At 36.5% G+C, this 478,650-nt stretch overlaps 16 protein-coding genes and 1 long non-coding RNA gene across 24 annotated transcripts; 10 read left to right on the forward strand and 7 right to left on the reverse strand.

The window, feature by feature from the left end:
- The first annotated feature begins 640 nt into the window (after positions 1 to 640).
- On the forward strand, positions 641 to 140,704 carry LOC6054819 (rhophilin-2). 3 transcript variants are annotated; one of them, XM_038259526.1, is made up of 10 exons: positions 75,302 to 75,541; positions 86,317 to 86,660; positions 111,434 to 111,678; positions 127,658 to 127,811; positions 131,342 to 131,483; positions 131,552 to 131,763; positions 131,828 to 131,932; positions 132,052 to 133,164; positions 139,578 to 139,730; positions 139,789 to 140,704. In XM_038259526.1, the coding sequence occupies exons 2-10, from the start codon at positions 86,631 to 86,633 to the stop codon at positions 139,999 to 140,001; spliced, it is 2,367 nt and encodes a 788-aa protein (XP_038115454.1). In that variant the 5' UTR covers positions 75,302 to 75,541; positions 86,317 to 86,630; the 3' UTR covers positions 140,002 to 140,704. The 3 variants fall into 3 exon arrangements, with proteins under 3 accessions (XP_038115444.1, XP_038115454.1, XP_038115465.1); XM_038259516.1 differs by lacking the exons at positions 75,302 to 75,541; positions 86,317 to 86,660 and adding an exon at positions 641 to 1,749; XM_038259537.1 differs by lacking the exons at positions 75,302 to 75,541; positions 86,317 to 86,660 and adding an exon at positions 111,218 to 111,332.
- A 5,316-nt stretch (positions 140,705 to 146,020) lies between these two features.
- Positions 146,021 to 173,902, reverse strand: LOC6054818 (membrane-associated progesterone receptor component 1). Of its 2 annotated transcripts, XM_038258944.1 has the most exons (4): positions 173,102 to 173,902; positions 151,673 to 151,825; positions 151,302 to 151,592; positions 146,021 to 146,036 (listed from the first exon to the last, which is right to left on the reverse strand). In XM_038258944.1, the coding sequence occupies exons 1-3, from the start codon at positions 173,433 to 173,435 to the stop codon at positions 151,339 to 151,341; spliced, it is 741 nt and encodes a 246-aa protein (XP_038114872.1). In that variant the 5' UTR covers positions 173,436 to 173,902; the 3' UTR covers positions 146,021 to 146,036; positions 151,302 to 151,338. The 2 variants fall into 2 exon arrangements, with proteins under 2 accessions (XP_038114872.1, XP_038114869.1); XM_038258941.1 differs by lacking the exon at positions 146,021 to 146,036 and having other exon boundaries at positions 150,801 to 151,592.
- Positions 173,903 to 190,008: 16,106 nt separating this feature from the next.
- LOC6054816 (GDP-fucose protein O-fucosyltransferase 2) lies at positions 190,009 to 191,875 on the forward strand. The gene is made up of 2 exons (XM_001870965.2): positions 190,009 to 190,207; positions 190,267 to 191,875. The coding sequence occupies exons 1-2, from the start codon at positions 190,198 to 190,200 to the stop codon at positions 191,640 to 191,642; spliced, it is 1,386 nt and encodes a 461-aa protein (XP_001871000.2). The 5' UTR covers positions 190,009 to 190,197; the 3' UTR covers positions 191,643 to 191,875.
- A 737-nt stretch (positions 191,876 to 192,612) lies between these two features.
- Positions 192,613 to 201,334, forward strand: LOC6054815. The gene is made up of 3 exons (XM_001870964.2): positions 192,613 to 192,906; positions 199,372 to 199,486; positions 199,613 to 201,334. Exons 1-3 carry the CDS (start codon positions 192,836 to 192,838, stop codon positions 199,859 to 199,861), a joined length of 435 nt encoding a protein of 144 aa, XP_001870999.1. The 5' UTR covers positions 192,613 to 192,835; the 3' UTR covers positions 199,862 to 201,334.
- LOC119765486 lies at positions 200,305 to 214,830 on the reverse strand. Its single transcript, XR_005276768.1, has 4 exons — positions 214,816 to 214,830; positions 214,035 to 214,700; positions 212,498 to 212,599; positions 200,305 to 212,131 (listed from the first exon to the last, which is right to left on the reverse strand). It is a non-coding gene; the product is annotated as an uncharacterized LOC119765486 (long non-coding RNA).
- LOC6054813 lies at positions 212,935 to 214,028 on the reverse strand. The gene has a single exon (XM_001870960.2). The coding sequence runs from the start codon at positions 213,887 to 213,889 to the stop codon at positions 213,500 to 213,502; it is 390 nt and encodes a 129-aa protein (XP_001870995.1). The 5' UTR covers positions 213,890 to 214,028; the 3' UTR covers positions 212,935 to 213,499.
- A 6,549-nt stretch (positions 214,831 to 221,379) lies between the features above and the next one.
- Positions 221,380 to 229,324, forward strand: LOC6054811 (mannosyl-oligosaccharide glucosidase GCS1). Its single transcript, XM_001870959.2, has 2 exons — positions 221,380 to 221,747; positions 227,177 to 229,324. Exons 1-2 carry the CDS (start codon positions 221,483 to 221,485, stop codon positions 229,309 to 229,311), a joined length of 2,400 nt encoding a protein of 799 aa, XP_001870994.1. The 5' UTR covers positions 221,380 to 221,482; the 3' UTR covers positions 229,312 to 229,324.
- A 223-nt stretch (positions 229,325 to 229,547) lies between these two features.
- LOC6054812 (ubiquinone biosynthesis monooxygenase COQ6, mitochondrial) lies at positions 229,548 to 269,826 on the reverse strand. 2 transcript variants are annotated; one of them, XR_005279128.1, is made up of 7 exons: positions 269,534 to 269,826; positions 268,997 to 269,427; positions 235,644 to 235,925; positions 235,392 to 235,585; positions 235,053 to 235,335; positions 231,690 to 231,779; positions 229,548 to 229,851 (listed from the first exon to the last, which is right to left on the reverse strand). XR_005279128.1 is itself a non-coding variant. In XM_038267104.1 (6 exons), the coding sequence occupies exons 1-6, from the start codon at positions 269,715 to 269,717 to the stop codon at positions 231,750 to 231,752; spliced, it is 1,404 nt and encodes a 467-aa protein (XP_038123032.1). In that variant the 5' UTR covers positions 269,718 to 269,826; the 3' UTR covers positions 231,654 to 231,749. The 2 variants fall into 2 exon arrangements, 1 of the variants encoding a protein (XP_038123032.1); XM_038267104.1 differs by lacking the exon at positions 229,548 to 229,851 and having other exon boundaries at positions 231,654 to 231,779.
- LOC6054808 (transient receptor potential channel pyrexia) lies at positions 241,508 to 267,184 on the forward strand. Of its 2 annotated transcripts, XM_038267103.1 has the most exons (6): positions 241,508 to 241,674; positions 258,364 to 258,579; positions 264,169 to 264,728; positions 264,783 to 265,989; positions 266,053 to 266,691; positions 266,754 to 267,184. In XM_038267103.1, the coding sequence occupies exons 2-6, from the start codon at positions 258,553 to 258,555 to the stop codon at positions 267,114 to 267,116; spliced, it is 2,796 nt and encodes a 931-aa protein (XP_038123031.1). In that variant the 5' UTR covers positions 241,508 to 241,674; positions 258,364 to 258,552; the 3' UTR covers positions 267,117 to 267,184. The 2 variants fall into 2 exon arrangements, with proteins under 2 accessions (XP_038123031.1, XP_038123030.1); XM_038267102.1 differs by having other exon boundaries at positions 264,783 to 266,691.
- A 5,378-nt stretch (positions 269,827 to 275,204) lies between the features above and the next one.
- Positions 275,205 to 279,417, forward strand: LOC119765046 (gastrula zinc finger protein XlCGF57.1-like). Its single transcript, XM_038248114.1, has 3 exons — positions 275,205 to 275,412; positions 275,486 to 276,589; positions 278,846 to 279,417. The coding sequence occupies exons 1-3, from the start codon at positions 275,296 to 275,298 to the stop codon at positions 279,389 to 279,391; spliced, it is 1,767 nt and encodes a 588-aa protein (XP_038104042.1). The 5' UTR covers positions 275,205 to 275,295; the 3' UTR covers positions 279,392 to 279,417.
- Positions 279,418 to 279,428: 11 nt separating this feature from the next.
- On the reverse strand, positions 279,429 to 281,256 carry LOC119765047 (zinc finger protein 761-like). The gene is made up of 3 exons (XM_038248115.1): positions 280,844 to 281,256; positions 280,559 to 280,784; positions 279,429 to 280,318 (listed from the first exon to the last, which is right to left on the reverse strand). The coding sequence occupies exons 1-3, from the start codon at positions 281,194 to 281,196 to the stop codon at positions 279,488 to 279,490; spliced, it is 1,410 nt and encodes a 469-aa protein (XP_038104043.1). The 5' UTR covers positions 281,197 to 281,256; the 3' UTR covers positions 279,429 to 279,487.
- Positions 281,257 to 281,334: 78 nt separating this feature from the next.
- LOC6051662 (zinc finger protein 271) lies at positions 281,335 to 283,921 on the forward strand. The gene is made up of 2 exons (XM_038248843.1): positions 281,335 to 281,389; positions 281,475 to 283,921. The coding sequence occupies exon 2, from the start codon at positions 281,482 to 281,484 to the stop codon at positions 283,855 to 283,857; it is 2,376 nt and encodes a 791-aa protein (XP_038104771.1). The 5' UTR covers positions 281,335 to 281,389; positions 281,475 to 281,481; the 3' UTR covers positions 283,858 to 283,921.
- A 5,837-nt stretch (positions 283,922 to 289,758) lies between these two features.
- On the reverse strand, positions 289,759 to 292,815 carry LOC6051664 (kinesin-like protein KIF23). The gene is made up of 4 exons (XM_001868029.2): positions 292,642 to 292,815; positions 291,856 to 292,581; positions 290,408 to 291,788; positions 289,759 to 290,350 (listed from the first exon to the last, which is right to left on the reverse strand). Exons 1-4 carry the CDS (start codon positions 292,650 to 292,652, stop codon positions 289,880 to 289,882), a joined length of 2,589 nt encoding a protein of 862 aa, XP_001868064.2. The 5' UTR covers positions 292,653 to 292,815; the 3' UTR covers positions 289,759 to 289,879.
- A 4,544-nt stretch (positions 292,816 to 297,359) lies between these two features.
- LOC6051660 (GPI transamidase component PIG-T) lies at positions 297,360 to 299,314 on the forward strand. The gene is made up of 2 exons (XM_001868026.2): positions 297,360 to 297,620; positions 297,681 to 299,314. Exons 1-2 carry the CDS (start codon positions 297,458 to 297,460, stop codon positions 299,255 to 299,257), a joined length of 1,740 nt encoding a protein of 579 aa, XP_001868061.2. The 5' UTR covers positions 297,360 to 297,457; the 3' UTR covers positions 299,258 to 299,314.
- A 2,505-nt stretch (positions 299,315 to 301,819) lies between these two features.
- Positions 301,820 to 318,146, forward strand: LOC6051663 (mediator of RNA polymerase II transcription subunit 25). The gene is made up of 6 exons (XM_038266771.1): positions 301,820 to 302,946; positions 309,628 to 310,768; positions 316,722 to 316,884; positions 316,943 to 317,380; positions 317,446 to 317,613; positions 317,679 to 318,146. Exons 1-6 carry the CDS (start codon positions 302,082 to 302,084, stop codon positions 317,970 to 317,972), a joined length of 3,069 nt encoding a protein of 1,022 aa, XP_038122699.1. The 5' UTR covers positions 301,820 to 302,081; the 3' UTR covers positions 317,973 to 318,146.
- Positions 318,147 to 324,812: 6,666 nt separating this feature from the next.
- On the reverse strand, positions 324,813 to 444,220 carry LOC6051665 (calcium/calmodulin-dependent protein kinase type II alpha chain). 3 transcript variants are annotated; one of them, XM_038266811.1, is made up of 4 exons: positions 444,071 to 444,220; positions 436,531 to 436,950; positions 339,897 to 346,977; positions 324,813 to 333,522 (listed from the first exon to the last, which is right to left on the reverse strand). In XM_038266811.1, the coding sequence occupies exon 3, from the start codon at positions 346,558 to 346,560 to the stop codon at positions 345,088 to 345,090; it is 1,473 nt and encodes a 490-aa protein (XP_038122739.1). In that variant the 5' UTR covers positions 346,561 to 346,977; positions 436,531 to 436,950; positions 444,071 to 444,220; the 3' UTR covers positions 324,813 to 333,522; positions 339,897 to 345,087. The 3 variants fall into 3 exon arrangements, with proteins under 3 accessions (XP_038122739.1, XP_038122741.1, XP_038122740.1); XM_038266813.1 differs by having other exon boundaries at positions 444,103 to 444,202; XM_038266812.1 differs by lacking the exons at positions 436,531 to 436,950; positions 444,071 to 444,220 and adding an exon at positions 373,035 to 373,517.
- Positions 444,221 to 462,045: 17,825 nt separating this feature from the next.
- Positions 462,046 to 470,888, forward strand: LOC6050630 (28S rRNA (cytosine-C(5))-methyltransferase). Its single transcript, XM_001867166.2, has 4 exons — positions 462,046 to 462,233; positions 462,298 to 462,752; positions 463,434 to 463,690; positions 469,704 to 470,888. The coding sequence occupies exons 2-4, from the start codon at positions 462,302 to 462,304 to the stop codon at positions 470,886 to 470,888; spliced, it is 1,893 nt and encodes a 630-aa protein (XP_001867201.2). The 5' UTR covers positions 462,046 to 462,233; positions 462,298 to 462,301.
- Positions 470,889 to 478,650: the final 7,762 nt, after the last annotated feature.

The raw sequence follows: 478,650 nt of genomic DNA on the forward strand, positions 1-478,650 counted from the left end.
TGGACACTATTTGCCGTGGTTAAAACGCCACAACTCGCTCTCTGTAACAGTATTCCTAATTCCAGTCCACGCTCACCAAGTCGTCATGGCCTAGTGGTTAGCATTTTTGCTTACCAATCCAAATGACGGAGGATCGAACCCCGCCTCGAGCGACTTTGATTTTTCGTTCTTATTCACCATTTCAAATTTATGTGTTCTTAACTTTCTCGTTGGGAGCAGATGGGAATCGAACCCAGAACCATTCGCTTACAAAGCGAACACCGTAACCAGTCAGCCACGGCCGCTCCCTCAAGGCCTTCGGATAATCGAGTCTGGACTGAAATTATACGTACAACTCGTGCTGAAAAATCCACATTTCGCAACTAGTCACACATCAAAGTGTGCCATCGAATTTAAATCGACAACTGAAATGTTCAGAACTCCAAAACCATTACGCCTAAATGCAAACCTCCCCGTTATGTTTTCCATTCATCAAACCTCCTCCATTCACAGTTTGTGAAATCTTTCCCGCCTACCCGTTTCAACGCACCTGTATTGGTGTTCTGTTACCGACGACGCTTCAAAGCATAGCCCGAACCTGCACAGCGATGTTTTATCTGCAGCACGAACAACAACGTGGGTAAAGCCCGAACCTTGGCCGCCCGTCAGTTAGTCGTTACCGATTTGTAGCCCGCAACGGTCGTTGATACACGTCGTACGTCGTAGTCGGGATGTAGTGAGCGCGCGCGTACAGATCAACCGTCGAAACGTGACTTGGAAGACACGCGTTGAAGTTCTTGAAGGACTGCTAGTTGAAGGTGGATAGCTGGAGACAGATTGTGACACGCGTTGAAGAACTTGACTGAATCAACGCACAGGAGTTGGAGACCCGTTCTTGAAGATCCCTGAATGACTCATCAAACCCAGTAATTCCCAAACGGCGAATCATTCGTGTGAGTTCCAAAGTCGCATGTTTTAGAATCAATTACGCCCCCGCGCCAAGCGCGTACCTGAAGACGAATTTGAAGAACCGGCCAACCAAGGGTGTTCGTGTGTTGTGTTGTTGTTGTTGGTAAAGGTATTGTCTGTGCTTCGTCGCGTAGACCAGACCGACGTGACGGAAAAGGGAGGAGCGCACACAGTTCGGGCGAGGTCCAAAACATAACCTAGAAAGCGAACCGGGAAGTTCTACCTCCGCAAGAACCAGGAAGAAGAAGAAGAAGTTTGTGAGTGATTTTTGGCACCCGGTGTCGGGTGTCTTATTAGGGGTTGGGCACACAGGTAGAGTCCGAGAATCATAAAATTCCGATGGTCACCCGAGCAATTTGTGAATGAAGGCAGCAAAAGGTGAAGAAGTGACCGGGGCCAAGCCAGGTGGTGCAAAGGAAGTACGAGGAAGCAAGTGTCGTATACCTTAAGCAAGGAGTTCGAAAATAGAAGCAAATGTAATCGATTCTGTGGGTGTGAGTGCGAGTGAGTGTAATTTTACCTGGTTCACGAAGAAAGGAAATTATAAAAGGTAAACAAGTGTCTTGAAGAAACGTGACGACCTCGGGAAATTGGTTGGAGAATAGTTGCAGTAATTGCGGAAGGATTTAGCAGAAAAAGGATTAGAAGAGGCTAAGGAGTGCACGGAAGCCGATTGGGATCAATTGGAAATAAAAGGAGTTACGGCGGCGACAACCGGAAAGCAGTTGTGTAAAGGAGCTCATACCTGCGATGGAGGACGAGACGGATCAGGCGACGGAGATGTCGTTCAGCTTTATTAGGGTGAGTAGTTAAATGAATTTGTAAACAACTATAAACAAAAAAAAATAGTATTTATGAATGGTATATAGCTGTAAAAATTTTAAATTCTCTATGTGATTAGAATTTTCAATGTTTTTTTTTTGTGAAATGTCTGGAATAGGTTCTCCTGATAGCATACTGAAAAAAATGAAGTTTGGAGAATAGGCCTGATACTATCAGTAAAATTAAAATTTAACAAAACAATATACTAAAATTTAAAGAGAAATGCCTATTAAAAGAGAAATAAAATTTGCAAGTTAGAACATTGCAAGCATTTTGCAAATTTATCAAAAAAATCTGAAAGTCGAAAAATATTTTTTCTTAAAACTTTTAATTTTAAAGTGCAATCAATTAAAAGCCAATTCAAAAACATTTCCTGTGTTGATAATTGTTATTGGCGTGTTTGGAATTGCCTCAACAAACTTTGAATATTAATGTTGCAGTAGATTCTACGTACACGGTGCAGTATCGAAATAGTAGTTTATGCAACAAGTTGCAAAATAGTAGTTTATGCAACAAGTTGTAAAAAGATAATTTAATAAAAAAATCAAGTTTTGCAACGAGTTCCATACAACATTTATGCAATTTCGAAAAACACCCATGGAGTGAAATTTAAAGTCGAATTTTCAAGTATTTTGTCAATAAATCATTTGAATCAAAAAAAAGTTGAAAAGTGTTACTTTTCGAAACAAGTGCTGAAAAGTTCAACTTTTCAGCACCCATTTCAGTGCTGAAAAGTAGAACTTTTCAGCATTTATTTTGAAAAGTGTTGCTATTCGATTCAGTTATTTTTGGTACAGAAAAGTAGGCTATTTCGTCGTTCAAGAATGACAGGAAAAGTAAGTAGTTTCACGACGGAATTGCAAAAAGTACTTTTCGATTGCAAATTCAATTTTACATTAAAAAATTACGCATGAAATTACAATGTTTACCAAAAACCACTATATTTTCTCTATGGCTCAAAAGTTGCGGGTTTTTGTCCCCTAAACATATCTAAAAATCCCTAAAATCGAAATATACGTATTTTGGGAAATTGAGTTTTTGTGAAAAAAAAGTGAATTAAAAATTTTGCAAATTGTTTTTTCCGCGTACCTATTTTTTCTCAATATTCTTCAACAATACCTACAACTTTGCCGAAGATACCAAGTTGATCAGAAAATTCACTCAAAAGTTACAGCTGTCTAAATATTTATGAATGATTTTTATGTACCTATACAAAATATGCCATCTCTGCCAAATTTATTCAAAACATATGTGTGTTATCTTGCAAATCTTGAAAATTTTGCAAATTAGTTTGAAAGATACTTATTTTATGCAATAACGCCTTGAAACTACTTACTTTTCCTGTCATTCTAGAAAGACGAATTGTCCAACTTGTCTCTACAAAAAATAATAAAATCGAAATGTAATACATATCAATATTGTTATTGTTTAATACTTGAAATAAAATCCAGTTTAAAAGGAATTTAAAAAATATTGTATGAAACTCGTTGCAATACTTGACTTTTTTTCGCTACTTGTTGGATTCAATATAACTGAAAAGTTGAACTTTTCAGCACTAAAATGATTGCTGTAATTTAGTAATTTCTAGCACTGTTATTGTGGATTTAGCTCGTAGCTGGATTTTCTGGCATCTTCTCACGGTCATTGGAAACGGTTGTGGATAGACCTAGGGGTTCCCAGTGGGAAACATTTAATTTGTAGAAAAAATATGGATTAAAATTTTGCTTTTTTATCACTTCTCCGACATCAGGAATAATTGTTTGAACATGCTGGCATGTTTTTTTTATTCGGTCGGAAAAATATTATTTCTCTTAAAAAAAAAACTTTCATTTTTAATCACATGATCACCCCTAATTCTGGCTCGATGCCGCCATCTTGCGACCGCGTGCTTCGTTTGTTTGTCAACAAAGCGGCAGCTGGACGGTGAGACGAAGTGAGGGGGGAAGAGATTTTGACATTTTTATGCCCACATCTGGCCCGCCGCCTATTTCGTCGGTCGTTGAGTCGCCGGTAGTTTCCAGCGACCGAGTCCAGCTAGGAACTGATCGTACAATATTTTGAGGAGTGATAAGGGTGCGTTCTTTTATTACCTAACGCAAAATTTAGAATTTTATGAGTGCTCATATGAAAATTCCATCCTACCCCAACTTTCGTGACATTCCGTAACGACACCCCCTCCGAAGATCGAAGTAGCCGTGCGCGAGATCGGATGTGAAAATTTTACGGTGCTCAAAATTGTGACAGCTCTTGCGTTTCCCGATTAATTCCCTTAAAACGATTTACTTCCTTTCGTGTTAAACTACGAAGATTCGGTCCACATTTTTCGTGATGGCAAGTACCAGTGATTGCCAAATATGCTCGACCAAGTTGAAAGGAAAGAACGGCAGGATCATCAGTCCATCAGTTGGTTGTAATCATGAAGATGCCATCGTTCCTGTCCCAGATGCTCTTCCAGCAGCTAGAATTTACCGTCCGTCATTAGCTGATCAAGTCCAGAAGTCTCAAAAGTATTGCGAATCAAGTGGCATTTTTTGATAGCTTGAGCTGAAGAATCCTTATTTGGTGAGATCATTCCTTTTCATTAATCATTATTTAACAGATGATTTTCCCTTATAAATACGATATTATATTCTATTAATTAAATGATATATTCCTATAACCCTTCCATTTCTCCAAACCCAATTTCTTCCCCCGCCCCTCTCGCCCTCACTCCATAAAAATATTATTATTTGCCAAAATTACACTAACACACCCAACCCCAACTGATCCGGAGCGTTTGGTACGGTATGTCCACGCATCCTTCCTCCCCTGTTGATTCTGTGAAATGTGCTCCGTTCACAGAATCTGTCTCTGCGGTTAATGCAACGCAGTAGGCCTGGCCGCTTTAATTTTTGCAATACGTCTTCCGGGTTACTCAAGTGTACTGCATTAATTAATATTGACAAGAAAGAACTTGGGGCGTAATCTAACCACAAGTTCTTCCAGGATGCTTTCTTCGGACTGGCTGCGCTTGTGTTCGATTAGATTAGATTAGATTAGATTCCGTAACGACACCCCCTCCCCCACCTTATCTGAGCAGTTCTCTAGGATTTCGATCATTCGATTTTTTTTTTGTATTTTTTAATCCGACTGAAACTTTTTTGGTGCCTTCGGTATGCCCAAAGAAGCCATTTTGCATCATTAGTTTGTCCATATAATTTTCCATACAAATTTGGCAGCTGTCCATACAAAAATGATGTATGAAAATTCAAAAATCTGTATCTTTTGAAGGAATTTTTTGATCGATTTGGTGTCTTGGGCAAAGTTGTAGGTATGGATACGGACTACACTGAAAAAAACTGATACACAGTAAAAAAAATTTGGTGATTTTTTTTATTTAACTTTTTATCACTAAAACTTGATTTGCAAAAAAACACTATTTTTAATTTTTTTTATTTTTTGATATGTTTTAGAGGACATACAATGCCAACTTTTCAGAATTTTCAGGTTGTGCAAAAAATCATTGAACGAGTTATGAATTTGTTAATCAATATTGATTTTTTCAAAAAATCGAAATTTTGGTCGCAAAATTTTTCAACTTAATTTTTTGATGTAAAAAAAAATTGCAATCAATAAGTACTGTAGTGAAATTTTGATAAAGTGTACCGTTTTCAAGTTAAATCCATATTCAAGTGACTTTTTTGAAAATAGTCGCAAAATAAAGAGAATTTTCTCAGCTTTTCAAAAATATTTTTTTCAAAAGTGTGCAAACATGTGCACTATTTTCAAAAATTAAAAACTGCGACTATTTTGAAAAAAGTTACATAAAAATGGCTACAACTTGAAAACGGTGCACTTTATCAAAATTTCACTAAAGTACTTTTTGATTGCAAATTCGATTTTACATCGAAAAATGAAGTTAAAAATTTTTGCGATCGAAATTTCGATTTTTTAAAAAAATCAGTATTGAATTCATAACTCGGTCAATGATTTTTTGCACAACCTGGAAATTTCTGAAAAGTTGGAATTTTATGTCCTCTAAAACATATCAAAAAATAAAAAAAAATTAAAAATAGTGTTTTTTTGCAAATCAAGATTTAGTGATAAAAAGTTAAATAAAAAAATCACCAATTTTTTTTTACCGTGTATCATTTTTTTCCAGTGTAGTTCGTATCCATACTTACAACTTTGCCTAAGACACCAAATTGATCAAAAAATTCCTTCAAAAGATACAGATTTTTAAATTTTCATACATCATTTTTGTATGGACAGCTGCCAAATTTGTATGGAAAATTATATGGACAAACTAATGATGCAAAATGGCTTCTTTGGGCATACCGAAGGCACCAAAAAAGTATCAGTTGGATAAAAAAAATATAAAAATTAAAATTGAAGAAAAAAGATCGATTTCGTAGAGAATTGCTCATCTGCGTCACGTAATAAAAGAACGCTCCCTAAGTAAGCCATTTCGTCATCATAAAAGAACAGTAAGCGTATTTTCAAAACGAATTTGCAAAAAAGTCCATTACAGCACTCATTTTTTTGTCAAAAAATCAATATTTTTTTCTAAAGTTTTGCGTCTATTTTTTGTGAATTTGTAAAAAAATACCTTAAAAAACAAACGTAATTGCATGGGGGTAGAATTGGGTTAAGTGATTTTTTTATGGATTTTGAAATTTCTCAGGTTCTTTACAATACAACTTAATTCTGTTTAAAGAGTTGTGTAGGCTGTAGGGGACATCTTAAGAAACCTTTGCTGAAAAAATTGCGTTCCTAGAATAAATCCTGTCATTTTGGCAGCTGTCTAAAGTTGAGGTATGGTTTTGGCCAAAAATGACCCCTCAAAAAATCATTATTTTAATGTACTTTTAGAAATTGCTCAAAAAGCACCACAATATTTTAAAAATTTGAACAATCCATTGATTAAGTTGTTACCTCGTTAATAAAGACAACTAACTAACTATTTATTTGTATTTGAACATCTTTTTAGTTTCATTTGACCCAATGCATATTTTGGGAAAATGTTTGTAAACTATCTAAGAACAATCCTGCGATAAATGTTTTTCGAAATCATTAAAATTGTTTTTGACCCATAGTCATCCCCACAGACGATATCCTAAATATTTTATAATCGATAGTACAGGTTCTTTTTTCGTGATTTTGCTGGCCCCCTGATTTTTTTTAAACTTGAACTAAAATTTGCAATACTCTCATTTAAAAAAAAAATCAACTTTAAACAACTGTACCAAACATTGTTGTAAACTCCTTCAATACTTAGCTGCTGTTTTCTCAGAAACAAAATTTATTAACAGCCTAAAAGCCCCACCAAAATTGGACGCGTTACATCCTGAAGATTAACACCCCATCACTTCGTCCCCAAAATAGACTCTCCGTCACTGTTTCTTCGTCAACGCCACGCTTTTATTTATCTTCATTCACTTTATAAAAGCGTTGCTGTTATGGTTCCATGATTTGTGGCCGGTCAAGTTTGTTTGATTCGCGAAGGTGCGCTGTCTTTTCTGTACTTTTTTTCTGACTGACAACAACAAATTGCCCGGTCGTGCCTTCCTAGTCCAGCGTCGTAAACCTTAGCACAGTCCAGTGGAGGAGTTAAGAGTCGAGGTCATCGTCTCCAAAGTCTCCACTGTTGTTGGTCCGTCTGTCCCAGGTCGTGACGGGTAAGTGCTTTCAATTATTACCATTTTTGCTCGTTTGGTCGCGGTTTGGGCCGTTTATGTGATTAGAGGTGGGTTTTGTTGTTCTGAGTCGAGGAGGACATTAACCCTGCGGGTTGACTCGCTTTGATGGGTTAAGTTCTACTTTTAAGGTCTAGTTATTTGCCTGGCATCACTGGTTTGTTTGAAAGTGAAGTTCAGCAGCCCTCGAATATCTCAGCCTCGTTGCAAAACGCTTAACTTCTCCGTAACTAGATCTTCGCGTGCCGTCTTCAAGAACTGGGACGGATGTGTCCATCATTAACAAGCGCATGCCAACACTCTGGGGTTCGTCAAGAGTCTCGCAATCTCGTGGCGACCAAAGTTCTTAGCTTCGAGCTACCACTTTGCAACCGAGTCTGTGTCGCTACCTCTCTAGTAGGCACAAGTGATTAATTGCCCTCGGCGGTTGCGCAAAGTTGGCTTTCTTCAACCTCCTTCAGGGGATCCCCCCGAAGGGGGGAGGGCTCCCATTTCCAAAGGAATGAAAAAACAGAACACTTTCAAAGGCGCCTCAAGACGAAGGACCACGAGGCATGCGATTATGCCATTCCTATTAAGATAAATACTCTTTCTCTTTCCATTAATAACCGCGTGTACGGAGCGAGCCAGCCAGTAGAATGACCGGTCCGGTAAGTTGCCACGACAGCCGCGTAAGACCCGGCGCAACTAGTCCGCGTGTAGTGCTACTAGGTAGTAGTACCTACCTAGCTGTAGTTGGTCAATGACTTAACAGTGAACTCATCCGTCAGGTACCACGCGAAGAAAGTGAGATTATGCAGCTTAGGAGGGATACTGGAATGGAGAGTGACCCTATGCAGGCCTATCCCTGGGTGACGAATTTGACTAATTAATCTTATTTAGTATCTATGAAGATAATGGCAAATTTTCTAGAATGATTAAAAAATCATCAGGTTTTTTCTTCAGGCAATTAAAAAACATATATGTAGTTACAACAAAAGACAACACAATAGACCAAAATCTAAAGGAATTGAAAGATATATTGAGGGTTATTAGTTTTTGATGATTGATGATTAAAGCTCTGAAAGTGCCCCAAAAATCACTTTTCTCTAAAACCTTGAATTTATACGTTCTGAAAGCTAATCTTTGAAGGCTTGCTTAGATGCTTACTCTAAATTTGGTCGTAGAAGGCGTAGATTGCGAGATAAAATTTTGATCTTTTCGATAAAGTTGCTTGGATTAGCAAGCCCAACAATTTTCTAGACGGCAAAAAAAAAGTTAGATTTCAAAATCACCCTAATTTTCAACTAAACCAAAAGGAGCCCCTTTCTATCAACAATAACTCTTCACCTTTTTTGGAAATTCCATTTTTCACTTATTTTTGCGATCAGGACCTGGATTGTTCTGCCGTTCTAATCGAGTCCGCCCCATATGTAAAAACAGCAAGCCAAGAAAAACCCATGTCAAATTTGTCCCGCCCATAAGGCTACGTGTTACAATTTTACGAAACAGTGGATTAACTCCGGTTTTCTAGAACAAGGTACATAATTTTATTATTTTTTCTGATAAGTAACATGATTTTGAACCGAATTGCATCATTACCTAAATAGTAAATAGTTTACACCAAGATTGTTAACGATAAAATTTTCGAAATTCGATAACGATGATTCTATCGTTACCGTTGGGATAATCTATCGTTATCGTTATTCCGATTATTCGATCGGCGATAATTTCATCGACGATAACGGACGATAACTTGTTTTTAATATACTTCTTAATTGACTTAATCCAACCAAATTATGTTGAATTTTAAAGTTTTCTCTGAGAAAATATTTTTTTAATTATTGTAAGTTTCAAAGTATAAATACTTTATTAAAACCTCAAAATACCGTTTTTCCGAAAATACAATTTTTTTTAAAAAATTTGCAATATGGGTATCAAAAGATTTGAAATTTTTCATGCATTTTCACTGTATTAGAGTATTATATTTTGTTTGATAATATAAATAAGTTTCAAAGTACAAATTCTAAAAAATATATAGCGAAATACCGTATGTTTATGTTATTAAAGTACTCAAATTCACATAATTTGCTATATCAGTATCAAACAAAATGAAATTTGGTTTGTTGCACAAAATACCTTTATTTTCAAAAATACTAAAATTTGCACAAAATATCGTATTTAATTTTCAATGTACTAAAATTTCATATTTTGCATTATGGATATCAAACGATTTATTTTTTTACCTGCACGTTTACTGTGATACAGTTTTTTTTACTGAAATACCGAAATTTTCACAAAATAACGTTTTTTTTTTGTTGAAAGAACTCAAATTTTCATAAATCGCAACATGGGTATCAAATGAAGCGCAATTTTGTATGCTTTTTCACTTTCATTCGAGTTTTTTCGGTTAAATACTATTTTTTTTTACATAAAAATCGTATTTTTTCGAAAACACTCAAATTTTAATTATTTGCAACATGGGTATCAAAAATGCGGTATTTTGTGAAAATTTGAGTATTTAAATCAAATAACTAGGGTTAGTGAAATTACACGATTTCGCGGACAGCGTGAAATCCGTGAAATTTTGCTTTTTCCGTGAAATCCGGTGAAATTTTATATTTATGTGAAACTGTAACGATTTTTCTCAAAATGATTTATCAAACTCAAATAAGAGTAAAATTAATGTTATGAATTGCTGTTTATCTAAGCGAGTGAATACCCTAATTACTAACATAGGGTTAGTGATTTTTGACGATTTCGTGGACGGCGTGAAATTCTTAAACTTTATCAATTTTCGCAAATCATTTTTTTTTTTTTCAAAATAATGTCATAATAAATATTTTAGCCATACAGACTATTAAAGTAAATTTTATTTGTTTACAATTGAAAACCTTGATATGAATTATTTGAAGAATTGCTAAAATTTTTAACTTTTTTTAGAAACTCACTAAGTATAGTAATATTTTCATTTGCGGTAATAAAAATGTAACTGCTGTTTTATTTTAAAGGTATAGTTTCATAAGTAATTAAAAGAATCAAGCCTTGTTTTATACAAATTAAAACGAAGGGTATTTTTTTTATCTTTTAAATCAACTTACAAAAAAAAAACAGATTTTTCTGTATTTGATTATTTAGGTGGACGATTCATGTGAAAGTTAACCAATAGTACTTTTTTTTGTTTTTGTTTTCATTTTGAATAAAAATTTCGATTTCGTTACAAATATATTAATTTTCTGAAAATAAAAAAAATTGGAATCGGGTGATGAAAACCTTAAAAAAATACTGTGCTGAATGTTGCAAAAAATACAAATTATTCAACCCATTTTGGCTGGACAAGATTGTAAAATTTTGCTTTGATATGAAATTCAATAAAATGAAGCAAATAAGCGAAAACTTATTAGCTTTATTAGTCGAATATTAAAACAACAGTTCAATAAATGAGAATACGCATGCCCTACACTTTGTTTCAAAATATATATTATATATAGAGCCCACCCATAAACCAGGTAGACTCTTTTTGGAAAATTAGGAGATTTTTTTTTGTGTCAAGTTCAAAATTATTGAAATTGTTTTTAGTTTATTTAAATAATATATAATGAAGCATAAAAAGCAGTTTCTTTGATTAAAACATAAGATTTTCAGAGTTATTTTAACATTTCTCACGTTCCGCGAAATTTGCGTGAAATTTGGTATTTTGAAATTGAGGACCCGTGAAATTTGCAATTTTCGAGCGTGAAAAATCACTAAGCCTACAAATAACCTTAAAACAGTGAAAATGCGTACCAAATTTCGCTTTGTTTGGAAACCATGTTATAATTTATGAAAATTTAAGTATTTATTTTTAAAAAAATACGTTGAGATCGTTTTATACCTTATTATAAAAATTTAAGTGTTTTCGAAAAAAATCGGTATTTTGATATTTTTTTAAAGTATTTATGCTTTGAAACTTACTACATAATAAAATAATGTATGGAATTAATCAATTTAAAAAAAGAATATGAGTTATCGTCCGAATTATAGAAATAACGATAACGATAGCGATAGATTATCGTTACCGTTAGACGATAACATTATCGACGATAACAACCTTGGTTTACACAAAGTTAAGAACATTTATCAATGAAAATTTAAATTTTAAGAAATAGCTTTTTTGTCCTTTGACAAATAAATACAACTTGCCATAAATTCAAAGTTTTCATGAAAAATGTCATTAGTTTTCAAAATATTCTCAAAACATACTTTTGAACTTTTGGATTATGCGATCTTATATTGTTTAACGATTAAGGTCTCGTTTTAAACTTGTACATTTGATTGGAAACAATGAAGAATACGTTTTGCAACGTTATAGCCTCTTTGAGAAAAGAACTGAAGCAAGAAAAAAATTTTAAAAATATATTGGATTTTTGAAATTTATAAATTTTTGGTAATGAATCTTTTCATGATTCTCTTTGCTTAGAATCATGCATTTTTTCTTTGATTAAACAACTCGTTTAGGTTTAATGGCATTTTTTGTTACATTTTGCAAGTCATTTTTGAGATCCACATTTGGGGGAAAATATAAAAGCAACGAAATTATTTAAAAATGGAATGTGATTGAACAATGTAAACTTTAAATCAGTGGTTTAATGCAACAAATTTCAAAATCATTTATTTGGTAATTATCACACAGAAAAAAATAATGTAAATTTGGAAGCTGTAATTTTGGAAGGTTGAATATTGCCTCTTTTATGATGTAATTTCACCTCAATTCAGACTGAAAAAGTGACATTACACCAGAAAAGTGGTAAAATTACACATTTCCAGAGGTAAAATTACACCTTTTTTTCTGACATAAAAGATGTACCCTTCCCAGATGTAATATTACCATGATTTTTTTTTTCTGTGCAGTGTTGGAATTCGAACGAGGAGAAGGAAAGCATTTCTCGCTCACGAGCGAGGGAGAGAACTTGAAGTACTTTTCACTTCTCGCTCGCACTCGCATTGTGAACGCCTCGTACTAGCCGTTCGTCCCACGCTAGCGAATTTGTTTATTAGGTTTTTGAATGAGAACCAGACAACAGAGGTGTAACTTCAATTGCTGTGTTGTTTTTTTTCGTTTCTAACACGTTTTACTTCTCGCTCGTGGGCAATTCTGGCTCGCGAGCTAGCTCGCTCGTGAATGGAGGAGAGCACGGGCAATCGGTGAGTTTCTCTAGGCAGCTCGGGACTCGCGGCGAGAGCTCGAGAGAAAGGATTTTTTCTCGCGCGAGCGCGAGAATACCAACACTGGGTAATGTAACTAAATATTAACTAAAATAAAATAATTTCAAAAATTCAGATTTACATTCTAAAACATTTTAATTAAAAAAAAATCTTCCTTCAATTAAGCTAGTAGTATTCTAAAAGAAACATTTCTTAAATACATATATTGAATCTTTGGCTATATGTTCAGGGTTAACTCTTAGTACATGCAATCATGCAAGATGCAAAAATTGCACTGCTTCTGTCTGTCTGTTGCATCGCCAATACGTTCATCATCATGTTCATCCCTCTTCAAACCAACTCCATTGAGTTGCGGTGGGTCCGCAAAGGAAAAGGCTGCGCCCAATAAATTATCACTCTGTTTGGTTTGCAAGAGCACGGCCCAGGGAGGTGCATTTTTTCTGCGTTGATAAAAATAACGAACAGCACATGCTCTGGCAAAAGAAATTTGGTTTGCAAAGTCTGCCTGGTGAGTGAAACACATAAAAAAAAAGATGAAACGGTTGAAACGGAAGAAATCGAAAGTGAATGTCGCTGATTTGGTTTTATGAAGTGTAGTAACCGTAATGAGTTAATTAGTTCGTTGAGGTTTCAGGGTTTTAGTGGTTGTTTTTTGCTCTGTTTTATGGGGAAATCATCCCAAAGATCATTTATCGAAGATAACTTTTGCATTTGCAATTTGTCAATGATTTTGAAAATTTCAAATAATGTCGTAATCGCAACCAAACAAACTATTGCTTGACTTCCTCTTGAACGTGGTAGTCTCCTTGACAAATAAACTTGCAGCTCATTTTTGTTAAATATAAAAGAGGCATCCACTTTAATTGCACACGACTAAGGTTGCGCAGCTATTCTCGGTGGCTTTTGGACATCATAAAACTTTACCTCACAAAAGTGAGCCAGAGAGATAGGCATGAGAAACATTTCAAACCATTTTGTGATGTCTATGAATTTCGTTGCGGTTTCTGTTTTTGATGTGCAGAGGACAAAGCATCAAATTAGCATCACTGAAAATTATGTGTTTTGTCTGACGACGAGAGTCACGACATTTTGCCCCCGCACAAATTACAGAGTGTTTTTTGAAGTCATGCTGTTATCCTCAATCGAAATTATATCATGCCAAATTATGGTATCACTTTTGCAGACACTTTCATCGTCGCAACGGACCACCTTGGGCGACCTTCTGGAAATTACCCTTTTGCAGGGAAAAGGCCATGAAATTTTTGTTGTAAGCTGCTTATCTAGGCTAGGTGCTTTAAGTTGTATCGATTTTCTTATCGCACCGCGAATTATCGACCTGCCACGTGCGGTATCAAGGCGTGATTTGAGCATTTTTGTTATCACTCACTCACTCACTAACCTAGAAATGCCATATGGAGTCCATTAACCTTCATAAGTCAATTAAATGACGCCTCTTTTGAAAAAAAAGTCCAGAAATAAGACAAAGACGCGAAGCTACACTTTCCCGTAATTTCATAGCCGGCCTGCCTTATCCAGCACCCAAATTCCGCAAAGTTCCACAAATCCACATCCACCAATCCATCACAATCCGTTTGACGACCCCGTCACCGCCAAGAATTAAGCAAAAAACCAAAAAATGTGGTGTGTGGGTGAGTTGCAACTTCTGGTCATCAATCACGAACCCCACCTGAAAAGGTGGACCTGGTGTCGCGACTTTGCGTGGCCCAGACCGGGCTAATTTCAGCACGTCAATGCTGCTTCGGGCGAACCGAATGACTTACTGAACTTTATGCAACTCTCGGGTTTGGACTAGCCCGGTATGGGTAATAAAGCGTGCGCCACTCTTTGGTTGAAATGGTTCAGAATTTTTGGTGCCGAAAATGGCTTGGCTAGACTGGGTTAAATTGTCTACGAGCACGGACTTTGGGGTGATAAAGTGGTGGACTGAATGGTCAAACGTCCGAGTTGCAGACGGTTTAATGGTCTGACAACTTTAAGAGCTTTGTTTGAAATGCAATCATAATCAAACACGATATGAGACGTTCTCTAGCTGGGTTTTGGTCTCTAGCTAGTTTTTCGGTATAAGAATGTACACAAATTGTGCTGAAAGACCATTATTTTTGCTGAAAGCTTTCTTGTAATTCAGTTTTGGGCTGCCAGTTTTTGTGAGAAAATCAGCAATCGGGGTCTGCTATTTCATCAAAATTTTTAGAATTCACTGAGCTAATTCAACCAAAAACATAGCCGTTTCACTAATTTAAAGCCAGCTTATTTTAATTGGTGAATTTGAGAGTGAACACCTTTCCGTGTGCAATTTTTTTAAAGATGATTTCTGATTTAAAAATATCGAAATCACAACGAAATTGGAAATATCTCTGCTTACATTGAACAAAAACTGATTTTGTTTTATAAAACTTGTTCTGAAAACTGTAGATTGCATTAATCTGATAATCTGATCGGGCGAAAATGTTTTTAAATATCATGGTGCAATATGGCGAAAAACGAAGTTGACATTATACCTGTCGGCCACCATTGTGCTAGTACCAACCACTAGGGTCTTCCTTTTAACTACAAGGACTTCGCAATATGGCAGAGGATTGATAAAGTATGTTGGGGAACCTTTAGTAAAATAAATAACATTATAATGAAATACTCAAACTTTTGCCATATTTAATGCTCAAATTTGTATCCAACCTGTATTTCCAAAATAAAATGCATGAAACAAAAGTTTTTTCGGTCATCTTGGTTCTTCCAGCATTGAATTTGAGGTTATTTTAAAGAATGCTAGAAATTTGCTAAATTTGGCTTCGGGAACTTTTTATATGAGGTCAGACATTGGTGAAATATGTAGTTTAGAGTCTCATATACAAAAGAAATGTCATAAAAATGAACACCTTCGATTGATTTCCAGCGACTTATCCAAATAAATATCTTTGTTAGATTTTTCTTTAGTTATGCCACTTTTCGAAGAAAATACACCGAACAAGATTTTTTTTCTTCAAATCACTTATTCTGGCAATTGTAGAGCTATGAGTTATTCCAAGAGTAGCACCCAAACATAAAATGAGTAAACCAAGTTCAGCGTGTATGCGGAGAGATCTGTCAGGCGAACGAACAGACAGAAGCAGAATGACTAGGTCGTAACAGAAAAAATCTGGAAAAACCTGGCAAGCCACTTTTCTCAGAGTAATGAGCAAGATTGTGTTCAAAAATTGTGTATTTTAACTTTTTATTAAATATATCTTCACAAAATAAACATCACACATCAATTTAACGAAGTCTGGAAGAAATAGAGTTTTGTTTTTCAAATTGTCACTCAATAATTCTGGCAATGCATAGCATAGCATTGGTGTCTACCCGTAGCTGCTACTTCGTTATTTACCAGGACCCCCAAACATTGCTCCGTGGACCACAGATGAAAAGTAGGAACCAATCATCACCCCTTCGCAATTTTCAGAGGTCCCTATCGTGCTGATCAATACCGACGCCGGCCACGACCAGAGGTAAGACACGGGGAAGTGGATGGGAATGTTAGTCCGATACTTGAGTGATGGGACCGCTAAATCAGCTGCGTCTCCAAAAAGTATCACATGAGTTTTGAGGGGTTATTAAGATGGGTATGAGGTCAGGATTCACTGTGATAGGTGATGCGACCATAAGCAATTTGTTTATCGGTTGAAATTTTAAAAATCTTAGGCAGCCGGCTGCGGAAAGATAGCTATCTAGGAATTTAAATATAGTATTAATTCGACCGCGATTCTCCAGAAATTCTCCGTCGGCGTGCCTTCCGATCAATGGTGATGTAGGAAGGGCTTCATTTAATAAAATGATTTTATATCATAAGCCTTAAAACATATTCGACGGCGTGCCTTCCGATCATTGATGATATGGAAAGGACTTAATCCAGCAAAACGGCTTGCTAGTCTCAAAAAATAGGTACCGTAAACTGGGGTGACTTTGATAGCCCGGGGTGACTTTGATAGGTTTTTCAAATGCCCGTCAAATTAATATTTAAACATTTTTGAGAATTTTGAGTATGCAAACATTAAGGGATAGCTTATTATCGAACATATATGCAAAAATATGACTGTTACATTGGATGTATCAAAATTAGTGGCCAAATCAAATTTCTATCAATGTCACCCCGGGCTGTCAAAGTCACCCCAGTTTACGGTACGTTTTTATAGAAACTATAAAAAGAGAACAACACAAAAAAAACTCATCGACCAACGAACGCGAGTAAAAAAACAATTAAATAAGAAGAAGGTGAAACAAAACAGAACTGCGCGTCCCCACAGGCACCGCACTACTGATGCCATTATTTAATTATAATGACCAATCACCCCATGCACTCGAACAGCGACACAAGAGACGGAAAATAACACGAAAAAACAGGACTCCGCGACCCCACAGGCACCGCACTACTCTATCACTCAATAATTCTGGCAATGCCAGATTTAGTTGGCAACTTGGCATCCCTGGGCAGAAGTAAGAGGGTAAATGTCAAACGGCAGTTGCGAGCGGACGTGTTGACCAGAGTGAAGATTCTACAGTAATGAGCAAAAATAAACTATGTTAGGGGAAGGTGGGGCAAGACGACCATATGGGGCAAGAGGAACAATCGCTCGTACGGCCGTAATTTTTACAATTATGATTATTTCCAGTATGAGGAATTGTTGCTAGCATTGCTATCAACTGATTCTACTAACACATAACTACCAAAACGAAGTAAACGCCACGGGATATAAGATTTAATGAAGTTTTTTCAAAACCTTTGTTTTCTTATAATATTTAGAAAGTACAAAATAAGGCTTAGGGTTCGTTTTAAGGCTCATCTTATCAAACTGCTATTTTTCCTAGTTCAGTAGTGTCCCTACTAATGACTTGCACCTATTATAAAGTATGATTTAACTTCTGGTTATTTTTGTTGAGAACTTTTAAAAAATCTTGTTCAGGTGGGGCAAGTGTACCATATGGATTTTTAGTATGGAAAAAAATAAGAATCGCTGCAACAACATATTTGATTGAGAAATTTATACATAAAGGTACTTAAAAACTGATAAACAATTGTAAAAAATAATTTCCATGCAAAATAAAGTGATATTATGAAAATTTCCTTTTTTTTACCAAAGAAATATTTTTTTTCCTGAAAACGATCTAATTTTTAGCAAAATATTATTTTTTAATCTAAAAATGAAAGAAACGTTTCATATACATTCTAATCTGATGTATTTAAGTGATAACAGTTCAATTGTTAGCAAATTAACATGTTGTTTCATGCATTGTTCCTCTTGCCCCAACGGGTTGTTCATCTTGCCCCACTAGTTGAGTAGAACGTACGGAAAATCAATATTTTTAAAATCAATTTTTTACCTTAAAAAACAGGATTTTTTAAAAACTCATTCTATCAAAGTTTTAGTCAAGACTTGAAATAAGATGATTATTAGAAAATCCGACAGATTTTTAAAGTTTTTGATAGGTTATAACGAGCATTTCCTTAGCTTGTTACACTTGCCCCACTTTCCCCTACATCAATAGAGGAGAAAAGCAACTCGCGATAAAATTTTGAGGCTAGGAATTTTGACAGGTATGATTTTCATAAAGTATTCGCCTCCTTTTCTCTCCCACAGAAAACCTGGGAACGAGGTAGCTGTCAAACTAGGCCAAAATGTTAAAGTCACTCACTAATCACGATTAGTCACGATTAAAGTCACGATTTTCTCTTCTATAATGTTCCCACTAAATATCAATTCACGTCAGAAATGAGCTCAAGTCACTCAAAGTTCATTTTGTGAGTGACTTTAACAGTTAAGCCTAGTTTGACAGCTACATTGTCCCCAGTTTTTATGTGGGAGAGAAAAGGGGGCGAATACTGTATGAAAATAATACCTGTCAAAATTCCAAGCCTCAAAATTATGTCGCGAGTTGCTTTTCTCCTCTATATCACTCAAAATGAATTCCCAAAATATATAAAAAGATCATTTTTGTGATTAAAGATGACATACATTTTTATTGCTTGATTTGAACTTTATTCATAGATTTTTATAAATTCTTCTATAAATATAGTCCAGAATCAATTTTCCGAAGTCTCGGTTGTCAGAAGACTTCACTATCCAAAGTTTGACACACCAAAATAATCTATTTTTTTTTTTCGCTTCAAACATAAAATTCTAGTTCTGCAACCCCATTTTAGTGAAATTCAAGTGATTTCAAGTGCATTTTCTCAATTTTTCTGTAATCTGAAAAACAAACCCCATTATTTTTCTTTTTTGGGCTTTATTGATCGGTTGCTAAGATACGGCTCCTAAAGGAATAAATGTTTGAGGGAAATAATTGACCATTGAAACTGATGATTGGTCCAGTTTGCGTTTAAGAAAAATATATTTATTGTGATTTTCTTATATTTTTCAATATAAATATTTTCAGCTATCTTGAAAAGTCTCAAAGACTCATTGTGGACCTAATCAGTATCGGTCAGGTATATGTTAAGGCTGCCATTTTAATGAAACCAAAACATTACCAACACTACTAAACACCAGAAAATTTCGACAGGGGCTACTCACAAATACTAACGCATGGACTAGTTTCAGACAGGGGCTACTCACGAATACAACTGCGTGGGCTAGTAAGGTTTTGGTGACGGGTGAGTCTACTGTCACTTTGTTCTGGCACCACCCCCTTGGTATCGGTTTTAAAATTTATTTATTAATTTATTTTTTAAATCTTTTGTAAAATTGTCCGAGAAATCCGATCAAAATATTTTCAGACATACGCTCTTTGGTTCCAAAACCTTCAAAACAGTATTTAATGTTTTCTTACGAGCTTTTTAAATGTCAGGCTAGATTTTTTAAACTTTTAACTAATTTTCCTCAAAAGCTTATCCAGTTTCCTTTAATTTGCGTCCAAACGTCGGTTGAAATGGCGCTTAGTTATGATTTTTTGAAATTTATTTTTTTTTGCAAAAATCTACAAAAATGGCAATTTGTTGGACCATCAGAACACAATGGCCAGATAAAAAAAATAAGGGTATAATTTTTTGTCCGAGGATCCCCAGAAAAAATGAGCCCGATCGGAGCACTTTTGTTTTTTTGCTGTTTTTGTGGGAAACTGCTGTATTTTTTATACGAGTTCATGTGAAATTATATCATTTATAATTCATATAAAAGGAGCATACGAACAGTTTTCTTTACATTCGACTTTGTTTAATGAATTTGGTCAGGAAACAGCTGATATTTGCTGATTTACATAGGTTACTTATTTTTCTTGTTATTTTGGAAATCACGAATTCAAAAAGGTGCTCTTTTTCGTGGCTAAAAGCAAATCGTATACCAGGTCAGTTTGTAATACATCTAGCATAGTTCGACACTCATGAAACCGAATCTGCCGAGTAATTTTCCCATATTTCCACTTTCTTGGGGCATTCTTCTAAAAAGGTAAACAAAGGAATACCACTTTATGATTAATTTCTTCACCAAAAACAAACTAAATTGAAGAATTTCAGAAAATTATGAGTATTTGTATTACAGTCACATATAAATAGCATCTAAAGTTTTATTCAGTGTTCAGGTCAGAATCTATTGTGTTCTCTTCCAAAAACCAGCTAGAAAGACGTCAAGAAAAGTGTCAGGAGAACTGCCCTCCTGCAAAGTTTTCAATTTGTGAAGGAATTTGTCGAACTCGTCTTTTTTTAGCTGCGTAGGCACTTTAAAGTTTAATTGTGAGATTTTTTTTGTGTAAATTTAGTCTGCGTTCAAACACAGATCTGGGTTAAAATCTAGAACGTATAACGCTCATCTTGAGTCGGAACAAACAACAGCAAGCCGCACTCGATTTTCTTTACGTTGTTGCCCACCTACGCCACGTTTCTCAACTGTGTTGATTGTAGAAGGTGTTCTACAAGCATATCGTGTACAACCCCAGATAAAAAAAAAACAAACCGTCCATATTTGCTATCACTGCCAGATACGTAAACCACCTGCGCACATGTGGCCATCATGGCTCGCGAGGTTGCTACCGAACACAGCTTCAGCTTAACAACCAATTCGCGAGATTCTGAAGATCAGCTGTTGGCTATACTCTGCTGCTGGAAACCTTACAACACTCACGTTCCGCAGTTTACGACTTCATTAGTATGGCTTGTTGCAAAAGATTGTGCGCGCCTCCTAGAACAGCATCTGCAGCAGCAATCAGGCAGGTTTCATCATTCAGCTGACATTTTTGCCTTAAACTGCTGCTAGCTGCTGCCTTACGGAATGTGGATCCCATCGAGTACAGTGCGAACCCGGATGGTTTGACGACTCCGAATTTTTGAGGTTTAGTGACTCCACAGCCCAAATTAGCAAGAGAAGTGTCAAAAGTGACAGTTCGTAACCTCAATTTTGTTTTCATTCAACTGAAAGGTGTCAAACCATCGGGTTGTTACTGTTCAAACTAGCAGGTCTATCATCAGTTAGCCAGAAAAGCAGCTTGCAATCGATGCGATGATTAATGCCTTAAATGCGTTTCAAAATGCTACTGGCGGTGATTTCCAGGCAAGTGGCTCGACTGGCGTCACCTTGCGCAGTGCCCTATCACGTGGCCATTTAATTTCAAGAGTTGTCTGATAAGTGACACGTTTTTACGATACCCTGTGCGAAACAAACGGCGCCCGTGAGTCACATTTAACGACGTTCCGACCCTCGAATTTGTCGTTAAAATTGGCGGCGTGAGTTGCCCGACCAAAGCCGGAAGTGCTGCCAGAGCCGACGATTTCTTCACGCGAGATCCCCAACAATGGGTTATTTCTTTTCCCCCTGCAGGTCATAAACAAGTGCGCGCGGCTTTGAATGCTAATTAAAGCGCAGTGAGACGCCCACAACCTCGGGACGGCAACAGTAAACACCTTTTAAATTAAGTAAATAAATTCCAGTTGGGCTTCCCCCTAGACTGTCATCGGGAAATGGTTTCTCCACTCGAAGCCGTCGCCAAGATGCCAAACAACGGAGCTTTGACCCTTTCGGCTAGACTTTTGCGCTGAACTTTGTCATCGCTTGCTGCGCTTGCGTCGTCTTGGTTGATGACAGGGAGGGGAGGTGGTAAATTGTTTACACCACCTTCATGGTGGAATGTCTTTGTAGATGTCGCGACGACACGTGACGATGACCTGACACCGGTGTAGCCGTCACTTTATCGGACAGTCTGAAGGATTCTGTCGCGCCGTGGCGTTTGCAGTGGGATTAATGCTCTTACCCACTAAGAAGAGTAGGGCCGATTCGGGTTTGATCGTTATAGCATCACATTGGAGTTTTGAAATTCTTAGAATTTAGTCTGCCAATTGACCAGGTTCGGGTTCAATCCAGCTCACCAACCGTCTTGCTGAGAATCAGGTCAGACCAACTCAGCATAACAGCTTTAGTTCGCTTCCGCAAAGGCAGAACCGATAAACATTTTTTTGAAAAATATTTACATTTCCCCTCGCGGCGACACTTAAGTCGGTCCCGTCCATCGCAGATCTCGCCGAAGGCCTTCGCAAATCGTGACGGAGTCGTTTTTCACTCCATACACGCTGAACGAAGAAGATGTGCATCTCCAGCTCATACAAGGCGGTTGGCCAAATCACCCGGAGGGTGCCGATTGTCAATATTTAAGGTGTGTCCCTCCCTGCCGCCACGCCGCCGAGTGCTTTGCGGCGGCCCTGGATCAAGGAGGGTAATTCGAGCCTTCGAAAAGTTCGTAACCGGCCGCCACCGCCGCGATGGCTTGGGCTGGGTTATGCAATCGAAAGTCGCGAGACTTTTGTACTGAGGACGGTGGGACTAAATGCAGTCAGGTCAGGTAAAACTGAGGAAAAGTTGAAATTCAAAATTAAGGAAATACTTTAATCAAATAAAATTGTGTCGATAGCTTCCACAACATCGTATTTTTTGAACACCCTAACAGTGGATATAATTTCACACGACTGTCAAAAGCGAGTAAATGAGCTGTGGTGAATTTAAATATGCGGTGGTGAGTTTAAGATCATTTAAATCGACTGAGATTTACGTCTGTGTGTCTATGGTCAAACAGGGATATTTCATATTTTTAAATTTAGCAAAAAAAAAAACCCAATAGGCCACACCGTGCCACGGTCATTATGCTCCTTTCTCAGCCCGGCTTGGCCCAATTGGCGGCTATTGATATATGTTTTCATACGCGGCATCGTACTACACTTATGCATAATATCATGTGGGAAATTACCGCACGGGCCAGGCCCGGTCGTGGCCGTCGTCATCGAAGTCGAAAAAAGACATGGAATTAACTTGTCAAGTCCGGGCGGCCAACACCATTTCTCCGCTGCCAGGGTTGTGAGCTGGTCCTCCTGGTCCATGTCCGTACAACAACACTCGCGCGAAATTATGCCACCGCCGCAACCGAGCTGGTATTTTTTAAGGCTCACGAGGTGGGGCTTAACCATAGAGCGGTTGATTTCTGGGGAATCTTGGAACTTGAGATCGGAATGAATCACCCGTTGATTGTGGTTATTGTTAGTATTAAAAGTGAGTCGGCATGCGGATATTTTGACTTGATTCGTAAAACGTTGAGGAATTTTGCCTTTGTCACTAATAAAATTTGATTTAGGCAAATTGCCAAATAATCACATTATGTAAAGGTGTAGCAAAAATTTCCAAGATTATCTCAGCAACTTCCTTAAAATCATATTGATTCAACGTTTTCGAATATCAACCTTTCTTAGATTTACATAGTTACTCGGTTGAAACTTTACCTTTTTTGACAAAGGACTTTGTCTTAAAGCTCTCTCTGCGGTGTCTATGCAAAATTTTTCGAAAATGTAGCGTTACCGTCGCATGCCCTCGGCGTGACATTCTGTTTCTGTTGCGTGGATGCCGTGCCAACTATTTAAGCTAAAAGTTAGCCTCTGGAGGATTTAGTTTCCATCAGACTTTCATCAAAGACAGACCTTACGTTGGGATATTTATTGCTCACACACACACGCACACGTTGAAAGAAACAGGTGGTGCACGAACTTGAGAGGAGGTCCAAGAAGTTATTGACGGTTGCCAGAACGGTCACCGGATTACCGAAATGATTGGGAACGAATTGGTAGAGTATCGGCCACACCCGGAGTGGCCAGTGCCCTGAGGGAAGGTTCTCCCGGGAGGACTTTTACGGAACCATACAGATTTGGGCAATATGGGTATCAAATTTCATGGTTTTTGATACTGGTAATGAAAATGGCCATTTTGACAGGATTGGCCACACCCGGAGTGGCCATTGCCCTGATGGAAGGTTCTCCCGAGAGGACATTTACGGAACCATACAGATTTGGGCAATATGGGTATCAAAATTCATGGTTTTTGATACTGGTAATGAAAATGGCTATTTTGACAGGATTGGCCACACCCGGAGTGGCCAGTGCCCTGAGGGAAGGTTCTCCCGGGAGGACTTTTAAGGAACCATACAGATTTGGGCAATATGGGTATCAAAATTCATGGTTTTTGATACTGGTAATGAAAATGGCCATTTTAACAGGATTGGCCACACCCGGAGTGGCCATTGCCCTGAGGGAAGGTTCTCCCGGGAGGACATTTACGGAACCATACAGATTTGGGCAATATGGGTATCAAATTTCATGGTTTTTGATACTGGTAATGAAAATGGCTATTTTGACAGGATTGGCCACACCCGGAGTGGCCAGTGCCCTGAGGGAAGGTTCTCCCGGGAGAAAATTTACGTAACCATACAGATTTGGGCAATATGGGTATCAAAATGTATGGTTTTTGAGACTGGTAATGAAAATGGCCATTTTAACAGGATTGGCCACACCCGGAGTGGCCATTGCCCTGAGGGAAGGTTCTACCGGGAGGACTTTTACGGAACCATACAAATTGGGGCAATATGGGTATCAAAATTCATGGTTTTTGATACTGGTAATGAAAATGGCCATTTTGACAGGATTGGCCACACCCGGAGTGGCCAGTGCCCTGAGGGAAGGTTCTCCCGGGAGGACTTTTACGGAACCATACAGATTTGGGCAATATGGGTATCAAAATTCATGGTTTTTGATACTGGTAATGAAAATGGCCATTTTAACAGGATTGGCCACACCCGGAGTGGCCATTGCCCTGAGGGAAGGTTCTCCCGGGAGGACTTTTACGGAACCATACAGATTTGGGCAATATGGGTATCAAATTTCATGGTTTTTGATACTGGTAATGAAAATGGCTATTTTGACAGGATTGGCCACACCCGGAGTGGCCAGTGCCCTGAGGGAAGGTTCTCCCGGGAGAAAATTTACGTAACCATACAGATTTGGGCAATATGGGTATCAAAATGTATGGTTTTTGAGACTGGTAATGAAAATGGCCATTTTAACAGGATTGGCCACACCCGGAGTGGCCATTGCCCTGAGGGAAGGTTCTACCGGGAGGACTTTTACGGAACCATACAAATTGGGGCAATATGGGTATCAAAATTCATGGTTTTTGATACTGGTAATGAAAATGGCCATTTTGACAGGATTGGCCACACCCGGAGTGGCCATTGCCCTGAGGGAAGGTTTTCCCGGGAGGACATTTACGGAACCATACAGATTTGGGCAATATGGGTATCAAAATTCATGGTTTTTGATACTGGTAATGAAAATGGCCATTTTGACAGGATTGGCCACACCCGGAGTGGCCATTGCCCTGAGGGAAGGTTCTCCCGGAAGGACATTTACGGAACCATACAGATTTGGGCAATATGGGTATCAAAATTTATGGTTTTTGATACTGGTAATGAAAATGGCCATTTTGACAGGATTGGCCACACCCGGAGTGGCCATTGCCCTGAGGGAAGGTTCTCCCGGAAGGACATTTACGGAACCATACACATTGGGGCAATATGGGTATCAAAATGCATGGTTTTTTAAACTGGTAATGAAAATGACCATTTTGACAGGATTGGCCACACTCGGAGTGGCCATTGCCCTGAGGGAAGGTTCTCCCGGGAGGACATTTATGGAACCATACAAATTGGGGCAATATGGGTATCAAAATTCATGGTTTTTGATACTGGTAATGAAAATGGCCATTTTGACAGGATTGGCCACACCCGGAGTGGCCATTGCCCTGAGGGAAGGTTCTCCCGGAAGGACATTTACGGAACCATACAGATTTGGGCAATATGGGTATCAAAATTCATGGTTTTTGATACTGGTAATGAAAATGGCTATTTTGACAGGATTGGCCGCACCCGGAGTGGCCATACTGGACATGACATTTTGCAAATGGCATCAAATTCATAACATTTTAATTATAACATCAAACTTGGAAGACGATATTCGAAGAAAAACGACAACTGGTAGTATCAAGTGGTTAAGAAGCGAAAAAAAAAATCACCAGATCACAGACGGGATTCGAACCCGTACCACCCACGTATAACATCAAACTAAATTAAGTTGCTATTTCATTTTATTTTATCACAAGAAATTGAACGCTGGCTAAATTAAAGCCGACTTAATGGCCCAGCTCACACAGGTCATCCTTCAATGACCAAAATATTAGCCGCTCACTTCGTAGCTGGGGAACCACGGGAATCCATACCGCGCAATCGTCAATCTTGATCGGCGTATTGGTGTACTCCTGGGACGTGCAGACCAACGAATTCTCCACCAGTATCTGCATCAGTTCCAGGCAGTACATTAGGCCACGAATCTCCAGTGGCAGAGAGATGGATGTATCGTTGCTGAATTCCACATCCGGTAACGGAGACTAGGGGGATTGTCGGTGTTAACCGTTTACGCGACTGGCGACATTGGTGAATCTCCCAGTGGTGGCTCAGGTTTCAGCTCAAGGGCAGCGTAATCGAATTGCAGTGCTGGCTCGTTTTCTCCGGCTACCCCCTACGATGTTCAACACCCAGTCGTCGGTCTCTTCGTCTTCAGTGGCCCTGGCCAAGTCGTTGACATCCTTGCCAAGCCAAACGTACATATAGTGCTTCTTGTTTTCGTCGCTGTCGGGTAGATCAGCGAGGTTGAATTCTATTTGTTGGGACCGCTCAGGTTGGATTCTTCACCTGCGGAAAATGTGGAACATCAACTGCGGCTCGTGGAACTTCAACTGCTTCTACCGCAGGCGGTGAATCTGGCCATTTCAATGGAAGAAGTGTTAATCCGGTGACCTCACCAAAGACACATGCTTATTCCTCGGTTCGTAGGAAGGTGTGGCCAATCCTGTCAAAATGGCCATTTTCATTACCAGTATCAAAAACCATGAATTTTGATACCCATATTGCCCCAATTTGTATGGTTCCGTAAATGTCCTCCCGGGAGAACCTTCCCTCAGAGCCATGGCCACTCCGGGTGTGGCCAATCCTGCCAGAATGGCCATTTTCATTACCAGTATCAAAAAACATGAATTTTGATATCCATATTGCCCCAATTTGTATGGTTCCGTAAATGTCCTCCCGGGAGAACCTTCCCTCAGGGCCATGGCCACTACGGGTTTGGCCAATATCCTAAAAGTTTAGTCCCAACACCATTGCCCCAAATCATTCTGGTTTTCGGGTGACCGTTCTATCTTCATTAGAACAGAATTCCTCCCAAGTTGGTGCACAACCTGTGTCTATCAATGTGTGGATGTGTGTGTTTGAGCAATAAAATTATCCGTCTTTGACGAAACCTCGTAAGGTACTGAAATTTTCTGAGGCTATCTGTTAGCTTAAATAGTTCGCATGAAATGTGGCAACCATGGTGCAACATTCTCGCGTGACAGTTCCACGAAAGCTAGAGACAAGGCAAAATTTGCACCAAGTTGCCACATTTCATGCGAACTATTTAAGCTAACAGATAGCCTCAGAAAATTTTAGTACCTTACGAGGTTTCGTCAAAGACGGATAATTTTATTGCTCAAACACACACATCCACACATTGATAGACACAGGTTGTGCACCAACTTGGGAAGAATTCTGTTCTAATGAAGATAGAACGGTCAACCGAAAACCAGAATGATTTGGGGCAATGGTGTTGGGACTAAACTTTTAGGATATTGGACACCCGGAGTGGCCATGGCCCTGAGGGAAGGTTCTCCCGGGAGGACATTTACGGAACCATACAAATTGGGGCAATATGGGTATCAAAATTCATGGTTTGAGATACTGGTAATGAAAATGGCCATTTTGGCAGGATTGGCCACACCCGGAGTGGCCATTGCCTTGAGGGAAGGTTCTCCCAGGAGGACATTTATGGAACCATACACATTGGGGCAATATGGGTATCAAAATGCATGGTTTTTTAAACTGGTAATGAAAATGACCATTTTGACAGGATTGGCCACACTCGGAGTTTTCCGAAACATGCTTGTTTTGGCAATATTTTCGTTTTTTGGCAATTTGTTTCCACAGAGGTGCAAATTATTGAAAACGTTAAATTAGAATTAATTATTAAAGATTAAATAAATTGGCGAAGAATTTAAAAATATAAATAAAAATGGATTTACTTTTTAGAGTTTTGTACAAAGTTCTTTATCATATTGGTCATGTAGAACATAACCACCTGCACCTTTTTTTATTTTGCTCAAACTTTGTGGGGGCCTTCCCAGAGACCAAAGATGCATTTTGGGTAATTGGTTCACCCGCACAAGTCTCCAAACAATGTCGTTCTAAATGAAAAATGACCCTTCTGGGTTATTTCAGATTCAAAAAGTACATCAAATTTCCCTTAAAATTCCATGTTCCAAAAATGTTTACAGTTGAGTAACGCAAAATGGCAGAGCTTTTAAAAAAAATTTTATGAAAAATACTTTTCGGAGTCCTGAGTACGCCATCAAATCGGGCGTCATTAACACCAAATTTCCATCTCATCTCATCGGATTCGTGATCAGAGACAAACGTTACCCTTTAGAAAAAAGTTTCACGCAAATCGGAGAGAGGTCGGGACAACCTGATTGAGAATCACCCCTTCAAATTCTTTTAAGTAAAAATTTGCAGCCATGCGTTTTTTTTCAAATAGTGCCCTGCTTGATTACAATATTAATTTAAAAAAATCTATCATTTATTCTAAGGAACATCGAAGATTTCACCTCTGTTTGCTGCGATATGGTTAGATGAATCTGCATCAAACGAAAATCTTTTGACGCTCTCCGCTCTCGCGCCCGATTGATCGTTAAAATTAAACTCAAAAAACATCAACTGGATTTTTCGGTAGAACACCCATTTCACTACTACACTTGCAGGCGTAACGTCACACGCAAAAAAAATGATTTGTCATTAATAATGAGATTCGCAAAACATCTTCAACTGATTGATTTCCTCTGGAAAGTTCGGTACACACTCCGCTTTTCGTCGTACACAGAAAAAAAAGTTGAATTTTGGAATGTTGAAAATTTGGTAGGTTAAATATTACCTCTTTTTTTGAGTAATATTACATAAAAATTGTGTAAAAATGTGAACCTGATGAATATTCATCAAAAACTGATGAAAATTCATCATTTTCTGGGGTAAAATTAATCATTTTTTTAGCCACAAAATCTGTCACCATTTCCTGATGAATATTACCATCATTTTTTTTTCTGTGTACTCCTCTTCGTTGGACCACCTACACCGACGTAACACTCAAGTAAAAAAGATGACCCTTCTTAGCATCACCCCTCCGGTAAGTCCGGTGAGCTGTCAAACGGTTTTTCGAAAAATGTATTAGCAAGGCAACACTGATTCTATTTTGTTTGTAAACACAAATCAGCTAATTCATTCATAAACTACGTTTTGTTTGCAAACAATGGGTCGAGCAGTGTTGCGAAATATATTTTTATCGGCAAGGGGTGATTCCAAGGATGTAATTGGGGTGAGTCGTGCTGCACAGCTAAAAAAGTAGTAATTCAGCTGCGTGTAAAAGGCCTGGGTGTAAAATAAATATTGCATTATTTTATGAAATTTTATGTGATTTTACACTCTGAAATATGTAGCCCATCAGTATGGGAAACCTACTTGACCGAAATGTGAAGCTCATATATGCGTTTATCCATCCAGCTTTTCATCGGTCTGATGGCCGAGCGGGCTAAGGCGCCAGTCCATACTAATGGTGCTGGGTTTGAATCCCGTCGGTTGCAACTTTTTTTTGTGTTTACAAAAATTGTACATGCAGTGTGTAATATTAAGTGTTTATTTTGACGAAGGTGATGTGCATGCTTTTGCATGCGATTTTACCATCGGATTTTTTGCTGTGTGGGACACATTTCAGCAGATTTTTTACATGGAGTGTTACGTCGGTGTCGGTGGTTGGACCCTTCTACTCACCGTGGAAATTAACTTTCTTGCACTTGTCCAAAAACCGGAAGTTAATCTTCTTCAACGCAATCTCGTTTATCACGCAACGCTTCGGTTGTGCCATCTCCTCGATGATCTCGCCCTGGTCCTCGCGCGAATTGACCTTCAACCACCAATCCCGGGCCAGCACCACTGAATACAACCGGTGCGAATCCACATTCCTACCTCTCATCCTACAAAAACAAACAAAATCAATCACAAACCTCAAGCTTCCTTCTTACGCATTCCGACCGTGGAACAGCTGCAGTTTCTGCAGGAAGCTGGCCTTGTCCTTTTAGAGCACTTGACCTCGTCCCACTCCCGCACCACCCTCCTTCGAAGGCGTTCCGCTGCTGCTGTTTGGCTCACAAAGGTTTCCGCGTCCGAGTCCTGGCTTTGCTTTGCGTCCTAGACCCACCAGCACCACCGGACCCACCAAAGTGTTCGTTTACATTTGCGACTTAGGCGTACACGGATACACGAGAACGTCAAAATGAAAGAAATTATACAGTCGTATTACAAGTTAATACTTTTGAATCAGTTAGTAAGGAGATTTTCAAAAACTGTAGCAGTAAAAGTTTTCATTTTCAAAACAAGAAAAAAACTTTCCCTTCAGCAAATTTTGGCAACTTTTTAATTCAAAAGTAAGCTACTTTTGTCATTACAGTAATATTTTTTTGTGTGTAGCGATTTTCTTTTTCCCTTTTTGTCTCTTCGATTATTCCGTCTCAGCAAACAGGAAAATTGAAGTTGTCAAAGTCTAACCCAAATAGCCCGTAAGTTTGAAATATATTTGAAACGTTATTATTTGGCTGTATCTCTTGAAGAATGTGCAAAAAATATTTTGTTAAGTGTCAGAATAGGTATAGGTAGAATTGCCACTCATTCACCTAATCAAGAGACAAAACAGTGCTGCCTAACACATATTGGTGGCGAAACGGGGAACTGACCAACCTTGTGCATTCAAAGTACAAGATGATCGTAGTTAGGTGGACATTGAATATTATTTTTAAAAATTTCAAGAATAATCCTGAAAAAAAATTAAAAGCTTCCATCCGACGAGCAATCCCGGTAAGCTCTTCCAACTTTGAACCTCCGAAGCACTCAAGCTTTCGCAATTAAAACAATTTTCATTTATTTTTGAGTAAAGAGCATTTAAAGAGATGCAGATGAAAATTCAAAGCATTTTTGAGTCATCGCGTTGTGAATGCATTTACCTTAAAGTGTAATACATAGTAGGGGAACAGCATCTAATTCCAGCGTGCCTCTAATGTTGGCAGGTCAGAACTTTGACATTCGATTAAAGCTAATTAAAAGCGTTTTCAACTGAACTCGAGTGATAAATAGCTCAATAAGAATTGAACAAGCAAGTTTCTATCAAAAGTTTTGCAAAATTAGTCGTTCAAAATAGTGAAAATCAGCAAATTGGATGGAGTTAGGAGCGAGTGCTTAACCTGCCAAACATACGAGAATTTCCCCTACTCAGGATTGAAATCGAATTTTGGGGATCTGTGAAGGTCAAAATGTGATGCATTTAGAGCTGCACAAAATTGCGTTCCTTACTCAATTTGGCCCAAAATACAAGTATGATAAGTGAGCACAACAGCGACGAGTTGTAGAATTTGAGATTTATTTAGAAATTTTGCTGTTTCACATATTTTCATTACTTAATTTATTCAATCATAGACTTATCAAGAAACTATTTCATTTACACTTTTCGGCATGGTAAACAAGGTTTATTTTTCGCGCAAAACTTTGCAACTTTGCGGCTTTTGACTCATGTTTATGAATTTGTGAGTATGCAAGTGAGTGGTAGATGCGCGGGTGGTGTCGGGTTTTACCACCGTGCCTGTGTGAACTTTGTCCGATTCCGCCGCTGTGGCTGCAAGACATAAATATTCATAACTTTACTTTGCTGAACCGGGACGGTGAGCCAAGTCCGGTAATGTTTTACTCCACCACGTTATCTTCGTAACAAACCCCTCGTTTCTTACCTCTTTCCCCTCTGTTTAACGAGTTTGGAAACAGTGAAAATTAGTTTCTTTTTCATTTCTTGTATTATAATTTTTATATTCTTTTTTTTCACTGTGCCACTTGTCGGACTTGTGAGCTGCGGCCAGTATTATGCTACGATTAGTCAGTCATGGAGGACGATGACGCGACTGTTAAGCCGGTGGCGACTTCAGACTTGCAGGAGAAAGTTACCCAACGACCCTTGCGTGCCGCACAGCTTCTGTGCGCGGGGTTCAAGTAGGTTGCAAATGACCGATAAGAGTTCAAACGAAGTTATGCGATGACAGGGGGGTCGTTCATAAATCATGCGAGCGGTTTCAGAGGTTATGGTGGAATACAGTGCGTTTTGTTCAGTTTTGTTTTGTTAATTTTTTGTTATAACCGCTAAGAGGGTTCTGTGAACGGATCGCATTACACAAAATCTGAAGGGAAGTAAGGGTGCGTGGACATACCTTACCAAACGTTTCTGGGTTTAAGGTTAACTTAGACCCCTGATAATCAAAACCTATTTTATTTATGCTCTATTTTGATGTTGCAAAACTAATAAAATCTCTTTTTTTCATTTCAGGTGAGTGATCACAGTCTAACAAAATTTTTTGGTAAATTTGGTAAGCGTCATTACATTTATTCTTTTTAATTAATCAACAAAAAAATAGTAGTCACCCTACTTTTAACTGGGCGTCCGACAGCATGCAACTCCACCCGCAGGCAAACTGTTTTGTTATTATGATTTTGCGCTCATTTTTTTTTTCTTGTATTTTCCGCGCGCGCGACTTTTCGCGAACTGCCGGTTTGTGAGACAAAATAATAAATACATAAAATTTTGACATCGCGGCGTTTTTTTTTTTTTGTTCAGCTTCTTAGTTTGTTGTTGCTTAGTTGAAGGAGGCTGTTGGTTGCGGGGCCAAAATTTCACTGCAAACCGGTATTGGCCACCGTTCGTCAGGGGGGAGATGGCGCACTTAAAAAGTCATAAAATATGATCTACTTATAGTTGGGGAGAATAAAAACAGAAGAAAAATATGGGAAGGCGAACCCCCGGCCGGATTCGGTTCACCGTTTGTCACCGCTGTGTGAGATGGGTTTTATCTGGCCCGAAATCGGACCATAGTTGATGGCCCCAATTGGGCAAAGACTGGTCAGATTTGGGTTCAGTTTTTGCTGCTTGAAATTTGGGACAACTGGCAACTATAAAAACATAGATTTATTTAGTCTTTGGACAAAAAAGTGATCAATTATGAAATAAACCTCGTAAAATGTCTATGTTTATTTCAGTAGGTTGGACGGTTGGTAACTCTTTTTACTATCAAAAAAATAGTTAACCCAATGGAAATACTAGCCCAATTGGGAACAAAGTTTATGAACATCGAGATAGACCACAATGCTAACAAAGCATTGAAATTATTTTTATGTTTAACACGATTTCAGTTTTTTTTTGTGACAAAATGTCATTTTTACAAGGTTGCAAGATTTTGATAACAATCTCACGATTAAAAAAAACGAAAATTGTTTTAGCCATGATCAACAATACCTTATTAAAGTTTTCCTAATCCCTACACAATCATTTCTGTGGAGTATTTAGCTAGCAATTCACAACAATACAGTTCTGGATGTTATTTCACGTAACAGGGTGGCCAGATCTTCGGATTTATGTTACCTTAAAAGATGTTCAAATTTATTTATTTATTTTTTTGTAAAAATTAAAAAGCTAAATCATTTCTTTTTTAAGAAAGCTTAGCTGTTTGGCTAAACACAAGATATTCACACAAAAAACATACTGAAGGTTGCGATTTTTTTTCGGTCTAGATCTAGGTTCTTTTAAATACCCAATCGAAGCGTTGCCAAACTTCTACAGAATAATGACCGCGAAATCTATATCTAGCAATTTACAAAACTACAGTTCTGGAAGTCATTTTCACCCAAATGTACTGATTCTGTCTTGAAAAAATTATAACATGTTACCTGAGTATCAATATCGTTCAACAGGGTTGCCAGATCTTCAAATTTGTTTAACGTTCAAAAAAATGTTTGTGAATTGTTTTTTTTTAATACAAAATAAATCATTTTATCTTTTAAGAAGGTCTAGCTAATTTTTCTAAATTAGAACAAATATTGGCTTTTTTTAAATAAGGTCCTATGAAAAAATGCAATCATTGAGTGTATCCCGCTTACTCCGATGGGCATTCACATAAGTTGTAAAAGGGGGATACACTCAATGTTTACATTTTATTATAGGACCTGGTCAAAAAATTCCAAAAAAGCTTACTGAAGAGTGCTTTTTTATCAACCTACAAAGGATATTAAAATTAACTTATTACAGTGTTGCTTAATTTTTCTCAATAATGTGTTTAAAATATCTATCTGGAAATTTACAAAAATACTGTTCCGAAGGTGATTTTTATCTAAATGCACTAATTCTGTCCTGAAAAGATCAATGTACGTCATAAGGCTTTCTAGGCCCAGTGAAAAAATATAATTTAACACAAAAATTACGAATTTCTCGTCACAGTGTCCTGATGCAAACAATGATCGAGCTCGAGCTGTCACAGCCCTGCGAAGTATGTTGGCTGACATATCGGGCGGTCAGTCAAAAAAACAGCTAGAAGTCGCCTGACAAAAAACTTTTGCTAGAAAGAGATACAAAACCTGATGCAAACAAACGTCCAGCTTTAATGTAAACATACTTTGAATGTGACTAGAAAGCCTTATTCAAGAATAAATTTTACAAAAAAAGGTTGCCAGATCTTTTTTTTATTTATCGAAAAATAATCATTTTTGTTCCTTTTTTTGTTAACTAGACAGAGCTAAATCAATTCTTCTTATTTTAAGTATATTTTAGAAGTAAGATGAGTTTATCAAAAGTTTTATTTTCATATTTAAACATGACAATTATATTTTTATCTTCTCGGTTCGAAGAAAAGAACACGATCTAACCTTGAAGTTGAACGAGTGCATTCCTAAAATAAACAAACTCCGATAACGAACCATCGCCCTCCAACAAAAAAAACCTCAAACGCACTTTCCAATCAATCTTCCGACTCAAAGAGCTTAATGTCACAAACCAGATATCAGTTTCAAGTCGCGGTGCCGTTGTAGTTTTCCTTGAGAGGTTCGGTAAACAGTTCGCCACCTATCTGTCAGCCGTAACCTTGACCGCCCTAAATATTTCCATAAAGGAACTGGTAGCGGGCTTCAAAGCAAACCTCCAAGAGCTTGACTTCCAGAAGAGGGTGCGCGCGATAAGTGATATCGAAACTAGTTTTTTGCTTCGTTTGTGAAGGTTTTTGGCACAGATTAATAGACGCAAATCTATAATTTAGCAGTCACCTTGAAGGGTTCGGAAACTCACCACAGTAGTTTTTAAATTCACCACAGTCAAATTATGTGCGTTTGACAGTTGCTTGAAACTTTATGCAAGCGTTGAAGAGCTTTTGATGAATTATTTCAAACACTTTACGTCTGCTTGCCTGTGGTTTTGTCCACAAATACACAAGCCGGTTCCCGGCCAACAATCGCAATAGATAAAAACGCAGAAATTCTTGTCTTTTTAAGGTAACGAGCAAACCTTTAAGTAGTGAATGTCAATCTTTGCTCTTTTGTGTGTAGGGGAATGTTTGCTAGTTGATATCTGTTTTTTTTTTTTGAATATGAAATATGAAGAATTTTTAATACTTTCAGGGATGAATTGTATTTACATTTTTCTTAGTTCAATATGTTGCTCAAGTATAATCAAAAATGACAGTTTCTTTGCAATACACTCAACCCCCGGTGGTTGGTCACATTTTCGTTTGACACTTTTTTAGTATGTACCCCGTTGGTTGGTCAAAGCCAAACTAAAAAGTGACGAACTGTCACTTTTTACACGGCGCTCACGTACACTATCAAAACAAACGTTTGGTAGTGTGTGTAAACTCCGTGTAAAAAACTAAAAAGTGACCCCGTTCGTTTGACAACAGTTGGTGTCAAACCATCGGGGTTTGAGTGTATTGAAAATGTGGCAACATTCATTCCCATGTTTTCAAATTCAAAAACACAGAGTTACCGGATTTGCTTACAGGATTTCCATCCGTGTAATTGGGTCTTACAATGAAGCTTAAATTTGAGATATTATTATTCACAACGATAAAGCTTATTTTTCTGAGTACAGTGACTCTTTGTACGACCGCAAGAGATTAAAAATTGATTTTAAAATCAATGTAAAAATACAAATTCCGCGGCCCTTGACAGAAAAGGTCCTACTTGACAGCTTGTTCCAAGGGGACCATAGTTGATCCATCTTTAAAATGTTGTCTTGTCATCATCGTTATACATAAACATTTACATAGGACTATTAGGACCCTATTGAGAGTCTCAGAATCATAAATATCGAATATCTGGCAACACTGGCATGAAAAATCTTCTCTTTATGACATTATCGAAATTTGTAAGGCAAAATTAAATGAATATAAAAAACAATTCCAAGGGTACAGTCATCCCACATATTCGGAACACCCACAAATTCGGAACACTTTTGTGATAATTTGTCAATAGCATGAAAAATGTAACTTTTCTGTCGATCCTACTATTTTTGGGACCTTCATTTGGATATTCTCTTGCTATTTCACTAGTAAAAGTAGCACTTTTTGAACAAAAATCTCATTGGTTCATTGGTTTCAGTGTGTGAAGTCATTATTTTGTTAAAAACATCTACTCCTGGAGAGAACCAAAGTTTGTTTACATCCGTAAGAAAAAAGTGTTCCGAATTTGTGGATTTCGATGTTTTTCTTTGAAAACATGATATAAAACGTTAAAAATACAGTCGTTCAATACATCAATCGAAAGATCCCAAGAAAAGCTTTCACATGAAGGTAAAAGCAAATGATTTTTTGAACATTGGCCGATCTGTTAACTGTTCCAAATATGAGGGATGACTGTAATTGTTATGACACCCAGATTTTTCATTTTTTTTTTAAAGAAGGAAAATGAAATTTTCGTAGAATTCTGCTAATAGATATCGATTCATGATTGAAAGCAAATTAATGTTGAAGTTATCAACAAGTTAATATCTTTTGAGAACGAAATGATCGCAGAAAGGAGAACAAAAAAGACAATGCCAGAGTGCTATTCTGGGAACGCTGCTACAGTCGACTCTTAAAGCTGAATACTCCAAATCTCTTCCTTCCTCGAAATTTTCTCTAGCTTGAAGAATTTCATCCTCGACGGTTCCTTGGATTTATTTGATTTTAAAAATCACTTCAGTTCTCAATATATTCACATTTTTCTTTGCGAAACGATGCTTTGAAGAGTGTTTGACAATTGTTTGTTTTTATTTGGTGGAAAAAAATATGTTTCTATCGAGTCTTCATATTCCATCATTCTATAAACTGATGCTTCTCTTCCTCGATGGTCCCTTGGATATTGACAACCAGAGGGTCCCACAAAATAAATTCTATATCATTTGGAAGCTAAAAACTTTTGAAACAGAAAAAAAACACAAGAAATAAGCATACAAATTTGTTTTCCCCAACAAACCACCCAACTTGACGCAACAAACTTGGCTACAAAAGCCCAGAAACAGCCCAGCAAACAACTACATCTCTCGACCAGATGAGGCGGGAAATGAACAGAAAAAAACGTGGCAATTAAGTCCAACTACCTGCATCAATCCAGCAGCCGCACCAGCAAAACAATAGTCTAAACTGTTCCACAAGATCCCTCCAACTTGAACGCAACGGTGACCTATGATGGAGGAACTCGCGGGAGGTTTTCAATCTGCGATAACAACACCAACAATTACCACGTGGGAACTTTTCCGCAAAAGGTGCGACGGCGATAGGTCCAAGGTGATAAAACAGTGGAGGGAAACGCAACTACAGATTTGGTGTGGTGCATTCGTTTGATCAAAAGTTCCGAGCAATTTGGTTTAGTTATTGTCGAATTGACATTAAGTTGCATGATGTCACCCAAGTTTTAAAGAATCCGTGTCAAGAATGACAATTTGAGTGATTTAGAACCAGATTTAAACATAGACAGCGCTCAGTGCGAAACCGACCTTCAAACGAACGCGCGTGGCACAGAAGCATCTGGAGATCACAACAAACAGGGTAAGCCCATCAACGCACAAGTGTGATGACGAAAGTGATTTGCTGGTGTAGATCTCCCACAAACCCATTGTCTTCTTGCATTGCTGTAGAAATGTCTCCGCGATTGTGATCAAAAACTCTCGCAAAGAGTGTCATTTGGACTGGACGCGCCACTCCAGATGCCCAGTTTGATTAGACGACGAATCTGCATAGCTTGCGGTAGCGTTCGGTAACCTACTCAAAGTGGCACAAAAATTTAATCAAACTGTCCTATGAACAGATGCCAAGAGTGCGATACCGGCGAGTAGACACCTAGAACCAAGACAAACGTGAACCCTATGCAGTCGATCAACCTTCCGTTAGGCTGCGTGACAAACGCGATCTATTGGCCATTGTTCGACGGCACAAGCCACATCGATGCAGTGTTGGCAGCCGGGTCACGTCCCACTTGAACCGGTAGTCTGTCCGTCCAATCCACCTTTGTGTTCATGACGAACTTCACCCAAACCACCGTCGGTGGTGCATTCGTTTGATCAAAACTGATCACTTTGACAGTTTTTCAATCCGAATCGGACCTTCAAACGAACGCGCCATTGGCACACCTGATTCGTCAGGTTCAACCTGATGGTGACGAGATAGCACCACACCTGAGTAGGCTGTTGTTGATGGGTGAGGTCTGGCGGGCGTTGTTCATCCGGAACACGTGCGGTGACGTACCGGGTGCGGGTTTCCGGTGACGCTTGGGATCGATAGCTATAAAGTGCATGAGGGTGATGCATCGGAATAAGAACCGTCAGCGCTGGTGATAGATGAATTGAAATCAAAAACTATGGCTTGGGTTCGGCTAGTTGGGTTTATTCTCAAAGCGATTGTAGTGTGACATTGATTGGGGGAATTATGTTTAGATCGGTTTGGTTCGTAGACTGGTGTAATTGGGCATTGACAGAGGAAAAACAAGTGCGTATTGCAATTAACTGAGAAGTGATTAGAATTGTGATTCATGAGAATCAATGAACTTCATTTTCGTAAAAAGTTTCAAAATGTTAAATGTTCTTGTATTGTGGTTGATAACTTTTCCGTTTGACACTTTTTTAGTTTGTACCCCGTTGGTTGGTCAAAGTCAAACTAAAAAGTGACGAACTGTCACTTTTTACACGGTGCTCACGCACACTATCGAAACAAACGTTTGGTAGTGTGTGTGAACTCCGTGTAGAAGAGGTGTCAAACTAAAAAATGGCCCCGTTCGTTTGACAACAGTTGGTATCAGACCATCGTGGTTTGAGTGTACAGCAAAAACATGTTTTGAAAGAGGCCAAACCTCATTGCCGATTTGAATTACAGCTTCGACATTTCCGCCCCCAATTCGTAACTCCATGATAAGATGCAAATTTACGCTGCATTGGTGCAACTCGATGCCAAACTAAACCCTTCAACCTAGGTGAGGTGCCTCCAACGCCCAATTGGCTGCTGCTGCTGCCAATAGAGGGACCGGCAGATGAGGCAGCTAACTACCCAATTATGGTTCCATTTAGCGGCTCCGATGGTGTTGGGTGGCGTGTAATCGCTAGGCGCACACACACACAAGAAAAAAAAACAAAGCAAAAAAACCTTCGTGTGGAGCTGCCTTAATGGCTCAGCCACGGGGTGGGTCTCATCCGCAATCTTAACGCCTTAGTTAAGACCAGAATCGAGGAGGAGAAGATATCAAAAACGAAACTGTCAAAATTGTCAAAACTGTCAAAATTGTTAAAATTGTCAAAATTGTCAAAATTGTCAAAATTGTCAAAATTGTCAAAATTGTCAATTGTCAAAATTGTCAAAATTGTCAAAATTGTCAAAATTGTCAAAATTGTCAAAATTGTCAAAATTGTCAAAATTGTCAAAATTGTCAAAATTGTCAAAATTGTCAAAATTGTCAAAATTGTCAAAATTGTCAAAATTGTCAAAATTGTCAAAATTGTCAAAATTGTCAAAATTGTCAAAATTGTCAAAATTGTCAAAATTATCAAAATTGTCAAAATTGTCAAAATTGTCAAAATTGTCAAAATTGTCAAAATTGTCAAAATTGTCAAAATTGTCAAAATTGTCAAAATTGTCAAAATTGTCAAAATTGTCAAAATTGTCAAAATTGTCAAAAGTGTCAAAATTGTCGAAATTGTCAAAATTGTCAAAATTGTCAAATTTGTCAAAATTGTCAAAATTGTCAAATTTCCAACTCTTTTTACAATTTCCAACAACTCGACCACGAGCGAGGGTGGATGAAACCATTTGTTGTTCGCAATCGCTTCTTCCCTCACAAAGTTGTTAACGCACACCACGTGGGCCCTCAAGTTGGTGCAAATCATCTCAAGTCAGATGTCTGACTAACAGAAAAAAAAGTGAGGCTTAAGCCCATTGTTACCATCGGAGATTGCGTGAACTCGGCGCGGAATGAAAATGAAAGTCTTACTAAATCGAGTCCGGGCTAAGTGAAATACAGAATGAAAAACGAGGTAAACATTCCCACACCGGATTTGTGTGTGTAATCTCATTGTGAGCCTCGTGGTGAGGGGAGGGGAAACCCTTTAGCGGCCGGTTGGTTGAGGACTGACTGTTACTCGAGGAAAGGTAGTCTAAGTGGTCACTAATTTTCTTAAAAAATCAAATCGAATCAAATTCAATTAAACCGAATCTAAATGAATCTAATCTAACCTCATCTAATTTCATCTAATTTAACCTAATCTAATCTGATTATATTTGATTAAATTATGTTAGATTGGATCAGATTAGAGTAAATTTGATTTGAATATAATAGGTTGATCCTGTTGATCTATTCAAAACAAATCTAACCTAATCTAATCTAATCTAATTTAATCCAATCTAATCGAATCGAATCTTATCCTAATTCAATATAATCTAAACTTATCAAAGATCACAGCATTCAGAAGAAAGTCATTATTCCCATCATCTTTCTTATTAGTGGCCAAGCCCACTGCGTAGAATTAGCCGCAACGTTTATTCATTGAAACGGACTGAATTTGAGCTCACGAAATATTTTCACCAAAACTGGGAACTTCAGGGCCATTTTCCAGCGTTTCCTTCTCCCGTCCAATTCCGGAGACCGTAGCAAGAGTGTGGAACTTGTCCGGTTAATTTTTCAACAAGTTGGAATTTTTCGCGGAACGAAGCTAGTTTTTGTTGCCCTGTCACTAAAACCGCCCGGGGGTCGTAATCGGATTAGGTGAGGTCAATTGAGAGGTTTTTTTTCGCTGTTGTCTGTTTGTATTTTTCTGACTCTATGGCTCTATCGGGTTTCCAGCTTGTGTTATGGTATCGAGGGAAGCCACTCGGTTTGATTTGACATACGCACGAGGGGACGTTTCAATAAAATTGAACCAATCAAGCTGGACCGAATGGACGGTTTGCGATTAGAGTTGTAAATCAAGCTGTGAAGACCTTTCGGTGTCGTTTTACGGTGATGGTAGGAATGGGTGGCACAGTTAGTGCTTTTCAATCAATGTAAATTGTTTAAATATCATTTTTAAAAGTGATACTCAGGTTTTTCAATTGTAAATTTCCACTTTTTTAAAGAAATCAACAAATTAAAAATAAACTAACAAATTAACAAATTAAATAATTGAAAAATTGAAAAATTGACAAATTGACAAATTAACAAATTTCTTTGGAACAAAGATGTTCAAACTGAAGTTAACATTATCAACAAAAAACATTTGTAAATTTTCTGATGCTTGAAGTGAGGTAGGAACCACTGAACACGTCTACCAACGACTTGATGAAATTGACAGTTGTGGATTAGGGTGGACTTATCCCGGTACCCCTGTTTGCTGCATAACGAAACAGAAGCACGTGTAAGCCCTTTGTTTTGCGGCTGAAAATCTATCCTCCCGGAATCCAATTAAACCGAATTGAAACGATCAACAATCGAGGGCGCTCGTTTGAACCTCACCAGGCTTCTCCAAATCTGACCAAAATCCAATTTCGGCAAACTTTTGGGTCGACCCAAATGAGGCAATTTAATCATAGTTTACTCCCTTTACATAAATCATCATAACCCCACAAATTCACCATTCCTCATATATGCGTTTTTGTTATTTTGAGAGAGCATCTGGCCATTTGGATACTTTCTCATCAAGCGCGGGCAGAAATTGCAGAATCCGTTAAATGAATCTACAATTACCATCATATCTCACCAATTATTGCCTGCCTGCTCATATGGCCAACGCGCATTGCGCGAATTCATTCACACTTCAAAGAGAACCTGGCCGTACAATGTTGCCGACCTACTTCCGCTCCCAGCATATTTTCTTCCATTTTTTTTTCTTCCTCTTTTGTTTCACACATGAGAAAAGTCTCGTGGTCAGTCGATAATTGACCCATTCATTGGCTTTTTGGGAAATTTTGCAGCTTTATATCGCTATCAAAGCCACTTGGGGGAATCCTCCTTCGTGTAGCCTTTTTGTTGTTCGTGACATACTGACATTTTTTTTTGCTGCACGAAAAAAGTGTTTTTAATTGAGACATCTTTTCAGGCCGGAGAGACTTTTTTCGATTGCACAGTGGAATCGTTGTGGTCAAAATATCTTTTTTATATACAATAATTTTGTGTGAAAATTTAGACATCGTAAAATTTGTAAATATTTGGTTCAGTTATTGTTTTCATTATATTTTGAATAAAACGATATTTTTAATTATTTCAACCTTTAATTAATAAATACATAAAAAAAATTGAAATTCAAAAATTTTAAAAATATTTATTGTTTTTTTTGCATTCTTTGGCAAATTTTTGTCTTTGGTCAAAAATTTGTGGCAAAAATTAAAAAAAAAAAACTGTATTGTGACATAAATAAAACTTTCTTTTCATGATGATTTTTTGAAAAAGTACCTTAAATTTTTCTGAAACCAGAAATTTAATGTATTTTTTTCAAAATTTTGAAAAAAATTATCAGGAAATATCGTTTTGAAGGGCTAAAAACCCATTTTTGGCATTTTCAAATGTTGGGCTTGATTTTAAAATTTTAAAAAATATTAATAGGGGAGGAAATTTCATAAAATTTTCTTTTTTTACATTAGTTCCGGAGGTATCGGTGATCAAAATGGGAGGCAATTGGGCAACACTAAGATATTATAATTTTTCTTGTTTTTTTTTTCTTTAAATATTTGCATATCTCAGCAACCAAAGCTGTATCAACTTAGTTCTGAAAGCAAAATGCAGGGAATTTTCTCAGCCTTTCGATTTTTTATTTCAAAAATGAGCAATCATGGGCAATTTTCCAAAAAAGTAACTTAGTAATAGCTATTACCTACGTTAAAATGGTGTATTTTTCAATATGTACTATTTGATTGCAATTTTATAAATCATTTATTTACCATTTCTTGAATTTTTTGAAAAGATAGTAAATTAACAGAAAAAAATGTTTTTTCTATGTTAGTCAAAAATAGTGATTCAATCAGCAAAAATCAGCAAAACATTTTTCCTTAAATCCGTATACTCCCATGCCTACAACTTTGCCAAAGACACCGAATCAATCAAAAAATTCCTTCAAAAGAAACAGATTTTTGAATGTTACCTTATCATTTTTAGAAGGACAGCTGCCAAAAATTAAAATTTGAGGATGGTTCATTTCGTTAAAAAAACAAGACAAAAAGCGAGTAATATTGAATGTTCAGCCCTTTTGAAAAGTTCATCTTGATTCTTAAATTGTATAATTTTTTTTTTCGTAGGGATTAGAAAATTTCACGAACGATTAATTTTTCAAAAATTAAGTTAAACAGTTATTTTGCCTGAAATAAGATTTGTCACAAAATCTTATTCAATAATTCTAAACCTGGTGGCAAATTTAGTGTCCATTTGTCTATTGGCTTTCATGAGCTAAACAACATGCGACATCTAGTGATGAGTAGCAGAACAGAGCGAAGGATGTCGATTGGAACTTTTGCCCTTTGAGGTTATGAATGCGAATTCTGTTTTGTTAAATTCCAGCGTTCAGAACAACTTTTTAGCAAAAATTCGAGCTGATGCTTTGTTAACTTTTGATTCTCTATCATTTTGAACAATATTTATTTTTTCAGAATTATTATTTTTCAAAATCTTTTTTATTACGTTAATTTATAGAGGGCAAAAAGTTTACACTCGTACTACTTGAATTTTTTCTAAAAAGTTGTTCAAAGAGCTGTAAATTCAATTTTAAGTTTGAATTCCTATATAACCCAACAGCGAAAATTTGAATCGTCATTCTTCGATGCTTTGCACCATCTGTCGGAATTATGGAGCTTTTAATCGCGAATAACCGAACAGCGAAACTTTGAATCGTCATTCTTAGATGCTTTGCGCCATCTGTCGGAATTATGGAGCTTTTAATCGCGAATTTTCACTATTTTTTTCTCAATAGACCTAACCCATACAGAAAACTTTGCGTAAGGCATAGAGTCGATCAGAATATTCCTTTCCAAGTTACAGATTTTTTGATATTACACATAAAAAAATCAATTCCCGTAATCGTGAATTTGAGAACCACGAAGGAATTATTTCATGAATATGGTGCATTTGCACTATAAAATTGAATATATTGCTTCGGGGTTCTCAATCATAATAATTCACGATTTCGATAATTGACTTTTTTCCTGTAATTTGCTCTTTGTGCACAGGCTCAAAATGAAAAATACAAAAAAACTAAATTTCTATATTAATAAAAAGTTTATGGATCAAATGTTATACAATGTATTCTTAATAGTTGACAATCGATTGTACAAGTTTTTTTCCAATGAAAATTTCAATTTCGAGGGAATTATTTTTTTTTTGCTTCCCCTTTGATTGCTTGGAGAAATTTTGGGGAAACAAATCTGAAATTGAAGTTGCATTGGCTTAATTGCGAAAATTATAACCATTTTTCATTGAACAAATATCCATATGACCTACATTAATGTTAGTCCGTTGGTAGAAGTTGATTGCATAATATGTTCCTTATTTAAAATAAATTGGTACATGTTTGATATTTCAGTCTTTATTTCTAGAGTTTTTTTTTAAAATAGTTCCTATAAACATATGAAACACAATAGCTTATAGGACCATTAAAAAACTATGATATCGATCCATGCAAAATAGTTTGAAAACAAGTTATGTTATCATAACAAAGTTTGTTTATGATTGCAATTGTTGAATGATTTATGTTATTTCCATCGAATGTTATCCGTTTGTTTTCATTTTTTGTTTTTAATTTGTTTTTGCAAAAAAAAATAATAACAATGTGAGCAATACAATTACCACCGTGGATCCGAATTTGACGAAACCTCGGTAGGCACTGAAATTTTCTGAGGCTAAGTGCTAGCTTATATAGTTCGCATGAAATGTGGCAACAGTGGTGCAACATTCTCGCGTGACAGTCCCACGAAAGCAGAAGACAAGGCAAAACTTGCTAAATGCTCTCAGCCAATCAGCAGCCGAGATTTTCCCGGCTTTCGATTTTTATTTTCATACTAACTTTTGAATACTTTAACAAGTCTACTTGCAATTTAAGACTTCCCCTTTCGTTTGGTAGATAAAGCATGCAGATTGCTTGAATGGGGTGGAAGATATAAGCGTTTAAACAATTACACAAATCGTTACACTTTCGCTTCGCGAAATTTTGAATTGACACCCGTAGACAGTGCCCTTAGGACAAAGTTCTTTGTCAAAAGTATCATTTTTAACCACATGACCGCCCCTAATTCTGGCTCGATGCCACCATCGTGTGGCCGCGTGCTCCGTTTGTTTGTCAACAAAGCTGCAGCTGGATGGTAAGACGAAGTGCGGGGGGAGAGGATTTTGACATTTTTTATGCCCGCATCTGGCCCGCCGCCTATTTCGTCGGTCGTTGAGCCGACGGTCGTTTCCAACGACCGAGTCTAGTTAGGAACTGATCTTACAATAACAGCTAATTTTGATATTTCAATAACATGTCGAGATCTTGGTTTAACAGGTTTTGAGCTTCTCGTGTTATTGTGAGTTATTCAATCGTTTCAAAACTTGTTATTCTTGAATTATTTCCACCTGCTCGGGTATCTGGATGTAAAGATTTAGTGGGACAAGAAAAACAGGCAAGAACAAACGTGGAAACTCATTGATAACGTGCAAAAAAGTTTTTCAAGATTATCCTCATTAGTCTCAAATTCTGTCTGTGTGGACATAATTGTCCACCGGAATTCCCCCATGCATCGTGAATCCGCTCGTCCGGAACCTTTCCCCCGTCTCGGGAAACCGCTACCAAAACACAATTCGCGCGCGGAACAGGTGCAGTTGTACTCTCCATATGGATAACCGCGATACAATACGATACGAGGAGGCGTCCTAAATTAATCCCCCTCCCCTCCTCTAGTTACCTCCGGACCCATTGAACGGCTCGTGGCCAAAAACGGCGGCGCTAACGGCACTCCTTATTCCGCGCGCCAGGCTATCAATATTCCTCTCCAACTCCAACAACTGACCATATGTGCACCCAACGCGATTTGTTTCTCGAGAGAGAGATGCAATTATGGCGAATGCGAATACATCTGGAGCAACAACCTTGATGTGTCTGTTATTTCTTCGATTTCTGTATGAAGAAGTGGATGACTATGCCGGTTTAAAGAGAAGTGTCTAATCGGATCTCTTAAGGAGAAGGGGGAGGCTCCTACCTCATCGGTCAGTAGTGCCACTGCTGCTGGTGGAGTACGTGTTTACAACCCGGCTGACAATCATAGCCGGCATTGAGAAAGATTGAATGCAAAAGTGTGCTAATATCTCAATAGCGGCTGTAAGTGGAATCATTCAGATCTGATAGCGTTGGGTTGCAAAACTGTACTTTTTTTAAATAAAATTTGCATTCACTGTTTTTCCCAAATAATTACATTTTTTTAGAGGAGCAAGAACATTTGAACTTACCTGGCAGTACACTCAGTCGCCAGCCAGCGACAAGTTGAGACGTGTTTTGCTCGTGTTGTCATGCTTGGAAGTTTTTGACAGATGGAGGTGGAGGAATCCTCCGAGGAGGAAGATTTTCGTCCCGTCCGCGGGAATCGGAAGCGGAAGAAGTCCAGCGAGGTCACTGGAATCGGCATCGAAGGAGAAAAAGTTGAGAAGACCCTGCTCAACAACAACAAGTTCAGCCCGATAGCGGATAACAAAAACAACAACAATGCCAGCCCAGCAGGAGGAGGGGACGCCCCGGCGGTTCCACCACCCGGCCAGTCGGCAGGTAAACAAAAGCAACCACCTTTGGTGGTGAAGAACGCCACGGATTTTTACAAGCTCGTGGCGATAGTGCAAAGTTGTAAATTTGGTTTCAAACCGATTTACAAACTAACCCGATTTGGAACCAAGGTGACCTGCTTCTCTGTCAAAGATTTTGACAAGTTGCAAGAGCTACTCAAGAAGAAGAAAGTGGAATTCTACACCCACGATCGGCGGAGCGAACGAAATCATCGAGTGGTTCCTCGTGGTTTTCCTGATGAACTGAAACCGGACGAGGTCAAGTACCTTCTGAAGAGGGATCTCAAGCTGGACGCGCTGGAGGTGCATATCATCAAGCGGAAGGAAAAGTCCACCGTGGACGAAACTCCGTACATTGTGGTCTTCCACAAGGGATACACCAATCTGAAGAAGCTCTCTGCAATGAAAGTTGTGGCAAAAACTATCATCCGGTGGGAGGCCTTCCGGAACAAACGGCCGAACGTGACCCAGTGCAGGAACTGCTTGCAGCTGGGTCATGGAACCAGGAACTGTCACCTGAAAGGGAGGTGCAACAACTGTGGGGATCCCCACAAGACGGACGAGTGCAAAGTCCAAGAAGACGAGCCGAAGCGGTGTGCCAACTGCTCTGGAGCCCACGAAGCCACGGACCGCAGCTGCCCTAAGCGTGCGGACTTCATCCGGAGGCGCCAGCAGGCGTCGAAACCGAAACCGCAGGCAAGGAAGGCGGAGAAGCAGAGTCCAGCAGTTCCGGCGTTTACGTCGGCGGAGTTCCCTCCGCTGCCGGGCGCAGTTCCGGACGGAAAATCCAAGGATCGCCCTCGTCCCGCAGGAAGCAGCCAAGGTGGCCCCCGAGACGGTGGAGCCACGGAGAAGGAAGCCGGGGAGGTACTCTACAGTTCGGCTGAGCTGTGGGGGATTTTCTTCGAGTACATCGGCAGGTTCAAGACCTGCAAGACTCGCTTGGACCAAGTAACCCTCGTCAGTTACATGATCTCCAAGTATGGAATTTAAGGAGTTTTTTTTTTGTTATTATATATTGTTTTACTGATCCTCGTTCCCAACCTGGTCACAGCACCTAAAAGGACCTAATAAAAATAAGTTAAGAAAAAAAAAACTCACCTGGCAGTAAAAGTTGTAGAACTTATCGCAAAATTTTTATGCCCGTGACATTAGTCAAATCAAGATTCGCTGACTAGTGTCAAATTCCCAAAATGCTAATTAGGGTCTTAAATCGCTCCCAGTATAATCCATGTTCTACACACCGTTCTACAAATCGCCATATCTGCCTTTTACTGCGTTGACTAAAATCTATTCCGAGAATCGCTGCCCAAAAATAGAACCTGCTCCCGCTAAAACAAGCTCAATCCAAGTCAGTTTTTTCGGATTTCGCACACACCTGCTGCTCAGGCCACTAGGTGTGTATCGCGTACAAATATGTGCAAAATCGATTTTCATTTTCGTCTTTAATTGGATTCAAGCCCCGTGGCCATCACCATTAAGGGGACGTCCGAACCTTGCCGGCCTTGGCACGGGACAACACACCTGTTTATGAGCCCACATTGCGGTCAGTCTGGCTCAATGATTGATGAATTGAAATTCGCAACGCCACACCAAGCTCCCGAACGAGCTTGATCTGTCAGAGATAACGCCACTTCCCTGTTCTCAACAGTTGGGGAGGACGACAACTTCCAGCGTAAACCCCAGTCGACCTCCTCAAAAAACTCCTCATCGTCGGAGGCGTCGCGACGCCTTGATTCGATTACGTTTCCGCGTTTTCCTTCCCTCCCGAGCCAAGACACAAACCCGATGAGCAGAGCTTCGTCGAGTTGCTCACAGATGGCGCGCGTGCGCTCTTTCGCCGGTAGTTAACGATTTGCTCGCCGAACCGTAACAGAAACCGCCGGAGAAAGAGAAAAAGGCCAATAATTGATACCGTTTTATGCTGCGGTTTTTGCTTTGGCTTTCTTCTTTTACTTCTGGGAGAGGGAAGCTTGGCCATGGTGGCGATGCAAAGCATCAAGCCCCTCAAGGTCTGTGGCCACGGTTTGATGTCTGTTTTGTGGCCGGTTGGTGTGGGGACCTTCGGAGAGGTTCAATTTCAGCCGGTTGGCGGTTTGCTTCTCGTAATCTAAGAAGAAAACAGTGATTACGATGAAGAAATTGTGGTTTGCGCTAGTGGCACAGAGATGGCGCTGTTCCGATGTAAAATTGTCACCTATTTTAACATTCTTGAAGTTGCGTTTCTACTAAACGATTTCATTGGAAATTTGAAAGTTCATTGCTCGTTTTGACGTAAATTTTTCACCATGTTCAATTAAAATCAACCATCAACAAGCATGGTGAAAATCGCACAGAATTTCTCCTTGTTCAAACGCATGTACACTTACGAAAAAATCTTCCACCTCATCACAAAAAAACAACAACAATCTTGTTGATAAACTTTCTTGTCTAACTTTTTGCCCGCCTATCGCGTCTCTAACCACATGGAAATCGTGTTCCACCTTGTTAAATTCGAGCACCAATAACCGCGCCGACGGCGCACTAATTTAAGTTAACACCAGTTTTTATTTCCCTTCCAATATTGAACAAAACTTGACGGAGTGATTTGGGCCTAGCGCGCCACCATGCGGCGAGTTTGAGGCGAGGTATCATAATTCAATTAAATCGAAACCACACCAAAGGCGAGTTACTACTTTCACTGAATCGATTACGGCGATTGGTGGTAACAAGGAGGTGTGATTTTTTTTGTTTCGATGAGCTGCATTTTAGTATTTTTTTTTCAGCTGTTTGCGTTACATATTCACAGACATAAAGATGACAATCTGAATAGATCTTACCGCAATATATCTTAACACGAAACAGAACCAACAAAAATAATAAAAAATAAAACCACTAAATTTAAATGAAAATATAGAGCGTCCAATATCCCGTCCCGGGAAAAAGAATCCTGAGAATTCCCCTGATTTCCCGGAAAAAAAAGTTCCCGTTTCCCGGAAAAATGTGTAAATTCCCGGGAATTCACAAAATTCAAGCGAAATTATACATCTTCTTAACTTTTTGGAACTAGTTTTTTGAAAATTCTCTGAAATAATTAAAATAATTAATAATTGTTTATTCATGAAACTCAACATTAGAATATAAGAATTAAAAAAAATATACATTTTCTTCAAGTTGTATGATTTTTTACATTCAGTCAAGCTGGTAATTGAGCTTCTCACATATTTTAACCTTCCCTTGGTATTAACAAAAATTCACACCTAAGGTATTGGGGTCCTTTTCGACCCCAAACTTAAAAAAATCGTCAAAAATTCAGTTTTTGACCGATTCCGGTTCTTCTGGTCACACATGAAAGCATAGAACATCCCCTTTCCGAAACCGACCTAGAAACCCGGATTTGGTCACTGTGGCCACCGGGAATCGGCTACAACTGAAAAAAGGCCTTTTTAAGACCCCTACTTTGACGACCTGTATCTCCGGCAAATTACAACCCATCAGGATGCTCCGGGTTGCATTCGACAGGTGTATACCTGTACTTTGACTACAAATACTAATATCAGGGCCAGGTGACCTACCGGTTCCGGAAATCCGGAACATCCGAAAAGTTCATATTTTACTGTTTTTTACGTATATGTGATACCAATACTCTCATGATAGTTGAAATTGATCCATAAAACTTAATAAAAATACAATACACGAATGCCAGAACCACTCTGGAGTGTTAGTGGCCACTTCCAGGTAACCTGGAACCGGTTCCCAGGTACTCGATGAACGGCCAATTTGATTTTTTAGTTGAAAACCCATCATGTTGCATATCAAACTTCATGAAATTGAAAGATATGTCCATCCGGTTACCGATGGCGCCTTGGGGACACTGTCGGAATATGAGAGAAACCCTATCATCCGACATATCAAAATTCATGAAATTGAAAGATAAGTCAATCTACGGTCATGCCGTTGTTCGTTGACCCATCCTGGCTAATCTGGAACCGGTTACCGGTGGTCCCTTGGGGACACTTCCGGAATATGAGATAAACCCTATCATCCGCCATATCAAACTTCATGAAATTGAAAAATATGTCAATCTACGGTCATGCCGTTGTTCGCTGATCCATTCTGGGAATTCTGTAACTGGTTCCCGGTGGTTCCAGATTGGCCAGGATGGGTCAACGAACAACGGCATGACTGTAGATTGACATATATTTCAATTTCATGAAGTTTGATACGTCGGATGATAGGGTTTCTCTCATATTCCGAAAGTGTCCTCAAGGGGCCACGGTAACCGGTTCCAGATTGGCCAGAATGGGTCAGCGAACAATGGCATGACCATAAATTGGCATATCTTTCAATTTCAATTACACCACGACATTTTTTAATTCACCACATCTCATTTGCACGAGTTTGACATTTGCTTGAAACTGTTTGCAAGCATGAAACCACAAATTTCATGTTGTGCGTTGCGTTCACAACTAAATGGCTCTAATAATTGGTCAAAATATTCATGGATTTACGTCTGTTAATCAGTGCTACTGCCTTCAATAGAACGTTTACAACTATATAAACGACGTTCGACATTGGACTTTCATAGATCCCCAACATTCGATTTCAATCCTGAAATATTCAATAAAAACCGAAAAAAACTCCGCGGATTTTTGTCACTTTTCATATGAAAGAAGTTTCAATCTAGTCGTGCTACCTTGTCACTCCCTAAAAATTTTGGTGCGACAATTGGCCAAAGGGATTGCAGGTCAGGATGCCTTTGACGCACGTACAAGTAAGACTACCGTAAACATTTGTAATTATGACTCGGGACTCCAGCAACCAATTTCAACCAAACTTCGGGGCAACGCACTGAATGGTCAACCAAACTGAACGTGTTATTCATTGTTTACATTGCGTGCTTTCGTTTTTGTTTATTCAAGGTCAAAAATTAAAACGCGTTTTTCTCGGAACGTCGAAATGGCGGATGCGACATGATAGCACGACAGCGTCAATTTGCTTGAAACTGTTTGCAAGCATTAAACCACAAATTTCGTGTTGTGCTTTGCGTCCACAACTAAATAGCTCTACACAGCAAAAAAAAAGTTAAATTTTGCAATGTTGAAAATTTTGTAGGTTCAATAATAGCTCTTTTTGAGTAATATTTCCTAAAATATGTGTAAAAATGTGAATCTGATGATTATTTAGCAGAAACTGATGAAAATTCATCATATTCTGATTTTTTCGGAATTTTTTTCGACGCAAAATCTGTCACCATTTGCTGATGAATATTACCATCATTTTTCCTGTGTGATAAAGATTGATTGATGGATTTTTGGTCAAAATATTCATTGATTTACGTCTGTGCGACAAGAAAGCCCGACAACTTCGAGCTGTCAAACGTATGCAAATAGGTGAGTTCAAAATTGCCTTGGTGAGTTCTAGATTATTCAAACTGACCGTTATTTGTTTTTGTTTAATGAAACGAGATTTATGACAGTTTGTCTTCCTCAATGCTTTTTTATAGTTTCATTTTTAACATGTCACTAAACTCGTCAGCAATCAATCTTATTCAACTCGACTCACGTTCGTTTTTCAAGAAGTGACGAAATTTAACTCGCTATTTCTCACCATTGTTTCTGAGTCATCTTATCTTGAAATCAAGCTTTGCTCAAAAGGTGCATTTATACTAACTTCTTTTCTATACACGTTTGGACCACACCGTTCAGCCATGCAGGAGATAAACGGCGAGAACAAATGAACAATTAACTAAGACTCGACTTCGGTTGTGGGGGTGGAAAACCAAACAAAAGCTCGAACGCGTTTAAAAGTAGCGCTCTCCAACTCTAATTTGAAGCTAAATGGTATTGGGCAAAAACAAACTTCACTTCACGGTGGGTGGTGATTGTTTATTTGCTTTGTTTTGTTTTCTGTTTGTCTTTGAACTGGACTGCTGACGAGAACGTTTATTATCTTTTGTTCTGCGGTGTAAATAAGGCGCAAGTGGTAGCTCTAAAACTAAGTCACTTGAAGCACTTGAGAAGCATTTGATATATTTGCTATTATGAGAAATTAGATTATCTAATATTTGTTATAAAAACAATAATTAAATCAAATTTCATGCTTCAAATAAAAAAAACTTAAAATATAATTATTCATTAAAAAATAAATTCAAAAACAAAATTCAAAGTTTATGTCAACACTCCCCCTTCCCCCCCCCCCCCCTTCAAAATTGGTCCGAAAAATCAGGGGGCAAAAAAAATTTTTCCAAAGATCTTCAAAATTTTAATGAAAATAGAATTCAAATCAACTTAAAACAATCTAACACGCATTTTTCTGCATTAATAATCATATTTAGCATGTTTGGGCTGGATTAAAAGTATTTTGAATTTTTATGAAATTCCAATGTACAGCACCGCAAAAACTTTTTTTTGCCAAAAAATAAATTTTCGTCAATACTTAGGTATTTTGGAAACTAATGATTGCAAAACAACTGGGCAGGTGTAAAATGCATTTTCAACACTCAAACGCTCGGGTAGTCATTTAACCCCTACTTTTTTTTCTTAAAAATCCAATAACTTTTGGTAGAATTGACTAATTTAGATGCTTCCGGTTGCAATAGATCCAGATTTGTCTATATTTTTAACTGCCAGATGGGGGACAATTATGGTCTATTGTTACCGGAGATATTCAGGATTCCGTTGGGGTACATCGGCCCTCCTATATGGGTATTTGGTCAATATAACAAAAACTTTCCGACAGGACAGTGTCGGAAATGATACAAAACCTCAAGGGATCATCCTAATGTATCATACTGTGATGCACTTTGGTCGACTTTGGTCAGAGTCGAGGGACATAAACTTCAAAAAATATTTGCAACGGCCTAAACAGATTAAACTTATTTTGAGATCAAAGAAGAAACAAACAAATCATATTTTTTTTATCAGAAACTCACCAAAAAAAAACAAAAAATAGTAAACGAGACGTGTGGAAAATCACCTGAAACATACATGTGTAAAATTTATTTAATTAAATAGAGGAAGGCTATTCATGCTTAGTACACCCAAAGGAAAAATATACCTCAAAATCTGCAACATTGGATTTGCTGCAGAAAATGTCATATTTTATAACATTTTCTGCAGCAAGCCCGTAGATCATTTTTGCCCGCGTGTAAAAATTTCAGCGATCTGCAGTTCTCACCAACACATATAACGCTAGCCCGTCTCCGAGCAACACTCCAAAGAGAAGCATATGTTGGTGCTCTTTCACTTACTTTTCATTAAGTGTCCATGGCGCGGTGGTAGCGTGTCGGATCAATAACCAAGAAGTTAGTGGCTCAATCCTCGTTCTGTTAAGGGTTTTTTTTGTGAAATACAACCAAAAAGCCGTCGGTAATGTCGATAATTGTCGGTAACGGGCAAAAATGTCATACCCCTATATCGCAAAAAATGCATGAGGACAGTTTTCATGCAGATTCTGATATACTTTCATGCCGCCATGCATCACAATCATGCGACTGCCAGTTGGGTGTATCTCTTAAATTTGCGGTAATCCAAAAACAAAAAGAACAGCTTTAAACAAAATTATATTGAAAAGGGTATACAAATAATTGTTCTCAAATACTGTAAACTTTGTAACATGAAAGGAGTTCATAATTTTCAATATTCGAAGTAAATAAAAGTTCATTTTGTTAATTCTCTCGACATTCTATCAATTTAAAACAATCGAAAGACAATTAGATTTTAACAAATTTATATCCGATCCCAATGATATGATTTTAGGAGTTTTTATTTATACTTCATTAGACCGTTGCAAATATTTTTCAAAGTTTATGTCGCCCTCCTTCAAAATTGGTCCGAAAAATCAGGCGGCAAAAAAATATTTTTTTCAGAAAAATATCAAAATTTCAATGGAAACAGAACTCTAATCAACTGAGAAAATCTTAAATGCCTTTTTCTGCATTGATAATCATATTTAACATGTTTGAACTCGTTTAAAAATATTTTGAACTTTTATAAAAATTCCAATGTACAGCATCGCAAAAACTTTTTTTTCTCGCAAAAATAAAATTTTGGTCAGTATTTAGAAATTTTGCAAAACAACTGGACAGGTGTATGATGCATTTTAAAACACTTTTTTCATTCAAATGTTGACACCGTGGCCTGTAATTTCAATTTTTAGCTTTTTTTTTATTTTTTTGGACCCCCCCTTCTTCGGGACATAAACTTCAAAAAATATTTGCAACGGCCTTACTAATAAAATGATTTTTACTAATAATTTAATATGTGTAGATTCAAAATACAATTAATAAAAAAGTCCTTCTGGAATATCTCGTGCAAAACATTAATTAATATTCAAAATATTGGAATTTAAAATAACGAAAATCAACTTAGTTTTTGTTTGTGTGGCATTCAAATTTAAATCATGTTTTGTTCTAGTTTTGTTTGGAATACTCAAATTTTTTTTTGTTGAGTATCAATATTTTTTCAATTTAATATAATTATTATTTTTTAATTTGGTTGTAGTTGTTGTAATTGTTTATGTGAAATTTGTGAAAAGATAATTAGGGATTATCTATTGGATAAAAATAAAGTGAATTTTTGTTCAATAAAAATAAGTAAGACAGAATCAGTTTTATTAAAGAACATTAAAAAAATAAAACGTCTGATTGCAGAACAAGATTTATTTCAACAGTTTGATCTGATTCCAAAATAAAGAAGTAAAAATATTGAGTCTTAATTCACAAAGTGAAGCCTGAATTTATTTTTTCTGAAATTTCTCATAAAATCGAAGGCTAATATTTTGAAATTTTGTCTGTTGAACAATTCCAGCTAAAATCAGGAATTTTTCTGGTACTTTTGTACCCAACCCTCTTCGATTTCAATGAAACTTTGTAGACATGTTATTCTAGGCCTATATAAGCCATTTCTGTGTATATGGAGCCAATTGCACTCGAAAATGACATTTGAGAAGGGCGTAATTTTTTTTAGATATATTTTTGTATTCTGTAATTTAAAAATGACTGTATCTCGAAGCCGTTGCATCGTACCAAAAAGTGGTCGAAGACAAACTTGTAGGAAATTGGACGGGCTTTCTGAAAAAATACACTGAAAGAAAAATACACGCCACTTCTATGGGATTTTTAAATTTTTATTTTTAAAAGTTAAATTTTAAGGTGAAGTCATGATTATTTTTCGTTCAAAATTTTTGAGGAAATAGCCTAAAATGTAACAAAAAGATTCACGAAAAATGCAGGATGGTATGTCTCTCCTCAGGGTTGTTAAAATATCAAAATATCAGCTCTCAGCAACTACAATTATCTCGCCTGAATATTCATGCATCAAATACAACTGCTCTTCTCTCTTCATTGAAACTCTCAGCGCTGAACATAGCCGAACATGTTTTCGTGTTTACCCACTCGCGATTGACATTTTCCTTTTCTCTCTCATTCTCGCTTCCACGAACATCCTACCGCAACAGCGTTTAACCACAAAAGCCGCCACAAAACCAATTTTGCAAACGCAGTTTGAAGGGGCGTCATGCGTGGTCGGCTCCTAATCGCCATCTCGCGTTCTCTCATTGTAGTTTTCGGAGAGATTGAGAGACTCAGCCGTGAGAGCGCATAGTCGAGGAAAAGGGAAGGAGTGATAGAGAGAGAATGGCATCGTTGGGAATCACGAGACACAAGAAGAGATCTCACAAGCTATAGTGACGGCCGCTATACTCTCGGATATTTTTGGTGCAGAGATAATCTATTGATAGCTTTTATATCACTCTTTTGCAACACTGTCTCTCCTAAAAAAATACAAAAATCATTTACTAAACCTGTATTCTTGAAAAGTGGTCTAAACTTCAGAATTTTCAAAAACCGATAGTGGGAATCGATTCTGCAGATAATTTTACATAAAAGTCTCCTTTTTGACCATTGTTCTAAGTCCAATCCTTGCAAAGTTGCAGCGGGTTTAAAAATAAAAATATCGAAAAAAAACAACTTTTTTTGTGGTTTTTGGCATTTTTTATATGACAGATTTGATTTTTCAGTCTCGAAATTATTTTTACCGGAAAGATTGTCCAATTTCCCATAAGTTTGCAATGACAGATTTTTAATTTGACTTGTTTCGATATTTACGTAAGATGAATTACTATCCAGATTTCTACCACACTGAAAAAAAATTCTGTTTTCAGTTATAAGCAATGTAATTAAGCTTATATCTGTAAGCCCTTACATCCAATTGAAATGCTGTCAAAGGCAAACTTATGGGAAATTGGACGAGCTTTCCGTTAAAAACATTTACGAGACTGAAAAACCAAGTCTGTCATATAGAAATTGTCAAAAACCACCAAAAATCCCGTTTTTTCAACATTTTTATTTTTTAAACCGCTGTATCTTCCCAAGGATTGGACATAGGACAATGGTCAATATGGAGACTTTTATGTAAAATTGTCTGGGGAATCGATTCCCACTACCGGTTTTTAAAAATTTTGACGTTTGGACCACTTTTCAAAAAAACAGTTTTAGTAAATGATTTTTGTATTTTTTTAGGAGAGACATACCATCCTGCATTTTTCGTCAGTCTTTTGGTAACATCTTAGGGTATTTCCTCAAAAATTTTAAACGAAAAAAAATCGTGACATTACCTTCAAATTTAACTTTTAAACTTAAAAATTGAAAAATGTTATTCTCGAGTACTATTTGCTCCATTTGCACAAAAATGGCTTATATAGGCCTAGGATAACATGTCTACAAAGTTTCATTGAAATCGGAGAGGGTCGGATACAAAAGTATCAGAAAAATTCCTGATTTGAGCTGGAATTGCTCAACTATTTAACATAAAAATATAATTTGATGTCTAGCACCACAGACAATACGATAATTTTTACCGAACTCGGTAGTTAAAAAATCGGTTATGATTAGATCGGTCAACCATCTGTCAAAATGAACGAAATTTTACCAAATTTCGGTTGTATGATGAACAATAATGAACTTCATTACCGAATATTGGTGTGTTTTTACCGATTTCAGTAATTTTAAGTTTATTGTCAAAAAATCGGTAAACTTCAATCGACTTACATTCAAAGTAAATGTTTTGCTATAAATAGACATTTTCAAGGAAAAATCTTGTACAACAGATTTTTATTGATTTAGAATACTTCGTTCAAATTTTGAAGCTCATTTGGCATAAATAATCCTATAGGGCACTTTTAGGGATTTTAGTTTTCTGAACCAAAGGTCGCAAAAGTCGTGAAATGCTGAGAAAGAAAAATACTTTTATGAATTCTTGGAATATTGCTAAATTTTTGACAGCAATATGAATGTCATAATGATATATTTAGCTTCCAAATTAAGAAATAATGCCTAAATTTGATTTTTTTTAGTTAAATAAAAAAAATATCTCCAACTTTGCTGTATTAACATTTCCTGTCATCGTGTCGACTTCAAGCTTCTTCATTCCTTGATAGTCACAACAATCAGGTGGTAGTCACCTCCGGTGAGAGAAAAAATATTCTCCAAACAATGCAATGTTAGCACGATACTGCCGTGAAGTTGATGAGATGCTGCATCACTCTCTTCCAGTAAGGTAGCCTGACCTATCTCACCAAGTTCACTTCCAAAGGAAGCAACAGCTAGTGGAGGCGTCGAATAACTGGATTGCTTGCTGGCTTGTACTTCGCCTTGTTTCAGTTAACTACCTTGGCTTGCTACTATGCTAGACAGCGCGGAGAGATGAATGAGGTGAGGAAGCTGCTGCTGTCAGTGTTGTGGAGAGGTTGAAATTTTTTTTATTAATTATTCAATAGACTCAGTCTTCAACGGTTGGAGACTTGGTATTGAGACTTCAGAACGATAAAATTGAGGTCAGAAAATAAATCATATACAAATCTTGAGAATAGCAAATATTTTACTCAAATATTGCGAAAATGTGAAGATTAGAATGCCAACCTTATAAATCAACAGCCTTGCCCGAGACCAAGTGAAGGTAATGAACTTTTAAAAAAACTGGCCAGCTGAGAACAGATGGCGCTCTTCTGCTTTTTTTTTTTGTTCTCCAAAGCCCCAGGAGCTCAATAGCTTCTTCTGCGCGAAAAGAGCCAACTCTATTGAACAATAATAGACCTTTGCAAAATGGGCTATACAGCTATAATTATGTAGTCGAGGCGCCGCTTCCAATTGGGCAACTCCAACTCGTCAATTTTCTCAAACTGAAACAATAACAAAAAAAAACTTATAATAACACTAAATCGGAAGAATGTTTAGCGAGCGCTAAAACCGTTTAACAGTGTTTACCAACACCAATTCCACAACCTTCCAAGAAGTTTAATAACTCAAACGACCCCTTTTCCCATTGTTTATTTCCAGGTAAGCGTCAAACATCCCCCCGTCCATCCCACTAGCGACATCACGCGGACGGTAGCCGCAACAAAGTGACACTTTACCCGTAAGTGACTTTCTCAAAGTGCAGTTTTTCCTCCCCCCGTCCACAAGTGATGCAATCGAGATCGCGTAATCGATACGCGAGCTAATTTCCATAAATGCCGCACCACATTTGTGGGTCGTCGTTGACAGGTGTTGCCCGCCAGGCGGGAGGACCGGTTATCAACGAGCAGTAAATGCCCCCAAGGAGCGCATCTTCGGTGGCGAACGGTGATCGTGCGGGCACTCCTTTTTCTGTGTGAGACGTTTATGGCACGTTTTGAATGGTGGGGCGGGAGGCGGGTGGAGGAAATATTAAGTGGATTGGTGACGGGTTGGTACTTACTGGAATTGGAGAGGTTTGAAGACCATAGATGCAAAGTTGTGGTAAAAGTTTACCCGTTTTGTACCAAATAAAATAAAATTTTATTTTATTTTGTAATACTTTTCATTCAAAGTTATTTTTTAATGTTTCATTAGTATTTCAGATTTGAAAATTAAAAAAAAAACATCAAGAAATTTAAGAAAAAAAAAATGCCATGAATTTAAAAAATGTTTGAACTTTTGAATTTTTTTATTTTCGCGATTTTCTGAATTAATTTTTTATCTAAAATTTCTTGATTTTCTTAATTTCAACCAACCAATCAAAATTAAACGATTTGTAGAATTTCTTGAAATGGTTGAACTACCTTAATTTCTTAGAGGAAAACAGATATAGAGAAGGGTTATAGACTATTGATAATTTGTAAAACTTCTACAGTATGTTTTTGCAACCAAAACATTTAAAATAGTTTTTGGATGTATTTTGGACCTAAAGAGAAAAAAAATTACTCATTGCAGAGCATTTTTTTAACGATAACGATAGATTTATCGTTATCGCCGGGACGATAACGACAACCTATCGTTATCGTTATCGTTACTTGGATAATCTTATCGCCGATAATGGACGATAACTCATTTTTAAATCTTTCTGAAATCGACTTAATTCAACCATATCATGTTAAATTTTCAATGCTTTCTCTTAGAATATATTTTTTGAAAATCTTGTAAGTTTCAAAGTAAAATATGTACTTAAAATTGTTCACAAAATACCGTATTTTTCGAAAATACTAAAATTTTCAAAATTTGCGATTTGGGTACCAAACAAAGCGAAATTAGGTTTGCTTTTTCACATTAAAAGAGTATTTTTTAGAAAATACTAAAATGTTCACAAAACACCGTATTTTTTGAAAGTACTGATTTTTTTAAATTTGCAATATGAGTATCAAACGGAGCAAAATTTTCTTTGCTTTTTCAATTTGAGTTTTTTTTTAATTTTTCATTTATACTAAAATGTTTACAAAATACCTGTATTTTTTCAAAAATATTCAAATTTTCAAATCGTGCAATATGGTATCAAACGAATTGAAAGTGTTTTTGCTTTTTCACTTTATTTCAGTTTTTTTTGCACAATTTTAAAATTTTCGCAGATGATTGTATTTTTTCGAGAATACTCAAATTTTCAAATTTCCAAATTATGCAATTTGGGAAATTTTGTTTGTTTTTTCACATTAATAGATTTTTTTGTAGAGTACTAAAATTTTCACATAATACCGTATTTTTCCTAATGTACTCAAATTTTCATAATGTGCAATATGGCTATCAAACGAAGCGTAATTTGGTTTGCTTTTTCACATAAAAAGAGAAACTACTAAAATTTTCGTAAGTACTATTTTTTTTATTTGCGATATAAATATCAAACGAAGCGAAATTTTGTGTGCTATTTCAATTTATTAAAGCTTTTTTTGATTTTTTTTGTTTGCACTAAAATGTTCACAAAATACCGTTTTTTTAAACACTCAAATTTTCAAATCGTGCAATATGAGTATAGGATGAATTGAGAGTTTGTATGTTTTTTTTCACTTTTTTAGAGTTTTTTTTGTTAAATTTAAAAAATTTCACAGATTACCGTATTTTTTCGAAAATACTCAAATTTAACAATTTTCAAAATATGCAATTCCAGACATTTTGTTTGCTTTTTCACATTAATAGATTTTTTTTTTTTTGAAGAATACTAAAATTTTCACAAAATACCTTATTTTTTCTAAAGTACTAAAATTTTCATAATGTGCAATATGGCTATCGAACGAAGCGAAATTTTGCTTGTTTTTTTCACTTTATTTGAGTTTATTTTGGGAGTTTCTCAAATTTTTACCAATTACCGTATTTTTTCAAAAATACTAAAATTTTCAAAATATGCAATATGGGTATCAAACGCAGCGAAATTTTGTATGTTTTTTCACATTATTTAAGCTTTTTTTTTTTTGAAAATATTCAATTTTCACAAAATACCGTATGTTTTCGAAAATAATCCAATTTTCAAATCGTGCAATATGGGCACAAACGAATTGAAAGTTTTCTTTTTGTTTTTTCACTTTATTAGAATTTTTTTGCATAATTTTAAAATTTTCACAGATGATTGCATTTTTTCGAGATTACTCAAATTTTCAAATTTTCAAATTATGCAATTTGGGAAATTTTGTTTGTTTTTTTCACATTTATAGATTTTTTTGTAGAGTACTAAAATTTTCACAAAAAACGTATTTTTTCTAATGTACTCAAATTATCATAATGTGCAATATGGCTATCAAACGAAGCGTAATTTGGTTTGCTTTTTCACATAAAAAGGGCTTTTTTTAGAAACTACAAAAATTTTCATAAAATAGCGTATTTTTCGTAAGCACTATTTTTTTTTGCATTATAAATATCAAACGAAGCGAAATTTTGTGTGCTATTTCAATTTATTAAAGCTTTTTTTAATTTTTTTATTTGTATTAAAATGTTCACAAAATACCGTTTTTTTCGAAAATACTCAAATTTTCAAATCGTGCAATATGAGTATCAAATGAATTGAGAGTTTGTATGTTTTTTTTTCACTTCTTTAGAGTTTTTTTTTGTTTAATTTAAAAAAATTTTATTGCAATTTCGGACATTTTTTGTTTGCATTTTCACATTAATACATTTTTTTTTGTAGAATACTAAAATTTTCACAAAATACCGTATTTTTTCTAAAGTATTAAATTTTCATAATGTGCAATATGGCTTTCGAACGAAGCGAAATTGTGCTTGTTTTTTTTACTTTATTTGAGTTTATTTTGGGAAAATCTCAAATTTTTACAAATTACCGTATTTTTTCAAAAATACTCAAATTTTCAAAATATGCAATATGGGTATCAAACGAAGCAAAATGTAGTATATTTTTTCACATCATTTAAGCTTTTCTTTTTGAAAATATTCAATTTTCATAAAAAATCTTACTTTTTCGAAAATACTCAATTTTTTTAAATTTGCAATGGGTATCAAATGGCGCAAAATTTTATATGAATTATTCACATTTTGAATGTATGTATAAAGCATACAAAATTTCGCTTCGCAAATTTTGAAAATATTAGTATATTCGAAAATTTTGGTTATTTCTGAAAATTTCAGTATTTAAAAAAACTCTAATAAATTGAAAAGCGTACGAAATTTCAATTCGTTTAATAGCCATAATGCATATTTTGAAAAAAAAATCCGGAATTACGGTATTTTGTGAAAATTTTATTATTTTCCAAAGAAAAACTCAAATGAAGTGAAAAAGCATACCCATTAGGGTGTTTCATCCAAACAAAAAAGTTCTCAAAATCAGGAAAACCGAGGTTCCCCTAGTAGAGGATACCCATAGGGACTCTCATGCCAAATATCAGCCCATTTGGTTGAGAATTGGCCTGTCCCCAGCGGTTTTAAGTTTACATTGAAATTACTATGGGATTTTTGTGCTTTTCGTTCAATCGTTCCTACAGGTCTGGGACAACATGGATTCACTCGGAATAAAGACAGGTGTGTAGGGGATGGTCCAATGAACACATTCCAGAAGGAATTAGGCTTGTCCATTCTGTCCCCAAGGTGCGCATTGGATCGACGTCCGGTGTCTCCAGAATCAACGATTCACCCTTCAAATGTACGCATTGTCCTTAGTATGCTATGACAGCTAGCTGAAAATTACGACGCCCCATATCAGACGGTGAACACGTGGCAGAGCATTCACTCAAGTTTTGGCTCAGAAACATACTTTAAAGTAATAAAATTATAATTTTTAATGTTCCTGTAACAATTTGAACTATTCCAAATAACGTAACATGATGATTTTGTAATAATAATGCAATCGATGCTTCCCCAATGCATGCCAATATGGCGGTGACGAAATTTAAAAAAAAAAATGCATTTACTATTTAATAGGCAATCAACTATTCAAATTTGACTAAAATGGGCAAGAATTCGTTTCTTGATGTTTGATCAACAATAAAACGAAAAAAACGAAAACAAATGTTTTTTGTTCGTGATTCGATTATCCGAAGTCTCATACAAACCTTCGGATAATCGTACATAATATCATTTTAGTATGGTCCTAACAGTACAGTTCTCTACGGAATCGGTCATTTTTCTTTAATTTTAATTTTTGTATTTTTTAATCCAGCTGAAGCTTTTTTGGTGCCTTCGATATGCCCAAAGAAGCCATTTTGCATCATTAGTTTGTTCATATAATTTTCCATACAAATTTGGCAGCTGTCCATACAAAAAAGATATGTGAAAATTCAAAAATCTGTATCTTTTGATCTTTTTGATCGACATGGTGTCTTCGGCAATGTTGTAGGTATGGATATGGACTACACTGAAAAAAAGTGATACACGGTAAAAAAAATTTGGTGATTTTTAATTTAACTTTTTGTCACTCAAACTTGATTTGCAAAAAAACACTATTTTTAATTTTTTTATTTTTTTATATGTTTTAGATGACATAAAATGCCAACTTTTCAGAAATTTCAAGAATGGGCAAAAAATCTTTGACCGAGTTATGATTTTTTGAATCAATACATTTTTTTGAAAAAATCGAAATATTGATCGCAAAAAATTTTCAACTTCATTTTTCGATGTAAAATCGAATTTGCAATCAAAAAGTACTTTAGTGGATTTTTGATAAAGTGCAACGTTTTCAAGTTATAACCATTTTTATGTGACTTTTTTGAAAATAGTCGCAATTTTTAAAATTAGTGCCCATGTTTGCCCACCTTTGAAAAAAATAATTTTGAAGAGCTGAGAAAATTCTTTATATTTTGCTTTTGCTGACTTTTTTGATACAACCCTTAGTTGCTGAGATATTGCCATGCAAAGGTTTAAAAACCGGAAAATTTATGTTTTCTAAGTCTCACCCTAACAGCCCACTTTTTTCTAATGTCGATATCTCAGCAACTAATGGTCCGATTTACAATGTTAAATATAAAATCAAGACTAACATTTCAAAAGGGCGTAATATTTAATGTTTGGCCCGTTTTAAATGTTAGTCTTGATTTTAAATGTTTGAAAATATTTTTTTCGAAAAGATCGGAAAATTTCACGAATGTTTCATATTTTAACATTGTAAATCGGACCATTAGTTGCTGAAATATCGACATTAGAAACTGGTGGGTTGTTTGGGTGAGACTTAGAAAACATCAATTTTCTTGTTTTTAAACCTTTGCATGGCAATATCTCTGCAACTAAGGGTCGTATCAACAAAGTCCGAAAAAGCAAAATAAAGAGAATTTTCTTAGCTTTTCAAAATTATTTTTTTAAAAGGTGGGCAAACATGGGCACTAATTGAAAAAAATGAAAAACTGCGACTATTTTCAAAAAAGTTACCTAAAAATGGTTATAACTTGAAATCTGTGCACTTTATCAAAATTTCACTAGAGTACTTTTTGATTGCAAATTCGGTTTTACATCGAAAAATGAAGTTGAAAATTTTTTGCGACCAATATTTCGATTTTTTGAAAAAAAATGTATTGATTCAAAAAATCATAACTCGTTCAATGATTTTTTGCTTAACCTGGAAAGTTCTGAAAAGTTGGCATTTTATGTCCTCTAAAACATATAAAAAATAAAAAAAATAAAAATAGTGTTTTTTTGCAAATCAAGTTTTAGTGATTAAAAGTTAAATAAAAAACTAACCTAATCCACCTATGTGGTTGATGCCTTCCTCACTTGTTACCAACAATGGGTAATATGAGTGGTTTGGACACATATTTCAGCTATTTTTTTTAGGTCCAGAAAAATAAGTACACAGATATAACTTAAGTTGTCATAACTCGAGACAGGGTTGCCAGATCTTCAATTATGTGGACTCGTTGGAAAGTTCTTTCGATTACCTAACCAACGATGGATCGGATGATGGATCCGGACATAGTTTACATACATTTAAGTGAGATCCGGCTTCAAAAAAGTACATAAATATCACTTAAGTGGTTATAACTCGAGACAGGGTTGCCAGATCTTCGATGTTGTGGACTCGTTGGAAAGGTCTTTTGATAACCTAACCAACGATGAGTCGGATGATGGTTCCGGACATCGTTTACATACATTTAAGTGAGATCCGGCTTCAAAAAAGTACTTAAATATCACTTAAGTGGTCATAACTCGAGACAGGGTTGCCAGATCTTCGATATTGTGTTCTCGTTGGAAAGGTCTCTTGATAACCTATTTAACGATGAGTCGGATGATGGTTCCGGACATCGTTTACATACATTTAAGTGAGATCCGGCTTCAAAAAAGTACATACATATCACTTAAGTGGTCATAACTCGAGACAGGGTTGCCAGATCTTCGATGTTGCGGACTCGTTGGAAAGGTCTCTTGATTACCTAACCATCGATGGGTCGGATGATAGATCCGGACATCGTTTACATGCATTTAAGTGAGATCCGGCTTCAAAAAAGTACATAAATATCACTTAAGTGGTCATAACTCGAGACAGGGTTGCCAGATCTTCGATGTTGTGGACTCGTTGGAAAGGTCTCTTGATTAACTAACCAATGATGGGTCGGATGATGGATCCGGACATCGTTTACATGCATTTAAGTGAGATCCGGCTTCAAAAAAGTACTTAAATATCACTTAAGTGGTCATAACTCGAGACAGGGTTGCCAGATCTTCAATTATGTGGACTCGTTCGAAAGGTCTCTCGATTATCTAACCAACAATGGGTCGGATGATGGATCCGGACATCGTTTACATGCATTTAAGTGAGATCCGGCTTCAAAAAAGTACATAAATATCACTTAAGTGGTCATAACTCAAGACAGGGTTGCCAGATCTTCGATGTTGTGGACTTGTTGGAAAGGTCTTTTGATTACCTAACCAACGATGGGTTGGATGATGGATCTGAACATCGTTTACATGCATATAATTGAGATCCGGATATATGTGAAACACATTTTTATACATAACTTTTGAACTACTTATCGAAACTTCAAACAATTCAATAGCGATGTATGGGACCCTAAACCAAGTCGAATGCAACTGGTTCGATCAAAATCGGTTCAGCCAGTGCTGAGAAAACTTGGCAAGATTTTGAACACATACATACATACACACACACACACACACACACACACACACATACACACACACACACAGACATTTGTTCAGTTTTCGATTCTGAGTCGATATGTATATATGAAGGTGGGTCTTCGAGCTTTTAATAAAAAGTTCATTTTTAGAGCAGGATTATAGCCTTACCTCAGTGAGGAAGGCAAAATCACCAATTTTTTTTACCGTGTATTATTTTTTCAAGTGTAGTCCGTATCCATACCTAACAACTTTGCCGAAGACACCAAATCGATCAAAAAATTCCTTCAAAAGATACAGATTTTTTAATTTTCATACATCATTTTTGTATGGACAGCCGCCAAATTTGTATGGAAAATTATATGGACAAACTAATGATGCAAAATGGCTTCATTGGGCATATCGAAGGCACCAAAAAAGTTTCAGTCGGATTAAAAAATACAAAAACAAAAATTGAAGAAAAAATACCGATTTCGTAGAGAATTGCTCTTAAGGGTGCACAGCAACCAAGGAAGTTGTTTTCTTCTTATTCCACAATTGTCAAACTTACGGACCCAATCCTGCAAGAATTTGATAGTAAAAATAGTCAAACTTTGTTTTAAATAACTATGAAGACAGTAATTTAGGGGATGAATAAAAAATATATCGAAAGTTCTCGTACTTTTGAAGATACTAAAATGTCTGTAACAGAAATCTGGGTGCAAAAGCTATGGTTGATGTGTACCGTTAAGGTAATTTAACTTGTTTGAAGAAATATTGTTTGACAGTTATTTGGTATTTTATGTCTATTTTAATTGTTCATCTCAATTTTTAAGGCTCAGAAATATTCATTTATGTCATCGCAAAGCCTCGCACGTTTCCTAAAAAGTTTGATTTGTTTGAAGTTAGATATCAGCCTTCTTGACACAGAGGTATCAATTGTTCATAGTGATAAATATTTAAAACGAACTCGAAACAGTACTCAAAAGTGCAGTATCACAGTGCAGTGTTGTGGTGCTATGTATATCGTTCTCTACAGAAAATTGAAAAAAATACAACTTGAGACTCTGAATATAATTTAGAGCAAAAAGTGGCCTACATTGATACCTGAAAAAATTAAAATACTATAATTAAATAAATTTCAAGTCTTTTTTTTTTTTTTTGAAAAGGTCCAATTAACAAAATTTCCAGTTTTTGCATTTTGGGTGTTTTTGAAACCGCCTTTAGTCAGGGGTATTAAAAAACACCCAAAAAGCAAAAATTGAAAATTGGGTTTATTGGACCTTTTCAAAACAAAAAAACTCCAGAATAATGTAATAAGTTTTAAAAGAATCAGATCAATTTATTATATGGTTTTTAGTTTTCATTAAAATTAATGCAAGTTCAGATCTTAACTAAGTAACTCAAATTTGATAGTCAAAATCACATTTTAACCATTCCGTGGCTCCCATCGGAAAACTTAAGTAGATTCTGTGACCAACCATCCACAGAAGGCAACCTCCGATGATTCCTCTCATTGTGTCTCGACTCTAGCTGAAGAAATGAGAACTGCCAGTTATGTAAGCCAGATAGTCCATTCTTTAGAGACAGGAAAAAAACAACAGAACAAACAACGCTACAAACTATACAGTGTTGCGACGATAGTCAGTGTTTTAAGCTGCCATGGGAAAGGGCATCAATTCCATATTTCTTTTGTGCGGGGGGTGATGCCCATTGAGGAAGATTTCCGAGGTTGTGCTCTTTTGGTGCAATCGTCTTTTTTTGGAGAAAAGTCAATAAACCTGTTTGATAACTTGCATTTACAGTCGACTCTCTGGTTGTCGATCTTCTAGATATCAATATTGCTCCTATTGTCAATAAATTTTTCAGTCCCTTCAAGAAGCATGCTTTGATTATAATCAATAATTATCAACTTAAGATTTCATATATTCTGTATATCAAATTTAAGATTTCTAACATCCAAAAGTTTTGGTATTTCACATGTGACAATGATGCACAACGGTACCGATGGTAACGGATTCTGCCGGTGGCGCTTGCTCCGGTCGGATGACGGACAACCTGGGCTCGAGATCGTCATCATCGTCGTTCTTTTTGGGGGTGTGCGGGGGATTTGGAGAGATAATTATAAGGCGCTACCCGCAGTCAACTATAGTCGTTGACCCCGCCGTGGAGTTCAGATTCAGTATTGTTAGCGGGGTCCCCCTGGAGATTCTCAGATTGTGAGCTTGATTGTTTGATTGCTGGCTAGATTTTGCAGAAGACGTAGAAAAGTGATGGATTAAAATTAGACCAGAGATATAATTGTGAGGTTAGTTTAACGGATCGATAGATCACTGAACTAAGTTGCAATTGGACTGGTCTAAGACTTCTTACGGAGGTCAATAAAACACAGTCAGGAAGCTCCACCTAACCCAAACTCGCGGCTCCTAACGAGATCTGGAAAACAACAGTTTTACGCTCACACAAATCTCCGTTGGAAAGGCTAATTTCAATCTGAAGGCGCAAGGCCTCGTGCTACCTCGCAGAGCAAAATCAATTAAACAGCTCCACCGTTGTTTCAGCACCGGCATTCGTACGTTCCAGGCTAATTCCAGCAGCCAGCTTCAGCCTTCCAAACATCATACATCAGAAACCACCGCAAGCTCCCCTTTAATTTTAGCCGATTCATTCTCAATCGACTGGTGGCTGGCGCAAGATCAAAACAGAATACTTTTTAACTCGTAAACCAAGCAGAGGTGTGGGGTGACTTTCCCTTGATTATCTTTACCATAATTATTTATTATATATAATGTATTTTAAGAATATTTTTATATTTATCTGCTGAAAAAACTATTTTTCATGTGATGAGAATACTACGCAAAGTTTAATAACATTTCCCTTCAAGGGATACCAGCTCGATATCGGCTGATTTAAATCTCATCTGAATCAATTTTGCCCTCCCACTTCCTCTTGAAAAAACTCTGTAATCTCGGGCACGATCTTCTCTGCCAGTCGTGCAAAGTTCTTTCCCCAACTCAGATTCTACACCACTCTGATGCTAGACACCAAGAACCGTTGGATTCCTCCCGGCACGAACCCTTCCGCCGAACGTGGCCGGTAGAACATGATTAATTGGGCACTGATGGTCAATTTGTGCCACGCACGTGGTAATTTTCCAGGTTTCCACTTTCCGCCACGTGCACAGCAAAAAAAAGCTAAATGATTTTTTTTCACAAATTTCTTATTTCAAATTCAAATAAATTTGTAATTTTATTTGTAAATAAACAATTCCTAATTATGTTGCAATTTTCACAGCATTCTTTTTACCGTGAGCTGTGAAAATTAGAAAAAAAAACTGCTGCAAGTCAGAGGACGCGGGATCGATTCCCGTTGCAGTAGCGCGCGGCTGAAGATAACTAAATTTCACCAACACTTTCTACTGCGTTGCCTTCCCAGGGTGAAGGTCACTGGGCGATCGTAAAATCAATAATCGACCATTGTTAAGGAAGTGGGGCCCGGTTTGGCATTTGCTGCAAAATTGAAAAGGAAAAAAAACACGCACACACACAAAACTATTCAAAGTCTGTGCCCATTTCGACGAGATAAGCCCTTTTGTTCAAGGTTGGGTGAAAATGGATCACTCTGAGCGGAGAGAAGATTTGAACAAAAAAAAAATGAAAGGCTCCTAAACCAAACAAGAGCAGACCACTGAAATTCCTTCTCATGGTTAAGGTGAGTTGATTGTTGAAAAAGCAAATAATACACGACGAAGTCGCTCCCTTAAGATAACCAAAAATCGTTTTATAGGTTAACTTTAAGAGCAGTTTTGGATTGCCAACTTGAGTACAAATTTTATTGCGAATTTTTTTATGGAGGCGTTTTCTCAGACTTACCATTAGTTCCAACATTAATATTATTTGTATTATATTTTCATCAAATCTGTTTCACGACACAGTAAAAAATTGTTTGAATTTGGAAAGTGATAAATTACCAGGCAGCAGGTTTAGCCAGTGTCTTAAAGGAAATTTTCTCAGCTTTCCAATGCTTCTTAAAGCGAAATATCTTTTTTTTTGTTTTTGAAACTTTTTAGTAACAGTTTAAGAAACCTGTCAAATGATGTGTTTTATGTGACATTTACCCATCAAATTGTGCAAAATAAGACAAGAAACAGCATTCTAGAAGGTTGCAAACGCTAAACATTTTTAAAATTTAGTTTAACCGAGTTTTTCAATACATTTTCAACAGAAAATCATTTTATATTTTTTTCTTTATTTTATACTTATGAAAATATGACTTTTGAAGCAACAGAAATTTGAAGTACATTTTCGATTTTAAATCATGTTTTGTATCCATGTTCCGGGTTCAAATTTGATTAAAGAAATATCATATTTATTCAAAAAAAATCCAAAAATAACCTTAATAATCGTTTGTATCAGCTAAATCAAAGCAGACACGAGATACTTGTACACAACAATTATGTATCTTTTAACTCATGTTAGAAACATATTTTATTACGGTTTTATGATTTTCATTTGTGAATAAATCCCACATATTCAAAAACTATTTTCAAAATGTTTAGCGAATTGCAACCATCTACAAAGTTGTTTCTTGTCTTATTTTGCACATTTTGATGAGTAAATGTCATATAAAACACATAATTTGACAAGTTTCCAGGAATGTTATTTAAAAGTTTAAATAATGAATAAATAATGAATGAATTTAGAACAAAAAACAAAAAAAAAGATTTCTCGATGAATCATTTCGCTATTAAAAGCATTGGAAAGCTGAAAAAATTTCCTATAAGTAGTGATGACTATATTTTCCTGAAAAGTTTGTTCTAGAAAACACGCCGTGCAATAAATAGCTCTGTAAGCAGTTTCCTAGGATAAGATTTATCTATAACATTTGTTTTTGTTTTTTGTAATTGGCTTTAACTGGTTTTCCAATTACAAAAAAAAACAATTTGCGTCATTGGTTCGTCCATACAAATCTTATATAAAAATGACAACTGATCATACAAAAATTTAATCTAAATATTCCTCTTTTTGAACAGAAATTATCAAACTAAAGCAAACTTGATATAAGTTACGCAAATACCTTATGTTGTTGTACCTTATGCAAAATTAGTTACTTTGAGTAACTTTTTGCAAAACCAATTCTTTTGATTTGGTTTAAAATTAGGGTGGTTCACGCTTTGGGGGATTTTTTGAATCTAACTTTTCAGGAATATTTTTGAGATTTTCTTTTGTTTTCTAGAAAGTTTTTGGACTTGCCCAAGCAACTTTGTCGAAGACACCAAAAATTTATCTCGCAGGCCAAATTTAAGGACTAGGTGTTCTTTAAACTCTAGATATTTTCATTTGATAATGTCAAATTTGTTGGTGTCTTCGACAAAAATGCTTGGATTGAACAACTTTCCAGAAGACAAAAAAAACTCTGAAAATAATCTTGAAATGTTAGGTTTTCAATACCACCCAAATCGTGAACCACCCTTATTTCAAACAAACCATTTGCCCCTTTCTCTTGGCAACTACTCTTATAAAGACACCGAGCAATTCCAGCTCAAATCAGGAATGTTTCTGGTACTTTTGTACCCGACCCTCTCCGATTTCAATCAAACTTTGTAGACATGTTATCCTAGACCTATATAAGCCATTTTTGTGTACATGGAGCCAATAGTACACCAAAACAACATTTGAGAAGGGTGTGAGGTATTTAAATATTTTTGTATTGTGCAATTTAAAAATAACTGTATCGCGAAGCCGTTGCGTCGTATCAAAAGGTGGTCAAAGATAAACTTGTAGGAAATTGGACGAGCTTTCTGAAAAAAATACACTGAAACAAAAATACAGGCCACTTATATGAGATTTTTTGATTTTTAAGTCTGAAACTTAAATTTAAAGGTGATGTTACGATTTTTTTTCGTTCAAAATTTTTGAGGAAATAGCCTAAGATGTTACCAACAGACTGACGAAAATGCAGGATGGTATGTCTCTCCTAAAAAAAATACAAAAATCATTGACTAAAACTGTTTTTTGAAAAGTGGTCTAAACGTCAAAATTTTCAAAAACCGGTAGTGTGAATCGATTCCCCAAACAATTTTACATAAAAGTCTCCATATTGACCATTGTCCTATGTCCAATTCTTGGGAAGATACAGCGGTTTTAAAAATAAAAATGTTGAAAAAATGGGTTTTTTGGTGGTTTTTGACAATTTCTATATGACAGACTTGGTTTTTCAGTCTGGTAAATATTTTTACCGGAAAGCTCGTCCAATTTCCCATAAGTTTGTCTTTGACAGCAATTCAATTGGGTGTAAGAGCTTACAGATATAAGCTAATTTACTATCCAGGTATCTACCACACTGAAAAAAATATTCTATTTTCAGTTATTAGCAATGTAATTAAGCTTATATCTGTAAGCCCTTACATCAAATTGAAATGCTGTCAAAGACAAACTTATGGAAAATTGGAATATTTTCCACCTAATTTTGCAATCTTAACTACTGTGCAGTGTTGCGTGAAATGTATCATTTTGAAATCAATAAAAAGTAAAGAAAAGTTCATGTTAAAGATACCAATTGTTTTATAAAAATGAAGTCCTACAAGGATATGTACTAGGTTAGATTTGAAAATAACGAATTATTTTGATTTTAAATTGTTTCCATGTTGCCATCTAACCCCCTCTGACTCTAATCTAATACCTCTGACTCAAGGCGGTTTCAAAAACACCCAAAAGACAAAACTGGAAATTTAATTTCTTGGACATTTGAAAAAAACTCCAGATATGAAATTATAAAAACATTTCCAAAAATAGTGTTTTTGCGTAAATCGATTAAACCGGGCCGAATGGTTTTTCTCCAAAGTTTGTATGGAGAATTAGTGCTGTTCGGTTCTCCTACATATTGCATGCAATTTTTAAGTTGTATGCAACAGCGACGAACCGCCCTAATTCATTCTACAAACTTTGGAGAAAAACCATTCGGCCCTGACTAAATATTTTTGAAAAATTCAAAATGCACGTGTTTTTGGGGACTCCAAACTTCAAGCTTCCCCTCGCGTTGTGCCTGCGCAGTCATTTTTGTCAATTTTTGTTGGTCAGTGTTATTAATTTCGGAAACTCAGTTTAGAAAATTACTTTGCTTTTTACATTTAATATTTTTTCCTAATTTTTTCTGGTCAGATTTTGAAATATTTACATACCATTTTTGTATAGGCGATTGTCAAATTTGTTAGTAGATTTGTAGAAGTTCCGGTGAATTGCTCTGATGAATACTAAAATTTCGGCGGTTCTGGTCAAGGTCGTTTGAACCGAAACTTCTGCAAATCGAGTCTGGACATTTTTTTAGTTCTCAAGCTTGTTGAACATGTTTTTATTAAGAATCTCTTGGTGAAATTTGCTCTTGCATCTATTCAGCATTAACATTCCCATAAAAATAAATCTTTTGGTGATATTTGGACCTACAAAATGACCTTATCGTTAAAATGAGCAGTAAAGTATGTTTCTTTTTTTGTCAATATTCGATAAATTTTCTTCCGTTTTGATTTTTGATGGAATCTACATAAAAATATACTCCATTGTTTTGTAAACTTTAGCAGTTAAAATACACTTAGGAGAAGTCTTAGCAATGTAAATATCACCTCATTGTCACCCATCAGAGGTGTGAAAATCACCTTCAAACTCTCCTATTGTAACCACCACAAAAGAGTCTCCCCTTTCGACGTCCATTCACAACAAATTCCCAAGTTAGCTCTTCTTCACTCTCCTCTCCTTCTTTTCCACTCTCTTTTTATTTGTCTACCACAAAGCATGATTTAGTTGTTGACTTATGTGCATTTCCTATTCGCATTTCTCTTTCTCTTTCACAATTTCTATGTGTGTGCAGTGGATTTTAACTCTTTCATAGGGGATCGCGTCCATCTTTCTCTCACTTCTCCTCCAAAGGGGGGGAACCCTCTTCTGCCGTGGAAAAAGAGAGGAGGCCTTTCTTCGTGCGCCCATAGCCTACTTTTTTACTATGATGAGAGGGTGCACGCTAAAGGGATGTTGGACAGTTTTTGAGTTTGAGTTTGATTTTGTTTTATATAGCAATTTTGTAGCTTCATTTTTGAATCGATATAAATTTAAATAATTTTTTAGGTTATGTTCAAAAAAAGCCTAATTATATGTAAAAGGTCAAGATTAATTGACCAAATTACCAAATTATCAGTGTAATTTTCTCCGACACCACCTCGTGCCGAGTCCGATCGCACCGGACACTTCCAGCGCCCGCTCTCTTTCTCTCTGTCCGTTTCTCTCCCAACTCTTCGCCACCGTCAAAAGTCGGTTTTTCCGCGCGCGCTTCTCAAAGCCAACTTCGGTCCACAGTTCGTCGCTTGCTGCGATCCGTTTCGGACCAAGTCCTTTGCACACTTTCTTCGTCGTGCGCGCGCGTGCGTTTTTCGATTCGTCGCCTACTCGTCCGTTGGTGTCACACACAGGAAAGGGCGATCGGTCAGTCGTCGTCGGTGCGACGAGGTCAGTTTGTTATCGAATGGGGGGTGTGAGTGTGTAATCGAGAGAGAGAAAAAATTACGTCACATGTACGTAAAGTTTTGAGTTGAGCTCGGGCAAAGGTTACAGTGTGAGTAAGTGAAGGTTAAACGCGAGGGTTAGCAGTTTCAAAGGTTTTGGCATTTAATGGGCGCCTCAAAAATGAGGTTTACGTCCCTATGTTAAGTGGCCCATGAATTGTTTTTGGAACAAACCTCAAGAAGATCAAACTTAAGGTGAAGTCAGTGTGCGTCTGTGAGAAAGAGAGATAATCGAGCGTAAATGAAAATTGCATCATGGAAGTGTGAATTAGTGATGTTTCGTGCAAGAAGATGAAAAAGTTGGTGGTCTAAAAAACCGAAACCAGCTGAGAATACAGTTCTGGAGCAGCACTTTAATGAAACAACTAGACAAGGCAAGGTGTTTAATGGGCACCACCCCTCGTATTGGACGCGTTTGGCGAGATCGTAAAATTGGTTACAACTTGATTGCGCACAATTTTATCTCACCTGGATCTCATCCACTTTTCCTCCCTCCCCCTTCCATTGTGGGTATGCAAATGTGGGGCTGCGGATTAGCGAAACATCTTTACTGTTTCTTAGCGTTTATTAGCTGCAAATAGTGAGAACTTGAATGAAGTGGCTATTGGGTAACACCTTCTTGTTCTGATGGTTCTGGATAATTGGATGTATATTTTCCTCTCTGGTTTTTTGTTAATGTTGAGGGCATTCTTTTTAATTGTTTATCAATATTTATAATTATTTTTATTAATAATTTTTCATTGAAGCAAAACCCCATTTTCAACCAAATTAAAACTTCAAAAAAGAAGATTTTCTCTAATAATTTTACATTTTGAAAAGACAATATTCATGACCCCATTTATGTCAACATAGTTATTGAAAATTCAACTAATTTTTAGATGTTATACATATTTCGTCTGCCTGTGTGGATCCCGCGGTTTAAGAAGGCCACATAATAAGGTGTTACGTCGATTCCATACATATTTCTCAAATTATAATGTTCGTATTTAGATCAAAAGATAGGTTGCACAATTTGATACAAGTTATAAAATAAACCAAAAAAGAAAATTAAATTATTTTTTCTCGTATCAAAAAAATCATCTTATAAAAGATGAAATTATTTTGCGTGTTTTTAATATATTACAGAACAATTCTATTCCCCCCTATCCTAATGAAAATTCAACCTATTATTTTTATAGAGGTAAGAAAAAAAATACGTTACGTACTTACTAAAATGATAACTTAAAAAAGAAAACCAATCTATTTTCACCATACTCATTTTCGAATTCCATATTATTACCTTATCAAAAAAAACGTAAACCGGGGTGATGCCTATCAAATGAGATTTTCCCGCAAAATGAAAAGTGCCAATTAAAAACGTACGGAATGGTACACCCAAAGTTAAAGAACGAGGGGATAGTCCTCACGAAAAGAAACGTGAGGAAAGTGCTATATTGCGAGAGAATAGTCCTCTCGCGTGTTCATTCGTTCATTGGAACAGTTCATCCTATGAGTGGCTTATATGGACAAACGACCGCCACTTAGTCACCGAACCATGGTGGCCCATACGGCAAAGGCACGGTTCAATATGCCGAAGGTCTTGGGTTCGAGTCTCGGTACCGGTACTTTTTTTTTTGATAGATGAACTTTTTTGGAAAATGAACCATGAGTAAAGTACTCTCGGTAATTTCGGGATTTATCCTCTCAGTCCGCACACAGTACCATTTTACTACCGAATCGTGCTCTTTATCCTCTCGTATGCCGATGCCCAGTTCTGGGTGTATGGTATCATATTGACCGTGTTAGAGAAGTGTTCAAATGTTCAATTGAATTGATAATTTTATGACGAAAACATATTTAACGAATTTTAGACAAAATTCTGACTTTTTAGCTATTTTTTCTTGAAATTTATATGTATTTTGTTAAAAAGCTTATGAACTAAGTTAACTAAATATAAAAATTGATTTTTTTTCATTAAAACTCTATCATCAACCTTAGTTATGGTACATTTGAATTAAAAATAAAAATGTAACACCTTAAATTTGATTTCAATAAGAAAAATTATGCCTTTGAAAGGCATAATTTTTCTTGTTGAAATCAAGTTAAAGGTGTTCAAATTTTATTTTTAATTCAAATGTACCATAACTAAGGTTGATGATAGAGTTTTAAAGAAAAAAATTCAATGTTGATATTCAGTAGTCAACCCGGAATTCTAAATAAGAATTTTCAACGCAACTTTTTTTTTAAACACTTTTGAAAAAACATTTTTGCAGAACAGTGTATGGACCTTGTGTGGCCAACCACAGTACATGTATTAAAAATAATAATCTTGATTCAAACTGTACCAGTTGGAAAATGTTCCAATAATAAAATAAAATCCTATCGATGTCACCCCGGTTATGAAGCTTTTTCTGAAGATAAAACTTCAAATAGTTTGTATTTTTGTTACATTTCGCAATGTACAATTTTGTTTACATTTCACAATTTTAGTCCAAATCTCATTCTAATTTTTAAAGAATCAACAATTTTATATAAAAGTTCTTGGGTTATCATTTCTGTAAGTTTTTTGAAAACTTTTTCTTACGCTTGTCTATTCCATAGTTATAAGTAATAATTTTTCGATTGAATTACGATGTAAAACACAGCTGATAGGAACACCAAAACTCTGGTATGTACCTGAATGAACTCATTGTAACTTGATTATTCACAAATAAAATCAAATTGAATTGAAAAATTCTTGGGTTATCAATAATTTTATCCTGATTTTTATTTTATTTGATCGAATACAACAACACAGATTTTTAATGATTCACGGTATTGAAACATGGTTTGTGGTAAATAAATTATGTTGATTTATTTTAAACAGAATTTCTAGGCAGTTTTTAATTCTGGTCTGGTTCATTAGAAAACCCTTAGAACCACTTTTTTCTCTATTTCAATTTTTAGCAAGATTATAACTGAGCAACGAATTGTCTTATTTTAAAAACAGACTTTTAAAAAAACTACTTTTAAAAAACATATCTTAGTTAGACCGACAGAAATTATAATTTTGGGTGTAAACATTTCGAAGACAAACTTTAACGTTTTGGAATTCACAATTTTTTTAAAATAGTTAATTTTTCAATAAATAACTGCAAAAATAACACTAAACCGCACGAATCGTTATTTTGACTCTTTTTATTTGATCGACAAGACCATGCAAGTTTAAGGTTGGGATCTGTTTTAAATATTTTAGATCGTAAATTGACATTTTAAACATTATACATTTTGTAAATATTTTGTTAATTATAACCATAACTATTAAAATCTTTTTCACATAATGTGTGATGCTAAAAACTTGTTTTTGATAAACAATATTTTTGAGTTATTTCAGAATGAGTCCAGCAAGAGCTTGCCGCTCGATTGGAACCCTGTTTTGACAGATCGATTGGAACCCAGAAAGTAACAGTTCGCATCTCCATATAGTCTCTCTATTTCAAACCTGTTTTGTATGGTTTCGGCCAATTTGGCCACATCCGGTAAATCTGGAATCCTTTTCTAAAATGTGAGGTTATGTCATGCGTCGTTTCTAATATCAGTATTATCAAAATTTATTTTAGTGTAAGAAGACAGAAAAAAAGGCCAGCGTTTAAGTGTTAATGTAACGTTCGCTGTTTGATAATGCTTTCTGCTTAACTTTACGAAGCAAAAACAATACATATCCCCTCCCCCCTTCTCTTACAAAAAAAAAACACTCATAATCATATCACCGATTCCTGTGCTGCGGTGTAACATTCCTTCACCCAACCGTCACAGAGACAAGCCACAAGTGGCCTCCTAGCAGCAGCAGCAGCAGCAGCAGCAAATTCAATTTTGTTTTTCCAAAGCAAACATTTCTGCTGTCCCCTCGAGCGAATCGTCGTTCAACGCACTTTGGGGTCCGTTTTTTTTTTTTGGTGTGAGTGTGTGTGGCTGATAAATTAAAGGGAGCGTTCTTTTATTACGTAACGCGAAAAATCGGACTTTTAGACCCCCTCCCCCCCCCCTCGTAACAAAATTTCCATACAAATTTTAAAAAAATTGTATGGAGCGTAACACGGCCTCCGACCCCCCCTCCCCCCCTACTGCGTTACGTAATAAAAGAACGCTCCCAAAAGTGTATAAAATTCACTTCTTTCCCCATTCCTCTCGCGCCTTTTTAAGTCTCGCAAACACCTCCGCCCCCTCTCTGTCAGAGCACGCTTGAACAAAAGAGAGCGGTTTTTTTTGTTGGTGTGTGCGTGTTTATTGTTGTTGCAGTTTTATTTTAGTTTGGGGGAAGCTAGACAATCGGCGAACCGTGGAGGACTGTTGCATTTAATAATTATGGAGTTTTTTTCATCTTAAAAAATTCTAACTTGCTTTAATAATAATAATAATAATAATAATAATCTTTATTTCATTTCAATTCATAATGCATTCCATAATTCCCCTAGTGAACATTAGTTCTTTTAAAGGGTTTTTATGTTATGTTATGGGTGTTGTGTTTTCTTGTGTCGTGTTGTGTTGTGTGTTGTGGTGTGTAGCTGGTAACACTTTATTATTTTAATTCAATTCATCGCTTAGATCTAACGTACAATAAAGTTGTTTAAATTTTCACGTGTATAAATTGTTAATTTTCTTTTGAATTCATTGACTGTGAGTGCTTCTTTCATGTCTTCCGGGAGTTCGTTGTATAGGGTTGGTCCTCGGATTTTGAATCTTCTTCTTCCTAGTTCAGTACGAAATCCTGTCCTCCTTAAATCAGTTGATCCTCGGGTGTAGTGGTCGTGGATAGCAGCTTCAAACTCCCAATTGTGATGAATGTTGACGTTGTTTAAGATCCGGTACATAATTACTGCGACTGACTGTGTGTAGAGGCCATACATTGGCAGGATTTTGTGCTGTGGCATTGAATAGAGTTCACGTGTTGGATGTAGAAAGGGTAGCTTGTAGACAGCCTTAATACAGCGGTTTTGTTGCACTTGAAGTTCTTTTAAGTAGACTTTGGGACACGAGCCCCAAACTGCAATGGCGTATCGGTAACGGCTGTGAATGTATGCTAAGTAGATTTTCAGGAGCACATGGTGTGGGACGCTTCTAGACAGTCTCCTGAGGATTCCGCACAGTGATGAGCACTTTGCAATAACTTGCCGCACATGATTGTCCCAGTTGAATCGGTTGTCGAGGTAGACGCCCAAGTACTTAAAACATGCTACTTCTTCGATGACTGTGTTGCGTACACTAAGTGAGGGATATTCTGGCAATTGTGAATGCAGAAATCTAAAAATCATCATTTTAGTTTTGCTGAGGTTCAAAGCCAGAAGATTGTTTTCCAGGTAGTTGAACACTAACTCCATGTCTTCCTTCATTTGTTGTACTACTACAACCGGTGATGGGCATGCGTACGAAATGGCGGTGTCGTCGGCAAAGAGTCGGGTCTTACCGTGGAGCTGCAGTTTAGACATATCGTTGACGTAGATCAGAAACAGTAGCGGTCCGAGAACGCTTCCTTGGGAACTCCACAACGAACAAACTGGATCTCACTGCGGATTCCAGACACGACGACTTGCTGTATGCGGTCGGATAGGTAGCTTTGTAGAAGGGCGTTCGGTAATCCGCGTAATCCACACGACTCTAACTTTTCAGCAACATTTGGTGGTTTATCGTGTCGAATGCTTTGGAGAGGTCCAAGAAGATCGAGCCAGCAGACAGTTTATCATCGAGTGTTTTGGAAACTTCGTCAACAAGCTCAAGTATGGCTACTTCCGTCGATGAACCCTTACGGAAGCCAAATTGATGGCAATATAGCTGTTCAGTGGCGATTAGGAAGTTGTAGATTCTGGCAAAAAGCAGCTTCTCGAAGACCTTGTTCAAGACAGGAAGCACTGAGATAGGCCTGTAGTTTGACGGGTTAGTCGGGTCGCCTCCTTTGAAGACGGGGTGGACCAAAGCTCTCTTTAAGCACGCCGGAAACTCCCCCTGACTGACACACTCGTTGAAGCAGTCCTTGATGACACTTGCTAGAAGAGTACTATGTCTTTTTAGGGCAGCAACCGGGAAACCATCATAACCCTGCGCCTTTTTGGGGTCTAGTGCGAAAATTATGTTCTGGACCTCAAGTGATGTAACTGGTCGAAGAAACAGGGATCGCGTAGCATACTTCATTGTGCCAAACTTGTGTATGTTGCCGTCAGAAGTCAGCTGGCTGCCGAGATTAACACCCACTGAGGCAAAGTAGTCGTTGAAGATGTTAGAGACACTGCTTGGGTCTTCCACGATTTCATGGTTTACTTCTAACTGCACTTTGGAGTTTGCCTTCGACTTACCTCCTAGAACCTCGTTGATTCGACTCCAGAGTAGCTTTGGGTTGCTTGTACAGAACAGCCTCGAGTGGTAGTTCGCCTTTGCTTTACGCTTTGCTTCATTCAGCTTTAGATTTGCACGAGCCAAGAGTTCGGTTTGAACCTCATCCAGTCGATTGGCCTTCCATTTCTGCAACACTTTGTCCTTTATGTTGCTCAGCTTCCAAATGTCGTAGTTGAACCAGGGACAACAGTTATGCTTCACCTTGACCTCCACCGTCGTCGTTCGCGTGTGTTTCTTTGTTAGAAGAGCATAGCGTTCTGTTATGGCTTGCAGACGTTCGTTTGGTACCAGTAAGTCTAGTTGGTACTCTTGCAGAAATGATCGGTATTCATCATTCACAGCTGTATAGTTAGTCCAAGTCTTAGTTAGTGTGCGCCGTTCCTGCTCCATCTTGAGTTTAAGCACTGTAAGGACATAGCTGTGTCCAGGCCATACGTAACGAAGATCCAGGGCGGCTTGTAATCCTTTCAACTCTTGCAAAAGTCTCCGGGATAGTGGTGTCAGCTCATCTCGGATGACTACTCTACCTTGCGTCCCCATTGGCAGCTTTTGATTTTGAATTGCACTGATATCCATGGTACCGTATTGTTTTTTGTGCTCCATCAATTTTTCCTTGCAGTGCGCGCTTTTGAATGTGATGCGAATCGGTGAATTTTCTGATTTCGCACAGGGTATTCTGCAGCAGGAAACCATGTCGTGCTTTGCCGTAGAGTATCCAAGAGCTTCGCAGGTCTTCAGCACAATGTCGTCTGTGTTTTCCTGGGCAGTTCTGGGTATGCCCAGAATAATCGCGTTGGTAGACAGTTCAGACCTTTGTTGGCAATCGATGTCTAATTCCGCTTGATGGACGACTTGCGTGATCGATTTGGCATTTTCCGAGAGATTTTTGATTGACTGCTTCAAACAGTGATTTTCCGACCGCAATAGCTGAATTTGGTTTTGTAGCAGCTTCATATGACCCACTATTTCTTCAAATTTGTTCGAAAGAAATTGTTGGCTCGCTACAACATCCTTCAGGCAGTTTGATGAATCCTTCCTCATAGATGCAATGAGTTCTGGCAACTCTGCCAAATTTAAACTCATGTTGGCAGTGCTCGCTAACAGATGGCGCTGTTGTTTGAAATTTTGTGCAGGGTGGTGTGGCAGTGTGCAGTGCAAGTACCAATACTATTGCAGCACAACTTACCACACTGATACGCCTATTCCGTTCGAGTAGAATCTCTTGTAGTAGACAGCAGCGAAGAAGTAAACAAACGGCGAAGTATTTGGCGTCCAGGTTTTGAAGACGATGGCGAGACGGTGGATGCGACGTGTGGGGCGGGCTTTCGGCACGAATGAAAACAACCAGCAGAACGATGATCTTTATTCTGGACTCATCAGATGTTACATGTACAATTGGCGATTTTGTTTGGCAGTGCTTATAATTTGTGTGCTGGTTCAGAGACTCGGTGGTGGCATTACAGCAGCATTTATGCTGATTGCAGCAGATCTTGTTGGGTGGCGAGGCCAACAATTGCGAGTAAGAGTGGAATTCGGCAACTAAATCAACAGTATGACGACCAATAATGCAATGAAGTGGTTTGACAGAAGCGGATGTCACACTTTTCGACGGGTGGGCGGCCCGGTTTTGTTATGGTGGTGCAGTGTACTGAGATTAGTTCGAAATTTCCAACGCTCTTAACTCGGTTTACTGCATGCACTATCACTGATTTTCAGCATCAATACGTACAGCGAGGCGTGATTAACGGGTACAGCGATGTCTCTGGCGATTTATTGGTGGTTTTCGGGTTAATTTTTGCTGAATTATCTGGAGGGTTCAATCACAACAAGTTCACTAGTCGAGCAGTGTTACCAGCAGTGTCTGCTTTAAATATTAAAAAAATGATTTTGAAAATTTAATTATCAAAATGGGTCAACTGGTCTGACAATTTTGCAACACCGCTTAGGTCTGCACAGATTTAACCCGTTTTGAATGTATTAGTGATCAAAGAAACAGAACTTGGTCGAGAATCGGGACGGTACTCTCTGATTGGTACTTTTTTCTCTTAAGGGGTAACATACATGTAGAAAATCACAAAATTTCATGTTTCAGAAAATTTATTCAATCCACTTAAAATATGATTTTCAATCACTCCTGGAAGTTTCATGAAGATATTCCATGATTAAACTGAGTAAGAGATGATTTACGCTCAAAATTTTGCCATGCGCAAAGCGAACTGTCAAACTTTGTGAGCGTTTTTCTCTAAACGCCGAGTTGATTTACGGGTGCCATGATATCTCGAGATGGGATGGACCAAACTGGCTGAAATTTGAGGTGAAGATTTGCAAACATATTTCGTGTGCATGACAAAGCCTGATTTTGAAATTTTGCATTTTTAAAAAATACAAAAATCAAAAACTGACGATTTTTTATATGAAAAACACAGAATTATTTTTATCTTTTTTTCAAATATTTTTTTGAAAATCGGGCTTCATCATGCACACAGGACCGGTTTAACGAGGCTTGACCAAAATTTTGAGCCGATTTGGTCAAAGCATTGTTGAGATATCGTGGCACCCGTTTTTTGAAACTGCTAACTTCAAATATCTATATCTCGGCAATTATACAACCAAATGTCTTCAAATTTATTTTGATAATAGTTGAAAATATTTATTTTAATGCCCTTAAAAAAGATTTAAAAAAAGTTTAAGTGTGTGCTCAAACCAACCTCTGAAATTCAATTACAACAGAAGTGTCAAACGCAAACAAATCTGTGGATCTGGCATCCTTGAACGCAACCATTCGAATGCATTCTACATATTAGGAGGTTGCACTATCTGTCATCTAGTTTGGCAATCTTCTTTTCTAGAATTGTAATTTTCGTTCTGGTGACAATATATATCAGCGATTTTCAATCCTACATGCTTGAAAGGGTTAAAAGCGTGACTCAAGATTACGATTGGGCAAATATTTGACCAGTCACCACGCCAACAATTGCCGAGATCTACTATCTGCCTCTGATTTTTTCAACCCCTCTCTCTCTCTCCCACAGTCAACTCAGGTGAGCTGCTCAAAGTTGGGCAAAGTCGAGTAAACGGTAGTACGACTCAAGAAGTGGCGTGGGCTGGAGTTGGTAGCCCGAAAAAAAGATGCCACTTGAGCTTTTGACCGTTGAAGTAATCTACGCGGAGCTATCAGATGAGCTTTGTTTTTTTTATTTTTTTCGTCTGTTTGACTTTGGGTAATTGCGGAACCGAGTTTTGCTGCAGTGAAGAAGATGATGATTTCTCAAGTTCGCGATGTCTACTGCGATAACAGGCTTATTCATAGCAGCAGCAAGTAGAGCTGAGGGCAGGTTTATTTGGAAGAAATTGTTTGCTCTGAAATAAATTGCTCCGAGTGAACGTAATGCAAATTATGTAATGCAAAACACTTGAACTTGATGTACTGGTGGAACGAAATATATCAAAAAGATTCAAAATAAAGATCTTTTTTATTTAAAACATTTGCTTCTTCTTTAAATTACAGATGGAATTACTGTTTATTTTCAAAAACAAAATAATATAAAAAATACTAAATGGTTGTTCCTTTCCTGTGAGTTTTTACTTTTAATAAAAATTAAAAAAAGTCTCAATTTTATGTCGCTGGAAAACAAAAACAAAAATTAAAATATCAAATATTTTATTTTATTTAATATTTATTAATATTTTGAATCAAAAAGTATCACAAAATTCTTTATACAATGTTACAGCCGGTATTTTTTTTAATCTATACATTTACGATTTTTTTTATTTGTCTATTTTTGATGTATGGTCCCAAGGCTATAGCTTTATCCAGATTTTTAAGCAAAGATGGCGTTCCGAATGGTGAACGCCCGAAATGTCAAAATCGTGCAATGGCACCAACATTACAAAAAAAGTGTGCCATGGTAGACAGCCAAGGTTTTTTTTTCAAATGTTGGTACCACTGCGCGATTTTGACATTTCGGGCGTTCACCATTCGGAACGCCATCTTTGCTTAAAAATCTGGATAGCTTAAAAATGCTCTATTTAAATTTTTAGTTATTTAATTCATGAAAATTTACCATACATGGCCTTTTACATTTTGACAAATTCTGGCCAGCAATTTTAATTACAGAAAAAAAGGTTAACGATAAAATTCACTATTATGAATCGCCTTACTCTTGTTCCTGTTCCTTATCTTAGATAATATCTTATTACCAAGCTTGAATCGCAAAAACAACTTCTGCTTTCCTAGAAATTGATACAAAAACACTAACAAGCCAATACTTAACTTTTTTTGCTAAACTTTTGTTTACCCCTCACTAACGCATACAAACTCCTTCTGATTTGCCACTCAGAAGCGTCCAAGTGAAAGAGTTTGTGTTGTTCCGTTCACACCTGCCTGCCAAATGCTACAGTTTTTGTCGGTTTAATTTCTAAAGCAAAAAAATCAACAGCAAAAAAAAACGAGTGTTTATGAATATCTAATCCATTATAATTAGCTACACAGCACTACTCGACTACTAGCCAGTGAGAGGGACAGCGCCGCTCTTTTCTCTCTTTCTCACACGAGACGCAACGCAGAAGAAGAGAAAACGGGAGGGAAATCGTTTCGAGAGGAAGAAGACGAAAATAAAAATAGTTTGAAAAGTGGTTTGGGAACGAAAAAAAAAGTTCGACGACGACGAGAAACAGTGTTAGTGGTTCCATGTGATTGATTTTGGGGGAAACGTGTCGGAGTGGTTTTTTCGAGATTGTTGTTTTGAGCTGAGTGGAAAAAGTACAGCAAACCGGCATCGTGGAGCACTTTCTCAGCATGGGCTACCTGCAGGATTTGCAGCTCAAGGTAAGGATTGGGTTTGTGGGATCAGTTTTGGACTAGTTGAACGTTGAAAAACGTGAAACTTTGTTTAGAAATCTCCCAAATGTCAGTGGCGCCATCTGTTAGGTGAGCACATGGAACTCCAAATGTCAAATTGTAGAGGGATTGTTTTTAAAACAATTGTCATATTATTGATTCGTCCGAAATTCGTCTATTTGATGTGATATTTTCTTCAGGCTATTCTTTTCTTCAATCTCAAAACAACTTTGAACGCAGCAAACCTTGAAAACCATGATCAAACCGTTTCACAAGATCTTTGTCTCCCTTGATCAATCAAAGCAAACCGTTGACAGCTGATTCCGGTAGAAGCAAAAACAACCCATTGAGAATCCCGCTCACAATCCGAAGCGGATCAAAAAAGATTTTGTTCAGCTCAAATTTCACCTGATCTAAGAAAGAAAGACATGAATGAGAGCAAAAACTAGAACAATGAATTAAAGCTCACTCAACATTCCCGCAAAGCCACTGCAGAGACTCAGGAGAATCCCCTAAAAAACAAAACAAAAAAAAATCATAACACTACTTTTCAGGGGTCTAAAAAATTTTCCTCAGAAGAAAAGAGGAATTCCAGGTGAAGGAGAGTAGCGGTAGGAAATGAAAACCGTTAATCATTGAACAGAAATTGATATGGGTATTGTTTGTGTGTGTATGCGATCTGCCCCTCTACATCAAAGAGAATAAAAACACTAGAAGAAAGGCGTCTTGGGAAGAATAGGGTGGTGCATGTGATTTAAGTAAACAGCTTTTAAATTGTTTATTTTTTAAAGTCACCTCAATCGTGTACAACAAATTACGAAATTGAAATCAAAATTTTCAAGTTGGGGAAGGGCTTTGAATTTTCTTTCAAAACCACCAGAATAGGAAAAAAAAAGTTGACGAAAAGTGAAAAGTAGAGAATGTTATGGTTGTATATCACTTTTTTATAATTTTATCTAAATTTCTTAATTCAATAGAAAATTTTTAATATTTCATCATCCGAGCAGGGCTAAAAACCGAAAATGTCGAAATTGAGATACCAAATTGGAATTTTTGAGGTATTTCAGTATTTCATAAAATTCATCAGAAACTATAGAAAAACGTTCAGCATTTTTAGCATGGCTATTAATTTTGCATCGATATGACATTTAAAACGAATGCTTTCATTGCAAGTGTAAAATTTTTAGGTTGATTGTTTAATTATTGAAAATACGTCCTAAGGAAATTTGTACAATCGTTGGAATTTTTCGTGGTTGGGATACCAAACTATGGGTTTATGTGGTATTTCTCTTTATTACCAAATTCCTCTAAAAATATGGAAAATATTGACCAAATCTAACAAAATCATTAATTTTGCATTAAAATCACATTTCAAAACGAATGCTTTTACTGAAAATAAAAAAAAATATGTTTTAACAATTGATATACCCTTTAAGGTCTCGTGGCGCAGGGGTAGCGGCTTCGGCTGCCGATCCCGATGATGCTATGAGACGCGGGTTCGATTCCCGCCTTATCCACTGAGCTTCTATCGGATGGTGAAGTAAAACGTCGGTCCCGGTTTCTCCTGTCTCGTCAGAGGCGCTGGAGCAGAAATCCCACGTTAGAGGAAGGCCATGCCCCGGGGGGCGTAGTGCCAATAGTTTCGTTTCGTTTATACCCTTTAAGAAAATTTCCCAAAAATCATTTTCAAACCAACTAGCCACCACCTAGTCTTATTGAGGTTTTATAGTAGCATCTTGATTGCTTTAATGTTATATTTGGGCATTCACCACAACCAATAAGCACCACAACCAATGATTCACATTTGACTAAAACACTCATTTATGCTAAATTTCTGAAATAATTAATATTGCGATAGATATTTAAAAATAATTTTAACTTTTTTTCAAAGAATTGCAGTAAAATATTTTTTAACATTTAAAAACTATGATTAAAAAACAATGATTTTTTTATGAAGCGAGTTGATTTGATTGGCTTTATCTCCCCTACATTGATCAATAAAATTTCAACCGCAGCTGAATTTTAGCCACCAATTGCGAGAAACAAGCTTTCAAATTATTTTGATTGCCTCCAATACCTATTATTTATCATCTCCAAGTAACATTTTTTTCCAGGAGTTCTACAAGAGCTCTTCAAGATAGCTACAGCATAGCAGTTTGGACCGCGGTAGGATAAAACTCTCTTCAAGTACTCTTCCAAACTCCTGAAGAAGTTTTGAAGAGAATTTTATCCTACCACGGTCCAAACTGCTATGCTGTAGCTATCTTGAAGAGCTCTTGTAGAACTCCTGGAAAAAATGTTACTTGGGTCGCCATTTTTGCAAACCTTCTCCATTTTATCATTTGGCAAGAGAAAGACTTATTTTTTGCCAAAATAAAACCTATTTGACATAAGACGTTTGAAGACGTATGAAATGTCATTTTTCCTTAACTCCTGACAGGGTTTTAACAAAGGTTTTATCAAGACTGTGAGGATGTTGTTAGGACTCAGTTGTAAAGCCTTGAACTTCTATGTAGGTTTTATTAATAGGCCGTGACAACCTTCTGCGGAGGTCCATTTGGGTTTTAAGGGAGGTTTATCAGGGTTCTGGGAGGCTGTTACGACTTAGGGGTTTTAATGTTGGTTTTGGCTGATAGGTTTTATAGCGGTTGTGACAGCTTTGATAAAGCCTTAAATGTTACTTGGGTTGTAAAATTGTTAAAATTAGTTGCAATACCAAACCTTTTTTGTGGTATTTCAGTTTTAAACAAATATTTTTGAAACTTTTGGAATTTTTCACACTGCTCGGGTAAAGGATTCATCGTCAAAAAAATGCTTGATTTTGATTTTGCATTTTTGACACAACAATTTTAGTAAAAATACCTAAAATCATGGTTGAAGATAACTACAACCATGAAACATTAAATTTTCTGAAATTATTATGTTTAATGTTGAAGGCAAAAAGAACAATATAAAGATTGAACTTAGTTTTTAAAGGCTTGTTGACTTATTAGATATTAGGTTTTTTTACTAAATTTGAATCCATGGCAGAATAAGATTGATTCGATGATTTGCTAACTTTAAGATTGAAAAAATCTATTTGTTTCGAATTTAAGCTGAATTTTAATAGGGTGTGTGGTCCTATATTGGGCCTAGTACTTATTTTGGGTAAATCAAACTAAATTTAACGAAGTTGTGCATTTAACCAAATCTGGTAAGAATCTGTCAGACAGTGAGTGTGCGCCTTTCACATGTTGACATAAATTGGTATCAAATCATCGGGGTTTGATTGTACCGTGATATAATGCATTTTTATAAAAAAAGTGAGCTTTATAGCATTTACAAACAAAAAATCAAATAAAATTGTAAAACCGTCATCAGGGGTGACATTTTTGTATGGCCCAATCTCACCCCCCAGACCCAATGCCGCCCCTAACGATGGTAGGGCATACGTTCCAATTTTGGCGTTCCAATTTTGGCCCTAAACTGAAAAACGAACCATGGCATTTGAACACTGTTCGTGGTTCCCAAATTCATGAACGCTTGTTCACGATTTTGGGAACTCTTTTTTCTTCGTGTATCTAGACTCAAAATAACACAAACACCAATACTGAATCACCCTATTGCACCGAATTCCCCACCTTCCAGAGCGATCGTCCCACCTTCCCCCTCCCACCCACGAAGATGATGAAAATGACGGGATTAATAGGGTTCATCAGATACGCGCAATCTCTCATCGTTCTTCCAAGCCTAGTTCCAAGCCCGTTCGCAACGAATCTCGCGATGGGTCCTCCCGCGGAGTTTGTTTGTTTTGGCCTGCGCGCTTTCAGAAGAATAGAGGGTTCGATCGGGCCGGGCCCAACCATCACTCATTCAACAATACACGGCGTGAAAGTAGTGTGGCCGCGCCGCCGCCGCCGCTGGATTAGAAGCAGATTGGATCTGCGGGTTCGTCGCTTGCTCCCGTTTTCTTTTCTTTTGTGGGGTTCGTCGCCGGATGACTCAGGTCTTTTCGAGTGCTTGGACCTGCCGTGCGGCGGCCGCTTTCCCAGCGGGGTTGACCTGTTTCGGGGCCGGGATGATTTACGACAGCTAGAATGCATGAATCAATCAAAAATCAATTGATAGCTCCGGATTCTGGGGACGGGGGGAATGTGAACTAGTTTAATTGCTAGGCATAAATCTGTGGGATCGAATCTCGCGGCGGAGAGGAGGCCAAGCAATTTTCTCGCTCAATTTCCCTCGATATCCATTTCATGTAACATAATTTCACCTTAGGAGAGGAAGATCAATCGAGCGAGTAATAGAAATGCTGCGGTTGGGACCGCAGCAACACAAGTATTGTTCCAGCTGTGAAGTCTTGTTTTTATGGCATCTCACCCATCGCTTTTGAGGTTATGTCTGGCCGTCAGCGCTGCAGCTGAAGCACATTCCGCAAAATCTCTCGTGGTAGACAACCCAACGGGAGGGGAAGAAAACACACCCAAACGAGGTGCGTTCCTCCCCTGAGCTAACCAATCTAAACATGCCAATTCAAGCGTGTAATGGCCGCCCCTCTTGGTGTCTACAGTGATTAGTTTACTGCCCAGATGAAAAAAAGAGTAGCCAACGGGCAGTAGTTGGACCATCACGGCAAGACCCTCGAGAGTGAGGTTGGAAAACTCAACAACTGACCTTCTTTTCAATTTTCTGAAACTGTGCCCACCTTTAAATTTAACATCTTGGCGAAGAATCTGACGTTTAAACCAAACCCAACGCTGTACCACCCAAACAGAACCCAACCCACCGACCGCTCTGTGTGAGGTTAGGTGAGAGATGCTGCAGCAGCTGCTGGAACGAGGTACCCTACTCTATTATTATGGCTCATTATTTTATTACAATTGCTTTGCCGTACCGGCGCAGCCGCGTAAGCGCCTTGTTGGTCAATTTATTGCATTGGAGGGTGGAGTTCTGAACTAGCTTCTGCCGCCGGTGAGTGAGATCTTCTCGAGAAGAGATACGCGTTTTCGTTGGGGATAGGGTCGATGAAGATTTTGTAGACTTCAAGTTTTTAAAGTCTCCAAACTTTTAGATGGATTAAGACTTTGACAACTTTGATTTTCGAAGTCACAAGCAAGAAATTAAAACAGATTACATCAAATTACACTTGCGCACAGTTATCCAATCGACCCAGTTCTCTTTCCAGCAAATGGCCAAATACCGCGGCTCGCCTTCTTGGATGGCCCTTTCCCACCCCAAACACGCATGCACGACTTTTCGCCCGCCCAGCCTACTCAATTTCTCATAATCACCTTTCTATTTTCCTCCTCCTCCCCCAACTCTGGACTTTTTTTTTTTTCAAACATTCACCCATATTTTTCACCATGTTCGACATAATTTCTCCGCCTATTGGACGGCGGACCCGCAGCGTCCGCATGGTTTCGTATCATCGCACGGTTTGCCGTACGATCTAGGAAATGAGTTCACCGTGGAAAAGCGCGCGACGATCTCCGTCCGTACGTGAGGTGAACCGACGGGTGACGGATGGTGGCCAATAGAATTGTCAGCAAAACGTAGCTGATTTGAGGGCAAACGTCATAACTTGGAGACTTGAAGACTTGCATACTTTAGGAGACTTGGAGACTTGAAGACTTAAAGACATAAAGCCTTGAAGACTTCTAAGACTTGACGACTTTTAAAACTTGACGAATTTTAAGACTTGACGACTTTTAAGACTTGACAACTTCTAAGACTAGACGACTTTTAAGACTTGACGACATTTAAGACTTGACGACTTTTAAGACTTGACGACTTTTAAGACTTGACGACTGTTAAGACTTGACGACTTTTAAGACTTGACGACTTTTAAGACTTGACGACTTTTAAGACTTGACGACTGTTAAGACTTGACGACTTTTAAGACTTGACGACTTCGAAGACTTGACGACTTCGAAGACTTGACGACTTCGAAGACTTGACGACTTCGAAGACTTGACGACTTCGAAGACTTGACGACTTCGAAGACTTGACGACTTCGAAGACTTGACGACTTCGAAGACTTGACGACTTCGAAGACTTGACGACTTCGAAGACTTGACGACTTCGAAGACTTGACGACTTCCAAAACTTGACGACTTCCAAGAAATGACGACTTCCAAGACTTGACGACTTCCAAGACTTGACGACTTCGAAGACTTGACGACTTTAAGATTTGATGACTTCCAAGACTTGACGACTTCCAAGTCTTGAAGACTTCTAAGATTTAAGGACTTCAAGACAAGAATCTGAAAAAGAAATAAAGAGATATGACTTGAGAAAATAACGCCAAGCAATTCTGAGAACATTAACTGAATTAGAAATTACGGCAACAACCTTTCCTCGGGGCAAAACAAAAAGGTCACAGAACCATCGGCAGTAGGCCACTCGCAACCTTTGGCTACCCTCTCTATGGTAATTGGTCATCCGACTGCTGCCCGCTAGACCAAATTAGGCAATCATCAGCGCCTACTTAGAGCAATGGCCGATATATTGGCCCATCGCACGAATTAAGCTAATTGTTTGCTACCGGCGCGCGCAGCGCAAGGTTCTTCCAAGCCAACCCCGCACATGAAACGTCAACGAGTTCATCTGTCAAACCGCGCACGCGCTCCGCGCAGCTGTCAACACGCAACTGTTCAATGTCAAAGTCGCGCGCGCGCGCGTGGTTTTGCATTTCGCTCGATTCAAACTCGCTCAAACAGTAACAATAACAATAGTTTCATCTTGGCAGGCCGAGCGCTGCCATATACGGTGAGAGCAGAATTAACTTAAAATTACCAGCGCAGCACTTCGGCGCGTTGCAGAAATCAACCGCGAACCGCAAGTTTTGAAGGTTAGGTGCGGAAATTTGACGTTTCTATGCGCTGCGCGGATTCTGTTTCGTGATGCTTTCTTCAAGAGTGAGCCTAACCGAGCGTGGAGATGAAATTACCATGATTGAAAATCAAGCAAATTGTGCACGGAGAGTTTGAGAGAGGGATGAGGTGTATGCGGCAGAGAAAAGTGGAAATCAATTTAAAAGGCGTATTAGTTTTTTACCCCTTAAATGAAATCTAAGAGAGTATTTTGATGCGATTGTTTTGATTTAACCCAAATGTTACGACGCTGCGCGTCCCTCGTACGGCGCCGAAGCAAGCCCCTCGTTTTATGGGTGTTGTTTTTTATTGTTTTGACAGGTGCCCGTGCTATCACTTGGAAATCAGTCAGCAGAAACAAAAACAATCTAGGCAAGCGGGAGTACGATCGCAGCTGTAAAGGTCAGATGTGAAAAGACACCGAATATGTCAGTTAATGTGAAATTGTGAACTATCAGTGTACTCAATTTGGAAAATATAAATTTTCAGTTTTGTAACGAGTAGAAAAGAATTGTTTACTTTGACCACTCCGCTCACAGAACCGGTACCCGTTTCGACATCCACTAGCGTCTCAATATCTGCGTGTAAAAAACATGACATGGAAGACGTCACCTTAGTCCTTAATCGAAGTCGCCAAGTCTTTGTTTTTCTAGACGATTCTTCATTACAGCGAAGAGTTTATTTCACTGTTCTAACGCATTACTTTCCTTTTTTCTTTCAATTCCAGGTAAGATTATGCCGTATTTCACCCACAAGTCCGGTTCTCCTCAACGACGAACATCTCAAATCAAGGTCAAGGTATTCCACCCTGCTCTCAATACCCAAACCGGCAGTGGAACTCCCCGTGTGTAATGCCTCCAAGAAGTAACCCATTTCCCAACCATCATTAGACACTTCTCGACCTCTCCTCAAACCGACAGGTACTTTCCTCTCCACGATCGGCCCAAAGTCGGAAGCCACATCTCCCCCGAGAAAAGTCAACAAGCCCGGCTTGGCCCACATTTCCCAAGCCCCGTGGTCAAAACAAAAGGTTGGCCGCGGAAAGAAAAAGTCATCCACCGCCACCGCCACGACGCTGGAAAAACCAGTTAGCTGCTCCAGAAAAGCTGAGCCCCTCTCCGCTCTGCGAAGACCCGCGAAGAAGAATTGGGTCACACATCCGCGCCACACGGACCGCGCGTTTTACGCGAAACTTCTTTCATCTTCGCGCAGAGGCTTTATGTTTCTAAATTACACAAAACGCTGCGCAGACAAACTTCGGCAGGGGGACAACACTCGGATGGCCATGGGGGGAAAAGGTTTAACCTGTTTCTTTCTTCTCTATGGACAGCTTAAAAGATCGGAGCGCGCGCCACTTAGCCATCGGCAGCGACGTGACGACACTTGGGGATGATCGTGGAGGCTCAGCTTCCAGGCCTCGGTAGGTCATGTGGCCTATATTCGGCTTAGCTCCGACGATTCCGACGCTGCTAATGACTCTCACTTGTGTGGTGGAGCTTTGGGGAGCGTGGGGTAAGATGGGGAATTTGGAAGCATTTGGGAAAAGTAAGGTATGCCATCCGAGTGAGGATGCTATGAAATGACCTTTTGGCCAACATTTGGTCAAAATTCCATCCGTGGTAACTCCACATAAACATTTTTAAAGGCAGTATGAGGTGAATTTCTGATTTAAACAAATCTTTAAAACCCTAAAACTCACGTGTCCCGTTTCACCCCAACCCTAGCAACCTCTAAAAGCGACAACACTAACGAGTTGAGGCTCTGCCAACCTCCAACTATTCATCCCGTGTCCATTTAGACATCTTCCAGAGATGTTGCTTTTCCTCCGCAAACGTACTCACTGGCTGATCAGTGATTTCGACGTAGAAAGCGTCGTCGGCCTTAAAAATTTCCCAGCTGGGAGCCCACTGCATGGAGGCGCCGGAACCCGCCGCGGTTTAAAAGGCATGAAAAAGTTGTCCCGGGACAACCCACTGATCCCGATCCAGCGTGCATTTTATGTTTTTATTCGTTCGGCCAAACGGAGGTTGAGAATTCTAATGGCGATGACCATCGCCGATGAGGTTGGATCTTCAATGAAAGTGGGAAGGAGCCCACCAGGACGGCAATCCGGCGACGAGAGCGAAAGTCTGCGAGCAGGGATGAGTTTGACGCGCGCGGGGGAGGACAGAACGGAAAGCGAATAGCTCGGTCCCGAACAGGGGCCTGGTGATCCAAATTCAGCACCGGTGTAACCGGTTTCAGCTGAGACATTACGAGGAGGCTGCTGCTGCTGCAGCAGCAGAGTTAGTAAAAGTGGTTTATTGGGTCTTCTGCTTCGATGGAAGAAACTGGGCTGTTTTCGTGTTGTTTTGGGGTGGAAATCAAGAGTTTGGTCCAGTTTGCTAATAAGGTTACAAAGCTAAGCATAATGCTTGAGGATTTTTTTTAATGTTTGATTACAATCACAAAAAACGATGAGACATTTTTCATCAAAATGGAATTTCTATTTTTTTGAGGTTGTGGATCACAAATGCTGAGCAGTCTAGCTATTGTCCGTTTCTTTCAAAAATACACGCCGCGCGGCATTTCACCATAGACATTGTTGCCAGCGATTTTCTGCACTTTTAGTGCAATAAAAAACATACCCGGCAACAATGGCAAGCGATTCGAAGAAAAAGATCAACAAAAACAAAACGCGCAGTATGAGATTTGACAGCGCGCATTTGGTGAAAGTGCGGCGCGTCGTTTCGAGGCTGGTTTGCCGCGTGTCTTTTCCGGGAATACGCGCAATACAAGTCAGGAATAGTTCATCTGATTTCAATAGGGGGATGGCGCCGCTATTTTTAGACCACACTTTCCCCTTTTTTGCATCGAAACCGACTTCTTTATCGACATCAATTTTTACTGAATTTTTCATCAACTGAAATTTCAGCAAACGATTAATTTATAGTTTACTGAAACTTCAGTTAAATGGTTGTCAAAACAACTAAAATTTCAGCAGAAAAAAACGTCAAATTATTTTGCTGAAAATTCAGTAATTTTCTTGAGTCAGTTTGACAGATCGTTTGCTGAGGATTCAGCAATCAGGTATTTCAGTAATCAAAATTTGATTTTGCTTGTCATTAAAAATGTTTCCAGTAGGGGAAATATACCCATTTTAATCACACTAAGCCGTTCGACCCATTCTCATCACTTTTGCCATTTTCCGCTATTAAATCAACATTTTCAGATGTATCAACAATGGAGAGTTGCTTGCTCACTTTTATTTGAGCTATTTATTACTTCAGAATTGTCAAAAACACTTTACAAAAGCTGCAATTCATGATCAAAGTGCTGATAGGCCGATAATAGAAATAGGCTGAGAAAGGGCATAGTTCCCCTACCTACTGTTCAATACTTTATTAATTTTATTTCATCAATCCTCCAAACCAAAAATAAGTGGTTTGCTTCGAGCTATTAATATTTTTCTTGCCTTTGTTTATAAAGACACAATATTTTAAAAAAACACAACACATTCGAAAGAGATTTTTTTCTCGGCAGCATCCAAACAATATGTCAAAATTGACAGTTCAGTTTGACAGGTATGCAGTTACTGATTTTTCAGCAATGTTTTTGTTCATTGCCGAATTTCGGCAAAAGTGATAATTACAGAACCGCATTCAGGTATTTATTTACTGAAATGGCAATCCAAAATTTGATGTGCTCTTTCGGTGAAAATTGTGTTTTTTTTTTTTAGGAAAAACGTATTTTTGTTGACAGATTCCTAGTGAAAACTATCACCTTTAACACCCATTTTGAATTTTGAAAATCCGACTTGATTATCAAAAGATATTTCAATTTTAACACATCCACATTTAGGCTGATTGTTCCGAGGTTCAAGCTTATACGAAGTTTGAATAAAACATGAATGTATTTTGAGTGGAATGTCTTTTGACAATCTAAACTGATTTACAAAGTTCAAAAAGGGTTTTCAAAGTAAGAAATTCCTCTACAAGTATGTTTCAAACATTTTTTGTAAAGATCGAACCTCCTTTAAGACCATGTCACGTAAAATCCTTACCAAAACTCAAATAGCTTTAAAATTTAAAAACGCAATTATCACCGATAAAATATTTTGACACAACTTACTACGAATAAATCTCCGATGAGGTATCTCGGTTTATTATATATACTGATTAGGACAATTTAAGAAAAATAGCGACGCTTTACAAACATAGGTTTGTCACAAAACACAAAATTCTGAAAAACCGAACTCGAACAAACATATTTTCAAATATTTTTTTTTTGTGTTTAAAATCTTTCGTAATGCAAGGCTAATTTAAAAAGTAAAAAAAAGATAGTTGCAAAAAGTAATTCAAAAAATGCCGAGAAATATTCTTATGTCTTTTTTTTTGCATGTTTACAAGATATGGATTTTTTTTTTTGGCCGACCGAGAATAATAGCTTTCAATGTGATGTAGTTGCATATAATTTGCAAAGATTATACCGATTTTGAAATATCCCAGAAAAATAAGCGGGTTTTTTTTTATTTAAATGATTATTTATAAATGTTAAAATATTTTATTCAATATAAAAATGAATGCTGTTCGCTAACTGGGCTTAGCCAAAAATGCCCAGAGGACTACCAATGTACCGTGAACTGGGGTCAATCGGGACACATGGGGCGAATTGGGACAGCAGTGTTAACCATGTTGGAGCACAATATTTTGATTTTTCTGGTTGGCTTCGGTTAGAACAGACTCAGACCAACAAAATGTGTACATCCATTTCCAAATTTGAAAGCTTTAAGTGCTCTAAAAACTGCTGTCCCTATTTAGACTGAAGTCCTGATCCGCCCCAGATTACGGTATTATAAAATAATAAAATAAAAGTTACTTAAATTTGTGCCCAGAGCTAATTTTGATCTTTCCTTTAATTGTGACCTGAAATTACACAAAAACTTTAAAAAATATTTTATTCATAACACTCGATTTTTGCATCCATTGATCCATCGGCCATTTTGGATTGTTTTTGTTTATTGGCGTTTGACTGCTTTTTTAGTTTAGTTTATCTAGAGCGTTTTCAACTGAAGTCAAGTGATAAGTAGCTCAATAGGAAGTGAAAAAGCAAGTTTTTATCAACAGTTTCACAAAATAAATTGCTCAAATAGTGAATATCAGCAAATTGAATAGAGTTAGGAGCGAGTGCTTAACCTGTCAAACATACTTGAATTTCCCCTACACAGAAAAAAAAGTTGAATTTTGGAATGTTGAAAATTTGGTAGGTTGAATATTACCTCTTTATTTGTGTAATATTACATAAAAAATTTGTAAAAATGTGAACCTGATGAATATTCATCAAAAACTGATGAAAATTCATCATTTTTTGGTGTAAAATTTATCATTTATTTTGCCTCAAAATCTGTCACCATTTCCTGATGAATATTACCATCATTTTTTTTTTCTGTGTACTGTATATTGATTTCAATACCTGAAATTAACCCTAAAATGGCTTTAACTTGAAAACAAGGGTCCTGATTGCTCGGAAAGACACTTTGGCGAGCGAGCACAAATCAAACGTGAAGCAAAACTGCCCTGATGAATTCCTACCGTTTGTCACTTCCACGCAAATCGCTACTGAATACTCTCTCTTTTATTCTCGCTCTCACTCGAATCGGCTGGTACAGTAAGTTTTGAACAACATTTTAGATAAAATGATTTTAATCAAAAATCGGTAAAAATATTCATAATTGGAAGCAAGATTTTTTCAATAATTTTATTTAAAAAAAATGCGTTATAATGTCAACCTAATTTCATTGGCTATGAGTAAGGCTACCAACTCTTGCTGATCAAAAATCCGTACACTTTGCCGATATGACACAATGGTGTAACAAAAATTGTCGATGACTTATTTAGATAAATTAAATTAAATAAATTTGAGAATTAACAATATCAGAGTGCTTTTGACTTGCACGTTTAAAAGTATTCATAAAATAAACCGTGATTTGAATCAAATCATTATTGATCCTTGCACTGTAACTTGGATTTGGCCCGCACTTTTGACAATAAAATTTCAAAAAACTAGGCAACCAGCAGTTGTTTATTTACATTTCCAATCGCAGTTTCCACCAAACTGGACATTCGCACTTTAAAATTGCGATTGACAGGTGAGCAGGACGGCTCACTTTGATCATTTTTTAGAAAATTAAAATTTCCCAAGCCAGCTTGACAAGTCGCAATAGTGCGTGTTCTTAATTTTTTTTTATCAAATGTTAAAAAGTTTACGAAATGTCAAGTTTGCTATCAAATTTGTTTATTTGTTTATTTGTTTAACACCAACAGGCACCACATGCCCAAATGGTGTGCTTAAAACTAAGTACATGTACACAAATTATCGCCTGATCATCAAATTATCGCTATCGTTCTTAAGGTAAGAACAAGATTGTCCGTCAGGCCTGAACGCAAACGCAAAATTTTGCGCCTGTCATCATAGCCTGCCAGTCATCGACCATTGAACAAAGCAACCCCTGCAGATTGTTCGACTGACAGTTGTTGGAAAAATCGAACTGGCACAGCGTTCTGCGTTCACCACTGCGTCGAACGGACAATCTTGTTCTTAGCTTTAGTGTTTTCACGAACACTTTTCCAGAGTTTTTTTTTATTGAAAACTATAACATGTGAAACACAACAGGTTATAGGACCTTTAAAAATACTCTAGATTTGTTAATTCAAATGTTCAAATGTTTTCACAAGTTTCAGAAAGCCTTTGGAAATGGATAAATATATTTAGTAAGGAATTTCTAAAAGAACAATTCTAGAGTTTTTTTTTAAAGGTCCTATCAACATAAGAAAGACAATAGTTCAAAAACTCTAGAATTATTGATAATCAAGTTTGAATTGAGGAAACCCCTTAAAACTCTCCCTTTTTAAATCAAACTCACAGAAAATAAAAATTTCTTGTTAACAAAAGCTTTTAGCAATTATATGATTAAAAAGTTGTTAAAACTCCGTACAAATCCGTACTATGCGTAAAATTCCCTACAAAAATTCCGGCCTGTTAAAAATCCGCGAAGAGGTTCAAAAATCCGTATGGTAAGGAAAAAATCCGTACAGTTGGTAGCCTTAGCTATGAGTAAACAGTGATTACTGATTTTTTAACCGTTTTATACCGTATTTTCACGCATTTCTTCTTCTCAGTAGTGAATACAACGCAGTCGGGCTTGCATCTTCAACTTTTGTACAGTGGACTCTCTCGTTGTCGATATTGAAGGGACCGTCGGTTCATCTTCAAAAAAAGTTCATCTAGCAAAAAAAAGTACCGGTACCGAGACTCGAACCCAAGACCTTCGGCATATTGAACCCTGCCTTTGCCGTATGGGCCACCATGGTTCGATGACATAGTGGCGGTCATGTGTCCATATAAACCACTCAATAGGATGAACTGTTCCAATGAACGAATGAACACGCGAGAGGACTATACTCTCGCAAAATAGCACTTTCCTCACGTTTCTTTTCGTGAGGACTATCCTCTCGTTCTTTAACTTTGGGTGTATGACTTTCGTTTTAAATATCAGTATCAGTTTCAAAGAAAATACAGCAAACAACAAAAAAAATATGTATTGCCGAGAGCAATCAATCTGCCACGAAAAAAAAAACGAAACTATTGGCACTACGCCCCCCGGGGCATGGCCTTCCTCTAACGTGGGATTTCTGCTCCAGCGCCTCTGACGAGACAGGAGAAACCGGGACCGACGTTTTACTTCACCATCCGATAGAAGCTCAGTGGATAAGGCGGGAATCGAACCCGCGTCTCATAGCATCATCGGGATCGGCAGCCAATCAATCTGCCACACCCAAAGTTAAAGAACGAGGGGGTAGTCCTCACGAAAAGAAACGTGAAAGTGCTATTTAGCGAGAGTATAGTCCTCTCGCGTGTTCATTCGTTCATTGGAACAGTTCATCTGATTGAGTGGCTTACATGGACAAATGACCGCCATTTAGTCACCGAACCGTGGTGGCCCATACGGAAAAGGCACGGTTCAATATGCCGAAGGTCTTGGGTTCGAGTCTCGGTACTATTTTTGAAGATGAACCCATAAGTAAAGTACTCTCGGTAGTTTCGGGATTTATCCTCTCAGTCAGCACACAGTACCATTTTACTACTGACTCCTCTCGTATGCCGATGTCCAGTTCTGGGTGCATGTTCAGAAATTGATTTTAGTTGACAGGGAGTTATGTGTAAACTTAATTCCTCAACCAAGAGATTTTCGAGATCTTAACTCCTACCAAACTCTCAGTCACCTAAAATCCATTTCTGAACTTGACAGATTGCTCGCTTTTGTTTTGATTTTCGTGCAACACCAAATACCTTTGGTTATTTAAGGTATTTTATTTGAAACTGTTTTCAAAACTCTCTCGTTATAGATTAAGTTTTGTTTGTTTTCAAAGAGGAATTATCAAGAGGAAAATTCAGATCAATTTCGAATAGAGCAGTAAAATCTACCTCATTATGGTTACGGTGAAGGTAACTCACACCTTCAGCACATGACTATCACCGACTTATTGACCACGATTACTAATTAATGCCAACAAGTACGAGACGCAAACTCAAACGGATAAATCACGAAGACAGCGCCCGATAAAGTAGATGCCCTAAACTCCGATTGATCACGAAAGCTTTAGCCGTAATATTAAGTAGTTAATGCCAATAAAATCAGGAGGAGGACCCCGGCGGTTAAGGCGAAGTTACAATCCACCCCCGTCAATCTTTACACTTTCTGCAAAACTGGTTTTGCGTGACTATTGGCTCATTTTTACGTTTTTAGTATTGACGCCGAGCATGATAATGAGAAGAAAGTGCAATTTCTCGCTAAACATGCTAAACCATGCTGCAGGTGAGTAAGTGTTGTGCAAGTTTTAAAAATATGCTGTAACAACTTGGAAGCCCACTCGTAAGGGGTGTAGTCGTTCATCAATCTGCTCACAACACACTGCAAGTCGGGCACGTACAGTCTGTGAAATACCAAAAAGTGGTCAGCGAGGGTGAAGAGCCCGAAATGCCTCCCGCGGACGTGATTTGATTTTATGTTTTATTTTATTTTTGTGTTCTTTTTTTAACGTTTCTGCTCCCATCGAAAACACTCGTTAAATGCTTGGGCGAAATGTTACGTTATTGGATTTGGACCGTAAAGTTATGTGTGGCCAAGACCGTGGGGGAACGTTTGGACCCCGATGGCGGTTCAAAACACCGGGGACCGGGTTATGTGACACACTTGATTGGTTATGCTCGCGATGAGAAAAATTTAAAAATTAACAAATTTTCATCATTAGTTCGTCCAAACAAGTCTCCATACAATTTTGAACAACATATGAAATAGTAAAAAAACTGTTTTAGGGCTTTTTCAAATGTTGGGGTTGTTTTTTTTTTTGTTTTTAAAGAAACCATAAAATCGTTGAATTTCTCATAAAGGAGGCATTAGACTACGACAAACAAAATCGCATTTTTTGGCAGTTTGGAAGTTTGCCTGCATTTGTTTGCAGAAACGTCAGCCTGCATACAGTTTGTTTTTTTTCCAAGTTTGACAAACTATCAAACAAGAAAAAGTGCGAGTTTGTTTGCTTGTCATAGTCTTATACCTCCTCAACTCTATTCTGACTTGAATTCAAACAACAAGTTAGCCACGTTATTTGTTTACAAAAGATTTGTTTGACACTCATGTAAACCAAGATAAGAAATAACACGACTTAAATTTCAGTTTCTCACAGATGCCCGCAACCATCTGTTGACTTTGAGAAGCGTATGTGACAGAATTTCCAAACAAAGCTAAATTACTCGTACGCCAAGCCACACCACTTTTTTATGGCGACACTCTCGAGCAAACACAGCCTCCCACTCTTGGGTTCTTGCTCACATAATGGGTGCATTTTTCTCCACGAATGACTAAACCTTTTCAGTTGAGAATGAGCCGTATTGTTGTTTTTATCCCGCGCGCAGGCAGGAATATATATGGCACGCAATTATTGCCGCCTTTTTTATGGCTCAGCCTGAAGGTTTGTTTAGGTTATTTCCCATGTCGCGCTGCTCCATGACAAACGTCGTCGTTTTGCTGATAAGAACAACCGTTACAGTGGCCTAAAAGTTGCGGGAAAACATGCATTTCGAAATATTGTTTAGATTTCTTAAGCGTGTAAAGCGTCATTCTTGGAAGTTTTATGGCAAACGCCAAACTGTCAAAAAGGTTACACGCTGCAGAAATGTCAAACAGTTTTGAAACTGAATAACTTGAAACTAGATGATTAGTGTCAAAATTGGTGTTTTAGTGTCAGTTTGTTATTAAATTTGACAGTTTGGCGTTTGCCAAAAAATATCCGGTGTTCAAAAGAAATGAAAATTTGACCTAGTTGGCACGTCTTGCTGCGTGATCAAAATTCGACGCCGTCAAAAATGTCTCAATTAACCGTCAAAATGTCTTATCTACCATCTTTCCAAAAACGAGAAACACTTAACATGATAATCGTGTTAAGTACGTAGCACCACCGCCAGTGGTCCAAACTGCTTCGGGCCAAGACTTGACCTCCAAATTAAGCGCTGCACGCTGATAAAATCTCGCGTGCATTTATCGTAAATTGGCCGACGACCGCAGGCGCTTCGATGGGACCGAAAAAGAAGAGCCAAAAATGATAAAATAAATAAAAACAATAAATATTTGACTTCCCAGATGAAGATGCACGGAAAAATTTGACAGCTTCGAAATGCCATAATGGTGTTTGCGCTATTAAAGCGCAAATTAAACCGATCTGTCAAATTTTTATAGCATCCGCTATTATGGTACCGATCTTTTTTCGTGTTTCTTACCCACAGGAAGTGATTTTTTCTAACTGTTCTTCGTCGAACCGCTGCGTTCCGCAGCTTCGACCATCTGCCAAAAAGCGTATCAATCTCTTTAATGGCACCAGAAAAGAGCGAACCAAAACAGAAAACGCCGAAAAAAAAGAGTTACAAAAAAGCTACATTTTATTCGAGAGGATGTTGGCCATTTGTTTTGGGGCGATCTTTTGACCCAGATATGGGCACGGGAATGGGTCGCGGCGAGTTATGTCACTTCGTGTTTTCGAATCAAATTATGGAAATTTCGCCTCTTTCACCGGAACATCACGCGGCGTTCGCGTTCGCGGGCCTCTTCTCCGCTGCTACCCTGTAATTATACTTTCATCGGCATGGTTAGATGCATTAGTGGCCAATTTCTTCAAGCTCTCGGCAATTATGTCTGGCAAGTGTCAATTTTTCTGGATCATGGTCAAGAGCGAATTATGGCACGGTTTGTTTATGGTTTCAAGTTTGTTTTGCTGCACCCTAGATTCACTAGATTGTCATTTTTTGTTTGGAAATAAAACACAACTGCCAATTAGCGTGTTAAAGTTAGACCGCGTCCATTGCGAATTGATTGTTGTGTTACAAATTTAATTATACAGCCAGTACGGTGAGCGATTGTCACACTGAAAGCATTGGAGTCGCGCCAACCTTGACTTTGGTGACGTTTCGACACCTACAATTGACAAACTTGCCCCTCTGTGACAGTTGTCAAGGCGCTTGCTATAAAAATTGCTGGGTTGCCAGCATAGCTGAAATGCATCATCGCGCTGCTATAAAACCAACTTTTTGACAGATGTGCTCATTCTACATCGCGCTTGCATAAAAATCATCCAAAAACTACTTAATTTGGCAATCGCTGGACCCGACTTGACCGGTTAGCCCTAAAATTACACCAAATTTAATCATCGCATTAAAATCCGCAACTTGTAGCCCACTTTCGAAAGCACTTTTTGCTGATTTTGCTACCCAAGTAGTTGTTTTCAAAAAACAAGCTGGCGCAAAAAATCCCTCTCAAAAAAAGCAAGCTTACAATTGAAGCATAAAGCTACTTTACCGGTACTCAACAAGCCCAAGTTGTCCGATTTGCATTTATAATGTGGTTGTTACGATGTTTTGGCTATCTCTCGCTCTCGCCGTCAACACTAACTTTCCCGTCAGCTCTTAATGTTGAGCTTTCGTCAACCAAAAGGTGCGAAAAGCATCTTCAATCTAAACAATCACGTAACCAACCCAAACGGGCGACCATTATGGCAAGCGGCGTTGACAGATGCGCGCGCCATAATCAAGATGGCGCCGCTAAACAAAGCCGGTCAGTGAGAGTTGGCAGTAGAAAAAAGTGTGCTAATGGGGTGGTAGCTTGTTTCGAGAAACGCAAGATTGTGTTGTTGTTGTTCAAGAGATTTCCTTCCTTCTCGGCGGCGTGAAATGAGATGAGGAAGAAGAAAGCTTGTGGTGTTGTTCCAGGTGTGGTGCTTTCTGTCGAAGTGGGCTGTCGACGGAACGTGTGTGTGTGCCCGTAAAGTTGATTCATGAGCCCATATCTCTACCGGCGTGATGACCACCATCAGCATGAGCTTGCAAAAGTGGCCGAATGAGGTTAGGGAAGAAGCAGGAGGTGCCACAAGTAGCAGCTCCATTTTTTGTTGTTTGTAATGTCTGCAATAATGTGGTTAGACGCGAAAAAGTGAAATTGTCCAATTATACACTTGATATGATTGATGAGGGATAAACGCGGAGAAACTTTGCTGGAGTGTTTTGTTGGCAGCACTGCTAGCTGTCAAAAATTTATAGCGGAACACACGTTAATGTTTCGTTGATATATCCAGCTGTCAAAAGTCAAGTCACAAGCCAAAATAAAGCAATTTTGACAGCTGCAGTTTTTATAGCGACTCAACCTGTGCAAACATAATCGAGTGTAGGACGATCGGGGTGGGCACTCTTCAAACAAGCTAAATTATATAAAAATTCCTCTGTTCGTAACGAATGCGGAACTGATACCAGCGGTGGTGAACCAACCCGTCAAACGACCGTTGCGCGCACTATAATACCGAACCGGGTGTGTTTGTGTACCTTGAAACAACAACAATCGAGTTTTCTGGCGGCGACAGCCGCTTGGCGGAATGTGTGAATTAATTATGCCACCTAGAGACCCCCTCGTCCGTGCGCGATTAGTGACCCCTGCAAACTTTGCCAAGGTGGGGCAAGTCGCCAGCTCCCGTAAGACGCCATTATGGCAAACAGAAACGTCAAACCGGGTGCCGATTCACCCGGAATGGCTGAGCAAACAACTTGGGCGCGCATTTTTTAAACATTTATCAATTAATTAGTATTCATGCCGAACGGGAAGGCCCCACATTCTGATGCCAATCATTCATTCTTCCCGAAAAGCAGCGTTTCGCTACGGGATTTTTTTTTTCGTGGCCGGGAAACCGTTACCAAGGGGCACGATGCAACCCAATTCCTGCACCTCTGGCACGAAAGGAGGCAACATTTATAACTTTATTCAAATCGCTCGACCGCTGCGATTAGAGTTTATTAATAACCGCGAGATTCGCTGAATGATTTATGGCAAAAGCTGGTTGGATGCCGAGAATTTTGTTGGCAAAGCAAAAAGTAAGACATAACTCAACCCAAAATTGGGTAATTTTATAGAAACGTGTTGATATAATATGCGAACTGTCAAACTAAACAACAATTGGACAGCAGTTTCTATCGATTATAGCGAAACAAACATAAAAAAACAAAACAACTTTTTCAACCTTAATCATCACGCACTCGGTATTATCACAAAATTTATGGCGAATTTGTCCCTTTTTGACATTCAGGGCTGCTTTCCAATTTATCTCCTATCTGTCAAAGGTTCAAACGAGCCATAAATCAGATGTTTTTAATGCACTTCTCGCTCCCGAAGTTCAATGTCAGTGTCAGCTCGAGGGACTGATGATCACGATCAAGGGTCAGGGAAAACGCGTAACCCCCTCCAATACCGACCAGAAACCCTTGACAGTCAGTCAGCGAGTGGTTGAACTCGAAATGTTTTTGTTTTTGAATGCTTTGGCGGTCCATCCGCCTTTTTTTGCGCGCGCTGAGCTGCCTGTTGGAAAGGGTGTTTGTGTTGTTTTGGAACAAGAGCTCTACACGCTGCACCGCACTGATTTACATATGTTTTGCTTTCATTGTTTTTAATGGGTGTACCCCATTTGGCATAATGGACATTTGGCATAACGGGTTTTCATGAAGGACGTTTGGCATAATGGACGTTTGGCATAATTGGTCCAAGACATCAGGGACGTTTGGCATAATGGACATTTGGCATAATGGACGTTTGGCATAACTCGTTCAAAAATCATCAAGGACGTTTGGCATAATTATTGCTAGCTTTTTTTTGTATTTTTTTTATATTTTTTCCTATTTTCTAACTAAACATATAATTTTACTCAAAAAGATGATTTTTTTTCAAGAAATCAATTATCTTTGTCATTTTCTCCCAATAGATGTAATTTTTCCCCTTTTTGAATATTTCTTTAAAAAAAAAGCTTTAAAATGCAATTTTTCATAAATTTACTTTAAAATGTATTAAAAAATAGTTTATATAATATCAAGATATTTCTCCTTTGAAATACTTTGCTGCTAATTTTTTGTATAAAATTTTTCCTTCTCTTATTTTAAATTCAACCTAACAAAGTGATGTAAGTTTTGCCTGTCTTCAAATATTTTGCAATAAAGATTTTTTACTATTTTCCCTTCTTTTTTAAAATCAACCTAAATAATGTATCTGCATTTTGCTCTTCTTCAAAGAAATGCAAAAAGTTTTTTAAAGCAATTTTTCCTTCTTTTATTTTAAAACTTAAAGAAGACAAAATCGTTCAAAAGCTGTGCAGTTTGTTTTTTTCAATATGGCGTCATCCATAAAGTATGTCACACTCTAGAGGAGGGGGTCTGAGCAAGCGTGACATTACGTGTTATAAGTATAGGAAAAACGTGACAAAGGGGGGGAGGGGGGGTAAATTTTGGTTGATTTTAGCGTTACGTACTTTATGGATGAAGCCTATTTTGCACTTATTGTTTTTTTTATGCAATTTTCTCTTCTTTTATATTCAACCAAATGTTTAAATAGTTGGCAAATGAGTTGTTATGAAATTTTCCCTTCTTTTATTTGAATTTGTCTCTTTTTTTGTCTCTTTAAGGATTGATTTTGTCTCTTTAAAGATTAACATTTTGCTACTCTTTAAATGTTTGACAATTGCATTATTTTTTATGTTTTTCACCTACATCTTTTCAAAAAATCAATTTAATTATTTTTTTTTAAATTGTCCCGTCTTTAAGATTGTTTTTGAATAAATAAAAGAAGGGAACTTGCGTAAACAATTGTATTGCGAAAAAAAAACCAACAGAGAAAAAAATGCAGAAGTGATAGACATGTTCAAAGAGAACATCTATAAGAGAATTTTTCTTCTTCAAGTTGAATATAAAAAAGATGGGAAAATTGCACAAAAAAAAACTTAATTGCAAAATATAAAGAAAAGCCATGTCTCCATTGTCGAAGATTTGAAGGGGTTTTTCTCATCTTTAAGTTGAAATTCATATTAAAGAAGGGAAAATTTCATAAAAAAATATAAATGCTAACTATATTGAAAGAGGAAAAATGTAAAGCTAACAAGAGATATTTCCTTCTTTAAACTAAATTTTAAATAAAGGTATGAAGACTTCATTGAAATGCTTTATTGTGAATTATTCAAAAAGGAAACAATTTACTATTGTGGAAAAAATATAGAGATACCTTATTTTTTTCGAAACAAATGATAATCTCTTATAGTAATATAAAAAAAGTAAAAAACAATACATTAACATTTGTAAAAATGAAAAATACTTATGAAATAAAAAAACAAAAAACAGTAATAATTATGCCAAACGTCCTTAATGGTTTTTGAACGAGTTATGCCAAACGTCCATTATGCCAAATGTCCATTATGCCAAACGTCCCTGATGTCTTGAATCAATTATGCCAAACGTCCATTATGCCAAACGTCCTTCTTGAAAACCCGTTATGCCAAATGTCCATTATGCCAAATGGGGTACACCCGTTTTTAATGCAAAGAGCTTGCTTCTAGCTGGTTTTGCGTCGATATTTTGCGTGTTTTTGACCGTAACAAGTGCATTTTTTATGTTAACATGGCATTTCTCTAACTTAAGTTAACTCTTGCCATAATGGCGTTTGCAACGGGGTGACTAAACTTGCGGCTGTCAAACTCCTGTCAAAATTCGCCATAATGGCGTCCCCAAACAAGAACGCTCTCAAAAGCAAAACTCGCCTGCACGTGTGTCGTTTGTTCCAGAGCAAAACGATTGATTCCGGCATGGCTATTAGTGTTTGTGTGCGCCATTGGGGTCGTTCAGCTTAGTCACGATCTCTCCTACTGAAAACTGCTGCGGCTGCCACCAGAAGTCAGTCCTACTTAAAAGTGTAACATGCTCTAAAATTCCAAACATTAATCGATCGATCAGCGACGTTAAGACAACTTTATGGCCACCAGAAGAAGGGAATGTTGGTTGGCGCGCTCGCAAAAAAGTCAGTCAGCATAAACAGGTCTTCACCGTGAGTACGTTTAGCAATTGACGTCTGCAAGAGCTTAGCCGAGCACAACAAAAAAAAATGGTAAACGCGGCCGCTCTCCTTGACAGATGGTGACCGTTCTTGTTTTTATGGCGTCGCGCAAGCGACGTTTGTTACTTTTGATGAATATGTGGCAATTACTGGTTCTGGCATTCCTTCTGACTGTGTTTTGATCTGCAGAGATATGTTTGACACTGAGTAGCATAAAAAAATGAGCAATTGAGACCGCGTTCAAGGCGCTCAAGAGACGGTTTGACAGCGGCGAAGTTTGCCATAATGGCTGACGCGCTTGATGTTATCTCTTTTTGCTGGGCAACTATCACTTTGCCTGCACGCCAACTAGGACTCTCGATCGAGAGAAAAGGTAATGCAACTTGCAGTCACTTATCGATTGCTGTTCGGCGAAGCAAACAAATTTTCATTTCTGTCAAAAACGGGTTTCGTCGGGCCATAATGGGCCTAATAAAGATGTAAAAGCGAAATTGGCTTTTTTTACTTTCGATTTTATCATTCGTGACCTGATTTTGGAGCAAATTTGGTGGTTTTTATGTACGAAATTTACGCTCTTGTCAAACCAGAGTAGACGAGGTATTTAGAAAAGTATGCCATAATGGCGTATGCTATAAAACAACGCAAACAATTCCGTATTAACTTTTCAATGTGACGAATCTGTAGATTTAAACAAACCGTCTATCCCACTTGATCTAGTGACAGTTCACGTTGAGTAAGGATGGAAAAGGCTGCTTGTTTACGTCTACGGATTCGCCTATTTAAAAATTAAATCGGAATTAAGGCAGCCTTGAAAAAAACTGACAGTAGTGTTACTTTTGGAACCATAACAAAGACAACTGTTGTCAAATTTGGGACAATAACAAACACACTAAAGGCACACCATGATAAAAAATAAATTGAAATGAAATGAAAGGAGATATTGGACTATGGCAAACCTACATTTTTTTTGTGTTTGACAGATTGCCAAACTCGTAAACTTGTTAGCAACCAACTCGCAAACAAAGCAGATTTTAAGCAAGCTGACGTTTCTGCAAAGAAATATACGTAAACAAACAAAGCAGACAAACTGTCAAAAAATGCGAGTTTTTTTGTTACAGTAACTTTATTTTGTTTTTGCCAATCCACAGGGGTTTCAGCGATTTGTTTTCAGTTTTTGTTGCTACCTGAATTTCGGGAATTCGATGATTAGCTTATCAAAAGTTATTTGGTATTGTTAAGTTTTTATTCATCCAAGATCAATCAAAGAAATGCTTATTCTCGAAACGAAACGTCAAAAAGTGACGTGCAACAAGTGAGCATGATCACGACTCCTTGTCAAATCAAAGCAAACGTCAAAAATTTGCCATAATGGTGTGTGGTATAAAATGTGACGTTTTCGCACCACGTGCTTCAGCATTAACAAAAACATACCAAATTTAACCTCACTTTTTCCCCTTCTCTTCCCTTTCCAGGGTTCCGACCCTCGGGCGGCCACCTGCCGGGGGAAGCTCCAGAACCGGCGCTGCAAGCTCAACCAGGAAATCAACAAAGAGCTCCGGCTGCGGGCCGGCGCCGAGAACCTGTACAAGGCCACCACCAACAAGAAGCTCAAGGACACGGTTGCGCTGGAGCTCAGCTTTGTCAACTCGAACCTGCAGCTGCTCAAGGAGCAACTCTCGGAGCTGAACTCGTCGATGGAAATCTACCAGAACGAGGGGTGGGTATTTTTTACAAATTTAATACCGCGCATTTTAGCGAGCCCGTATGACCTCATCGAATTCCACTTGTTAGCCAATTGAATTGCGCGAAAAAAAACAACAATCCTTTCAATAAATTGAGGAAGGTGGTGATATCATCCTCTCAGGAACCTGTTCTTCTTCTTCAATCAAAAGTAACACTTTGCATGATTACAGGTTCCTCCCGACGACGATTAGTCGTGATGAACATCTCCAAGATGGCATGTTGTTGGGCGCTTTTTTTTCTGCAGACTCACCTTAACAAACAAAAACACTTTGTACTTCCCTGTATCAAGGTAAACCACGAACCTGGGCCCAAAGATCGAACTCTCTTTATTCAATTCACACGCGGTGTTCGAGGGGCACCTTTACCTTGTCTTTGGCTTGTCATTACTTCGACGCGAGGGATCGAGGAACGACCTATCCAACTGGCAGTGATCGTCGTTGCGTTTTGACGCACGTCGTCAAAGTTGGCCTGTGGCCAAATTTGTAGGGTCGCTGTTTTCGCGATGGTAACTAGACGGGCGTGGGTTCGAATCCCGCTTAAAAAAGTTTTTTTCTGTTATTTTGTCGCTTTTCCCTTAAAAACCGTAAATTTTGGCAGATCTATTCAACGTCATGCTGTCTATTCGGTCCCAATCGTACCTCCTTTCCCCGTCAACTCCTTGCCACATTTTTTGCACTGACAAGACAAGGCAAGGCTCTTGTCGTCCCCCAAGGCGTAATCAATCAATCAAACACCAAAAAAACGACCAGACTCCTGCCGCGAAGTAACAACAACAACAGCAAAAAGAAGAATGGGCACAAAAAAACCAACAACCGACAGTACAAATCGACGCGCTGTCCACTATTCCACGCCCCATTAACCCTCAAGTGTTTGGAATTGAAAAATATACAATTGATTTAGATAGCTCAAAAGACGCCGTTTTTTTTCAGCCAAGCATCCAAACATTATTTTTTCAAAAAATGATATTTGCGCAATAATTTTTTTGCTAGAAATGTCTAATTGGAAAATGGGTAAATTTTTTTTAGAGTGTAACTTTATTTTTTTAGATGTTTTAAACTGCATTTATAACTTTTCCAAAGACACTGTTCGGTCGGGACCGAACTACGGAGCGTGTGGACTGTAATTTTGGCGACGGCGGTCTCTCGGGTGCGGTCACCCGCAATTTTAGATTATTTCGAATTTTAAAAATAAAGTTTATAATATCTTTTTTTTTATTTAGAAAATTTAGATTTTTATCGTTAATTTATATACATTTCAGGAATTATGAAGTTTCTATGATTTTGGAACATAAATTTAAAAAAAATAAATTGAAAATAAATCAAAAATTTTAACATTTTTTTTATTTGATTGATGGTTTTATGCTTTTGCCCTTTTACCATCAATTTTTTTTATTCAAAAAACTTTTTCAATTTTATGCATTAAAATTTAAATATTTTAAAACCTTTAACGGTGCACATCAACCAGAGCTTTTGCACTAAGATTTTTGTTACAGATATTTTAGTATTTTGGGAACTACGAGACCTATGGATATAATTGTTTATTCATCCCCTAAAATACTGTCTACTAAGTAATTTACAACAAAATTAGCCTATTTTTAAAATCAGATTGTTGCAGGAATGGGTTCGTAAGTTTGTCAATTTTGGAATAAGAAGACAACAACTTCCTTGGTTGCTGTGCACCTTTCAACTTTTTTTAAGGTTTAAGGGTGCACAGCAACCAAGGAAGTTGTTGTCTTCTTATTCCAAAATTGACAAACTTACGGACCCTATCCTGCAACAATCTGATTGAATAAATAAGCAAATTTTGTTGTAAATCGCTAAGTAGACAGTATTTTAGGGGATGAATAAACAATTATATCCATAGCACCGTTAAAGGTTTTAAAATATTTAAATTTTAATGCATAAAATTGAAAAAGTTTTTTGAATAAAAAAAAATTGATGGTAAAAGGGCAAAAGCATAAAACCATCAATCAAATAATAAAAATGTTAAAATTTTTGATTTTTTTTCAATTTATTTTTTTTATTTTATGTTCCAAAATGATAGAAACTTCATAATTCCTGAAATGTATATAAATTAACCATAAAAATCTAAATTTTCCAAATTAAAAAAAAGATATTATAAACTTTATTTTTAAAATTCGAATTAATCTAAAATTGCAAAAAATCCTAGAAAGTTCAAGAAAGATCTGGAAAGTTCAAGGATTTTTGTAGATGTAGTTTAAGTTTTAAAAATTCAAAAATAAAATCATAAATTTCAGCTAAAAAAATAAAGAAATTAAAAAAATCATGATAAATCAGAAAAAAATGAAAATGAAAAACTTCCAAAATATTTTAAAAATAATTTTTAAAATAAGTCTGATGCAATTTTTTTAAGGTTTATGTCTATGGCTTGTTATTTCAATAATTATATTTTTTTTATTTTTTTGCCCCCCTCTCAACCCCGGCTAGAACGGAGGGACAAAAACTTTGAAAAATATTTGCATCGGCTGAGAAAAAAAACAAAAAAAATATGGAAACAAGGGTTTAAAAAAATTCAAAAAGTTCAAGAGATTCATATATTTTTTTAATATTTTCATAGATTAATAGTTTAAAAATTAGATTTAAATTTAGTTTTTTTCGTTCTTTCTAAAGTCTTGTTTAACTCTTTTTAATTTCTAAAATGTTTTGAATATTTTATACACCCAATAATTAAAAAAAAATGAAACCTAAAAAAAATCATTATTCATAATTCAAAAAAATCAGTTCTTTAGGATTTCTAAAAATTTAAAAATATTATGAACCCAACTTATTAAAATTTCAAGTATATTAAAAAATTTAAAATTTTCAGGAAGGTTCAGAAATTTCTAAAAAAGTATAGAAAATTCTGGAAATTTTCTAAAATTAAAAAAAATAAATCATAAATTTCAGTTTAAAAAATTTAAAAAAATGTAAAATAAAATAAAAAACAAAAATAATCTGACATTTTTTGAAAAGATTTTTCAAAACTTTCAATTTTTTTTAACACAATTCAAAATTTGAAAATTAAAAACAAACATTTAATGATTTTTTTTAGAATACATTTTTTTAAACTAAAAATAATTGAAATTTTCAAGAATTGCAATGATTTAAATGAAAAGTACAAGCGTTAATAATATACATTTTTGTTTAAATTTCCCAAAAATAAAACGCAAAAATTCCAAAAATTTTAAGGGTTTTAAATAGCATGATTTTTTTTCAAATTAAGAAATTAAAAATAGGAACAAGAAGTTTTTTTTAAATTTTAATCTTTTTGAAGAATTTTTGCAGATTAAAATCAACAAAGAAAATTGTTAAAGTTTAATTAGCAAAGTATAATTGAGAAATTAAATTTGATGCGATTTATTGACAAAATGAAATTGTTCCAAAGCAAAACTGAAAAATAAAATCAACAAAGTAACATTAACAAATAGAAATTGTTTTCTATTAGCTTAAATTGACAAACTTAAATTGACAGCTTAAAATTGACAAGTTAATATTGTAAATGTAAATGTAAAATGTAAAATTGACAATGTAAAATCGACAAAGTGAAATAGACAAAGAGAAATTGACAAAATAATACCAACAAAATAAAATTGAAAAAGTTTAATTAGGAAAGTATGATTGACAAATAAAATTGGAATAGTAAAGTGTGGAAGGCGAAATAGGCAAAGGAAATTTATAAAAAAATGAAATTGTCGAAATTGAAATCGAAAACAAAAATTCAAGCTCCCTACCGGCACTCAAGGGTTAATTCTGCCAGCTTGAATCGGAATTCTTCTCATCGGCCGGCCGTCAAGTCAATATCCGCCCTCGAAATCGTACCCTTCCCTCAACCTTCCCCCCTCAAATTTTCTCAGTTGGGGTCTCAATCAATGGATGGGTACGATTTTGCTTTTGTCTCTCTGATTTTCTTACACAACCGGTTAATTCATAGTCCCCTCCCCTCCCAAAAGACAGACTACTGCTCGAGGGCTTACGAGGGTTATTTGCATATTAAGGTATGTGTACGCGAAGAATCAACCAAGTTGTTCGTCTTCTTCTTATTCTTTGAACGCCCGAGGCCAACGTCATTAGCTTAGGAAAATACTCTAGACGAGCAGAGACATTCGGTTTGAAGTTATGCACGTGGAGAAATGAGTTCTGCGCTTAAGGGGAACCGGGCTTGATTGCGTAGATTAATGTGTCGCGTGAGTCATTTAAGAATTGTTTTCTGTTAAGTTTATGCTTTGAAATATTGTTAAACGAAAAATATGTTGATTACGCTGGATTAAAATCATGCTTGGATATTTTAGCCAAAAGCTACTAATAAAATATGAGAAACTATCATCAAATAGAACGATTTGATATTTTCAATGATTTTTTAATTCTATGATTTTTCACTGAACAATTAACTGTAAAAACAAAACTTACTCAATGTTTTTTGACCAAGAAGCTCAACATTCTACTATACAGACCCCATAGAAAACTCCAGACACCGACTTCCGTCCCCCCAAGGTTGTTAGAATTATCAAGTGTCGTCATTAGAGCGTCCAATTTCCCGTCCCGGGAAAAAAAATTCCCGGGAATTCCCGGGATTTCCCGATAAAAAATATTTCCCGTTTCCCGGGAAATTTGTAAATTTCCCGGGAATTCCCGATATTCAAGCGGAAGTATACATTTTCTTAAATTTTTGGAACTATTTTTTGAAAATGCTCTGAAAAATAATAAATGAACAAACTCAACATGATTTTGTTCCATTAAATGTATTGTTTGGTTTATATATACCCTAGTAACATTTTAGGTTTTAAGTAGGCCATATAAGCCTATATAGGCCGTATGCGGGTTTTCAGAACCATGATAAAACCTGTAAGTTTAAAAATGTTACTAGGGTAATTAATCAGACTATCAGAAATTATCGAGAGACGCGCTGACATTTAGGATAGAACATTAGCGCGCGTTTTTGAATTTTTTGATTCGATTGTGAGTAGCGGTTCTTCACGGTTACTCTGCAACGTGTTTGTCGGAGCCTTTTATTTGATATTTTATTTTTCATAAGTCCTTCTTTTATCATCGTTGATTGGAAGGCACGCCGCCGGTTTAGTTCATTTAAGTTATTGTTTTAATTTCATTGCAAACGTTTATGTGGCGTCCTGTTTTCTTTTCATTTATATTCATTGATCGCAATAATTTATTCCAACTGGGTTGCGTTCGTGAAAATGAACGGTGTGCGTCGCGATCATCACGCAGAATTTTCGTTGCTGTTTCCGTCTTTGTTGTCCCCCCGATAGTGTGTGTTTTTCGATCCGGGCGGTTTCGCGTTTTCGAATATTATTTGGTTTTATCTTTCCACAGCCGGCTGTCTAAGGTTGAATCATTTATTCTAAATCAACACCAAATAACCGGGAATAGTCTCATCCGCATCATCCGACTGTTTGCCTTGAGAATTCATAATCCATCACACCATTAAACAAAATTTATTGATTATTGGGTCGCATCATCATCCTCTATGATGAATCCTGGCCATTACCTTTACCCACTAACAAAATCCCAAGTAGAAGTATTTTTTCCGGCACACGTGGGGGTGTGGATATCGTATAGAACCCACCCTTTGTAGCAACCTGTGCTAACTAACATTCCCGTCCCAATCCCCCGAGATCTACAAACTGACATGGCGGGCGCCGTTGGTGGCCAACGACTGTTACCTATTTGCTCCAGATCTAGTTTTGATGATCGTGATGTTTTATCTCTTCAGCGCATTCATACATGCTGTTGATAAGGGAAACACCATTAGATCGTTGAAGCGTATGACCGGTTGTATTGATAAGATATTACGGTCCTGTTCAGCAACGGAGAAGGACAACCATGGGTGGTCTCTCATGCTCATGCTCATGCTCAATTAATCAGACTATCAGAAATTATGATATCAGAATTATTTCTGATAATATTAATTTTTGAAGCAACTGGGAATAGATCTTGCTTAAGGGGTTACATACATGTATATCGGCAAAAAAAAGTCAGTGGTTAGTATGAGCGCTCACTTCAACTTTTTTTAAATTCTTTTTTTCAGGGCATTAAAATACACATTTTTACCTACTAACAAAACAAATTTGAAGATATTTGGCTGCATCATTACAGAGATATAGCAATTTCAAGTTAGCAGTTTCAAAAACGGGTGCCACGATATCTCAACACTGCCTTGACCAAATCGGCTCAAAATTTTGGTGAAGACTCGATGCACCGATTCCGTGTGCATGTCGAAGCCCGATTTTCAAAAAAATTATTTAAAAAAAAGATAGAAATATTTTTGTGTTTTTCATATAAAAAATCGTTAGTTTTGATTTTTGTAATTTTTAAAAAAGTAAATTTTAAAGATTGGGCTTCGTCATGCACACGGAATACATCTTGTGAGTCTTCACAGTTAAATAAATTCGGGGTTTAGAGAAAAACACCAACAAAGTTTGACAGCCCGCTTTGCGCATGGCCAAATTTTGAGCTTAAATCGTCTCTAACTCAGTTTAATCATGAAATATCTTCATGAAACTTTCAGGAGTGATTAATAATCATCTTTTGAGTGGATTTAACAAATATTCTGCAATATAAAATTTTGTGATTTTCTACATTATGTAACCCCTTAATGAGTATTGAATTATTACAATTAGGTAAGCTTTTAACAGATTGATGTTATTTCATCAAAACAATATCAACTCCTTACCTCCAAATTGAAATTTAGATTTTTGGAGGTTTTTGTTTACCATGTTAACAATCAAATGAGATGAAAATCGAATTTGTGCAAAAATAATTAATTCAATTGGTTGAATACCTAGTACTAAAGAAATTACAATTTGAAGTAAAAGAATTATGGAGAACTGGTGCAACTACAGGTGTTAGAGGGTTAAATGTGAAAAAAATAGAAGACATTTTGTAGAATGATGTTAATTTATCGTATAATTTAAATCATGTTGCATAATAATACAAAAAAAAATCATTGAAAAATTACTTTTTATTGTTTGTTCTCAAAAAAATATATTTAAAGCTTGCTACAAATATTTGTAAACATTGTGTTGTTTGGAGTAAAACCAACACTAAAAAGCTTTACCATTTGTTCAAGAGCTCAAACCAGTAGGGGAGAGTGGGGAGACTTGATCCCCGGGGACACTTGATCCCAAGCCTGTATCTGGTCAGCATGTGGGTGAAACAATTAGCTTTGTTCTAGAAAGTTGTGCGAAATTAACTAAAACTCATTGTAGAAAACAAAGAAAAAAATTAAAAAATGTTTAGATTCAGTTACACACATTTTTCTAAAACGAGCTGCAAAAAACTTCCAAGAGATTTTTTTTTCTTTGTATTGATATGTATAGAAAACACTCAAAAATTATTCAAAAAAATATTTTTTACACATGAATTGTTTGATAAACTTATCAACTCCAAAACCCTTACGCATTTGATGTTAAATTTATCGTCATACTATTTTTACAATCAATTGTTTAAAAAGTGCGTTTAGGAGACTTGATCCCTGCATTTTTACAGTCACTGGAATCAGCCTCAAGATTAATTAATTGAGCTGGGTTTTCATACATAGTTTCCTTTAGTATAGTTGTACATAACTTACTGCAGTTTGAACCATTTTTCGAAAGTTTCGTAAACAAAAATTTGCAGCTTTTGTAAACATGCTTAATTTTGGTCTAAAAAATAATATTTTAAGTTTTTAAATATTTAACATAATAAACTTGTTATATTTTGAACACAAACGTACAGGTTTTATGTGAAATTGCTGTAACTTATAGAAAATTAAAAGTTTGGATGAATAAGAAACATTTTGCTTAAGATTTCTTCAAAATGTTGAAAGGGGGATCAAGTTACCCCTAACATTTTTAAAATGCCGGTTTAAAATATTTTTTTAAAACGCTTGGCATGATTCGAAGAGTTCATCTGATGAAATATCCTTATTAGCCAAACACAGATGAATGTTTAAGCTTCCAATTCATGCAAAAAGTTTATAGTTTTGTGAGAAATTGACAGAGTTATGTGCGATACAAAAAAAGGGGATCAAGTCTCCCCACTCTCCCCTATTTGTCATGAAAAACATAATTTCTGCATGTTTTTTTTTTTTTTTTTTCATTTCAATAAACTGGTCACAGAGGCAAGTTTAAAATTTCTCATAAAAAAATTCCAAAAGTCATTTTCTTGTAGTTGAATGTTTTTTTACATGCGGTCAAGCTATTAATTGATCTTCACACTTATTTGAACCATTAATGTTGATGTCCTATACAATTTTGTTGCATAACATTAATTAAAACCAAGATCATAACAATTTTCAATAAATTTAAAATTTCCCGGGAATTCCCGGGATTTCCCGGGAAATTGGCTGAAAATTTCCCGTTTCCCGGGAAATTTGTAACCCCGGGAAATTGTACGCTCTAGTCGTCATCTTTCTACCATCATCGTCGTCGCATGCAGCGGAAAAAGGAAATTAGTCTTTCTTCATCCGTTCTTAGAGCACCCTCCTTTATCCATTCTAATAGGTGCAATTTGTGTCGAAGAGGGGGCGTGTTAGAAAATGTGAATATTTTACTATGCTCCCCCTTGCTTTGAGTCATCAAAGGTGGGGTTGGGCATCAGAGGAAGATCTTCAAGAACAGTTTACCGCGCTCGCGCGGTAATTTCCTCGTGTGTGTGTCTATACCTATTACTTGTACCACATGACGGCTAATAGCTCGGCGACGCACCGGGTAATTACGCTAATTGTTGCACACACAAGCAACACGACTGTGTGGGGTTTCTGGAATCTTCCTTCCCACCTGCCAGGTGTAATCTACCTTGTTCTTATCATTTCTTGCGCGCGCTCCTAAGTAAAGTAGAGCAAAAATGTCCCCTTGTCAGCCAATTCCGCCGGCGGGAGGTTTAACCTGGACTTGGGAGGTTAATGGGCAGCGTTTTATCTACGCGCGGCGCAATTTTTTTTATCGTAAACCCATTTATGACGTTTTATGGTCCGATGGTAATTAGAAGCGAACGATGAGTGACTAATTTGTGCGAGCCGGTGGAAAATCTGAACCAATGAACATATTATTGTCATTTCTTTAATTTATGAATTTTTAAAAGTATTTTTCATTTCAAATTTAGTATTTTTTTAAACTTTGTTAAAATTCTTAAAACTGTTTGAATTTCTTCACATTGCTGCCTACGATTTTTTGTTTTTTGACTTTTTAGCTTTTTTAAGCTCTAGACAGGTTAGTTAAATAAACCGGTCGCTTTGAAGCCTTCAACAACGTTGTAGATTTTAACATATACACTAGGGTGGGTACGGATTTTGAAAAGTTCTCAGATCAAGTTCTTGTGTGGTTCCCCTTATAGGGCATACCCAAAGGGACTCTCATGCCAAATTTCAGCTCATTTGGTTGAAAACTGGCTTGTCTCAAGCGGGTTCAAGTTTACATGGAAATTACTATGGGAAATTTTGAATTTTCATTCATTCGCTCCTACAGGCCCGGGGAAAACATGTAGAAACTTCTAGGATGGCCAGAAATGAGCGGAATCGTCTGGAGAACAACTTTTCCTAAGAGACCAGGTCGATTCGTTCAACCCCCATCGAGCTCAACGGCAATACATCCGGGGTTTTCGGAACCAACGGTTTTCCCCAGAAAAGCATCAAATTTTCCTTAGCATGCTATGAATGCTTGATGAAAACCGCGACGCCACGTGTCAAACAGCTACCACGTGATTGTAAAATTTTCACCATAACAGTTTTTTTTCTTATTTGGAGGTTCAGAATACAGCTGAATAGTATCCTGATCACCATGAATGATAATTCTATGGTTCAAAAAGTAATAAAAAGTATTTTTTTATAGGCGATGCTAGTCCACGTGGTAGCTGTTTGACACGTGGCGTCGCGGTTTTCATCAAGCATTCATAGCATGCTAAGGAAAATTTGATGCTCTGCTGGGGAAAACGGGTGGTTCCGAAAACCCCGGATGTATTGCCGTTGAGCTCGATGGGAGTTGAACGAATCGACCTGGTCTCTTAAGGAAAGTTGTTCTCCAGACGATTCCGCTCATTTCTGGCTATCCTAGAAGTTTCTACATGTTTTCCCCGGACCTGTAGGAGCGAATGAATGAAAATTCAAAATTTCCCATAGTAATTTCCATGTAAACTTGAACCCGCTTGAGACAAGCCAGTTTTCAACCAAATAAGCTGAAATTTGGCGTGAGAGTCCCTTTGGGTATGCCCTATAAGGGGAACCACACCAGAACTTGATCTGAGAACTTTTCAAAATCCGTACCCACCCTAATATACACTGAAAAAAACATCAATTCCCGAAATCGTGAAATGTGCTCATGAATGTGAGATCCACGAATGAACTTATTCAAGAAAATTGTGCATTTGCACTATAAACGTGAATATTTTTCTTTATGGTTCTCAAATTCATGAACACAATTCATATTTTTTGGGAATTTACTTGTACTGTGTATGGTTAGAACTAGTTGGAATTTTTTTTCATGTTTTCGATTTTTAGTGATATTTTGGGTTTATATGATAATTTTACATAGAAACTCTGAAAATGACCAAAAATCAATATGTTGACTTTGTATGTCAATTCAGAGGGCAGATTCGGATTCAACGGGCAAAAACATATAGTTGGACAATTTTTGTATTTCGTTTGGGTGGCCCCATACACTTTTCCCTTGAATTAGACATTTTCAAATGATGAAACGCCCTACGAGATGGCGTGCAATTTCCCCGGGTTTTGAATTTCCCGGGAAACGGGGAAAATATTTTTCAAATCCCGATAATTCCCGGGATTCCGGGAATTTATTTTAAACCGTCATAAAATCTATGTTTTCACTAAATTTGTTCATAGAATTAGCTCAATACTGTTAATTGGTGATAATCTTTACTTCAATCTGAACAAGAACAGCAGCTTTTGGTTAGTTTAAAAAAGATTAAAAAAAATGGTTTTTTGTTCTTTGTTATGCTTTGGGTTTTAAGAGCGAGTCCACGAGCAAAGCATACCCATCTCGCATCGACCTCACCAATCTGCCTGAAATTATGAGAAGCATCTGGCCAAAATATGAGAACTCTAGGTCAACGGGAAGTGGGGCAAATCGGGACACAAAGTTTGGTGGTTCAAAAACGTCAAAAATTTTAAAAAGCTATAACTTAGGCAAAATTCAATTCAATTTCCAAATTCAAAATGCATCTGAAAGGGCTTAAAAAATGCAACAAAATGCAAGAAAAAGCATCCCAATTGGTTGAATCTGAAGGGAGTTATTGGCATTTTAGTGGAAAAATAGCATAATTTTCAAACTCAAATAAAAAAATGTTCCATCCAGATATCAACTCGCTTCGACCTGCAGCTTGTAGGGGACATCTGAGACTACCATCTAAGAATGATAACGCTTTGGGTAAGGCAGTTTAACATATTAAATAAACACTTTTACCATTAGTGAAATTTTTGGTTGTAAATTTTTGCTCGGGGGACCCCTTAGATCAAATTTTCCGGTGATAATTTCATGGTATTCGTGTTCCTGAGACAATTTCACGATAAAAACATGCACAAAAATGTTTATTTTCATCCATTTAAAAAATGAAAGTAAAAAAAATCATCGATTCACATTAATTGAAAATCAAGTTCGTTTCCAAGGATACTAGATGACACCAGAAAAAAGGCAGATTCTTAATTTTTTTAACTTTTATTCTTTAAATGGATGAAAATAAACATTTTTGTGCTTGTTTCTATCGTGAAATTGTCTCAGGAACACGAATACCATGAAATTATCACCGGAAAATTTGATCTAAGGGGTCCCCCGAGCAAAAATTTACAACCAAAAAAATCACTTAAAGAAAAAGTGTTTATTTAATACGTTAAACTGTCTTACCCAAAGCGTTCTCAGTCTCAGATGGTAGTCTCAGATGTCCCCTACAAGCTGCAGGTCAAAGCGAGTTGATATATATGGATGGAACATTTTTTTTTTTTGAGTTTGAAAATTATGCTATTTTTTCACTAAAATGCCAATAACTCCCTTTAGATTTAACCAATTGGGATGCTTTTTCCTGTATTTTTTGCATTTTTCAAGCCCTTTCAGATGCATTTTAAATTTTGAAATTAAATTGAATTTTGCCTAAGTTATAGCCTTTTAAAGATTTTTGACGTTTTTGAACCACCAAACTTTGCGTCCCGATTTGCCCCACTTTCCGTTGACCTAGAGTGCTCATATTTTGGCCAGATGCTAGTTTTATATGTACAAACAACCCCTGAAAATTTCAGGCAGATTGGTGAGGTCCAAACGAAGTCCCATACAAAGGGGTATGCCTTGTTCGTGGACTCGCTATTAAATGAATAATAATTTTTAATCCAATGTTATTCAAATAATTTCATATTAATAATCAAAAAAATCTTATTAATACATTTCTTTAATTTTAGAAAAAAAATCATTGAAACTGTTAAAAAAACAAGAAACGAAAACAAATAAAATGAAACCATCCAATGTAAAATTATAGAATTTCATGTTTGATATAAAACATATTTCACAAAGTATCTTTAAGTCACTGCGGCCAACTGCGGGAAATCGGGACTGCAGTCCGAATAGGTACAGGATATTTTAGAACAAGAAATTTGAAAATTGGTGTACTAATTGTTATGTTGATTAAAAAATATCAGAACATTATGCTGCCGAAAATATCAGAACATTATTCTGCCGATGTTTGATGAAAAATAATTAAATATGATTTTTTTAATTTCAAATCCATATTAAACGTAAATATTTAAAAAATAAATAAATTTAATGAAAAATATAAAAAAATATGTATTTTTTAATAATTTTCCCTTATAAGCCAAATAAATTTTGATATACGCCGAATACAAATTTGCTAATGCTTTAAACTTGTCCCTTCTCATATGCAACAACTCTTCTGAGGACAACAAAATCTCAATTTTTCGGGAAATCCAGTTTTCACTTAATTTTGAGATCTGGACCACTGCGGATTGTATTAAACTTCATACCAGAATGATGAATTTTTAAGTAGCTTTTTGTGAATAAAAAAATAATTTTCAGATGGAAAACCACGATATTTCGGAAACTTTTGGTTTGATTTTGAATGTAAAATAATCGAACTTTTGTTAAATTTTCTGATTTTTTCAAAGCATGTACCAAGGTCAAGAGAAAATCAACTAATTATTTGAGAATCTCCCAAGGGCACCCATCTCTGTGTTTAAAACAAATACGAATTAGAGTAAATATGTGCATCACTTTTGTTTAGTATAGTATTGAAGAGGGCTTTTACGTTTCAACACACATGTTCCCAAAACACCCAAAGTGACGTTGCATGTATCACCAGATCGTGCATCTCCCAAAACCCCATTTAACTCACAAAACGTGATCCACGCGAGCGTTTGCTTTTGGACCCAATTACCACAACGAGACATGCTTTCTCACTTTCTTCAACCGTGCCGCAATTTCCTTCTTAATAACCGCGCGTCACTTTTATTGCGCTGCACTAACTTTTGGTCCCCATCAAACTCTACCTCTTGAAAAATTTCTCTACAAAATATCAGTTTGGATGCTCAAAACGGACGGATCCATCACTTACTTACCCCCCCACCCCCCCCTCAACGGGCGCTTTTGGGTTTGAAAATGATGGATATTGAATGGACTTGGCGTTCAATTACAGATTTACCCCAGTGTGCCCATTTCGGAGGTGCCATCCACGCTGTCAAGGTTTTTGGGCGAACGTTAATCGTTTCTTTTTTTCTTACTTTCTTGTGAAATTGAAAAGCAATCAATATCGTTTGATAGCCGCTTGTTTGGAGATTGTGGCCACTTTCAAGATTTGTTTCAAGTCTAGTTAAAATTGAAGCGAGTTGGGGTTTTACTTCTTTGCTGCACTAAATTCCCATACAACTAATGTTATTGAATGGTTGTTTCAGATTGTACAGGATTCTCCGTCAAACCATCGATCCTCCCTCATGAATTGAGAAAAAGCGAAAAAAAATGGTCAGTGTAAGGTGAAAGTTACAACATCACACCAAAAATGGCGGATCGTCAATCAAACGTCAAACATTAAATCAAATTTTGTTGTTACAGTCGACTCTCCGGTTGTCAATATTCAAGGGACCTTCGAGGAAGAGAATCATCAGTTTACAGAACGATGCAAAATGAAGACTGGATTGAAAATATTGTTTTCTTGATACCCATCTATGGGAGAGAATCATGGCAACGTCCAGCAAACAAAAACAAACTAATGTCAAACACTCTTCAAAGCTTCTTTTCGCAAAGAAAAATGTCTATGCAAGCCATGAGAAAGTGAAATTATTGACAACCGAAAGAGATTTTAAAGCAAAAAGAATCCAATGGACCGTCGAGGAAGAGATCCTTCAAGCAAGAGAAAATATCGAGGAATGAAGAGAATTGAAGTATGCAGATTGAAGGGACTGAAGAATTCATCGAAAGATGGAGCAATATTGATATCGAGAAGATTGACAGACAGAGAGTCGACTGTATCAATCAATAATAAATTAATTACTGTCAAGGTTGTCAAAAATCATACACACACGTTCAAAATCACTCAGTTTTCGTCAAAACCAGACGACTCAGAAATGAGTAAATAGAGCTTATGTCAGATTTGGGCGAGTTTCACACGGCATTAAATTTACTGAATTTCACCAAGATCTGAGTGAAATTCACGCATATTTGACAGAAGCTTTATTTACTTATTTTTGGGTAGGTTCGGTTTTGACGAAATCTTATTGATTTTGAACCTGCATGTACCTTCGACCCCACAAGAAATCAATTTTTGTAGTTTGTAGTGTACGGTCTCTGATCTTGACCACATCACCCACCCCCAGTTCGGCTCGAGTTTGTCCACGGGAAAAATGATTACGAAGACGCCACATGATGACATATGTGCGCGCAGAGAAGGAAGCTGATGTCATAATTATAGCCAGGGAAAAATAATGGCTCCCATCACGGAGAGAGACGAGTCACGTGGGAGATGGGTGGCCATCACTTTGCATTATCTAGGTAGGCTGAAAAGGTAATTTCCCCCAACAACGTCCGTGTGATGAGAGAAGAGTAGGCTGCGGCTGGTGACAGTACTTCATCATCGTCGCAGAATGCGATGATGCTTGAGAAGCAAATTTCCCTCCAGCGCACGCGATCGTGATCATGGTCCCCTAATGGTTGCATTTTGTTGCCATAACGCCGCAGTTTGTCACGAAAAATGATCTGTCAGTCAACGGTGTAGGGAAGAGAGAGAGAGAGGGGAGCAAAAGGGCACGTTTTCATCTTCCCAACCCGTCCCTCGGTTGATGTTGATTGATGTCGTTGTTTGTTGGTTTTAAATTTTTGATTGAGCATGAACAATTTGCTTTAATCGCAATTTGAAGACCCCTCGGCGTAATTGTTACCGGTGCATCTGGCAGCACGGTTTCCAAAATTTCCTCGAAAGTGACAGCTAGTCTGACAAGCCGACATTATGACAGTTTCGTCATTTTACAAATTTTGCTCGTCTTTCGACATTCTTTCAAACGCAAAATAGCCTAATATCTCGAAATGTCAAAAAGTGCATAACATCGCTAATGATAATCGCGGGCACAAAAAAACATCCCACCAAAAATTATAACCTCAAACCGTACCCCAAAGCCCAAATAATACGAAAGAAATGCAAAACGCTGCTGCAGCTACCGTCAGCTGGTTTGTTACGCAATTTAAAGCCTCACCCCGGCGCCGCCATGGCAACCGCACCGGGGGGTTAGTAAACAAATTAATAAAATTAATTTCGATTGTTCAGAACGGGGGGTCCACCGCACACACGAGTAAAACGTGTACTTTCCTTTCATCGCCGATTGATCTTTATCGCGCGGAGACTATTTTTTAGTGATGAAAAGTGCTGTAATAATGCGAACAATGTCGGCAATTTAAACTAGTTCAAAATTACGGTTTTTTTATTGCTTTTCTTTCTTTTTTCCTTTCTTTTCTGCAGGCTGGATTACGTCATACCGATGATCCCGCTCGGGCTAAAGGAAACCAAAGAGGTCAGCTTCATGGAACCCTTCTCGGACTTTATCCTGGAGCACTACAGCGAGGACTCGAACGTGTACGAGGACGCGATCGCGGACATTACCGATACGAGACAGGTTGGTATATAGCGAGAGGGTGGACAGACTTTGGGTTAGCAAAAAAATGTTAAGTATTGTCTCGGAAAAAATTGTAAATTTACAGCTTTGTGTGATTTCCACAAAAGTTGAAGTAAAATTACATTAAAATGAGGTAATACTCATCCATCAAATTTTAAAACATTCAAAAGGTCTTGTGGGGTCATATGGGTTTCTTATGTTAATTGGACTTATCGAAAAAATAATGTGAAATTGTAATTTCATATAAATTTAAATTAACGATAGCAGAGCAATTGTTTAAAACAAATGAATCTTTTCGTTAAATTTCTAACGATAGCAAAAAAATTTTCTTGAGATTTGTTTTTCTCAATTCTAGGATATTTTGAAAAGTATTGATTTCAAAACAACTGTACTGGTGTCAAATACATTTTAAATACTTTTTTCGTTCAACTGTTGAAACCATGTACAGTCATGCCTCGGTTTATGGGGAAGCACAACCGAGGCGTGCATAACTGAAGCACAGAGCTATAGGAGACATTGTCTATAATCGTATGAAAAATCATATAAGCATAAAAAAATTATAGTGTTTTGTAATCAGAATGATGGCAGCTATCCATTGCTATTATAATTACATGAATTTTTTTTACAAAATACGTATTTTTCCTGTATTTTGAAAATGCATTTTTTTCTCTTTAAAAAACCTGAAATAATTGTTATTGCAATACGGGTATCAAATGATTGTTACATTTCGAATGTAATACGATTTTTTTATTGAAAATACTCATAATTTTCACAAAACTACGTATTTTCGAAAAATTACTCAGATTTCAGTTTTTACAAAATGGGTATCAAATGATCGGAATTTTTTCATACATTTCGAATGTAAAGACAACATTGTTGAAAATACTCAAAATTTTCACAAAACTACATATTTTCGAGAAAAAAAATAATCCAAGTTTCAGTTTATTAAAATATGGGTATCAATTTATCAAACGATAGAGTTTTTCATACATTTTGAATGTACTTCATACATATTTGAAAATACTCAAAATTTCACAAAACTACGTATTTTCGAAAAAATACTAAACATTTCAACTTTTTACGATATGGGTAAAAATAACTGAAAATTTTGAGTCTTGTTTCGAAAATACGTATTTTTGAGAAAATTTTAAGTATTTTCAAAAATTTATATTATTCAATTCGAAATGTATGAAAAAACCCTGATCGTTTGATATCCATATTGTGAAAATCTGTAATTTAAATATTTTTCGAAAATACGTATTATTGTGAAAATTTTGAGTTTTTTTTTTTCAAAAAAATGTTGTTTATATTCGAAATGTATGACGAAATTCTGTTCGTTTGATACCCATATTGTGGAAACTGAAATTTTGAGTGTTTTTTGAAAATAAGTAGTTTTGTGATTTTTTTAGTATTTTCAAAAAATTGTCTTTACATTCGAAATGTTTGAAAAAATCCCATATTGTTAAAAACTGAAATTTTAAGTTTTTTTCTAAAATACGTTGTTTTGTGAAAATTTGGAGTATCTTCCAAAAATGTTGTTATTACATTCGAAATGTATTAAAAAAATTCCGATCATTCGATACAAATCTTTCAATAACAATTTTGAGTATTTTTACGAGAAACATGGCTTTTTTATGTTTGCATAATTTATCATTCGAGTACAGCCAATGTTTCCAATATAGCCAAAAACCCATAAGCTGGCAGCTGAATGAATCAAAACAGGGGCAGTGCAAAATCGAGGCGTGCAAAACCGGGACATGACTGTATTTTGAAAAACTAATGATTGCAAAACAGCTGAACTGATATAAAATGCATTTTAAAACCTTTTTTTTATTCTAGTGTTGAAACCTGTTGAAACCATGGCTTTTCAATTTTTCATATTTTTAATTTTTGGAAAAAAAATTTTTTCATAAAAACATACATATTTTACAAATTTGTAGCACAACTGTAGGAATGTATGAAGCATTGAATTATACCTTGTGTATCATTTTTATTTCAAATTTCTAAAAAACGGTCCTTAATCTTTTCCTTGACCTTGACCAGAACATTGGAACAAAAACTTGCCTTCAACTCAGACACCGTAGCCATGGTAGCACCTATTATTTTTGTATTTGACACTTGGTTACTAAGATTTTAAAGCGCACGTCAAATCATGCACATCACCATTGCACAGTGGTCCAGATCACAAAATTAAGTGGAACATTGATTTTCCGAAAAATGGTAAAGTTTTCGAGCTTTGGTGTCTTCTGAAGAGTTGTTGCAAATGGAAAGAGGCAACTTTTGGTGTGGTTGAAAATTAAGGTGGTTCACTATTAGGGTGATTTTGAAAATCTAACTTTTCAGGAATATTTTCGGGATTTTTTTTTGTCTTCTGAAAAGTTGTTAGGCTTGCCAATCCAAGCAACTTTGTCGAAGACGCCAAAATTGTATCTTGTAATCTACGCCTTTTACGACCAAATTTATAGAAAGCATCTAAGCAAATCTTCAAAAATCAGTTTTTTGAACGTGGCAATTCAGGGTTGTGTTTTAAAAAAAGTGCTATTGGGGACACTTTTAGAGCTCTAAAAAACAAACATTTTGATTGTTGGCAGGTCAATTCGGACTTAAGCGTCAAAAGTTACAGCCATTTTAATGTAAAAAAGATGCAAATTTCAAACTTAAATATCTCGAAAAGGCGCAAGTCAAATTTTAAGCACCAGGTTGCATTTGAAAGAGGAGATTTACCAGTACAAATGCTGAAAAAATCTCAGGGATGTTTTTATTTGAACTCGAGATATCTTCATTTGAAAAAGTCTAATTTTCAAGGGAAAACCATATGGGACCACCCTAACGAAATTCAAAATTTTTCCAAATATATGGTTTTCCATATAATTTTGCCCACTGAATCTGAATTTGCCCTCAGAATTGAGCCAAAGTGTCGAAAAATCGAGTTTTGGTCATATTTTGGGTTTAAATGATAATTTTACATGGAAGCCCAAAATATTCCCAAAAATCGATTTTTCGACACTTTGGCTCAATTCTGAGGGAAGTATTTGCACTAGCGTGCACAGGGTGGGGCAACATGGGGCAACTGCCCCACCATCCTCAGAAATTTGTTCTAAATTTGGACAGGGGGTGTCCACAAATGACGTATTTTTCAAAACGTCTATATTATTGCCCCACCTTCCTCTAGGAGCTGGGCACGCTAGTGAGTATTTGTAAATATCTTTTTAATGGTATAGATAAAAAAATGTGATAATTGGTTCCATGGTTTTCTTGCTATTTTCTCTTAAAAATAAATATTGTTTATGAAACCTTACTTTTTAGCAAAAAAACGATTTCTTTTAGAATGCATATTGCAATGGTGAAAAAATACAAAAAAAATAGTTTTTAATAAAAATTTTACTTACTTTACAAACGAGCTGTCTCCAGAAGCGTTGCCATCAAACTCGGTTCTGGGCCGATTCCAAAATTTCAATTCCTTCCAATATTCTTAGTTATAATAAAAGAGCAGAAATTTGTTTTAACATACAATTTGTTTTTTTCTTTAGGCCGCAAAAACCCCAACCAGAGACGGCCAAGGCGTGGCGCTGCTGTTCCGCTACTACAACCTGTTGTACTACGTCGAGAGACGATTTTTTCCGCCCGACCGAAGCCTGGGGGTTTACTTTGAGTGGTATGACTCGTTGACCGGTGAGTTTCCTCCAATATCATAAATACCTTGAACAACGTGAACTAACAAGAAATTGTAATCTTTCCAGGGGTTCCCTCGTGTCAGCGGACGGTCGCGTTCGAGAAGGCGTGCATCCTGTTCAACCTGGCCGCCATCTACACCCAGATCGGGGCCCGGCAGGACCGGTCCTCGGAGAAGGGCCTGGACGCGGCCGTGGACAACTTTCTGCGGGCGGCCGGCGTGTTCAAGCACATCTACGACACGTTCACGAACGCGCCCTCGATGGACCTTAAACCACAGGTTAGAGGTTTCTTCAAGCTTGAAATTGTTGCAGGATTTATGAAATACTATTTTTTCTCAACAGGTTCTGGAAGTGCTGGTGGCACTGATGTTGGCGCAGGCACGCGAGTGCCTCTACGAGAAACTATTACTACAGCTAGAAGAAATGACCAATGTTGATTGCAGTTCGGTATGTACACACATTGATCTTACCGTCAAGCAAAATTTTGACTAAGCTAGCTAGAAATATTGTTGGTTTAGCAAACATTTTGTCTGTCTGACAGTAGATGTTTTTGTTTTTTTCCCCAGCTCCACCGCAATCTGTCCGGCGAGGCGACCCAGCTGACGCGCGAGTACCAGGAGATCCACCGGATAATCCAGAGCAACGAGGCGCACACCTACCTTCCCGAGTGCTGGGCCGGCCTGGTCCCGCTCAAGTCCGAACACTACCGAGCGCTTGCCCACTACCACACGGCCAAGTCGATTGACGCCGCCCTGCACAGCTTCAAGGCCACCAGCACGCCGTCCAAGGGCAAGCCCCAACCGAAGGGCTTCGGTGGAAGCACGCAAACGCTCACGCGAGACACCTTCATCTACGACGAGTCGTCCCTCGAGGGCGATCTCAACCCGGCGATGCTGAAGAAGGCCCACCTGCGCGAATCGCTGTCTAGTCACGAAGAGGCCGCCCGGCTGCAGCGAATGTGCCGCGAGCTCAAGAACAAGATCGCGCTCACGAAGGTGCTGAACTACGCGCTGGAGAAGACGGCCGAAGAGCTGGAGATGCTGGACCTGGAGCTGGACGGCGCCGGCTACCTGGACGAGGACATCGACCTGATCGACGTGACACTCAACACTACCTCCAAGTACACCATCTCCCTGACCGGCCCGGACTTTACCGCGTACAAGATCGAGGACCCCTTCCGGAAGCTCGGCCCGATCGCCATCTTCTCGGCACGGCGTCACTGGACGGCCCCGCGCTGCATCCGGCTACAAAAAGGTGGCAACACGATGCTCATGACCGGCGGCGGAACGCTGGATCGACGTCGCTACCACCACCTCGGAGGAGGCGGCAGCAGCAGCCAAAGCAGTCACAGCAGCAGCAGCGGAAGCAGCGCCGGAAGTAGCAACGGAGAGGGTGGTCCACGGCAAAAGTGCCAGTGTGGCAACAAGACCAACTACTACAACGACCTGAGGTCGTGCGACGTGTGCTTCAAGAGTGTGTCGAACGCGTCGGACGGGACGGGTGCGGGATCAACGCCGGCGGGGACTACCGGAAGTAGTGCGGGGAGCGATTGTGGCGGGGATGCGAGTAGCGGCGGTGGAAGCAGTGTGCTGGTGGATAACTTTGAGAGCTTTGGGTTCCACGTGAGGGGCGATGCGCCGGTTATGATTTCCAGCGTGGAGATCAACTCGCTGGCGGATGTGAGTATTGTTTTCTGATATTTATTTATCCAGATTTTTAAGCGAAGATGGCGTCACGAATGGTGCACACCCAGAATGTCAAAATCGCGCAGTGTTACCAACATTCGAAAAAAGTGTGGCTGTCAGAACCTTTTCTGTCAAACAGGGCCGCAAAGTATTTTTTTTAATGTTTAACAATTTAGCTGATGCATTTTGGTTGCAAATTTTCTGCATTTCGAAAACATTTTTTCAAACTATTTTTTTTTTCAATTTCGTTGTAAAACAACTTACTTTTCCTGTCATCTCGAATGAGGAAACGGCCCAGTTTTGTGAATTTTGACAGTTTTGTCTTTTGGTCAATTTAGTAAATTTTGAGAATTTTATTTTTTTTTTAATTTTGTAAATTATATTTATGTTGTCTTTTTTGTCTATAAAATTGGAAATATATCAGTTTTGTCTTTTGTCAATTTTTTAGTTTTGTCTAAATTTTGAAAATTTAGAATTTTGTGTATTTTTTTTGTAATTTTGCCATTAAATTATATTTTATCAATTTTGTTAAGTCAATTTTTTTTATCAATTTTGTGAATTTTGGCTTTTTACATTTTGCAAACTTTTGAAACTTTTGCCTATATCAGTCACAAATTTTGTATTTTTACAATTTTGTTTGCATCAGTTCCTTTCTTTCTAACAAAAGTTTTTGTCAGGCGACTTTTGGTTTTTGACATATCATTTTGCAGGGATGTCAATTTCATTGTTTGCAATTTTCGTTATTTTGAGTTAAATTATATTTTTTCACTGGCCTAGAAAGCCTTATACTATTAAAATGAAATCATTTTTGACAATTTAGATTTTGTAAATTTTATCATTTTGGTAAATTTAGTAAATTTAGACAATTTTGTCAATTTCCATTATTAACAACATTGAACAAATTGACAAATTTAAACAAAATGGAATAATAAACAAAAATTACCAATACACAAAATTCGTTAAATTTACAAAACAGACCAAACTAACCAAATTAACAAAGTTGAAAAAATTGTACAAAAAGACAAATTGACAAAAATGGAAAAAAAACAAAAGATGCATTCACAAAATTGACAAAAATTTTCAAAATGACAAAAGTGACAAAAGCTTAACTGTCAAAATTGATGAAATTCAAATATTTTAAACAAAAATGACAATATGATTTTTTTTTAGGTTTTGGCATTATTTTTAATTTTGTCAATTGGTTCAATGTCGTCAATAAAATTAATTTTGTGAATCTTTTCATGTTTGTCAAATTTGTAAATTATGCCAATTTTGACAATTTTGTCAATTTTGACAATTTTGACAATGTTGACAATTTTGAAAATTTTGTCAATTTTGACAATTTGGACAATTTTGTCAATTTTGTCAATTTTGTCAATTTTGACAATTTTGACAATTTTGACAATTTTGACAATTTTGACAATTTTGACAATTTTGACAATTTTGACAATTTGGACAATTTTGACAATTTTGACAATTTTGACAATTTTGACAATTTTGACAATTTTGACAATTTTGACAATTTTGACAATTTTGACAATTTTGACAATTTCGGCAATTTTGACAATGTTGACAATTTTGAAAATTTTGTCAATTTTGTCAATTTTGACAATTTGGACAATTTTGAAAATTTTGTCAATTTTGTCAATTTTGTCAATTTTGTCAATTTTGACAATTTTGACAATTTTGACAATTTTGACAATTTTGACAATTTTGACAAATTTGACAATTTTGACAATTTTGACAATTTTGACAATTTTGACAATTTTGACAATTTTGACAATTTTGACAATTTTGACAATTTTGACAATTTTGACAATTTTGACAATTTTGACAATTTTGACAATTTTGACAATTTTGACAATTTTGACAACTTTGACAATGTTGACAATTTTGAAAATTTTGTCAATTTTGACAATTTGGACAATTTTGAAAATTTTGTCAATTTTGTCAATTTTGTCAATTTTGTCAATTTTGTCAATTTTGTCAATTTTGTCAATTTTGACAATTTTGACAATTTTGACAATTTTGACAATTTTGACAATTTTGACAATTTTGACAATTTGGACAATTTTGACAATTTTGACAATTTTGACAATTTTGACAATTTTGACAATTTTTTTTAATTTTGACAATTTTGACTATTTTGAAAATTTTGTCAATTTTGTCAATTTTGACAATTTGGACAATTTTGAAAATTTTGTCAATTTTGTCAATTTTGTCAATTTTGTCAATTTTGTCAATTTTGTCAATTTTGTCAATTTTGTCAATTTTGACAATTTTGACAATTTTGACAATTTTGACAATTTTGACAATTTTGACAATTTTGACAATTTGGAAAATTTTGACAATTTTGACAATTTTGACAATTTTGACAATTTTGACAATTTTGACAATTTTGACAATTTTGACAATTTTGGCAATTTTGACAATTTTGTTAATTTTGACAATTTTGACAATTTTGACAATTTTGACAATTTTGACAATTTTGACAATTTTGACAATTTTGACAATTTTGACAATTTTGACAATTTTGACAATTTTGTCAATTTTGTCAATTTTGTCATTGTTGTCATTGTTGTCAATTTTGTCGATTTGGGCAATTTTGAAAATTTTGACAATTTTGACAATTTTGACAATTTTGACAATTTTGACAATTTTGACAATTTTGACAATTTTGACAATTTTGACAATTTTGACAATTTTGACAATTTTGACAAATTTGACAATTTTGACAATTTTGACAATTTTGACAATTTTGACAATTTTGACAATTTTGACAATTTTGACAATTTTGACAATTTTGACAATTTTGACAATTTTGACAATTTTGACAATTTTGACAATTTTGACAATTTTGACAATTTTGACAATGTTGACAATTTTGACAATTTTTTGACAATTTTGACAATTTTGTCAATTTTGAAAAAAATTACAAATTTGCAAAATTTTAACAATTTTGCAAAATTTTGACAATTTTGCAAATTTTGTCAATTTTGTCAATTTTGTCAATTTTGTCAATTTTGTCAATTTTGTCAATTTTGTCAATTTTGTCAATTTTGTCAATTTTGTCAATTTTGTCAATTTTGTCAATTTTGATAATTTTGACAATTTTGATAATTTTGACAATTTTTACAATTTTTACAATTTTTACAATTTTTACAATTTTTACAATTTTTACAATTTTTACAATTTTTACAATTTTTACAATTTTTACAATTTTTACAATTTTTACAATTTTTACAATTTTTACAATTTTTACAATTTTTACAATTTTTACAATTTTTACAATTTTTACAATTTAAACAATTTTTACAATTTTTACATTTTTTTAATTTTTACAATTTTTACAATTTTTACAATTTTTACAATTTTTACAATTTTTACAATTTTTACAATTTTTACAATTTTTACAATTTTTACAATTTTTACAATTTTTACAATTTTTACAATTTTTACAATTTTTACAATTTTTACAATTTTTACAATTTTGACAATTATGACAATTTTGACAATTTTGACAATTTTGACAATTTTGACAATTTTGACAATTTTGACAATTTTGACAATTTTGACAATTTTGACAATTTTGACAATTTTGACAATTTTGACAATTTTGACAATTTTGACAATTTTGACAATTTTGACAATTTTGACAATTTTGACAATTTAAAAAAAACAATTTTGACATTTTTTTTGACAATTTTGACAAATTTGACAAATTTGACAATTTTGACAAATTTGACAATTTTGACAATTTTGACAATTTTTACGATTTTGACAATTTTGATAATTTTGACAATTTTCAAAATTTTGACAGTTTTGACAGTTTTGACAATTTTGACAATTATGACAATTTTGACAATTTTGAAAATTTTGCCAATTTTGACAATTTTGACAATTTTTACCATTTTAACAATTTTGACAATTTTGATAATTTTTTGACAATTTTGACAATTTTGACAATTTTGACAATTTTGACAATTTTGACAATTTTGACAATTTTGGCAATTTTTTGACAATTTTGACAATTTTGACAATTTTGAAAATTTTGACAATTTTGACAATTTTGACAATTTTGACAATTTTGACAATTTTGACAATTTTGACAATTTTGACAATTTTGACAATTTTGACAATTTTGACAATTTTGGCAATTTTGACAATTTTGACAATTTTGACAATTTTGACAATTTTGACAATTTTGACAATTTTGACAATTTTGACAATTTTGACAATTTTAACAATTTTGACAATTTTGACAATTTTGACAATTTTTTGACAATTTTGTCAATTTTGACAAATTTGACAATTTTAACAATTTTGCGATTTTTTTCAATTTTGACAATTTTGACAATTTTGTCAATTTTGACAATTTGGTCATTTTTATCAATTTTGTCAATGTTGTCAATGTTGTCAATTTTGACAATTTTGACAATTTTGACAATTTTGACAATTTTGACAATTTTGACAATTTTGACAATTTTGACAATTTTGACAATTTTGACAATTTTGACAATTTTGACAATTTTGACAATTTCGACAATTTTGACAGTTTTGACAGTTTTGACAATTTTGACAATTTTTACGATTTTGACAATTTTGACAATTTTGAAAATTTTGACAATTTTGACAGTTTTGACAATTTTGAAAATTTCGACAATTTTGACAATTTTGACAGTTTGGAAAATTTTGACAATTTTGACAATTTTGACAATTTTGACAATTTTGACAATTTTGACAATTTTGACAATTTTGACAATTTTGACAATTTTGACAATTTTGACAATTTTGACAATTTTGACAATTTTGACAATTTTGACAATTTTGAAAATTTTGCCAATTTTGACAATTTTGACAATTTTTACCATTTTAACAATTTTGACAATTTTGATAATTTTTTGACAATTTTGACAATTTTGACAATTTTGACAATTTTGACAATTTTGACAATTTTGACAATTTTGACAATTTTGGCAATTTTTTGACAATTTTGACAATTTTGACAATTTTGACAATTTTGACAATTTTGACAATTTTGACAATTTTAAATTTTAATTTTGACAATTTTGACAATTTTGACAATTTTGACAATTTTGACAATTTTGACAATTTTGACAATTTTGACAATTTTGACAATTTTGACAATTTTGACAATTTTGACAATTTTGACAATTTTGACAATTTTGACAATTTTGACAATTTTAACAATTTTGACAATTTTGACAATTTTGACAATTTTTTGACAATTTTGTAAATTTTGACAAATTTGTCAATTTTGACAATTTTGACAATTTTGACAGTTTTTTTCAATTTTGACAATTTTGACAATTTGGTCATTTTTATTTATTTTGTCAATGTTGTCAATGTTGTCAATTTTGACAATTTTGTCAATTTTGACAATTTTGACAATTTTGACAATTTTGACAATTTTGACAATTTTGACAATTTTGACAATTTTGACAATTTTGACAATTTTGACAATTTTGACAATTTTGACAATTTTGACAATTTTGACAATTTTGACAATTTTGACAATTTTGACAATTTTGACAATTTTGAAAATTTCGACAATTTTGACAGTTTTGACAGTTTTGACAATTTTGACAATTTTGACGATTTTGACAATTTTGAAAATTTTGACAGTTTTGACAATTTTGAAAATTTCGACAATTTTGACAATTTTGACAGTTTTGACAGTTTTGACAATTTTGACAATTTTGACAATTTTGACAATTTTGACAATTTTGACAATTTTGACAATTTTGACAATTTTGACAATTTTGACAATTTTGACAATTTTGACAATTTTGACAATTTTGACAATTTTGACAATTTTGACAATTTTGACAATTTTGACAATTTTGACAATTTTGACAATTTTGACAATTTTGAAAATTTTGACAATTTTGACAGTTTTGACAGTTTTGACAATTTTGACAATTTTGACAATTTTGACAATTTTGACAATTTTGACAATTTTGACAATTTTGACAATTTTGACAATTTTGACAATTTTGACAATTTTGACAATTTTGACAATTTTGACAATTTTGACAATTTTGACAATTTTGACAATTTTGACAATTTTGACAATTTTGAAAATTTCGACATTTTGACAATTTTGACAGTTTTGACAGTTTTGACAATTTTGACAATTTTTACGATTTTGACAATTTTGACAATTTTGAAAATTTTGACAATTTTGACAATTTTGACAGTTTTGACAATTTTGAAAATATCGACAATTTTGACAATTTTGACAGTTTTGACAATTTTGACAATTTTGACAATTTTGACAATTTTGACAATTGTGACAATTTTGACAATTATGACTATTTAAAAGTTACATTGTGAACATTATTTGGCCCAAATTTGATAAATTTCCTTCTCTTTTCCTCAATCAGCTCGGCGGCATCAAGGAGGGCGACTTCATCGTGGAGCTGTGCGGCATCGACGTCAAGTGGTACAACCACCAGCAGGTGCTGAAGCTGATCCGGAACTGCACCAACAGCCTGGACCTGAAGGTGATCACCCCGATGGATCGCAACTATTTGAAGGTAATTTATTATAATTTTCAACTTAAGAATATTTAAAATTAAATTTGCATTATTTCAGCCAATGGCCTCAACCCACTCGAAGGGCTCCATTTCCACGCTGTCGGGCAGCTCCTCCGGAGTGTCGTCCGGTGCGCCCAGCCCGACCGGAACCACCACCAAGAACGGCGGCATCAAGCCGCGCCCCAAGCTGGGCAAGAACCGGCTCAGCAGCTTCACCTCCGGCAGTTGGAACCCGTTCCGTCGGACGCAGAGCCTGGGCAAGATTTTCTAACTTGTTTCGCGTTATCTTTACCACAAAAGTTTAGTGTTTACAAATTGTACAGTCACACCTGGGCACGATTCGCCAGCGCGCGAATGTCCAACTGTGTGAAGAAAGAAGCCCCCGCGCACGCAAAAACAAATTCTTTTTTACGTTTTTTAAATGCACTTCATTCTTTACATTTTAACCTAAGCAGTTTTAAGGGTTTATTTTTTTATTGTTTTGTAAAAAGAAGGATGCCATCAAGTAGCGTGTACTTTAAATTTATACAGCCTAATTTATACAAGTTTTCCCCCTCTTTTAAACCTTCGATTCACCTCCTGAAAAAAAGTGAGAGCCCGGCAACATATTTATTGATTTTAAACAGTGCAGCAGAAGGTCCTCCTCCTTGGCGGCAAGCGGTTGATTCTGTTTTTAAAAGACGGCTGAAGACAATTGATTGAAATAAATGTTAGTTTTAATTAAACAACTAGAAGTGGAAATGAGTGTAAATTTACCAATTGATAAGTCTTCATTTCTTATTTTGAGAAAATTTAATTGTAAGATTAATCGATCGAGAGAATTAATCCAGCAGGAATTATATTTAACGTAGAAGGGAAATAAATATATTTCGTACAGTGCTCCTGAAAATAACCTGTAGATTGTAGAAAATAAACCTTCCCAAAATCCCATCAAGTGTAAAGGTAGTTGAGCAATAAACATTCGTTGAATAAATAAATGTTCGTGTTTTATTTTTTCGTGTCTCCCCATCACGGACGCAGCAGTCGAGTCCCTCTAAGAAGCTCTCAAAAGTCATGCATCTAAAGTCAGCCAATTAGTCCCATCAAACGATTCGTTAAGGGTGGGTCATACAAGCGTACATTTTTACCAATTTCATCTTGATGAACACTATCAAGCTATGCACATACAACAACACGATTTGGTAAACCAAAAAAAAATGGAAAATTGGTTTACAAAAATTAACATGAGGAAAATAAGACTTAACGAACCAAATGACAGAAGAAACCATTTAAAAATCAATAATGAGATAAAACCAACGAAAATAACGTAGGTTACGATTCTATTCTGCCAGAGGTTCAAATGCTGCACAAAGTATGCATTTGGGCGTATTGAAATTTCTGGTAGCAAGCTCTGATTGAGAGTGTGCATAATAATGCATTGAAGTCCGTTATAGAAGTGAGTTAATGAAATTTATGTTTGTTTTCTAAATTGATGGAAAATACATAACTTTGAAAACCACAGCTTTACGCTCGTCGGCCTCTGAAAAAACTCTTTTGAGCAAATTATCTACAAATCATTTACTAAAACTGTTTGTTGAATTTTTCAAAAACTGATTGAGGGAATCGATTTCTCAGACAATTTTACATAAAAGTCTCCATGTTGACCATTGCTATATGTCCAATCCTCGTCAAGATAGGTTTTTTGGTGGTTTTCGGCAACTTCAGTATGACAGACTTGATTTTTCAGTCTCCAAAATATTTTTACCGGAAATTTCGTTCAACTTCCCAAAAGGTTGCCTTAGACAGCTTTTTAATTTGACTCGTTTTAATATTGCTTACTGCGAGATTAAATCAATTTTTTCCTTCGCTGTGACTGACAGGAGGTTACAGCCGCCGAACTACCGCTGTGTAAAAATCAGCAGGATGAACTGAAATTCAGCGATGATTTGGCTGTCAACCTGATTTGTTTTGAATATTTTTCAAAAAGTCAGCAGAAAACTCAAGGCAACCTTTGACAACAGCCAAAAATTTGCTCTGCGGCTGTCATATCAGCGCGCGTAAACTCTAATTATTAACGCCCGCGATAATACCAGCCTGGGTGTTGAATAGTGGTTCGCAAAACGTCCTCAATTTTGAACTGTCAAAGTGGAACCAATTTACTGTTCGCCAACAGTAGAGAGTATTGTTATCGATCATTAAAATTGTTTTTTTTTGCTGGAATGAAAAATATCAAAAATCAAATTATTCGCTCTACAGCATTGCCTTGGCGTTCTCGATTGCGAGATTCCTACTCGAAACTAGGTATCCGAAGGCTTGATTGTTGAGGCAATTGCAAACCTCTTTTTATACCTTAGCTTCCATCCACCCCGGGATTCGAACTGACGACCTTTGGATTGTTAGTCCAACTGCCTACCAGCGACTCCATCAGGACAGGACCCAGGGAGACGACTCCTACACCTGGACTGAGCTAACGACCTAACCTTTTTTAGGTTAGTCCGGGGCCAACATTTACTTCCCGTCCGACGGAAGGCGTGATCAGACAAATCTCGTCTCAAAATTTGCCACCGGGACCTTCTGGGATCGAACCCAGGCCGACTGGGTGAGAGGCAATCACGCTAACCCCTACACCACGGTCCCGGCTCTATGTGGTCAAGAAATCTTAAGAAAGTTTAAGACGAGGTCGTCATTTTTTATAATTATGAATGGAAGTTGTTTATGGAGTCGCTGTGGTTGTAACCATCGAGAAGCTGTCTGTATTGTTTGATTCCGTTTGAATTCGGTTTAGTGAAAATCTTCTCTATATGTTGGATCAGCTTCGCTGGATCCGGAAGAGCTGCAGAATTCCAAAATCAGCCAGGGAATTTATCCACGATATTACAGAATGACACTCTCGCCGCAGTTTTCAATTACCCATAAATAAGAAAAAACCTGTTCAAACCGATCAACCGATCCCAGCAAAATAACAAGACAATATAAAACACATACTTCTGATTATAAAACAGTTCCTTTACCAGGAAGAAAAAAGTCATGCTTGTGCTTGAACAGCCTTCTACTTTGTAGATGAAAACAATGTGGGATCATTCGAAAATTACGTTACGCATTCTCTCTATTCATCACCCAGATACCAGCATGCGATATTATAGAAATGTTTTAAAAAATACGTTTTTTTGTTAAAATTTAAATAGGGTACGTTATCCATTAGTGGACCCCTTTCCTATAGTGGACCCTCTGAAGGGTTTTTGATGAAAAATTCAATAAAATCACAATTTCTTGCGTGTTGTTGCCTACAAATCTTTTATTTGGCATGTTCAGCATCATCTAAATCAATGTTGACTGATATTGAACTGTCCTTTTACCAAAACAAGTGTTTTGAGTTCGACCTCCTAAGTCAGCCATGGCCACTAGCATTTTCACAACAAAACTGCATTTATATTTTATGATTAAATTAACTATTCAATCATTTTTTGACTGATTATTTAACTTCAGCAAGTCGAAATAATGTAATTTTAAGAAACTTTACTAAAATAAAGCGAAAAACTGCTAATTTTCGAGCAAATATTAGGGGGGATAGGACAACGAAAATCCAAACTTTGCCAAAAGTGGACCCCTGTTAATTTAACCTTTAAAACTGGAGAAAACTGTGTATTTAACCAAAAGTTTCTCTTAAACATACAATATATGCTTGTTGTTATCAACCTAAACGCATATTTTTTTTTTAAATTATGAGCATAAATATAGCTGTTCCATTTTAAAAGTACCAAAAATGCTGAAGCCGTAAAAATATAATTAATCAAAACTATAGTCAATTGAACATAATTGCAGTTTGAAATGATATTTTATAATAATAAATCAAGAAAAAAACATTTTTTTTAAATATACATGCGTGGTTTTATCAGCAACTGTAAACAAATCTATTGTTTAGTTTCGGTCAACCATTTATGTAATTAATATGAAAAGATGTGCATCAAAATTACTTTTTTTATTATTTTTATGTTTACAGTGATTTTTGAAACGTTTTCTCTGATCTTTTTCGGAAATAAGAGTTTTTAAAATGTCTGTTAGGTTTTTTTGTTGTTTGAAGCCAAATTTGTTAACAAAACATATTTGTTTATGATCAAGTTTATGATGAAAAGTGAGCAAAATCCATCTTTTATTCATTATATCTATCATTAGACCTACACCATGCATCAAAACATCAAATATCGGTTGAATTTGGTATAAAAATAACAGTTTGCCTATAGTAGACCCGGGTCCACAATCGGATTATAGACCCAGGTCTACTTTAGGAAAAGGGGGTCCATAACAAGCAAAAAAACTTTTTTTTTCAAATGGCTGTTTTTCTGCTCAAAAACAAATAAACTTATGAAACAAATAGTCAAAATTGATCAAAAGACTTCAGTTTTCATTGTTTTGTACAAAGGGTTATGAAAAAGTGCTTAAAATATTGAAAATTTGTGAAAAATATGCATCGGCTCTACTAGGGGGTCCACTAATGGTTAAAATAGCCTATGCTACAATTAATCCAGACTCGATTATCCGAAGGCGTTGGCAAAATTTAACTTTCGGATACAGTCATCCCACATATTCGGAACACCCACAAATTCGGAACACTTTTATGATAATTTGTCAATAGCATGCCAAAAGTAGCTTTTCTGTCGACCCTACTATTTTTAGAACCTTCATTTGGACATTATCTTGCTATTTCACTAGTAAAAGTAATACTTTTTGAACAAAAAACTTCATTTCAAGACTATTTTGTCCAGAGCAGCAAAACACTGCCTCCAAATGGCCTGTTTCATAATTGTGGGATGTTATTGTGCCTCCCACAATTGTGGAACACCTGAATTTAACTGATATTTTCACAAAAAAAGTTTTCAAACCATGTATAAGACATCACTAAGCTTGAGTTTCATTGGTTTCAGTGTGTGAAGTCATTATTTGATAATAAATATGTTTTCCTGGAGAGATCCAAAGTTTGTTTACATTCGTAAGAAAAAAGTGTTCCGAATTTGTGGATTTCAAGGGTCAAAGTAATTCTTCAAAAACTTCATATAAAAGTTAAAATTTTCAGATGTTCGATACAGCATTCAAAAGATCGCAAGAAAAGCTTTCAAATGAAGGTAAAAGCGAATCATTAAGTTCAATTATCGATTTGCTATGATTTTTTGAACATTCGATCTGGAAACCGTTCCGAATATGTGGGATGACTGTAATCGAATCACAACCAATATTTTTTTTTTTCGTTGTCTTCTATTTTACTGTCAGACAGATAGCGTGATAAAATATTGAAAAAATGCATTTTCGAATTCAATAGGCATTCAACCATTCAAATATCACTAAAATGAGGTCACAGAACTCGAATTTGATGTTCAAAACAAGAAAATAAAATAAAACGAAAAAAAATGTTCGTGATTCGATTATCCAAAGCCCCGTACAAACCTTCAGATAGTCGGATAATCGAGGCTTCAGAGAATCAAATCTGGACTGTATCTCAGTTCGATAACGGACGAGCATTTTTACATTTTTAACTACGGGAATTGCGTGTATGTTTGGCAGGTTTGTCAGGGATCTAACATAGGGGAACTATACCCTTTCTCAGCCTATTTCTATTATCGGCCTATCAGCACTTTGATCATGAATTACAGCTTTCATAAAGTGTTTTTGACTGTTTCAAAGTTATAAATAGCTCAAACAAAAGTGAGCAAGCAACTCTCAATTGTTGATACATCTGAAAATGTTGATTTCATAGCGAAAACGGCAAAAGTGATGAGAATTGGTCGAACGGCTTAGAGTGATTAAAATGGGCATATTTCCCCTATTAGATAACAAAAAGAGCATAATTCTACGTTGTAAACGGCAGCTCTTTTAGAATTAACCTACATTTTCATTTTTGTAATAAAGATGAGTTTAAGTTGTTTAAAAAGCACTTAAAAGTGTTTTGCCACTAATTCCGTGCCATCAGTCTATCTTCCACCACCCGCTGGTCCTAATACTCGCAGGTTGCAAATCTCTCACGAACTCTCACACGGCTGCAATTGTGTTGCCATTCTGTCCTGTTTCCTTTATGTTTTCATGCAAAATGTACGCATTTCACCTAGCAACCCTGGTGTCTTTCGATTTTTAGTGTTTTTTTTAACGATTTCCCGAATGGAGTTGCCACCCTGTAATAATAAAGGATATTTATAATTTCGAACCAGTTTTAGAATAAAACAAAAATACTGCGCCATTTTTATATGATAATTTTGCGTACGACTTTATTTGTTGCATCCATTCTCCCTAAATTCCATCTGCATGTACTCTTATCTAAGTTGTTGCTGCTGCTGCTATCTCTGCATTGTATGTGTGTGTGCTTGTTTATGTGTGTAAAATGTGTGGTTCGATTTATTTATGTGTTTATGCCCTTCACTGTGTTTAATGTTATCAGCTTACATAAAAGTAACTTAAACAAGCGCTGCCCTAATGTTAGCATTTTAACCATCTTTAAAAAAGTATCTCTCTCTTTTTTGCGTTGCGGTTCTAAACCATACAAAAAAAGTCTTCCCAATCGGCAACAACGACATCATCACCTTCGTCCTCCGCTCCACCTTACTTAACTTTTATCATGTGTAGTAATAATATTTAATAGGTAGTTTCACTTGCACTCTTTCTCCACTTTTTTTGCATAACGTTAAATTTATTTTGGAATCTTTGTTTCATGTTCACTTTACTTGTTTTGGATTAAAAAATTGTGTGCTACATATATCATCAACCGAGGCCAAGCGGAATAAATAAACAGTTCAAAACGAAACAATTTGTAAAAATTCTCCGAAAAAAAAGTGTTGTTTTATTTTCCCCTTTAACGATTAGTAGACTCTAACACCTTCCTGACCAACTCAGCAGCGAGAAGTTTGTAGGTTTTCGGTTTTGTGAGTGTGCCTAGTTCAAGGTGTGTATACATGTGTGTGTTTGAAACAGATTTACTCCTCTTTTCTTTTCTGTTTTGTTGGTTGTAAATAGTAGTCATCTTTAGATTATTTTTATCTCTTGCTCTTTTTTTCTCTCTCTCCAACTTATTTTTTGCGATTGGACTTTTCCGAATTGTTTTTACTTGCTCTTCTTCTTCTTCCTCACTTGTGTTAATCGTTTTATAAATTTTATATTATATTAATACCAAGACACCGTTAATTGTTTATGGGTATGTATTTGTATGTACTGTTTTACGCTCTCAGTTTTACTCTACTCCAATGTTGCGTGTGTTTGCTGTTTTTAATAGCAGTTTAGAAGGAGTGCGTAGCAAAAAAAAGAAGATAGCCTTTGTATATGTGTGTGAGTGTGTGGTTGTGTGCGGTAAGTACACCGATCTCTGTTTTGTTTGCTAGTTTTTTTTTTTATTTTGCGTCGAGGGGGAGAAGAACAGCGTTTTGCGTGGCGTAGTGTTCACAGTTTGCTTTTGGTTTTATTTTGTTGCAGTTTTAGAAAAATAATTGGAAAAGACCACACTGAAAGCCAATCAACAGTTTACTTATGCATCATAATAGGCTCATATCAAAAACGATCGTCAAAAAGCAAATTATGACAGTCAAATAAAAAAAAAAGTCATGTTTTGTTTGATTTATATAAAAAATTCTTAATTTGTACTAAACCTCAGCAATTCCTCAAGTCTTATCACTCCACAGCACTTGATCACAAATTGGGCTGATAAAAAATGACGAGTGGGGCATCGTTCTCTTTTTTCAAACATAAAAATGTTCATTAAAAATTTCAAAATTGTTCACATTAAGCCAACCCTTTCATATATTCTCTTCGCTTTGTTTATAAAATTCCACAAAAGAAACTAATAAAAAAATATTTTACAATAAGTAAAAACTTTTTTAATGTTTTACAATCAAATTCAATCGAGGTAAAAATCCTCAAAAAAAATATTGTTCAAACTCAAAAAATCTTTCATAAAAAAAGTTATTTATTTGAAAACAATTGTTACAGAACACAAACTAAAGCCATCCCGAGCAGACGGAAATAACTTTGGAATAGCATTTTTTGATATTAAAAATAGTAGGCCAAAACATTTTATGTTATTTATAACAAGTTTTGTTATTTACCGTTATGATTTTTTTTTTGTTATTGTAATAATAAACTAATAACATTTTAAGTTATTCTTTGAACAAATCATTGTTATTATTTTATTTGATATTAAAAATAGTAGGCCAATAACATTTTATGTTATTTAAAACAAGTTTTGTTATTTACCGTTATGATTTTTTTTAATTGTAATAATAAACTAATAACATTTTAAGTTATTCTTCAAACAAATCATTGTAATTATTTTTTGTTATTTTAGCAACTAATCCGAAATTTTATACCCAAGTTTTGTTATGATAGCATAAACTGTTATTCAACTCTTATGCCAAAAATGATATTTCACGAAAAATCCATAACACTTTCTGTTTTTTAACAGTATTTGTTATTGAAATGGCATGAATTTTGTTATTACGGGACCATCCATAAATCACGTGGACACTTTTTTGGGAATCTGTCACCCCCCCCCCCCCCCTTTCGTGGACAATAGTCCATACAAAAAAAAACTTTTTTGTATAGATCGTGGACAATCGCCATACCCCCCCCCCCCTAAAGTGTCCACGTGGTTTATGGATGGTCCCTACCGTCTGCCAGGGATTTAAAATGGTTTTTCATCCATTCAATCCAAAGTTCAAACATTTTAAAATTCAGAACTTATAAGTGCTATATTTAGTATATTTAATTATTCAAATTTCGGAAATCCATAAGTTGTTTTTTTTTTTAATCTTTGAAGTTCTATTTTTTTCAAAAGGCCCTATAAACAATGAGATTTCCTATGATTATTGGACCTATTCAAATAAAACTCTAGTATTGTTTTACTTATTTCAAAGATTTGCCATTCTAGAATTTTAGAATTTTAAAATCACCAGATTCTTAATTTAAAATTTTTAATATTTTTTAAAAAAATCCCATTTTTAACTATTACATTTAAAAAAAATTAAAATACAATTTTCAAAAATAAGTTAATTCTTCAAATTCTCAAGAATCAGAACTCTTTAAAATAATTGCACCAACATTCCTCAAATTTTAAAAATCAAATATTTAAAACTCAAAATCCAATTTGAAAAAAAAAACACTCGCTTTAAAAAAATAATAAAATATTGATTCTTGGAATCAAATCAAATTTAGTTGCTCTAAAATATTTTAAATAATCAAAATTTTTAAACATTTTTTTAAATTTATTTGTTCACTACATTATTTTATCTTTAAAATAATATGTTTTTTAAATATTATAATTTATAATTTTTTACGAACTGGAATTGAATTTCATATTTTTTAATAATTTAGAGTATTTTTAAATTTATTGGGATTTTAAAATGATCAAATCAAAGAACTCTTTTACTTATTTTTATGATTTGAAATTCTAGAATGCAAGAATTTTTCAATTTTATAATCACCGAATTTTTAATTTTGCGAAAATCTCAGTTTAAAATATAATTTTCAAAAGTTGAAAGAAATTCTCAAAATTAAAGAATTAAATTCTATAAAATTACTGCACCAAAATTCCATATTTCAAAAATTGTTCAAATCAAATATAAAAAAAAAACAATTTAAAAAAACACTCAATTTAGTAAAAAATCAATAAAATATTTATTCTTGGACTCAACCAAAAAGAAACTTTAAATTCTAAACGCAAACGTCTCGACAATTTAATTTTGTTAAGTCAGAAAACCTGAAAAAAATTCCATTATTTTCATTCAATTCTAAAGATTTGAAATTAAATAATTTTGATACCGTAAACTGGGGTGACTTTGATAGCCCGGGGTGACATTGATAGAAATTTGATTTGGCAACTATTTTTTATACATCCAATGTAACAGTCACATTTTTGCATATATGTTCGATAATAAGCTTTCCCTTAATGCATACATACTCAAAATTCTCAAAATTGTTTAAATATTAATTTGACGGACATTTGAAAAACCTATCAAAGTCACCCCGGGCTATCAAAGTCACCTCAGTTTACGGTATTCAAAAATCCATTAATTGAAAAATTTAAAAAAAGCTATTTTTTTTAATTTTTCGGATCCCGAAATTCTTCAGATTATTTGAAATATTTTAAAGCAAAAGAAAATGCTTTAAAATATTTCAAATAATCTTAATTGTTTTTATTTTCTTATTTAGAATTTAAGAAATAAGTAATTTTAAGAATTTTTTTTGGGATTAAAGAATTATAAAAAAAAAACTAGAATTAAAAACACAATTTTAGAATTTTTGAATTATAGCATTGAAGAATTTATGAAATCAAGAATTTTAGAATGTTTAGCTTTTATGGATTATTATAATTATAAATCCCATTTTTTTTTTATTTTTTTTTTCAAGAACAACATTTTTTTTAGATTTAGGTTTTAGAATTTAAAAACCTTTAAACTTTAGTCTTTCTGGATTTTCAGAAATTAGAAATCTTGCAATTCAAGTTTTTTTTTTAAATTTTGAAGTCTTAGAATTTTTGTTTTTTTTTCTTCAGTTTTAGAATTTAAAAAATGCCGAATTTTAGAATTATTCAACTATGGGTTATTTTTGTATTTTTTGGATATTAAAACATTCAGAATTTATGAATTTAAAGCATTCTGTATCATATTTTCGTTTGTTGGATTTCCAGAAAAAAAGAAAACTCTTAAATTTGAGATTTTTTGAATTTGCAAAACTTCTAAGTTTAAAAACATATATTTTTTTACAAGAATTTTAAACAAGAATTTTAAACTTCAAACTGTTTGAAATTATTAGATTTTTAAATTGTGAACAAAATGAAAAACATGCATTAAAAACATACAGAATAACAAAAAACAATTTTTAAAAAGCTTGAACCAACATTAAGCATTAAACGAATCTTTCATATTTTTAGAAGAAAACTGCCTAACTTTTAAATTTTCTCGAAAATGTGTGCAATTGAAACGTTTTTTTCTGTGTGCTTTTAAGGCTGTAAAAAGTGTAACAAGTGCAAAACTTTGGGAAAATAAATTGAAACCGTGATTCAGAACAATTATTACGCATCGTGCAATTGCGGCAACAGCACACGATTGACAGCATTTCTCGTTCGTAATCGCCATCGCCATCATCACCATCATTGTCGTTTGAACAAACACAGATTCACAAAAACAACGACCGAATACAACACACAGGACGCGAACATGTTTTTTTTTTGTTTTGTTTTGTAAAGCCATTTTGTTTTTATGTGCAAATCTTATCCACCCTAAAACATGCAACTAATTTTCCTCCGGCTCACAAACTTTCGCTCTTTTCGAGGACGTTTTTTTCCTATTTCTTCTGTTTTCTTGTCGCTAAAAAACCGAGTTATAAAAATAAACAACTCTATCTGCTCTGACTGCTGACCTCCCCCACTCAGAAAAAAAAAACTCAACTCTCTCTCTCTCTCTCTCTGACTGTTGTTAAATCTATGTTAAAATCCAAACATATCGCAAATGCTGTGCTGATCCAGGAATGGCCTATTGTGGACTGTTGTCTCCCCCTCGTCGTCGTCACTATCGTCACTTTCGTCACCCCCACTTCTTCTTGCTCTTCTTCTGCTATTGCTACTGCTGCTGTTCCTTCCCCGGTTGCCGCCATCGAGGCGTCACTCGTCCTTGGCCTTTCCGCCGTCACCGCTTCCGGCCGCCGCCACCAGATCTTCCGCCTTGGAGGGAGCGTCGTCACTTGTGGCCGTCGCCACCGGAGCAGTCTTCTTTGGCGATGAAGGGATTGCTGGTGCGGCTGTTTTGCTGGCCGTCGTCGGAGTGGACGACTCGTTCGGGGTGTCCTCGTCCTCGTCCGAGTAGCTGGTCGGTTGCTCACCCGGCTTGAGCAGGCGACCAACTAGGACGTACTTTTCTGGAAAAAGAAGCAGAGGGGAAATTTAATTAACAAACCAATTAGGAAGAGGAAGAGAAAGCTGATGAAAGAGCCCTTACCCTTGAACTGCATCTCCCACTCCCGCACCGATTCCATCTCCATCGGGGACAGGTCGCTCAGGTCGTCCCACTCGGCCGCGTCGTTGCTGGTCACGCTGAACGTGGCGAGACCGCGGGACGCGTCCCGGCCGCCGAACGCCGCGTACGGGCCACCTGTGGAGCAGAAGAAGAGATAAAAGATTGATTAGTTGAAGGTTCGAAGGGACCATCCATAAAACAGGTGGGAACTTCTTGGAAATTTCAGACCCTCTTGTGGACCAGATTAGGCCAACATTAATAATTTCAGTACATCCGAGACTACCCGAAAAATTATAGCGGCCAGCCCTTCCTCGTTGTGTTTACCGCAGAGAGGACTCTGAGAACGGATCACATGTCACAGAATCTAGAGAGGAGGAAGGATGCGAGGACATACCGTACCAAACGCTCCAGTTTGAAGCTGCAAAAGTACTAACCAGAAATCACTTTTTATCTAATCAATTCTCAATTTTAAGAATTTTTTTGTTTTTTTACAATAAATATTAAATAAAGCAAAAGAAATATACCAAATTTCATTTCGTTTGGTACCCATATTGCATATTTTGAAAATGAGTATTTTTCAAAAAAATACGGTTATTTATGAAAATTTTATTATTTTCCAAATAAAACTCTAATAGCAGGCCAAGTGCGAATGATGCTGATGATACCTCTTCAGTTGACGCTCAGGCGAGGAACATCCTGGAAGGAGCGTCACTGACTACGTCCGTAGTCCTGTTAGATCATACTTGATCAAGACAGTATAGCTCTGGTTCCTTGCAAGTGTCCTATTTTCTTACCTCCACGTTGGCTTGGTTTTCATGATGACCTAGCTGGTGGCCTGTGGAAACGGATCGTAAACCTTTGACCACCGTGGGTCAAAGTCGAGACGGCTAAAAGAAAGGGCGCGACAATGTGGGAAAGGAAGTAATTTGTGATTGTAGACGGTATTGTTTTGATTCGCAGTATGTTGAGTCAACTGCTGTGGATGTACCTGAAACATCGCACAACGGGGTTTCCCTTCTTTCCATTTCATCTACCACCTATCTTCTGTTTATTTTGTTTCACTGATTTTCTAACGCGGCTCTGTTTACTATCCTCCATTTCGATTGTACTCATTTGATTCTCTTGTTTCTCAACGCTTTTTCACTCTATTTTACCAATTGATGCTGCTGTAACATACTTTCTGCTTTCCCTGCTTTCCCCCTTCCCAACCAATCAATCAATCAATCAATCAATCAATCCTTAATTTGGCAAAAAATTTTGTTTATCATGTGCTTTTTCTTTATTTGTCTATTTGAATAATTCAATATTCATTTTGGGCCAATATTCAAATTTGGGCCTATAAATTGCCCTCAATACAATCTAAGCTTGTTTTTTTACCTCTATTTATTAATTATTGTTAATTTCTTTATCTACTTTATAAATTACTATCTTTCTTTTACTATTGATTCTTCAAATAGTATATTTCTTTCACTGTCCATTGTTTTCAATCTTTACCCTTTTCTTCAAACAAATGAGGTTCGAGCCCTTACTCATTTTTGGAGTGATCAAAGAATTAACACAAATATTACTATTGTACTTTTGAAAAACTTTTATAAAATGCTTAGGACCAAAATTGTAACAAAACACCGCGACAAAAGAAATAGCAACATAAAAACACGACTCAACACTAGGAAAGATTTCAGGAGAAAACAAAACACAGTAAATAACAACTAGTTTTTGAATTCAAACTAAAAATAAAACAGTTTTTGCTTTAATGAAAGTTGTTAGGCACACTATAAATGGTTAGGCGCTTATACTTACATCAAACCCTACGTAATGTACCACCCCCGGCCGAGTTAAAATGCGTAACCGGAAAAGAAGGTGTGCATGCCTGGCACGAACACTCAAAGCGTGTTCTAGCGTGCTGCTCGTACTGACTCAGAGCAAGGGTGAGATGTAGGTGTAAGGGCAGTGCGTGTTTGTCGGGAACCTAGTGCATAAGATCGGTCAAGGCCCGTTCTTACACTGAAAATTGCGAATTGCGAATTTTCCAAATAAAACTCTAATAAATTGAAAAAAGCATCCGAAATTTCAATTCTGTTAATACCCATATTGCAAATTTTGAAAATCTAAGTATTTTCGAAAAAATATGTTATTTTGTGAATATTTTTGTATTAAAAAAAAACTCTTATAGATTGAAAAAGCATACAAAATTTAGCTTCGTTCGTTGCAATATGGGTGCAAATTTTAAAAATTTGAGTATTTTCGAAAGAATACGGTATTATGTGAAATTTTTAGTAGTTTATAAAAATATTTTAATTACTTAAATAAGGCGGCTGCCAATATTTTTCAAGGTTTTGTCCCTGGGCTCTGGCCGGGGTTGAGGAAAGGGGGAGGGGGGAGGTGGGGGGCTTTTGGAGTAACAAAAAATAAATATTGAAAAATTTGACAAAAAAAGAACTTAAACATTGAAAATTTTCAAAAATTCAAAAGATTTTGAAACCAATACAAACATGCTAAAAGTGATTCTAAACGCAGGGAAACGCATTTTAAATTTATTTCAGCTGATTGTACTTAAATTGCCGTTGAATTTTTTTTTAAGATTTTAGAATAAAAAAATTCACCCCCTGATTTTTTGGGTCAATTTAAAAGGAGGGGAGGAACAAAAAGAAAGCAAACATAATTTCGCTTCATTTGATTCAAATATTGCAAATTATGAAAATTTTAATATTTTCGAAAAAATACGATGTTTTGGGAACAATTTAGAGAAAATATTTATACCTTGAAAATTACTACAGTTTCAAAAAACATATTTTTAGTGAAAGCATTGAAATGATGTTAAATTCATATGGTTAAATTAATTGATTTTAGAAAGATTTAAAAAAAATAGTTATTGTTCATTATTGGCGATAAGATTATCGCCGATAGAATTACCAAAAATAACGATAACGATACACAGAAAAAAATATGTAAATTTACACAGCACGTAATTACTGTTTCTTATGTAAACTCACTCAATGTAATGTTGAAATATGATGTAAAGAGCAAAAAGTCATGGAAATTACTCCAATGTAAATCTAAATCTAATGTAAATCATGAATCTAATGGAAACGTTGAGCATGGAAACTCAAATCTGATGAATTTCTACCCGTGTTCGGCTTCCTGTAAATTCCTATTTATTGTAAATCATATATCCAATGTATTTCTGCCAAACGTTGACTTCAAAACTACCCGAACTAAAAATAGTAATATTTGGTTCTCTTTCTATCGCTCTCATACTTCGCTGGCCCACTGCCTGAGCCTCGCCCTGAACAAGTTGATGCTTTAGCCGATCGTTTATAAAATGCGAAGATGGCTCAGTCGGCAGCGGGTAGCAGCAGTAACACCGAACTTTCTACCCGTTGCCCGTACGATTCCAGTCCAGCGTTATTCCACTTGGCCGTCGACGAGAAAGCGTCCACTACCTGTGAAACAACTTTATAAAATGAGAATTTCCTTTTGCTGCCCGCCTCACTCATTTTAAAATAGAACATAGGCCACACCCTTTTCCTACTGCAATCCAAGTCGAGCTTCTCATTCCCATTGGCCAATCAGAATTAGTTGATTCGAACTAATGTAAATTCCAAAAGTAATGTAAATTCCAAAACTAATGTAAATTTTCAAAACTAATGTAAATTTCCAATGAATCAAATGTAAATTTCCAATGAACCTAATGTTAATATACATCATTTATCATGATACCTTTTGGTACATGATAAATAATGTAAATTTACAGAAATATTTTTTTCTGTGTAGACGATAATATTTTCGACGATAATTTTATCGATTAACAACCTTTACGATTATTATTGGTTTTTTTTATTTAAAAAATCAGCATATGATATTATAAAAACAGTTTTTGGACCGTTTCAAATTTAAGGGGTTGATTTGAATATTTTGTAAATACAGCAATTCCATTTGAAAAGAGCCTAAACCAAAAAAACAGTTCTCGATCGGGGTCAAATTTGGCCACAATAATAAGACCCGTATTTTTTTGTTTGGCCATTAGGGAGACCTACATCGTGCTAGGGTAGTTCGAAAAATGGCCATTTTCGTATTTTTTTTTTGCAAAAACGTCTTTTTCAAAAAATCATATCTCCATGCACGCCATTTCATCCAATTTTAGGTTATCGCTGAAATTTTAAAGTTATCGCAGTTTTAGTGAAAAAAGTTGATTATTTGACGATTTCGTCATTTTCCCGTTTTTTTCAAAAAATCATATCTCCGAAACGTAAGGTTCGACATCGCCAATTTTTTTATATGTTATGTAAAATTTTCCGAGGAATTCGATAAAAATATTTTCAGACATAAGCCTCTTTGGTCCAGACACGGTCAAAACATCATTTTTAAGTTTTTATGCGACTTTTTGAAATGTTAAGCTAGATTTTTGAAACTTCTTACTATTTGTCCCAAATAGCCAAACTCATCACCTTTCTTTTGCGTATAAAACAGCTAAAATCGGATGAAATGGCGCGAAGATATGATTTTTCGAAAAAAAGAGGTTTTTGCGAAAATCGACAAAAATAGCCATTTTTCGAACCACCTTAGCACGATTTAAGTCACCCTAATGGCCAAATAAAAAAATACGAATCTAATTATTTTGGCCAAGGAACCCCCAAAAAAAATTTGAGCCCGATCGGAGAACTTTTTTTTCGGTTTAGGCTCTTTTCAAATGGAATTGCTGAATATGTTTATTCGAGAGATTGGAAAATTTCTGAATACTTTATTTTCATCAAAAATTGGGACTAATATTTTCTAAGTTATCGTGTCTACACAAATAAACGCTATTTTTATGATGTAGAGAAAAGAATTGGCAGTGCTGACAATTTGTTGTAAAATCTTGATTTTGAAAAACGTGATTTTTTTTAATCTTGATTTTGGAAAACGTTGAAAAAAGTTAGAAAAAAATATGTTGGCATTATTTATTGTAGTTAAATTCAATGAATTTCGACCAACTCGTGTCCAAAAGTTAGCATTATTTGTCATATAAAGTCTAGATTTTTCAAAACGGTTATTTTGAATATTTTTTTTGTGTGAAAAGTCGAATTCAAATAAATTGTTGACTTTTCTAGACTTTCTATTTTTTCTACGAATTCCTAAGCAATACCTTAAATTTTGTTGAAGACACCAAATCGGTCCATCGATCTGGACCAACTTCTTTGGTGGAAATAATTCAAATCAAAATATATACTAAAAAATACAAAAAAAAAATAATACCAAACTAATTTGAACAAAGAAGGGACTTTTCCCCCTGCTAGCATCACTGATCAGCAATTTCACAAGAATGAAAAGCAAATCGTCTTATCGAGCAAACAGAAACTGACAGTCACCGTGTGCTTATCACGCAGCCCCTCCATTCTCCTCAAACAGTTTGATCACATTGAAAAAAAAAAGTGTGTGATAAAACAACTGCCTTCGCGTTGCACAACTTGAGCCGGTTACGCAAAAGTGTCACAGTAAAGCTGGTTAAATTTCACTTCATCGTGGAAAAATTAAAAAAAAATAAAGCAGTACATGATAACATCGCAGACAATTTCAAATTCGTGAAGGTCGTCGTCGGGTTTGTATTTTTCTACGCCCCGGGTGCCAATCGGATTGTCGTTAGTTTAAATTGCAAATTTACGACCGCACAAATGTGCGGTTGCGATCGGGTTTCGTTTCGCATTACTGGTTGGAATTGAGTAACTCAGAACGAGAATTTAGTTTGGAGAACAAAAAGTACTTTATGATGTGTGACTTTTCAGTAAACAAAATTGACCAAATATGTTGGGTTGCAATCTCGTGATATAATTGATAAGCACCTGCACTCGTTTGATTAGATAGGCATATTCTGACCTTGAAGTGAGAGGTCTTGTCTGAAAAAATAGAAGTCTGGTTATTATAATTTTGGGAATACTTTATCAGATAATCTACCATTATTTTTTGATAGGTCATAATTTTTTGTATATCAATTTATTAAATTATGCAATCTTACTATTTTAAAATTAATAAGCCTCTTATTTACCTTTCCATTCGTCATATTTTTGAATGTATGAATAAACTTTTCTCGGTTTGAAATTTAGGTTCTTAGAAATTGTAGCGTGTTTATTTCAAACAAAATTCATTAATAAATCAATTCCAGCTCAAATCAGGATTTTTTCTGGTACTTTTGTACCCGACCCTCTCCGATTTCAATGAAACTTTGTAGACATGTTATCCTACGCTTATATAACCCATTTTTGCGTATACGGAGCCAATTGTACTCGAAAATAACATTTAAGAAGGGCGTAAGGTATTTGAATATTTTTGTATTTTGTAATTTAAAAATTACTGTATCTCGAAGCCGTTGCGTCGTATCAAAAAGTGGTCAAAGACAAACTTATAGGAAATTAGACGGGCTTTCTGAAAAAATACACTGAAACAAAAATACACGCCACATCTATGAGATTTTTTGATTTTTAAGTCTAAAACTAAATTCAAGGGTGATGTCACGATTTTTTTTTTCGTTCAAAATTTTTGAGAAAATAGCCTTAAATGTGACCAAAAGACTGACGAAAAATACAGGATGGTATGTCGCTCCTAAAAAAATACAAAAATCATTTACTAAAACTGTTTTTTTGAAACGTGGTCTAAACGTCAAAATTTTTGAAAACCGGTAGTGGTTTCGATTCTCTAGACAATTTTACATAAAAGTCTCCATATTGACCATTGTCCTATGTCCAATCCTTGGGAAGATACAGCGGTTTTAAAAATGAAAATGTTGAAAAAACGGTTTTTTTTGTGGTTTTTAGCAATTTCTATATGACAGACTTGGTTGTCAGTCTCGTATATATTTTTACCGGAAAGCTCATCCAATTTTCCATAAGTTTTCCTTTACGTAATCAAATTTACTATCCTGGTTTCTACCACACTGAAAAAAATATTCTATTTTCAGTTATAAGCAATGTCATTAAGCTTATATCTGTAAGCCCTTACATCTAATTGAAATGCTGTCTAAGGCAAACTTATGGGAAATTGGACGAGCTTTCCGGTAAAAATATTTACGAGACTGAAAAACCAAGTCTGTCATATAGAAATTGCTAAAAACCACAAAAAAAACCCGTTTTTTCAACATTTTCATTTTTAAAACCGCTGTATCTTCCCAAGGATTGGACATAGGTCAATGGTCAATATGGAGACTTTTATGTAAAATTGTCTGGAAAATCGATTTCCACTAACGGTTTTCAAAAATTTTGACGTTCAGACCACTTTTCAAAAAAACAGTTTTAGTAAATGATTTTTGTATTTTTTTAGGAGCGACATACCATCCTGCATTTTTTGTCAGTCTTTTGGTCACATTTTAGGCTATTTCCTCAAAAATTTTGAACGAAAAAAAATCGTGACATCACCTTTAAATTTAAGTTTTATACTTAAAAATCAAAAAATCTCATAGATGTGGCGTGTATTTTTATTTCAGTGTATTTTTTCAGAAAGGCCGTCCAATTTCCTACAAGTTTGTCTTTGACCACTTTTTGATACGACGCAACGGCTTCGAGATACAGAAATTTTCAAATTACAAAATACAAAAATATTTAAATACCTTACGCCCTTCTCAAATGTTATTTTCGAGTACTATTGGCTCCATATACACAAAAATGGCTTATATAGGCCTAGGATAACATGTCTACAAAGTTTCATTGAAATCGGAGAGGGTGGGGTACAAAAGTACCCGAAAAAATCCTGATTTGAGCTGGAATTGCTCAATATTGTTGACGAATTATTTTTACAAGATATTTAATAACACTTGCATAAAAGGAAGCCTAATTGCATACAAGATGTAGCCGTAAAGAATAAAAATAAAGTTAAATTAAATTACATGATATTTTTTTTTAAATTGATTACATTAAGTATAATAAAATTTGGTGTAAAATGCATTCTAAAACTCTTTGTTCATTAAAATGTTAATATTATGGCTTCTTATTTCAATTTTAATATTTTTTTTGCCGCCTAAACTGCCGTTCTAAGCATAATTGTCCCATGTCATTTTTTGACGATTCTGACCTTTTGACATTTTTAAGTTTAGTTTGTCGTATAGGGGAAATTCTCGTATGTTTGGCAGGTTAAGCACTCGCTCCTAACTCCATCCAATTTGCTGACTTTCACTATTGAAACAACTTATTTTGAAAAACTATATATAGAAACTTGCTTGCTCACTTCCTATTGAGCTATTAATCACTCGATTTCAGTTGAAAACGCTTTTAATTAGCTTTAATTGAATGTCAAAGTTCTGACCTGCCAACATTAGAGGCACGCTGGAATTAGATGCTGTTCCCCTACTTCTAGAAGAACATATAAAATCTAGTACTTTGTTCGGAAACTCATCAAAAACAACACCAAGTCTGTTTGTCCCATCGCCGAACTTCTACGCATATTTGTCCCACCAAGTATTTTCTTTCACGAAATCATTAGTTATACGAAGCATTGAGTCTTGTTCACATACTGTATTGCAATAGGATCAAAAATAAGAGTGATAAACTTTTAACTGGGGCGATTGGGGACACATAGGACGAATAAGAACCCACGGGACAATTATGCGTAGAAACAAAGAAATCGATGGAAAAATTTCAACCGCGTTTTTCTTAGTTGCACTTTTTTGAACATGGGACAATTATGCGTAGAACGGCAGTAAACAGATGAGAAATATGTTTTTATATCAAAATTCACTTAATTTTCAAAACTAAATTTTCAAACGGCTTTGGCTAGATATCTCTGACTAAAAATTGTGTGAAATTCTAAAATAGTTATTTGAGATTTAAAGTTCCCATAACTTATTTTTATATTTTTAGAAATTTCCCCGAAAATGGCGAACATCTGTTTTTTTTCCACCCTGGTTATACAAAGAAGGAACTTTCACTGAAATTTTATTTATTTTTTTAAGAATTTCTCGTTCATATTGTTCGTTTTTTTTAGTTTTTGTTAGACTTGCTAATTTTTGCATAAACTTTTTATATCATGCTCGATTGAAAAAAAAAGTGGGGAATTGAAATATGTTACTTTTTTCCGAACATTGCCCATATTCTCCAGAACAGTACTGGAATCAAGTAGAGCTTTACATGCATGCAAAAATCACTATAAACAAAGAAGCAAAAACAATCAATGAAGGAGCAGCTCATTTTCAGTTCGAAATCATCATGCTCGTGCTCGTGCCGGTAGAGTAATCAGACCCCCCCATTTCAATTTCAAACGTGAAACGCTTGACTTGACCTTAGATTGAACTGCAATCGCACACACACACACACTGAGTGAGACAATAATGCATGAAACTTCGACAAACCACAGACTAAACGGACATAAATAATGGAACATTTTTATCAAAAACCTGTCAATCTAACTCACTAGAGCTATCTTCACAGTAAAAGAAAAGGGTAATAATACATTCTGAAATGTGTACCTCTGAAATCTGTAAATTTACCACTTTTCCGGTCTTAATTGAGGTAATTTACATCATGAAAAGTTAATACAAACCTTTACTTTTTTTACTGTGTAGTTGTGAGTTTTATAAAACTGTCAAACACTTGTAAATAAACTGTGGTGAATTTAAAGTTTCGTGGTGAGTTTCTGGATCATACAAATTGGCCAGAGCAAAAAAAAACTTTTTTTGAAAAAAAAAAAACACGTTTGTTTGTCTATGAACATATCAATGGTTGGTTTTTAGTTTCAGTTTTGCTAAGCTTTTACCTCATACTAGTAAGTTGCTTTAATTTTAAACTAAATAAATTATTACGGCACACACAAAGGCTTTTGCCTTTCTTACGCTAAAACAGAGGTGCGCGGCTTGACGTCAGAGTTTCGCTTCACTTTCAATTAATTCGTCATTTGAAGCCGCCACGTGGAATACGTGTATTGTTCGCTACCTCACGGTCTGGCAACTTTGGCTTTCTTGGGCTTCTTTCTCACTTTTTTACACTTTTTTTTTTTGCTTTTCCGTTATCAAATGCTGGCACTCAGGTAACCTCTCCCAAATTTGGGGCCTTCTCTCCCCCGGAAACCCGTTGCACTCTGCCACGGTCGGATGCGCTTCATTCACACCTTTTTTGTCTCTGTCTGTCTCTTCTGTGTCTGTCTCTAAAAGTGTAACTGGAGTGCAGTTTTTTCTATCGAGTTGCTTCTAAATGATTCCAGACCAGTAAGAGGGCGCCTAAAAAGCCGTTGGCTGTCAGAATTCACTTTGTGTTGGATTTTCAAGTTAAAGTTATTCGGAGCATTAGATTACTCAATTTCAATAAGATTTTTTTTATAGAAATTCTAAACATAATGTTAAAAACAAAAAAAAATCATCCTTATAATTTTGTAATGTCGATATCTCAGCAACTTATGGTCCGATTTTCAATGTTAAAACATGAAACATTCGTGAAATTTCCGATCTTTTCGAAAAAAATATTTTGAAAATTTTTAAATTAAGGCTAGCATTTTAAATGGGCGTAATATTCAATGTTTGGTCCTTTTAAATGTAAGTCTTGATTTAAAAAAAAATCAAAATATTTTTTTTCAAAGAGATTGGAAAATTTTACGAATGTTTCATGTTTTAACATTGAAAATCGGACCATTAGTTGCTGAGATATCGACATTAGAAAATGATGAGCTGTTTGGGTGAGACTTCGAAAACTTCAATTTTCCTGTTTCTATATCTTTAAGCCGCTGTTTTCTAAACTTTAAAAAAAATTTAGAAATTGTCACTCATGGTAACTTTTTTTAAAAATAATAAAACTGCAAATATTTTGCTAAAATCAAAATTTCGGTGGCTGTATCTTGAAAACAGAGCCTTTTATCAAAAAATCTGTAAAGAACTTTTCGATTGGAAATTCAAATTTACATTTAAAAAAAAATTGCATGAAATTTCGATTTTTTCCAAAAAATCACTATTATTTTTGTCCCCTAGAACCTAAAACATATCAAAAAATCTCGAAAATCAAAAAATACGTATTTTGGAAAAATAAGTTTTTGTAAAAGAAAAGTTGATTAAAAATCTGCAAATTTTTTTCCGCGTACCTATTTTTTTCTCAATAGTCCTCAACAAAAAATTCACTCAAAAGTTACAGCTGTTTCAATATTTACGTATCATTTTTGTATGGACAGCAGCCAAAATTGCATGGAGACTTGTATGGGTGAACAAGTGACACAAAATAGCATCTTTGGTCATAGGGAAGGCCTCCACAAAGTTTGAGCCAAATAAAAAAAAATACAAATAAAATCCATTTCCGGTTTTGGTAGAGAATGGCTCATATGTCAAAATAGATGTTTTAAGTTTAAATACGATTTTCGCGTTTTTTTTTTTTTTTTTGAAACGGTCGTTGCAAATATTTTTTTAAGTTTATGTCAAATTGAACAAAATTTTACCAAATATCGGTTGTACGATGAACAATAATGAGCTTTATTACCGAGTTTCAGTATTGTTGGCGGATGGCTTCGAACCTGGGTCGTCTTCGATGCCGTGGACTGTAAGACGGCAGCCACCTCCAACACGCCAGGGTAGAGACCCGGATGGAACCTGCCTCAGGTCCAGATTACGCCATGCATCGCCCGACGGCCTTCCCGATCGGTAGTGAATTTCTCCGACGCACAGTAAAACTCACGGTTAAAGTTTAAACGCACTATATTTAACACTTATCAGTTTTTTACTGTACAAATATACAAAGTGTACGGGCAGAGCCCGTGGCCTTCCAGGCCGGTCCCCTGGACCTAACTCAATCTAGAGTGGATCAATTAGTAAAATTATGCCTCCATTTGGAGATGACCCTTAAGAAGGTTCATCCCGAGCCCTTCTCCCGAGAGTACTCACTCTCCCTAATCTTGTCATCTCTTCCACATTATTCGTTAGCTTAAGTAGATTGTGTTGGTTCTGTTGGGTTAAAGATCACGAGCACAGTGGCCAACAGTGCTATAGTGACCAATACGCGCCTATTCCTAGGGTAGAGTTAAGTGACCTAAATTGGACCCAATATCCTTTGCCTTAGTCCCAAACAAGTATGTTTTACCGAATTACATAATTTTCAGTGTACCGAACTATTCAACAGTTGAATGTTCGGTAAACTTTACCGAATTCGGTAAAAAAAAACTAACTGTGCAAACATTACATCTTTAAGTTTATGTTTTATGTAGCCGTTTTATTCTCAAAAATATTAAATAGTGAAAAAACCCTAAATTTCAAGTTTTGTGTTCAAAACCAAATTGTTGAGGTTTGGTCCTTCCAAAGAATTAAACCAGTTTTTTTCCTAGTTTAGTTTTTATGAATACTCCTTACACAGTAAAAAAATCCGTGTAAAAACGCATGCAAAAGCATGTAATATTGTATGAGAAACGTGTACAAAAAAAGCATCCACGGAAGAAAAAAAGGATTTGCACACCTCAATAATAGAGCAGAAATCGATCTTTTTTGTTGAATTTTAATTTTTGTATTTTTTAATCCGGCTGAAACTTTTTTGGTGCCCTTGGTATGCCAAAAGAAACCATTTTGCATTATTAGTTTGTCCATATAATTTTCCATACAAATTTGGCAGCTGTCCATACAAAAATGATACATAAAAATTCAAAATTCTGTATCTTTTGAAGGAATTATAAGGACTACCCAAAAAAAAATGATACACGGTAAAAAAATTGGTGATTTTTAATTTAACATTTGTCACTAAAACTTGATTTGCAAAAAAACACTATTTTTAATTTTTTTTTATATATGTTTTAGGGGACATAAAATGCCAACATTTCAGAAATTTCCAGGTTGTGCAAAAAATGTTTGACCGAGTTATGAATTTTCGAATCAACACTATTTTTTTTCAAAAAATCTAAATATTGGTCGTAAAAATTTTTCAACTTCATTTTTCGATGCAAAATCAAATTTGCAATCAAAAAGTACTTCAGTGAAATTTTCATAAAATGGACCGGTTTCAAGTTATAGCCATATTTGGGATTTTTTTAAATAGTCACAGTTTTCCATTTTCTTAAATTTGTGAACATGTTTGCCCACTTTTGAAAAAAATATTTTTGAGAAGCTGAGAAAATTCTCTATATTTTGCTGTTTTTGAACTTTGTTGATACGACCTATACCTAGTTGCTGAAATATTGCCATGCAAAGGTTAAAAAAGCAGGAAAATTGATGTTTTCTAAGTCCCACCCAAACAACCCACCATTTTCTAACGTCGATATCTCAGCAACTAATGGTCCGATCCGATTTTCAATGTTAAAATATGAAACATTCGTAAAATTTTCAGATCTTTTCGAAAACAATACTTTTAAAATTTTCAAATCAAGACTAACATTTAAAGGCCAAACATTCAAAATTACGCCTTTTTGAAATGTTAGTCTTGATTTAAAAAAATGAAATTATTTTTTTCGGAAAGATCGCAAAATTTTACGAATGTTTCATATTTTCACATTGAAAATCGGACCATTAGTTGCTGAGATATCGACATTAGAAAATGGTGTGTTGTTTGGGTGGGACTTAGAAAACATCAATTTTCCTGTTTTTAAACCTTTTCATGGCAATATCTTAGCAACTAGGTATAGGTCGTATCAACAAAGTTCAAAAACAGCAAAATATAGAGAATTTTCTCAGCTTCTCAAAAATATTTTTTTCAAAAGTGGGCAAACATGTTCACAAATTTAAAAAAAAAGTAGAGAAAATAAATGAGAAAAAAAATGTAGAGAATTTTCTCAGCTTTTCAAAAATATTTTTTTTATAGTGGGCAAACATGTGCACTAATTTAAAAAAATGAAAAACTCGCTCAAAGATTTTTTGCACAACCTAGAAATTTCTGAAAAGTTGGCATTTGATGTCCTCTAAAACATATAAAAAAAAAATTGTGTTTTTTTGCAAATCAAGTTTTAGTGACAAAAAGTTAAATAAAAAATCACCAAAAAATTTTTTACCGTGTATCATTTTTTTCCAGTGACACCAAATCGATCGAAAAATTCCTTCAAAAGATACAAATTTTAGAATTTTCATTTATCATTTTTGTATGGCCAGCTGCCAAATTTGTATAGATAATTATATGGACAAACTAATAATGCAAAATGGCTTCTTTGGGCATACCGAAGGCACCAAAAAAGTTTCAGCCGGATTAAAAAATACATAAAAAATCGAATGACCGAAATCTCAGAGAATTGCTCAAGATTGCCGAAAACCATCTCAGGATTGAAATCGAATGTTGGGGTTCACGTGTGACAATATAGCACAATCTCGACGAATTGTGGGTGCGTCGTGCAAAAGGATGATGTCAGCTATATCGGGTGGAAGATTTCCCTCCAAGCACACGCGCGATCCCACTGCAATGAACCGTGATTCACATCACATCACAGTTGTCGACAGATTGGTTTCTCCAACCGGCGATCTAAAAATAGTCCAAAATCTCCATGACTTAATGTCTACTGCGTGTGATTGAGCTTCCGAAAAAAAAATCGGGACGTTTTGTTTATTCTCCAATTTATTCTGACCGCAGGACGTCAATTTAACGATTGTTCTAAATATTTAAATGCCAAATCTAGTTGAAACTTTTCAGGGCGATTTTTTGTTTCAACCCAACCCAAGTTTGTGTAATAGGGGTAGGCGTGGCTGAATGGTTACGCTGTTCGCTTTGTAAGCGGAAGGTTCTGGGTTCGATTCCCATCTGCTCCTATCGAGAAATTATGGAAAGAAGGAATTATGAACACATGAATACGAACGAAAAATTCATTAGCTCGCGGCGGGGTTCGATCCCCCGTCCTTTGGGTCAGCAGACAAAATGCTAACCACCAGACCATCGAGGCTTAGTTGTCTAGAAGGATTAAGAATGCTATAAGAATTCAAGAAACTTGATTGGAATCTGTGTGAACCTAAGAACAGGAAAATGCAATATTGAATGCAAGTTGAATTCAAGGACATTGGTTGCATAATTGTTAGGCGAATATTGAACTTTCAACACGACCAGAATTCACCACAAAAAGCTTGGTGAACCGAATTGGAAAGCTTCCAAAAATGAATCCAAGAACATGCGAAGAATTAAGGACTATAAATAGATTTGACCGGCCGCATCACTTACCACGGTGAATCCTGGCTTCACACCCATCTTACTAACACCCTCAAACCTCACGTGATACTTTGTCGAAGACGCAGCTGATTTAGCGGTCTTCATCACTCAAGTATCGGACTAAAATTCCTATCCACTTCCCCCGTGTCTTACCACTGGTCGTGGCCGGCGCTGTGATTGGCTAGCATGATAGGGACATTTGAGAGTTGCGAAGTGGTGATGATTGGTTCCTACTCTTCATCTGTGGTCCACGGAGCAATTCTTGGAGGTCCTGGTCAATAACAGAGTTGCAACTACGGGTAGACACCAATGCTATGCTATGCTATGCAACCCAACCCAAGTTTGTGTAAACTGTTTATGGTCCTCCTCAACCGGCCCTTTTTTCTGTGGTGGAACGACAGAACAGACAGTCGGATAAACGGATTTGAAAACATACATTGCAGTTGGTGGAAGTTGGTGTTCATCAGAGCCGCCCAATTAAAAAGTGGCTTCCTCCGTCGGCTTATGTTACAGCTTTTTTGATATTATTGTTCACACTCTTTTTCTTTTTAGTTTGATGTGTGCCCGATTGTAAAACTTTCTCGAACGTATCGGTAGAGCCACTGATGTAATGTTGTGGTTATGTTGTTGCTGGAGGCCAAGTTTATGTATACATGTGTTGCTATTGCTGTTTGGGTATTGGAATAATTTAAATCGAGATTTTTTACTACAAGTTGTGACCATGTGGCCTTCTGTATATTTAGAATAAGCACAAACCTGAACATGTTATATGATTTAAAATGGATGATTATTTTTGAATATTATAGAGAAATAAACAAATTCCGGCAAATCTAAAACAATTCAATGTGCAACCTATTCCATCCACACCCAGATTTGCGCCGCGTGTTCACCATTTGCACTTACTTCTCGCGGTTTATTGTTATTATCTTGCATACCCCTGACTAGGGGAAATATACCCTTTCTAATCAAACACCTATTTGTGCCATTTACTGGCCAAAAAGATCAAATTTAATGCACTTATGATCATAATTTCTATTTTGCGAGACCATTTCTCATCATTTTGGTGGCACACACATCCACACGCAGCTTAACTGCTTAACAAAAATCGCCATCAATATCTTTTCACTTGCGCTAACGATTTCAAAGCGCTTAAGATATAAAATTGCTTCCAACTACCGGCAACATGTTCTTTTGCCCATCAGTTAGTCACTCACTTGAAAAATAATCCCGAAACATGTAAATAATTAGCAAGCGCCATCAAAAAAACAAACGCATCAAGTCTTTTGACGTTTGACTTTTGACGACCTATTCCAATCGAAGGCTGAAGAAAACCGAGCGGGAAGCGAAGGCAAGTAAAGAACAAAGGGTGGCCACCAACACCACCAGCAGCGCCTTTTGGAGGGAGCCAGTGATGCCAGAAAACTTTTTTTATAAATACTACTTTTCGCGAGTGTTCGCTTAAAATTTCATCAATTTTGGCAGCACTAAACCCAAAAGAGCACTGGAAGAAAAAAAAAAGAACTAAGCTGAAAATAGAAAAATGGGCGTGGCCCAATGCACTCCACTGATTAGAATGCATTTGGGATATTTTGTTTTTAAATGCTTGTAAATGGAATAGCATAACTTTTAATAAAAGTGAAAATAAACAGAAATGTTCACAAAAAGTTGCTATACTCGTTGGTGTACTTGGCATTAGTAAATTTCAAGGAACACTCAAGATTATCCAGCATCATTCCAATACGACCGCTTATTAGGCTTAAAATGGGTATATTTCCCCTACGTACAAATAAGTGACGCATTCTAGGAAAAACCGTTGTCGAAATCGTTGCCACAAGAAAACGATTTGTAAATAATCACAAAAATTTACTTAATCGTACCTTGCAAGTCTTACATTACAACTGCGTAATTTTATCCAAAATAATTTAAAAATTGATATTCTTGCTTAAATCATTTGAATGAATCAGCTGTTTTTTAGTTTCAACCACATTCCAGTTTAGCGGTTACGATTACCCTGTTACAACCAGTTTTTTTCCGTATAGTAATCGGTCTCGTCGTTTGCGTACCACTTTTCAGCGAGACGACGCGATCGTAAAGTTTCGCTCTTCATTAGTCAGTCAACCGAAGCCAACCACCTCGGCTGCAACCGGCAAATTACCTATAGTTACTTTAACTAAAACAGTACTCGACTAACACCGACACACGCCACGGTTAAGTCAAGCAAGTCGATGTAAATCCACTCACATGCGGAGGAGAACCCGGGTTATGTCATTTCTTGCATGAGCCGGCTTTTGGGGGTAATTTGAGTGTTGTGTTCTTTTCCTTCTGTTTCTGGTTGTGAATATTTTAAGCGTAATCAAACGCACCGAATAGGATCACGACGACAATTGTCGAACAATACTAAACATTAACTAATTCAGGGTCTATTTCAATTTTTAAATTAAAAAAAGTCAGAAGTATCTTTTCAAATCCGTCAATCAACAATTTCGCAACTAGATGGCTCTAGTGAGATTCGATGATTAACGTCTGTTTTTCTGTGAGTATTGTTTTGCTGTTGATAAATTGTTTGTTCAAAACCTTAAAAAAAGCATTCAAGGGGAAATATAATTTAATCTAAACTAATATAACCTCAACAAGCGCAACCAGCCTTTCATTTCTTAAAACGACTAGACATACTGCGTACTGGTTTAACTGAAAAGATGATTCGTTGAAGGTAAAGATTGAGTTGGAGCACCAATTGTTCAAACAACAAAACAGTGATGGACATGAAAATTGATAATTCGAAAAGGAGCATCTTTTGAAATATGTGTTAAATGTTTAATGTTCTTTGTCATACTGGTCATGTCCGTAACATAATCACCTTTTTGACTTTAAATAACGTCTAACTCGGAAGAACCAAGGTGTCATTCTGAAAACCTTAGGTCGCAGGCCAGAAAACAAAATCTCGGTTCTCAAAATACCGCTATTATGAAAAAAAAATGTAATCCGAGATTTTGGGGTCCCTCGATTCCTTACACCATAGAGCACCTCTGTGCAAAAAATAAAAACATTCGCTGATGTAGTTTTCGAGATACAGCCCTTTTTAGATGTTACATCCGATTTTCAATCAGAAAACCAAAACAATCTATACAATTTTAGCATTTCAAAGAATATGCAATTCATGATAACGATGTTTTTTACTTCACATGAATGTCAAGTATCTCTGGGCCAAGTTTCCGATGGTTTGCTGATGTGGTTCTCCATTTTAAAATGTTATTTCCGACTTTTTCAAACAAATCTATAAAATCAATACAATTTCATCACTTAAAAGAATATGCATTTCGAGATAATGATGTTTTTTGCTATATATGACTCTCAAGTATCTCTGGACAAAGTTACAGAAAGTTTACTGACGTAGTTCTCGAGATACAGCCATTTTAAAATGTTAATTCCGACTTTTTACAAGAAAATCTATAAAATCAATACAATTTCAGCACTTTAAAGAATATGCAATTCGTGAAAATTATGCCATTTGCTTCTGATGACTGTTGAGTATATGAGATACAGCCATTTTAAAATGTTATTTCCGACTGTAAACTATCGGCTCTGAACAAATAAATTTGTCATGAATTCGATATATTGAAAATAACATTTTAAAATGGCTGTATCTCGAGAACTACATCAGCAAACCATCTGAAACTTGGCCCAGAGATACTTGACATTCATATGAAGCAAAAAAGATCGTTATCTCGAATTGCATATTCTTTGAAATGCTAAAATTGCATAGATTGTTTTGATATTCTTATTGAAAATCGGATGTAAAATCTTAAAATGGGTGAATCTCGAAAACTACTTCAGCGAATATTTTACTATTTGCAGCGAATATTTTTATTTTTTGCACAGAAGTGCTCTATGGTGCAAGGAATCGATAGACCCCAAAATCTCGGATTGCATATTTTTTTCATAATAACGGTATTTTGAGCACCGTGAACATGTAAGATTTCAGGTCCAATGAAAAGAGTAGTGCGTCTATCGCGGGAATTCCCGAATCCCGGGATTTTTTTATATGTTGTTCCGGGAATTACCGAAATTGATAAAAAATCTGATTATATTTTGGTCAGAAAATTCAGATTTGGTTTTGGAAATAGATGAACAATTGAATACTTAGTAATCGGTTAGAGTATAAAAACATCATTTTTTATGTATCAGCATAAATTTGGAATATTAGCGAAAATTGTTAAAATTTTAGGCTAGAGACCCGTAAAATACCTAGCGCTTAAAATATTTTCTATTTTATTAAATATGTTTTTTACGAAGACTGGGAATTATTTAATTTATATTTATTTATATTTATGGTTTTTTTATTGAACATGAAGTTATAAACTTATCTAAAATATTATTTGTTGTCGTTTTTTGTTGTCATATTAATAAAGAAATAAATAAATGGATAAATATATTAAATAAGAGACTATTTTAATTTGAATAACATTTGATTGAAAATTGTGGTTCATTTTAAATCCAAAGCACAAAAAAACAAATCATTTTTTATTTCTTTTCAGCTATCTAAAAACTGCTGTCCTTATTTAGATTAAAGTGTAATTTATCACCAGAACGTAGTATTGAGTAATTCTATGATTTCAAGCTTGAAAAACAAGACAAATATAATTAAAAAAAAAAACAATATAACAAAAAAAGAAAGACTAGCAAAAATATTTTATGCATAAATAGCTAATGTTTTTTTGGAAGAAAACAGATTTCGTCATATGTCTTTAAAAAATGAGGATAATTTTTTTTCAAAAATTTTCGATCCATTTTTTTCTAAGAAAAAAATATTGTTATCAATGAACAATACAATTTTACACGCAGAAACATGTTTTGTAGAATCAGCCTGTGCGAGGTTTGAATCAACAAAATTTTTGTTGAATATAATCAACAAACAAATCTTGATTTTCTCAATACCACAAAAGTGTTGTTTCGAAAAAGCTGCTTAGACGTTTAGCGTTGATTCAACAAAAATAATGATTTTCAAATCAACAAAACGTTTTGTTGATTCAAATATGTCTTATTTTTCTGCGTGTATGTATTTATTTTATTGTTTTAATTACATATTAACGTTTTTTATTTCCTGAGCTATCTCTCAGATTCAAAATGATGAGTGTTATCGTAATAAGTTTCTATTTTGATAGTTTATGTTGAATTTTTTATAAACAGTTTCATAAAAAATTGCTGATTTAAAAAATCGGGAGAAGTCCGGCCTTGTGAAAATCTGATTTGAGTGGCCACCCTAATAGTAGTTTATGCAACAAGTTGCAAAAAGAGGATTTTTTCAGCACGAGTCGTACATTTATCCAACGAGGTTTACCGAGTTGGATAAAAACGAAGAGTGCTGAAAAAATCAAGTTTTGCAACGAGTTCCATACAACATTTTTTGCAATTCCGAAAACACCCATTGAGTGAAATTTTATGTCAAATTTTCATGTATTTTGTCAATAAATCGTTTGAATCAAGAAAATGTTGAAAAGTGTTTCTTTTCGAAACAAGTGCTGAAAAGTTCAACTTTTCAGCACCCATTTCAGTGCTGAAAAGTAGAACTTTTCAGCACTTATTTTGAAAAGTGTTGCTATTCGATTCTGTTATTTTTGGTACAGAAAAGTAGGCTATTTCGTCGTTCAAGAATGACAGGAAAAGTAAGTAGTTTTACGACGGAATTGCAAAAAGTAACTTTTATCATCCTAAGGAGGTATTAGACTACGGAAAACAAACAAACCAACTCTCATATTTTGACAGTTTGTCTGCATTGTTTGTTTGCCAACATTTGTATGCAGAAACGTCAGTAAATTTCGTCAAAATGTCATTGAATATTTTGGAATTGTGTTATAAAAACGTTCAAACTTGACTTAAGAAGATAATTGTAAAGATAATAAAAATATAGGTATTCGATACAAAAGCTCTAAACGCTGTTGTCCACGCTCCATACAAAAAAATAAAATAAAAAGTATGGAACTTGTCCACAATGGGGGTTGAGATTTCCAAAGTTGTCCACGTGGTTTATGGATGGTCCCTAACCATAAATAAACAAAAAATATTGAAAAGTTTGTGTTTATGTACCAAGAATAAAACAACTCCACTTTGTCCCGAAAATTCCCAAAATTCCTTCACACACCCAACTCAACGATCTCTTTCTCCTTTCCAAACAATCAACAAGTACGTACCCATAACCGCCAGCAAGGCGTCTTCAATTTCAATCAGGCAACACTGCCTACGACGACGACGGTCCAACAAACACGAAATTCAGAGGAGGCCCAATCTGTTGCTGCACTAGACTCAAACCAACAACAACGTCCTTGCACCAAAATAAACCCCGAAAAAAAAGAAAGCAAAAAAAAACTCAACGACTCACCGGGTCCGTAGAATCGCTTTCCCTTGGTTACATCATACACGGTTCCGTTGACGGCCACGAGCACCCGCCCGTCGGGCTGGTTGCCGTCGAACGCCCGCAGCTCCGCCACCGTAAAGTCCTTCCTGAGGCGCGGCAGTTCCGGTTCCGGCGGCGGTGCTGCGGCCGGTTGCTGCCGGCTGCGGAAGATCTTGTACACCAGGATCGTGATGATGGCCACCAGCACCAGATTCAGCGGGCTGTAGATGATCTCGTTGATGACGCTGGCCAGGAAGCCAACCTCTTCGGGTTCACCGCCGCCGCCGCTGGTTTCCGGGATGATCTTCTCTTCGGCCATGGTGATGTGTTCCGGATTGGTTTTTGTTTTCACACAGACGCGCTGACGCAATCACACACACACACACAAAAGTGCACACACAATTTTATCACTGCCCCGCGGGGGGAGGGCAAAGCAACAGAAGTGTTGTAAGAAAAATAACTAGAGACGTAATAGCGAGTTTGCTTCTTCCGGAGGGTGGCAAGAGGGGAATCACTTGGAGTAGCTGGTCAACACACCATCTGGAACGGTCGCGTAGCTGGATTTAGCACTCGCTAGCTTGGCAAACGGCGCCAGTGGAAAGCAACCGGAACCGGAATTGGACACACGACGGAATGCAACGGAACACGACGGCACAACAGGGAATCGGGGTTTGCTTTTTTTTTTCTTTGCTCGCGACGGAGGAAAAATTTTTCGTTTGCGACCTTTCGACTCGCGTTGACGTCTTGGGAATGACGAGATAGAAAAGAACTTCGGGTGCGCTGCTTTGGGGTGGCGTGTGTTTGACAGAAGTCACGTTTGGGAGAGAGCATTTTGTTTTCGGAGAGAGAGGCGTTATTTGTGTGCGTTACGGGGTGTTATGGTGTGTGGGAACGACTGTGGGCCAGCCAACATGAAATCATGAATAAAATCATGATGAAGTTGAGAGGTTCGCGGCATAGACTAATAAAAGACTACACAGTAGGCTCTGAACCATGACTCAACCTTTTTATGACCCCTCGGCACGGCTGGTTCACTGTCAAAAATGACAGATCGAAATGTCATCAACTGGCAGCTCTGACTTTGACATGACATTTCACGCAATGTTATTGTTTATGTTTTTGTTTTGAATTAAACGGAAAATGTTCCAGATGCGGACGGTAATTACTAGAGTGAACCATCGCTCGGGGGCGGGGGGATCCTGAGGGTGGTCGAATTTCTAGCGATTCCGTGTGTCTGCTGAAAGATGGACACGCCTACGCCTGAAGGTCATTCCGGGATTCGAACGGCAACATGGGCCTCACCATCGAGGGCAAGAACTGGCTCCCGATCGAGATCATTTCGGGCTGTTAAACGTCATCCTCCTAGAAAACGACCACGTGAACACCGTCGGGTTTACCAAGCAAAGCGGCGTATCTAGCCGTGGCCCGCCACCGGTTGATACTGCCGGGGCAAGACTGACCTTCTTCAACCCGGGATCTTCATCCTGAAAGGCAAGAAAGTCCTTGCAGATGCCATCTGGGCCTCGACGTACTGAATCTACTTCAAAAACCTCAACAGGCCCAAGATCTTTGCCCCGAACTGCCATTCCGAACCCGGGGGCACAGACAAACAGACGTGACTCTCCATACAATTTTTTTTGAAATCCATCGTCCTTCATCAAACCACCATATTACGACGACGCCAGCGCTGCCTGGTGAGCTGATGCCGAAGCGCAGCCCAAACATACCAATACATACCCATTACTGTCATGAGTCATGTCAATGTATGCGTGAGACAATCAAGCCCTAACGATTGTAAACATCAACAGCTGATTGAAATAATTTTATTGTTGCTGATCGTCAGTACTCGATGGAATGGAAATAAAAATTAACACCGACGGCCGAAGATGACGGTGGGTCGGTTCCGTTTTCAATGGCAGAACCTCATGAGCCAAATTATGCGGCAGCACCAGCAACGACGCACCAGAACCGCAACGACAGATACCAAACCACTGGTCCTCTCCGTTGCTTCCAAGTTCTTTCCAATATTCCTTCTCCACTGGAACCTCGAACCATTACACCTGACACTATCTTCAAGAAGAGGTCACGAAAATACCAGTAGTGGCCGCCGAAATAGAAAAATCCAATTCAAATCTACCGGAATTGATCCCCACGATGGGCGTTTGGAAACATCCGCGTGGAGCGCGTCCACGGCGCAGTTAAGTTGCGCCAAACAAAAATCAAAAAGTGGCAAATGAGGAAAAGTCGCAAAGATTCCAAAAAACTTTGCCGAAAAATTTACTTCGAAACAGTTCAACAGACTGAACTGTGAAAGAAGATTGTGGTCGCAACATCGCCAAAAGGCCAAACGAGGCCAGACGACCAGCAGCAGCAATCTGAGCAGCAGTCCACGAAGGATAAGAAGGTTGCTCCGAAGGAGATGACTGCACCACAGGATCCGTCTTCCTCCGCAGTAGCGGGCGCCTCAACAGCAGCCTCGACATCGGTAGGCCTACCGGGTTAATAGTTGGGCAACAGCGGAAAAAGGTATGTCCTCACTAGTCAGCCGCTCATCTGACCCTGACCGAGACTGCCCCAATCTTGTCCCGCAAAGCAAAGATTGTGGGCCACCGTTAAAATTACTGAATTCCATCATATCTGTTTTGACTTCATTTGCTGCCACGTGCTCACGCTCAAATTTACAACAATAAAAACACATTACACACACTGAGGAAAGACGGACGAGCTGTCACGACAGCAGCGCCATCAGCACCGGGTGAGTGGATGCCGAAGCTAAAATGCATTTGAAATAACCGTTTTTGGCTCGGTTATTGAAGGACGATGGTTCCGCACTCGAGTGTCCCGTCTGTTTGTCTGTGCCGGGGGCATGAGCTCGAACCAGCAACTTGGAACTGGCAACGAGGAAGCCGAACAACGCAGCTTGTCAGCAAGCAGGTGCAGGGCATGCGCATCCTTAAAGTTACTAGCGGAGGTCAGCACAGTTTGTCCCATGTAGAGGGAGACTTGTTGGAAGCCACCCCGTCACGGAACCGAAACCCGCCGCCGCCGCTAAGTCCAAGAATGTAGAATGAAAATAAACTTTACTACAAAGAAAACAAAAACGCAAATACTTTTTATCATGTACTTCAAATTTTATTTTCAATTGTTGGTTACAAATATTTTCAACTTGATCTAAAGATTCACTTCTTCTTGACCAACTCCTCGCCCTTCTGGATGTTTTTCTTCAGCTCCAGAATGGCCTTCTTCAGCAGCTCCTTCTCATTGGCGTTCACTAGGGCAGACCAAGGTGTGGGTCGACTCCGGCACGGTCAATGTCCAGCGTGGAAATGGCCAACACGCGCTTTGGGTCCTTGGGCAGAGTGTCGCAGGCAATCGGGACCGTTGAGTTAACCGGATTCGAGATGGGGGCACGCATTGGCACATCCGGTGGCGAGGACGCGGGCGATCAAGGTGTTCGTGTTGAACAGATTTGGCTCGCTAAACAATAATCCCTGCACTGCTGATTGACTTATTGCAAAGCAAAACAACACAAACAAGATGCGCGCGTAAATCAGCACAAAACGAAATCGAAAAAGCCAGCGCTGCCAGGTCGATCTGTCATACGAGGGGCGAGCCGATATGGGGTTCAACGTTGTACCCGCGGTTCACAGCTTACGAGTCATACTTTTTGGAAAATTTTGTTCGGAGTGAGTAGTCTTTTATTAGTCTATGTTCGCGATCTCGAGCTTGAACTAGTCGAGCTGCAGAAGGTTTGCTGCCGGCGGCAAAGCGCGTGATAGGGTTGTGGAACAGTCAATGACAGAATGTGCTGAATGAGCATCAAGTGCCGCTTCTCCAACCTGAGCATCATCAACGTACACAGCCCGCACATGGGAAGCGACGCCGATGACAAAAAACGCTTCTACGAGCTTCTTTACTGCAAGTACGGAAAGTGACAAAAACACGACGTCAGATGGAGGAGTTTGACCGGTTATTGGGAGGTTCAGCGTTCACCACTCGTCGATTTTGCTACCTCCCGAAACATGGCCATACGTACTACCTTCTTCCAGTACAGCCTTCTCTACAAGCACACCTGGAGACACTAGCGTGCCCAGCTCCTAGAGGAAGGTGGGGCAATAATATAGACGTTTTGAAAAATACGTCATTTGTGGACACCCCCTGACCATAGACTAATAAAAGACTACTCACTCCGAACAAAATTTTCCAAAAAGTATGACTCGTAAGCTGTGAACCGCGGGTACAACGTTGAACCCCATATCGGCTCGCCCCTCGTATGACAGATCGACCCGGCAGCGCTGGCTTTTTCGATTTCGTTTTGTGCTGATTTACGCGCGCATCTTGTTTGTGTTGTTTTGCTTTGCAATAAGTCAATCAGCAGTGCAGGGATTATTGTTTAGCGAGCCAAATCTGTTCAACACGAACACCTTGATCGCCCGCGTCCTCGCCGCCGGATGTGCCAATGCGTGCCCCCATCTCGAATCCGGTTAACTCAACGGTCCCGATTGCCTGCGACACTCTGCCCAAGGCTGCAGTTTTGGACCCAAAGCGCGTGTTGGCCATTTCCACGCTGGACATTGACCGTGCCGGAGTCGACCCACACCTTGGTCTGCCCTAGTGAACGCCAATGAGAAGGAGCTGCTGAAGAAGGCCATTCTGGAGCTGAAGAAAAACATCCAGAAGGGCGAGGAGTTGGTCAAGAAGAAGTGAATCTTTAGATCAAGTTGAAAATATTTGTAACCAACAATTGAAAATAAAATTTGAAGTACATGATAAAAAGTATTTGCGTTTTTGTTTTCTTTGTAGTAAAGTTTATTTTCATTCTACATTCTTGGACTTAGCGGCGGCGGCGGGTTTCGGTTCCGTGACGGGGTGGCTTCCAACAAGTCTCCCTCTACATGGGACAAACTGTGCTGACCTCCGCTAGTAACTTTAAGGATGCGCATGCCCTGCACCTGCTTGCTGACAAGCTGCGTTGTTCGGCTTCCTCGTTGCCAGTTCCAAGTTGCTGGTTCGAGCTCATGCCCCCGGGTTCGGAATGGCAGTTCGGGGCAAAGATCTTGGGCCTGTTGAGGTTTTTGAAGTAGATTCAGTACGTCGAGGCCCAGATAGCATCTGCAAGGACTTTCTTGCCTTTCAGGATGAAGATCCCGGGTTGAAGAAGGTCAGTCTTGCCCCGGCAGTATCAACCGGAGGCGGGCCACGGCTAGATACGCCGCTTTGCTTGGTAAACCCGACGGTGTTCACGTGGTCGTTTTCTAGGAGGATGACGTTTAACAGCCCGAAATGATCTCGATCGGGAGCCAGTTCTTGCCCTCGATGGTGAGGCCCATGTTGCCGTTCGAATCCCGGAATGACCTTCAGGCGTAGGCGTGTCCATCTTTCAGCAGACACACGGAATCGCTAGAAATTCGACCACCCTCAGGATCCCCCCCCCCCCCCGAGCGATGGTTCACTCTAGTAATTACCGTCCGCATCTGGAACATTTTCCGTTTAATTCAAAACAAAAACATAAACAATAACATTGCGTGAAATGTCATGTCAAAGTCAGAGCTGCCAGTTGATGACATTTCGATCTGTCATTTTTGACAGTGAACCAGCCGTGCCGAGGGGTCATAAAAAGGTTGAGTCATGGTTCAGAGCCTACTGTGTAGTCTTTTATTAGTCTATGCCCTGACCAAATTTAGAACAAATTTCTGAGGATGGTGGGGCAGTTGCCCCATGTTGCCCCACCCTGTGCACGCTAGTGCCTGGAGATCACCATATGACTATGATCCACGAAAAAAATCCCTTGTAAAAATGTATTGTAACCAAGATTGTAACATAACCTAACGACCTATTTAATAAATTGTATGATTGTTTGGGGAATGGAAAATGTACGGTTGCACCCTATTTGGTGTATTATCAAGATCATTTAGGAAAAAATCATTCGACAAATGGTGACTGTATGGTTGTTTACTATGCGGGATCACGGCGTGTTTTCTAGAATAGATAAGGTTTTATCAGGAAAAAATAGTCATCGCCACTTTCAAATCTGTCTTATAGGAAATTTTCTCAGCTTTCCAATGCTTCTAAAAGCGAAATTTTTCATCGGGAAATTTCTGAGATATCTCTATTTTAAGTTTTTTGGGTTTAAATTCCTTAATTATTTATTGGAAATTTTATACTAACAGTTCAGGAAACTTATCAAATGATGTGTTTAATGAGTCATTTACAACTTTGTAGAAGGTTGCAAACCGCTAAACATTTTGAAAATTATGTTTTGTCAAAGTTTTTGAATATATGGGATTCAGATTTCAGAAATTAAAATCATAAAACAGAGTAAAAATGTATCTTTTACAAGAATTATTTGATAACTACATTTTTTTGTACAAATATCACGTGTCTACTCTGATTTAGCTTTTTCAACCGAAACTTTGGCAGGTTTGTGATTGTTAATGGTATTATTGAATTTTAATGAATAAATTTGATATTTTCTTAAGCAAACATTAACCAGGAACATAAATACAAATATGATTTGAAATCGAAAATGTACTACATATTACTGTAGCAAGCTTCAAAAGTCATATTTTCATGAGTATAAAATAAAGATAAAATTTTATAAATTGTTTTCTGTAGAAAATGAACTTGAAAGTAGCAATAAAACTCGAGTCTTCCAATTCAGAATTATGAAAACACCGTCACAAACATTTATTTTTGTTTGAACAAAAATTAAATAGTATTTTAACAAAAAAAATCTTACAGAAATTTTCTTTCCAAACTATTTCAACAAAAATCAAGACATATATATTTTTTTAAGATGAGATTGAAGATGATACACTCAAACCCCGATGGTTTGACACCAACTGTTGTCAAACGAACGGGGTCACGTTTTAGTTTGACACCCCTTTTACATGGAGTTCACACACACTACCAAACGTTTGTTTTGATAGTGTGCGTGAGCGCCGTGTAAAAAGTGACAGTTCGTCACTTTTTAGTTTGACTTTGACCAACCAACGGGGTACAAACTTAAAAAGTGTCAAACGAAAAAGTGGCCAACCACCGGGGGTTGAGTGTAGTCTTATAAACTTCTTAAATATTTCTAATTCCATGATCATTTAATACAAAAAACTGAAACAATCACTTCATACTAATGAAAAGTATTTTTCCTAAAGCTTGCAACAGTAATTTGCAGTATAATTTCGAGTATAAAACATGTTTTGTATCCGTGCAGCTAGTTAGTGTTTGATTAAGGAAATATGATATTTATTCATAAAAATCTTGTAATACCCTATCAATCTCAAACCTGTAGAAATTTCGGTTGTATCAGCTAATTCCAAGCTGAATCAGAGCAGACCGGTGTTATTTGTACACAATTATGTAATAATCTGTTGTTCTTTGTAAAAATAATATTTCAATACGGTTTTATTATTTTATTATTTGAATAAATGCCACATATTCAAAAATTCGGTTAAAACTTAATTTTCAAAAAGTTTAGCGGTTTGCAACCTTCCACAAAGTTGTTTCTTGTCTTATTTGCACATTTTGGTCAGTAAAATACACATCTCGGGTGAGTTTTTAAAAAGCCGTAAGAGCCACTGTGACCTCTGACACTAATTTTCGTTTTTCTCGAAAATGAAACAAAATTTCATTTATTTCAAGCATGGGGCACTTGAAGGACGTGTAGATGAACAATCTCGAGCATTTTTGATATTGGATTTTCGTAAGTAGGTCGAATACCGATGCAAAAAAGACTTTGTTTACCAATGGCTCTTACGGCTTTTTGAAAACTAATCCGAGACATGAAACACATCATTTGACAAGTTTCCTGGACTGTTATTTAAAAGTTTCCAATAAATGATCAAGGATTTTAAAAGAAAAAACTTAAAATAGAGATATCTCAGAAATTTCCCGATGAAACATTTCGCTCTTAGAAGCATTGGAAAGCTGAGAAAATTTCCTATAAGACACTTTTGAAAGTAGTGATGACTATTTTTTCTCCCTTAGGTTGCCCAGAAAACACGCCGTGGGATAAGACCGAGCGAGACGATCAATGAAAAAGAGTTCTAGGTTGTAGAGTAGTTTTTGTACCGCGGATCGTCGAACGACAATGTAGCAGGGGAATTCGGAGGCGCATCATCACCGATAGTTGTGCCCATGTATCTATGCCAAAAAAATGAGTTTGCCTGTACAAGATTGAATTGCTTTGCACAAAGTGGGGACTAAACCTACCGATCCCAAACTTAAAGCTTGAGGTCAGGCCGGCGGGGCGATTTTTTCGCTTTTTTGTTTACGTTATTGTCGCTCTCAGCGCGAGCGGCGAATGCGACGAAAACTCTCTCGTTGCTGTGCCGTGCTGCCAGACTGTGTGTTTTACACTATAGGCAAGACACGAATTCAAAACAGGCGCTTATTGTTGGTATCAAGAAGCAAATTATACTAATTTGGGGTCGCTGAACTCGAATATGACCTCAAAAATACTCCAAAGTACACAGGGAATGTGTAATCCAAGATGGCGTCCAATATGGCGGTAGAAGAATATTGGAAATGTTTATACAGAAGTTTAGCAAGCAATCAGCATCTCAAGTTTAACTAATTTGGAGTCGCTGAGCTCGAATATGACCTCAAAAATACTCCAAAGTACACAGGGAATGTGTAATCCAAGATGGCGTCCAATATGGCGGTAGAAGAATATTGGAAATGTTTATACAGAAGTTTAGCAAGCAATCAGCATCTCAAGTTTAACTAATTTGGAGTCGCTGAGCTCGAATATGACCTCAAAAATACTCCAAAGTACACAGGGAATGTGTAATCCAAGATGGCGTCCAATATGGCGGTAGTAGAATATTGGAAATGTTTATACAGAAGTTTAGCAAGCAATCAGCATCTCGAGTTTAACTAATTTGGGGTCGCTGAGCTCGAATATGACCTCAAAAATACTCTAAAGTACACAGGGAATGTGTAATCCAAGATGGCGTCCAATATGGCGGTAGTAGAATATTGGAAATGTTTATACAGAAGTTTAGCAAGCAATCAGCATCTCAAATTTAACTAATTTGGGGTCGCTAAACTCAAATATGACCTCCAAAATACTCCAAAGTACACAGGGAATGTGTAATCCAAGATGGCGTCCAATATGGCGGTAGTAGAATATTGGAAATGTTTATACAGAAGTTTAGCAAGCAATCAGCATCTCAAATTTATCTAATTTGGGGTCGCTAAACTCAAATATGACCTCCAAAATACTCCAAAGTACACAGGGAATGTGTAATCCAAGATGGCGTCCAATATGGCGGTAGTAGAATATTGGAAATGTTTATACAGAAGTTTAGCAAGCAATCAGCATCTCAAGTTTAACTAATTTGGGGTCGCTGAGCTCGAATATGACCTCCAAAATACTCTAAAGTACACAGGGAATGTGTAATCCAAGATGGCGTCCAATATGGCGGTAGTAGAATATTGGAAATGTTTATACAGAAGTTTAGCAAGCAATCAGCATCTCAAATTTTACTAATTTGGGGTCGCTGAGCTCGAATATGACCTCCAAAATACTCTAAAGTACACAGGGAATGTGTAATCCAAGATGGCGTCCAATATGGCGGTAGTAGAATATTGGAAATGTTTATACAGAAGTTTAGTAAGCAATCAGCATCTCAAGTTTAACTAATTTGGGGTCGCTGAGCTCGAATATGACCTCAAAAATACTCTAAAGTACACAGGGAATGTGTAATCCAAGATGGCGTCGTTCTGTGTGCTTTGGGGAATTTTTGAAGTCATATTTGGTTATAGCAACCTCAAATTAGTTGAGCTGGTGATTACCTGTTACATTCCCGAATAATTTATTTCAATATTACATATTATTTTTATATTTTTATATTTTTATATTTTTATATTTTTATATTTTTATATTTTTATATTTTTATATTTTTATATTTTTATATTTTTATATTTTTATATTTTTATATTTTTATATTTTTATATTTTTATATTTTTATATTTTTATATTTTTATATTTTTATATTTTTATATTTTTATATTTTATATTTTATATTTTTATATTTTTATATTTTTATATTTTTATATTTTATATTTTTATATTTTTATATTTTTATATTTTTATATTTTTATATTTTTATATTTTATATTTTTATATTTTTATATTTTTATATTTTTATATTTTTATATTTTTATATTTTTATATTTTTATATTTTATATTTTATATTTTATATTTTTATATTTTTATATTTTTATATTTTTATATTTTTATATTTTTATATTTTATATTTTTATATTTTTATATTTTTATATTTTTATATTTTATATTTTTATATTTTTATATTTTTATATTTTATATTTTTATTTTTATATTTTTATATTTTATATTTTTATATTTTTATATTTTTATATTTTATATTTTATATTTTTATATTTTTATATTTTTATATTTTTATATTTTTATATTTTATATTTTATATTTTATATTTTTATATTTTTATATTTTTATATTTTTATATTTTATATTTTTATATTTTTATATTTTTATATTTTATATTTTTATTTTTTATATTTTATATTTTTATATTTTTATATTTTTATATTTTATATTTTTATATTTTTATATTTTTATATTTTTATATTTTTATTTTTATATTTTTATATTTTTATATTTTTATATTTTTATATTTTTATATTTTTATATTTTTATATTTTATATTTTTATATTTTTATATTTTTATATTTTTATATTTTATATTTTTATATTTTTTATTTTATATTTTTATATTTTATATTTTTATATTTTTATATTTTTATATTTTTATATTTTATATTTTATATTTTTATATTTTTATATTTTTATATTTTTATATTTTTATATTTTATATATTTTATATTTTTATATTTTATATTTTTATATTTTTATATTTTATATTTTTATATTTTATATTTTTATATTTTTATATTTTTATATTTTTATATTTTATATTTTTATATTTTATATTTTTATATTTTTATATTTTATATTTTTATATTTTTATATTTTATATTTTTATATTTTATATTTTTATATTTTTATATTTTTATATTTTATATTTTTATATTTTTATATTTTTATATTTTTATATTTTTATATTTTTATATTTTATATTTTATATTTTTATATTTTTATATTTTTATATTTTTATATTTTTATATTTTTATATTTTATATTTTTATATTTTATATTTTTATATTTTTATATTTTTATATTTTTATATTTTATATTTTTATATTTTATATTTTTATATTTTTATATTTTTATATTTTTATATTTTTATATTTTTATATTTTATATTTTATATTTTATATTTTTATATTTTTATATTTTTATATTTTATATTTTTATATTTTATATTTTTATATTTTTATATTTTATATTTTATATTTTTATATTTTTATATTTTTATATTTTATATTTTTATATTTTTATATTTTTATATTTTTATATTTTTATATTTTATATTTTTATATTTTTATATTTTTATATTTTTATATTTTTATATTTTATATTTTTATATTTTTATATTTTTATTTTTTATATTTTTATATTTTTATATTTTTATATTTTTATATTTTTATATTTTTATATTTTTATATTTTTATATTTTTATATTTTATATTTTATATTTTTATATTTTTATATTTTTATATTTTATATTTTTATATTTTTATATTTTATATTTTTATATTTTTATATTTTTATATTTTATATTTTTATATTTTTATATTTTTATATTTTTATATTTTATATTTTTATATTTTTATATTTTATATTTTTATATTTTTATATTTTTATATTTTATATTTTTATATTTTTATATTTTTATATTTTTATATTTTTATATTTTATATTTTTATATTTTATATTTTTATATTTTTATATTTTTATATTTTTATATTTTTATATTTTTATATTTTTATATTTTTATATTTTTATATTTTTATATTTTTATATTTTTATATTTTATATTTTTGTATTTTTATATTTTTGTATTTTTGTATTTTTATATTTTGTATTTTTATATTTTTGTATTTTTGTATTTTGTATTTTGTATTTTTGTATTTTTGTATTTTTTTGTATTTTTGTATTTTGTATTTTGTATTTTTGTATTTTTGTATTTTTGTATTTTTTTTTGTATTTTGTATTTTGTATTTTTGTATTTTTGTATTTTTGTATTTTTGTATTTTTGTATTTTTGTATTTTGTATTTTTGTATTTTGTATTTTGTATTTTTGTATTTTGTATTTTTGTATTTTTGTATTTTTGTATTTTGTTTTTGTATTTTTGTATTTTTGTATTTTTATTTTTTTATTTTTGTATTTTTGTATTTTGTATTTTTGTATTTTGTATTTTTGTATTTTGTATTTTTGTATTTTTGTATTTTGTATTTTTGTATTTTGTATTTTTGTATTTTGTATTTTTGTATTTTTGTATTTTTGTATTTTGTATTTTTGTATTTTTATTTTGTATTTTGTATTTTGTATTTTTGTATATTTTGTATTTTGTATTTTTGTATTTTGTATTTTGTATTTTTGTATTTTTGTATTTTGTATTTTGTATTTTGTATTTTGTATTTTTGTATTTTTGTATTTTTGTATTTTTGTATTTTGTATTTTGTATTTTTGTATTTTTATTTTTATTTTTATTTTTGTATTTTGTATTTTGTATTTTTGTATTTTTATTTTTGTATTTTTGTATTTTTGTATTTTTGTATTTTTGTATTTTGTATTTTGTATTTTTGTATTTTGTATTTTGTATTTTTGTATTTTTGTATTTTTGTATTTTGTATTTTGTATTTTGTATTTTTGTATTTTTGTATTTTTGTATTTTTGTATTTTTATTTTTGTATTTTTGTATTTTTGTATTTTGTATTTTGTATTTTGTATTTTTGTATTTTGTATTTTTGTATTTTTGTATTTTTGTATTTTTGTATTTTTTTTTGTATTTTTGTATTTTGTATTTTGTATTTTTGTATTTTTGTATTTTTGTATTTTGTATTTTTGTATTTTTGTATTTTGTATTTTTGTATTTTGTATTTTTGTATTTTTGTATTTTGTATTTTTGTATTTTTGTATTTTTGTATTTTGTATTTTGTATTTTTGTATTTTTGTATTTTGTATTTTGTATTTTGTATTTTTGTATTTTGTATTTTGTATTTTGTATTTTTGTATTTTGTATTTTTGTATTTTTGTATTTTTGTATTTTTGTATTTTTGTATTTTTGTATTTTTGTATTTTGTTTTTGTATTTTTGTATTTTTGTATTTTGTTTTTTTTGTATTTTGTATTTTGTATTTTTGTATTTTGTATTTTTGTATTTTGTATTTTGTATTTTGTATTTTTGTATTTTTGTATTTTGTATTTTTGTATTTTGTATTTTTGTATTTTGTATTTTGTATTTTGTATTTTTGTATTTTTGTATTTTTGTATTTTTGTATTTTTGTATTTTTGTATTTTTGTATTTTTGTATTTTTGTATTGTTTACTCCTGGGACACTACAGAAGATCAAAAATATCTTTACATTTTGGTAGACTTGTATCCGAATCTCCTTGAGGCTATCCGGATATGATCTGAGGTCAAAAACTACCGACCCCTACTTTGTTACGACGGTAGACCCATGGGCCGTAACTCCCGGGACTCTACAGAGGATCCAGATCATCATCACGTATCAGTAGGCAAGTCCCTGAACCTCCATGAGGCTATCCAGATATGATCTGGGGTCAAAACCACCGACCACTGCCTTGTTACGACGGTAGATCCATGGGCCGTAACTCCCTAGACTCTATAGAAGACCCAGAACATCACCACGTATCGGTAGACAAGTCCGTGAACCTCCCTGAAGATATCCGGATATGATTCTGAGGTCAACAACCACCGACCTCTGCCTTGTTACGACGGCAGATCCATGGGCCATAACTCCCGGGACTCTACAGAAGACCCAGAACATCACCACGTATCGGTAGACAAGTCCCTGAGTCTCCCTGAAGATATCCGGATATGATCTGAGGTCAAAAACTACCAACCTCTGCCTTGTTACGACCGTTGTCCCATGGGCCGTAAATGTCGGGACTCTACAGAGGACCCAGATCATCATTACGTATCAGTAGATAAGTCCCTGAACCTCCCTTAGGCTATCCGGATATGACATGACCAACCACCTCTACCTTGTTACAATGGTAGATCCACGGGCCGTAACTCCCGGGACTCTACAGAAGACCCAGAACATCACCACGTATCGGTAGACAAGTCCCTGAACCTCCCTGAAGATAGCCGGATATGATCTTAGGTCAAAAACCACCGACCTCTGCCTTGTTACGACGGTAGATCCATGGGCCGTAACTCCCTAGACTCTATAGAAGACCCAGAACATCACCACGTATCGGTAGACAAGTCCGTGAACCTCCCTGAAGATATCCGGATATGATTCTGAGGTCAACAACCACCGACCTCTGCCTTGTTACGACGGTAGATCCATGAGCCGTAACTCCCGGGACTCTACAGAAGACCCAGAACATCACCACGTATCGGTAGACAAGTCCCTGAGTCTCCCTGAAGATATCCGGATATGATCTGAGGTCAAAAACTACCGACCTCTACTTTGTTACGACGGTAGATCCATGGGCCGTAACTCCCGGGACTCTACAGATGATCCAGATCATCATCACGTATCAGTAGGCAAGTCCCTGAACCTCCATGAGGCTATCCAGATATGATCTGGGGTCAAAAACCACCGACCACTGCCTTGTTACGACGGTAGATCCATGGGCCGTAACTCCTAGACTCTATAGAAGACCCAGAACATCACCACGTATCGGTAGACAAGTCCGTGAACCTCCCTGAAGATATCCGGATATGATTCTGAGGTCAACAACCACCGACCTCTGCCTTGTTACGACGGTAGATCCATGAGCCGTAACTCCCGGGAATCTAAAGAAGACCACGTATCCACGTATCGGTAGACAAGTCCCTGAACCTCCCTGAAGATATCCGGATATGATCTGAGGTCAAAACCACCGACCTCTACTTTGTTACGACGGTAGATCCATGGGCCGTAACTCCCGGGACTCTACAGAAGACCCAGATCATCACCACGTATCGGTAGACAAGTCCGTGAACCTCCCTGAAGATATCCGGATATGATCTGAGGTCAACAACCACCGACCTCTGCCTTGTTACGACGGTAGATCCATGGGCCGTGATTCCCGGGACTCTACAGATGATCCAGATCATCATCACGTATCAGTAGGCAAGTCCCTGAACCTCCATGAGGCTATCCAGATATGATCTGGGGTCAAAAACCACCGACCACTGCCTTGTTACGACGGCAGATCCAAGGGCCATAACTCCCGGGACTCTACAGAAGACCCAGAACATCACCACGTATCGGTAGACAAGTCCCTGAGTCTCCCTGAAGATATCCGGATATGATCTGAGGTCAAAAACTACCGACCTCTACTTTGTTACGACGGTAGATCCATGGGCCGTAACTCCCGGGACTCTATAGAAGACCCAGAACATCACCACGTATCGGTTGACAAGTCCCTGAACCTCCCTGAGGCTATCCGTATATGACGTGAGGTCAGGAACCAACCACCTCTATCCTGTTACGACGGTAGATCCTTGGGCCGTAACTTCCGGAAGTTCTTGGAGAACTTCAAACATCTCTACAGGAACAATAGAGTATCTTTGGATGACCTAAAACATCACTACATACAAAATTCCCGAGACACCCTGAAGCTACGCAAGCATGACCTCCAAGTCGAAAATACCTCATACTAGTAGATGTCCGAAGGTTTGATGATAAAATATGTTTCGACAATCAACATACCATGATCACAAAACCCTTAGTCGACATAACAAGAAATCGACATAACTGACATAACATGCCGGTGGTCACATGCTATTTTGTCGACTTTCCCCAAAAAATAGTTTCACCAAATATTATGTTCAAAATAAAAAATATTGTACCATAAACTTTTACGAAGAAATACAAGAAATTATTCTGGCATCACTGTAACCGGACCCAACACACTGTAACTGAAAATCGCACTTTGCTGAGTTCGTTTTCGCACTTTTCATACGATTTTTTCAGTTCGACTGCGATTACACAAAAAAGTGTAATCGCAGTCGAACTGAAAAAATCGTATGAAAAAGTGCGAAAACGAACTCAGCAAAGTGCGATTTTCAGTTACAGTGCAGCAGAAAAGCGGGAGAGAGCGTGAGAGTGCAAAAAAACACGTGGAAATATTTGCTTTCAAATTTTTTTTCGGAAATAGCCAAATATGCAAATATTTGTTAGGCAAACTATGACTTTCTATACACCAAATTGTAGGGAATTATCTCGACTACAACCTAATAAAATATCATGCCTAAATTTGTGTTTTATAAGTACAAAATCTTCATGCGAATTCGACATACTACCAAAATATGCCACTAAATAGCCAATATTTTACGTAAAACTCAATCAATCATGTTCAAATTTTACCCAGAGATACTTTGGGATGTTGTCAACATATGTTAAAGACGGTTTTTTGAAAAACATCTTAGAATTCGAGAAATAAACATTCTCCCAAAAAATTTGGATTTGCTGCCCGATAGCCTTAAGCGAGTTGTTTAGGACCCGAAAAATGTCTGTGTTGGAAATGAACCATGTAGGTAGAATGGAGAATCGACTATCGTCATCGAAATGAAGTTCAGATTTAATTTAGCAGATTTCAAATTCAGATCTTATTTTAGTGAATTCAAAATACATTTTTAGTTCCAAACTGTCTTCCCCCTCATGATCATTCCAAAACTGATGTTGACAAAACGACGTAACTCTCGTAACGCCACCCTCCGCCCGGGCCCCGACCACCCACCGCTGACGTGCCCACGCTTCATATCAGTGCAAAATGTAAACATCCCAGATTTGCTCTGGCCCACCCTCCCAGCTAGACCTCAGCTCATCAGCGTGGATCAATAAACAAAAATCTACCGGCGCGAGAAAATCGATACCAACCCTCCCAGGCGAGAAGACCTGGCCGTGCCAAACCTAGTTTTAAGCGCTTTTGTGGTAATCAGACAATCAAAATGAAGTCGAGTGAGTTAGTTGTTGGTGTTGAATTCAACTTATTTTAGCTAATCTAATTTATTCGACAGAGTGGCCACTGGTTGCACTGGTGTGTCTGTTCCTAAGGACCGAGGCCATCGACTATCGAAGTTGGAGCTGCGAACCGTACGAGTTCTTCCTTGACTTCTATCGATGCTGTAGCGAATCTAAACTATCCGAAAGATCTGAACCGAGTTGGACGCCCACGACCTATGTTTTGTACGAGGTTAACCCTTCGGAGGGATTCAACCTGCGACGGGACGTGTACATCCGAATGGCGGTCTTCATGCGAGGACTTCGCCGGATGCCCGGCTGGGAAAACACCAAACTGGTGTTGCCACCATGGTCGGAGCTGCATCACTGGAGGTCAAACACGATAAACCAGCGCAATTTGACGTGGGGACACTTTTTCGATTTGGAATCGATGCGAAAGTTCACCGAGGTCATTGAGGCGGAACAGTTTTTTCGGGAGTTTGAGCGATGGTCGACCGGGAATGGTCGTCACGAGGCTAGGAAACCGGTCTCGATTAACGAGTACTACCGGTTGACCCACTTTGACGACATGTTTGAAAACGGAGTTTTTGTGGATAAGTTCGAGCAGACGCCTTGCACAAAGGCACTGACCAAAGACGCGCCGGGATTCATGCGACTGCACGCCACTTTTGAGATTGACGATTTCTACTGCGTCCGATTCCAGGGTGCGGCCACGCTACTCTATTCAATGTTCAAAAAGTTTGGCCCTGAGAGGCAGCCCGAAATCCGGACGATCTTCGTCGGGAACGCGGAAGTGGTACTTCACGACCACTGGGGCAACGTGGACTACTGGGAAGCTCGGAGGTCGATGCGGTTCAGCAAAACCCTCGTCAGCATAGCGGACGAGTTCCGGCTGCACAACTTCAACTCCAGCAACGAGCGAGACCGAGTGCAGCGGCCGACGTCCTGGACGGACGAAAGACCGTACCGAAAGGCAAAGGGCGGTGACTTCCTGTGCGCCCATCTGCGCCGTGCCGACTTCCTGTACGGCCGGGACAAAACCACCCCAACCCTGCACTCGGCCGCAGCTCAAATCAAAAAGAAACTCCTCGAGCTGGGTCTGCGCAAGGTGTACATCTCGTCCGACTGCCCCGGCATGGAGTTCAACGATCTGAAAAACTACCTCCGCCGCTTCAAAGTGGTCCGCTTCACGCCGGAAAGCCGCGCCCAGATGGACCAGCTGAAGGACGGCGGAGTGGCCATCATCGATCAGATCATCTGCTCCCAGGCGCGGTACTTCATCGGGACGTACGAATCCACCTTTACCTATCGGATATACGAGGAGCGCGAAATACTGGGCTTCCCGCGGGATCTCACCTTTAACACGTTCTGCAAGCACGAGGAAGCGACCAACTGCGAGAAGAACGCCGTGTGGCCAATTCAGTACGAGTGAGGAGACCAGGTCGAGCAGGGACAATCAGTTGGGACCACGCAATCATCGCCACCGGGCTTTTCAGCAGTTTAGAGTAGTTGTAGCATGTTTAAACCCTTTTAATTCCAGCCAGTTATGTTCTTTTACAGTATATTCGTAAGTGTACTATTAAGCGTCATGTGTAGTAATACTCAGCCATGTTCCGAGCAAATCGTGTCATATTAACATTAAATATAATATATTTAAAAATAAAATTTAAATAGTTTACTTCGTTATTCCGAATAATAAAACCGAATTTGAGAACGGCAACCCACATCAACGAAACATCTTTGCGATAAACTTTACGCAGTAGGCCTGGCCGCTTTAACGTTTGTGATGTTTCAATGCATTCTAATACAATGGAGCACTACACATGTTAATAAATGACAAGAATGCTAGGCTCAATCTGACGTAAGGCTTTCTTGAGGACCCCTTCAAAAGTTTGATTAGATTAGAATAGAACCCTGTAAACTGACGGTGGCTACATCTGGAGCCAAATTTTATAATGTTGTTAAAGAAATTATTAAAGCTCAGCTAACAAGAAAATACATTCCGAGACATGGTAATAAAAATAGTTCCCTAGATGAATGTCTTGTCCTCGTCGTCAGTGTCCCGTTTCCGTCAAACATTTTTCACAGTTGATTGACTACTTCTCAAAACGCTGTGGCTAGTGACTGCTTTCCAATAAATTTAAATAAGCCAATACCTCTTGGCTAGCAACTGTTCTCAATGGACAGCACCATTTTCACCTACTTTGCATAGTTTTCCACGGGACGGTCAGAAAATGCAACCGCCTCGCAATCATTAACAAATCCTCCCGCCAGATCAGAATTAACCATTAATTATTCATTTTTCCACCCTCCACCAACGGCCAAAAGATGTCCTCAAGGACAGTGGACACACGTGGACCCACTATAAAAGAGCCGTTAACTGCTCCCATTGATAACAGTGAACTTAAGCGTTTCTAAGCGATAACACAGCTTAAAAACTTTAGTATAAATATCCAATTTAGCTCGTAGTTTGATAGTCCAATGAAATAATTACAGTGCAGCAAATATTGTGATTCTAGGCCCCAGAATCACAGTCGGTGTTTTTAAGTGGTTGTTTTGTGTAACCTATATAGGAGTGTCTAAATTTATTCTAACTTAGCCAAGAAATTTGCTGAAGAAACAAACATGTCTGCCGGATCGGTTCTATTCCTAACCATCGTGTTCACTGGATACATTTACTGGAGTCTTGCGCAACCGTAAGTTGACTTTTGAAAATTGCAATGGAATTGCTTTCTCCTCTTCTATTTTAATTTTTCATACAAAAAAACTACGTACTATTGACATGAAAGAATTTAAAAAAGTATCACGAAATGCTTAACACATTTTGTGACCAAAGCATTGAGTTAAAATAATTTGACCATCAAAACATTATATTTCTCAACAATAATTCTTCTAAAAAGTTGTCAAAAAAATCTTATCGGCTTTTGTTAACATAATTGACTTCTTAATTCCTTCCATTTAAAACTTGCTCAATTATAAATCATTTGCACCGCTTTTAAGTGAGACTGATGGAACTTACAGAAAACCGTAAATTCGGAAGATAAGACACGTTTTGCTCAAAATGAATGTTAAAAGGGGATCAAGTCACCCATAGCACACCGTAAACCGGGGTGATATTGAATTCAATTCTCAAATATAATTCAAACGGAAAGACTTTTGGACTCGACCTCCACCGATTTGGACCAAACTTGGAGGGAACGTTCATCTCTGGAGTTTTTTTTTTGAAAAGGTCCAATAAACCAAATTTCCAGTTTTTGCTTTTTGGGTGTTTTTAAAACCGCCTTGAGTCAGGGGTATTAAAAAACACCCAAAAAGCAAAAACTGAAAATTTGGTTTATTGGACCTTTTTTAAAAAAAAAACTCCAGATCTATCGATAGTTTACAGAAATCCCATGTTTGGTGCTAATTGGACCATCCCTCTTTCTTTGGCACAGCCCTCTTTTTTGACGATTTTCATAAAAACGTTTATTCTTTTACTCGTAACTATCCAACTTTTAGACCAAAAGACTTTCTTCTGGTTGCATTTTATAGGAAATCGTCCAAGAAATTCATTAAAAATAAAATATCAACTCTCAAATGCCTTTCAATATTATTTCTTTGCAGTTTACCGTTTAAATCGTGATTTTCATCCATTCCATATATTTATTTATATTTTATTTGATCACTACCATGTTCCCCGGACAATTTTACTTAAGAATCAATGCATATCTCAAACTAAACCAAACCGTTACCAAGAAACAGTCCTTCAAAAATAAAAAACTCTGAATTTCCTATCCAAAACTGGTTGCACCTAGAGAGCCTAGAGCTTATTAGAGAACTATAATAAGCTCCAGGCTCTCTAGTTGCACCATATTCGAGTGAATCGAGTGAATCAAATTGCAAACCCCTGAAAGTAGGCCTTGAGCGCAAGCGTAGTCTTCGTGCTTATTTTTTGTACAGGAAATTCAGATTTTTTATTTTTTATATTTTTGAAGGGCTTTGGTTTAGATTAAGATATTTATTGATTGTTATGTAAAATTGTCCGGAGAACACGATGGTGATCAAATAAAATATAAATAAATATAAGGAATGCGAGAAAATCACGTTTTAAACATATCAAATATAATCTTAAAACCGGGGTTTAAGGTCCACTGTGTTTCTTGTAAATTTCAGCCTAAAAGTGTGCGAATCGAATGTATTACGTCTAAATGACCATAAGCTAGGTTACTTTTAAAAGCGTTTTCAACTGCGAGCGATGAATAGCTCAATAAGCAGTGAGCAAGCAAGTTTCTATCAAAAGTTTTGCAAAATTAGTTGTTTGAATTGTGAAAATCAGCGAATTGGATGGAGTTAGGAGCGAGTGCTTAAACTGCTTAACTTATTTGGACATGAAAATGGCGATACTTGTTAAACACGGAATAAAGTTTTCTCAAAAAAGACAAATTTAAAATTTTGAAAATACCGAAACTTTCAGGTTTTTCCACGCAGTCTGCAATATTGTAAAACAGCGAATCTCAACCTTCTTCTAGGCTGGTACCCCCTGCCATGTAAATCAAGTAGGCCCGGTACCCCCGTTGAGAATCGCTGTTGTAAAAGAAAATAGACCACACTTTTATAGAATCATATTTTTCTTGTTATTTTGCTACCATTTTCACCTGCTGGGTGTAAAATAAATATTGCATTATTTTATACAATTTTATGTGATTTTACACCCTGAAATATGTAGCCCATCAGTATGGGAAACCTACTTGCCCGAAATGTGCGTTTATCCTTACAGTCTGATGGCCGAGCGGGCTAAGTCGCCAGTCCATACTATTGGTGCTGGGTTTGAATCCCGTCGGTTGCAACTTTTTACTTGTGTTTGCAAAAATTGTACATGCAGTGTGTAATATTGAGCGTTTATTTTGACGAAGGTGATGTGCATGCTTTTGCATGCGATTTAACCATCGTATTTTGTTGCTGTGTGAGCTAATGATTTGAGTGAGCTAACAGACAATTTTAGTTTGAGCTAGGCGCAAAGCGAGCTGTCTGGCAAAATAAGTGTACAGATCAGTTCTGGAGTTTTTTTTTTGAAAAGGTCCAATAAACCAAATTTACAGTTTTTGCTTAAATTAAAAAACACCCAAAAAGCAAAAATTGAAAATTTGGTTTATTGGTCCTTTTCAAAAAAAACTCCAGAGTTAATAGCTTGACTGCATGGAAAAAATCATACAACTACAAGAAAATGTATATTTTTTTCTAAATTTAAAAGCTCAAATTGTACTTTTTTGTTGTACTTTTTGTTAAGAAGTATATTTGGTCAAAGTGTTTGGACAGTATGTAAAATGAATTCATAGTCCACAATCTTAAAATCTCTTTCAAAATTGCCTCTGAGCAATTCTCTACGAAATCGGTCTTTTTACTTAAATTTTATTTTTTGTATTTTTTAATCCGACTGAAACTTTTACGGTTCCTTCGGTATGCCCAAAGAAGCCATTTTGCATCATTAGTTTTTCCATATAATTTTCCATACAAATGTGGCAGCTGTCCATACAAAAATGATGTATGAAAATTCAAAAATCTGTATCTTTTGAAGGAATTTTTTGATCGATTTGGTGTCTTCAGCAAAGCTGTAGGTATGGATATGGACTACACTGACAAAAAATGATGCACGGTAAAAAAAATTTTGGTGATTTTTTATTTAACTTTTTGTCACTAAAACTTGATTTGCAAAAAACACTATTTTTATTTTTTTATATTTTGATATGTTTTAAAGTCAAATCCATTTTTAGGTGACTTTTTTGAAAATAGTCGCAGTTTTTCATTTATTTAAATTGGTGCACATGTTTGCCCACGTTTGAAAAAAAATATTTTTGAAAAGCTGAGAAAATTCTCTATATTTTGCATTTTTGAACTTTGTTGATACGACCCTTGGTTGCTGAGATATTGCCATGCAAAGGTTTTAAACAGGAAAATTGATGTTTTCTAAGTCCCACCCAAACAACACACCATTTTCCAATGTCGATATCTCAGCAACTAATGGTCCGATTTACAATGTTAAAATATGAAAGCGTAAAATTGAATGTTTGGCCCTTTTGAAATGTTAGTCTTGGTTTAAAAATTTTGAAAATATTTTTTTTCGAAAAGATCGGAAAATTTCACGATTGTTTCATAATTTAACATTGAAAATCGGACCATTAGTTGCTGAGATATCGACATTAGAAAATGGTATGTTGTTTGGGTGGGACTTAGAAAACATCAATTTTCCTGTTTTTAAACCTTTGCATGGCAATATCTCAGCAACTAAGGGTCGTATCAACAAAATTAAAAAATGCAAAATATAGAGAATTTTCTCAGCTTTTCAAAAATATTTTTTTTCAAAAGTGAGCAAACATGTGCACTAATTTAAATAAATGAAAAACTGCGACTATTTTCAAAAAAGTCACCTAAAAATGGATTTAACTTGAAAACGGTGCACTTTATCAAAATTTCACTGAAGTACTTTTCGATTTCAAATATGATTTTACATCGAAAAATGAAGTTGATAAGTTTTTGCGACCAATATTTCGATTTTTAGAAAAAATCTGTATTGATTCCAAAATTCATAACTCGGTTAAATATTTTTTGCACAACCTGGAAATTTATGAAAAGTGTGCATTCAATGTCCCCTAAAACATATAAAAAAAAAATAAAAATAGTATTTTTTGCAAATCAAGTTTTAGTGACAAAAAGTTAAATAAAAAATCACCAATTTTTTTCCCCTGCATCATTTTTTTCAGTGTAGTCCATATCCATACATACAACTTTGCCGAAGACACCAAATCGATCAAAAAATTCCTTCAAAAGATACAGATTTTTGAATTTTCATGCATCATTTTTGTATGGCCAGCTGCCAAATTTGTATGGAAAATTATATGGACAAACTGATAATGCAAAATGGTTTCTTTGGGCATACCGAAGGCACCAACAAAGTTTCAGTCGGATTAAAAAAATACAACAAAAATCGAATGCCCGAAATCTGAGAGAATTGCTCCTCTGAGACCAGTTTGAGAGAGTATGGTTTGACTTTGGCTTTGACACATTAAGTTGAATTAAAACAACTCATAACAAATAACTTCTATAAAGCAAGTCATACTGGTTTCAGCTCTTGGACAAAATGGTAAAGATTCTTGATTTTCTGTAACGTTTTTTCATTGGACAAAAACGTGATTTAAATTGTACAATAAATTAACATTATTCCTCGATCACTCTTCTATTTTTTTCATATTTAACCTGCTAAGACCCAGGCCTGCAAAATGTTTCCAACCCAGCGTACACATGAAGCAAACCAAAATGTCAGTTCACTGCTAGCATGTGACTGTAAACCTGCTGTGTCCGTTCAACCACTGCCGCCTGACTCGTGCCGGTCGGCTGCTGGAGAATGAGAGACGTGAAAAAATGAGCTACACTCACTTAATTCGTTTCGTATGACTGACTCGTAAAATCCTCTCTAAACACTATTTTGACTATTTTTAAACAATTGAATGGTTCTAGACTGTGCAAAACACTTAAAACAACCATAACTTATATTCAAAATTACATTTCCACGCATAAATACAAACTTTTTGTGTAAAAACTTGTTACTTTATGTGTGTGCGTGCAACGTCGAATGAGCGTTGGTCGACAACTGATTTGCATTGCAGCTGCTCAGTGAGCTAGGGCACTCACGACTGAGTTGGGTTTGTTTATGTCACGGTTTTGCGGTTCAGTGAATGGATCTGAAAAAATCGTGTATGCGTCGCCGATTTTCGCGTCAGGACCCCTGACATTTTCAGCTCTGCTAAGACCCATTGATACACCAGTGCTGCATTAATCTTTCACTTCAAATTCAAATTTCTAATTCTTCTTGCAAAAACCTAACAATTCAATTGTCATCTTATTTGATCATGGCAAACAAAAAGTAAAAAATCAAAATTTTGCGCTCAATTTTTTTACATGAAATAAATCCTATTATTCTTTGAAAAGTTTACCTGAATTATAACAGTTTATTTTCATTAAGCAAGGTCTATTTCCAGTTGCTTTGGAAAATAATATCATCAGAAATAAATCTTGATATTAAATTTGCTGATCATCTAATAAATCATATATGAACTGAACAATGAATTGAACAAAATCATGTTGAATTTCTTCATTTATTATGTTTTACAGTTTTTTCCGGAAAAATTAGAAGTTTCCCAAGAAACGGGAAATATTTTTTACGGGCCAATTTGGCAAATATGAAACATTGTGGTAGAGTAAACCGGGGCAAGAGTGCACACCAGCCATTTCTGGGCTTAATCGCAATGAAAATTTCTATGGGTATGCTATTTGCCCGTGTAAAAGAAATTGAAAAAAATAAAACGTGTTATTTTTGTGGGCAAAAATCATTTTTTTCACAATTTTGTTAGTAAATTTCATGTTTGTAATACAAACATAACTAGTATGCATCTTGATAAGTGAGGTAATTATTAGTAAAATCGTGTAAAGATATTCACTGAATTGTTCCTCCAAATCGTACTACGACTTTTTCAAAATGACAATTTTATATGGAAGAAAAATTAAAGTTGCTCAAATCGATTGATTTAAAACAAATATATGTTAAAACGATGAACAAATGACATCCACGCAAAAAACATAAATTTTTTCAAATATGTAATAACCTTAAATATGGCTGTTTTTTTTTATTTGAAATTATCGAAACTTTTACCTACGTGTCAAAAAATAATCTTCAAATAAATCTTTTTGATTTATCATGGAATTTGTTGTATTTTGGCTGAAAATCAACCCCCTAAACAAAAATAGGTGGAATAGTTCATTGACAAATTATAATATCCAATGCACGCTTAAAGTTTTGTCAGCACTAGGCAGACACAAAAGAGCGCTGAAAAAAAAAACTCAGCCGATAATAGAAATTGGGTTGGCTGCAGTGCATTCTCTTCAGACCGGAATACACCTGAGAAATATTTTTGTAAAATGCTTGTATAAGGAATTCGAATAACTTTTAGTAAAAGTCAAGTTTAACAGAAATGTTCACAAAAAGCTGCTCTACGGATGGGTGTACTTAGTTTTAGTAAATGTCAAGGAGCACTCCAGATTATCCAGCATCATTCAGACATAAACTAATCGGTGCTGGGAATGGGTATATTTCCCTTACTTATTTGTTCTGAAATTTCATCCACTTCCAGCACCAATGTCCTGGAGATCCGCTGCAAGCTGTACGCCCGTCCCGGCGTCCAAGACACCGGCGAGTGCCCTCACGGTGCCGAACTAAACCCGTGCGGCAAGCTGTCCTGCTTGAGCGTAAGTACCCGAATCAACTGCCACTACTTGTTTCGCTTTCCAACTTGCATCGTTTGCGTTCTCAGCCAATCTTAGTTCTGCGTTGCGATAACAGATGGCGCACTTGTTTTTTTTCCTTCATTGCAGGGCGTCGGCGACAAGTGCGGGGAGAACTTTGCCGGCATCATCATGTACGGCAAGTGCGCCAGCGGGCTGATGTGCTGCGGCGGCCAGTGCGTGGGCTGCAAGAACGGCATCTGCGACCACCGGCTGTGCCCGCCGAAGCTGATGGCCGGCACCCATCACCAGTTCGGGGGCGTCGGCCAGCAGCAGCCGCCCGCGATCTTTCCCTCGCTGTACAAGATGTTCGACTACTACAGCAGCGAGACAGAGTAAGGCGGGGGAGGAGGTGGAGGAAGGAGGGAAGCAGGAAACCGGTAGACTGATTCGCATGTAGGTGGCCTTTTTATCGGGGCTAGACTTTTGACAGTTAGCCGATAAAACGGCCAATTTGGCATTGTGTATGGTTAGCTTCGCAATGGTAGCCGAATTTTTATTAGAGTTGTCAATCGACAGAGCAACAGGACTAGGAAACGTACAAAAAAGCCAGGAGCGAGTAGAGCTAGTGACAGCAACTTATAGCGCAAACAAATGTTTAACCAACGAGCCCCCTATCTATACCTATCTAATCGAAAATACGGAGAAATTGGATGTGATATTACCCTGTACGAATAAAGCAAATTGAATTAAATTCAAAACGAGATTTTTTATTTAATGGTTTTTTTTTTTCAACTTTTAGTTACAATCATGTTGTGTTTAGATGTCAAATTTATCGTTTGTTTTTTTAGTGCCCACCCTCTTTCCCACAAGTCCTTTTTATTTAGAAAAAAATCTCGCAAAAGTTTGGTTGATTTAAGTTCAGTTTGAGATTTAGTGTTTGGTTTGGTTTTTAAGTTGTAAAATGTTTAAATTATGTTTAAATTTGTTGGTTGTTGTTTTGTTGCGATTTTTATACAATTTTAAACTGGTTTTGTTTGAGTTTTTAAATAAATGTTTTATCGTATCAGTCTTGTAATATTTTATCAGTCTTATTTTTGCTTTATGATATTTAAAATATCAAGTTGCGTATTTGAATAGTACGTTTTCAAGATTTTAGCTTTTTCGTGAGTGTAACTTTTAAGTTAGGTAGAATAAATTCCATGTTCTTACTAATTAAATTTAGTTTTTCAGAGGAATTATCAACAATTTAATTTTAGAAAGATTCTATTAATCAGATTTTGCAAAATTCGAGAACCAGACTCTAACGATCCAACCTAGCTAATCCAACAAAAAAAAGCTGCCAAGACGCGGAAATCCCCCGTTGCCCACCGGTCTCTTCCCGCTGGCCGCTCACGGCACGCGGTCCGCGTCCGGAGCTCTTCTCGCTTGCCGACCGGCGAGATCCGCGCACCCGTTGGGCAATGCTCTCTTCCCGCTGGCCACCTTGGACGCGGTCCACGTCCAAAGCTCTTCCCGCTTGCCGAGCATGCCGATGATCCTCCGGAACCCAGGAACACCCCAGCTGGAAAACGGGCGGGGCACCTCTTCCCGCGGCTTACGGCCTCCTCTTCGCGCTTGCCGGTGCCCACGGCCCGGAAGTAACCGTACTTCCTCAAGGTCAAGGTCAAGGTCTCGTCCGGAAGGAAGACCGAGGGTGGTTGTGTGAGGTTAGGTTTTGTGCGGTTTGTTTTTGTTTTTTAGTGGCGGAGTTGGAACTGGAGAGAAAAAGGTCAATTTCTCGAGGCACCCCTTCCGGTATCTTCGGATGTGGCATCCAAGGCCTCGAGGTTAAAGGCACTGCGCTGGCTACAGAACCAGGCGCGGCCAGTATTGGAAAACGGTCGTCGATAACAGTGGTACAGCTTCTCGAGAGATAGGAAGAAATATTAGTTTTAGATGTGCGTTTTTTCGGTATTTATGATACTGCTTCCGCTGGTAGTTTTAGTAGTCTCGAACAGGAATTTGTGTGCGCAGGTATTTTTTCTTTTTTTTCTCGTCGCCTAATCCTAGAAAAAATTCCCATTGGAGAATGGTTTGAGGATGAGGTTTGGAACGCCGTCCAAAGATTTGCCAGACCGCAAAAGGGTGCCTCTCCGGACCCGGGTCACCCCCGGAGGATCCGACCCGGGTGAAATCGAGTCTTTTTCCGCGGATAGGATTGGTGAGGGATTCAAAGTGTCTATCTCTCTCGGTGTCCTAGCCAGAAAAAGTGTTTGTTTCGTCAGTCCACGGCACAGTCTCTCACAATTAGGCGAAACGATCCCAACTCCTTGCGTGAGTGATCTCTCCTCGAAACTCCTTCCCGCTGCGAATTCTCAGCAACCTCGAACCCAGGAAACGGCGGAACTGACCGATCCGATGAAGTCTGTTTATGGGCAGTGGGTCCAGGCGTGGAGTCCAAAGCTTAAACAGCCTTCTGATGACCTCCAGAAGAAATCGTCGCAAACAGTACAAACGGAAAAACGGAACAGGCCTCGTCGGCGTCGTCGTCGTGCACAGAAAACTGCCCCGAACCCGGAAGCAGATGGCGACACACGCGTCCAGCGATAAACGTGGTGCTTCTTACAGCGTAGCATTCCTCAGCAAAGTCTGTTTATGGGCAGTGTCCCCCCGCTTTGGACAAGAGGGTCGCGCGGGGGAACGAAAGCTTAAACAGCCTTTCTTCGGCAGACAACTGGAGCCCAAAAAGGGAGGGTGGGCCCACTTCCGCAGTTGATTCCAAAAACGAACGCAATCGGTTTTCTCGATGGTCCTTCATGTTGTTGACGGGTCGAGTCTGTTTATGGGCAGTGCCCCCTCCCAGAGATTGGGCACTGGAGGAGGGGGAGCGAAAGCTTAAACAGCCTCTCTCCGTCGATGGCGTCGGGCTCGTCCGCAATGGCGGACGCGATGATCCAACGTGGGTAACTTGTGTAACATTGTGTAACTTCAGGCAGCTCCTCACCACGAAGTGGCGAAACGCTCGAAACTTGGTTTACTTTGGAGCTTTCCAAACAGCTTCTTTCCGCAAATTGTGTAATCACTTTTTACGCTTTTTAACTTTTAAGCGGCATTTAGCCTTATTTTGGTTTGATGTAAACTTTTTCAATCACTTTTGAACAGCTTCCTTCTTCATTGATAATTTCAGATTTTCGTCATTCATCACTTGTAACTTGTGGTAATTTTGGCCATATGCCTTCCTAAGGCTTTGCATTGACTTGTGTTGATTTAATTTTCCATTTTCGTGTGATTTTCATGTATAGAAGATCTTGCTTCTTTTTAATTTGATTCAGCCTCATAGTTATATTTCTTTGCTCTTTTGCCTTCATTGGTGCGAAGAGCGAGCTTGAATTTCATTTTAAAAACATCTCTTCGATAATTATTTGGTTATATTTTATGTTGACTTGTGTTGATTTTAAATATTTCTCCGTACACAGCGGATCAACAGCATTTCAGTAATGAGATCATTTCACTTGTACTTTAACTTATCAGGAACTTTGTGAGCCTATCCAAATTCGCTTTTTACGTTAGCGATAGGATTTTAGAACACTATCTTTTGCTTCGTTATGTAAACTACTTTATTCTAGCTTTTGCATAGCTTTCCATTTTTTCATCTTCATGGTTTACTTTGATATTCTGCATAACTTTTCGCTCTCCATTTGACTTCGTAGACTTGAAGATCAAACGGGCCACTAAAATTTCACTGCATGTCCGGGTTGATGTACCAAGCCGGATCACTTGTATTTTAACTTATCAGGATCTTTGTAAGCCTATCCAAATTCGCCTTCAGACTTGGCGATAGGATGTATAACTTCATTATCATTCGTTTCGTGATTCTTATTAACTTTCGTATATCTTTATAAATCTTCCATCTGCTTGGTATTTTTCTGCATTCATAACTTCTAGCTAACCATTTGGCTTAATAGACTTGAAGAACAAATAGACGCTGCATTCAAGCACTTTAATTTCACTGCATATCCGGGATGTTGTATCAAGCCGGACCACTTGAGTGATGAAATCACTTGTATTTTAACTTATCAGGATCTTTGTAAGCCCATCCGAATTCGCTTCCAGATTTTGCGAATGGATTTCAACTTCAAACATTGTTCATTTTCACTTTTATGTAACTGTCCAAATATTTCATAATTACGACATTTTGCTGGCATTCGCCTACTCTATCCATTTGACTTCATAGACGCGAAGAACAAACGAGTGGTTGATGATTTTGTATCATTTTACATTTAACTTCACTTGAACTTTAACTTATCAGGAACTTCGTAAGCCGATCCAACGCCGCCTCCAAACTCGACGGCAGGATGCTTTATTTTTAACAAATCTGACAACATTTTCACGCGGTACAGCACGAGGAAATGCTTTCCGAAACTGCTGCTGCTTTCAAGATGACAGCTCCCACTTTCAAACTCTTCACAAACAAAAATAACTTCAAGTCCATCGCCGTTGTGTTGCGGCACTTGCATTTCTTTTCGTTGCAAATAAATCAGCAAAACTTTGTGGTGGGCTTCCCTGGTGACGCAGTCACCAACTTTCTTGTAACTTTTGAAACGTCAACATTGCGTTGACTCGTGTCCGTTGCACTTTGGGTTGCTTTGATTTGACACTTTGTGTGGGGTCCAAATTTGACTTTTTGACCGCTGCCGCGGGCGCACTTGCCTGGCAGGGTGTTTAAATTCACTTTGTTGATGGGTTGTTGATTTCAGAACTTTTGGTGTTCACTGATGTTGCGCGGCTCAACTGGCCCTTCGCGTGATGATTTCTGTCTAAGTTTTGGCTTCTTTCTGCTGAGATAACTTTTGCGTTGATTGCGGGTGCATCCTTTTGGCGTGGATAGCGCCCATCAACTGGCGTATCTTGTTGTGTTGTTGTTTGTCTAAAGACTTGTCAGTTGTTGTTGTGGTAACTTGGATTGATTGGTAAAACTTTTGTTGATTGCTACGATGCGCCCGTTGTGGTCGTTGAACGTGACCGTCGGGACGTTTTAAAATGCTCCAGAAGTCAACATTGACGACGTTGACGTTCTGCCGAAATCAAACTGCCTCCTTCGATGAATCTCTCAAACTTTAAGCTCTCTACGCTGACTGACTGGTCGAATCTGCTTCCCACTGCCGAACAACGAACTCCTCACTCTAGCCATTCATTCACTTCACTAATTCTGCAACCTCAAACGCTCCACCAACACGGGGGGGTCGGTCCTCGAGTAGTGTCCCAAGCCAAAGGTTCCCGGGGAAGCAGCAGCAGCAGCGTCGCCATCATCTCGTACTTGTTCTCAAGCCGAATCCGCGATGACGGACGTCACGCCAGCAAACGCCTCCTTCCCCAGCAAGATCTCGCCAACGCCAACGAAGCCGGAAGAGGCCGGCCGAATCGGACGAAGCTCGCTCGCTCGCTCTCAAAGCAGCAGCAGCAGCGGACACTCTGGATCGGAAGCGCTAGGAACCAGAACGCCGTCAAAAACCCAGGGGGGAGGAACACACTCAACCAAATGGGACACGCGCCACAACCACCCGGAGGTAAACAAAGCGGGGTGCGCAAGGTAAACAGTGAGAGTGATCTGAAAGTAAAAGAAAGGGCACGTGTCCCCCATTTCTCGAGGGGGGAGGGGACACGTGGTTATGTGCAAACGAGGGGGGGGGGGCGAGGGAGGCAAAAGTGGCTTTACCGGAGTCCGGAGTTCTCGAAGGGCGATTCTAGGCGACGCATTAGGCTTCTTCTAGCGGTTCTTGCGGGTGACCTGGTCCCCGACCGGTTGGAAGGTCGCACGTGCAGAAACAACACAGATGTGTAGTGGTGGCGGTGTGGATGTGATGGTGGACAGATGACCCTGGGTTGGTAGCGTAGCGTTGGTAGTAGAAGAGAGCTTTGCAGGCAGTTCTGCGCCAGACCAGAAGAACAAGAAGCGATGGTGTGGTTTGGTTGTTGTGCAGCGGATGTCTCTTGTGTATGTGTGTGCGGAGGGTGAGGGTTTCGGGGACACGTTCTCTCGACGGCACGCGGAACGGCTCGACGCGGCCGGAGGTCAACACGGGTGGGGGGTGCGTACTACTTGGCAGCGCTCAATACGTACTCATGCTCGCGCAGCTGCTTCAAACTTGTTGCGTTATTCAGTAATTCGGTAAGGTTAACAAACCACACTCCGTGGAAAGAAACGGTGCACAGTGGCATTACAATACTTTGAGGTTATACTTTGGTTACAAATTCAAGCTCGATAGAAAATACATTATTGCGATCAGTAATGAAATGCATACCATTTGTTAAGACGTACAATAACTAGGTGTGTAACAACATGATTTCATATCACTGTACAATTCAAAGTTGGAACATTTCCAAGATATTTCTTGTGGAATATACATAAATAGCGTATAAAACAATATCGGTCAACAATGGGCACATCACATAATTTTCCATACAAAATCAAACACTTTCTTCTAGTAGATCAAAGCATGACACAAAAGGAAATCACAACTTTAAGTAAAGAACAAAACGTCAACATTCTAGATGTCGTCACTAGCACACACTGGTATAAATAAACAACTGAAATCCATTCAATTCATCACTTGACAGATTAGATTAGGTTAGATTTTGTGTCTCAACAGCCGGTAACGTGCCCTTTCCGCTGGTGTCCACTGGAGCACCGAGCAGGCCGTTCCGCGGAGCAAATCCCAATTACCAGCAGGGTGCCCTAATCGCCAGCACCGAGCGAGATTTGCTCGTTTGTTTACCGTAGGGTTCTCCGCGGAGAACCGAACGTCATTTTTTCGCTTGTTTTTCTTATTTTGTTAAGGCGAAGCTCTTCTTGGGTCACAATGGGTTTTCATTGCCTTTCTTTTCATCCACTTGGCTCCAAAGCACATTTATCTTCGTGTTAGTTATGCAATAACTACCGTATAAGTAACGCTTAAAAGGCTAATTTTACACAGAAATTGCTTTAATCACTAGTACACATTTCCTCATTTTTCTTGCAAAGAGGGGAAAGGGGTGCTTAAAAACAAAGCTCAAAAACTATCAAATAGATACAGGTTAACAAAGAGATAGTACACTGGTATAAATGGAGTAAAAGGTAAAATGTATAAAAAATATGTTACATAGAAGCCCGAATGCACTGCTTAGTGGAAGCGTTTTTAATTTTTTGTTGAGTGTATTTTTGGTTTTCCTTTAATGCAAAAATTCACAGCCATGAAATTCTTAGTAAATAAACCAGTAACTTAGCCGCAGCACAAAACTAGATTATATATAAATGTATGTGTGTATGTATTAGAAACTATTCTGTGAATAGAAAGACAAGTAGATTAATGGTAACAAAACCCCGACGCAAAAGCAGCTGACGGGGGATCGAACAAAAACTACCGTAAAAAGTAAACAAATACATATGAAACGCACTACTGAGTATTAGACTTAGAGGTATAAAAAAGGTAAACAATAGTAAATAAACAAAAACAAAGATTCTGTAAAGATTATTAGCATAGCTACCACCACGGCATGCTCGTGTAAAACTTCTCTTCCGGCGGAATCTGCGTCAACGCCATTTTTTTCTTTTTTCCAGCACACAAATATGCACACGAACGCGCACAAACACACGCACGCACACCAATATACGGGGAAGATGGGATGCCACCACATTCGGAGGAAGGGGGGTTGGAGATAGATGACGTCCGGGAACCGCAGAAAGTGCCTAAAGCGCGCGTAGCACGCAAGAAAAAGTGTCGCACATAACCTCAAATTTGAAAGCTGCTTTGCATTTTTTTTTTAAATCATTTTCTCTCTATGTGTTTTTCTTCTGAAAAAAATAAAAGCTCTGGTTGTCGAGGAAAAATAGCAACACTGATTTACCAATTTTTTTGGGTGCGGTTGGAGCTGTCAGAAACTTTCCGGTCGACTTGGCAACACTGTGCGCGTCGCGTCCCCTTAAGCGTTTCGGGCGGACGACAAGTAACTTTCTTAAACTGTGAAAATAAAAGATCTCGTTGTCTATGGGCAAAATGTGTTCGCGCTTACTGTAGTTTTGAACGGGATAACTTGAAGATTTTTTGCTAGTGCTTGATCTCGATTGGTTTTGACGAATTGCGTTCCCGCCTTCTGTAAATAGTAAAATTCTGGTTGTTTCGAAAAACGTATTTTGGCTTACTGGTTCGAATATCTCGTTGACGTAAGGTTGAGGGCCCTCCTGCCGATAGCTTCAGGTCGATGAGGTGCTCTCCGCCGTGTCGTAAATTAGTTTAACTTGTTTCAGATATAATAATTATTATAGTATAATTTTCATCTCTGATGTTTTAGTATTTTTTCGGCATCTTAACAATTCTTGCTAGGATATTTTTTCAAAGTGCTGTAAATTTTACAAATTTTGTTGTTTTGTTACCACAAAATGTGTTACAAGGCTCATTCTTTAAATATTGAAATATTTGTTTTATAAACGCTCAAGCTTTATTGTTGAGCTCACAATGTTTTTTTTTTTTTTTTTTTGTAAATTACATATCAATCATGTTATTTATATTTAAATTATTTAACATTGCATAAAATATGCAATACTTTTTTTAAACATTTTTTTTCAGTTGTAACTTTTCCGCTGGTAGTTTGATAACAATATCAAGTATTATTTTTTCAGCAATTCATTTAAAATTTGCGTTGACTTGCTTGGTTCTAGATATTTTGGTTTTCTGAAAAGAAGCAAAATTCTGGTTGTTTCGAAAATGGTGATTATCTTACTGATATGATCCGAGTGGATCTTGCTGGGATGTTTTTTTTTAATTTTCTGTAGTTATTTTGACTTTGATGACCTCCATGTTTGATCTCAAATTGCTATAACTTTTTATCGGTGCTACTTTTGTTTTGAACAATAGTTTAAAATAACATCGCACAAATTCAGACGCTCAACCTTCATCATTGAGCTTACATTTTATATGTTTTCGTTAATTACATAATAATTAAATATTGTTATGTTAGAACACAGTTTCAAATAATCATTGCTAATATAATAACATCTGCAAAATATTAAATAATTTGTTACATTTGATGCAGCTCGTTGAGCTGTTAATGCGTCTAAAATATTGCTTCATCCATTATAATTTGCTTTTCAATTTACTAATAATTTCATTTGAGATTATCATAGTAGAATTTTGCTTATGTGTCACATAAATGCTCTCGAAGTGCACTTGTAGTGGTTCTAATCGTCGAAGACTTGGGCTGTTCCAAACTTAGCTTTTTTTGTTTCTGCAAAAAGTAAAATTCCGTTGTTTCCAAACGTATGTTTAGCTTACAGTTGCGATCTTTTGGATCGTGCGGATTAATTTAACTTCGTGTGCTCCAAATGTGTTGATAAAACTTTACATAGGTTTCCGATAACTTGTAGACTGTGAAAATAAATTTTGTTTTGTTTTCTTTGTACGATTTTTGACATAACAATTTCTTCAATTTTCGTGAAATTTCGTGCTCCAATGAAATGGGTTAATTTTCCTCTAAAAACAGTAAAATCCTGGTTTGTTTTTGATATCGTAATATCATACTCTCAGATTTCAATTTGATAGCTCTAGCTATTCAGATGCCCCTTTGCGGTTCGCTCAAGAAGGGTTGAAGTTCTCTAAGATTCCTCTGAAAAACAGTAAAATTCTTGTTTGTTTCTGACATCTTAATATCTTACTTTCAGATTTTAATTCGATAGCTCTAGCTATTCAGATGCCCCTTTGCGGTTCGCTCAAGAGGGGTTGAAGTTCTCTAAGTTTCCTCTGAAAAACAGTAAAATCCATGTTTGTTTCTGATATCGCATTATCTTACTCTCAGATTTTAATTCGATAGCTCTAGCTATTCGGATGTCCCTTGCGTTCGCTCAATAAGGGTTGAAGTTCTCTAAGTTTCCTCTGAAAAACAGTAAAATCCTTGTTTGTTTCTGATACCGTATTCGCTTACTGATCTGATTCGGTTCGACAGTTCTAGCTGTTCCGATGCCCCTTTTGGTCGCGTCGGACTTGAAGTTCTCCGATCTGCTTCGCGTTTCTTCTAAACATTTGTCCCGCAAATTGATTGCTCTCAACTGTAATAGAAAATCCTTCTCGTTTTGTGTATGTTTGCAAAGTACGATTTACCGCTTGCTTTGTGTTGTTTTGCCCAGCTGTCAGGTCTTGTTCCACTTCGTTGTCGTTGGTGACGGTGATTCATAGAGAAGGGGTAGGTGTCAAAAGAAAACAAAAACAAAGAAAAACAAAGAAACTCGGCTGGTTATGTGGAGCCGGACCGGATAGTGGAAAAAGATCGCCTGCTTTGTGTTGCGTGCCAAGGGTCCGCCTGCGGGGGGGAACTCATCTTGGGGTTCTAGTTCTCTCTCGCTCTCGCTCTCAGTGTGAGTGCTTGCGTGTGTGTCCTTCACCACCAGTCATGTTCCGAGCCACGCGCTTCCGGCGTTCGGGGGTTAGACAGTAGAAAGATGGGAAATGGAAGAGACACAAAATAATAAACAGAGAAACTCGGCTTCCACGGAGCCGGACCGTATTGGAGAGAAATTGTGGCTGGAAAATACGAGAAACTCGGGTTTGTTGGAGGTATCTAGTCGTAAGGTTACCGCGAGCTCGTCTGTTCAAGATGTGGTTCTCTGGGCCATCCGGGGGCAGTTCCGTGTCGGTGGTTCCGGATTGTGTGAAGAAACAGAACAGAAAACAAAAACAGAGAAACTCGGCAAAGGTTGCCGGACCGGTGTGAGAGGAAACTGTGGGTGGGTCTTGCTGGAAAGATGCGATAGGGCTGTGTTGTTTGAAGAGGGTTATGTCTGGGTTTACCAAGGTGAGCTGTCAGTGCGTCCAGGCAGTAGCTAGCTTCGGGCGTAATCCATAGCGTCCCGGCCAAAACAATAGAACAGAGAATAAACAAAGAAACTCGGCCTCCTCGCGGAGCCGGACCGGATACGGGTACTCTGTAAAGATGCCAACTTCGTGGTTTTGGGGAAAGTTTGGTTGTGTTTGTTTACCGCAGATTTCTGGAAGGGGTCATATCTAGGCCGATCCGGGTGGGGCGTTTCCGCCAAGTTCCGTGGCCTCCAAGCGGTTCAGCTCTTCAGAGAGGATAGAGGAAATCAAGCAAAAGGCAGAGAAACTCGACTACGAGTCGGACCCGTCGACGACGACATCGGGCCGTTCGGGTGTGCTGCAAATAGTCGAAAAGTTGCGTGTGTTTCGTGGATGGGGTTAGCCCCTCAAGTCTAGCTCAAACTACGATACTCTGCATACTACAGCTTCTGAATTCAATACTTGCAAGTTCGGTTGGCGCTTCTGTTTCAAGTGTTTCTGTAAGAAAACAAACGTGCGTTGATCGTATAACTGAACACCACTTTACCTCGATGGGCTCTCAAGATCCCACTCGCTCGCTCTCTCTCGGTTGCAAGCGAAAGTAAATTTCTATTCCGTGTTTCGTCCGAAGCACGCCGTCCGATGCAGCACGAACAGCGACGCTAGTGACGGGTTCAGCTTCTTCAGCAACCCCCTTCTTCAATACGTGCATTCTCTCTACCTTTCCTTACTGCGCCGTCTTCAAGGCCTGCTTCGAGGCTCGAGAAACCTCGGGTTGAAAAATTACTAAAACAACAAAATCAGCGCTATTTACCGCTACGCTTGACGTTTCTCTCTTCCCTGCTTGTTTCTTGTGCGTTTTCGTTTTCGCTTTTTCTCCCCCTTCCAAGGTGACCTCATTCGCTTGCTCTTTTCTGCTCTAACCAAGTTCGAAATGCTGCATTGAAATCGAAAAAAAGCGGGCTTACGTAAGCTGTTCGACTTTCCGCGCGCGTGATCCAATCGTGTTGCACAGGTTGGAACGCGTTTCTCGTATGGAAAGAGATACAAAATCAGGTTAAGTTAGCGGTGGTCGGCTTGCGCCGAAACCACCTTGCACGTACTAAATACATGCTCTTGCGAGTACAATCTACGCACAAACCAATTCCTACAGATCAATCTGCTTTGGGTTGCTGTTGCCTACTACGGTATAGTTACCCGTGACTCCCTTTCTCTCTGTGTGTGTATTCGTGCTTTGTTTCTCTGTCTTACTTGTTGCCATGGTGCTGTCGCCGCATGCTGTGCCAGTTGTTTCTTCGCTGTGGATCCGTGGTTGGCGTGACGCTGAACCGCAACGCGCTCGCTTCCGCTTCCTAGGAAGATGGTCCCCGCCAGTCGTGAGAGGAGAGGGGGGTCCGCTCTTTCATTGGACGTGCAGGAAGTGCCGGAGCAGCAGCAGCAGCATTGTCACAACCCGGGCACCGGAAAACACCCGAAGCTCGAACGACGGCGACGGTAGCGGCGGCGGCGGCGGAAGTAACGGCAGCGTGTTTCAGAAGACCTTCCCCACCTTGGTTTTCTAGCTCACTCTTTCTCTTTCGCTCAGATTCTCTCTCGCTCTCGCTCTCTAGCTCTCTAGGTTCAACCCTTGCACCGAGTCTCCCAATCGACCTTTCTGCGTTGCGTGCACGTTGGTGACACGACGACGTTGTCCGGCCGGTCTGGGTCGCTGCAGCGCGCCCCTTCCGAGTCGATTTCCCCCGATTTCTCCTCCTCCATCATCTTCTTCAATCTCTGATCAGCAAGGATTGTGATACAAAACTTGGTGACGCTTTCTCTAGGTACGAACCCCTACCAAGAACTAACCGAGAGTTCTCACTGAAAGCTGTAAATAGATATACATCACCAATTAGTTCAGCCTTACGTGCTAGGTAAATGATAAAACAGGAAGTGTTTAAATTTTTACGCAACAAGTTAATATTTTATTTACACAAAATTTTCTCGCTTTTTGTTTCGGATTGCAAAAAAGTTTTACAGACAAAACGAATGAAACAAAACAACATACGGAAAATCTATGCTCTGACTTTGTGTGAAAAAAAAATATATTTGTTAAGCTACTCGCGATTCAATATGAATCAGAAAGTTTATATGCATCTAAATAGTACGCATTCTATATAGGATCTAATCGTTTGAAACAAAATACTTAGGAGTTAGGAGGAAAAAAAATAATAAAAAGTGACACACTACGAACCAAAATCGAAATTAGGTTTGTTTCCAGACGACATCCAAGCCGATTGAGTGCTAGCCCCGATGGTCGGATGGTCGGAAAGGTGCATCACTGTCTCATTTGGTACTGGAAATGAAAAACTTGATTAAATTACGCTGTCTTACAATAGGTATGGTGGTTTAGTTTTTTGATTTTCAATTTTCGTATCTTCCTCATATAGTTATACAAATAAAATATATATCTCTGCGATGCTTCCTAGGTTCCTGGAGATCCTCTACCGAAATTGTCTTACAATGATTTTGGAATCGCGCGATACATTCTTTCCATTCTCTCTCGCTCACTCTCTGCTCGGCCTACTTTGATTTCATGGCGTCCTTCAACCGACGCAAACAAGAAAAGGAAAAAAATATATAACTCTTTGTACAACTCAGTTTTATAAAAATATACATATCTAGGTTCGATTACTTCATCACAATTTGTCCTCACCCCTCACGTCCCTCAAAACCCACTCCTTTCAATCCATTTTTCCAGACGATTCGAACGGAATTTTCCTCCGCAGAAGCAAAAAAAAACAACTTTCAAACAAAGCCAGGTGGGGATCCCCCCCTCCTGTCAGGTAACACGTAAATATTGCACTACCTAGCAGCAGCGTCATCGGAAACAGGCCTGCCCGTTTCGGGCCAGGGAAAGTCCGAAGCTCACACTCACACCCTGACGACACGGCACGAACACCATGATGACGCGCATTGCGCATGAGAGTGTGTGAGTCAGCTTCGGTGGGGAGTAGGGTGAACGTGATGAAAATTTTCAAATTCAAAATGGCGACCTGGTTGGAAAAAACGCAAAACTAAACGAAAATGCGACTTTTGAAGTCGAATTTTCGGGCTGGATGCTGCGTAATTGCACTTTTGGATGGATTTAGGGAAAGCGAGTGGGTTTATAAATGGTGTGAGGGGCGTTCCCTAACTCAAGTACCGTGAATTTTGGAAAGCAAAGGTTAACCAAATCGGCTACAAGGCCAGCGATCTATCGGCTAATTGTGGTTTTGATACTGTTCAGTTCCGTTATGAAATTGTTAATTCCGTTAAAGTCTTCACTCCAGATGACGTTGGACGCGTTACGGGCCTTTTCGTCCTCTTCCTCCTCCAGGTCACAGTACATCCGCGGGGGTTCCGCGAGACGCGAGCGGATCCGGGCCCACTTGACGGCCCGATCTTCCTGTTTGCGGATTTTCTCACGCCGCAGGCACTCTTCGGCGTGAGAAAGCGCTCCGCTGAGCATCGCCAGGACCCGCAGGTCCTGTCCGCGGGTTTCACGCTTGACGACAAACTTTTTGTTCTTGATCTTACGGATCCAGTCGTCTAGATTGTCTGACTTATCGAACCGTGACGAAATTCGGTGCTTGGTTGCGACCATTTTGACTCTCTAACGCTACACACACGCCTATTTTCGCCTTTTTCGCATCAAACTGTCCTCGAACTCCTCTTTTCTCCTTAGCTCTTCCACAAAGTGTCCAATGTGTGTGTCTTTTTTTGGGAACCTCTGTTGGGCGAGTACACACCTGCTTTAGAACTCTCGCACTGCAGTGTTCGCACGACGATGACGACACGAACGAAAAAAAACAACTTAAAATCTGGACCACACTCAGGAACTACTACTCTCAGCACACACTGCCTTTTATAGAACTAATCTTTTTTTTTTGCGACTGCACTTTGATTTGCCAGAGACTCTAAAAACAGTACCACTCTCAACGACGGCGAAAACCTTTCTGATCGAACGTTGGCCAGCGCGGTGAGCAGCTAGCCTCGAGACCGTTCGGTGCCCGTACCTGTGTGAGTGGGGAGGGAGCCGAGGTCGCACACACGAACGCAGCCTTATGTACTGCGCGCGGTCGTGGTGTGCGTGAGCGCATGGCTTCGTCCCAACCTCCCCAGAGGTTGCTGCGATGAGGAGGCTCCGCGAAAGTAGTTCCCGATGGTTCTTTTGAGGTGGAAATTTTCACACGATTCCGTTGCAGAAACGGCAAAAACTCGTTTGATAATTGCTCGCAAGTGAAAACATCTGCCTTTTTTTTCTACGGCACGGCGCAATTGCTTAGGTTCGTGGAGTTTGATAAGCTTTGGTTGAAGGCCCCAACTTGATACGTAATTTGTGCAAGGGAGCTGTTGCGGGGTTGAGTTCCATGCCTTTTTGGATACAACTACTAAAATTTTGAGGTCGAAGCAGTCTGCAAACAAGTTTCAACGTGTCAGCGACAAGTATCTCAACGTTTCCTAAACGTTGATCTTAACTTATCGAAATGTCAGTAAACTTCCTTGAAATAATTTAGTTTAGTTCAGTACACTTTGTTGTTGCTGTCTCGACGACCAACACACTCGCAGTTCGTGCTCGTTTGATAAAGAGCACGAACACGCGCAACTCTTTATTTACAAATGAACCAAAAAAAAAGACAAGTTCGTGTCGTTCGAAGAGCAAAATGGAGCAAACTCGAAACGTATGAAAACGTTTGAAAAATTCCAATCTGTCCTCAACTTAATTAATTCGTACAAAATCCCTATGACATCGCTGGGGAACACCCCCGTTCTCATCCATAACGTGACTCGTCACGTTTTCTACCGTGGCGGTAGCATTGAACAAGTTTCCTAACCCGAGAAAGATGACTGTACTCTCTGGACACAAATGACGTAGTCGTCACCGTCACCTGAGTCTACACGACACGACGTGTGCGCGCGACCTCGAGGTTCGATCGCAGGAGTCGGCTACGTGCAGTAATCGACCGCTGAAATTCATCAACGCGGCTTTGAACCGCTCCAAGGTCTACTAAGATCGCTTGAATTTCGTTGGGTCCCCCCCCCCCCCCGAAACTATCGAAGCTTGCTGCGAAAAATTGCGTTCTTCGAACGCGTTCGAGCACAACAGGCAGGCCCGAAACGTCACCAACACACGCGCATGCTTATGTAAACACGGACACGGTGCGTCAGTCCGGCACGAACACATGCGCACCGAAAGAGAATGCCAGAGTACGCAGAAAAAAAAGAACAAGACCTTTTGTCCCTAGAAAAGGGGTTTCGTGACGAAAATTTCTACAAAATTTAGAGAAAAAATTATGCAAAATGTTGAAATTTAATCAAATTGTTGCTAGTTTCCCGCAAATTCAACAAAATTCGCCACAAATCGCCGCAATTGGGGCCACTTTCACAATTTGCCCGACCGCATTGACGCCATCGTCGTCAGCTGGAACGTCGCGACGAAGAAGAAGTTGGAAAGTGGTGGCGATGCGGTGGTCGCTGCACAAGTTTGAACATGTTCAAGAAAATGCAGCATTGCGCTGACACATTGCACACAGCGATAGTTTTTTTTTCTTCGTCTTCTTCGGCGAACGTTGAACAATCAGCTTTTGGAGAGGAACCCGACTTCGACCATCTGCATTAAGGGGTGAAAATTTATTTCGAGACATCTGCCTTCGAAATCCGTGAGAAATACAGCAACAACAATAACTAATCTACATGTAAGAAAAAAAAAGTTTCATAATGCGCAGTAGATCTTGCAGATGTTGCGACTTCTTTGTTGTTGTCTTGGATTGACTCCGAACTTGAGAAAATCTAGTTTCTTAAAATATTCTGAACATTTAGCTTAATTTTGATGAAAGGAAAACTTGTTTTTTTTTTATTTCAACTTAAAAATTAGGACGCAGACGTACTTTTTCGAAGTAAAAGTCATATATAAATATTTAAGCAATAATAAACAAGATTTACTCCATTCTTTTCAAAGTAGAAAATTACGAAGAACAAACATTTTCAATGCAGGGAAAATCCCGTTTTTTCACTTTCAACTTAAAAATTAGCACGTAGACACATTTTTACTCCCTTCAAACCCGCAGCAAATCCATATCGAGCGCTCTCGCGTGCTCAGCGAGTTGGCGAAAATGTGAGCGTGAGCGCAAACACTCCGCAATCTGTAGAAACAACAACAAACACTTGCCTTCGCACGTATTGGTGAGATGATAAGACGTCTTCGTCGTCGTCGGGGTCCAGTCTGCGCCAGGCAGGGCCTTGTTTGCACGAGACACAGCCGATTTCAATAACATTACGCCACGAAATCGAAAATATGAGACTGAAAAACGCAGCAGGAAGAAGACAAAGAAGTGGCCAGCTTACGTGCCGAAACGTTTCCAAATGGATGCTTCTTGGGCTAAATTTGAGATTAATTTAAAGAAAATTCTAATTTATTACTATTTTATATGACCTTCTGACGAATTTGGTGTTGATTTGAGGTGATTTTAAATTGAAAACCTAAACTTTCAACCCCAAAAGTGCTTGATTGGTGAAAAAACTACGCAATTGTTGCAATCAAGATATCACGAGGCATCGTTTTGTCAAAACCTGATCATTTGATGCCTATGATCATAGCAATCCGACTGTCGAAGGAACAATTTATATCGACGGCTGCTTTGGGTGTACGAACTATTTTTTACAATGATGCATTGTGGTGGTGGTTGCATAAAAATCAACTTTCTTCAATTTATCTTCAAAATGATCAAAATTAAACAGTTTAACTCAAAAAATACAACAAAAAAATGGAAATCTTAGCTATCTAGACCTACAATTACAAAAATTTCCAAATAATTGTACAATTTTTAACAAGACAATGTTAAGCTTGACATTTCAAAATATATGTTACCTATTTTGGACCTACAAAATTACCATTTAATTTCCCCGTAAAACAATGCATCAATTTGCGTTTCGGAAAAGTCTCGAAACAGCATAAATTTAATAATGCTACAGCAAAATTAGTCCGAAAAAAATTACGTTTCCGAGCAAATCGGCCAACAAAAACATCAGTTGGGACTGTGGCGACGTGCATTTGCGAGATTTACCACTACACGCACAAACTGCGGTGCCGCTTCGCTATATAACAATGCGATCTCACGCATACTAGCGCAGCAGCAGCGCTCTTTGCACGCACACCGTTACGTACAGCACGAGGTCGAGCAAAAAAACAGATCACACCAATACAGAGGAAAAGGAGCGATTTCCTGGTAGGGGATCGCGCTTCGTATCTTCGCTGTATATCTAACTTTGTGTACTGTTGTACTGTACCATGTAAGGGGCATGAACGGGAGACCTTGCGGAAATTCATGTTATACCTGCTGAATTGTGAAATTGAAGTTTTGCGTAGCGTTTTCCAAACGTTTTCTGGAGTTTTAACATGGTTTCGTTCTTTTTAATGGGTTTATGTAAAAGGGAATAGAATATCAGTAAAGACTATTGAATTCTCAAGAAGAAAAAAACAAACTCTCAATAAATGATTGTTAAATTATCAAAGTCAAAAAGTAATTATTTTGAGCGATAGAAATTTAGCATTTTAAATTCAAAAGTAAAATGTCAGCTAGGGTTTTATTTCAACAATAAATTGAAATAAAACACAAATTTTCAGTCGTCATAAAATGAACGGAAATCCAACAACAAACAACAGCTGATATTTATACGTAATCATCATAGTGGTGAGTTTTGTGCTGGTGATTTTGGTGTTCTTCGGTGGACAGTAAATGTGGTGAAAATTAGCTTCAATGCAAGATTGAATGCAATGCAACGGCCTGCTGAGTCTTCGCTGACAAGCAACTTTATGCTTAATTCTAGCTCTTCAATAACAAAGAAACTTCGATCAGAAAATGTATTTTTTTTTCTATACAACCTCGATAATCTTGAGATTATTGCAACAGGAGGCTATCAAGGCTGAACTGAAAATACCAAACAAATGTTTAATAACAAACACCCAAAGAGATGAACCTATTGAAATCCGGTGGGATCTAAACTCGTACCTCTGGATTGGTGGTCTGGAACGCTGACCCTTCGGCCATCAGTGGGTGAATTAATATTTTTTCTGAAGCCGTTGCTGTTATTTTCAAGCTAAAAAAGCGAAAATGTATCGCAATATTGACTTATACGCTCATGATTATTCGTAATATTGGCTTATATGCAAAAAACCGAAGATTTTCAGGGTAAAAAACTGTTTGGACAATGTAATTGGCTTGGGATGCTCAACGTTACTTTGAATAAAGCTCAACTTCTGGATTATTGTTCAGTACAATTCAGTCCTGAATGGACGCATGGTGGACACTTAAGACGAAAAATCGGAAAAGTCGAAAAAGTCTGGAACACAAAATTAAAATTTTTGAAAATTATTTTCATTCAAAAAGCTTTATAAAAGAGCTTAACATTTCTGAAAACTTTCAATTTTCAACGGTGCACTTAAACTAACTTTTTATCAAAACAATACAAGTTCAACAATGTTGGCTACACAGCAAAAAATTTCTGTGTAAAATCGCATGCAAAAGCATGCACATCAGCATGTAATATTGCATGAGAAAACGTGTACACAAAAAGCCTGTACCGAAGAAAAAAAATCAGGTCTGCTCACCCCAAAAATAACATCAATCCGACGAGAGTCATATTCAGATTACCAAGTCCGCGCCCCAATCCACTCGGCTATTTCACCGCTAACTCGACTTTTATGGAACAAACATTTTGAAATTCCTAACGAGTTTTACTAAGTCATTCCAAACTTAAGTACAACTTAAGATTTTCTTCATTTTTAAGTTAAAAACGATACTTAATCCACCTTTAGGTGGTTGGTGCCTTCCTCACATTCATAAAGTCAATACATTCAGTAAAAATAGCAACATTCCCTTAACATGTTTAACAAATCAATTTTATTACTGATTTCTTTTGATAGGGTTCGCAGACCTTCAATTTTTCTGGCTCATCGGCAAGGTCTGATTAAAAAAAACCTATCCAACGAAAGTTTACATGGAAGATTCAGACAATATTTTTATCACAACATCTCAGATCCGGCCTCCAGAAAGTATATAAATAACAATTAAGTGCCAATAACTTTTGATAGGGTTGTCAGATCCTTGATGTTTTATGCTCATTTGAAAGGTCTTTCAATTATCTAACTAACGATGGGTCGCATGATGGACCCGGACATAATTTTTACTGAAATATCTGAGATCCGGCCTCCAAAATGTGTATAAATAACACTTAAGTGCTGATAACTTTTGATAGGGTGGTCAGATCCTTGATGTTCTAGGCTCATTTGAAAGGTCTTTCAATTATCTAACTAACGATGGGTCGCATGATGGACCCGGACATAATTTTTACTGAAATATCTGAGATCCGACCTCCAAAAAGTGTATAAATACACTTAAGTGCTGATAACTTTTGATAGGGTGGTCAGATCCTTGATGTTCTAGGCTCATTTGAAAGGTCTTTCGATTATCTAACTAACGATGGGTCGCATGATGGACCCGGACATAATTTTTACTGAAATATCTGAGATCCGGCCTCCAAAAAGTGTATAAATAACACTTAAGTGCTGATAACTTTTGATAGGGTGGTCAGATCCTTGATGTTCTAGGCTCATTTGAAAGGTCTTTCGATTATCTAACAAACGACAGGTCGCGTGATGGACCCGGACACCATCTTCATTGAAATATCTGAGATCCGGCCTCCAAAAAGTGTATAAATAACACTTAAGTGCTAATAACTTTTGATAGGGTTGTCAAATCCTTGATGTTTTAGGCTCATTTGAAAGGTCTTTTGATTATCTAACTAACAATGGGTCGCATGATGGACCCGGACATAATTTTTACTGAAATATCTGAGATCCGGCCTCCAAAATGAAATGAAATTGGAGTGTTAACCCTGTAGACGGCGAAATGTCAAATTTGAACCACTCACAAAATTTGTAAAAAGCTTAAAAATCTGAAATTGATCGAAAATACATAAAAAGACATTGTACAATAAATTATGAATAGTTTAAATGAATTTTAAACATTTTTCATTGAACATATGAATTTTAGTCATTTTTTATCTTTTGTTGGTTGTCACATCAAGTCAAATAGAATCAATAACTATTTTTAACTTCTTATGTTTTAGGAAAATTACGATTAGGAGTTGTAAAATACTTTAAATAAAATTTTATGTTTTTTTAATTGAATAAAAAATCAAGTTTCCGAGATAAATTCAAAATAAAACAATAGTTTTTGAGATAATGTCTTTGAAATTTGTGACTCGAAAAAACCTAATATTTCTCATAATTAATCGTTTTTATAGGCTGTTTCTTAGCAGCCAGTAATCCGATGAACAAAGATCAAAAAAGACAACAGATGCACAATATTTTCTTTGTTAAATTTGTTTCCAAAGCTCACCTCTAAATTTTCTCAATTTTTACTAAAAACTTCGTAAAACTTCAAAATTTTTTTTTAATTGGTTGGACTTGCTTTTTGCATCCATTCATCTTGATTTGTTATTGTTTTTTTACGTTTGTCAGCTATTAGAGTGGGCCACAGCCCAGTTTTCGAGCCCCCAATTTAACAACGCCCAGCTACCAAACAAGTACTGTAGTTGCAAAAACAGGATATTTTCATGGTCAGTCAAACCTTTATCTAATGAGGTTTACCGAGTTGAATAAATACGACGAGTGCTGAAAAACTCGAGTTTTGCATCGAGTTCTATCATCATTAAACACCATAACTTTTCGCGTTTCCGAAAAAAACTCTTTGAATATTTTTTTAATGAAATAAACGTATTTCTCTAGCAAACCCGAGTCACCAGTAGAATTTGGTATTAGAATGTTGTTGCAACTCGCTGTCAATCTAGATTTTATCTAACCCTCTTTATTTATTTAATTTGGCAGAACCTCGTTCGATTAATGTACAACTCGTGCTCGAAAAATCACTATTTTGCAACATAAACTACTATTATAATTTTGTTTGTGGATTGTTTTTTCATGTTCAAAAAAAAAATACTAAAAATGGCAACACAAAAAACTAAAAATATTTGTTTCTTTTCCCTCAATGAACACGCTACCTTATGTTTCCACGTTCCTTTTGACACACACTGCAGTCAGTCAGTCAGTGACGAGTTGGCTATACACTCCCCGTACGGTATCAGTGTTGTTTTGGAACTAGCTGCAGCTCTCGCAGCAACAAGCCAAGTGGCAACGATGTCCCACCATCCGTCGCGAAAACCTCCGGTCCGGCCCAACAGGCGGGCGGCGGCCGCAGCCGCAGCCGCAAAAGCACCCGTCCCAACGGGTACGGACTGGAAGAAAATTGGATTCACCGGCGTCGGGCTGGTAATTTTGACGGCCGTGGCCGCCGTCGTCTACCAGGGCTATCTGGAAACCCGGGTCGTGACGCCGTACAGCCAGAAGAAGCTCGCGGCGGCCAGCTTCGACACGAAGATGCTGTGGGGAAGCTATCGGCCAGGTGAGTTTAAATTTTGATGTTGTTGGTTTGGATTTGCAAATTTGGAAAATGGAAAAAATATTTCATCGGAACCGGCGAGAGTTGACATTGCTGGCAAAAAAACACCTGTCAGCGTAGCATTGTTGTTTATGTTTACGGCAAATGTGCTCTTTCAAAGGGGCTATGAGCAAATTTCTTGAAAAAAAAGTTCAAGATGGTATGTCAGAGACATAACCGAAAGACATAGGACAAAACAATTTGAATGGAACAATTTTTGGATTGCTAGTGAAATCTGGAATAAGATTATTTTATTTTGTTTCATAGATTTGTCGGCAAAACTGTCATAAATGTTCTCCCAAGGTGAACCTTCCATGAGGGCACCGGCAACTCCAGGTTGTGGCCACTACGGTCGGAATGTCAATTTTCATGTACAGTATCAAAAACCATGAATTTTGATACCAATATTGCAACAACTCGTTCTGTAAATGTCCTCCCAGGCCCCGGGGGAACCTTCTTTGAGGGCAGCGGCCACTCCAGGTTATGGCCACCACTGTCGAAATGGCCATTATCATGTTCAGTATCAAAAAAGCATGAATTTTGATACCCATATTGCCACAACTCGTATGGTTCTGTAAATGTCCCCCCAGGCCCCGGAGGAACCTGTTTTGAGATCACCGGCCACTCCAGGTTGTGGCCACTAATGTCGAAATGGCCATTATTATGTTCAGTATCAAAAACCATGAATTTTGATACCCATATTGCCACAACTCGTATGGTTCTGTAAATGTCCCCCCAGGCCTCGGGGGAACCTTCTTTGAGGGCACCGGCTACTCCAGGTTGTGGCCACTACTGTCGAAATGGCCATTATTATGTTCAGTATCAAAAACCATGAATTTTGATACCCATATTGCCACAACTCGTATGGTTCTGTAAATGTCCCCCCAGGCCCCGAGGGAACCTTCTTTGAGGGCACCGGCCACTCCAGGTTGTGGCCACTACTGTCGAAATGGCCATTATTATGTTAAGTATCAAAAACCATGAATTTCGATACCCATATTGCCACAACTCTTATGGTTCTGTAAAAGTTCCCCCTGGCCCCGGGGGAATCTGCTTTGAGATCACCGGCCACTCCAGGTTGTGGCCACTACTGTCGAAATGGCCATTATTATGTTCAGTATCAAAAACCATGAATTTCGATACCCATATTGCCACAACTCTTATGGTTCTGTAAATGTCCCCCCAGGCCCCGAGGGAACCTTCTTTGAGGGCACCGGCCACTCCAGGTTTTGGCAACCACTGTCGAAATGGCCATTATCATGTTCAGTATCAAAAACCATGAATTTCGATACCCATATTGCCACAACTCTTATGGTTCTGTAAAAGTTCCCCCTGGCCCCGACGGAACCTGCTTTGAGATCACCGGCCACTCCAGGTTGTGGCCACTAATGTCGAAATGGCCATTATTATGTTCAGTATCAAAAACCATGAATTTTGATACCCATATTGCCACAACTCGTATGGTTCTGTAAATGTCCCCCCAGGCCTCGGGGGAACCTTCTTTGAGGGCACCGGCTACTCCAGGTTGTGGCCACTACTGTCGAAATGGCCATTATTATGTTCAGTATCAAAAACCATGAATTTTGATACCCATATTGCCACAACTCGTATGGTTCTGTAAATGTCCCCCCAGGCCCCGAGGTAACCTTCTTTGAGGGCACCGGCCACTCCAGGTTGTGGCCACTACTGTCGAAATGGCCATTATTATGTTAAGTATCAAAAACCATGAATTTCGATACCCATATTGCCACAACTCTTATGGTTCTGTAAAAGTTCCCCCTGGCCCCGGGGGAATCTGCTTTGAGATCACCGGCCACTCCAGGTTGTAGACACTCCTGTCGAAAGGGCCATTTTCATGTTCAGTATCAAAAACCATGAATGTTGATACCCATATTGCCAAAACTCGTATGGTTCTTTAAAAGTTCCCCCGGGCCCCGAGGGAACCTGCTTTGAGATCACCGGCCACTCTAGGTTGTGGCCACCACTGTCGAATTGGCCATTTTTTATGAGAACCGCCGCAGTGACTTCAACGCGGTCCGCTTCGCTCGAATTTCCTCCTTCTGCTGCCGGTGGTTCTTCCTTCTGGTTGCTGGTCCTCTTCTTTTCTTGGCCGCTGCCGCTGCTGCTGCTGCTGCTCCGCGCCGGCTCGACGTGCACAGTTCGAGTGCTCGTTCCAAAGTGACTTGCTTTTGCGAAATTTTCTGCTTAAATAGCGGCACAGCCGGAGAACGGCACAAAAGGGGCGCGGTCTCGAATGCATACGCTCGCTCTGATTGGTCATCTGTCCGATTTGTACTGAAAAATTACTCATTTTGATTGCATGTTTTAAGTGCTTTAACTATGTTTAGTCAGACTATCTATGTAGTTAAACGTTAGCTGAAGTCTTTCTCTTTCGATTGGTGGTCCAACCGTCTGGATTGATTCACAGGGAAAAAAGATATAAGCGTTCAAAATGTCCCCTTTTTAACGCTTAAAAGTGACGCTTTGGATCGAATTTCTGAACTGGCCCCCTAATATAGTAAGTAGAGACATAGTCCTATGTCAAAAAATGTTTATGGTCGACTGCACTGGATTACAAACAACTGAAACATTACTAAGAAACATTAATATGAGGTTAGTAATAAGGTCAAATTAAATCATATTCTAGGATGAGGAACAGCATCTAATTCCATCGTGCCTCTTATGTTGACATATCTGCACTTAAACATTCAATTACAGCTTATAATCAGCGTTTTCAACTGTAATCGAGTGATAAAGAGCTAGGAATAGGAAAGAGCATCATTCTATGAAATGTTTTACAAAATAAGTTGTTTAAATGGTGAAAACCAGTAAATTAAATGGAGATAAGAGCTTACGGCCCCGTTTCACTTAACATGGTAATTATTTTTGTATGTATGATGATGATGATTTTGTATTATTTGACGTTTGCGGAGGGTACCAAAAAAAGGTAAACAAATCACTTCGTCCATCAGCCAATAGGCCTTAGAGTTTTACATCACTTCCGGCATTGTTCTGTGGATTATTATTATTTTTTTTTGTTATATTGACCAAAAACTAACATCCACAACATCTGATAAAAATTGACTATATTTTCCTACACCTGAAAGTTAAAAATATGAAAAATCTGGATCTTTTGCAACCAGAAGCATCAAATTTGATCAATTCTATCAAAAGTAATAAAATTAAAAAAAAATAGAGTGAAAAAGACTACCCGAGCGTTTGAGTGTTAATAACTCTTTCTATAAATAACAGAGAAATTTGCCTGAAAATAACCAATACTTGAATTGTTATTACAACACAAAAACAACAAAATCACTAAAAATGTAATTGAATTTTATTGACAAACTTTGCCCAATAACAAACATTTTCATTAAGGTTGTTAATGATAAAATGACCGAGGCTCGATATGAGAAGAAGCTCGATGGTTCTATCGTTATCGTTGGGACGACAACGATAATCTATCGTATATCGTGTACAAATACTCAAAACTGTTCACAAAATACCGTATTTTTTTTGAAGTACTCAAATATTCAAAATTTGCAATATGGTTATCAAACAAAGCGAAATTTGTTTTGCATTTTTACATTATTAGAGATTATTAATATTTTTTTTAATGTTTTCAAAAAATACAGTATTTTTTCGAAATACTATTCTTTTTAAATTTGCAATGTGGGTATCAAACGGAGCGAAATTTTGTATGCATTTCACTTTATCGGAGTTTTTGTTTTGTAAAAAATTAAAACTTCCACAAAATATCTTATCTTTCGAAAAAAAACTGAAATTTACATAATTCGCAATATGGATATCGAAAGAAGCGAAATTTTGTAAGAATAAATAAAACACCAAAGTTTTTACAAAAAAATACGATATTTTTTTTTGAAAGTATTCAAAATTTCCATTACAGTAGTTGTTCGGTAACTGGGGGTTGTTTAACTGGGCTGCTTTTTAACTGGGCTACTTTATAACTGGGCCGTAGCCCAGTTAAAAAGTAGACAAACGTCAAAAAGCCAAAACAAACCGAAACGACCGAGGGGTTAATGAATGCAAAAATCATGTTCAATAAATAAAAAAAAAATTTCAAACTTATATGTAATTCCAAGTCACAATTAAAGAATAATGAAAAGTGAACACAGTAAATAAATTTGCGTAACTTTTATTTTTATATTTCATCAAGAAAATATTATGCATCCGTGGTCCCATCGTTATTTTTCGTTCAGCCCAGTTAGCGAGCAGCATTCGGTGACTGGGCTACGTTCTCAGCCCAGTTACCGAACAAGTACTGTATTTGAAATATGGGTACCAAACGAAGCAAAATTCTATATAAAGCATACACAATTTGAATGTATGTATAAAGCATGCAAAATTTGGTTTCGTTTGGGTTTGCATATTTTGAAAATTTTAGTATTTTCGAAAAATACGGTACCTTGTAAAAATTTTGGTATTTCCGAAAAAAAAATCTAATCAATTGAAAAATCATGCAAAATTTCGCTTCGTTTGATACCCATATATTAATTTTTTAAAACTTTAGTATTGAAAAAATACGGTATTTTGTGATAATTTTATTTTTTCCAAAAACCAAACTTAAATAAATTTAAAAAAATATATATTCTTAGAAACACAGGCAAGGGCGACACCAAATTTTCCTAAAATACCGTATCTTTTCGAAAATACTCAAATTTTCAAATTTTAATATTTTCGGTATTTCGTGAAATTCAGTATTTCATTATTTTCGTTATTTCTGTAAGTTTTTTTTTATAGTTTTTTCTTACTCTTGCTAGTGCCTTAGTTAAAGAAATAATTGTTCCTAAATGGATTATGATGCAACACACAGCTGTAAGGAACTCCAAAACTCTGTTATGCACTTCAAAATAACTCATTGTATCTTGATTATTCACCAATAAAACCAAATTGAATTGAATTATTTTCGTTATTCCTACCTGCCCGGGACAAATTCTCTCAAACGCTCATCCAAAGTGCGTTGGTTCAAATCTCAAAAGACGCGTCAAGTTTTTTTTGTGTTGAAATTCACACATTTTTAAGAGAATAAATAACAAAAGATTGACCTAATGATTTTTTTTTTCATTTAAAAGCATTTTAGGTGCAAACTACAAATTCCAACGTTTAACTTTTTTTTATTTTGAAGAAAAACATTTAACTTAGATTGGGTCCTAAAATTAAGCCAAAAGTTTAGGATATATTGTTTAAAACGATAAAGCGTACAACAATAAAGGAATTAAAATGGATTTTTAATTCAATTTTAAAAAATTAACTTCGTGGTCCTTCTTGACAGAAAAGGTCCTACTTGACAGTTCTTTTCAAGGGGACCATAGTTGATCCATCGTAAAATGTTGCCTTGTCTTTTATAAGTAAAATATTTTTGCCCAACCTTGCAGGAATCTACTTCGGCTTGAGCACGCGCGAGGAACACCCACTCGCGACCGGCCTCATGTGGTACTTCCCGAAGGAGCTGCGCCAGCTGTCCGACATCCGGCACCTATGCGAAATCGGCGACAACCTCAAGCAGTACGGCTGGACCGCGCACGACGGGCGCAACTTTGGCGTTCAGCACATCCAGGACGGCCCGGTCCTGCTGGAGACCTCGTTCGTCAAGGACGTCCACAACAACGCCCCCAGCTGGACGGCCAAGGTGGACGTTAGGAACGGGGCTGGTGCTTCTACGCGGAGTTCGCGCGACACAATCTCGCTGCTGTGGTACGTCGCGTTCGAATCGGATGACGATGGGTTTATTGGGTTGAGTCAGGGAGGGGAGAAGTTGCCAACGATCAGCGCGTTTTCACCGACGGCTGGGCAGCTGAGTGTGAAGTTCTCACAGGGTGGCGAGGGGGTTCAGGAGGTTACGTCGGTTTGTGTTGAGGCACGGGGGTTCAACACGCTGAAGGAAACGATCGTGGAGCATTTGAAGGTTCACCGGGAAGGGGAGTCGATGTCGTACTACTTGTTGGATAAGGAGAGTCGAATGAATTGTAGCTTGGTGGCGGTTTTGGTCACCGTACGGACGCCTACGACGCTGTTGATCCACATGAACAGTGGGTACGATGCGGACAGTGAGATTTTGACGGAGAAAGAGTACGATCAGAGTCTTGAACGGCACGTGAAGAAGTTTAGCCGGAGGTTTAGCAATACCTTCAAGTTGCAGGAGAAGGGTTTCAATGCCAGTCAGGTTGGATTTGCTGAGGCGGCTTTGAGTAACATGGTTGGAGGAATTGGTTACTTCTACGGTGCATCGAAGGTCAAGGGAGAGCACAACGAGAATCCCATCAACTACTGGAAGGCTCCCCTGTACACGGCCGTACCGTCGAGGTCGTTCTTCCCGCGAGGTTTCCTATGGGATGAAGGCTTCCACGGCCTGTTGATATCAAGTTGGGACATCGATATCGCGTTGGATATCATGACCCACTGGTTGGACCTGATGAATGTTGATGGATGGATTCCGCGCGAGCAGATCTTGGGCAGTGAAGCTCTGGCTAAGGTTCCGGCTGAGTTCGTCGTGCAGCACAACAAGAACGCCAATCCGCCTACGATGTTCCTGGAACTTCGCTACCTGTTGAACAACTACCAAGCCGAGCTGCTGCAACCTGGTCGCAACAAGATCTTGAACTCACTTTTGCCTCGACTCCAAGCCTGGCACTCCTGGTTCAACACCACCCAGCTTGGAACCTTGTCCGGAAGCTACCAGTGGAAGGGACGAACGGTCACCCCTCAAGAGATCAACCCCAAAACGCTTACTTCTGGTTTGGACGACTTCCCCCGAGCATCGCACCCGGACGGCCAGGAACGCCACGTTGACCTGCTCTGCTGGATGGCCCTGGCGTCGCAAACCATCGCCGATCTCCAGCGCTTCCTAGGCAAGGACGACACCAAATACCGCGCCGCGTACGAATACCTTTCCGACACGAACCTCCTCGACAGTCTGCACCTCTCAACCACCACCAACACCTACGCCGATTACGGTCTCCACACCGACAAGGTCACCCTCAAGCGATACCAGTTCCAGCAGGAGGAAAAAATGCTCCGCGAAGTCCTAGATCAACCCAAGTACCGCTACGTCGACTCCGTCTTCGGCTACGTCAACCTGTTCCCCTTCCTGACGAAGCTCCTCCCCCCAAACGCATCTTCCCTTAAAACAACCCTCGAAAACATCCACAACCCCGAGCTCCTGTGGTCCCCGTACGGCGTTCGATCACTCTCCAAGCGATCGCTACTCTACATGAAGCACAACACCCAGCACGATCCGCCCTATTGGCGGGGTCAGATCTGGATCAACATCAACTACCTGATCCTGGGGGCGCTCGATCACTACGGCAAGCTCGAGGGACCGCACCGGGAGTTGGCCCAGCGGATGTACGGCGAACTGCGGACGAATCTGGTGACGAATTTGTACAAGCAGTACCAACGGACCGGGTACGTCTGGGAGAACTACAACGACAGCACCGGCGAGGGACGGGGCTGTTATCCGTTCACCGGGTGGAGTGCGCTCGTTGTTATGATTATGGCGGAAATATATTGATGGAAAGTGTGAAGATGTTGTTTAATTTTTTAATATCACCTGTTCCAGCACATTTCACAGCATCGTAGCTGGGATGGCACATCGGCGAGTATTAAGGAGGTATTACACTTTATCAAATTTTGCTTTGAAACAAACACCTTTTGTGTTTGACAGTTTGACAGATGTTAAACCAGTAGGTAAACTGTGAAAAAAGGCTTTCTCAAATTTCCTACCACAAATAAACATTATTAAACCGATCTGTTAAACATAACTCATCTACACAGCGCGCTTTGATTTAATATCAAACAAACATCTTCTGCGACCGTTGCCTGTCACACTAAATAAGAAAACGCGAAAATCCACCGCGAATGACACATTAAATCAACTGCACTCGCCCCCCGAAAACAGACCAAAAAAAAAAAAAGAAGCTCAAAACAGATCCCGCCAAAAATTATAAATGTAATACATATCGTTTTCGGTCACTAGCAGCTGGCGCTCGCCGCATCTTCGGAACTGATTTTCGACCAATGACCGACCGACGCGATGTTAATTAACGGGTTCCTCAGAGCAGTTCTCTAGGATTTCGGTCATTCGATTTTTTTTGTATTTTTTAATCCGACTGAAACTTTTTTGGTGCCTTCGGTATGCCCAAAGAAGCCATTTTGCATCATTAGTTTGTCCATATAATTTTCCATACAAATTCGGCAGCTGTCCATACAAAAATGATGTATGAAAATTCAAAAATCTGTATCTTTTGAAGGAATTTTTGATCGATTTGGTGTCTTCGGCAAAGTTGTGGTATGGATACGGACTACACTGGAAAAAATAATACACGGTAAAAAATTTGGTGATTTTATTTAACTTTATTTACAAAACACTATTTTTAATTTTTTTTTTTTTTGATATGTTTTAAAAGGCATAAAATGCCAACTCTTTCAGGTTGTGCAAAAATCACTGACCGAGTTATGAATTTTTAATCAATACTGATTTTTCAAAAATCGTTTTGGTCGTAAAATTTTCAACTTCATTTTCGATGTAAAATCAAATTTGCAATCAAAAGTACTTTCCTGAAATTTTGATAAAGTGCACCGTTTTCTTATAGCCATATTTAAGTGATTTTGAAAATAGTCGCAGTTTTCATTTTGCACATGTTTGCCCAGTTTTGAAAAAATATTTTTGAAAAGCTGAGAAAATTCTCTATATTTTGCTTATTTGGACTTTGTTGATACGACCTTTAGTTGCTGAGATATTGCAATGCAAAGGTTTAAAAACAGGAAAATTGATGTTTTCTAAGTTTCACCCAAACAACCCACATTTTCTATCGTCAATATCTCAGCAACTAATGGTCCGATTTTCAATGTTAATATATGAAACATTTGTGAAATTTTCGATCGAAAAAATTTTTGGAATTTTCAAATCAAGACTAACATTTCACAAAGGCCAAACATTCAATATTACGCCCTTTTAAAATGTTTGTCTTGATTTTTCCAAAAATATTTTTTCGAAAAGATCGGAAAATTTCACAATTGTTTCATATATTAACATTGAAAATCGGACCATTAGTTGCTGAGATATTGACGATAGAAAATGGTGGGTTGTTTGGGTAAAACTTAGAAAACATCAATTTTCCTGTTTTTAAACCTTTGCATTTCAATATCTCAGCAACTAAAGGTCGTATCAACATAGTCCGAATAAGCAAAATATAGAGAATTTTCTCAGCTTTTCAAAAATATTTTTTTCAAAACTGGGCAAACATGTGCACTAATTTAAAAAAATGAAAAACTGCGACTATTTTCAAAAAGTCACTTAAATATGGCTATAACTTGAAAACGGTGCACTTTATCAAAATTTTAGTAAAGTACTTTTTGATTGCAAATTTGATTTTACATCGAAAAATGAAGTTGAAAATTTTACGACCAAAATTTCGATTTTTGAAAAATCAGTATTGATTAAAAAATTCATAACTCGGTCAGTGATTTTTGCACAACCTGGAAATTTCTGAAAAGTTGGCATTTTATGTCTTCTAAAACATATCAAAAATAAAAAAATTAAAAATAGTGTTTTTTGTAAATCAAGTTTTAGTGATAAAAGTTAAATAAAAAATCACCAAATTTTTTACCGTGTATTATTTTTTCCAGTGTAGTCCGTATCCATACCTACAACTTTGCCGAAGACACCAAATCGATCAAAAATTCCTTCAAAAGATACAGATTTTTGAATTTTCATACATCATTTTTGTATGGACAGCTGCCGAATTTGTATGGAAAATTATATGGACAAACTAATGATGCAAAATGGCTTCTTTGGGCATACCGAAGGCACCAAAAAAGTTTCAGCCGGATTAAAAAATACAAAAATTAAAATTGAAGAAAAAAGACCGATTTCGTAGAGAATTGCTCCTCACTTACCTGGGGCCACCTCGTCGTCGCCCGGTTTGAGTTTGGGTGTCGCACCGCGGATTAAGACATGGCATAATTCATCAGAAATTTCTGCGAAAAAAAAAGTGAGAAGGAGAAAACAGAACGATGAAAGTGATGATTTATCTGGGCGGTGTGTCACTGCAGAAGGAATTCTCAAGGGAAAAGAGAGTTGCTGAATCATCTGTTATTCAGATTTCATCAACAAAAAAAAAGTTAGTATTTTTTTAAAGGTCCGATTAACATCCAAAAAGCAAAAAAAAAATATAATAAAATAACTTTTTTGGAACTTTTCAAACAAAAAACTCCAGGATTGTAAAATAAGGTAAAGATACCTAATACTTCTTGATTTTCAATTTGAAAAACCAGACGTTGGCATTCATTTGGACTCATTTAAAAATAGTTCCAGATTGCAAGTGTAAGATTTCAGTATCAACGACTCAAAATTTTGTATATTATTTCACTTCTTTAGACTTTTTATTATACATTTTCACAAAAAAATGTATTTAAAATACCTGTTTTTTTTTTAATTCGCAGTATCCAAACGAAGATTGTCAATACATAAGGTGCTTTTTACAAAGTAGTATAGTATTTTTGATAAATACTTTAAATATTTTCAAAATAAAAGGTAATTTATAAAAAAATATGTTCGAAAAAAAATGTGGTAAATCGTGAAAATTATATTATTTGGAAAACAAAATTTCATTATTTAAAAGACTTTTTGTGAAAACGAAAGAATTTAAAAGAATACCGTTTTTACGAAAATTTTATTTCAAGAATTTAAAAAGCGTTTTTTTTTCAGCCAATTAAACGTTATTTGTAAAAATTTAAGTATGTTAAACTAAAAAATCAAGTGAAGTTATAACAAAATCAAAATCTCACCACGTTAGTACCCATATTGCATATTATGAAATTTTGAGTATTTTCCGAAAAATGTATATGTATTTGTAAATAAAAGTGTGTGTTTTGAAAAAATATGATATTTTGTGAAAATTTTAATATTTTTTTTTAATATTGTATTTTGTGAAAATTTCAGTATTTTTAAAAATGAGAAAATTGCAGTATTTAAAAAAAATTGTTGATATTTTGCACTAAAAACAAACATGGAGTGATTTTTTCAGCAGTGTAAATATTACTATTTCTAAAAATATTGATTTTGTGAAAATTTAGGTATTTTACATTAATCATTCTGATGAAGTTAAGATATAAACACAATTTGCGTCATTTTAAACCCATTATTATGAAATTTTAAGTATTTTCTAAAATACGGATTTTTTACAAAAAGAAAGTGTTTTTAACACTGGAACGCCCAACGCATGTCCAACTTACACGGACGCCCAAGCCTCTCAAAAAAAATGGAACGGTAACTTCAACTCGCTGGTTCTCGGGGATTACTCAACCAATCAGGACGATTCTTGTTTTCAGGGATTTGTAAGAATGTCTAGATGATCCTAAAATTTTGCAGATCTTGATTTGAACAAATCTGTAATTTCTGCGACCGAAAACATCGTTCCACCTTTTTTAAAACAACTGCCTCCGCGGAATTTTTGGCGAATTTTTTTTTACACGCGAAAAAAAAGTTGGAACGATGTTTTTGATCACAAAAGTTACAGATTTGATCAAATTAAGTTCTGCAAAGTTCTAGAATCATCTTGACATCCTAACAATTCACTGGAAAGAAGAATCATCTTGATTGATTCAGTTGTGCCCGAGAACCATTGAGTTGAAGTTACCGTTCCAACTTTTTTTGAGCCTTGGGCGTTGGAATGTTAAAACACATGCTTTATGTTAATTATTTTTGTTTTTTTTAAATGCGGTATTTTATGGAAATTTTAGAATAAAAAAAATCTAAGTATTTTTCACATACAGTGTTTAGTAAAAATATTAGCCTAATCGATAAATACAGCTTTTTAGAAAACTTTATTTTTCAAAAAAAAAGGTTATAGTTTTAGTATTTTTCAGAAAATACGCAATTTTATACTTTTTTTAAACATTATGCATTTTTTCGATCTTTTCGAAAACAATATATTCCAAAATTTCAAATCAAGACTTCTGTTTTTAAACCTTTGCATGGCAATATCTCAGCAACTAAGGGTCGTATCAACAAAGTTCAAAAAAGCAAAACATAGAGAATTTTTTCAGCTTTTCAAAAATATTTTTTTCAAAGGTGGGCAAACATGGGCACTAATTTTAAAAAATTGAATAATTGCGACTATTTTGAAAAAAAAAGTTACCTAAAGATGGCTATAACTTGAAAACGATGCCCTTTATAAAAATTTCACTAAAATAATTTTTGATTTTGATTCAATATTTCAATTTTTTGAAAAAATCAGTATTGATCGAAATCGTAACTCGGTCAAAGATTTTTTGCTCATTCTGGAAATTTCTGAAAAGTTGGCATTTGATGTCCTCTAAAACATATCAATAAATAAAAAAATAAAAATAATGTTTTATTGCAAATCAATTTTAGTGACCAAAAGTGAAAATAAAAATCACCAAATTTGTTTTACCGTGTAACATTTTTTCAGTGTAGTCCATATCCATACCTACAACATTGCCAAAGACACCAAATCGATCAAAAAATTCCTTCCAATCACATATCACATATCTTATTTGTATGGATAGCTGCCAAATTTATATGGAAAATTATATGGGCAAACTAATGATGCAAAATGGCTTCTTTGGGCATACCGAAGGCACCAAAAAAGTTTTAGCCGGATAAAAAAAAAAAACAAAAAATAAAATTAAAGAAAAAATACCGATTCTGTACAGAACTTCTTATTTTTTATCGTTGAATTTTACTTTAATTATGGGAAAATCTTGGCCAATTTTCTAGAATCCAATGTATTTTTTTTATTTTGATTAATATTGGAAAATTTTGACCAATTTTATCATGTTGATTTTTGAATTTTGAAATATTGATTTGTACTAAAATTTTCTAAATGTGCAAAACGAAATAGTTTATTATTTTTTATATTGCTAGAGCTTTTTGTACAGCTTTAAAAACATGTATGTAATTTTAAATTTGAACCAAGTGACAGTTCCTCCCTTTTGAATTCGACGTTGTAAAACAAACTAAAAAGTGTCAAACGAAAAAGTAACCAACCACCAATTTTGATAGAACTTTTCCAGTTATTTCCACCTGCTCGGGTTCAGCTTTTGGCCGCAATTTTCAAGTCAAGTTGTCAAAAAACGCTGGGAAATTTAAAAAAAACGACAATTTTCTTTTTTTGCCAGAGAATTCTTCCGCGCCCAATGTCTGCCAGAGAGGCGTTAACATTCTGCGAAGACAGGAATTTGGGGGGACGCGTAAATTACTTCAACGCATCCACACACTCTACATACCTTCACCGGTGGAAGTGCATTTGTGACGGTGAGCCCGATGCTCCGGAGACCCACGATGGGCGGGAAGTCGGTCGTGTACAGACGCTGGAGACCGTGCGTGGTCAGCAGGACGGGAACGTTGTGTTTGAGGCGTTCCTGCTCGTATTTCACTAGTTGGGACAGATTGTTGAGTCCGAGGCCGCTGTAGTTGGCTTCCGCTAGGATGTCCGCCAGACACTGGACGTCGCCGAAGCCCAGGTTGACGCCCTGTCCGGCGAGGGGGTGCACGCGGTGGGCGGCGTCACTGTGGGAGATTCTTGTTGTAGAAGATTTTTTTGAGAGTTACGTTAGAGTTCTTACCCTATCAAACAGACGCCCTGACCAACATAAGTACTGGTATGACCTAGCCCTAGCGGGAACGCAGCTCTGGACTTTTCCACGACTCCCTCAACTTTCGGAGCCGGTTCCAGCCGTTGTCCGGTTGCAGACGAAATCAGCGAGTTTACATTTTTCATGACATCGTCAACCACGCCGTTTCGTGGATAGGGTTTGGTCTAAAAAAAGTAAAAATTGTAAAAATTCCCAACTATACATAACCTTAATCCCCCTTACAAAAGCCTCGTTGACCGCGGCGGCAAAATCCCCATCGTCCAGCTGAAGCAGTCGCTTAGCTTCCGGCACCGTGGTGGACCATACGAGCGAGCTCATGTCATCGGCCAGGGGCAGCAAGGCGATCGGGCCCGTCGGGAGGAAGCGCTGCCAGGCGGTAACGTTGTTTCCACCGGCGGTGCCAAGTTTCAGCGTCGCAACGACGCCCATCTGATCGTACGCGAGCGTAAAGTTGTCCACGCCCATCGTGCGGCGGACGAGCGAGTTGTACCCGTCGGCACCGATCTGGAAGGGGGGAACAAGATGAAGAAAATATTAGTTTACATTTTTTAGGTTCAATATACATGGAAAATAAAAATGGAAAATAGATGCATTTTGATTGCAATTTTTTTTTAGATTTGTTTTTAATCCTAAAGAATCCTTTGAAAAATTACTGGAATTAGATGGATTATGTTCGTATTTTTGTCTATTTCTCACGAAATTCTCTTAGAAGTAAATATTTTCCTTCAAAATTTGACCAACAACCAATAGTTTTTTCAAGCAAAAAGTACACACGAATTACCCCAAACCTGACACTTATTTGAGCGCCAAACGCTAAATTTATGTATTTCAGTGAAAAGCGAAGTTTATTGCAAAAAGTTGGCATTCACGCCTATGATGATGTTATTGCAAAAATGCCAAATAACCGTCATTGAAAAAGGTTACCTTCGCATGAAAAATTGTATGGAAATTGTACTTGGCTTGGATTAGGGGAAGGTGGGGCAAGACGACCATATGGGGCAAGAGGAACAATTGCTCGTAAGGCAGTAATTTTTACAATTTTGATTATTTCCAGTATGAGGAATTGTTTGCTAGCAATGCAATTAGCTGATTCTACTACCACATAACCGTCAAAACGACGTAAACGCCACGGGGCATAAGATTTAATGATTTTTTTCAAAACCTTTGTTTACATATAATATTTGGAAAGTACAAAATAAGGGGTTCGTTTTAAGGCTCATTTTATCAAAATGCTATTTTTCCTAGATCAGTAGTGTCCCTACCAATGACATGCACCTATTACGAAGTATGATTTAACTTTTGGTTATTTTTGTTGAGAGCTTTTAAAAAATCTTGTTCAGGTGGGGCAAGTGTACCATATGGATTTTTAGCATGGAAAAAAATACGAATTGCTGCAACAACATATTTAATTGGGAAATAAATACTTGATAGTACTTAAAAATTAATAAACAATTGTTAAAAAAAAATGTCCATACAAAAAAAAAGTGATATTATGAAAATTTACTATTTATCATCTAAGTAATATTTTTTTCGTAAAAACGATAAAAAATAATATTATTATTTAATCTAAAAATGGAAGAAACCTTTCAAATACATTCTAATCTGATGTATCTAAGTGATAACAGTTCAATTGTTAGCAAATTAACGTGTTTTTTTCATGCAATGTTCATCTTGCCCCAACGGGTTGTTCGTCTTGCCCCACTAGTTGAGTAGAACGTACGGAAAATCAAAAATTTTAAAAACATTTTTTTACATTAAAAACTGGATTTTTTAAAAACTGTTTCTTACAAAGTCTTAGTCAAGACCTAGAAAAAGATGATTATAATAAAATCCGACAGATTTTTTAACTTTTTAATGGGTTATAACGAGCATTTCCTTAGCTTGTTACACTTGCCCCACTTTCCCCTACTCGAGTTTCCGTCGAATCAAGTTCATATCTAGAATTTAGGCTCAGTACATCCATACAAATCAGCTCAAATTTGAACAACTCTAATCATCAAACAAATCTAATTTTATCATTTATGTCAAAGAAAATTATGGAACAAAATCGATTGTTGAAAAGGAATAAATTTATGAATACAATTTGTTTTTCAAAAAAAGATAAAGGAGCTATCTTATCCTTCTAAAACAAAATCGATGTTTTTTTTTCAGCTAAATCATAGATTATGATCAGAAGGACTGATAAAAAATATCTTGTTATTTATTTATTATTTTGATTTTTATTAACACAAGATAAAACTTTCGTGAAGCTTCCTTTTTTCAAAAAGAAATATTTTCAATTTGAAATTTTGATTAATTGTTTATTTGAATTTATTTGAAGCCATTTTTTCTGGATAAACCATCATAACTTATTTTTTTCTAAATACACTAAATTTTCAAATATTCGTTTGCATAGCTACAATATTTGTTTGGAGACGAGTGATGCTTTGGATATTAAGAACGGAAGGACTTTGATGCGTTAATACAGGGGTGCCCAACCTTTTGGCCCTGCGGGCCAGATCAGATTTTTTTGAAGCAGTGGCGGGCCGGAATTAATATTTGATAAAAGTTGAAAAAGTAAACATATTTTTTTTTCAATTTTCTTATGATTGAGTTTTTTTAAAGCAAATACTTAAAAGAACTAGTGTTGCAAATATGATTCATATATCTTGATTTTAAAAATGAAAAATAAACAACATTCAAAAATTTGTTTATTTGACTTATTTTAATTTTGCTTGTTTAAAATTGTAAAAATATTGTTTTTGACGATTGCAATTAAATACCTTGATATATTTTTTTATAAAAAAAAAAACATTAAAATTTCAATGATCATTGCAAGTTTTTGATGTTTTTAAAAATATTTCCAGCGATCTATTTTCAGTATCAATAATTTGATTTTTAGGCTTTTAAAAAAAAGTTTATTTGACTTATTTTAATTTTTGCTTGTTTAAAATTGTATAGATATTGTTTTTTAACGATTGCAATTATAAAAAAACATTCAAATTTCAATAATCGTTGCAAGTTTTTGATACATTTTTCAATATTTTAAAAATATTTCCAGCGATCTATTTTCAGTATGAATAATTTGATTTTTAAGCTTTTTTAGAAAAAAAAACTTTATCACTAAAAAGTTGTTCTGGAAAAATACATTAGTTTTGCTTACTTATTTATTTAAAAAAAAGAAAATAGAAAAAAACTTCAAATTGAAGTAAAAACAGTCAAAACTGAAAGAAATAACATTTAGTCATTTTTTTTGGTAAATTTTAAGATAAAATCGAAGTTTTTTCATAAATTTCACAATTTCACGAAATGGATATTTTTGTTTTCCTGCACATTTTTTTCAGTTTAATAATATCAATATAAAAATTATAAGAATTAAATTCAAACATGAAGAATGTTCTTGCAATATGTTTAAATTTGATCTCAAGCTTATTTTTTTTAATTCAGACAATAATTTAATTTATTTAATACTTCACGAACAGCCTTAAGGGTCTTATGGATCGATTTTTTTTTTATTTAAAAAACAGTATCTAATCACAAAGTTAGTTTGAGTGTAACAACATTATTTTAAACTTTTAGCATTTTTAAATGACATTGAAAACATCGTTTTTATAAAAAATAAAAATGGTTTTAAAAAGTTGGTAGATTTTTACGCAAAAATTTTTGTATTCAGCAATTCCCCACGAAAACAGCATGGTTCGAAAAAAAAGTTCTCCGATCGGGCTCAAAATTTTTCTGGGGGTTCCTTGGGCGAAATAATAAAACCCGTATTTTTTCGTTTGGCCATTAGGGTGACCTACGCCGTGTTAGGGTTGTCCGAAAAATGGCAATGGCAAAAAACCACTTTTTTCAAAAAATCATATCTCCGCGCCATTTCATCCGATTTTAGCTGTCTTAGACGCAAAAGAATGGTAATTAGTTTGGCTTTTTAGGAAAAATAGCAAGAAGTTTCAAAAATCTAGCTTAACATTTGAAAAGGTCGTATGAAAACTTAAAATGCTGTTTTGAAGGTCTCGGGACCAAAGAGTCTATGTCTGAAAATATTTTTATCGGATTCCTCGAAAAATTTCACATAACATATCAAAAAATGGTGAAGTTTGTTTTCGATACTCTGAGATACGATTTTTTGAAGATAAAAACTGGGTTTTTCGACGCGCCAAATGGGAAAATGACGAAAACGGGAAAAAATCGACTTTTTTCACTAAAACTGCGATAAATTTAAAATTTCAGCGATGACCTATACATGTAAGGGTACCAAAAGTTGCGTATTTCAATTACGAAAATTTAAGATTTAAGAAGTTAAGATAAGATTTAAGGTGTTCAAATTTTCGTCAAAATTACCATCGCTAAGGTTGCTAATAGAGTTCCCGAGAAAAAAAAACATATTTATATTAAGTTGACTCAATTCATGAGCTTTTTAACAAAATACATTGAAATTTTAGGTAAAATTGTTGAAAAGTCACAATTTTGCCTGAAATTTGTTAAACCTATTTTTGTTTATAAAATTATCGATTCACATTGCATTTTAGACTGAATTCGAAGCACGACTCAATTTTACATTTTATATAAAATTTGTTCTACTGAAAACGCCTATAAATTTGAAAAAAAAAATCTGAATTATATTTCAAAAACACATAATATGTATTATTTATAAACTTATTTTACATTTTAGTGGAAAATTGTCCAAAGAATCCGAAAATTCATCCCGTTTTCTGATTCGAAATCATGATTATTGAGAAATTAATGACACTTTGAGGATATTCAAATGATGCTATTCATCACCATTTTCTAAATTATAGTTAACTGACTTATTAAACTTTTAAAAATGTTATGAAAAGGTCTTCTTGAAATTTTTTGATCACTTCTCTACCACGGTCAGTATGATTTCATACCATTCTGAAAAATCTCAAACCTATCATTCAAACTGTTTCATATCAAGCAATAATTAGTCTAATGGGACGTGAGCAGGCAAGTTTCTATCAAAACATTCGCTAAATTATTTGTTTAAATATTGAGATTTTGCAAATTGGACGGAGTTGGGATCGAGTCCTGAACCTGCCAAAGATAAAGAAATTCCTCCTAGTTTGATTTATAATTTTTGAAGAGCTGAACTCATTAATATTGTTTTTCAAAATACACATTTTTTATTTATAATGAGGAGCGGCCGTGGCTGACTGGTTACGGTGTTCGCTTTGTAAGCGAATGGTTCTGGGTTCGATGCCCATCTGCTCCCAACGAGAAAGTTAAGAACACATGAATTTGAAATGATAAATATGAACGAAAAATCAAAGTCGCTCGAGGCGGGGTTCGATCCCCCGTCCTTTGGATTGGTAAGCAAAAATGCTAACCACTAGGCCATAACGACTTGGTGAGCGTGGACTGGAATTAGGAATACTGTTACAGAGAGCGAGTTGTGGCGCTTTAACCACGGCAAATAGTGTCCAGGGCATTCGTGGAAATACAATGTCCCATCCCAGAGGGTCCCGGAGTACCAAACCTTCTTAGCATGGTGCTCCCAACGAATACAACCAAATCTCGGAGCGTATGGTGTGTCCCCACGCTTCTTCCTCCCCTGTCGATTCAGAATTGTGTTGTTGTTCGAACACTCAGTGCTCAAACTCAACCCAATTACGAGTCATCTCTGCGATACGGCTTTACGCAGTAGGCCTGGCCGCTTTAACGCTTGTGATGTTTCAATGCATTTCAATGCAATGGCGCACTACAAATGTTAATAAATGACAAGAAGAGTGCTAGGCGTCATCTAACCTAAGGCACTCTCCAGGATCCCTTCGAAAGATTGGCTGCGCTAGGGTCTGATTAGATTAGATTAGATTAGATACACATTTTTTATTTATAATGTTTTCTACTAACTTAAAAAATGTCGTTGAAACTACAAAAATAACAAAATACCACGCATCTCCACCAAAACCACAACGCACCATGCTTCTCCACGAACCACAACAAGTTCTCAAATTTCCCCATTTTCACTCTCATCGTTCTCTCCAAGATCTTCGCTCAATTACCCACGTTCTGATCCACTAATGTCCCGTCTGCTCATGTGAGCTCAGTCTGCCTCAAGTCAGTTCTCGAGCACATTTCCACCGGATCAGATCGCGAATCAGTCGCGTGCGTCTTCTTCGTCGTCGCGGATCGTTCACCGTGTGTCAGAGTCATATTAGTGGGGGTGGGTGGAAGTGGACTTTGGGGAATATATTGTGTTGTAGAGTATCCAGCTGATTTACTTAACGAGTGGATTCTACCTGCCCTGGCTGGCGTAGGTTTCTCACACCTTTTTGTTTTGCAATGTTTACGATAGTTTTTTTCGACGTTGGGTGGATGTGGCGGTTGGCAGTGGCGTCGCGACGCTCCTTAAACTGAAAATATACGAAGCTTTTTTTCTCTTATTAACTAATGATATTTTTAACTTGTAATCATATGAAGTTTCAACTATTTTAATTTTTTTACAATTATTGAGATTTTTCAACGGTTTTGAAGTTTTGACTGTTTCAGCTTACGGGATGGCCCCTGTCATGGAGGCATAGTTGAGGAAGAATAAAACAAGACAGTCCAACCGTTAGTCATATCTTCCACGAGCGTTGGGAACCCCAAGTGCTTCCACTGGTTAAGCCGAGTTTATTTTGCTTTGTTGTGAATTATTCAGAGTAATGGTCTAATTTTGGGGAATGCCGCACATAGTCCTCTACAGCTCCAAACAGTGCCAGTCAGAGAAGGAGAAGGTGTTGACGCACTTGCGGCGCCGTCCAACAAGTGTGGCACTGCTCAAGGGTTCAATTTCTTGTTCAACAGCCGATTGTATGACAATTGTTAAAATTTAAAATTACTTTGATAAATTAAAACCATTTTTTTATTTTTATTCAAAAATTAAAAATATATGTTTCAAACTTTTTTTTATCAAAAGTCGTAGTTTTCAACAGTATTTCATCTGTACTTTATATCTTGTCCAAGCCATTGTTAAATTAAAAAATCATTTTATGTACATATGAGTTTGAAAAAATAACACAAAATTCCACCAAACTCGACAGCAGTTTTTTTTTCAAGTATGGAATTTTATCATCTTTTTAGACAGTTATTTATGGGTCATTCCATGTCAACTGAGTACACTTTTGGACTCAACCTTCACCGATTTGGACCAAACTTGGAGGGAACGTTCATCTATCGATAGTTAACAGAAATCCCAAGTTTGGTGCTGATAGGAATATCCCTCTATTTTTGGCACCGCCCTCTTTTTTGACGATTTTCTGTAAAACTTTTTTTTTCTTTTAATCATAACTATCTGAGCAAAAGACTTTCTAGAGGTTGCTTTTTTAGAAAATTATCCAAAGAATTCAATAAAAATAAAATTTTAACCCTTAAGTGCCCCCGTATTTTATATTGTAACGTTTTAAGTATAAAAAATCAGTTTTGACCAACACTTTATATTTTTTATTTTATCGCCATCGTGTTTTCTGGACAATTTTACATAACAGCGATTTTACTGAAAAAAGTTGAGCAGCATTCTGTCCTATGAATTCAAATCCGAATTATATTTCTCACATATAACTATTTGGGATCCATCCCTTGAAAAGCACACCATGTACTTCCGAGTGCTGCGCAAAATCAAACTTTTTTGAGTAAAATCGTTGTATCTCGCCAATAGTTCATTTTAGTTTGAGGTTCACATTGAGTTTTATGTAAAATTGTCCGGGGAACACGATGGAGATAAAATTAAAAAAATAAAAATATAAGGAATTGGTCAAAACTGAATTTTAATACTTACGGTACAATATAATATACGGGGGCATTTAAGGGTTGAAATTTTATTTTTATCGAATTCCTTGGACAATTTTCTATAAAATGCAACCTCTAGAAAGTCTTTTGCTCAAATAGTTGCAAAGTTATGATTAAAGAAAAAAAAGTTTTTTAGAAAATCGTCAAAAAAGAGGGCGGTGCCAAAAATAGAGGGATGGTCCAATCAGCACCAAACTTGGGATTTCTGTTAACTATCGATAGATGAACGTTCCCTCCAAGTTTCGTTGTCCACTTTTCCAGTCTGAATAGGGTCCTAAAGCCATATGTTAATTTTTATGTACAGCGGTAAAAAGTAGGGTAGGGTAGTCATCAATGAGACACTTTTGGTTTTCAACTTTCAACGATTTTTCTAATTTTTTCATCAGCATGTTTTAATGAGCCTTTTGTTGCATTTTCTTTCTTTAAGTGTGTTCTAACATTGACCAAAACATGAGATCGATCCGACATCTACAGCCAGAGTTATTCAACTGTCTCATTGTAGACGCACTTGGCAGGAACAATGAGACAGCTGGGGAACAATGAGACACTCTACGAAAATCAATACTTTTCTAGTAAAACATCATGTTTTTGTATTGTTCCATTACAGGTGACTTGCCTTGAATATTTTAGAGCAATTTTGCCAACATGAAACTTTAATTAACAAAAGTTATACTAAAAAGTATTTGAATTTTGTAAAATCCATATATTTATACCTAATAACTTTGTATGTTTGATTAAATGAAGTTTAAACTCTATAAATATGCCAAAAATCACTTCCAATTCATGTTTCAATAGATTTCAATAGATTTTGAAAAGTTTGATGAAGATAAATCAAAGTGTCTCATTGTTACCCATGGGCTAAAATGAGTGGGGAACAATGAGACAGCCCTGGATTCTAGGTATATTCTAAATTTTGGTCAAACCTTATGAAAGGACATTGTAGGACAACTCAATCCCTATGGAACGTCGAAAGAAATTTGAAGAAATATTAGTTTTGGTGTAAATGGCAGCCTACGAGCGAAAAAGTATTTTTTGTCCATAATTTACTTTTACACCCCAGAATCAAACATTTATGAATAACTTTTCAAGGGAGCGTCCATAACCAAAGCCACTATTATAGCAGACGTGTATCCAGTAGATACACCTTTCCCTCAAATATGAGCATGATTGGTTGAAACTACGACTTGTGAGAGCCATTTTATCATTGTTCCCCGTGTCTCATTGATGACTACTCTACCCTACGATTAAAAACCATTTGTGATCGCTTTTTTCATTTAAATGAAAAAAATGACAAGGCAACATTTTTTCGATGGATCAACTATAGTCCCTTTGGGACAAGCTGTCAAGTAGGACCATTTCTGTCGAGAAGGGCCGCGAAATTTTTTTTTTTGTATTGATTTAAAAATTTATTTAAAATCCTTTGCGGTCGTACAAAGGGTCATGGTACTCAGAAAAATAAGCGTTATCTTTGTGAACAATAATATCACAAATTTAGGCTTAATTTTAGGACCCTATTGAGGTAATATTACATAATAAAAGAGTTAGTATTAAATGTTCCTTTTTACACCTTCTAAATTTTCACTGTGTTTACTGTGTAGAAAAGATTTTCTGATTGATTTGGTCAGTCTTGTGCAAACTTGTAGGACTATTCAGAAAAATATAGTTTTTTTATGACAAAATTTACCCTCTTTGATTTGTTTATTTTTTTTATAAATATATTTTAATAGACGAAAAGTGTCAACTTTTGTAATGATTTTTGCTCACAAATTCAAAAAATCAATTTTAAGATTTAAATTGAATGTAAAATGTGTGCACCCCTCTGAGTTAGATAAATTTTTAGCTTAAATAATTAAACAAAATTGTAAATATAGAGAACTGCTCTAATTTAGCTTTCGTGCAATTTCATGCCAAATAGGGAATCGGTTGTACCCGACCCTCTCCGATTTCAATGAAACTTTGTAGACATGTTATCCTTCGCTTATATAAGCCATTTTTGTATATATGGAGCCAGTTCCACTCGATAATGACATTTGAGAAGGGCGTAAGTGTTTTAAATATTTTTGTAATTCGGAATTTAAATATTTCTGTATTTCGAAGCCGTTGCATCGTATCAAAAAGTGGTCAAAGACAAACTTGTAGGAAATTTTACGGGCTTTTCGATAAAAATACACTGAAAGAAAAAAACACCCAACTTTTATGAGATTTTTTGATTTTTAAGTTTAAAAGTCAAATTTGAGATTTTTTTTTGTTCAAAATTTTTGTGAAGATAGCCTAAGATGTTACAAAAAGACTCACGAAAAATGCAGGATGGAGCAACTCACCTAAAAAAATACAAAAATCATTTACTGAAACTGTTTTTTGAAAAGTGCTCTAAACGTCAAAATTTTCAAAAACCGAATACGGGAATCGATTCTCCAGACAATTTTACATAAAAGTCTCCATATTGACCATTGTCCTAAGTCCAATCCTTGTGAAGTTACAGCGGTTTTAAAAATAAAAATGTAGAAAAAATAGGTTTTTTGATGGTTTTTGGCAATTTCTATATGACAGACTTGATTTTTCAGTCTCGTAAATATTTTTACCGGAAAGCTCGTCCAATTTCCCATAAGTTTGTCTTTGACCACATTTCAATTGGATGTATGGGCTTACAGATATAAGCTAATTTACTATCCAGGTTACTATACTACACTGAAAAAATATGATGTTTTCAATTATGAGCAATGTAATTAGCTTATATCTGCAAGCTCATACATCCAATTTAAATGTTGTCAAAGACAAACTTATGGGAAATTTGACGAGCTTTCCGGTAAAGTTGCCCAACCCTGTGCACGCTCGTGATCTTTACTAAATAATAACAATGTTAAAACACAGCGAAAAATCCGATTGTAAAATCGCATGCGAAAGTATGCACATCACCTTTGTGAAAAGACACTTAATATAACACACTGCAAGTACAATTTTTGTACACACAAAAAAATAAGTGGCAGACGAAGGGATTCAAATCCAGCAACAACGGTAACGACTGGCGCCTTAGCCCGCTCGGTCACCAGACCGATGAAGAATGAAACGGATAAACGCATATATGAGCTCTTTTAAGATGTAATTTTACATCAATTTAGACTGAAAAAGCGTCATTACACCAAAATAGTGGTAAAATTATACATTTTCAGAGGTAAAATTACACATTTTTTTCTGACATAAAAGATGTACCCCTTCCCAGATGTAATATTACCATGATTTTTTTATCTGTGTAGGTTCTCCATACCGATGTCCTACATATTTCAGGGTGTAATATTACATTAAGTTTCATAAATTAATGCACTTTGTTAAGCTATTACAAATTTATCACTCTTCAAGAAAAAAATATGCAATGTCTATCGTAAATTATTGGAACATAACAAAAAACAAAACGTTTCAGAACACGCAGTCGCTGAACAATAAACAAAATTTGTGAAAAATGGCACCCATAGCCCAGAAAAACAAATGTAACAAGATGCACCTCGTACATCATCCCCAGCTGGATGCAATGTGTCAAACGGAAGTCAAAAGATTTTTTTCGCGCACCACAATTCGAAACGTATCGTCAAATTTGTTCCTGACCCTGGATCTGTCACAGTGCATGTTTCATGTCACCGGGACATTTCAGATTTGTTTTGGGTGGTTTTCTTTTTCACAACAAATTTTGGACAATCTGATCTCGTTTTTTTCACGCAAGTCAGCGCACTTCTTGTTAAACGGTCCATGAGATCAGCAGCGCTATTTTTAAGCTTAATTCGTACCACCCAATGAATCGACGAGCCACTTCACGGAACGAAGCGGGAAATTATCCGGATCGGGAAAGCATTAGCAGCACCCATAGTGCTTACTAGGTGCGGCCACTTAGCGCCATCGTCGTTGTCGGGGATCATTTCCTACGGTGAGAAACATCTCTCCGATTACTTTGGCACCCAATTGGCCTACTTTGAAGTTATCCCTTGGCATGCCAAGGTTAATCGAATAGTTGTTAAAAGTGATTAAATTAATTAACAATTTTTTTTTATTTCTCTAAAGCAGGGGTGCCCAACCTTTTTGCCCTGCGGGCCAGATCTGATTTTTCTGAAGCAGTAGCGGGCTGGAACTTATGTTTGATATCAACTTTAAAAAAAAACATAACTTTGTGTTCATTAGATCATTTTAAAATAATCAAATTAAAAAAAAACTAGTATTGCAAATAAGATTTATTTATCTGGATTATAAGAAAGAAAAACAAAGAAACCTGTTGAAATTAAAATTTATTAATAATAAGAATTCATTTAAACAAAATTTGGATTCAAATCTTCTTTACAAAAAAAACCCTTTTTGTGTTATTATGCACTTTTATGCAAATATCTTACAAAATATTTTAATATTATTCGAAACACACAAAAAATCTAAATAGATATTTTTAAAATTTCTACGGACAGTTGAAATTTTGTTTGAATTTTTTTTTGCTGCTTTGAGACATTTTTCAATATATTTAAAATATTTGCAGCGAACTTCGTTGTTTATAATTTGCTTTTTAAACTTATTCTTGGCAATGTTTATTACTAATTTTTTTCTAAAAACTGCATAATTTTCTTCTTACTCGTTTTAAATAAAAATCAATTTGAATAAAATGGCTCAGAACAGAAAAACTCAAATTTGAAGTAAACACATTCAAAATTGTAAGAAATTCAATATAAGAATTATTCTGTACAACAATCCAAGTTTGTTTTCGTTTTTTTTCACAATTTAACGAAATTGAGAATTATGTTTTCTTTTCCTAGTTTTCAGTTTAATTATTGTTTCTGAAAACATCAATAAAGAAGTGATAAAAACTTAATTGAAACATAAAGAATGTTTGAACTTGAAATAAAAACATTGCTAAAAAACAAAATAACATCTAAATTTTATCAATTAAATTTTTGTGAAAATATGGGAAAATTTGATCTTGAGCTTATTTTTTGTAAATCTAGACTATAAATTTATTTATAGAATATTTCTATAAAAGCCTTAAGGATTATTGATAGAACTATTTTGAAATGCCGTCGCGGGCCGGATGAAATGGCTTCACGGGCCGGATCCGGCCCGCGGGCCGTACGTTGGGCAGGCCTGCTCTAAAGTACCGATTCCACCTGGCAAGGTTGCCAGATTTGGAATATGTATGGTTCCTTGAAGATAACTTACAAATGTCTTCTGAAAAGTCATATAAATTTTACTTAGGGACCATCCACAAACCACGTGGACACTTACTTGGATATCTCAAACCCCCCACCCCTATCGTGGACAATTTCCATACAAATAAAATCATTTTTGTATGGTGCATGGACAATCGCCAACCACCCCCCCCCCCCCTAAGGTGTCCACGTGGTTTGTGGATGGCCCCTAAACTGCCCAAAACATTATACAGGGTTGCCAACTATTTTTTTTATTAGAGAAAAGTTTTCAATTGACTTCAAACACTGAATCCGTTGGTTTTTCTTGCAACCTGAGTGTACTTCAAATTAGTGAGCACTAAAATAAACAAGCTCCATGCGAAGTCGTTACAGCCGAACATGTGGTTACATCAATGGAATTCTTCGCGGGGTCGTTTCGCGAGATCATCATCCATCATCAAGCTGTTTGGACCACATTCTCTGCAGAGGGGAAGGATTCTTTTAGCCAATTTGCCTGATTTTCACTGGAAAACCCAAAGTGTATCTAATTAAAAGCAGATATACGGTTTCTCAAGCCACTTGCAGTGTGTGTGTGTGTTTTTTTTTGTTTATAAATTCCCGCGATCTTTTTTTTATATGAATCAGAGGTTCTAGACTGGCACAGACAGTCGAAGTAACATTATATAGTGGTTATGTGAAGCTTGAATTAGTACCCCCTTAGCAGCACCGTGGTATCTCACCTTGGATGCTTGCAAGTGAAGAGGGAAAATGCTCTGGTTTTCGTTCACGCTAACGGAAAAGGGCGATTGAATTTGGATAAACTGACTGAGTTTAGTACATGAATTGAAATTTAATTTAGATTTCTAGGTTTAAAAGATGTTTGGTCATTTATGGCCAAATCTATACAATTTCATTCCTTTTTTTTTTGGCTCAAACATTTTTTCCAATTACCAAAGAAGCCATTTTGTGTCATTGGTTCACCCATACAAGGCTCCATACAATTTTGGCAGCTGTCCATACAAAAATGGTACGTTAACATTCGAAAATCTGTATCTTTTGGAGTAATTTTCTGATCGATTTGGTGTCTTTGGCAAAGTTGTAGGTATTCATAAGATTTTTTTTTTAATATAAGCACACACTGCCCATGTTCGCATAAATGTCTCATATGCAAAAACAGCAAACTGAGAAAAACGCAAGGTATGTTTGTCCCACACACAAGGCGACGTGTTAAGTTTTCACGAAAAAACTGGATTTCCCCAAGATTTATAGAACAAAGTAGGGGGAGAGGGGGTAATATACACCCCCTAAGGGAAAACTGTGATTTCTCAACCATTACAGCATTACTGTGGAAGAATTTTGTTCGATGTTCTAAACCAACTATTATTCTTCGTCATCCATGTGAAAAAAATCTTTAAAAACCTCAAAATTGTACGAAAATATAAAATTTCTTAAAACATTTCTCATTTCTGAGCAATTCTCCACGAAATCGGTCTTTTTTTGGAATTTTAATTTTTGTATTTTTTAATCCGTCTGAAACTTTTTTGGTGCCTTCGGTATGCCCAAAGAAGCCATTTTGCATCATTAGTTTGTCCATATAATTTTCCATACAAATTTGGCAGCTGTCCATACAAAAATGATGTATGAAAATTCAAAAATCTGTATCTTTTGAAGGAATTTTTTGATCGATTTGGTGTCTTCGGCAAAGTTGTAGGTATGGATATGGACTACACTGGAATAATACACGGCTTGGTGATTTTTATTTAACTTTTATCACTAAAACTTGATTTAAAAAACACTATTTTTAATTTTTTTTTTTTTTGATATGACGAAGATGCCAACTTTTCAGAAATTTCAAGTTGTGCAAAATCATTGACCGAGTTATGAATTTTTTAATCAATACTGATTTTTCAAAAATCGGTCGTAAAAATTCAACTTCATTTTTCGATGTAAAATTAAATTTGCAATCAAAAGTACTTTAGTGAATTTTAAAGTGCACCGTTTTCAAGTTATAGCCATATTTAAGTGACTTTTTGAAAATAGTCGCAGTTTTTCATTTTTAAAATTAGTGCACATGTTTGTCCAGTTTTGAAAAAATATTTTGAAAAGCTGCCTCGGACTTTGTTGATACGACCTTTAGTTGCTGAGATATTGCAATGCAAAGGTTTAAAAACAGGAAAATTGATGTTTTCTAAGTCTCACCCAAACAACCCTCCATTTTCTATCGTCAATATCTTAGCAACTAATGGTCCGATTTTCATGTTAATATATGAAACATTTGTGAAATTTTCCGATCTTTTCTCGGAATTTTCAAATCAAGACTAACATTTCAAAAAGGCCAAACATTCAATATTACGCCCTTTTAAAATGTTAGTCTTGATTTGAAAATTTTGAAAATATTTTTTTCGAAAAGATCGGAAAATTTCACAATTGTTTCATATATTAACATTGAAAATCGGACCATTAGTTGCTGAGATATTGACGATAGAAAATGGTGGGTTGTTTGGGTGAAACTTAGAAAACATCAATTTTCCTGTTTTTAAACCTTTGCATTGCAATATCTCAGCGACTAAAGGTCGTATCAACAAAGTCCGAATAAGCAAAATATAGAGAATTTTCTCAGCTTTTCAAAATATTTTTTCAAAACTGGGCAAACATGTGCACTAATTTTAAAAAATGAAAAACTGCGACTATTTTCAAAAAAGTCACTTAAATATGGATTTAACTTGAAAACGGTGCACTTTATCAAAATTTCACTAAAGTACTTTTTGATTGCAAATTTGATTTTACATCGAAAAATGAAGTTGAAATATTTTACGACCAAAATTTCGATTTTTTGAAAAAACAGTATTGATTAAAAAATTCATAACTCGTTCAATGATTTTTTGCACAACCTGAAATTTCTGAAAAGTTGGCATTTATGTCCTCTAAAACATATCAAAAATAAAAAAATTAAAAATAGTGTTTTTGTAAATCAAGTTTTAGTGATAAAGTTAAATAAAAAATCACCAATTTTTTACCGTGTATTATTTTTTCCAGTGTAGTCCGTATCCATACCTACAACTTTGCCGAAGACACCAAATCGATCAAAAACTCCTTAAGATACAGATTTTTGAATTTTCATACATCATTTTTGTATGGACAGCTGCCGAATTTGTATGGAAAATTATATGGACAAACTAATGATGCAAAATGGCTTCTTTGGGCATACCGAAGGCACCAAAAAAGTTTCAGTCGGATTAAAAAATACAAAAATTAAAATTGAAGAAAAAAGACCGATTTCGTAGAGAATTGCTCTAGACTCAAACATTTTTTTCCAATTACCGAAGAAGCCATTTTGTGTCATTAGTGCACGCATACAAGGCTCCATGAAATTTTGGCAGCTGTCCATACAAAAACAGTACGTTAAGATTCGAAAATCTGTATCTTCTGGAGTAATTTTCTGATCGATTTGGTTTCTTCGGCAAAGTTGTAGGTATTCATAAGATTTTTTTAATATAAGCACTCACTGCACATAGATGTCCCATACGCAAAAACAGCAAACTGAGAAAAACGCAGGGTAAGTTTGAACTACACATAAGGCTACGTGTTAAGTTTTCACGAAAAAACTGAATTTCCCCAAGATTTCTAGAACAAAGTACTGGATATTATAGGCTCTTTTGAAAGAGCACACAATTTTAAACCACACTGCATCGGGACCATCCATAAACCACGTGGACACTTTAGGGGGTATGGCGATTGTCCACGATCCACAAAAAGATTTTTGTATGGACAATTGTCCAAGGGGGGTAACAGATTCCCAAAAAAGTGTCCACGTGGTTTATGAATGGTCCCATCAGTAACTCAAAAGTGATGAAAATGCATATGGGAAGCACAGATTTTTTCCGATTTTTCAACTACTTTTTTTTACAAAAAAAACTATTTATCAAAACCTGTTTTTTTATTGTTTGATACATTCTAGGGGGCAAAAATCCACAACTTCTGAGCTATAGAAAAGTACGAAACACATTTTGCCAAAGAGTTATGATTTTTTAAACGTTTTTTTTTAGAGGATACTTTTGAATGTTTTACGCCCTTGGTTTCATGGTTTGAGCATGAGCATGAGCATGGTTGAGTGCCAATGAGCTGCTACTCCGTTATTGACAGATCAGCTGAAGTTAAACAATGAATCAAAAATGATCAGTGGAAGCCAACCATCCGTTCACTGTTTAACCCCTGAAGACCCCGACTTTATTAGTCAATACCGGCGCCCTCCCAAGAAGCCTGCAGTTCAACAAAAGGGAGGAATGTTAGTCCGATAGTTGAAGTTGCAGACTCATCAAGCACATAGTTTTTCGCTATATACTTGTTGATACCGCTTGAGACCGTTGAATCCACAGCATCTCCTTCAAGCATCACGTGATTATTTTTTTGGGTTAGTAGGATAAGGTATTGGCTTTTCGATGCCTCCCGAGCTACGATGCTATGGGGAGGACTTTCATAACAAACCCGTCGGCGAGCCTTCCGAGCAACGATGCTATGGGAAGGTCTTTCTAATTAGCACACCAAAACACTCGCGCACAGGTTTTTAAATTCTGAATAAATGTAATTTTTCATCACGATTACCCAGACGATATTGATGATATAGGAAGGACTTTTTTACAATCATTTACAGTAATACTTAAACTTATTTTAATGCAACAATTCACACGACGTCGTGCCTCCCGATCAACGATGATGTAGGAAGAACTTGAGCAAGCCAATCAGGATGAAACACGAAATAAAATTCTCTTCTTTTCACACACAATGCCACATAATTGACCGCGCTTCACCACCCAACAAATTGAACTGATTTTCTTCTGCTTGTGGGCAAGCCAACCAGGATGAAACACGAAATAAAATTCTTTTCTTTTCACACACAATGCCACATAATTGACCGCGCGTCACCACCCAACAAATTGAACTGATTTTCTTCTGCTTGTGGGCAAGCCAACCAGGATGAAACACGAAATAAAATTCTGTTCTTTTCACACCACGCCCTTGGTTTCTTGGTTTCGAAGTTTTTATTTATTTATTCGAGCAGAGCAAACATTGGTTCACACATTTTTTTTAAATTTTTTGAACTTTTTTTAATTTACATTCATGGGCACTACGAAAAACTGATTTTTTTTTAGTTAATTACATTGCCCATGATCGCATAAATGTCCCATTTGCATTTTAATCACTTTTGAATTATTTATGCAGTTTGGTTCAAAATCGTGTGCTCTTTCAGAAGTTTGTTCTAAAAATCAGAAGGAACACGGTGGGTAAGAAGGGGATTATTATGCAACTTGCATGCACCTCGGAAATTCTTCCTGGAGGTTGTTGGGGGGACCATTCTGAGTCAGAAAAACCGATTCCCAAAATATTCTGTCGGTGAAAACTGATTTTATCTCGATTTGAAGTTGAAAAAACCTAATATATCACCTAAAACCTTAATAATACAGACTCTCTGGTTGTCAATATCCAAGGGACCGTCGAGGAAGAGAATCATCAGTTTACAGAACGATGCAAAATGAAGACTCGATTGAAAATATTTTTTTCTTGATACCCAGCTGTGGGAGAGAATCATGGCAACGTCCAGCAAACAAAAACAAACTAATGTCAAACACCCTTCAAAGCATCGTTTCGCAAAGAAAAATGTCTATGCAAGCCATGAGAAAGTGAAATTATTGACAACCGGAAAAGATTTCTAAGGCAAACAGAATCCAAGGGACCGTCGAGGAAAAGATCCTTCAAGCAAGAGAAAATATCGAGGAATGAAGACAGTTGAAGTATGCAGATTGAAGGGACTGAAGAATTCTCCGATAGATGGAGCAATATTGATATCGAGAAGATCAAGAGCCAGAGAGTCGACTGTACGTCTAAAATCTCGGTCTAACTCTGGACAAAGATGTAAATTTTCATCAAGATATCAATTCTTAGTTCCCAAAATATATTCATGACACAGTACACCTTAAATCGATCCATTACTTGAGTCCCAGCGCCATCAGGAGGTGTAAAATAGTGTTATTTAAAAAGAAATATTTTCAATTAGCTTTGGTAAATAAAATTCTCTTCAAAACTTCTTCAGGAGTTTGGAAGAGTACTTGAAGAGAGGTTTATCCTACCGCGGTCCAAACTGCTATGCTGTAGCTATCTTGAAGAGCACTTGTAGAACTTCTGGAAAAAAAATGTTACTTGGGAACGGTCATGTCGGAATTCAAAAACTAATGTTGTAGCATTGTTGCAAACAAAATGTAGAACAATTTTGCTGAAAAAAGTATGACATGTTATCCATTTCCTATAAAGTTATGTCTATTTTAGTGGGAAAATTGCTGCCAATTTTCAGAATTCTTCGATATTTAACTAATTCTTGTTATAAACAGCTACTATGATCATACTCAGTAGGATGTAACAAAAATTACATTTTGGCGGTCATTCAGGGGCTGGTTACGGTGATGCCCCGATGAGTTCAAATCCCAAATATTTTTCAGCTCGCTGTTTTTGCATTAAAACTACTCTAAAGTGATTAAGAATTTTAAATCCAAGATGGTCGCAAAAATGGCAGTGATAAAATATTGAAAAAAATGCATTTTTAAATTTAATAGTCAATTAACTATTCAAATTTGACTAAAAGGGGGTCGCAGAAGTCAAATTTTATGTTAAAAGCAAGAAATAAAAAAAAAAAAAGTTCGTGATTCGATTATTCGAAGTCCCATACAAACCTTCGAATGAAACTTGGTTTCAAAATTTTATTTTATTTTTTGAAGAAATATTTTTTTTTTACAAATGCTTCATAATAAGTCAATTTTTTAATGGGTTTTAGAAAAACTTATAGGAAATGACCTAGTCGAATTTTTATTAAATGTTTATGGGACCTTTTGTTCAGTTAGAAATAATGAGGAATTCAGCGAACATTATGTTAATTGATGAAGTTTTGTGATCGAATGGTGAGAATAAGGCATGTGAAACATAAAAATTCTTCAAATGTGTACTGAACAGCATCCGCGGGACCGTATTAAATATTGAGTTTCGGCGAAGTTTTTTTCTGCAAAAATCTTTGGTGAAACGTAAACCAAACGTTGTTTTGAAGTGAATTAGTGTTAAGAATGTATGAAAAGTTCACTTTATAACATAGAAAGTTCCTCAACTACGAAAAACTAACGAAAAAGAAAAGGGCACAATTGAACTTTTTTTCTGATTCGGAGTGAACATTGTTATGGGCCCTTTTGAGTTTTTGATTTTTTCAATAGGAAATTGTTTGTTATCAATCTGATTCTTGGAGGGCATGTAGGGAGTGTACTAATGAATGGAATAGTGGAATAATCCCGAATGTTTGCGTTTTGGTTTTGTGCCCTAATGAAATGTTTGGCTCGAAATGTTGAGAACCACTCTGCCGTTTTACGGCGATATGATGTATACGCCATTTTGGACATTTTCAATTTTATTGTACAGTCTGATAAATAATCTTAAAAGCTACCTCCTGACGAATTTTTTTTTCAAAAAACTACTCTGGGGCCCATTTTATTAAGCAAACAAACAATGATGTATACGCCAATTTTACTCATCATGATGCATGTATACATTGAGAATTGATAGAAGTCAAATTCAATACTGTTTGAATGTTGAATCGTTGGACCAAATCAAGACTGGGTAATATTTTATTACATTATTTCGACTTAATTCTAAAGGGGACGTACATTAGGCGTCATCCATAAAGTACGTCACGTTCTGAGGGAAGAGGGGGATTTTAAGCAAGCGTGACATTGCGTGCACATGTTAAAAGCATAGGGAAATTTCGGCTAACGTACTAAATGTGACGTACTTAATGGATGACACCTTATCCACATCCACGTAGACACTTTTTTGAAATTTGTAGACCCACCCATCTCTCTTACGGACAATTGTTTATGCAAAAAATGTGTTTATGTAGCGTAGACAATCATTAAGGGAGTGTTCTTTTATTACGTAACACAAAAAATCGGATTTTTGAACCTCCTCCCCAAAATTTCCATACAAATTTAAAAAAAAATGTATAGAGCGTAACACGGCCTCCGAACCCCCTCCCCCCAGCTGCGTTACGTTATAAAAGAACGCACCCTAATACCCCCCCCCCCCTTAAAGTATCCACGTGGACAATTCATTAAGGGATCCCCTCAGCTGTCAAAATAGCTGCCACAAAAAATATAGCCAGCTTTGATCGAGCAATGTATACATACATCACTGGGAAGGAAAAGTGATTTTTTACTGCTATTTTTTCGGCCAAATGATGTTTGTGGTTTAAAATCGTAGAGAATAGGAAAAAACAAGAAATTTTGTAGGGGCCACATTTTTATTGAACTTTTTAACAGTTTCTACAGAGCAGACCTTAAATTAGTCATTTAAAATTGAAAATATGAACAAAAACAGAAAATCGTGTCTACAGCAAAATCACCTCAATGGCGTATTCATCATATCGCCGTAAAACGGCAGCACTGTTGTAGAGTTAGGTCAAATCATCAAAATAAAATTGCCAAAATTGCTAAACAAATTAAATTTGGTCTGTTCGTTCAATCTTCAACCTACCAACAAACATCAATCGAATAGTTTTGAGAATTTACGCTAGTTCTCAGACACCTTCTATTCAACTTAACGGTGCACATCAACCAGAGAATGTTGCACCAAGATTTTTGTGCTATACTATTTAATATCTTGAAAACTACGAGGTCTATCGATATATTTTTTTATTCACCCCCTTAAAATACTACTTACAAAATCATTGAAAAGTAAATCTGATTATATTAACATTCAGAACGATGCAGGATTGAGTCCGTAAGTTTGACAATAAATGAACAAGAAGACAACAACTTCCCATTGCACCTTGAAATTCAGGAAATTTTGTACGATTTTTTACAGGGTTCCGTGACACAGATTCTTCAATAAAAACTCTTGTCATGGTAAAATGGCCTATTCACTATCAACAGTATATTTAATGTGTCGTTCCATGCATAATTGGTCCATGTCCAAATGTTGTTGTTGATTTTATTAACGTGACGTGAAAGTGGTACAATTATGCGTGGAACGCAAAAATAAAGTGTCAGTGTTAAAAAAAAATAGTTAGGAATATCCAAGTTAAGTTTTTTATACGAACACCTAACGCCATCCCATTCCCATGCCAACCAAAGACGACCGCGTTGACAGCCATGGCAAGACACGACCCAGAGAGACCGGGCCCGTACCGATGCGCTCCAATGACGCTTGTTTTCTAGAGAAAATAAACAAATCATCGGCCAACACTCACTGCTGGCGCTGGCACGTGTTCGTGTGTGTGCGCCGAATCTACAAACTGACAATTTGCAGACGTATCCGCGTCTAATTTCATTCATGTCGGTTCCATTTTTCATTTTTTTTTTTCATTTTGTTTGCACGCCAAAATCGAAAGTGACAGTTTTGGGTGTACGACACCGATTCGCGGGGCCACCAAAAGACCGATCAGATGTCGCTGCGAGCGTGCTCGGTTTGACAGCTGATTGCGGCGGCTAAACGTTAACGAAAGCGTTTTTGATCTTTTGGCTTTACAACCTGACCAGGTAGTGAGAATGTTTGTTTTTTCGGCCGCTGGTTTTCACGAGCGTCACGTTCCGGCGTGACTTTTATGGGATCCAGCAATAATCACGCACCAACGAGTGGTGATCGCTTGAGTGACCAATATCAACAAGCTTCGATTCATAGAGACTGTTCAAAGCGATTTTTAAGATACATTTTCTTACGGTGGTCTTGAATATTGATCTTGCTCGGTAAATCTGGATCGGAAACTCGTGTCGAGCAGTTCAAGCAAGATGTTTACGAACCCGAGGAAATGAACCACGAGAGAGAGGTTAGCACGGTTTCGTTTATTTCGCACGGTGTTTAAGTTTGTTTACACTTTTGTCTCCGCTTCCAACCGCCTCCACTGCCATCTATCGGTCTGAGTTGATACTCCTAAATTGGACCAACAAAATGTTGTGAATAACCGTAGAAAGTTTGTGCAAATACCCTAATTTCAGAAGGAAAATTCTACACGAAGCATTTTTCAACTCATCCAGTCCAGATCAGCTTTCCTTGGAAGGAGGAAACCCAACAAAGTGGCAAATTGGCCATTAACTCCGACCAAGTGGAGGGTGAAAATTGTGCGGGAAAATGCTTGGAAAGGATACCTCAAACGGCTGCGAGCACTGATATTTCACCCGAGGACCATGGACGCGGTGCGCTTCTCGATAATCGTGAGTATTGACAGGAAATTTGTTGTGAGGAATAAAACTAAACTTTTTTTCAGTAAAATCGGTGTAGCTTGCCAATAGTACATTTTAGTTTGAGGTATACATTGATTATTATGTAAAATTGTCCGGGGAACACGAATAAAATATAAGGAATTGGTCAAAACTAAATTTTAATATTTAAAACTTTAAAATATAATATGAGTGGGCATTTAAGGGATAAAAGTTTATTTTTATCGAATTTCTTGGACAATTTTCTATAAAATGCAACCTGTAGAAATTCTTTTGCTCAGATAGTTGCAAAGTTATGATTAAAAGAAAAAAAAGTGTTTTCAGAAAATCGTCAAACAAGAGGGCACCAAACTTGGGATTTCTGTTAACTATCAATAGATGAACGTTCCCTCCAAATTTGGTCCAAATCGGTCAAGGTCGAGTCCAAAAGTGTACTCAGTTGTCCTGGAATGACCCATATACAGTCCAGACTCGACTATCCGAAGGGCTTGGCAGAATTTCGCTTCGGATAATCGAATCACGAAAAAAAAAATCATTGTCTTATTTTTTATAGTTGAGCTTAAGTATGACCCCAACACTACCCTAAAGTGATTTAGAATATTAAAATCCAAGATGGCGGCCAAAAAGGCGGTGATAAAATATTTTAAAAAATCATTATTTATTTAATAGGCAATCAAATTTTTACATTTGACTGAAATGGGGTCGCAGAATTTGAATTAGAAGTTAAAAACAAGAAAATAAAAAAAAACTTTTTTTTTGTTATTCAATTATTTGAAATCCCATACAAACAATCGGATAATCGAGTCCGGACGGTAAAATAGTAGTTTATGCAACAAGTTGCAAAAAGAAGATTTTTTCAGCACGAGTCGTACATTTATCCAACGAGGTTCACCGGAATTGCAAAAAGTTTTTTTTTTCAGAAAAATACGAATTTAAAAAAATGACTTTAAGCAATATAGAATCGTGCATAAAATTGGTTATAATAAAAAACCGATGACACTATTCGATTCAGCCTCCTAAGGTTTGGCTGCTTAAAAATTGAGTTTTTTTTTTGAATGAAGAAAAAAAAATCCATAGTTTGGCAACATAGATATCAAATGAGCGAAAAAATTTCTAGAATTTTTGTCAATTCTCAACATTATCACAAAACTACGTGCTTATATGGGTATCAAATGATCGGAAATTTCTCATAGATTTCAATAATACACACATTTTGTAAAAACTCAAAATATTCACAAAACTACGTATTTAAAAAAAACTTCAATTTAGATGATTGTAGTATAGGTATAAAATTATCGAAAATATTTAAAAGATACCGATTAGAAAGCATTCATGTTATTAAAACTACGTACTTCAAAAACAAAATATTTCTTAGCATCTGCATTTTTTTAAATGATTCAATCCCGATTATTTGATGCTGATATTGCAAGGGCCTAAATCTTAGAACTTTCGAAAAATACCTACTTTTGTGAACCTCTATGGTTTTATATGAACCGTATCTGAATTATTTTTTGACTAGGTTCTGTATACAAAAGGTGTGAAGGGGATACACTCAATGTTTAAATTTTTTATAAGACTTTATAAAAAAAAGTCTAGATTTATTAATTTTCGATAAATTGAAAAAAAAAAACAGACTTAATTTTTCAGTCTCGTAAATATTTTTACCGGAAAGCTCGTCAAATTTCCCATAAGTTTGTCTTTGACAACATTTAAATTGGATGTATGAGCTTGCAGATATAAGCTAATTACATTGCTCATAATTGAAAACATCATATTTTTTCAGTGTAGTATAGTAACCTGGATAGTAAATTAGCTTATATCTGTAAGCCCATACATCCAATTGAAATGTGGTCAAAGTCAAACTTATGGGAAATTGGACGAGCTTTCCGGTAAAAATATTTACGAGACTGAAAAATCAAGACTGTCATATAGAAATTGCCAAAAACCATCAAAAAACCTATTTATTCTACATTTTTATTTTTAAAACCGCTGTAACTTCACAAGGATTGGACTTAGGACAATGGTCAATATGGAGACTTTTATGTAAAATTTTCTGGAGAATCGATTCGGTTTTTGAAAATTTTGACGTTTAGAGCACTTTTCAAAAAAACAGTTTCAGTAAATGATTTTTGTATTTTTTTAGGTGAGTTGCTCCATCCTGCATTTTTCGTGAGTCTTTTTGTAACATCTTAGGCTATCTTCACAAAAATTTTGAACGAAAAAAAATCGTGGCTCCTCAAATTTGACTTTTAAACTTAAAATCAAAAATCTCATAAAAGTTGGGTGTTTTTTTCTTTCAGTGTATTTTTATCGAAAAGCCCGTAAAACTTCCTACAAGTTTGTCTTTGACCACTTTTTGATACGATGCAACGGCTTCGAGATACATAAATATTTAAATTCCGAATTACAAAAATATTTAAAACACTTACGCCCTTCTCAAATGTCATTATCGAGTGGAACTGGCTCCATATACACAAAAATGGCTTATATAAGCGAAGGATAACATGTCTACAAAGTTTCATTGAAATTGGAGAGGGTCGGGTACAACCGATTCCCTATTTGGCATGGAATTGCTCTATAACAAACCCCGATTTTATATCACCAGAGGTGAAGAGTCTTTCTTACAAAATGATGAAACTCCGACAGATATATGTGTGCAATTATTTTTTCAGAATCATAATGGTACCACCCATTGAGAACTTGACCTAAAACTTCGAATCTTTTTAGGCTAAACTTCGAATACTATTTTTTTTTTAATTTCAGGGGTACATTATGGATCGCAAGATAATTATATTTAATAAAGAAAAACATATTGGATTGACATTACTAGAAAAAAATTAAGGGTACTCAGTCTTAAATGCTAGTCTATGATTAACTTTAAAAAAATATGTATCGATATTGCACTTTGTCGATCCATTATGAGAAGCCAGAAAGAACATATTCACGCGCAGCGTAAAACGCGCAAGCGTAAATGTGCTGGCGTTTATGCTTCCACATTTTGGCAAAGCTTCAAATTTTGGGCCCATAAACAGTTTATGGCGCATGTTTATGAATGGCTTTTTGTTTGAAACTGAATTCTTTTAATTTAATAGTGTTATCTGTAAAATAGTCCTCTAAAAATATCTTTGACCACATTTACTGGTCGAAAATTGTGAATCAAAAAATAAAAAATGTTCGTCTCCAACCCCACGGCTACAAATCTGAACTATAAAAATTGTGGGTTTTACGAGCGGTTTTCCAATGATGGAAGACACAAATTTTTAAGAGCGGATACAGACATCACCCAAGTATTTCAGAAAAGAGCATTAAAAATCAGGCTTTGAGTTCCGGGTTTCGGGACAAAATTCAAACGAAAGAGCGCATCCTAACCTTCAATTTAGTAATAGGATTTTTTCCTGGGACGAATCCTCGCCGTGCACGATTTTTTTAAGATTTCCGAGAAAAGCGTTTTGCCTTCCTCACCTCACTGAGACAAGGCTATAAAATCACTCGAAAAATGAACTTCTTAAATACACATCCTAGATATACCTTCACGTATACCTATCGACTCAGAATCCACACGATTCCACACGATTATCTCAGAACTGACTGAACCGATTTTGGCCGGATCCGCCTTATTCTGTTCGTTTTGGGGTCTTCTAAGACCCTATTAAATTTCATTTTGTTTAGTAAAGTATTTAAAAAGTTATGCCAAGAAAAAGATTTTTGGAGATACAAAAAGGGTGATTTTTTGCATAACCTCATAAGGCCGGATCTTTTTGTTTACGTGCGAGAGTCGCGCCAGATGCGAAACGCCCTGTTGCCATATTGCTTCAAATGAGAGTCTGCATGTTTTCTGGAAAAAGTCTGTATCAGGTATATACTTTTTCATAAACTTATTTTCATTATTACTTTGTAAATGTGAGGAAGGCACCACCCACCTAATGGTGGATTAAGAAACGTTTTTTTCTAAAAGCAAACCTTAAACCTTTCTTTTGTCATATTTAAGGTGTGTTATTTTCAAAATACGTAGCTTTGTTTAAATTTTGACTACTTTAAAAAAATGCTATTGCTATCGGAATCTATGAGAAATTCCTGATCATTTGGTACTAATATTACGAAAAAATCAAATCTGAATACTTTTCAAAAATACTTAGTTTTGTTAAAATTTTCAGCATTTCTCACCAACAGTACCCCATTGGACAAAGTTTTTTGCAAATCGAATCAACTTTTTCAGATTTCCTCAGAGTTAGTTAAAAGTTACCCAAATATGTTTACTGAATTAAAGATGGCTGAGTGTTTAAAATTCCAAGAGAAAACAATAATCCTTGAAACTGCGAAAACGTATCGTTGATAATGTTTAGCATTTTTTGAAAATTTAGCGTAATTTGAATACTTCTGTAAAAAAAGAAATCAAATTTTCAGTTGAAAGGTTCTCCAAATCTCTGCATTGCAAATGTAACATCCTGGAGTAGAACTGTTAAATTCTAATAAATACTAATTGAATTGAAAAAAAAACTAAGAATGTCAAAATCTCTTTTTTGTATTAAAAGGTAACAAAAAGCGTTTTTTTAGTGTCTTTCTTAGTTTGCTGATTATAACTTACAACTTTGTCGAAGACACCAAATCGAATATTTTGAACTTTTGTATGACCAGCCCCCAAAATTGTATACATAGAATGGTGCGCTAGAAGTGAGGACGCGAAGTCGTGATTATTCAGGTTAATTTTTTTTGTGTGCTTTAGTGTCGCTGTTCGTATGGGGTGAGTGATTGTGGTAATCGAAGAATAGCATGCCTTACTGAATTATTTGTGTCTTGAGCTTAATTTTCGTTGAGCCATTGGTGTTTTTTTGTATTTTTTTTTAGTGATCTTATATAATTGTTATGTGATTTTCAAAGCCCTTCCTAAATCATCGTTGATCGGAAGGCACGGCGTCGGGTAAATTGTGTATAATTTTTTCGAATAAGGTTTTATTTTTTATGGTGAAAAAGCCATTTCTATGTAATGATCGAAAGATGCACTGACATTTTGGATTAATTAATGGTGGAGTGAGATATTTGTGAGTGAGTGATTTTGTGTGTTAACCAGAAAGACCTTCGCATAGCATCGTTGCTCGGAAGGCTCGCCGACGGGTCTGTTATGAAAGTCCTCCCCATAGCGTCGTAGCTCGGGAGGCATCGAAAAGCCAATACCTTATCCTACTAACCAAAAAAAAATTAAAAAAATTGATGCTTGAAGGAGATGCTGTGGATTCAACGGTCTCAAGCGGTATCAACAAGTATATAGCGAAAAACTATGTGCTTGATGAGTCTGCAACTTCAACTATCGGACTAACATTCCTCCCTTTCGTTGAACTGCAGGCTTCTTGGGAGGGCGCCGGTATTGACTAATAAAGTAGGGATCTTCAGAGGTTAAACAGTGAACGGATGGTTGGCTCCCACTAATCATTTTTGATTCATTGTTTAACTTCAGCTGATCTGTCAATAACGGAGTAGCAGCTCATTGGCAGTCAACCATGCTCATGCTCACCAGCCCCCAAAATTGTATACATATATGCAAAAGAGTGAACAAATTTAGAATAAGCAAATTATCTCCCATTCCAGGAAAACGAGATGAAATGGGAGGACGAGTACCGGATGTACTACGCAGACGGCGAAGCCGTCGAATCCGGCCACGCGCTGGACGGCTCTCCGTCCACATCCCGCTACCGGCTGAGCATTTCGAGCGAGAGTGACGTCGCGGGGGTGGAGATATCTTCACCTAATCAGCCCCACGACCTGTGCTCCGGTAGCCGCGAGGGTCAGGACGAAATCTGGGCCTACTCGGAGATCGAGGCTGCACTGAAGGAACTGCCGGACGCGGACCGGATCGGCGAGCTGCTCGACAGTTTGGTGCCGGTGGGCGATGTTTTGGTGGACTATGGGTTTGCGCTCGATAGTACGCTGCTGCTGGCCGTTTGGGCGAGCAAACACGATATGTTGGGGAAGATGGTGAAGGGGTTGGGGGTGGACGTGAATGCGAGTGACTGCTGGGGTCGAACGGCGCTGCATTTGGCGTGCTATATTGGGGATTATCGGGCGGTTGAGCTGCTGCTGCAAGCTGGTGCTAGGGCCCAGTGCTGGGATAAGCAGAGGAAGGCGACTCCACTGCACTGTGCGGCGAGGTAGGTCATGAAGATCGTCGCTTGGATGTGTACTTAAGGTGGTTTGTTTTTCAGCTGCGGAAGTGTCGAGTGCATTGGCTTGCTACTGGCGAAGGGCGCGGACATCAACGCCGGCATCGAAAAACATTCCCCGCTGCACTACGCCGTCCAGCGGAACAGCAAACGGTGCGTCGAATATCTGCTCAAGAACGGTGCCAACCCGAACACTCCCCAGGTGTACACGCAGACGCCGTTGCACGTGGCGGCCTCGAACGGGTTCGTCGAGTGCATGGACTTGCTGCTGAACAACGGTGCGGACGCACGATCGCAGTACGGCCAGAAGAAGATCACTTCGTTACATCTGGCTGCGTCCGAGAACTACCTGGAGTGTGTGAAGCTGCTGCTGAACGCTGGAGCGGACATCGACGCCCGCAACAAGGACCAGCAGACGCCACTTCATCTGGCCTGTCTGTCCCAGTGCCACGAAACGGTCACCTACCTGATCAGCAAGAACGCTGACGTCCACGCGGTCTACCGAGATGGGAGAACCGCTCTGCACGCGTCTATCGTCAAAGAGTCCCGCTTCTGGGACACCACTCTGAGTCTGCTGAAGGCCAAGGTGGACGTCAACCGGGCGGATAACTTTGGCTACACCCCGCTCCACATCGCGGCCCTCAACGAGTTCAGCAGCTGCGTCTTCCTGCTGATCGAGTACGGCGCGGACATCACCGCTCGAACCAACGGCGGAGTGTCCGCCCTGTCCTTCATCATCCGACGAACCCCGGAAATCATCCCCAAGTACATCGACAAGCTGGACACCGCCATCAGCGTCAACAGCATCCACGAGATCGGCGACGTCGACTGCGAGATCCGGCTCGACTTCCGGCTTCTCGTGCCGAACAACGATCGCGGCGAAACCGAACTGCTGCTCGCCTTCATCGAGGTCGGCCAACGGCGCATCCTGAAGCACCCACTTTGCGAAACGTTCCTTCTTCTAAAGTGGCGTCGCATCCGCAAGTTCTTCCTGTTCAGCCTGTTCTTCCACGGCCTGTTTGTGCTGCTCTTCACCGCGTACGTCCTCGGCGTGTACGTCAAGGACTGCCGGACGCTGTCTTGCCGCACGGCGCCGTACATTCCCGTCCTCGGCTACAGCGTCATCTTCCAGAATCTGACCCTGATGACGAAGGAGATATTCCAAATGATGCACGGGTTCGTGGGGTACGTGCGCTACTGGGAGAACTGGCTGCAGTGGAGCATCGTCGTCGGGGTGTTTCTGTGCACGGTGAGAATTTCCCTTATCCTCTTAAACAAAGTGCACATGGTAAAATTCCCTAATCTTTTCCAGCAAAACCCGACGGCCGAAATCAGCACCGTGCCCATCTGGCAGCACCACGTGGCGGCGATCGTCATCTTCCTGGCCTGGCTCGAGCTGATGATGCTCGTCGGACGCTTCCCGGTGTTCGGTCTGTACGTGCAGATGTTCACCACGGTGGCCGTCAACTTTTCCAAGTTCCTGATGGCGTACTGCTGCCTGCTGATCGCGTTTGGTCTCAGTTTTTGCGTACTTTTCCCAAACTACATCGCGTTCAAGCAGATCCTCCGCGGGCTGCTCAAGACGATCGTGATGATGGCCGGTGAGCTGGAATTTGAAGATATCTTCTACGGGGGAAGCATACAGATTCAATACCCGGGAACCGCCCACGGCATGTTCCTTGCGTTCGTCCTGCTGGTTACGGTCATTCTGACGAATCTGCTCGTCGGTCTAGCCGTCAGTGACATCCAGGGACTGCAGCAATCCGCCGGATTGGATCGACTCTCGAGGCAAGCCGAGCTGATATCACGGCTGGAGAGCCTCATGTTCTCGAAGCTGCTGCGGAAGGCTCCAATTCGGCTGTGGGCGATATTCCAGAAGATCGCCCTTCTAAAGACTTCACGCTTCCGTTTGCACTTTCGCGTCAAGCCGAATGATCCTCGGGAGAAAAGGGTAAACTCATCCGATCCCAAAAAAAAACCTTCACCACTCAAAAACCATTCCTTCCCCCGCAGATCCCCAAGGAACTGATCACCTCGATCTACAAGCTGGTGGCGGAACGCCGCGAGCGGAACCAATCGATGAAGCGCAAACGCACCCACCGGAACATGCAAACGTTCCGCGAGCTGCTCGAGGAGGACGCGGCGGCGACGGTGACGCTGCGGAGGCAACGCTTCAAGAATCGCACCAGCAACAAGAACCGAACCGTGTCGGAGAGTCCGTATCTGGCTTCCGGGGTCGGTGGAAGGTCCGTGCATGGATCGTCGACGTCGCATCAGTTGAAGGCCCTTGAAGAGGGGCAGAAGTTGATACTGATGAAGCTGGCCGAGCTCGGCAAGGAGGTGGACAGTTTGAGGGCGAAAGTGAAGACCGGTTGAAGGGTTGGGCATGCATGAATGGAATTTAGTTAATGTTGAAGTATCAATAATTGTTAAAGCATAATAAATAAAAAAAAAGATTCCTTCTTTATTTTTTACTCAACAGCGCGTGCGCGTTTAAAATCCCACAAATTTAAAATTTGAAAATTTATTGAAAAGCCACATTTAAAAAAAACAAATTCTGTAACTCTTAAATTCCCAGATTACCAAATTTCCTAATTCCTAAATTCTTAAATTCTTAAATTCTCAAATTCTTAAATTCTTAAATTCTTAAATTCTTGAATTCTTGAATTCTTAAATTCTTAAATTCTTAAATTCTTAAATTCTTAAATTCTTAAATTCTTAAATTCTTAAATTCTTAAATTCTTAAATTCTTAAATTTAAATTTAAATTTTAAATTCTTAAATTTAAATTCTTAAATTCTTAAATTCTTAAATTTTAAATTCTTAAATTTAAATTCTTAAATTCTTAAATTTAAATTTAAATTCTTAAATTCTTAAATTTTAAATTCTTAAATTTAAATTTTAAATTCTTAAATTTTAAATTCTTAAATTCTTAAATTCTTAAATTCTTAAATTTAAATTCTTAAATTCTTAAATTTTAAATTTAAATTCTTAAATTTTAAATTCTTAAATTTAAATTCTTAAATTTTAAATTTAAATTCTTAAATTCTTAAATTCTTAAATTCTTAAATTCTTAAATTCTTAAATTTAAATTTTAAATTTAAATTCTTAAATTTAAATTCTTAAATTTTAAATTTTAAATTCTTAAATTTTAAATTCTTAAATTCTTAAATTTAAATTTTAAATTTTAAATTCTTAAATTTTAAATTTAAATTCTTAAAATTCTTAAATTTAAATTCTTAAATTTTAAATTTTAAATTTAAATTTTAAATTTTAATTTAAATTCTTAAATTTAAATTTAAATTCTTAAATTTAAATTCTTAAATTCTTAAATTCTTAAATTCTTAAATTCTTAAATTCTTAAATTCTTAAATTTAAATTCTTAAATTTAAATTTAAATTTAAATTCTTAAATTCTTAAATTCTTAAATTTTAAATTTTAAATTTAAATTTAAATTCTTAAATTTAAATTCTTAAATTCTTAAATTTAAATTCTTAAATTTTAAATTCTTAAATTCTTAAATTTTAAATTCTTAAATTTAAATTCTTAAATTTTAAATTTTAAATTTAAATTTAAATTCTTAAATTTAAATTCTTAAATTCTTAAATTTAAATTCTTAAATTTAAATTCTTAAATTCTTAAATTTTAAATTTTAAATTTTAAATTTAAATTCTTAAATTCTTAAATTCTTAAATTTAAATTCTTAAATTCTTAAATTTAAATTCTTAAATTTTAAATTTTAAATTCTTAAATTCTTAAATTCTTAAATTTAAATTTTAAATTCTTAAATTCTTAAATTCTTAAATTTTAAATTTAAATTCTTAAATTCTTAAATTCTTAAATTCTTAAATTCTTAAATTTTTAAATTCTTAAATGCTTAAATTCTTAAATTCTTAAATTCTTAAATTCTTAAATTCTTAAATTCTTAAATTCTTAAATGCTTAAATTCTGAAATTCTTAAATTCTTAAAAATTCTTCAAGTTCTTAATTTTAGGTTTTTGGAATTGTTGTCTGAAAAGGACCGTTTTGTTCAAAATTATGATCCGCAAAGCGCTGAAGATGTAAAGCGTTTTTTTTTTCATTTTTCTGGTGGTGCTGCTTGCTCAACAGAGCAGTGATGACTGAAGCACGGATCGAGCACCATCCGTCACCGGACAGCTTGGATTTTTTTTGCTTTTTGTGCTCTCCCTGGTTTTTCCGGCGACCGAACCGACCCGACTTGAAAACTACAAAAAAAAAAATCTTGTTCGTACTTACCAACAGCTCGCACTTGATCCTGCCGCCGTTGCTCAGCTGCACCGTGCTAGCGTCCGCTCCGTCGCGCATCAAACTGCACGACTCCATCCTGGCACCGTACCGAATCTCCACGCTCTTGACCGTTTCCAGCTGCCGGTACACACTGGCCAGCAGCACGTCGTTTTCCACAATCCAGGAAATGTTCTCCGCCAGATCGTCGTAGTTGAACGTGATCTGCGCATCGGAACACGCGTCCCATACCTGCATCTTCAGCACCGGTTTGACCCGGGTCGCCTCAATCTGGGGCCACGCACCGATCGCCTTCATCAACCGGTGCGTTCCCTTGCTGATGGCCGACACCCGGTTGCTGTAGGTGGCCGTCGAGGGCTGCTTAAAACCCGGGGCGGCCTCCAGCAGCAGGATTCGTCGGTCCGAGAGGCGCGGGTTTTTGCCTGGAAGGAAAATTATAGCATCATTCCGCCATTATGGTAAATTTGACGTTTGTTCGGTGTTATGGCATTCCGCGTTCTTCTAACGCAATTTCCGCAAACTTCCTACCAAGTGCACAGGCCAGTGTCGTGCCAACCATTCCGCCGCCGGCGATCACAATATCAAAGTGTTCCGCCGGATTTTCACCGGCACTTTCCGTAGCCGCGACCGCGCTCAAACAGCGCCACTGGACCGGCACCAGAAACGGCTTCCGGAGCACACTCCGCGAAAAACTACCGACTAGCGACGTCATATTTTGTCGCGGCACTACTTTTCGATCCGAAATGAATACCGGAATTTGGAAAATCACGATTTGCACAGACCACCGCACAGATGTTTCGCAATATTTGTCAACAGTAAACAAAAAAAGAAAGTTTTTTGTTTTGATTTGTGTCAGGTCGGCGTGTTTCACTTCCCTCGTGGGATTGGCCGATTTCGTCGAAAATTATTTTGTAAAAATTGTGAAACAAAAAGGTTTGTTTGAATATCTAGATTAAATTTATCATTCTCTAGTCGTCTTTCCAATCGTCAACAACTCGTCGAACGCAAGGGGCTGGAAACTCTAATATTACTTAGGAACGATATTAGGTTTTACGCCGTGACGTCATTTGACAGCTCGTGTGCACTGTTTACATGGTCTTCGTCGATTGTCGACGAATTTCCCCGAACAAAATCGACGACCGCATCGAACTGTGCTAAGTCCATGTAAACAGTGCACTCTTTCTAACCTCCAAATCGAGTCGGCGTAAAACCTAATTCTAGTATACTTGTTAGTATACTAACCGAAAAGCAGTAAACTGTTAGTATATTATGATACTCTCAGTAGATTGGTAAGTATACTGGCGATATGTAAAGTAATGGCCTATCTACAATCACTTAGCTTAGAACATCTAAGTAAAGTAGTTACTTACGAAAGTCTGCAACTTACGTTCGTCATCCACAATCAACTTAGAAAACTTGCTGGGCTGATATACGTTGCTATGCAGTTGTTTGTTTACCTTTGATATGGAAACGTCAACTTACCGTAGATTTTGAAATTTTCCAAACCAAACGTCAGTTTCTAATTTGATTACTTTTCCATTGTAGAAACTCAGATTCATTTCCATTGATTCAAATTCCTAAGCTAAGTGAAATTTTCTAAGCTAAGTGATTGTAGATAGGCCATAAATAATAAGTATACTTACATATATTTTGATATACTGGTTAACATAATAATTATAGCCCTAAGAGTTTCCAACCCCTTGGTCGAACGTCACTCCCTGTTCAACTTTCGTTGGGTTTGGTCGTCTTTCGAGCTAGCTTAGCGCGTTTGACGGTGTTTTGTTAACTTTCGCCGACGGCCATGGCGGCGGCCGCGACGGTGGAGAGTGAGTGGACGGAGCACAGGGCTGAGAATGGAAGGACGTTCTACTGGAACGCGGCCTTGAGGAAAAGTGTGTGGGAGAAACCGGACGGGTTTCAACCCAAGACGCAGGCGGCGACGGGCATGGAGGTGGAAGACTCCGAAGGAGGAGGAGAGGACGGGGGCGAATTTCGTCCCGTGGTCAAGGTTCGCCGCAGGAAGGCTAAGGAGGAGATCAACGTCGGCGATAGCGGCAACGACGGCGATGTGGAGAAACTGCTAAGCAACAACAAGTTCAGCCCGCTAGCGGAGGAGAGCAACAACAACAATGCGAACCCAGCAGCAGAAAAAACCATCCCCGTGGTACCAGCAACCGGCAAGTCGGCCGGGGAGAAGAAGCAGCCGCCGCTGGTGGTGAAAGAAATGAGCTTCGCCCGCCTTGCGAAGGTGATGTCGTCGTGTGATGTCCAGCCGGAACACAAACTGACGCGGTACGGCACAAAAATTACGTGCTTCTCGAGCGACGACTTCGACACGGTGCAAGCCCACCTGACGAAGAACAAGGTGCAGTTCTACACGCACGGAAAGCGCAGTGCGAGACCGCACCGGGTAGTAATGCGAGGTCTCCCGAACGTGGAATCGGATTACATCAAGGAGCTGCTCAAGACGGAACATCAGCTGGACGTCTTGGCAGTACACGCCATCAGGCGGAAGCAGCAGCTTCCCGCCATCGATGAGACGCCTTTCATCGTGCTCTTCTCCAAGGGGCACACCAGTCTGAAGGAGTTGAGTAGCAAGGTAAAGAAAGTGGGACCAGTCGTCGTCCGGTGGGTGGCCTACCGGAACAAAGAACCGCACGTGACCCAGTGCAAGAACTGCTTGCAGTTCGGTCACGGAACCAGTAACTGCCATCTCAAGCCCAGGTGCAGCAGCTGTGGGGGTCCCCACAACACAGAAAAGTGCAAAGCAGAAGAAACGCAAGCCAAGAAATGTGTCAACTGTTCTGGATCCCACGAGGGTCTGGACCGCAGCTGTCCCAAACGTGCGCAGTTCATCCAGTCGAGGCAGCAGGCGTCCAAGCCGAAGCCGCCAGCATGGAAGAATGACAAACAGACTCCTGCAGGAGCCGTGTTTACCCCGGCGGATTTTCCTCCGCTATCTGGAGCGGTACCGGAAGATAAACATCCTCGTCCCGCAGGAAGAAGTCAAGGAAATACTGGCGCCGACGCCGGTGCAACCCCGAAGGAGCAACAAGGTGAACGGATGCTGTACAGCGAGTCGGAGCTGTGGGCCATTTACCGAGAATACAGAGTTCGCTTGAGGCAGTGCAAGACACCCGAGGAACAGATTGACGTGATCGCACACTTGCTGACACATGGCACGAGAAAATGATCATCTGATTCAGTTACGTTTTTTTTATTATTTATTATTTGTTGTATTTTTGATCCTCGGTCCTAACCTGGTCGTAGCACCTAAAAGGACCTAATAAAAATAAGTTGAGAAGAAAAAAAAAAGATTAAATTTATATTTTTTTTAGTGCTTTATCTCTGTTTTGAAGTTTAATTCTAGAGTCTTAAAAAAAGTTCCTTAACAGGCAATAGCTTATAGGTCTTGTTATAGGTCCTTTAAAAAAAACTCGAAATGTTAAAGTGTAAACAAAGAGTTCATCCTGCTCGTTGCTAATGTAAACAATGTTTTGCTTGATTTTAAATTGGGTCCAAAAATGGAGCTTAGATTGCTGATATTATTGTTTGCAGCGATAAAGCTTATTTTTCTGAGTACAATGACCCTTTGTACGATCACAAAGAGTTTAAAATGGATTTTTAAATCAATTTTTTAAAATTAACCTCGCGGTCCTTCTTGACAGAAAAGCTCCTACTTGACAGCTCGTTCCAAGGGGACCATAGTTGATCCATCGAAAAAATGTTGTCTTGTCATAAACATTTTTTGGATTAAAATGAAAAAAAGTGATCAGAAATGGTTTTGACAAAGAACTTTGTCCTAAGGGCACTGTCTACGGGTGTCAATCCAAAATTTCGCGAAGCGAAAGTGTAACGATTTGTGTAATCGTTTAAACGCTTATATCTTCCACCCAATTCAAGCAATCTGCATGCTTTATCCACCAAACGAAAGGGGAAGTCTTAAATTGCAAGTAGACTACCTCACAAAGTTGATAAAACTTTGTTAAAGTACTCAAAAGTTAAGATGAAAAATAAAAATTCAGACCGGGAAAATCCCGGTCGCTGATTGGTTGAGCGCAACCTTTCCCGAACACATTAATCAGATTCAAGTATCTAGCACTTAGCAAATTTTGCTCTCTGCCACTGCTTCGAAAGCGTCGAGCCGTCACAGCCAAGCGAGGTTATAAAGAGCGCCGTGCCGCCGGTTGAAGCTCAAACGAGTCCGAAGCTTTGCACGAGGAGGATCGAGAAGCAGCAGCAGCACAGCAGAGCCGCCGAGAGGAAGGAGAGATTGAAAAATTGGAAAGAGAGGCAGAGCAGGCGCGGGAGGGAAAATTGCCGGCAACTTGGAGTGTCATCATCGCATGGTTTTATCATCGTCATAAGACGTTAAAATGGCCCTTTTCAGGGCCAATTCACACGAAAGAGTATTCTTTAAAAATCTGGTTGGGTACGGTAGTGAGTGTTTGTGTGTGCGGAAGGGAAATCGAGTGGCAAGTTTGGGGCTTGAAAGAGCACCAAATTATCAACGCATACACACAAACGCGGGCTGGGGAGCTTCATTTGTGTGCGCCTGGTTTCTGCCGTGCAACTACCCTTCACGAGTTTGCTCATCCGATCGATCTTGGGGAAAATCGATTTTCGATATTAGTGTGGTTCCGCGAACACAATTTTAGTGTGGTTTACTACACACACACACACACACGAGCAAATCCACAGTCGATGGCGCTTTCTTGCTACAAATACACTTGCAACGCACTGTTTGGTGCTCTAGGTGGTGTAGTATGTGTAAAGAGAATGAATAAAAAGATCGGAACCCAATTTTTGCGAAGCGAAATCGTTACGTGGCGATTTCCTCTTCGCAGATTTCCTCCTTTTCCTTCACGCTGATTGGTTGAACAAACCTTTCCCGATCATCCTCTCCGAGAGACGTGAGATTGATGTATCTAAAATCATCTCCACTCAAGCTCATAATTTTCTGACAGCCGAGGAGTCAACATCGAGTGGCAGTTGCAGAATCAGAAGGGACAGCAGAAATTTCCCCCGGTCAACGACGTGGAGAGGTCGCCGAAATGGCTCGGGCCGTCGCAGGAACGGGACGGATTGTCGCTGCAGGCCATCAAGGAAGAACGTTAGGGACCGATGTGGTCAAGCTGCTGATCCCGGAAGGCTCCGGTTAACGGCAACAAGAAGGGGTCTCTGTGTTGATCGAGAACCAGTTCCCTTTGGGTCAAGTTGGTTGTGGTTGCGATAAAGTTTATGGTTTTTGATACTGGACATGAAATTTAACATTTCGGCAGTCGTGACCGCAATCCGGAGGCGGAGGCCCCGCGGATGTTCCGAAGGGGGACATTTGCCGAACCAAAAGAGTTGGGGCAATATGGGTATCAAACTTTATGGTTTTTGATACTGGACATGAAATTTGAAATTTCGGAAGTATTGGCCACAATCTGGAATGGCCGGAGGCCCCGCGGATGTTCCGATGAGGGGACATTTGCCGAACCATAAGAGTTAGGGCAATATGGGTATCAAACTTTATGGTTTTTGATACTGCACATGCATCTGACCATTATCTGAAGTTACGCAGTTAAAATATCATCGCTTATTTTACGCAGGAAGTAATAAATCGATTACTGCGATTGCCTTTTTATTGTGCCGCGGCGAAATTCTGTTTCTGGAAATATAGAATAACTATTTCGAATTCAATTAGAGCCCTTGAAAGGGCAGTTTTAATGTTTCCTGTTCAAATTTACTTTGCTGCCGCCAATTGCTTGCAACAGCCTTGCAAAAACATTTCCGCATCTTGATAACTTTCGAGTGGTGAGGGAAAGTCGATTGATTTCACCTTGATTTCTATTGCAGCTCCATTTGCAATTTCCGTCCCCTTAGTTCGATAGGACGTTGATATTATGTCTTAAAACTATTCACAAAAGAGTTGTCTTATGTAATTATAAGGGAATCATGGGGAAATTTGGACCGGACATTCTTATCGAAAATTTCAACAATCATCTTGCAAAGTTCTTTGTCATACTGGTCATGTGTAACATAACCACCTGCACCTTTTTAATGGTGTTTTTTACCGTTGTACATAAAAATTGACAAAGGGCCAATTGATTAAATTTGATTCGTTTCGATTTTTTGTCACAGTCTATTCTGCCATTTGAAAATTCGACCAAATCCAACAAGCCCATCTTTGTCAAAACAAACAGCTGTCAAAATTACTCTCAAATCAGACAAAAAGACAAAAACAACGTGAGAATCGTGAAAAATTTAAGTGTTTTTTAGAAAAAATTCAAAATAGTGAAAAAATGGAGATATTCCAAACAATTTGCCGCATCTGCGAGTCCCAGGAGAACCTGTGCGATCTGACGAACAAGCTGAACTTGGCCGTCGCGGACAAGCTCGCCTCGCTCACCACAATTCGGGTAAGTTTTGTTGCCTTCAATCCTTCTGCCTGGGAAGAGTGTTGACCGTAACTTTAACGCGTTCATCCGCCAGATCCAGGACGACGATCCCCTACCCCGGTGCATCTGCGTCCAGTGCGTCAACACGCTGAACGTGGCGTACGAATTTCTGCTGCGCTGCGAAGCTGCCGAGCAGCGGCTGCAGGACCAGATTCGGGCCCACTTGAAGTTGGAAGGGAGCGTGGAGGGGGAATTGGTGGTGGAAGAGGAGGAGGAGGACGGCCGGACCGTCGAGTACGTGATGGAGATTCGGGATGATGTGGGTCTGCCGGAGGAGGAGGAGCAGGGAGATGGATTGATTGTGGAGGCGCAGGATCAGGATTTGGAAGTGGAGGCACCGCTTGGAGAGGTGATCGGGATCATTGAGGAGCAGAAGGTGGAGGGGAGTGAGGTTGAGAGCGGGGTGGACGTGCTATACAGTGCGGTTCCGGTGAAGTACGCCATTGAGGAGTATCTGGAGGAGCAAGAAGTTCAGGAGGACGACATTTGCTTCGAGCAGGAAGACGAAGAAGGGAGTTTGGAGGAGCCGAAGGTCGAACGGAACGCCCACGACAAGCGGTTCCACTGCGAAACGTGCGAGGCCAGCTTCGAGAAGTGCACGGAACTGTATCAGCACGTGAAAACCCACGGCAAGGAGCGGTACAAATGCCGAGAGTGCGACCGGTGGTTCTCCCGGCGGGCTCACCTCCAAAGTCACGAAGTCATTCACACCGGCGAGCGTAACTTCTCCTGCCAGAACTGTCCCAACTCGTACAAGAGCAGTCGGAACCTGCGCCGACACATCAAGAGTGTTCACCTGGGCGAGCGCCGGTTCGTGTGCGATCTTTGCGGGAAGGAGTTTTCGCAAAAAACGGTCCTCGAAGCGCACCACTCGACCCACATCCAGGAGCGCAACTACTCGTGCGAGACGTGCTGCAAGCGGTTCAAGTCCAACAAGCTGCTCAAACTGCACGCCGTACGGCACACGCGGCCGGAACAGCAAAGAAATGACCGGAAGCCCAAGACGCTGGTGCCGGCCGAGTGCGACGTGTGCCACAAAATGTACACGAATCTGCGCAGCCACAAGCAGGTCCACTCGGAAGCGAAGATCTTGTGCACGTTCTGCGGGAAGAACTTCAAGATTATGGCGCATTTGAAGGTGAGGTTTCGTTGTGGGGTTGTAATTGTAGTTGTATCATTTCAGGAAGGTCAGTACATCACGGCACGAACGAGTTTCAACACTTCAATTCTCGCTTCAAGTCATCGTTTCCAGAACCATCTTAAAACATATTAACAGATCATCGAATGATGGCTACAACCAACCGCCGTAAAACCCAAGTGCAGAGAGCTCCAGATGCGATCCTATCCGAACGCCGACCCTTTTTTCGGGGAACCAAAGATTGGAAACTAGGGACGTGGAACTGCAGATCTCTCAACTTCGATGGGAGCGACCGCATTCTTTCCAACGAACATTGGGTGGTATCCAGTCAACGACAGAAAGTGCCGGTTGAGAATCATGGGCCGACTCTTCAATCTGAGCATCAGTAACGTGCATAGTCCGCTCATGGAAAGCGATGGCGATGACATCGACGCTTTCTACGAGCTTCTTGACCGCGAGTACAGAAAGTATCCAAAACAATACGTCAAGATTGTCATCAGCGACTTAAACGCTCAAGTTGGCCAGGAGAAGGAGTTTAGATCGGTTGCTGGGGAGTTCAGCGCCCACCAGCAGACGAACAAGAACGACTCATCGATTCCGCTAACTCTCGAAACATGACCATACGTAGTACCTTCTTCAAGCACAGTCCCTCCGCCAGTACACCTGGAGATCACCAAAAGACACGCCCAGAGCGGTATAGTCTGGAGCGACTTACGGACCATGAGGTCGCTACCAAATACGCGCAGGTACTCGAAGCTGCGTTGCCAGTCCAAAGTGAGCTCGCCGAAGGCCCTCTGGAAGCCTGCTGGAGCCATATGGAAGCAACCATCAACGGCATCGAGTGCCAACGGGTACGTGGATCGAGTTTGACGGAATGTCTGGTTTGATGAGGAATGTCAAGCGATTTGGGACAAAAACACAAGACAAATAGCTGCTACATATCACACAAAATACAAATAGTTTGACAGACAGCAAACCAATCCCTTCCGGGATATGAAGTGCCGCTTAAAAGAACTGGAGTGCCAGGACATGGAGCAGATGTATCGCTTCAACGAAACGTCTAAGTTCTACAAGAAACGTATCCAATCCCGGACTGGCTTCATGCCGCGAGCTGAAATGTGTCGGGACTTATCCATCCTTAGACGGAAGAATCTTGATGGACGTGCGTGAGGTGATCGAACGCTGGAAGCAGCACTTCGATGAGCACCTGAATGGGGAAAACGTCGTCGGTTTTGGCGAACGAGAGAATTTTTAATCCGATCTACAAGAAAGGGGACAAGTTGGAATGTGAGAACTATCGAGCCTTCACTCTACAGAGTGAAAGATGAGTGAGCTGACCAGAATGGTGAAATCAACGATGGATGGTTCACGGTCCAGCGTGAAGATCTCGGGTCCGATCCAAGCAAATATGCCTCTGTTTCATCATTGGCAATGGCCTCTGCTTTAACACTGGGCTTCAACATTCGGGCACAATTATCAGCCGGTCCAGCCAGTTCATCTGCTATCCAACGACATGGACATTGTCGGCAGAACGTTCGAGGAGGTGACTAGTACACTGTACACTGGATTGAAGCGAGAAGCGGATAAGGTTTGATTGAGGGTGAATGTGGCACAGGCGAAGTACCAGCTGGCAGGAAAAACCGAGTTCCTTGGGGTTCGCATAGGACCGAGCGTGACGATCGACAGGGTCTTCCGAAGTCGTGTTGGAGTTTGTGTACCTTGAATCGTTAGTTACGTTGGACAACAACTGCAGCAGGGAGTTTTGGAGGAGTATCATCACCGGTAGTCGTGCTTACTATAGACTCCACAAGACCTTAAGGTCTGGTTACCTTTCCCAGCGTACAAAGTGCACCATGTACGAAAAGTTGATAGTTCCGGTCGTTTTCTACGGACCCGCGAAAGACCTGTAAACGCTTGAGGAGTTTGAACGGCGAGTGCTAAAGACGTTCTTTGGCGGATTGCGTGAGAACAATGTAAGGAGGAGAAGGATGAACCACGAGCTGACGCAACTCTCTGAACGTTGGTGTCTAATTCAGAGCCGGTTGGAACGCGGTGGAGAGGGTGCGGAATTGTAGAGAAGCAGCCCAGGACCGAGTTAGAAGGCCACGCATCTGGAGACAGCTCATGACCCGGGGATTGAAGAAGAAGAAAATTAGTTGTACAGCATCTTGATGACGGATTCCTTGTAGAGTGTCTTACAGATCAAGAAAAACCTACAATTTGTGTAAAGTTCAAACCATTTTCCACCCCTTCCAGGTCCACCTGCGCAGCCACACCAAAGAGCAACCCTACGAGTGCCAACAGTGCAACAAAAAGTTCGGCTACGAATCATCGCTCAAGACGCACCTCCTAGTTCACAGCGACTCCCGGCCCTTCAAGTGCGAACAGTGCGACCAGTCGTTCCGCCAGCTGAACCACCTCAAGGGCCACAAGTTCCTGCACAGCGGCGAGAAGCCCTTCTCGTGCGTAGTCTGCAAGAAGGCGTTCGCACTGCGCGGTAACCTGACCATCCACATGCGCATCCACGGCGACCCGTCCCCGTACCAGTGCCGGCTGTGCGGCGAGGCCAAGCGGTTGAACGACTCGAACGCGCTCAAGCGCCACCTGAAGGCGCATCCGGGCGCGAAGCTAGTCAAGGCGGGCGAGCTGACGGTCATTGTGGACGAGGAGGGGGAGGCGGGTGAGGAGCGAGAGGAGGGAGGTCAGGAGCATGGGGCCGGGCCGATCGAGATCGAGATGTTGCTGCTGGAGGGGGTGCGGGACGGCGTGGACGACGGGGAGGGGCTGTTGTTGGCAAGTTGAGAGGAAACATTGGGTGGAAAGAGAATTTGCGACTTGGTTTGTTATGGATCCGAAAGTTCTTTATTATCTGGTATGGTCTTACAGCGGTTTAAGATTCTAGATTTCCGGTGCTTTTGGTTGCTCAGCGTCCAGCATGCTGTCCAGGTCATCGTCAGCTTCCTTCTCGCTGGAGTTACAATCTCCCTCCAGCGTTGATGTTTGGATGTCCTGGTGGACTTTGTTCATATGTCTGGTCAGTTGACGTTTTTGGGTATAGCTAGAGGGACAGTGCTGACAGTTGAACTTTTTTGGGCCACCGTGAGTGGCCTCATGTTTGTGTAGGAGTATCTGATACCGGAACTCTAAACCGCACGTTTCGCAAACGTAGGTAAGCCTTGGCGCCTTGTGGGTGCTCGCATGTGTCTTGTACGTGCTGTAATCGGTGAACACCTCGGCACAGCGTGTACACTTCCAGGAGAACGGGTTCTGGTGGCCGTACTCGTGGAATTGTAGCGCTTCCTGTGTCGACAACTGTTTCGGACATTTCGAACACTTGTACTTCTGTTTCTCTTCGGTACTCCCCTGACGGCTTCGATGGATGTACAGTCCAAGATCGGAACTAAAGGTCTGGTAGCAGATATTGCACTGGTTGGGATTCTCCTTATCCACTTGACACTTGTGCGGCAGATGGACCTGGTCCGAGTGCAACCGGAGGTCTTCCTCCGTGTCGAACGTTAGTTCACAACCGCAGCAAGTTTTCGTTGAAGCATGCTCGTTAAAATAATGCCTGGTGACCTGTTTCTGGGTGAAGAAATGTTCACCACAAGTCCTACAGCGGAACAATGTCTTGGGCGTCTCTTTGTGTGACTCCAGATATCGTTTTTCCATAAACCGGAAGCAGATGTCGCAAACATCTCTGTCCTTTGTAGCTTTCGGTGGGTTTATCACCACGCAGAAAAATGTTTTGTAGAATCAGCCTGTACGAGGTTTGTTTCAACAAAAATTTTGTTGAATATAATCAACGCCGATTTTGCGTTGAAACAAACCTTGATTTTCTCAATTCCACAAAAATATTTTGTTGTTTTGAAAAAGTTGCTTTGACGTTTAGCGTTGATTCAACAAAAATCTTGATTTTCAAATCAACAAAATGTTTTGTTGATTCAAATATGCCTTATTTTTCTGCGTGACCGCATGCTCTCTCTTGCTATGTTCAAGTATTTCTTCAACGCTGTCGAAGAGCTTATGGCATCCGCAGCAACGTTTTTTGGTGTTTGGAATTTCTTCGAAAACATCCGCTAACATTGATTTGTCCTGCTGAGAATTGGAAGATTCCTCTTCGAGATCTAGCAACTCCGCCTCTGCTTCCTCATCGTAATCGATCTGCTCCCCATGATTCTCCTCGTACACCATCTCCCTACAATACTCAAAAAAGTTCATCACCGAGTCCACCAAACAACGACCCCCGCTACTCACCCCAGCGCGGGCTCCTCCACCTCCATCTTCCAGACCGCACCGAGCTCGAACGTCCCTTCCGGTTCCATCACCACCGCAGCCTCCAGCATTTCGCGCAACTGCCGGTCCGACTGCTGGCACAGCACCCGCACCCGGTAGGCCATTTCCACGTCCATCTGACACTGGAAGCAGCACCACGCCGACAGGCCGGTCTCGTCCGCGCGCACCGCGATGTCCCCGACGAGGGCCACCACCTCGGCGAGGCTGTACCCGTCGGCGACGCGACACTCGAACAGGTTCGAGGACGCTTCCGGCGCGGTCAGAACCGTACAGATGCGGCACACCTCGGACCGGTCCGTTTCGTGGGTGGACATTGCTAGCTTGGGATGTAAACAAACAGTTCAACCGGCTCAACTTTCTGTTGTTCAGACGGTTGACGTTTGTGTTGTGACAGTCAAACAAACGCTTATCGTTTTTATCGTTTCGTTGTGACAGTTTGTCTTCACAAATTGATGAAAACAAACCAAATTTCTTCCAGCAAACAACAAGACCAGTCGACTTTCGCAGGTATGGAACGATCCTTAGCATGAAAAAACACGGACCCGAATCGGAACATGGAATGTACTGAAAACGCTGAACAAATCTGTTGCAGCCGCCCAATGTCCACGCCGGTAATTTGCCGCGTCTGCACGGCACCGACGCCGCCGGACGCCTCCTGGAACCTGTTCGAGTGCCAGGCGGCCGACGGCTACAGTCTCGCCCAGCTGGTCGCCCTCGTCGGCGACATCGAAGTGCGTCCGGACGAGGCGGACCTTTCGGCGTGGTGCTGCGTCCAATGTCAGCTGGACGTGGGAGCGGCGTACCGGGTGCGGGTGCTCTGCCAGGAGTCGGACCGGAAGCTGCGGGAAATGCTGGAGGCGGCGGTCGTTGAGACCAGTTCGGTTTGCCAGATTGAGGAGGATGAAAAGGAGGAATCTTCCACCTTGCAGCACACGGATGCGTTCGAAGAGATTCCAAACACCAAACAACGCTGCTGCGGGTGCCACCAGCTCTTCGACACCGTTGAGGAACTTGTCGCGCATAGTACGGAGCGATACGCGGTTGCCGAAACGCCAATGGCTACAAAGGACAGAGAGGTTTGCGACGTGTGCTACAGGTTGGTGGGCAAGCGGTACATGGAGCTACACAAGCAGTCACCCAAGACGCTGTTCCGCTGCAAGGCTTGTGGTGAGCTGTTTCTCGCCAAGCGGCATGTCACCAGGCATGCGAAAGTTTGCAGCTCCGGTCAGGTGCATTCGCCCCGGAAGGATCAAGCGAACGAAGGGAGCACCGAAGAGAACGCGACATTCAAGTGTTCGCAGTGTAGGAAGAAGTTTAGAACTCAGAAATCGCTACGTGCCCATGAGTACATTCATCATAATTCGTTTTCCCAAAAGTGTACACGCTGTGCTGAGGTTTTCACCGATTTCAACGAGTACAGGACACATTTGAATAGTCACCGGAAGAATAAACATGATGTTCCAAAAAGGCACCAGTGCTTTCACTGCCCGGCTAGCTTTAATCACAAGAGTAGCATGTCTCGACATGTGAAGAAATACCACCTGGAGATTTCGGCATCCGCAGAGAACAACCACAGCCGAACCGAGGATACCGAGGAAGGTGACGATACGTTTGAAGAGGAAGTTGTCTTCAAGATCGAGGTTGAAGAAGCTACGGTAGAACCGGAAGTTGCCCCAGCATCTACAGGAAGTCGAACCGAGGTTACCGAGAGTGGTGAAGATACGATAGAAGGGAATGTTGTCTTGAAGATCGAGGTCGAAGATCCGGTAGAAACACAAGAGTCTCCCGAGGAAGACGAAGATATGTTTGAAGAAGATGATGTCTGCAAGAACGAGGTTGAAGATCCGGCAAAACCACAAGAGACTCCCGAGGAAGACGAAGATACGTTAGATGCAGTCTGGGAGATCAAGGATGGAAGAAAGGTTGATGTTGTAGAAAGCGAGAATGACGACGACGACGACGAAGAGGCCGAATCTTCAGCAGTGGACGACTCACCAGCTCATGAATCGGAACTTTTCCAGGAAATCAAGGCGGTCGACCAGCGCCGCTGCTGCTCCTGCCTGCTAATCTTCCCCAACGAATCAAGCCTGCTTGAGCACGCTGAACAAGTACATAAAGTTGACGATCCTCCGAAGGAGGACGCAGTCAACAACAAGCTCTGTAACGTCTGCTACAAGTTGATCAACAAAACGAATTACGTCCGGCACGGTAGGCTCCCGAAGACACTATTTCGTTGCACAGCTTGCGATGATCTTTTCTTCTCCAAAAAACTCGTCCTAAAACACTACAGATGGGATCATTACAGCCCGCGGAAATGTTGCACCTGCAAACAAAAATTCAAAACCGTAGAAGCCCTTCGCCAGCATTCCAACGAGGTCCACCTCCCAAAAAAGCGCAAACCAGACAAGAACCGCCCGTACAGCTGCAACCTGTGCTACAAAACGTTCAAGAACAAAGGCAGTCGAGACAATCATCGATCGCGAGCGTTCAACTACTTCAGCTGTTCAAAGTGCAGGAAAAGCTTCAGCTTGCTGCGGCAACTCCGGCTGCACGAGGAGACCCACGCGGACCCAACCGTCAACGTCTGCCCGTACTGCGCGAAAGCATTCGACGATCGTATCAAGTGCGAACGGCACGTTCGGGACGTTCACGAGCAGTCGCGGCACCACTGCGAGCCGTGCGGCAAGGCGTACAAGTGCCGCAAGACGCTGATCCGGCACAATATTGTCGAGCATGGCATTCCGGGGCCGTACGCGTGCGATCGCTGTCCGGTGAGCTTTGCGCTGGCAGGGGAAGTCAAGGATCACCGGCGGAAGTTCCATCCGGATGGGGTGGGTTCAAGTGAGGACCAGGCGATGGAGATGGAAGAGGAAGGTGAAGCTAGCTGGGAGTGCAAGTTGGAGGTTGAAGAGCCGAAATTGGGTGGATTTGAAGACAGTGAGGAGGAGGAGGAAGACGATGGAGCGAAGGCATGAGCTTTGTGGGGATGTTGATAGGCGTAGACTTAGCGCAATCGAATAAATTATTTATTTTGGAATGCTTTCTGACTTTTGATATGCTAGTTTGATAACTCCAATTTTCCATATTAAATCACACAAAAGGGCAAAGTAGTTAGTAGACATAACCGGAATTGCACAAGCAAGAAAGGAATAGGAAAAGAGAGAAGCAGAAAGCATGTGCCATCGTGTCACCCGGCTGTTCGAGAGTTGAGTTCGGTATTCTTTCCTAGCAACTTCTTGTTTGTCAACTAACGGTCGCATAAAAAGCAGTATTGTAATTATGTATTTTAAAAATTGTATATCTATACAAAATATTTTTAATATTTTGGATCTGAAATTTCTAAAATAATTTCAATACTGTTTTTTTATGCGACCGTTAGTTGACACACAAGAAGTTGCTAGGAATTAAGTAATTTTAATTTTTTTCATAGCTTTCAAAATATACAAACACTAAGATATCAAATTTGATTTTTTGGAATTAAAAAACAAACAGTAATATTTAAAATTGGCGATACAATCCAGACTCTATTATCCGAAGTTTCGATTATCCGAAGTTCGATTATCCGAAGGTTTGTATGAGACTTCGGATAATCGAATCACGAAAAAAAGTTATTTTTCGTTATTTTCTTTTTCTTGTTTTTATCATCAAATTCGAGTTCTGCAACCCCATTTTCGTCAAATTTGAATAGTTGATTGCTTCATCACCGCCATTTTGGCCGCCATCTTGAATTTGAAAATTCTTAATCATTTTAGCGTACTTAAGGGGCCATACTTGAGCTTGACAATCTTAACCCTCTACTGCCCATTTTTTAGATTTTTTTTTTAGTTTGCCCGTGTTCAGGAGGTCATTTTGAGCAACTTTTGTTCTACAAAAAACTTTACTTCTCTTGTTTTATGTTTTTTTTTTTTATTTTTCGTATTTTATACTACCAAAAACAAACATAATATAATTAAGAAAAAAGCTAATCTTAATTATGTATGTTTGTTTTTGGCCTATTCTACCACCTAATATAATTACATTTTGCCTATCTATTTTTCACATTTGTACAGTCACTTTTTAAAATTTTTGCTTGTTTTTCAACCACCATCATTTAAATTGCAAAAAAAGCGTAGAGACATACACTAAAAATCAGAAGTATCCCTCAAAAGGGTACTTTCAATCCTCAAAAAGGATACTTTCTATCCTTTTCATAAGTTCACCCGGCGTCACCCTTTTAAAAGGGTATGTCAAAATCAGTACATTTTCGATACCCTTTTAAAGGGTGACGACGGGTGAACTTGAAAAAAGGATACTTTTTACTTTGAGTGTAGTCTAGGACACTTCAAAAATTACTGCATACATCTTATTACTGAAAATATATAACATCTTTGTAAAAACACAGCCATAGTTGACCCCTAAAAAATGACATTTTTAAAAACATTTGCAAAGTCACATAAAACAAGTTAAACTTCCAATCACCCTTCCAATCTTAAAATTTTCTTGAATTCTAAGAGTTCTTCTTTCCAATGCTTTTTAAAGGTCAAATATTGGTTGAAAAATTATTTTTTGGCGATTTTTAAGATCGAAGCCCGTCTAAAGGCAGGGTTAGGTCGTAGAGGGTTGAATAAGACAACTGTACTGTATTTCTCAGTATTTCTGAAATCTATTAAAAGTTTCTTAAATTGCTAAAATAAAACTAAATCTGAAGCGTAATTCATTATTAAAATAATTTAAAAAATAAAACTAAAAACAAAACATTCAAAAAGAATAACTTTGAATTTGAACTATTCTTTTAAAACTTTAAAATTTAGGATTTACATTTTTTTAATCTTATAATTTAAGAACATTAATATTTTAAGATTTTAAAATTTTAGAAGTTTAGAATTTTACAATCTCAGAATTTTTAAATTTTGAATACTTATTTTTTTCAATTCAGAAATTTTAAAATATTATTGTTCTTAGATTCTAAGATTAAAATATTCTAAATCCTAATTAAAAAAATATAGTTCAAATTCAAAGAAGTTATTTTTATATTTTTTTTTTAGTTTTATTCTTTTATTATCGATTATCCAAATTGAAATTTTCAAAGGCCTTTGGATAACCGAGTATGTAGAGTATGTAGGACTGTATTTCTAAAAAAACATAAAATATGAAAATTTCTGAAATCTTTTATTCAATTCAATTCGGTTTTATTGGTGAATAATCAAGATACAATAAATTCTTTTGAGGTACATTACAGAGTTTTGGAGTTCCTTTCAGCTGTGTGTTACATCATAATCCATTTTGGAACAATTATTGCTTGTAAATAAAGGTGTCACCAAGAGTAAGAAAAATTAAGAAAAACAACTTACTAAAATTACAAGGGAAAGAGGATAGAAATAGAGAAAGCTTAAAACTAGATTACAGTTTATTATCCTTTATAGATGTGATAGCCGGGACCGTGGTGTAGGGGTAAGCGTGATTGCCTCTCACCCAATCGGCCTGGGTTCGATCCCAGAAGGTCCCGGTGGCAAATTCTGAGACGAGATTTGTCTGATCACGCCTTCCGTCGGATGGGGAAGTAAATGTTGGCCCCGGTCTAACCTAAAGGTTAGGTCGATAGCTCAGTCCAGGTGTAGAAGTCGTCTTCCTGGGTCCTGCCTCGGTGGAGTCGCTGGTAGGCAGTTGGACTCACAATCCAAAGGTCGTCGGTATATTTACATTAGGTTCATTGGAAATTTACATTAGATTTATTGGAAATTTACATTAGTTTTGAAAATTTACATTAGTTTTGGAATTTACATTACTTTTGGAATTTACATTAGTTCAAATCAACTTATTCTGATTGGCTAATGGGAATGAGAAGCTCGACTTGGATTGCAGTAGGAAAAGGGTGTGGCCTATGTTCTATTTTAAAATGAGTGAAGCGGGCAGCAAAAGGAAATCATGATTTTAAAAAATTGTTTCACTGGTAGGGGACGCTTTCTCGTCGACGGCCAAGTGAAATAACGCTGGACTGGAATCGAACGGACGACGGGTAGGGAGATCGGTGTTACTGCTGCTACCCGCTGCCGACTGAGCCATCTTTGCATTTTATAAACGAGCGGCTAAAGCATCAACTTGTTCAGGTCGAGGCTCAGGCAGTGGGCCAGCGAAGTATGAGAGCGATAGAAAGAGAACCAAACATAACTATTTTTAGTTCGGGTAGTTTTGAAGTCAACGTTTGGCAGAAATACATTGGATATATGATTTACATTAAATAGGAATTTACAGGAAGCCGAACACGGGTAGAAATTCATCAGATTTGAGTTTCCATGCTCAACGTTTCCATTAGATTCATGATTTACATCAGATTTAGATTTACATTTGAGTAATTTCCATGACTTTTTACTCTTTACATCATATTTCAATATTACATTGAGTGAGTTTACATAAGAAACAGTAATTACGTGCTGTGTAAATTTACATATTTTTTTCTGTGTGGATGGAAGCTTAGGTGTAAAAAGAGGTTTGCAATTGCCTCAACAATCAAGCCTTCGGACATCAAGTTTCGAGTAGGAATCCCGTAATCGGGAACGCCAAGGCAATGCTGTAGAGCGAATAATTTGATTTGATTTTTTAGATGTGCTTGATCATCAGCTCCCCAAGGGCCAGGAATTGTTCCGCCTTGTTACGGCAGGTTCGAAACCGCGTCATCATCTCCCCTGCGAGAGCAAAGAACTCTGGCAGGGTAAAGAGATCTTCCCCGGTAACTTCATGCTGGACCGCATTGCCGCTACCGGCAGCGACCACGCTGGCGAACGATCGCCCCCATCCAGGAGAAAACGCTGAGCTGTCCGCTGGAACCGTACGATGACCAGCTGCCGGCACGGTTTGAAATCTTTTAAAAGTTTCTAAAATTGCTAAAATAAAAAATCTGAAGCGTAATTTATTAATAAAGTAACTAAAAAAATAAAATAGGCCGGGACCGTGGTGTAGGGGTAAGCGTGATTGCCCCTCACCCAGTCAGCCTGGGTCCGATCCCAGAAGGTCCCGGTGGCAAATTTTGAGACGAGATTTGTCTGATCACGCCTTCCGTCGGATGGGGAAGTAAATGTTGGCCCCGGTCTAACCTAAAGGTTAGGTCGATAGCTCAGTCCAGGTGTAGGAGTCGTCTCCCTGGGTCCTGCCTCGGTGGAGTCGCTGGTAGGCAGTTGGACTCACAATCCAAAGGTCGTCAGTGCGAATCCCGGGGTGGATGGAAACTAAGGTGTAAAAAAAGGATTGCAATTGCCTCAACAATCAAGCCTTTGGACACCTAGTTTCGAGTAGGAATCTTGCAATCGAAAACTGTAGAGCAAATAATTTGATTTTTTGAAAAAAAAAATAAAACTTTAAAAAACATTTAAAAAAATACTTCTTTAATTTTTTTTTAATTTTTGAAATTTAAGGATTTTTTGAATTTTAGAATTTAAGAACATTGATATTCTAAGAGTTTAAAATTTTGGAAGTTAAGAATTTTACAATCTGAGTATTTCTAATTTTTGAATACCTTTTTTATTTAATTCTGAAATTTTAAAATATTAATGTTCAAAAGTTCTAAGATTTAAAAATTCTAAATCTTTATTTTTTTTTTTAAATGTTCAAATTCAAAGAAGTTATTTTTAAATGTTTTTTTTTAGTTTTATTTTTTAATTATCCTTAGTGAAATTTTTCCGAGGCCTTTAGATAATTTCTGCTTTTGTTTTAATTTTCTTAAATTGTTAACATAAAAAATCTGAAGCGTAATTTATTAATAAAATAATTAAAAAATAAAACTTAAAAAAAATTAAAAAAAATCTTTGAATTAGAATTTTTTTATATTTTAAAATTTAGGATGTTCTTAAATTCTAAGATTTAAAAATTCTAAATCCTAAAATTTAAAAAAATAGTTTAAATTCAAAGAAGTTATTTTTTTATAAATGTTTTTTTTTTAGTTTTATTTTTTTATTATAGATTATAAATACCAAGTGAAATTTTTTCGAGGCCCTTGAATAATCGAGTCTGGAGTGTCTTTCTAAAACAAAATTAATCATGAAAATTTGTGAAATCTGTTAAAAAGTTTTTTTTTCAATTTTTTTCATCTTAGAATTTAAGAACATTAATATTTTAAGATTTTCAAATTTTAAAAGTTTAGAATTTTACAATCTGAGAATTTTTATTTTTGAATACCTTATTTGTTTGAACTTCTTAAATTTTGAATTCAGAAATTTATATTGAATCTCATTTTTTAAATTTATGATTTTTTTTCTCAAATTTATATGTTTTGATGTTTTGAACTTGTGATTTTCAGATTTGTTTTATTTAAATTTGTTTCTCTTTTTTATGTATTGAATATGTGTTTTATAAATGCTAATTTTAATTTTTTTTATTCTAAGATTTTTCAATTTCTGTTTGGGCAATTTTTCAATTGAAAAAAAAAGATTTTTGAGATATTTTTAGTTTTTCATTTCTTAATTTTTATTTTTTTTTAATTCTCTTTCCAGAAAATAGAATCAAGGACTTTCTTCAATTAGGAGGCAAAAAAAGTGTTTTTAAATGTAATGTTTTTACTTTGAGAAAAACCAAAGAAAACAGTAAATTCTCAAAAAATATAAGAAAAAGTCAAACTAATCCATGATCTTTATGGAACATTTTGAAATACTACCAAGAATATTGGATTCCATAAAATTTTAGGAAAATTCCATCAATTATGAACCAACTTTTTTTCAAAACTTTTGAGAAAAACGTTATTACTTGTTTTCAAATAAAATCGATTTCTAGAAGCTGCAATTTAATGTCAATGTGTTGTTATGCCAACATCTGGGGCACGATGGAATTACATGCTGTTCCTCTACATCTTGGAAACGGTAAAATGGTAACGATTTTTGAGCACACCAAATAAACACATTTAGCATCCTGTTTTTTAAAGTAACTGCATTTTATTGCCCTTCCGTTAAAAAAAAACGTGTTAAAAGTAAAAAAGTTTCAAATCGATTAAATAAAATATGTACACAGCAGCCTTCCGCGCCCGCTCCTCCCCTAATACTTGGCCTTCTTGTTGCCACTGTCGCGCGTTCCCTGCACTTCCGACATGGGCGGCGCACTGGCCACAACCGACGATCCATTCTGCCAGTGCTGCTGCTGATTGCTGCTCGTCCTCTTCCGGCCTCCCCCGCCCGGCGGCGACCGCGTCGGCGAGTACTGCTTCAGCAGCTCCACGTCGTTCAGGATGACCTGGGCGCCGCCCCCGGTCGTCGGGATGATGTCCCCCTTGAACAGCTTCGTCTCCAGCTCGCCCTCGGTGTCCGCCTCCTGCGTGATCAGGCAGTACTTGGAGGCCTTCGCACCCGTCACGTCCTGGGCGTCGTTCAGCGCCGTCACCGACTTGCGGTCCGGGATGTACGGCTGCATGATGGTGCCGAGGGGGACGGGATTGGCGGCCCGGTGCTCCAGCCAGCGCTCGCCGGTCGAGCGGGACCGGCGGTGGCGCGGGTTGGCGACGGCGACGCCCTGCGGGAAGGTTGGTTAGTTGTTGGGTGGGATTGAGAGGTTGTCGGTGAAACTTACCCGCGCTGCACGCGGCGTGTAGAACGCCTTCGAACCTGCGGTTCGGCTCGTGACGGGCGTGGCCAGCTCGTCCACGCTGTTGGACCGGGCGACCGGTTTGACCGGCGTCTGGCCGGAGATGATCTTCGACACCAGCATTAGGCGCTCGTTTTTGTCGTCGATTTCCTGCTTGAGTTTGTTCTTTTGCTCCTGAAGTTTGAGTTCCAGCTCGCGGCTCATCTTCTCCGACTCGACGGCGATCTTGGAGTTGTACTTTTTGCGCTGGCGCTCCTTTTCGATCTCTTTCTGGTTGAGTTGCTGGGTTTTTGTGTTGAGTTGGGCGTTGAGTTCGCGTACGCGTTCTTCCAGCGTTCGATTGCGCCGGTTCAGGTCGTCGATCGAGCTCTCGTAGATGACGATCTTGTTCTCCATCGCTTTGATCTTTTGGCGGCTTTGCGCGAGGACGCCTTTGATGGAGACGTTCTCCGACTTGAGTGCCGCGTTGTCCTTTTCGATCTTGTGCAGATTCATGCGGAATGTGTCCTGGCGCGCGTCGAAATCGTCGACCAGCGACTTGCGCTTCAGGATTCGATTCTCCAGGGTTTTGATCAACTCCTGGATGAGGTTCTCCGCTTCCGGACCGCTCAGCTTGAACTCGGGGAATTTCGGCCCAAGACTGTAAACGAGTCCCAGGTCAATCTCCTTGTTCTCCACTTCGCCGTGGCGTCTCTCGATGTCGCTCAGCGCGACCTTGTACAGCTGGTTGGCCTTGCGACGGCCGGGCGTGAGTCCCACGTCCACCTTGACCGGCGTCGGTCGCGCAATCTGCACGTCCTGCGTCATCTCGGCAAACTTCATCACCTGCGCCGTCTCGTCGTAATCCTCGGCCCGCGGGTTCACGCACACAATCATCCGCACGTGGCCCTCGCCGTCAAAGTAGTTCTTGAACAGGTGCGTCACCTTGGACTCACGGTATGGCACCTTCTTGTTGCCGCCCGTCATCTGGTTCTCGCGCAAGATCTCCAAACACGTCCGCAGCGTCATCAAGCTGTTGTTGATGTTGCCGGCCTCGCGCAACCTCTGGCCGGTGTTGCCCGTCCGGTTGGTCCGCTCACTGCCGGCCAAATCAACCAGCGACAGCTGACTGACCGTCACCGCGTTCCGGTCCTGCACGACGTGCTCGCCGTTGTTGTCCACCGGCGCCTGCACCAGCCGGATCGTAAACACCGAGTGCGACCGGCTCGACTCGGCGTTCAGGATCGTGTGGCCAACGCGCTTGCGCTTCTGCCCAATCTGGAACACCTCCAGCGCTTCCTCCATCGTCTTGACCTCGACCTCGGTGACGCCGTGCACAAACATGTTCCGGTTGGCGTCCTCGCGGACCATCTTGCTCTGCAGGGTTCTGCATTAAAAAAATAATTATTGGTAATTCAGCTTGTTTGCTTGGCAGTTACTCCGTTGGAACCTACTTCTGAATCGTGCTCTCCTCCAGCAGATCGTACACACTGTTGTTGTAAACCTCGACGTACGTGATAAACACCGAGTAGATGTTATCCTCGTCGATCCCACTCAGCTCCGACGGCTCAACCGACGCCTTCGACGCAATCTCCGGATCGGTGTCCTTGCGACGCACCCGGTGCAGCTTACTGTGCAGTTCCGCCTGCCGTTCCAACGCCGCATCCGCGTCCGACAAAATATCAAACCCGTTCAACCGATCCGGCTTAAAGATAAACTTCTTCGCCTGAAAATCCGCAATCGTCCGGAACAGCGCGTCCAAACACCGCGGCATAATCCCACGGTGCTGCATGTCCCCGGTCATCGTGTAGGTCTTCCCGCTCCCCGTCACCCCGTACGTAAACAGCAGCCCATTCTTCCCCCGCACCAGCGCCTCCACCAGCGGCTGCGCCACCGTCGAGTAGCACTCGTGCTGGCCCGCGGACGGCTCGAAGACGTGCTTGAAGATGTACTGCGTCTCCTTCAGGTTCGAGATCTTGTAGTTGATGGCGATCTCAGGCGGCGTCAAAACGACCGTATTGGGCGCGGTCACCCGCAGACAGGACAGGTCCGATTCGCAGGGCAGCGGCCGCACCCGGCAGTACACCTGGACGGGATCGCTTGGCAAGCTGCTGCCAGAATTTCCACGACTTGACAGTGGCGTGGCCCGCGGGAACACCTTTATCGGGGTTTTCTGGCGCCTGAAAGATCGAAAACCTCATCAAACTCCACCCCGCACGGAGAAACCAAAAAATACTCACATCGTCTTCATTCTGGAAGCTGTCGTACCGGGTCAGGATCAGGTAGAGCTTTTTCATCAATTTCGGTTCGCAAAAATCGACTTTTTCACGGATAATCAACACTTCACCGCAGCAGCTCGAGTCAAAAACCGTTTGCATTCAAAAGACGTTACGACCGAGGGAAAAATGAACCGCAGGTGGGAAGAAGAAGAAGTGGCGCCTGCTTGGACCAACAGGGATTGGACGAAGAGGTCAACTGCGGGATTGTGAGCCAAAAAAATGGAACACTGGGGGAAATCGACATTTCAATTTGATAAAATCTGAAAATTCTAAATTAAATTCTAAAATTCAAATCTGCATAGTAGGAAACTCATGACTCATGAGTTGTTTTGAAGATTTATTCTGGAAATAACTCTGGAGCAACACAAGAAAATGTTGCTTCAAAGCTTAAAATCCACAGTTTTCCTGCAAGCATCACGAGATTAGTTTTTTTTGATAAGGTATTGGCTTTTCAATGTGATTGGTGCGCTGGAAGTGGGGACGCGAAGTCGTGATTATTCAGGTTAATTTTTGGTGTGCTTTTGTGTCGCTGTTTGTATCGGATGAGTGATTGTGCTAATCGAATAATAGCGTCATTGGTGCGCTGGAAGTGGGGACGCGAAGTCGTGATTATTCAGGTTAGTTTTTTTGTGTGCTTTTGTGTCGCTGTTCGTTAGGGGTGAGTGATTGTGGTGATCGAATAATAGCATGACTTACTGAATTATTTGTGTCTTGAGCGTAATTTTCGTTGAGTAATTGGTGTTTTTTTGTGATTTTTTTTTTTTAGATCTTAATTAATTGTTTCGTGATTTTCAAAGCCCTTCCTATATCATCGTTGATCGGAAGGCACGGCGTCGGGTAAATTGTGTATAATGTTTTCAATAAGGTTTTATTTTTAATGGTGAAAAAGCCATTTCTATATAATGATCGAAAGACGCACTGACATTTTGGATTAATTAATAGTGGAGTGAAATAATTGTGTGTGAATGACTTTGTGTGTTAACCAAAAAGACCTTCCCATAGCATCGTTGCTCGGAAGGCTCGCCGACGGGTCTGTTATGAAAGTCCTCCCCATAGCATCGTAGCTCGGGAGGCATCGAAAAGCCAATACCTTTTCCTACTAACCCAAAAAAATAATAATCACGTGATGCTTGAAGGAGATGCTGTGGATTCAACGGTCTCAAGCGGTATCAACAAGTATATAGCGAAAAACTGTGTGCTTGATGAGTCTGCAACTTCAACTATCGGACTAACATTCCTCCCTTTCGTTGAACTGCAGGCTTCTTGGGAGGGCGCCGGTATTGACTAATAAAGTAGGGATCTTCAGAGGTTAAACAGTGAACGGATGGTTGGCTCCCACTGATCATTTTTGATTCATTGTTTAACTTCAGCTGATCTGTCAATAACGGAGTAGCAGCTCATTGGCAGTCAACCATGCTCATGCTCATGCTCATGCTCATAAGGTATTGGCTTTTCAATGCCTCCCGAGCTACGACGCTATGGAGAGGACACATATACACCCGACGTCGAGCCCTCCGAGTTACGACACAAAACCAAGCAAAGTTCTTGCTGTATCAAAATTATGTTGTGACGCGACAAACCCGACAAACTTAACCATCGTTGCCTTCCGATATTCTTTTCTCTCCGGGTTAGCCGGGTAAGGTATTAATTTGATGCTGTGGGGGAGGACTTTCGTAATAGACCCGTCGGCGAGCCTTCCGAGCAACGATGCTATGAGAAGATCTTTCTGGTTGAAGGCTGTTACGCAGATCGGAAGAAACGCAAAACTCCATACAAAAAAAATGATGAAAAAATCAAAGAATATTAATTTTACTTTTTGAATGCGACTGAAAGTTACAAACGTTTTAGTAATTTTGTATTCAATAGATTAATGGAAAATCCCGGCGAACTTCAAAATGCAGAATCTTGAAATTTTCAGGAAAGATTTAGTTTTTTGGGCGAAATGGAGTAAAAATAGAAATTGTCTTTAATTGTCTGCTGTCGGCCATCGTGTCGCCAACTAATATTTATTGCTAGTACCAACCAGCAACCTCTGGATTATGAGTCCACTGCGGTGTCCGGTTGATTCACACTAGCGGGACCGAAACGAAGTAAAGCAGAGTCTAAATAAACTTGACAATAATCATACAAATATCTACAGTCGAATCTCTGGTTGTCAATATCCAAGGGACCGTCGAGGAAGAGAATCATCAGTTTACAGAACAATGCAAAATGAAGACTCGATTGAAAATATGTTTTTCTTGGTACCCAGCTATGGGAGAGAATCATGGCAACGTTCAGCAAACAAAAACAAACTAATGTCAAACACCCTTCAAAGCTTTGTTTCGCAAAGAAAAATGTATGTGCAAGCCATTAGAAAGTGAAATTATTGACAACCGGAAGAGATTTTTAAAGCTAACAGAATCCAAGGGACCGTCGAGGAAGAGATCCTTCAAGCAAGAGAAAATATCGAGGAATAAAGCCAATCGAAGTATGCAGTTTGAAGGGACTGAAAAATTCATCGATAGATGGAGCAATATTGATATCGAGAAGATCAACAGCCAGAGAGTCAACTGTATTTTGTTACTGAAAAATTCAATAATTACCTGAAATTTTGAAATTTAGCAATATAAATAATTCAAAAATAAAAAAATAGAGAAAAACAAAAAATCAAAATCAAACCATCCACATTAACGACCCCCGGGTCTTTTGTGGTCTCTATTGCAAGTTTCTGCTCGAACCTAGGAGTCCGAAGGCTTGAATGGGGAGAGCACCCAAACCTCTTTCTACTCCAAGGAACCTTCCACCCTAGTGTTTGAACTGACGACCTTCGGATTGCGAGTCCAACCGCCGCCAGCGATTCCACCGGAGTAGGTTTGGTTTGGTGTGTTGTTTGAACTTGGCATGGAGACGACTCCTACACCTGTAATGACTTAACGGCCTAACAACCAAGGCCGGGACCGACATTTTACTTCCTCATCCGATGGAAGGTTGCAGCAGATGGGAATCGAACCCAGAATCATCCGCTTACAAAGCGGACAGCGTAACCATTCGGCCACGCGCTGCCACATAAAACAAACATTCCAAATAATAAAAAAATAAAAATAATACAACAATTTTTATCAACTTATATTCATGAATTTGAAATTAAAAAAATTAGAATTGAATATAATAATTTAAAAATTAAAGTATGTATAAATTCAACAGCTCAAACATTTAAAATTCGAAACCTGAAAAATTCAGAAATTACCAGTCGAAATATAAAAAAAATTAAAAGATCTGAGATATATAAATTCAAAAATAAAAAATTAACGAAAATCCTAAAATTTTGACATTCAAAAACTCTATTTTTCAAACATTAAAAATTTAGGAAAAATAATGCGAATTGGATAATAAAGCCCTATGTCAATTATTATGTACAACGGTAAAAAAACACGATTAAAAACCATTTCTGATCACTTTTTTCCATTTTAGTGCAAATATTTTTTTGACAATACAACATTTTTTCGATGGATCAACTTTGGTCCCCTTGGAACGAGCTGTCAAGTAGGAGCTTTTCTGTCAAGAAGGAACGCGAGGTTAATTTTTCAAAATTGATTTAAAATTCCATTTTAAACTCTTTGTGGTCGTACAAAAGGTCATTGTACTCAGAAAATAAGCTTTATCGCTGTAAACAATAATATCAGCAATCTAAGCTTCATTTTAGGACCCAAATGAAGATTAAAAAATTTACAAAACTAGTTACAAAATTAAAAAAAAATAGGAATTTAGGAACTTAATAATTTAAGAATTTAAGAGTTTAAGAATTTAAGAAATTAAGAATTTAAGAATTTAAGAATTTAAGAATTTAAGAATTTAAGAATTTAAGAATTTAAGAATTTAAGAATTTAAGAATTTAAGAATTTAAGAATTTAAGAATTTAAGAATTTAAGAATTTAAGAATTTAAGAATTTAAGAATTTAAGAATTTAAGAATTTAAGAATTTAAGAATTTAAGAATTTAAGAATTTAAGAATTTAAGAATTTAAGAATTTAAGAATTTAAGAATTTAAGAATTTAAGATTTAAGAATTTAAGAATTTAAGAATTTAAGAATTTAAGAATTTAAGAATTTAAGAATTTAAGAATTTAAGAATTTAAGAATTTAAGAATTTAAGAATTTAAGAATTTAAGAATTTAAGAATTTAAGAATTTAAGAATTTAAGAATTTAAGAATTTAAGAATTTAAGAATTTAAGAATTTAAGAATTTAAGAATTTAAGAATTTAAGAATTTAAGAATTTAAGTATTTAAGAATTTAATAATTTTTATAGTGTATTGTTAATTTATGCACATTAGGCTTTTAAAATTGATTTTCTTTTTTGGTTTTTTGACCATTTTTAATCTTTTGAAAACATTAAATTTTAAATGTTCTTAATTTTTTTAATTTCATTTTTAATGTTTTATGTTTTGAAATTTGAATTTTTGATTTTTTCCTTTAAGAATCTCAAGCGCACAAACCAAACTGTCAACTTTTTTGACGTTCATCACGAAAAGATACAAAAATCTTGTTTTTCTTGTTGATTCAAATTTGTATTTGCACCTGTCATCTTTGCCCGGTGTGTTTTGTGCCAAAAAATATCGTGACCCAAAGTTGACCTAATCCCTAGTCCGGCCCATCAGAGTGAAAAAATGCGCCTTCACTGGCAACACTGCCCGCCTTGTTTTGACAGTTGTCGACTTGTTTTGGACCGAATCGAAAAAAAAAAACCTTGCGAAACAACTCGGAAGTGGAACCGCCTTTCGCACAGATCCGCTCAAAATGGTCCACTTCGCGGTGTGGCCACTGCTTTTGCTGCCACTGGCAGCGCTCGCCTTCAACGACGTCTTCGACGAGGAACTCCTGATCAAACCCCTGCCGGACGGCTTCGTGTACAGCTACTTCCAGTTCACGACCCGCTGGCAGCTCGCCGGAAACGACAGCCGTGAGTAATCCCGAATCGATCCGTTTTTTTGGAATTGATTTTGATTTGGTGTACCTGCAGTTCTTCACACCCACCTGGTGTCCCGTTCGCTGGCCGAGCTGTTCCACCACTACGACGTGAGCGAGCTGCACCTGAGCTTCACGAACGGCATCTGGCGCTACGAGAACTGGGGCTTTCCGGTGGTGGATGCCGGTCCCGGGGCCGAGGTGTGGGCCTGGTTCAACGGGAATGACGACGGTGAGGTGGATGGGCGGTGGAAGCAGCTGTGCGGGACGCTGTCGGGGTTGTTTTGCGCCTCGTTGAGCTTCGTGGACGGGACGAACACCTTCCGGCCGGAGTACTCGTTGAGGCCGCAAACGCACCGGTTTGGGGAGGAGTTGAGGGTGCGGTACGCGGCGTTGCCGCGGGAGATTGTCTGCACGGAGAATCTGACGCCGTGGAAGAAGCTGCTGCCGTGCAAGTTGAGGGAGGGTTTTGCGTCGCTGCTGACGCCGGACCATGTGTATTCCGGGAATTATCACTCGCTGGCGTTGCACGTGCGGAAGTTGTGCGAGGACGCGCAGTGCGGTCGGTTCCAGCTGGAGGTGAGGCAGAGTGTCAGCTTGGTGCAGGACCAGCGCCTGTTTGGAGGGAAGGATTGGTCCGTGCGGAAGCTGTTTGGCCAGGGGATGGAGGGGGCCTGCACGTTGGCTGCCAGCAGCAAGCTGTACGTGGACGTTACGGATCGTAGCTACGAAATGACCCAGGTTCCGACTGACGTGATTCGAACGACACGGGGCGGGGCCAGTTCCGTGCTGTACGAGTACGACATCAAGCAGTTCGAGCGGAAGCAACGGATGTTCAACGTGGCCGCCGTTGACCGGGCCGATCCGAACGTCATTTCACTGATCCAACCTCCTCCGATCTACTCCAAGCGGTTCATTTCCGGCGTGGGTCAGGAACGTGGCCGGATCGTAACACGCATCACCAACACTCACTGGACCGACCTCAACCTGATCATCTTCGAAAACATTCCCTGGTTCGTGCCGATCTACCTGCACACGCTGAAGATCACCCAAGGCCCCATCCAGCATACCCCACGAACCGTCAAGTACATTCCAGGCCGCCAACGGGAACGCCCCTCCCACCTGGAAATCGCCCTCACCATTCCAAAGCGCTCCACCCTGGAGCTCTCCATCGACTTCGACTACATCTTCCTCAAGTGGCAAGAGTACCCGCCGGACGCCAGCCACGGCCACTACCTCCAACCCTCCATCATCTCCGTTCTCCTCCCAACGGCCCGCAACTACACCTCGCTTCCCCGTGAAGCCGCCCTCTTCCGGGACTCGTTCAACGCGACCCAACCCGAGGGCTACTTTCTCCAGCTGCGAACCGAAGCCCTGCTCCTCACGCTGCCAATCCCCGACTTTAGCATGCCGTACAACGTGATCTGCTTGGCGTGTACCGTCGTGGCGCTCGCCTTCGGACCGATTCACAACATCTCGACCAAGAAGATCGTCGCGAAGAGCAAGGAGCCGAAGGACAAGCCCAAGTGGGGCCAAAAGATTCGGGGCTGGTTCGGGAAGGGGAAGAAGAAGGTGGAGGATGGAGGGGAAGGAAGCGGGGACAAGACTGAGCTGGTGGAGGGGGAGAAGTAGAACCAAAAATTAGCTACAATGAGTTCGTTCTAAGTCATTGGAAAAAATAAAAGAAATGAAAATAAATTCTTTTTTGTGAAGGAAAGAAAAGATTAATATTGGGGACCTTCTTGATGGGGTGTTTTCCGCGGCAAAATTTGACAGATTTCCCGTACGAGTAGTGGTAAGAAATTTAAATTTATATAGGGAAAATCAGTTTTTCTCTAAAATCTCAAGAACTATGCATTGGAAGCTGGTAAAATTTCTCCTTTAACCTATCACGCCGTCTACTTTCAAAGCCTCAGTTTGTCTTTATATTTGAAATAATCAATCGGAACCTCGCCTGATTCCTCCTCCAGCACCCGCATCCCGCGGTATGCCATTTCCCCATCCCGGCTGGGACGGGAAGCAGCACAGACCCGACCCCGACGAAGACCACAACTTCCACGAGGCTCTAACCGTCGGCCACTCGAACAGATTCGAGGCAACGTCCGACGCGGTTCTGGTCGTGAAGTTGCGGTCAACGGCGAGGTCCGACAAGACCAGGATTGCGCTTGAGTGCGCTCAGTACATTCCATGTTTCGATTCGTGTCCGTGTTTTCATGCTAAGGATCGTTCCATTTCTTTGCTGTGAATACAAAGAGACGAGTTGTTCCTTTTAATTCCGCTATATATTTTAATATCTTGACAGATACGTATTTCGTCTACTACTTGCAGACTTCATCAGTGTTCTGTTCTCGACTGAAGGTTCATCGCTGGTGTATCCATATTTGTAGTTACTGTAGGTACTACCTCCTCGTTCTTCTTTTGTGCCTGTATAGGTAACAGCTTAAACAGCCACGTTGAGCCGTTACCTGAATCCTTGTTGAGTAAACGTTTGTTGCCTGCCTTGAAGATTTCCAAACATTCAGCGACAGCCAGCTTCGATGGGTTAGTGATGTGTCTTAAGATGACCGCGTCGCTAGCTGTGATGTTATGTTTTTCCTCGATGATGTGTTCGGTTACTGCTGACTTGAAATGGGGGACAAATCCTTTCCGTTTTTCCTCCATGGCAATTTTGACATATGTGTGTATATGCTCATCCAACCTGTAAAAAGTAAATCTTTCCCAGTTCCTGAGGGGAACACCCTTGAAGAGTATTCGGGCCGGCATTTACAAAGCGGATTCAGTGGCAGTTTCATTCTCAACTTAATGTTAACATGTTAGGGTTAATGATAACATTCCATAGGTCGCCTCCCTAAGGTGTCGTGATAAGGTCCAGTTTGTGACGATACACTACCTTCCCTTTACTAAGCAATCGATTCCAGAAGGGAAAAGATCACCAGTTGTGTTGGTCCGAGCCGGGATTTGAACCCCGATCTACCGCTTACGAGGCGGAAGCGTTACCACTGGGCTACATGGCTCGGTCATCCAACCTGGTTTGCAGCAATCTCTTAGTTTGTCCAATGTAGCTCATATCACAGTGGCCGCAGGATACCTCGTAGATGCCGGGTTTGCCTAAAGTCGGTATGGGGTCTTTCGTTGAACCTAAGATGGATTCCAACTGGCTGTTTCTACTGCTGAACACTAAATCGATGCCAAATTTAGCCAGTTTTTGTCGTAATGGGCGTGTTATCCTGTAGTCGAATTCTACTGCTGCTCTTCGCAGTGGCTCTGCTGATGGCGTAAGGGTTGTGAGTGAAGTTCTGTGCAGTTTTCTTTCCTTCTTATCGATGATTGCTTGGATAGTTGTTCTGCTGTAACCGTTGATTTCCGCTGTTTCAAATATGTACTCCAATTCTTTCTGTTTTCCTGCTTCGCTGAGGGGTAAAGTTGTCATCCTATGTATAAAATAATGATATGCTGCCATCTTATGTTGGAATGAATGGTTTGACGTGGCTGGGATTGTTCTTCTGGTGTTTGTTGGCTTCCTGTAGATCTCGAAAGAAAACGAAGATGGGCAACCTGGTTCTCTTAGGATCAGGATGTCTAAGAAAGGTAACTTTCCTTCGACTTCCATTTCGTAAGTGAACTTGATGCTCCTGCGTGCACTGTTTATGGTGTCCAGTACCGTTGTTAGTGAGTCCCTTTTGATGATGCAGAAGATGTCATCTACGTATCTCCACCAACGTTCTGGTAGTAGGTTTTTGGTTTGTAGTTCGTGTTCCAAAGCTGCCATATAAACATCGCTCATGAACGGTGACAGTGGGTTACCCATCGATGCTCCCATCCTCTGTTGGTAGATGCAATCCCTGAACTGGAAGTAGCTCTGTTCCATGCATAATTTGACGAATGTTATATACTGGATCGTTTTTTGTCTCCATGGTTCTCCCTCGTATTGTGATTGCAGCCAATCCCGTAGAGTTCCTATTGCATTTCTTAGTTTTTATAAACAATCGTTCCTAAATTCTATGTTATTTTAAAAGAAGTTTGACTACGTTTGACAACAAAAGTAAATTATGGAATTTTTGAGTAAACGAAAACAAACAGCTGTCACGACCGGCGTCGCTCGTCGGCAAAATTTTCTGTGGAGGCCACACCGAAATATCTGCAGAGCTTCGCACTAAACCGACGCCGACGTCAAACTTCGTTTGACAGCTGCTGTTTTTGTTGACATCTTGGCAAAGTCAAATTTTGCAGTGGTGGCTTAAGCTTTTGCTTTGAAAAATCTTATTTGTGGAGCAATTTAAAGTTCAAAAGTGGTTAAAAAGTTGATATTTTTTGTAAAATTTATGATATCGATGTTGGCGAATGGCCAACATTGGTCTCAAGTGCTAATCAATTAAAGAGTGCGGTGAAATTCAGACTTTATTTTCTGTTTAGTGTTTTTCTTTCCGATTTCGGGAACGTTCCGTGAATCGCCGAAATGTCCTCGGAGATTCTGTTCGTGATCGAGGGCACCGCCATCAACGGGGCGTACATCAACGACATGAAGAGCAACTACATCATCCCGACGCTGGAGTACTTTTCCCAGAGCACCGTCGGCGACTGTTTCGATGGCTACGCCACCGACAAGAACGGCAACCAGTACGGCGTGGTCACGTACAAGACGGCCCAGAGTCTGCCCGGGGTGTGCTGCACCACGTTCGGCCCGTACAACAGTGCCCACAAGGTGCTCGGCGCCATCGACCGGCTCGAGCTGAGCGGTGGCAAGAGCGAGTCCAACGCCAACCTGGCCGAGGGCCTGGCCACCGCCCTCGTCTGCTTCGACGACTTTGACGAGATGCGCGAAAACACCGGCCAAAAGGTGCACAAGTACTGCATCCTGATCGCGGCCAGTTCCCCCTACTCGATGTACGTCACGGAGTGTTACGCGTACGAGAACAAGAACGTCGAGCAGCTGGTCGCGCTGTTCCAGGAGAAGAACATCAACCTCTCCATCATCTCGCCCCGCAAGATCCCAATTCTGTTTAAACTCTTCGAGAAATCCGGTGGCGATCTCAGCTCGTCCAGTATTAAAAATTACTGCAAAGATCCGCGCCACCTGGTCCTGCTGAAAGGGTTCAGCCTCAAGGAACGGCCCGTGAGTCCGCCGGTCAACAATGCCAACAACGCGAGCGCGAACCATAATCAGGTGGGAAGTATGCCCTCGCCGAATCCGAATCAACAGCAACAGCAGCAGCAGCAACAGCAACAGGTGCAACAGCAGCAGCAGGTTAACAATCAGCAGAACGTGATGGACGGAGTTCCGGGACAGCAGCAGCAGCAGCAGATGATGGGCGCGGGAATGGGTAAGCAACTGGAATGTTACCGAATTATAGTCCCTTAAGTTTCAAACTGAGTACCGAGCTCGGGAGATACGAGGTCAAGAAGAGTTGCGAATGGCATTTTCATTTGAATTAACGAATCCGCTCTGTATTCAAAAATTTAAGGAGTCCAAAATCTAAAACCTCAAAACTCAAATTCAAAAATTCAGGTATTTAAAAATTTCAAAATTCAAAAACATAAAATATCAAAAATTTTAAAATCTGAAAATCAAGAGTTTAAGAATTATTTTTTTTTGGAAAAATAAAAAAAATAGAATATTTTTATTCTTGATATTTGATTTTTTTCAGTTTCTATTTTTATGAATTTTGGAAAAATTTACTTTTTAAATTTTAAGATTTTTAAATATTTTTTTTTTAAATTAGTGTCCAAATATTTCTAATTTTCAGATATATGATTTTTTTGCATGCTAAAATTTTTTAAGCTTATAAGAATTTGAAAAAAACTGATATTTTTAATTTCTGCACTTTTCACTTTCTAAATTTTAAGATTTTTAAATATTTTTTTTTCAATTAGTGTCCAAATATTTATAATTTTCAGATATATGATTTTTTTGCATGTTAAAATTTTTAAGCTTATGAGAATTAAAAAAAACTGATATTTTTAATGTCTACACATTTAAAATAACATTTTTGGTTTTATGTTTTTAATTTTTTTAAAAATTTTAAAAATTTCAAAAATTTCAAAAATTTCAAAAATTTTATAAATTTCAAAAAATGAATTTTTGAATTTTTAAGTTTTTAAATTTTTGAATTATTCAATTATTGAATTTTGGAATTTTGGAATTTTTTGAATTTTTGAATTTTTGAACTTTTGAATTTTTGAAGTTTTGAATTTTTGAATTTTTGAATTTTTGAATTTTTGAATTTTTGAATTTTTGAAGTTTTGAATTTTTGAATTTTTGAATTTTTGAATTTTTGAATTTTTGAATTTTTGAATTTTTGAATTTTTGAATTTTTGAATTTTTGAATTTTTGAATTTTTGAATTTTTGAATTTTTGAATTTTTGAATTTTTGAATTTTTGAATTTTGAATTTTGAATTTTGAATTTTGAATTTTTGAATTTTGAATTTTGAATTTTTGAATTTTGAATTTTGAATTTTGAATTTTTGAATTTTTGAATTTTTGAATTTTTGAATTTTTGAATTTTTGAATTTTTGAATTTTTGAATTTTTGAATTTTTGAATTTTTGAATTTTTGAATTTTTGAATTTTTGAATTTTGGAATTTTGGAATTTTGGAATTTTGGAATTTTGGAATTTTGGAATTTTGGAATTTTGGAATTTTGGAATTTTGGAATTTTTCAATTTTTGAATTTTTGAATTTTTGAATTTTTGAATTTTTGAATTTTTGAATTTTTGAATTTTTGAATTTTTAAATTTTGAATTTTGAATTTTTGAATTTTGAATTTTTGAATTTTGAATTTTGAATTTTGAATTTTGAATTTTGAATTTTTGAATTTTTGAATTTTAGAATTTTAGAATTTTAGAATTTTAGAATTTTAGAATTTTAGAATTTTAGAATTTTTGAATTTTGAATTTTTGAATTTTTGAATTTATGAATTTTTGAATTTTAGAATTTTAGAATTTTAGAATTTTTGAATTTTTGAATTTTTGAATTTTTGAATTTTTGAATTTTTGAATTTTTGAATTTTTGAATTTTTGAATTTTTGAATTTTTGAATTTTTGAATTTTTGAATTTTTGAATTTTTGAATTTTTAAATTTTAGAATTTTAGAATTTTAGAATTTTAGAATTTTAGAATTTTAGAATTTTAGAATTTTAGAATTTTAGAATTTTAGAATTTTAGAATTTTAGAATTTTAGAATTTTAGAATTTTAGAATTTTAGAATTTTAGAATTTTAGAATTTTAGAATTTTAGAATTTTAAATTTTAGAATTTTAGAATTTTAAATTTTAGAATTTTAGAATTTTAAATTTTAATTTTAGAATTTTAGAATTTTAAATTTTAGAATTTTAGAATTTTAGAATTTTGGAATTTTGGAATTTTGGAATTTTGGAATTTTGAAATTTTGAAATTTTGAAATTTTGAAATTTTGAAATTTTAAAATTTTGAAATTTTGAAATTTTGAAATTTTGAAATTTTGAAATTTTAAAATTTTTGAATTTTGGAATTTTGGAATTTTGGAATTTGGGAATTTTTAAATTTTGAATTTTTGGATTTTTGGATTTTTGAATTTTTGAATTTTTGAATTTTTGAATTTTGGAATTTTGGAATTTTGGAATTTTGGAATTTTTCAATTTTTGAATTTTTGAATTTTTGAATTTTTGAATAATAGGTACATCATATCATACATAGAGCAGACATACAAAAATCTCCGAAACACGCATTCAAAACTTTGCCCCCGGCTTGCCGGTACTTGTCGGGTATCAGAAAATGAGTACCCGACAGGTACCGACACATATTTTTCTTCTACAGATGAACTACATAAAAAATTTAAAAAATTTAAAAAAATTGAAAAATTTAAAAAATTTAAAAAATTTAAAAAATTTAAAAAAATTTAAAAAATTGAAAAATTTAAAAAAATTTAAAAATTTGAAAAATTTCAAAAATTTAAAGATTTCAAAAATTTCAAAATTTTTAAAAATTTCAAAAATTTCAAAAATTTCAAAAATTTCAAAAATTTCAAAAATTTCAAAAATTTCAAAAATTTCAAAAATTTCAAAAATTTCAAAATTTCAAAAATTTTAAAAATTTCAAAATTTCAAAATTTCAAAATTTCAAAATTTCAAAATTTCAAAATTTCAAAAATTTCAAAATTTCAAAATTTCAAAATTTCAAAATTTCAAAATTTCAAAATTTCAAAATTTCAAAAATTTCAAAATTTTAAAATTTCAAAATTTCAAAATTTCAAAAATTTCAAAAATTTCAAAAATTTCAAAAATTTCAAAAATTTCAAAAATTTAAAAAATTTCAAAAATTTCAAAAATTCCAAAAATTTTAAAAATTTCAAAAATTTCAAAAATTTTAATAATTTTAAAAATTTCAAAAATTTTAAAAATTTCAAAATTTTTATAAATTTCAAAAAATGAATTTTTGAATTTTTAAGTTTTTAAATTTTTGAATTATTCAATTATTGAATTTTAGAATTTTGGAATTTTTTGAATTTTTGAATTTTTGAACTTTTGAAGTTTTGAATTTTGGAATTTTTGAATTTTTGAATTTTTGAATTTTTGAATTTTTGAATTTTTGAATTTTAGAATTTCAGAATTTTAGAATTTTAGAATTTTAGAATTTTAGAATTTTAGAATTTTAGAATTTTAGAATTTTAGAATTTTAGAATTTTCTAAAACGGCTTCTGTTTACTATCCTCCATTTAATTTCGATTTTACTTATTTGATTCTCTTATTTCTCAACGCTTTTCCACTCTATTTTACCAATTGATGTTGCTGTAAAAAACTGTCTGCTTTCCCTTAATTTGGCAGCGATGTAAATTTTGTTTATCATGTGCCTTTTCTTTATTTATCTATTTGAATAATTTCTCATCTTCCCTGTAAATTGCCCTCAATACAATCTAGGCTTGTTTGTTACCTCTTTTTATTAACTATTGTTAATTTCTATACCTACTTCATAAATTACTATCTTCCTTTTACTATTGATTCTTCACAAACTATGTTTTCTTCACTGTCCATTGTTTTGAAACATTACCTTTTTCTTAAGCAAGTGAGGTTCGAGCCCTTGCTCAATTTATGGAATGATTAAAGGATTAACACAAATATTACTATTGTACTTTTGAAAAACTTTTCTAAGATGCTTAGGACCAAAATATTGTAACAAAACACCGCGACAAAAGAAATAGCAACAGATAAACACGACTCAACAATAAGGAAGATTTCAGGAGAAAACAATACACAGTAAAATAACAACTAGTTTTTGAATTCAAACTAAAAATAAAACAGTTTTTGCTTTAAAGAAAGTTGATAGGCACACTTTAAATGGTTAGGCGCTTATACTTACATCAAACCCTACGTAATGTACCACCCCGGCCGAGTTAAAATGCGTAACCGGAAAGAAGGTGTGCATGCCTGGCACGAACACTCAAAGCGTGTTCTAGCGTGCTGCTCGTACTGACTCAGAGCAAGGGTGAGATGTAGGTGTAAGGGCAGTGCGTGTTCGTCGGGAACCTAGTGCATAAGATCGGTCAAGGCCCGTTCTTACACTGAAAATTGCGAATTGCGAATTTTAGAATTTTAGAATTTTAGAATTTTAGAATTTTAGAATTTTTGAATTTTTGAATTTTTGAATTTTTGAATTTTTGAATTTTTGAATTTTTGAATTTTTGAATTTTTGAATTTTTGAATTTTTAAATTTTAGAATTTTAGAATTTTAGAATTTAAGAATTTTAGAATTTTGGAATTTTGGAATTTTGAAATTTTGAAATTTTGAAATTTTGAAATTTTGAAATTTTGAAATTTTGAAATTTTGAAATTTTGAAATTTTGAAATTTTGAAATTTTGAAATTTTGAAATTTTGAAATTTTGAAATTTTAAAATTTTGAAATTTTGAAATTTTGAAATTTTGAAATTTTGAAATTTTGAAATTTTGAAATTTTGAAATTTTGAAATTTTGAAATTTTGAAATTTTGAAATTTTGAAATTTTGAAATTTTGAAATTTTGAAATTTTGAAATTTTAAAATTTTGGAATTTTGGAATTTGGGAATTTTTAAATTTTGAATTTTTGGATTTTTGGATTTTTGAATTTTTGAATTTTGGAATTTTGGAATTTTGGAATTTTGGAATTTTGGAATTTTGGAATTTTGGAATTTTTGAATTTTTGAATTTTTGAATTTTTGAATAATAGGTACATCATATCATACATAGAGCAGACATACAAAAATCTCCGAAACACGCATTCAAAACTTTGCCCCCGGCTTGCCGGTACTTGTCGGGTATCAGAAAATGAGTACCCGACAGGTACCGACACATATTTTTCTTCTACAGATGAACTTGAGATAAAAATTTGATACCTGCTTTGCTACGCGCGGTGGGAGACTCGGAGGCAAACTCGAGAGCAAACTAACAGGGAATCAAATCGGGTAGCAAATGGTTTAACATTCGACATTTTCGAAAAATGAAATTCTTTGAAATTTTCAATAGGATTAAAAAGTTTAATAAACTTTTAGCATTTCTAGGCATGAATCAACACATCATTATTGATTATGAAGGTAAACGAGAACAAAAAATGATAAAAACCCATTTTTGCCCCCCGCGGTGGGCTTGTTTTGGTGGCAAATTTGCTACCCTAGCGGTGGGGATGACAGAGTTTTTTCAAGGTGGCAAATTTGATCTCGGTATTCATGAGCCGGGTGCAAATTTGATTTGCACCCCAGCGCTGGAGATGCACTTAATGAATATCGACAAAATCGACTTTTTACCTTCGCTTACATTTTCACGGCGATTTCGATACAAAACTGCCCCCAACTTTCGGCAACATGTTCTTTTGCACATTAGTTGGTCACTCACTTGAAAAATAATCTCGAAACATGTAAATAATTAGCAAGCGCCATAAAAAAAAAACAAACGCGCCAAGTCTTTTGACGTTTCAATTTTGACTTCCCATTCCAATCGAAGGCTGAAGAAAACCGAACGAGAAGCGAAGGCAAATAAAGAACAAAGGGTGGCTACCAACACCACTGCAGCGCCTGTTGGAGTGTTGCCAGGAAATTTTCTCTATAAATGCTACTTTTCATGAGTGTTTGCTTAAAATTTCATTAGTTTTGCTCATACTTGTTGGTGTACTTGCTCTACTCGTTGGTGTACTTGGTTTTAGTAAATTTCAAGGAACACTCCAGATTAATCAGTATCATTCAAACACGACTGCTTATTAGGCTTAAAATGGATTCATTTCCCCTACTCGAGGCTCAAGCCAATTTTGTGAAATTAATAGCAATTTTCTCCAGAATCCTTTATTGAGGCTTGAGTGCTCTCTCCATCCAGTTATTTAATCGTTGTTCGAGTATAAATCTTACAATAGAGACAGCCAAGACCTATGGGCAAATCTTCTCGTTTTTAGTTTTTTCTTCAAATAATTGTTAAAAGTTCAATAAAAAAAACTTTAAAAAATCACACCATTCACTAAATTACATTTTCTTCAAAATTACGAAAAAGAGTGAAAGGCGGCTCGTTCAAAAGAGCCGCTCATTTTGATGAGCGAGCGAAAATAAGCGGCCCCTAAAAAACGGTTTTGCCCACCTCTAATAAAGGGCTCTCGCTAAGTACCGTGCCAAGAAACGTCAAAGGGAGCGTTCTTTTATTACGTAACACAAAAATCGGCATTTATGACCTCCCCCACATCCCGTAACCAAATTTCCATAAATTTTTCTAATTTTTTTTTGTAAAGCCTATTAAAGCTTAAAAAAAAAGAGATGCAGTGGTAATGTCAGAGGCATAACCAGAATGACGAAGAACGTACGATGAAACTACAGTCGGCTCTCTCTGTGTCGATACCGAAGAGACCGAAGTATACTGTTGGAAGGACTGACAAGTCCATCGAAATAGTGAGGTTTACCGAGAAATCAGTGGTCGTCAACCGTAGAGTCGACTGTCGACTGTGTTTACATTAATGATTAATAATTTGTAGGATGAACCGCTTGTTTACAAAATTTTCACTACTATCTTTCTACCATTCAGGTAACAACCAGGCCGCCCTAGCTGGAATGCGCGGTCCGATGGGCAATCCCCAGCAGCAGCAACAACAACAGGTTCAACAACAGCAACAACAAGCGGTCCTCCAGCAACAGTTGCAACAACAGCAGCAACAACAACAATGCCGCATGAACTTCAACCCGAACCACATGGGCAACCCCAACCAGATGGGCTTCCCCAATCAGATGCCAAACCAGCAGCAGCAAGGTGGCGTCGGTGGCATGAACTACCAGCAACAACTCCAACAACAACAGCAGCAGCAGCAGCAACAACAGCAAATGCGCTGGATGGCTCCTCCCCAAGCCCAACCCGGCCGTAACTTTATGCAACCCGGCATGAACGGCAATCCGCAGCAGAATCCCCAACAGCAGCAGCAGCAACAACAACAGCAGAATCAAATGCTGGGCAACAACGGCGGTCAGCAACAGTCCAACTCGGTGTTGATTTCCCAACTGACCACGCCACCCCACGGCATGAACGCCCAGCAGATGAACCAGATGAACAACCCTCGCATGCAGATGCAGTTCGTGAACAACTGTCTGCAAGGGCAGGGTCAACCCAACCCGCAACAACAACAGCAGCAGCAGAACATGATGGTTCAGCAACAAAACATGGCCCAGCAGCAGCAAATGTTGCAGCAACAGCAGCAGAACATGCAAAACCAAAACATGCAGAATCCGATGGGCGTGCCGGGGGGACAAATGGGCGGCCAGATGATCGGCGCCAACCAGCAGCAGCAGCAACTCCAACAACAGCAGCAAGCTGCCGTCATGAACAACCAGCAACAGATGGGCGGCGCCGGCGGAGCTAACCCACAGCAACAGCAACAGCAACAACTCCAACAGCAGCAAATGGTTCCCGGTGGTCCGGGTGGGCAGCAGGTTCCTGGCCAAGGACAAGGGCAAGGCCAACCCCAACAGCAGCAGCAGCCTCAACAACAGCAAATGGGAGGAGGAGTTCAAGGTCAGCAGCAGCAGCAGCAAACGCCGAATCAACAACCGCGTGAGCGCATCTGGAACGGAATGCTGGAGTGGATCGAGAAGCCGAACAAGAACGAGGCGACCAAGGTGTCGCGGCAGGTGCCCTGTATGGTGACGGCGAACGTCAAGGATGGGGAGCCGGAAATGTGAGTAGCTAAGGGTTGATTGAAATTTGGAAAACATGGGAAAGTCGAGTTGAAATAATCTTTACGATGTCCAAAGCAATTTCCATAGCGCTGCTGCTCGGAAGGCACGCCGGTGATGGGCACAAATTTGGGGATCTTTAAAAAAAATACTAAAATGATTGCAACGAGTATCAAATGATTGCAAATTTTTAAGACATTTCAAAATCAATTGTTTTTTAAAGGTGAAACGGGACGCCAGTTATTGGACCACTTCTGTTCAACATCAATTTCTGAACTCGAGAGATTGCTTGCTATCGACCTATTTAGCGTTTGCAAAAAACAGAACTTCGTAAGTTACACAATTTTGCTTAAAGGTGCTTCCAAAAACTCGAGTCGTGGTGTCAATATGGCTCTTTTTCCCGTTTCACCTTAAATACCGCATTTTTTTTAAATACGTATTCAAAATAATATATATTTACAAAAAAAAACATAGTTTTGTTATATGGGTATCTCATGTTTGGAAATTTGTGAGACATTTCAAAAGAAGTGGTTTTTATTTCAAGAATACTTTTTTTTTGTAAATTTACGGATTTTTGAACATTACTTTAATTTTTAGGTTTTGCAATCTGGGCATTAAATGATTGCAAATTTTAAGAAGTTTCGAATGTTATTGTCGGATCCCGGACCTGGGACCTCTCCTTCGATAGCTTGGAGGTCCGCATCCAACACGCCAGGGGGGGGGGGCTAACTTGCCATGGAGTTGCGCTGAGTTTGGGCCGTTTAGAGGTGGTGTTGTGCTGCTGGCAGAAGTGGCCTCCAAGCCACTTCTTCCCTGGTTCCGGTCATCGTGCAGCCAAATGAAACACCCGCGGTTACATTAAACACGAAGTACACGATAACAACTTTATTTACAGCACTTAGACTAAACGATACAAGTTACACTAAACGAGTTAAAATACGGCGCGGCGCGGTCATCCTGACCGTTGTCCACCGCGGTCCAGTGGAGACTGACTGATCAGATCAGTCCCTGAACAGTTGTTACCTCCGAGATCAAGCCTACGGAGATCTCTGGGCCTTCGGCCCGTGTAGGTGGATTCTGCTGTCCTAACGCTTTCCCTAGAGTCAAAAGAGAATCCCCGAGAAACGTAGAGAAGATAGTGTGGATAGCAAGAGGCCGCGGTCGATACAACTACAACCTCATGCCCGTGGATCAGATGGAGAATCTGTCCACTGCTTGACCATACTACCACTCCGTCCAGGGTTGAAGTCCCGGTATGGCCTAGCTATCGAACAGTTATTTTTTTTCAAAATATGTTTTAACATCAGCAAACTATACATTTTGAAAAGATACTTGTGGCTGTCAAATTTCTGAAGGTATCTCCACAGCTGAGAATAATGCACGAAAAATATGAAATCATATAAAAAATAAAATTAAAATATAATTTAAAAATATCAAATATATAACAAAACAAAAAAATACAAAAAAAATAAAGAAAACTTTAAAATATTCCAATTTTAAATTTTGTTGAAAGATTCAACAAATATAAAAAGATCAATATTTTGAAAGTTCAAAAAAATTACAAAAATTCTAAAATATAAAAAGATGGAATAAAAAATAACTGTGAACTTCCAAATAATTAAATTATTGAAAGATTAAAAAAATGAAAAAAGTTGATTCATATGATTAAACTTTCTAAACCCAAAGTTAGAAAAAAATCAAGATTTTCAAAATTTAATCTAGATTAAATCAAAAATCTCAAAAAATCAAAACAAAATCTAATAAAAAATCAAAATGTAAAATTAAACTTTAGAAAATTAATAGATTTAAAAAATCCGAAACATAAACCAAAAAAAGGAAAACATAAAAAAATGGAAAAACAAAAAAAAAATGGAAAAACAAAAAAAAAAAATAAAGGAAATTTGGACTTTTATAAAAGGTTGAAAAAATAAAAATTTTGAAAATCCATAAAATAAAACAAATAACAAATATTCAAACATTCAGAAAGACTAAATGAAAATAACTAAAAACTTCAAATAATTGAAAGATTGAAAAAAAATTAAAAAAAAAACTCAACATTTTTTGGAAAAACCCAAAAATATTTAAAATCAAGCATTTCAAAATTCAGTCTGAATTAAATTAAAAAATTCAAAACTAAATCATATTTTAAAAAATTGATAAAAAACAAAATAAAAGTTCAAAAAATTTGAAAAAATCTGCAACAAAACAAAAACATAAAAATTCGAAAAATAAAAAATGTGAAAAAAATATACAAAAGAAAAATAAATCATTGTGAAAATATAAAAAAGGTTAAAAAATGTTTACAAAAATCTAAATTTTGAAAATTCAGAAAATAAAAAAATAACAAAAATTCAAACATTGAGAAAGAGAAAATGAAAATAACTAAAAACTTCAAATAATTAAAAGTTTTAAAAATTGTGTTTTTTTTTTTAATTTTGAATGATTAAACTATGTGAAAAGAACCCAAAATAAAAAAAAAAACAAGAGTTTTATTATTTATTTAAATAAAATAAAAAATCTCGAACATTCAAAATTAAATCAAAAGTAAAAAAAAAAAGTTCAGAAAATTAGAGAATCCAAAATTTTACAACATAAAACAAAATAAATTGAAATATATCACAAAAATAAAATCAAAATTTGAAAAAATTGCGACATAAACTTTGAAAAAAATTTGCAGCGGCCTAATTTATACATAAAAAAAAACAAAACAAAATCAAATAAAAAAAATCAAAATGTTAAATTAAACTTAAGAAAATTAACAGATTAAAAAAATCAAACGAAACTAAAAAAAAAAAAACGAAACTATTGCCACTACGCTCCCAGGGGCATGGCCTTCCTCTAACGTGGGATTTCTGCTCCAGCGCCTCTGACGAGACAGGAGAAACCGGGACCGACGCTTTACTTCACCATCCGATAGAAGCTCAGTGGATAAGGCGGGAATCGAACCCGCGTCTCATAGCATCATCGGGATCGGCAGCCGAAGCCGCTACCCCTGCGCCACGAGACCTACCTAAAAAAATCAAAACAGAAAACAAAAACAGAAAAAAATATCAAAACCTAAAAAAATTGAAAAAAAAAAATCAAAAAAGAAAATTGCACAATTATAAAAGGTTTAAAAAAATCAAAACTTTGAAAATCCAAAAAATAAAAAAGCTAAAATTCAAACATTGAGAAAGACGAAATGAAAATAACTAAAAATTTCAAATAATTGAAAGATTGAAAAAAAATATAAAAATTTTTTTTATCAAAATTTAAAAAGAAACAAGAATATAAAAATTTAGTCTAAATTAAATAAAAAAATTCAAAACTAAATCAAATTTTTAAAAAATAAACAAAAACGAAATAAAAGTTCAGAAAATAATAAGTTTGAAAAACATCCACAACATAAAACAAAAACATCAAAATACGAAAAATATAAAAAATGTGAAAAAATATACAAACAAAAAAAAAGTTCTGAAAATGTAAAACAATATTTAAAAAATCTAAATTTTGAAAATTTGAAATGTAAAAAAATAAATAAAAATTCAAAAATTGAGAAAGACTGATAGATATAATTAAAAGATTTAAAATTACATAGAAAATCTCGAAAATTCAAAATTAAATCAAATAAAAAAAAAATAAAAATTGAAAATAAGGTTCAGAAAATTAAAAGAGTAAAACATCCAAAACATTAAACAAAAACAAAAAATTAAAAAAATATAATAAAAAAAATCTGAAAATTAAAAATTAATTAAATATATCACAAAAATATAATCAAAATTCGAAAAAATCCAAATAAAAAAATGCCAATTTGAAAAATTGAGAAAGATGGAATGAAAATAACAAAAACTTCAAATAATTGAAAGATTGAAAAAATAAAAGTTATTAATTCCAATGATAACAATGTTGGTGTACGCGCTCGCACGGTATGCGAAAGAGCGGGGTTCGATTCCCCGGCGCGCCAGATGTGCGGTAGCTTTTTCCTCGCACTGTTAATTTCTGTACTCATTCGGCTTGAAGAATTAGCATGATAAATTAAGAAATCGCGTTGCCCTTTGCTTAGGGTAAAACAAAAAATCTTAACCTTAGGTTTTCCGAGCTTGGTGGCTCTAACCTGCCAAACATTGCCATAGATTCAAGTAGGCAATCAGCTAAAATTTGTCTCATAATTTGACTACGTGTCACTAAGTAGGTGTCCATTTGTCTGTGAACTCGACAATAACAATGCGTCTAAAAATATACTTGATCCGTGTGTCAGTATTCTAAAGAAGCCTTTGAGAACAGAATAATAGTGTTGTGGAAGAAGCAACCGTACACTGGTACGATCGGTGGAGAACGGTAGATCACAAAACAACTAGCTGAACTTGCCTCGGCAAGCACGGCGCGTTGGCGAAGTGGTGTACGCGCTCGCACGGTATGCGAAAGAGCGGGGTTCGATTCCCCGGCGCGCCAGATGTGCGGTAGCTTTTTCCTCGCACTGTTAATTTCTGTACTCATTCGGCTTGAAGAATTAGCATGATAAATTAAGAAATCGCGTTGCCCTTTGCTTAGGGTAAAACAAAAAATCTTAACCTTAGGTTAAAAAGAAGCTTAAAATAAAAAAACTTGAATTTCAAAAATTAATCTGAATTAAATTAAAAATTAAAACAAATACAAAAAAATCAACGAGCAAATAAAAAGGTAAAATTAAAGTTCAGACAATTAAAAGATTCAAAAAAATATTTAAAATTTAAATGACCAAAAACATTAAAATTCAAAAAATATAGAACTTGTTATCTGCCCACCATTGAAAAAATGGCTAATATCCACTTTTGGCAAAAACGAGATATTAGCAACAGGTGGTAGAGGATGTTCCAACGCATCTCCTGGAACTTGAATTTCACTGAAATAGTGTATAGACTTGGCTGCCGATGCCGAAAACCAAACGGCTAATATGCTACTCTTATGGGAAATTGCCTTGACGGAGATTTTGTGACAAACACTAAAACGCGTTTTTCTCGGATTACTTGATTTGGCATAATAGCCGTATTTTCAATTATGGGCAGTTATACAATATCTACATTAAATTAAAAATATCAAAAATCAACCAATTTCAACAAAAATCTTTAAGTAATATTAATGTTCAGATAAAAATAAATTTAAAAGATTTAAAAATTAAAGAAAAAACTTAAAAAAAAGAAAAAATCTTAAAAAACAAAAAAAATCAAAAATACCTAGAAAACTTAAAAATAACTTTTAATGCCACAATTCAAAATGCAAAAAAATAGATAATTGGAAAAATAAAAAAAAAAATATATATAAAAGTCAGGAATAAAAAAAATCAAATTGTAATAAGTTAAAATTTTTAAAAGAAATCAGAAATTTACTATAAATTTTTTTTTCATTTTAAACAAATAAAATAATATGCAAAAATATTAAATAAAATTAAGAAAACTAAAAAAATAGCAATCAAAATTTATTTGTAGAAAAAAAAAATTGAAATTAGTTGCTTTATCCAGTAATTTGTAGTGTACTTTTCGCCAAAAATATGAAATTCATTGAAAAAAAGAGAAAAAATATTCATAAAAAAATCCAAAAGTTTAAAATCTAAAACATCGCAAAGTTTTCAAGCTTGGCAAATTTAAACTCGGTATTCATAAGAGGTGATAAAAGAAACGAACCGAGCAAAAAACTGCATTATGGGTGTCAAGGATCGTACATTTTTATAGTATTGCAAAAATTGTTTAAAAAAATACATTTTTTCCGCAAAACTTTGTGTTTAAAAAAACAAATCCAGAATTTTCAGTTTCTACAAGCTACACACATAATATCAAAACAAACGTCCGATAAAAAAAAACATATCAAAACAAACTATTAGCCGTGTGCCTGAGCTGGCTGTCGACGACATGCCAGCTGAGCTTCGACGCTATGGGGTGGACTGTTTACATTAAAAAGATTTTTCTTTTTCAAATCTTCTAACTTTTATCTCAAAAACAGTAAAGCGGACAACTGGCCTCCACGTCTGATTATGCAGCTGATGCCGAAGGCCCTGGTCGGCAGTGCCGGCGGCCAGTACATCAAAGAGTCCAAAACGGTGGTGTTCATCCCGCAGCCGTGCGACGCCCTGGAAGCTCTCTCCAAGGTTATGGGTTCCGGATTTGTGAGTATTTTTAGGTTAGGATTTGAAGACGTGGTTGATTGACTGAGGTTGATTCTAGGCCGGTTGCGTCCACTTCACAACTTCGCCCAGCTGCGACATCAAGGTGCTGATCCTGCTGTACACCGCCGAGAAGAAGGCCTACCTGGGCTTCATCCCGAACAACCAGGCCGCGTTCGTGGACCGGCTGAAGAAGGTCATCATGCAGAACAAGAACATGCAGGCGGCGAACCAGCAGCAGGCTGGTGGGTCCGGAATGGGGGCGCAGATGATCCAGGCTGGGATGAACCCTCAGCCCGGACAGCAGCAGCAGCAGCAACAACAGCAGAATCAACAGCAGCAACAAAATCAACAGCAGGTTCAGCAACAGCAGGTCGTTCAGCAGCAGCAGGTTAATCAGCAGCAGATGATGGGTGGCCCCGGAATGGGCGGACCCGTTCCGGGTCAGATGGTTCCCGGGGGGATGCAGCAAGGTCCCCGGATGGGGGGAATGGTTAATGTAAGTTGTTGGGGCAAGTTGTGAAGAGTTGATTTGAAGAGCGTTGTTTTTCGATATCCTAACAGATGCAGCAAGATCAGTTCTACGGCAATCAGATGGGCAATCAGCAGATGCAGGACCCGAGTATGCAAATGTCCCAGCAGGAGCAGTACAAAATGCTACTTCAACAGCAGCAGCAGCAGCAGCAGCAGCAACAGCAACGCAACATGGGCGGTCCCATGGGCAATATGGGGGTAAGAAATTCCCGAAACCCTTAAAACAAAATCAAAATTAACTTGCAATCCATCCCCAAAAACAGATGAACGTCGGCCTGCAGAACCAGCGCATGATGCGACCGGTGCTGTCCAATAACCCGGGTCTGCGCCACCTGCTCCAGCAGCAGCCAAATCCGCAGTTCCGTCAGCAGATGGCCAACATGGGCGGTGGTGGTGGCGGTGTTGGTGGCGTAGGCGGCGTCGGAGTGGGACCCAACCCGATGGGACAGATGGGTGGAGGGGCTGTGGGTGGCGTGGTGCCCCAGCAGCAGCAGCAACAGCAGCGGCCCAACCCGAACCAGGCCCCGTTCGATGATGCGAACTTTGATTTTATGTAAGTTTAAGTGGAGCGGTGAGTTATGAAATTATGCTATTTTTGTTTTATGATTTGACTTTCGATATACAACCGTTTCTATAAGAATATCAAATATATAGGTAAGCGCAAAAGTTACTATCAAAACAGTATATCTCGTAAATGTCCAAAATATATACTCGGTCAAAAATTATCTGAATCAACAGTATCTTAACTTATTTGCAAGGAAAGAAAATGTCCTTTAAAAAAATCTTAAAAAAGTGGTTGAAACTCAGCCGAACCCAATTCCGACTCCATCTTACGTTCCTGAAGATTTACCGACTTCTACTCCAAATCTGACTCCGCGTTGTTAGTTTTTGTTCAGTGAAACGTTTAGAATGTTATTTGTCGTCATGATAAAGGACGTATTAGACTATGACAAACAAACAAACAAACTCGCAAACAAACAAACTTTTTGACAGTTTGGCAGTTTGCCTGCTTTGTTTGTTTGCAGAAACGTCAGCCTGCATATATTTGGCATTGTTTGCGAGTTTATCAATCTGTCAAACAAAACAAAAAGAGCGAGTTTTGTTTGTCATAGTCCAATACCTCCTTAGGTTTCAAACTCCAAAGCAGTATCGAAAAGTATTACGTTTCGATCTGAGTGCTGAAAAGTTGTATTTTTCTGCACTCAAACGGATGTACAAGTGTTCGAAGCCCATGACGATGTCGCGAAAAGTTCAACTTTTCATTATTGTTTTTTTTTTGCGCTCCACGACGTCGTGACAAATGAGTTGCACAACTTTTTGGAACTGTTGCGAAGTGACGTTTTATAATTTTGGAACCCACAGTGTTGCAAATGAGTGATAGAAAAAATCATCATTTGATAATCCCTGCACCAAAACATCACAATTGAGGGTGGATGATTGTAAAAGCGACAATGAGAGACAATGATGCCGTAAAAGCGACAATGAGAGACAATGATGACCGTGACAAGCGTGAATGTGCAAATACAAAAACGTGGTCGGCTATATTTGGCGCCAAAGTATTAGGGCCGAAAGAAGAGCAGTGAGAATGAAAATTTTGAGAGGTGAAAGTGTGATATCTTTACTTTAAAACAGGCCTGCCCAACGTACGGCCCGCGGGCCGGATCCGGCCCGTGAAGCCATTTCATCCGGCCCGCGACGGCATTTCAAAATAGTTCTATCAATAATCCTTAAGGCTTTTATAGAAATATTCGATAAATAAATTTATAGTCTAGATTTACAAAAAGTAAGCTTAAGATCAAATTTTCCCATATTTTCACAAAAATTTAATTGATAAAATTTAGATGTTATTTTGTTTTTTAGCAATGTTTTTATTTCAAGTTCAAACATTCTTTATGTTTGAATTAAGTTTTTATTTTTGATGTTTTCAGAATCAATAATTAAACTGAAAACTAGGAAAAGAAAACATAATTCTCAATTTCGTTAAATTGTGAAAAAAAAACGAAAACAAACTTGGATTGTTGTACAGAATAATTCTTATATTGAATTTCTTACAATTTTTAATGTGTTTACTTCAAATTTGAGTTTTTCTGTTCTGAGCCATCTTATTCAAATTGATTTTTATTTAAAACGAGTAAGAAGAAAATTATGCAGTTTTTAGAAAAAAATTAGTAATAAACATTGCCAAGAATAAGTTTAAAAAGCAAATTATAAACAACGAAGTTCGCTGCAAATATTTTAAATATATTGAAAAATGTCTCAAAGCAGCAAAAAAAAAAATTCAAACAAAATTTCAACTGTCCGTAGAAATTTTAAAAATATCTTTTTAGATTTTTTGTGTGTTTCGAATAATATTAAAATATTTTGTAAGATATTTGCATAAAAGTGCACAATAACACAAAAAGGGTTTTTTGTAAAGAAGATTTGAATCCAAATTTTGTTTAAATGAATTCTAATTATTAATAAATTTTTAATTTCAACAGGTTTCTTTGTTTTTCTTTCTTATCATCCAGATAAATAAATCTTATTTGCAATACTAGTTTTTTTTAATTTGATTATTTTAAAATGATCTAATGAATACATTTTTTAATTTTCAACTTTTATCAAACATAAGTTCCGGCCCGCTACTGCTTCAGAAAAATCAGGTTTGGCCCGCAGGGCAAAAAGGTTGGGCACCCCTGCTTTAAAAGGTCATAATCTGGGTGATGAATAGAGCGAATGCATAACGTGTTTTTCGAATGATCCCACTTTGTTTACAACTACAAAGCAGGAGGCTGTTCAAGCACAAGCTTGACTTTTTTCTTACTGGTATATGAGCTGTTTTATAATCAATAGTAAATGTCTTATTTTGTCTAGTTTTTGACATTTTTGGATGAAAAATTGTGTGTTTTTAAGTTTGGATCGCTTAGAAGAGGTTTTACTTTTTTATGGTTGACGAAGAACTGCGGCGAGGGTGTCATTCTGCGATGTCCCAGATAAATTCCCTGGCTGATTTAGGAATCCTACAGCTCTTCCTGGTCCAGTGAAAAAACGCCGCTAATTCTAGCGAAGCTGATCCAACAAAAAAGAAGATGTTCAGTAGGTTTTAAAACGGAATCAAAATAAAATTAAGACAGCTGCTGGATGGATACAACCGCATCGACCCCATAAACAACTTCAATTCATAATTATTATAAATTACGATCTTGCCTTCATCTTTTTAGAGATTTCTTGACTTCAACTCCAGGTCCTCAAGAGCCACAAATTTTCCACTCTTGAAAAAAAAATGTTTTTCAATGATCGATAACAATACTCTCTACTTTTGGCGAACAGTAAATTGGTTCCACTTTGACAGTTCAAAATTGAGGCCGTTTTGCGAACCACTGTTCAGCACCCAGGTCATAATTTGAATAAGATTTATTTTTTTCCAAGAACTGCAACCTTACATTTTTTTAACTAATCGGCAATGGTTGTTGCAAACTTCTATACGACTACGATTGCGGGGTTTTTGTCCCTGAAAAGATATATCAAAAACCTTTAATTGAAAAATCAGTTTTGGCGAAATTGACACTAAAAACAAATATTTTTTATGTAAAACTCTTAAATTTTTCAAGTACATCCGTAGAGCTTTGCAGTAGAATTGGGTCCTAAAGCCCTAAGTAAATTTGTATGTTCAACGATTAAAACCATTTCTGATCACTTTTCGTTTTTTTAATGCAAAAAAAAACAAAGTTGACAAGACAACATTTTTTCGATGGATCAACTATGGTCCCCCTGGAAAGAGCTTTCAAGTAGGAACTTTTCTGTCAAAAAGGACCGCGAGGTTATTTTTTTCCAAATTGATTAAAAATCCATTTTAAACTCTTTGTGGTCGCACAAAGGGTAATTGTACTTGCTGTAAACAATAATATAAGCAATCTAAGCTTCATTTTAGGACTCAATTGAAATCAACACACTAAGATTTTTTGATCGAATTCGGTAGTTGAAAAATCGGTAAAGTTTAGATTGGTAAACCATCTGAGAAATTCTCTGAGATTTCGGTCATGAATAGCTTTATGATGATTTTTATTATGTTCAGGGAATATAGTTGCTCCTCCTACTTTAAATTTATTAGGAGGAATTTCTTTATTAAATAGAATTGTTAGTTGATTAGTCAATTAGTTTGGCTTTATTATCTTTCTTCAGATTTAGAATTTTTTAAGGTGATTTTTAATTTCACTTTTTGTCACTTAAACTTGATTTAAAAAAAAAAACTATTTTTCATTTTTTTTTAATTTTTCGATATGTTTTAGGTAGGGTGTCCAAATTTCCCGAGTTTTAAATTTCCTGGGAAACGGGAAAAATATTTTTGGAATCCCGGGATTTCCCGGGATCCCGGAAAATTTTTGAAACAGTCATTAAATCAATGTTTTCATTATATTTGTTATGTTTTTCAAGCTTAAAATCATAGAATTACATACTAAACTTCAATCTAAACAAGGACGTCACTTTTTAAATAGCTTAGATGGTATTAAAATAAGTTTTTTTTTTGTTCTTTGTTGTGCTATGGATTTCAAATGAACTACAATGTGATTCAAATTCTTATATAAATATTTTTTCTTTTTTATATAACATGACCAGAAAAGCATAAAAAAAATAAAATGACACCAGTAAATGTAAAATTTTAGATAAGTTTTGAATTTTATGTTGTACATAATATAAGTTTAAGCATCAAGTGGCAAAAAGAAGAAATTATTTCAGAACGAGTCGTACATTTATTGAATAAATCTCGATAACATTTTCAAAATGCCCTATGCACATAGGAAACTCTTGGCGCATTGGTTGTTTTAAAAAGTTTCACAACATGTTGCTTACAACATTTTTTGCAATCCCGAATAAACGCCTTTTAAATGGAATTTTTGCGAACATCCATGTTTTAAATAAATTCATCGGTAAAATAAAAAAAAAAATAGGTAATATTGAAACTAGTGCTGAAAAGTCAAACTTTTACAACAAAAAAAAACTTCTGCAAAAAACATATTTTATACATTATTTTTAAGTTACTACCGCCAACTAGGAAAAAAACAGGAATACAGTCTGAATAGGTAAGGAGCAATAAATTTGGAAATCGGTGTTCGGTGATTTTTTTTTGTTCTGTTCCTGTTTTAACTAAAGTCATTCAACACATCATGCAAAAAAAAAAGAAATAACTGTCTTAATTCGTTTCATTTGTCCTGATTTGCCCCACATGTCGGTGTTTGATGAAAAATTATTTGATTTGTTTTTTTTTTAATTTTTTAATCATAAATATACTTAGATTTCTCAATCTTTCAAAATTAAAAAAAAAGCAAATAGGAAATATTCAAAACACCATTTTGCAGAAAGGTAAACTTCAATTTTAACAGATGTCCCTAATAAACCAAATTAATGCTGATATATGCCGAATACAAATTACAATGCTTTAAAATTATTATCGATTATGAGGTATAAAACTGTTCATCTATTTCCACAACCAGATCTGAATTTCCAGACAAAATTTGCTTTTTTTTCGGGAATTCCCGGGACAAATTATAAAAAAATCCCGGGATTTGGGAATTTTGTCCCGGGAATTCCCGGGATGGACGCACTAGTTTTAGGGGACATCAAATGCCAACTTTTCAGAAATTTACAGAATGGGCAAAAATTCTTAGACTGAGTTATAATTTTTTGAATCAATGCTGATTTTTTTTTTTTTCAAAAAATCCAAATATCAGTCGTAAAAAATTTTCAACTTTCTTTTTCGATGTAAAATCGATTTTGCAATCAAAAAGTACTTTGGTGAAATTTTGATAAAGTGCACCGTTTTCAAGTTATAGCTATTTTCAGAATTTTTTTTAACTGTCGCAGTTATTAATTTTTTAAAATTTGAGCCTATGTTTGCCCACTTTTGAAAAAAATATTTTAATAGGCTGAGAAAATTCTCTATATTGTGCTTCTTGAACTTTGTTGATACGACCGTTAGTTGCTGAGATATTGCCATACAAAGATTTAAAAACAGGAAATTTGATGTTTTCTAAGTTTCACGCACCCAAACAACCAACCATTTTCTAATGTCGATATCTCAGCAACTAAGGCTCTGATTTTCAATGTCAAAATATGAATTATTCGTGAAATTTTTCGATCTTTTCGAAAACATTTTTTTTATTTTTCAAATCAAGACTATCATTTCAAAAGGGTCAATCATTCAATATTACGCCCTCAGTATGGATGCAAAAATTCATAACTCAATCAAAGATTTTTTGCCCATTCTGGAAATTTCTAAAAAGTTGGCATTTGATATTCCCTGAAACATATTAGAAAATAAAAAATAAAAAAATAGCTTTTTTTTGCAAATCAAGTTGTAGTGAAAAAAGTGAAACAGAAAATGATCAACAAATTTTTTTACGTGTATATTTTTTTTCTTCAAAAGAAACAGAGTTTTGAATTTTCATTTATCATTTTTGTATGGACAGCTGCCAAATTTGTATGAAAAATTATATGGACAAACTAATGATGCAAAATGGCTTCTTTGGGCATACCGAAGGCACCAAAAAGGTTTCAGCCTGATTAAAAAAATACAAAAAAATCAGAGGTAATATGCACCCCCTAAGGGAAAACTGTGATTTCTCAACCATTACAGCATTACTGTGGAAGAATTTTGTTAGATGTTCTAAAACAACTACTATTCTTCGTCATCCATGTGAAAAAAGTCTTAAAAACCTCAAAAATGTTCGAAAATAACAAATTTCTAAAAACATTTTTGATCCATTTCAAACAACCATGCGGGGCAATATGCACCACAACAATGGGGCAAAATGCACCGGGTAAAAGCAGTTTTCACTAGTCACCACTAGATGACACCGCTGTTTTTACAATGGAGCTTCATAGCGGTGCATTTTGCCCCGACCACGCTTTTTGCAGAAAATTTAATCAAAAATGCATTTTTTTGATGTTTTTGGACTCATCTATCTACAGAATAATGAAGATTTTGGCAAAAACTATATACCTCAACACTTACAATATGAATAAACGCTTTTTAAATTGTCCAAAACTCATAATGAAAGTGAAAGTTAAGATGAAAACATAACATTTTAAAGTTTTGCAAATAACTTAAGCTGTTTTTATACTACGATGCTCAAATTTTTCCAGCATGGTTTAGCAATGTTAAGCTTCCAATTTCTATGATTTTTTCCCGGAAAATTCTCCCAAATGCCGAGAAAAACAGGGGGTGCATATTACCCTTTTTCCCCCTATAGAAATTTCGGACCTCGCAAATAAAACACCGCTCGGACGCATTTTTAGGATTTCTTTCCATTTTATTTATTTTTATCTCTTTTAAATTATTTTATTCATATTTAATAGTTTTTTTTCCTTGCTCTTTTTGTTTTCCATTTTTCTGTTTTTTTTTTCTCCATATTTTTATATTTTACTTTAATTTTAATTACCTTTGAAGACTAGATTAAACAATTTACTCTTAAATATTTTCTGCATTTTCTTGCTTTTTTCTTTGTTTTTTTTTTCCTTCCATGTTTATATATAATTTAATATTAAATTTAATATTATGTGTGTGTGTATGTATGTGTGTGTGTGTGTGTTGACTATTCGTCCTTAAGTGATCTGAGATTTTCAGTTTTTGTTTGCTCTTGTTATGTTTCCTCATCTTCTTTTTGCTTTCTTTCTTTTCCCACATTTCCACACTTATTTTTTTTTATTTTGCTTTTGTTTGCTCCGACATTATATGCTCGCTTGTTGTTGTTGTTGTTTGTTTACTCACTCGATTCGCCCGTTTTTAACCTTCCTTCTTCTCCCTCCCATCTGATGTGTGTGTGTGTTTCGGTGTGTGCTGATGTTGTTTTGCTTCGTTACTGATGTTTCTTTTTTTTGCGTGTGTGTTGTTGTAGGTCATTGCTAAAATTGCGAGATTTCTGTTTTTGTTTTTGCTTGATTTTCACGTTCACACACACTTTGGGGTAAATGGGCATGTTTGCTGTGTGGTTGTGTGATTTTTAATGTGGGTTTTTGCTTTCATGAGGGTGATTTCTTGTTTTTTTTTTTCATTTGTTTGGTTTTGCTTGTTTTACTTTTGTTTCTATTCCATTGTTTTACTTTTTTTTCGTCTATGTTATGCTTACGATGAAAGATAGAGAGAATGTGTCTGTGTGTGTTTTTGTGTTTGTATGGTTGTTTATTTGCTGATTCTTCTGAATTATTTTATCTTTTTTTGGTATTTCACTAGTTACACCACTCTGCGCTCTCTTCTGCACTTTCGCCTTCTGCTTTAAATAGTTTTTTTTATTTTCACAATTCTGATTTCTATCTGTGTGTGTGTGAGTGTGTGGTTTTGCTTTATATTATTTAAGATTTTTTTTTTCATTCAAAGAGACAAAATACAAATACAAATGCACGCACTTTTACATATAAATATTCTTTTTTTAGTGTTGTTACTTGTTATATATGGTCACGTTTAAAAATAAAAAAAATGCTAGATGTAATTTGTGTTTATACTTTTTTTTCTTTTCTTTCTTTCGTCTCTCAACAGTTTCCACCTTGGGTTGCTTAAATTTGATTTAAAGTTTCAATAAATTCAATCTTGGGTTACTTTGTTTTTTTCTTTCTTTCTCTGCGCGATGCGTTGCGAGAACGACAATTCGATTTCTTTAAAGTTTTCATTGTTTTAAAAAGGATAAAATACGACGGGAAAAAGTGTGTGTTTGTGTGTGTGTTGAATGTGTTAGTGTGTGTGTGTTAGCATGTCAGTGTGAGTAACTTTTCTTCTTCAAACACGATTGAATAATCAAGAGAAAGAGAGACAGCTGCTTTGCGTAAATTGTGGGTGAGTCTGTTTGAATGTATTGGTGAGAGAGTGAATGTCTGCGCCTACTGATTGATGTGTGAGTTAACTCTTGTTGAGGGCGCCTCTCGTTTTCTTTGTTTGTTTGGTTGGGGTTTGTTGTTTAACTGCATATAATAACAAGTGATTCCATCTCGTACAAGGTCAAAAACGAATATTCAAAAATATATTTATTTAAGAGATCTTTTGCATTACCGTTTCTGTTTTTTTTTCTTTCGTTCAGCAGGTTTAAGTTGGTTTTGCGGTTGATTTGACGTTTTCCCGTGCTTGCTTGCTTGTTAAATTCTTAGAGGAGGGATTTTTCATTACTTTATATTTTACTGCGGTGAGGAAAAAAGTTGTTTTCTCTTCTTTTTGTGATTGTGTTAGTGTGAGGGGATGCGAGCGCTGCCGCGCTGTGTTTTGTATGAGTGTATATTAAGAGCTTTTGTTTTGTTTTTTTTTCAAAGGGAGGAAAAGTGCGAACAATGGAGAATTATAAGTGGTGCACTATTAGTTTTGTTTTGTTTACATTCTTACTCGTTCATCACGACACATGTGTTTGTGTAATGTTGTTTTGTTTACTTTTCGTTTCCGTTTCCAGCGTGATACTTTCGTTTCGATCAACAATAAACGTAAAGCTCTGTCAAAGTGACATCATTAGACTAAAACAGTTTAAAGAATTAAGTTGGCAAAAAGCAAAATTCGCCTTTTTTAAGGTAAACAAAAACAATAGCGGTAACAATAACAAAACAAATGCGCGCTCTCTCGCGTACAGCCTACTGCGCTCTATGTGTGTGTGTGTGAGTGTGACAAGTTCCCGGCTGTCACTTTGCCATGAAAACACTATTCATGACACACGATTATCGGAAAAGGGGTTATTTTTTATGGTTTTGGTTTTCATGGTCGGGGTTAAGGTGAAACGGGCAGCAAATCGACCTTAAGGGCACACACACACACAAACAAAGGTGTAATGAAGTGAAAAGAGAGAGGGGGGAAAGGGGGAAAGGGATGAGGGCATAAACAATAACCATGTGTATCGTTTGGCACATTCTCTATACTGTTTCTGATTGTTATTTGGTTTTTGGTTGTTATTCGTTCGTTGCCATTTTGTAGAGTTGTTGTTGTGAGTATGTGTGTGTGTGTGTGACTGTGTTTTCCTTGTACACGCGTGAGCGGTAGCCATATTTATTGTTTTGGCGGCCATAAAAGTTAGCAGCATTCGTTCTTCGTTTCGTTAAACCGAATGGTTTTACGATCATTGGGAGTTGACGAGAAAAGGGCCATTTGCGGAACTTCACAGACAAACGAATTGTACGTAATTTATTGGCGGTTTTCCGGGAATAACCCCTGTTGAAAATTCGATTATCGTCGCAGCGTAATTTTACAACATCTGCCCATGGGAAATTGAATTTTTTTCACATTACTGTTGGAATTAATTTCCAAGCCACGTCGCCATCTGTTTTTTCAAGCCAACACTAACACGCTCTGCAATTATTGCACACCAGTGCACTCTAGCGCCAATTTCGATTCGATAATTTCATGCAAGATTGCATCCAATTAAATTTCCCCTTTGAAGATGACTCACTTTGCGCTAAATTCCTAATCGGCAGTGCTGCCAGCAAACTTCATTTGTCTGTGCGCGCGCGCGCCTAGAAAACCCATCACAAAGTTACACAACAAATCGAACCTCCTCCTTTCTCTCCACCCATGCATTATTTAAATGCGAGAGCACCTGTCCGGCTAAGAATAGAACATAGAACGTGGACGACCAAGTCGTGCCATTTTGCCGACTTCCAATGTTATTGCACCTGGTAATCACGGGGAATTATTCCTGGGGTCGTTTTTTTTCTCCCCTTCCATCCCATTTGTTTGTGAAGGTAGCGGACAGACACACGTGTGTGTAATGTTGTCATTTAAAATTTAAATCGTCGGCCGCAATTTGCTCTAAATTTTTCAAATGCACCTTCTCCGGCGTGTTCTGACCCCCCTGGCGGTCATTTTGCACGGTTCTTGCAGGCTCATTCTGATTTTTTTTGTCACGCACGAAGTAACAAAAAAAGTCATCCAACTAAACTGACGTAACTTGCCCCCGGTCGCAAGCGCGAATCGATTTGTTTTTATCGTTGTCGTACCCTTGGTAGTAGTTAGCCGAAAGATCTGCACGCGCGCGCTTGCAGACTTTTGCTAGACTTTTCTCGCGCTCACGCGCGCTTCTGCTGCGAAAGATGTCAACTCGTGACGTCACTGCGTGCGGAGTGTCGCACAAAAAGGAGAGAGTGCAAAGCAGAGAGAGCGGCAAGCGCGAGAGCAGCCTCTCGCAATGCTTTGCAGTGATGCCAATTTTATTGTTTTTTTTTTTAAAAGAAACTTTTGTTTTCTACACGCATAAACTAGATAATTCGATTCAAAAACTTGTCTTGGTGGCAATCAGTCTGTGATTTGTGGTCTTTTAACATTTTTCGGTATTAAAGCTTTTTCTACCTCAAACAAATTTTCAAACTCCAAACTTTCTTCAGTGTGGCGGTGGAAAGGTGGTGAACCGCGGCAGCGATTTATTAATGTCAGTCGTCGTCGTCGTCGTCGTCGAGTTGTTCAGAGATAGAGAGGGAGTTGCTCGCGGGCTAGCGATATTGGATTTTCGAGTAAACCCTTGAAAAATCAATCATTTTGCGTCGTCGCAGGGATCAACGGGGGGGCGGCGAGGTAATCAATTTTAAGATGGTTGGTTTAAGGGGTGGGGAGGACAAGGTTTCGAGTTGTTTCCCGGTAGTTTGCGCCGGAAGGGATGGAACAAAATGGGGCTGGGGAAGAGGGGACAATTTGTTGTAGTCTCGTTTTCATAAATCGAGTGAGAGGAGGGGGGAACGTAATTTATTACGTTCGCAAACTCTTGCGGCTCGATATTCGATAAGGAGATATCAACTTTGAATGCTTCATTAAGTTTGGAGGGGGCACCGGGCGTCTCCATTTTGATTGGTTGAAAATCTAAAAATTTCTAGCAACACTGATAGTGAACCAAATTCCAAAGAGTTATGTTCATTCTAAGTCACTGTAAAGTTAAACTCAATTCAACAGTGATGAACTCAAGCTTGATCAATTTTCCACCATTTCTTCAACATCTGAATGTACGTCATTTTTAACTCCAACAAGTTTATGTTGGTTTATTTTTTTATTCATCACATACAAGCAGGGTTTGACATTGACAGTGACTGAGCGACACTTGAAAGTGCCTTTAGTCAGCTATCGTACTCCATATTTGAACGCTCAAATTGCAGCGCCTGCCATGATCGTCATTTCAAAGCGACCGTCAATGAACGCACACAAAGTCGAAACGAACGCAACCGTGCTCAGCACTCAAGCAGCCGCCCGGCACGAGGGCATATTCTCTCACTTACTTTCTCTCTCAATCTCTCTCTTTGTTGCTCGTGCGTGGTGACAGCAATCATTTGAATGCAGTCCTTGGAAAGGTGATCGGAATTTCGATAGAATGCCAAACGAACGTGCTTTGTGCGAATGTTTTTTTTCTGACGAGAGTCAAGTGACTGTGTTTGAATTCTTGAAAAAAATTGCGTAAAAGAAGTGCAATTTAACATCAGCACCTGGCAAAATTTCCTTTAGATTCTCTTGAAGTTCACTTTTTGACGCATTAATTCAGGTAAATTTACACAAAAAAGAAGGACTTTTTCAAACATTTCATTTTCAACCTTCCAAAATTCAACTTTTTTGCATTGTGTTTTTTTCTACAAAGCAGAAAAAAAATTTAGGTTACCTTAATTTAGAAGGTAAACGGAGGGCTCAATATTACTGGATGTAAATTTACACATTTGCAGAGGAAGTAATGCACATTTTTTTCTGACACAAAAGCAGTTAACATTCTCGTTCGTTACATTTTTTTACCTTGTCTGCGATGAATTTCACCAGAGTGAGGATGAACTTAAATCAAGGTAAATTTTGAAGAATTTGCAATCGTGCAATGTGATGTAATTTTACGTCAATTATGTGGAAAACACGTTCGTTCTTCTAGAATATTCAACTCTGAGTTTTGAATCATTTTTTTACTCTTTTTTTTGGGGGCTTGTCATTGAAAATTGAATTGATTTTCCCAGCATTTTTATAGCCATTTACGAAATCTCGAGCAGAGGTTATGATGGTGATGGTTGAATATTACTTCTCTTCGGTTGTAATTTTACCTCAATTTATGTGAATTAAGTTAAATTCCACAAAAACTTGTAAAATTTATTTATACAATGTTACACATTTTTTTATGATACAAAAATTCGCTCAAATTCCCAGATTTTATCATTATTTGTTCTACCTGTGTAACTTACTGTTGAGAAGGTTAACACAGAAAAAAAAACAAATCCGAATGTTACTCATAAATGATGTAAATCTTTTGCACGTCGATAAACATTTAAATTTGTCATGCAGTTTGATGTAAATTTGAAACAAACCATACGTGGAAATATGACTCTACGTGTGATTCAGACAATTCGCGCTTTCCATTTCATTAGGGCACACAACTTTTGCAAACAAGAGTGTATCCCTCTCACGCCTTATGCAAACTGTCATTTGAGTGAAAGGGATACACAATTGTTTACAAAAGTTTTGTGCCCTTTTGAAATGTCAGGCTCCAATTACAGTGAATTTGAACCGAGTTTATATGTGATGCATAATTCCGTGTCGAGTAAATTCACACGTATTTTTATGTGTAGTTTAGTTACACAGCAAAAAAATTGTGAATTTGAATGGTTTTATGTAACCTCTTTTTCATAGTTAAAAATAAATAGATTACACATTATAACAGGTAAAAATACACAAATTGTGTTATATTGCACATTTCCTGAGATAAAAATTACATCATGGATTGGGTACATCTTTTCTGTCAATAGTTCAGAGGAAATTGTAGCCATCCCCAAATGTCTTTTTTCAAAAAATGTGTAATATTTTTATTCTATTTTACCTCTGATTATGTGTTATTTTAATTCTTGCACTATAATTAGTGTAAAATTACATCATAAAAGAGGTTATATTAAACTTACTAATTTCATACCTTCCATGTTTACATACACAGTAAAAAAATCGTGGTAATATTACATCTGGAAAGGATACATCTTTTATGAGTAATTTTAACACTTTTCTGCTGTAATGTCACTTTTTCAGTCTAAATTTAGGTAAAATTACATCATAAAAGAGGTAATATTTAACCTTCCAAAATTACACCTGCAATAATTAAATTATTTTTTACTGTGTATTTTTAACTATGTAGTTTTGACGAAAAATGAGTGGAAATAATGGAGTTTTGATATGATACTTCAACTTCTGGAGTTTTTTTGAAAAGGTCCAATAAACCAAATTTATAGTTTTTGCTTTTCGGGTGTTTTTGAAACCCCATTGAATCAGGGGTATTAAAAAACACCCAAAAAGCAAAAACTGAAAATTTGGTTTATTGGACCTTTTCAAAAAAAAAAACTCCAGACTTGTTCCTGTAGATCTAGGATATCTTAAAATTTGTCAATTGGTTTTCTACACAGTAAAAAATTGTTTAACTTTTGTATGTGTTATTCTAGAAGGTTGAATATATCCTCTTTCTGATGTAATTTTACTTCCATTTAGACTATAAAAAGTTATATTTCACTCGAAAAGTGGTAAAATTACACATTTTTAGAGGTAAAGTTACACATTTTTCTGGCATATAAAATTTACCCCTTCCCTGATGTAAAATTGCCATGATTTTTTTACTGGAAATGAATCTACCCATTCCATAACTCAAATTAGGGTATATTATCAATCAATTTTATTTGAATGAACCCTTCCCAAATATGAATATTTTTTATTCAAATATTCATCCAAATACACTTTGATCTGGGCAAATTTTGATTCAGTAAATTTTATTCAAAATCTTGAGTTAATATGACTCGTTTTTCAGTTTTCTTTTCAATCAAGCATGTTTGAATATTGTAGCTCTCAACTTGTTTTGCAAATTTAGTGTTCGATTTTAGTGTCAAAATCAACTGCGCAGATTCCCGGGAATTTCCGGGATTTCAAAAATGTTTTTTCCCGTTTCCCTGAAAATTTTTAAAGCAGTAAAAATTAGACGTCCAAAACACTGAACTCGAAAAATCAGAAATCACTCACTAATTTCCGATCAAATCGCTCGAATCTTCCTGCCGCAATCGATCGTGAGCTACCATGATTCGCAAGCATCAGTCAGTGATTGGTCCGATCGCTTCACACAGCTATTCAAATGCTTCGTGGATCGCATGGCCTACTTCGCTCGCCGCCCGACACTCACACTGACGAGCATGCTCAGAGAGGAGCTTGGCCTGCACCACCACTGTGGCCGTCAATTTGATTTTTTAAAAGTTGAAGTTGCTGTCAAATGTGGCTTTGATGTTGTGTAAACAGAAAAAAATCGCGATCCTGTCTGAGCCAATCGCAAACCAACCGATTATAGTAAGAGAGGAAGAGTTGAAGAGAGAGTATTCAGTAGTGATTGATGTTATTGTGACAAATGGTAGGAGTTCATGAGAGCAGATTTGCGTCGTGTCCGATTTTTGCTTGCGAGTGAAGGAAAGAATCTTGAGCAATCTGTTTCCAATCTTTGAATTCAACTTTAATTTCAAATGCAACTTTAAGTCCAGTTTTTTTTTTAAAAAATTTCCATCCCGCAAAGTAAATCCTCCATCGATATTTATCTAGTGTTTTCCCCTTCTTTTCTCCTCTTACAGACCCCAACCCAACCCGGAACAACTCCCACCCCAATCGCACCAGCGCAGTCAACACCAATTTTCAATTCAATTTTGCGTGAAACGACCAACCGGCGGTATTGTTTACGACGATGTACCTCGCACTGCCAGTGCACGCGAAAAAAAAAGCACAACACAAACCCAAGAACCTTCACCAATCCCGCCACGTTGTCTGGGACGGTCCAACCCAACAGCTTTAATGGAATAGCCGTGTTCGACCCCACGAGGCAAAGTTTGTTCTTTTCCCGTCGTCGTCGTCGTCGTCGTCGTGGCTGGTTGAGCCCCCCGGGGGAAAATTTATGGTCCTGCTGGTCGGTCGGTTGGTGACTCACGCAGCTGTGACCCGGCGTGGCGCTGTCTTGCGAAGATATCCGTTTTTTTTTTGGTGTCCCCGGACTCTCGAGAGGAAACATAAATCATTTATGGTCCCGCGGATATGGCGCTCACAGCAGCAGGAGGGAGAAGCCAGCGCGACCTCGGTCACCAAGTTCCGGCGAGGAAGAGGTGAGTGTCGATTCCTTTTTTTCGTCCATCCTTTGCCACGTGATTTGACACCTGAAAAGCGAGGCAGAAAGAGAAAAAGAACAGAAAGGAAATCACGTTACTATTACACGTGTTCAATTGTGGGGGAGGTGGGATTCGGTTGAGATGAAAGCAAAACACACGCACAAACGCTTTCGGACTTAATCAATTGCATTGGGATTTGGGAAGGAGATGGGATTTCGTGGAAGGAGACTCAGTCGGTTCGGACACGGTCAATATCCTATTACTTGTTGTTACATTTCATTTGTGTGTCGATTGAGGCGCTGGACGAACGACGGACTTCCTTCTGAGGATCCGGATGTAATGTTGCTTATAAACCACTTTGCCGAGCTAATTTGAAATCAAATCTGATTTGCATAGAAATTGTCTAATTTAGTGTGGAGACGCGAGGTACCTGATTAAGTGTTTCAATAAACTAGGCGTCTCCATTATAATTGTCGTGCTAAATATCTTATGAGATTTGAAATCATCTATTGTGAATCTGTTATGAGCAAAAGATCAGAAGCATTAAAAAATCAGTACAAAATGGCGTTTTCTTCTCAATTTAACCCCAAAATGCACGTGGGACAAGCTAGCACTATGATTTGATGACAATTGTGGAGACGCTTGGTTCATTGATATACTCTATCAATTACCTTGCGTCTCCACATTAATTAGACGATTTCAGAAATGGTTTCAAATTAGCTTGGCAAAGTGGTTTAAATTCGTAAATCTTCCGTTCAGTGCTGTCCTATCAAACTGCATTGAAATACTGGGTTTTGTGGTATCCCACGTGGGCAATCGCTAATTAAAAAAAAATGGACAATCGTCAGAATCAATTTGTTCAATTTGGTCAGTTTTGGTAAATTTTGGTCAATTGTGTCAATGAGACCACGACCATAAACCACGTGGACACTTTTTTGAAGTCTCAGACCAACTCCCCCCCCCCTCCCGAGCGTAGACAATCGCTGAACCCCCTACCCCCAAGATGTCCACGAGTTTTAGGGATGGTCCCAATTATGCATATTCCTTATTAATTTCAGTGATTTTTGTCAATTATATAAATTTTCGCCAAATTTGTGATCTTTTGAAATTTGTCATTTTTATAAATTTTGTGATTTTTTTAATCCTGTTTTAACAACTTGGTAAATCTTGTCACTTTCGCCAATTTTATGAATTCGTCAATTTTGTAAATTTTGTTAATTTCGTAATTTATGTCAATTTTGTTTATTTTGTCAGTTAAACAGCACTGAACGGAAGATTTACGAATTTAAACCTATTTGCTGAGCTAATTTGAAATCATTTCTGAAATCTGAAATTGTTAATGTGGAGACGCAAGGTAATTGATAGAGTATATCAATGAACTGAGCGTCTCCATACTTGTCATCTAATCATAGTGCTATCTTGTCCCACGTGCATTTTGAGGTTAAATTGAAAAGAAAACGCCATTTTGTTTATTTTGTTAATTAAACAATTAGCCATTTTTGTCATTTTATCTGGTAATTTCGTCAATTTGTTTTTTTTTTTGCAATTTTGTGAATTTTGACAATTTTGTCAATTTTGTAAATTTAGTAAATTTTGTGATTTTTTTGAGTTTTGACTAGTGCGTCCATCCCGGAAATTCCAGGGATTTTTCCAAAATCGGGAATTTCCGAATCCCGGGATTTTTTTTAATAATTTGTCTCGGGAATTTTGGGATGTGGAAATAGATTAACAGTTGAATATCTCATAATCGATAATAATGTTAAAGCATTATAATTTGTATTCGGCATACATCAGAATTAATTTGGTGTAGAGAAAACTGTTAAAATTTTAGTTTACCGATCTGCAAAATGCTAGGCGCTATAAATATTTCCAATCTGATATCTACGTATATTTAAGATTTAAAATTTGGAAAAAAATATTTTTCATCAAACAATGGCCCCAAAATCAGGGCAAATCAAACGAATTAAGACAACCATTACCCATTTTTTTGCAGGATGTTTTGAATGACTTTGGTTAAAACAAGAACAAAACAAAACAATTTCACAGAACACCGATTTTTTAATTTATTGTTCTAAAATCTATTCCGGTTTTCCCTTGCTGGCGGTAGTATAATAAATTAAAGATAATTTGTAAAATATGTTTTTTTGCAAAGTTTTTTTTTGTGAAAATTGAACTTTTTAGCACTACTATCAATAAGTTTTTTTTTTAATTTTAACGGTCAATTTATTTAACACATGGATGTTTGCAAAAAATCCATTCAAAAGGCGTTTATTCGGGATTGAAAAATGTTGTAAGAAACTTGTTGTAAAACTTGTCGTATTTCTAGGTTTCTTTTTCAAAACAAAAAAAAGTTTCCTATGCACATAGGACATTTTGAAAAAGTAATCCAGATCTATCCGATAATTATACGACTCGTGCTGAAAAAATCTTCTTTTTGCCACTATTATATTGAATATGAAATTCAAAACTTATCTTAAATTTTACATAGGCTGATGTCATTTTATTAGTTGTCGCATCTTGTTTTTTTTGAAGCTATTTTCAATGACATTTTTCAAGCTTTTCTAATCATGTCATATGAAAAAGAAATATATTTATATTAGTTTATTCAATTTGAATCACATTGTAGTTCATTTAAAAAGCACAACAAAAAACAAAAAAAAACTTATTTTCATTTCATCACAGCTATTTAAAAACTGTCGTCCTTTTTTAGATTGAAGTGTAGATTATCTCCAATAAATATGATTGAGCTAATTCTATGATTTTAAGCTTGAAAAGCATAACAAATATAATGAAAACATAGATTTTATGACTATTTCAAAAATTTCCCGGGAATTCCCGGGATTCTAAAAATATTTTTCCCGTTTCCCGGGATATTCAAAACCCGGTAAATTTGGAAGCTCTAGTTTTTGACATTTTTGACAAGAATGACAATTTTGAAAATTTTGAAAATTTTGAAAATTTTGAAAATTTTGACAATTTTGACAATTTTGTCAGTTTTGACAATTTTGACAATTTTGACAATTTTGAAAATTTTGTCAATTTTGACAATTTTGTGAATTTTGTCTATTTTGACAATTTTGACAATTTTGACAACTTTGACAATTTTAACAATTTTGACAATTTTGTCAATTTTGACAATTTTGACAATTTTGACAATTTTGACAATTTTGACAATTTTGAAAAATTTGACAATTTTGACAATTTTGTCAGTTTTGACAATTTTGAAAATTTTGACAATTTTGACAATTTTGACAATTTTGACAATTTTGACAATTTTGACAATTTTGTCAATTTTGTCAATTTTGTCAATTTTGACAATTTTGTCAATTTTGTGAATACAAAGAGACGAGTTGTTCCTTTTAATTCCGCTATATAAAGGAACAACTCGTCTCTTTGTATTCACAGTAATGCATTCTGCTAAAACGCTCAACCAAACCACAATTGTCAATTTTGTCAATTTTGTCAATTTTATCAATTTTGTCAATTTTTACAATTTTTACAATTTGGATTATTTTGATTATTTTAATAATTTTGACAATTTTGAAAATTTTGACAATTTCGAAAATTTTGACAATTTTGAAAATTTTGACAATTTTGAAAATTTTGACAATTTTGTCTGTTTTGACAATTTTGACAATTTTGACAATTTTGACAATTTTGACAATTTTGTCAGTTTTGACAATTTTGACAATTTTGACAATATTGACAATTTTGAAAATTTTGTCAATTTTGACAATTTTGTGAATTTTGTCTATTTTGACAATTTTGACAACTTTGACAATTTTAACAATTTTGACAATTTTGACAATTTTGACAATTTTGTCAATTTTGACAATTTTGACAATTTTGACAATTTTGACAATTTTGACAATTTTGCCAATTTTGACAATTTTGTGAATTTGGCTATTTTGACAATTTTGACAATTTTGACAACTTTGACAATTTTAACAATTTTGACAATTTTGACAATTTTGACAATTTTGACAATTTTGAAAATTTTGACAATTTTGACAATTTTGACAATTTTGACAATTTTAGACAATTTTAGACAATTTTAGATAATTTTAGACAATTTTAGACAATTTTAGACAATTTTAGGCAATTTTAGACAATTTTAGAAAATTGTAGACAATTTTAGACTGTTTTGGCAATTTTGTCAATTTTGACAATTTTGACAATTTTAACAATTTTGACAATTTTGACAATTTTGTCATTTTTGTCAATTTTGACAATTTTGTCAATTTTGACAATTTTGACAATTTTGACAATTTTGACAATTTTGACAATTTTGACAATTTTGACAATTTTGACAATTTTGAAAATTTTGAAAATTTTGAAAATTTTGAAAATTTTTAAAAATTTGAAATTTGACTATTTTGACAATTTAGACAATTTTGAAAATTTTGACAATTTTGTCAATTTTGACAATTTTGACAATTTTGACAATTTTGACAATTTTGACAATTTTGACAATTTTGACAATTTTGTCAATTTTGACAATTTTGACAATTTTGTCAATTTGTCAATTTTATCAATTTTGTCAATTTTTACAATTTTTACAATTTTTACAATTTTGACAATTTTGTCAATTTTGACAATTTTGACATTGGCTGACAATTTTGACATTTTGCCAATTTTTACAATTTTGTCAATTTTGACAATTTTGACATTTTGCCAATTTTTACAATTTTGCCAATTTTTACAATTTTTACAATTTTGACAATTTTGAAAGTATTGACAGTTTTGAAAATATTGACAATTTGACAATTTGACGATTTTGACAATTTTGACAAGTTTGTCAATTTTGACAATTTTGTGAATTTTGACAATTTTGACCATTTTGACAATTTTGAAAATTTTGACAATTTTGAAAATATTGACAGTTTTGAAAATATTGACAATTTGACAATTTGACGATTTTGACAATGTTGACAATTTTGACAATTTTGACAATTTTGACAATTTTGCCAATTTTGACAATGGAGTGTCAAATTATATTTCTCCCATAAGAAAAACATTGTAGAAAAAAGCAAAAACTGCTCAAATGTAATTGTTCCATTTTGACAAAATTGTCATTTTAGCGAATTCTATTTTATTCCAGTTTAGATTATTTTATTTACGTGACTTAAACTTATGTTGTTGTTTATTTTATTAACGGGACTTTAACCTACTTAAACTTATATGAACTCAATGATTTTTTTCAATTTGCTCAATTTTGTCAATTTGGTCTATTATGTCAATTTGGTCAATTTTGCAAATTTGGGAATTCTATGATTTAATTTGGTGAATTTTGTCAAATTTAACAACAAATTTTTAAAATTTTCCTTTTTTGCCATTAAACCATGTAATTTTTTTCAATTTAATTTTTGCTTATACTATTTGAATTTTATCACTTTTGTTATCCGGGGTTTTCGTCACTTAAACGAAATAAGAAAAAATAGTCTATTACATTCAAGACTCGATTATCCAAAGTCGCAGGGAAAAAAATCATTTGTCTAAACGAATCACGTATAAAAATATGGTTTGATTAGTCTCGATTCAGGGCTCAAATATGCCCCCAAAAATGCTCTTGTTTATTTGGAAATAAAAATTTAATCCCTAATTGAAACGATTGAAAAACTGAATTTAAGCGTTTTCCTTAATGCCTTTGGTATAAGATGTCGTAGGAGGCGTAGATTGCGAGATAAAATTGGGGTGTCTTCGACAAAGTTGCTTGGATTAGCATGACGACAATTAAAAAAAAAAAATAGATTCTCTGAAACACTCTAATCGTAAACTAATCCAAAAGTTGCCCCTTTCCATTTGTTTCAACTCTTCCGAAGTCACCACCAAGGCTTCAAAATCTAATTTTCACTTACATTTGCAATCTGGACCACAAGTGCATTGGTACTTTCAAAAGGGCCATGGCCATGAATTGCGAGGTTTGCAGGGTGTATTTTACCTTCTAGGGAGCTATCGAAAGCATTTCATCACTGTTGCAATGAATAACTTATTTGAAGAATCATTCAATGGAGACGCACGATTATCCACGTTCACTGGTCCATCATGCGTCTCCATGAAGTGTTTATGAAGGGGACGCATGATACTTCTTTCAAGACAATTTGTAGTGCAATCATCTGCACTCAATTATGCCCCCAAATGTAACGCAAATTCCGGCATGTTCGCGCTTTAATCGTATCAAATGGCGTGCGCGCGTGCCCGTACAAATCTCTCAACCACGTGGTGTGCGATGCTATTTCCAGGACCCTGGCCTAGCGCCAATGGCGCGTTTGTAATTAATGTATTATTCATAACTCAATCAGCCTGGAGTCCGTCCATCCGTCCGGACGGCAACACTTAATAATTCAAATCGTGCTCTCTTTCTCCCCCCACTCTCAAACTCAATCATGCAATATATAGTATTAGTTTTAATTGGAACTCACCATTAAAATTTGATTTAGGCCCGTCCTGGTGTCCTGGCTTCCGTCCTCGGCTGTTTTTCCCAAGCCGACTTGGCTACTTAAGATTGATATTCATCCGAAGTTTCCCGGGAAATCGACGACGGCTCTCGATTATAAATTCTTAAACTGGGAGCACTTCTTTGATAACTTCTTCTTTTTCTTCGTTTTGCTTTTCCTACCGAATCGAACCGAACGACGACGCACCGTCGGCGATATCATTGAATTCCGTCAATACTCGTTAACTTATTTACTTCTTCATCATCCGGAGTCTCTTCCTTCTGCCTTCATCCTTGTCATCACTCATCCCAGCCGGCGGCGGCCGGCTGGACCGTTCCTCCGAACGATGACGACGACATTCTGCCAATATTTATCATGTTCAATCTGAGCTTGACACTTGATTAGATCGTCCTACCCTCTACACTCCTAATCCGTCGGAATTTTCGTTTGAGCTACCCCCCGTTCCAATTGAAAACGAAAAACTGGCAGCACGGTCTCTCAACTGTCAAAAACGCTGCGCGAGGGGTGACACGACTAGCAAAATGGCTGCCGTTCAAAAAGCGGAGTCCGCTGACCAGAAAGGTCCGTTCCAATCACCCGACCGGACCTAATCATATCCGGATTGTGTGGCGGTGCCCTGCACCAGGTCGGTCCCCGTCAGGATAATTGAATTGCACACACAACCTTCTGCGTTCTGCGGCACAAGTTTGCGAAGAAGAGCTGTCAAACAGGGTGGACATTTTCTAACCGTGCAGGAAATTTGAACTGACCATCATTCGGTGAGGAGGGGGGGCGAAGGCGAAGGGACCGCATCGCAGTAGGCTGCGAAGAACGTTGGGGGTTTATGGGCCTCCCCGTTCGCCCCCTGCCACCGTGTACGTACATGTCACATAAAAGTGTCCTCTCCAGCGTGCTGAGCAGACTAATATTGGTTGCAACGACGACGATAATGATGATTCGAGCAAATTTGGGGCAGGATTTGGTTGGATCAACCCGGGCCATAACCTCAACTCGGCGACGTACAATGGTTTGGGAGAGAAAAAAAGGGACACAAAGACCCGCCGCTTCTTCCTTGATTGATACTGTTTGTCTAGGGTTGCTTTGTTTTGTTTTTGTTGGTTATGTTTCTCCAAGCCCTCGCTTCGATGATCTCCTCCTATCGCTTTGATTTTACATCTTTTCTTGCTTGTTTTTCCCAGCTGTCAAGCGTCGTTTAATCTTTTTGATATTCTTCTTTTTCCGCGCTACGATTTGTGTATATTTAGTAGGACCGATTTGTTTTTTTTTTTGCTCCTTTTCAAGGGATTTGTTAGTAAGGGAACGAGGCGAACTAAACTGTCAAATATGGCTGAAAGCTCTTTGCGGAAGAATAAGGTCAAAACGTTACCCCTGCCCTCCTCATCCGGATTTCCTACGTTTCTTTATTCCGTCGACGCTACAAGGGGGATGCAACATCGATCTGTGTCTGTGTGTGTGCGGTGTGGTTTCTGGTGGGGGAATCTCCTTAAATCCACGAGGAGAGAGGCGCAATTTAAAAATCAAACGAGCTCATGAATAGGCAAAACTTGTTGCCGCGAGCCAAAGTTCAAAAGTTGACGCTGAACGGCTTCCGGTTCTGGCAAATTGGAATCGATTTGTACGCGGCATTGTCAGATTCAAATTTAAAGCGTTGAAATTCAACACGTTGATTTACGCCAGTGTGGCTCATTGGGGTAGCTGTCAAATTGACAGCTGTCGCTGTCAAGCTGACAGTTAGACGCCAACTTTTCAAACAGCGTTGAATGTCTTTTGCAAACAGTAACAACAAACTTTTCGGCATCCTCGGCAATCGTCAAATCAGTACAAATTGCTGCCGGATCTTTTTCCGTATCTCTTCAGAAAAGATCCGGCAACAATTTTGTATGGTTTGTCGTTTGCTGAGGGTGCCGAAAAAGGGTAAACAAATCACTTCGTGCATCAGCTGATGCAAGAAGTGCTTTGTTTACATTTTTCGACTCTACTCTTCAACGCCAATCTAAACAATGCGTCATCGGACATTTTCCGGAAGAGATCCGGAATAAGATCCGGCAGCAGCTCTGGACTCGTTTGACGTTTTCGGAGGGTGCCGAAAAGTTTGAATGCAAAAAACAATGGCACTTTTAGAAATGTCAGCGCCGCGTCACCACTGTCAAGCTGACAGCTGTCAAACTGACAAGTGGCGCCCACTCCCCGTTTCGGCGCAGGATTGCGAAACCACACGCAAACAATTGTCTTCCGCAGCTTCAAACAAATCAGTCGCAGTCTTCGTTCAAAATCTAGCCTAAATTTGGTCAATCACCGGGTTTCGAACCCGGAACTCTTGTTTTTTTTTTGTTTCCACACTACACGAACCAACAAACTATACAGAGAGTAGGTAGTAAGAGAGATGGTCGATATTTAGCCCGAACACACGTGACTTAAAAAGAGGTGAACAATTGTGACGCGCGTGACGTTTGTGTGTGTGTTCTTTTGCTGTTGGTGATGTTGCCGTATGTTACAAGAATGCGCGCGTGTGTGTCTGTGTTGTGTGTAAAATATTTCTTTTAGGTGACGTTTCCCTTTCTTCCTTCCTTTAAGTATGTGTATAAACGTTTTCTATCTAATATGGCGACGATTTAGAGCATAGATGCGACGTTTTTAAGCCCCTTCAACCTCTCTTTTCTTTCTCTTTTACTATTTTTCAGCAACTTTTGTCTGAGTGTGTGTATTTGTGAGTTGTGTGTGTAAGTGTGGTTGTTGATGCTGCTGCTGCGTCTATTGTTTTAGGCTCGCACTCACTACATACAACTAATCGGCACGCTGTTGTTACTGTATGTTAGTGTGTGTGTGTTCGTGATTTCTTCTTTGTCTTTTCACTTTTTGGTTTTCTCTATGTTTTTAATATTCTTTCGAATAGCACAGCACTAACGATAGTTATGCGTTTTTTTATTCTTTTGTAATAAATTTGTTTTATTGCGTTCTCTCTTTTGTTTTGCTGGATTGTTTGTTAAGTGTTCTAGAAAAAGAGAGAGAGAATATGACAGAGAGCCTGTCGCTCGCGTTGGCGCTTTAGTCGAAGTTTTTGTCAAGGTTGTTGACGAGCACAATTTGTTTTTTTTTTAGCAGTAGTAGTAGATTTGCGTGCGTGAGTGTGAGTGAGTGCCACTTGATTGGTTTTTTTTGGTTGTTGTTGTTGTTTTGCTTTTTCTTCGTCTTATTCGCACCTTGAATACTTGATTTAGGTTCTTTTTATTTTTTTCGTTTTGTTTCTTTAAAACATGAATAATAGAGAGAACTTGAGAAATATATACTTGGAAAAAACGGGAGAGTTACGAAACTGTCACTGTGTGAGTGAAATTTGATGCTTTAAACATGCTTTCCTTCATTTTTTTCTTGTTGTCTCATTAATAACTTTTATATAACCCTAGAACGCCGTTCTTTGCTTGTTTTCTTTGAATTTGTTTCATAAAAAATTGCAAAACTTGGTTGTTTATACTCCACTTCAATAGGTTTTCTCTTCTCTCTCTTCAAACCTTTTTTTTTTGTTTTTCTTTTTAAAGAGATCCGATCTTTCACCGACAAAAAATGTGTTGTTGTTCAATGTGTGTGAGTGTGTGTTTCTTTTCTTCTTCTTTTTTTTTGTTGCTTAAAATTGTTCAACATACTTTCTAGGAAAATACGCTTCTTGCTCAAGTGCGCGCAATTAGTTGGTTTTTTCCAGTTACAGTTTTGCTGCTTCTTTTTGGGAGTGTTTTTGTATTTAAAAGCTTCACGTCTCTCGGATTGATTTTTTTGCGGTGCGCGGTTTTTCAAATTTCGACTATTGTTGGCGGAAAACTGTCATTCGTGATGTTTAGATCAAGTTGGTTTTGTTATCAAAATTATTGTAATTTTGCTCATGAAAACAACTGCCCTCGATGATACAGAGGTCGTTTTTTTAAATCGAAAATTGGTTGAGATCAAGAGAATAAACATCTTCAACTGCGCATGAGTGTTGAGGCACTCATTGCTTGTTTTTTGATATTTGCCTCAAGATTTCTGAATTTCTGGTAAGTACTTGTGTAATTCGAGAGGCAAAGCTGAGAAACGTCAAGGTAAGCTATTTGTCAATCAGCCAATCTGTCAATAGAAATCAACAACACACATCTGAAAGAGTTTCAGTAGTATAAATTCAGGCGTTATGGACTCCAGATTTCAGCTGTCACAATTGAAAGTCACAGGTTTTGTGAACACATGGATTTCGGAATCCACTTCATTGGTTGAGGCCAATGAGAGCAACCGCCTACTTGTTTGTTTTGACATTTTCTTGAAGATTGCTGCATGTCTGGTAAGTACTTATTAAAAGTGAGTCAACATTGCGGAAAGTCACGGGAAGTGTTCTGTCTACCAGTCAAGCTTTCACTATGCTGATTAATCTGAAAGATGCGACCCCACCTTAGCAACCCATGACATCAACGGGAAAGACAACACGTGCCAGTGGATTTTCTGCCAAATGTGCAATCCTAGTTTTTCAAATTCATGTTTATTTAGGGTAGCTTTTGAATTAAGTTTATCAAATTGTACGCTAAGAACCAGAATAATATCGGAAGTTTGTTATTCGAAAAGGTGCAAATCTTACGTTACTAGTTTTAATCAACAACGGACTTCAATCCATTCAAACAGTATGAATTTTGGCGTTATTCGCTCCAGATTTCAGCTAACCTGTCAAAAATAAACGCCAAAACAACTGCTCTCGAGAACAACTGCTCTCAATTACGGACTTCAGCGTTGAGGTACTTGTTGCTCTTTTTGAAGAGAATTTGAAGACATGCAGAATTACCGGTAAGTACTAGTGAAGTTGGAGCGGTAAACCTGGCAAAAAATCAGAGTAAGTAGTCTGTCAATCAGTCAATCTGTCAAATGAACAAGCAACAATAAACGCCTGAATTCATTGTCATGAAGAAGCATGCATTCAGGCGTTATTGGCTTAAAATTTAAGCTAAGCGCCCACGAATGACTCCTTTCCGCTCACAATAGTTTTGAGACGCCGCGCCGCTTTGCCATTACTGCGGTTTTTTTTGGTTACAATGATATTAGAATCGTTAAACTAGTGTGTTTTTCTTTATTAAGTTATTTGTAACGAACAAGCATATTTCTTTCTGATTTTTTTTCTCTCTTAAGTTTCACGCCAGCCGCCCGCTTACTTGTGGTTCACAAAGTCGTACTGCGTCGCGGTGTTGCTGAAGCTGCCGTTGCGGCTACCGTGGAAGTGCACGTTCTGCCACTTGTTGTCCTTTTTGTGCCATACCCGGGTCTCCTCGGTTTGCACCGTGTGCGGGTGTCCCTGCTTGTCGACGTACTGCGTGAGCCGGACGTACGCGATGCAGGCGGTGTCCTCGCCGAAGATGTGCACGTGCGGGTTCAGGATCGTCGTGTTGATGGCCTTGTTGCTCTTGCCGAGCACGTTCTCGAAGTTGAACTTGTGAAAGTCCATGCCCTCGATCAGGTTGCCGAGGGCTTCCGGCTCGAACGCGGTCAGGTGCGGGTCGCAGATCTTGGTGTACGTCTCAAAGTCCCCGTTGTTGATGGCCTCGATGAGCTGTTCGGTGATCTTGATGATCTCCTGGCGGCGCGCCTTGCAGTCGTCGTCCTCGACGGTGGTGCTGGACGAGTCGGTGGACTCTTTGACCTGGGAGCCGTCGCCCTTTTTGGCCATTATGCTCTTGCTGGAGAAGTTGCGGGTGGCGAGCATCGTGGTCAGGATGGCGCCCTTGAGCTTGCGCCGGGCGTTGAACTTCTTCAAGCAGTCGACCGTTTCCTGTCGGTGCACGACGGAGGCAACGCGCTCGCGCTGGCAGATCCAGGGGTGCTTCAGTGCTTCGGCGGCGGTGATTCGCTTGTAGGGGTTAACTGTTAACATTTGGTTGATGAGGTTTTTCGCCTCGGGCGTAACCGTGTCCCACTCGGGGGAGGGGTAGTCGTACGTGCCGGCCTTGATCTGCACGTACAGCCGGTGCTGGTCCTCGTCCCAGAAGGGCGGATAACCTACGAGTAGAATGTACAGGATAACGCCGCAGGCCCAGATGTCGACGGCCTTGCCGTACGGTTCCTTTTTGAGCACCTCCGGCGACAGGTAGCCGGGCGTGCCGGCGAATCCGAACCATGCCTGCTGGTCACCCTGGACCTCGATGGCCAGCCCAAAGTCGGCCAGCTTGACCGCCGCACCCTTGGCCTTGCTCGCCAGCAGCAGATTCTCCGGCTTCAGATCTCGATGCACGACTCCATTGTGGTGGCAGTGGTTCACAGACTCCAGGATCTGCTGTATACAGTGGGACGCGTCCGCCTCCGAGTAGAACTCACGGGCCACAATATCCTCAAACAGCTCACCACCGGTCACCAGATCAAACACCAGGTAATGATAGTTCTCCTCCTGAATACTGTCGTGTAGCCGGACGATGTTCGGGTGCTGCAGCTTGCGGCATATCCGCGCCTCCCGTTCCAACTTTTGAAAGTCCCGCGACGTGAGCTTCTTTGTGTTGATGATTTTGGCCGCAAACTCAAACCCCGTCGACTTCTGTACGCATCGCTTCACGATCGAGAACGCCCCCTTGCCCAGCTCTTCCTTGATATCGTAATTGTCCGAAAACCGGGTACAAACTGGCTGCGCAGCCATTTCGGTCGCTACTAGTGCGGCGAGAATTTTGACCAAACTCTACTCAACACCCCACAGTCACTGGAATAAGCCCACACAAACCCCAACAACCTCCACTATTCTCACTCGTCCAGAGCGTCCAGCACGACACGATCGCACGATCTTCTCCGTTTAGTCGGCTAATTCACGCGCGCGCGATGACTTAATTACTGTGGGAACCCGGCTCTCCTCCGTACAGCATTGCTCATATTTCTCTTCCTGGAGGGGGGGTTGGGAGATTGCGGGCGGCTATTACACTATTACACAAGGGTCGTCGGTGAGGTGGTGTCGATGATTGTTCTCATTAACTGCCCGCCCACGCGCCGTGTCCAGGGTCGATGATTATGTACTAGCCGTCGTCGTCGTCGTCGTCGTCGTGTCTGTTACTACGACGATGATCTGTAATGGGAGAGCGGGAAAAGGCGGTAATTAGATATCGGTCGGAGTCTGTGTTAAGGGGAGAGTTTATTCCGGACCATTTGAACGTTGGAACATGATTAATTAGGCACACCGCGGCCAATTGAGCCGTGGACATGGTTGACTCAGAATTGACCATCAACCCACGCAAATCGGGTAATTTATGGGGCCAACAAAACAACCAACCACTTAAAACAATCATGAATCATGCAAATGGAAAGAATTTGCCTGCCTGCCTCCTTCGCAATAGGGGCGGCGGCCGCAGCTGGGTTCAATCTTGTACGTTGATCTTGCGGGAACAATCAACAATCGATGTAAATCAGCGGCGGCGTGCCTCAATCTGCGTAATCAAACTGATGATTGAAGAATGAAAACTTGTTTGCGAGATGTTTAGAATAACATTCTCGGGAATATTTCTGTGGAGGTTTGCTCTACACAAAAGATAAGAGAAATTATTAGCCATTTCTTAAAGCTTTCAATGCACTTTGATATACGAAAAAATCCCGTTTTCAGTACTGAGATATTAAAAATTACCGTAGGAAAAATCTGTACATCTGTGATCGAACACTAGCTAAAAGGAATATCAGTGGCAAGCAACTCTCCTTTGTTGATTTCTCTGAAAATTGGATTTTGATAGTGGGAACTGAAAAAAAGTGATCAGAAGTCGAAATGCTAAATGTGCCGAAAATAGGTTTATTTCCCTTAACTAATCTCGTTTTTATTTCTAAAATCTAAATTTCAAACTGTTTGCTTTGTAAACATAGATTTTTTAAATATAACTTAACACTTTCAGTACAGTTTCTTGATTCCTGAAAAACCAGATGCCGGGATAATGCGCAAACATCATTCGTTCAGAAAGATGCTCTATGGATCATTCTTATTACTCAACTCCACATTTTTGATGTTGATGTCAATAAACGCGCCAGTTTCGTTATGGTATGATAAATGTGGGCTCCCTGAACATGCTCCAATCGACAGGATTGAATTTCAGTGGATTCCCTGCCAGTAAATAAAGACCGAGGGTTCAATCCTCCCGTAGAGAAACGAGAGAAAAGTACTATTTTGCGAGAGTATAGACCTCTCGCGTTTACAACAACAACAAATCGTGTTAATTCGTTTATTGAAACAGTTGATCCCATTGAGTGGCTTATATGGACAAATGACAGCCACTTAATAACTGAACCATGGTAGCCGATACGGCAAAGGCACGGTTCACTATGTCGAAGGTCTTGCGTTTGAGTCTCGGTATCGGAATTTTTTTAAAGATGAACTCTACGTCCGTTCACAGTACCATTTTACTACCGAACCATGCGATTTATCCTTTTGTATGCCGATGCCCAGTTTTGGGTGGGGAAGAGAAAAAATTAGGGCTGTTCTACATGAGTTCATAGCATTTATACTCAAATTTTCAATTTTATTTATTGGCAGTGAATTCACTAAAATTCAATTCTGTCGATTAGAATGTGTTCGGGGGAGCTCAAATCTAAAATTTTTTTTGTTGAAAAGGTCCCATAAGCTGTTGTCTTTTATATGTTTATAGGAATTATTAAAAAAAAAATCTCTAGAGATCTATCATACCTTGATGAAACTGAACCGTTCTCTGACATCAACTTTAAAATGTCGAGTTTATGTTAAGTTAACCCTCTACACCCTCACCGTTCATATTAGATAAAGGAGTGTTTTAAAACATAATTTAATAAAGACTCCTCCCTCGAATTTTGAGAAAATAAATTCCGTGGAGATCGAGTGACGTTCGTGTGTGGTAAAATTTTGCCAAATTTTGTGTCGCGTCGTTCTCAGCTCCCCTGAATCCGATTTTGATTCTTCTGAATGCAGATGAAAATTAGTGTGCTGAACCTGGGCGAGTTGCCGCTCAAATTTCGAAATATCCATCTGTTTTCGGTTGTGGCCAGACATTTCAACAAAATACCCAGTTTTCAAATGAAAATATGGTCAAAAGCCCACCTGGTAACCTGAAACAAATTTGACATCGATCGGCAATCCCGAACAATTTTTAGAACGATTTACTTTTTGCCTTTCTTACTTAAGAAAAAAATAAGTTTTACTTTATGGCTGGACGTCATTTTCATCTTCGTAAATAAGACGATACAGCATGAATTTTCATCGGAAAAATCGTCAAAAAATCACACTGCATCGATTTTCGACGCTTCGTCGCCAAGTCGACAAGTTGCCAAGTTGAGCTTCGAATACTGGCACATAAATGTGTTGGCTCGACTTATAATCGTTTGTAGTAGCTTTTCTACCGATGTTTCCTTCAACCTGTAAGATATCGTAGCTTTTCGGTTTCTTTTGCTCTGTCCGTTTTTGCATAACTGTCCAATGTTTATGCAAAAACTTTTGTGACATAGGACATTCATCCAGCTACAAACTATTTGTTTCCCGTGTGCTCCTAAAATCGCCTTTAAGTAGGCTTCATTTTGTCGTGATTTCGTAAGTTTATTTAACAGAGTTCATTGGATTCCAATAGGAGCTTTCTATAAGCTTCTAAGCTTTATATCGTTTTCAAAGTTTTCAATGCTCGCGACGCCAATGGCTATCTACCTAAGGTATTGCGATTGAGTGTGTAGTGGTGCGGTTGTAAAAATCAGGGAGTAGACGACCTGTCAAACTCCATACAGTGAGAGCCTACCTCTCACCTTTTGGTACTTTGACATGTTTTGGTACTTTGACAATTTGAAATGTCACCGTTGGTACCAATGAATTACCCTTTTATCGCACAACTTGTCTTTCATTCGGGTAAAATGTCAATTTTAAATCGTACCTTTTTATGGAAATTGACATAGAATGTGATTAGAATTAATTTATGAATCATTTTGTTCAATGAAACAAACATTAGTAACTTTTTTTAACATGCTTATGGCATTATTATTTACTCGGCTGCCGGTCTGCAGGCCTTGCTATGTTTTATAAGCCCACTGCAGCACCAAGTACACCGACCTCCCGCTCCAGTGCACCGCCGGAAGCCGCGCTGATTGAGCACGACCGAGAGTCGGCTGTTCCGGGTCCCGGATCGATGCTAACAGATCGAGGAGGAACAGGTTGAGTTGATGCAGCTGTTCAAAAACGTTCACATCCAGATAAAAGCGGTACGCCGGTTCCGGTTGACGAGATCTAGTTAGAGATCGAGGCGTTTACCCTGGTGTCCTTTCCGGTATGGTCCTTTGAACGATCGTGCAAACTGAGGCCGAGTGGGAGGAGGTCCAGCGGATAAATTACTGAAACTACAAGGTGGCGGAAGTGAGCAAGAAACGACTGGCAGAAGAATGCGATCAGAAAAACGTTCATTCTGGAACGGTTGTTAGCGATGGAGGCAAGGGTCACGGAAAAGAATTGATCGTGGCCCGCATCCAAGCGGAGAAAGAACAGGGCAACATTTATTTTGATATACAATTGTTGTTCTTCTTCCGGGCCTAGCTGGTGCTGGTCGGTTTGGCCTGGCCGAACTAGTTAGCCATATTCTGGGCACTGAAAGATTCGGCAGCACGTCGATTCCATAGGTGTTTGGGCTACTTTAGTTGCCGGCATCTGAAGAAGCGATAGTGGCCATCTCCAACCGTGGCGGAACATGGTGGGCCATGGAAGTTTGAACAGTAGACGACGGGGCAGCAAACGGGAAATTCCAGCTTGGAAGTGACGTCCAGGTGGAGCTTGCCTTTTTGCCTACTACATCTATGGGAGGAAACCAAAGTTTTATTGATATTATCATCATTAAATTATTTTCCTACTAAACTTGTTACACTCACTCGAAACTGAAGGACGAATGAAAATAATCGAACTACTTTTAAGAATTTTTCGCTCTTGTCGCTGTTTTTTTTTCTGCTAGCATGTTTTGTGTGATGTTTACAAACAATCTCCGCCATATTGCAAATGATGTGCGGTAGGCTGAAATCACCATCTGTCATCCCCCTGGTCACTGGCGCATGGGAAGCTTGCCATGTTTGCGTTTGTCATGAACGCTTGTTTGATTAAGAATTTGTACGATTAAAAATATTCTTTTGGTGAAAATTGCGTTTTCAATTTCTTTTGAAAAACACATCATTCATAATACCTTGCTTTCATCATAAGATTTTTGGTATCATCATCATCATTTTGTGCTGACGTTATAAATAAACAAAGTCGAAGTTATGAATTGAAAGAAGTTATATTCTTTAGTAAGAAAGGCTCTATCTCACCCCTGGTGGGATTAATTCGGGTTTTGTCAAAAAGTATACAAACTTAGGTAACTAAATAAAAACATATTTTTTCTCAAAAACTATATCAGCAACCTTTGCGATGGTACATTTGACTTAAAAATATAATTTGAACATTTTCAAATTGATTTCAATAAGAAAAACTATTACTATCAAAACCACCCCGGACTTCAAAATTTAAATTTTCAACGCAACTCTTTTTTAAACGCTGCCTTATGTGGCCTATCACAGTACATGTTTTGAAAATAAAAACCTTGAGACAAACCTTAACAGTTGGAAAATATTTAAAAATTAAATTGATAACAACCAATGAAAAACATAAACAACAGTAGTAAAGTTTTTTGTAGAACAAAAGTTGCTCAAAATGACCTTCTGAACACGGGGAAAATAAAAACGTTCGAAAAAAAAATGTGGGCTTAAGAGGGTTAATAATGCTTAAAACAGAATTATTTTATTTTCTGAAAGTCGAGCAATTCTCTGTGATTTCGGTCAATTCAAAAATCTGTATCGTTGGAAGGAATTTTTTGATCAATTTGGTGTCTTGGGCAAAGTTATAGGTATGGATATAGACTACACTGAAAAGGAATGATACACGGTAAAAACAAATTTGGTGATTTTAAATTTTAAATTAATATTTTTTTGTCACTCAAACTTAATTTGCAAACAAAACAATATTTTCATTTTTTTTTTATTTTCTGGTATGTTTCAGAGGACATCAAATGCCAACGGCGTAATATTGAATTTTTGGCCCTTTTGAAATGTTAGTCAAAATCAAATCAAATTATTCGCTTTACAGCTTTGTCTTGGCGTTCTCGATTGCGAGATTCCTACTCGAAACTAAGTGTCCGAAAGCTTGATTGTTGAAGCAATTGAAAACCTCTTTTTACACCTTAGCTTCCATCCACCCCGGTATTCAAACTGACGACCTTTGGATTCTGAGTCCAATTGCCTACCAGCGACTCCACCGAGGCAGGACCCAGGGTGACGACTCCTGCACCTGGACTGAGCTATCGACCTAACCCTTTAGGTTAGACCGGGGCCAACATTTACTTCCCCATCTGACGGAAGGCGTGGGCAGACAAATCTCGTCTCGAAAAATGCCACCGGGACCGTCTGGGATCGAACCCAAGCCGACTGGGTGAGAGGCAACCACGCTTACCCCTACACCACGGTCCCGGAATAGTTAGTCTTGATTTTAAATTTTGGAAAATATTGTTTTCGAAAAGATCGGAAAATTTAACAAATGTTTCACATTTTAACATTGTAAATCGGACCATTAGTTGCTGAGATATCGACATTAGAAAATGGTGGATTGTTTGGGTGAGACTTAGAAAACATCAATTTTCCTGTTTTCAATCACTTGCATGGCAATATCTCAGCAACTAAGGGTCGTATCAACAAAGTTCAAAAAAGCAAAATATGGAGAATTTTCTCACCGTTTTAAAAATATTTTTTTCAAAGGTGGGCAAACATGGTCACCAATTTAAAAAAAAAATGAATAACTGCGACTATTTTCAAAATAGTTACCTGAAAATGGCTATTACTTGAAAATTGTGCACTTTATCAAAATTTCCCTCTAGTACTTTTTGATTGCATCGAAAAACATCCAAAAATAAAGTTAAAAAATTTTTGCGCCCAATATTTCGAGTTTTTGAAAAAAATCAGTATTGATTTAAAAAACCGAGTTAGGGGAAATCTACCCATTTTAATCCTAATAAGCGGTCGTGTTTGAATGATGCTGGATAATCTAGAGTCTCCCTTGAATTTTACTAAAACCAAGTACACCAACGAGTAGAGCAAGTTTTTGTGAACATTTCTGTTTATTTTCACTTTCACTAAAAGTTATTCTATTTCTTTACCAAGCATTTAACAAAAAAAAATTCCCAAGGGTATTCTAATCGAGGCGAATGCATTGGGCCACGCCCATTTTTCTAATATCGGCTTAGTTCTTTTTTCTTCCAACACTCTGTCGAGTGTTGCCATTTGCGCTGACAGTTCAAACGAACACTCACGAAAAGTGGCATTTATTGGGAAAGTTCCCTGGCATCGCTGGCTGTGCTGCTGGTGGTGTTGACGGCCAGCCTTTGTTCTTTTTTGCCTTCGTCTCTCGCTCGGTTTTCTTCAGCCTTCGATTGGAATGCAAAGTGAAAATTGAAACGTCAAACGACTTGGCGCGTTTGTTTTTGATGGCGCTTGCTAATTTATTACATTTTTCGGGATTATTCTTCAAGTGAGTGCCTTACTAATGATCAAAAGAACATGTTGCCGGTAGTTGGAAGCAATTTCATATCTTAAGCGCCGTGAAAAAGTAAGCGAAAGTGAAAAGTTAATTTTGGCGATATTCATTAAGCGTTTGAGGGATTCTCGTGTGTGTCACTGTGTGTGCCAACAAAATGATGAGAAGTGGTTTCGCAAAATACAAATTATGATCAAAAGTGCATTAAATGTGATCTTTTTGGCCAGTAAGTGGCATACATTTGCGTGCTTACTCGAGGCGGTGCTGTTGCTGGTAAGTTTATAGCCCAAATAGTATTTTTGGAGCTTTAATCGAGCATCAAACTCTCCATATGACGAAGATAGGTGTTTGATTGGAAAGGGTAGATTTCCCCTATGTCAATGATTTTTTGCACAACCTGGAAACTTCTGAAAAGTTGGCATTTGATGTCCTCTAAAACATATTAGAAAATAAAGAAAAAAATAAAAATAGTGATTTTTTGCAAATCAAGTTTTAGTTACAAAAAGTTAAATGAAAAAAACTCAATTTTTTTCACCGTGTATCAAATTCCTTCCAAAGATACAGATTTTTGAATTTTCACATATCATTTTTGTATGGATAGCTGCCAAATTTGTATTTTGTATTTGTATTTTATATGAACAAACTAATAATGCAAAATGGCTTCTTTGGGCATACCGAACTCACCAAAAAAGTTTTAGCGGGATTAAAAAATACAAAAATTATAATTAAAAAAAGACCGATTGCGTAGGGAACTGGTCAGTCGTTTAAAATTTTATTTCGAGAAAATAGTTTGAATGCTGTAAAGTAATAATTGTGTGCAAATAACAATCAAACGGGAAAATAAATGTTTCACTGAAAATCAATCAATCAAGAATATAAAACTTCACAGAATAAAGAATAAATAAAAGATGAAGTTGATGTTTGGCAAGCAGAAATATTTGAAAAAAAAAAAAACCCTGTCGCTCAAATCGGGATGGCACTGTTCACAGTAAAAAAATGTGTAAATTTGGAAGAATGATTATTAACTCTTTATAATGTAATTTTAACTCAATTTAGACTGTAAAAGTAACATTACACCAGAATAGTGCTCTCTAGTCTTAGTCCAGACTAGAAGGTCTTTAAAAAGTTCACTTCGGATAATCAAATCACTTTTTCACTGTCCACCCCAAAACTACTCAAAAATGACTTTGTAATTTTAAATCTAAAATGGCCGTGAAACCAAATTAAGAAAAAAAGAAAAATAATGTATGATAGCAAACATTAATTATGATTTCAGGCGGCAGGTGATGTAAAACTTTACTTTTTCGAAGAGCTCAAAACGATCCGAGTGGAACCAATTTACTGTGTTTGATGTAAGCTTTTCTCCAACATTGAAGCATTGAGAAGCCGTTTGTAAATAGTGGCATCATGTCACAGAAGCACGGATCTTGTCATGGTCGACGTCTGCCGGTGTTCCGTTGTCCGTCACTATCGTGACACACGCTGGTGCTTCCTAACATACCCTCCTCCTCTTCTCAAACACTCCTCACCATCAACAACCAGATGATGATGTTCTAAAAGTAGAAATATTTTGATTTCATCCAATACTCTTGAACACTATTTTTAGCCAACGCCGCCGCCGCCGCCACCGCATGGTGTTTTCCCACTTTTCCCTCCTCTTTCCTCTTTCCTCTTTCCACCTCCTTTTTGTGTGTGTGTTTTTCCGATGTTTAGCACTCGCTCTTTCTCTCTTTTTCTATATATATATACGAAAAGCGTTTAAGGAACAAGCTCTGGGGGATGTGGAAATATGCTGCAGAAAGAAATATCTTTCGCTGGAAATTCGTACACACACTAACACACAGAGTGGTCAGAAAAGTGCTAAAAAATTGGTTATCTTAGGCGCGAGAGACGCGGCTGGAATTTGGCTTAATTTAGCAAAACACGCAACTCTGCCAAGATAAACTTGAACCAGGAGAAAGGAGAGACACAAAAAAAATACGTGTGAGAAGATATATTTGGAATGGGGTCTGTTGTTGATCAAAGTGGCGCTCGAAAAGAGTTTTTCCCAATGGTTTAAAGCTGTTATTTTGATTTTTTTTACCCCCTCTTTGACGACATTTGTTGCGTACACGAGTTCTGACGGTGAGATCATCCACCGATTCGACCGCCGCACAAATTGGAAACATTATTTTAACACTTCATTTGAGGGGGCTTGAACTTGAGTTATGTATATCGAAAAGATATGGATTTTCCGGAAATGGTAACACATTGATTGATACGAATATCTTTTGGTTTTGATTCATTGCCATTTTTTTATATAAAGTTTTAAATCATTGCCATTTTTTTTAAATAAAGCATTAAAAGCATCAATACTAACGGTCCTTTTAATTAAATTCAATACTTTATTTATACACGCAGAAAAAATCAAGATATTTGAAACAACAGCACTAGTCGTTAGGTGTAAAAAGATACACATCGTTACATATAAAAGAAGATTTGTTTTACGTTGAAACGAAGAATTGCCGTAATCACAAACTAAATTTCGTTTGTTTTCACAAGGCGAATCAATTTTAATATTTCGTAAACATAAACTCGAAACTTAGTTCAGTTTAAACACTTATTTTTTAAAGCAAATTCTACGGAGTATTTCTTTTCAGTCAATCGAATTTATCTTTTGAAACAAACATAGATAGAAATCTCCAGTTTGACAACTGGACTTATGAAAATTTTGTCCTTAGGTGACAAATCACGTGTTTCTCAACAGGAGTGCTAGGTAAGTTGCCTCAATAAGTTTTTGAAAACCACTTTCGTAACCACCAGAAGCAGAAGCAGGAAACGTACGGAGTTGGAGTGCCGGAAAGGGTCAGGCAGTTCTCGTTATCTTCCCACCCTGGAGCTGGGTTGGTTCACCGAGATACGTACGAAGAAGCTGAGTATTTAACAAAACCGTTTCCGAGTGTTTACCAAATGCTGTCCGCCATTGTGCAACATTTTGTTGTGATCATGAAAAGCAATAAATGTTTTATTTGATTTAACATTGTAATCAAATCATTGCTCCGCTGAAATTAATTGGGCATGTAACGAGATGTGAACATCTCGATAAATGATCAATTGAATCCAATGGAGCAGTATTATCAATTATTTTCCGAAATAAAAAAATAAAACCCGTTCAAAACAACGAAACAAAACCTTGCAAACAAAACATTTTTTACGGTTAAAGCTAATGAATAATAATTTGCATTAGACAGATATCGTTGTTTGATTCTACTGATTGTATTTCTCTATTGTCAGCTGTCAAAATAAAATAAAGGAGAAAATCATTAATTTAAACGATGTTTCGTTTGAAGTTACTGACAAATACGGTCTTATTCGGCATTGTTTATCAAAAATAAATTTTGCATTATGTTATGATATGTTATGTAAGATTACTTGAACACAATGTCAAGCTGGTATAGGCGTTTATTCCTTCCACCCTTTACCTGTCTGGTAGCCGAGCAGACTAAGGCGCCAGTCCTCTCTGATGTACTGGGTTTGAATCCCGTCGGTTACAACTTTGTGTGTGTGTAGAAAACAAGTGTACATGCAGTGTGTGATATTAACTGACTTTTCTTTTGCATGCGATTTTACCATCGGGTTTTTTTGCTGTGTACACTAGAACATGTTTGAAAAATTGAATTTAGAATTCAACTCTTTCCGGGTTCAAGAATACTTTGTGAGAAAAAATATTTATAAAATGCTACAAATTCGATTTGAATGTACCAAAAAAATTACTTAATCCACCTTTAGGTGGTTGCTGCCTTCCTCCCATTCACATGGTGAAAACATTCCGTAAGAATTGCTCAATCTCCCTTAACATCTGTTAAATTATTAGGGTTGTCAAATCTTCAATCTTTTGCACACATTGGAAAGATCTTTTTATTATCCATCCAATCCATGGGTCGTAAGACAGATCCGGACAACATTTTTATCAAAATATCTGAGATCCACCCTTCAAAAAGTTTATAAATAACACTCAAGTGCATATAACTTTTGATGGGGTTGCTACTAAACTTTATAATATTCAATTCTTATAAGACCTTAAGGTGAAGCCGTTGATCATTTTCGAAGAAAATTGATCATCACTATAAAATATTCTGTATTAAATTCAATTTAACGAATTTCTGCACCAAAATGAATCAGCATGTGCCGGTTGTTGCCTTTTTGAAGCCACTGAAGGAATTTTTGATCTAAATCAAATGTGCTTCAAAATTTATATAATTTTGTGGTACAGTCATTGACGTCCTAGTTGGCAATCATTGATAAATGATGATTTCCATAACTTTACAAGGAATGGGATAATCGTTACCAAAATGAATCAGCATGTGTAAAGCACTATTATAAACAACTTGTTGAAGAAATTTTGTCAAAATATTGAAAGTGACGCAAAATTTATATCTTTGAACGAAAAATCATGACAATGATAGAAGTCTTCACGTTAAGATGGATCGAATGAGACCAAAACAGTGAAAATCGGTTCAACCAGTGCCGAAATAATTGAGTGATAATTTTTTGGTGCCCACATCCACATTCATTTTTCGAGTGACTTTATAGCCTTTCCTCTGTAAAATGAGGAAGGCAAATCGCACCTTTCATTCAATACCACGGCATTAATTGCAAAATTTCGCCACCTGCTGCTTAACCTCATTATTGGCAACCCAGATTACCGCTCTTTCTCTCACCATTTTCACCTTAAACTCAACATACGCAGTGTGGAGATGGCGGGATCGCGATTACGCAAGACGCGCGCCGCAACCTTAAATTGTGCCGCTCACACCGGCTCAACCTGTCCGTCAGAGTCAGTGTCCAACTCCCAACCTCGCGGAATCAGATAATCTCTGCACGTTCCACGCATAACCAATTGGCCAAAATGACACTCTAGAGCCGCCTTCCAGCCATGTTGAACACTTGTTAATTGGAATCGATTTTCGGCTTCAATGCGCGCCGGCCGCGGGGCTCTTTGATGGAATTGTCCAAAAGTGGAACTGCTCGAAAAGTGGTCGAAAAGTTTCGTGTAACGTCTCTAGACCTCCCAGCGAATTTGGCCTGATTGGAAGCATTTAAGTTTGTTAAGGGAAATGCATTTAGTGAGTTGGTTAAATACTACGAGTATTTAATTCATTTTTTTAAAAACATTTACAGTAATCTTATGGTTTAAAAAAAAGGTTTCTTCTAAAACCATTAATAACTGCTCTGCTGAGCAACCGCACTGTGCCTCACTTTCACTTGCTCTCTTCCTCACCTGGCCGATCAATCTATCCGTCCCACGTGGAGAGCCGCCGCCGTGGTCGATTCCATTTCTGGCCAAACCAACTTCCCCAACTAGTTTGTCCGGCTAGCGCTCCTAGTCGCTCCAGCCACTAAGTGTTATAAAATTTGCTTCAATTTCGTTTTTTGGCACTGCGACGCGCGCTGAAACGTGATTGGAGATTGATCTCCGTCGCGGACTGTTGTTCTGTCCTTAATGGGTTTTGTGGTTGTGGCCAGCCACACACACACACACACACACTATCTTGGCATGTTAATCAACCGGCCGAATAATCTTGTCGACGGCGGCAGCATCCCCAAATTGGTACCGATCAACAGCTGTGGGGTGCAAAAGTTGTTTGGGAGTTGGGTGTAGGGAATTGAATTTCGTGCGGACAATTGATTTGGGTTTTTTGTTCCTTATTTTGGAAACCCGTTTGTTATGGGAAATCAATTTATCAAAAGAAAAACTGTCCTGGTCCTGGTTAAGGTATTAAGCTTGAATGTACGCCCAAGTAACATTTTAAGCTCTATCAAAGCTGTCACAATCGCTATAAAACCTATCAGCCAAAACCAACTTTACAACCACTAAGTCGTAACAGCCTCCCCAGAACGCCGATAAACCTCTGTTAAAACCCAAAAGGACCACGACATTGCCATTGGGTTTTCAAGACTCTCTTTTAAAAGTTTCATAAAACCTTATTGAAAGCCATTTAGCTTTTATAGTCACAAGGTTTTATGTCCGAGGCATAAAACCCTGTTAGAACCTATTAATTAGAGCAATTCCATGTCAACATCATACATCCAATTGAAATGTGGTCAAAGACAAACTTATGGGAAATTTGACGAGCTTTCCGTTAAACATATTTTCGAGACTAAAAAATTAAGTCTGCTATGTAGAAATTGCCAAAAACCGTCAAAAAACCTATTTTTTCAACATTTTTATTTTTAAAACCACTGTAGCTTCACAAAGAATTGGACTTAGGACAATGGTCAATATGGAGACTTTTATATAAAATTGTCTGGAGAATCGACTCTCGTGTTCGGTTTTTGAAAATTTTGACGTTTAGAGCACTTTTGAAAAAAAAAAAAACAGTTTCAGTAAATGATTTTTGTATTTTTTTAGGTGAGGTGTTCCATCCTGCATTTTTCGTGAGTCTTTTTGTAACATCTTAGGCTATTTTCATAAAAATTATGAAGGAAAAAAAATCGTGGGCTCACCTTCAAATTTGACTTTTAAACTTAAAAATCAAAAAATCACATAAAAGTGGAGTGCTTTTTTCTTTCAGTGATTTTTTTTCGGAAAGCCCGTCAAATTTCCTACAAGTTTGTCTTTGACCACTTTTTGATACGATGCAATGGCTTCGAGATACAGCAATATTTAAATTACAGAATACAAAAATATTTAAAACACTTACGCCCTACTCAAATGTCATTATCGAGTGTTACTGGCTCCATATACACAAAAATGGCTTTTTTGCAATTCCGTCGTGAAACTATTTACTTTTCCTGTCACTCTTGAACAACGAAACAGCCTGCTTTTCAGGACCAAAAATATCAGAATCGAATAGTAACCCTTTTCAAAACAAATGCTGAAAAGTTCTACTTTTCAGCATTGAAATGGATGCTGAAAAGTTGAACTTTTCAGCACTTGTTTCGAAAAGTTATACGTATCAACATTTTTTTTTATTTAAACGATCAATTGACAAAATACACGAATAGAGGGTGACGAGCTGGAATTCCCGGGAAAAATTTCCCGGGAAATCGACAATTTTTGGACCTCTCGATTCCCGGGAAATTTGGTCGAGAGTCCCGAGAAATTTTCTACTTATAAATATCGAAGCAAAATGTTATAAACTAATCAGAAAAAAACATTTCAAAATTCAAAATGTCCTAGAACATTGGATGTTCCATGTTCAAGTTCGAATAAACCTATGCTCCTCTAATCTTGTTATTTAGAAAGTGTAAATTTTAATTTGTCGAAAATTCCAATAACTATAATTGAGAGAAGCCCAAAAAAATGTGGAGCCCAAAATTTACCTTAAAGTAGCAGTTACATCCCAGAAATGAAATACAGTCCAGACTCGATTATCCGAAGTTTCGATTATCCGAAGGTTTGTATGGGACTTCGGATAATGGAATCACGAACAATTTTTTTTTTCGTATTTCAACATCAAATTCGAGTTCTGCAACAACACTTTAGTAAAATTTGAATCTTGGATTTAAAAATTTCCTAATAATCTTAGAGTAGTTTGGAGTAGTTTAAAGAATCAAAAATAAGACAGCGAAATTTTTTTTTGTCGAGATTCGATTATCTGAAGTTTCATTTATTCGAAGTGAAATTTTGTTGCATAAAGTTTTTTTTGTTAAGTTATTTTTATTTTTTATTTCTAAGAGGGAACACCCTTTTCAATAAGTTCAATTTCCATATCCTCATTTAGTCATTTTTGTGTTTCTCATCAACCCCAATATTTGATTATATATTAGAAGAAAAAATTCTAGAATTCTGTAAAGATTGTCTTAATCTTTGTTAAAGTCCAATATTTGTGAACATTCGCATTTCCTGATAAATGTAAATATTTCTTCAATGAATATTTCCAGTTTACCTTTAAAAGAAAAAAAAAACATGTTCAAATAGTTGTTTTAAGTCGATACTGGGAACTTATATATTTGCTATTTTTTAACTTCACGAAAATCTAATAACAAGCTTGTGCAACTTTTGAAAAATCACTCTGTGCGAATTATGATTCGTAAAATTTTCAACTACAATTTTGAGTCCCCAAAAGCTCAAAAAACGATCTTGTATATACAGATTCTAAGAAAAATTCTAAAGGTTGAACTAGTTCCTTAAAATAATGAGGCTTCTTAAATTAACATTTCTTTGATTAAGTGTGAATTATTTGTAACTGAATTTATTGAAAAGAAACAATTTTATGACCTTTCCTTATAAAATTATTGGCACTATTGGCATAGTAAAAAAAATCCCGGGTCCCGGGAATTCCCGGGAAATGACCAAATTCAACTCTCGATTCCCGGGAAATTGAAAATCTCGAGAAATTGAAAATCGTCACCCTCTAGTTGCGGTGAATGCCCAAATAAAACTATTAAGCAATCAAGATGCTTCCATAAAACCTTAATAAAACTAGCTGGTGGCTATTTTTTTTTCTTAACTTATTTTTTATTAGGTCCTTTTAGGTGCTGTGACCAGGTTGGGACCGAGGATCAGTAAAACAATATATAATAACAAAAAAAAAAAACTCCTTAAATTCCATACTTGGAGATCATGTAACTGACGAGGGTTACTTGGTCCAAGCGGGTCTTGCAGGTCTTGAATAGCTGGTGGCTAGTTGGTTTAAAAATGTTACTTGGGCGTCTGCAAACAAGACAAACTTTGACAACCCAAAATTTCATCAACTTGTTCATGTTTCTTTTGTTATAATTTTTAACAAGGGTTAAGAAATAGGTTTTATAGGAAAAACCCTGTTTTGTTTACATTTTGTAGCACACAAAGCAGATTTCATGATAGATTTGGCGTCTTCGGAAATGTTGTAGGTTATAATTAGGACTTGGATTCTTTTTTTTTATCTTTTTATCACTAACAGTTCAGTTCCCAAAATATTTTTTTTTTTCAAAAGATCGAAAAATTGGTCCAAAATTTTTTCAATTTTATTTTTCGATGTAAAATCAAATTTGCAATCAAAAAGTACTTCAGTGAAATTTTGATAAAGTGCACCGTTTTCAAGTTAAATCCATTTTTAGGTGACTTTTTTGAAAATAGTCGCAATTTTTCATTTTTTTAAATTAGTGCACATGTTGGCCCACCTCTGAAAAAAATAAAAAAAAATAAACCAAGACTAACATTTCAAAAGGACCAAACATTCAATATAACGCCCTTTAAAATATTGTTTTCGAAAAGATCGGAAAATTTTACGAATGTTTCATATTTTAACATTGAAAATCGGACCATTAGTTGCTGAGATATCGACATTAGAAAATGGTGTGTTGTTTGGGTGGAACTTAGAAAACATCAATTTTCCTTTTTTTAAACCTTTGTATGGCAATATCTCAGCAACGAAGGGTCGTATCAACAAAGTTTAAAAATGCAAAATAAAGAAAATTTTCTAAGCTTTTCAAAAATATTTTTTTCAGAGGTGGGCAAACATGTGCACTAGCCTGTCCCATTTTGAGGTCATGTCGAGAAATTTCAGGTGCTCACTTCTTAAATGATAGATTATGATGTTAGGAACAATGCTTTCTTAGACAAGAAAAAATAATAAAATACTTTCTCGCACCCCCTAGTCAATTTACTGAAAAAAGTCACTTTTTTGAACAAATTTTCTAAAATCGCTTTGAATCAATACAAAAACTGTTTCGATCAGGTGTGTATTATCTTCAAACGATAGGTTTTTGTCCATAGATTAAGATGCACTATCAATATTGGACCAAAATTTGAGTTTTTGGACTCTCCCAGGCGGATTTGTGTCGAAAAAATCGCATTTTTTAGAAACTTTTTTCAGAATGTGCATTTAATTTAGGGTAGCCTATTTTTCCCAGTGAAACCAATCCATGCAGCTTGTAGGAAATTTCATGGCGAACATTCTTCTCACTGAGAAAATCCAATTTCGACACTCCAGAGCCGAGATATTTGAGTTTTAGTGAGGAAAAAAGGGCCAATTTTCAAAATTTCTCAGAATTCAGAAGCAAGGCCTACTAATTACACGATGTAGCAAGCATATGTCTCAAAGGTCAGGGTATGCTTTAAATAGTAATTTTGACCGCTGAATCCGAATCTGAAATCAAATTTCGTGTAAACAGTGATGTTTTGGAGCTACACCCTTTTGGAATGTTATTTGCGTGTTTAAGAGGCAGTTTTTGTAAATATTGCTCGGTTTGTTCTAGAGGTCGTATCGAGGTGCTCCGATTTGGATGAAACTTTCAGCGTTTGTTTGTCTATACATGGGATGAACTCATGCCAAATATGAACCCTCTACGACAAAGGGAAGTGGGGTAAAACGGGCATTGAAGTTTGAGGTCCAAAAAACATTGCAACTCTCTTATAAGAGAGTTGGAATTCATGAAGTTTTACGGAAATGCGAGCAATTTTAAGATTTTTTATGTTTTTTGGACCTCAAACTTCAATGCCCGTTTTACCCCACTTCCCTTTGTCGTAGAGGGTTCATATTTGGCATGAGTTCATCTCATGTATAGACAAACAAACGCTGAAAGTTTCATCCAAATCGGAGCACCTCGATACGACCTCTAGAACAAACCGAGCAATATTTACAAAAACTGCCTCTTAAACACGCAAATAACATTCCAAAAGGGTGTAGCTCCAAAACATCAGTTTACACGAAATTTGATTTCAGATTCGGATTCAGCGATCAAAATTACTATATAAAGCATACCCTGACCTTTGAGACATATGCTTTCTACATCGTGTAATTAGTAGGCCTTGCTTCTGAATTCTGAGAAATTTTGAAAATTGGCCCTTTTTTCCTCACTAAAACTCAAATATCTCGGCTCTGGAGTGTCGAAATTGGATTTTCTCAGAGAGAAAAATGTTCGCCATGAAATTTCCTACAAGCTGCATGGATTGGTTTCACTGGGAAAAATAGGCTACCCTAAATTAAATGAACATTTCTGAAAAAAGTTTCTAAAAAATTCGATTTTTTCGACACAAATCCGCCTGGGAGAGTCCAAAAACTCAAATTTTGGTCCAATATTGATAGTGCATCTTAATCTATGGACAAAAACCTATCGTTTGAAGATAATACACACCTGATCGAAACAGTTTTTGTATTGATTCCAAGCGATTTTAGAAAATTTGTTCAAAAAAGTGACTTTTTTCAGTAAATCGACTAGGGGGTGCGAGAAAGTATTTTATTATTTTTTCATGTCTGAGAAAACGTTGTTCCTAACATCATAATCTATCATTTAAGAAGTGAGCACCTGAAATTTCTCGACATGACCTCAAAATGGGACAGGCTAATGTGCACTATTTAAAAAAAAAAATAAAAACTGCGACTATTTTCAAAAAAGTCACCTAAAAAGGATTTAACTTGAAAACGGAGCACTTTATCAAAATTTCACTAAAATACTTTTTGGTGGCAAATTTGATTCTACATCAAAAAATGAAGTTGAATAAAATTTGCGACCAATTTTTCGATTTTTTGAAAAAATAGTATTGATTAAAAAAATAGTATTTGATTCAAAAATTCATAACTCGCTCAAAGTTTTGCACAACCTGGAAATTTCTGAAAAGTTGTTCTCTAAAACATATCAAAAAATAAAAAAAAATAAAAATAGTGTTTTTTTGCAAATTAAGTTTTAGTGACAAAAAGTTAAATAAAAAATCACCAAATTTTTTTTTACCGTGTATCATTTTTTTCAGTGTAGTCCATATCCATACCTACAACTTTGCCGAAGACACCAAATCGATCAAAAAAATCCTTCAAAAGATCCAGATTTTTGAATTTTCATACATCATTTTTGTATGGCCAGCTGCCAAATTTGTATGGAAATTTATATGGACAAACTGATGATGCAAAATGGCTTCTTTGGGCATACTGAAGGCACTTAAAAAGTTTCAGTCGGATTAAAAAATACAAAAATTAAAATTTAAGAAAAAAGACCGGTTTGGTAGAGAACTGCTCTTTTGCCAAAAATGAGGGTCTCCTAAAGTTATTTTTGTTGAAAAAAGAGTTTTTCTCAGTGTCACGCCTAACCAACCTAGTCAACTAAATTCCAATCCCAACATGGAATTCAAATTCCGTCTGAAACGGAATTCGTATACGCTTCGAATTAGATTCCATTTCAGAACTCAAATTTAGCTAACTGGGTATGTTCAATTCGCGATATCTCTGAAACTTTTAATTTGTTTTTCAATGTTTGAAAAATAATCTATGGGGAAATTCTCAGCAATTTTCTTTAAAAATAGTTTCGGTTTTTCGAATCAAGAATAACTATTTGTTTCAAGTTTCATCCTAATTAAAAAAAAAATGTTTCAAAACAATTGGCAGACTTCTAGAGAATTACTCAGGTTTTGCTACAGTCCAGCCTCGATTATCCGAAGCCTCGATTATCCGAAGCCTCGATTATCCGAAGCCTCGATTATCCGAAGCCTCGATTATCCGTAGCCTCGATTTTCCTTTTTTCTTTTTTTTCTTTTTTTTTTCTTTTTCTTGTTTTAAACATCAAATTCTGCAACCCCATTTTAGTCAAATTTGACTAGTTGATTGCCTACTAAATAATAAAATGCATGTTTTCAATATTTCAAAGCCGCCATATTGACCACCATCTTGGATTTAAAAGTTTTAAATCACTTTAACGTAATTTAGGGGTCATTCTCGACAATAAAAAATTAGGCATCGAAAAAAAAAATTTTTTTTTCGAGATTCGATTATCCGAAGTTTCAATTATTCGAAGTGATTTTTACGAGGCCTTCAGATAATCGAGTCTGGACTGTATATCTTCGAAACTAAGGCAACAATTGATATCATTCGATTAATTTCCTGGAATATTGTCGATAAAAGGGAAGAAGTAAAAATTTCAGACAGTTGATGTGATTTTAATTGTTTATGACTTGAGAGCATTTCATGGAGTATTTTTGTGTTCATCCAAAACTGGTCGAAAAACGTCTATGTTTGCAAATTGTGACCAGGTAATAGATAGTTAGGAATATAATTAGGAAAGCTAAAATCTTTTTAAAAGTTCTTATTAACTTTTTTTTAAATTTATTTTTTACTTTTCAGGTTTTTTAAATATCCCTGATTCAAGGCGATTCAAAAACACCTAATAAGCAAAAAATAAAGAATAAAATTAAATATGTTGGACTTCCGGAATTTTCTAAGCCCCTGATCGAAACAAGATAAATCTTTCTGTTCTTTCCAGCGCAATATCGACACGTCGTAAATAATTCCGCACCATAAGACAACAGAGCTCTTTATGCTACTTCGCAACTGCGGTTCTCTCACCACAGAGCACCCGGCCAAATACTCTCCGAGGAATTCCGATTCGCCAAAATTGATAAACTGAGCGGATTTGGTGCGTGTGCGTGTGACTTTTCTGGTTCGATCTCTCGCACCAGCTGGTGCTGCTGCTCCACGAGCGACGTTTTTCTGAGCCTATTTTATTGTCGTTATTATACTTTGGCCTTCTGGTCGGTGTTTGTGTCTTCCAAATTTGTTGTTTATTCTCGTGTTTCTCCACAGAGGTGTTCTTTTATTTTGCAGATAGCATAAAAAAAAGTAGAAAAATATCGTCATTTTGAACTTACACAATATACAAAGACACAAACACGCGCGTTGCAAATGATAAGCAAAAAGCCACATTCCCAGAAGGTTCGCAAAATTGTTTGCCTCTTCTCTTCTGTACATACGGGGGCACGAATATTCTGATCGAACAAACGCACACACACACACACGTTCAATACACGTGGCAGAGCGCGCACAGATTGTCAATAAATTGGTTCGATTTTGTGTACTCGAGAAGGTTGCCGTTTTCTACGAACAACTGAAACCTTTCTTCGGAATGATGCTTACCCCTTGCGCTTGTAGTAACGGAGGCAAACACGTTCGAAGCTGGGCGAAAGGCTTGATTTTCTAGGAAAAAGAAAAACAGTCACTGGAAGGTTTGAGTTTTGCTGGGGTACAATGTTTGACGAGGCTTGACATTTAAAGCATCCGGTAAAATTCCAGGGAAATGAGTTGATTTGAAGTATTATTATTCCGTGGTTTTAAATATTGAATTATTTACCCGTGTGGTTTTAAATTTCTGCCAATATTCTTCTTCATCGAAGTTTAAACACTGTTTTGCAATCATTAGTTTCCAAAATATCCAAGTAGGGGAAATTCTCGTATGTTTGGCAGGTTAAGCACTCGCTCCGAACTCCATTCAATTTGCTGATTGTCACTATTTAAGCAACTAATTTTGCTAAACTTTTGATAGAAACTTGCTTGCTCACTTCTTATTGAGCTATTTATCACTCGATTTCAGTTTAATTAGCTTTGATTGAATGTCAAAGTTCTGACCAGCCAACATTAGAGGCACACTGGAATTAGATGCTGTTCCCCTATTGAATGTTATTTTTTGCGTAAAAAAAAAATATTTTCACTCTAAACATGCTAAATTTAACAATGCAGAAAATTGCATTTTAGATTGTTTTCAGTCGATTTGACTTCTGTTCTTGCTGTTGCTGTTTGTAAGAATGAAAAACCACACAAAAATTGTTACAAAATTATTGATATTTAAAAAAACAGAATGGAAAAAACAACAAAATGTTGCAAAATCATTGATGTTTTAAAGAATTCACAACTTTCCACTATTTTTTTTTATTGAAATTAGACAATTTCAAATTATGATTTTTTGTCCTTAAGCGACCTTTTGTCCATTCGACCTTTTCTCAAAATGGCTTAACAATCGCAGTTTTTTGCAAACAAGACAAAAAAAGCAAAAGGTGGTTATGTGACAGACATGACCAATATTGAAAACACGTTGTTTGATAATAATAATTCAAAAAGTCTATTCCAGTCTGTCTGTTGGATCTGAATCGGGTCCTGAAATTAAGCTTAAATTGCTGGTATTATTGTTCACAACGATAAAGCTTTTTTGTTTGAGTACAGGCCAGACTCGATTATCCGAAGGCCTCAGAAAAATCTCACTTCGGATAATCGAATCACAAAAAAATTTTTTTTCTTTGTCTTAGGGTACGTTATCCATTAGTGGACCCCGTTCCAGTAGTGAACCCTCTGAAGGGTTTTTGATGAAAAAATCAATATAATCCCAATTTAAAGCGTGTTTTTGTCTGCAAATCTTTTATTTGGCATGTTCAGCATAATTTTAAACAATGTTGACTGACATTGAATTGTTCTTTTTGCCAAAATAAGTGTTGTGAGTTCGACATCTGAAATCAGACATGGCCTTTAGCATTTTCACAACAAAACAGCATTTTTATTTTATGATTGAATTATCTATCCAATCATTTTTTGACTGACTGGACTGGTTCAGTAAGTCGAAATAATGTAAGTTTAAGGAACTATACTAAAATAAAGCGAAAAGCTGCTCATTTTCAAGCAAAAATTAGGGGGTCCAATACTGCCCACCATTGAAAAAACGGCTAATATCCACTTTTGGCAAAAACGAGATATTAGCACCAGGTGGTAGAGGACGTTCCAACGCATCTTCTGGAACTTGAATTTTACTGAAATAGTGTCTAGACTTGGCTGCCGATGCGAAAAACCAAACGGCTAATATGCCACTCTTATGGGAAATTACCTTGACGGAGATTTTGTGTCAAACACTAAAACGCGTTTTTCTCTGAATACTTGATTTGGCATAATAGCCGAATTTTCAATTATGGGCAGAATATAGGACAACGAAAATCCAAACTTTTCCAAAAGTGGACCCCTGTTAATTTAACCTTCAAAAATGAAGGAAACTGTGTATTTTTTTTAGTTTCTCTTAAACATGCTTGTTGTAATCAACCTCATTGCATTTTTTTTCAATCATGAGTATAAATATAGCTGTTTTCATGTTAAAAGTATCAAAAATGCTGAAGCCGAAAGAATTTATAATTAATAAAAAAAAAAAACTATAGTCAATTGTACTTAATTGAAGCATCATAATTACAGTTTGAAATGATAGTTTTATAATAGTAAATCAATAAGAAAACATTTATTGAAAATTAACATGCGTAGTTTAATCAGCAACAGCAAACAAATCTATGGTTTTGTTTCGGTCAACTATTTATGCAATTAATGTGGAAATGTGCATCAAAATTACTTTTTTTTAATCATTTTAATGTTTACAGTTGTTTTTTAAAAACTTTTTTTTTAATTTGGCTATTTTTCTGCTCATAAACAAATTACTGATGAAACAAATAGTCAAAATTGTTCAAAAGACTTCAGATTTCATTGTGCTTAAAATATTGAAAAATGCTTGTCGGCTCTAGTAGGGGATTCACTAAAGGTTAAAATACCCTATTTTTTATTTTCGAGCTTTAAAGTGATTAAAATTTTTTAAATTCAAGATGGCGACCAAAATGGCGGTTCCGGAATACTGAAAAATTGCATTTGATGATTTTCAAGGTAATCAACCATTTAAATTTGACGGAAACGGGGTCGCAGAACTCGAATTTGATATTAAAAATAAGAAAATTTAAAAACCAGCTAGCCACCACCTAGTTTTATTGAGGTTTTATAAGAGCATCTTGATTGCTTTATAGTTTTATTTAGGCATTCATCGCAACCAATAAGCAAGAGCTAATTAATAGGTTCTAACAAGGTTTTGTGCCTCGGACAGAAAACCTTGTGACAATAAAAACTAAACGGCTTTTAATAAGGTTTTATGTAAGTTTTAAGAGAGTCTTGAAAACCCAATGGCAATGTCATGCCAAACGGTTTTATCGCATGCTTTTTTAAAACCTGGGGTGTTTTAGCTGTCAAGTGCAATTAGGCGTGTAAAAAGCTTACTTAAAACCATGAGCTCCTGAAAAAGCATTTAACACGGCCCATTAGTATTGCATAAATATGGCGCTAAACGCGTGTTCTTATTGAATTTGATTGACCGCCATCTTGGTAGAAAAAATAGAAAACTAAAACATTTGATTTAAATTCGATGAAAACACACATGCTGAATTTCTGGTGTTTAAAAATATTTTGAACATTTTTTTCAAAGAATTGCAATAAAATATTTTGTAACTTTAAACACTATGATTACAAAATATTGATTTTTGATGAAGCGAGTTGTTGGCTCTATCTCCCCTACACTTATCAATAAAATTTCAATCGCAGCTGAATTTGAGCCATCAATTGAGAGAAATAAGCTTTCAAATTATTTGGATTACATCTAATATCTATTATTTATTATCGCCATTTTTGACATCCATCTCCATAATTTCATTTGGCAAGACGAAGACTTATTTAATTTTGCAAAAATAAAACCTATTTGGCATAAGACGTTTCAAGACGTATGAAATGTCATTTTTCCATAACTCCTGACTAGGTTTTAACGAAGGTTTTATCAAGGCTTTGAGGATGTTGTTAGGATTCAGTTGTAAAGCCTTGAACTCCTATGTAGGTTTTATAAATAGGCCGTAGCAACCTTTTGCGGAGGTCCTTCTGGGTTTTAAGTGGGGTTTATCAAGGTTCTGGGGAGTTTGTTACGACTAAGGGGTTTTAATGTTGGTTTTGGCTGATAGGTTTTATAGCGGTTGTGACAGCTTTGATAAAGCCTAAAATGTTACTTGGGATACAAATCTTCGGATAGTTCGGATAGTCGAACTTCGGATAATCGAGGCTTCGGATAATCGAGTCTGGACTATACAATGACCCTTTGTAGGACCGCAAAGGATTTAAGATGGATTTTTAATTCAATTTAAAAAAAAGTCCTTTCTTGGCAGAAAGCATCCACCTTGACAGCATGTTCCAAGGGGACCATTTGTCAGAAATGATTTTTACTGGTATTTTTATCGCTGTGCATACATAAAAATTGACATTAGGGCTTCATGCAGTGATGGAAGAATCATCATCGAAAGAAAATCTGTTGACGCTCACCGAATGAAAAAATCGGAAGGGAACACGGCTCTCCTCTTTCACGCACGAAAGATCGGTAAAAAGAATCTCGAGAAATCATCATCTTGATTATTCAGCGGAACATCCCTTTCACTACTACACTTGCAGGTGTGACGTGACGTGTCAAAAAACGACCTTGCATTTTTTTTATAGACGGGCAATGTGTGTTAACAAAACAAAATAAACAGTTTTAAGTGGTGCAAACAAGGAAATTCTCAAAAAATCTTCAACTAATTTATTTTATTTTATTTTGGAAGTTTGGTAGCGATTTTCTTTTGCATGTTTTGCTTCCTTGCTCTTTTGCGGGTGAAGAAAGTTTGCTGGCTTTAGAACTATATTGTGGTCCATTTTGTCGAAATAACTGTACAAAAGCTATTCATATGTTGTATCACATTGACCTTTTTATTGGCGCACTGATTTTCATCCAATTGTATTGAGGATCAAACCTGCGTCGGCCCTAAATTTCTCATTTGGTTTTGACAGGCATTCAAATAAGAATAAGGGCAATTAAATATTATCATGTGGGCAAGGCAATCACTAGGTAAATATCAAAAATTAATGCTCCGGTGAAAAGGTCATTTCTGGAGCAACATTTGAAAGGGGCGGTACGACGTTGCTCCAGATTTATGCAACCTTGCCTAAACTCGCAAAGTTCCGTGAATGTCTCCCCGTCGGATCATCTCTGAGGGCTCATTCTTGGTTCAACTTTCAACTGATGTTTTTATTTAACAGCTTCAAAATTCAGCTCAAAATTCATAATGAGCCAGATTTGGCGAACCAGTTGAGCAAACAAAACCTCAAGAACGATTCCCCGTTGATTCACCACCAAACAAACCAGTCTGATCTCAGTCACTCCAGTCAAGAAGTGTACTGCTCCAAACATCCAGGCAGTATAGTACTTCACCAGCCAGCTTCAGCAATCTTCTCCGGCTGAACCTGGTTGAAGGTCATGCATGACGCTGTGGACGCCGCCAACGACGACTCTAACGGCGGTGATGTAACTCTCTCTCTCTTGTCTTGTTGACTGTTGTAGGCCCCAAACGTGTGAACGTGAAACAATCCACTTGTGTGTCGTGTCGTGATTACCCACTTGTGCTGCTGCTGCTGCTGCAGCAGCAGTGCAATTTAAATTAATCGAAAGTGCACTTATTTTTCCTCGCTGGCAACACTGCCCCCTCGAATCCTGGGAGGCAAAAACAAGTCCCAAAAAAAGAAAACTTCACACGCAGACATTGACGCGATTTGCGCGAGATTACACGCAGAGAAGAGCAGTCTTTGTGCTTTTTTTTTGTTTGTACTTGCCCCGCAGGAGGTGTGTGCGCGTAACTTTGGCGTGTAACTCGTGTCGCTCTCCTGATCAATTATTTATACCGCGGCTTCTTCCTCTACCGGGGGGCTTCCTTCCCAGAATGTCATAGACCAAAGTTCAAGACTAAGCACGAGTTGAGTGGCGAAATCGGCGAATAACAAAACCTGGCAACACTGCTGTCAAAGTGACAGCTGTCAAGCAGGTGAGCTGTTATTGGTCTTGAAAGCCGTTCTATGGCTTAATCGTTGACGAATGTCGCATAAAAGAGAAGAGCAAAAATCTGTTTTCAATACACAAGAGCACTGGCAGAGTGATAAGAGCACCCAGGCTTTGTGTGCTGCTCCCCAGTGCGCAAAGAAGACGAAGAAGAATTCGTGTACGTGATTGACAAGAAGGCTCTGCTGAATCCTTGTGGGGATGAGCTGAAAAAAAAAAACGAGAGGTTGTACCTTGTAACACGAAATGTAAACGCCGGAACACACTGGTACAAAATCCACACACGAAGAATCACAGTTGGCTGGATTTGGTCACACACTTGGAATCGATTTCCGACGCAGCACCAGATTTCCGGATGGCATTACATTACACAGTGAGTAAGAGAGAAACGAAGAGCGAGAGCATCCGAGCTGAGAGCTGCCAATCTTCAATATCTCGAAGGGACAACTATTGCACTATTTTTTTATTATACACTAACAAGCACCATTTCCGGTTATTCCTGAACCTGCCAGAGCACCGTTTTTTCGACCCCCCGAGGATCCTAGTTTCGACCCATGCACACGTAAATCCGGCCCAGCGGCGAACGCGCGATTCCGAAACAGGGCAAGAAAAAAAATCCTCCAACTCTTCTTCCTCTTATTCCGACGACGGAACTCGCGAACCCGGTTTTGGTGGACAACTCCGCACGGCCCCGCCACTGGTGATAAACTGAGAGTGATGTTCCTTTTTCGCAACGCTGAAAGCGCCCCCCCGTCCGAACTGCGTCAACTCTTGACAGTTTTTTTTGTTGTTTCTCTCTCACTTGGAGAGAAGATTCCCCACAATCAGAGAGAGAGGGAGCGAACCGCTCACAACTTGGGGAGCGAAAACAGTCGGGCGATAAGGAATCTCGCGCGAGAGAGCTTGGGGGAGCGTCAGTGTTGCCAGTTCGGGCCAGACAGGATGGGAAAGGCCAAGCCCCCCAGTTTTTTTTTAAGTTTGAACTTGGACAACATTCGAATACAAACGAAGGGAGAGTTTTGTTGTTCGAGAGAGGAATGCAATGTAGAGACGCACTAACACTAGTGTGAAGCTGAAGTGGCGGCTAGCATCTCTATATTTGTGTGGAGGAAAACCGATTAGAGATATGAAACTGGATACATCCGTAGTGAGCTTTTCTCGAGTGATGGAAACGCTTGGTGCGTTGTCTGAATTGCGCCAAGCGTCGTTCTTCTTCAAACTTTAAGCCATCATTAATTTCATTTTAAACTTGAAGACTTTCCAGAAACATAAGATTACTAAAAGCTGTATTGTTTAAATAAGCAAAAAAAAAACACTTCTCTGGAATTTTGCTGTGTAAACATTTCATAAGCAGATTCGAAAAATTTAGAGAGCTTTTGCAAATACCGTTCTTCACCATCGTTTGAACCACTCGCGCGTAATGAGTGTGTATTAGGGCTTATAAAGAATTGCTTTCATTATCATGAAGTAACGTGTGTAAGTAGCCAGCAGGCATGCAGAAATGCCACTCTCAAATTAGAATAAAACAATTGCTCGAGTATTGCGGGGAAGGCTTTGGGCGTTCTTTTTGGCTTTGATTATTATGTTTATTTTTAACCTTGAATTTCTTCTCTTTTATTGTTTTTTTTTTAATTCATTAAAAATGCCTTTTGCAACGAGTCCTTAAAATCGTTGATTGAAACAAAACCTGGTTTAAAATCGGTTTTAAGGACTCCGTGCGAAATGGGTGTAACAGAACGGGGCCGTCCATAAACCACGTCGTCTTTATTGATTTTAGATTTGGAAAATTATAAACGGTCCATAGAACCTTCCAAATATCAATGAATTTATGAAAATATTTATTTCCTAAAGTTCCAAAATTCACTTTAATTTAATTAATCGAAAAAATTACAATAATCCATGTATTGAAAATAGGTTTAAATTAATTGTACAAGTGTTTCAATTTAAATTAAATTTCAAGCTATAATATTTTTTTGCCTTTTAATTTTTTATGTTATTTAAAAAAAAGGGGAATTATGTATATTTGCAATGGCCTAATCTCGTTTCTAAAAGAAAAAAAAAAATATAAATGGGTCATTCCAGGTCAACTGGGTACACTTTTCGACTCGACATTCGTCGATTTGGACCAAACTTGGAGGGAACATTCATCTGTCGATACTTGACAAAAATCCCAAGTTTGGTGCTGATTGGACCAATCTTCTATTTTTGGCACCGCCCTCTTTTTTGACGATTTTCTAAAAAACTTTTTTTCTATTAATCATAGATTTGAAACTAGCTGAGCAAAAGACTTGTCCTAGGAATTCGATAAAAATAAAATTTTAACCCTTGAAAGCCCTTTAACATTTTATTTTCACGGTTTATGTATGAAAAATTAGTTTTGACCAATTCCTTATATTTTTATTTGTTTTATGTTATCACCATCGTGTTTGCTGGACAATTTTACATAAACCTCAATGTAAACCTCAAACTAAAATGAACTATTGGCGAGATACTGCGATTTTACTGAAAAAAGTTTGATTTTGCGCAGCACTCGAAAGTACGTGGTGTACTTGTCAACAAAAAGGGATGAAATCCGCATATTTCGGTTTTTATATGTGAGAAACTTATTTCGAATTTGAACTCATAGGACAGAGTGCTGCGCAAAATCAAACTTTTACAGTAAAATTGCTGTATCTCCCCAACAGTTCATTTTAGTTTGAGGTTTACATTGATTATTATGTTAAATTGATTGGGGAACACGATGGTGATAAAATAAAACAAATAAAAATATAAGGAATCGGTCAAAACTATTTTTTTATAATTAAAAATTAAAAATATTATGTTAGGGGGCATTTAAGGCTTAAAATTTTATTTTTATCGAATTCCTTGGACAATTTTCTATAAAATGCAACCTGTAGGAAGTCTTTTGCTGAAATAGTTTTAAAGTTCTGATTAAAAGAAAAAAAAAAGTTTTTTAGAAAATCGTCAAAAAGGAGGGCGGCGCCAAAAATAGAGAATTGGTCCAATCAGCACCAAACTTGGGATTTTTGGTAACAATCGATAGATGAACGTTCCCTCCAAGTTTGGTCCAAATCGGTGAAGGTCCAATCCAAAAGTGTACCCAGTTGACCTGGAATGACACAAATATTTTTTTTCGATTTTTACCATGTGTTTCAGGGGAAACTAAACCATTGCAAAAGATGCTGGTATTTCTTTTATTTTCAAAATTCTAAGTTTTGAAATAAAGACAAATATTAAAAATTCTCCAAAATGGATGCCTTAAGTTCTTTGCAAAGTTTAGGTAAGAATTAAATTTAAAGTATTTTGATTAAAAAAAGGTAGATTTACCAGGGGTGCTTTTCCTTCATGGAATATTTTTATTTTTCAAAAAACTGAACATTTTTCGTGAATTTTAACCTCAAATGCATTTAGCTGGAAAAGAGGCACTAATCAAAAAAATTTGCATCCAAAAAAAAAATTATAAAATTTTCAGAAAAAAGTTTTTGTTTTACTCAAGCACAAAAAAAAAATCGGAAATAAAAATAATTTCCGAGTGATGATTTCCATTATTTATTAATTTATCCACATATTCATTTCTGAAAACTCCAAATCAAAACCTATGAAAACCAAAATTTCTAAGTTGATCTGGAAACCCCTTCTTTTATTCGGCCCGCGACGTCTTTTGGAGCTTGTTCTTTTACTGGAACTTAAAGTTCAAGAAATACTAAATTGATATGTTTAGTGTCTAAATTGAAAAAAAAAAAAATATAAAAATTAGCGTAAGATCAAGTCTACACATTCACTAACCCTAATTTGAAACTTTATTTTTTAATACCTTGACGATAAAAAATGTTCTATTTTAACTTTTTTTGGATTAAAAAAATGCTTATAATTCATTTAAAACATATTTTTTGTTTGATATTCATTGTCTTTATTTAAAACCTAATATTTATCACAATAAATATTTTTTTTTTGAAAAATAACATTGCTCGTTTACTTACAAGTGAAGTTTATGCTTTTGAGGAGAATGAATATACCTAACTGTAATTTGGTTATCAAAAATCGATTTTAATTGACTATAGTTACTATATTTTAAAATAGTGAAACGAAAATTCACAGCACCATGAAAAGTGTATTTTAAATTCAAAATTAGTTTTCAAATTGTAAACATTGCAAAATTGGAATAAATCAAATAAACTTTTTTTTGAAAAATACAGAAAAATACCTATCTTCCTTTTTTCATTACCGCTGCACAAACTCAAACTTTTTAACTGTTAACATTTGAGTCAGGGCCAAAAGGTTGAACACCCCTGACCTAAATGCTTACAGCAGGCCTGCCCAACGTCCGGTCCGTGAAGTGATTTCATCTGGCCCGCGACGGCTTTTCAAAATAGTTCTATGACTGGCCCATAAAGCAGTTTATGAAATATTTGATAAATAAGATGTGCGTCTAAATTTCAAAAATTGACTTGAAATCAAATTTTCATATTTTGAAATCACAATTTTAATAGTAAAATTTAGGTAATTCAACGTATTATTTGAATTTTGTTTTTGTATTTACAATAAATTAATTTGTTTCAAATTCAAAACATTGTTTATCTTTTTTTTCATTATTGACATTTTCTGAATCAATTAGGCTGGTACAAATTTTATTTAAAGTTTTTGTCTCCCCCCTTCAAAGTTGGCCCGAAAATCAGGGGGCAAAAACATATGTTGTTCCCCCTCCCCACATCTCGGCTAAAGCCGAGGAACAAAAACTTTGAAAAATATTTGCATCGGCCTTATTAACTTGAAAAATTGAATAAGAAAACAAAACTTTCCAATTTGTGAATGTGAAATATTAGGAAAAATCTTGAACTGTTGTCTAAAAATGTACAGAAAGAAACTTAATTTATTTTTTTAATAAGTTTTTACTGTGTTCATTTCAAATTGAAGTTTTTGTTAGTAACTTGATTAAATTGATATTTTAATAAATGAGTAATCAGAAAATAAATTATTTTTCAGAATAATTGTTCAGTGATATAGTCTCGTTTGAAAAAAAAATACTTAAAAAAGCAGATAAATCATACTCAAAACAAATATTGCTGCAAATATTTTTAAAATATAAAAAACATAATGGGCCAAAAAATTATGGAGCAAATACATTTTTTTTCATAAACTTCAATAGTTAACAGAAATTTGAGGGATAACTAATTAAACACTTTTAAATACATATTTTTCTACATTGTTTAGTTTTTGTATGTCATTTTAATTTAAAAATATTTCAAAAAATAATTGAATAAGGTTGCACAGCAAAGAAAAAACTGTTTTTTTTGTAAAATAGATTTTAATTCAAATTTATTTTCAAAAAAATTTCTTCATGACGCATTGAAAGTTGTGTATAATGTTGTGTTGAGGAAATTGAACTTTATGAAACTTACATGGATCAATGAAATTTAAATGTAAATAAAGTTAATTATATCAGGATATTTTATCGCAATCGACAAAACGATTAGAAAAATATCAAATAAAATAAATTTTTGATAGCTATCTTCGTATTTTATTCTTAAAGTCAAGATATACCGAGCCATCAAAATACATTAATTTTATTTGCAGCATTAGTTTCTTAATTTTCGACCTAAAAATTAATTGTATGAATAACATTTGTTTTCTTTTTCAACTTTTATCAAATATTAGTTCCGGCATGCCACTGCTTCAGAAAAATCAGATCTGACCTGCAGGGCCAAAAGTTTGGGCACCCCTGGTTTACAGTTAAATTTTGAAGCAAAAACCATGAATAGCATGAAAAAGAGAAAAGTGACAAGAAGTATAAAAAATACGCACATTGAAAAAAAGAAAATCTTTACTAGATAAATTCTTAGAAAAATGCAAAAAGTGAAAAAGATAGTGCAAAAACAAGGAAAAAATTAAATCTTAGAAAAAATTGGCCACTTGAGGGTTGAACAAAATAAATCATTCGTTGTTCTTACCATTTATTTTGTATCGTTGATAAATATCCAACAAAAGTTGTGTTTGTTTACCTGCAAAAAAAATAAAAATAAAAAAAGGGAGCATTAGTGTTTTTTGCCTATCCAGTTATCATTTTTTTGATAAATAAAATCAATCGAAGTTACATGTAATATCTCATTGTTGATATTGCGCGTATTCCCGAAAAAGACACGCGGCAAATAAGCCTCAATATGACGCGCCGCACTTTTGGCAAATGCGCGCTGTCAAATCCCATACTGCGAGTTTTGTTTTTGTTGTTTTTCTTCTTCGAATCGCATGGCATTGTTGCCGGGTATGTTTTTTATTGCACCAAAAGTGCAGAAAATAGCTGGCAACAATGTCTGCGGCACATTCTAAAATGCCGCGCGGCGTGTACCTTCGAGAAAAACGGACAACAAAGCCCACGAACCGCGAGACAGTTGACCGTGATAAGTGACAGATGAGTGTCACAATAGGACAACTGCTGTTTAGGAGACAAATGCATTTTCCAGCACGAAACCCCAATAGTCACGTGTGTTCATCTAGATCTTAGAATATCAGCGAAAAATGAAGAGCGTTCATGCTCGTTGTCCTTATGTCAGCTTTGAGTCGCTTGCTCGAAAATTGTTACATTCGATACCAATCTTCACGAGCTAGAGAGCCCCTACACTGGGAGAGGTGAATTTTTACAGATAAGATTTCTGTACAGATTTTCAATAAGGCGTATCCGTATATTATTATTTGATTTTTTTTGTTTACATCTGAAGTTAGACTCTTTCGAAAAGTTACCTTAGAGTTGATGTATGAGAACTGTCATGTTGAGGTTAAATTCGACAACAAGAAGAATAAGAAAGACTAGAATCATTTATTGAAAAAAATCAAAATAAAAAAGAGTAAATTTTTCTAACCACAAAAGGTATTGATTTTGACAGTTCCCATTTCCTTTCGTCCACATCCTTACTATTTTCTTTGTTTGGGGGGCTGGACTAAAACATCTGGGTGTCACCGCTCCTTCACGTGTAGAAGGGTGGAGGTTTTTGAAAAATTCAGGAATATATCGTCGATGGCCAACCCCGCCGAGTCTGTCACATAACTTTCAAACTTTATTCAAGTGAGCAATTGGAAGCAGTCAGTCGGAGCGTGTCTGGCAGACATCATCGTATGTGTGTATTTGTTTGTGTGTGTGTGTGTGCTGTTTCTGTGGTGTTTTCCTTCCGATTGAGGATATACCCTCTTCCCCTTTGCCTTTATTTAACGAACGTTGTTGAATAGTGTATGATGGTTGAAGTACATTTTCCGTTTTGGTGTAAGTTTCAGTATGCTTTTGTCAAGACTTTTTCCTGGTTATCTGTCAACAAAGAATTCTAAATTCCATTTCATTTGGAAGGATGATTCGGACGGCGTTATTTTGTTTTAAGCTCTTTTGAAAAGTTACCATAAAAATTTAACATGACAGCTTTGAAACAGCACTCATAAGCATGCAAAGAGTGCCTTGGTCACCAATACATGTTCATTTTTGACGCATCGGCCTCGTAACATTTTGCAATGGTTACATTTCAAAAGGGCTAAATCTCTCTTTTGATTTTTTAACACAATATTTCCAAAATCTGAAATTTTTTAGTCAATGTTGCAAACGCAAATCAACCTCATACCCAAATCACTCAAGTAGCCACGTGTGTTTGTGTGGTGAGAGCCAATTACGGCAAAAAGGGTGGCCAATTCACGGGAAAAGGGGCCTGGCCGTGGATCGCCGACCACCCGTCTTGCCCGTAAAACAATATTTTTCCAACCCAAATGGAGCGTGAGAGACGTTCCGTGAGGTGCGGGGGGGAGTGCCAATTTGTGCGTCAGGTGGCTTCAACAGGGACTGAGAGAAGAATCTTGGACACGACATTCCTCGAAATGTTTTCGTTTGGGTGAATGTGTGTGAGTGTGCGGTTTGGAATGTTGACCTGCTGCACGTGCTTTATGCTCTGCGATATGGAAATGTTGTAATTTATTCGTTTTTGGATTATAGAAGCAGAAGAATAATACTCTCAAACCCCGGTGGTTGGTCACGAACTGTCACTTTTTACACGGCGCTCAAGAACACTATCGAAGCAAACGTTTGGAAGTGTGTGTGTGAATTCCGTGTAGAAGGGGTGTCAAACTAAAAAGCGACTCCGTTCGTTTCACAACAGTTGGTGGCAAACCACCATGTTTTTAGTTTTTAGTTTTAAGTTTTTAGTCTTTAGTCTTTAGTCTTTAGTTTTTAGTTTTTAGTTTTTAGTTTTTAGTTTTTAGTTTTTAGTGTTTAGTTTTTAGTTTTTAGTTTTTAGTTTTTAGTTTTTAGTTTTTAGTTTTTAGTTTTTAGTTTTTAGTTTTTAGTTTTTAGTTTTTAGTTTTTAGTTTTTAGTTTTTAGTTTTTAGTTTTTAGTTTTTAGTTTTTAGTTTTTAGTTTTTAGTTTTTAGTTTTTAGTTTTTAGTTTTTAGTTTTTAGTTTTTAGTTTTTAGTTTTTAGTTTTTAGTTTTTAGTTTTAGTTTTTAGTTTTTAGTTTTTAGTTTTAGTTTTTAGTTTTTAGTTTTTAGTTTTTAGTTTTTAGTTTTTAGTTTTTAGTTTTTAGTTTTTAGTTTTTAGTTTTTAGTTTTTAGTTTTTAGTTTTTAGTTTTAGTTTTAGTTTTTAGTTTTTAGTTTTTAGTTTTTAGTTTTAGTTTTTAGTTTTTAGTTTTTAGTTTTTAGTTTTAGTTTTTAGTTTTTAGTTTTAGTTTTAGTTTTAGTTTTTAGTTTTTAGTTTTTAGTTTTTAGTTTTTAGTTTTTAGTTTTTAGTTTTTAGTTTTTAGTTTTAGTTTTTAGTTTTTAGTTTTTAGTTTTTAGTTTTTAGTTTTTAGTTTTTAGTTTTTAGTTTTTAGTTTTAGTTTTTAGTTTTTAGTTTTAGTTTTTAGTTTTTAGTTTTTAGTTTTTAGTTTTTAGTTTTTAGTTTTTAGTTTTAGTTTTAGTTTTTAGTTTTTAGTTTTAGTTTTTAGTTTTTAGTTTTTAGTTTTAGTTTTAGTTTTTAGTTTTTAGTTTTTAGTTTTTAGTTTTAGTTTTAGTTTTTAGTTTTTAGTTTTTAGTTTTTAGTTTTTAGTTTTTAGTTTTTAGTTTTTAGTTTTTAGTTTTAGTTTTAGTTTTTAGTTTTTAGTTTTTAGTTTTAGTTTTTAGTTTTTAGTTTTTAGTTTTTAGTTTTTAGTTTTAGTTTTTAGTTTTTAGTTTTAGTTTTAGTTTTTAGTTTTAGTTTTTAGTTTTAGTTTTTAGTTTTTAGTTTTTAGTTTTTAGTTTTTAGTTTTTAGTTTTAGTTTTAGTTTTAGTTTTAGTTTTTAGTTTTTAGTTTTTAGTTTTAGTTTTTAGTTTTTAGTTTTTAGTTTTTAGTTTTTAGTTTTTAGTTTTAGTTTTTAGTTTTTAGTTTTTAGTTTTTAGTTTTTAGGTTTTAGTTTTTTTTTAGTTTTTAGTTTTAGTTTTTAGTTTTTAGTTTTAGTTTTTAGTTTTTAGTTTTTAGTTTTTAGTTTTTAGTTTTTAGTTTTTAGTTTTTAGTTTTTAGTTTTTAGTTTTTAGTTTTTAGTTTTTAGTTTTTAGTTTTTAGTTTTTAGTTTTTAGTTTTTAGTTTTTAGTTTTTAGTTTTTAGTTTTCAGTTTTTAGTTTTTAGTTTTTAGTCGATGATTGTTGATTCCAATAATTCTGCAAATTATGAAAAATGCCTACTATTTGTATGAAAAAATATCTTATAAATATGACTTGAAACATGTCTTCAAAAAATTATTAGGTCAAATAAATCACTCTTACAATCATAAATCCGATACGCGTAGATGAATCGAGACAACATTTCTATTAAGCGTCCCCTTTCCTTAATTCCGCGAATCAATTCCCAATCACCTCGCGCCAATCTTAAATTGAATATTTTCCTCTCGCTCTGTCTCTTCAAATATTATTCCTCTCCCCCCATCTCTCCCAACGCACATGCCAATCGATTGTGTTGTTGTTTACGCCGCGCATTCTTGTACACACAATTTTAATTGAAATACAATAGCAGGCGAATCAAGCTCCCGTCCCGTTGTTGGCACTAGTAGGTATGTCGATCAAACAGTCGACAAAGATGACAATCCAGAAAGTGGAGTTGGTGGTGGTGGAGGGTTTGCCCAGGATCGATTACCATGGTAGAGACTGCTAGGATATTTGGTGGGGAATTGGACCTATTTTCGACCTACGAAGGGATTTCATTTTCGCCCTATTTGGAAATCAAAGCTAAGTAGGTCGAAATCAGGTACATCGTCCCACATTTGCATCCTTCCGGAAGACAGTGTTGAAAAGTTATGCCGTTGTCGTCGTCGTCGGAGACCGCACAAGTTTTTCCGCCGGTTTTGGTCCTTTTCAGCGCTCGAAGAAAATCGACACCGATATTTGCGTTGCTATTCCAGTTCGAGAGGTTTGCTCCCCGCCTGCAGTTGTTTGCTTGGTTTAGTCTCGACGGCTTGCTGCGACTAGTCTGTTTTTGTTGTTGTTGTTTGACAGCATGTCTATGTCACAGCATGTGTCGATATTTGATGGCGTCCGATACGTCGGTAACGAGATTGGACAAAGTTTTCCTTTATGCCAAAACGATGTCGTCGGCGATAAAAATCAGCCCAACACATTGTGGTTTCACGCAAGATTTCCAGCCCAAGATAGGGCGCAGGAGAACAAAACAGAAAACTTTGCTGGATCAATCAGGAAGTTGTCAATCCATTAGACGCGTACTGTGCTCCACGTGTGCGTTGTTGTTTGCGTCGATAAGATTGACAAACAACGCTTCCAATGGAGACGCATGGTTGTTTGATTTGTTGTTCTTTTGTCTTACGTCAATTTTCGTCAAAACATTTCACACATCGATTTCACTAATACATTCGCAGGTAAAACGTCAGACGCCGCTCAAGTGCTGTCACTTTTCGCATAAAAACAATGTTTGTAAACAAAACAATCAAATTTATTTTTTGACAGTTGTTCATATTAGATGTTTTTGCTTAGAATGTCATCCTAGAACCAATTACCTGAACGGAAACCTTCCCGGGACAGACTACTTTGTCGGCTCCGAACGTCCACAAATCTAATCTGACGTGCCATATATCATAACGACTTGCCACGTGACATTCCAACGAACGGGGCGTCCCCGTTCAGCAAGCGGATATACCGGATTTGGGTTACGTGAGCTTAAGCCAGCTAGACAAAAGGGGGTAATCGGATGTGCACACGTGACCGTTACATCGTTTGTGAATGGTCCCACCCTTTCGGAGAGGTGCACTTGACTCGCTTCGAAAGAAATAATTGTGTGCATCTACCAACAAAGTGATGACAGTGACTGACTGCAGTGTGCATCATATACTTTCCCCACGTGGACTGGCAGCAGGGACCAATAATGGAATCTAATCAACCCTGATGTGGCTGGAAAATGGGCGCTTCAAGATGACAACGGAGCACACTGAGCTAGAGCAGTTTTAGTGTTGTGTCGTTACGTAGTATGAGATATATAATTGGAGTTTAGACTAGTTCAAAATCTACAAATAAACAAATTGACAAATTGACAAAATCTACAAATAAACAAATTGACAAATTGACAAATTGACAAATTGACAAATTGACAAATTGACAAATTGACAAATTGACAAATTGACAAATTGATAAATTGACAAATTGACAAATTGACAAATTGACAAATTGACAAATTGACAAATTGACAAATTGACAAATTGACAAATTGACAAATTGACAACATTGACAAATTGACAAATTGAAAAATTGACAAATTGACAAATTGACAAATTTACAAATTGACAAATTGACAAATTGACAAATTGACAAATTGACAAATTGACAAATTGACAAATTGACAAATTGACAAATTGACAAATTGACAAATTGACAAATTGACTAATTGACAAATTGACATTAATTTCTGCAAAAAAAATAAGGAAAATTCAATATGGTTTTCAATTTTTGAACCAGTTTCTTTGTTATGCTCAACGACGGTCTGGAATCTATCCCGTTCCAGAAGAGAGTTCACGCAAGGGAATGTGACACATAGTTTGATCACCAATTAGTTTACGTCTACATTAATTAGTGGAGTAATTTTAAGATCGTTAGCTGCTTGTGACTTAGGCATTAGGTTTTTAATTCCAGTCGCATCTAATGAGGCAAACATTGATTAGAATAATTATAAGGACTCGAAATACACGATGAAAAATCTCCTCACGAACATTCAAAAAGACAACGTCAGACTCAATCAACGATGTCTGAAGTTTCACTTTTGAATGTATTAGGGATTTTTTCTCTCATTGAGTGCTCATTGAATATATTTTGATTTGTGTTGAAAAATAAAATGCTTAATTTATACAACATTTCTCATTGAAAATTCCACAACTCTTTCACTGCCACAATTTCGCACGAAAATTATTCAGGTCATCGACGGACGAACCGACGACGCAAGGTGCCAACCCCAAAGCTCCTGTCGGCCTTAATCCTGTTAAATCGTCCGACTCACGTTTATCTATTTCCAGGTGGCTTTTCCATCGACTGTCACGACGTGGCTGGTGAAACTGTCTCTACACATAGAGTACGTAGTATGCAAATACTCGCTTCTTTACCCGCATTTTCACCACCACCACCAGGTGGCTCCATTTGGTGAAAGTCACAAGTACATACAAATTGAGGAGTGCTCGGCGTACCTTTGGAGAACATAAATTTTCTCGGGGAGCAATTATGGACGCACCCCGCACACGTGCGGCGGTCTCTATCTTGACGGGTTAATCTTGACCCCCCCCCCTCCATTTCTGTCAAACGAAGGAAACTGACGACTTTTCTATCAAGATGTCAGGGAAATTGAAAATGTGAAAAGTCAAGTTTCGATATATTTTGAGCTGTCAATCTCTTTTACGAATTTATCAATCAACAATTTAATGGCCTTAACGATTGATTGGAAACTCACCACCGTTACTTTGTATTCACCACGCGTTTGACAACATAAGCAAAACAACGTAAATGGTTAAGGTTATTTTTACCAGTTTTGATTTGTTGAAGATTTATTTCTAAATGATGAATAATTAGCTTATAATTTGTTTTTTTTTTTAAGTTTGGTATGTATTTTAAGATTTTTTATGGGAGCGTTCTTATATTACGTAACGCAAAATTTGGGATTAGTGAGCCGCCACCCCCCCCCCCCCCAACCTCGTATCAAATCGAAACAGATAAGCGACCCCCCTACTCCGCAAGGACTTTTTGCATTTTTTAAAGAATTCTTATATGAAAATTTTGCGTTACGTAACAGAATTTTTCAGCACTTCCCTCCTTCCCCTATTTGCGTAACATTTCGTAACAGACACCGACACCCCCCCTCCTAACTGCGTTACGTAATAAAAGGACGCTCCCTATTTTGTGTTTTTTTTGATTTTTAAATACTTAATTTTAGCTTTTTTAAATTTTTTAATTAACTACGAATAAATACAAAATAATGATCCATCAATTCAATATTACGTGAGCTATGGATGACTCATCATTCTGAAGGGTTCATTGATAGTTCGCATGCAAATGTCAAAAAATTCTTGCTTAAACACCTATTTTTATTTTCTCGATTTTGACATCACCACAACATCCCTGTTTTGGCATTATAAAAATTACCTCATGTTGTCAATAACGGGATGGCATTGAATTTCAAATATTTCTAGTTCCACATTTGTTTTAAATATTTTAATTACTTATTTTCACTAGCGTGCTCAGATCCTCAAGGAAGGTGGGGCAACAATATGAGCGTTTTGAAAATTTCGTCGTTTATGGACACCCCCTTAGCCATTTTAGAGCAAATTTCTGAGGATGGTGGGGCAACTGCCCCATGTTGCCCCACCCTGTGCACGCTAGTGCTTATTTTATTAAATTTTTTCATTTTTATTTTACTATTTCTTGTGAACAGTTTAATTTTTAAAAAATATTTAATTTTTCTTATAATATAACTTGTAATTCTTTTAAAAAATTTTGGACTTTTTAATTGTTTGGAGATTTTTTTTATGTTTTTGATTTTTTTTTTGTTTTTGGGAATAGTGATTGATGCCAAACAGCCGAACCTTTAAACGACAGTTTTCATGAGGTGCATGTATTCACCGACAGATGGCCAGTGGGTGGGAAACTTTATTTCCTTACTACTTTCGCGGTACGCTCTCTTCAACTGTTCTAGACTAATATTTCAGCGTGGCGTACCTCTAAATGATAAGAAAATGATTCCAGACTGCTTATTTTGTCGTTTGACACCGAAACAAGGCAAAAACTTTATTTATTTAAACTATTCGCCAATTTAAAAAGTTAGGCTAGATCTATAATTCTCTCGGCCATAATCTTATCGCCGTTAATGGACGATAACTTATTTATAAAATCTTTAAAATCGACTTAATTCAACCATATCTTGTTAAATTTACAATGCTTTCACTAAGAATTTATTTTTCGAGTTTAAATATGTACTCAAAATTGTTTATTAATGTTTTTTTGAAATACTAAAATTTTCAAAAATAGCCTTATTTTTTAGAAAATACTAAAACTTAAAAAAAATACAATATGGGTATCAAACGAAGCGAATTCCGTTTTTTCCACATTTAAAGAGTTTTTTTGAAAATACAAAAAAAAATCACAAAATATCGTATTTTCCGAAAATACTCAAATTTTCAAAATTTGCAATATGGGTATCAAAAAATATTACACAAATTTGTGAAAATTTTAGTTTAATAAAACTGTAATAAACTTTAAAGGCATATGAAATTTCAATTCGTTTGATATCTATTATGGATGTTTTGAAAATTTTAGTATTTTCGAAAAATTACGATATTTTGTGATTTTTTTTGCATATTCCAAAAAGTTCTAATAAAGTGAAAAAACATACAAAATTTTGCTTCGTGTGATTCACAGATTGAATGTTTAAAAACAATTATTATATTAAAAAAATATGGTGATTTGTGAAAATTATAGTATTTTCAAAAAAAAACTCTCTATTGCATATTTTGAAAATTTGAGTATTTTCGAAAAAATAGGTATATATTGAGATCAACTTTGAGTACACATTTATACTCGGAAACTTACTACATTTTCAAAAAATATATTCTTAGTGAAAGCATTGAAAATTTTACATGATATGGTTGAATTAATCGAGTTTAGAAAGATTTAAAAAATGAGTAATCGTCCATTATCGTCGATAAGAATATCGCCGATAGAATTATCGAAAGAAAGAAAATGATAACCATTCGTTATCGTCAGACGATAATGTTGTCTACGATAATTTTATCGATTAACAACCTTGATTAAATGCAATTTAAAAATTATCATAGAATTTAAAAAAATAAGAAGATTTGCCAAAAAATACTTTTTATGATTCGATTATCCTAAGTTTTTTTTTTAAACGAAAATCTGCTTTTTTTCAGATTCTATTTCATTTCAAGTTTGATGCACAGAGGATTAGGTACCGTCATCAGGGGTGACATTGGGTCTGGGGGGTGAGATTGGGTCATACAAAAACGCTGAAATTTGTATGATCCAATCTCACCCCCTAGACCCAATGTCACCCCTGATGACGGTATTTAAATTTAAATTTGTTGGTATACTAGCTTTTAAGCAAAAATATGTGGCCCATCAGTATAAGAAACCTACTTGACAGAGACGTCAAATAATAATTCTTCCTACTCTTCAGCGGCCTGACGGCCGTGCGGGCAAAAGCGCAGTCCTCTAGGAAAGTGGTGGGTTTGAAACCTGCAAGCTAGATTTTTTTTGTAACATTTCTCACAAAAGTGTTATGCATGGATTTGTGTGTAATTTTACCATCGATTTTTATTTTTGCTGTGCAGTCGCGTCGCCGCATAGCCGTAACGTCATAAATGTCCTTCGTCGACTCGTCCTGCATAATCTACCGGATTTATATGCAAAGAAAAACAGTAACGAACAACAACAAAATAATAATGCATTCCATTTGCATTGTTCATTTCCATCCCCTTGCTGACTTGCTAAGAGCTTATCATTCAGCATCTTGGCTGCGGTGGCATTGTTTTGCTTTTTTTTGTGTGAGACAAAAAAATAAAAAGAATCCATAAAATGCTACAATTTAGTCAGAAACGAAAAAAACAAAAAAAAAAACAGCAACAAAAAATCGATGCTGCCCTCGAAGCATAAAAGCTCACCATCGCTCGCGCTCAAAACAAGACGATGACGATAATGACAGTAACTGACGGAAAGATGCTGTTGAACTACGTTCTTTTTTCTGCTAGTTTCTTTTCTCCTTTTTCCGTCCCGTCCCGGCTCCGACACCCGGAACAACCGGACGAGACACGTCGGTGCCACACTTATCCTCCTCGCTCCTCCCTGTGGTCGGAAAAAGTTGGCGAGCGAGAAGTTTTAATGGAAAATAAAACAAGTGCAGCGAAGCCATAATGGCGAACGCAGACGACGCCATTATGGCGACAAATGTCAAGTGTCGGTTGCCATAAAGCGGTTGCTTAGGTCATTTGAAAACTTGCTGATTGAGTTCCGGTTCACCAAAGCAATCAACTGCCGGAGGCGCTCTTTTCAAAAGCAAACAAAAAATTTCGTGTTTTGTGCAACGTCAAACTTTTATAGCAGACCAGCAGGCCATTATGGGACGCGGGTGACGGACGCGTGCCTACGTCAGTGTTGTTTGCTCAAGCACCTGGATTTTCAAGCTCTCCTGCACGTTTCGCAAACAAAACGTCACATGTCCGAACGTGAGCACGTGCGTGGTGCGGGTGTGTGTGTGTGTGTGTGTGCGCCTTCATGAAGGAGCCTATCCCTGGCAAATCCGGTATCAGGTTTAATGGTGCTTATTAAGTGCTCGAGGAAAGCTCGTTTGGGGCAACCCAACGAAACGAATGGACCCCATACGGAATGGTGTGCCAGCTGTTGGTTGGTGGAGGATTCTCCGTGAAACTGGGGTTTGGGTGTGATATTTCGGTTTGATAACAGATGGTGAGCAATTAAATAATTTAGATATCTTGCATTAATATATTCAAATACCCACGGGCGAAACAACGATTTTTTTTAAATCGATTTTTTTTAATTTATATGTTTTAGGGGACAATAATCTGCAACTTTTGAACGCAGTACATAATGTTTTTTGGGGAAAATAGAAATCTTACAAAAAAAAAACTATTTGACTTCATTTTATGACAAATTTGCAATCGAAAAGTACTTTAAAGAAATTTTGATTAAGAAATGCATTTTTACAATTTTTTAAATAGTGCCCGGTCCTAAAAATATTTTTTTTCAAAAAATCTGAAAATTTCCTAAAATGTAGTCTAAGAAATATGAAGGCTCCCGGGATTTCCCAAAAAAATATTTCCCGTTTCCCGGGAAATTTGTAAATTTCCCGGGAATTCCCGAAATTCTAGTGGAAGTAAACATTTTCTTAAATTTTGGAACTATATTTTGAAAATGCTCTGAAAAAATAATAACTAAACAAACTCAACATGATTTTGTTCTATTAAATGTATTGTTTGGTTTTTATAGAATTAATCAGATTATCAGAAATTATGATATCAGAAATATGTCTGATAATATTAATTTTTGAAGCAACTGGGAATAGATTTTGCTTAATGAGTATTAAATCATTACAATTAGGTAAGCTTTTACCAGATTGATGTTATTTGTGCAAAAAGAATTAATTCAATTAGTCGAATACCTAGTACTAAAGAAATTACAATTTGAAGTAAAAGAATTATGGAGCACTGCTGCAACTACAGGTGTTAGAGGGTTAAATGTGAAAAAATAGAAGATTTTTGGTGGAATTATGATAATTTATTGTATGATTTAAATCATATTCATAATTATAAAAAAAAATAACTGAAAAATTACTTTCTATTGTTTGTTCTCAAAAAAATATAATCAAGGCATGCTTCAAATATTTGAAAACATTGGGTTGTTTGGAGTAAAACCAACACTTAAGGGGTTATATACAGTATGTAAAAAAAGTATTTACACCCCTTGGGCACTATGCACATATTGTGATGAAACATCTAAATAATTTAATGTTGACAGAAACCTAGTACTACGTTTTGTTCAGAAACTCATGCCAGACATTTTGCTACAAAAAGCTCATGAAAAGATGATTTCTATAAAAAGTTATATAACAAATACTATTACGAAACTAAAAAGGTGCAAAAAGTTTGTACACCTTTCGAAAAATTAACATAAATAATGTTATTTGTTGACAAATCACCATAAATCCAGTCTCCCAACTTCAAATAGGCATCCTTGACTGATTTATAAAATAATTTGGATTGAATATAAAGTTTACTAACAACTTAGTATAAAAGTTTATATAACTCTGGAAATTCTATATAAAACTTATCTAAACTTAATTTTGCAAACTTTTAATTCAACTAAATGTCAATATATTACCATATAATTGCTAAATAAACATTTTGGAGTGGGTATAACACCGTTTTGGGGTATTTGTATCGATAGAATAGATTTTCGTTGGAATTTCGTACCAACCCGGAATTACGTCGTCGGAAAATCCGCCGGCATCGAACCGGTCCACAATTCTTAAGTCAACCTATGTGGCATCGGAAGGGCATAAAATTTCCGATCTTTTGATACCCATACATCTAGGTTTTCTATAAAACCCACGATTTTAAATACCTAGGTAAAAACGTTGTTATGGTTTTGTTTGAGCAATCTGCCAAAAATGTATGGAATTTCGTAATTTTTGTTCTCGTGGATCAAACTTACTTTTGCCCAGGTATTTAAAAACGTGAGTTTTATAGAAAACCTAGATGTATGGGTATCAAAAGATCGGAAATTTTATGCCCTTTTCGATGCCACATAGGTTGACTTAAGAATTATGGACCGGTTCGAATGCCGGCGGATTTTCCGACGACGTAATTCCGGGTTGGTACGAAATTCCAACGAAAAATCTATTCTATCGATACAAATACCCCCAAAACGGTGTTATACCCACTCCAAATGTTTATTTAGCAATTATATGGTAATATATTGACATTTAGTTGAATTAAAAGTTTGCAAAATTAAGTTTAGATAAGTTTTATATAGAATTTCCAGAGTTATATAAACTTTTATACTAAGTAGTTAGTAAACTTTATATTCAATCCAAATCATTTTTTAATCAGTCAAGGATGCCTATTTGGAGTTGGGAGACTGGATTTATGGTGATTTGTCAACAAATAACATTATTTATGTTAATTTTTCGAAAGGTGTACAAACTTTTTTGCACCTTTTTATTTTCGTAATAGTATTTGTTATATAACTTTTTATAGAAATCATCTTTTCATGAGCTGTTTGTAGCAAAATGTTTGGCATGAGTTTCTGAACAAAACGTAGTACTAGGTTCCTGTCAAACTTTAAATTCTTTACATGTTTCATCACAAAATGTGCATAGTGCTCAAGGGGTGTAAATACTTTTTTTACATACTGTATATGTAGAAAATCACAATATTTCATATTACAGTAAATTTATTAAATCAACTTAAAACATGATTTTCAATCACTCCTGAAAGTTTCATGAAGATATTTCTTGATTAAAGTAAGTTACAGACGATTTAGGCTGAAAATTTTGCTATGCGCAAAGCGAATTGTCAAACATTGCGAGCGTTTTTCTCTGAACACCGAGTTGATTACGGGTGCCACGATATCTCGAGATGGGATTGACCAAATTGGCTGAAATTTTGGGTAAAGACTCGCAAGACATATCCCGTGTGCATGACGAAGCCTGATTTGGAAATTTTGCATTTTTCAAAAATACAAAAATAAAAAACTTTCGATTTTTTATATGAAAAACACAAAAATATTTTTATCTTTTTTTAAAATAAACTCTTTGAAAATCGGCTTTCGTCATGCACACAGGACCGGTTTAACGAGTCTTCATCAAAACTTTGAGCCGATTTGGTCAAGGCAGTGTTGAGATATCGTGGCACCCGTTTTTTGAAAATGCTAACTTCATATAGCTGTATCTCGGCAATGATACAACCAAATGTCTTCAAATTTATTTTGTTAATAGTTGAAAATGTATATTTTAATGTCATAAAAACAGATTTTAAAAAAGTTTGAGTTTGTGCTCAAACCATCCTCTGACATTTTTGCCGATTTACATGTGTGTAACCCCTTAAAATCTTTACCATTTGTTCAAGAGCTGAAACCAGTATTTGTCATGAAAAACATAATTTCTGCATGTTTTTTTTTTCTCATTTCAATAAACTGGGCACAGAGGCAAGTTTAAAATTTCTCATAAAAAAATACCAAAATACATTTTCTTGTAGTTGAATGTTTTTTTTTTCATGCAGTCAAGCTGTTAATTGATCTTCACACTTATTTAAACCATTAATGTTGATGTCCGATACATTCTTGTTGCATAATAATATTTAAAAACCAAGATCATAACAGTTTTCAATAAATTCAAAATTTCCCGAGAATTCCCGGGATTTCCCGGGAAATTGGTTGAAAATTTCCCGTTTCCCGGGAAATTTGTAGCCCCGGGAAATTGGACGCTCTAGTTCGAACACTATTGCTTACTAAAATACAGTGAATAAATAAAAACAAATTATAACTTCATCATCCCGGTACGAGAATCGAACTCACGACCTCTGGATTGGAAACCCAGCACGCCGCTAGTCGAAACCCATCCCCTACCGGTCAGTATTCCCAGTGAGTAGAATTACTCTTTGAAGGGATCTGACTTTGCCGAGCCAGACAGGAATCGAACCCATCACCTTCCGCTTACAAGGCGAAACCCGTAACCTCACTGCCACGGAAGCTCGGCATGAAAATTGTAGTTTTTAAAGTCTTCCAAATAGTCTCTCATTTTATAATGGCGATATCTCAGCAACTAATGGACCAATTTTTAAATGAAAACTTTGTAGAAAATTTATGTTTATATTATAAAATTTGTCTGCATTTTTTCAAGACATTTGAGTTTAAAAATTATTACTTATCTCATATTTCGTGTGAGTTGGCAGAGAATTTTCCTTCAAAAATTGCTATTACTTTTGAAAAGGGACCTGTCACTGAATGTGACTGCTCGAAATTTGAAAGAACTTTCTGTTAGCGATCATTTCCGAAAAAGATATTTGATCGCCCTCACACAGCGATTTGAGTTCATTTCTGACGTCACGATTTTCTCCTCCATTCCTTGTCGACAGTCGGTGAACGTAAAACCAAAGACGAAACGAACGAAAAATGTGCACCACTCAAGCAGCCGCGCGAACGAGACAACGTGCTCTTTATCTCTCTCTCTCTCTCTCTCTCTCTCTCTCTCTCTCTCTCTCTCTCGTTTTTCGTCTCTTTCTTCCTTGTGTTTGCTGCGTGGCGCCGGGAGTCATTTGAATGCGATCAAGGGAGAGATGATCGGAATCTCGGTAAAATGTCCAACGACCGTTCTCTGAGCGAATGTATTTCTAGAGGGAGGTCAATAACTGTGTGAGTGACTTTGGGTAGCACTCATTCGTTTGTGTGTGGAACGAACGAAAGTAGAATGCCAAAATCGGGTTGTCGCGGTGAAGAGGTTTGGAGTGTTCTGTCACCTATCTCAAACAAAGTCGAATTTTCTTCAGCACTGCTTTTGATCAACAGTTGAGATTTTAATTTTTAGATTTTGTTCGGAAAAAGCAAAAAAACATTATTTTCTAAAGCGCTTTTTAAAATTTTTCGCTTCAAAATTGTGAGCTTGGAATTTCAAATTTCAAAAAAATTGCATTATATAAACATAAAAATAACAATCACATGAATCACAACCTTCCAAAGATTTCTTTTTCCATTCGGATCAGGATCAGGCGGCCCCAACAAAGCCGAGCGCGCGTGTGGTTGTGCAATCATGTCTTCCAGCCTTTCGTCATCTTCACATCCGGTTGGGTGTACCGTTTGTATGTGTGTGTGTGTGTGTGAGCTGGGAAATGGAGCTCTCTTATTCCATGACAGTGCAGATCCTGTCTGAAACGAGGCTGGGTGGTGGGGTTTCAAGAAGCGAGAGGGAGGGAAGGTGAAAAACCAAAAGATAAGTCGTGGAAATGGTAGAAATTCTTCTGAGATTGTGTGTCGGTGTGTGTGTGTGTGCTCGTACTCGCTATGACGGATGCTGCGTGGGTGGACAACTTGTGAGTCGTTATGGAGACAGAAACGGGATCTTCTGGTGGCATGCAATCTCCCTCTTGCTCTTACGAAAGCAAAACTTGATTGTTAGTAAAACGAACCGGGGACATTATTTTCATATTCTATTTTGTGCTCTCACTTAAGTGAACAACTTTTTTTTGCCTGTCAGGTTTCGAGGCTTCTTAAGAAAACGTTGATTTCACTCTCTCATGTTATTTTCATATTAATACAAAAAAATCATTACGCTTGACATGTACCGCAAGATTTCGTCTCCTAACTTCAACGAGCGATAAAAATAAATCCCTTCCCGGTAAACGGGAAGCCACCAGGGGCACCGCATTGTTCGAAGAGTAAATTGCTACTCGAGAAACCTTCAATCTGCAAATTTTCCAACCACACCACCCACACCAACCTCGGCCATTTTAATGGCGTCGATTTTTCACTCCTAAAAACGGGAACCCCACTCCTTTCTAATGAGCATCAGAAAAAAAAGTTGCTCAAAAGCTTGGCTTTATCGAAGTTCAGCAGTGCCTCGAGGATTCCCTCGCCTCCCCCGTACAAAAAAAGGGAAAATGAAAAATTGAAGCGTAAATAAAAAGAGAATTATTTAAAGTATTGTTTTTTTTCAGGACAAAGTGGGCAAGTTGATAGGGAAGAAGGGCGCAACAACCATGTGATGTCGTGTTTCACTTGCGGCAACAACATGGCCACTCTAGTTCGTCTGGTGGTCCGGTGCTCTCGGGATGAAACAGCAGGAGGACGATTGTTTTTTGCATGTTTTACCCCTGATGTCCTACAATAGAGCACGGAGATAAAAATTAAGAGGTTAAATGGCTTTTGAATGCAACTCTCTTTTTTATAATTTTAAAATTGGTTTTCAGAAATATTGGAAAGAGGTTTCAAGTAGAGTTGAAAAACACACCTTTTTGAAACATTTAAATATAAGATTCGCGACTGACAAATCAAAACACCAACCATTCAATCGATTTATATTTATTTGATTGAGTAGTTTTCTGATCAACCATGGTGACATTGTGAAAAAAACTTATATTTAAATTTACACAGAAAAACATTACGCAAGCAATTGTAATCTATTTTAACGTTGATGTTTTATTTGTTAACACAGATCAGAGAAAACTTAGTAGAGAATTTTGACATTTTTTTTATTGATTTCGCCAAAACTTTATAAGGGTCTTCGCTATGAACAAAAGAGTTATTTTGCATAATTGCTTTTCCATACAAATCTGCATACAAAAGTGGCATACAAATATTCGTAAATCTGTATCCTGTGAAAGAATTTTCTGATCGATTTAGTGTCCAAAATTTTACCAATTTAGTGGGCCAAAATTTTGCCGCCATATTTGTTTTTTTTGAATAGTTTTTTTTTTATAAAAACCGTGTTTCAAAAAAAAAGTTTATAATTTTTGGTTTAAAATCGAATCTTTTGATCAAAAATTACTGAACCTTTTTTTTAAAAAAAGATGCATCGTTTTTTAACTATATTCACTTCTAGTTCGATTTTGAGACAAAAAACATCAACAATTTATCTATTTTTAGAAGTGTCCATCTTTGAAAGTTACGAAAAGGCTGAACATTTTGTTAACATTGATGATTCGGATACGTTAAAGAAATTTTCTGATCTTTTCGAAAAAATATCTGAAAATTTTCAAACTAACATTGCAAAAGTGTCATTTTTTTGCGGAGTTCTGAAAAATACACGTGGTTTATTTATTGCAATGAATAATATTTTGCTTTAATTGTTTTGATTTATTTGAATATCAACCAAAAGGAAACACCGTTATAAACAGCATGAATTAATATGACAAATTTCTAATCTAATCTAATCTAATCGAACACAAGCGCAGCCAGTCCGAAGAAAGCATCCGGGAAGAACTTATGGTTAGATTACGCCTCAAGTTCCTTCTTGTCATTATTAATGATTGCATTACTTTCGAGAACCCCCGGAAGTGTATTACACTCATTAGAGCGGCCCGGCCTACTGTGTTGCATTAACCGCATGAAACAGATTCTATGAACGGATCCCACATTTCATAGAACCATCAGGGGAAGAAGAAGAAGCCGGGGACATACCGTACCAACCGATTCGAGTTATTTATAGATTATAATGGTGTGTGGTGTGTATGGGAATCGTTGGGGAAGGGATTGTTGTATTATATAGTAAATGACCTTGTGACATTATTTCACCACTACGGATTAATTCACTCAAAGAGTATCAATTCCCTTGGCGGCCAAATGGCTAAAGCATCCGACTTCCAATCCAAAGGTGTGAGTTCGAATCCCACCTGATTCTATGCGTTTTTTTATTCATATTCAAGTTCATTTACAGTCAAAAAATTTCAAGGAGACCGGTCGGGAATCGAACTCTGAACCTTCCGCTTATGAGGCGGGAGCCGTAGCCATTAAGCCACGGGCCGGGCATGAATTAATATGACAAATATGTGAAACAAAACAGCAATTTTGGAAATGAGAATGTGTTTGTATTATTTAACTGTTGGAGCTTGCATGTGCACCAAAAAAAAATAATATCATGTCTATCTGATCGATATAGGGACGTGGCGTTACATCGTGCTGCCACCTGGTTTTTTAGAGCGCAAGAGTGTAAAAGTGCTAAGTCATTTTTTTTTTTTTTTTTTTTTTTTTTTTGTTATTAAGGACCCTCCATCACACCCCACACCAAAAAGCTCATAATTGAGCTCCCTGGTAGTGGTCTCCTTAAATGCTCAGCTAACAAAAGTTAATGTAAAGGACGAAAGCAAACTAAATTTATGCTGAGAACATTGTTTTACAAAGAAATGCTAATATTGGTGGGCAATGAAGAATAACTACTGCTAATACTAAGGTGAAATCCCAGTGGAAAAAAGATTTCCTTTTAAGGGATCCACAAAACTAAAATAAATGAAAATAGCTCGACTAATAAAGAGAAATATAACCTATTTTATGTAATCGGTGTTAAGTGTATTCTATTGGAACAGTTCGTGTAACTTATGTTTTAAATGCTGTTTTAATCTGATTTTGAAAATGGAGGTGCTAGTGGTTTGTTTCAAATCAATGGGAAGTGTGTTGTATTTAGTAGGACCAATGAATGATATGCGTCTTTGACCAAGGTTGGTTGAAGCTTGCTCACGTCGCAGGTGGTCATTTTGTCTAGTTGAATGAAAATGTGGTGCACTTGGTAAGGTTATGTTATCCTGTAATGCACCATAACATAACCTTACCACGGCGTCCTATCTCGCCCAGCAAAATGAAGTCGATAAAGTAGTCGGTTTCGATGAGAAAAAGTGGAAATTGTGGTCTAAAAATAGCGACGCCATCCCCGTATGGTGTCATTGGAGCAGTTCTCTCAGATTTCGGTCATTAGATTTTTTTTTGTATTTTTTAATCCGGCTGAAACTTTTTTGGTGCCTTCGGTATGCCCAAAGAAGCCATTGTGCATCATTAGTTTGTCCATATAATTTCCACACAAATTTGGCAGCTGTCCATACAAAAATGATGCATACAAATTCAAAAATCTTTATCTTTTGAAGGAATTTTTTGATTGATTTGGTGTCTTCGGCAAAGTTGTTGGAATGGATAAGGACTACACTGAAAAAAATGATGCACGGTAAAAAAAAATTGGTGATTTTTTATTTCACCTTTTGTCACTAAAACTTGATTTGCAAAAAAAACTTTTTTTATTTTTTTTTATTTTTTGATATGTTTTAGAAGACATTAAATGCCAACTTTTCAGAAATTTCCAGGTTGTGCAAAAAATCATTGGCTGAGTTATGAATTTTTAAATCAACACTGATTTTTCAAAAATTTGAAATATTGGTCGCAAAAATTTTTCAACTTCATTTTTCGATGTAAATTAGTGCCCATGTTTGCTCACTTTTGAAAAAATATTTTTGAAGCTCTTAAAAAATTCTCTATATTTTGCTTTTTTGAACTTTGTTGATACGACCCTTAGTTGCTGAGATATTGCCATGCAAAGCATTAAAAACAGGAAAATTGATGTTTTCTAAGTCTCATCCAAACAACCCACCGTTTTCTATTGTCGATATCTCAGCAACTAATGGTCCGATTTTCAATGTCAAAATATGAAACATTCGTGAAATTTCCCGAACTTTTCGAAAAAAAAAATATTTTCAAATTTTTAAACCAAGACTTACATTTTAAAAGGGCGTCATATTGAATGTTTTTCAATGTACGCAAACATGTGCACTAATTTCAAAAAAAAAAAAAAAAAAATACTGCGACTATTTTCAAAAAAGTTACTTAAAATTGGCCTTAACTTGAAAACGATGCTTCTTATCAAAATTTCACTTAAGTACTTTTTGATTGCAAATTTGAATTTAAGACGAAAACGAAATTTTTGCTACCAATATCCCGATTTTTTGAAAAAATCAGCATTGATTAAAAAATTCATAACTCGGTCAAAGTTTTTATGCACAATCTGGAAATTTCTGAAAACTTGGCATTTGATGTCCTCTAAAACATATCAAAAAATGAAAAAAAAGTGTTTTTTTGCAAATCAAGTTTAGTGACCAAAAGTGAAATAAAAAATCACAAAAAAATCCATACCTACAACTACAACAACTACAACAACAACTACTACAACTTTGTCGAAGACACCAAATCAATCAAAAAATTCCTTCACAAGATACAGATTTTTAAATTTTCATTCATCGTTTTGGTATTAACAGCTACCAAATTTGTATGGAAAATTATATGAGCAAACAAATGATGCAAAATGGCTTCTTTGGGCATATCGAAGGCACCAAAAAAGTTTCAGTCGTATAAAAAAAATCTAATAAAAGACCGATCTCGTAAAGAATTGTTCATTGGCAAAGTTATAGGTTTTGATTAGGGTTAGTGAATATTTAATTCACAAAGTTCTTTAATGTAAATTGAACTAGTTTGCAATTGAAAAAGTGATATTTACTAGTTCACAATAAAATTTAAGAATTGAAAAAAATCGAACATTGAAATAAAATTGTTAAAAAATTTACTTAGAAATGGATGATATTAAGAAAAATAGTTTTCAAAGTAATCAAAATTCAAAGGATAGGATTGCAGTCATTCTTTTACCAATATCTATCAACTTAAATTTCTAAGAGTTCTTACTCTTTTATGTTAATTTCGTGTTTGTTAAATGTTTATTTTTGTTCAAATCTGCTTTTTTTTCAAACAAAATAATTCATTTCGATTCTAAAACTCAGGCTACAGCTACAAACTAAACTTTTGTAGATTATTTAAAACGATTTTTGAGTGCCATGAAATTTCTGGTAAATTTCATGATTTGATATTGAAAATTTTCAGCAAAAAAAAACTACTTAGCCTAGTCATGAATAGGACTATTCAGACAAAAATAGTCAAAGGCTTTGAATGAAAGTTGTACCAACCTAATTATTACAATTAAATCAGCAATTCCCCACGAAAACAGCATGATTCGAAAAAAAAGTTCTCCGATCGGGCTCAAAATTTGTCTGGGGGTTCCTTGGCCGAAATAATTAGACCCGTAGTTTTTTGTTTGGTCATTAGGGTGACCTACGCTGTGTTAGGGTGGTCCGAAAAATTTTATCCGATTTTAGTTGTGTTAGACGCAAAAGAAAGGTGATTAGTTTAGCTTTTTTAGAAAAATAGTAAGAAGTTTCAAAAATCTAGCTTAACATTTGAAATGGTCGTATAAAAACTTAAAATGCTGCTTTGAAGGTCTCGCGTATTTAAATTACGAAAATTTTGGTACCCTAACATGGGTAGGTCACCGCTGAAACTTGATTATCGCTGTTTTAGTGAAAAAAGACGATTTTTCGCGTTTTCGTCACTTTCCCATTTTTGCGCGTGGCGCGTCGAAAACCCCAGTTTTTATTTTTCTTAAATCGTATCTCAGAGTCTTGAAAACATATTTCACGATTTTTTGATATGTTATGAAAAATTTTCCGAGGAATTAGGTAAAAATATTTTCAGACATAGACTCTTCCCCGAGACCTTCAAAACAGCATATTAAGTTTTCATACGACATTTTCAAATGTTAAGCTACATTTTTGAAACTTCTTACTATTTTTCCCAAATAGCCAAACTAATCACCTTTCTTTTGCGTCAAACACAGCTAAAATCGGATGAAATGGCGCGGAGATATGATTTTTTGAAAAAAGTGGTTTTTGCGAAAATCGAAGAAAAATTGCATTTTTTGGGCCACCCTAACACGGCGTAGGTCACCCTAATGGCCAAACGAAAAAATACGGCCAAAACGACGTAAACGCCACTGGGCATAAGATTTAATGAAGTTTTTTTTTCAAAACCTTTGCTTTCTTATAATATTTGGATGGTACAACATAAGGCATATGGTTCGTTTTAAGGCTCATTTTATAAAAATGCTATTTTTCCTAGATCAGTAGTGTCCCTACCAAGGACTTGCACCTATTATAAAGTATGATTCGACTTTTGGTTATTTTTGTAGAGAGCTTTTAAAAATTCTTGTTTAGGTGGGGCAAGTGTGCCATATGGATTTTTAGAATGGAAAAAAATACGAATTGCTGCATCAACATATTTTATTTATTTTAAAAGTTCTTAAAAACTGATAAACAATTGTTTTAAAAAAAATTCCATACACGATATAATAATATCATGAAAATTTACTATTTATCACCTAAGTAATATTTTTTTCGTAAAAACGGTCAAATTTTTAGTGAAATATTATTTTTTTAATCTAAAAATGAAAGAAACGTTTCAAATACATCCTAATCTGATGTATCTAAGTGATAATAGTTCAATCGTTAGTAAATTAGCATGTTTTTTCATGCATTGTTCCTCTTGCCCCAACGGGTTGTTCGTCTTGCCCCACTAGTTGAGTAGGACGTACGAAAAATCAAAAAAAAAATAAAATCAATTTTTTACATTAAAATCAGAATTTTTTAAAAACTTGCTCTATCAAAGTCTCAGTCAAGACCTGGAATAAGATGATTCTAAAAAATCCGACAGATTTTTTAACGTTTTTAATGGGTTATAACGAGCATTTCCTTAGTTTGTTACATTTGCCCCACTTTCCCCTACTTCGGTCCATTAATTTGGAGGAAATTAAGCTTTTCTTCGCAAACTGTGTGTGTGTCTGACAAACTTGCCTTGATTTTTTCCTCAGCTTGCTGTTTTTGGATATGGAACAACCAAAAAATCGCAATGAAAACTCAATTCATGAAAACGTAGAAAATGGCTCTATTTGAGCTAATCGATTAGAATACAGTCCAGACTCGATTATCCGAAGTCCTCGGAAAAATTTCATTTCGAATAATCGAATCAGGATTTTTTTTCGATGTCTTGTTTTTGATTGTTAGGCTTGACTATGACCCCAAAAGTGATTTAGAATATTTAAATCCAAGATGGCGGTCAAAATGGCGAGGTTAAAATACTACAAAATGCATTTCTATGCTAAATGGCAATCAAAAACTCATATTTGACTAAAATGGGGTCACAGAACTCGAATTTAATGATTAAAATAAGAAAATAAAAAAATACATTTTTTTTGGTTTATGAATTAAACTTTGGATAATCGAGTCTGGACTGTATAGCTAACAAATATTTTGACTAACTTCGTCCAGAATTCCTGCAGAACCGTGACAAGAGTGTAACACGTTCTCACACCGTGTCACACTTTTCGCGTATCATTCGATCCGAAATTTTCCATGAATTTTCGATGAGATTGCAAAAAAAAATAAAAAAATAAAGAGATCGTTTCCCCTACACTGCTTGCGTATACGCTAACACACACGTGTGATTTCTCACTGTGCTGCACACGTCCTGTCGAATGTGTGCGGTTGAATTCGACTCACAGAGTCGAGTTGATGTCGAGAGTTGAGTGGATATGAAGTACTCTCGCAGTTTTTCACACACACACACACACACACACACACACTCACACACACACTCAAGAAAACCTGCAAGCAGAGGAAAAACGACCAAAATCTAGCGAGTGAGCATGTAGTGGTGTGTGATGTTGACAATGTTGGTTGGGTTGGCCCCCCCGCGAGGGACGTCGTCGAGGGATTTGTGGATTCTCCCCGTCAAACCAAGGGGGGAGGCAGGGTGAGGGTGGTGACGAAAACATGTCGCGACGGTAAAATGGAGACTGGGTGGGGTGTTGGGAAGAATGTTTCCTTCTACAAAGTAAGGCGAAATGGAAGAGAAATGTAAATCAATAATAATGAACGAAAAGCGCTTTCCGAGTAATCCTCCCCTGAAATTACAACAGAAAAGCGACTGTACTAACTGCCAGTGGAAGAGAGAGAGAGACAGAGAGAGTGAAAGAAAAAGGACATCTTTGAGAGAAAAAAAGCTTATAAAACGAAAAAGAAGGCGGAAAGGGAAAAAGTAAAGTCGATTCAAAGCAGCAGCATAAAAAGAGATCCAGAATGCGTGGGTGTCAATTGGAATGGAATTGTACAAGTCTAACAGAGCACAAGTGGGTGTGGGATAGAAAAGGATAAGTGAGCAGTGAGAAAGAGATATTTTCAACTGTTAATTGGAACGGATCCGCGTGTTACCGCGCTCGCTGGTGGGCTTTGGCGGGATTCAACAGGATGAGGCAGGAAATTTCAAGGGAAACCCTTTGGCGGTTTTCCGTCCTTGTCTGTGTCAAAAAATGTTCGCATAGATTCGTAGTTTTTTTTTATCGACGGGTTTTTTTTTAGAATGGATGGAACTGGTATGCACACGCTGGAGGGAACTGTAACGTTCAATCCTGTTTGACAATGATGTCTATGTTTTCTGTTTCTGTTAACTGGGGGAAATCGGGACACAAAGAGCAAATTAGAAAAGCTTTTCAATGTTCATATTCATAAATAAAAAAAATCAATTTCGCTGCTAAATTTTTGGGTTATTTTTTTTTTAATTTGTGTATTAGGAGGTAAGTTTGACTTTTATAGAGTCATTTTTAAATAATTTTCTTTAAACTTTTTTTTATAGTTTATAATTTTTATAATATTTTTTTCTGTGTAATTTTTCAAATTACATTTTCAGTTTATCCATTTTTGGAGAGTATTTTGCTTTTTCCCAAATTATATATTTTTCTTCTAATCTAAATTATCACTTTTTGTGTTGCAGCTATATTGAGTGTGTTGCAGCCAGGGCTGCGGTGTCGGGTCATATTTCAAGCGACTCCGACTCCGACTCCGGCTTTCTGGGATTAGCTGACTCCGACTCCGGCTTTCAGATCCAACCGACTCCGACTCCGACTCCAACTCCGGCCCACCAACTCTAGCCGACTCCGACTCCGACTCCGACTCCAGCTTTCAAAAAATGGTTGGCTCCGACTCCAACTCCGACTTCACATATTTTTAAGTATTTCAAAAGCTAGTTTACTATTATTTCGAAAACATTGATAAATAGGATTATTTAAAAACTCTTTAAGTGGAAATAACCGGAAAGAAGTTTCTAGTTTTACCAGTTTTAGACGTTATTGAAACAGAAATAAAAAACGCCAGTTTTGAAGGCAGTTTGGTAAGTAAATTTAGATGTATTTACTTATCCTCAAATTTTCATTAAATTGATTAAAAGCTAAAATATTAAATTGTTATTTTTTTAATGATCATTTAAAGAAAGCTGGCCTTAATGATTGATTTAACATATAAATTCAATTTGCTCACTTTTAAGTTGACATTTATAAGAAGCACAATGACTATCATAGTCACCTTGTATTTTTAGATAACAATTTAAACGAAACTATTTTTTAAAGCTCCATTGAAATTTTTAATACGTACATGGACATCATGCCAAGGCTGAACAAGTTTATTATTAAATATCAATGTATCTAAAAAAATCTTCGTGGTAAGAACGAATTTTTATTTTTTTTATATATTTAAAAGGAGGCGCGCGATACTTCTTGCATCTTCTCCTAAAACGAAGCTTTATGAATGGTCGTGCGCCTCCATGAAAACATATGAAAAACTTAGAATTGGATAAAAATCTAAAATCCACAGGATAAATATTTTCTAGGTCACGGATATTTTTTTTATCTTGAAATCCTGTCCTATCCTGAAATCTTGAGATTTGTTCAACGATGATTTGCGTGTTGAGTTCCAAGTAATAGATTGTTATAATTGTTGGAAGAGTTATCCTGTCAGTGATTTTTTTGTTTTCGATTTCCATAAATAGTGATTATTATTTATATTTTTTGATGTACCTCGTAACTTTTTTCCTGAACATTGATTTACTTAAAACCACCAAGACATTCGCTATCGGGGTAAAAGATGACTGTGTGTTTACTTTCTTCAGAAAGAACTAGATTAAATTTGGTCAAATTTGAGTTTTAAGGGTACATAAATATTGGCAAAAGCATGCAGTCAAAAGTCAATTAAATATTTCTGACTACAAAACCAATATTGTTTTTTTTTTTGAGTTATGATGATACTACATACTTGGGTAAGAGCTGATTAACAGGTTATCATTAAGTGATCTCTAACAAAATAAAAATGGCAACGCAGCGCATGCAACTTGAAAAAAAATGAATTATAAGAAGTTTTGTAAATTAATCTGCAAATACTAAAAAATTAAAAATCAACATAATTTTTGTTGAATAAGATAACTCCGACTCCGACTCCAACTCCGATTAATCAGAAATTTTCGGCTCCGACTCCAGCTAATAAAATTTAGCCGACTCCGGCTCCGACTCCGACTCCAGCAGTTCGAGTTTTTACGACTCCGACTCCAGGCTTCCCAAAAAGATCCGACTCCACCGACTCCGGCTCCGACTCCACCGACTCCGGCTCCGACTCCACAGCCCTGGTTGTAGCTATATTAAAAAAAATAGAAAGTGATGCTAATAATTGATCACATCTTGAAAACGTAGTTGAAACTTAAAAAAACTATTTTCATACTAAATTTAAACTTTTTGCCTTTCTTACTACAGAATGGTATAGGTTTTACTTTATGGCTGGACATCATTTTCATCTTCATAAATAAGACGATTCAGCATGAATTTTAATCGAAAAAATCGCTCAAAAAACACACTGCATCGATTTTCGACGCTTCGTCGCCAAGTCGACAAGTTGTCAAGTTGAGCTTCGAATTCTAACGTGAGAATGCTGGCGCATATATTTTGTGGCTCGAGATATTGTGCATTCGGTCGGAAAAATATTGTTTTTCTTGAAAAAACTTTCATTTTTAATCACATGATCATCCCTAATTCTGGCTCGATGCCGCCATCATGCGACCGCGTGCTTCGTTTGTTTGTCAACAAAGCTGCAGCTGGATGGTGAGACGAAGTGAGGGGGGAAGAGATTTTGACATTTTATGCCCGCATCTGGCCCGCCGCCTATTTCGTCGGTCGTTGAGTCGCCGGCCGTTTCCAGCGACCGAGTCCAGCTAGGAACTGATCGTACAATATACTCGTTTGTTGTAGCTTGTCTACCGATGTTTCCTTCTACAAGTAAGATATCGTAGCTTTTCGGTTTCTTTTGCCCTGTCCGTTTTTGCATAACTGTCCAAAAAACTTTTGTAACATAGGACATTCAACCGGCTACAAACAATTTGTTTCCGTTGTGCTCCTAAATTCGCCTAAAAGTAGGCTTCATTCTTTCGTGATTTCGTATGTTTATTTAATAGGTTTTGTTGAATTCCATTAGGAGCTTGATTGAATAAGAATTTGTATGATTAAAAATATTCTTTTGGTAAAAATTGCGTTTTCTATTTCATTTGGAAAATACATCATTTCTTCACTTTCTTTTGTGCTGACGTTATAAATAAACAAAGTCGATGTTATGAATTGAAAGAAGTTCTACCATTTTTATATTCTTTAGTTAGAAAGGCTCTATCTCACCCCAGGTGGTATTGGAGCGGGTTTTTTTTATTGTAAATGTGCGGATTCTTATTTTTATTCGGGAGTCCTATTTGATCATATTTTCTGGTAATATCTATATTAAATAAGAGTTCCTTTTACCGTTCATTTGGGGCAATATATTTGTTTTTGAAGTTATTTTCTTTTTTTACTCTCGAGAGTTGAGAAAAGAAACTGGATGAAATTTGTAAGCAACTAATGATCTTGTGAACTACTATTAGTTTCAACAATATTAAAATCAATAATTATTCTATACAGAGGGTATTTTACGGTATGTCCACGCATCTTTCCTTCCGTGCAGATTCTGTGAAAAGTGATCCGTTTACAGAATCCTCTCATTGGTTAATGCAACTCAGTAGGCCTGGTAATACGAGGACGTTCAAAAGTATTGCTTTTTCATAGCAGAAAAATATGCTGGTGAACGTAACTGTGAAATTTTTTTTTGATAAAGCTCACAAATTTCAAAGTTCCAAAGAATAACAAATAAATTGACAAAACTTCCCCACTACTTTCGTAAGTCTTCATAAACAGATTAATTTGGCAAAAACGCACCCTTTTCCCTCAAACCCCTCCAAGATCCTGATTCCAATTCCCATTCCAGCAACGGGGAGACCAAGTCAACCCATTTATGTGTCCAACTCAAACAAGTTTATGATTATTAGCCTTCGTCGTTAATTTTGTTTACGTAACGTTACGATGACGACGACAAGACTTCTACTAGTCGACTACTATGTTGTGTTCGCGATGTCGACTAATAGCCATTCTGCTGCTGTCAGAACGAGATAGTCCCACTCAGCTCTGTCGAGCTACTGGAAGGCAGAGTCCTTTTTTTTAGTACTGAGTTTGATTACTACAGTAAGACGTCGGCGAGTTGACAGCTTCCGGTTTGACACATTTCGATATGTGCCAATAACAGCTCTTGTGGTGTAAAAATGGAAAAGTGTCAAATTATCGAAGTATCACTGTTTTTTTCCTGTCTATTTTGGCTATTTTCATGATCTGTGCTGTCATCGCATCCACCCAAAATATGTGCTTGTGTATTGTGTATTGTTTTTACCCGCTGGTTTCTATTTTTTTTAGGTTAGATCTGAATTTCAAATGTCAGGAGCGGAATTAAACGTTAGAGCAGTACCTACTCAGGCAGGGAGGGCTTTCGCAGGATAACCGCCAGGATAAATGGTTTGGCTCGGGGAGGCTTGGTATTTGCTCTTGTGTAATCAAACAGTTATAGAGTGGGTACCTTTCCGATCGATTTTTGCGGTAATTATGGGGAAAACCAATCATCATTATCACAACACAGCAGTGACATAGTAATATAGTAGCACCGCAAAAGAGAGGTCGAATTCAGTCGTGATAGAAAGGGTTAAGGCCATTGTAATTTGAAAATTTTAGATGCTCGGTTAGAGAAATGTGTCTGTTTGAATGGGAATCACTTAAAATATGCACTTTTTGAGCAAAATCACGACTAACACCTAGATTGAAAGTTGTACCAATTTGCTCCAAAATTGTACCAATCTAAAAAGCGTCAAATTTTCAACAATAACAAAAATGTGTTAACGGTTTTTTGCACAAGATTCTTGTTACATACACTTTAATATCTTAAAAACGAAGGGAACCATCGATATAACTTTTGATTGAAGCCCTATAGAAGTGTCTACAAAAGGATTTACTGTAAAGTTAGACTATTTTATCCATCAAATTGTTTCAATATTGGTTCCGAAAATTTACTAATTTTGCACCGTTCAATTCCTGATTAATTTGGTGCCTTTGGCAAAGTTGTAGGTATAAGGCCAGTACGGAGCTTGGTAGGAATGCAAAACTCCATTTAAAAAAGCTCAAGACAAGGTCAACGGAAAGGCCATATAAATCATCAAAAATCATTCTGGCAAAAAAATTAAAAACCCATTTTTTTCATTTAAGAAATTCAAAAATACAAATATTTAAAATTAAAAAGTTTTAATTGTATTTTTTTGAATCTGGTTTCATAAATTCTAGAATTCAAAAACTTCAAAATAAGAAAATTTGAAATAAGTGCCAAAATTCAGAAACTTTGAAATTCCAAAATATAAAAATTCACAGATTCAACAACCCAAATAAAATTAAAAAAAAATCAGGAGAAAAAATTTAAAGATGGAAAATTTCAATTTTTTTAAATTTTGGATTCGATGATTCAGAAATTCTTCATTTAAAAAATGTGTAATTTCGAAAATTCAAAATTAAAATAAATTTAAAAAATTTAAAAATTCGAATCTTTAAAAATCTTGGAAATTGACAAATTTAAATAGAGTTCGTACTCGAAATTTTACTCTGGATAATAGAACAACGAAAGTTTTATTTTTCTCAACATTTGGGTGTCCAACCAAAACTATGACTCCAAAAATGCTCTGTTATCTGATTATTTGTACAGTCATGCCTCGGTTTAGCACCGCATATGGGGGATGCAAAACCGAAGCACAGAGCTTATGGGATTTTGGCTATAATCGAATGAAAAATCATGCAAGCATCGAAAAATTATAGTTTTTAGGAATTGGGATGATGTCAGCTATCCATTAAAAATATTATATCATGAAAATTTTCTCAAAAATACGTATTTTTCCTGTATTTTGAAAATGCATTATTTTCTCTTAAAAATCAAAAATATTATATAAAATGATCAGTTTTTTTCGAATTTCAAATCATTTTTTTTAAATGCTCAAAACTATCACAAAACTACGTATTTTCGAAAAATGTTCGAAAATACTCGAAATTCGAACGATCAGGATTTTGTCATACATTTACATTTACATGTAATAACAACATTTTTTGAAAATACTCAAAATTTTTACAAAAATACGTATTTTCAAAAAAAATACTTAAAATTTGGAAAATTTTCAAAAAAAAATATAGCATTCGAAATGTATGATAAAAATCCCGATAATTTCATACCCATATTGAGAAAAACTGAAATTTTGAGTAGTTTTTCAAAAATACGTAGTTTTGTGAAAATTAGGAGTATTTTCAAAAAATGTTATTATTACATTTGAAATGTATGAAAAAAACCCGATCATTTGATACCCATATTGTAAAAATTTAAATTTTGATTTTTTTTTAAATACGTAGTTTTGTGAAAATATGACTGTTTAAAAAAAAATGATTTAACATTCGAAATGTATGAAAAAATTTCAATCATTTGATACCCATACTGCAATAACAATTATTTTGAGTATTTTTTTCGAGAAACATTGCATTTTCAAAATACAGAAAAAAAACCGGGGCAGTCCAAAACCGAGGCATGTCTGTAATCTATGATGTGTGCAAAAATTACGTTTGCCAAAAAATTTTTTTCAGACACAAAAAAAAGTTATTCAATCCTAACATATGAATCGGGTAACTTTTTACTACTAAAGCCTTTTGAAGTAAATACTTTTAATTTGGACAAATATGCGCACCGTGGAAAAAAGAAAAATTTCAATATTTTCGTAAAAATCAAACTTTAAGTGGTTTTTTGTCTCAAAAAGGGCTCGTGCATAAAACACGTGGCCTATAAATTTGGAATTTTCAACCCCCCTCTGCGTGGCTTTTTGTTCATGGACAAACCAATGACGCTTGATTGGTTAAAGCTTTGTAAATAAAAAAAATACAAAAAAATAAAAAAAAAACGCTGATTTCTGGAAAAATTTGCTCATACGTGTTATGCTTACTGAATCAAAAATTATACTCTTCCAATCAAATGTTACTCATTAATACGAAAATATTGGCTGTTTTGTTCATATCTGTGGGCTGTTGAAGCTTTCAAGTACCTGTAAAGACAGAAAAAGAAAATAAAATTAATAAGATTTCAAAGCTAATCTTAACGCAAAAACGTTTAAAATTAAACGCAACATTGTCTGTTTTATTCAAGCTTGCTTCTACTAGCGATTTCTGTCACAGTTTTTTTAACACTTTTAAGTAGGTGTGACTAGTTTTAGAAACAGCTTTTTCGTTATTTATCATAAAATTTTTGCTTTGACGCTTCTCATGTGTTCTCATTAGTGAGATCGAAATAAGGCTTTCTAGTCATAAATTTACTAAGACATTCAAAGTTTGTTTACATGGCAGCTGGACGTTTGTTTGCATCAGATTTCCTATCTCTTTCTTGCAAATGTTTTTTTGTCGGGCGACTTCCAGCTGAATTTTTTTACTGACCGCCCGATATGTCAGCCAACATACTTCGCAGGGCTGTGAGCTCGATCATTGTTTGCATCAGGACACTGTGACGAGAAGATCGTCATTTTTGGGTTAAATTATATTTTATATAGGTATATATAGGTTCTTATCGAGACAAGACCTTGTTAAAACAAAGTTGGAATCACTTCAAACTATTTTTGAGTGAAATCAAACATTAAAAGTTGTAAGAAATTTATTTTAGAATAAAATTAATTATGAACAATATTTTCTCCTGATTTATGATGCTCAAAATGTCGTCTTTTAATCAACAGTGTTTTATAGTGATTCAAACTTTGTTCTTGCAAGGTCTTGTCGCTTTGGGTATTGGAACCCTGATTCGCAGCTATTCTTTTTATTTTAGTGCAGAGAAAAATTTACTAGACGACATTTTACGATGGATCAACAATGGTCCCGTTGGAACGAACTGTCAAGGAAGAGACTTTCTGTCAGAATGGCTGTGGTGTTTATTTTTCCAATCAATAAAATTCATTTTCAAAAACTTTTAATAGATTGGAAATATTCCCAACTGAGCACATGAAGATCAACCCTACCACTAAATGATGCAATCGACTACACGGTCCAGTGTACCGTTCATGCTTCAACCCTCTTGCCAGAGCCGTGGAAAGCTCATGCTGGGAAACCCCTAAACTGAGAGGGAAGAGGTAGTCCGGGGTGTGAAGACACCAAAAGACCGTGGTAAAAACAACACATTTTCATTAGTGATAAAGAAGAATGCGCCACGGTGCTTATCTCTCCAAGTTTTTCTTCGTTTTTTCTTCTTTTTTTGTGTTCTTCTTTTTTTGTTGCTGGCATACACTTTTTCGGTGTTATGTCTGGATTATTTGGTTTAGCCTTTTCTTTCTGCATTATGGTGAAATGGTTTTTTTTCTTCTCTCTCTCTCTCTGCTGGGAAGACTTTGGGTTTTGCGAAGAAAAAGCTGCGAAATGGTGGCGGAATACACGTCGAACTGAAATGGACTAAATTGGTGTTCTTTCAAAACATGTTTGGTTTTTTTTCTAAGTTGAATATCTAATTGTTAAGTTATATATCTCGCATAAATTTTGGATTTTCCATGTAATTTGATGGAAAAAACAGCAAAATTTACATGAATATCATGCAGTTCACACCATTTGTCATGTAATTTTTTTCTGTGTTTTTTTATTAACATATCAAATTTAGAATGATTAGGAATCCCAATCATTCTAAATTTGATATGTTAATAAAAAAACACAGAAAAAAATTACATGACAAATGGTGTGAACTGCATGATATTCATGTAAATTTTGCTGTTTTTTCCATCAAATTACATGGAAAATCCAAAATTTATGCGAGAATGGCTAGTTTCATTCCATTTAAACTATTCTCTGAATAATTTTTTTTAACTATAAAGCACGTTTAATTTTAAGTGTAAATTCTTTTTTTTCTCTATCGAACTCCATTATGTACGAGCGATGACCACGGTGGGGTATTTAGTCGCATTAATTGTATCAAAACAAAGTACAAACGGAACGGTAATTTCTCCCCTCTCTACTTAGTGCCCTTGCGGGCTATCTTTCGCTGTAAACAGGGACACATTCTTATGGGTAACCAAAGTGACCGATTGAACCTCACCTGAGAGGTGAGTTCGAAAGGTCAACTTTAATTGCTCAGTCCTTTTCAGAACTTTAAATGGTTTTACCTAAAAAAAATCTCATTGAAAATTTTAGCATTTTTCAATAACTAAGTGAAGTGATACGTGAGCAATTCTCTGCGAAATCGGTCTTTTTTCTTGAGTTTTAATTTTTATATTTTTTAATCCTGCTGAAACTTTTTTTGGTGCTTTCGGTATGCCCAAAGAAGTCGTTTTGCATCATTAGTTTGTCCATATAATTTTCCATACAAATTTGGCAGCTGTCCATACAAAAAAAATGTGTGTAAATTCAAAAATATGTATCTTTTGAAGGAATTTTTTGATCGATTTGGTGTCTTCGGCAAAGCTGTAGGTATGGATAAGCACTACACAGAAAAAAGTGATACACGGTAAAAAAATCGCTGATTTTTAATTTAAATTTTTATCACTAAAACTTGATCTGTAAAAAAAACTATTTTTTTAATTTTTTGATATGTTTTAGGGGACATTAAATGTCAACTTTTCAGAAATTTCCAGAACGGGCAACAAAATTTTTGACCGAGTTATTAATTTTTTAATCAATACAGATTTTTTCAAAAAAAAAAAATCGCGAAAATCACTCTTGAAAAATATTTTTGAAAAGCTTAGAAAATTCTCTATATTTTGCCTTTTAGAACTTTGTTGATACGGCCCTTTTTTGACGAGGGATAATACCACTGCGACCAATTGTAGGAATACTGTGGTTACGTATCAACAAAGTTAAAAAAAGCAAAATACAAGATAAATAATAAATTTAGCCTTAAAAAAAAAAATTTTCAGAACTGAAGAAACATGAGCATAAATTAAAAAAAAAAAACGAATAGCGACTATTTTCAAAAAAGTTACCTAAAAATGACTACAACTTGAAAACGATGCACTTTATGAAAATTTCATCAAAGTGCTTTTTGATTGCAAATTCGATTTTACATAAAAATGCAGTTAAAAAACTGACGCGACCAATATTTCGATTTTTTGAAAAAATAGTATTGATTCAAAAAATCCTAATTCGGTCAAAGATATTTTACACGTTCTGAAAATGTCTGAAAAGTTGGCATTTTATGTCCCCTAAAACTAAAAAAAAAATAAAACAAAATTAAAAAATAGTGTTTTTTTGCAAATCAAGTTTTAGCGACAAAAAGTTAAATAAAAAATCACAAAAAAAAAGTTACCGTGTTACCTACAACTTTGCCGAAGACACCAAATCGATAAAAATTCCTTCAAAGGATACAGCAGGGTGGCCACTCAAGTCGGGAAATCGAAAAAGTCGCCAATTTGACAAATTCCGCAAAAAATCGGGAAAAAGTCGGGAATTTGTGATTTTTTGTCAAAAATTCTGGACAACTCAGGAATTCCAAGCATACTGGTATAAAAATAATTGTAGGTCGCATACATTTTTCGTTCTATTTTAAAATGTTAAAATATATTTAAAAAAAATTAAATTCGAGACATTTTGGTTTAAGTCAAAAAGAATTTGTCTCTCCAATCATATCGCATAAAACTTTTGGCAACACATGGGGTTATACCAATAGGTAGACGTTCCATTGAAATTAATTCAAAAATTTAAATACTGCTCAATCAACATTGGTTAAAAAAATACAAAATAAAAAGGGAACCTGATAATTTTTGCTAGACAAATTCTCTATATATGCTGATATACTTAGAAAGAATAATTACTGTAATCATGTTAAAAAAACTAAAATTATGAAAAATATTTAAATTTTAGTTATTTCTAATTTTCACCATCCCCTTCGTTAATTTCCAGTTAAACCAAACATATTTTTTTCTTGTGTTTGACAATTTTAAAAATTAACAATGAAATTTTATTGTTAGGCTAATTGTTTGCTTTCTTTCAGAATGATTTGCTTCTAGTTTTGAGGTATTGTTTTAAGGAAATGTTTTTTTCTAATTTTACTAAAAAAAATAATACTTGGTTTATTTTTTCTTTAGAAATTTTGTTCGATGGCTGAATTGACTGTTTATAAAGAGTTTTAGCTTTGAAACCATACATAAGAAATGCCTATAATTTGAGGTTCTGGAAAAGTCGGGAATTTGAAAATGGGATTTAAGTGGTCACCCTGGATACAGCTTTTTTGAAATTAAAAAAAAAACATTTTTGTATGGACGGCTGCCAAATTTGTATGGAAAATTATTTGGACATAATGTAAAATGGCTTCTTTGGGCATACCGAAGGCACCACAACAGTTTCAGCTAGATTAAAAGATACAAAAAATAAAATTAAATTAAAATTAGACCGAACTCGTAGAGAATTGTTCAACTTTCGACAGAGTTGCCAGATCTTCAAAATGTATAGCTCATCACAAATTTCAGTAAATTACCGATCCAGCGAAGGGTCGCGTGATGGATCTGGGCACCATTTTTTAAAATATCAGAGATCCGGTCTCAAAACATGGCATACATAGGTAACACTTAAACGCTCAGGACTTTTAGTAGGGTTGCCAGATCTTCAAAATTATGACACGACGCAGATTGTTCAGTTTTAATTTTTTACTCGAATAGTATACGTGAAGGTGCGTCTAAGGGCCTTGTTAAAGACGTTGATTTTCGATAGATTTTCTTCAATGGAAGGAAGGATGAAAAAAAAGATTTTCAAAAGATTTTTTCTTATTACACAATGATTTTTTTTTCTAAATATAGAATTGGCAGAATTTATGTTAAAAGAACTCAAAATTTGGGTCTCTGTCGCATTACGAATATTAGCACAAAAGAAAATGAGAAGAGAGAGCGTTCAGAAGAGTACAAAAAAGCAATTCTACAGGGGAAAGTCTTATAGAGATTCTTTTCTCGCTGAAATTCAAACGAAAAGATTCTATTTTCATCACTTTAAAATAATAAAATTACTCCAATTTTCCATTTTCAATATTAGATAAGCTTCCGAGGCTTCCGCAGTTGGGATTCTAATGAATTACCGCCGAGTTTCGCTGAATTTGCCAACAAACAACGGCTGGGTATTGTCCACACAGCAAAAACCAGCGGCGACGAAAGATTCTGCAAAATTCCAATTTAAATTGGATCAGACTCGGGCACATTTTACACTAATTACTTCTCACGGGGTGGGTTTCTCCAGTTCAGGTCGAGTGCGAGCTATTTCATTGCCGTTTGCCTCTCTGCGAAGTAGGGTTCGTTGGGCTTTCGAAGTGTGTGCTCTTTTTGTGTGATCCTTTTTATGTAGAGAGGGCAGATGTGCCTTTTTTGGTCCTTTCAAAAAACCCCTTTTTTGGATTTTTCTGTAATAGTTTAGTGTTTACGCATTAATTTCCAATGAATTTGTTAAAAAATAAAGGAAAAAATATCAAAGTCGCCATAGAACCAAATTGGGCTGCTCCTAGACCCAAAATAGGGACATTCACCCAGGTCACAAGTCCGATATTTGTTTAGGTCGACGCATTTGGCACAGAATGGCAATTGTCTGATCCAATTCCGGTAATCCCGTCGACTCCCAGGATCCCGGCACAAAGGGGGAAGTCTTGCGTTCCGGCCAAAGTTTGCCACGCTTTGACGCCGTTTGATAATTGCTTTGAAATTAATTGGACTCTTACCGTACTCTAGTGTGTGTGCCGCCAGCTGATTTATTTAGTTTGTCGAAGTTGCGACCGTGTGTGTGTTTTCCGGGTCAGTGACGTGACGCACAAAGGAGGGCGTTGACGTGATCTAAGCTAACTTTTTGCCCGCTAACCCGTGTTCCGGGAATCGGTCGCCGAGGCGAAGGCACACAAGTGAGCAGTCAATTTTAAAGTTGGCACCTGTGCCAGGCAAAGGTTGTCACGGTAATTGAATGGGTTTTCGCCCTCGCCGCCGACGACACTGGTACGGGTGCAGCAGCGGCAGGTGCTGGAAAAGGTCGCCAAAGGTGTGTGACAATTACACTTTTAACGAGATTCTGTTTGCAGGGAGTAAGTAAGTGGGATGGACATCGTTTGGGGATGCTTCAAAATGAAGCTTGAGATTGTCATTTTTGAATCTGCTTAGAAAACATAATTGTTGCAATTTTGTGCTTTGAATTTTGACGATTTTGTGTAATGAAAACATAGTTTTTTTTTTAAGATAACGGATCGATATCGTGATCAGGGAATATTCACAAACTATTTCACCTTGATTTTAAATTTTTAAACGTGGGTAATATTTCCTTAATTTTATATTATATTCATGTAAATGTCAATGAATTTATCAAATTGTTATGTTATATCAACAATAAATTTTCTGCCCAATTAGACTTTCTGTGAAGTTTTCCATGAAACCATGTAATATTTTATTTCCTGGAAGATGTTCCTTTCTTTTTCCAAAGGTATACATTTTGAAACAAAATTCAATAAATCTCAAAGAAGGCAAATTTGTTGATTTTGTAACCTAGTTTGTCCCAGGCCTGGTGAAGTTTTGTTTGGTTGCAAAAAACGCAAAATGTTGTGATTTCAGAAAAAAAGAAACGAAAAACAGCTGCACGACGTTTGTTTAAGAAATTAGATGTTGGGATTGCTTGGTCTGTATTCGCAATAGAATTTAAAAAATAGTCATGTCTTTGAAACTTTTTTGAATTATTCATCAATTCTTCAAAGCATTTTTTTTTAAGGTTTTAAAAATAAAGAAGACATTATCGGAAATATTGATATGTCTTCATTAACCTACCAAAAAAACAAAAAAAAGTTGTAAAACAAAAAAAAATGTTTTCATTAAAATGCACCGTGAGCCTTACTTAAATCTCATAAATCAGTAAAATTTGTAAATTGTTATGTACTGATTTAACACCTAAATTCCCAAGCTCGAGAAAAGGCGAAATTTCCATACAAATTCCCCCTTTTTGTCGAGCTTGGGAGTATATCTGGAGAAACATTTGAAAAGGGCGCATAAGCATTTTGACAGCAAATTCCAAGCCAACAGGTAACTATCTAACAAAACCTGCAATGTTACAAGGTAGCTGGGAAGACCAGCTATTGGTTACAGTTTCGAGTTATGTGAAAAAGTAACCTGTTTGGTCAGAATTGACAAAATAGTTTCAGCTGTCAAAATGCTTATCCGCCCTTTTCTCGTATTGCTCCAGATATTAAAATAGTCCAACTAGTAACTAGGCTGAGAATGTTGCCCAGTTACCGAATGCTGCTCGCTAATTGGGCTGAACAAAAAATGCCGAAATTTGTGTCCAGAGCTTATTTTTCATTTTTCTTTAATTGTTTCTTGAAATTTCACAAAAACTGAAAACCTTCTTTTATTTATTACATTTGTTTAAATATCAACTGACCCCTCGATCATTTTGGTTTGTTTATGTTTTTTTACGTTTGTCTGCTTTTTAAGTGGGATACTGCCCAGTTTTAGATTAAAAAAAAGTGTCCACGTGATTTATGGATGATCCCTAAAAATTTCCCTTTATTTTTACGCTAGACAGAAAAATCAGAAGAAACGTATACGTATGATACTTTTACCAAATATGTTAAATTAATTGAAAATATTCTGAAAATCCTCTACAATTTGCATTTCTAACATAGAGAAATGAATTTTGGATTTATTATCGTGTGTAATTTTTGAAACTTCCCAGAAATGACTATTTTATCAAAAATGCATAAGTTGGTCGTAATCAAAAAGGTCCGTTATGTACAATAGCTCAAAAGTTGGCTCTTTTTACTGTTTTAAAAAAATCTCTTCTCAAAATACGAGATTTGTAATATTTTTAAATTTTTCACGGAAAAAAACCCTTTAAATTACGCGGCATACCGATTACACAACATCACAATTTTACAGCACTCTGAAATCTGCTTGAAATAAATAAAAAAAATATGTTAAAATATTTGTGCACAGGAAAAATACTGTACAAAATTGCAATAGTCTGAAATACACAATATTTGCTGCAGACAATTTTTATGAGTTCAATTTTGTGATTTTTTCTGAATTTTCATCAGTTGAGTTAATAACGGTTAAGTTATACTAGTATTACTGAGATTTAAGAAATATTAATACAGTCCAGACTCGATAATCCGACCTCGGAAAAAAAAAATTACTTAAGATAATCAAAACTTCGGATAATCGAACGACAAAAAAAAAGTTTTATTGTTGTCTAATTTTAGATTGTATGACCCCTAAACTATGCTAAAATGATTAAGAATTTTTGAATTCAAGATGGCGGCCAAAATGGCGGTGATGTAATATTGAAAAATGCATTTTATATTTGAATAGGGGCAACCAACAACTTAAATTTGATTTAAATGGTATCGTAGAGTTAACATTTTATGTTTAAAACAAGAAAATGAAAAAAAAACGAGTCTAGACTAGAGCGTCCAATTTCCCGCTGTTACAAATTTCCCGGGAAATCCCGGGAATTCCCGGGAAATTTTAAATCTATTGAAAATTGTTATGATCTTGGTTTTAATTATTATTATGCAACATAATTGTATACTGCCCATAATTGAAAATTCGGCTATTATGCCAAATCAAGTATTCCGAGAAAAACGCGTTTTAGTGTTTGTCACAAAATCTGCGTCAAGGCAATTTCCCATAAGAGTGGCATATTAGCCGTTTGGTTTTTCGCATCGGCAGCCAAGTCCAAACACTATTTCAGCAAAATTCAAGTTCCAGAAGATGCGTTGGAACATCCTCTATCACCTGGTGCTAATATCTCGTTTTTGTCAAAAGTGGATATTAGCCGTTTTTTCAATGGTGGGCAGTATAGCACATCAACATTAATGGTTTAAATAAGTGTGAAGATCAATAAACAGCTTGACTGCATGTAAAAAATCATTCAAATGCAAGAAAATGTATTTTGGTATTTTTTTATGAGAAATTTTAAACTTGCCTCCATGACCAGTTTATTGAAATGAGAAAAAAAATGCAGAAATTATTTTATTCATGACAAATACTGGTTTCAGCTCTTGAACAAATGGTAAAGCTTTTTAGTGTTGGTTTTACTCCAAACAACCCAATGTTTTCATAATTTGAAGCAAGCTTTGAATATATTTTAGCATTTTTTGAGAACAAACAATAGAAAGTAATTTTCAATGATTTTTTTTTTTTGTATTTTTGTGCAACATGATTCAAATTATACGATAAATTAACATCATTCCACGAAAAGTCTACTATTTTTTCACATTTAACCCTCTAACACCTGTAGTTGCGCCAGTGCTTCATAATTCTTTTACTTCAAATTGTAATTTCTTTAGTGCCAGGTGTTCAATCAATTGAATGAATTCTTTTTGCACAAATTCGATTTACATCTCATTTGATCATGGTCAACAAAAACGTAAAAAAAATCTCAATTTTAATTTGGAGTTAAGGAGTTCATATTGTTTTGATGAAATAACATCAATCTGTTAAAAGCTTATCTAATTGTAATAATTTAATACTCATTAAGCAAGATCTATTCCCAGTTGCTTCAAAAATTAATATTATCAGAAATAATTCTGATACATATCATTATTTCTGATACTCTGATTAATTATATATAAACCAAACAATACATTTAATTGAACAAAATCATGTTGAGTTTGTTCATTTATTATTTTTTCAGAGCATTTTCAAAAAATAGTTCCAAAAATTTAAGAAAATGTATACTTCCGCTTGAATTTCGGGAATTCCCGGGAAATTTACAAATTTCCCGGAAAACGGGAAATATTTTTTTTCGGGAAATCCCGGGAATTCCCGGGAAATTTTTTCCCTGGACGGGAAATTGGACGCTCTAGTCTAGACTGTTTAAAACTTATATGCAAAATGATCAACGCGTAAACTTCCGTAAGAAACATGATTTCAAAGATATTGATTCGCCGAGCAGAATTCTTTTAAATCAACAAATAAGTAAGACAAGTAAAAGTTCCAGTTTTGAATGATCCATGAATAAAATTGAGAAGTCGTAAAGTCCCATCCAAAACTCTAAAGGTTAACAAAATTAAAAAAAAGGTAGTTCAACTTCACTCAAGAGGAAACCCAATTTTTCTTGTAACATTCGACGATAAGAAAACGATACTTCGTCATGTACTACAAACCCAGTTGAGCTACAATGTTCCAACTTCAAACCCACCCTCACCTAACCTCCTTTCGGGGGGTTGTTCAACTTGACGACGTGACAGCGCCAACCGATATTCGAAAGATGGTTCGGCTCAGCAGTGCATGAGCTTTGGAAGCCCAAGCAACAACCACCACTTGCTCCTCGGTTCCGGCTTTGGTTGCCGTACGAGAAGGACGTGTCATGCCCAAGTCGGGCATAAAACGAAGAAGACGACGACGATTCCTATCATCCGCAAGCCAGACAGCCAACATTACAGCATCAGCAGCGCATATGGCACTTTTGCTGGTGTGAGACAGGGGGTTGAATGGGGTAAAATGGGACTTTTTCAAAACAAGAAGTCGCAACATTGTCCACTTTACCCTGCATCGCCCTTTCCTTGGCTTTCCGGGAGCGCTCCTTGATGTTTTTCGTGAATAGCATTAGCCACGGTTAACTATTTAAGGAGTATAGTAGCATACAGCCCAGAGCCCAGCTCGACGGGGGACACTTGATCATGAATTCTTAAGTAGGTTTGAAAAGTGCTACTACTGCTGCTGCTGCTGGTTGGTACGGCAAAGCCCGGATAGAGCTGCTGACAGTAGATGGGACCCAAGTGTCACACGGATATGGTCCACCCTCCAAACTTTACCATCCCCGTCAGGCAGTCAGTTTCAAAGTGTGGAAAGACGGGAACATGAAGGAAAAGGACCCGTTGTCCATTATTTTACGGGGAGTGTGGCTGTGGGACACTTTGCGCCTTCTTGGACACGGAAGTTTCCGGAGTGGAGCAGAGTAACTGTTGGAGCTGAAAATAAGCTGGTCGGTTGCATCATTTTTAAATGCAATTTTATTTTTAAATGAAATTAAACATAACTCAAACAACACCACTACTCTGTCCAAGGCACCTAATCGATCAGAAAATGTCTTCTCAAGATACAGATTTTCAAATATTCTCCTTGTATTTTTTTTTTTGAACAATTCCAAAAAATGCATGGAGTCTTGTATGGAAAAAAACATTCAAATAAAAAATACTAAGAAAAGTTGAATTGCAACTAAAAAAACTATAAGAATAAGAAATAAAATCAAAGCAAAGCAATCCACTTTAACGACCCCCGGGTCTTTTGTGGGCTCTGTTGCAAGTTTCTGCTCATTTCTAGGCGTCCGAAGGTTATTTGTGGTGAGTCATCCAAAACCTCTTTTACGCAAATGGACCGACGTTTTAATTCCCCATCCGATAGAAGGCCAGGAGGATAAGGCGGGAATCGAACCCGCGCCCCGTAGCAACTTAGGGATCGGCAGCCGAAGCCGCTATCCACCGCGCCACGAGGCACGAAATAAAATCAATATGTTTCCAATTTATTTGATTCTTATTTATCGATTTGACATGAAACCCGTCAGAAGGATTTTTGTCAAAAAATTGTCAACGAAGCGGCGCCAATTCATGGCAACGATGGAAGTCGTCAGCTAAAGCGAGATATCTCTGGATGTTCTTAATTAGGGAAGAGTAGTCATCAATGAGGCACAATTTGGGTTTCAACTTTCAATGATTTTTGTGTTTTTTTTCCATAAACATTTTATTATGATCTTTTTGTTGCATTTTCTTTCTATTAAATCGTTCTAACACTAACCAAAACATGAGATCGATCCGACCTCTACAGCCAGAGTTATTCAACTGTCTCATTATAGACGCACTTGACAGGAACAATGAGACACTCTACGTGAATCAATACAATCAACATCAATTATTATGCGTTGATTCATGCCTAGAAATACTAAAAGTTTATAAAACTATTAAATATTATTGAAATTTTTGAAGAATTTCATTTTTCGAAAATGGCGAAAGTTAAACAATTTGCTACCCGATTTGATTCCCACCAAATTTGCTCTCGAGTTTGCCCTCGAGTTTCCCACCGCGTTGGTGAGAGCAAACATGAAGAAAATGCAAAAAATCTGAAATTCCAAAATTTAAAAAAAAAATCTAAAATTACCAAAATTAAAAAATTAAGAATTCTAAAATTTAAAATTATGTTTTTCAAACTGATAGATTTTTTTTTAATTTCGTTCTTTTTTATTTTTTTAATTATTGATTATAGTCTTCTATTGATTAAGCCATGTAAACAAATGCAAACATTGAGTATGTCCCTCTCACGCCTCCGTCGGATTAAGCGGGATACACTTAATGTTTACATTTGATTGTAGGACTTTTCCAAAAAGCATAGATTTGAGTTTTTCAATTTATATTTTCTTCAATTTTATAAATTGTTTTAAGCTCTTATTTTCAACGAGTTTTTTTTTGTTTCAAATAGGCCGTTGCAAATATTTCTCAAAGTTTATGTTGGCCTGAATAATCAGGGGGCAAAAAAATATTTTTTCGAAAAACTTCAAAAATTTAATGAAAATTCAAGTTTAATCAACTGAAAACCAGTCAGAATGAAATTTCCCGCGTTTATAATCATATTTAGCATGTTTGAACTCCTTTGAAACCACTTTAAATTTTCATGAAATACCAATGTACAGTCCCACGAAAGTTTTTTTTCGCGGAAAAAAAAATTCCGTCAATATCTCGATATTTTCAAAACTAATGATTGGAAAGCAACTGTACGCCTGTAAAATGCATTTGGGTAATTCTCTACCAACTCACACGAAATCGGGAAAAGTTGCCCCGACCCCTCTTCGATTTGCGTGAAACTTTGTCCTAAGGGGTAATTTTTGTCCCTGATCACGAATCCGAGGTCCGTTTTTTGATATCTCGTGACGGAGGGGCGGTACGACCCCTTCCATTTTTGAACATGCGAAAAAAGAGGTTTTATTCAATAATTTGCAGCCTGAAACGGTGATGAGATAGAAATTTGGTGTCAAAGGGACTTTTATGTAAAATTAGACGCCCGATTTGATGGCGTACTCAGAATACCGAAAAAACGTATTTTTCATCGAAAAAAACACTGAAAAAGTTTTAAAAATTCTCCCATTTTCCGTTACTCGACTGTAAAAATTTTTGGAACATGTCATTTTATGGGAAATTTAATGTACTTTTCGAATCTACATTGTCCGGAAGGGTCATTTTTCATTTAGAACAAAATTTTTCATTTTAAAATTTCGTGTTTTTCTAACTTTGCAGGGTTATTTTTAGTGTAACAATGTTCTACAAAGTTGTAGAGCAGACAATTACAAAAAATTTGATATATAGACATAAGGGGTTTGCTTATAAACATCACAAGTTATCGCGATTTTACGAAAAAAGGTTTTGAAAAAGTTACCTTTTGCGTTTCTCTTTGTTTCGTCGTCCGTGTCTGTCGCGGGTGACCATGAACGGCCATGATCGATGACGACCAACTTTTTCAAAACTTTTTTTCGTAAAATCGCGATAACTCGTGATGTTTATAATCAAACCCCTTATGTCTATATATCAAATTTTTTGTAATTGTCTGCTCTACAACTTTGTAGAACATTGTTACACTCTAAAAAATAACCCTGCAAGGTTCGAAAAAACACGAAATTTTAAAATGAAAAATTTTGTTCTAAATGAAAAAATGACCCTTCTGGGACAATGTAGATTCGAAAAGTACATTAAATTTCCCATAAAATGACATGTTCCAAAAATTTTTACAGTCGAGTAACGGAAAATGGGAGAATTTTTAAAACTTTTTCAGTGTTTTTTTCGATGAAAAATACGTTTTTTCGGAATTCTGAATGCGCCATCAAATCGGGCGTCTAATTTTACATAAAAGTCCCTTTGACACCAAATTTCTATCTCATCACCGTTTCAGGCTGCAAATTATTGAAAAACACCTCTTTTTTCGCATGTTCAAAAATGGAAGGGGTCGTACCGCCCCTCCGTCACGAGATATCAAAAAACGGACCTCTGATTCGTGATCAGGGACAAAAATTACCCCTTAGGACAAAGTTTCACGCAAATCGAAGAGGGGTCGGGGCAACTGCTGTGTGAGTTGGCGGAGAATTACCCATTTTAAAATACTTTTTTCATCCAAATGTTGAAGCCTAGACTTGTAATTTCTATTTTTTTAAAAAATTTTTTTGCCCCTCGACTTTGGTCAGAGCCGAGGGACATAAACTTCAAAAAATAACGGTCTTATTTTATTTTTTAAGTTTTTAATATTTTGTTTTATTCTTTTCTAGATTTTATTTTGAATTTTTAATTTTCTTTTTGATTTTTTTGTTTTTCTTATAATTTTAATTTTTTTTATAATTTTTAATTTTTTTAATATTTTTTTTTAAATGTTGTTTTTTGTAACTTTAATTTTTCTAGCGTTTATTTATTTTTTATTTTTTGAAATTTGTTATTTTTTTTTAAGTTTAAATAAAACATTTACACTTCATGTTTTGTAAGATTGCCATGGATTTTGAAAAGTTGTCATGCTCTACGAAATGATGAAAGAAATTTGAAGAAATATTTTTGATAGCCATTTTATCATTGTTCCCCGTGTCTCATTGGTGACTGATGATGCAAAATAGCTTCATAAAAATCATTGAAAGTTATAGAAAAAGTACTAACAAAGCTTTATAAATATAAAAAAAAATGCAAAAGTATCCCAAATTTCAGAGAATTGCTTGAAATTTTATATAAAACTTGTTTTTTTTTTTTTGTGTTGTTTTGGATATTTTTTTCTAGTAAATCATTTTTTCAATTAAAATTCTTGATTGGCCTCCCCAATGCACAGTGGTCCAGATCGCAAAATTAAGTGGAAACGGAGTAGTTGAAAATGGAAAGAGGCAACTTTGGGTTTGGTTGAAAATTAGGGTGGTTCACCCTTATTGTGATTTTGTAAATATAACTTTTCAGGAATATTTTTGGGATTTTTTTGTCTTCTAGAAAGTTGTTGAACTTGCCAATTCAAGCAATTTTGTCGAAGACACCAAAATTTTATCTCGTAATCTACGCCTTCAACGATCAAATTAATAGAAAGCATCTAAGCAAACCTTCAAACATCAGTTTTTTGAATGTGGCAATTCAGGGTTAAGTTTTAGAGAAAAGTAATATTCGGGGCACTTTGAGAGCTCTAAAAAACAAACAATTTTATTTTTTTACTTGCCAATTTGGACTTAAGGGTCAAAAGTTACAGCCATTTTAAGGTAAAAAAGATGCAAATTTAAAACCTAAATAACTCGAAAAGGCGCAAGCCAAATTTTAAGCACTAGGTTGCATTTGAAAGAGGAGATCAAGCACTACTAACGCTGAAAAACTCCCAAGGGTGTTTTCCTTTAAACTCGAGTTATCTTCATTTGAAAAAGGCTAATTTTCAAGGGCATATTTTGGGTTTCCATGTAAAATTATCCTTTGAACCCAAAATATGATCAAAAATCGATTTTGCGACACTTTGGCGCAATTCTGAGGGCAGATTCAGATTCAGCGGGCAAAATTACATGGAAAAACATATATTTGGAAAATTTTCGAATTTCGTTAGGGTGGTCCCATATGGTTTTCCATATGGGACTGATTTTTGAAGGTTTGTTTAGATGCTTTCTATTAATTTGGTCGTAGAAGGCGTAGATTACGAGATAAAATTTTGGTGTCTTGGACAAAATTGTTTGAATTGGCAAGTTCAACAACTTTCTAGAAGACAAAAAAAAATCCCAAAAATATTCCTGAAAAGTTAAATTTTCAAAATCACCCTAATCGTGAACCACCCAAATTTTCAACCAAACCAAAAGTTGCCTCTTTCCATTTTCATCAACTCTTCTGAAGACACCAAAGCTCCAAAACTTCAACATTTTTCGGAAAATCCGTTTTGCGATTTGGACCACAATGTATCGTAAAATGATTGAAATATTTGTCTAACATGACAATAACGAATCATTTTGCCAAATCTATAATATATATTTTTCAGTATTGGAAATATTCAAATTAAATGCACTGCGTTTATCCAACTCCTTCCTATTGCCTTTTAGGGACACTATCTTTACCAGTTCCTATTTGTACGTAAAATAACTACTTTATAGGTGAGAGCGGGGAAACTGGTTATGTGTATCGGTACAAAAGTTGTTGTTCAAGAGAATTTTCCTGGAATGCTTTTAAAGTTAGAAAATTTAGTTTCAGTATATTCTTGAATAGTGAAATACCATTTTTTTTTTTTCAACGTTTCTTGTACATGCACGTATTCCCGTGCCTCTGTAATGCATGATAAATCGGCTTTTCTCCTTCCTTAATATTTGATAGCAAAGAAGCACACCCCACCACCCCACAATTACATCACAAAAGTCAAATTAATTATGAACGCGTATGACCAGTCGTACACCATCGCCGGTGCTCTTACGTGAACGGAAAAATTGGAATCGAGAAATTGTTCAATGTTTTATTCATCACCAAGTGGAAAGAGATAGAAAGAGAGAGACGGGGGAAATTTTGATAAATGGATACTTTTCTTACATCGAAAGGGAGGGGGATGGACGAACTGACCTAGAAACGCTCAACAGAATGTTTCGTAATCGGACAGTTATCCACAGCTGGATATTCCATAGGTTTAAAAATAAACGCAATTAAAATGTAAATTTCCAGCGATTCTCAAGTAGCTTTGATATCATTCAGAACAGAAAAGTTGTTCAATGAACATTAACAGTTCATAAATACTGATTGCGGAAAACGCGGAAGGCAGTGATGATGATGGGTAGGAAGTCATCAAAGTAACAGACTTCAAGTTACGAGCGATTTAACTCGCGATTACGGGAAAAGAGTCCCGCAAGACAACAGCTTGCTGGAAGTGGGTGTTTTCCAAGATGTTACTTCCTGTGCTGTAATGGTGAAGCACCGTAGCTTGTTTTAGATTCTGATAGCGACCTTGAACTTTAGAACCTTATTTAAAAAAAACAATAGGGGAGTGTGGGGTAATTTGGACACCCTAAGGAAATTGCTCTGTCACGGGCTGTATGGATATTTTAAAGGAATGTGGATGACACCAGAGGATGAGGGAAACCATATTTGATGGAAAAATGTCATTCATTTCGATAAATTTTGATGAAAAAACCATTTTTATCGCAAAAATTAAAAGGTGTCCAAATTACCCCCACATTTTGGTGTGGGGGTAATATGAACACCCCTATGGGGTAATTTGGACATGCCTTGTGGGGTAATTTGGACATGCCTTGTGGGATAATAAGGACATACCTTGTGGGGTAATATGAACACCTTTTGTGGGGTAATTTGGACACATGTTGAAGAATAAGTATAACATTTGATTTTTTGAGCATGTTTTTTATCCTTCAACCTGGTTTTGTAATTGCTTTATATTTTGAAATGTTGTTTTGCTCACAATATTTCATCAAAGATTTAAATAATGATTTTGTGATAGAACTATAATTCAATAGGAAGATAACAAATAGATCAGTGTAGTATACATAATTTAATCATTAATACTGAAATGATTTAAACTTTGATTCTGGATTAGGCACAAGTTTAGTTTTAAGTGATTAAGGTATCGTTTATGCTTATATAAATCAATCTTTATATGGAATTTATTAGCCTGAAAATATCATTTTTTTTTTAATTTTACATTCTGTAGCCCTTCAAATTTAAATATTATTGTAAACCAGCATACAAATTAGAAATGTCAAAGAAATTAATTAAAAGCAATCAACATTAGAGTCTTGTTAAACGCCAAATGTACAGTAATCAGATTTTCATCAATTCGAATATTGGAATAAATTCATCTAAATAAAAAAATAGGGATTTTGTGAAAGTTCTCATTGCTCACATTCCTTTTTGATTGATTTGACATATTAAATCCCTCTAAATTTATCTAAAACCATGAAAGTTACTTTTTTGTTGCCTGACAGGTAGACTTTCAGGTATGTCCAAATTACCCCACAAGGCATGTCCAAATTACCCCCATAGCATATTCTATCATAAATTGCAATTTTTGATGATAAAAATGGATAAAATGCGCAATTTTTATACGTACATATCTCAGGCATCGTTCAAGCAACCCCCTTAAACAAAAATGTCCACTTTTTTTGCCATATAACCCCTGCAAAACCTTATTTCCTAACCTTCAAATATTAGAATTTAAGGCAGTGCCAACCGGCCTTTGGAAACTTTTACATATTATACCAAAACTACTTAACTTATTCCAACTTTTTTGGTTTGTCCATACTCCTAGCCCATTACTAGTACTAGCCTTATAACTTAAATTGCCGTTTTCACTTTATATCCGAAGAAAACGTGATTTTTAAAGGGGTGTCCAAATTACCCCCACTGTCCATATTACCCCAAACTCCCCTATTTGTGTGGAAATTTCTTGGAGTTGTTATTGATGCATCGAACCAGTTTGCAGTTTGAAAACACAGAAACTGATTTAACTTCCAAATGCTCGTTCGTCTGCACCACTTCCCATCGTCGTTGAACCGTTTAACTCTTCTTTTTGAATCTCAAACACGCAACGTCGCAGCTGAAGAAACCCGTTCAGCCGTGTTACGAAATTTGGTTCCTCTACCGAAAACAAAACCGAGATGCTTCCATGGAATCCAATCAACAACAACCTGGTTCAATTAGGCACGCTGGAATGCCCCCCCCCCCTTTGAGAGATTAGAAAACATTGAATATCCCTTTCACAGCATCCATCCAATTGCGTTGGCGTCTTTGTACTACAGTAGACGCGATTTCGCGGTTCAGATGAACCTATTTAAATGGTTTTCGAATTTGGAGGCACAAAGAACAACGGTGTCAAGATTCGCGCCCGATTAACCAGGTCCAGGAAAATGCCGTGGGAAAAGTGATCTTGAACGAGATTATGGATTGATCAACATAAAGGGTCCTGATTGCTCCAAAAAGACTCAGTCACTCGCGAGCACAAATCTAGAGCGACGAGAAACTGTTCTGATGTATTCCTACCGTTTGTCACTTCCCCACCAATCGCTGCTGAACACTCTCTCTCTCTCTTTGCTCGCCCTCTCACTCACTGCGATCGGCTTTGATTTGATCATTTAAGAAATTGCTTAAAATCGTTAATATCAATAATATTTTGCATTTTTTTAGTTTACACAACATCAAAGACACATTTGGACGAAGCAGGAAAAGAACTTCACGAAGTATTTGTTTCGCTGAGTGAAGCGAGTGAGCAAAACGCTGACAGAGAGCGGGTAGTGTTCGTTCGCGAATGGTTGCGCGCTTCAGTCGGCAAAGATTCATTCGGTGATGAGTGAGTGATTTCTGATCTTTGAACTGAACAATCAATCATGAGCATGAACATGAGAGACCACCCATGGTTGCCCCTCCGTTGCTGAGCAGAACCGTAATATCCTTTCAGCACTACTGATCATAGGCTTCGACGATCTAGTGGTGTTTCCCTCATCAACATCATGTATGAATGCGCCGAAAAGATAAAACACCATGATTGCTAAAACTAGATCAGTTGCGAGTAGGTAACAGTCATTGGTCACCAACGGCGCCCGCCATGTCAGTTTGTAGATCTCGATTTTAAGGGACGGGAATGTTAGTTAGCGCAGGTTGCTACTAGGGCAGCTGATTTACTCTGTGCTTACACCCCACAAGCGCCAGGAACCTGAAAAATGGTTAGTAGGATAGGGTGTTTGGTCAGGATTCATCATAGAAGATGATGATGCGACCTAAAATCATAGTGTTTGTTGAAAGGTATTATGTTTTATTCTCAAGGCAAGCAATCGGATGCTGCGGATGAGACATTTCCCGTTTATCGGGTGTTAACTTTTAATTGAAATGGTTTAATCTTAGACAGCCGGCTGTGGAAAGATAGAACCAAAATTATTTGTAATTAAATGATGAAGGATTTAACAGTCTGACTTTTTAACTGAGATGTTTTTACGAGTTTTACATGATTGATGTTTAGTGGGGTACTGATTAACGAAGCGAACGACGAGTTACGATGTTTATCGAGCTGAAATGGAATGATAAGGTTTTGTTGTTATTGCACACCGACGACGAACGCGAACGCGACTCGACGGAAAGGCATCGCAAATCAGACTGCGGAAATGAAGAGAAAGAAAATAACATAAAAAATAAAGCCTAATCACATAAAACCTAATCACATAAAACCAATCACCCCATGCACACAAACAGCGACACAAAAGAAACGAAAATTATCACGAAAAAACAGGACTGCGCGTCCCCAGAAGCACTGCACTTTTTTCCTAGCGGCAACTGTCAAATCGCAATCAAAATAAAAACAAACAGTGAGCTGAGATGAAGTACATCTAGGGGAACTATACCCTTTCTCACCCTATTTCTAATATCGGCCTATCAGCACTTTGATCATGAATTACAGCTTTTATAAAGTGTTTTTGACTGTTCCAAAGTAATAAGTAGCTCAAATAAAAGTGAGCAAGCAACTCTCCATTGTTGATACATCTGAAAATGTTTATTTAATAGCGGGAAACGGCAAAAGTGATGAGAATCGGTCGAACGGCTTAGAGTGATTAAAATGGGTATATTTCTCCTACAACGGATAAGCTGTCTTGTGAAGTGGAGTTTTGGGACGTCCAAAGAAAAAACAAACTGTGAGCAAAAAAAAAAATACACAAAAAGCAGGGCAAGAACACTCTTTCGACAAAAAAACATGAAGTTTTATGTGTCGCAAAAGTGGTTCCAGGTGTTTGTAAGATATGGTCTCCGGATGTGGCCACCGGACAGGTGCCTGACAGGTAGACTTTCAGGTATGTCCAAATTACCCCACAAGGCATGTCCAAATTACCCCCATAGCATATTCTATCATAAATTGCAATTTTTGATGATAAAAATGGATAAAATGCGCAATTTTTATACGTACATATCTCAGGCATCGTTCAAGCAACCCCCTTAAACAAAAAATGTCCACTTTTTTTGCCATATAACCCCTGCAAAACCTTATTTCCTAACCTTCAAATATTAGAATTTAAGGCAGTGCCAACCGGCCTTTGGAAACTTTTACATATTATACCAAAACTACTTAACTTATTCCAACTTTTTTGGTTTGTCCATACTCCTAGCCCATTACTAGTACTAGCCTTATAACTTAAATTGCCGTTTTCACTTTATATCCGAAGAAAACGTGATTTTTAAAGGTGTCCAAATTACCCCCACTGTCCATATTACCCCAAACTCCCCTATTTGTGTGGAAATTTCTTGGAGTTGTTATTGATGCATCGAACCAGTTTGCAGTTTGAAAACACAGAAACTGATTTAACTTCCAAATGCTCGTTCGTCTGCACCACTTCCCATCGTCGTTGAACCGTTTAACTCTTCTTTTTGAATCTCAAACACGCAACGTCGCAGCTGAAGAAACCCGTTCAGCCGTGTTACGAAATTTGGTTCCTCTACCGAAAACAAAACCGAGATGCTTCCATGGAATCCAATCAACAACAACCTGGTTCAATTAGGCACGCTGGAATGCCCCCCCCCCCTTTGAGAGATTAGAAAACATTGAATATCCCTTTCACAGCATCCATCCAATTGCGTTGGCGTCTTTGTACTACAGTAGACGCGATTTCGCGGTTCAGATGAACCTATTTAAATGGTTTTCGAATTTGGAGGCACAAAGAACAACGGTGTCAAGATTCGCGCCCGATTAACCAGGTCCAGGAAAATGCCGTGGGAAAAGTGATCTTGAACGAGATTATGGATTGATCAACATAAAGGGTCCTGATTGCTCCAAAAAGACTCAGTCACTCGCGAGCACAAATCTAGAGCGACGAGAAACTGTTCTGATGTATTCCTACCGTTTGTCACTTCCCCACCAATCGCTGCTGAACACTCTCTCTCTCTCTTTGCTCGCCCTCTCACTCACTGCGATCGGCTTTGATTTGATCATTTAAGAAATTGCTTAAAATCGTTAATATCAATAATATTTTGCATTTTTTTAGTTTACACAACATCAAAGACACATTTGGACGAAGCAGGAAAAGAACTTCACGAAGTATTTGTTTCGCTGAGTGAAGCGAGTGAGCAAAACGCTGACAGAGAGCGGGTAGTGTTCGTTCGCGAATGGTTGCGCGCTTCAGTCGGCAAAGATTCATTCGGTGATGAGTGAGTGATTTCTGATCTTTGAACTGAACAATCAATCATGAGCATGAACATGAGAGACCACCCATGGTTGCCCCTCCGTTGCTGAGCAGAACCGTAATATCCTTTCAGCACTACTGATCATAGGCTTCGACGATCTAGTGGTGTTTCCTCATCAACATCATGTATGAATGCGCCGAAAAGATAAAACACCATGATTGCTAAAACTAGATCAGTTGCGAGTAGGTAACAGTCATTGGTCACCAACGGCGCCCGCCATGTCAGTTTGTAGATCTCGATTTTAAGGGACGGGAATGTTAGTTAGCGCAGGTTGCTACTAGGGCAGCTGATTTACTCTGTGCTTACACCCCACAAGCGCCAGGAACCTGAAAAATGGTTAGTAGGATAGGGTGTTTGGTCAGGATTCATCATAGAAGATGATGATGCGACCTAAAATCATAGTGTTTGTTGAAAGGTATTATGTTTTATTCTCAAGGCAAGCAATCGGATGCTGCGGATGAGACATTTCCCGTTTATCGGGTGTTAACTTTTAATTGAAATGGTTTAATCTTAGACAGCCGGCTGTGGAAAGATAGAACCAAAATTATTTGTAATTAAATGATGAAGGATTTAACAGTCTGACTTTTTAACTGAGATGTTTTTACGAGTTTTACATGATTGATGTTTAGTGGGGTACTGATTAACGAAGCGAACGACGAGTTACGATGTTTATCGAGCTGAAATGGAATGATAAGGTTTTGTTGTTATTGCACACCGACGACGAACGCGAACGCGACTCGACGGAAAGGCATCGCAAATCAGACTGCGGAAATGAAGAGAAAGAAAATAACATAAAAAATAAAGCCTAATCACATAAAACCTAATCACATAAAACCAATCACCCCATGCACACAAACAGCGACACAAAAGAAACGAAAATTATCACGAAAAAACAGGACTGCGCGTCCCCAGAAGCACTGCACTTTTTTCCTAGCGGCAACTGTCAAATCGCAATCAAAATAAAAACAAACAGTGAGCTGAGATGAAGTACATCTAGGGGAACTATACCCTTTCTCACCCTATTTCTAATATCGGCCTATCAGCACTTTGATCATGAATTACAGCTTTTATAAAGTGTTTTTGACTGTTCCAAAGTAATAAGTAGCTCAAATAAAAGTGAGCAAGCAACTCTCCATTGTTGATACATCTGAAAATGTTTATTTAATAGCGGGAAACGGCAAAAGTGATGAGAATCGGTCGAACGGCTTAGAGTGATTAAAATGGGTATATTTCTCCTACAACGGATAAGCTGTCTTGTGAAGTGGAGTTTTGGGACGTCCAAAGAAAAAACAAACTGTGAGCAAAAAAAAAAAATACACAAAAAGCAGGGCAAGAACACTCTTTCGACAAAAAAACATGAAGTTTTATGTGTCGCAAAAGTGGTTCCAGGTGTTTGTAAGATATGGTCTCCGGATGTGGCCACCGGAGAACCTTGGAACCGGTCAAGGAGGCAAAAATACTTCTTAAGGGGTTACATACATGTAGAAAATCACAAAATTTCATGTTACAGAAAATTTATTAAATCCACTAAAAAGATGATTTTCAATCGCTCCTGAAAGTTTTATGAAGATGTTAAATGATTTAACTGAGTTAGAGACGATTTGAGACTCAAAATTTTGCCGTGTGCAAAGCGGACTGTCAAACTTTTTGAGCGTTTTTCTCGAAACATCAAGTTGATTTACGGGTGCCACGATATCTCGAGATGGGATGGACCAAATTGGTTGAAATTCGGGGTGGAAACTCGCAAGACATATCCCGTGTGCATGACGAAGCCCGATTATGAATATGATTTGTTTTAAATACAAAAATCAAAATGAAAAATCAATAAAATAATTTCATCTTTTTTTAAATAAGTTTTTTTTTTGAAAATCGGCCTTCGTCATGCACACAACACCGGTTTAACGAGTCTTCACCGAAATTTTGAGCCAATTTGGTTAAGGCAGTGTTAAGATATCGTGGCACTCGTTTTTTGAAACTGTTAACTCAAAATAGCCATATCTCGGCAATGAAACACCCAAATGTCTTCAAAATTGTTTTGATAACAGATGAAAATATATATTTGAATGCCTTGAAAACAGATTTTGAATAAAACTAAGTGTGTTCTCACAACAACCTCAAACTTTTTTGTCGATCTCATGTATGTAACCCCTTAAAGACACTCTTTGTCTAAAATCAAGAAGTTTGAAACGTCGTAAGTCTTGTTTAGTTAAGTACTTCAAAAGTTATGCAAAAAAGCGATTTTGACTAAAATCTGATAGGTTGTAAAAGGGTGTTTTTTTTTAAACTCGACTTGTAATACATTTTTAGAAAGGTTTTCAAAAGATTTTTCCAATGAGCCCAAATTATTGGAGATCTAACAAACCCTATCAAGAGTATATTAATGTGAGGAAGTCTCCAAGAACCTTAACCCTCTACTGACCAATTTTCTTTTGATTTTTTTATTTTTCCCATGTTTAGGAGGTCATTTTGAGCAACTTTTGGCCTATTATTAGTATTTGGCCTATTCTACCACCTAATATAATTACATTTTGCGTATCAAATTTTTTCATGTTTTTACAGTCCCTTTTTCAATTTTTTGCCTGTTTTTCACATTCACATGTTTACGCTTAGTCTGGGAGACTACAAAAATTATTGCAAAGAGATTTTAAAAAACATTGGCAAACCAGTTAAACTTCCAACCCATAAATTATCTAAAATTTTAAGAGTTCTTCTTTGCAATGCTATTTAAAGATCAAAAATCGGTTAAAAAATAGGTTTTTGGCGAATTTTTAGATCGAAGCCCGCCTAAAGGCGGGGTTAGGTTGTAGAGGTTTAAGGTGGATTGAGTATTTCTTTTTTACTAGATTGACGTATACCTATGCCATTTAAACGTAAAATGGTTTGAAAGTATAAATTGTTTCTCGTCTATTTTGGCAATAGGCTCGAGTTGTGGTTTCGAAAACAGAGGATAACACCATGCTGTTCCATCGAGCTATTTGGCAATTTTAAATCAGGTAATAGGTAAATTGCTCTGTGTTAAGTAACTTCTCGTGAAAAGTTTTGGAAAATATTTTGTTTCAAAAGTGAGAACAAAGAAATGTGATAGAAATATCTCCCAATAGTTGGTCTAACAAATTTAAATTTTAAAGTCTCCATGACACGGTGAAACTCGACATCCATGTAATTTCCTCATTGAATTATCGTTCCAATCCTCGCAAACGATTTGAATAATTCATCAACGAAAAACCTTCCGCTTGCAACACGACTGTATTTATTGCAACCCAATGGAGCCGCACGGTTGTCCCGTTGCTTTTGTCTCTGGCGCTTTGTTTGGTTGTCTGCGTGTCCGGTCGGTGTCAAAAACCAGGCGTTGTTTACCAAATCCTTCTCTCTCTCTCTCTCTTGCTCACTTCAGACGACACGCAGAAACAAACACAAACAAAAGGCGGTCGCGGCGGCACTGCACCGGAAAAAGTCAAAGATTGCTTCGTTTTTCGCTCACTCTCAAAAAGAGAGAACTGCTCGAAAAAGAGCGCAGAGCGCTCTCTTCCCGGCGCACCACCACCGCGATTCGAGCAGATTCGCGTATCGCCAAAAGGAAAATCCCGTCTGTCTCTTGTCGGGGTCCGTGCCGCGCATGTCCGCTTCGGGGGTTCCCCCGACGTTCCGTCCGACGACGGTCCGTGTGTTCCGTCAGTGGCTGCGCACTGGCCCATTACTGTATACGAAAATAACAGTCAATATCTCTGTGTGTTTGGACGACGTTTCAGTGCGCGCGCGAGAGAGAAAGAGAAAGCAAAATTGGGTCGTAATAATTTTCCCCCACGGTGGAACGCGGGACAAAAAGAGAGGGGTTTGGGAAGTTGGGGACCAGCAAGGGAAAGGGATTAGGATCGGGGAAACCTTCCTTCTGCACCACGACGACGAAGGAAAAGCTCAAAAGTTTCGTGTCCAATATTGGTAGGGGAATTTCACATTTTCACCAAATACCTGTAGAACTCGAAATCGACATCGTACCTTTTTGGGGCTAAATTTTCCTTGCTTTGGGTTTAGATTTCGTCTTTTCCTCGCACCGCTTCTCCTACGATTTTCCTTCGGCAATCAACTGGGAAAAGGAACAATTTCGCACACACCAACTTTTTTTCTTCCTTCTTCACCTTTTTCTCACACACGGGTGGAAAATGTCTGTCCTTTCTGGGTCACACTTTTCCTTGGGCAGCAACACCCCTTTTAGGAAAAAAAATCCACCAAATTCGTGCACGCACTGCTTAATCTTGCCGAAATTCGACTTCCGTCGCCAGTAACGATGCAAAAATCGACCAATATTTTCCGACTTTTCACTGCGGAGACCACTTTTCCTCGGCACACCAAATTATCGGTCACGGAGATATCACTCACTGCTGCTGCTGCTGCTGCTGCTAGTTTCTGCTGGGCGCGCTGAAAGCACTCGAATCGGGTGAGTGTTGGTGTTGGTTTGGGATTCGAGCAGGCTCTGAGCAGGGTTGCCACAAATACAGATTTATCTGTATTTTACAGATTTTTGAGGTAATGAGGTCATACAGAATCTGTATATAAAGAAATACAGATTTTAAGAAAAACATACAGATGTACAGATTTTCCCTATTTTTTATTAAAATCAAATAATTTTAATTCTTTAAATATTTTTTTTTTTCAATTGCTCGATGAGCCCAAACATTTAATTTTAGATTGTAGAGTATTTTTATGCATTGAAAAACAATTAAGAATATTTTGTTTTTTGAAAAATTGTTTAAAAATGTCAATACAGATTCAAAATACAGATTTTCGTCCCCCTGATACAGACATACAGATTTTTGACCCTCAAAAATACAGAATCAAATGTGGCAACCCTGGCTCTGAGTGCGCTCCTCCACTTACACGCACAACCAGGTTGGGAAAATGTTCTCTCTTTTATTAAACTCTATCTCTCACTCTCTCGGAAAATCGGAAATGGTTTGATGCGAAGAAAATTGTGTGCTTTCTCAGGTCTATGATGGCAGGCGAAAGTTGTACTTGGGAAATGTTGTGTTTTCTTATGTTCTCTCTCGATTGTCCTAAGTTTTTTTTAAATGCTTGCTTTTTTTTATTTGTAAATTTTAATCACAGATTTAATTCTTATTGTAATCAAAATATATTTCATAATGTGCCAATATCAAATTGTTTGTTTTTTTCTGCAAAATTCCATTTGAAAAGAGCCTGAACCGAAAAAAAAGTTCTCCGATTGAGCTCAAAATTTTTCTGGGGGTTCCTTGGTCAAAATAATTCGACCCGTATTTTTTTTGTTTGGCCGACCAACACCGTGCTAGGGTGGTTCGAAAAATTTCAATTTTCGCCATTTTTCGCAAAAACCACTTTAAAAAAAAAAATCATATCTCCGCGCCATTCAATCCGTTTTTAGCTGTCTTAGACGCAAAAGAAAGGTGGTTAGTTTGGCTACTTGAGAAAAATAGTAAGCCAATTTTTTGAACGTTATGTGAAATGTTCCGAGGAATCCGATAAAAATATTTTCAGACATAGGCTCTTTGGTCCAGACACGGTCAAAACGCCATTTTATGTTTTCATACGACTTTTTCAAATGTTAAGCTAGATTTTTGGAACTTCTTACTGTGTTTCTCAAATAGCCAAACTAACCACCTTTCTTTTGAGACAGCTAAAATCGGATAAAATGACGCGGAGATATGATATGCCATTTTTCGAACCACCCTAGCATGATGTAGATCACCCTAATGGCCAAACAAAAAAATATCGGGTCTAATTATTTTGGCCAAGGAACCCCCAGAAAAAATTTGAGCCCGATCGGAGAACTTTTTTCGGTTTAGGCTCTTTTCAAATGGAATTGCTTATAATTTATATAAGATCTCCTGACCTAAGTCTTTGGTGAGGTAGACCCACTTTTACGTCTCGTTCATTTTTTATTAAACCATGTTCTGCTTGATGTCTTTTTTCGAAAAAAAATAAAAATAATTAAAATATAAAATCAAATTTGCAATCAAAAGATGCTTTACGAGATTTTTGATAATGGGCACCTGGGTGCGGAAGAGCACCCGCAAAGCGGCCTCAATTTAGATCTGTCAAAGCGGAACCAATTTACTGTTCCCAAAATGATACCAAGGAGTGGCAAGTATTGCAATCGATCTATAATTTATTTTGTCGGTGGCGTCGAGCTTTTGAGGTATTCGAAGTAAACAAAATCTTGAGAAGAGGGTAGAAATCGAGATTGGGTACATTCGTTTCAATGAGCGCTTTGGCTCACGCAAAACTTACGTTTATGACGCTTTTGGAAATGTTAGCGATGAATTAACAACAACTATGGATGACACATGCTAAATAATATTGAATAATCTCACTGCAACATTATCACTGCGCTTCAAAAATACACAATCTCGGAACTTCGATTTGGTTGTTTTTCTGATTCACAAAATTCCACCCACTTCTGTCGCAATAATTCGTCACGTAGAAATAAAAAAAGGCCGCCAATCGATTAGTCTACGAACTGAAAAGGTCGAAGCTCTTAATTTTTCAACGAAAATTTAAACATGAAGAGATTCAATGAGATCAAAAAAAGTCACTTCATCAGCAAAAAATAGGTCACGCTTGAGCTTGAACATAGCATGCCACTTTGTTTATGTTTACAGCTGTAGTGAAGATGTATTAGTGGGGAGCATTCGAAAATCACGTTACGCATTCTGTCTTTTCAGCACCCAGATGGGCACCGTTTTCAAGATAAGGCTACTTAAATTTAATTTGAATTGAAAAAATCCATTTTATAGATTTTTTTTAAAGTGTCCATGTATCCTTGAAACTTTTTTTTTTCAAAAAGTTGAGAAAATTAACTAAAAAACTTTTAAGATTGGACCTCTGTTTCCTAAAATACAGTGAATAAGAAACGTAAAATTTGAAGTTTTTCAGGTCTCCTCGAAAAAGCTTTGAAAAAATAAAACATTTGTGGAATTTTTTGATCCCTTTGAAATTGTTATTTTAAATTTTGGAATTCTTACATTTTAGAAGAGCGTAATATTAAATATTTGACCTTTTTAAAATGTTAGTATTGATTCCACTTTTTATCAAAAATTTGTTTTCAAAAAGATAAGATCGAGTTATAGACACTGCACAGTGGGGCGAGGTGGCAATCTAGCGGGACAAAATTAATAGCGCGCTGGGGTTACGTCCTAGAGCTTCGGTGTCTTCAGCGAATTTGTTCAAAAAAATCAGGGCTACATTTTGATACTAAAATGTAGTTCCAATTTTGGCCTCATAGGTGGCGTTGAAATCTAACTTTGTTCCAGTGACCTCCTAGCAAGTTGGTGTCTTCGACAAAGTTGTAGATCTCGCCAAATTACGTATAGTCACCGCACTGAAGGCAAACCAATGTTGCAAAATTGCTTCTTTGGTCATAGAGAAGCCCAAAAAGATTGCATTTTCGGTCATTTAAAACATATCCAAAAATAAATACAAATCAAGAATAATATTTCGAACGGGTTTTTTTTTTGTGTTGAAAGGCGAATACAAAAATAGGTGCAATTATTTTATTCATAGAAGTCCTAAGGAAAATCTGCAACTTTGTCGAAGACACCAACTCCATTCGAAAATGCGTTCTTTGCAAAATACTTGATCATCAAAAATTAATTCTTTTTTGGTGAAATCGTTCTGTAAATTTGGAAGATGTAAAATTGGCAGGAGTAAAACTACCTCTTTTATTATGTAATATTTATCTCAATTTAAGCTGAAGAAAAAAGTTTGGAAAAATATCTCAAAAAGGCTGTTTCTTATATTTTGCATAACTATTTCGAAGGTTATTTTTGCATTTTTTTCCTTCTCTGTCTAATTTGTTCTCCTTAGTACCAGTAAACTCTCTCCCCATTTTGAACAAATCAGCTGTTGAAAGGTAGTCCATATCTCAGCTCAGGATAACAACTCTGGAGTTTTTTTTAAAGGTCCAATAAACCAAATTTCCAGTTTTTGCTTTTTGGGTGTGTTTAGAACCGCCTTGAGTCAGGGGTATTTAAAACACCCAAAAAGCAAAAACGGAAAATTTGGTTTATTGGTCCTTTTCAAAAAAAAACTCCAGAACTGCACCAATGTAATTGTTAAAGCAACCTAATAAAATGAAATGAAATGAAATGAAAATATTTTGCATAATTCTTGCTTTAGTAAGCTTCATTTTCAAGATGCTCAAATTATTTTTTCAAACATAATATTTTTTTTTGACATATTATATTATATTACATTTTTATGAATGGAGAGATGAAAATCATGCAAATCCGGTAACTTTATGATGTCAAATTTGCAAACATTTAAATGCTACCAACATGGTATCCTTTTTTACAATTTTGGAAACAAACGTTGGAAACATTTTTGGATTTTGGAAACATTTTAATGTTAGCAATTTCCACAGCATAGAATTACCGGATTTGTTTACAGGATTTCGATACGTGTACAACATTTACAAACAAAATAAATTTTCGGGCTAGAAGTTAGAATGTATTTTGTAATAGATCAACATTAATTATCAATTAACCTGTTAGTTTTCTTGTTTAGAATTTTCATGAAAGCTCTGAAATGTTATGAAAATCCTTTTTATCAATTGACAAAAGAAAAATACAGTCGAAAAAAAAGTTTTGAAAAAGTTGGTCGTCATCGATCATGGCCGTTCATGGTCACCCGCGACAGACACGGACGACGAAACAAATAGAAACGCAAAAAGTAACTTTTTCAAAACTTTCGTAAAATCGCGATAACTCATGATGTTTATAAGCAAACCCTTTATGTCTTTATATCAAAATTTTTGTAATTGTCTGCTCTACAACTTTGTAGAAAATTGTTACACTCTAAAAAATAACTCTGCAATGTTAGAAAAAACACGAAATTTTAAAATGAAAAATTTTGTTCTAAATGAAAAAATGACCCTTTAAGTACAATAAATTTCCCATAAAATGACATGTTCCAAAAATTTTTACAGTCGAGTAACGGAAAATGAGAGAATTTTTAAAACGTTTTTAGTGTTTTTTTCGATGAAAAATACGTTTTTTTTCGGAATTCTGAGTACGCCATCAAATCGGGCGTCTAATTTTACATAAAAGTCCCTTTGACACCAAATTTCTATCTCATCATCGTTTCAGGCTGCAAATTATTGAAAAACACCTCTTTTTTCGCATGTTCAAAAATAGAAGGGGTCATACCGCCCCTCCGTCACGCGATATCAAAAAACGGACCTCGGAATCGTGATCAGGGACAAAAGTTACCCCTTAGGACCAGACATGCATCGGCACTATGAGCTCTTTTTAACGGCACTCAGCTTGCCAAACAAGTTCTTCTAAAAGAGGAGTTAGAGCGGATGCATGTCTGCTTAGGACAAAGTTTCACGCAAATCGAAGAGGGGTCGGGGCAACTTTTCCCGATTTCGTGTGAGTTGGTAGAGAATTACCCATCTGTGATCCAAAGATTCAAAATTTGTAAAAAGAATTTGATTAAAAATACATAAATCAACGTAGCACAATGTATTCTAAATAGGGGTCGATCGTAGTAACCGGTGCTGACGGTTGGAAAACTTTTTCACCCGCGTCATTTTTCCATTTTTTTCCTTTAAAAAAAATCATTTGTAAAAATGCAAAAAGTATTGAGCCGTTGAAAATTGTTTAATTTAAGAAGGTTTTTTTTGTGTTAAGGGAATTCTGATTCTTGTTGTAGTTGGAAGTGAATTCGTTGAAAATTCATTAAATCGTTCGAATCTGCCAAGAATCAGGAAGTAAGTGAAAAGTAAGCGGAAGGGCTTGACCTAGCTGGAGCCGTTCCCAGAGCGGACCTGATCGTGGATGCCAAGGCGGTTAAATGAACATCAAATCCATACGGATACGGAGGATGCTGTTTCAAGAGATTGTGAAAGAGTCTGGATGTGAAATTCGATTCAACACCAGCGAAACATCCGGATATATTTGTTTGGAGTTGAGATATTCGGTGCTAAGGAACACTTCCACTTCATCCGATCGGCCTGTTTCTTGTCAAGAACCTGGGGCTGACGATCGGGACACCACCTGGCTGTGTCTTTTGAAGATTTGCTGTTCCTTGGTCCTACCCCTTCCCCACTTTCCCATTCCTCAATCCCAATTTCCCCACCCCAATTTCCCCATATCCACTTCCACCTAAAAATATAAATAACTGTCAATTCACACTAACACACCACACCCAGCTAATTCGGAACTGGTATGTCCACGCATCCTCCCTCCCCTGTTGATTCTGTGAAATGTGATCCGTTCACACAATCTGTCTCTGCGGTTAATGCAACGCAGTAGGCCTGGCCGCTTTAATTTTTGCTATACATTTTCGGGGTAACTCGGATGTACTGTAATTATTAATAATGACAAGAAAGAACTTGGGGCGTAATCTAACCACAAGTTCTTCCAGGATGCTTTCTTCGGACTGGCTGCGCTTGTGTTCGATTAGATTAGATTAGATTAGTAGCACAATGTATTCTAAATAGTTTACAATCGATGAACAGATTTGTTTTTAATATTTATTTGAACTTCCAGCGATAATTATTTTTTTGACTCCATTTCAAAAAATCATTTGTAAGGTTGGCTTTCACTTTTTCAAGAAAGTCATCAATAAAAATTTAAATATATTAACTTATACCATTAAACATTTTCTTCTAAAGTGGTTTTCTGGTTCTGATCATGGTGAAGATCAAAGTGGTTGTGGTTTCATGCTTTATTTAAAAATATATATTTTAGCGAAATCACAAAATGATTGCATTGTGATTTACAATTATGCTGCTGTAAACCAATTTATAATATGTATGGAATAATCAGAAATTATTCTCAACCAATGTTTGCAAAAATCTTATAAAGGGTCAGTTCGATAAAATTGGCAAAAATCGTTGGAAACAATTTTTGTTTAAGTTTCTGAGCGATTTATAAAAATCATTTAAAAAATTATGTATCAAATTTGAACACTCCCCATAATAATGAATGAAATGCAAAGCTCTATTCCACTATATTTCTGTTTGTTTGTTTGTATTTTGACAATGCCAATCACAACACATCATTTCCAACCAAACAAAAAGCTTCAAAACCCGTCGACCACCGGGTGAGAACCATCTGTCAAAATCACGTCAAGCAGAAAACTATGCACTCGATTGTTCTACACGGAGCAAAAAGATAATCTTTCTCTTTGGAAAACCACGCACACACATTTCTCTTCTCGACTCCAAATGGTCACGACATTGGAAACGACGCACTATTACACACACGTACAAGGATGGGAAAAATTCTCGCGTGACTTGTACTTTTCCCGAGAGAGAGAGAGAGAGAGAGAGGAAGAAATCGAGCAGCTGAGAGGATGTATGTGTGCGAGAGGTCCATTTCTGAGAGAACTTTTTCCGTTTTTCCCACCAATACACTCTCGTGTAAAGTGATGGAAAAGTGCACCAAATTTCACCACCCAGAAACGGAGGTTTTACTAGAGCTTCTTTTCGTTGGAAAAATCCACCAAAAATCACTTTGATCAGCTTCAATTGTTCATCTATTTTTATCGGAAAACTAACCTAATTTCGCACTTTAACCACTTCGTACGTACGAGGGCAAAAGGACCACCCAATTATGTCGGGGTAGATCAATGCAAAAAGGGGCACGGATATACTGTGGAGTGACACGCACACACGCAGGACAAACTGGACAGGACTGAACTGCTCAATGGCACACAACGAACTGGTCGAGCTGCAGCACCGCGACCTCGGCGCGGCCCCCAAAATGCGACCAGAGAGAGAGAGAGAGAGAGAGAGATTGAGCGGAGCCCTTCGCTCTCTCGCACTGTCTGTCCTGCTGTCACACGGTGTGGTGGTCGCCGCCGGTGACAGTCAGGAAAAAGGAAACAATTTTTGGATGAAATTGAATGTTATTGTATTTTTATTGGAGTAAAAGTTTATTAGGTACTTCTCTTAAATCAATTTGAATTTTTGAAATATGATTCAATATTTGGTAACAGTTTTTCTCGCATTGTAATGTATTTTTCGATCCTAAAATATATCCATACTGGGTTGTGGAGCGATTGGTACGGTATGTTCTCGCATCCTTCCTCTCCTGTAGATTCTGTGAAATGTGGTCTGTTCAAAGAATTCTCTCTGCGGAACACAACGCAGTAGGCCTTAATGAGTGTAAATCGTACTTTCCATTTCATTAGGGCACAAAACTTTTGTAAACAAGAGTGTATCCCTCTCACACCTTATGCAAACTGTTATTCGAGTGAAAGGGATGCACTATTGTTTACAAAAGTTTTGTGCCTTTTTGAAATGTTAGGCTTCAAATATAGTAATATTTAATATTGACAAGAAGGAACTTGGGGCGTAACCACATGCTCTTCCTGGATGGTTTCTTCAGACTGGTTGCACTTGTGTTCGATAAGATCTGAAAATATATTAGAGCAGTTCTTTACGAAATCGTTTTTTATATTGAATATTTGGCTCTTTTAAAATGTTAGTCTTGATTCAAAAATTTTGAAAATATTTTTTTCGAAAAATTTCTCGAATGTTCCATCTGTTAACATTGTAAATTGGACCATTAGTTGCTGAGAAATCGACGTTAGACTCACCCAAACAACCCACCATTTGTGAGTGGTGAGTCTTGGAAAACATCAATTTTAATGTTTGTAAACATTTGCATGGCAATATCTCAGCAACTAAGGGTCGTATCAACAAAGTTCAAAAAATCAAAATATAGAGAATTTTCTCAGCCTTTCAAAAAAAATTTTTTTTTTCAAAAGTGGGCAAACATGTGCACTAATGCAAAAATGAAAAAGTGCGACTATTTTCAAAAAAGTTACCTAAAAATGGCTTTAACTTGAATACGGTGCACTTTATCAAAATATCACTAGAGTAAGTTTTGATTGCAAATTTGATTTTACATCGCAAAACGAAGTTGAAAAGTTTTTGCGACCAATATTTCGTTTTTTTTTTGAAAAAAATCAGTATTGATTAAAAAATTCATAACTCGGTCAAAGATTTTTTGCACAACCTGGAAATTTCTGAAAAGTTGGCATTTTATGTCCTCTAAAACATATCAAATAATGAAAAAAAATAAAAAATAGTTTTTTTTTGCAAATCAAGTTTTAGTGACAAAAAGTTAAATAAAAAATCATCAATTTTTTTTACCGTGTATCTTTTTTTTCAGTGTAGTCCATATCCATACCTACAACTTTGCCGAAGACACCAAATCGATCAAAAAATTCCTTCAAAAGATACAGATTTTTGAATTTTCATACATCGTTTTTGTATGGACAGCTGCCAAATTTGTACATGGACAAACTAATGATGCAAAATGGCTCCTTTGGGCATACCGAAGGCACCAAAAAAGTTTCAGTCGGATTAAAAAATACAAAAATTAAAATTCTAAAACAAAGACCGATTTCGTAGAGAATTGCTCAAAGTGCACCGTTTTCAAGTTAAAGCCATTTTTAGGCAATTTTTTGAAAAAAGTCACAGCTTTTTATTTTTTTAAATTAGTGCTGCCCACTTTACCCGTGAAGAATAATAATAATAATATTACTATGTTGTAAACATTTTTAAACTAAATCATGCAAAAAATAAGTATCAACGCAGAAAAATGCATTTTGTTTTGTTTAAAGTTTATTGCACTTCCAGTTCCATTGAAATATTGAAGCTTTAGAAAAGAATTCTGCAACTGTCCAAATAGTTTTTTTTTATTGTGTGGTCATAAAAAAATGCCGAGTAAAAAATTAAAAAAAACATGTCTTGAGGAGCGATTTTCTGATCGCTTTTCTCTCTTGGCCAAAGTAAGGTTTGATAAGAACTTTCCTAAAAAAGGGTTGCGGAATTGCTTTAAAAAAGGTAAACATTTAGAAACATTAATATTTACATAATAGGTTTTTAATTTTCATTCTGGTGATTTATTTGAAAAAGGTTCAATTCCAAAAGATATTTTATAAACATTTTAGGGTTAAACTTTTGATATTTCGATTTTCAATGTTATTTTTTATTTTATGATATTTTCACTAAAATATTTTGAAGATTTTTAAATCAAGCCTGTCATCAAAACATGTTTGAAATAAATAGTATTTTTATTTCACTTTTTTTTCAAGTTTGAAAATCGAGACAATAGTTGCAGGAATATCATTTTTTTAAAAGTACTTATGAGGGGACACTGAGAAAAAAATATTTCTTACTTCAAATAAAAAAAATTATACCTAGGTTGCTAACGATAAAATTATCGAGGTTCGGTAACGATAACGACAATCTATCGTTATCGTTATCGTTATTCCGATAATTTTATCGACGACAACGGACGATAGCTTATATTTAATATATTTCTTAAATTGCCTAAAACCTGGGTGCTGAATAGTGGTTCGCAAAACGGCATCAATTTTGAACTGTCAAAGTGGAACCAATTTAATGTTCCCCAAAAGTAGAGAGTATTGTTATCGATCATAAAAAAATGTTTTTTTTTGTGACAATGACAAATTTGTGATTATTGGGAACCTGGAGTTGATGTCAAGAAATTTTAAGAAATTTGAAGGCGAGATTGTTATTTTTTATAATTTTGAATGGAAGTTGTTTATGGAGTCGATGCGGTTGTGTCTACCCAGAAGCTGTCTTAATTGTTCTTAAATCTTCTCTGTTTGTTGGATCAGCTTCGCTAGAATTAGCGATGTTTTTTCGCTGGACCAGGAATAGGAGCAGGATTCTAAAATCAGCCAGGGATTTTTTCTGTGACAACGCAGAATGACACTCTCGCCGCAGTTCGTTATCACCCGTAAAAAATAAAAACATCTTCTAACCAATCGAAACTTGAAAACACACACAATTATACAGCAAAACAAGTCAAAAACTAGACGAAATAAAACATATACCACTGATTTTAAAACAGCTCATTCACCAGTATGAAAAAAGTCATGTTTGTGCTTGAACAGCCTCCTACTTTGTAGATGTAAACAAAGTGGGATCATTCGAAAATCACGTTACGCATTCTCTCTATTCATCACCCAGCCTAAAACCAACCAAAAAATTATGTTGAATTTTCAAGCTAGTAAATATTTTTTTGATGATATGGTAAGTTTCAAAGTAATAATACTAATAAAAAGTATTTTTTTGAAAGTACTTAAATTTTTGTAATTTGTAATATGGCTATCAAACGATTCGAAATTTTGCATGCATTTTTACTGTAATAGGGTTTTTTGAATGAAATACTCAAATTTTCGAAAAATGCCGTATTTTCTCGAAAATACTCTGATTTTTATAAATCGCAATATGGATTTAAATGATTCGAAATTTTGAATGGTAAAATTTCGCTTTGTTTGATATCAATATTGCAAATCATGCAAATTTGAGTACTCTCAAAATAATACGGTATTTTGTGAGTATTTCATTCGAAACATTCTAAAAGAGTGAAAATGCATGCAAAAATCGTTTGAAACCTAAATTGTGAATTTTAAAAATTTTAGTTTTTTTAGATAACTCGGTATTTTGTGAAAATTTTAGAATTTCATTCAAAAAACTCTAAAACAGTGAAAATGCATGCAAAATTTTGAATCGTTGATTTATTGCAAATTATTCAAAAAAAAAAAAAAAAAACAGTGTATTCAAAAAATACGATATTTTGTTATTTATTTTATATATTTATGCTTCGAAAAATACCGAATTATCAAACAATATTTACTTAGAGGAAGCTTGAAACTTCAACATGATTTGGTTGGTATTAGTAAATTTTAGAAATATATTAAATATAAGTTATTGTATGAAATTTTGTCAGCTTTTCAAATTGTTTTTGGGTGCTTATCTTTCCAAAATTATTTTCAAATGCAAAAAAACGAAAAGATATTGAAAATTCTAAAACTCTTGTGAAAAAAAATTAAATAAAATAAAGTAAAGTACTTTTCTATTGCGAATTTGATATTGCTTTGAAACTATATTTTCAGTTTTTTTTATCCAGATTTTCGATGTTTATAAAACATGATTTTTTCAAAAAAAAAAATCATATCTTTGAAACCAGAATTTGTACCATCACGCACTACGGTTTCATAAAAAAATCATTTTTTTTCCTTGTTCGCATTTTTTTTTCAAAAAGTCTAAATTAAAACCTACAACTTTGCCGAAGACACCTAATCGATCAGAAAATCCCTTCTGCAGATACATAATTTCATACATTTACTTACCCATTTTGTATGATTAACCCCCAAAATTGTATGGATACTTGTAAGAAAAAACTAACGATGCATTTTTTTTTACCCAAGACAAAGTTTCATTCAAATAACAAAAAATTAAAAAAAAAAAAACTAAAATCGTTTTTAGTTTTTTCGTAAACTGTTACTACGGATTTTACAGAAAATCATTGAAATGGAAAATCGAGCATTTTTTTCGTTCGATTTTGACTTAGACTCAGTGCTGGAAACGATAAAACTGACTTAAGAAAAGAGAAGAAAAATTAAAAAAAAAAAAAATGTGAACAATTTTCCTCCTCGACAATGTCTTTGTGTGTGCATTTTAGTGTGTCAACTTTCGCTCAATAATCCATAACTCTCTCGATCAGTCTCTGTCCGAGTCACAGGATGCTTTTTCTATTCTTTTTTTGTTGTTGTTTCTTGCCGTGTGTTTTTGTTGTTGCCGCTGTTGTGATCATTTCTGTCTGACATTTTGAATTTTATTTGTTTCTCCTCTCTGCGACTGCTGCGATGATGGTGGTGAGTTTTCATTTTGCGGTCAATGCCGTTTGCCACCACCACCTTCACCGGCTGGTTGAAAATTTTCTTACAATTTTCTTTGAGTTATGCACGTTGCAGAGGCTCACCCGAAATTGATATGAATCAGCCGAGATGATGATAATTCTGTCGAAATATGTTTGTCACTCTTGTTTTGCCGGTGTGGCTCGTGTTCAAGTGGTTCACTTTTAAATAGATTCGTCATTTTGGCTAATAATTTTTGTATATAAAATTTATTGTAGCAAATTCCAAGTTTGAGCAACAAGTCATTAAAATTAAGCATTTTAGGGTTTTTTTTCGAGATAAGTTTTTTCACGTAAAAAAATAAACAAAATTAAAGTTCAAATTTAACACCAAAAATTCTAGTAAAATGCACAGCAATCATCCTACAAAACGTTTTGTGGCGTTGTTTGACTTTGAAGAAAACGCGAAAAAAAACAAACTGAAAACAACTTTTTCGCCACGCGTGCGCTGTTCCTTTTACTACAGCGCTGTTGATATTGTTATTTTATTTGGATTTGTTTTTACTCTTACTTTGCAGACCGGATGACTTAACAAGGTGACTTTTACGTTTCCCATCTATGTGATACCCATTTGTTTGTTTATTTACGGAAAGAATTGATATGTTGACAGAGTCAGAGTCAGAGTCGCAAAGTCAGAGTCAGAGTCAGAGTCAGAGTCAGAGTCAGAGTCAGAGTCAGAGTCAGAGTCAGAGTCAGAGTCAGAGTCAGAGTCAGAGTCAGAGTCAGAGTCAGAGTCAGAGTCAGAGTCAGAGTCAGAGTCAGAGCCAGAGTCAGAGTCAGAGTCAGAGTCAGAGTCAGAGTTTAGAGTCAGACGTTTCAAAGCACTGTCAAATGTAATCGAGCAGTGGTGAATTCAAAATCATTGTGGTGAGTTTCCGATAGTTTGAATTTCCCTTTTTTTGTTGGATCGTTTTAAAATTCACTTTCTTTTTCCTGCACAGTACACAAGTGTGTAAGTGTGCGTGTCTTTTTAGTATAGGTGCACCAACCACTTTGTCGCTCGTTATTGTGCACGGGAGGGGATTGTCGTTTTAAGGTGAAGCCGTTGATCATTTTTGAAGAAAATTAATCATCACTAAAAAATATTCTGTATTAAATTAAATTTAACGAATTTCAACACCAAAAGGAATCAGCATGTGCCAGTTGTTGCCTTCTTGAAGCCACTGAAAGAATTTTTGATCTAAATCAAATGTGCTTCAAAATTTATAAAATTTTGTGGTACAGTCATTGACGTCCTAGTTGGCAATCATTGATTAATGACGATTTCCATAACTTTACAAGAAATGGGATAATCATTACCAAAAGGAATCAGCATGTGTAGGGCACTATTCTAAACAACTTGTTGAAGGAATTTTGTCAAAATATTGAAAGCGACGCAAAAATTATATCTTTGAACGAAAAATCATGACAATGATGGAAGTCTTCACGTTAATGTGTGCAGCTGTGTGAATGGGGAAAGAGAGTTTTCCTCCTCCACACACACACACACGCACACCATCAACCGTGTAGAAACAAGTGTCATCATAAATCAACCAGGCAAGTAATTGGATGAGTTGTCGCCAGCGTCGTCGCAGAGTCGGTGGAGGTTTTTTTATTGTCCCTTCTGGAAAAACCTGTCGCCGATTTTCCGCAAAAACTTTTTGTCAAAGTAATTTTGTTAAAGAATTTCTCAAAAAAAGATGCATTTCAGCGTTGACATCGGGGTGCGGTTCGTTTTGGACAACAAGTGGTGGTGGTTTCCATCTTAGTAGGCGAACTTTTTCACAAAGGGGGGTGGTAGCAGGTGGGTGACTGACGAAAAACGCGAACAAACCGGAAACAAGGGGTTGATAATTGAAATGGATTAGTACTCTGGAAAAGTGATAAATCACCGCGAGTCAAAAAGTTTCTTGAAAGCAAGACTGTATTCGGGGACATGCTTTCAGGGTTGCGGGTTCTTTGATTTTGCAGTCAGTACAACTTGAATGATTATGCATTTTGATTTATTGGACTCTTTTTCATTTAGACAAAGTTGCTAGGAGCTGTTCAGGCTCATAATACCCATTCAAGAAATCTCAACACCACACTTCTCCCCTGAAATATTTGAACAAATTTGATTTTAATGGAGACGGATGGTTCCTTAACTATCCCCATACCGAAGAACATTTCGACTATTTGTTTTCAACCATAATTACTCATCACTTTCAATGTTCTTCATGTGCGCACCACATTTTGGGATATGTTTTTCTTTTTTCTTGTACTTTCCAAGCGGACGAGACTATGCAAACTTTTACGACCGATAGTGAATTTTTAAATTGTTTTGCTCGTAAAATTATTACCATCGTTAGTTTGGACACTTCTTGGCAGCGGGGCGGCCAGCTCTGCAAACTAGGGGTGTGATATTTATTCAAATAACCTAATTAATTAATTTAATTTTAATGTGCAGTGATCGTCGAAGATAATAATTTGTAATTAGCAAGAAGCGAAAAATCAAATGTAACAAAGCTGATCGTTATTAGACAAGATTTTTTAAATCTTAAAAAACCAAAAAACGTCCAAAGTATTTTCTTCAATGATTTTAAGACCTTTTCAAATAAATCTCTTAATGTGTACTTTGCTTTAACTGTTTTTTTTATTTTTAAGCAAGTGTTTTTGAAGCAAGGTTTGAAGTCAAAAGCCAATTTTAAAATTGATTATTTCTCTACTTTTTCACAAATCGACCTTTCATTGCCATTTTTTTTTTAATTTCTATAAAACTTATTCCATGCAAAATTTTAAAAGAATAGCATAATTGGTTAACCTATATTGCTCTGTACAAATCTCCATACAAATGTTTGGGCTGTTCAAACAAAAGTGTTATGAAAGTAAAAGTATTTAAAAAAAACTGAAACTTGAGAAGCCATTATCTGATCATGTTGGTGACTTGAGCAAAGTTGCAACTTGTTTTTGGGATCAGGACTGTTCAGAAAAAAATGTTGCCATCTAAAATATGACAAATTTCAATTAAATTTTTATCACAAAACCATGATTTCTATCAACTTTTATTCTAAAAAGCTGAGTTTTACATAGTGACCCATTTTTTTCATGTTTTTACAAATTAAATGGAAAAGTATGCGAAAAATAGAAGTTTTAATTTAATTTGGAAATTATTATCGCACGTTAATTATCACTGCATATTGTATGAAAATTAATTCAATTCGTAAACCGGATTACATTTTTATGAACAATTTTGTAGCTAAGGGTCAAGGTTAGATCTTAAATTTGAGAATTTGAGTGTAAACGTTTAAACAAATAAAAAATGAATGCTGCAAGCTTTACTCGTGATTTCCGTTGATCTGATTTATGAATAAATATTTTTAACATTTAAATCAAGTTTCGAGTTTATCACCCGTGTATTGTTCAAATCTAAATATATTTACTTGGATTTTACTTTTTTTGTTCAAAACAAGTTTTAAGAATAATTTAATTTTAGGTTTGTTTTGTGAACTATTTGAATTACTTTAAAAGAAAAATAGCATAAAATTAAATTGCACAAAACTTGATTTTTTTTTTAAAGTGTTACGGCGGAAGGGCGACCGACGCGGTCAATAAAAGGCGATTTAGATTTACTTAATATAGTGCTTTATGACGTTTCGCGTACGCACACTAGCGCACCATTTGGTTTTGCTGGCTGACAAAATTTAACCTCACTTTATTTTCGTGTACGTACACGCAATACATACGCACTTAAATTACTCTATAAAGCGCGTGTATTTACTTCGGTAACTTTTCAAGAATAAGGTGAAGTGAAGCTTCCCTACAAAACAGCGTTTGACAGTTAGCGCCGTGGAAAGCGCGCACTGGCGGCACACAAAAGTGGGGGCCTACAGGATGCAAGGGGTTGCACACACAATATTTTTAACAATGTAAATCGATCAAAAGATTTCGAGACAGGTTAGGTGTTTTTATATTGAAAATATGTTTTTTAATCTAGGCTTTTTATCGAAATATGCCTATATCTTGAAAAAGCGCACTTTATAAAAATATGTAATGTCTTGTTTGTTTGTTTCTGAAAATTAACTTCAAATTTGTATACGACGATAATTTCCAAAAATAATCATTTTTTTAAGTCCATAACATTGGTACTACGTAAGAGTTGCATTGTTGATTTGATTTTGGTTAACCGCGGTGGATTTTCGTTGGCGTCGCACTGTCAACAATTGATTGCGGTAGAACGCGGTGGATAATTCTCCACCACAGTTTTTTGTGTAGTTAAAGTTGGTGGATTTTTGACAGTTCGACTTATTTGAAAAGGACAAAAAAAAACTCCAGAACACAACTCAGGTTTTCTAGTCAGAAATTTACCAACACCTTCAAAGTATGTGCAGCTGGACGTTTGTTTGCATCAGATTTCCTATCTCTTTCTAGCAAAAGTTTTTTTTGTCAGGCGACTTCTTGCTGTTTTGTTTTACTTACCGCCCGATATTTCAGCCAACATATTTCGCAGGGCTGTGACAGCTCGAGATTGATCTTTGTTTGCATCAGGACACTGTGACGAGACGTTCGTCAATTTTGGGTTAAATTATATGTTTTTTCACTGGGCCTCACGACGTTCTAGCAGGATTCTAGCATAGTTCTTACATAGCTTGATATTCTTAGAGCATTCTAGCAGAAATGTTCTACCATTCTAGCAGGATTCTGACAGAATCAGCTCTGCTAGAATATTTCGTGACAGGGAAGATGCATTATTTGATCCCCTGAACCAACACCGAATATCAAAAACATTCGAAAATAAAGAATATCTATTTGGGTAATTTGATGTATTGCTTATTGCGAGATAAAATCACTTTTCTCCTGCGCTGTGCATGAACTACCGCGGTATAAAAATCAGCAAGTTGAACTGAAATTCTACGTTGATTTGGTTGTCAACTTGGTTTGCTTTGAATATTTCCCAAAAAGTCAGCGAGCGAGTTGTGGCGCTATAACCACGGCAAATAGTGTCCAGGGCATTCGTGGAAATACAATGTCCCATCCCAGAGGGTCCCGGAGTACCAAATCTTCTTAGCATGGTGCTCCCAACGAATACAACCAAAATCTCGGAGCGTATGGTGGTGTGTCCCCACGCTTCTTCCTCCCCTGTCGATTCAGAATTGTGTTGTTGTTCGAACACTCCGTGCTCAAACTCAACCCAATTACGGGTCATCTCTGCGATACGGCTTTACGCAGTAGGCCTGGCCGCTTTAACGCTTGTGATGTTTCAATGCATTTGAATGCAATGGCGCACTACAAATGTTAATAAATGACAAGAAGAGTGCTAGGCGTCATCTAACCTAAGGCACTCTCCAGGATCCCTTCGAAAGATTGGCTGCGCTAGGGTCTGATTAGATTAGATTAGATTAGAATATTTCCCAAAAAGTCAGCTGAAATCTCATGGCAACCTTTGACAACAGCCAAAAGTTTGTTCTGCGGTTGTCATGCGACCATTTTCCTGCAGTCGTATTACGCGCTGGAACTCTAATTATTGACGCCCGCAGTTATACAAAACAAGACAAAAAAATCAGAAAAATTGAAACAAATTAAAAAATTGGTAATAAGTAAAAAAACAAACAACAGTTTTAAAAAGAATAACACCAACTAATTACATTTTTCACCGCACTTAGTGGAATTTAGTTATTACAATTTTTTTATCTGTAAATACAACTGACCCATCCCTACCCTCTACCCAAACGAAACCCGAAGAGCTTAAGGTAAACTCCGGAGCGCAGTTTGGCTCGAAATACACGAACGGACTTCCTTACAGTTTGGTGGTGCTGCTACTGCTGCTGCAGGAGGTGAACATGCAAATATCGTGCGCCGTCGTCGTTGCTGGCCACATGGTTAGGACGAAACTTGGTTGGTGGGGAAAACTGGGTCACATCATCATATTCAGTACCAACGCCACCACCACCACCACCGGCATTCCCATGTGGGCCTGGAAATTAAAACTTTTTCCGTCGCGTTCTCTGTCTTGGTTGCCGCTTAAGGCCTGGCTTTTTCCGGTGTTGTAGGTCAGCAAGAAATGGCAAAATTGCACCCAGCAAACACCAACAGGAAAAAAAACAGGAATAAACCAAAGGCAAAAGCAAACCACCATTACGAGAGATGTGGTGCAGCTAATGGGGAAAAGTTTTCGCTTTAAAAGCTTTTTCAAAGTCAATTTATTTCGGATTGAGACGTGACCTACCTCAGCCGGATGTACCCGTACGGTGATACTGGAGACCATGGATAATGTGCCCCTGTGGGATGTGTTCTATGGCCGGGACTGGACATGTGATCTACTACAGCTGTTTAGGCTATTGGTGATTAAGGAGCAGCCAGGAGGAAACAAACTTCCAATTTGACATCATATATCTTGCGACTATACTGTTGATCAAAATACTGTTTAGGGAACATTTTTTTTTGTGTGAAGAGCCTTTCAACCACTGCGACCAATGAGAGAAATATGGAAGGAAATCAGTTATTTCTGATAACAGTGATTTTTTTTTAGTTTCGTAACTTCGATCGAATAATTTAGAGCAATTTGCAAATTAAAAAAGAGAAGAACACCTTTTTCTGCAGCTTACAATGTCTCTTATTTTGACCTTCACAAATCCACAAAATTCGGTTTCTATCCTAAGATATTCAATTAAAACTGTAAAAACTCCGTGCATTGTTGTCACTCTTCACGCGAAAGATATACGTCGTATATGAAAATAGCTGTAAATGCGACGACTGGCCAATGGGGTTTCAGGTCAGAACGAGTTTGACACACGTACATTCCCGACTACTGTAAATATTTTAAAATACAACTCGGGACTCCAGCAATAAAATTCAACCAAACTGAATGGTCAACCAAACAAAACTTGTTTGTTATTTTTTGTTTAGGCCCTTGCAAATATTTTGAAAATATCGAGGTATTGACGGATTTTTTTCCCCAAAAAAAATGTTTTTGTGGGACTGTACATTGGAATTTTATGAAAATTTAAAATGTTTTCAATGGAGTTCAAACATGCTAAATAAGATTATAAACGCGGGAAAATGCATTTCAACTGGTTTTAGCTGGTAAAACTTTAATTTTCGAAACAATATTTTTTTGCCCCCTGATTTTTCAGGCCAACTTTGAAGGGGGGAGGGGGGGGGGCACATAAACTTTGAAAAATATTTGCAAATTGCCTCTAAATGTTTTTTTTTTTGATTATATGAATATAACATTTTGCATCTTTGGTTTCTTCATACAAATTTGGGAAATTTTCTGACCAATTTGGAATCTTCGGTAAAGTTGTAGGTTAGGACTTTTCAGAAGAAAAAAGGGGACCGTCATCTTTGGCGAATCGGGACTACAGTCTGAATAGGGACAGCAGGTTTTCGAGCACTTAAAAGTTTCAAATTTGGAAATCGATGCACTATTTTTGTACGTATTGTACTTGTTCTATCTGAAACTAATCAAAAATATCCAAATACTGTTACAAGGCTAAATCCGTCGGCTAAAACAGTTGTCCTGATTCGCCCCAGATGACAGTACATGGAAAAAATACCTATTTTTCATTTATTTTTTATTTAAAACGTGATTTTGATGAAGTTAACCCTCTTCGTTATTACATTTTTTTTGTATGTTTTTGTAGATCAAAAGATTCGAGATTTGAATTGTTTAAAAATAGTGATTATTCAATTTCATCAAATTAATAAGTAAGTCAAGTTTCGCATCTCTTTGAAAGAATATTTCGGAATTTTAAAATCATGACTAATATTTTAAAAGCGCGTATGATTTGGTTCTTTCTTTTTTCAAAAAAAAAATATAAAATTTGGCATATTTGTCGAGACGCACCACAACTTCAGCAACTGTCAAAGTTCAACTTTCAAATAGTAAACTTTTTCGCATTAAATTCAGACGGTTTGAAGCGAGGTTTGAAGGCAAATTTGCCCACTCACTGAACATAAAAATCTAAAAAAACTCTAAGCCGTTTTGATGAAATGATAATCGGGTCCTAAAATGATTGCTTAGATTGCTGATATTATTGTTTACAGCGATAAAGCTTATTTTTCTGACTACAATGACCCTTTGTACGACCACAAAGAGTTTAAAATGGATTTTCAAATCAATTTTGAAAAATTAACCTCACGGTCCTTCTTGACAGAAAAGCTCCTACTTGACAGCTCGTTCCAAGGGGACCATAGTTGATCCATCGAAAAAATGTTGTCTAGTAATTTTTTTTTGCATAAAAATGAAAAACCGTTTTTTACCGTTGTACATAAAAATTGACATAGGGCTTTAGTACCCAATTTAAAGTTTTTTTTTTCAACAACTCATCGCACAATTTTAGCGGCACATGTCAGGCTGACTTTTGGTAAAGCAAAATCATTCCCTGCCAAACTTTTAACCGACATTGCATGTGAAAATTAATCGCACCAAAAAATTTCTTCTTTGGTTAATGGTTGGAGTCTTGAGAATATTCGCGTGAATTATTTCAACAATAGTTCGCTCATTGGCCGCTAGGGGCGCTGAGGAAAAAGAGCTAAACACGTACACTGCTAAACTGCATCACACAATGTTCAGTTCACTTTTACACAATTGGGTCCTAATCTCGGTCCTAATATTGTTCACAACGATAAAGCTTCTTTTTCTGAGTACAATGACACTTTACGACCGCAAAAGATTTAAATGGATTTTAAATCAATTTAAGAAAACTAACTTCGCTGCCTTTTTTACAGAAAAAGGTCCTACTTGACAGCTCGTTCCAAGGGGACCATAAGGCTTTCTAGGCCCAGTGAAAAAAATATAATTTAACTCAAAAATGACGAACTCCTCGTCACAGTGTCCTGATGCAAACAATGATCGACCCGGTCGGAAAATAATCTGGTAAATTTGAGTGTCTGGCGCAGGCGGACGTTTGTCGTGCAGTTCAGACACACTTGGCACACTTCTTTTAGCCAGGTTTCACGTGACGCCCGACGAATCTGGCGAAAATCTGGCGGAATTATTCACAGCTGTCTGGCACAAAAACCAATCGGTTCAATCGGTTGAACCGTGCACGACCGGTTTGTTGCATATTCGCCAGAATTCTGGCAACAATCTTGGGCCAGTCGGGGGGGAAATCTGCCAGACGTCTTGCGCAGCTAAGCGCAGTGCCCAAGACAAAACGCCCGCCAGGCGCCCCCCCTTCCTGTCTGGGGAGCTGTAGTTGTCACAGCCCTGCGAAGTATGTTGGCTGACATATCGGGCAGTCAGTCAAATAAACCAGCTAGAAGTCGCTTGACAAAAAAATTTTGCTAGAAAGAGATAGGAAACCTGATGCAAACAAACGTCCAGCTGTCATGTAAACATATTTTGAATGTGTTGGTAAATTTCTGACCAGAAAGCCTCATAGTTGATTCATCGAAAAAATGTTGTGTTGTCATTGTGGTTTTTGTGGTTTGGTTGAGCGTTTTAACAGAATGCATTACTACCCGGTCAGAAATGGCGGACGCATTTTTGGCGTTCGTCTGGGGGCTTGCGCCAGCCATCCGGCAGAATTTCCCCCATATTTGCCCCATATTTCTGCCATGATTTCTGGCGAATATGACCCAAACCGGTCGTGCACGGTTCAACCGATTGAACCGGTTGATTTTGATGCCAGACAGCTGGCTGAAATTTTGCCCGACTTTCGCCAGATTCGTCTGGCGGTACGCAAAACTTGGCTAAGTGTGCCAAGTGTGTTTGTGAACTGCACGACAAACGCGCCAAAAACTCAAATTTACCAGTGGGTAGGTTCGGGTTTGGCTGAATTTGAGTGATTTTAAATCATAACATTGTTATTTTAAACGTGCGTGTAGTTTTGACTGTTCAAAAATCAGTGCACGCACGTTAAAAATCACTCAGTTTCCGTTAAAACGGAACCCACTTAGAAATGAGTTAAGAGGGCATCTGTCAGATTTGAGAGAATTTCACTCAGATCTGGAAAACAATTTGTTTATAATTTATAAGCGGAATCTTATTGAAATCGCGAAATCGCATAAACAATGAAAATACATTGTTTATGCTTACAATTATGACACACATTCTATAATTATGAATAAAAAAATGTTTAGCCCAAAAATAATGCAAGTGAAAATTTTAAATACAGTATGTAAAAAAAGTATTTACACCCCTTATGCACATTTTGTGATGAAACATGTAACAATTTAAAGTTTGACAGAAACCTAGTACTACGTTTTTTTTCAGAAACTCATGCCGAACATTTTGCTACAAAAAGCTCATGAAAAGATGTTTTCTATAAAAAGTTATATAACAAATACTATTACAAAAATAAAAAATGTGCAAAAAAAGTTTGTACACCTTTCGAAAAATTAACATAAATCCAGTCTCCCAACTCCAAATAGGCATCCTTGACTGATTAAAAAATAATTTGGATTCGCAATTCGCAATTTCGCAATTTTCAGTGTAAGAACGGGCCTTGACCGATCTTATGCACTAGGTTCCCGACGAACACGCACTGCCCTTACACCTACATCTCACCCTTGCTCTGAGTCAGTACGAGCAGCACGCTAGAACACGCTTTGAGTGTTCGTGCCAGGCATGCACACCTTCTTTTCCGGTTACGCATTTTAACTCGGCCGGGGGTGGTACATTACGTTGGGTTTGATGTAAGTATAAGCGCCTAACCATTTAAAGTGTGCCTAACAACTTTCATTAAAGCAAAGACTGTTTTATTTTTAGTTTGAATTCAAAAACTAATTGTTATTTACTGTGTATTGTTTTCTCCTGAAATCTTTCCTAGTGTTGAGTCGTGTTTATATGTTGGTATTTCTTTTGTCGCGGTGTTTTGTTACAATTTTTGGTCCTAAGCATTTTATAAAAGTTTTTCAAAAGTACAATAGTAATATTTGTGTTAATTCTTTGATCATTCCAAAAATTGAGTAAGGGCTCGAACCTCATTTGGTTGAAGAAAAGGGTGAAGATTGAAAACAATGGACAGTGAAAGAAATATACTATGTAAAGAATCAATAGTAAAAGAAAGATAGTAATTTATTAAGTAGATAATGAAATTAACAATAGTTAATAACAAGAGGTAACAATGTGGTTAAGGTGTTAAGTGCAATTTATAGGGCAGATGAAAAATTATTCAAATAGATAAATAAAGATAAACAAAATTGACATCGCTGCCAAATTAAGGAAAAACAGACAGTTTGTTACAGCAGCATCAATTGGTAAAATAGAGTGGAAAAGCGTTGAGAAATAAGAGAATCAAATGAGTAAAATCGAAATCAAATGGAGTAAACAGAAGTTAACAGAAGCCGCGTTAGAAAATCAGTGAAATAAAAAAAACAGAAGATAGGTGGTAGATGAAATAGAATGAAGAGAAACCCCGTTGTGCGATGTTTCAGGTACATCCACAGCAGTTGACTCAACATACTGCGAATCAAAACAATACCGTCTACAATCACAAATTACATCCCTTTCCCACATTGTCGCGCCCCTTTCTTTTAGCCGTCTCGACTTTGACCCGCGGTGGTCAAAGGTTTACGATCCGTTTCCACAGGCCACCAGCTAGGTCATCATGAAAACCAAGCCAACGTGGAGGTAAGAAAATAGGACACTTGCAAGGAACCAGAGCTATACTGTCTTGATCAAGAAATGATCTAACAGGACTACGGGCGTAGTCAGTGACGCTCCTTCCAGGATGTTCCTCACCTGAGCGTCAACTGAAGAGGTATCATCAGAATCATTCGCACTTGGCCTGCATTAAAAAAATAATTTGGATTGAATATAAAGTTTACTAACTACTTAGTATAAATGTTTATATAACTCTGGAAATTCTATATAAAACTTATCTAAACTTAATTTTGCAAACTTTCAATTTAACTAAATGTCAATATATTACCATAGAATTGCTAAATAAACATTTTAGAGTAGGAATAACACTGTTTTGGGGGTCTTTGTATGGATAGAATAAATTTTTCGTTGGAATTTCGTACCAACCCGGAATTACGTCGTCGAAAAATCCGCCAGCATCCGAACCGGTCCACAATTCACAAGTCAAACTATGTAGCATCGGAAAGGGCATAAAATTTCCAATCTTTTGATACCCATACATCCAGGTTTTCTCCAAAATCACATAAAAATGGTAATAACTCCTCAATAAAGGCTCAAAAAAAATTGCTGTCTTCGGCAAAGATGTGTAACTTTATGTCATAAACAACTCTTCAGAACATAATAGGCCGCTAAAATGCTAACATATTGAGTTATCACCAAAAAAATGCTTTTTTGGACCATTTTTGCAAAAACGGCGTATATCTCGAGTAGATTAAGAGCTACAAATTTTTCGCTTTCGACAAACTTTCATGAAATTTTCTCCTCTACAACTTTGCCGAAGACACCAAAGCCATACAACGTCATCCAACAAAGTTAGTTTTTGGTTGACACCCTGGAAGGTCGTCACCCTGTAAGTCAATAACTTTCAAAGATAGCCCTTATCAAGTACAACAACTCTTCGGAAGACACCATTTGGCTAGGACGTAAAATAAAGGAGTTATCAATTTATTCCACTTAATTTTGCCATTCCGAACACTGTGCACTGTGTCGAACGGACAATCTTGTTCTTAGCTTAACCCTTTGGGTAACGATGGATTTAGACTTGAAAAAAAAGAGCGGAAGTAACCCTCAAAAAGTGTTTTCCTTAAGATGACAGATAAAGGGTAAATTGAACCCTTTTTTAGAGTACTTCTGATTTTGAGTGTAGATGCACACAAGTTTGGATATAAGTAATTTATACCTAATTCGAGTTTTGCGTGTGACCACACCCGCAATCTTCTTTTCACCGGGTTGTGAGCAATTGTCATTCTCTGTTTTGATTTGTTTTGCACAAAACATGGGCTGATGGTGGAACGGGCGGAACGTCTTTAAAAAAAAATCAACTAAATTTGCAGTTTTTTCGAGTGTTTTGTAGTTTTCTATAACCACCAGTGTCTTCCGAGCTTGTTCCAGCGCTATTCTTTGCAAGGCAAACCGCAATTTTGAGCATAAACGTAAGTATCTTCCCCACAACATGGAACCGACTTCGAATCACGTGTTTACACCTGCCCGCTTCAGCAGAATGGTCGTAGAGCAAGATTCAAGCCCTCCGGCAGTGGACGGCGCCGGCCAGCAAGATAAGCCGCAGCAGCGCCGCCACAAGATCCCCGTCCCGACCAACTACCGGTCCGCGTCCAAGATTTTGCGCCTGGTCGTCGAGGAACGGCGCAACGTAAAATCGCTCGTTCTGGAAGATAAGCACCTGCGCAAGGGCAAGGGGTTGGCCATGATGGACTTGATTTTGGTCAATTTGACGCAGATTAAGGATTTGGTGAGGCGGACGGAGTTGTTGGAGAAGGAGCCCCGGCTGAACCCGTGGCTGGCGACGGTGCTGGTGGCGGAGCTGATCTTCGGGCGGAAGGAGCTGACGGGGGACTCGCTGCCGGTGCAGTGCGTCCGGCGCTACCGGGAGGCTCTGCAGGAGGCGCTGACCACGTCGGAAGTGGCGCCGGCCAAGCAGCTCGACTTTAAAGGTACGCGTGTCGCGTTTCGCCTGTCCTAAGGGAAGTCTTTTCTCCGTTTTGCTTGCAGATTTGTAGCCGGTCCACACCACCATGGGGAAGAAAAATAAGAGCAAAGCCGCGTTGAACTCGTCCGCGGACGTGCCGGCAACGAAACAAACCCAGGAGGAACTGACGCCGCCGCAGACATCGCCCGCCGTCAACGAACCGTTCGAAATTCCGCTCCACTCGAAGCAGGCCGCCTTTGCCCTGCTCTGGCTTCTGGTCTACAGCTTTTTCATGTTCACGCTTCCGTTTGTGGCGTTCTACGGCACGAAGCACATCCTGGCGGACCACTTCCACGTGACAGGGTTCCCCAACACGTGCGGCTCGGTGCTGGCGGCCGTGCTGACCGTGAACGTGATTATAATTCTGTACGCGTTGCGTGGGTTCCGCGAGGCCGAGGAGGACGAACGGGAGCGGAAGCGGAACGAATCGACGACGACGGTGGCGACGAGTGGTGAAGAGTCGAAGAAGATCAAATGATGAAATATTCCAGTATTTGAGAGTTTTAGAGCGTGTGTGGCGTAGAATTTTTTGGCTAGTGAATAAAAAGAGAAAAGACTTCCCTCTTGATCGAGAATTTCATTAAACCAAATCTCGTAGGTAAATCGTACAAACAAGACTCTCACAACACTTACTTTGCCTCTTTAGAACCGCGGTACGTGCGCATCAACGTGAACATGCTGGCGCCGCCCGGGGCCATCCGGCTGCTGCAGGAGGAGGGCTGGGTGCTGGTGGACGAGGAGTTTGCCAGCTACGCTGAGTACCTGGAGCGGGTGCGCAACCTGGGCGATTCGGAGTTTTTGGTGGACTTTCACTTCAAGGAGATGCTCGTGTTTCCGAACAGTGCGAAAAATTACTGGGCCCGGGCGACGGACCACAAGCAGAAGTTTGTGCTGCAGAATAAGGTGAGTGAGCGGCGATTTCTATGCCAACGGTGATTATTGCACCCGATCGTAATTTATCGACTCTCGATCGTAACCATCGACAAATAGTCGTATGTGTGCTATCATGTGACACGTTCGATCATTTTACAGCAGACGTGTCGTAAGACGAAATTACGATGGACGATCGAGAATATTTCGATATCATTTTGAAGCTTGTTTTCACAAGTTCAAAAAATTGGAAATATTTTTTTAAGATTTCAAAAAAGTTAAAATATCTTAAAGATTAAAAAAACAAAAGCTTGAAAAATCTTAAATATATCTATTTTTTACTTTATATCTCTTATTGCATTTATTTTTTGTTTCCTATTTTTTCAAAAAAATAAGGATTCAAGAAATAAATAAAAATAATATTTCAGAACTTATATCAATTTTAAAAAAATAAAAATATAAAAATAACCAAATAAAATAATTTTTTTACTCATAAATTTAAGAAATTAATAAAAAAAGAGTCAAATATCTAAAATATAACAATATAAAAAAAATTATTTAAAAAAATCTGAAACAAACCTACTTTCTTTAATACTTGTTTTTTAGGGCCGTTGCAAGTTTTTTTTTAAGTTTATGTCCCTCGACTCAGGCCAAAAAATAAATAAAAAAGAGGTAAAAAACTGAAGGGCCGCGATGTCAACATTTGAATGAAAAAAGGGTTTTAAAATGCATTATACACTTGTCCAGTTGTTATGCAATCATTAGTTTCGAAAATTTCTAAGTATTGGCGAAAATTTTATTTTTTATTATACAATAAACATTTTAAAATTAAAAATGATCGAAATTTATTTAAAAAGGAAAAACATAACCAAAAAAAAAAATATTTTTAATGCAATTGTTAGAAATTTCTAAAATCTTGAACATTTAAAAAATTTCTGAAATTGAAAAATGTATAAAAAGCTGCAATTTAAAAAAAAATCTGAAAATTTGATTTTTTTTTAAATTAAGTTGAGGCACATAATTAAAAAAAAAAATCATCAACAACTAGTGTAAAATACATTTTAAAACACTTTTTCCATGCAAATGTTGAAACTATGGCATGTTATTTTAATATTTATATTTTTAGATTAATAACATTTAAAAATTTTAAAATGATTGATAACATTTTTAATAAATTCTTGAGGTCATGCATGAAACAAATAAAAAAACAATTCTCATTTCTGATTTTTAAATGAAAATAAAAAAAGATTTTAGGCCGATGCAAATATTTAAAAAAGTTTTTGTCCCTCTTAAATATCAAGCCATAGTCTTCACATTTAAATAAAAAAAGTGTTTTAAAATGCATTTTACACTAGTTTAGTTTCATTAGTTTTTAAAAAATCTAAGATCTGACAAAAACAAAAATTGTATCGAAAAAAAAAAGATTTTGCATCGAAAATTTTCAAAAAATCTTAAGATTTTTTAATAAACCCAAACATGCTAAAAATGATTTTAAATGCAGAAGAATGTATTTTAATTTGATTTCAGTTGGTTGCACTTGAATTTTCATTGAAATTTTGAAGTTTATTGTAAAATATTTTTTTGTCCCCTGATTTTTCGGGCCAATTTTGAAGGGGGGGGGGGGGGGGGGGACAAAAACTTTTAAAAATATTTGTACCAGCCTTAGAAGTTAAAAAAAAACTTGAAAGAAGAAATAATGTTCGTTTATTTTTTTTTAGAAATATGCAGGGTGGCCACTCATGTCGGGAAATCGGGAAAGTCGGGAAAAAGTCTGGAATTCGCCAAAATCCGCCAAAAATCGGGAAAAAGTCGGGAATTTATGATTTTTTGTCAAAAAGTCGGGAAAAGTCGGGAATTCTGAGCATACTTGTTTGAAAATTATTTTTAACTCTTGAATAATTTTGTAATATTTTGTACAATTTTCTAATTGAATTCACTCACTTCTGCTCTAGTAACTTACTTTAAATTTAAGGTTCTTTTCACTATTTCATATATATTTGAGTATGGAAAAGCTGTTTAAGACATTATGAATATTGTATTTTTTTATGAATCAAATGATCACTATTAATTTTTGTTCATAAAACAAGAAGTAAAGTTAATGAAAAACTAATATAAAAATATAGCCTAATGGCCAGCTTAGAATTATGATTCTATTTCATTTTGTCACATGATTGAATATTTAAACTTGAGTTTGGCAATGGTTTATTTTAGGTAAATATTTGTAATTGTTTAACTAAATTCATTATAAAATATATTTTTTTTCCCAAATGTTGCCCTTGAACTTTTTTTTTTGTTAGTATGGGTAAATTACCTACAATCGATAAAGCTTGATTTTCAGTTTGCGGAAAACTTAAATATCGAATAAAATCCAAAATTGAAAAACTTTTTTACGTTTAGAAAACATAAAGAAAATATTGAATTTGCAAACAAAACTAATTCAAGAAATTTTGAGTTATTGCTTAATTGTTTAAAAAATTGTCTCTTCAAACATTTTGCTTAAAATAAGTGGGAAAACAAAAAATCATATCCAACTGAATTTTCATTGAAAAAAAATACAGTTAAATACTGCATACCATACCGATAAATTAACATTGATTAAAAAAACCAATATCAAAAATTACAAAATTAAAAAGGGAAATTGGCAAAAACATTTTCTTTTTTGAATTCCTTGATTTTTTTCTAAATCCTTTTAATGAATAATAACAGCAATTATGTTTTAATCATTCTTTGATTTAAAATGATGATGAAGTTAAACAAAAATATCAAAAACTATACTGCCGTTCTACGCATAATTGTCCCATGTCATTTTTGGACGATTCTGACATTTTATCATTTTCAAGCTTAGTTTTACGTATACTTTCAGAAAAACACATAAAATCTAGTTCTTTGTTTAGAAAATCATTGAAAACAACACCAAGTCTGTTTGTCCCATCGTTGACTTTCGACGCATAATTGTCCCACTATTTATTTTCTATCACGAAATCATGAGTTTTACGATGTATTTCATCTTGTTTACATGTTTACCTGCAAGAGAATTACAAATAAGGGTGATACAATGTTAACCAGGGTGATTAGGGACATGTAAAGCGAATATGGACCCACGGGACAATTATGCGTAGAAACACAGAAATTGATCGAAAAATTTCAATCGCGTTTTTCTCAGTTGCCCTTTTTCGAACATGGGACAATTATGCGTAGAACGGCAGTATACGTTTGCCAATTTAAACAAATACCATGAAAGTTATAAGTATTGTAGAACTTTTGATTTTTTTTTTCAAAGACTAATTGTTTGTGTTTCTACTCTGAATCATTATAATGAAATTACATTTTTGAAGTTTTCTTTATTTGTTGTTTAGTTTCTGTATTTACAAAAAATACCTACATTTGAGTTTTTTTTAAATTCATTGAGATTTTTTTTTTCGGTGGTCAATATTGACTTTTCTTATAGAAAGTTTTGTGTTTGAAATCATTTTTAAATAATATTTTTGTTAGTCAATGATAGGAACATGATTCTTATGACCATACGAAAATTATAGGCTAGATTTGGAAATTTTGATATTTGGGTCATATATGACCCATCAGGCTCGAAAGGGTTAAATAAGAAATGCCTATTTTTTGAGCATTTTGGAAAAGTCTGGAAAAAAGTCGGGAAAAAGTCGGGAATTTGAAAATGGAGTTTGAGTGGTCACCCTGAATATAATATGTATAATAACGAAAATCGAAATAATTAAAAAATGTTAAAATTCTGACATTGAAAAAAATATAAAGAAACATTAAAATAAGAAATCCTAAAAAAATCAAATTCTAGAAAACTCAATTATGCTCCAAAATAATATAAATCTAAATAATTGACAAAATCCCATAAATCTTAAAATTTTCTAATTTTGAAAAAAAATAATTTGGAATAAAAATTATTTATTTTGAAAATCCCTCGTTTTTTATATCTTTATTTTTTGATGATTTTAAAATTTTTGAATTTTAATCATTTGAATGGTTAAAAAAATCTTGTAATTCTATAAGGTTTGTTAATTTAACAATTTTTGAAATTTGATTATCACAAAATTCCGGATAAAGGGCCAACCATACACCACGAACCAAGTAGCAATCAAAGCGTGAGAGGGTGAGGGGGGAAGGGGGTCTCAAATAAAAAAAAACATGTCCACGCGTTTTACTTCTGGACTTTAATCGAGGTTTAACACAATCAAGTCTGGGCTAGACAAAATTTGGAATTAAAATACATCCTAATGATGAAGAGTTTCTTTATTTCAGAGAAAATTTAAAATAATGGAAATTCTAAAAGTTTTGCAATTATTTAAAAAATAAAATTTAAAAAGATTTTATTAAGTTCTACGTTAAAAAAAAACAAAATTTAAAATAAATTTCAAAAAAACAATAAAGCTTGAAAGTATTAAATAATCATTTTTTTTAATTCAAAAATCACAATTTTTAAAGGGGTTTTTAAAGATAAACTTAAAAAATATTTGCAGGTTCAAAAATAAACAATCTTAACAATCTAAAAATAAAAATAAAGATGCAGACTTAATTTTTGTAACTAATTTAAAAGATTTTAAAAACGTCAAAAATTAAAAAAAAACTCATGATTATTTTTAAAAATGTAATACTTTCGCAAATAGATTTTTTTAAATCAAATAATTTAAAATAATAAAAACTTATAAACAAAATTTTAAATAAAAAATTCCAGAAATTTTTTTTCAAATTATTTAGTTCGTTGCAAATGATTTTTCGAGTTTTGTGCCGCTCCCTTTCTTCAAAATCAGCTCAAAAATAAAGAAATATTTTTTAGAAAACATTCATTTTTTATTAAAAAAAGTGGTTTGAAATACATATTTCTGCGTTGATCATGATTTAGCATGTTTGGGCACATCAACAATTTAATTTAAGAAAACAATCGAATCGAAATGAAAAAAAAAAACAAGGTAAAGTTTAAATGCATCCAACCCTTAATCCTTAAACCAGTAATAAAGACAGCTAGAAGTCGCATGACAAAAAAAAACTTTTGCTAGAAAGAGAAAGCAGATCTGATGGCAACAAACCCGCAGCTGCCATGTAAACATACTTTGAATGTATTGGTTAATTTCTGTCTAGAAAGCCTTATAATCAAGCCTGAGCTAAACGAAATAAAAAAAAACGAAATTAAAATAAATCAAAATAATTATGCATTTCGTAATTAGTTTTTTTTTTTAAATTTGTTCAAATTTAGATAAAAAAAATCAAAAATATTGAACTTTTCCATCTTTTTAATTAATTTTCAATTTCAATTTGTGTTTTATTAGAATTTAGCAGTTCTGTTCCAGGATGTTACATTTGCAATTCAGAGATTTGGAGAACCTGTCAACTGAGATCAATTCATACGCCTTTGCAGGGAGGGTACATATTTCTACGTTTAGATTTTGCTAGCTGAGTGCTCTTTTAGGGAAAATAAATTTTGGAAAAAAAACCCTTGATCTATGGTCTTTTTAATTATAATTAAAAAAAATCATGTCGGCAAACATTTTTTTAAAGAAATCAATAGAAAAATCGATAAAGTTTAAACATTTAAAATATTTCTAAAATCAAAAAGAATGAACTTAAAATAATGTGGATTTCAAAAATTTTAAGACTCAAAAATTTCTTAGAAAAAATTAAGAAAAATAATTTAAAGTTTAAAAATTAAAAAAAAAATCAGAAATTAATTAAATAATTTTTAAAGATATTTTGAAAATCTAGTAACTTTTTTTCAACAATTTAAGCCAGGCTCCAATTGTTCACAAACTGGATTCCCCTCCCTTAGAAGTGTGGGTTTGAAATAAAAAAAAAGTGTCCACGTAGTTTATGAATAGTCCTTAATCGAGGCTTCAAACAATCAAGTCTGGACCTAATTTATTTAGGTTCCTACATCCCGTAACTGCTATTCAAATTTTGGTCGTAATTTCTCCATGGTTGATCGAAATCTTATTATCGAGAAAACTCGATCGTGAGTCTTGAAATTACGATGAAAATATAACGAATGAATGCAATAATAACAACGTACATTCTCCTCCCACAGGCCTGCCTGCTTCCAACTTACCTGCTGAACCCGGCCAAGAAGAGCGTCGTGATGGACATGTGCGCCGCGCCGGGCCTCAAAACCACCCACCTGGCGAACCTGATGAAGAACAAGGGCCGCGTGTACGCCGTCGAGCGGGACGCCAACCGGTACAAACTGCTGTGCGACTATTCCGCCGACTTTGGCGTCATCAAAACCATCAACGACGACTGCCTGCTGGTCGGGGACGAGCAAGCCCCCGGCGTTGAATACATCCTGCTCGATCCGAGCTGTTCCGGCTCCGGCATGGTGGACCGGCTCAAGCTGAACGAGGAAATCGACAAGCAGCGGCTGTACCGACTCGGTGGCCTCCAGTACAAACTGCTGACGCACGCCATGAACGCCTTCCCGGCCGCCAAACGGATCGTCTACTCGACCTGTTCGATCTTCCCCGAGGAGAACGAAGCGATCGTGCAGGGCGCGCTGCGTCACAACGGCCACTGGAAGCTGGTGGACGCGAAGGCCGCCCTCGGCAAGGAGTGGCACAACGTGGGCTCGCCGGACTATCCCGGCATCGGCGAGAAGTGTCTGTACGCGCGGCCCGAGAGTGACCTCACCATCGGCATGTTTGTGGCCGTGCTGGAGCGGTGCGAGGGCGAGGACGAGGTCAACGAGGTCTATCTGGCGCACGAGAAGCAAAAGGACAGCTACGAGAAGCTGGCGAGGATCGGCAAGGACGGCGGCGGGAAGGAGAAGGGGAAGCGGCGGAGGAAGCAGGAGGAGCAGGAAGTGGCTGGCGAGGAGGAAGAGGGCTCACAAGCTGCTCCTGAAGAAAACGTGAATGAGGATGAGCCGAGTAAGAAAAAGAAGAAGAAAAAGTCGAAAGAACTGGTTGAAGAAGAGAATCAACAAGCAGAAGAGGTCGCCGAAGCTCAGCAGGAGGATAGCTCTCTAAAAAAGAAAAAGAAGAAAGACAAGAAGGTAGAATCTGCAGTTGAAGAGCAAGACGTGGCCATGCCTGAAGATTGTACACAGGATGACGACGATAAGATCAGTAAGAAAAAGAAAAAGAAGAATAAGAATAAGGAAGTTGAGGAACCGGAAGTGGTTCCCGAAGAGAGCACTGTTGACGAACAGGATGTTTCTTCAGTTAAGAAAAAGAAGAAGAAGAATAAGGACAAAAGTGTCGAAGAAATCGTTGAATAAAACGATAAGTGTTTGATGCCAATAAAATGCAATTTTCCATAAAACTTTTTTATTATTTGTGATGACTGTAAAAGGGTTGAAAGTACGATTTACGAAATTTTCGATTTTTTTGTATTTTTATTTGACTAAAACTATGACCAAATAAGCTATTTTGCGTCATTGGTTCACATACAAGTTCATACAATTTTGGCTGCTGTCCATACAAAATGGTATGTAAATATTGAAACAGCTGTAACTTTTGAGAATTTTCTGATCTTTGGCGTCTTCGGCAAAGTTGTAGGTATTGTTGTGACTTTTGAGAAAAAATAGGTACATGGAAATTTTTTTGGATCAACTTTTTTCACTAAAACTCAATTTCCCAAAATAGGTAATGTTTGATTTTCGAGATTTTTGATATGTTTTAGGGACAACAAATCCGCAGCCATTGAGATGGTCAAATCTCGCCGAGTTATGAATTTTGAAAATAGTGATTTTTCGAAGTTTTATGCAAAAACAAGTTTGACATTACTTTTTAATGCAAAATTGAATTTGCAATCGAAAAGTACTTTACAGATTTTTGATAAAGGGCTCCGTTTTCAGATATAGCCACCGAAAGTTTGATTTTAGCGAAATATTTGCAGTTTTTCAATTTTTAAAAATAGTGACCATGAGTGACCATTTCTAAAAATATTTTTTTTGAAAAGTTCAGAAAATTTGCTATAGAATTGTCTAAGAGACATTGAAGATCCGACCTCTGGTTGCTGAGATAGAGCCGCTTTAAGAAAAAGAAACACAAAAATTGAAGTTTTCTTAATCTCACCAAAACAACCCACCTTTTTCTAATGACGATATCTCAGCAATTAATGGTCTGATTTTCAATGTTAATATATGAAACATTCGTGAAATTTTCCGATCTTTTCGAAAAAAATATTTTGAAAATTTTTAAATCAAGACTAACATTTTAAAAGGCCCAAATATTGAATATTACGCCCATTTAAAATGCTAGTCTTGATTTAAAAATTTTCAAAATATTTTTTTCGAAAAGATCGGAAAATTTCACGAATGTTTTATGTATTTACATTGAAAATCGGACCATTAATTGCTGAGATAACGTCATTAGAAAATGGTGGGCTGATTGGGTGAGACTTAGAAAACTTCAATTTTCGTGTTTCTTTTTCTTTAAGCCGCTGTATTTCAGCAACCAGAGGTCCAATCTTCAATGTCTCTTAGACAATTTTATAGCAAATTTTCTAAACTTTGCAAAAAAAATATTTTTAGAAATGGTCACTCATGGTCACTATTTTTATAAATTGAAAAACTGCAAATATTTCGCTAAAATCAAACTTTCGGTGGCTATATCTTGAAAACGGAGCCCTTTATCAAAAAATCTGTAAAGTACTTTTCGATTGCAAATTCAATTTTGCATTAAAAAGTAATGTCAAACTTGTTTTTGCATAAAACTTCGATTTTTTCCAAAAATCACGATTTTTTCAAAAAATCATAACTCGGCGGCAGATTTTTTGACCATGTTTCTCTATGGCTCAAAAGTTGCGGATTTGTTGTCCCCTAAAACATATCAAAAAATCTCGAAAATCAAAACATACGTACCTATTTTGGGAAATTGAGTTTTAGTGAAAAAAAAAGTTGATAAAGAAATTTCCAAAAAAAATTTCCATGTACCTATTTTTTTCTCAAAAGTCCACAACAATACCTACAACTTTGCCGAAGACGCCAAATTGATCAGAAAATTCACTCAAAAGTTACAGCTGTTTCAATATTTACATACCATTTTTGTATGGACAGCAGCCAAAATTGTATGGAGACTTGTATGGGTGAACCAATGACGCAAAATAGCTTATTTGGTCATAGGAAAGGCCCCACAAAGTTTTAGTCAAATAAAAAAATACAAAAAATAAAAATGGTCGAAATCGGCCGATTTCGTAGAGAGTTGTTCTTCCTCCCTTATTTGTACTTTCAACCCTTTTACAGTCATCACAAATAATAAAAAAAAAGTTTTATGGAAAATTGCATTTTATTGGCATCAAACACTTATCGTTTTTATTCAACGATTTCTTCGACACTTTTGTCCTTATTCTTCTTCTTCTTTTTCTTAACTGAAGAAACATCCTGTTCATCAACAGTGCTCTCTTCGGGAACCACTTCCGGTTCCTCAACTTCCTTATTCTTATTCTTCTTTTTCTTTTTCTTACTGATCTTATCGTCGTCATCCTGTGTACAGTAACCTTGGGCGAATACGGTGGGGCGAAAATGTAGGCACGCTCTTCAAAAAGGCGTAATTTCTTTTTCTCAATTTTTAATAGCAAAAACACCTTAATTAATTTCAAATTGCTCTCTACGATGAAATTATTGCTCTTTTCTATTACGTTTTGAGAAAATTGATAGTTTTCATGCTTTTTTTTGTGGAAATAGGAATTGATCGAAATTGCAAAATTTTGAATGTTGCGTTGTGATTATTGCATTCGATCGTAATATTTCGATCGTAATTTCTCGACTCACGATCGAGATTTCTCGATCGTAATATTACGATCGTAATTTCTCGATGGTAAGTCGTAATATGTCGATGGTAAGTCGTAATTTGTCGATAGTAGATTGAGATCATTCGATCGTAATTTCTCGATCTACCATTGACAAATTACGACTAACGATCGAGAAAATCTCGATACGTGTTTTTTTTAAATTCAAGTATTCAAAAATTTGATTTTTTTTAAAAAGTTTCAAAAAAAATTAAAAATATCAAAAAATTAAACAACTTTAAACATTTATGAAGTTTCAAAAATTTTAAAAGATTCAAAAAATTTAAAACTTTTAAAAATTTCAAAATTTTAAAATTTTTAAAAAATTAAAAAAAAAAAATCAAAAATTTCAAAGATTTCAGAAATTGAATTTGAAAAATTAAAAAATTACAAAAATTTCACAAAAATTTCAAAAACATACCTACATAAAAATTTAAAATTTTTTAATTTTTTTTGAAATTTTTAAAAATGTTAAAATTTTGAAATTTTAAAATTTTTTGAAATTTTAGAAATTTTATTAAATTTTAGAAATTTTAGAAAGTTTTATTTTTTTTGAAATTTTTCAAATTTTTCAAATTTTTGAAATTTTGAAAAGTTTTGAAATATTTGAAATTTTTAAAATTTTTGAAATTTTTGAAATTTTTAAAATTTTTGAAATTTTTGAAATTTTTGAAATTTTTGAAATTTTTGAAATTTTTGAAATTTTAGAAATTTTAAAAATTTTAGAAATTTTAGAAATTTTAAAATTTTTTGAAATTTTAGAAATTTTAGAAATTTTTAAATCTTTTGAAATTTTTGAAATTTTTCAAAATTTTGAAATTTTGAAAAGTTTTGAAATTTTTGAAATTTTTAAAATTTTTAAAATTTTTGAAATTTTTGAAATTTTTGAAATTTTTGAAATTTTTGAAATTTTTGAAATTTTTGAAATTTTTGAAATTTTTGAAATTTTTGAAATTTTGGATTTTTTTTTGATATTCCGTTTAAATTTAAAAAAATATTCATAAAATGGTATTACAAATTACGATCGTAATTTCTCGATCCACGATCGAGATTTCTCAACAGTAAAATTACGATCGTAATTTCTCGATGGTAAGTCGTAATTTGTCGATGGTAGATCGAGATTTGTCGATGGTAAGTCGTAATCTCACTATTGAGAAATCTCGATCGTGAGTCGACAAATTACGATCGTAATATTACGATCGAATGCAATAATCACCACGTTGATTTTCCCGAAACGGCAGGATCGTAGGTTTCGCCCTTTTGAAATGTTGTTACTGAATTGTTGTAAAATAGTGAAATCATGTACTCAAAATGGTTTGACCTCGTTTTTGCCTTCCTCACCTCAATGAGGAAAGGCTATAAATCACTCGAAAAATGAACTTCTTTATTCGACCTCGTAGACCCACCTTCACATATACCTATCGACTCAGAATCAAATTCTGGACAAATGTCTGTGCGTGTGTATGTCTGTAAGTCCGTGCACCGAAAAATATGCACACGATTATCTCCGGACTCTCTGAACCAATTTGGGCCGTTCTGGTCTCATTCGATTCGTCTTAGGGTCCCACAAGACCCTAGTTAATATTATAAAGTTTAGAAAATTACTTCAAAAGTTATGCTAAAAAAACGATACTAGCTAAACTTCGGAAGATTGTAAAAAGGGTGGTTTTTGTAAGAAAACCTGTTTTGCTATATATTGTTAGAAAGGTAATTGAAAGACCTTTCCAACGAGTTCAAAAGGTTGAAGATCTGACAACCCCATCAAAAGTTATGAGCACGTAAGTGTTATTTATACACTTTTTTGAGGCCGGATCTCAAATATTTTGATGATAAAGTTGTCCGGATCTATCATGCGACCTATCGTTAGAAAGGTAATCAAAAGATCTTTCCAACGAGCTCAAAAGATTTTAAAATCTGACAACCCTATCAAAAGTTTTAAGTACTTTACTGCCCCTGATCGCATAAATGTCCCATATGCATTTTCATCGATTTCGAGTTATTGATGCAGTTTGATTGAAAATTGTGTGCTCTTTCGAAAGAGCCTATAAAATCCAGTACTTTGTTCTAGAAATCAAGAGGAAATCCAGTTTTTTCGCGAAAATTTAACACGTAGCCTTATGGATGGGACAAACTTCAAATGCGTTTTTCTCAGCTTGCTGTTTTTGCATATGAGACATTTATGCGAACATGGGCAGTTTAGTGTTTTCAATTCACTTTTTTTTTAGGTCGGATCTGAGATTTTTGGATAAAAATAAGTGTTATTTATACACATTTTTATGAATACGAGGAAGGCACCAACCATTAAGTAACGTTTTTAAAATAAAGTCATTCAAAGTTTAATTTTGTCCGAAAAAGTCTAGCTTATTGATTTCGAAAAAAGTGTCCATGATTGTCCATTCCTGATTTTTTTTTCCAAAAAGTTCCCTATACTTTCGTCTAAAAAACAGTGAAAATTGGACCACTGGTTGCTGAGATAATCTGGAGAGTTCCTTGAAATTCACTAAAACCAAGTACACCAACGAGTAGAGCAACTTTTTGTGAACGTTTCTGTTTATTTTCACTTTTATTAAAAGTTATGCTATTCCTTTTACAAGCATTTAAAAAAAAATATTTCAAAAATGCATTCTAATCAGTCGAGTGCCTTGGGCCACGCCCATTTTTCTATTTTCAGCTTAGTTCTTTTTTTCTTCCAACGCTCTTTTGGGTCTGCTTAGTGCTGCCAAAATTGGTGAAATTTTAAGCGAACACTCACGAAAAGTAGCATTTGTAGAGAAAGTTTCCTGGCATCACTGGCTTCCTCCAACAGGCGCTGCTGGTGGTGTTGGTAGCGGTCACCCTTTGTTCTTTATTTGCCTTCGATTCTCGCTCGGTTTTCTTCAGCTTTCGATTGGAATGGGTGGTCAAAATTGAAACGTCAAAAGACTTAGCGCGTTTGTTTTTTTTATGGCGCTTGCTAATTATTTACATGATTCGGGATTATTTTTCAAGGGAGTGACTAACTAATGTGCAAAAGAACATGTTGCCAGTACTTGGAAGCAACTTTATATCTTAAGCGCTTTGAAATCGTTAGCGCAAGTGAAAAGATATTGATGACGACTTTCGCTAAGCAGTTAAGCTCTCATCTTGCTTGTGGATGTGTGTGCCACCAAAATGATGAGAATTGGTCTCGCAAAATAGAAACTATGATCAAAAGTGCATTGAATTTGATCTTTTTGGCCAGTAAGTAGCATACATTTGCGTGCTTACTCGAGGCGGTGCTGTTGCTGGTAAATTTATAACCTAAATAGTATTTTTGTAGCTTTAATCGAGCATCAAACCGACGACACGACAAGCCACTCGCTTCCGAAAAGTGGGTCCCAAATCGGCTTACCCCTCCGGTTCCTCGGGAACTGGAAACGTCAAATTGAATTTTCTACAAAAAATGATTGTTTTGGCAGCACTTCTGTACTTGACGTTTAGAAATGTCATTTATTTTCTGTCATCAGTCGTCGGTTCAACTTTTTTGAACCCCCCTTTACAGTTTCGAAAAGTAGAACTTTTTTTTAACTTTTCAAGACTGTATTGAATTAAAACGTATTAATTTTCCATTCTGTTATTTTGGTAGGGAAAAGTAGGCCGTTTAGTTTCTCCAGAAGGACAGGAAAACTTGACAGTTTCACAGCGGAATTGCAAAAATGTCTGTTTCAGAAGTATTTGTTTAGGGAAACAAAAACGATTATTTCATTGTATGGAAAAATAAATTAACTTACGAAAAGTTGAAATTTAATGCATCGTTATTGAGTACTGGAAATTTTAATCACGAATATAATCTAATTTGAGTCGTTGAGGTTCGATATGACTTCACAAATTCTTCAAGTAGAATCTTCTTTAGAAGATTTTGAATATCTTTGTTAAGTTATGGGTAAGGCCGTTGCAAAAAAAATGTCAAAGTTTAAGTTGGGCCTAATATTTTTTTTTCGAATGACTTTAAAATTTTAACAAAATTTTGAGTGCAATCAGCTGAAACTTTTTAAAATGCATTGTTGTTTGTTAACATTTTCAACATGTTTAAGTTCGTTTACAACTATTTTGAATTTTTGTGAAATTCCGTTGTGCAGCACTGCAAAATGTTTTTTTTGCCAAAACAAAAAAAGTAGTACATATGTAGATATTTTTAATACTAATTATTGCAAAACAATAGGGCAAGTGTAAAATGTATTTTAAAATACTTTATCATTAAAGTGTCAATACCATGGTTTGTGATTTAAATTTTTATTCTTTTTTTTTTTATTATTTGCCCCTCTTCCCCTCGACTTCAACCAAAGTCGAGGGTCATAAACTTTCAAAAATATTTGCAACGACCTTATCATAATTTCCAAAAACCATGGGCAATTTCACCTCAATCGTGCAAACTTGAAATCTGGAGTTTTGTTTTAAAAGGTACTATAAACCAAATTTTAAATTTTTGCTTTTTGGGTGTTTTTAGAACCGCCTTATTGGACCTTTTAAAAAAACTCTGGAAATTAAATTTAAAATTTTGATTTCCCAGAAAAAAAATTCAAAATATCTCAATTTTTAGCAAATTTTTTACTACATTTTTTCGATTTTATTAGAAATTTCTCCATAAATGTCGCTAAAAATCGATGGTTTCCGAATTTACCAGATTTCTTGTGTTCTATATGAAGTCCTAACTTCATGGCCTACCGTTGCAAATATTTTTTAAAGTTTTTGTTAGGCCAAACAATCAGGTGGGAAATTTGTTTTTTTTAAACATTAATGTTTTAATGAAATCGGAAGTTTTATCAACTGAAAACTAGTTAATATGCATTTTCCTGCGTTTATAATCATATTTAGCTCCCTTAAAACATTTAGAATTTATTTGAAATACCAATGTACAGTCCCCCAAAAAGTGTTTTTTTTTTCTCGAAAATATTTTTTCCGTATATACATTGATATTTTGTGAAATGATGATTGGAAAACAACTGGACGCATGTAAAATGCATTTGAAGTTTTTTTAGTTTCAGTGGGACCACTCATATAGAATTTAGTTTAACATTCCATAGAAAAATAGTTAAATTTTGGAAGAATGGAAATTTGTTTTATTTGAATATTACCTTTTCTTTGAGTAATTTTTACTTAGCAAAATGTTAAATTCAACCTTATCTTAGAAAAATTTCTCCAGTTCCCCAGATTTCTAACGTTCTAATGTATTTTGATGCTAGGCCTTCTATGATTTAAGTAAAAAATACTTAAAAGTTTAATACAAATCA

The sequence above is a fragment of the Culex quinquefasciatus genome, chromosome 1 (assembly GCF_015732765.1).
Source record: "Culex quinquefasciatus strain JHB chromosome 1, VPISU_Cqui_1.0_pri_paternal, whole genome shotgun sequence".
Lineage (NCBI taxonomy): Eukaryota > Metazoa > Arthropoda > Insecta > Diptera > Culicidae > Culex > Culex quinquefasciatus.

Coding starts and splice junctions, on each gene's coding strand:
- LOC6054808 (XM_038267102.1), top strand. CDS start 258,553: ATGGACGCGGTGCGCTTCTCGATAATC. Junction 258,580..264,168: donor CGGTGCGCTTCTCGATAATC/GTGAGTATTGAC, acceptor CTCCCATTCCAG/GAAAACGAGATGAAATGGGA. Junction 264,729..264,782: donor CCACTGCACTGTGCGGCGAG/GTAGGTCATGAA, acceptor TTTGTTTTTCAG/CTGCGGAAGTGTCGAGTGCA.
- LOC6050630 (XM_001867166.2), top strand. CDS start 462,302: ATGGTCGTAGAGCAAGATTCAAGCCCTCCGGCAGTGGACGGCGCCGGC. Junction 462,753..463,433: donor CAAGCAGCTCGACTTTAAAG/GTACGCGTGTCG, acceptor TTGCCTCTTTAG/AACCGCGGTACGTGCGCATC. Junction 463,691..469,703: donor AGTTTGTGCTGCAGAATAAG/GTGAGTGAGCGG, acceptor CTCCTCCCACAG/GCCTGCCTGCTTCCAACTTA.
- LOC6051660 (XM_001868026.2), top strand. CDS start 297,458: ATGGTCCACTTCGCGGTGTGGCCACTGCTTTTGCTGCCACTGGCAGCG. Junction 297,621..297,680: donor GCTCGCCGGAAACGACAGCC/GTGAGTAATCCC, acceptor GTGTACCTGCAG/TTCTTCACACCCACCTGGTG.
- LOC119765046 (XM_038248114.1), top strand. CDS start 275,296: ATGGAGATATTCCAAACAATTTGCCGCATCTGCGAGTCCCAGGAGAAC. Junction 275,413..275,485: donor CCTCGCTCACCACAATTCGG/GTAAGTTTTGTT, acceptor TTCATCCGCCAG/ATCCAGGACGACGATCCCCT. Junction 276,590..278,845: donor AGATTATGGCGCATTTGAAG/GTGAGGTTTCGT, acceptor CACCCCTTCCAG/GTCCACCTGCGCAGCCACAC.
- LOC6051665 (XM_038266811.1), bottom strand. CDS start 346,560: ATGGCTGCGCAGCCAGTTTGTACCCGGTTTTCGGACAATTACGATATC.
- LOC6051663 (XM_038266771.1), top strand. CDS start 302,082: ATGTCCTCGGAGATTCTGTTCGTGATCGAGGGCACCGCCATCAACGGG. Junction 316,885..316,942: donor AGGTTATGGGTTCCGGATTT/GTGAGTATTTTT, acceptor GGTTGATTCTAG/GCCGGTTGCGTCCACTTCAC. Junction 317,614..317,678: donor GTCCCATGGGCAATATGGGG/GTAAGAAATTCC, acceptor CCCCAAAAACAG/ATGAACGTCGGCCTGCAGAA.
- LOC6054811 (XM_001870959.2), top strand. CDS start 221,483: ATGTCCCACCATCCGTCGCGAAAACCTCCGGTCCGGCCCAACAGGCGG. Junction 221,748..227,176: donor GTGGGGAAGCTATCGGCCAG/GTGAGTTTAAAT, acceptor CCAACCTTGCAG/GAATCTACTTCGGCTTGAGC.
- LOC6054815 (XM_001870964.2), top strand. CDS start 192,836: ATGTCTGCCGGATCGGTTCTATTCCTAACCATCGTGTTCACTGGATAC. Junction 192,907..199,371: donor TACTGGAGTCTTGCGCAACC/GTAAGTTGACTT, acceptor ATCCACTTCCAG/CACCAATGTCCTGGAGATCC. Junction 199,487..199,612: donor GCAAGCTGTCCTGCTTGAGC/GTAAGTACCCGA, acceptor CCTTCATTGCAG/GGCGTCGGCGACAAGTGCGG.
- LOC6054813 (XM_001870960.2), bottom strand. CDS start 213,889: ATGGTCGCAACCAAGCACCGAATTTCGTCACGGTTCGATAAGTCAGAC.
- LOC119765047 (XM_038248115.1), bottom strand. CDS start 281,196: ATGTCCACCCACGAAACGGACCGGTCCGAGGTGTGCCGCATCTGTACG. Junction 280,785..280,843: donor GTGGAGGAGCCCGCGCTGGG/GTGAGTAGCGGG, acceptor TGAGTATTGTAG/GGAGATGGTGTACGAGGAGA. Junction 280,319..280,558: donor ATAGCAAGAGAGAGCATGCG/GTCACGCAGAAA, acceptor TTTTTCTGCGTG/GTGATAAACCCACCGAAAGC.
- LOC6051664 (XM_001868029.2), bottom strand. Junction 291,789..291,855: donor GAGGAGAGCACGATTCAGAA/GTAGGTTCCAAC, acceptor TTTTTAATGCAG/AACCCTGCAGAGCAAGATGG. Junction 290,351..290,407: donor ACACGCCGCGTGCAGCGCGG/GTAAGTTTCACC, acceptor ACCTTCCCGCAG/GGCGTCGCCGTCGCCAACCC.
- LOC6051662 (XM_038248843.1), top strand. CDS start 281,482: ATGTCCACGCCGGTAATTTGCCGCGTCTGCACGGCACCGACGCCGCCG.
- LOC6054818 (XM_038258944.1), bottom strand. CDS start 173,435: ATGGCCGAAGAGAAGATCATCCCGGAAACCAGCGGCGGCGGCGGTGAA. Junction 151,826..173,101: donor AAAGCGATTCTACGGACCCG/GTGAGTCGTTGA, acceptor TCTGCTCCACAG/GTGGCCCGTACGCGGCGTTC. Junction 151,593..151,672: donor GTGGGAGATGCAGTTCAAGG/GTAAGGGCTCTT, acceptor TTCTTTTTCCAG/AAAAGTACGTCCTAGTTGGT.
- LOC6054812 (XM_038267104.1), bottom strand. CDS start 269,717: ATGACGTCGCTAGTCGGTAGTTTTTCGCGGAGTGTGCTCCGGAAGCCG. Junction 235,926..268,996: donor GGATCAAGTGCGAGCTGTTG/GTAAGTACGAAC, acceptor CCCCCCTTCCAG/ATCGGTGCCGACGGGTACAA. Junction 235,586..235,643: donor CCGCGGTCAACGAGGCTTTT/GTAAGGGGGATT, acceptor TACTTTTTTTAG/ACCAAACCCTATCCACGAAA.
- LOC6054819 (XM_038259516.1), top strand. CDS start 1,699: ATGGAGGACGAGACGGATCAGGCGACGGAGATGTCGTTCAGCTTTATT. Junction 1,750..111,433: donor TGTCGTTCAGCTTTATTAGG/GTGAGTAGTTAA, acceptor TTCCCTTTCCAG/GGTTCCGACCCTCGGGCGGC. Junction 133,165..139,577: donor AGATCAACTCGCTGGCGGAT/GTGAGTATTGTT, acceptor TTCCTCAATCAG/CTCGGCGGCATCAAGGAGGG.